We start from the raw sequence: 576,716 nt of genomic DNA on the forward strand, positions 1-576,716 counted from the left end.
GATGGGTTGGGGTGTGTGCTGAGGTGCGTGGGTGGTGTATAGGTGATGGTGGTGTGTGTCTCTGGTCTTGTCTGTGGTCGTGCCGTCTATCTCGTGCCAATTGTTTGTAATGGTAAAGGGTTGTGGGTAATGTGGGTGTGTGTTTTATAGTGGTGTGGGTGGGTGTATGGGTGTCAGGTGTGTGTAGTTTGAATTGACCAATGTGGTGTTGTTTTGTATGTGTGTGTATTTTGAGCATGGCAGTATGTACCGCCAATGGTTTACCGCCATTGAATGTCCGCCATGGTGATTCGTGGGTCATACTGTGGTGTGCGTTGTTCTGTTGGCGTAACGGTGTTGGTTTTGATACTGCCAGTTTATCACTGACCTTTGGTGTGGCAGACTTGTGTCTGTGGCTGAATAGTAATGGATTGGTGTGCTTGTGTGTCATAATATGGTGAATTGATATCCGCAGTGGTATGTTGGTGGAAGTTAGCATGGCGGTAAGTGGAATTTACTGCCAATTTCATAATGAGGGCCTATGTTTCTTTGTATATAGGCCAAGAAATAATGAAGCCTGGATTTGGGGCTCCTTATGGGGTCGTGGGGCTCCTCCTTTTCCTCATAATCGAGATCATCCACTCCCTCACTGGTTTATTTAGATGAGCTGGCCCAGCAGGTGTTGGATTGCTTATTGGACCAGCTTTCCAACACGACAGGCCGATGCATGTCTGGTCCCTGACCATTTAGAATAGACTTTGGCCCCCTTCTATCCCCCTAGGGCCACGATCGCTAAATTCCTGTGGGGGCTCGGGCAACACCCCCAACACGGGCCTGACACATGTGGCTCTACTCTCCAGGTTGATGAAGGGGAGAGTGGAACTGATGGGGAGAGGCTCCATCGTCCACCAATCCCCCTCGAAGGCCGAAGGTGTGAGGGGGGGTGGTAGGGCTTGATGTTCAGGACCAGAACAAGTCCTCTTGTAACTTATCTTGCTCCGAGCACCAAAATAGTCTGTTATTTTGTGGCACTTAATTAGAACTGAGGGTTGGCCAGTATGTCTATCCTCCCCATTCTGAAAACTGTTGATTACCACACCCCTTTCTTTCATCTTTTCCGGTTTCTTCCCAAGGTTTTGCCTTGGCGAGCTCCAGTTAAACAAGCTGCTTGTGCTGGTATCCCTGGGTAGTCCTGCAGTCTGAGCTGCGCTATTGGCTCTCCTTTTCGGCTGTGTTTCGATTAGTGCCAACTCCTCTTTCCTTTCCCTCTTATTTGAGGTTGGAACCTTGCCTCTTATTTTGCCTGATCTCCTTCTCAGCAATCACGTAGCCGGGTTTTTTTTTTAGATTTCAAAATGTCTCAGTAACTCCAGGGCGGACCCAGGGACCAGGAGGGGCCCTCTGTACTCAAAGAGGAGCCAGCATGACCACACTCTTCCCCAACGTGTCTGATTTTAATAGGCCACAGAACCACAGGGGACGTTGAAGGGGCAGTGGCTAATAGGCACTCGCCCCTCAGTTGTTCGTCCATTATTTCTTAGGGTAGTTTGCTCTAGGGATAATACTACGTGGAGCTTATTTATCAACTCCTCACAGCCTTGCTCTTACTCTTTAATACTTGGAATATTTGGAATTCTAGTAAAAGTTGCAATTGACAGTTGACTAATGCTGTTGCACTAAGGTTCTGACCATTGTTAATAACTTTGTTGTGTTTGCTGCATGCTTGGCGTGGCGTGGCGTGGCATGGCATGGCGAGTGGTTCTCACCGGCCTCCCCACCCGCAGCACCCAGGCCTAGCTGGGTCACTTCTGTGGGGGGGGAGGAGGGGGTCGGAGCGTGCACTCAGCAGCGGACGTCTAAGACCACTGCGCTCGCAAGGTAGATTGCCCTTACCGCGGGCTTCACACTGCTGCAACTTCTGCCTGCCTGGGTCTGCCGCGCCTGTGGACTTCTTCTCCTCAAAGTCCTCCACCTGTTAGGCTGCCAGAGGACTTGTCCTTATCTTCCGTGGGCTTCAGAGGCAGCTAGCCAGTGGGAGAACAGACTAATTTTGTCTCCCCTCCCTGGCTTCCAAACAGGACCTGTTGCCCACTCACCAAGCACTGCTTAGGGAGATGCAGAGGAGATGGGACAGCAGCGTACCACACAGCGGGCCCGTCGGAGTGGTTGGGTTGGCCGCAATGCCCACCCGACCAGACCACCCCAGCAGACTTAAATTACCCCAACAGTCCAAACGTGGACCACAGCTGCAGCGGGCGGGCGGAGGGGCAGCGGCCAGTGATTGGCTGCAGCCGATGATCAGCGGCAGCATTCCAGCATCTGTTATATTAATGGTAGCTGTATTTATATATCGTTTACTCCCCCAGAAGGTTTAGATGTGACAGTAATGTAAAAAAAAATGCATTACATACAGGGCATTACTAACACCTATATTTGGAAGCGCCATTTTAACTGAAACGTTTTTGCTTCTTTTGTAGCAATTTATCTTATTCTGGGTATAATGCAAGCTTAAAATAATGATTTACATATTCACAGTGCTTTCTGTCGCTGGCTATGACATTGTAACACTAAAAATATACAAGCCAGTGCTCTCCACTGTATCAACCAAAATTTAATTCTGTGGCTTTCTGGTTACACACAGACCTCTGCAGTGCATTAACTAAGATAATGTACTATAATGCATTTCCCAACGAGTAAGAACTTATTTATTTATTTTTCACTTAAGGTGCGAGTTATTTCATATGTAGCTACCCGACAGTAAAAGACAAAAAATACAGAATATTTTGTTTTTTCATCGACACCTTTGACCCCCACCCCCCACACTCACTGACCCCACTGCCCACTGGATGTAGCTTCACAGTTCCCGTACTTTTTTTAACGCACTTCGTCGACCGCTGCGTATTAAGAGTTCTTCATCTATTATTTTCTAGTACCCCAGTGATCCATTTCGCCCAGGAACAGGGCTGGCCAATGGGTCAGATCAAACACAATAGGCGCAATCTTTTATTTCTATTGTACGGAATGTTTAGTACTTCCTCCCTTCCGTCTATTCTTCAGTAAATATAGCAGTGTTCGGACTAATATATGGGACGAGTAAAACAAATTGCAATGGATAACTGATGTGTAGATAAAACAGTATCCCAAGTTTTTTTCAGGCGATTACTTGGTTTATTATAGAGATCGCTAGGTATGTGTTCTCTTGCTGTTCCTTACCGAGATTCACATACTCCTTCCATACACGTTATTGTACAAGTTCTAATATAAGGGTATGTTGTGTTCCAGAGACTAGCACATTAAACAGAACGTATTTCAGTCAAGAACTTTTATTTTCAGTGGGTATGTGCACAGCTCTCTCGGTGACATTTTCTAATATGCCAGTCTTGTTGTTTAGACTTTTCATGTATGTAATTAAGGAACACGCTTGGTCACTTTTTAAAGTTAATTCTAACAGCCCCATTTCAACCGGAATGGTGGTCAATATTACTTTAGAAACAGCCCCTAATTTGCCCTTACGTTGACGAGAATGGAAGTATGTGTTTCTGCAAAGAAACAAACAACGTGACGATTCAGGATAATTTATATAATAGCACCTCAAAATAACTCGCTTACTGACCCTCCCCCTCATCTCCTGCTACACGTAGATGTATTGCAACCACCCCCATATCCTCCCTCCACCCCACTTTTTTTTTTTTTGGTCGGTCACGACTCAGGTTTCTGTGCTACAGTAGTTGAAAGTGAGCTGATTTGCCCTCTCGGTTCTGCTGCAGCTCCTCGCTTGCTTCTCCTCCCCTTTAGAAAAAAAAAATCAACAAACGCAATCCCTGCAGCCCGGCTCAGAGTGAAACAGGAACGAAGGGGGGACTTGAACTACAATACAAACAAACGTAACATTACTCCTAACAGAGGCAAGGGGCAAAAGTGCAACCCGGACAGGGACTCTCCGCTGCCCCGGGTGCCTTAGAGGTCGTGGACGGGGCCGGGTGGCACCCGGAAGCGCGGCGGTGATTGCGAGCAGAGCTTGCATGGGGGGAGGCCGAGGCGGGCCCCGGCCATGGAGGACTCGGACCCGGCTCTGAGGATGGTGGGCATTGGCGGTGAGGCGCCCCCAGGGGAGGAAGCCGGTGGCGCAGAGCCGGGTGGAGAGGAGGAAGGGGCAGTGGAGGTCCCCTGTTCTGAAACACTGGGTGAAGAGGAGGAAGGCAGCAGGGAGTTGGGGCCCGAGCGTCGGCGCCGGCGGAGGCACCAGGATGACCAGCAGCGCAGACGGCGGAGGCGCTGGAGGATGGGCAGAGGGGAACAGGGGGAGTCTGAAGAGGCAACGCAGCCGGGTGCCCCTGCCCCCGCGTCGCCGGAGACTGCCGGTTTCAGCCCTGCCGAGGAGCAGCAGCCGCCGCCCCACGAGCCCAAAAGACTGGTGCAGTGCAGCGTTTACTGCGTGGAGAATGACCTCTCCGGGGACCAGAGTGGTCCAGATCCGCCGCCTCTGATGCCCCCCGCAGACCCCTTCTTCCCTGGGCTGTTGGAGTCGGGGAGTCCCCTGTATCCGGAGCAGGGGCTGGACTGGCTTGTGCTCGCCTACTGCCGGGTCTGCCTGGAGGACAGGCTGCTGAAGCCCCTACCCTGCTGCAAGAAGGCGGTGTGCGAGGAGTGCCTCGTGCGCTACCTGGGCTCGCAGGTATGTAAGTGGTGCTTGATTGGGAGTTCCTGGACCCGGTGTCAAAGCCCTGCTTCAGCTCAGATTAACCGAGACCCCTATTTAAGTAGCACGCAATAAAACAAATACAAAACCACAGTTTACAAATGTTTTGAAAAACGCATGGAAAGTTTCCAACATGCAACAAAGTTACGTGATGTCTGTGAAAAGTTACCACAATTCACAGATAGGCCACACACACAAACCATACGTGTCAAATAGAAACAAATGCTAAGTTTTGTGATGTTGAATTTGCACCTCTCTGTTTCTGACCTAACACGCTAAGGTTTTGGGCGAATTTGTCCTAATAGAAGGAACAACTGCACCAAAGAGGCCCGTATTTTGTTAGGCATCAGATTATGGCCGTGGAGAATACAGGCTCTGATGGGGTTTATAGTTCATTACTTTAGAAAGCTTAATGTAGCGCAGTTGCACCTAGCTTGAAGAAAAGATGTCTACTCTTGCGCTTCTTGTGCTTTAGCCACACACTAGTATATTTGCTGAAAAAAACAGAAGCTAGGGAGCCTTTTCTCTGGCACCTGCTGTCCTTTCTGTCTCTAAGTACCTTAAAGATGACTCCTCCAATGCCCCTGCTTGGGTGGCCCGCTAATATATTTTTTTGTCAGCCCTTTCTACCCAAACACCACACTTTGGGGCCGGTGCGCCCAGGGTAATTTTGGGGCACTGGCTCGAGAAATAATCTGTTTCCTTGAACAACAAAGGAAGCTCATACGTGACATACGTTTGCTGTACGTTAGGTGACAGAGTACGATTGTCAGCTGTCGGAAAGACACATGCCCCAAGATGACCAATAACCTTTGAAGATGGGACCCTTGTGACATTGAAAGCTAATCATTCGTACCCACTGCCCACTTCCTTTTGTTGACCTAAATAAAGAAAGTAGCCCAGTCACCAACTTGCATGGGTACTGTTGTTGCGTGCATTGTATGTTTGAAGTACAGCTACTGAAACTATTATTTATCTTTATGTCCGACAGTAAATTTATGTGTTATTCGAATTTGTGGTATGTGATTTGTGTCTATTGTGGGCTTGTCACGAATCTGTCACATTGTTTTATGGTGTTTTCGTATACCTTATAGTCGCAAAACACGTATATGCTTCAGTCAGTCGCTTGCACTTTCTCTGCTTTGGTAGCCTTGGAGCTGTTTTGTCAAAAACTACTACTATTTAGAGCAAGACAGTGCAGTAAGCTAAGTGTTTTCTGCTGACATCAACTTGACCCTCAGTTCCTGCAAAGTCCACTCAGCCAGCCTACTGAGATCATTACATTTCTTCATTCATGAGATGTGGTACAATCTGGCACTAAACTCCTTGGGGCAAATAACATTAGCCTCCGACATTGGGTGTTTCTTTGAACCCAATTTGTATGTTGGTGATAATCAGGGGATTAATGTGCATAAATGGTTTTGCACCGGTTTTGTGTGCGCTGATACCCAACTGTTAGGAATTGGGTCTCTAGTTGGCAGAGGTATGCACCCTGTCAAAGTAGGGACCACAATCCTAGTCAGGGTAAGTCAGCGACGCACTAAAAGTTAACCCATGCTCACTTTCTGGAAGCTTGGCACAGAACAGTTAGGCTTATTTTAAGAGGCAATGTGTGAAGTATTTGTGCAACACTTAAAATAGTAAAACAGTGGAAGAAAACACCACTCAAAAAGGCACCACATCTTGTTAGAAAAATAGAGCGTAATGTTATGAGAAAAACAAGACCAAAATGACAAAAATCCAATAAGAGGAAGTTGAGATAGGAATTTATAAAGATTAAATTTAGATGTAGTTCTTAGCCCAGATTAGCGCTTTATGCTTCTATCTGGATGGGCTAGACCGGGTGAAATCCAAAAGTTCAGGCCAACTGCAATGCAGCACAGGTCGAATCCAGTCCCAGGCAAGTCCTGCTGAAGTTTTACCTTCCCAAAGTTGAGCAATGAGTCCTGTTTGCAGGCTAGAAGTTCGCTGGGCGCAAGAAGAGCATCGCTGGTGGTGGTCTGCGAGTGCCAAGAATCAGTCGGGCATCACAAACAGGTGTACTGGAGTCTCACAGCCATGAGCAGTGATGATTGATGTGTGAAGAAATTAACTTGCTGCAGCTCGTACTGATTTTCCGCACAAGCAACACAGTTCTCATGTGAGCGGGCCCATTCGCAGTCGCGAAGAGCCCAAAAGCTTGATTTCAGGAGCCAAAAACCACTTCCAAGGGCCCAGTACTGGAGAGGCGCCTCTTGGGGGGTCAGGGGCTCGTTGAAGACTAGTCCAGGTGTGTTGTAAGTCTTTTGTGTTTCCTTGAGGCTTGTGAAGCACAGGAGGCAAGCCAGCAAGCCCTTGGAGCCACTATGGTTCTGGATTGGACAGATTCGGGTCCAGGCCTTACTACCAGGCAAGGAGAACACCAGGTCAGCAGAGCAGGAGTCCAGCAGAGTGACAGACATTTCAGCAGAACAGTAGTCCTTCTTCCTGGCAGAGTATCTACAGGTCGAGAAGTTTACTGATGTGGTAGGGTCAGAAGTCCAGTTCTTATACCCAGCAGTGCCTTTGAAGTGGGGGTGACTTCGAAGAGGGGCTATAAAGTAAACACAGGTTCTCCCTCTCATGCCCTGGCTCCAGACACACTACAGGGAGGGATATGCAGCTCTTTGTGTGGGGACAGCCACCACCCTATGCAGGTGCAAGTGTTGCCCCTCCCTCACATCTTGCCAAGGATGGCCCATCAGCCTGTGTAATGGCCCATCAGAATGTGAATGGCCCATCAGGCACACCTCAGTTCCCTTTGTGTGTGACTGTCTAGGAGGAATGCACAAAGACCAGGTGTCACTTAACCCAGACTTATTGGAGGCAGGCAGCAGGCACTCAAGGCTTAAGAGAAGAAAAAGTGTCAAGAAGTTCTCTTTATGCTTAGCTCTAAACATTCCTCCTGCTGGAATCTCGTACATTGCCTTTCCCTGTGGTTTTTGCAACCCTTCGAAGCTTGGTCCTGTGTTGTCAGTGCTTGGCATGGGTGTGTTGATAAAAATAATGTTTGGGACTCTCGGAGCAAGAGTATTAAACATGCAAAGATCGTGTGTGCTCAGCCTGTTCTAGGAACATAATGGCATAGCAAAGACGAGCGCCAAAAATAGCTCTAAGAAAACCAGTTGTTAAGTAGTTCCTGTACATTCCCTGTGACAAACTTAAATAACCAACGTGTTTAGACACTGGGCGTGGTTCAGTGTCACTCTGGGAAAGGCACTATTTGTTTTAATACTACACAGGAGAAATCTACATTTTTTTTTCTGTCGGTTTCATCCTCTGTCCTGAACTGTCATTTTCATGGATTTTTCATGCTAATCTAAACAAAGTAAAAAAGTTAAAGTCTTTGCTTTGGTTCTGCCAGCTTGTGCCAGGCCTGATTTGTGGGCGTTCTATTTTAGCACTAGGATGTATTCAGTTAGCTATTGTGCTTTATAAATCTGTCATTCATAAGGTGAAGTGTTTAACTATGTACGGGAACTAGGATGAGTGCAATGGGGGTAGAGTCAGTGAATATGGGGGTGAGACAATAAGAATTATGGGAACTGCTGAGTAAAACAAAAAAAGATTGGGAATATAGGGAATGATTTAGATACTGGCAGACAGGCTACTCCATCACAGCGGTGACAGATATCCCGTCTGCCGAAATCTAAATCCCATTATGTCCAATCGGATTTAGATTTGGGCAGACGGGATATCTGAAACCGCTGTGATGGAGTAACCTGTCTGCCAATATCTATATCAGGCCCATAGCTTCCAACAGAACCTCTCCTCTTGAACCACTGGGTTGTTTAATTCATCAACGTGAGGAGAGATATATGCACCAAAATTGGAACTGTTTGCTCCCCACACACTTGTTGGTATCTATCCCACCCTAAAAAATCCAACTTCCCGGAGTTTGGCATTTATTGGTTACAATAAGTAGTACATATTCCACATTTTTTGTCTTTAATGTGGAATAATATGCAGATTTTGGTGTTTTTTGCTCCAAAACCTGCACATGCTGGTATACCAGACCTCCCAGCCCTCACACACCCAGTAGATTCTGTCAGATGTGACCTGCTGAAATTGAACAGGGAGTGCACATGAGTTTGCCATACTTGGAGGGAGCAAACTAGGACTAAAAATGTGAGGGAAGCAGTAGGAGACTGGTGTAGCAGGAGGAGGCTCAATCTAAGGGTGTGGCATCACCAAATGGGATAGAAGGAGTTCAGCAGAACTTCTGATAAGGTGAGTCACAAATAATCTTGAGGATGCAACTTGGTTTGGACAGAAATGGTAATAGGCGTAAGCAGTGGTGGCAACTTGAAAAGGAGAGGTTAAGGAAAACTTGCTTGCTAACTTAAGTATGGTGGTTACAAAAGTGATGTCCGTGTGGGTTGGAGGTTAAGGGATATGGGGCAATCTGGTCTGCATGGTAAATATCATGAGAGCATAGATGCCAACATTCTAGAACAAGAAAGTATGGGATTTTGTCAAAATCGGGGGACTGTATTTTCCCCATTGACTTCTATTGAAGTGGCTAATTCTGGTGGGAGACTATTAAAATCAAGCCATTTTTGGCTTCTAAAATTGGGAGTGTCCACTTGAACTAGGTCTATTGGCATGTATGCAAGAGGACTGGGGTGAAGGAAGGAGAAGTATGTCTAATTGGTAGTGTCTGCAATGAGGTAATTGGTAAGGAAGCTTTGTATTGGCTTATACAGGCCCTGGACTTATGTTCCTCATAACTGAGTAATGAAGGTGAGTGTGGGAGGATAGGCGAACCTCACCTACTGTGTAAAACCTTCAAGATGATCTTGGACAGTCAGCACTAGTAGGGACCATATGCAACTTCAGTGAGCAGGTGTAAACCCTGGGAATCAAATTAGAGGGGACATAGTAATACGGCAAAGAGGCTGTAAATCAATTAAGTCAATATGCTGGAAATTTTCAATTAATAGCCTGATAAATACACTAAATCAGTGGTTCCCAACCTCTGGTCTGCGGACCACCAGGGGTCCGTGATACATTACCAAGGGGTCCGTAGGCCTGGGCCGGCAGGAAGGCACTTCTCCAGCTGGGACCTCAATACAGAAACAACGTGAATGTTTTGATATTTGTTACTTCATTTGTGCAGCGGCTTTAAAAGCACTGCAAAGTCCTTGTACATCCAGCAGCTTTCTGACAAAAATAAGCATCAAGATAACTCGAGAGAGAGATGGGAGTTTTGTCTAGTGGCAGTTTTGACTCATCTAAGGTAGCGCAGATGGTTAATGTGCCTGCTGCAAAGAATGTGTTTCATGAAAAGACAGTATTTTATGTGCATAGCACAGTGGGTTACGGCTTTTGTCAGATACTTTTATTACTGTGTAGTTCATAAGTTACAGTTGTAATCTAGCACAGAGAGCTATGAACTGCCATCAAAGAACAGCATGCAAACTGCATGGAACAAATTACAAAGTTTAGTTTTTTCCCAGTCTTCCATTATCCTTATGCTGCTAAAATGAAAGGTTTGCTTGCATGCAAGTACATTATTATTAAAGTCAAAGCTAACCACTGTGTTATGTTCTGAATCCTGAGTTTGTGCTTTTCCAGACCAAGCACACTTAGAAAATGCTTACCAGTGTGGATGACATGTGGAACATACACCTTATAGTCCCTTGTAAAGTGCTCCAACACCTTACACTGGTATGAGAGGTGGTATAAAACAAATGGAATACATTTGATGGAGAGGCTATGAAGAGATGAGGCCCTTATGGTTTTACTTCTTTTCCCTACCACGTGTGTGCAAAAAAACTTTCTCAGATCCTATGTGCCTGAAAAAAAAACAGAAATCTCTTGGGAAATGTTGAATCTGACCTGAGGATTCAGTTTTCCTAAATAAAAACCAAACATTGAAAAGTTAGTTTCCGAGATGCAGCACCAACCTCCCCATTAACGTTTTTTTAATTTTCGCATATTTTTCGATCTAAAATAATTACATCTTTAGTAATTCGAGTATTTGTTTGGGGTGTACTTGTTTATGTATTATTTGGGAAATACTGCTTTAATGTTTGAAATATAAACTGTACAGAATTCTTGGGGCTCCTTGGCTTCCAGTAGTGATTCATTGGTGGTTCTCAGGAGTCAAAACGTTGGGAATCACTGGACTAAATAATATTAAGAACCATGAAAAGAAACTCATTTTCATTCCTGTGCCAAGAAAAGCACCCTTGTACTCTGATATAAAGTAGAATTTAAGAAAAGTTAAGAAAGCAAATAATATAAAGATCTTTCGATCTATATGACAAGACTAAGGAATTTTCCAGATTTGTTAATCAGTTCTGGGACAGGCCTAACAAAAGTAGTATGCCCTCATTAATAGGGGATTGGAAACGAGAGTGCCTGCTGTTTGCCAGATGGAATGGAGAACAGAAATTGCAACCAATGCCCTGATGCCATTACCTAGTTGTTTACTCCAGATATTTTGCATGTATTTATTCTAGTTGTATGTATATCTGATATTGGCCCTAGCCTATTTTTCTTCATGATCTAGATACATGATAGATAACCCGTCATGTATTATTGAATCTATAAGGGGGCGTGCAATTAAGTTGAAAATTGTTTCAAGTTAGAATCAAGATTTCCATGTAGTATTGTTTAAATTTGCTGTTTTGGTGGTCAACTAAGGAGGTTTCCAATTTAAGCCCATGCTAAATTTTAATTACGCTTACTAAATTTTGTATTGCCTGAAATTCTTAAAATAAAGCAAATTTGAGTACTTTTTTGCTCGCAGAAGAAGACAAGCAGAAAATGTCTTGGTGAGGGAGATTTTCTGCTTGAGCCAGACTCCTGTATCTGCTGTGGCTTTTAACACAATGTGTGACCTTGTACAAAAATGTCACATGATGTACTTAAAAACGCCAATTGCACACAATTTGTGTAATTTTGGTACATTTTCCCAACAGTTCTAAAAAAAAAAAAACAAGTACTTTTTCACTCCCCTGGATACCTCGGGAAGCACCTTTGAAATGCTTAATAGTAAATCTGAATTTTCAGACCCGGCACAAACTCCTGTTGCACAGGGGTCGAAATTCCGAGTTGTATGGAATGTAGAGCACCGGGCAGTTAATGAGTGCAATAAAGTCCTCACCATTTGTTACATTTTGGAAGCTCAAACCTGTCGCAACTTAATAGTGGAATAGAGTGCAATTTTTACTGTCATGCGGATTTAGTGCGCTAAGCACCAAAATCCGAATTTTATTCCCCAAACCTCAAAACAGATACAATTTATCACACCTGTTAGATTCCGAAACAGAGGGAGTCCGATTTTACAGGGTGTGATAAATCGCACCTTCCCTCCGACCCACTCATAATCAGGCCCTGTGACTGACTACCTTGTGCTGCCCATTAACATGGCGACGTTCTGAAGCAGAGATGGTTCGTGCACAATAGAGAGTTAAGGAAATGAGATATTTAGGGTGACGGCTACTGAAGATAATTGACTGAGCTGAGTGTGTGTTATATACAGACTGATCCGGGCCCTCAGATGTTTCTGTTAATCATTGAACTGTTTTGACATCAGCAGGAAGGGAGGCCTCAATGAACAGCCCCGTGAAGCCACCACGTGTTCTCAGGCTCACTGTGGCGAGAGAGGACTTGGGTAAACACAGCCACCTGCGATCCCTTTCAAAGGTTGAGTGCGCGGCGGCCACGGGTTTCTGTGCGAGCGTGGATCGGCCTGGTTAGTGTAGCCCGCCTACCATCTGGTACAGTAATCTGCTTTCTTATTAGATACTTGAGTTGAACAAGCGTTTCCTATTTTTTTTTTGTTGCCTGATTCGCAGTAGTTTTTTTTCTTATATCCACGATAACCTGCTATTGACCTCGCTTCCTTTTTGGCAGGGTATGTGTGCTGCAGTGATAACGTGAATGATAGGGTTGCAGGAGGGATGCGCTCCGTCATGTGTGGTCCAACAGTTGTGGCTGTCAGATAAACATATAAGGGGTGGCAGATGCAGGGTCACTTATATCCTCATTAAAAGACAAACGTGTTGGAAGGCATAGTATGCAAACGTTTTTTGGAGGGGTTTTTCCTACGTTTCTCCTTTCTTGGGCCGCCCATTGTGGCTCTTCTGTTTCATTCGTTATGACAGGTTTTGTGTTCGATTTACCCATCTGCACGCTAGGCACAATTGGCCACCACCGGGTAGGTTGATGGTTTACGCGTGTTACTTACCATAAGTACCAATGTTGGGAATGAGATGAAATAAGGAGGGGGCATTCTGGAGCGCCACATGCAGCTCGGCCCGTGCTATATATAGGTCTTTTGTCAGCTGTTTTCCCTTACAAAAAAGCTGATTTCAAAAGCCACGGGAGACGCCTCCAACTACGGCAGCAATTTGTCGAGGTTGGTGAAAAGAAAAATGATTGACAATGTCTCAAATCAGTGGGCGAAGTGGGTTCGCTCAAGGAGTCCAATGACAGAAGGATACAACCCATAAGCCACTGTAGATATTGGAAACAATAGGAGACAGCTAAACTGGCAATACAGACCTAAAGAAGGTTCGGTAATTTTCCACAGCACAATGTAGGGGATGATATTCTCTAGTAGTTGCATTACCAAAACAATTATATAAATTAATTAGCTGCAAAATGCAAAGTTATGGTGGCTTGGCAACATTTTGTTTACGTTGACCTAATCCTGCTTACTTTCTAACATTTCATGTTACACTTGTTACACAAAGTGCCCAAGATCACACACCATTATGCCACATCGGATAATTGAGGTTTTGTAAAGATGAAGATCCTATTGTGTGAGCCTGGAACAGCAGGAAGGAACAGATTATGAGTGGCTATTTGGGTCACCTACAATGTTTTTTTTTTTTTTTGCGTGTTTTTTTGCTCTATTTCGCCCTAGAAAGAGAGCGACTTGCTCGACGAACCTTTAGCCTGATGAGGAATGATTTAATACATTTTGGGGGGGCATTTTATGCCAATTCCACAAAGGAAATTATACGAATTTCAATCAGGCCTCTTAAAAAGGCAAGTAAGTCTTAAGATGCCATCATTGTCTTTTGTAAGATTGGTTAGAAGTGTTTAGTCGGACTACTGTGGAGGCGGCGCCCTAAAACAGACAATAGTTCTTTGTCCTTGCATCCATGTTCACAACTTTATTTGCGGAAGGAGGCCTAAAAAATACCGCATTTTAAGATGAGGTTGTCTAAGTCTACAGGGTAATTTCTGTGTGTGAAAACATGCGACTCGGCGTTTAGCTATAGCTTTCCCACTTCACTTAACTCAGTAATCCTGGGCAAATTAGTTGAGCTCCATGTGCTTCAGTTGGTCCCTCTGAAGCAATTTTAGCACATAGGAACAGGTTAGATCAAAAAGACTTTTAGCACTTTAGTGGTTGTTTACATGTAAGAACCTTTGTCAAGGTGCCTCATGTCTTGCTTGACTCTCAGCCTGTGTTCCCTTTTCACCAACATCACTTTGCATGCTTGGTTTCCAAGCCATTCTTTTGAGCGTGAAAGCAAACCTACGTATTCCACGACGAGGAGTGCAGTTATTTCAAAAGTCAGGACTGTCGGACGTTACATTGGCCCACCAGGCTTGTGGTTTGCGTGCCTGTGGTTGACACGTCGTTTATCGTTGAGTAACGAAATAATCTAAACTATAAATGGCGTTTGTATTTTTTGTTAAAGGCAAAACTGTTGTCTTCAGAAACGGGGTACTGCTGTGATGTCGCTGACTGCCTCCGGGAGCGCCTAGTGCACTTTATAACTAACTGCTGGACTATCCTAAAACCAAGGCTGGTTGGGGCTTGTTAGTGTCCTGGTCAGCAAACTCCAGCAAGAAGTACAGAGAATCCTTTTATAGGATGGCAGCCGCTAGAAAACAAATACACTCAAAGCGTATTAGCCTATGTCAGCCATAAGAAGGTTTGTTTTAAAAGGCCAAGCTGGCACGGGTAGAAACGGAGCTGGCAAGAAGCCCTTCATGCATAAAATGCGCAGTTGCCTCTCGGTTTTACAGCACTCCGCTATAAAACAACTTGCCGTTTGACTAGAAACCCATAATATTTGTGGTTATGAAATCAACTTAAAAGAAGTACTGGCAAAGCCAGCATGCCTGGTGCTGCCCGCCAGCCTTTTGGATTTGTCAGTGATTTTTCTTTTATGTTTTGTTATGTTTTATTGCAAACTGTATTCTTGTGAAAGATGCCGGGCTCCCATCAGTCTAAAATTTATATTGGCTAAAAGCAAAACTAATTTATTTGTTCTCACAAAACACTCTTGGCTGTAGAAGGCCATGCCACTTCAAGATAACTATTTGGTGTGTGGACTTGCTCCCTGTGAAATGGCAGAATTCCCTCTCTCTCTCAGTGAAGGTTGGCCAGTGGCTGAAGTGGGTTGGCTCGTAACCCTGTGCTGTATGCTGTAATGGGCGGTACAAAATGTAAAGATGCAGAGAGGTTTTTTGAGCCTACCTCCCTATTTTATACTATCTCTAAGTGTTTAGATAAAATGGGTTTAACTACCAAATTAGTAATTCTGTCAGGGTGAATAAGTGCCCCTGCCCCCTTTGTATTCAGTACTGTCCACAACAGCGCAGTCTAGAAGATGGTCACAAATTGCTCTTATCTGGAGATGATGCAATGATACATGAGGACATTAGTTTACTCCCTGATAAAGGATGTAGGTGCTTGACAATGCCCCCGGCTACTCAGCCCTTATACACAGGAGTCGAGTTGCTGCCACAGGAACAGTTAGGTAGGCACTATTACTATGGAGGAACCCTCAGTCTTCTATGAAGAGTCCTGCCTCTATCTTCCCCATCTCCCAATCACTCTACCCGCACCTGCACCAGGACCATGGCTGATGTTTTCGTTTTCTTTAACTGCCAAACAGGAAACTCATTCTGGGCAGAGAATTACTGCTAAAATGGCACTTCAGGGCACTCTATTCCAACCTCAGCACTGACTGAATAGAGGAGGGAGTTGCACAAACACCCGGGAGCACAGAACGGGGGCATTATTGTTCAAACCAGTCTACACCCAGCTAGCCCTCCTAAAAACTAGTCGGCTGTCTTGAATATTAGTCCAGCTTTGGGGGTTGGATATGGACACAAGCTCCGGAGGGCAGTGGATACAGGCATGTCATAAGGACTCTGGTACTCACAAAATAGGGAGGGTTAAGACACCAAAACCATAATAATGAGTGTGTCAGAGGAGTAGGTGCTATTTAATCTCCCTGGTCCCCTAGACTGCCTGGGTTTTGTAGTATATCAGGTGTGAAGATAGCACTGGTTCGGAGCTTATGGGACATAATGTGGATATTGATGCTTACTGCATGAAAAATAAGCATGTTTCAGTAACCACAGTACCGTTTTCCATTGCAAAATGGCAGCCAGTTGTACATGTTGAAGTGTAACATTAAATGAGGTATTTAACTTGAAAGATAATTTACTAGGTGTGGTAAATACCTCACAACTGGGAATTCTGACCTCTACATAGGTGCTGGAAAACACAGACCCATTTCTAATCGGGGCCAAACTTGGATGTTGAGGCAAGAAGAAGACTACTGATACAAGAGCAAGGAGACATGGCCTTCGCGACAAAATGATAAACAGATGAAGTGAGTCATACAAACTTGGACATGGATGATGGAGAGAGACGAGCACCAGACCTGAAAGACACGAGGGCAATGAGTGCCACCGCAAGGAAACACCTAACCACAAAGCACACCTTCCAACGCCACTTCCACGTGTCTCGGAGGAGGTCACCAGGACTGGATATCTCTTATCTTGAATCAGTTACCCTCCTTCTCCCCAACTCTTTTAAGGAAGCCCACACCAGGCCAACAAAAGGGTACTTAGCGGCAGTGTGAGTTGCCAGGATCAGTGTTTTAACTGAGCAGGTGCTGTAAGGTACTGCGTACCTGCACTTCATTAGTTTGGAAGGGAGAGTACCAGCACTCCTGCGATCTATTGCAGTACATTTAGTGGGAGAGTACCGTCACTTCCTAGAAGCAAACAGTTAGCGTGGCTAGTGAGTACCAGCTGTTGGGTACTTCCACTCAAAGCCCCGGCCGAGGTTTCTCTTCATAACAAACCCTGTAACATAAGTCCTGCTGCAGTTGTTGTACACATGCCTTTTTGGCCTGGGGAGCCAGCCGTTGCAGCTCCACCCCCCCTTCGAGAGATATGATCGTATTTCTTGATTCCTGTGGCCAGTGTGGTTATGGCGATTCGTACTGCAGGGAGCCTGCAACAAGGTCTGGCGGGGGAAACGCAGATAAAGGCCGCTGGCATAATGCTGTCTGGAAGATTAAAGGCCGTCTCCAGTCTAACGGGGCAGCCAAGTGCTGTCTTTCCACTGAACAACGTTCTCAAAAATTGACAGAGTAGCTCGTTAAGGTGGTTGTTATTGCGTTGTTATTGAGGGTGTGCGGTATTTGCCTTGGTATGTTTTCGCATTGCAGGTAGATTACAAACCGCCTTCACATCTTTTCCACCACACGTTTTCCTGTTTCCGAGGAGGTGGCATGGAAACCACAATGTCCTGTCATTTAAGGAACGACACTCCTCCTTTGGGAAGTAGAGAATATGCCAAGGGGAAGCATGGATTTTTTTGTTTGTGTTTGATTAGTTCTCGATACGTGTTCCCTTTTTTGAATGTCCTCCTTATGAGTCGTTCTTTTTTTTGGCATGGAATTCATGCTCAGTGCCTTAAACTCCAGTTACTTTTTGCCTACCTATAAATTATTTCCTGATTTAGGACGCACATTTGTTCCACATGGAAAGAGTAGCCACTCACCACTGCTTTCAACATAGCTGTCCAGTTCATATTTCATCTGGCGGACTTCAGGTTTGTTCTAATATTGGGTTCTTGCCGATTCTTCTGTAGTACAGCCTGTCATTGGTTTTTAAAGGCGAGGTTCTGTTAAAGCAGCCTAGCTGCCTGAGATACTATGGACATCTTTTATGGATTGTGGTGATCAAGGAATGCACATTTCTGAGATCTGGATACAATAATTCACTGCACGTGTGTGTCGTTTTTCTTCTCCTTTGTCCTTACAATGTTGGTGTCTGGGCTGGGTTAGTTTCTTGCATACCGTCAGTGCTAGAACGAACCTCTGTGGCTAATTAGGCAATGCTAGGATAGTGCTATTATTCTGTTCAGTAATTCAGGAAGCAGAACATCTGTTCCCTTCAACCTGACATCCACTGCAAAGCTTCATCGGTTTATTGAGGGATTTTTTTGGGGGGAAAGGGGAGCAGTGGTGTTAAATCTTCAAAGAGGGACATCCAGGCTTAAAGGTTACTAGTGAATGCAGCAGCGTCTAAATGTGTAAAAGTGTCATACCACGTTTTGCCCTCCTGGTGTCATGACCCTGTACAGCATCTCCCTTAGTCAGCCCTAAATATTTAACAAACACATGGATATCCAGCTAATAGAGCAAGCTTCCTTCATTACCAGTTTAAAAAATAAAGGCTGTCTGAGTTTGTCACCGATTTGTGTCTGCTTCCTGAGGTCAGTCTTGATGGTGGAATGACACACGGATTCAGGGTCTTTCCACTCCATAGAGTTGGGAGGACTTCAAAATATGTATGAAGACGAGACATTGGGAGATTATCACCAACCTGTTTGAGGTGTGTGCTGAACCTTAGGAAGGTGTCCTTAAGAGGCAGAGCAGAACATCTGTGGGATTGATGGTAATGCAAAGATTGTCCTCCTAGAAAGCAATCCATTGTGTAAAGGCTGGCTGATTCTCACTTTCTGCTGTTTGTTGGCACTCTACAAGTAATATAACCCGCCTGCTTAGTAAGCAAACCTTTCCTGCTACTATCCAAAAAGACCAGAAGCATGGAGGGAACACATTATTTTGATTGTGCCTATTGGTTTTATTCCCAACAAAGGAAAACAGTAGTATACTCTTGACCACAAACCATCATTTTAAATCATGCTTGGCAAACCATTCCCAAAAATTCAAATTACTCATTCCCATAACAGAATTGATTAATTTGTACATGGAGGAGGAGGTTTCCCTATTGAGGATCTTCGCCTGTGGCAAAGTGCAGTGTGCATCCAATGCTGTGTGGAGGCTGACATGAAGGTTTAACTGCACTAAAACTATTAACATCTTGTTCCTGCTGCTGTCCTGCAGTAGCAGTTCCTTCTCCCTGATGCTGCTACTTCCTCCTGTTACCTCCTAAAACACTTCTGTTCCTCTTTGCACCCTGACTAATCTCAGCTGGTGCAACACATTGTCTGGCTGAATTGTGGTTACTCATGTCGGAAGAGGCAAACCTCTTCTGTTGTGTTTGGGAAATGTTCTTCTTTCATGCAATCAATCATAGCATTTGTACAGCGCACTACTAACCGGTGAGGGTCTCCAGGTGCTGGGGGGGTGGGGGAATGCTCGAACAGCCAGGTCTTGAGGTGTCTCCTGAAGGTTAGCAGGTCCTGTGTCTGTCGCAGGTGGATAGGAAGAGTGTTCCACGCCTTAGCGGCAAGGTGGGAGAACGATCTGCCACTGGTGGTCGTTCTGTGGAATGGTGGTGAGGGCAAGGTGAGTGGAGTGAAGCTGGCGAGTCGGGGTGTAGAAGGAGCGTCGTCTGCTGAGGTATTCTGGTCCACTGTTGTGCAGTGCTTTGTGAGCGTGGATGAGGAGCTTGAACGTGATTGATTCTCTTGTTGACGGGGAGCCAGTGCAGGTCTCTCAGGTGGGCTGTGATGTGGCTGTGGCGGGGGATGTCCAGGATGAGGCTTGCTGCGGTGTTCTGAATGCTTTGCCTGTCTTTTCTGGAGTTTGGCCATGGTTCCTGCATAGAGGGCATTGCCGTAGTCCAGTCTGCTGCTTACGAGGGCTTGGGTGACCGGCCTGGTTCCGGTGAGGATCCATTTGTAGATCTTTTGAAGCTTGCAGAGGGTATTGAAGCAGGAGGAAGAGACAGCGTTGAGTTGCTGGGTCATTGATAGCGATGAGTCTAGAATGAACCCCAGCTTGCATGGGTGGTTGGAGGGTGTTGTGCGGTTCCCAGTGTGGCAGGCCACCTGGAGTCATCCCAGGCGAAGGGGGGGGGGGGAAGCTGAGGATGAGGACCTTGGTTTTGTCAGAATTCAGTTTCAGGCAGCTGTTCTTCATCCATTCGGCGATGGCCTTCAATCCTTCATGGAGGTTGGTATTGGCGGTGGCGGGGTCCTTGGTGAATGAGCAGTTCAGCTAGGTGTCATCGGAGTATGAGACGATGTTGAAGTTGTGTGATCGGACGATGTTTGCGAGCGGAGCCTTGTAAATGCAAAGAATGGTATATGGCAAATTCAACAGCTACATGATTTTTTAAAAACATACTCTAAGTGTATTTTTTGGTGTGGAGTCCACTATATAGAAAAGTAAACAAGGGCTAACTCCATAGCTGTTTTTTTATTTGTTTTTTCAGACGTAATCTTTTTAAGATGCGTCTGCAGCCATAAATAACAAATGGATGAAAAGGCCATTTAGGAGGTAAATCGGAGTTGTTTCTTTCGTTGGTTTAACAAACATACACTTTTAGGACCTAAATTCACACTGCTGTGGATTATGTCTCAAAATCGGTGGCCAGTTCCTTCAGGTCTTCAAATTAAATATTGAAGGTCACCACTAAAGCTGAAGAGTCTCGACCTTAGAACCTGATCTGTCTCAGGTGCCTCAGAACCGGGATGCACCAAGACTATGGTGTTCATAATGCTTACCTGATGCCTTTTCCTTACTCTTTAACATTTATTTGCCTTTAATGGCCCTGAATAGACTATAAGCAATTATTGAGAATGAAGTAATGTCAGTCGTGGCTGCATTCTTTGCTGTGATTGTGACGATGAAGTTCATTATTACATTTTTTTAAATAAATGATACTAAAAAATAACCATCTCATGATAAAAGTGAATGTGCATACAGTTTAGGCACAGGACACTTTTCCAGTTTTCTTTTTAAGTTTGGCTTTAGGGATGCTTCCTAATAAAAATCTTTTTACGATACAGGAACACTCAGCCCTAGGATATATGCCCCCTTTTTAGAGATAAAAACACATGTAGATCGATTTAGGACGAGAAATCCAGCTAATATTAGAAAAAATGTAGAATGGAATAAACTCTATCTAGGTGGGGCTAGGAAGTGGAGTAATGGGTGAATACAACTTTCTAGGATTAGAGGAAAATAGTAAAGAGTGGATTGTAAGGCCTTTCTTATGCAACAGTAAAGTAGAAAGTGCTAAATTGAAAAGGGAGGCCTTTTTAGAGTCTTGGTCCATATGTCAAAAAAGCCTGCTGACTTGTGAATTCTTTGTAAGTGTTCTGGATTTGCAACCTGACAAGGTATGTGCACCTAGCCAAGCAGCTCCCAGCAGGTGTGTTGCATTTAGAGGCTAGGTAGTTAAGTTTTCTCAAGTCGAAAGCTTTATAGATCCTGCAACAGGGATTCTGGCATGGAGAGGGAAAGAAATGAGGTGTGAGCTATGCGTATGGAGGAGATGTGGAGAGAAAAGGGCATACTTGCCTAACAGAGTGAACATAACAGAAGTGATTGCGACACTCTGAAAACCACTGCTCCTTCCTCAATGTATAAATACAGCCTCCCTATTTCATTATTAATAATTTACAACCAAATCATATCACTCATTTATCTTAAGCAACTAACCACCACTGGCAAAGCAAATAGTCCTAACTGGTTTTAGGAGCATGTCAGTTGTGTTCAGTGGTTGAAGTGCATTAAAAAAGCATGGGAACTGCAATGCTGCATGCAGTGGGGTGGGGTCAGTGAGCATGGGGGCGGGGTCAAAATATTCTTTATGGTTTTTTTGTCTATCACCATCAGGTACCTACATAGAAAATTACACACAGCTTAAATGAAAAATACATTTAAAAAGTTGTAACTTAGGAAACGCACAGTAGTACATTATGAAACCTCTATTATTTAATGCACAGCAGAGGTCTGTGTGTAACCGATGAGCCACAGAATTAAATCTTGGTTGGTGCGGTGGAGAATAGTGACTTGTGTATTGTTAGTGCTACAAAGTCAGAGCCTGTGTGAATATGTAAGTCATTATTTTAAACATGTATTACACACAGTATAATATAGAGAGCTACATAATTTACAAAAAGGTTTAGGATAAAATAGTGTGTCCAAAATATAGATTTTAGTAATACCCACACTCTACATAATGCATTTGTTTTTACATAACTGTTCCTTCAACACCTCTTTAGGGTTAGTAAGTGCTATAGAAATACAGTTTCAATTATAAGCATGCACCTCTTTGCACTACCACTCAACAAAGAAATCTTCATCATCCAAAGCTTTGAGTGATTCTGTCAGTTAAAGCCAGTACTGGCTCCCAGGCATCCTTTACAGCTGCAGATTAACTCATTGCGTATATTTGCATATCTTTCTGGGAAGCAGGGACCCTGGCAGACTTGTTTAGCTCTCTGCCTGGCGTAGGTTTCACAGCACAGCAACCTTGCTGCATAACTTCTCAGCTGAAGCGCATTCACAATATCGGCATTAACTGTCCCTGGATGGTTGTCTTCCAACAAAAAGTAGGGGAACCGTTTTTTATAAATCAGAAAAGAAAGGGTACGTTGTGCCCTTCCAATCCCACCCACTTCGACCACTGGTTGTGTCATATATCTAGATGAAACAACAGACACCTCAGAAAGGTACCAAACTACCTGCCATGTGGCACAATATGGGAACCACAGAAATTTGGTATAGGTGTTTAAGCAACACCCTTTATTTTCATAGGCCATGCCCATTTTAGAGACCCAACACACTTTTCACCAAGAGAGTTGCAGGGGCGAGCGGAGTGGATGAGAGAGTACAGGCGATGTGAAAGAAGAGTCAAAACTTGAGAGGCGCGTTATAGGTAATGAGAGCGTGAGCCCAGAGCTTTTGGGCGTTTTGATGGACAAACAGTAAAAGTTATAAGAGTAACAGAGGGGATGAGAGACACCACGAGAGAACATGGGATTGACGTAGTGGAAGGCTTGACTGCAATCCAGCATAATAGAGAGACAACAGGGAACTAGGGTGATTCTGCTAATGACATCAGAGAAGCTGAGCAGGCATTCATCTACGAATGAGCAGGAAGGAGCTCTGCTGCATATATAGTATGGTAGTGAGACACCGCAAAGTACATGAGAGAGACCGCATAAAAAACAAGAGAGAGCGTAAAAGGTGCAGACGCAGATCCGGGAGGGTGAGGGTGTTTAGGGTGTTACACCCCCTAAAAACAAATGTATTCTCTAAATAGTTGAGTAAAAGTGCTTTCAGTCGGTTAATGTGAGGGTCTGTCGGATTTCACCTGGGATTTTTCTATGCCTGCACTGACTAAAGCACTTACACACTCTCTCTTGTCCGTGTTTTGAAGCCCTGAAATAATGTTGATTAGTTTGAAAAGAATTGCGTTTAAATCGCCCTTAACAACCCCCCCCCCCCTCCCCTCTAGTGCCCCTTAAGCCCCATCTAATGTCCTGCTTCTCCTATAATGTGTTCTGACAGTAAGTCGCAGCGTGATTGAGGGCTGGGAGCTTCAGATTTTCCAACAATCACAGTGACCAAGCTACACCCCCGATTGCCCAGCAGATGAGATGTTCACCACGGAAAGTGTGACGTCATCCGTTTTAAAATGTCATCTCGCTGAGACCCGAGAAGCCTAATTCCTATTATTTAAAAGTCCATATTTACAGGCCTACTTATCTTATTGTATCGCAACCTGTACATTTTGAAAACAACTGTCAGTGGGTCACTAAATTCCCCGCCAATATTACATGGGTGCAAACAACGAACTATGGTCCACGTTGCCCTCCACAGGCTGCAAAATGAATTCCTTTAACTTCAAAAGTACACCCACTTGGATCCAACCCGTGTTGCATTGTACACAGCGGTGCTGCATCACCGAGCAAACAGGCAGCACATTCGTGAAAGATCACACCTAGCATCTGTCGAGGGTCAGCGCCGGGGGCGCCTTCCTCGCAGTAAATAATTCTTTAGAGAGCTTGCTTTTAATTTACGAGTCTTTGCTTATTGGAAACAGAGGAGCTGTCGCAAATTGAATACTTGGTTTCCGTGCGCAAGTTATGCGTGTAAAAAGGAGTGTTCTTTGTTAAATCCACCTTTATGTTTAAGCTGATAGAATTTCTTAGAGTTGAACGTAATATGGATACGCTAAATCTGGAAATCAAGATTAAAGATTGCAAGGCAGTAGTGAATTCTAAATGCCTCTTGCGGGGGTGCCCAGTCACTGGCAGGTTTGAGCCTTGCTTATCCACGACTTCGAAGAAGGTATTCTTTTGTCAACTTCCGGAGGCAGCAGCTTCCCTAAGCACAGCGTGCATGCCTTGGCGACAGGCACAGTGGCTCCCCCGGTGAACACCCCCAGTGCTTCAGCCACGTAACAGGAGTCTGCAGGCCGATCAGTGGAGTCGGTGTAAAACCGCAAACGAGCTCCTCGCACGCCCCGAGGCAGTTGCCTGATGATTCAGTGTTGTCTATTGGGACGAGGAGGATGGCATACCTTGAGGAGGCAATCCGCCAGCTTATTCTGCATCGCAGGCGCTTTGGAGCAGTTCTGAGGTTAATAGATTTCTTGTCCCAGGTGCTGGAAAGTGGGCGGAGAAGGCCTGGTGTCTGTTTTTTCTTTCTCTCATGCACATTTCCCTTTCCGACATGGGTCCCTCTTCAGTACGTAGATGCGGAATTCAAATTTGATTTCGGTTAACAAAGCCCCTAGAAGTTGCTGAATGACATGCCGTCCGTTACTAAAGCAAAAAAGGGAAATTTTGGTTATAGGTGAATCTTTGGTGACTAAAATGTTGAGAGAGAACTAGTGTCTGCATTTCTCTCTTGGTTGAATGAGCAGTGCTTAAGAAGAAAGCAACATGGCTGGAGTTACTCGCCCCGCATTAGGTTACGTTCCCATGAATGCTTGTTCCTACAGTGCTTGGCACAGAGGTGCTGCCTTGTGTAACAGCCAAGGCTCGTGTGAACTCGTGCACCGTGTCAATCCTGGCCTGGGTTCACTTGTATTCACCGACTCTTACTTGCGGATCAGATTCTTCTGGTTTAGCTCCTCAGTATTTTTTTTTTTTATTTTTTTTAATCCATGTGGACCTTTTCTAGGTATTTGTACATTATTGCGTGAAATGGAAGGAATCGCCGTACAAGCATTTGTCTTGCGAGCGTTGAACAGCAGTCATTCGAACTGTCTGCGAAGAAGTACTTGTACTTTTCTTTTAAAATGAAATAAGTGCACGTTTAAAGGGCTGATTGCACTGCATTCTGTGAGTTCTGGCGTAGGTTTAAGTCTAGAAAAATAAACTATCAGTGAGATAAGTGTGCTTTTGAAAATTCCTGTTGCTGGTCTACTTCCTTCTTTTTCTGCACCTTTACTGCCTCTTTGTCTCAGGGCCACCACTTACATTTCCACATCACTCCCACCTGTACTGCACTGAACCTTTAGGTCACGTTATACATTTGACCAAGGAATGCGAAGACTTGGGGGACACTACGTAAAGCATGTTTTTATTTTAAACCAATTTTAGTGATTTTAAACATCCCTATCATTCGAGACAAACAATGCAGGATTATGTCTCTATAACCATAATTGGAGTACTGTCTCTTCACATCTCATTATCCGTTCTCTAGCAGTATTGAATGTTACAAAAAAACTAGCTTATACATTTCATAATGTCTTGAATTTGTAGCTCTCTGATCTGGTATCCATGTATCCTCACTTGCTGCGCTGCTTCATTAGGGGCTCACGAAATACAAAGCGGAAGACCAATGATAGCCCCATCTTCTGCCCACTTACAATAAAGAACACTACCTAATAGTGTATATCCATTCTCTCAATACCTCTAGGCCTGGTGCACGTTAGTAACCTGCCACACCCCACAGCTATGGGTGGGGTGCAAGATGGCCTGTCGTCACTTCTCTTTTCAGTGAATTCTGCAAGTATTTCACCCAAGGTCTTTGCTAGACCTACCCTGCTTACACCTCTCTTTCTTTCCATATTTAGTATCGGTGTCTTGATTTCTGGTCATTGAAGCCCTTCAGCCATTTACCGTAAAATGTCCCCTGCCTAAGCTGATTTCCAGGCCATGGCAGTACACATTTTAGCCTCTAAAATTGTCAAAGCTGCCAAACTATGACCTGGCTATATCTACATTGCGGCATCCTTCAATGTGTTATATACGTGTGTGTGTGTGTGTGTGTGTGTATGTGTTTTTATTTATATATATATATATATATATATATATATCTCTATATGTTCACTGACAAAAACAAAGCTTAAATGGACATTATAATTAGATGAGAATGTCAGCTAAAACATACCATTCTAAGCGACCAAAACCACTGAAATTCACCAGTTATTGTTATATCAAGTAGCTATAACTCATGCTGTAAAGTAATTATAACTCTTCCCCCTGTCGTGCACAGTGTTCTTCTCAGCGATGCCATTTCAGATTTTGCACTGATTGCACTCCATCCATCATCCTTTTGTGTTGTTAAAGTTGCCCTAAGTGCACTGGGTATGCCCAGACGTGGGTCCCTTGCTCACTGTGCCACTGGATTCAAGCTAGCCTAGCTGATGAAGGGTGATACCCTGAAACCGGTCCTAGGATGCTTGTTTCCGGTCCAGGGAGGACCTGGCCTGGCAGTTCGGGCTGGACTGTTCCCATGAGGAACAGGGTCAAGACTGATTTGCATATGGCTGGGTTCAAACTGGGGTGGCATGGTGAGCAAAAGAATGATGGATTAAACCCAGATCTGTGACTGGGGGTGAGTGTTTGAAAAGTTTCAACACTCCGTCCATCATCTTTTTGTGCTGTTAATGTTGCCCTAAGTGGAAGGGTATGCCCAGACGTGGGTCCCTTGTTCACTCTGCCACTGGATTCAAGCTAGCCTAGCTGATGAAGGGTGATACCCTGAAACCGGTCGTAGGATGCTTGTTTCCGGTCCAGGGAGGACCTGGCCTGGCAGTTTGGGCTGATCTGTTCCCATGAAGAACAGCGTCAAGACTGATTTGCATATGGCTGGGTCCAAACTGGGGCGGCATCGTGAGCAAAAGAACAATGGATTAAACCCAGATCTGTGACTGGGGGTGAGTGTTTGAGAAGTTTTAACACTCCGCCAATCATCCTTTGTGTTGTTAGATGTTGCAGTGATGTCATAGAACATGCCATGAGTGGTGTAATATGTGAGGTCATTAGGAGTCCATTGTTGGGGTGTACGTTTTTTTTTTTCCAGATCTATGCATTGTGTAATCTGTACATTTAGGTATGCAGGTTACACGTATGGGCTCATGCTAGATACATAAGGTAGGAGCAGTTGGTTTGTTTAAGTCTATAAACATTAACATGAAAAAGGAAGTCAGAATAATCATAGTTAATTATGCAGCAATCATTGATACAACATGCAACATTGCACTTACTTTCTTTATCCTATGGTCGTCCTGACCTCTTATTAAGCCTTAAAAGTGGAAACCATGGTTGCAGTAAGGAGATGAACCAGGATAGTGACACAGTCCATCAGAGAGTCTAGACACATTGAAAGGGGTAGGGGAATATCAGTCGGATGGGACGTGGAGTTGTTAGGGTGTGAGTTTTAGTTATTTTAGGACACAAGCTTTGGTCACATGAGATAATTATAACTGGTGAATTTCAGTGGTTTTGTTAATTTAAAATGGTATGATTTAAATGACATTTTCACCCAGATACAATGTCCCTTTAACTGTTGTGTTTTTTCAGTGAATTCTAAGGTTTTCGTTTTATTGTAAAGTAAGATATTTCAATTACTAACAATAACGTCAATTTTTTCAGTGAATTATTTTGTCTTTTTTTATAATATATATTTTTTTAAAGTAATGTTTCCATCTGTGTGCTAGGCATGGGGATGGACGCCCAACCCCTGCCACACAGGGCGTTCGGCCATTCATGGCGTGGAGCTGGGCACAGGGCCTGGCCATTGGCGTGGCCCTGCACCTGACTCTCCCCACTGCCTCCCAACCGCCCCCACCCCACCGGTGGGCACGCACAACCAACTATGTGATTTAACAATATACAGGTGCTATTAAAAGTAAGGTATACCTACTGACTTTATAAGGGGCTATTGGCTTTATAAGAGGTCAGCAAATCAACATATAAATAGAGCAAACATTTTTGCTTTGTCAAATAGTTACCAATACTATAATGAAATGTATAGTTTATAAATTTGCACATTACAATTTTTACTGAGAGTGATTGTCATAAAATATTTTTAATAAAGGCTTACTAAATAAACATCAACATGCCTTTCAATATTTTTAACTTAACTTTTTAAGGCCAGAAAATGCAACCCTAGAACCAACCGAAAGGGATCCCTGCACTGTAGCTGAACAGAATACAGCATGAGCTCAGAACGCTATAAAAAAATATAGTACGCTCTCGCGTGGTCATGGAATCAATGACCCAGGAGGTTCCCTGTTTTTTTTTTTTTTTTTTTTTTTTTAAATGCTGCTGCACTCACTGGAGCCCCCATAACATTGAAAAAAGTGGTTGGCCATGGGCCTGCCTCTTCTCGGGCACCACCAAAAAAAAATTATATTTTTTTCAGAGCCCTAGGGTATTATACAGTGCTCCTCCCTGGAGCAGAACAATAAACGAGCAGCTAAGTCCTCTCTTTAATTATTCCTTTTTTTTTTTTTTTTTAATAAGTTGGGAACTTGCAGGGGAAGCCCCAAGGCCCTTCACCCCCTACAGGCTCCCCACCAGTACCCAAACAAGTGCCATAGTGAGGATGTCTTTTATTTTTTATTTTTAAAGTGGGTTCCCTGCTGCCCACATGTGGGGCCCACAAGTGGTCAAATGGTTAGGGGCCGTGAGCGTGGGCTCCACTACCACCATGGCTCCTGCCAGCTCTCTAACAGCAGTCATATTGGGTGTCCGCATGAGCGAGGCCCTTTTTAGGTTGAGCACGCAAGCGCTTTGACCTGTTGGAAGTGTTGTGGGCTTTTAACCACACCCACCTCACACCCATCACTTCCACACTCGTTCATGGGCTTGCCTTTCAAAAATCGTTTGTTATCATTGGTCAATGTTTTACGTTTGTCCTGCCTTGGGGTACTGTTGTTACCGCCTTGCAGACTGACCGCTTTATATGTATAATTGCACAATTGCCGAAATGTTTGACTTTAAGTGACCTTCTTTTTCCTTTTTGTGTCTCTCTTCATGCTCATGCTCTACACATACGCCACGGACAGATATTATGGTAAATGATACTTTGCCACGTTTCATCAAGCTGTAGGTCACCTCGTTTTACGTACATGTTCTTCGCGTAAACACTGGTTGGGAGATGGGACGGACGAGTAAAATAGATTGAGTTGCCTTAGCGCCACCTCACTGGCAGCAGTTACACTTTGTCACCAACTTGGATGAACTAAAGCAGTCGATTGTTGGGAAGGTCTAATAGCCTAAAGAATCGACCAAAAGATATATTCTTTACCTTTTCCAAATGACACAATTTAATAGAAACACACTTTAATTTTTTCACTGCTGTTGGCAGTAAATAACGTTTTCAGTGTGTTAAATGTATTATTTATTTAAAATGATTGTTCCTAACTGAAACTCAATCTTTCTGTTCAGTTGTTGTCTCAGGTTTCTGAAAATGTGTTTTTAAGGGTACCTTATCAGTGAAATAGAACTTGCAGCAAAAAAGAGAAAACATAAATTATCCATTGACATACCTGGCCGACAAAGGACCTCCTTGGTGGTAGATGCTTTTTCAGTGGCGTGCACAACACTTCTATCACAGTGTTCCAATGAAGAAAAAGAGTGCTATACTTCTGATATGATCTCGAAAAAAGTAGGGTAGGAGTGTACACCATCCGTACAGTTTGATGTAACTATAAAATAGAGATTCTACATGTATGTAACCCCGCCATTCCTTTCTATTCTTTCTTTCAGTTCACCCCAACCAAATTTCAAAATGTTGAAATATTACCAATTTGAAAAACAAAACTGAATTTTAATTCTTCCACTGCAATATTTGTGGACATTTTCAAGATGAGAAGGCACATTTCACGAATTAAAAATATGGCCAGCTGCATTAGGGTTGCCATCTTTGCCAGAGGAAAATACTGGAGTAGTTCCTCGGTGGTTTTTAGGTTGAGCCTGCAAGCGCTTTGACCTGTTGTATGTGTTGTGGGCTTTTAACCTCATCCACCCCATGCTCATCACTTTCACTCGTTCATGGGCTTGTCTTTCAAAAATCTTTTGTTATCATTGATAAATGCTTTACGTTTGTCCCACCTTGCAGAATGACCCTGTTACATGGATACTTGAACGATTGCTGATATGTTTGACTGTGAGTAAGCTTTTTCTTCCTTTTGTGTCTCGCCTTGAGCTTTTGTCGGCCATGGTGCTTCAAATCGGCTTGCTTATGTCAACTGTTTTGCTTTTCATTTTCTGGTTGAGAAAGCCGTGCAAGCGTTATTTCCACCATATGCCTCACCAGTGCGGTACTTGGCGGAAAGCATACCTGCCAAATCTTCCACTAACTCTTACTGCAAAAAAGGCCTATCCTGCTATGTTTAAGTGTGTTGCTTATTGGTAACATTGCCTCCTCTTTTAGGTGTTCTTCATCTAGTTAGACACTGCTGTGTCCAATTTATGTGGCAAGAGAAGTCCAGTTGGGGATTTACAATGCCAATAGATTTTATCTCAAGGAAATGCAAGACCCATTGCATTGCAAATGCTTGTTTGTTTTTAAAAGTGGGCCCACTCAGGGCACCCACCAGTGGTCAAATGGTTGGGGGTTGCAGGGAGCACCTCAAGGCCCTCTGCTACCGCAGCTGGCTCTCCAGCCAGTAACCTTCCCAGGCTGCATGTCACCTTCCCCTAATTGACAGGCTCTGGCAGGGGAATAGGGTCCCAAGGGTCTCAATGAGGGCCGTAGAGGGGGGTGCAAGGCCCTTTCTTTAATCATGATGATCGGCCCAAGAGTTGGGCTCCCGGGGCCCTCTATGATGCTCAGTGAGGGTGGCACCCCTCCCACTCCCAATGAACAACAAATTCAACATTCCCTGGTGCAGGCCAACTCTGGAAGGCTAAGATATAAAACTCATGAGAGCCCACATTTTTTTAAATCATACACATGGATTGACACACATTCTACGGGTCCATGGCACTGTTTAAAAAAAAATGGAAACAGGAGCCATATGGGACCCTCTGCCCCCCAAACCAGGCTTAAGGGGTATGGCATTCCCTACCTTTCCACCGAAATGTTTTGTATACTTTTTTTGTTGGACAGAGGCGTAAGTCTCATTGTTGATGTTGTGGCTCCCATCAGATCTTACCTTGATATCTGTTTGACCTGCCGATCCTCTCCGGCTCCTCCTTTTGTCTTATTCAAAATGTTTGATGTAATTGGACCTTCCCTTTTAGCAGCCCTTATTCTGTCTTTGGATAAGGGAATGGTGCTGGGTGCCTGTAAGCATATAATAAGCGCCCTATTAAAAAAAAAAAAAACCTGGACCTGCTGTGGCCTAGAAATTATAGACCGATTTCACTTTTGCCTGGGCCAAGTAAGTTCTTGAAAAATATGTAAATAAGCAGCTTTCAGATTTTCTTGAGGAGCATGACTTACTTCATCCTACTCAAATAGGTACATAAACTGCCCTTTTGGCAGCAGTGGGAGAAGTAAAAAGACCTCTAGAGCAAGGATGTGTGGTTGATATCATCCTCCTGGACCCTAGTGCTGCCTTTGACATGGTAAAGCACAAGATCCTCTTGGAGATGCTCCAAAATGTTGGAGTGACTGGACTGGCTCTTCTCTAGATTAAGTCATTCCTCAATCAGAGAACATTTCAAGTTATTTGATGGTGACTGTAGATCAGATCCCATGTCGCATACCTGTGGGGTCCTTCAGGGATCCTCACCGAGATCCACCCTTTTTAATGTTTAATTGCTCCCTTTGGCTGAAGTTGTCCTTGCACATGATACCTTGTTATTATTGTATGGGGATGACACCAAACTTATTTTTTCAGTGAACCATGTAAAGGACGATTGAGCTCCCTCTCTTGGCCTTGCATTACGGATGTAGTTAATTGGATGAGCCGTTCAGCTCTGAAACTCAATTGGGAGAAAACAGAGCTCCTGATTCTAGGTAGCCCCTCTCCAAATATGATAAATCTCAGATGGCCTAATGACTTAAGCACCCGACAACACCAAAGCCGGAGATAAAAAGTCGAGGTGATTGGCTGGACAAAGACTTGACCATGAACATTCAAGCAACAAAAGTGTCTGCTATATGCTTTGAGATGTTGAGAGCTCTTAGTAAAATTTTATACCTTCTCCCATCTCTGTCCAAAAGACTAGCAGTCCAAGCACTCCTTCTGGCATGACTGGACTATGGAAATGTGCTATATGTGGGCACTCCCAACTCAACAGGTGACAAATTACAAGTGGTGCAGAATGCTGCTTCCCATCTTTTGTGTAACATCTCCAAGTTTCACTCCGCCCGACAAGCTCTAAAGTCTCTACATTGGCTGCCGGTTGCTCAAAGAATTACATTTAAATTCCTATGTATTGCTCACAGATCACTCACCCAGACGGTTCCCAGGATTGGGAATGCATGGATCACTCATTATATCCCTACAAGACGTTTGTGTTCTTTTAATGACTGCCTGGCTATGGGTCTGCTGACAGAGAGTGAGAAGAGGTGGCCGATCTTTCCTGTACAGTGTTTCCAAGCTGTGGAATTCTATGCCTACTCCCTTGTGGACTGCTGAATTGCAATTGTCATTCCACAAACAGCTAAAGACTTGGCTGTTCGCACACTCTTGTTGATCGCCTGGCTCTGATGGCAGATGTGTAACATCATCACCGCTGTGTAATGTGTAGTACACTACAATGCTGGGATGCCCTAGGGTAGCTATGCACTCTTTTAAGTGTCTAGTACAGTATAATATTTGTTAACATATATACTCATACACACATGTGCAGAGTATAATATGCCATTTATTACCATTGTTCAGTGTGTGGAGGGACGATAAGTCATGAATGGCAAAGCCTCAAGTAAATCATGATGCTCCTCCAACAACAATGGTAATAAGAAGAATTTTATACTTTGCATATCTACATATGTGGGTTATGCCATGTCATTCTGTATGTGTGTTTGTTTAAATAAATTCATTTAACTAACATGATGTGCCCATTGTACCCCATCTTTAGTGGGGAGGGAGTGGAGAGAGCCCCGAGCTTGCGGATAGATGCACCATGGGCTTACACAAATCATTTGTTCTGAACCTATCCTGCACCATTTACTGGGACTTGGCACAAAGGCGTGGGGGGGCTATGTTACAAGTTTTACCAGGGTTGGATATTGACTGCCAGCTGTTGTTTTCATTATTGTGTACCAGAAATAACTATTTTTATGATATCCTACCACAGTGCGTATTTTCAATAAGTTGATTCTGTAATGACACTTTCGATTTTTTCCTGTTGAGCTTAAATAGAAACCTTATTTAAAAAAAAATAAGTAAAACAAGTGTGCAAGAGGTTTAGTTTGTGCAGGACGGTAAAATCACTCAGTGGGAAGCAATTCTTTCTTGCAATCTGTGAGGCAGTGAAAATTGTTCATAGAGTGACACATTTTGCTGTACTGTGGTAATACAGTCAAATGTAATCTTTACACCTTGGTAATAAATGTGCAAATATGTTTATTAGTATAGTTGCCCTAAATATTGTGGTATTTTGTCACATTTTAGTGTGTGTGCAAAGTTGATTAGTTATTTATTACAATTGAGGATGGTGGCGGGGCAATGACGTACGAGAGGCGAAACCTCCATGAGGTCATAATGTCCCCTCCCCAAACTAGTGTGAATAACACCTTTACACAGTAGTGATGCATGTGGCAGTCATATGCTTATCACTTTATTTGTTTCCAATTGCATGTATTTGAGGGCCACATTTATTTTAACCAACGTGACATAAATACATAATGCTTTTTCACGGTTGTGGGTCATCTGTTGTGGGAGGTGGCAATACATCTGAATAAATTTTGGGGCGAGAAAAAAAATCAGATTATTGGGACCACTGGTAAGAAGCCACAGTATTCCTATTGCACTTTCCCACCCTAGGTGCAAATGTAAAGTGTGTTAAATTTTTGGATAAGTTTGCATGTAGTATATAAATAAAATACCCACAAGATTTCAATTTTTAAAGGTACAGGGAGTGCAGAATTATTAGGCAAGTTGTATTTTTGAGGATTAATTTTATTATTGAACAACAACCATGTTCTCAATGAACCCAAAAAACTCATTAATATCAAAGCTGAATATTTTTGGAAGTAGTTTTTAGTTTGTTTTTAGTTTTAGGTATGTTAGGGGGATATCTGTGTGTGCAGGTGACTATTACTGTGCATAATTATTAGGCAACTTAACAAAAAAAAATATATACCCATTTCAATTATTTATTATTACCAGTGAAACCAATATAACATCTCAACATTCACAAATATACATTTCTGACATTCAAAAACAAAACAAAAACAAATCCGTGACCAATATAGCCACCTTTCTTTGCAAGGACACTCAAAAGCCTGCCATCCATGGATTCTGTCAGTGTTTTGATCTGTTCACCATCAACATTGCGTGCAGCAGCAACCACAGCCTCCCAGACACTGTTCAGAGAGGTGTACTGTTTTCCCTCCTTGTAAATCTCACATTTGATGATGGACCATAGGTTCTCAATGGGGTTCAGATCAGGTGAACAAGGAGGCCATGTCATTAGATTTCCTTCTTTTATACCCTTTCTTGCCAGCCACGCTGTGGAGTACTTGGACGCGTGTGATGGAGCATTGTCCTGCATGAAAATCATGTTTTTCTTGAAGGATGCAGACTTCTTCCTGTACCACTGCTTGAAGAAGGTGTCTTCCAGGAACTGGCAGTAGGACTGGGAGTTGAGCTTGACTCCATCCTCAACCCGAAAAGGCCCCACAAGCTCATCTTTGATGATACCAGCCCAAACCAGTACTCCACCTCCACCTTGCTGGCGTCTGAGTCGGACTGGAGCTCTCTGCCCTTTACCAATCCAGCCACGGGCCCATCCATCTGGCCCATCAAGACTCACTCTCATTTCATCAGTCCATAAAACCTTAGAAAAATCAGTCTTGAGATATTTCTTGGCCCAGTCTTGACGTTTCAGCTTGTGTGTCTTGTTCAGTGGTGGTCGTCTTTCAGCCTTTCTTACCTTGGCCATGTCTCTGAGTATTGCACACCTTGTGCTTTTGGGCACTCCAGTGATGTTGCAGCTCTGAAATATGGCCAAACTGGTGGCAAGTGGCATTGTGGCAGCTGCACGCTTGACTTTTCTCAGTTCATGGGCAGTTATTTTGCGCCTTGGTTTTTCCACACGCTTCTTGCGACCCTGTTGACTATTTTGAATGAAACGCTTGATTGTTCGATGATCACGCTTCAGAAGCTTTGCAATTTTAAGAGTCCTGCATCCCTCTGCAAGATATCTCACTATTTTTGACTTTTCTGAGCCTGTCAAGTCCTTCTTTTGACCCATTTTGCCAAAGGAAAGGAAGTTGCCTAATAATTATGCACACCTGATATAGGGTGTTGATGTCATTAGACCACACCCCTTCTCATTACAGAGATGCACATCACCTAATATGCTTAATTGGTAGTAGGCTTTCGAGCCTATACAGCTTGGAGTCAGACAACATGCATAAAGAGGATGATGTGGTTAAAATACTCATTTGCCTAATAATTCTGCACTCCCTGTATATAGAAGAATAGATTTCTCAACATGAGTGAGTTCTATGGAAATATATATTTGTAGTATATTTCCGAGTTTATATGTAAAAGAAATCTGAATTATTCTTGTTTTGTAAAGCAAAATGTTAGAATAAAAATGTAACTTGACAACTAAATGCAATAAAATAGGTGACCATGTTTTGATAAATGATCCCTCAGCACCACGATTCCGCACATTGTCTTATCACATATATTGTTTGTTTAAAAAAAAAAGTCTGCTTATCTATGCACCTTTAGGAGATGAGTCACTTTAAAGCGCACTGTCGTAAATGCCAGGGAAGGCACGCAAAAACATTGACTTCTGCAATTTCATCAAATTTAGGTGTCATTTTGGATCTTTCCAGACGCGTGTCAGTTGTGATATTTTTTGCTGTAGGGGGAACAGATGGAACGTCTGTCACTCTGGAAGAAAGACGTTTATTTCCTGGTAGAATCTGAGGCAAAACCAGCTCAGGCGGGATTATGCTCGTCATTGAAAATCATTAGCAGAAGCATGCTTAATTTTATTAAGCAGCATTGTAGTTTTTAGTGTCTGGTTTCGGAAGACAAAAAAATTAACCGTTGATGGCCTGAGTACGGGTGTAAGAGAGTCAGGTCAATGCAATGAGGCCTTTCTTGATTAGGAACGTGACTGTTCATTTGGGCAGGGGGGTGAGCATGGCAGAGGGCGCGTTACAATTGGTGGAAGGTTACCCTGCAGTCTAAGGTGTTGTGCTGTGCCCCCGGAGGACCTGGACGACAATATCGGACGTGAAGCATCTTTTATTATTGGAGCTCACAGTGAAGTCACATGCCTGTTCTACAGAGAGGAATCATGCAACATTTGTGCTATTAAAATGGGCATTGCTAGAGCTGAGCACAATATTTTGGACTTAGGGCCTGATTTAGGTGGACGGGTTACTTCGTCACAACGGTGACGGATATCCCACCTGCTGAAATATAAAACACATTATTTCCTATGGGATTTCTATTTCGGCGGATGTGATAACCCAGAGGTTCCCAACCTTGGGTAGCGCCCCCCCTAGAGGTCCGTGACACATTCCCAGGTGGCTCCCAGGCCTGGGCTGGCAGGAAGGCCCTTAAAAAGTGTCTGTTTTTATATTTATTGCTTCCTTTGTGCAGCAGTTTTAGAAACCCCGCACAGCCATGCTTCTGGCAAAAATAAAAATGTTGAGATAACTCTGGTGATTAAGGTACCTGCTGGAGTGAGATGGGAGTTTTGTCTAGTGGCAGTTTTGACTCACCTAGGGTAGTGCAGATAGTTAATATGCCTGCTGCAAAGAACATGCATCATGCAAAGAACAGTATTTTATGTGCATAGCACTGTGGGTTACTGCTCGTGTTATGGAGATTCTTTTGTTACTGAGCACTCTATAAATTACAATCTTAATCTAGCGCAGCAAGTTATAAATTGCCATCAAAGAGCTGCATGCAAACTGTATGGCCTAAATATAAGTTATGTTTTTTCCCAGTTTTGATTTTTCCTTATGATGCTAAAAAAGGTTTGCTTGCATAGAAATACATTCTTATTATTAAAGTCACCGCTAACCACTGTGTTATTTTCTGAATCCATAGTTTTTGCTTCTCCAGGCCAAGCACTCTTAGAAAATGCCTATCAGTGTGGATGACATGTGAATCCTACACCTTGTAGTCCCTGTAAAGTGCTCTGACACCCTACACTGGTATGAGAGGTGCTATAAAGCAAATGAATTACATGTGACAGAGAGGCTATGGAGAGGAGAGAGGACCTTATGGTTTTACTTCCTTTTCCCACCACATATTTATGTGAAAAAGGTTTCTCAGATCTTAGGTTCCTAAAAAATAGAAAGAGAAATTGCTTGGGAGATGTAGAATCTGACCTGAGGATTCAGCTTTCCTAAATAAAACCCAACATTGAAAAGTTAGTCGCTGAGATGTAACATCAACCTTCACATTAAAATGTTTTGATTTTTTAATATTTTTTCAATAAAAAATAATTATATCTTTAGTAATTTGAGTATTTGTTCGGTGTTTACTTGTTTGTGTAATTTATTGCAACTTACTATTTTAATGTTTGAGATTTAAATTGTACAGATTGCTTGGTGGTCCCCTGCTTCCGGTAATGATTTAGTGGGGGACCTTCGGAGTCAAAAGGTTGGGAACCACTGTGATAACCCATCCACTGTAATCTAAATCAGGCCCTTAGTTTTATAATACATGGGAGCATGCAGTCCCTGTATTAAAGGCTGTCTCTAATTTCCTTATTACAGCCAGAGTGTGACGTGTCGAGCCTCTGTAATTAACTGCTAAACCATAATAACTTGTGACAGATTAGTTCTTATATCACAATGCCTGTTGCCGGAGCCAGGTGAAAGGAAGAACAAAGGTATGTTTAAAACTCAGTTCAAACCTCGAAACCTCGCTTTTCCTTTCTCTGCTCTGTCTCTGTAGATGAACAGTGAGACGCAAAATGTAGACATTTATGTCAATATATATATATATATTTTTTTTTTTTGCACTCTTTAGGTAATTATAACTACATACTCTACATGTTTCTAAACTTCAGTGTATTCTTAAATCTGACTTGAATTCTACTGATTCTAATATATTTTTGCAACAAATATCTAACAAATTGTTGGTGTATTTAATTTTGCACTCCAGAGTCATATATGCAAACATCTAGGGCCAGATGTAGGAAACGATTTGCGACTCGCAAACGGCAAAAACTGCTGTTTGCGAGTCGCAAATGTGAGTTTCCTATGCAGAAATGCATTTTGCGAGTCGGGACCGACTCGCAAAATGCATTTCCGACTCGCAAATAGGAAGGGGTGTTCCCTTCCTATTTGCGACTCGCAGTGGGATGCAATTCCATTTGCGACCGCGTACGCGGTCGCAAATGGAGTCGCAGTTACCATCCACTTGAAGTGGATGGTAACCCACTCGCAAATTGGAAGGGGTCCCCATGGGACCCCTTCCACTTTGTGAATGGACCCAAAAATATTTTTTCAGGGCAGGGAGTGGTCCAAGGGACCACTCCCTGCCCTGAAAAAATACCGAAACTAAAGGTTTCGTTTTTTTTTTTAAGTGCAGCTCGTTTTCCTTTAAGGAAAACGGGCTACAGTTAAAAAAAAAAAACTGCTTTATTGAAAAGCAGGTCAAGAACATGGAGGTCTGCTGACGTCAGCAGGCCTCCATGTTAGCGAGTGCCTATACTCGCAATGGGGCCGCAAATTGCGACCCACCTCATGAATATTGATGAGGTGGGTCATTGCGACCCCATTGCGAGTCGCAGTCGGTGTCTGAGACACCGTACTGCATAGCAAATTGCGACTTGCAATTTGCGAGTCGGATGGACTCGCAAATTGCAAGTCGCAATTTTGCATTTTGCTACATCTGGCCCCATATCTCTTTCATATGAAGGTGTGACTATGATTATAAGGAAAAATATCCCCTAAGTACTTTATAAAGAGATTGCACATCACCACGGAGTTGCATGACCTTATAATGGAACTCTGCCTTCAGTCTCATTCCTCTATATGGTCAGTAAACTCCTTGATGACTAGCAGTATCCTTGTACTGTAAGGATAGGGGTCCTTTATCCCATATATCATGGGCCTTACATGGTATCTTGTCTTTTTCTCCCTTAACAAATATGGTTCCTGGGCTTTTCTCCCATTATGTTACTTGGCTCCTTTAATCCTCCATGCATTCTTCTTACCCATTGCACTGAAATGTACTTGTTAATATGCACAGCCTGGCCCCGACTTAGGGCCTGATTTAAAGTTTGGCAGAGAGAGTACTCTGTCATAAACGTGAGGGATATCCTGTCTGCCGTTAAATGGTTTCCATAGGATATAATGGAATCATAATACAGTGGAAGGGATATCCGTACTGTTTGTGACCTAGTAACCCCAGCCTCTAAACTCTAAATCAGGCCGTTAGTCACAGTGCTGCTTCTGGACCTCTGTGCGGGGTATGCAGACTTACGAGCTTGAGCTAGGATTGCTTCATAGCCTATATTTTTCTGGGCTGGCTGGTATTTTGGTATTTTGCGGTCAAGGCCATTTACAACGTGTTGGGAAAAGCAGTGAAATTCAGTGTTCCACCCTTTTGAAATAGAAACACAAATCAACAAAAATAAGCAGAAGTTGCTTCAACGGATTTGATAGCGGTCTGAATTATTTCTAAATTATTATTAAAGCAAACAAAGGGATACTTGCTACTTTAAAAAAGGATACTCTGATTTTTGCACACATTGTTATTGAACTACCAGCTTTTGGCCCTTCCAGAATATTAACACTTAAACAAATGGCTGGTGTTTGTTTTCTGAGAAAGATGATAAACCTAGCCTGAGCTGGTTCACAGAATGTGGTTAATCCAGACTTGCTGTTAATAGGACAAGATGTGACGTTGCACGAGCGCTCAATGTAACAGGTGTTAGTTTCTCAAAATTCTGGATGTTTCAAGAGGGTGGAGAAGCACTTCAGGCAGTGCTTTATTTGTGATGATATTAGCCGGTGCTCAGCACCAGCGCCTATTTATAAACACTTGCACTTAATTATGAGAATCTTCCATATGGTGATGTCTGTCTTTTTTTTTTAAGATCAGCAAAGTGTTACATAGTTCCAAGTACTAATAAAACAATGACCCAGCACACCTAGTCCATCTTTAGGGCTCGAGGTGGCCTGGAATAGTCCAAAATGTCACACTTCTATCTGTGTGATGGTTAGTGGGTAGTGCTGGAACTAGCATTTGGAAAACCTATCAGGAGCAGTGGGTGGTGTGAGACCAATTGGCATTCTCATCAATACTCCTTACCAGTAAGTTGGACCATGGCACTTAATTTTTTTTTTTTTTTTTTTTTAACAAATCAGCTACTGACTTGAGGCACTAATTTATTTGGATTTTTAGTTGAGTGCAACATGTCATTGTCATTTATGTAGCAGCTTCACTTTGTTTGTAAAGATGAATGATCTTGAAGTCCACTCCCATTGGTGGGTGTGTATCCGTCTATTATTTGAAAACTAGGAGCAGTTAAAATGTTGCCTAATAGTGTTAAATACTACAGAAGTTTTTGTGAGGTCAGGCAGCCAAACATTCACTATACCTGATGAGAGGGCACAGAGTATAGCAGATGACTCCATCCCTCCTTAATCAATTGTGACACATAGATATTATCAACCCTCTCTCTCCTTAGTCAACACACTTACTTGCTGACCAATGAGTTGAAAAATCAATTGGCGGCAGGGAAGTCTAGGACATGTGCCATGTACTCCTATCCTTTTGATCTAGATTGGTGTGGTCATCTCAGAACAAGGTGACATTGGGGTACGAGAGGATAATTGTAGGAGGCTGGACTGGCTTGTAGTGAGTACCAAGGGGTACTTGCACCTTGCACCAGGCCCAGTTATCCCTTATTAGTGTATAGGGTGTCTAGCAGCTTAGGCTGATAGATAATGGTAGCTTAGCAGAGCAGCTTAGGCTGAACTAGGAGACGTGTGAAGCTACTACAGTACCACCTAGTGTCATATGCACAATATCATAAGAAAACACAATACACAGTTATACTAAAAATAAAGGTACTTTATTTTTATGACAATATGCCAAAGTATCTTAGAGTGTACCCTCAGTGAGAGGATAGGAAATATACACAAGATATATATACACAATAGCAAAAATATGCAGTATAGTCTTAGAAAACAGTGCAAACAATGTATAGTTACAATAGGATGCAATGGGGAAACATAGGGATAGGGGCAACACAAACCATATACTCCAAAAGTGGAATGCGAACCACGAATGGACCCCAAACCTATGTGACCTTGTAGAGGGTTGCTGGGACTATTAGAAAATAGTGAGAGTTAGAAAAATAACCCTCCCCAAGACCCTGAAAAGTGAGTGCAAAGTGCACTAAAGTTCCCCTAAGGACAAAGAAGTCGTGTTAGAGGAATAATGCAGGAAGGACACAAACCAACAATGCAACAACTGTGGATTTCCAATCTAGGGTACCTGTGGAACAAGGGGACCAAGTCCAAAAGTTCCAAGCAAGTCGGAGATGGGCAGATGCCCAGGAAATGCCAGCTGCGGGTGCAAAGAAGCTTCTACTGGACAGAAGAAGCTGAGGTTTCTGCAGGAACGAAAAGGGCTAGAGACTTCCCCTTTGGTGGACGGATCCCTCTCGCCGTGGAGAGTCGTGCAGAAGTGTTTTCCCGCCGAAAGAACGCCAACAAGCCTTGCTAGCTGCAAATCGTGCGGTTAGCGTTTTTGGACGCTGCTGTGGCCCAGGAGGGACCAGGAGGTCGCAAATTGGACCAGGAGAGAGAGGGGACGTCGAGCAAGACAAGGAGCCCTCTCAGCAGCAGGTAGCACCCGGAGAAGAGCCAGAAACAGGCACTACGAGGATGCGTGAAACGGTGCTCACCCGAAGTCGCACAAAGGAGTCCCACGTCGCCGGAGACCAACTTAGAACGTTGTGCAATGCAGGTTAGAGTGCCGTGGACCCAGGCTTGGCTGTGCACAAAGGATTTCCGCCGGAAGTGCACAGGGGCCGGAGTAGCTGCAAAAGTCGCGGTTCCCAGCAATGCAGCCCAGCGAGGTGAGGCAAGGACTTACCCCCACCAAACTTGGACTGAAGAGTCACTGGACTGTGGGGGTCACTTGGACAGAGTCGCTGGATTCGAGGGACCTCGCTCGTCGTGCTGAGAGGAGACCCAAGGGACCGGTAATGCAGCTTTTTGGTGCCTGCGGTTGCAGGGGGAAGATTCCGTCGACCCACGGGAGATTTCTTCGGAGCTTCTGGTGCAGAGAGGAGGCAGACTACCCCCACAGCATGCACAAGCAGGAAAACAGTCGAGAAGGCGGCAGGATCAGCGTTACAGAGTTGCAGTAGTCGTCTTTGCTACTATGTTGCAGATTTGCAGGCTTCCAGCGCGGTCAGCAGTCGATTCCTTGGCAGAAGGTGAAGAGAGAGATGCAGAGGAACTCGGATGAGCTCTTGCATTCGTTATCTAAAGTTTCCCCAGAGACAGAGACCCTAAATAGCCAGAAAAGAGGGTTTGGCTACCTAGGAGAGAGGATAGGCTACTAACACCTGAAGGAGCCTATCAGAAGGAGTCTCTGACGTCACCTGGTGGCACTGGCCACTCAGAGCAGTCCAGTGTGCCAGCAGCACCTCTGTTTCCAAGATGGCAGAGGTCTGGAGCACACTGGAGGAGCTCTGGACACCTCCCAGGGGAGGTGCAGGTCAGGGGAGTGGTCACTCCCCTTTCCTTTGTCCAGTTTCGCGCCAGAGGAGGGCTAAGGGGTCCCTGAACCGGTGTAGACTGGCTTATGCAGAATTGGGCACATCTGTGCCCAACAAAGCATTTCCAGAGGCTGGGGGAGGCTACTCCTCCCCTGCCTTCACACCATTTTCCAAAGGGAGAGGGTGTAACACCCTCTCTCAGAGGAAGTCCTTTGTTCTGGCATCCTGGGCCAGGCCTGGCTGGACCCCAGGAGGGCAGATGCCTGTCTGAGGGGTTGGCAGCAGCAGCAGCTGCAGTGAAACCCCAGGAAGGGCAGTTTGGCAGTACCAGGGTCTGTGCTACAGACCACTGGGATCATGGGATTGTGCCAACTATGCCAGGATGGCATAGAGGGGGCAATTCCATGATCATAGACATGTTACATGGCCATATTCGGAGTTACCATCGTGAAGCTACATATAGGTAGTGACCTATATGTAGTGCACGCGTGTAATGGTGTCCCCGCACTCACAAAGTTCAGGGAATTGGCTCTGAACAATGTGGGGGCACCTTGGCTAGTGCCAGGGTGCCCTCACACTAAGTAACTTTGCACCTAACCTTTACCAGGTAAAGGTTAGACATATAGGTGACTTATAAGTTACTTAATTGCAGTGTAAAATGGCTGTGAAATAACGTGGACGTTATTTCACTCAGGCTGCAGTGGCAGGCCTGTGTAAGAATTGTCAGAGCTCCCTATGGGTGGCAAAAGAAATGCTGCAGCCCATAGGGATCTCCTGGAACCCCAATACCCTGGGTACCTCAGTACCATATACTAGGGAATTATAAGAGTGTTCCAGTAAGCCAATGTAAATTGGTAAAAATGGTCACTAGCCTGTTAGTGACAATTTGAAATAAATGAGAGAGCATAACCACTGAGGTTCTGGTTAGCAGAGCCTCAGTGAGACAGTTAGGCACCACACAGGGAACACATACATATAGGCCACAAACTTATGAGCACTGGGGTCCTGACTAGCAGGGTCCCAGTGACACATAACAAACATACTGAAAACATAGGGTTTTCACTATGAGCACTGGGCCCTGGCTAGCAGGATCCCAGTGAGACAGCGAAAACACCCTGACATACAGTCACAAACAGGCCAAAAGTGGGGGTAACAAGGCTAGAAAGAGGCTACTTTCTCACAATAATACCGCCATCCATGCTGGCAGGCAGGTCCTGGCAGTATTGTATGCCAGGCCGGCGTGGCCTATGACTCTATAGCCTGAGGCACAGCTGGTTTTGGCAGGAGTGCTTTGATTACCATTTGGAAGGGTTGGATGATGGAGGTCACCATAGTCTAACTGTTTTTTCCGTGGTCTTAGTGGCACCAGCCGAGCAGCACAGTTACAGGATCTGGGCAGTATGCCTGAACTTCTAGAGGCACAATTGGTGGATCAGCGTGTCTTAACCAGGTATGCTAGAAATGCTTGCACTTCTCTTACTTCCAAGCCTAGCAAAATAGACATTTTTACTTTATCATGTAAAGCTTCTTTACATTTTGTAATGCTTTTAGAAGTGTTGCTGTTTTAAAAAATGTTTACCCACATGTAAGAGTTTTATTATTGGGGAGAGAAAATAACTAGCAAAATAAAATTTGAGAAAAAATGATGATAAGCAATGTAGGGCCAATGTAATAAAAAAAATAATTTCAAATGTGTAAATAAGACCTGGTATTAATTTATGAATCGAAAAACAATAAAGGTAAATTAAGACAGAGTAATATAGGAACTCTATGAATCAGTATAGAAAGGGTATCTTTCCTTAAATAACATTTTGTGGTGACATATGATACAAGAAAAGCAACATATTAAAAAAGAAAAGCAAAAGTAGGTAATATAGACAAAATTAACAGGATAATCTTCAGATTGCCGAGTTGCCTCTATGTCGAAATCAACCCAACTCTTTGAAACTTGAAAGGCTGAGAAAGGGAAACATGGACCTCAAGGGTAAAATCCTCTTGAATTTTGCGGCAGCATTCTGTATCTATAGGAGGAATTGCATTATCCGTTTATGGGAGATGACCCCATGGGTGCAACAAATGCCATTTCAAAATGAATACGTTCATTGATGTTCTATAGATATCATGTATCTATAACTCAATAGAATTAGAAATCTTGCATCACAGTAACGCACAACATGTTCATAATAGAAAACATGGAACCCGTGTGCCTCAGGGATTTTGCACAACCCAGCACACCAAGGTTTACCAGTGCTTGTATTTAGGTGGAGTGATTTACAACTCAGATCAGTTGATTGTGAGGCTAAATATTTCGAGTAGTGCATCTATTATATGCATATACACATAAAACAGTTTGGCCTATGTAGTAATCCATAATCACGTGGACCATCTAAACTCCCATTTCACAATAGCTTTTTTTGCTGGGCACGTGGAATCGTTAAAACTCAGCTGCAGAGAGAGGAAAGAGATTGAGCAACGAGGTTTTGTTTTTTGATCAGTTGGAATAAGATCTTAATATGATAGAAATCTAAAAATATTAAAAGGAGAACCCCAGGTAGGGCAGAGTACAGGTTTGTGTAAATGAGTTTAGTGTGCGTTCTTGATACAGTTGCGTTAGAGTGACATTTTTTGTCTAAATACTACAGGTTTCTTATCAAAACACAACTGGAATAACTTGATTTTGTACCTTTACAGGTATTTTGTAATACTGAGCCATGTCAGTGCGAACAAGCAAAGAAGTAGACAGTTTCTTATTCTTAACATGTTTGCAAAACTAGGTGTAACCATGGTTGGACATGATATAAGACCGAATATCTGGGTCTGTACAGCCCGCACTCTTTAATGGGACCTTTAAGAAATACAGGGTCCTCCATGGTTTTGAATAGCCCCAAAGATTGACAAGTTGGCTTCATCTATTTTTGCAATGTGCCTCAACACCTTCGTGCTCAACCTCACCGGCTTTCTGTGTGAAAGGTGCCTCCGTGGTCTTTCTTAGGGATCATACCTGTTGGTGACATTTGTGATGTATCTGCATTGTACACTCTCTCCAAACACTCAGTTAATGCTATTGTGTCGCCAATCATGCTAGGAAAGTTGCTATAGTGAGTCAAACAGTTCTTAAAACATGATTCATTTAACTACACTACGTATTAAAGGGAGGTCAGACACTGTTTCACTATCTGTGCATACCATGGGAATCTACACTAGACTTACGCTGCAAATGGAAGATGAAGCTTATACCCAGCATTTGGTTTACTTTTTGTTCAGATGTTTATTCACATGCGTCCCTCCCGCTAACATGTTGGGGAAAAAAATGTCAAGCTACTAAGAAGTCTGTGTTCGATTGCATTGAGAACTTCAGGGTGGTATGATGTAGAATTATGTGAATCATTTGTGAAGCTGAAAGAGTATTTTGGAAAAAAAAGTAGAGTATTTCTAACACACCAGTGGATGGCAAGACTATGTAGAGCATTTGAATCTACAACAGAAATATTTGCAAACCAGTGCACTCAGGTAAGTAGCCTTTTCCCTACCCAGTGATGGATTGTGGGTTATGGTGTCGGGGTTCTGCCACTCCATTCGCCATGTCCCCTTTAACCTTTGTTCCGTTCTTTAAAACATAATTGTCCTACAGTAGGTCAGTCCCAGGCTGTCCTTGACTTTTGGTACATGGTCCCACTGAGCATCAGGCAGCTCGGCAGTAGCAGGCCAAGCCGTAACATGTGTGCACACATGGAATCTCTAGGGCAGAGTGTCGGCATCATCATAAAGGGCTTACATTTTTGAAGCACGATTCATGTAAGGACAGATAGTTCTGTAGTTTTGCCAGGTGTCATCAACGAAAAGTCTGGTAGGGCCTTGTATTCTGTAGCTCTGCCTGTTACGCACCACATAATTTACATTTAGTAACTCACTCTCTACTTTTCACTGTTGTCAGACTGGAAGATTTCTCCTATGCAGGAGTCTGTCTTCAATGCTCAATTGAGGGTAGACTGCCACCAGTGACTGTGTTTGTCATGGTTTAGCTGCTTTGTGATTTGTAAGTGTATTTCTCCAGAGCAACTGCAAGTTCTACCATCAGAGAAAAAGAAGTCTGAGCCACTTTAATGCAGCTGGGCATTTATTTTATTTTGCCTTGTTGAAGCAAAGCACTATTGATTGGCAGTGCTGACACAGCAGCTCTATCCTAGGTAAGGCTTTTTATAGATCCTTATGACCTCAAATACAGCAGTACGTGAGGCAGCAGTCTGTGGGGTGGTGCGGAGGTCTAATGTTTCGTTGTTCTTTGATATCCACAGATTTAATGGCATATTGCAGTCATGCCCGGATAAAAGCTGGGATAGTTGTATCCAGTAGTTAATTTGTAAATAAAAATGTGCCGTGCTGAAAGCACTTCCCTGAAACATACGGCTGCTGCATTTAAATGTGCGAGCACAGAATACTGAGGCTGCGTAATCCTCAAACCATTTCAGGCCTCTTTAATCCATATACAGCCTCTCCCTGCCCCTCCAGCTCACTATTACAGCTTTCTGCTTTCTCCCTTTGTGACGCTTTTCTGTCTTGCTCGCAGTAATTGCCTGATGCAGAAACAAAAGTGCTGACCCTCAAAAATGAGTGCCGGTGCCCCTCACCAGCAAACACCGCCTCAAATTAAGCACTGGTTGTACCAGCAGAAGACAGAGAGAGAGTTTTAGGAATAGATTTAGACGATGTGAAACCGCTGTGGTGAAAGGGGACCAGGAGAGGGAAGACGAGGATGGGTGTGAGGAAAAACATGTGCACAGCCTGTTGGGGAAAGTGTGGAGTATATGGTGTAATGGTAACAATAGTAATCTCATTAACAGATTTAGCTCCTGAGAAGTAAGACACACACACTTTTTTTAAACATATATTCTACTGGCTTTTGGTAGTACATGAATAGCACATCAGTGCGGTTGCAGGCAGTGTAAATTACGTTAATACATAAGGTAGTACAACACATATATAGCCGTATGTTGCTACTAGTAGTACAATAACAAAAATTACCATAACAGTAACTAGCCTGATTACATGGTACATAGGGTGGGTTTAAGGCTAAATGTTTATTGTGCTCTGGTATGGTCACTGTGTAGGCCCTTTGACTGAGGGTCTTGTTTCAGAGTGGTAGGAGGCTCTGGATTCGGGCTGACTGTCACCACACGAAAGGAACACAGATACAAGGGAGGAAGTAATGTAAAGAATGGGCTAGATTGGCCTGGCGTTGTCTTCAATGTTGTTTTTTTAAATGTGAGGATCAGGTCATGTCAGTCTGTTGCAATGGAGCATTTGTGTACACCACATGGCCTCTTCATGGTGCAAAGCAACAGATTCTGAATCTGCCCATCGGACTTCTGTACACTGCCACTGAGATATCTTCAGCAAAGACAATGCCTTCTAGCACATATTGATAATGCAAGATCAGTGGTCAAAGTGCATAAAAAAAGTATGGGTACTGTGATGCTGCATCCAATGGGGTGGGCTCAGTGAGCATGGGGGCGAGGTTAGTGAACATGGGGACAGGTTCAAAATAATCTGTATGTTTGTTTTTTTTGCCTTTCACCGTCAGGTACCTACATATAAAATAATACGCAGCTTGAATGAAAAATAAATTTTAAAAAGTTGTAACTCAGTGAGAAATGCACAATAGTACATTTTAAAACCTCTATTAGTTAAAGCACTGCAGAAGTCTGTATGTAACCGGAGAGCCACAGAATTAATTCTTGGTTGGTGCGGTGGAGAATAGTGACCTGTGTATTGTTAGTGCTACAAAGTCAGAGCCTGTGTGAATATGTAAGTCAGTATTTTAAACTTGTATTGCACACAGTATAATATAGACCACTACAAAATTCACAAACAAGTTTTAGATAAAGTAGTGCTTCCAAAAAATTGAATTTAGGAATACCCACACTGTACATAATGCATTTTTTTTACATAACTGTCCCTTCAACACCTCTTTAGGGATAGCAAGTGCTATAGAAATACAGTTTCAATTAAAAGCACACACTTCACAGCTCCGTTGTTAACTCTTTGTGCTACCACTCAATAAAGAAATCTTTGTTGTCCACAACTTTGAGTGATTCGCTCAATTAAAGCCAGTACTGGCTCCCAGGCGTCCTTTACATTTGCAGATTAACTAATTGCGCACATTTGCGTTTCTTTCAGGGAAGCAGAGACCCTGGTAGGTTTGTTTAGCTCTCTGCCTGGCTTCATTTTCACAGCAAGCAGACTCGCTGCATGACATTTCAGTTAAAGTGCATTCAGAGTATCAGAATTAACCGTCCCTCACAAAAAGTAGGGGAACAGTTTTTCATAAATCTGAAAAGTAGGGGCACGTTATGCCTTTCCAATCTGGCCTACTTCGACCACTGCGCGAGACACACTGTTAACACACCAGAATTCAAAGCAGGGGACTCTATGATTTTCCCACAGACATTTACTGCATAATGGAATTCATTGCAATGGAGGAGCTGGAAAGAAAACATTTTAAAAAACTAAATAATACAAGCATTTGCAATGCAATGGGTCCCACATTTGCTTGAGTTAGAGCTATTGTCGTTGTAAATTCATAACCAGACTTTTTTTGGCCACATAAATTGATCAACCCTGCCCCATGATTTGGTCTTTCCTGCCACATAATTGCAGCGGACCTGCCTATATAACTAAAGCACTTTCATTTACCTCCTTGCTCTATCTGCAGCCAAGAATGAAAATGTTCCCATTTGTTATCCTAATTGTAATCTGCCATGCTAATTCCAGTAGAATACCACTTTCACCACTCCGCCATCAGAGTTGCTGGCTGTCTAACACAAACCCCCCAGAAAATATACAAGGCAGCCAGGGAGGAGTAACCAGAGAAATAAAGGATCACCCAAACATATCAAGTGTTCAGTCATAGTGTAATAAAGATGTTAAGTTGCCCTGAATCATGGTCATAATTGCAATAAGGAGAGATTAATAAAACATACACAGTTATCAGGTAAACCCAATAAAAACATTTATCAGAAATAGGCGTTTGGCATTAGACTGTAAAGCTCAGAACAGTCCCTAGAGGACACCACAATGAAAATAAGCATTGGTAAGGAATATAGTCATGTAGGCAGCAGGGTAATCTGGGTAACCAGAACGTGCTGGTCTCATGTCTCCATTGCTGGCAGGCTTACGTTGCTGGACAGTGTGTGATCCATAGTAAGGGATCACACGGATGGCTGCACGATCCTTTGGCAGCTTTGGCTTGCCGTAGTCAGGAGCCCAAAGTATTTTGGATCACGTAGCAAGGAAAAGTGAGTGAGGTGAGCACCACCCTTCAAAGACGAGACACATTGGCTTTCTAATGCTCGTTTCATTTGTCTCTGCCTCTGCCGTAGATCAGAAATCCCCCACTCCTCTGAATTTAAATTTATTTTTATGTAATAACATTTTGCATTTCATTTCAGTCTTATTAGCAATCTCAGATGAAATTTTCTCGATTGCGGTCCTAAATCTTCCAACTCCTCCTCCTGAAATTTGCCGGCTTCTGCCTCCATTATGAAATTCGGCCTAATTAAATTCTAGCAGAATTAACACACTTTGTTGGGATCCCTCAAAGTGGGGGGCATTGTAATTTTATGGCTGCTGTGTAGATGGGAAATGAGTTAATCAGGGGTTCTGCACCTGAGCTGCAAGTCCAAAAGAATGCCAGAATTAGGGGCTGCCTGTTTGGAAAAATAAAGTAATTATTTGCTCTTCTAAGATAATAATGGGAGGTGTGTGGACTCGTCTCGCTTAGGACCAGAAGTCCTCTTCAGCCCTTGTACTAAAACCACACAACATGGCCAGCCAGGAGAGAGACTGTCGCACACTGTAGCTGCCTATATGAAAAGTGCTGTCAAGCATAATTGGAAACGCAGCATGCATTCATTTGCTTGAACCCCCGGGCCACGATTATGAGATTGTGATGCATTCTAATCCCTGTACAAATTGGAGCCTTGCCAAAGATTAGAATTCCAATAAATGTAGTAATTAGCGCAATATCTGCAATTTTACCATGGCACAGTTTGGCAGGTCAACCCCGCCAAAAATAACTGGATGAAAATCAGCAGTAAATTGTGAAACATGTGGAATTCAGTGAGTAAATTGTCGACTCTGCATGTAATTCCCCAGTTACCAGAGGAAAACTCAGAATATTAAGTATGTATTGCCCCAGGAACATCAAACTTATCTGGTGTGGTACATACGCCACCATTCTTCTCACCCGCCTCAAACTCTGGGCCTTAGCGACACATCTTTCACTAAGGTGAACACAGAGGTGTACCTCACAGATTGACTAATGAAAATAAGAATATCATACTCTTCCAAATTATGGCACGTGAAACTTTCAAAAGAAGAGCTACAGTGAAACAAAGGCAACCAAAGACAAACTCTCACAACAATGTCCTGTAACCAGCACAGACAACTGCAGTCACAATTTAAAAATACTAAATAAATAAACAGTCTATTTTCTGACCCTACTGTAGTTCCATTATTTAGATACGTTGATTCGTGATTTTCTTTCCAAATAGGTGGTGAAAATGAATTATTAAGGTGTGGGAGAACGGTTTTTACAACACTTGACAAAGAACAAGAACACAACCTGAGCGTAGAAAATGACTGACTTCTAATTACAGTACTACAAGAAATGCTAACAAGAAACAGGTAGAAACTGTCTTTAATATTTATAATATTAAACGTACGAAGAATTGGCTAAGACACTCTGGCAACAATGAAATGGCACACAGAGCAGCTTCTGAATGGCACAAACACCAATGGTATGAAGTACAAGGTAAGGTAACATTTAACAAATTTACAGAAAAGAAGATGCCCTGACCATCTTTTCCTTATTATAAAAAAACAATATTGGCCCTTTGCATCAATGCACTTCTCCATGGACACGTAATGCGTAAACCCCTTGGATACATAAGGACGATTGTGACTATAGGAGAGCCAAGCGAAATCGCTAGGAAATCCTGCACAAGCTGCAAAGAGGAAAATAAAGGCCAAATAGACCTTTTGCTTTACTAGTCAACTTCTTAAACTACTCTCTACCTGGGCACTTGAGTATATCCAATTGATCGGACAACCCTAACTGTAGGAGAGCATTCTTTTTTGTGTGGTTTGAATTTACAGCAGCCAAGGTGATCACAACCAACTTATCGAACCATGAAAATGTTGGGGGATTACTCTAGAAGCACACTAACAGAAAGTTATTCACAATGGACTAAAACTTTGTTGTACCCAGAGCCTAATTTGAGCCCGTGTTTCCCGGTGGTGGGCACCAGCACTTATTTTTGGGGACCGGCACCTTTTTTCTCCATATCAGGCTTTTCCCTAGGACATCAGAAGGAAAAACAAACAAAAACGAAAAGATAGAGGAAAAGAAATACAAAAAAATTAGTCATCAATGGTGAAAGTAGATACTTGTAGGAGTGAGATGACGGGGCAGGGAGTGTCTTGCAGTGAATAAAAGAGGCCTGCACCTTTGCTAGTCACGCTTTGACATATATGGACTTTTGGCACTGGCACTTCTTATTTTTACAAATAAAGCACTTGTTGTACCACATTTCATGAAGCCAGTGAGGTACCTACGCTGTTCTGAGCAGGCTGGCACAAATACTGGTCACTATTCTGATAATGGTTATTTGATATGAGGAGTTAAATTGAGTTTAATGTATTGTAAATTCAGCTCTGTGCTCTCAAAGCAATTTATAAAGTTTTTTGCTCAGGGCTCTGTTTTATAAGAGATAGCCCTAGGTGTGAGAGTTTTCTGCCGAGCCACCAGTAGAAGGGGCAGTTACCACGGGACCCTGAGCAAAAGAGGCATGGAAATGGGTGTGTAATGAGTACGGTGGCTTGGATTGAGGGCACTGGTGAGGAAAAATGTAGTACAATGAAAAGAAAAAACAGTATAGATGGTTTTTCATAAATGTTTTGTTGCTAATGGACAGCTTTTGAGGTGAAGGAGTTAAGGTAGAATGTGGCAGGGGTCAAGGAGAAAGCAATATCCGAGGTATCAATGCCATATAGACCATTAATTGGAGGAACCCACGCCATCCATAAAGATTTTCCAAAAAGTGGGCTATATAAAATTAAGGGTCAAATCTCAAGTAGTAACAATACATGGAGTCATCGAATGGATGTTTGAACACCAGTATTAAATTTGTAACCTTTAAAGTGGATACTCAGGTCTATTTCAAGGTCTTCTCTTTCCACTCATAATATTAGTGTTTAGTATCCACCTAATCTCAGTTAATCATAGCTCTTTCAGTTCTTTCTTTCTCGTGGTTGTGTTCCCTAATAGAATGTAGACACAGCAAAAATCCACTATAGATAACAGATAGGTCGTATGCATCTCATAAATAATATGAATTAGAAGGGCACTTGAACGGAGGATCATGGCAAAAATAAGTAATACAGTTTTTTAACAGAGTTCTTGTTTGGCCCTCACATCATGAATAGCACAAACTCAATTGGCGTTATTAAAGCACTGATCACATTGTTCACACTTTTATCTAATGAGAGTCGGTTCTTTTGGCTCTCTGTTTCATGTTCCATGGCTTTCACAAAAAATCTTGTACTTGATAAATGCTTTATGTAAAAAAAAAAAATCCTCAAAGCGGCTTTACCGACAATGCGGGAGAACAATAGTAAAATATTCACTGCACTCAGAAACTTTTCCCATTATGCTTTGCAGGGCATTACTTTTATAAAACATAGTAGTGGTAGTTCACTGCTTTACAGATAAATCTGAGGAGGATGATTGCTGGCTCTGCACTCTAGTGGCTTTCCCTACATACCACCTTGTGGACAGGTCTGGTTTATTGTCCTGATGCTCTGTCGGCTCCACAACCTCTTCTGTCCTTGGCCGCACCAAGTTTCTCTTTGCCCAAACTTTTGTTCGACTTTTCCTACTGTTTCTTTACTAATGGCATCCTTTTTTACTACTCTTTACTGTCTCATTTAACTATCTGCCACACATGACAGAATGACCTTGTGCTGCCTTATGTGTAACATTCCCTGTCACTTGGAATGCCTTGCCACCGCATCTCCGTAATATTGCTAGTAAAGGTTTATTTAGAACCCAACTGAAAGCATTCCCGTTAGTGAACGGAACCAGGACGCTTCCTTTGAAGCAGCAGGTGCACTTTATAAATGTATTTTCTTTCATTTTACATGTATTTGTATTCATTTAATTCATTCTCTTTCCCTATGATTCGATCTTCAACTATGTCAGCAATATTGTTTCAGTTCAACTCATCTCCTTCACCTTTACTGCCAACAAAACCTACTACCATGTACACAACATGCAGAAAATGCACCACAATACCTTACTCTTTCCAGCAAGTTGTAGTCTTACCCTTGGCTTGCCTGCTTACTCCTTCCACTCTATCCAAAAATGCCTCACTCTTGCCAGAGTACGCGCTTTCAACTTTCTGGAGCACCATCCCTTCTGAACAGCAGGCAGGCTGCTTCTCAGCAACCAACAGGGCCCTGTTCAGTTCCTTGCTCAGCCACTGGAAGGCCATATGTCGCCTAATGTACAAGTAACATGGATGAGTACTCCAATCTGTAAATCCCTGTCCTCTTCCCCCTATCCCCTTACCAGATGCAAAACATCGTGTGGTACCTGCCTGCACACCCCAGCCTCTATCAAGCCTAAATTCATATTAACATGCTGTCAATTGGAACTGTGTTATGTTATTGGACTGGCATTTACATAGAGTTTACAACCATCCTTTTTCACAGCAATAAACCTCCCATTACAGGCATGGAATAATGACCAGGTTCTGCCACATGCCAATGGAGTACTTTGATTTAGTCCACCACTGCTAGACCTAGCAAGCTACATATTATGATCGCTTCTTGACAGCTCACAATGACAATCAGATATTGGATGATATTACAAAGTTGACCCCAGCAGATCTCTCCACTGTGCCTTCCTCCAGCATATGCTTGTTCAGGACCTTAACTTTAAATAAAATATCTCATAATGGACGTCCCAGTTGAGTAACGAGCTAAATCGATTATCATAAGAAATAGCATTAATGAACCCACAGAGCTGGTCAAAACCTCCAGCTCACTTATAACTATAAACGCATCCCCTCTAACTCTTCCTAAACACACTGCTAAGTGCTGTGTCTCATACACGATAACCGCACCCGGCTGTTCATCATGTCTGACATGAAACAAAATCCCACATAGTATCAAACACCACACAACACACTTCCAGCCAGAAACCCTCCCTTGTTTAGTGTGCCAGCAGACGTAGGCAAGGGCTTCAGTGTCCCACATAGGGGTAGTAAGCTCTGTATAAACGTTGCTATGCAGTACAGTTAGTATCACACCGTAGCCTTTTCGTATGCTGGTCGCCTTAGGTATGGATCTAGGAGAGCCATCATTCATGTTTGTTGTATCTTGGTCTCTGGTTGTTACAGGGCACGGGAGAGTAGGATGAGTGAGGTGTTTTCATTTTAACTGTCCATTTCCGTTTCCTTCTAAAGTTCACTATTAGGGAAGTAGGTCCCCTTGCCAGTTTTAATCGAGATTATACACAGCCTTGTGGGTATCCTGTCTTTCCCTTTTCAAACATTGTATATATTTTGAAAGATAACACTTCTTTATCTTTTTGTTCGCCTTTAAACTCCTTTGCCCTTCTTCCTGTATCCTGCTGATTTAAAGTCTGACCATCTGCTTGTGGGCTGTAGAAGGGGCAGGAAAAGGAGGGTTCACTTAAGCAGGAGCAGCTCTCTACTTCCTGCATTTGATTGACAGCTCGGAGCTGCCTCGAATCCTTGCTGAACCAGATAATCGTTCGTCTTGCCTTGTTTGCAAACTGGTTTTAGCTGTGCGGAGAGGGCACGCGCATGTGGTGAAGGGAATATATCCCACACAGATTCAGAGAACGTAAGTATCAAAACTCGTGGCAGTCCAGAGAGAACCGCAGAATCTGTTTGCGATGACCTTAATCCCGAGAATAATCCCACATTTTGCTTTCAAGCCTATAATCCATTGCCATATGTTGACTTCACATTAATGGAAGGATTTGTATTTGATTTGATTTGATTGTGCAGTTCTTTATTTCATTCACTTTAACACAGCAAACTTGGAATTTCTCTAACCACAAAGTCGTAGGGTGTTAGTGAGCTATTGATTAAAGGAGCTTGTGAAAGAAAAATATGTAAAATAGGGAATGGGCACTGTGGAAAAAAAACAGAAACCGGGTATGTGGTACTCTTTTTTCCGATGTTTATTCGGGCAACTCCGATAAATGTCAAAAGCCTGACTAACAGACAAGACAAATAATACAATTAAAGAGCAGTGGGTGAGGAGGTCATATAAGGAAGAAGTAAAGGAAGTGGATAGTTTTAGTGAAAAGGCCATTCCACACCAAGCAAGCTGCAGCAAAGCCCATAGGTTTGACATCGACTGTATAGTGGCTTTGCTATAATTATGTTATTTTCCTCATGGTTTTTGTAAACCTCTGTTGGGGTGCAGCCTGGCCCTTGTCAATTAAAAATGGCTAAAATAAATGTTTTTAGGTTTAAAAGTCGCAAAGATCAGTAGTAGTCCCCGGGACTGAATTGATCTATTGTGGATGTGCTCCTTGTGAAGGAGCCATTACTGACATAGAAGTCAGTCAGTGGCTAAAGTGGGCTGACCCATTGCCCTGTTTTGTATGCTGCAGTGGGCAGAAGAAAATATGAATGAAAAAACAACGGATCAATGGATGAAAGCAGCTGCCTGAAAGCCATATCAGTAAGTATATTAAACATAAAATTTTGAAAACGTTTTTGGGAAACACCAGACCCAAACAGAGGGCTCAAAGGGCAGTGGTGAACATCAAGAGTAAAATGGAGATAGGAAGGAAATCCAGGACATGAGTGTTGCCAAGTGGTTATAAGGGTGGATGTCTCTCTTATAAAAGTAAACAAACTTTGTACACTAGGAGGCACAGGAGAGGATATAGGAAGCAGGGGAAAGAGAGAGAGTTTTATCTCAAGAAGCACATGTCTCCCCTGCAAAATAGGAATTTACCAGTTTTAATTTGCCAACCTAATCAATGTCTTTCAAATGTAATATACATTAATTTGTTAGCTGTATCTCTTTAGAGGAGGCTTTATCAGATTTAAAATGTGTTAAGAAAACGTAGCATGGTTTTAATCACATGCCACAACGTAGGCATTTTTTTTACCTGTAAAACTCTTGACTACACCTTTTCTGGTGCATTCATTGATTAGGATTGTTCTGGAAACCAGCTTCCGTTTGGACAACCCCATCCCTGTGGTCTGCAGTCAATCTGATGTAAGATAGCTGTCTGGGCTGAGAATAAAATATATGCACTAAAAGATCTGAGTGGTTACCAGAATAACACTGTTCTGCTTATCAGTCCTGCATTCCTCTTACCTGTAATGGAGGGAGCTAGAGCTGGAATTCCACAGATCCCAGTGACTATCACCCTGATCCATGCATATTCCAGGCGGAGTCTAACCAATACAGCTTTTTTGTGCTAGCCGGAGTCTCTGGGAAGGGGCACAGATGAAAGACACATCAAACTACGAAGATTTAAAAAGTAAAAGTACTACATACCAACAGAATGGTTGTCAGTGTTTTCAGGTTGCCCCTTTTCATGGACCGGATTGGCTCTGTGTGGGTTATTTATCCCTTCTTCTCCCACTGCACAATTATCCATTTGAACTATGGTATAGGTATTACCTGCGAATGTAACCAGGTCGGGTAGTTACTCCCATTATGGAAGCTGATTTAACAGCTCTCTGTGGTGGTAGGGTCTATCTGCCTCCCTGCTGTTTGTGTGGCATTTTCACGAACAAAGTCAATTTAAGACATGAAATTAGCGTTTGACAGTAATCATTCATTACAGTGAACACATGACATGCATGTGCTCATAGAACTGCACATGCAAGGAAAAGAACATGTAGCGTTTGCAAGAGCGTACCTGCCAGTACTAATGCCTGAACTTACTGTATGTGCTTGATCTAGAGGAGCAAGTGAAGAAAGGGAATATAGCCGATATACAACCCATCGTGTCATGTGGCTCGTCCATGAGGTTATGCGGTAACAGCGAATTAAGGGGATGTTTCTCACCAAGGGGTTCTGAGTGACATCACATAGACGAGAGGTAAGCTTCAGTTGTCCATTATGTCACTGAGAAACATGCGGTAAAAAAAAATCCATGTCATTCACTTTTTAGCCATCTATAATTTTATGTTATGTGTGGGTCCAAAAATCACCTTCCCCGGCTTTCAGCTGCTACGTCGGGTTGCAGAATAATGGGGGACTCCTACTGCCACCTGCCCTCTCCACACGCTTTTCGTTCCCTCTCCTCCAGAAACAGCACTAATTGGATCCCTTTCCTCACGCTACTGGCCTTCTGTCAGAGCAATGCATAACATATTTATAGTGAATATATTTGTGCTATGAAATACTCATCTTGGTAGTGAATGAGGAAGAAAACCACTAAGGCACAGCCCTCGTTTCTGCTACATGTTAAGCGATTAGGTGAGATTACTTGAGAAGGTACTGGAACTTTGCAAAACTGGGAAATTGCAGGAGCAGCAAAATAGTGTTATGCATTGTTTTGTGTAATGAAAAATGAGGGTGAACAAATTCGGGTCATATATGTTATAGATTTTCGTGAATGGCTACCTTCATAGCTGCGGTTGCCAAATACGTTTTAACAACTGTGCTACGTGAGATCAGAAAAGTTCATACAAGGGGATATTGTGCGAACTGCCCTCTGATCTGCATTTCAAAATATCAGGCAATTCAAGCGAGTGTCAGAATCTACATAGATAATTCTTCTATAGTCAGAGGTGGGTATTTTGGACTATTTGGATAATTAGAGGTTGGTGTAACTAAACCTCCTATAATTCGCTTACCTTCTTTCTGCGTATATTTCCAAACTTTAGCGACAGAAAATATTTCGTTAAAGAAGGGAGAGGGATGTGGGAAGTAGCAAAAGGAGACAGATGAAAGGATACATTGGGGAAAATTCATTTATATTAACTGGCATGCAAAATTCAGAGCAACAACTGCATGCACTACCTTGACTCCTCTGTTCAACAACAGGAAATACAAAAAAATGTCCTACTATTGAACACAAAAGCCTGTGATAATGCCCAGAGAATCACATGATGAGTAGGAAAACAGTAGTGCTTCTGCGTATATATAATTTTCTCCAGTCCGAATAAAACGACCCACATGCATGTTTTGTATACTTACTCAATAGGAAACTCTGCTATTCTAGTCCCTTAACCATTGGGCACTTTTAAGAATAACTAAAGCAAAATTACATAAAATGCAGCAAAACAAGCTTTTGCCCCGTTTTTACATTGCAGATGTATGAACTTTGGCATAGTCCAGCTCTCCCAACCCTTACCTAGATGATCTTTTGCAATAAATGAACAACCACCTGGGATTTTTAAACAGAGTTTATTTATTTTTTTCTTTCTGAAATAGATGTGGATTGTCTTGGAGCGATGTCGAAGGCATATATATTTGATATTCTGTTCTTTATTCAGCTGAGAGAACATTAGCACATTATTGCCAATAAATACACACATTTCTCAAAACACTGATAGACATATCTGTAGCTTCAGGTAAAGAATAAGTACTAAACGGATAATTTTCAAATGGCTCTAAATCTTTCTAGAGAGACCTAAAATGATTTCCTAAAATAGATAGTTTAAAAAATACATAGCAAGTAACGTATTTTGATTCTCTATTGCCATCTCGGGATTTGGGTGACATTACTAACCATTCACCGTTTGGCCTTGTGGTAAGTAAATGTCACCAGAACCCGTTTATAGCAGTATAGCCCATATTACACAGGTATCTTATGCGATGGTATGTTATGTTTTTAGTTATGGGTGATTTCAGGCAGCTCTCTTCATCCACTAGTCTGTCAGTTTGTCAATCACATTTTTGTTCCACTCACAACAGTGTAATGTCTAGGGTCAGCCTACTTCATCCATTTGCTACTTTGAACACACACACCAAGCATTGGCAGATGTTGGCTTTTTCAATGTTTTATTAGCCATGCTGTACGGAAGTATGGCTGCCACAGGGCAACACAGACAATGGGAGGTAGAATCGGAACATGGAAACACAAGGGGAGTCAAGGTAGTAGCAAGTCAACACAGACAATGGGAGGGAAAGTGTGAGCATAGCAACACAGACAATTAGAAGGGATTCAGAGCGAGCCAACATGGACAACAGAAGGAGGCATGGCAGAGGGGTGGTGGTAAGGCAACATGGACAAGACAGGAATACAGATGGAGGGAAGTACACAAGGGAGATAGCTGAAAAAGAATCAGTCTGGTAGAGTGCGTAAGTGCAAATAAATAAGTAGTGTCTCAAAAATGACTGAGGAAAGTCACAAGTAATATATCCATGCTTCAGAAGAGGGACAAGTGAAGAGGTAGGAAGCCTACGACAGCTGACCAATAAGAAGCAAGCAAATAAATGAGTGACAGTGAAGCCAACCAAAAGGTGGCCTCTAAACCCAGTGACAGAAAAGAGGAGGTCTTGACTAGGCAGAGAATGCCTTGTCTATTGGGGACCTAATAAGCATGCACTTTGAACAGTTTTTCAAAACTTCCACAAACATTGACAAAGCCAAATTTAGCAGCTAGCAGCAGACCTTTTGGCTTTGCCAATGTTTGTTTCACTTAAAACCCATTCCTCATCATGATAGATGGTGGTGATGTGTTTTTAGTCTGACCTCGTTACCTAGTGTGTCCTGCTGTCATGGTGTTGAGAGAAAAAGTCCTTGTTTGCTGGTGCTAGTGAAGTGTACTGCTTCCTGATCTAGAGTGCAAGCATTTCAGTGGGAACGTGAGACACGAGTCAGTCTTCTGAAAGGTTGGCTCTAAAACTTGCCATAGTAAAAATAAGGCTTAGACATGTGAAATTTAGTTCCTCTAATTTGTTTTTTCCTCGAGTTTTCCTGATATAACGTGAGCATGTTTGCATTAGTTGAAAGTAGCGATCAATGTGTGCCATGGGCTGCAGGCAGTGGGCAATGTCATTTAATTTTGGGCACAGGGACTAGTTTGTCATCATCCATGGGGAGAGAGAGATATGAAAGACCGATAGAACACAGACTAAGATGGGGAAGGCAAAGATAAGAAAGCAGGGATGAAAAGAAGCTGCAGGGATAAGATAAAGAGAAATGAAGTGTACAGTGGTGAAAGAAAGAGGCAGGGGATGCAATTAGTATGCGTCAGCCCTTGTACTCTGGTAGTGCTGATGGAAGCTCCTAAGAAAAACTATAGGACCCTGTACTTTTTATTTATTTATTTTATAAAGTAAGCAGCCGTTATGGGTATGTTTTGAAGTGTTAATGGTATAATGTTGACACAAGTCGTCTGCAGAGGGCATATGGAAATTCGTGAGAAAGCAGATTTAAGTGCATCAATTCATATATTTACAATTCATAATACCAAGATTTTATGGTGGACTTAAAGCCTCCCTATAGCTTATCATTGTTGGCTTTTTTGCCAGTCTCATCTACTTGCTTCATTTTTGATGGCTTGTCTTGTCCATCTTGTGCTTGCCTGTGCTCTGTAGCGTAACCTCTTTACTTGTGTTTTTCAGCTGCTCACACATTTAGGGAGCTTCTTTTTTGTTTTTGCTTAAACAATTCACGAGAGTGTATGTGTTTTTCAGGGGTCTTCCTTGTGTGCTACCGTCCCCCCGTCATCTCCATATTGCTCTCTTGTGCTTGGGTACCTCTGGGGTACTCTCTCCAATGTATGCTTCTATCTCCCCCATTCCCCTGCCGCCTTCCCTGTTTTGCTTTGCTTTTCCACTTCATCCCCTTCACTCTTCTGTTACCATCCAAACACCTGCAGACCTCTTTTTTTAGCTTTCATGCTAAAAAGTAAAAGACACGTGTTGTGATACATGCACTCGTCATTGGAATGTTGCGATTGCCAATGCGCCTTTTTTATTTAAAATTTATCATGATGATGCTACACAGCGTTCCACTGCTGTACAGCTCCGCCATAAATTATTGGCAAAGCCAAACGGTCCCAAAGGTGAGACCTATTAACTTTGCTACTGCTTGTTAATTTAGAACATTCTACCCTAATTGGGTGTAGTGTTGTAAACAGACTTTACCGGTTGGTAAAGGCCCTTGCTTTGGCATAGATTCGGACCTTGCTATTTTTTAAATTTCACTACCTAGGCATCCATGCTCAAAGTGCCAAAATATATTTTTCCTCAAGTATGTGTTTATGCATATCAGAACCTCTTTCAAAAGCTTTTTCTCCTGATGGTTGGTAGGGGAACGGGACATGTTGATACATTGCCAACTCAAAATGCACACAGCAGCAGTACTAAATCATTGTCCAGTCACTGGAAGTTTTTTATTTCTACTGTTCCCCACACAAAGGGAAAATATGACATTCACAAACAAGGACACAATTCTCCTGATGTTAGGGCTCCAGTTTTACCTTGGCAATTTCTTATCAAATCAGGGTTTAGAGGGCACAGCTACTCACCTGTAAAGTTCTCAAGGCGCTAAGGGGGTTAGTCCTCTGAGCTTCAGTTGAAGAGCCAGGTTTTAAGGTCCTTCCTGAATTGAGTCAGCGATGGTGACAGCCATAGGTGCAAGAGCATGGTGTTCCAGCTCTTAGCCGCAAGCTAGGTGAAGGATCTTCTTCCCACCAAGGCGTATGAGGGGGGCGGTGGCTAGTGCTTGTTGAGCTGAAAGGTTTGGTTGGGGTGTGGGGGGTGAGGAGGCAGTTGAGGTAGGCTAGTCTCAGGTCATGGAGGGCCTTATAAGCGTGGACAAGGAGCTTGAAGTTAATTATTTTCTCGATGGGAAGCCAGTGGAGCTCTCTTAGGTGGTTGGAGATATGTTCGCGGTGGGGAATATCCAAGATGAGTCTGGCGGAGGCGTTTGGGTATGCTGTCATTTCTCCAGGATCTTCTGGGTGGTACTGTCATAGAGGGCATTGCTACAGTTGAGTTTGCTGGTAACCAGTGCATGGGTTACAGTTTTGCGGCAGTCCTTTGGGATCCATGTGTAGATCTTCTGGAGAAGTCGGAGTGTGTGAAAGTAGGAGGATGTGACTGAGTTGACTTAGCAGGTCATGGTGAGTGATTGAGTCCAGGATGAAGCAGAGGGTCAATGGCCACCAGGAGTCGTCCCAGGCTGATGTCGATGCACCCAGGATGAGGATCTCGGTCTTGTTGGAGTTGAGCTTGAGACAGCTGTCCTTCATCCAGGCAGCTATGGCTTCCATCCAGTTGTGGAAATTCTTCCTAGCAGTAGTGGGGTTTTCAGTCAGTGAGATGATCAGCTGGGTATTGCTCCACTTCCTCTTCGTATTAGCGATAGTGGTTATTCCCCATTCACTTTTGACAACATCCAGGGAATGCTCCACTAGTTTCTTGAAGTCAACAGTGTTCCAGTGCCATAGTGCTAATTAGCAGTAAGTTCTCCTGAGTCCAACTGGCTCAAAATTAGTCTTACCCACACCTCACAGGATCTGAGCAACTGGAGTTCCTGAGCACGCCTCTTCCACAGCACTGGGGTGGCAGCAGTTGATTCATGTGAGTTAGCTGCATGTGGCTCCAAGCAGGTTGATTTCAGTGGTCTGAGAGTGTCCACACGGGGACCAGATGTTCTGTACATTTCCTCTTCACAGAGTAAGTCTCTAGTTCCTCTTGGGGAAGGGGTTGTTTATATGTAGCTTCTGGTGTGAATCTTTTGTCCTGGGCTGGTACGCAGGGTCACAGCGGCCTCCTCTCTGCAAAGACTTCAACAAGATCACAGCACTTGCTGGTCTCGGTGACACCCTCTGGCACAAAGGGTCACTGTATCCTTACAGTATACGGGCTCCGGCCCGGTCACCACAATGAAGTCCTGGCGGTGGCCACTTCTGGCATATAGGTTCACTACCGCACTTGGACGACAACCCTTACCACATGTTAGGCTTCTCAAGGCAACGCCTCCTGATACTTTGGGCCACTTGTTTCCTGCTACACACAGGCTCCTGACTAATTTGAGCAGTGATGAACATGACCCAGTTCATGGAGTCCCTCCTCTGGCATGCAAAGGTATCCAACTTAATTCTGCACAGGGTAATAACCCAATTGAATCAGCGGTCATCTCCTCACACCCTGCAGAGGGAATCCATGTGACAGTGCTTCCCTCTGGACCTCGCTCCCTCCAATGCTCTCTTCGTACTCACAGGGCATAGGGGTTGTGGCAAACAGACAGGCTCAGGTGCTCCACGCTCCAGGCCAGGTGACCTTGGATTCATTCCATGGGTGATGTGTCCTCATCAACAGGAAGACTGGTAGGCCTTGGCCATCAGTGTTGGTCACAGGCAGAAGTCCTGCAAAGCTTCCCCTCCTTACACAGCCCATTTGGCTGATTGGCAGATTGCAATTTTTGGGGTTTCAAGCTCTCCTCATTATAGTCCATTCCCAGGCACCAAATGTAACAGAGAGTCTGAGTCTTTGAGATGTATGTTGGGGTTCTGGCTCTTTTCCAATCCAAAACAGTTTTCCCCACTCCAATCTGCCCCACTTCAGTCTTCCCCACTCCAGTCCAGAACTTTCTCTCCCACTTCAATCTGCCCCACTCCTATTCACAATAATACACCCCACTCATCCCAATTCACCCCATTCCGATGCACCCCACACCCATCCAATCCACCCCACACTAATCTAATCTACCCCACACCAACCCAATTCACCCCACATCAACCCAATTCTTCCCACTGCAATCCACATCACCCCAATCCACCCTAATACAATCTCCCCCACTCCAGTCTAAAACAATCTGCCCCACTCTAGTCTACCGCACTCCTATCCAAAACAGTCTGTCACATTCCAATCTGCCCCACTTAATTCAAAACAATCTGCCCCACTCCATCCTGCCTCACGCCACACTCCAATCCTAAACAGTCTGCCTCACTCCAATCCAATGCACCACACTACAATCCACCCCATTACAATTCAATCTACCCCACACACCAGTCCAATCAAACCCACCCCACACCAATCCAGTCCAGTCTACGCCACTCTAATCCAATACACCTCACCCTAATCCAATCCAACCCACCCCACCCCAGTCCACTCAAGTCAAAAACAATCCCACTCCAGTCCAAGCCACCCGACTACAATCCACCGCATACCATTCCAATCCAACCCACCCTACTCCCAACAATCCCACCCTGCTCTAATCCATCCACTGAAATCAAGTCCACTGCTACCCAATTCACCTCACTCCAGTCCAATCCACCCACACCACCCCAATCAATCCCACTCCAATGCAATCCACTTTAATGCACCCCTTCCAGCCCAGTCCACTTTGATCCACCATACTCCAGTCCAATCCATCCCACTCAAAACCACCTTAGTCTACCCCACTCCAATCCAGTCCTCCCCTCCCCAGTTAATCCACACCACTCCAATCCAGCCCACTCCAATCCACTCCACTCCAATCCACTCCACTCCAATCTACCCCACTCAAGTCCACCCCAATCCACTCTACCTCATTTTAATCCACCCCACCCTTATTCATCCTACCCCACCCTTATTCACCCCCACTCAATCCAGTCCTCCCCACCCAATCCACCCCTCAGTCCAGTCACCTTAGTCCACCTCATGTCACTCTATTCCGATCCACAACAATCTGATCCACCCCACTCCACCCCACTCCAATCCACACAAATCCAATCCACCTCACCTCAGTGCAGTCCACCCCACTCCAATCCACCCACCTCAAACCCACCCCACTCCAGTCTACACCAACCACCCCATTTCAATCCACTCTACCCCAATCTAATCCACCCACTCCAATCCACCCCTCTCCAATCTACCCACTCCAATCCACCCCACTCAACCCCACCCCACTCCAGTCTACACCAACCACCCCATTGCAATCCACTCCACCCCAATCTAATCCACCCAGTCCAGTCCACCTCACTCACATCCACCACCCCAGCCCACCACCCCACCACAATCCACCCTTTTCCAATACACCCTACTCTAGTCCAACCCACTCTACTTCAATCCACCCCACTCTATCCCAGTCCAGTCCACCCCAGTTCAGTCCACCAGACTTCAATCCAATCAAATCCATCCATCCCACTCCAGTCCACTCCAATCCACCTGGTTCCAATCCACCTGGTTGCAATTCACCCCACTCCAATCCACCCTGCTCCAGTACACTCCTATTCAGTCCAATCCAGTCCACCCCACTCCAATCCAATCAATACACCCCACTCCGATCCAGTCCACCTCACCCCCACACCAATCCACCCCACCCTACTCCAATCCACCCCCCCTCACCCAATCCACCTCACCCCACATCTCCCTACTCCAATCCAATTCCCCTCACTCAATCCAATCCATCCTACTGCAGCCCACCACAATCCAACCCAATTCACCCCATTTCTATTCACTTGTAGTTGAATTTCTTATCAACAATAAAGAAGTGACACAATTCTAGTAATAATTGAGCATTTATAAGCAAAATAAAATACGGCCGGGAGTGCAGCACAGTTCTGCAGCTGACGCCACACTCAACTCAGCTCTTGTACACAGTGATTTTTATACACTTGGTGGGCATTTAAAATCCACCTCCTTCACAACACTTACAATTAACAAAACAATAATTATTTAAACGCTATCTGACTGCTTGTTACAAAAATACATTCATGGCAGATATATTACGTACATATTATCTAACATACACAATGTTCTTCGATCCTGCCCTGTGACCTCTATCAATATGTCCCCCCTACACGTCTACCAGTCTCTGAAGTTTTACGTCCTGTCTCCTCCTTTACATCTAACACCGTGTCTCCCTTTAAAGTCTATCATTATTTAACCTTCTCCTTTCCTGATATCAGAAAGTGGTTCAGACTCTCCCTTGTGTGTGTGAGTCCGTCTAAATTATCTGTGGTATGCTAAGCTGAATCATAACTGCTTTACCCTGCAGCTGGCCTCTCTTCTCATTCTCCTTTCTGTCCCTGTGTTCCTTATTGACCATTATGTTCAAACCGAGGCCTGTACTTTTCACGTATAATATAGACTTCTGCACGTTTGTTTTCTAATTCGTGTGTTGACCAGAGTAGGCCCTCTGCAGTTTTCTTAAATCCAGTCCAACCCACTCACTCCAATCCTCCACAATCTATTCCAATCCACCCACTCTATCCCAGTCTGGTCCACTCCACTCCACCCCAGTTCAGTCCACTCCAGTCCTATCCAACTCACTCCAGTCCACCCCACACCAATCCAGTAAATTCAATCCACCCCACTCCAGCCCAATCCACCCCACCACAGCTCTATCACTCTAATCAAAACCACCCACCCTGTCCAATCTAATCCACCCCAGTCCGCCTCACCCTATTCCAATCCATCCCACTCCAGTTCAATCCACCCCACTCTACCCCAATCCAGTCCACCCCACTGTGTTCCAATCCAGTCCACCCCACTACCTCAATCCACTCCATTGTATTCCACCCCACTTCACACTACCTCCCTACCCCCTGCCACTAACTTTTAGCCATGCTGGACAGCAGACCCAATGGTGTACAACATGGCAAACAAAACACATTGTCAAAGCCAATAGATCTTGTATAGGTGAGATTTATTGGCTTTGCCAGTGCTTGTTTCACCTTGTAATGTCCTTTCAAAAGAGACATTCATTCCTATGTTAGGAGGTCTTTAAGAACACTGAACCTTGTATAACTCATGTGGGTATGTACACATACTTTGTTTTAAATTTGTCTTTGATTTGCTTTCACTGCATATTTACTTACACCTTCTTCATGTTTTAGACAAATCAGTGTCCAGTTAATATGACCGAGCCTGGAGGAATGGCTGAGTAATTTATTGTGTAAAATCCGCTCGTGTCTGTGTTTTCCTCAAACAGAACTACTTGAATGTTCCTAGAATTTGATAGTGGTATCTCCAGGTGAAGAGATTTCCCCTGCCCCTGGACATCATTTGATGATTAATCCCTAATAACTTGTATATTGTATATCTTTATTTTGTTGAATAAAAGCTGGAGAGCCGGTAATATGGACACTGTAAACCATTTATATATGATGTTGTCATTCATGTACTGATTTATGAGTGTTTTCGTTGGATGTGGCAAAGTGATGTAATGTTTTCGACTGCAATTCAACCGTTTGTGTAATTCAAAAGCACAGTTAAATGTCTTTGTTAAACATGGAAGATACAACTATTATTTTAAAAATATTGCTAAGAAATCTGTGGAAATAATACATATTCAGGCACTTGATCGAATCTTTTCTTGTGCTGACATCAGTCGAATGCTGTGCGTTTATTGCGATTGTGGCATTTTGAATACATCTTACGCTGGTGTCGTTAATGTACAATACTATCATGCGCGTTTTTTTTTTTAAACGTGTACGGAATTGTTTTCTTAAGTTTTAGTGTTTTTAGAGTGTATTACTTTGGTTTTTAATTTCACTTGATAACATTTTTCCCAGCATAAAACACAACTCCGTGTGCATTCTGTTTTTGTGTCTCCTAGTCATGGGACATGCCTCGCCGGAAGTGATTAGAAATGACCTGGATCAGACTGTGACAGAAAATAGCTCCGGGCACCAAAGGAAAAGCGCCCCTATTAGTGCATTAGGTAGCTAAAAAGTGTCCCAAGTTTGCACATTGGTGCAGTTTAAAATTACTTGTAAAGGAATGCTGTAAACATGGCGTTTTGCAAAGTATGGAAGTCTGCATGGATCTGAGCTTGCTGCAGACTATTCTTATTTTGATATTAGTGAAATAACAGTTAAAAACTCGCCAACAAACCATAAAATAGTCCCACAAGCAGTCGGAAAAAACGACCCGCCCACTGACCTGTCAGTCCATCCCATCCGGCACCCCCGATTGCCCTATACGGCCAGTCCAACCCTGGAACTGACCCTGTTTCTCCCAGTCCTCAGGGCCTTTAGTTGTGTTTTTGTGTTTATCCTGTTACTTCGCATTAATCAAGTGCTGCTTAAAACTTAAGTATCTCCAGCCTCCCAGGACGCAGTTGTCGTACAGCACCTGTCGCAGTTAGGCCGATGTACAGCTGTCCTTGGCTGTCTTTGAACAGATCGCTTTTGCGTCTTGGTTTACCTGGTCCTTGGTGAAGCTGCAAAAACAAAGACTTTTGCACCTCTGCTTTAGAACACAAGCCATTTTTATGACCTTTGTGTCATTATGAGGCGTGCCAGTATAAACGAGGAAAACTGAAGTTTTTTTTTTTCAACAGCAATGTGTTTTAACTTCTTGTCCAACTGGAAACATAAACCTTATCTTTAGGTGCATAGAGACTGTCTGGGCAGCTTACAAAATAGCGTTTTTTTTTAATTGACGCTCGTGTATCTCGCAGTTAGTGCGGTTTGCGGTTTTGAAGCACCTTTCGGGCAGTGGCGTAACGAAACTTGAAAGTCCCTGAAGGGCGACCTCTCTTCTCTGGACCCAGTCAGGGGCCTGCCACCTGTGCACAGTGTTCTATGCTTAGGGCCCACACCTGGGGCTAGTCCCCCTTTCCACCACGGGGACTGCAGGGCCTTTGTTACGCCACTGCTTTCGGACATCTTGTTGGTCGTGTCTCATTTGCACTCTTTATTGTTCGGCACGTCTGATTGCTGTGCTCCACCCTTGACCTCAGAGCTGCAGAGAAGTGGATTCATCTATGTAAGAGGGTCAGCGTTGGTCTGTGGCCCCTGGATCGACTCTTGATTTTCATGAGATATACATGCCTATAGCATTTACACAGTAACTATTTAACCTGCAAATATGGCATGGTATCATCCCTTCCGCACCAACGTTGGGCACCACTGATCTCTACTGTTGGTTTATGTGTACAAGGCCTACTTTTTCATTGCCCAGTAAAAACAAGATTACAGAATCATTTTGGGATCCTCAACCAAGTTGTATTTTTTAGGGCTGGCATTAGCAAAGCCCTTTTAATTTTACTAAAAACTTATGTAATGGTGGATACTGTTAGGACCAAGGAAATGGAAAATTGATTTTTTGATTTGGTTTTAACTTTAGCATTTTTTGACAGAACCATCCCAACAAAAGTTTCATGCATGTTAGCTGCTTCTTGAAAAGTTTTGGTGTGATCAGTCAGCAACAGCAATACTGCAAAAATGGCTGACCGTATTTACACTAAATTTGCCAGAAAGCTAGATCTTGATCAACAAAGTGTGCTTTCTGTGATTAGGGATTGATCAGTTCAGATGTTTTTGAGAACTTAAGGTTCCAAATATTTGTATATTTCACGCCTAGAGGATCCACGGTAAGACAGATCATAAGATAATATCCGATTGGCTGCCACCACATTAACAGAGATGTTTCAGCAGCTCCTTTGGGACACTGGAAAAAAACATAGGGGACAAGAGTAAGATACGCTGCCCCTAGGTCTGCTGGACTGATTCGCAGATCCACGGTCCTGGTGGAAAACAAAAGGGCGGGCTCACTTCCTTTTCAGTATTAATCCACTCCATGTATCCCAGGGCCAGGGGGCTTAATTATACATTTTATGGAGAGGGGAAGTGTGCTGCCACCCTCCTCGTGGCTTTAGAAAACTCTGGGTACCCCACCCACTGGGCTGTTTTAATTTTTTGGGGGATGTGCCCCCCTTTCCCGAGTCTTAGGAAGGCCCTGGGGGCTAGCTTTTTTTTTTTTTTGGAGGGGGGCATAGGGTCTATCTCTGCGAGCCGTAGTAGATCCCCTGGGACTCTTAGTATGGTTCCCCCTGCTGGTGGGAGCAGTAATGTTCCCACCAGGTGGGAGCAAACATTTGCTTTTTTCCCTCTGCCCGCTAGTATGGGCAGGGAAGAATGTTTGCAACTGCTGCAGGACCAGAGTGAAAGTCTGCTCCAGCAAGGCTGTCCGCATACTTGTTACAGGCTCACACCAATACCCAGGATGGGTACTGGCCGGGGAGTCCACAGAGGCTGCAGTGACCCTGGAGCTGCCCCTCAATGTCCCTCAACATATGTGGCATATGTGAGTGCCCAGGTGGACACCAGGGCACACACCAAAAATAAAAGTGTCTGGCTCTCTACCGGCACCCGCAATGGATGCTGGCCAGGGAGCCAGCAGGTGCTGCAGGGGCACGTGACTTTCTCCAAATGCTCCTTCCCCCCCACCCCTCCAAAAAAAAAAAGGATGTGGGTGTTCTGGGTGAGACAGGGATAGTCACAAAAATAATAATAAAGTGCGAGTGTGTGTGTGTGTGTGTGTGTGTGTGTATATATATATATATATATATATAATATTTTTTTTTTTCACTTAGAAAATCACAGGTTACAGGGATGTTATAGTTATGTTTTGAATTTAGCATGGCTCAAATGTAAGGCACCAATTCATCAGAAGTAAATGGGCAGTACAAAGCCTGTACATGATCCCTGCCAAGTTTGCTCCTGTCCAGGCTAGCCTACGCCTATTACCTTTAGTGATGAGTGGACTAGTACTCATCGTCATGACTGCTTTTAACTGAATTGTTAGATGGTTGTGGTCACTATAGATACTGGCCTCAATACCTTCCTACACCAGACGATTTAAAAGGTTTCTGGAAACCAACATGCAATCTATTACTGACTGACACCTTCTGGAGACATAGGTAGGGATTTTAGTTGGAGAGATTTCCAGAAACATGATGGCACTGCAGAGGCAGAGTTTAGGGATAGGGGAACAACAAATGTCCCCGGCAATCCTGTCACTGGGCTTTGGGACCCCATTCCTCACCTTCAAATGAATTCAAAGTCGAGATGTTGAATTGGCTCTATGACTTCGTGTTGAAGTCACCTGTTAATACCACATTGGGCCCCATATCCTGGGAAACAACACTTTGGTATGATGGTCTACGAAATCGAAGCCCAGGTGAAGTTTGGATTGATGCTTGGACTGACGTAGAATTTAATGGCCAATTGAAATTATCTTTCTGCACAACACGAAAAGCTTGGAATAAATCAGAATCAATAAGGATTGCGTTAATGGAACATTCCACGGTTGTCCTAAACCAGGCAGTTAACCATGCTTGCGTCCACCCTGCTGGTGAGGGGATTGGTGGAATTGTGAATCGGGAATAACCACCACAATACACTTCAATGATCCAGGTTTCCTGGAATAAAACTGCACCATATCACCTGACCTAATCCAACCAGCTTTCATTGCTTAATTTGCTAGCAATCCCTGTAATATTCCAATGCAGAATTTAAATCTTGCTCAACCTCTCACATGTATCTGTAGTCTCCTCCAAGTAAAGATACGGCACATAAGTCCAAATTTAAGCGCCATCCACCACGGGTTTACATAATGGACCTCCCCTGATGATGCTAGCAGGCTGGGGTGTGAATGTCAGAGTTTCCCAGGTGTGGGGCTTTCCACTGCCTCATATGAATACCCAAGTCAATCTTGCTCCTGAAAGTTCGAAAATGCAGAGGACTGATAATAGGTTGGTACTGCTATGCCCCTCCAAAAGCATGCTGTTGTGCTTGCCGTCCATATCAAGGACTCTGGGGCTGTCTTAATACCCTTCAGGTCCCTATAGAAGAATGCCAATGGTAAGGCATTAATGCTCCATGGCCCAGCCATGCCACAATTAAGCATTTGTAGCAAGTCACCAACTAGCTGTGGGTGTCTACAATTCACAATAATACAATCACCCTCAACTTTCATGACTCCCAGGTAGCACCCATCTTACCCTGCTTACAAACAAAATATCATTGAATGTGCAACCACTGAATCATTTTATTTACTTACTGCTGCATAGTTTCAAATGTATCACAAGGCAGCTCAGGCACATCTACTACCAAAACTTAGGGGCAGGCTGTCAGGAGCAGGTGGCAAACTGGGAGATTTTTACTGCCTGATCTCTCTATGCCAGCAGCAGAAAGAGTTGGCCCCAATGATGCTCTTGAAAATTGAAAGAGGAAAGGGCAGATGCACTGGCAATTATATGTGGCTGCACAGGCACAGCGAGGTTATCACGAGTATGGAGTTTGACATGTGTGCTAAGCCCCTTGAAATTTCTGTTGTTGTTAATTTGCACCCCATGCTTTACTAAAGAAGGGAACTAAGGGATTATAATTCTACCCTGACATGCACTAGGTTTCACAGCATTTTCACCACCCATCCCCAAAGCATGCAGTTTAGTTAACAAAACACTTCATTTTTCTCTAGAAGAGCATATAAGGTCTCAACACAGGTTTCCAAATAGATCACTGATCCGCATGACTTTATCGGACCTAAACTGTTCAATGGTGTCACCACAGAATGGATGGGAGTAGCCTCAGGCTACGGAAGGATCATAATTCTTTGGGCCAGGGCCCCTTTTTTCCTTTTGCTGATGGGGCCAAATCACTTGGGGTGAGTGAGTCACAGAAGTAGAGCTAGAAACCTTACCAGGAACAAAGTCACAAGGCATCCCCATCTCCTTATTAGAGGATTGACTGACTACAACAGAGTTAGGCTGACATAGAGGTGGTAACTCTGGGGCCGAGCCATCAGCAGTGTGAGAGAGTGGTCACTCGGCCAGCTGAATCGCCTTACCAATAAACCCTACAGCCCTAGTGAACAACCCCTCCAAGGTCGTGTTGCAATCAACTTCCCCAACTTTCGGTTTTAGGAGTCCCAGTTTCCATTTCTCCATGATAGTTAATCACTGTTCAGCTCCAAAACACACATGTAAACCATTAATGGGCACGTCACTGTAATCAGGAGACAAACAATTCACAAAGCAGTTAATATTGACTGCAAAAGAGTGGTACCTTGTTGGAGCAAAGGATTGAACTTCAATAAGGGATCGCCCAGCCTTTCGTGGTCGATGACGGATGAATATGGGTCCGCTTTTGGCTGGGTCTTCACCCAGGCACATCTCTCACAGCAGGCCATTAATGGTGTTTAATATGCCCACACTGTGGTCTCTTCGTGCAGTCCCTCCTCCTCTGTCCATCGGGATTATGGTGCATGCAGTCGTGGCCCCAAAAGTTTCTTGTGCACATGTCCTGCATCTCTTGATACTGTGTACCACAATCCAGGCTTCACAGTTACCCCTCCTTGCCTTTCACTCTCTGCTGGTCTGCTGCCTACTGTCTCATATTCCTACATTCCTCTTCGTCTTTCGGTAAAGAGTGTTGCAGCGCTTGTTGTGCTTTGCTCCTTTATGTTTGCCTAACACAGAGGGCATGTTTAATGCAGTTGGAGTGAGACATCTGAATGCCCGAGGTGCTCCTTAATCTCAGTGGTAACTTGTATTGCTTACTTCGACGAGCCCATACCACCATGGAAATCAACAACCACTATGACACTCCTATCATCACAGTGTCAGAGATATGAGTATTTTTCAGCCCACTTCAATAAGTTCACCAAGACAAGTGCCACTGCCACGCTCCCATGTCTGAAACTAATCACGTGCAAGAGTTGTGGGGGATAGGTTGGTGGCCTGGGGTGCAAAATATGATGGCTTATTCACTGTGTGGCTTCTCCTCCCTTGGCAAAAGGGCAGTTAGACTTATTCTTATGTCTCAGGGTTGGATGGTGTACAAGGCCCTCCAAGGTTCAATACAAGTATCTGGTTTATGGATCCAAATGTTACTGGGAGACAGATTGGTACCACATGATTGGTATCCACCATAGACGTTAATGACCTACATCTGCAATGCTAGTTGCAGTCATAATGCTCCTGAGATTGGTGCATCCATGGTTATGGGCACCCATTAGGGCTCGCAAGAGCTTCAACTACAGCATCTCGAATATAAGCTTTGCCTTTCTGGGTTCAGGGTGACTAGCCTCAGACAGTGGAGGTGCCCCCTGTGTCTGGTAGAGCAATTTTAGTACAAATGCATAATTATATTAATAGGATGTGATTAACTTAATATATTTGAGACCCTATACCGTGAAGTTATGTTTATTTTAGCATCAATAATGTAGGTCTCGATGAAAACATTTTTTTTTAAGGCAGCAGCCGCCTTATTCTTGCATGCAGTCAACTGTCTGTCTTTTCCCCCCATGCATGTAGCACACAATTGTTAACTTGTATATAATGTTTGAAACACAATGTTATTCTCTCATGTACACTATAATGTTTCATTCTCAAGATTCATTTTCATGCTGTTAGCAAAGAGAGTGTTTTTCCAAGGTCTCACCTATTGGGACCACGCTGTGATTCTCATGAGAAATTACGTTTGATTGGAGCAGAATTTGTACCAATCATAAAGTGCTACAGGAGCACTAGGGATGAGAACTACATAATATGAATGTGTGGCACAGTGCTGACGTGATTTTAAACTGTACTGTTCTTTCCATAATATAAATGGGTGGGATTACTAAACATATAGGTCTTTTTGTATTTTATTCTATAAAATATACCCAGAGGGTGTTGGGCTCACTCTCCCCTGATATTTAGAAGACAACACTCTGACGGTCTGATCTCTGGTACATGACTTATTTACTGAGCTGAACTAAACTCTGTGCTGCTATTTCAGTATTTACATTTTATTACAAGATTTATGCTTTTATATGGGAATCGACTGACTGACTCTTGACATTGATTTTACTTTCTGTAATGCCTTTACATTTTCAATAAACCTTCATGTTTTTCATTACGGTACTTGAAGGTCTTTACTGGGAAGCCTAAAACAGCCTTATAGTCTGCCACTGCAGGCTAAACAGCCTTTAAAGGCCCGCTCCAGCACTAAAGCTGGCAAGGTATTGGGGTTTTAGTGGCAGGTATAACCTGCTATGGTGGGCTATAAGGCTGTCAGAGCATTACCCTCCATGAGGAGAGAATGTGTTCATTAAAAAACAAAGGGTTGCTGGAGCCTCAGGGGGTTGACACCCCACTTGTGTCAGAGCTTTTGCTGTGATTGCTCAACAGATAACCATATGCAGGGCCACAGCTGACAATTGTTGAACATTCACAGCAATAGCTGTGAAAAGAGGTGGAAGTCATCCCTTTATTCTTCTTAGGCTCAGCTAAACTGCTTTTCCTCATTCAGCCCTGGCAGGAAGAGACCCCATAGCTGAGCAGCATTCCCCACTCCCTCCTTCAGAGGCCTCAGTTGTACTGTGAGCAACAGAAGGAGGTGAGGGGAAGGTTTCTGTGGCTTCTGCTACACACACTCTGCCTTTTGCTTCACCCTGTGCAATGCATGTATTTTGTAGATGGAGGAACATGATAGAGGCAGAAGCTGTTTATTAGGACATTGTAATGTTAAGAGACGTGCGCATATACCAGTTTACATGGGCTGTTGCTGCTCCATTATTTTCAACGGACGGCTTGCAATTCCAGTGTTCTAATGTGCTTCCCATTTACTTTGAGATGTTATTTGATATTAAATGATTATGTTGGCCAAGCCCGCTTTTGGAGCAACAAAATTCTAAGGTGATTAACATTGCTCCTGGTTCATCAGTAGTGCTTTAGATTAGAGGCCAGATGAAAAGCGATCCATATGCCCAAGGTGGAAGTGGGAAACCCTCGTTTTTCTTGAAGGCTGAAGGAAAATAATAAAGGATCCCATAAAGTTTTGAGGAAATTTAGTAACATTCTCAAGTTCATGCTTTGTCTACGGTTGAGAAGCAATTAAGATAAAATACCAAGAAGCCAAGGCCTTTTGTTAAGAAGACATCCCCAGAGCTTTCTATTGTTGCTGGTTATAGAATGACAGTTAAAGGAGAATTGCATAGAATGTGTGCCTCTTTGCTTTCTAAATACTTGCAGCAAACAAACTACTATGCAGTCCCACTGCCCACAATGGCCAAAAAGCCTACTGAGGCTTCAATTAGATTTTCCAAAATGAAACATGATTCATTGATGTTGCTCCTGATTCCAGGTGAAAGATCTGATTGGTTGGACCCACCACAGCAACCTAAGGCCCTTAAGGAGGCCATGCTGTGTATTTGTGGCGCTCTTCAGGCCCAAAGGATCTGCAGGGACTTCCAGTTGGATTGCCAACTCAGCATCCATCCTCAGCATCGTCTGAGACCCTTGAAACCACCCCGGGTTCCACACCAACTTCAGTGCTGTATTTCATTCCAGCTCCGAAACCTGTGCCAGTCCCTCTTTCATCGATGAAGATATCAACGTCGCTAGTGCTAGAGGGGGCCTAATGCCAGCTCCGTTATCTGACCCTAAACCAAACTCATCTTGACCCTAACCAAGATTGCGCTCTGAATTCAGTACAGCACAGGCAGTTCCTGTACAACCTGATTCTGACAATATATAGTCACTACCATGGAGTTCTCCTCAGAGGCTTAATCATCTTTTTAGTTCTGATTTGGACCGACATTTACCTCCCACAAATGACCATTGTGATGAAGGAGGTGATTTACCGACTCGCAAAATGTGAATCTGACTCACAAATAGGAAGGGGTGTTCCCTTCCTATTTGCGACCGCATCGCCATGCTGAGTTGCTTTGTGACCGCGAAAGCGGTCGCAAACCAACTCGCAGTTACCACCCACTTGGAGTGGGTGGTAACGCATTAGCAAACGGGAAGGGGTCCCTATGGGACCCCTTCCCCTTTGTGAATGTCGCTGAAAATATTTTTTCAGAGCAGGCAGTGGTCCAATGGACTACTGCCTACTCTGAAAAAATGAAACCAAATGGTTTCATTATTTTTTTGAATTGCAACTCGTTTTCCTTTAAGGAATACGGGCTGCAATAAAAAAAAATAAAAAAAACTGCTTTATTAAAAAAAGCAGTCACAGACATGGAGGTCTGCTCTCTCCAGCAGGCCACCATCCCTGTGAGTGCAGGGACTCGCTATGGGGTCGCAATTTGCGACCCACCTCATTAATATTCATGAGGTGGGTCTTTGCGACCCCATAGCGAGTCGCAGAAGGTGTCTGAGACACCTTTCTGCATGCACTTTTGTGAATTGCAATTTGCGAGTCGGTATGACTCGCAATTTGCATGTCGCGATTTTTTTTTGTTGCTACATCTGGCCCTAATTCCCTTATCGTAGTCCTGCTGCCTGGGCCTTCTCCCTTTAAGCCATTACATCCATTCCACAAAGCCCTAACTGATACACTGATGGGCACTTGGTGTAAATCGTGCTCTTGTGCAACGGTGAACAGTTAAGTGGCCAGACGCCTCAAACCGGCACCAGACAACCCTGATGTACTTGTACAGCATCGTACTCTTGAGAGTCTGGTTGTTTAGACTTCCACCAGCATTGTCAACCTCCGAAGTATTCCCTATGACCATCACAGGCAGAGGCAAAGAAGATTGAGGCAATCAGGAAACACATTTTCTCTTCGGCCAGCTTGCCCTTGAGGTCCATCAGTGCAGTTTGCTTACAATGATGATATGCATAATCCCTCGGGGACGTGACCAGCAATATCTTGTGGTTGTTGCAGAAGAATTCAGGGCCACCCTGGCTCAAACCATTCAGGCTGTTCAGAATGCAGACATGTACAGATATGTACTGTGAGAAAGTAGCCTCTTTCTAGCCTTGTTACCCCCACTTTTGGCCTGTTTGTGAGTGTATGTCAGGGTGTTTTCACTGTCTCACTGGGATCCTGCCAGCCAGGGCCCAGTGCTCATAGTGAAAACCCTATGTTTTCAGTATGTTTGTTATGTGTCACTGGGACCCTGCTAGTCAGGACCCCAGTGCTCATAAGTTTGTGGCCTATATGTATGTGTTCCCTGTGTGGTGCCTAACTGTCTCACTGAGGCTCTGCTAACTAGAACCTCAGTGGTTATGCTCTCTCATTTCTTTCCAAATTGTCACTAACAGGCTAGTGACCATTTTTACCAATTTACATTGGCTTACTGGAACACCCTTATAATTCCCTAGTATATGGTACTGAGGTACCCAGGGTATTGGGGTTCCAGGAGATCCCTATGGTCTGCAGCATTTCTTTTGCCACCCATAGGGAGCTCTGACAATTCTTACACAGGCCTGCCACTGCAGCCTGAGTGAAATAACGTCCACGTTATTTCACAGCCATTTTACACTGCACTTAAGTAACTTATAAGTCACCTATATGTCTAACCTTTACCTGGTAAAGGTTAGGTGCAAAGTTACTTAATGTGAGGGCACCCTGGCACTAGCCAAGGTGCCCCCACATTGTTCAGGGCCAATTCCCCGGACTTTGTGAGTGCGGGGACACCATTACACGTGTGCACTACATATAGGTCACTACCTATATGTAGCTTCACAATGGTAACTCCGAATATGGCCATGTAACATGTCTATGATCATGGAATTGCCCCCTCTATACCATCCTGGCATAGTTGGCACAATCCCATGATCCCAGTGGTCTGTAGCACAGACCCTGGTACTGCCAAACTGCCCTTCCTGGGGTTTCACTGCAGCTGCTGCTGCTGCCAACCCCTCAGACAGGCATCTGCCCTCCTGGGGTCCAGCCAGGCCTGGCCCAGGATGGCAGAACAAAGGACTTCCTCTGAGAGAGGGTGTTACACCCTCTCCCTTTGGAAAATGGTGTGAAGGCAGGGGAGGAGTAGCCTCCCCCAGCCTCTGGAAATGCTTTCTTGAGCACAGATGTGCCCAATTCTGCATAAGCCAGTCTACACCGGTTCAGGGACCCCTTAGCCCCTGCTCTGGCGCGAAACTGGACAAAGGAAAGGGGAGTGACCACTCCCCTGACCTGCACCTCCCCTGGGAGGTGTCCAGAGCTCCTCCAGTGTGCTCCAGACCTCTGCCATCTTGGAAACAGAGGTGCTGCTGGCACACTGGACTGCTCTGAGTGGCCAGTGCCACCAGGTGACGTCAGAGACTCCTTGTGATAGGCTCCTTCAGGTGTTGCTAGCCTATCCTCTCTCCTAAGTAGCCAAACCCTCTTTTCTGGCTATTTAGGGTCTCTGGCTCTGGGGAAACTTTAGATAACGAATGCAAGAGCTCAGCCGAGTTCCTCTGCATCTCTCTCTTCACCTTCTGCCAAGGAATCGACTGCTGACCGTGCTGGAAGCCTGCAAAACTGCAACATAGTAGCAAAGACGACTACTGCAACTCTGTAACGCTGATCCTGCCGTCTTCTCGACTGTTTTCCTGGTGGTGCATGCTGTGGGGGTAGTCTGCCTCCTCTCTGCACTAGAAGCTCCGAAGAAATCTCCTGTGGGTCGACGGAATCTTCCCCTGCAACCGCAGGCACCAAAAAGCTGAATTACCGGTCTCTTGGGTCTCCTCTCAGCACGACGAGCGAAGTCCCTCGAATCCAGCAACTCTGTCCAAGTGGCCCCCACAGTCCAGTGACTCTTCAGTCCAAGTTTGGTGGAGGTAAGTCCTTGCCTCACCTCGCTAGACTGCATTGCTAGGAACCGCGACTTTTGCAGCTACTCCGGCCTCCGTGCACTTCCGGCGGAAATCCTTTGTGCACAGTCCAGCCTGGGTCCACGGCACTCTAACCTGCATTGCACGACCTCCTAAGTTGTTCTCCGGCGATGTGGGACTTCTTTGTGCGACTTCGGGTGAGCACCGTTTCACGCATCCTCGTAGTGCCTGTTTCTGGCACTTCTCCGGGTGCTACCTGCTGCTAAGAGGGCTCCTTGTCTTGCTCGACGTCCCCTCTCTCTCCTGGTCCAATTTGCGACCTCCTGGTCCCTCCTGGGCCACAGCAGCATCCAAAAACGCTAACCGCACGATTTGCAGCTAGCAAGGCTTGTTGGCGTTCTTTCGGCGGGGAAACACTTCTGCACGACTCTACAAGGCGAGAGGGATCCGTCCTCCAAATGGGAAGTCTCTAGCCCTTTGCGTTCCTGCAGAAACCACAGCTTCTTCTGTCCAGTAGAAGCTTCTTTGCACCCGCAGCTGGCATTTCCTGGGCATCTGCCCATCTCCGACTTGCTTGTGACTTTTGGACTTGGTCCCCTTGTTCCACAGGTACCCTAGATTGGAAATCCACAGTTGTTGCATTGTTGGTTTGTGTCTTTCCTGTATTATTCCTCTAACACGACTTCTTTGTCCTTAGGGGAACTTTAGTGCACTTTGCACTCACTTTTCAGGGTCTTGGGGAGGGTTATTTTTCTAACTCTCACTATTTTCTAATAGTCCCAGCGACCCTCTACAAGGTCACATAGGTTTGGGGTCCATTCGTGGTTCGCATTCCACTTTTGGAGTATATGGTTTGTGTTGCCCCTATCCCTATGTTTCCCCATTGCATCCTATTGTAACTATACATTGTTTGCACTGTTTTCTAAGACTATACTGCATATTTTTGCTATTGTGTATATATATCTTGTGTATATTTCCTATCCTCTCACTGAGGGTACACTCTAAGATACTTTGGCATATTGTCATAAAAATAAAGTACCTTTATTTTTAGTATAACTGTGTATTGTGTTTTCTTATGATATTGTGCATATGACACTAAGTGGTACTGTAGTAGCTTCACACGTCTCCTAGTTCAGCCTAAGCTGCTCTGCTAAGCTACCATTATCTATCAGCCTAAGCTGCTAGACACCCTGTACACTAATAAGGGATAACTGGGCCTGGTGCAAGGTGCAAGTACTCCTTGGTACTCACTACAAGCCAGTCCAGCCTCCTACATGTACTTCTTGCCAACCTATTGCTTGAAGTGAGTAGTCGGCACCAGTGTAGTGCTTTGTCACCATCCGTGGATACAGTCTATGTAGGTGTCACAGATTTTCCCGAACAGTCCCAGTTTTCAGAGGACTGTCCCAACGCTTTCCTTAATTTTAAATACATGTTCCGGTTTTTGGAAGAAAAGTCAGGTCATTCTGCAAAGGATCTTTGCAGGCTGAGCTGCCCATTCTCCCAAAAACCAGAACATTTATTAAAGAAGAAGAACTGAAAGGCATACCCTTGTTAAGGAATTTATTGTTTAATTTAGGCACTGCAGGAGGAGGTCAGCTGTAGCAGAAGAGAGACAGAATGGGGAAGGAGGACCGGGGGGGGGCAGGATAGAACACCTGCCATACATAGCTAATGTTATGTAAAGCATTGTGAATTTATGTGTGCACTCTAGCACGCACACAAACATGCATCCCCCCCCAGCAGAAGTCGCAACAGACCAGACATAGAGTAGGCTTCATTCAGTCCTACTTTTATGTGTAGCTTGTCCCAGTATTTCCATCTCAAAATCTGGTTACCTTAAGTCTATGGGGTTTCAGGAGACATGCAGACATCTCTTATGGATCCCACCTATTTGGCAAAAAAGCTTACTCCACTTTTAATTTTTAAGGAGAGTCAGGCAACAGCACTTTCTTTAGGCCTCTTTTCTTCTGGTAGACCGTTTTTCCACCAGTTTTAACCTTTCTGAGATTACACAAGGGGATTGGCTTTCAGGCACTACCAGTTCTCTTTAGCACTGCTGCAGACACCCAGTCCTTTTGTGGCTGGGGAGCAAGCATGTACCCTACAGGTCCCCAAGTTGACCAGTCTTCCCAGTCCCACTCCACTTCAGCATCAGCTGACAATCCATTTTAGTTTGTCCTTGGCACATACTCACCATGTAGGAGGCAGGATCTATTACTTTCTCCTAGGGTGGCAGCTCTGACGTCTGTCCGATGGGTCCTCCAGATAGTTTAGCAGAGCTCTATACCCTTCCATTCCTTTTCAACCCACCACAGCACCTATCCCTCTTGCTTCAAGAGATGTATGCTCTACGTTCCAAAGGAAAAAAAGCAAGGTGATGGATAGAATGCTTGAATTGTTCTCAGACACTGGCAATTGCTTGGACCCCATCCCAAGCCATTGTTTTTTCGCCATAATGCTACCTCTGTTTGGACCCATCCTTATGCAAATCAGTCTTGACCCTGCTCCTCATGAGAACAGTCCAGCCTGAACTGACAGGCCAGGTCCTCCCCGAAGCAGAACACAAGCAGTCTAGGACAAGTTTCACCCTATTTAGGTGTCTTCAGCCAGGTGTAGATTGGTTCCAGTGGCTCAGTGATCCTGAACCCACATCTAGGCATTGAAATGGCCTCTTTTTACCATATAAATAGAACTCTGCACAGTGGTACTGAGTATTGTGTTGTGCTCCAAATGTGAGGATGTGGGAAGGAATCAAGCAACAAACTGACGTTAGCACCCAGGGATGGCATATCTATGTGGCTCCACTCTGTCGCTTCTGGAGGCATGTGAGCATTGCTGAGAAATTTTCTGGATCCAGTACGGCGCCTGAGGAAATTGTAAATGTGATCTGCGGTTCGATAGAGCATCCACCAGAGAGAGCATTACTGAAGGTAAGTAACTTGTATTAGCATAGACTGCATCTTGTTTCCTGCTAATAAATAGCGTTGAAATCCACATTTTTGCGTAATTTCACATAATTTTTCTGAAATCTCTCATAATTACACAAAATTAAATTGCACGACTTTCATACCCTTAGTCCTGAACAGAATCTTTTAAAGGTGTGTCCTCTACAAAGATCTCTTTCTCGGCTGTGGCATGGGCTAGACTATTAGGTTAGACACTAGGTTCACTTTGGACATGGATGGCTCTTCCAGAAAAGGAACAGCCGAAGTAGCCTTCTCCCCTTAATGTCGGCTTCTTTCTCATTATATGGGGGCGGAAGACTTTTGGATGGCAACTCTAAACTCCTGGCAGTTTTTCTATTCCCGTCTGGTGCGCAGAGCTTCAGTTTAAGTTAAGGTAAATACAAATACATTTCTGTATCTATAATAGGAGGACATTATGCATTCGAGTGCAAGACGGTGGCTCTATTGTGCATGTTTAAAATACATCCGTGACATTTTGTACAAGAGCCAGCAGCTGATGGTACAGTGTGCTAAAGGATGACTCATAATAATCTTCTGCTTTCATGATATCTTTCATGCTTCGAGATACGTCTAGAGGAAGAGGGAGGGCTCTTCTAAAATGGAGATGGGATTCCCTTCCTTCCCCAAGAGCCAGCTAGCTTGTCAAAGTAAAGTTCAAACTGAAACTGGAAGCTGACGTAGTCTTTGTATGTCTAGTTAAATAAAAGACGGCCTGGTCGAAATTGGTGTTATTTTATTGGCATAAATTAGAGGAAACGCTAAAAAGTAAGTGACATTTTGTTAAATGTTGGTGTGCTTTTTGTGTGATTTTTTTTTTTAGTGTGTAGTGCATCCCGAGTCCATTTTGTGAGAACACATTTTGCGTTAAAAAAGAGCAAAAATAACTTGCCATTCCGTTGGTTCAGTTTGTACCTCTGCAGCCGTGCAGGAGTTTCACCTGACATCGAGGCAACTTAACATAATGGCATTATCGCAGGCATTTTGCACAACGCAAAGTGCCGGACATTACACAAAAAATGGCATTTTAAGCCAAATTTCAACTAGACTTTAACAAAGCACAACACTTTCAGGAGTACAAGAAACTGTCCTCACATGAGAAACCTTGTGAAATGAACGGAGACAAAAAAACAGACACCCTTGCAGATGACTACTTCAGAGTATGCTCTGAAGTGTCGTTTGTTGCTAGCGTGTGATTAGTAAAGCGGTTGAATGTGTAACTTTCCCTCTGCGTCACTAAAATAATCTAACACCCCACTCAAGCTGTTTCTGCATGCTTGGAGGATTCACATTACCTTTCTAGGAAATGAATGCAGGCTAACAATGGACCTCTCTCAGCCACATTTGTGTCGGTTTTAGCAGGTAAACCAGTCAGGCAGCTTCCTTTCTCTGTATGTCTGGAGCTGCTTTGCTTGTAGTTATAAGTGGCTGTAAAACCAGCCGCTCTCCTTGAGCAATAGAGGCACAGGGTGACTCAGCATGCCAGCAGTTATGATATGTTGTGTTTTCGTTGTTTTTCACCGTTGATGGATGAGATGTATGATTTGTGTTCTGTAAGATGTCTGACAATATTCTCCTGTTCAAGGAATTTTGCTACCCTTGGTGGAAGACACATAGGCTCACTCAGCATCGACAGGTAGTAGCACTCGCTACCTCACACCTGCCCTTAGGTACCACTGGAATTGCGCTTGCTACCCTGGTCTTGGTGCACATCATGGCAGAGGAAGAGAGTTGTTTTTTGTCTTGAATCCACTATTAGTCCTTCCACCAGTATACCAGCAGCAAATAGCAGGCTGTTGTGCATCTAAGGAGCAAGCATTCAGCCTTCTGATGTTATTAGGGATGTGCCTGTGGCACTTGATCTACTCCTTGTGTTTTTTGTGAATTTCTGCTTGCGAAGGCAGTGGCAGCTTCAATACCAGTGGCAACACACAAGGATTAAGGTGGCTGCCAAATAATATAATGCATTTTAACTGGCCCAGGCAACAATGCTGTACATATAATGTCAGCAATTGGATACAGTAAACTATAAAAAAAACTGTAAACTTTGCACTTGTATAGCGCACTACTCACCCGTTAGGGTCTCAAGGCGCTGTACTCATACTGCTATGGAACCCCTCCTGGCTTTTCCCTGTGAGGTGCCCCCTCCTGGGCACCCCCAGGGTGAAGCCAGGCATCCAAGCGCTGTTGGGGGGGCCGTTGTGGAGATTAAGCAAGCTATTGCCCAGAGTTGCAGAGTGGGACTCATTAATTAGATTAGGCACCGAGGTGACAATTATCTGGTCCAAGGGGAATTGAGCCCAAGACCTGCCGAAGCGGGACTTAAACCCTGGTCTTGAGCCAGATCTCTGCTGCAGGGTGTGCCGCTCTAACCATTGTGCCACACTTCTCCGAATGATAGAGGGGCCAAGTCATCCTGATATCTCGTAAACCAAAGTTAGTGTTTAGCCTAAGATCGCTTGCTCATGTTATGATTTCTTTCCATTCAAAAAAGTAATAAACCAGTGTCCTTAAATAGAGTACATTTGTGATCCGTTTGACACAAACATGTTTGCCACATTGTCTGGAAGGAAATGTTATTAAGCTCAAAGTCGTAACTGTAAGCAAGTAATGTAATGCATCTTAAAACTTGAAAGACAGCAACTGAATAAATTGGACCTCAGAATCCTATTAATACAGCATTCTAACCATGAGATAATCAAAGAACAGGCAAGACAATTAAGGGCCTGATTACGACCTTGCCGGAGGGAATTACTCTGTCCCAAATGTGACGGATATCCCACCTATCATATTACAAGTTCCATTATATACTGTGGAACTTGTAATGTGGCGGATGGCATATCAGTCACATTTGGGACAGAGTAATCCCCTCCGCCAAGGTCGTAATGAGGCCCTATCGGCATTATCCATTCTGTAGTCTTGTGATGACCTATTTTCTGCATTCGTGCCATTTTGTCCTTAATATCCTGCCTATCAGTGAGGATATGTAATATTTCTACTAGGGAGTCATAGTTTGTGGCATTAACTCTAGAATATGCTATGCTGATGTGTCAGCTGCATTTGGGCCTTAATCCTACAGAGATACTGGTGTATGAGACATGAAGCTGTTCCCGGGGGTACTTGTTTAGCTGAGTGTAATCTGTCTGACCCTGTGGTGTCGGGTATCAATTAGCAAACAAAGCATGATTCATTGATGCTTTTTAAGCCTATTTATGACATATGTTGATACCACATGTTATCTAACAAGCTAGCATGAATGTTATGAGACACATTGGTATGTATTTACTTTTCTCTTTGCAGATGTGTGACAAAGTGATTGGAGCTTAAGCGTGTGTCACTGTAGAAATGCAACAACAGAAATAAAAACATAAAAAGACAAAAAAAAATAAAACCAAAATACATACATTTCCATTTGCATAATTGAGAAATTGTCCTAAAGCAGAAGTGGAGGGAGTGTTTTACAGTAACAATCATCTTACCCCCCTCTTTTCCATTTTACTTTGCTGATGGTGCTTGGCGTGAAGCACGTAGGTGAATGCATGGCTTCCTGACACCACTCCTTATAGCAGTAGGTGTACTCATTGTTACTGTGAAGGAGCTGTTGAACTTGGGATCGTTCCATTCTCGGACAAAGTTCTTAATGTACACTTGGGGGGTTATTCTAACTTTGGAGGAGGTGTTAATCCGTCCCAAAAGTGACGGAAAAGTGACGGATTTACCAATAGCCGTATTACGAGTCCATTATATCCTATGGAACTCGTAATACGGCTGGTGGTATATCCGTCACTTTACCGTCACTTTTGGGACGGATTAACACTCCTCCAAAGTTAGAATAACCCCCTTGGTCTCCTACTTGCACGCCTGGGAGGTAAACCTCAGTGATGGCACACTTGCCTGTTTGGAAGTTAACCATGCACCCTTCATTGGGGGGGGAGGGATGGGGTTTGACCGGACTGCAAGATGGCCACCACTTTGTGAGGTTCTGCGGAACAGGAGAGTAAATCCTCTATTTACTCTGTCCCGGGAGCTATCCGCTGCAGGAACGGCAATGCGCCAGTGAGTTTGAGTGCTCTGCAGCACTGGGAGTGGAGTCTGCCTTCCCGAGGACTGTGGCCACGAGGGCAAGGAAGGCAGAGAGCCACTCGGTCGGTGGGCCACGGCCTCTGGGGCCTGGACAGAGTGAGTACCTCGCCATGGAATCGGCCAGCACCCAGAGCTTTTGAGAGTGTGCTTGGGCCGCAGCCACTGGGGCATGGCCCTGGGAGAGGTGAGGCACTCTCGCTTCTGGCGGGGAGCGACGGGACCGCACAATGAGAGGAGCGGCTGTGACGCAGGCCATGGATGTCGCGGAACCATGCGTTGGGCCTGGGTGTTCCAAGGATGACTCCGCGTGAGGCCTCTGCAGGATGCGCTGCCCGGATCGGCTCAAGTCAAGAGCCCTACTGCGAGAGTGCAGAGGCAGCAGTTGCTTTCTGCATACCAGAGGAGGTCTGCAGAGAAACGTTGTGCACCCAGGAGGCCTGCTGGTGCGCATGGCGTGAAGTGCAGTGGTGGGCCATGATGGGCTCCTCTTGAGGCCTGGTGGTGGCTGTTGGTTCAATGGAGAGGACGACTGGGGATGAGATGCTGCCATGACTTAATTAGCTCACTACTGGAGGTAGGAGAGCCCTAGTTGAGAGAAACTGTTTGACTGTCAACTGACTTTGGAGTGGGAGGTGCAGTGGGGAGACCTTGCATGCCTGGCGCTGCTTCAGATCTGAGGGGTAGGAGAGAAGATCGGGAGCCTGTGCAGCAAATTGGTGTCCAGCCCCACCTGCAGGGGTTAGGGCCTAGCGGAGCTCGGCTGGAAATCATACGAAGTGGGTGCTTCTGAGATTCACTGTGGAGTGTCGTTGCACTGTAGTGGAGGGTGGCAGGGGATCATGAGCCACCTGGCAGGAATGGGAAAGCGCTCAGAGGGCCACCTTTGTCTGAGATTTGGATTAGTTGCGCTGCCAGGCCATCTTGCTTTGACTGTCGTACACTGTTAAGCGTTGTTACACCGGGAACATCCTGACTGCGAGTGACAGCTTACCTAAAGCATGACTGGCTGAGACTGGAGATAGCCAGCATGTGGAAGACTGACAACAAGTAAGTGAAGCTTTTCGTTCAAAAGCGGGGAGAAATCCAGGCACACTGGCAGAGCAGTTGCAGACGAGGACACAATGGAACCACTTCAGGAGGACGAGGCACAGTCTTGATCAATCAAGGCTATGTTTCTGGACCTCAAGCAGAGCCTCATAAGCATTGATGCTAAGTTAGATGAAATCACTGATCGCATGGACCGCCTGAAGGACAGAGTGGACAACCATGATACCAGACATGACCATGTGGAGTCTCGCACTTCTGACGTAGAGGGTGGGAGGCACCCTTCTGATGAACGGCTCCTTTAGATGGAGCAAGTGCTTGAGGTGATTTGCATTAAAAATGAGGACCTTGAGGCCAGATCAAGGCAGAACAACCTCTGCATCCTGGCTATCCCAGAATCTACAGAAATGGGCCGTATGGAGGACTATGAGGAGAGCATGCTAACGTCCCTTTTCCCTGGTGCGCTTTCTCCGGTGCTGGTAGTGGAGCGGGTGCATAGCTCCCTGGGCCCGAGGCCTCCGTCGGGAACCCCTGCCCGAACCATTACAGTGTGCTTGCTGAACTGTAGGGATCGAGGCACGGTGCTCCGCCTGGCCCGTGAGTGCAACCAATTATCTACAGTAACAACATGCTCAACATCTTCTCAGCCTACACCCCTGGCATCCAGGTGGCACTCAGGACTTCTCTCCCTGTGAAGTGCTCACTGAATAAAACTGCGGCTAAATATTCCTTTATCTACCCAGCAAAACTGAGAATTCAGCACAATGGAAAGCTGCACTTTGTCAGAGATCTAAAACAAGCTGCAAAACCTGATTCAGCTGCCCTCTAGGGTGACGAGGGGGACAGGGGCCACTTGAGGGGCAATGACTGACCACAAACTGGGTTGGATGCGCATTGATTTGCTGGATGGCCCCCGGCTTGCAGAGTTATATATGATTCACAGCATAGATGGCTCCATGTTTGCATTTTTACTTTTGCTTACTCCTTTCCACCCATCCCTTTATTGGGAAGGGGATTGATGACCTGTCCAGCACCCCCCTAGGATGAGTCCATGGATACGGTTATACCCCTGATGTTTGGGTCTGGTTTTGGGGATAATTTGGGTGGGTGTCGGCAGTCTGGCCCATTAAGGGGGCCGATGTGGGTGGCGAATGGTATAGGAAATTTTGAATGTTATTGAGCTGTCCAAGTACTTTCCTTCACCCCCTCCCCTCACTGACACAATCCGGGAGCCTCCGTAGGATGAGGGTAATAGACTACATGACATGTGTCACTCTGTATGATGGTATGATGCCTCAAGGTGATAGTTTAACGTTAAGATGTTTGTCTTGGATTATACATGCGTAAAATGTGTCTGATGTTGCCATACCTAAGCCGACATGCTAAAGTTTGTATGCTTCAGACAATTCACTTAGCTGCAGAATCAAGGTTGTAGTTATGCTCGCAGAGTGGCAATTAGTATTTGTAAGGGACTTCTGTGGTGCACTGGGGGGAGGGTGGGGTGGTGATTTACAATCCCAACAGGCCACTGTGTGATGCTCTGAAGTGTGCTTTACAATCGTCCATTTCAGTTGCTATCGATATATGGTACCCATGTGGATGACCTGGAGTTTTTTGTGGCGGTTTGGCACGTGGCAGCCACGCTCGGCTCTGAGACTCTGTTTTTGGGGGGTGACTTTAATGGGACGCTTAACCCAGCTGCGGACCGTGGTAGTTGTGCACAACCCCCACATCAGGCCGCTGCGAAGGTTTTGAATGTTATAATGAAGGTGCGTGATCTGGTTGATATTTGGCGATCTAAACATGATATGCAATTCGAAGGAACCTGTGTTATTAATGTGCACAACAGTTGGTCCGGAATCGAATTGTGGCTCGGTTCTAGGGACGTGGAGCTCTGGACGGCAAAAGTTAAGCATCTTCCACAAACACTGTTGAGACCTCTCTCTGGTGCTCCTAGAGCTGCAGATTCCTGGGAGTATGGGAGTATTAGAAGTGCTTTCGCCTGGTGCCTCCCTGCAGGTAATATGCGCAATCAGGTATTTATAGAGGAGGTGCAGGAGGCTATTGTGGAATGTTTTGCCCTTAACAAGGGATTTGTGTCCTCTCCCGTTGTACTCTGGGAAGCCTTTAAGGCGGTTATCTGGGAAGTATATCTTGCCAAGCAGCACAGCATGCTCCAGGCACTGTCACGAGCTGGCTGATCTGCAGGGTCAGCTTGCTTCCTTGGAGCAACATTAGTATGAGTCATTGGATGGTGCCCTCCTAGGGGAGGCTAGGGACAAGATGACACAGTACAGTGAGGCAGCACATTGTGAAGTTTGTTTTTGGGGAAGGAGGCGAGGCTCTATGGCAAGGGAGAACATGCTGGGAAGCTGCTCGCCGCAATGTTGTTGCGGAAACCCTGGGCTGGCGAGTACGTTGTTGAGCTGAGGGACGAAGGGGGGGGGTGCGTGTGCGGGGACAGTGGAAGTGCAGAGAGTTATGAAGGACTTTTATTCATCCTTGTATTCCTCGCTGGATACCCCAGACCTGAGCATTACACTGATTACTTTGATATGATCTGCCTTCTATGGCTGTAGGGTGTGCACAGGCAATGCTTGGAATCCCCTTTCTCTAAGGACGGTTTCTCCTGAGCGATAAGATGCCAGGACTTGATGGTCTTATGGCAGCCTTTTACAAGAAATATGCGAGCTGTTAGCTCCCCACCTGTTAGATATGTTTGCGTAGTCCCTGGAGGATGGCACACTTCATCCTTCTCTCCGCGAGGCGCTTATTGTCACTTTGTTGAAACCCGTGAAGGATCCCAACCTTTGTTCTTCCTATAGACTGCTGTTGTTAATAAGTGTAGATAATAAGATTTTGGCGAAGCTGATTGCATCTAGACTTCAGCCTCTGCTCCCTAACATTGTGCTACCAGACCAGTCAAGGTTTGTGCCCGGCTGCTGTACCATGTAAAATGTACGTACCTTTTTTGCGGTGGCCAAGATGGTGGACCCTGATAGTCGAGCTGCAGTGATTTTTTTTTATTTTTTTTTATTTTTTTAGATGCCATCAATCAATGGGTACATCACAAATCCTTCCCAATATCTAGGGGCACCCGGCAAGGCTGTCCCCTCTCACCACTGTTTTTTGTAGTAGCAGTGGAGCCACTGTCTGTGCGCTTGCTACAACATTATAATAATCGGGGACTGGCGTTTCACTAGCGTCCAATTTGAGTGTTGATGTGCGCTGATGACAATACCCTGTGTGTGCGGGACCCACATATACATCTAGACCCCGTTCTGGAAGAATTTGCACGGTTCGGCCTATTCACGGGCGTTACAGTAAATTGGGCAAAATCTGTTATTTTTCCATTGACGGACGCTACGACTCCGCATACCTCAGCGTGTCCACTACATTGAGCAACTGAGCCTGTGCATTACTTAGGAATCTGGCTGTGCATAGATGTGAAGGATCTCTGGACCGAAAACTACTGCAGGGCGATCTCCTGGCTGGAGGACAAGACTGAGGCCTGGCGCTCTCTCCCCCTCTTGCTTGCTGGTGGATGCTACATTCTTAAATTTATTCAGCAATATCCCCATGCCTCTTACATCCTGTTTTAAGAGGAAGCTTCGCTCGTTATTAATATAATTGGTCTGGGTGGGTAGACAGCCCAGAATTTCATGGGACATGCTAACCCAGCCCTTCTATCTGGGAGGTCTGGCGGCTCTGGATTTGGAGCTATATTACAGCTGTATCCAGGTGCACTTCGCCCAATTCTGGATATAGATATCTACCACACGCGGCCCTTGAACAGGATTCGATATGGCTGCGCACACTTTCTAGGACATTATATTTCTCCCAGCATCAGCCGCGCACAGGCGTAGACACTGTGGCGTGTACGACCCTTGCTTGGCAGGCACTATTTTGCTGCACTGGTGCTCTACTTTTGTAAGCACCCTCTATGCTGTTACTTGACCAGCCGGGGTTGCCTGTTATGGGGGAGAGTAATGTAACATGCAGTTGACTACTATGAGCTCCCTGTACCTGGAAGATCGATTTGTGTCCTCCATGGCAGCGCTCCGCGAACCCTATAACACTGCACCATACTGTTTGACCTATTTTGAGATCAGAGTGGCATAATGCGCATGGTGTAGTGACGTCCCTTACCCGCCACGAGTATTTCAGGCCTTGGAGCTGCTATACACCGCCCCAATGCCCCAGAGACTAATTACTTGCTTATGTGCAACTATGCAGACTACTGCTCCCTCTACTGGAGTGCACTGGGAACACAATTTCGATATGCCACTCTCCGACTGGGTCTGGAAATACTACTGTGCATATATGCAAGACCTTTCCCCCAACTATAGGCTGCGCTTAATTCATTTCAAGTTTATAAATCGTTTATACTCCATCCCTCAGCGGCTCAATCACATGGGATTGTTCGCAGCCTTTGGGTGCTCAAGGTGCGCGGCAGGGGATGCAGACTTTCTGCACTCCCTTGGAGTTGTAGTAGGATACAGGCATTTTGGCAATACGTGTTTTATGTGATTGACAACGTGGCTGGCTTAGTGCTCCTGCGCACCCCTCTGCTTACACTTCTCATGTATGTCAAGGACATACAGCCTGATTGTAGGAAGTTAGTGAGCATGTTACTCATTTTAGTGAAGTGCAGAATAGCAATGTATTGGTGCCGTGACCACAGCCCACGTAAGGTAGATCGGCTGAAAGACGCTGCATACTGTCAGGAACAGCTAAATCTTTATTGGGATCTAATGGCAGCAAACTCACGGGTGTAGATATATGGCACCCTTCAGGTATTTTCCTAGCCCAAGCCATTATGCTTGGGACTTAGGTGACTCTGAATTCCAGTACTGTGCTGGAATCAGCTGGCCTGCTGAGTAGTCAACCTCTGGAGGTCGCCTATGAAATTAAGGGTAGAGATTCTGCATTGGGATGATAGAGTCCATGTCCCCTTTCCTCCCAGCCCCCCTTCCTTAATAGCTATCCACTGTCAGGTATTTCATCGCCATTGTTAATGTCCTATACAGTAATGTACAAATCTGTCCAACCATCATCTGTAAAAATATTCTGTTCCAAGTGCATTTTGGGCAACGGCTGACATCAAGTGGTCGATTGGACATTCGTGAAGTGGGAAATTTGCGTTGCTTTGTTGCCTCTTGTTATTTCGATGTGAAACTCAATAAAAAAAGTGATAAAAAGAAACTTTGCAGCCTTCGTTAATTTAGAGAGCTAAACATACATTTAATCATTCAGAATTTCAGCTGTACTTTCCACCAGCACCTTACATCCAGTGACAGGTATTTGTGTGCCTTCCTGTCGCTATCCGATAAGGAGTCAAGTGGTGGTCGGAACTGGGTGTGTTCATGACAGAAAATAGCGCTACTGGTAAACAATACATCAATTTTTTGTGCAGTGTGGGGCATAATTTGCTTATCTTATTTTTCAGCAAGCCAATATGGCGCTTAACTATACTGTTACGCTGGTTGTGGTAAACAGAAGATAGTTTATGTCTTATCCCCAGCATTGTTGTAAGATGTTTGAAAATGGAATTGACATAGTGTGTGTCCTTATCAGATTTTATCCCTTTGAGAATTTCCCAGCAGGGAATCACCTCATGACTCAGAATGTAGCAACTGACTTGGCATCACAGTAGACACACTCCTGCTTCAACCCAACAGGAAAAAGGACAAATCACAACTATGAGGTAGCGATAGTTGTTACATCGATCAATCATATCAATAAAATCAGTATCAAAAGCCTTAAAGGGACCCTGTGCTTGTGGTGTAATGGAATTGATTACCTTCAATGTCAGGTTTGGGGAGAATTCTTGACAAATGGTACAGATATGAATGTACATAGTAAGCATATCATGCAGGTTGGGAACAAAGCAATTTTTTTGTATCTGCACAGACAATTGATCTCACGATGTATTAGCTGGTGAGTGCAATTGATCAAGGGCTATTATGAGTAAGGCCGGAGGCCTCACTGGTTTACCTGTGGATATTTGTCTATAGATTAAATAATCTCCTTACTTAGAGCACTCTCTATCCTCCCATAATTGTTTCTCATGCAGTGAAGCAGCTTCCTGTAGTTGTCCAAGATATGAACGTGCTGTCTGTGTAATGATTTGTAATGATATCTGTGGTCGTTTTTGACTCAGGCTTATTCGGCGAGGCAGCCTGGGCCACTAACACTTGGATGTATTGTGAACATGATGGTACAGACTGTGGCGTGGGGTGCCTAGCTGCGTCTTTAGCTGCCCAACCTGCTAATGCATTCCTAGTGACACAAAGACCTGTCCATTTATGTGTGCTGCACACTTCACAACTGCCACTGCTTGTGGTATGGCAAGTGTCTCTTTTAAGGCCGCTAAGAGATTCCTATGCATACAGGGCTCCTGGTTGACTTGAGGAAACCCTTTCTGCTTAATTTCATAATGCTTGAATGTACTGTAACAGTTACATAAGCTGAACAGATTGTGAACTTTTCCTATTTCTTGCTAAGGGGCCGCTATCAGTTATGCTGCTTACAACTACAGACCAATCACAAATGGACCTTTCCTGGGCAAACTGATAGAAAGAGGAGCATTCATCCAGATGTCATAACTTATTGAAAACAATTCCATACTTTCAGACTACCAAACTGGATTTCGCCCAGGAAGAGGCACTGAATCGGCACTCACAGCAATCTGGGATGATCTTAAAAACACAGTTGACCGCAATGGAGTTGCTGCACTACTTCTCTTGGACCTCTTGGCTGCCTTTGATACTGTTGACCATGGGACCCTAATTCAAAGACTCCACAAAGCTGGCATAGAAGGGACTGCTCTCAACTGGATTACATCCTAACTTCAAAACAGAACTAATATTACTTATTCTTCCCCCTTCTCATCAAAATCCTACCCCTCAAAAGCAGGAGTTCCCCAAGGATCAATCATCTCACCTTTGCTTTTCAACATCCACATGATGTCATTACCAGAATTGATCAATGATTTTAAACTCACATGCTACAACCATGCAGATGAGGCACAAATTGTACTTAAATTGGAATGTTCCAAAGTCATTAAAAACTCACAAATCTTCAGTTGCCTCAGAGCCGTTGATCAGTGTATGACTTGGAGCCATCTCAAACTAAATGCTTCCAAAATGGAAATGCTCACATGTGGTGACTGGAAAAATTATGACCCACTGTGTGCGCCTGACCTGACGATCTCGGACCACCTCTTCAAGCATCCAAGGAAGTTAAAAACCTTGGAATTACCATGGACTCCAAGTTACCAATGAATGCCCAAGTGGACAAATTAGCACAATCAAGCTTCATCACTTTGAAGACTCTGCGGCGCATCTTCCCCACCTTGGATTTCCACACAAGGTACAGGCTACTACCTCACTTGTACTATCCAAACTGGATTATGCCCATGGTCTCTACCATGCATCATCTCTATCTATTATGAAAAAACTACAGCATATTCAGAACTTTACTGCCAGGCTATTATTACATGTAAAGCCTCTAGCCCACATCTCCCCAGCCTTGAGAGCACTACACTGGTTACCCGTTGCCAGAAGATCCACCTTCAAGCTGCTTTGTATCACCCACAAAGCTATACAAAGAACAGGACCACTTTTCATCAGAAACAAAATAAACCAAATACATTCAACAAAGAAACCTCTGCTCAAGGTTGGCACCAAGCCTTAGAACACCACCATACAAGAAAAAGACAATAGGTGCTGCATCCTTCTCCGTCCAAGCAGCTAAACTATGGAATTCATTACCCCCAGGTATAAGATCCATGGATGAATATCTTGCCTTCAGAAGATTACTCGAGTGGCCTCTTTCCTTCATAACCACCATATACATACTCTTTGAGCCTGTTTAACAAATGTATTTTTACTCAGTGTTATATATATATATATATATATATATATATATATATGTGTGTATATATACACATATGTCTGTGTATAATATTCTATGCTTAACATGTTCATAGGTCATTGCATAGCTCCTAGATAAGTTGTTATATTAGATACTTATGAATCCCTACTTTCGTTTTTATATCACACTGATCAATCAAATGTTTTATCATCATAAGCATTTCACTATTCAAAAATTGAGGAAAGATAATTGTTAGAAAAGTACACTTATTAATTAACTTTAAATATTTCAAATCTTGAAAGTCTGTGTTTATACAATACTACTTTTCTTCTCATATTATTATACCCATTATTATATTCCTTGCACATATATTTCCTTACTATGTATTTACATATCTATTACTCTAGTCCTACTCTACTAGAGAAAAACAACATAAAAATAAATAATATAAAATCTATCAATAAAATTCAAATTATAAATAAAGTTAAAAAATATATTCATAATAAATAGTAGAAAATTAAAATAAAAATATTAATGAAAATGTGTATATATATAAATTTACTCTTGAAAGCTTTACTCTGTCTCCCCTACGTCTCTATCAATCTATCCTCCACCACCACTCTGGCTCATCTCAAACCCATTCTACTACTTTCATCTTCAAATGAAGATGCCCAAGCTCTTCCCTCCTCTACCACATCTAGCTCATCCCAAACCTCAGTTTACTACCATGACCTCCCAAACTGTCCTACTAAATTCTCCCTCATTTATCTCACCTATGACTCATCCAAACCTGTCCTGCTACTATGATGTCTTTAACCCTTTCCACAGACTCTTCCCTCCTCCATCTCTCCTTTACTCATCCCAAGCCTCATCCTATTACTATAAACTCCCAATTAACACTTCTGGATTCTTCCCTCCTCCATACATCCATTACTCTAGTCTGTCCAACTAACAAACTCACATATTCTTTGCTCAAATTAACTCATAATAATACTAATACTGTACTCCTATTTCCCTATAATAATCCACCACTAATACCTTTTGGATTCTGGAGTAGCGTGCTACTTGCCAAAAAGTGATTCGACACCTCGTCAGGGGTATTAAGCGCTATATAAATACTATCACAATACAATATAATACAATACAATACCCTGATACTCTCTGTGCAGTTAAAGTAGTCTTAGCCTTTTTAAATGATAGCAAACACTGTATGTTTCACATAGAGCATCAGAGGTACCCCATTGGCAATGGAGTTTCTCTTTGTGTACTGCAGAGGCTGCAGGGGCGAGGCTTGTTCACACGGAGTAATGTCCTTTCATTACTGAGTACAACAAATCACTGAAGTATGCTATGGGTTTGTGTCCTAAAGAATATTTTTGGGAGAAGGCAGCTGTCATCACTTGACCATTGCAGTGGCAGAAGAGGTAAAACTCTTTGGTGTAGTCTGGGGTCCCCAAAACTGGGGCATTTGTTAAATCTGTTTTCCATCTTTGCAGGTTTTCCCTCACTTCTGGAGTCTGTGTTGTTTTATCATATCTTCCTTTTGCTTGCTTAATAGAGGACAGTAGGAATGTTATTAAAGTGCTGTAGGCAAAGACCCAGTGTCTCATATAGTTGCAGAGGCTAAGGAACTTCTGCATTCCCTTCGCAGTCTGTGGTTCATTCATTTGCTGTATAAATGCTGCCCTCTCAGGGGTCACTCACCGACCAGAAGCTAACAGTGATTGCCCTAGATGGTGGACCTCCTCCTGACAGTACTCAACTTTGTCTTTCTCCACTTTGTATCCTCTCTGTGCGAGATTGACCAGAAGAGACACAGTAGCTTTCGTACACTCTTGTTCTGTGGGGCTGCCGACAAGTATATCATCAACACTTTGCAACAGTGTACTATCACACTGAAAAGATGACAGATCATTTTTCACCACCCTGTTGAAAATACTTGGAGATTCACAATACCCTTGAGGCAAATGAGTTCAGATACTGAGTCCCGTGATAGAACGCTGTCAAATAATGACTGTCTGGATGAAGAGAGTTGCTGAAGAAGGGATTCTTAAGATCTATAACAGAGAAATATTTGGCATCCTCAGGGATTTTTGTCAAATTAATGGAAGGGTCAGTAGCAAATGGGAATTCTGGTACCACTACGTCATTCAGGGGGCGCAGGTCTTGAATCAAAAGCTGAATATTACCCTTTGATTTCTTAACTGGGTAAATCAGGGTATTACAAGGGGACACTCCAGGGTTTGCTACTTCAAGCTCTACTAATGCCTGTATGGTGAGGACAATGCCCTCGTCTGCTTCTTTTGAGAGGGGATACTGCCTTACCCTAGGTAGGATAGCACCCTCATTCAATGCTATTTTGAATGACGTAGTGGTGCGGTTAAGGCCTACATCATGGGGACTCTTGGTCCACAGAGTATCTGGTATTAGGGAAGGATCTGCATCCCTGACAGAATCAAAGGCTCTACCTGGTGTGGGCATCCTTACTTTCAATACTGCACTTAGAGGTATGTCATACTGAAAAACTATAAACATTTTCTTAGGATATCATCAAACAGCTGGTCATCCAATATTTCCTTGACCATTTTACCTGGCTTAATAAATATAACACATGCCCATAGTGTGTGGTTATGATCACAGGCTACCAGAACACTGTAGGTCGGAGTTACTTCTCAGGCCTCTATTTGTAATATCAGTTCACTATCAGGTGCCAAGGAATCCTGTCCCTGCTAGGGAAAGGAACTCCGTGGGTAGCTGGACCCATTGTGTATATTGCTGTAGTAAATGCCTCTATATCAGTGGTCGAGCTCTGATTTGGTCTCCAATGGAAGAAAATACTGTTATAGACATGATTTTAGAAGGATGGATTCCAGGGGTATAACAAATCATAGCACCGTCAGGCTCAAAATAGATAGTCGTATATACTTTAGCCATAAGATTATCCCCACTCCCCCCAATTAATTGGTTGGGGCAGCTGGAGGAGATAATAACGGGACCTCAACATATCTCCTATCTCCATCTTCACCTGCTTAGTGAATGGGACCCTTATTACCACCGCAGAGAATTCTTGTGTGTCCATTGATCTGTTAGAAATTGGGCAGTCTCCCTCTCGGTTACAAGACCAAGTTGCTCCCCTCCTTATGAGGAATGCATACTTCTTATTATTGATAGCTGCCATCACAGTGGATTTCTCATCTGGTCAATGTGTCACTGACGATACTGGATACATGGGACTACTCTGTAGGCATCTTCATTACGTATACCCTCCTACATAATTAGTTTGGAAGGGATTTCCTCTTCTCTTAATCACACCTCCTTGTCCACCTTGGGATGGGTTCGTCATTTGGGGTGCTTGGTAGTTTTGCTGTGGTGGCATATTGTGCATCTGAGGTATTACTGGATGATGTGTATTTTGTTGTGGTGGCTGAGGTACATAGATTATTTGTGGAGATGCTTGTGGTTGCATTACTGCATTCTGCGAATGGTTATAAGCCCCTGTCCTTCCACCTTGTTCATCCTGTATCGTGGTCCTGCATTCGTAATAAAATGTCCATATCCGTGCAATAATGATATGTGTGATCCATCCTCTGGGGGCCTTTCCTACCCATTCCTTTATCTCCTGGCCCCCCACTGCTACTTCCTTGTGCCCCTGCATTATTTTTCTGTTGCGGAAATTGTTGTAGGGCGGTCTCTGGGACCAAACTTACAGACATGGCAGTCAGGTAAGTGATGGCTGCTATTATAGCCCCTTCCACTGCTCCCTTCTTTGCCAGTTTTTGCTGCACTATCTTGGCTGCTGCTGTCTCCGTTACCACATGTGTGTTCCTCTCTAGTTTAAAAAAAAAAAAAAAAAAAAAAAAGTGTATTATGTGTGCCTGTATCTCCGTCCAGAGTTTGGCCTCCATTGCCAATATATTGTTGAAATTATCCTGCACATTGGAGAGTAAACCCTTTTTTACTACATAATGGAACAACACAGCATTTCCACCACTACTTCCCAACCCTGGCCTACTTCTTGAATCCATTTATCTTTCATCCTGCCGAGGGATTAGGCAGGGTCCTCATTGGGCTACATTGATTGAGCCATGTAAGACCCAGTTTCTGGCCTATCAGGATACATTTTCCTCAGCTGGTCCCATACTAGTGTCCGAACCAGGTTAAATGTGGACCCATCATACCTGGTTTCAGTAAGGGTGACATTTCTCACTCCAGCCTTATGGAAGACCGTGTCTGTTTCATCTCCTATAAGGGAGCTTAGTAGACTCTTTATGTCCTATATTGCCAGGGTGACACCTGCAGTTTGTTTTTTAAAGGTCCTTATCCATTTCCCTGCTCCCCCTGTAAGTGGTGGTGACAACATTTTTGAGGTTCTCCTTATCCATTTGTGACCAGGGAATGCAATAATGTGCTCCAGATCCTTTACATATCAGGGGCATCTGTGTATGAGGGTAAAGATATGTTGGAGATTATGCTGTCTGGCATACTTTTGCCACATGCGCAGACTTTTCCACATGTAAGGCTAGTCCCAGGCTGGATACCCTCACCGTGGATGATACAGTCCTCAGCGGTTGCCATGTCATGTGGATCGAAGGACTCTACTCTTGGCCATGGTCTCCTCTGCGGGACTAAACCTTCAGTCCACCTGATAAATTGTCTGTGTAGGGTTGGACATTAAACCAACTGTTTTGCTCTTGGGCGACTATCTCAACGGGGGTGAGATCATTGCTGCATGAAGCTGATTGAACACTTTTCTGTTGCATTGGTCTATTGTATAGTATCAAGCCCCCCAGTAACCTCATAAGATGACATTCTGGGATATGGCAGACCATGTGTTCTCTGGAACCATAACTGCTTGAGTCTGTCACTCTGGGTATCCTGGTATTAGAGAAATGGCCATGCTCTCCTTCTATAGTGTTTTTAATAAACATATTAGTGTGGCTGCGCAACTCCGTTGATCCATCCGTATGGTCAAGGTCGATGAGGGGCCTCTCTTGGGTACTGCTGTTCTAAGTGGGACATCTAGACTCTGGTGATTGACGTATTTGACCCATGTTATCTACATGTCTATGTATTGATTCTATTCTGTCTGCAATCCTCCTGAAACTTCACTGAATTCGATCTGATATATTATCTTGCTGCCCTTTCTCTCCCTGAGTCCCTCACATCTCTTCTGTGTTTGTTTTGTGACAACCATTCCTAAATGCTCTCTGGTGGAACTATAACACTTCCCTTCTTCTTCGGCCAAAGGGGCATATCATCCTCAGTCTTTTTAGGGTCATCATCTTTTCTTCGAGGTGCTGGCCATTGGGCCATACTTAACAGCACTATCTACATCATTATTCCACTGGGCACCCGTCCCATGACTACCCTACCTGTTATGTCTCTTTTTTGTATTAAGTGTGACATTGCTGATGAGATGAGTGACTGGTCATCATTGTCCCTTGGGAGAGATATTTGTAGGGTCAAATGGAGGCGGGAGAGCAGATGAGGTAAAAGATGTGCTGGTATTTGAAGAGTCTTTAAATTTCTCACAAAAGACTCACCATAGGGCTAAGGTGGCCTCTCGCTTCTGCAATTTAATTTGCTTTTGAGATGCATGACAGTATGATCTAATATATTATCATCAAATGTTCCTTCTTTTGGCCAAGGGTATGTGCAGTGGCGGCTCTTCTGCTGTGGCGGAGGAGCGTGTTCCAGCCCACCCTCCCCCCGGGCCAGCAGCAATTGCTGCAATTCCTTTCACAAGGAAAGGGTAATAAACTGTGTTCATTATCCTTTCCTTGTGAAAGGGGCAGGGCATTGAGGGTGACAAGCAGAGGGGAGTGCACTTTGTACTCCCCTAAGTGCACATGTATGTTTGACCGGCTGTCTCAGACTGGCCAAACACACATGCGTAGTAGGCTCCCAGTATGCCTGGGAGCGCCGTGGCTGGCCCAGAGACAACGCAGGATTGGCGGCGTGCGGCACAGAGGTAAGTTTTGTTTTAAAATGTTTTATTCATTCCCGCCACCACCCCCAGTCGCGTCGCCCCGACCACCGTTAACCCTGCAAGCCGCATCTGGATATATGTATCTCTAGGGAGCCTCAAACCATTCTTTAAAGTGTTTCTGTAACTTTTTCTGATCACCAGTAAAGATCTTCTGCTTCTGTTCTAGGGAAGTCTCCATAGTCACCTGTGTTTCTGGTAACTTTTGTAATTTGGCTTTTTATCTGTTCAGTCAATGTTTGACCTATTTAAAACGTATTTTCCTGAATTTTTACACTATCCCTCACAAGATAGTTAAGACACAGACTGACTGATTCCTTATTACCCGGTGGGCATATTTCTGTTTACTTGTGCATACATATATGTATTACCAATCCGTTTTTCCCATAGATCTAAATCCTTTTCTAACTATTTCTAAATCTGTTACAAAACCTTGCTCTAAACAACACACTAAGGGCCAGATGTAGCAAAGGTTTTTACCCATTCTGTGTCTATGGGAAAAAGTGTTCGTACATATGGCCCTAAGTCAGTAGTTTTTGGCCGCTTCCTTCGGTACTCAGGATGGATTACTTGATTCCTTGGAGCTCATAGGCCAAAGTATGACTTCCAGACATAAGGTCCATTGTTTGCTGATTTGAGTTTTCTGTTTTTACGCAGGGGTAAAGTTGAATGACATCGGCCTTTTGGCAATCCCTTGTCTCAACATGTTGGAACACACATTGAATCACCTATACTGTCTTCACCAATTCCAATGTTGTGTTGGTGTTAACTTTCTACTGACTCTACACTACACGTTTCTTTTTTTTTTTTTACATTCTACATTACACTTAACTAATATTGTGTGGTATTATAAACACAGTCTTGCATGCAATTATGCATTACATTTCAGCCAAAGAAAAATTCATATAATATCTAAACTTTGAACGAAGTCCGCTTTGGCCTCACCTTAAAGATGGCAACTCCGATTCCTACCCTCCCCATGAATCATCAGAACTTTAGGTAACATGTTGTCTGCTTACCTTGTCATAAATGTGCAATAGTCTATGCTGCGGAGGTAGGCGATATTCCGGTGGCAACAATAGGTTAAGGACAAACAGGACTCCTGGCTAGCTTGCTAAATGTTGGAGGAAAACAGGAATAAAGAGAGACAAGACCCCCCTGGTAAGGCAAAAGTAGGTTTGTTCACAATGGCTGGGAGACCAGTCACCTCCGCAGAGCTGAAAAGCTGATCTCAAATGACTGCTTGCAAGCAGCTCTTTATATAGTTTTCAAAATGCTGACCTCATACATATTATCTTAAAAACGAATAACAAGTCACAGAATAAAAAGTTAATAATATACCTTCACATAAGCACCACATCACCTGCATCCTTAAACTCATGACCTCTTCTCTAGGTTGCCTTTATCGTAATCCTAACAGAGCTTTTATAAAACATTAACCTTCCTTCCCTGAGTGTGTGTTTATTGCTCTGTTCCCAAGTCTTCTTATCTTACTCTGTATGCTCTTGACTAAAGTTACCTTTGAACAATATTTTCTTAGTCACGTTATTATAGACAATGAGAATGAAATGCATTCTTATGCGCTGTGATCATACATGCTTCAAGGTTTGCTAAACATGTTTTCCTATTTAACTGAAACTTGCTGAGATTATATTTTGCTTTCTGGTGAACTTTCACCTATTTTGTGTCCTTGAAGCTACGGCCTGCACTGCTGTTTAACTGCATTTAGTGCTACATCTTTGTCCACTGATGTCTGTGGTGGTAAGATTTACTTGTGTTTCATTCTTTCCTTATTAGTATTTTAATACAAATCACATTTATTGTCCGACTTGAAGCAGGGTGTCACTTTTAAAGCCCAAGCTATTCCTTACTCAGCTGTGCCATAAATATGTAAAAATATTGAATGGGCTGTGGTCCAGTTAACCAATTACATCAAACCAGTCTGAGGTTCCCTGCTATTTTTATCTCTAACCGCAGATAAAATCTTAAGCTAACAACAGAAGCTGCATCACAGTGGACTACCACCACCCTTCTGCAGATCACTACATGTCAAAATCATACATGTTGACTACCAAATCACTATTCACACAAGCCACTGCAAGCCTCTGCTTGGTAGACTCTAACTCGCATTAATACTGAGCACCGTGTGGGAGTGTACTTTCAAGATAGCCACCCCCAGTGCTTCTGGTCCATAATTTATTCTTTTGCAAATTCACTTGGAAACAACAGATTTGGTATTGAAAAAGAAATCACATTTGTACTTTTTTTTCTCCAGTCCTTATGGCATCCAGTCATGATAACTATGTTTGTCTGTTAAAATGACCCAATATATTCCATAATGTACACTGGGTAAATCTTTCAAGGCTTTCCCCTCTAAATTTGATTACCTCCACATGCCAATGAGCAACATACTGTTTATCGGTGGTGAATATCAGGTACTCTGCCTTCCTCTAGTTGATCGCTGCTGAGTGGGCAGGCCTTGAGCATTGTGCCAAAATATTTGAGTATTCCCCTGCGACCCGTCGATTAGAAGGAGTTGCAGTTTTTAGGAATCCAACCATACTTATATCAAAGTTTTACATTGAACTATTTTCCCATTTCGTCAATTCCTTTTCTGTGTGTTATTCATTTGTGTTTTCAGTCACTTTTGCTACACAAAGATGCATGTAAATGTTGACTCATTGGACATATATTTGAAAGCTGGAATGGAATCATCTGAGTATATCCACATGCCATGAGAGTATGGTAGCAGTATTCCATTTCAAGGACCTTTCATAGCTGTGTCTTGTTAGGCTAATTCCATGGATGACTGCTTGACGGTACAGCTGCCCCAGACACCATTTGCCTGATTACAAATATAGGTGCTGTTTATGGCACCAGATAAATAGCAATACCACTGGGTTCTTTATTTATCAGGTGCATTAAATAAAACCTGTTCCAATTTTATGGATTTTTGTGTTTAGTGCATCAAAATCTGCATGTTACATTAATTACCGTATGGTTTTCCACCGTTAATTATTCACCGAAGTTGAGGTATGTAATGCATCTGATAATTATTGGATGGATTAAATAACATCCATCTCGTAATTCCAACCTGTGTGCAAACATGGATTTACCCACGAGTCATTAAAAAAATAACTAACTTGTAGTCAGGCCGTTTGTGATTAAAGTAAAAATGGGCTTTAAGCAGCCCTAGCATGATGGGGGTCTTTGGCTTCCCCCACATATTGGTAGTCAGGAGTACGTGTTTTGATTAGACACACGTTGTGTGCTTCCACAGGTGCTTGCCCTTCACACAGCTGTGATCATTTTGTTTGTTTATTCAGTTGTCTGAGCCAGCAGCAGTGTGTCTGAGCTTGAACTTTCAGGGCACACACATAACATTGTAATGCTATTAAAGTGTCTTAGATAACTGGATTATTTGCAGTTTGTAATTCTCTGGCAGCAGCACAGATGAGAGAAGGGCAGTCATTTACTTTAGTCTACAGGGTGCAGTTTTCTGTTTGAGAGCCTAGGGCTATAGTAATCTGCGTAGATTTTAGTGTCTGGCTAATAGCGCAACTGTTGCCTGACCTTGGTTCTTTCTAGGCCCTGTTGAGAGGGAGTGTATACTGTTTTGCAGGCAGTATTTTGTGTGTGTGCATGATGTTTTGTCAGTTTATGTGCATTTGAATTGGCTGGTGTTGGGTAAAGTGTAAAGCCAATGTTAAAGGGTAAAGGTTTCATCAGTTAATTGTGAAAGGTGGTGCCAGACTTCTCAGGTTTGCTCTATTTATTATGAAATGTTATGCCAAAGGCAGTAGACCTGATCTACTTATTGTGAAAAGTGTGCATGAAAAGAATAGGAGTTTTAAGAATAGATTGTTATTTTTGTTACATGGAATTTCACAGATTACTGTAGTAGTCAAGTGTTCTGGTGCTGATGATTCACCCGAGCAAACTGTGGGGATATGCACTACTCATTGTGCTGTTTTAAGAGAAATAATATTGTGCTTTGCCAAGTACAATTTTGTATACATTTGTACTTTTATGACTATTTGCTGGATGGTTGCCTTGGTGAAAGCTTACATTCAGTACGACGGGCTTGAATTAGTTATGTTGACAAGCCAGTGATAAAGGCTGTGGGCTTATATTTCCTAGGAAAAGCTATATCAGATTCTTTAGCCATGATTTGGGTATAATGAAAAGTTATGACAAAGCAAGCGGGTCTTACTTATTTTGAATAGCATATGATACAGGAAGTAGGTTTTTAAGGGTTGATTTTTATTAAACTGCTAATGTCTGTAGGCAGGTATTTTGTTACATGGAACGATACAGATTACTGTAGTAGGCGAGAATAGATGTTGATGACTCACCTGAAAAACCACAGGGATAGACAATTTGCACTGTGGCACTAATTGGGCTCTGTTATTAGGAATTTTATATTGTTTTGGCAACTGTATTTTGTAAATGTTTTTAATTTTATTTCAGCAAATCTCATGGTTGCCTTGTGGGAAGGCTTATGAATAAGCACATTAGGTCTAAGTTTATTATGGTGGCAGGCCAATGATAAAGGTTATAGGCCTGACTGTTTATTGTGAAAATTACAATAAAGACAGTAATCCTGACATACTGTTTTTGAAAAGCTTGTGTTAAAATCAAAAGACATTCGAGGGTAGATAGTTATTATCCTCTATTAACACCTACTGATAGGTATTTTGTTACATGAAATCTTACAGATTACCCTAGTAGATAAAGGATTTGGTGCTGGTTAATCCTTAGAACAAATCTTCTACATTCATGATTTGTCAATCAGACTACTTGTTTCACCTTCTTAAGAGTGATAGAATTTTGATTTGCCATCTGTAATTTTTTATACTGTGTAATTTTATGACTGGATACCTTATGTTTGTCTTGTGGGGAAGCTTATGGACAGGAAACTTCAGGTGTTTATGGTAATTAGCCGGTGATGAAAGCTACAGACCTGATTCGTTCACAAGGATAATGTATTTCTGTTGCAATAGGTCTGATCTGTTTATAATGAAAAGTTATGATAAACACATTAAGCCTGATATGTTGATTGAGGAAAACATGTTATAATCAATAAGCATTTAAGAGTTGATTGTTACTTTTCTGCATTAAAGCCCACAGATGGGTATTTTAGGGCACTTCTCAAAGGTTGCTGATAAATCGGTGCAGGAAAAGAGGGAAAACACTCTTTTCCGAAATATGTAACAACACATAATCACAATCAAATTCTGGGCCTGGGAAGAGTGAATATTTTTTATAAAAGAGGAACTATTAATGATGGCAATTGGAAAGGATGGTAGTTTCTACTAAAAGAGAGGCTCTGAGATAGTTAACTGACCTCAAGTTTACCTAGCCTTCTCACTGAACAAATGTGAGAAGTGTATATTCTTCTCCTGTTATGTGAGTTATGACCATCTGCTTGACCTCAAATCAGCCTTTGGAAGGTGATCACCAAAAATATTCACTAAGTGATGACAGCACTTGAAGCTCATTCTAAGAGATATGTTGTGTAGACATCTATTTATTTAATTTGTTTGCAAGATGGTGGGATGCTCTTTTATAATCACTTTGTAGTGCAAGCAAGTATTCTTTGCTAGTGTTTTTACCTAGCCCTTTTTATAAACTGAAAAATGCTGCTATGTTTGCTGAACGAGAATCTCCAGAGAAAGAAAAGGGCCAAGGTCTTGAGGTCACCAGGAAGGTATCATTCCCAAATAGGAGAACCTCTGTTTTAACAGAGTTTAGTTTGAAACAGTTGTCTCTCACCCATGCAACTGCCTCTGTCATGCAATTGTTGAAACGTTTTGCAACCTCACCAAGGTTACTCAAAATTGAAACTACAATTTGGGCGTCATCTGCATGTGAGATTGTGGAGAAACCAAAAGATCAAATCAGTTTGGCCGATGGTTCTATAAATATATTGAAAATGGTAGCGCTTAAGGAAGTCTCCTGGGGTAACCCACAGGGTAATGACAAGCACTTAGATATGAAATCGCCTAGAGATACTGACATTTATTTGTTGGTAAGAAAGGAGCAGGTCCTGGGATGATCCGCCTATTCCTATACTCTCTAACCATTCGATGAGCACTGAATGGCGCACAGTGTTGAAAGCTGCGGATAGATCCAAAAGGATCAGAGTTGCCTTTCCACTGTTGTCCACAATCATTCTGATTTTCTCTGTTGCTCCAGTCAGAGCAGATTTGGTGCTATGTTTTTTCTTAAAACCCTACTGAGCACTATCTAGTAATTCATTCTTATCCAAGAAGGACTGTATTACGTTTTGCATCATGTTTAATAACCAATAACTTTTTTTTTTCCCTTACACAAAACCGAGAGTCGTCATTTTTAACATACACATTTGTTTTTAGTTATAACATACATTACATGTCTATAGGACTATTTATTTGTGTTTTGTTGAATTAGGGGCCCTTGTTCCTTTTCAGTACTTTATAACCTCAGGTCTCTAGTGACTTGAGAGTACACCCTTGCTAATAATTATGAAAATTGTCATTTCAAAATGAAAAATGGGCACAGGTGATTCAAACATCTCCATTATACAAGCGCCCAGGTATTTTCATTCGTAAAGCAGGACATTTTGGATTTTTGTTTGTCTTGTTTACAGCAAAACACCCTAATCAGTTGTTTATACTTAGATTTAATGACTATTAAAAATAGATTATCAATATACCATATGAAATTCCTTTAGAAGCCCCACGCAATTTCTGTAGTATTTTAGCTTTTTAATCTTCAGCCCTGATTATGAATGAGTCAACCTGACGTGCAGGGATTCCATGTGACCAGAAAGAACTATTCCACCTAACATCCCTGCACTTACATTTGACTATTCTAAATTAATCTCCATAGATTGTAGAAATAATCACGCAGCCCAGCTATTCTTGGTGAAAGTACTCATGGATTCTCTGTTTCATATAGATTAACAGGCACATTTACCACCTCCTCTATATAGGTGGCAAACGAGAGTAGAGGGCTAGAAACGGGGAGGAGGAGGGGTGTCATGGACACGGCGACTTGTGGGCAGGCGTTGGGGAGTGTAGCATGATCTTCTGGTGCCATATGAGGGGGGTGGCTGGGAACCGGGATGCACTTGCAGGCCAACTCTCATGCAGTTTTACAGGCTGGATTTTTTGACTAATAAAATCGAGCTTAGTGTTCCCACAACTGAGAAACACCGTCCCAGTTGTAGTCAGGCTCTTAGTAGCTTTTTCTTGTTAATTTTGATGTGAATAGACGTAGCTCTATTCATTCTAAAGGTTGTCACCTTAATTGAATCAAAATACATCTGAAAAATTGGAATCGTATAATGTTGCTGAGGGCTATACGCTAGATTCTTAATGACTTTCTTCACACTACTTTTTTTAGCAGCATAACTGAAACATTTTATTATACTTCATGTCAGTTCTGATAAAGTTTACTTATAGCTGAGTTACAAACAGTGCAGGCTATTCTACGACATCCCCCCACCTCCCAGAATCCAGGAGAGTTAAAAGATTATATGGGCACAATAAATTCATGGACCAGAAGTGATTATGCAGACTCTAATTTGTGATCAATATTCATCGTTTGTTCGATTGCAACCTGCAAATGACATTTTGCAAGAAAGTGAGAACAACGTTTGCAATATTCTGTGTTAATTATGGCTTGTCAAACCATTGAAAGGTTACCAGTTCCATTGATCCAATCTACACAATGGCATAGTTGTTGGTGATTGGAACACCCTTGCTTTTCTGTATTCAGTATTATGGAAGCACTGAAATTGTGTATACATATATGTATATATTCTGTGTATCTTGATAGCTAGGTGGTAGGTCTTCCTTCATTGCATGGCCAGTTCAAGTTTCCATTTGAATCACTTGATCTCTCCATTTTCATTTTCATGACTTTAACTTTTCACCAATGGACTGCAAAATAGTTCCAAGATTCAATATCGGAGTTCAAGGTACTCACTGGGTTTTCTGTCACTTTCTAAAGGGAGGGAATACACCTGGAAGGTATGGTTCTATATTTTGTTGAATTGTCTGTGCAAACCTGTCCCCATAGCAATGACCTTTTCTTTGCATTCTGTTCATTCAAGCGAGATTTGAGCCTGTGCTGTAGTCTTGGCACTTGGAATGTTGCCTAACAATACGAGTTCCTGTAATTCAGTACATGCTGAAGTCTGCAGTCCCTGTCCCAGCAGTTAAACGCCATAGAGTGATCCTGGACTCTGATCCCCATTAGAAACCCATATCAACCACAAAGTCAAAACTAGCATCTTTTCTCTGACATACATTGCATTACATCACTGCTTAACTGCTATAACCACAAAAAGTGTTTTTAATCTCCATAACCCTGTCTCCCTTAGGTTATGCGTGTATGATTTTACTGACCCTACTGACCTACCCAACTGGACGATGGCAATGGGTGAAAAAGAAAGCAGTTAGGCTTTAACAATCATCGAAACCGGAGAACACACCTACAACACTTCACAAGCATTTACTAGCAACCAATAGACTGAGCCCTCAAATTCCTGCCCCTTTGCATAACGGAGACATATGCAAGATAGAAATATTTCTCCAGGCTTATGCAGATGTATTGGAAAGGCTTCACCCAATCCTCATCTGATCAACGCACGAACATATGGTTTTCAGGAAAGCTCTTCATAACTACGGCTTACCTCACCACACATAAACTCACACACACTCATACTTCCTGTAAATACTAACATGTAGCGGTTCAATGAGCCACCCAGCCCTGCACTATGCAACTCTGTACCACCTGGCTGCTGTTGACCAGGTGATTTCCACAGCAGTGTAAAAATACATGCGTAGTGGGAAAATGGCCTTAGCTGTGGCCACACGCAGATCGTCTCAGCTGAACCTCATTCCCAAAGGCTGATGCCATCCACCCCCACACTTACAAGAGTGTGGCTGTCACTAATGAAAGTAGGTCTGGATTACGACCCTTTGAATGCTTGACCAGGAAGCTTGGTGATCTGTTACCTGCAGCCAGGAACTCTGAGGCACAGTGTGAAGTGCTGATCACATCCTGTGTGTCACCACCTCTAATGTATGCTCCTTCAAGTATGCAGCACAGCCTCCTCTTCACTGGTAACTGTGGGATTCATTCAGGATCACGGGGGAGCCACTATTATGTCAGCTACTGATTAGGAGCAGCAAATTACCACCTTCCTGCTCCTTCTAGTGCCTTCATCCAGCATGGGATTTGGGTAGTGAAGCCATGTTTCACCCCACCCTCATGTCTATGCTGTGGAGCACATGGACCCTCCTCTATCTCTGGCTTGTGGTTAAACCCTCTTTACATTTCAGAAATTGGAAAGAAGTGTTTCTAAAAGCAGACTAATTGATTTTACCCATTTAAAAGTTGCTACGGAGGAAGGGGGAAAAGATATATTCATTTTCGTATGCCCCCCTCCTCAGATGTGTCATTGAGAACCAGGGAGCACCGACAAGCAAGAATTGTGTGAATTCATCCAGATTCTAGAAGTGTTTGTCATAGAAATGTGAGGACCATGCAATATTTCAGTGATTTTAGACAAAGTTTGCGGTTTGCTGGGCATTGTGGGTAAGAAAACCTCACGCAGTGCAAACCACAATGGGCTACACTGGGTGTACACTGAGCCCAAGTACCATAGCCACCCCAAACGTCAAACCAAGTAAATATTCGACAGGAAATGCTGAGGTCTCTGTTTTGTTTTGGGGCCTGCAGTGTCAGGTACTAGACCGAGCCACAAAATTTAGGTAGTGTTTTTATCAGGAGAAGTAAGAGGACACTGGGTGGTAGGAATTTTGTTCATCCCTGCAGATTCAGAAAGCTTCTGTCACAGAAATGTGAGGAATGTGTAATTTTACGCAAAGATGGAGGTTTGCAGCACATTCCGGATAAGAAAACATTGTGGAATCCATGCAGGGCACTCCACCCTTTAGTTACCATGGTGTCTAGTTTTCAAAAATGTCTGGGATTGGTAGGTTTTCCTGGGTGGTTACTGGACCTGGGCCCAGATACAGCAGCTACCTCCATCACCAAGGCAGGTCATTTTTGACAGGAAATGCTGATGTCTCCACATTGCGTTTTGGCGCCTTTTGTAACACAGGCGCTAGTCCCAGCCATACAAGTGTGGTAGTGTTTTTATCAGGAACAGCATAGAAACCCAGAATATTATATCACTTGATATTATCAATTGAAGTTGTCTCCATTTTTTTGGCAATTCTTGTTTTGTTCTGTCATAGTTTGTGCAAAACCTTATCGTAGAGAAAGCAGCTTGGTGAGCAATAAAAAAAAAATCATTTCCTAAAACAAACAAAAAAAAATTGTTTAAAAAAGCACACATTACCATAGTAGCCTCTAACACCTAAGTGGACTTCTTTGTATGCAGATGTGCTCCTTGTGAAAGCTATACGCTGAAATCAGGTCAGAACCAGTCCAGGGGTGCTTATGTTCAATTTCAAGACAGACTTGGCCTGGTAGTTGAGACTGGACTGTTTGCTATTGAAGCAGAGTCAAGACTGATTTGCACATGGCTAGTCCTAGCTAAGGTGGCATGTTATGTAGAATAACAAGGGACTTGGATGCGGCCCAGTGGCTACCAGTGGCTGAGATTAATTCAGGCTTCCCATCAATCACTTTTTTTGTATTCTTCCTTGTGAAAGGACAGCATGCTGTAACTCAAAGTGAACTAAACTGTTGGCTGACGCATGCCAACCAATGCCCCATGATGGATGCTGTACTGGATGGAAAAAGAATGTGAAGGAACCAACCTCAGACTAATTGATGAATTCTGGACGAAAACCCTATAGATAACCATGTTATACTCATAGCTGCAGAAAATTCAAAAGGTCTTGATTAACACCAGATATTAAAAGCCAATTGGTTTGCTGTTGGCTGCCATCCTCTTCCCTTTGCTAATGCTTTTTTGTAATATTTTGGTATAACTTTCTTACAAACGGACAGGCAGACATAGGCCTCCACAGAGAGGCAGAGAGGCTTGCACACACTTAGATGCAAATAGAGGCTTGGAGAGACAGAGGCTTGCTGAGAGAAACAGAAGGACACAGAGGCTTGCACTGACAGAAGGCTTGCACTGACAGACAGACAGATAAGCTTTTTTTGCAGGCAGGCTTGCACAGACAGAGGGGTTTGCACAGACAGACAGACAGGTTTGCACAGAGAGATAAGCGTGCACAGACAGACAAACAACGGTTTTCACAGACAGGCATGGAGGCTTTCTTAAACAGAAAGATTCTTGCGTAGACAGAGGTGTGCACAGACTAAACTGCATATATTTGTAAAGATAGGAAGGTTTACAAAGGAAGATGGACAGATAGGACAAAAAATTGAATAAGTGGCAGAGGTAAACTTAGTAATACAATTGTTAAATATATAAGCAGGGCATACAAGACTACTGAAAGCACACTATTAAAGCCATTCCAGCAGGACATACAGACTAAACTTGTTTATGAAAATAACCACATAAAAGGCCACTGAAAGCAAACTAGAAAGCCATATAAACTAGACATATTGACTAAATTAGTTTACAAATATAACTGTAGCCGTCAATTAAAATACATACCAGAATAACATACAGAAGTGCAGTTATAAGTGTACTTCATTGTACGCATGCTAAAGAAAAATGACAACTTCATGAAAACAGAGTTGAATGGAATTTGGTGCCCGGAGAAATATAAACAGTCAAAAAAGAAAACACAAAAGCCACTCCAGAAGGAATTCACTATATCATTAGCAGGAGATAGAAACTGATAAAGCAATAATGTGCCCTGTGCGCCATATGGAAGAGCAGGTAGGAGTGCCCAGCTGTCATATCAGACTCTAAACAAAAAGGCAACATCAGAGCAATAAAGTACCAACAAAAACACTGGCACTGAAGAAAACTACCTTGTGTTCAGATGTGTACCTTCTGAAATAGCAAAATGCAGTCACTCAGAGTATAGTTACGCAGTGTCTGAAGTGGACTGACCCCCTACCCCATGCTGTATGCTGTAGTGGGTGAAAGCAAAATCTGAGTGACACGCACCAACAGACCAGTGGATGAAGGGAGCTAGCTGAAAGCCCTTTTAAATATGTCTATTATACATTTATATTTGTTAAACAGCTACAGGAATTTGGTAACTCCAGACCTAAAAAAAATAAAAAAATAAAAATAAAAAAAAAGCCCAGTACTTGGTGGGGGAGCCTCAGCAGCTAAGACGTTAGGGCCTGATTTAGATCTCGGTGGAGGTGTTACTCAGGTGCAACAGTGACAGATATCCCGTCTGCCAAAATCTAAATCCCATAGAAAACAATGGTATTTAGATTTAGTCGGGCGGGGTATCTGTCACTGTTGCGGCAGAGTAACTCCTCCGCTAAAATCTAAATCTAAATCAGGCCCTTAGGGGGTTATTCTAACTTTGGAGGAGGTGTTAATCCGTCCCAAAAGTGACGGAAAAGTGACAGATTTACCACCAGCCGTATTACGAGTCCATTATATCCTATGGAACTCGTAATACGGCTGGTGGTATATCCGTCACTTTACCGTCACTTTTGGGACGGATTAACACTCCTCCAAAGTTAGAATAACCCCCTTAGTCTCTTCTTCTTGGTGCATTACCCTGGAATCAGATCCTGACAAGTAAATAGAGATGGAATCTTCTAATTCAACTCGGGACTGCAGTGAATGGGCAATTATTCTTTGTTGCACCCATTTAATGTGAGGTGGGTGTGTTTTGTGTATTGTCAACAAAACCACAGAGCACGATATTTTGTATGCAAAGAATTTGGTCTTGACCTTTCTTAAGTGAACCTTTAACATGTTTACTTTGCCTTCAATGATTCTTACTACACATGAAATCTTAATTTGTTTGATTGTAATAGGGCATTGTGACCCCTTGGGATTGGGGGTCAGCCGTTTTCGTCAGTTTGTTTAGCTGTCATTCACCTTTTACTATCACCCACCAAAGTGTGCGTGATGGAAAAAAGGTATGCACTTAGCCATTCTCTTGCATGTGAAAGAAGGCAAGTCTAGATCCACCATAAAGAAGTGCAGTTCAGTTCTAGGGCTTTTGAACCGCCAATAGTTTTAGTTGCCAAAGCTTTTTTATTTCCAGTTTTTATACTTTTTTATGTGTTTAGTCAGTCTTGTGTGTTTAAACTGTATCTTTCTATTAAAATTATTTAAAGTCAATAGTATCTTTTGTTTGCACCAGCAACAATTTTACACTATGTACATATGCTTGCTAGGAAACGTTCTGTTCTGTTAAAATCAAATGCCAAGTTTATTTTTTTTAAATTAAAAACATTAATTGCCAGCTCATAGCCAACATATTTAGGCATCATGTTTTCATTTGTTTTACGTTTTGTTTTATGGCATACGCCTGCAATAAAAAGATAAGTGAACCATCTCAGTAGTTTGTTAGGACTAGACCCAATGGCCATGCCAATTCTTGATAACTTACTGTTCTCAAAGACATTTCCCCAAAACACCCATTTCTGTGCTGAAACTATGTAAGCTTGTTGGGAGTAACATGTCTATAATGCCTTCCCAGACTCTGATTACACGAATAAACCTCTTAACTTTTAGCCTTGTTTTCTGTGTCATCAAGTACACTTGGTCATATTTCTGAATGCTGATCTCGCCAGGCAGAATATGAATCGCATCACAACAAAATATGGAAATACAACTGTCACATTATAAAGCTCTGTAAATTATAAATAACGAACTACTGAATTAAATAGAAGGTGCAAAGCATTTTCATCTTCTAAACCCGCAGCAGAGACAGCAGCAATCAGTGGAGGTAAGAGGAGGATCTGTTATTCATTTTTTTAGGTCACACGTGCAAGCGCTTTGACCTGTTGTAAGTATTGCAGGCTTTTAACCACACACACTGCACACCCATCACTTTCACTCGTCCGTGGGCTTGCCTTTCAAAAATCCTTTATTGTCATTGGTAAGTGCTTTATGTTTGTCCCTCCTTGGGGCGGTTTTGTTTCTGCCTTGCAGACTGCCCCTGTTACGTGGATAATTGCATGACTGGAGATAGGTTTGACTGTGAGCGAACTTCTTTTTGTGTCGCTTCGTGCTCATGGCGGCCATGGGGCTTTGAATCAGCTCGATTATGTCAACTGTTTTACTTTTCGTTTTCAGTTCATGTGGCGAGAAAAGTCCAGTTATGAATTTACAACACTAATAGCTCTAACTCGAGGAAATGCGAGACCCATTGCATTGCAAATGCTTCTTTGTGTAGTGCACCATTTATCCATCTTGTGCTTTAGGTTGATGTGTGCAGACTTAATTCTGTTAGTTGTAGTTTATCCCAACTGATGGTGTTCTCAAAAGAGGAGGGTAATGATTTTACCGGTCCTGTAGTCTGAGTGAGTGAGAGCATGTGGCTGCTGTGGTTTTGGGGGTAGGTTTTCCCCTAGAGTGGTTCTTGCTGTCGAATCTTGCAACTTTCCTGTAATATGTGTGTGAAATTCAGGTAAGTTGCTTTTGCATAGTTACGGAAATTTCTGGAAAAATGACACGAAATTTTATGTAATTAAACAAAAAGGAAAACGTTTTGGGTTACTGCATGTTAGCCTGAAATGCGGACGCACGGGCGCATTAGGCACTAAACAATTGCACAGAAAACCCGCAGCCGCTCGCTTTCTGGTCATTCTCCTTGTTCAGGAGTGTTCACACAATTTTTTGCCTTGAGCAATGCGTTGTTATACAGCATATCATAATAGTGTAAATTCCGGAATTTTGCCTAACAAGTGTAACCAGTAAACTACATGAGATTACGCCCAATTAACAGAAATGTCCCTCAGGTCTAGTGTAAATGTGAACAATATTAGGATTTTCACTGTGGGGTATTTCACTGGGGGTAGCAGATTAGTCCTTTTTATGGACTATGCAAAGTAATCTATGCCAGTGTTGCTTTTGAGTAACAGCGAATCTCTGTAACAGCCACGGACTTGTAATTTTTACATGGTTTCGGTGGAAGTGAATAGTGTTCGAAATACCTGTTTCCTGTCTGGGAGATTACATTACTAACATATGTTGTTGGTTTTTTAAATTTATTATTATTTGATGATGCAAAGGGGGAAATTATCACGCAGAACATAATTTGCTAGATTCGACATTATTATGAATGAATCTAGGTTATGGTGGGACAAGGTTCAAACAACAGGTATGGCGTCCTTGAATGGTCCAATCTGTCTTCGTCGTGCCCTGTTTTATAATGTGCTCCTGTCCATTGTTTGAAATCATATTCTTGGCAACAGCTTTAAATGGTGGGTGCAGACCTGTTCTCCTCAAAGAACACAATCCTTATGAATTTCTTTTAATGTTTATTTACGTTTTATACTCGCGCAAAGTTTGTAATGACTGAAAATACCTTTAATTATACCAATATCAAAGATCAATCAGTTTTGATTTTTTTTTCACCTCAATCATTAAAATGTCAATCTAATATAGAAACATTATAAACAATCACTATATCTTAAGAGTCCTGAAAATCATAGACATTCTTTCTATGACTCCAAAGCAGCTAACAGACTGAGTCCCGCCTCCAAGTAATAGTTCAGTTTTTACTTGTTGAATAATTAAATCCGGCTTACATCGTGTGTTTAGTGTTCTGTATCTTGTGGTATCCAGTAGTGTTCACTCGAATGCTTCCACCGTTCACATGATCATTATGTGAAGTGCTTCATGTACAAAAGCCTTTCTTCTCTAATGCTTACTAGTGACATGCATAATATTGAGCCTCCTAAAGACCTTTGGTTTAAGTGTTTTCTTGAATTCTGTCCAGCATCCATCCAGGCCATTGTAATGTTAGCACTGTTAGAGTAATAATAACTCAGGGTTGCCGTTAAGGGTACTGAAACCAGTACTACACAGCGTTACTCCCCCTCACTCCCCGCAGGTGTTTCATTCCCCTTCCGCTGTATGTACCTGCACGCGGTGTGTTCTCACTGGCGTCCACGAGCTCACAGTGCGGGCACTCAACAGTTAATGTCTGAATTGTGTGTCCGCAGGTGTTTCATTCCCCTTCCGCTGCACGCGGTGTGTTCTCACTGGCGTCCACGAGCTCACAGTGCGGGCACTCAACAGTTAATGTCTGAATTGTGTGTCCTCTGGCTGATGCAGCTCACCGCACCTTAGAGCCCGCCAAAATTCTAATTTAGGCTAAAGCAGGCTTCATGGGTCAACTAGGAAAAGGGCCCCAAATTCCCATTCTGGGATATTACTCGCCTGCATTTTCTTTCGATTGGTATTTTGCATACAACTCTCGTGATGATAACCTGTTTAAGTGTCCGAAATTTAAATCCAACAAATGCACATTTAGCGGCTGTGAAAGAAATGAATGCGTCGGTGCGACCGGAAGTTCACGGGGCCTTCAGTGATGCTGGCAGCTGAGCAGTAAATGGAGTCTTCCTGTTAGCATCTGGAGGACGGGCCTGGGCATGCTGCTGATTGTCAGCGGCGCAGCACTTGCACTTGGCAGCTCTGCAGAGAGGAGTTCCTGAGCGCGGTGACAGGCGAAAGCTGTCTCTGGGGGTTTCATACCTAGGTGACATTGCAACCGCACAGCGATAACTCGATCTCCGGTGCTGTGCTCAGCCTGCTGCAGGGCATGAGTCACTCTGCACTCTCAATGGCAGCAGGACGTAAATCATTTACTTTGACATTTTCTGTGTAGTCAGACAAGGCAGCTTTACAGCTACATTAAAAAAACGGTGACATAAAATACATCCTTGCTTGTGGATTGGGATTCCTACATTACATTTCCTTGGGAGGATATGGAACACATCTATTCCTTATTGTAAAGCGAACCTTTAACAGTGTATCTCGCTTTACTGCCCCCGTTTATCCTCCACCATCGTCTGTAAATCTCCCCCGCGCTCGCCCAGGCAACCTCTGCTCCTTCTGAAGAACAGTGTGTGACAGCAGTGTCCAATGATGGGAAGTCTGTATCTAGGCCAGATTTTCCTGACGTAAAATAGATTAATCTAAATGGAACTAGTCCCAAGTCTGTGGTTATTCTGAAAACATCGCAGTGATCTGGACTAAGTTGACAGGCCCTCGTGTAGGAAACTTTGATTTTTTCATCATTGTGTTATCTTGGAAGCTGCTGCATATGGATTGTTTCTTGTTCTTCTGTGTAAGTGCTCGAGATTTCCCAATTTGTGATCTGGAGTGAGACCCACGTAATCCTTATAAAAAGAAGATAAGAAAATGTAGGTGCACAAACCAGAGAACACAGCCCTGAACCACCCACCACCCTCATTGGAGCCTGCGCAGACTCCGCACCATACATGTTAAGAGGTCCGCCTCCCTTGCGCACTTATTGACTGCAGTGGGCATTCTTTCAAGCTGCAAAGGTAATTCTTCTCTCCGCAGCACTATTGTACCACATGACATTTTCAATGCTCATTGTTTTGCATCACTACTGTAAAACAAGCATTGGCTAAGCCAGTCGGTCTGGCATTGGCTTTCTGTCAATGCTGTTTTGCTATGGATTTTGTAAAACTTTGTTGGAGGAGCCGCTTGGCCATCACTAATATAGAATAATAGACCATTAGCTACAAGCACAAAATATTTTTTGACACCCAGAAAGCACAGATTGTCATAGTAGTTGCTGGCATGGAAGGGAGCTGCTTTGCAAGCAGATGTGTTTCATGTGATAGAGAATACTCTTGTTGAACACAGTGTTGGTAGCCAAAGTGGACTGACCCACTACTCCATGCTGTAGAGAGCAAAAGAAAGATGTGAATGGCACAACAGCCGAATGGATGAATAGAGCTAACTGAAAGCTTCTACAAGTAAGTATACTATATATATATATATATATTTTTTTTTTAGTAAAATCAAAGGGTCTTGGCTAACGCCAGATGTTAAATGTAGCATTTGTAGGGCAGTCATGCTCTTTGACACCAGTGACATCATAAGAAATGAATTCATATGAGCCATTGTCTCTGATGAGTAGCTGAAAACTAAAAGGTGCAGCATGTTAAATAACAGAGATCCATAAGAGGCTTCTGTATCTTGTTAATAATAATTTAGTAAAATCTTCAACCATAACAATTTTTAAAAGATTAGGTGTTCCAGCCCTTGCAAGTTATACAATGCCATCACAAAAAACAAATGTGTATGACATCACTCTACAGTTCATCATGTGAGGAGGTTTGTGTCAGGTCGTGTTCACAGACTGTGATAAATCTTAAACTGGCCACTAGCATAGCCTGCCTCTGCTGGCGATCTGTAGTGGTGGATTTCGTGCGCATGCCCCATTCCAGTGAGTTGTCCTCCCTTCCATTATAAGTGGTGAAGCTTAAATCGACGTTACATAGCTGGAACATAAGTATAGGTTGGAAACTGATACTGCAGACAAAGGGTGAGGCTGAACAGCCAGTTTTAAGCTCGCATGAGTGGCACAAGTTAAACCCTGTTTTTAACTCATTAAATAATAGTATCAGAGCATCTTTTGTTCAAGACTTAATTAGTCGTTTTTAGGGATCTGGCAAAAACTCCGTGAATCACTGGGCAGCTGCTACTGTGGTCATTATGATTTATTTTCTCGGGTATGGGTTTACTGTTGAACAATTCTCCCTTGAAACTGAACAACAGTTCTTCACATTGTGTACGTTTCCTGCCCACTCAGTAGGAGAGCAGTTCTTTTCGATGTGTGAGTATTATTTTTGTTATTGCACATCCTTTTTAGACTAAGGTTCCTGGGAATGGAGGTCTTCCATCTGAGTTCTTTGTTACTACTGGACACAAGATGATTACTTAAAACATGTTGAGATTTTTAACTCCAAGTTTACCTTCCGTTATGAACACTTCTGTTTGGAGCATGAGTGGCTCTCAGTGTTGACTCTGAAATAGCTGGTCACGTTTCCTTTGCTGCCGGCTTTGTAACCAGTATTTTAAAATTTTAGAAAAATTTAATTTGAGTCCTCCAAACTAGATTGCACACGAGAAGAAGGCATTCATGTCTCCATTTTTTTTATTTCATATAATATGTCTTTTTGTATGGAGCAAAACCGTAGGAAAGACAGTAAGCAATCCACGCTGAAAGAAAAAATTTACCTTGATTTTTTTTTTCCAAATATTTTTTTGTCATTTTTTATGCAGCACGTAAAGTTTCTGTCTGTTTTTCTTACTACTGCTGCAAAAAAAACAATAATAGTGATGGAAAGTTCCCAGGATTTATTTTTGGAACACTACCACTTTGGATTGCGCAGTAATGCTATCTAGTCACATCGCACCTATAACTTATTTATATTGTTGGCAGAAGTCCTTTTTACTGTTACAGCTAAGGCTTACCCTTAATTCCCTTCCGCTAATGTGCTTTAAAGTCTTGTCAGGTGTATGAAGCCCTATACAAATGCACCAACACATAAGAATGCATTTCCACGGGCCTTGTCTTAGAGGCCCAGAACTCGATTACCGGTCACTGGTGTGTCCTACCGTCCCTTGGGTGGCAGTGTCTTTGATTAGCAGGAGCAGAAGTCCTTAGATTGAACCACTGTGATTCAAAACCTGAACATAACCAGCGCGACAGATCTCGAGGTGCAGCATTATCCTGTTGGTAGTCTTCTGCCGATGGGTGGCCTTAAACTGACAAAGAGAGGGCGGCTCAGAGTACCCCTGGTTTGTAACAGGCAACTGAAACAGTAACAGGGAGGGCCCAATGTATGCTTTGGCTGTAGAGAACTCACAGATACATTATATTGTTAACATGCCACGTGTGAAAAATGTGAGAAAAATACATGAAGCACACTTCTAAAGGTTTTTCTTCTTTCAATTCAGATATTATACTTTGTCGTAAATATTCTAAATGTGAGTGTTTCTAAATCTATTTAAAGCACGCTTTTCAAAATTTGAACTGAATTTTAAATATTGTATAGACTAAGGCCCAGATGTATGTCGTATTTTTTTGGTTGGCACGGGTATTCTAAATGACCTCTATTGAGATTAAGTGGATGGAAATCTACTTTATGAACGTATCCTGAAAATTCGATATAAATATTGAATTTGTGGACCACATTGCAGTCGACTGGACTAGACTTAAGAGAGCTTAATGACTGATGTCACTATGGAAGGCAAGTCCTTGGCTGTGGCTAAACCCAGCTCAGGGATAAGCAGCACCAGCAGTCTTGGAGACTGCAGGAGGATACAATATAATACAGCAGAGGTGAATAAATGCCGTGGAAAAGAAGTATGCTGCTGTTTCATTGTGGCTACCGGAGCTACGTCAAGGAAGCCGACGCAGCGATCCCGTTCTTAGTTTTGACTATTAGCTCGGATTATTTCCAGGGCACCAGCCCCTGATACCACGGACCCTGTTGGGTTCGGCATTCAGATTTCTCCTTCCACAATTTTCAGTCTTTGCAAAATCTTTTACAATTTGTTGATATAGTGGCAGAGTGCTGTTGCGATTGTCCTGGCTGTCTGACCTTCATTCTGAGTGAGGTTCAGTCAGCGATCCTCTACGGTAGCCCACCGCTCAGGGCTGCCGTTAGAGCCCCACACTGCCTCCGGGTGGCATTGAACTGGCTGGTTCTGTCGGAATGGGTGGTTTTCCCAATTCCATGTAGCCTTGGGTATCGTGGGCTGCAGCCCTAACTAAAGCTGGGTGTCTCTCCGCAGCAGTCACCATACCAATTCTCCCACATCACGCGGTGGGACCAGCATGTCTCACTGACCACATCCCACTCTGTGATAAGTGGAGAAATGGCGCAAAGTCATTACTTGTCTTTGTTTAAAGTACTGTACTCTCCTGATTAGAAGGTGTTGAGAGATCCATGTTTTATATGATTATTTCACACACCACGATTCTTACTTAGCTAGTCTGATTATTACACACCTCAGTGATATTAATTGGATCATCTCAGGAGGATAACTGGCTGGATCAAGCCTTCTATGATTCAGACCCGTGACACACACAGATTGCAGAGGTGATGCACTGAACTACTTGTTTACCATACTGATTTTGGAGGTGCTGACCTAGAACGCAGGTGGTGATTTAATCCTGATGTATCATGCTAGTATGATAAAAAGTGACCCACAGATTACACAGAGAGCAGTTCAACAGGCTCAGTTATCTACTGAGCTTACTTTCGGAATTTTCATGTGTGGTCTGCAGGTTACAGTCAAATCTCATCAGCATATTCATTAACTGAAGAAGTGACAGTATTAAGAATGGACCAGCCAGGGACATGAAGGTTTTGTTACAGGTCTCTCTAGCCAGCATATTCACCCCACCGTAGCGCAGTTTTAGCTGCTGGTCAAGCAACTGCTGAGATTCAAATGAAAATCGATAACATGGTTGTTCCTAAATGAGCTATTAACTATAATATTTTATCATTATAGTACTAATTAGTAGTATGATATAATGCATCATGGTGGTATAACAGTGCTGTCAGTGGATCATTCCTCTGTCGCTACTTGGTAGACTCCATATAAAGCTCCTTTATGGTATATCAGTTTCTCTAAAGGGTCACTTCACCGTTGCTTCTTAGTAGACACCTTATAATGCACCATAGTTGATTAACAGTGCTTCAAATAGTTCACTCCTCTGTTGCTCCAAGGTAAACTCCATATAATGCTTCTTGATGGTTTAACAGTGCCTTCAGTGAATCACTTTGGTGTGGCTCCAGCGCAGACTCCATATCATACTACCTGATAATGTAAAGGTACCTCCAGTGGGTCGCTTATCTATGCTCTGGCATAGACTCCATGTAATGAACAATGATGGTGTAATCGTGCCTACATTGAATTGCACTTCTATTGCTCTGGGCACACTCCTTATAATGTTATTTGATGGCGTACCAGTGCATCCAACATTTTGTCTCTTCTACTTCCACTGGGTTAGGTCCGTGTACCATAATTAACCCCATCGAGGCCCATCAGCAGGGAATTCTACATATATTGCTACCCACCTCAAAGGTGTTAAGTATCTGCCTACATGTCTAGGTATGTTCTCACACTCTCTGCAATACCCATACTTATGCATACTAACATTCTGGCCCGCTTGCCCACCTACCAAATGTCACTCACCACATGAACATGTCCATTCAGGGCAAACCAAGGAAAACACTATGTCAACACTATGCTCCTCAAGATGATGAAAAATCTGATTGCAAAGCAAAGCAAAGCTCCTATTGTCCTCTCCAGAGTATGAATCTATTCATAAATAAATAATTCAGCAGTGCCACCAAAGAAAGAGCTTTTGACCTTGAAAGGTGAATCAAATGTTTTATAGCAATACCTTCACAATACAATAACATGCAACCTACGCTGACCCACAAAAGATATCCTAGTGCATTCTTCCTCATATAACGTAACCTGGCCTAACCTAGGCTAACCTAACTACATTCCTTTGCTTCCTCACCCACCAAACACCAGGTAGAAATAGCATAACGTTTGCAGGCACCCTATATATGATGTAGTCCATAAGTGTAGAGGCTCCATCCCCAAATTGATTCAGCACTTTATCAGGGTAGTAAGTGTTATATACATACATGTCATATACAGTAAGTGAATGTGCACTTTTATCACATTCGATATTTTGCCTGAGAAGTATTAAGTCAAACTCTGCCACTAAAAATGATAGCCTTTGACTGCAGTATGTTGGGCATGCAATGCCCATCTTTATCTCTATAGTCTAAATAGTTGCAAATTGATAAGTGGGAAGATGGGGCTCACACTGTAGGCTTACTCTTCAAGAACAATTTGCTGATTCACCTACTTGGTGAAAAGTTTATTCAGTCATTTTAATTTCTGGTTTTCCAAGTTACAGCGAGGTTTATGGAGTGAGTTTTCAGATTGTCAATCCTGCACCAGTTAAGAATTCTACACTTGGGTAATGGTTTAGTGGCAAGCATATCTATTTTGTGCCAGCTATCCAGATGCTTCCTTGCACTCCCAAAGAGGAATCTGTTGTCCGCCATACACACATTGGTGCAACTAGGCCTGAGTAATCATTATGTCATAGATGTTTTGAGGTAAAAAATACAGTTTTTGTAGACCTGTAAAAGAGCCATTGGCAAAGCCAATATGTCAGACTTTGGTTGCCATTCTCGTGTCTTTTTCAATGCTTGTTTTTTTTCCTCCTATAGGTTATGTAAAACTTTATTGTTTGGGAGCTGCCAGGCCTTAGTCGATGTATGAAATACAATTGGCCAAGAGCAAACCTATTTTTGGTCAAAAAAGTAGCCCCTGACACTGAAGAGAACCACTTTCTGTGTGGATCTGCTACCTGTAAAAAAGCAGAATGCTATCACTCACAGTGAAGTTAGATTGTTGCGGAAGTGGGCCGACCCATCTCCCCATATTGTAATCTTTAGTGAGTGGAATTAAAACGTGAATGATTGAGCAACAGGGCAATAGCTAAACAGTGCTAGCTGAAAGTATATAAGTTCAGGCCTTTGACCTTTTATTCCACACTACCATTGGTTTAGTAACGCACTGTATTATGAGATGGACCTGTTAGTACTCATTCTTCTGTGTATGAGTACTTTATAAGGATATTGCAAGTCACTGAGGCCTTCTGTGATCATTTACGGAAACAAGGCCAATGATGAGCTCCTTTATAAGGGCATGAAACTCCAAGTTGACTGGCAAAATCCTTATGATACATGGCAGGGGTACCTTATTCCTTATAATTCATGGTCACACTATCAACATTGCCACAAAACACTTACATCATTGGTGTATTACTCTTTCTTATGAAAGAGACAGGAGCTTTCTAGACTTAAAGAATAAAAGTACAATACAGAGTACAAAATTAAACACACCAAAAACCCTTTACTTACTTGTCCCAAAAATATATTGGAATCAGTTCAGTGTGCTAAATTATGTAGAAACATGCATACGGTTTGCATGTTTTCTATGAATAACTAAATCCTTTACTTCCCAGTCGTGAATTTGCCCCCACCCCTTGCGCATAGACAAATTACTGAGACCTTACACAGTAAGTTATTTGTGGTGCTGATTTTATTCTTTTTAGTTAAGCTTTCTAATACTGTGTGTGTGGCTTTACCACTATCTCCAGCTTGTGCTACTCTGCCCCTGTCTCGGTGTTACACTGTCTTGCCACCTGCTTCTCTGCCTCATCTCAGTTTAACTCTATTTCAACATATACGTCTCTGCCCCCATTTTGCTCTGTCTTGCTGTGTGCTACTTTGCCCTCCACCCCAAGTCGATGTGTTGTTCTGAGTCAACATGTCCTTCTGTTCTCCACCCGGGTCTTTGTGTTTTTCTCCCTCACTGTTTGGTGCTTCTCTACCCCTCCCATGTTATTTCCATTTTCCTGTGTTGCTTTCCCCCGCCCCCATGTTGTTTTGCATCATTGTGTGCTGTGTGTTCTTGTTTCCATGCTACTTTTTCCTGCTGTGCATTTATCTGCCCCGTGTGTTGCTCCCATGTGCTTCTCTCCTCATCCCATGTTGTTTCCATCCTTGTGTTGCTGCCCTGTACCCCACACCCGGGGTCCCTATTTTTCTTCTGTTCCTGCCTGTATCCCCCATTGTGCTCCAACACCATTCCTCAGTATTTTTTTTTTCTTTGTAGTTACCAGTCCAACTTGGGTTGGTAACTAAACACAGGGAAAAAACACTCGTATCATTTTGTAGTGCATGCATGCGTGGTGCACACCTACAAAATCATGCAGCCGTCCGTATCAAAGTTTTTTTTTCTGATTCTTTAACCACAATGTACCGTGCTAATGCTCTATAATTAAAATAATTAAGAGGGTTGAGGGTCAAGTCGTACAATTGAGATTTCTGAGTCTTTATAATACTAAGCCTTATGCCATTAAATTGAACCTCCACAAGAAAAGAGTTCAAGTCAAAACCATATTGGTTTATTCACAATTGAGATTGCTACAGAGAGCAAAAAGTTGTTAATTATGTCATGAGGAATAAGAATTCTTAAAAAGTCAGAATCGAAATAATGCAAGATAATTATTATGAGATTGATCTGTAACACAAGTAGCAGCCAGAACCAACGTATAATTAAGCAAGAAAACGGACTCAGAGTCTGCCTCAATAGAAAGCCCAATGAAATCTAAATATAAATTAAATGACAGACTAACGCAGTATGCTCAACAAGATAGCAGCAAAAAGTACAAACTGGGTAAGAAGACTAACAGAGTCTCCTTCCTAAGAAGTAAGCTAAAAAAGACTGGCACATTTCCCCAAAATACAATCTTTTTGTAGGTTGTAGGCCATAAAAGCCCCACACATTTAGTTACTTTTTTTTTTGATAAAGAACTTTTATTGATTTTTGCAAAAGAAAGAAAACCATGATACAAACATCAAAACACGATGCCAACGGGCACCCAACATTGGTCGAACCTGTGATCCCAGACAGCACTAATATTAGAGATGACATGTTATTCAGGTGCCTATTGCGGTCTCCCATTTCCCCCATATCCTATTGTATTTATCCGGACATCCTCTAGCCTCATATATAAGTTTTTCACTCTGTGCGCACCAATCCACTCCCTGTCTCCATTTAGCCAGTGATGGGGCACTCTTGGCCTTCCAATCTGCCACTATATCCCTCTTAGCCACTAAGCACGCCACCCCGAGGAAGATTCGATCCGGTCTCCTTAGCTCGGTGTCACCCATGATCCCAAGAAGGAGGGGCAAAGGCTCTCTCTCTCTATATTCTCCTGCAACAACTCAGAAACCTCCCCCAAGACAGCTCCCCAATAGGCTACCATGGCCGGGCAGGTCCATACCATGTGAAAGAAGTCGGCTGTGGGATTTCTGCAGCGGGGGCACTCCGCAGTGGGGCGGAGGCCCGCTCTGTGTAGTTTGTCGGGTGTGAGGTATGCTCTGTGCAAAAAATAAGTTTGTATTAGTCTAAGACGGGTAGCAATCGCCAGGGCACGCGGGGCCATTAGCGCCTCACCCCATTCCACCTCTTCCATGGGGCCCACCCACCCCTCCCATCTCTGGCGAAGCACCCCCAGGGAACCCGAGGTGCCGGAGACCAGGGTGCGATATATCTGGGAAACACCTCCCTTGCCCAAGCTCCCCATCAATGCCTTGGCCTCCATGGGGCTGCACTCAGGTATGGTTTCTCCCACTCGGATATGTACTGATAAGGCATGTCGGAGCAGGAGGTATCTGTGGAACTGTGTCTTATTTAATGAGAAGTTTTTCTGGAGATCTTCGAAGGATTGTATGTGTGACCCGTTGCAGACATCGCCTAGTGTGGAGATGCCAATGCTATCCCAATTCTGAAACCCCTCAAGGCCCGCCACCTCCACCAATTGCCTCCCCTGCCACAATGGGGTCTGTTGGGTAAGTCGGCCCCACCACCTTGTCGATTTTTGAGCCGTCCGCCATCCCTGCAGAACCACCTTAGTCACGTCCGGGATGTCTCGAGAGATCGGACCTCCATAGAGGGTGTCCCAAATCCGTGGGTACCCCATCGTTTGGAGCTCCAGTCGGTATGCCGGATCTGTCCACCCACCCCCCATCCAGTCATTAATTACAAGTACTTGTGACGCGAGGTGGTAGTAATGGATATTGGACATGCCCAAACCTCCATCATACACATCTCTCTGGCAGGTTTTGAGTGCTAACCGTGAGCGGGCTCCGCTCCATATAAATTGGCGTGCCAATGAGTCCATTTCCCCAAACCATTTCCTAGGAATGGGATGGGGAAAATTTTGCAGGAGATAGAGGAGCCTAGGAAGGATCATCATCTTGTAGAGCGCTATTCTACCAAGCAGGTTAAGAGGGAGTGTCCTCCAGTGTAGGAGATCGCTTCTAATCTTCCTGGTTAACGGTGTAACATTAAGTTCCCATGTCAACTCAGGGAGAAGTGAAATAAATATTCCCAGGTATTTAAAGCTGTTCCTTCGTACTGGAATATTCCGCTGCCAGTCCCGACAGTCTCCGGAGCGGTGTAGGGGGACCAACAGGGACTTGGCGGGATTCAGGATTAGCCCGAGGCTTCTGCGAAAAGGCTCAGGATCTCTAGCACGCGGGGGCCACTTTTAGCCGGGTTGGAGATATATAGGAGGACATCATCTGCGTATAGCGCCACACGGTCCTCTGCGCAAGCGGGCCAGGACCAGCCTTTGATCAGGGGATCTCCTCGCAGCAGTATCGCAAGAGGCTCTATCATTAATGCGAAGAGCAATGGGGATAGCGGGCAACCCTGCCGGGTTCCGCGGCCAATAGGGAACGGGTCGGAGACCACTCCATTCACCCGGACTCGAGCTGTCGGTTTGGAATACAGGAGTCTCACTAGGCCTCGGAATTTGGGACCAAGTCCATTTCTCTGCAGGACCAATTCAAGGTAGGACCAATCCACTGTGTCAAAGGCTTTTTCAAAGTCCAGTAAGAGTAATGCCAAGGGCGTGTGTGACAGAGTCCTGTGATGTGCCAGAGCCAGATGCAGCCTCCTAATGCAGTGCCTGGTGCTACGAGTGGGCATAAAGCCACATTGATCAGGGTGCACTAGTGTGGGCATTATCTCTTTCAATCTAGAGGCCAGGGTCGAGGAAAGCACTTTGATCTCAATATTCAGAAGTGAGATGGGTCGGTATGCCGAACAATGCCGCGATGGGGGTTGGGTTTTTGGTATCACAACTATCGTAGCTTGGTCAATCTTGGTGGGAAATCGGCCTAGTTTCTCGGCTTCTCCATACATATTGAGTAAGTGGGGACCCAATATATCACTGCATTTGTTATATAGCTCTGCCGGAAGTCCGTCAGGGCCTGGGGTCTTGCCCGATGCCAGGCCGGAAATTGCACTGGTGATCTCTGCAAGGCTAATAGTTTCACCCAGTCTATCTCTTGCCTCCAGGGAGATCCTGGGGAGAGTGAAGTCATTCAAGAGGGGGGTCTCTTTCTCAATGGCAGGGCGGGGGTGCATTGCATATAGGCGGGCATAGTACGAGGCAAAGCTTTGTGCAATTTCAGCAGGTGTCCTGGAGAGGGAGCCCGAGGGTTCTAAAATCTCAGGTATAACCCTGTCGGCCAGAGGGCGAGCCGCCAGCCAGTGTAGGAGCTTCCCATTTTTATCCCCCCAGCCATATATACGGGCTACCGAAGCTCTCCAAATGCACCTAGCCGAGTCTAGCATTATGTGTTTAATTTCTTCTCTAACCATAGTCAGCTGCCTCAGGGCAGTGGCAGACGAAGAGGTCATTTGTTGGCGTTCCAGTCTCAGGGCCCTAGCCTCCAGGTCAGAGATCTGGGAGTTCCTCTCTCGCTCGCGGGAGCGGAGAAGGTGCTTGGCATGCCCTCTAAGGGTAGCCTTACAGGCGGCCCATAATGTTCCCGGGGACCGGACCGACCCCAGATTCAGATCAAAATATTGGGTTAGTTGATTTCTGATCTCCTGGGTGTAGTCTTTGTCTTGTAAATACCATGCGTTTAGGCGCCATACCGGGCGTCTGGAGGGATCTGCTCCACCCAGGCGGACCCGCACTGGTGCGTGGTCCGAAACTCCCCGGGGAAGTATCTCGGTCCCTGTGACGCTTGAGAGGTCCAGAGCGGACATGAATACCAGATCTATTCTGGATTGCGTCCGGTGGGCGGCCGACGTGTGGGTGTACCGACGATCCCTAGGGTGCCAGGTTCTCCATACCTCGCAAAGGCCAAGGCTCTCGGTCCAACCAGTCAGAGCCGAAGCCCTGGCTAATCTACTGGCCGTGATCTCGCCGGATGCATCCAAATCGGGATCGAGAACCGCGTTGAAGTCCCCTCCCAACAGGGTGGTCCCCTGGGGCAGTCACACAACCACTTGGTGGAGCGAGTGCAAGAAGGCATCAAGTCTCGTTGGGGGGGCATACACAGATATAAAGTTTATCGGTGTTCCATGAAGAGTCCCCGTGGCCACTACAAATCTGCCCTGTGGGTCGACCTGCGTGGCTGTGATCACCACAGGCAGAGAGCGGTGAAGTAAAATGGCTACCCCTCTAGAGCCCCTGGAGAAGCCTGCGTGGTATACTCTGTCATATCCTCCCCGCATGAGCATGGGGCACCTAGTCCCAAGGAGGTGAGTTTCCTGCAAGGGGACCACTGAGGGGGAGTACCTGCGGAGAGTGTTAAATACTGCTGACCTCTTAATCTTGTCCAACAGGCCATTTACATTCCAGGAAAGGACCTGGGTTAATGAGTGCCAGGCATGAGTTGCGTAGGTGTTACATAGGGCTGAGTGTCAGGCTGTGGACCCAGGGGCGACCATTCCAAACATAACAATGAAATAATAAGAGACCTAACCAACTTATTCCTATTCCTATCTAAACTAACTTCAAAAACCCCACCCCCCAACCACCCCCCTCCCCATACTCCCACCCCGGAAGCATCTGTCGCCCAAATACCCAACCAAAACCAGACAGCCAGCAGGACTGTCCTTGGGGTGGAGTGGTGGACCCCTCCATATAGTCGGATCAATTGCAATTAGTGATAGCCTGCCAAGTCTCGGGTATCATATATTAGAGAGGCTTGGCGCCTTCTGTAGTGACCCTTGTAAGGTCTGCATAGGTAAGTCTGACATCCCAAGGCTTTTGGACTCCCATCAGTGGGTGTCAAATGCGTCATATTAACCGAGGGCCGGGGATTGGCTCAAGTTGTTATCATCTATTGGTTGGCTTGAGGCCTGAGGCCCCAAGGGGTCCACGGGTTCCCTCTCTGTTTGTGAGCCAAAGTCTCGGATTTCCTCATTATTTTCCAAGGTGCTGGTGTCTTTCGGTCTCCCTCTCCGGGATCTGGTGTGCCTCCGGCTCCTCCAGGGGCCTCCCGGGGCGAGGGGACCAACCCGAGGGGCCCTCTCCGAGTGTCCCGAAGGCCCCCCTCGGGCTCCGACACCCTCCTCCGTCAGCCAGTCCCAAGCCTCTTCAGGTGTTTCAAAAAAGTGCGCTCGCCCGGCCAGGAGGACCTTGAGCCGCGTGGGGAAGAGGAGCATGTATGAAAGTTGCATCGCTCTAAGTTTCTGCTTAACGTGTTCGTACGACCGGCGGCGGGTCTGGACCTCACGGGTATAGTCTGGGAAAATTAGGATTTTATGGTTCTCCCATTGAAGATCTTCCAACCTCCTAGCCTCTTTAAGGATATTGTCTCTATCCTTGAAGTTGAAGAAGCGCGCAATCATTGGGCGTTTTGGGCCGCCTGGTGGGGGGCGAGGAGCCAATGCCCTGTGTGCTCTTTCGATCGCGAACCAGGGCGAAAGGGACAGCTCTGGCATCCAGGTTTTAATCCACTTCTCTAGGAACTCAGATGCCCCGCCATCTTCTATGCCCTCTGGGAATCCGATGAAACGCAGGTTATTACGTCTTGACCGGTTTTCTGCATCTTCCGCACGACGGTGAAGCTCGCCGGTTCGGGTCTGCAGCTGGGCCACTTTACTTCTGAGGTCGGCTAGGTCGTTTTCAGTCTGGGAGACTCTAGTTTCAACCTCAGTGATCCGGTTCACTGCGTTTCTGAGGTCCTGTCGAACAAGACCCACGTCTTCTCGCACTTCCCCGATCTTAGTCTCTACCGCAGGCTGTGATGATTGAATGGCTTGAAGGATGGCACTCACTCCGTCTGGTGCGGGGCCTCCACTAGCTGTGTCTCCCTCTCCTCGCTGGCCCGCCGGCGTCGTGAACTGGTCAATCTTTTGCTGGGAGGGTGGGGGTTGTTTGTTCGCCTTGTCTCTCCCCATCACAATATCGGAAACAGGAGTCAGGTAGCTCACTTCTTGCGGTCTTTTCAAGTCAAGCCTAGGCCCCCTGCACGTTTGTAGTTACCACAGTTATAAAGAGGGCGTGGGAAGAGGCGTTCAGGCCCAGGTTGTGGTCTTCTCCACTTTTGGTATCCGGTGACTCCACGATGGGTCCAGCTCCGTCCCGGCCCAGCCGCTAAACGCCATTAGGTATTAAGTGTTAAGGGGGGGGTAGGGCATCTTCTTTCCCTAGCTCCTCTCCCCTCCCCCACCCTGTTGTCACTTCGTGCCGTTACCTTCAGTAGGGCCTCGACCGGCCCTAGTGTTGATCACGCTGCATCCGCGACGCCATGAGGTCACTCAAGGCCTTTGCCCTTCGTTGGGCCGGATCGCAGTGTGTTTCCCGGTGTGGCAGCGGTCCGCGGTGGGCCTGTTCAGAACGGGAACCCGGAGAGGGTGCCCCAAATCTCTCCGTTCAATTTGGTTATTCGGACGTGTCAGTATCCTCGGAAAGGCCTCGTCCCATCCCGGTGTCTCCGCCACATTCCGTGGACCCCCAGCATACCTTTGTCGTCACTCACGACACCAGGAAGTCCCTCTCCGCAAACGCCTCTCCGCCGCTCCAGCCCCGGCCAGCGGGGTCTCCCCCGGGTGCAGTGCAGCCTCTCAGCTCCCCTCGGCCGATGTGCTCGAGCCGGCGCACGGCCACAGCGTCACCCACACAGCGCTGTCTCCCTCTGGATGCAGCAGCACTGCTCCTGCATGCCGCGAGGACAACGTTTGGAGCGCAGCCTCAGCTCCCTCCAGGGTTCTTTCCTCACCCCGCCACACCTCCGTTCCAGTTCGGCCGCACCGGGAGGGATCGTCGGTCCGGCCCCGACTCAGCCGCGGGAGTCGGCCCCGGCCGCCATTTTGTTTCCAGGGACGGATCGGGCGCAGCTCGGGAACGGGGCCGCTTTCATGAAGTTACTCGCCGCCGGAGATTCCCAGGGGTCGCAAGGATCGTCAAGACGACGTCTTCAACTCGGTCAGGCCACTCTAACTACGGGCGGATGACGGAGGGGTCCAGAGCACTCTCAGAGTGTGACCGCCATCTTGACGCCCGAAGCCACGCCCACATTTAGTTACTTTTAATGGTCTCCCATTGTTGGAGTAACAATGTTAGAAGACACAGACAAATTAACATTCAAATGCATATGATAAATTCAATAAGATACACCTACTAAACACCTATTTTACTGCAAATAGATGAATGAGGTGTGCATAAAAAATGAAATGGACGAACATGCATTTATGTAACTTAACGAACAATAACAAGTTCAGCGAATGAAAGACTCTTTCATTCATGCCAAGTTTAAGGAAATGCCACTTTCTGCATGTTCAGCCCTACTTTTTTGGACTGAAGCTGCTGATTTATTGATCCTGAGAGTGCATTGAGGCCTGCTAATCAGACCTCAGTGCCAGTGTTCTAACCCACTACATACTATAGATTGAATTGTCTATCCCCGATTGGCATGGACTGACTTATACGTCCCTAGTATATGGTGCCAGGGCATGTACGACAGAGTGTCCACCCAAGGCTGCAGCACTGATTGTGTCACCTTTTGTGTGACGCAGTACAAGGTTTCTCTCATCCTGCCACTGCAGACTGGAAGGGTAGCGATAAAACTGCTAGTTTAATTTTGCCATTCAAACCAATGGCAAAGTCCTCACTTTCATGAAAAATATATATGTCTCACCTAAGAAAGGCCTATCGAGCCCTAAGTCGGGGAGCTACATATTATTAAGAAGGACATGTATTTTTATATATGTCTTAAATCCTATTTTATGTGAGAGAGTACTCCTAAATTGATGTTTTGCTGTGGAATAGCTAGTAGCCCCATTGGCTAACACCAGGTTACCAACTGACCCCCTCAGTCCTGAATTGGACTAACTCGCTGGGTACTGTAAGTTATCAAATTAATCATGGCATTAAACCAGAATTGGTGTCCAAGGCAAATTTAATGTCACTATTAAAAAATGCAACTTTTAGAAAGTTGCTACTCTGTGACCCATTTTGTCCAGTGATCTCCAATGGTTACTGGCCACCAGATAGCTTTCTGCCCTCCTAGGGCGTAGTGTGAACGACTGCCAGGCTTAGGAACAATAGCAGCCTGCTGCAGAACTAGAAATGTTACTTCCTGTTCGCAGGAAGCCACTCAGGATTTTTTCCAAAAATGCAAGCTTCAAATGCGAAGCCACCTTTGGTGGGCAAATGGCGATCACACTCTTGAGAGGCTGTCCCTTGTTCAGGTAGACGAGCTGGTGACAGGGACAGAGAGGGAAAACCAGTGCCCTACCTGGTTTTCCCATGGACGTGTTGCCTATTGAGTGCGCTACAAAGCTCCTAGCATCTGAGGAAGGGTCTCCACATCTTGCGATTTGGCAAAATAGTCCACTTTGTTTGCCAAATCTCACACATAGCCGGAACGTAGTCACCAAGCAGGAGGGGGCCTGTTAGCCCAATGGCTAGTGACTGCATCATCCTCTGAGGGCAATTTATGGGAATAAATTTGGCACCCGTGGCAATCTGAACCTCCGATCACATCAGAACTGGAACAAGGACTGAAGAAGGGATGCCTTGGTGACCTCTGGAGTGCACAAAGAGATACTGCACTGTCTGCTTGTCTGCACTCTTGGCTAGCAAAGAGAGAACTGTGTCTGTGGCTCAGAGAATAGTCATGCCCCACCCCCAGACTGAAGAAGTGACTCCAAGGGTCAGTTGGCTGGCACCCTGAAACCAGCACAAGGGACATAATAGCTGAAGTAGCCCAACTCAGCAAGTCAGTAGCCATTTCAGATGAATCTTCACTGAGTGCTGCTGGGCACCCCAAGAGACTGATCCTTTAAGCCAAAAGTTGCAGCCGAATGAACCTGACACAGAAGTGTCATCTGAGTCTATACTGGTAGCCCAAGAGGGAGACCAGCACCCACCAAAGGATACAGATGGGACTGCTATGTATGGAGATCGATAGTCCAGTCATCACTGACTTTCTAATGTCTCAAAGCGGACTTCAAGGAACCATGACCTCTTTGGCCAAAGTCGCCTCACCTGACCCGTGGACCGAGGAATGACCACAAAGGCCTCTCAGTCAACCTCACAGCACCCAGAGCATCCTTGAGCAACTTAATCTCCTGCATCCGCAACTTCAGTACCACTTCATTGAAGTCTACGCTGTTGTGCTGTAACGTTTGGAACTGGACTGCAAAATGCTCTGGTGGCCAGGAACTGTTCAAATGTTCCTCTTTGCGCCCCCCACCCCAGACCTTCTCCCAGATGGATTTGGTTGCCTAAGTTGGGCCGGAAGCGCTGAATTCAACGCTTACAAACGTTTCAAAAGTTTGCAAACGTTATGGTTACCAATTCTTGAGTGTGGTTCAATTAACAATTAAGATTCCTTTAAAAACCTATATATCCAGAGCCCTCTGGGTTTTCCTCATTATGTACTCTAAAAATTCAGAAAAATATATTCTCTGTGTATAAATTGGTGTTTAGCTTCTTTCGTGTTGTGGTGCTTTCTTACTTGTTTTTTGATTACTGTTAAATGCTTTACACTAGTTCCTTTGTTTAAGCCTGCTGCTCAAAGCCATAGCCAGACAAGGTTGAGCTTAAGGTTTACAAATGAACCTAACTGGACCCAAGACAGTTTTTGCTAGTGGATTACACCAGTGGTTCCCAAACTGTGCGCCGCGGCTCCTTGGTGCGCCTTCAAAATTAGCCAGGGGCGCCGCACACAGTCTGGAAACCACTCGGAGGTGCTTTTAATCGGTAGCTTTTCACCGTGGTTTTGGAAACAAAACCCCCTGCATTAATTATTGTGACCAGCGGAGGGCGCCAGAGTACCATTAATAATATCCCTATGACAAAAGAAAAGAAATAGTTTAAAATAAATGGTTTTCAGGAACCTGAACGAGAGAATTAAGAAGTCAAACTGTAAATAGTGTAGGTACAGGTACAGGCTGGGATTACGTTCCCCCACCCGCCAAAAAAAAGTAACATAATGGGGAGCCGTGGCCAACACGGCCAATAGGTCAAAGGAGCCGGGGATCGAAAAAGTTTGGGAACCACTGGATTACACGATAAGGCCGCAGAGCCATACCATATTAATACACCAAAATCCTCACACCAAGGCAAAAGCTTTGACAATTGCAACATACAGGAACTTCCTGGGCATGGCTTCTACAAGAGAAAGGCACATTAATATAATTATAGTAATACAGTAAACAACACCACTGACGGGGCTTTCATTTGACAGATTTTCTGAAATGGAAAAGCACATATAGATAGAAGCACATGCACCTGTAGACTGCTCCCTCACCTAAAATAAGAGTGCAGTTTTTCTGCAAATGTGAAATGATGTCATTGCAAGCTGTATGAGGCCTAGCCGACTTTACTTGAACATATCTAAATGGAGCATTATTTTCTCATTAAAAACGCCTTCAGAACATCATTAGAGGTGGTGTGCAGCATGGCTGAAGCCCACTCACCATGCCAGTAGGGCCCAAAGGTGAGGCCAGGTAGCTTTGCCAATGCTTGGTAAAACTCTAGTTGTAATTATGCTCAGTTACCTGCCTTTCACCTTGTCTTCTGGCTTTGGCAGCAGCCATTGTGGTGTCAGAACGCAACTGTAATAATTTTTTTATAGTTGAGCATGTAGTTATGTCTTTATTACAGGCGACCAGAAATGTCACAAGTCGCCTGTAAAAAGGAAATCAGAAGCGGGGTTGCATTCTAAATGCCTCATAGCAATGCCTCCTAAAATGTAAACAGTAACCTGCATTCATTTTTTTATGGACTAGTGCTGACAGAGGGTTGTCCGGAATATCCTGCCACGTTTGAAATGCAAAGGCTGTGAAACACCCCACAATAAGGGGTTTTGGTCCGTAGCTGTGAAGCTTAATGGGAAATGAATGGATGTCAGGGTTCTCAAACAAGGGATGACAAACTAATGGGCATGAGTTAAGTTAACGACGTCACAGTGTGTAACCAACAAGGCACAACTAAAGATCACAGCCTGGCCATCCACGTTCTCTTCACAAAGCACACACTTCCTTGTTTACAAAGAGCGTGATTAACGCATTCTTCAAGTGGAAGGCCGCTTGTGCTTATCGACGCGTTCTCGTGACCGAAAATAGGTATGTCCTTCGGTCCCTTCAAATCCCGTGTGCCTAAGGGATGGTCAGAGGACACAGAATATTAAATCCCTCTGACGTCGCAGTCTGCTGGAATTAGGAATGTTGCCCGATCAGTATATAATCTGCAGCTGTCACCTGAAATGTAAATAGTGAAAGGATGAAGGTCAGTACACAGCCAATTGATGCTCTAATGCAGCCCAGTAGGAATGCTTGATGTGTGGATTTGAGTCACTAAACTGTAGGGTACAGTAGGCAACTGTGGTAAATAGGGGGGAATACACATTCCAGAACCTTCTTCTATTTGATGTCTGCGTAGGATTCGAAACATATTCTGCCATCATTCACCAGATGGCCCATATAAACTGATTGGTGCACAACTCCGATATGTTGTCTTCTATCGGTTATTTCTCAGCCTTTGTTCAAAGACCAGCAGTTCCCGAAGAAACATCAAAGGAGCTGTAAACAAAAATGTAAAGGTTTTATATTAATCAGAACTGCTCAGTGTCACCCATTTCCGCTTAAAGTGCCAATCTGGGGGGGTTAATGGATGTCCCTGCTGTAGATGCACCAACTCAAGCCACAGTAAGAGTCCGTGCATATATAGCACACAGTACAACTCTGAAACAGAGTAGCTTATGCATTCACTGTAGAGGTTCCAGAGCTTCTGAGTCGTTTAAAGACTGTAGGTAGAGCAATAATGTTCAGAAACCGATGCAGAGCTGTTTTACACATGCATACATATATTTCCTCTTCTTAAGCTCTTCCAGTGAATCATTTCCTTGAATAATAAATTCATCCTCCTTTCACTGGTACCTCATTGAACGTTCTCTGAAACAATAAACATATTATTATTATTATTAGTATAATAATAATAACCCTTCCTCAAAACATATCAAGCAACAAACATTTCCAAATGCTTGACTGTACAGTTTCCTCATATTATATACATAAATATATAAAAGTGTGTTTTTAATTTCTTCATTAAGACAGGGTGTGATGGGCTGGATAATGCTAGGCTCTATGTCTTTAACGAAACCCAGATTCTTTTTACATTTTAATTGGAGAATAGTATTTCATTACGGGACCGGAGGCTATCATTATGCATGTTGGTAGCCCTCTAATACCACATCAGCCGTTTGCTCAATTAGTTTACTGTAATGTGTTGCAAAAACAGAAGCATTTAACAAATCTGTTGCCCTCATAATGTCTTCCAACCTTTTGCCTTTAGAATGCTTGACTTGCCATTGTGCCTCACACTGAATGAGTCTGAAATCATTTAAAGTCAACACCAGCCTGTCGAATAGTCCATTTTACCCATCTTGCAATAGTTTAGTTGTCACAGTTTTAAAAAGCTTAACAAAAGAAATCCTCAATTGGGTCACCCCATCAGTGCATAATTCCTCCACTCTGGAATCATACTTTCTTTTAAATAAAATCTGCCATACACAGCTTTTTTGCAAGATTCACATTTTGGATAGAGAGTCATGTCCAACATTGCCTTTGTCCTTTTTGTAATTTTCAAAAGTTACCCCAAAAGGATCATTAATTCTGTTACTCACTTCCAATGCCTTTACATCTGAGACTCTGTGACATGACACAAAACATGGTAAGCATGCTAATTTCATAATCACTCTTTTAAATTCTAGGTATCTATTACCAGGCCACGAAATCAACAGGGATAATAGCATAATAACATCCCACAAAAACATGTATCTTGCTCTAGGAGGGATACCTAATCCGATACTCTTTGTTACTCTACAAATCAACACATTCTTTCCCACACTTTTACCTTCTACCTGACTGTGACCTGCGGACACTTTAAACTGTAAGAATTTATTATCCTATAGCTAAGTCCTTTTCTCAAATTTTTCTACCAGACAATTGACCACTTCCACTAAAGGAGCCTCCATGGGATTCAAACTCCTTTTAATGCACCAATATACTCATATCTTCCAAATTCCCTTGTATCCAGGTCTAGTTCCTGGTGCCCAAGATTCCTCAAGTAATTCCTCTGCCTTTCTTGAAAGTCCTGACACATCTGAAGATCTCGTGATACTCTGTAAACAAGAATGCTCAAAACCACCACTTCTACTAAAGGGTATTCATTTCTATGTATGTCCTTCACAAGACTCTTCTGCAGGAAGATAAAAGGGTTTCTCACATGCAAGTTCCAAGAGCATCGAAAATCAAGCCTTAGGCACCCAAAACAGAGTTACCAACACTAGAAGACATCCTTCTCTCCTCACCTTCTGCAGAACTCTCTGAATCATAGCAAAGGGAAGGAACGCATAAGCGATTAGTCCCCTCCAATTCTGCAGAAAACCATCCACCGGTAACGTGCCTGAATCCAGCATCTAACTATACTAATCTTTCACCTGATCTAGCTCCATAGGGCCCCACAACTTGTCTATTTTCCTGAACCCCCCTCCCCCGATTTAACTTCCATTCGATGTAATCCTTAAAAAAAAAAAGTGAATGGCAATCTGCAGTTACATTTTCATTTCTAGGTAAATATTCTGCTCTTATAATAATTTTGTGTCCTAAGCAAAATAACCAAAGCTCTTTTGCCAAATCTGTCAGTTCATGAGACCTCGTGCCTCTGGAACAATTTATATATGGCTTCTATCTTTAATAACACTGCTTTTCCTTTAAAGAATGCCTGAAACCCATCAGAGCATATGGTCCTGCTGTCAACACCAAACACTTTGTCGTTCTCTTTCTTTGACCACAATCCACCAGTTTCCAGTGCACCCCAACCGGATAGGCTGGCATCCGATTCCAAAATGAAATCTGGTACACATCCAAATATTGCTCGCCCATTCCAAGAATCTAAATTCTCCAACTACCATTCCAGTTTTACCTTTACCCCCTGATCCAGAGTTATCTTGTCTTCATAACATAAGCATGCCCAAAGCACTCTCACCTTCACTCTCTGCAGCACTTGATAATGCAAAGGACCAGTGAATATTGCTTGAATTGAAGAATACAATAGTCCTATCACTCTTGCTAATTCTGTCAAAGTCAAAGAATCTGTTTTCAACACATAACACATTTCCTTCATTATTTGCTCACTTTCTTCAGTGGAAGAAGTAAAACCACATTGACCATATCTATTTGGAATCCTGAAAAGCTCCAGGGAGCATGCTGGAATAAACACCAACTTTTCCTTGTTCACAATGAAACCCAGCTCCTCTTAAAGATTCTTTGCCATTTCCATATCCACCTGAGGCTGAGTCACACTCTGAGACATTATCAGAATGCCGTCTAGGTAAATAATCATACAAACTCCCCTCTCTTGTAGGTAGGCTACCACTGCTCTCCATACAGTGGGCACTGAAGATAGACCAAACGGAAGACAACAAATTTGATACATTTGACTCTTCCATAGGAACTGGGGGAAGGGTTGGTTGTTCTCTGCCATTGTTTTGTAAAGTAAGCATCTTTCAGATCCAGCTTTACTAACCAATCGTCCCTTAACCCCTTAGCTGCTGGGCCTTCCCCTCTCCCCTCAACAAACGGTTTGCAGTGCTAAAATCAACATCTTCCCAGCTCTCAGTAACAGGCAGACTTGAATCAGAAAACCTAATTTTTCAAAACAGTTTTGGCATTTTACTGGGACATACCCCATTTTTATTATTTTTGTGCCTCCTCCAGTTAGTGACAGGAATGGGTGTGAAACCAATGCTTGATCCTGGAAAGCTAAACATTTCCGAAAAGTATACAAAACTCTGAATTCAGCAAGGGGTCATTTGTGTAGATCCTACAAGGTTTTCCTACAGAAAATAACAGCTGAAATAAAAAGAAATATTGAACTTGAGCTGAAAGAAACCAGCCATTGTTCTCCATGTTTTACTCTGTAACTTTTTCCTGCGATGTCAGATTTTTTAAAGCAATATACCGTTACTTCTGCTGGACTCCTCTGGTTGGCTTGTAGGTTCATAAAGATCCCTAGGTACCCAGAGCCAATAAATGAGCTGCACCTTGCAATGGGTTTTCATTCTATACCGGGTATTCAGTAAGTCATTTGCTGAAATATAAAGAGTAAAAAATAGGTATCAAGAAAACCTTTGCATTTCCAAAATGGGCACAGGATAAGGTGCTGAGCAGCAGTGGTTATTTGCACATCTCTGAATTCCGGGGTGCCCATACTAGCATGTGAATTACAGGGCATTTCTCAAATATATGTCTTTTTTACACACTGGCTTACATTTGGAAGGAAAAAATTTAGAGAAAGACAAGGGGCAATAACACTTGTTCTGCTATTCTGTGTTTCCCCACGTCTCCCAACAAAAATGGTACCTCACTTGCGTGGGTAGGGCTAATGCCCACGACAGGAAGCGCAACATGGACACATCACATTTTTACATTGAAAACGGATGTGTTTATTCTAAAGTGCCTAACTGTGGATTTTGGCCTCTAGCTCAGCTGGCACCTAAGGAAACCTACCAAACCTGTGCATTTTTTAAAACTAGACACCTAGGGGAATCTAAGATGGGATTACTTGTGGGGCTCTCACCAGGTTCTGTTACCCAGAATCCTTTGCAAACCTCAATATTTGGAGAAAAAAACACTTTTTCCTCACATTTCGGTGACAGAAAGTTCTGGAATCTGAGAGGAGCCACGAATTTCCTTCCACCCAGCGTTTCCCTAAGTCTTCACTTGTGTGGGTAGGCCTAATGCCTGTGACAGGAATAGGTCACACAACAGTCAATGTTGGTCCTTACTAGAGGGCAACTGTTGACCCTGGAGTGATCCATTCCTGATGCAGGCACTAGGTACAGGCACTCAAGTGGGGTAGTGTTTTTATCAGGACAGGTGGGGAAACACTGGGGGGGGTAGGAATTTTGTGGATCTCAGCATATTCCTGGAGTTTGTGTGACAGAAATGCAAGAAAAAGGAGTTTGTATTCAACATTTCACCTTTGCAGGTTATTCTGGGTAAGAAAACTTTGGGGAATCCACACAAGCCACAGCTCTGTGTACTCCCACAGTTGTCTAGTTTCCAGAAATGTCTGGGTTTAGTATGTTTCCCTATATGGCTGCCGAGCCCAGGACCAAAAACACAGGTGCCTGCCTTACAAAACCGGTTTGTTTTGTGATAGATAATTTTGATGTCTCCACAATACGATTTTGGGCGGTGGAATTTGGGGCTGAACTAAATTGGGGACCTCCCAAGAGAGCACTTTCTCTCTGTGTTTGCCGTCGCATGCACCTGCTCTCTGGGTTGGGCTAACCCGCTGTTGTCCCGTTGCACAGACTGTGCTTGCAAAGAGACAGCAGGACTGTCCTCATCACTCCCTCATAATCACTGGAAGAGGAGTTATCGAATGGGACTCCTCCGACTGAAAAATCACTTCCAGAGTCTGCACCATTGTCCTATCCCTCAGATGCTGTCTCAATATATGCTGTCTCAGTCTCTGATCCTACGTCAGAGCTGTCCTCTATAACCCGAGTGAGGTCTTGAGCAGCAGTCATCCAACGAGATGCCATCTCTGCTACTGGCTAAACTGTTGCTCTAAAACACTAGCCTGCGTAGACAGTCACAAAATTGCTGGTGGGTGTGTGTGTGCGTGATACGTGCAATAGTAGAGGTCACCTTACCTTTGCTTTTTTCCTCAATCAGCACGTTCTTTCAAGAGACTAAAAAAACATCTTGTCACATACTAATCATCACAGTCTTTAGCACCTCTAGCGGCCAGTCTAACAATCATTATTGGTGCTCCCACTCCCATGACCACCTCCTCAGATTCCCTCACTACCACCCAGCAAAACTGCCTTTCATCTCTCCATAGCCCCCTCGCACATACATTTTATTTGTATTATAGCTCAGGTAATGGGTGACTTTACTAATGTACTCAGTTATTTACATAAAATACAGATTTGATCTTTACTGTAGGCATATAAACCTTCTGCACTACTTTATGGCATCAAAACTGCCACTAGAGAAAAGTCTGATCCTTTTGTAGCAGAAACATAATCGCAAGACTTACTTGACTTTTTTATTGTTACCTAAATGCTACAGTTGAAACGCGTCAGTTGAAGTATGTGCATTGCTTTGAAGTCGCAAGCTGCAACTGCAAGACAACTGGTGGTGAATATATATATATATATATATATATATATATATATATATATATATATATAGATATCACTTTTATATGTGGGTCCAGTTTTCCTGGGGGCCGATGGCAGCCCCCAGGGAAACCACACATGCATTGACCGAAGTGATCTCTCTCTCTCCCTCTCTATATATATATATATATATATATATATATATATATATATATATATACACACTTATCTATCTATTTAGATAGATAGATATATCTACATAGATAGATATATCCATGTAGATAGAAATATCTATATACATATAGATCTTTCTCTCTCTCTCTATATATATATATATAGATCTATATTTTTTTTAGTAGTTGTATGGTTTCCTTGGGGGCCATAGTGGGGTGTCGCCCTTCTCACGGACGGCCCCCTGTCAATTCCTTTTTTTAAAGTTAGCCTCTGGGGGGCGCAATCAGGCGTGATCACCCCCTCACCTCCTGCCCCCTCCCCCCTCAGGGGACACCTACCTTTTAAAAAATATATATATATTGCACGTGGAGGGGCGGCCCGTTTGCCGAGGTGGGCAACCCCCCAAGTCAAATCCCTGGTGTCTAGTGGGGTTTCCTGGAACTCGATCGCAGATGTGCTGGGCCTGGAAACCGGTTCAGGAAGGCCACGTTTGAAAGGGGAGAGTCTCCCCTTTCAAACGAGGCCTTCCCGAATGTCGGGAAGGCTGTTTGGGGCTGTTTTCCCTATTGGAGCAGGCCACTTCCTGCTCCGATAGAGAAAACAAAACAGTGATGACGTTTTAAAGGTGCAGGTGAGGGGTCTGGGGGAGACACGGAAGATCTTCTGTGTCTCCCCGGGTATTTTTAGAAAAAATAAAATCCTTTGGTGCATCTTTAACCCCCTCCCTGGTGTCGACCACTGGTCGTGTCCCGCACCATGGAGGTACGCACTGTAGGAGTTAATAACATATCTCTCAAAAATAGACACCTTCCATCTTGAAATGTCTGTATACTCGAAACCTGTTTAATTCTCTTTGGTTTATTACTGGGCTTGAACCAGGAGTGTGGAATTCCTATAGCCAGAGGCCCAGGGCATATTGCTTGGTCTCAAGGACAACACATTTTCATGTTTATTTTGTCCTTGAGACAAGTATGCCCAACTCCCTGCAATGCAACCCTTTGCCTGCCAGTTGATAGGGAAGGGAACTGTCTGTAGTTGAGGTAATATTTGTATCTGAATGTTAAACTGTTTGAATTTGTATTTATGGTTAATTGATACAAAGCCTTTATTATTAGGGTGAGCGCTGTAAATAAACATTGTAAGGTCACACGGCACTACTGACAGTGGTTCCAGTAAAAAAAAAAAAAAAGTGTACACACGTTTGAAAAGTTTAACAATATAAGGCTATAAAGTGCTTCCAGAATGCTCTCTGATTAGCTGAAAATGTTTGCAGAAGCTTGCTCGCAAGATTGATGATTCTTTGCTTTCAAAATAAAATGTTCAGAAAAAAATGCAGGTAGGAAAAAAATGTTTTGCTAAATTACTATGAAATTTTAGGTACTGTTACTTTGTGGCATCCTTTAGCAAAATGTCTTGATGCTTGCTAGTCTTGTTGAAAATGGTTGCACTGATTTTCCATTATGAATTTTTTTTGGAAATACTATGGCAAACATGAAAATAAACCAACACTGGCAAAGCCAATCGATCTGACATTGGTTGTTGGTTGGGAGTGTCTTGTTTTAACATTGCTTTTGTAGCACTTTATTTCTGTGGGAGCTGCAAGACCCTCACCATTGTAATGAAAATTGACAGAAAGCAAAACAAGTTTTTGGTCTAAAAAAGCACATTTTGCATCAGTACTTCCTGGCACTGAACAGAGCTTATTTGTGTGCCAATATGCTCTTTGTGGATGAGCAAAATGCTATCACTCACAGTAAAGCCAGCCGATAGAGATGGAAATATAATTTTAATAAAAACATAGGCCCTAATTCTAACCTTGGCGGACGGCGGAGGCCGTCCGCCAAGGTACCGCCGTCAGAACACCGCACCGCGGTCGAAAGACCGCTGCAGTGATTCTGACATTTGCCCTGGGGTGGCGGGCGGCCGCCAAAAGGCCGCCCGCCAGCCCAGGGCAAATCAACCTTCCCACTAGGATGCCGGCTCAGAATTGAGCCGGCGGAGTGGGAAGGTGCGACGGGTGCAGTTGCACCCGTCGCGTATTTCAGTGTCTGCTAGGCAGACACTGAAATACTTTGTGTGGCCCTCTTACGGGGGCCCCTGCCGTGCCCATGACATTGGCATGGGCACGGCAGGGGCCCCCAGGGGCCCCGCGGCACCCCCTACCGCCATCCTGTTCCTGGCGGGCGAACCGCCAGGCACAGGATGGCGGTAGGGGGTGTCAGAATCCCGCCGCCATGGGGGATTCTAAGGGCAGCGGTAAACCGGCGGGAGACCGCCGGTTTACCCTTTCTGGCCGCGGCTAAACCGCCGCGGTCAGAATGCCCTGCGGGGCACCGCCGGCCTGTCGGCGGTGCTCCCGCCGACCCTGGCCCCGGCGGTCTTAGACCGCCGGGGTCAGAATGACCCCCATAATGTCTTGGTTAATGCCAGACCTAATTAGGAGCCTAATTCTTAAAGAAAGTTTCAAAAGTGCATCTATGGTATATATCTTTCAATTGGTGACTTTTGTGAAACAAGAATATACAGAAGTAGACCAGGAAATCATACTCCTACAAAATATTTGTGAACTGTATTTTAGCACAAGCAAATATGTATGTGTATATTTGCTCATGCGAGGATACATTTAGCGTTTACAAGTTCACTTTTCCTTCCCAACCCTTGAAGAACTTCTACTTCTGCCCTTTTCAGGAGTAAATTTCCAACCTTTCTCAGTATGGAAAAGTTTTGAGAAGAGCTGGTGTAAATTCTTAAAGCTTCCAAGTTAATAGGCATTCCGACCCTGTAACTATTCCTCAAGCCCCATTATGTAGATCTGCGGAAAGGTGGCAAAATAAGGAAATTGATATAATAGGGTTTGGAATTCCTGTATTCAGGCCCTAGTATAGTATTAGCCATGGCATAGCCTATTATGAGAGCTCCTACATAATGAGATTGGTGCCATAATTTGTTACCGCACTACATGGCAACAAATGGACAAGTAGATATTTTTACAGGACAACTAGATTTAAGAAGCAACCTGTCCCATGAATATGTAGATATTTAATCACATTTCACACCACTGCCCTTTCATTATTTTTTGTCTTTTTTAATTATCATTTGTGATTATAATTTTACTGCACATTGTAAAAAAACAATATGTGTATCTTTTGTTGTCTATGGCAGAAACAGTGCTTCAGAACACCAGTTTTTCCACAGAGACAGAGATGACTAACCTGGGTTGTGCTTCTGTCCCATCTTTGACTCTATTTAGTCTAGGCCCAGAAGTGTCCCCCACTAGCATCTGAGCATTGAATAACATTACATTGAGTGATAATAACATTTATCTCTTAGAGATGAAGCCCAATTGTATGGAGTGCTCTTTTAAAAGCAGGTTATTGTTTTGTGGACTCTATAACATGAGTATTCTCACTTGTCAGGGCTTTGACCCTAGCAGCCCTTTGCTCCTGGTTCCCTTAAGCCAGTTGGATCTTTTGGTACCTAATCCACGTTTAATTGTGCAACTATTTCTTAAATAAATAAAAAAATCACAAAAAAATAGTTGGTGGTTACTGATGACTGTGTTGTCCTGGGGGGCTATGTATTGTAGCGTATTGAAAGGACTGTTGTACTGTTTACTTAGGACTTGCAGCTGGGCCTTAAATGCATCGAATCTCTTGGCAAGCTTGTTAGTTTTGTCTTTTTGCTCTTTTTTTTTTAAAGTATGGCTTGACAGCACAGCAGTCTGTAAAATTTGTCACCAGGACTTTAAAACCATATTTAGAAAAAGTACTAAGTGTTCTTCTCACCACCTGCTAGTAGCTATTGATTGTATGACGGAACCACGCAGGCCTTTTTAACACATGCTATTTCAACGCAGTTTAAACAACAAATGTGTCTTTACCATGCAGATTTTTACAACGACCTTCTTAAGGGGTGCTGGACTTTGGAATAGTATAATTTACTATTCCAATTCCAGTCTGCGCTACGATAGGGAAGATTTTTACAACGACCTTCTTAAGGGGTGCTGGACTTTGGAATAGTATAATTTACTATTCCAATTCCAGTCTGCGCTACGATAGGGAAGATGTTGGACTTAAATCCAGCACCAGACCAACAACGCGTACCCTAAAACAAGTTGTTGTAAAGACCTGCGTGGTTCAGTAATGCATGGTAAAGACGCATTCGCTGTTGAGACTGCATTGTTAAGGAACTGCGTGGTTCTCATTGCATAGTAAAGGTTGTTTCCCGTAGCTGTTTGTTGCATCATTCCACTTTCAAGGAAATGCTGGCATTGGAATACATGAGGAGCTATTTTAAATGGGAAAAGTATACTTAGTCATCACGCTGTTTGATAGGCCCACTTAACAGAGACTTGGACATACCGATAAAAAAAACAAAGATCGACATAGAAAGGAGTGGATACTTGTCAAAAATAATCGAGTGAATGCCAAGTCACGCATTTTGTTGTAAGAATAAATGACTACTATACTACTTTACGGTATTTGGGTATGTGGACTCATTCATCTCGTGTAAAGTTTGCACTGCTCAGAATCATTTTATAGTATTGCTCATTATCAGAGGCATTAACAAACTCTCTACATAAACGGGTGAGAATTCTCGCATTGTGCTTAGAATATTATGGTAGAGTCATCTCAATGACTTGTATCCTTCTTCTGCTTTTATTCAAGGAACTGCTTTTCCTCTCCGTTCTCTATGTATGAGCTTTTGTTTTCTTGCTCTTTTCTTTCTGTGCTACTTTCCCACTCAGATCCCATCATGCATTCCTTTCTTGCTGCCTCCTCTCCTCCAGCTTGTCTGTTGCTCTCCCAACCACTCCCTGTCCTGCTTATTTTGTCTCATTTAATTATTATTATTTTTTTTTCATTCTCAACTCAGTTCCTTCTAAGCTCCTGCTGTCATTTCATGTCCCACTTGAATTAGTATTTTTTTCATCTTCATTCTTCCCAGCTACTACAGTCCCCTCTCCTTCATTCGGTTTTCTACAGGACTTCACCCAGCCCCATCATGCGCTCCACCATTGCTCTACCCTTCTCCTCTCATACTATTTTTTTTCTTTTTATAGAAGTACCCGACAGCTGCAATTTACTGCTGTGCCACTCCTTTCTAATAAAAAGAAACACATCTTTAAAAAGAAAATGTTATTAGAAATGTGTGCAATTTGTGATTACAATTACTTTTATTTTTATTTTGCCTTTAAAGAATGCCTGTAGGGTTATGAAGTATTATAGCTGCCAGATGTTCTCCTAAAAAAAGTATGACCAGCTTTTGGACAGATAACTAAACACTTGCAGAAATATATTTTAAGAAATTAACTTCTCATATCCCCGTCTGTGGACAATTGGACTTCTAAGTTCATCATTGCTTGGGTTGCCACCAGCTCAAGGTAAGCTGGCATCATAAAGCTTAAAAGTCTGACCGAGGCACAGCTGGGTTTGAAGGCTGCATGCGGTGTTTGACCTTTACCCACGTCATTCTAGGTCGGGCAGAGTGCTTCATTTATTCTCAAGCAGTGAGAAGCTGTGAGGATCCAGCCACCTGTCCCTGCTCCTGCTGGGGAGCAGGACCGAGCGCCCACCAGCAAGGCAGAACCATTGCTGTGTCTGAAGAATTCTGCACTGCCAATTTCTAAATTCACATACACTGCAGCAGTCTAATTCCAGCAAACTGTTTACTCCTTGCGCAGGAAACTGCACATGCCCCCATAGCTGTCAATTTAATTAACTCCCTGACCTTTTTGAATGCAAGCACACATTGATTTTGCTACCAGAAAGTGCAAAGAAAAGTAAAACCCGTTTATCTGCGTTGGATGATACAATCTGTTTTGTTGCGGTTTTATACAATCTGTGTAGCTGTAGAGCAGTTATTGCATATCCGACAGCATGCTTGCCAAACAGACGCTGCTTCTAAAGTGCTTACAATCAGAATCTAGGGGAGGTGGGAGGATAGTTGCCTTATTGTTTTGTTATTAAAATGGATTAAAACGGGTTAATCTTTCCTTTTGCATCAATCATCCACGCCATACAAGCTCCATTTTTTGGGTGTTCCACATATCGACGGAATGCACCCAGAAGCCTTATAAACGTCTCCTTGACTCCTAGTTGGCTGTGTAAAAAAAAGACACTTATGCCGAACTGCCTGTCCCAATGATATAGTCGGCTTGTAAATTAAATCTTCCCTGTCTCTGGAATTGGATCCAGTTAACGGTGTTTGGGCTTGTGGCCCACACAAAAAAACACTGTCCATGACATTCAGTTCATCAACGAGAAACACCTGCTTGCAAACTTGTGTGTTATCCTCGTTGTCCTAGCAGTGTCTGAAGCTTTGCAGTTGTTTTAAAAACTATGCATTGTAACAAGCTTGAGGCATCATTGAGAAATATTTTGAAACAATGCTCCGGACTTATGTTGAATAATCCTAAAATGACGTGGCACTTAATGTCACCATTGGTTCTGATGCCAATTCCACAATGAGCTTCTCCCCCTACGGTGACGTTGATGCTGACCTTGATTGAAGTCCCAATGGCTTGGCACCAGTGCCAGCTCCAGAGCAATCCATTGCAGACTCTCAACTCCTAGGGCATAAAAAACAATATGGTGGATGGAATGCCTGAATTATTCTCAGCCACTGACACTTGGTCTAGCTGCATGCCAGTCCATCGCTTTTCACCAACCACGTCACCTCATTTTGGACCCAGCCGTATGCAAAACTGTCTTGACCCTGCTGTAAGGGAAACAATCATCGGAACTGCCAGGTCCTCCCTGAAATATAAAATAAGCAACCGAGGACCAGTTTCACCCTAGTCCTAGATGGAATTTAATTAATCTCAGCAACTTGGAATTAGTTGGGCTGCATATCAATCCATTGATAATTTGCTCACCATTCCTCCACAGTTTGGCCCAATCCATATGCAAATGAGCCTGACCCTGCTCCAGTGGGAACAATCCAGCCTGAACTGTCAGGTCCTCCCTGACACAGAACACGAGCAACCCAGGACCATTTATCCCCCAATTAGTGCTCATGAACCCCTTATAGCTTGGCTTCAGGTGATACAGGGCGTGGTTTTACTGCCAATCTGCCGCAGTAGTGGACCCAAGAACACCGTCAAGTCACCCACTGTATTTAAATGTATTGCGGCTGAGCCACCGACTGCCTTGACGGAGTGCTCTTCCTAGCCGCCAGGCTGGCGGGTTCCAGCTGACCATATTTAGATGGTGCTGTTCTACAGACGGTGTGCTGCGGGCAGACTGCTGATGGAGGGAAATCGACACTGGACCCAATGTACATCGGACAATGGCAGTGGCTATGGCATACAGGTAAGTCTCACACATTGTATCTTGGCCATATTTGTCCTTAACACTACACAACACACCACATACACACTTGTATCCATTGCCATTCCACCACAACACAAATGCACATGCCGCAAACACACATTGCTGTACATCCATGACACAGCATACACACACTATTGACACTGCACCTACACATGACACAACCACAACAACCAACTCATCTACACACTCATCTAAACAAGCACACATGCACAACTACACACATCATGGCAGCGACCACCACACAACAATCACCTGAATGTTCCACGCAGCAACACAACACAGCATACACAACAATCTAAAATCTTTATGCCAGTGACACACATACTGACACAACCAACTCACTCACTCCAGTTCTCTCCACCTCAACCAGCCAATCGCATTGCACACACACATACACATACTGACTCACATACACAACCGGAAGCACAACAGGTATAGATCCCCTTGCAATGTGCAGACATGGACAGAGTTGACAAGTATGATTGTACCATTATTGGGTTCCAGTCTTCATTTGGCAATGAATACTGACACCAAAATGACAGTTGTGTATGTGTGCAATATGTGTGGTGTACCAGTGGTCCCCATCCATGTCTGACCCAGTTGTGTCCCAGACATATGCATGTCACAGATATTTTTGAAAAATACTGTGACCTATGTGACTGCAATGGTCCCGAGCTCATATGCCGTGCCCACACAAAATACACAGCCAATGCGGGTTTCCTACCTTCGAGTCCATGGTCCAGTGGTAGGAGTGACAGAAGGAGTTGTCCAGTCATGTCAGTCGAAAATGGAGGTGGAATAGGGGAAAAAGGCAAGTTGTTACCCCATTTCCCCCTGAATCTGCCAGCCCACAACTGGAGGTCGGACCGTCACAGTAGGCTTGGCGGTAAGGTGCATGCAAATCTGCTCAGCAGTATAGGTGGCTGCAGTCCTGCCGTCAGCCACTATTTCCTATGGTGGTGTCGACGCGGATGGGAATCCTTGGTGGAGTCGGCGGAGCTCGGACAGGCTATCACATAATGAAAACCCAAACATCTAAATCTGACGGACGGACCACCAAGGTGGCGGAGGGTTTTAAGTCAGAAAACTGCCGACAGGACCATTTCAGCCAACATCGAAATCGGACCCATAGTGTGCACAGGAACCACTTAGGTTGATTCACGAAAGTATACAAAAAGTGATGGATGGAATGCTTGAATTAATTGCAGCTACTCGTAATTACTTGGGGCCACATCCCAGCCCCTTGTTACTTTGCACACTATGCCACCTGCCAGAAAAGGAAGCAGTGGTCCTTGTTTGATCCTAAACCTCAGGGTCTTGAAAGTCTTCCTCCGCATGGAGAAATTGAAGATGCTGTCCCTTGCTCAGGTTCTGTTGGTGGTCGATCAAGGAGACTGGATGGTGTTACTACATTTATAGAATGTGTATTTCTGTGAACTAGTCTGATGTCTCATAGGAAGTACCTGCACTTTATAGTAAGCCCGTCTCACTAACAATTTGCCATTTTCCTTTTGGCCTTACACTGGCAACACAAGACTTTGCAATGGTTAGTGGCGTGTGTAGGGGCCCATCTCTGGAGGATGGGATTTAAATTAGTTTTTCCCTACCTGTACTTCTGGCTTTTGATGGCCAGGACTCCAGAAATGGTGTGTTCACATCTGCAGTTGGGAGCAACTCTGCTGCACGATTTGAGCCCTTTCAGCACCTCCTGTTCATAGAGACAATATTAGATAGCACCTTGGGCCAAGCCTTTCCACCCGAGCAAAGGACAAGAAATTCATGCACCACTTCTTCGATTCCAGGAATGGTGCTGGATTCCAGTCCAGTCTTTTCTTCGCCTATTCGGTGTGCTGGCTTCTTCTTTTGTCCTTGTCATGCATCCTGCTGGTACAGTAGGGCTCTTAAGTGGCGTCAGGGAACGCAGTGGCTCCAGCTCAAAGTTAACCACGCACACATCGTGGTTTACAGGGACGCTGTGGCACAGCTTTCCTGGTGGGGTGTGGAAGAGAACCTTTTATGATGGATGTCCTTCCAGCCCCATATCGCCATTGCGGTGTCGGATGCATCTACTCAGGCATGTTGCGTCATCTGGAGGAAGTGTAAATTAGAAGTCTTTGTTCCCCAGAGGAGCAGAGCCTATTCATCAATCTGCTCTGTGGTCTATTCGCCTAATACAGAAGGTTTACCGCACTTCTCTCCATAGTCAGTTAATCCAGATCTTGATAGACAATGTAATAGCAGTGTGCTATGCTGGCAAGCAAGGTAGGGTCCCATGCTTTCTGCCTAGAAGCCCTGAGAATCTTGTGGGCTCACAGCCATGGATTATGGCTGGTAACAAATCACTTGGCGGGCTCACTGTATACCAGAGTTGATGACTTGAGTCGCCATCATCTTGCTGACTACAAGTGATCTCCACCCAGAAGTTGTGAAGAATATGGGCCTGCCCCACGTCCATCTCTTGCTATGGTAAAGGGTTATCTAGCGACCTTGTCTACTTTCCTCTGTCTACTCGATCAGTCATCTCTTTTCGAGTGCCCCTTTATCTTACCCATATGTTTCCTCCCACTCCATTTGATAGGCCACCATGGGATTTACATAAAATTTTCACTTTTTCATGGTGGGGCCGTTTGAGAATCTGTGTAGTTGTTTATTAAGACACTTAACTATTAAGAGGATCTATTTTATCACTTCTGCCAGGTGTGTCAATGACTGGTAAGCACTGCATGTGAAACTCCCGTTCACCACTTTCCTGACAAGTTTGCCCTCGGAACCAGAACTTGTTTTCTTCCAAAGGTGGGGACCCCCTACCAAGGAGAAGGATAGGCTGGACCTTAAAAGAGAATTGAGTTTTTATAATGACCAAAAAAAGGACACATGGAGGAGTCTCTAAGGGACCCCTCATGGGCAAAAGATTTTCCTTTTTTTTTGTTCTTTTTTTTTTTTGATAAGCAGTTCTGCAGAGCCTCCTCGGCAGAGAGCAACTCCCAGTGTAAATCTGCCAAAGATCCATGGTTCTGAAGCCCAATGGAGAACCCTCTTACACACCCTACCCCTTCCAAGCACAGCAGGAGTTGGGTGTATGCAGGGGGCTTGGTGTGCGGCCAACATCCGCTTCTCACAGCCAAAGGCTGCGCGCCACAGTGATTATTTCAACGTTCAGTATTTATATATTGCTTTACGTTAAGAAAAGAAATAAAGTAATTCACTGAAAAAAAGAAGGTTATGGGGACATTATAGTTAGGTTCACGTGTTACCTTGACAAAACCATAGAAATTCAGGAGTTATACTTACCTGAAGAGACTATAACTTATGCCAGAAAGTAACTGTAGGCCATGAGTTATAGTTTCATAAAATATGTATAGCTTTAAGTGCTGAATTTCTATGGTATTGTGTGGGTAAAACGTGAACATAACTATAACGTCCCTATAGCCTTTGGCGCTTTTTCATATTATATATATATATATATATATATATATCAAGACCGCTGGAATAATTTGGGGAGGGCCAAATTATGATTCAAAGTTGAGTAAATTATGCAGCAAGAAAAGGCTAATTATGTGGCATCATATGAGGCACAATTTGTGATAATATTAGTTCATTATTTTGTCATTTATACAGTGTCTGGGCATTGGTTGCACCGCATAAGTACCAGTTTAACACCCAAAGATAGCAATAAGCAACACTAAGATTATCAGTCACCCTTTGCACAGGACCTTACAGTGAAACAGAACATGTGTCAGTGCATTTTAGTTACTTATGAGATAGAAACAATTAATTTTGTTAAAATCTGCAGATTATTCAGCAGATGTTGGATTATGTGGCAAAAGCAGCAGATCTATAACTATGCAAAAAACTGCATGGCCAACTGTTTCATAGCTCAAGTGGCCCTGCATATAATTAGACACATAGTGGACTTTGGGTCTACCTCTTGCTCTGATTGCATAGCTTTCTTCTTTGTTTCCTATTCAATGACCTTCTTCACTATTCTTTGTTAGTCCCGCCTCTGGATATTTTCTTCTTTTACTGTGTTTTGATTGGATGACTTGCCTCCTTCCACTGCTCACTTAAAAGGAGCTACATTTTTCATGTCCTTTCAGCTCTCAATGGGGTCGAATATTTTTTGATCTCTTCGTCATGTGCTGCTTTCCCTTATTTACCGTCATCCATGCCATCCAGGTTGTTCCCTCCTTCTCCCCCACTGTGTTGCATTCCCTTCCCAAATTGTCCCTAGTCTTACTTTTTATTTTCTCCTCCCCCTTAGCCTCCTTTGTTTCTCCCCCTCTTCCCATCAGTAATTGCCCTCACATTGACATCTCTCCCCATCCACTTCTCTGTTGCTCTCTGACCCCTCCCTTTGTGCTGTTAGCCTTCATTTTCTAATTTAAAAAAATATAGTTTTACAATTTTTGGAGGGTCCTGCTGCTGCCATGCCTCTTTATTTTCAAAACATTTTTCTGTGCACATTTAAATTCTTGTTATTATTTACGACCTAAAGATTGTTGTTCGCCATCTTGGACCAGTAAATTAAAAAGAAAAGACAGCTGTCTGATGGATTTGACATGCACGTGCTTGATGATACATGCACACATATGCCATCAATCTGTGCTGCTGTAGCATCATGACGCATAGATGCACATGTATGATGACACTTGCACTTATAGGTTATTGCACTTTATTTTTCTTTGCTGTTGCAGCAGCAGCAAAAAGTGTAGAGAAAGCAAAAAGGTCTGCAAAAGAACTAGTGCCTTTGCTAATGCACCTTATTCGTTGCACTCTGCCAAAGCTCTATCACAATTGCCCAGTTTGTTCTATGTCTGTGAAAATACACGTGGAGAGAGAGTGAGAGGAATTCAACGTAGACACACCCTCCTTGTAACGACTATAAAAGATAGACTATTGAGTTTTTTTTTGTTTTTTTTTAAAAGGATTTGATGTACTCATTTTGGAAAAATCGCCTCACAGACAGCTTATCTCTGCATGCTTCACCATAGACGATTCTCCACATTCTGGTAGGCAAATACCACCTTAGTGGACTCAACCATTGCTGTAAGTTCTTAAATAAATCAAGTCTTGTTTATAGCAGCTATCCAGATAAGTTTTAAAATATTTTGAGGTGTACCCAAAGAGAAAGCCTTTATTGTTAGGTACCCCAGATACGACTAAAAACCATGCATCTTGGATAGCAAATGAGGTACTATGACTCTTCTATCTGGCTACTTAAGCCAACATATTTTGTTTCAGCCATTCGGAAAGCCCACATGGGTTGCCAGCCTTTATCAGGACTCCTATATTCTCTGCCTATCTCTGCATTCATGCCATGCACTAATCACGAGGCCTAATGCTTTCATACCTTTCTTTTTTTCTTTTTAGACAGGTGCCAGCTGGAATAATTGATTTTAAGAAAATCTGAGTTAGTTAAGAGATAGCCATTCTTAATGGAGAACACTCACCCCAAACATATGGAAATTGCATAAATTCTGGTGCACTGGTTGCATGATCACAGGCAGTGATTCAAACTCCAAACCGCTGTTGGCTAACATTGAGAAATCGTGAACAAACTGTGAAAACACTGCAAGAAACACATAACGTTAGAAAGCATGCATATGTGTTTACTCTTATACATACCTCTGCAGTTGCACATATGACTTAACCTAATTTCATTATGGGTTCAAGTTTCTACTGGTCAGATCACGGAAGCACTCCACTGTAGTCACACACTTAAAGTAAAAAATGAAAAGATGAGGAGGTAAATGTAACACTGTTCATCCAATTGTCTTCTAAGTGTCTATTTAGGTGGTAACTCAATGGGAATACGTAGGTCACAAATCTCGGTTATTTAAGGCTATGCTCCCATAATCAGAAAGCAAATAGTTTTACTTCTATTGGCCATTGCAGTGGTAGAGGATATGTTTAGTGGAGTACATGTCCCTGGTCAATAGTGCCATATGCCTGCTCCCACTCCCCTCTGACTACACTTTGTCAAGACTATGTGCCTGTGTGCAAACCTATGCTCTGTCGCCGTCTGCAGGTCACCGAACACTTGTGTCGTTCGGACAGCACGTATCTGATAGTCTGTGGTTTGCAGCCCCGTGACGCTGTGATGTCGTGACGCCGTGTAACATCATAATGTCACACTTGAGATAGAGGTGGTGAGTAAGGCTGATGGAAAGCGCAGTGTCCTGTTTGAAATTTCTGCAGATGCCTAATAAATTTACTGTGGAGTGGCTAAGAAAGCTGAAAGTGAGATTCACTTCCTTATTACTGGACCTCATTGTTGCTCTATCATACTTGTATAACAATTTCTGTTCGCCTGTGGCCTTGTTGAGTTTTTTTTATGGTGGTTCATTACCAAATCTTCAGATTATGGTTTGGAAATAAATAATGTTATTTGTATCTCACTTATGAGAAGGATTACTTCATTTTGGGAAGTGGTGGCAATGGTTATGAATACACTTCATTAATGGTAGTACTATATTTAAATCTGAAGAGCTAGCTTGAGAGTGTCAATATTTCATATATCTGACTGATGACACGCATTACATAGTAACTGGATTCTTGCTTGCATAGTCTTTCAATGGCAAAGGACATACCAGTTAGACAAATGCAGCCATAACACACAAACTAACGGGATGGAAAAGCACATTTAGCTGATAGGAGCATAAGAAGCCAGTTAGGGCTTTGTCTGGTCCTCCTAGACGCTGTCTCCACTGGATACCATCATTCAAGCCATGGCTCATACTTTTCAAACTGTATATTCAGTGATGTTCCGAATAGAACTGTTTTGATTCTAAATCACCTGTGTTAGGGAACAGGTTGTCAATGATATACCATTCAAGATCGTTTTCGCAATATTTTTTGTCTAGAAAATGCCTCATCAATTTTGTCACTGTTTTCTTGCTCTTCATTGTGTCCCTTTATGTTAATTTATCCTTGTCCGGACCTTGGAAGTCATCATTCCTATTTATCTAAGACCACAAGGACAGACTATCATTTAGATTACATTTTTTGAATCACAGTTGTTGAAGTGTGTAATTGACCACGGTGTGTTCAAAGCTAAATCAATTTCTTTAAATTTCTTCAGGAGTGAGCAAATACTACAGTGTCCACATGGGTGGTGTCCGGAGACTGAGGAAAGATTCCATGCTGTTCTTGGGGTGCTTTTCTGAGGAATTATTTTAGGCCTGGTATGGGGTCTTAATTAGCCTTTAAGTAATCTGCCCCTTTTGAGTGAGAAAGTTGGTTTTTCAAAGTTTACATTTCTTTTGAGAATCCTACGTTTGAGGGGTTCTGGATACGGTGTGGTGTTAAATGTTCGAGTGTAGAGTATCTTACTTTCAGGGCAATGGTTTTTCTATTCCTTATAGAAAAGATACGGTTTGTGATTTGACATTCCACTCTGCTTGTTACCAAACGCATGAGATTTTATTTCCATGTTTTTAGCCATTTAGTATACCCATATCCCACATACAGTAATGTTTTTATGAAGAGGTCTACCAAAAAGGCTATAAGGACCATCATTTGAATGCCACAGTCTACACATGCAATTTCATTTGTGTGGAGGAGAAATGTCACATAAGAACATAGACGGCATGTCATGAGAAATCACCTGCATATTAATTTTTGTCCATTTTAAAGTGATGCCTAAACCATTCCTCAGACTATCTCCAAATAGTCTTCCCTGTCTTGAACACATACTACTTTGAGCTCTTTCACCTGTGCTAGAGCATCTGTATCTTAAAATAAAGAAGTCCCTCGGTGTGCGTTCACAGAAAGTGACAACACACAGAGATTGCCTAGGTAATACATATTATTCATTGCACTCTGCCAAAGCTCTACACGATGGCCCAGTTTGTTAACTTTCTGTGGAAATAAGATTAGAGAGAGAGATGAATGCAATCCAGACAGATCCTCCCTTTAACAACGATAAGACATGGAAGACACTGCTCAAGAGATAGATGAGTCGGTTGCCTGGTACCAGGAGAGGGAAGCTCTTTCCGAATGACAAGCTGGACTTGTAGCTCTAGAATCTTAACGTTATGTGCATGTTTTTTAGAGAACTAGAAATGGTGGTGCTGAGCATGTCTGTTATTCCCTTGGAGGCCATCAGAAGGGAAATAAAGTAGATGCAGCATTTCATTGAACACAGTTAGGAAAGGCAACGTTTGAAAATACCATTTATGTACAAGCTCTCTCTTAGCAATGCGGTAGTTTGTATTGTTTCCCACTACTTTGGGTCTACGAAGCAGTTTTCATGCGATTGCTCCACTAATCCAAGTGTGAAATACAGGTTCTGCACCTGGTGCCACTGGTTACGCCAGAACATATCTAATTTTATGGGAGTCACGGGAAAGGGAGAGATAAACAGAGCTAAGGTTAGTGTATCAAGCTTTTTTCTTAATGCGATACCAGGATTCCTCTCTTTCCTGTTTTGTGATATTACTCACATTTGCAATGCTAAACAGTACTTGCACAGCATCAATCACATTGTTATTTTAAACTAACACACAACTGCATTGGCCAAAACTGCACATAGTTATTAATGCAAAACAGTGAAGAGCTTTTGCACATCTATAGCCTCAACATAGTAATGGATCTCAACTAAGAGGCCTGGAAATGTTGCAAGATTAGAACATACTCTCCAGGTGAAGCTAATGAAAAACTGTTTGTTACATGCAAATACAAACCTTGGTTTGCAGCTGATTTAAAATCAGGTTCAGAAACAAAAGGAAATTAGGAACGTGCAGGGCTTGTGCGCACAAATAAACAAGCACTCTAAATGCTGCAGTGTAATGTGTCCTCTCCATATGAAGCAAAGCTGATCAAATGTAGGCATCATATTTTTAATATGAAAATCAACTACCACGATCTTCCTGTGATAATGACAATTATCTCAGTCCTCACCGATTGCAAAGTGTCATGGACCTTCTCTTCTGTTCGTCAAGAGCATTCTCTTCCTTTGTCAATTGTCTGATTGTCTTCTTCTTGTTTCAGGATCAACACCCAGAATCCCTAACACAAATTGACCCACAAAACCTAAGTGTTAGACAAACACTCACTATTACTATTATTATTGTTATTATTGGTAATAAAACAACAATCTTTACAAATAATTCCTTGCCTATTTTATTTATCCATGAACCAGCTTTCCCAAACTCTGGCTTCTCCTAATGGTTAAACTTCACTCACAGTATAGTCTTATAGCTCGCTACAGAGGGCTAAATTGGTTCTTAAAGGCCCGAACCTGAGTTAGAGACCCAAACAACTGTTGCGGGCCTATGACAATGGTGAGGGCATTTAACAACAGGTGTAGTCTGAGACAGAAGGGCTCTAATGCTATTAGAAAATTCTACCCACTAAGATTACAATGTTCTGAATTAAAAAGGGAGAGACAGAAAGACAAACATTGGAGTGTTGGGGCAGAATACTTATACCAGCCATTATAAGCCCGGAGCCACTCCATTGTCTTCAATAGAGCTTTCAGCATTCCAATGTTCTAAGGTTAGTTAAATTGTTAATATATTTGTAAATATTCTTATTATTATCTAGAATATACACAACACTGCTGCACTTTCAGCATGTGACAGATGCCTTCTTCTTTAACCAAAAGCATACCTAAAGCTATGTGATTTTAACCTACCATTCATGTAATTGCAAGCATCTATTCATCAAAAGCACTTGATGTGTTACTTGCCAAATGCTCTATTAAAGTTAATAATTCTGTAGCCCCTGCACCAGTTTAATCAATGCCTGTAGAAGGAAGTTAAGCACCAAACACATCTAATACTTGTTGTCATAAAGTTTCTCTCCTCACTCTTCCACGATGCACATCACTCAGACTATTAGCACTACAGCTAGATAACAAGCTTGTCCAAATTTATGGAAGAATAAAATAAGCATTTTTGTTAAACATATTGGCATATACCATCCATAATATTCTTATAATAACAGTCACTATTCCCTACTACAGCTGGTCTTTTATCCTCACTGTGCTTCACTCGCATCATATTCGCACTTCCTGTTGGGAGTTTGTCTTCGGTCTCTTCTTTCAAATCAAGTCTTATTTTACATGTACCTCTCAACAACCTCTTGCTTGATCTCTTCCGGTTATATTCTCTAATGGAATCATGCACAGCTTCAGTCAGCTTACATACATTCTTTGTTAGTATTTCCAGTATTAGTACTATGAAACTTTAAAGCACCTGAGTACATTTGATTGCTTCCAGATTTCTAATTTCAGGCAAACAACCAATTGAACTGGCAAAGTCTTCATTATTTTTTCTAAATAATCCTGATGTTTAATCAAACTGTAGTATATAGAACTGAGTCAGTGGTAACTGAGCATAACTCATGCCCACTGAAACAGATATAGGTAAGTACTAATGTAGTGATTAAACAAATTCATTATTTCTCTATAACTTCAACAAATCAATGCAAGCATTTTTTTCATATCCCTCAGTGAAACTATTTTTATATCCTAATCTATGATGCTTAGTATTATTGAATGTTATTGAACTATGAATAGTGTTTGAAATTACCCATTAGGAGGATATGTATTCAAGAACAACCCAATAAGGGCAGTTGAAAAAAACTATAAAAAATACATTGGAAGTTATTTAAAGTATTTATTTTCTTGAAGGCATCTTCTCAAATACTTTACAACAGTCTTTAAAATAACTTCAGTCTTCAAAAGCAAAAATAGCTCAGTACAAAAATGTAATCCAAGCTAGTTTAAACATTCAGATGTTATCAAACACAGAAGTTCTAAAAGGAAAAAAACAGCCTTTGAAAAATTCAAAGCAGCAGTCTCTTCTTCTTCAGGAAATTTCAGGATCAGAATCAGCATTTCATCATTTTACAGTTCAATTTTTATTTCACTTCGGATCTTGAAAACCTCCAAATATAGAAGACCTCTCAAATAAATGTATGTTTCATCTAGTTCAATCTTGGTTAGATACACCTATTTGGTAGGTGTGCACTTCTTGTTTGGCATTCTTATTCTGGTTGATCTTCTTGCATCAATACTTGGTGTTGATCATTCTCCAGCCTTTTATTCCGACTGTTCATTAACATCTTCTCCACCTACTGCTTTAGCTGATTTCTCACTGCTCTAGTCAGATCTCCTAGGTATGTCATATGCATGTATGCTCTCTACCCTTCTCTTACAGTTTCAGGTAGGTGCACTTGATTCAAGCTTCCATCATGTTCAGTTACTTTTTCTGCTGGAGTCCATTGAGTCTCCACTCCTACTTTGGGTACTCGAGTCTGACATGCGTGGTCTTTATTTGCCTAAAATGTTTCAAATTTTCAAGTACCACTTTCCCGATTTTGTTTTTCTTCTTCTCTCTCAGCTTTGAATACATGTATCAAACTTGTTTTGATATTTTTGATTCAGTGACTTGTCACCATCTCCTTTTCAGCAGCACACACACTCTTTGTGTGGGATTTGTGAACCCAATAAGGCAATCCTCCACACTTCACACCCATATTCTTCACCAGGATAACTTGATGGGGTCCTTGCCACCTTGACTCAAAGCACAACATCCTTAAATGCTTCTTCACAATGACCCAGCCTCCTGGCTCCAGGTGATTGGCACTGTTAGCAAACTGCATAAGGTTTTGCAAGTTGCACCTGAAGAGTGGTGGAGCACAGTGTATCAGCTAGACACTTGTAGTGGTCCGAAGTCAATTCATCAGTAAAATTTACGAGAGCTGCTGACAGCATTCCTGGAAGTCACATAGCTCTCAACATGCAGACTTCATGAGGACCCATTCCTGTAGACGTTTGAGAGGTATATCTCCAGCTTGGTAACATCAATTGAAGTACATCTGGCCATTTCAGGAAAGTTGAAATACACACTTTCACCAGGTTACTTTTAAATACCATTGTACATTTTGACAACTGGTGATGCTTCTGGATGATGACTACAGTGGAACGTCTGGTCTATTTTCAATGCAACATAAAAAACTCATTATTTCATTCTTATGTTTGTCCCCTTATGTAGCTCAAATTAAGTTGCAATTCCAAATGTAGGGATCAACTACCTCATTTATAGTTTGAACCCTGTTAATACATGACACCTCCTTGTTTGGTATGCCGTAATCCAAAATTTATATAAAGTTGTTGCATGGTAGCATCTTTACAAAATCAGTCTACAGTCTTGTGAAGAATCTGCTGGTTTTCCTACAATGTATGTGTGTGTGTATATGTGTGTGTGTGTGTATGTGTATATATATATATATATATATATATATATATATATCCAGTATTTGTTTGCTGACACACAGTAAATCTCTGACAAATTGTTTCTGACCAGTTTATGTTTTTTATAATGAGGATTAAACCAATAACTTGCCATCTCATCACACCCCACATGAGTAGGTCGGTGAAAAAGCCCATTTGTGATACCAGTCAATCCGGCAAGACAAAGCTTACATCATCATATTTCCAAAACACATCTTTGTCCTGTTTACATCGTACATTTTCCCAGCATATAACAAAATCAAAAATTTGAGGGACATTTCTTATCTAAGTACCTATGAAGGTAATGAAACCACGTTGTAGCCACAACTGGCCAATCATAACCAACACCAAAACAATATTAACTATCAGTGTAAATTCTAACACTCAGTTCATTGACTATGCAGTAAACTATGGTAATGACTATCAATTCAGCCACTGGTGCCAAGTTTCCATTGCACAAGTACGATGACTCAGCAATGTTTGTCAATGGCAAACTGCAAATGCTGTTTGTACTTGCCCTAGGCATTTCTCAAGCGTGAGCCATCCACAAATAAGACTAAATCTGCTAAATTGGGAGGTACATACTGAATCTCAGCTCTTGCTTTGGTGCAAAATTCTGTCTCATCCACACAGGCATATTCATCAGTATCATTTACATCATCCATATTTTTAAATCGCTTGAAAGAAGCAAAAGAGTTGCAGGATTCAATATGTTACATTTCTTTATTGATACGTTTGGTGCTTCCAGTATCACTAATTCATACTGAGACAATCTTGAATTAATTAAGTGCTGTGTTTTTGTGCAGGTTAAAAGTCTGTCTATTGAATGAGGTAATAACATGTTTAATGTGTTACCCACTACTATTGATTCACTCTAAGTGCTAGCATTTGAAGTTGCAGCAACTGATCAGGCACCTGGGGAAAGCAGTGGTGATTGGACCTAGTATTACAGAAAAATATGAAATAGACCTCTTGCAGTGCAATACCGTTGTGCGGCTACAGAAAGCAAGCACCCTTCTTTTTCATGACAAAATAAGTAAAATTCCTTTTTCATAATCGGGTATTCCGTAAGCGAGCATGGAACACAAAGCAAGTTTAGCTCCGGGAAGGCTTTTATGCACTCAACATTCCATAGTTCTGGATCTGTGATGTCACCATCTTGTCAATGTATCTATTTTGCAATCAAGGTAAAATTGTGAATTCACTGATCATAGTAGCCCACCATTACTCGAAAAGTTCTCACTTCTCTCTGTCTTGTTGGCGGATTCAATTTAAAAACCCCAGAGATTGCTTTGTGTGTGAAACCATATGCCTATTGTCAGCTAGATGATTCAGTAATGCAGTGGCATTGAATGTTTTGTTTTTGCGTGCCTTCCTCAAATCACTGATGTATTGCACCAAAACTTACTCACAAGGCAACTCCAAACTTTTTAAAAGGTGAAATACTCGTTGTATACCCCCAGAGAGATCCTAGCCCAAACCAGGACTTTACTTTTAAAATTTGAATGCAAAAAGATAATAACTATTATCCTGTAGAGGAATTGAGAAAAATTTAAACCACAGTGAACCACTCTGTCTATGTTGTGATCTGATCAATTCCATGGGATTAAATGGAACTACTATCTCATTGATTTTTCTCAAACCTTGAACTATGCTTCATTTCCCATTTGCTGTGCGCAAACCCATTACACACACCTCCCAAAACCTTTTTCAAAATGCCTTGCTCTACCGTGTTTATCATCACAGGTGTAATCACTTCCTCAGCTTCACAAGAAAGTCTATACTGAGGAGTGCAGGGAAACACTGCATCTGGTATCACTGTAGTTTGCACTGGCTCTGTGTTTTTAGCCCAACATATTTTCCAGTAAAATTCCAAACCTCTCTTTTCATTGTCTGTCTTAATTCTGGAAGTATATCCTCCTCTGTGAGTACTGGAAAAATACCGCGTTTGTCTTCTTGTGATTTCAACTTCAACTCTACAGCCTGACAACTTATTAATCACTTGTTTATTTGAAATGCCTACTACTTGGACCTCTTTTCGCAAGAGTGGTAGGCTAGCAACTTCCACTGATTGAACAATGGAATGGGTAGTGCCGGTACCAACCAAAAATGATACTGTGTAGTAATTCACTTCTCTTTCTGTAAATGGGCCATTCCGGTCTACCTCTAGAACCCCACCAAGCATATAGTCCTCCCCTCCCCTCAGGGCAGCACCACTGCATCTGACCCGCTCCTTGTGAAACTCAGAGGGCAGCTGCAAATTGTGAAAAAGAATCACCAATCACAGATGCCTCACTTAGTGTTGTACTGAATTTTGTTGACATTGAAAAATGTGTAAATTCTGTTGAAATCCTGTTGCACTGTTCTGCATCTGAAGTAATAAAACCTGAACTGAAGGCATAGTTCCACTAAACAAGCCTTGTATGTTGGATATCCTGTGCTGTATTGTAGGGTTGGGACCATTGGCTTACTCTTATTTTCTGCTGTATAGGGTTCATTTGAGACATCAATTGTGTCCCATTATCGTTTTACATTAAATCTAAATTTTTCTCTTTTAGTGCCCTTCAGTACCACAAACTTGACAAGCTTTAGATACCATCGGACCATTATTAGCATTATTATTAAAAACTCTACCTCAATAACCATTTCCTCTACCTCTCGATGCTTGCCTACATTCACACTTTGCTGAAGCTGCGAACTAATCTCCGGATGCAAACCCAGCACAAATGCTGAAGCAAATCCTGAACCACCTTCTTTCATTGGTTCTTCCTTGCTCTGTATTACCTATAAATATGCATTTACCAACTCTGCATTTTGAGTTGCTCATTTTGCTCAATTAACCTACTTTACTCGAACCTTTCCTTTCAGATGACTAATAGCCGTTTTGTACTTTTCCATCACCACAGATGAAGTCTAATAAATTGGCACATTCTTACGTGGTTCTTCACCCAACCACTTCACTACCGAATTGCAATCAGTTCACAAATCTTTTGGTACAATAGGTGAACACAATGTATTCAGATCTGCCCCAGTAACAATAGTTTCTGTCTCTGCGTATCTTTTTTAGCATATTCTCTTAGTGTTGAAAAATCTTTTGCAAAAGTCCATAAATCCTATCTGGTCCAAGGAACAAGAACCTAAGTTGGACCAAGAACCTAAGTAGGACCAAGACATCCTTGTACTTTTCTTAATGGACATTCTCTAACAACACCATCACATTCTGAATCACTCATTCCTCCTTTCACCTAACATTTCGGGTGATTTTCAGTCCCATCTTGTTTACACTCCTCCACATTCTCCCACTCTCTCATCAATGCTATAATTTCTCTAAAATGGGTTCCCAGTGTTACAGTGGGTTCTTCAGACAATTCAGATTCTGTCATTTTTAGGTCTTGTCTACACAGTGCATGGCCTGAGCTGCGAGACATGTTCTAAAGTGAGCTTACGATCTTCCCACAGCATACCATTAGTTGTTTTTATTGCTGCTCTTGTTTGCAATCTCTCGATTGCTTAGCTCCCATAGGCTTTCCTGCTTTTAACACTTGCATACAATGCCTTATTTATGTTACTCTCACCCTATCCGGTGTCTCAGTTGACACTTTAGTTACTTATACTCACAACTGTACTACTCTATGCCACTCTGTATTGCACTACTCCACTCTACTCCATTCAATCTACACCACTCCACTCTACTGTATGCCACTCCATTTCACGCCAGTCCACTCTATGCCACTCCACTCTACTTCACTCTGTTCTATGCCAGAACACTCCACTATCCACTCCACTTTGCCCTATTCTTTGCCACTCTACACCACGTTATGGATTCCATTCTACCCCACTCTACTTCACTCTCTCTAAACCACTCTACTCAACTTCACTCTAGTATATGCCAGTGCATGCCACTCTCCTCCATGCCACTCTCACTCTATGCCACTACTGTATGCCACTCTGCCACACCACACTATGGCACTCTGCCACTCTAAGCCTTTCTATGCCACATTACTCCACTCTACAGCACTCCACTTTACACAACACCATTCCAATTGATGGTACTCTACCCTACGCCAATCCTCATTCCTCTATGCCACTCTTCTCCATGCCACTTTACTGCATGCCACTGTTCCCTACCCCCACTCTACTCCACTCTACTCTCTGACACTCTGTGCCACTCCACTCTATGCTACTTCACTCAACTCCACGCATTGCCACGCCAATCCATGCCACTCCCCATACAGCAAGTCTACAGAACTCTACACCACTCCACACTCTGCTATACATAACTCCACTCTCTGCCACTTCACTCGCTCTCTCCCACTCCACTCACTCCCCCTCACCTTTCAGCCATTATATTGGCTCTTGTATCCTATTTGTTCAGTGTTCCAAACTGCACAAGTCTCTGTTGTGGATGAGTATCAAAGAAGCATTGCTTCAAGTACGCAGTTTTATTTTACATCAAAAGTACTTTTTTCAGGAAACCGTAATGTCTTATCTTTCTCCATAGCCGTGTGTCACTTTGTAAGCCAAACACGCGTATGCATGTCCCAATTTATGATAATCTCATAGACTATACTTCCGACTGATGGTGTAGGCTTCCCTTTCAATAGCAACTTCAACTTAACAATATTCGTATCTCTTTTAAAATGTAATCATGCTTCACAACACAGTACACAGACAAAATGCGATTTCACCTTAATATCTCAAAACGCAACAATTCAATAAGACAAAACAATGAAACCTATGTGTCTCCGTACCAGGAAATGGTACAGAAGTCAAACTCACCTGAAGGGAAGTATTGCTTTAAGGCACTATACCATAACAATCACACTGTTAGATTTTTGACCAACAATAACCTAAGCTAGAATCAGTGCACAGAATAAATCACCACTTTTCCACTCCTAATTAGTGCTCATCCACAACTAGACTAGATTTAAACTTGTTGCACCCCCTTTAAATCCTACACAGACACAATAATCTAACTAGAGTTCTCCAAAATTCTATATCTTTTTGTAATATACACAATGTCAAGACAAAGACATCATCAACAATAATTAATAATGCACCATCAACAGATCATAATATACCACGACATACAGCTCATGCCGAATACGCAAGGCACAACAAAGACCTTGTTGCAAAACACGCCACATGTGACATACTTCCTGTTAAAGCATCACCAACCAAATCTTCTGAACTCTATCTCCATAGTCAGACTCCAACAACACGGCAACTCTTCACCATGGAATTCTACAACCCAAGATTCTCCAACTGAAGGACTAATTAGCTTCACTAATTATTTGCCAAATCTCTGCTAAGTACCTTAAATAGCCACTAATTTAGCATTCTCTACCTCAATTATTACTAGTTAAATTTACTACCCACTAATTAATAAATTGCCAATTATTAATTTGGTCACATATGCATCCAAAATCAGTTGACATCCAGACATCTAAATTTATGTGGAGGGTCAAGACGCCATAAAGAAAACATTAAGGAAAAGGCTTGATACCCTATTCCCAGTTCTGTTAATTTATTCAAATAAGCAAACAACAATTACTGAAGGAAAAAAGGTTAATCAGTTAAAGTAATGAACAAAATCCAATCATAATAAATCAAAATTCCGTGTGCCACAGCACATATATAAAATAAATATTAAACCCTAACTAGAAATTAACTACTAACATCTAGTCATCTGCAAGTGCCAAGCAGACTGACATAAGGTCTGTCTCATTCAGAGTCTAAGGCAAGAAACTCAACTAAGCTCAAACCCTCACTGCTGTGAAGCTAAAAGTAAGTAAGAGGCATAGTAGTCTGGCTATACCCTTAAAATAACGACTTTTATGATATTTTAGATGAAGAAAGCACACAAGATACATAACCTGACATTATGTAAATATGCAGTACTGAACGTTACTTGTACAGCACCAATCACGTTATTATTTTGAATTAATATGTACTTGCCTTCGCTAGCACTGCGTATAATTTGACCTTAATGCAAAACTTGTGAGAAAAACTCTGAACTGCTCTTACAAATAAATAACAACAACATGTTAAGGAAGGTTCAGCTGAGTGACCTTGCAATATTACAAATACAAAGCAACCTATAGGTACCATGGTTTGCAGCTCAGTTGAAAATCATGTCCTGGAATTTTCTGAATGATTTTCTTTATCTTGTTAATGTATTGTGGGGAATCTTTTGTCCTGACATTGTAGTTGTGGTTTATTTATCTTAATTGTGTTTGCAAATGTGAAAAGTTGTATTATCTTCTGCCATTTGTGAGTAAAATGTTTACCTAATTGGGAGGTGTACTTTGGTTATTTCCAATTGGATTTTTTTTATACTTATTGCATTTATTTTGTGCTAATTTGAAGATATGTTCCATTCCTTTGATTTTAGATACTATGTATATAGTTTATATGTTAAAACCTTTTATGAATTTGTTGGCTATATATTTCTTTTCGATTTGACAAGTGTGAAGTAAAGGTTAGGTAATATAACTTGCTTTGTCTTCAAAGCTGTCGATGGTAGTATGCCACTTCTGTGTGATGTCAGGTATTCATGAATGTGACTTTTGAAAAATGAAATTTCTGCACCACTATTTTTTTTCTGTATCTGTTGCGCCATTATTTTGCAAAGAGTCAATTGAGGTCGGTGCTTGAGTTAAATAAAAAGCTGTTAGGTTCCTTTATATGAATAAGTTATGAATTGTCAGAAAAAGTATGGGGCTTTGGGGAGGATACCATAACATTTTTAGGTTTCATCTTACTAAGTTCTTAGACACTCATGGCACATTTCCATATTGCCATTTCAAACAGTCTTGTTAGACAATTGCTGTCCTTACTTTTTTTAAACGGTTATGCATAGGCGAGGATGGATAGAATGACCAGTCATGCATGCTGATGTTATATGTTTGATAAAAATAAAAGTGATTGTTAAAAATGCGTGAATTCATCCCACTCCTGGTAATTACTCCTAGTGGTATTCAATTCTACTATTTTTTTGCTTACTGTAAAAATATAGATGAGGACCAACAGTAGATAAATCGGGCTATCCTCTTATCACTCAAAAATGGCACAGATCTGGTTGAACTGCTGGACACATTCTCTCAGTTCAAGAAAAAGAGCAGCCAGAAAGGTGTTGGGGTTTTTAGCCTCATTTCTGAGGCACAAGGCAGTTCAGAGGTAGCTTGTCCTTGCAGTTTGGGCTTGACTGTTCTAGGGGGTGGGACCTAGCCTTTGCAATTGCATTGAGGAGTGAAAAAAAATGAACATGCCCACAGTAGCTGTGGATTAATTTAAGCATTTCTTTTAATGTCTTTTAATGCCTTTTTCTGTAGAAATATCAGTACAACGTTCATTAAAAAATGATGGTGATGTTTTAGTATTAAATGTGTGACGGGTAATGAAGAAAATCCTTCGCCGTTGATGTAATCTGCGAGTTGAGCCACGTCTGAAAGGCTTTATTCCCCATTGAAGGAAAGGACTTTTGTTCGAGGTGGACTTTTGGTTGAACTTGCTGACCATAAAGTGTTGTTATTCGGATTATTTTCACAGTTTGAGGCCACCTGCCATTCATCCAGAACCGAAGTACACGTTTGTTTCTGTTTCCACCACAGCTGCCACTCAAATGTTTTTCATTCTGATCCATCTGCAAATTTAAATGGCAGATGTCGAAAGGAATTGCAAATTAATTCAGATCAGGGAGCGGAATTCCTAACATAGATTTCAAAGTCTATATAGTAAACTGCCATACCTAGACAACAAGATGAATGTGGTATGGATTGGATGATGGGCACTGGGTTTCAACATATGTTATTTTTCTCAATGGTCTTTTTGTCAGGCATGTGGCTTAATTAAGTTTACAGTGGAAAAAAAAATGCAAAGAAGCCTATAATCAAGGCCACCGGAATTATGCGGCAGGAGGGGCCAAATTATGTGGCAGGGTTGAGTAAATTATGCGACAAGAAAAGGCAAATTATTGCATCATTTTTAGGCTGAGCTTGGCAGCGTGCAGCGCTGTCTGCAAGACGTGTTGTATTGAATATATGGGCTTTTAACCACGCCCACTCTTGCCATTCATTCTTTGTTGTGCTCGTCTTAAATGCTTCATTTTTATTGGTACATTTGGCTAAATGTCCCTCATGTGTCGTGCTAAGTTCCCTCACAGGGGTTTTCACTTAGAGAACATTTTTGTTGACCATCACACTATGTCATGCTTCCTCCTGTTACAGCGCGTGATGGCCCCTCCTCCTGTCTGGTTTTGGTTTTGCCCTTAATCCCAGCTGCGATGCTTTCTCCTCGAGGCCATGTTTAATGTTTGAACGTATGTTTTTTTTGGGGGTTTTTTTTTTGGTTGTTTTTTTTAACAGTTGATCCTTGGTTATCTGGCGATCAGGTTTCATTTTGTAAGATGCCAGTAGAGCTGTTTTTTCAGTGTGACTTCTCTGATGTCAGAGTCTGTGACCGACCTGTGTGCTGGTGGGTGCCTTCCACGTCCCTCCTGGGTCGTAAAGCAATCAAGCAGACCCTTACCATGCATGACTCCTCCAGTGAATCTTGGGTGACTACTGCACTTTGCATTCGTTAAAATGTCCGGAACTCTGTAAGAGCGGGTTCAGTAATATGAGCATGTAAAATGGTGGTGGATAAAAAACCAGGACAAGCGGTGGGATTCAATCAGAGAAGGTGTCACTAGGCTGCTCTATGGAAGATGCTACTTATCTAACTTTGAGGTTTGTGGGCGCTGCCTGGATCACTCTCCTGGCTGCAAGGTGCAGTTCACCCTCCTTCTGTGGTTGGTATTTGCTATGTAGCTCCCCTGAAGGAGTTGCTGCTATTAAACTATATTCTTTGGATGGTATGTGTTCTTCAGATCCCTTCTGGGGATAATGGGTGCTTTATTTATGTTTTGTAGGAGCATTTTAATTCTGCAGATGGTCTGCGCAATTCAGATCCCTCAACAGGTGCCACGCAACTTCTCCTTGTGGTTGTATGGTTTTCTGCCTACTTCTCGACTGGATGTATTAATGATCTCCTTCCCGGCGGTAAGTTCTCCACAGCTCATTCCAGTGAATGGGCACGGAAGGGAGGGGTGTTCCTCGGCTCTATCACAGGCGCTGCATAGGGCTTTGAGTTATGTCTCCTGCGTTGGCCTGGTGTACTGCTGCACTCCACTCTGCATCGGTAGGTGATCCTCCATCGACTCTCCCCTTTCATGGAACTCATTCGTGTCTTGCACGCCTTTATTTTGTCCCTCTGCCCCTACGTAGTCTGGACCGTCTCATTGTTGTCGATCCTCCCTCTGTATCTCCTCCATCCTTTCTCACACCTTTTATAGACCGGGCCCTTCTATCTCCCCCTACGCCTCTACCTCACTTACCTCTCTCATTCATCTCCTGTTCACATCTCTATTAGTCGCGTTCTTCTTTGACACTTCCCTTATTGGCTCTCCCTCGTGCAAGTCTCATTTCTCCGTTTCTTGCTGTGATGTGCTGGTACTGTACCTATAAATGTATTGCAGAAGTGCCGGGAAGTGCAGGTACTTTCTCTTTCAAACTGAAGAAGTGCAGGTGCTCAATAGCAGAGAGTACCTGCCCTTTTAAAGCACTGAACGTCCCCCCTATTCTCGTCCCTTTTGTACTTTGTGGCCACTGTACGCAAGCAGTGTCTCAAGGCGAATTCTTTATTTATGATCTATGGCCTTGTTGTGTACATGGTTTAATACCAGCACTTGGCGAACGCTCGGAATTTAGAGCACTGCATGGGAAGTAGGAATACAGTTACAAGTGTTATATGAAGCGAAGAAAGGTATAAATGAGGTGCGCAGCTGTGTAGCGTGAGTACCTTGAATGTAACCCGTCACTGCAAGCAATAGAGTACGAAAACAACAGTGTTGAGGGTGCAGGAATATTGGGGTACCGTGTGGAGACTGTTGAAGTGTTGTTGCCCATGATCAGATATGTTTTTACCCTTTTCATAGCTGCAAAGGTTTCAGATTGCTGTGTGACTTTTTCATAATTTCAGTGCAATTATGAATGACATTTCAACAACTATGAGCGACACGTTCAGGACTGCCTCCTGAATCCACAAATGAAGTACTGCCCATGATACATAAAAAGTTACTCAAATGTAATCCTCATTCTCAATCATTGAAATCGCTGCTGAATTTACGAAGAACTCTTCCTCCTCTGGGGTGTCAGCAAACCTAATAAATCGAAACCTAGCTTGGGTTAAAGCAGCATATCTGAAAATGGTAGGTGATGGAAGCGCTAAATATTTAAATACTTTGTGTGAATAACACACATTCATTACTCTTTGCTCATCCTCCGTCTGCACTCGCCAGCCAGAGACTACATGAAGCACACCCCTTTTACTCACCAACTCACAATTAGCCTGTGCTGAAAGTTTCAGCAGTCACACATCTCAGAGAGGCTGGGTCGGCTGGGAGGAGGAGTTCAATCTGTTTTTGCGCACGGGAAAGAGACAGTGTATCCCCGTATGCCATCTCACCATAACAACAACTTTTTCAGGCCCATCGGCAAGAGTACAGAGATTAAATGCTGCACATCAAGCTGTTTATTTGGAGCTCCCCCCGCTTCCAGAGTATATCAGGGATGTTATATATGTGTGACTAATGCGTTTTAATGTGGTGATGTGAACACAAGCATTAAAATGCTTTAGTCTAAACCCTGATGCATGGTACTTGGCGGGGCTGCATGTTTTTCTTCATTCCAGGTGTTCTTTCACAATCCCATTTTTGGGCTGAGCTTTTTGACATGTTGTAATCTATTCTGTGGACTTTAAACTTCTCCATTTCACGCCTAACACTTTCATTCGTTTATGGGCCTGCCTTTTAAAATTCCCTTGATTTCATTAGTAAATGCTTTACGTTTGTCCCGCCTTGGGGCTGTTTTGTTACCGCCTTGCAGACTGACCCTGTTACATGCATTATTGTGCTATTGGCTACATATTTTAGTGTGGGTGCACTATTTTTTTCTTTTGTCTCTCCCCTTCGTGCTCCATGGTGCTTTGAAGTTTCATACACTGCAAACTCCATCTGACATATTGGAACACTTTGCATGAGGGCATTGTTACTGAATCAGAGTCATTTCAATTTTGCTTTTATCTCTCCCCTTCGCATCCACTTAAACTATTTGGTTAAGCTCAGGTAAATGAAGTGATTTGACCAGAACGGGATTTTCAGTCGATGCCGAGACTCAAACCTTGTTTCTCAGATCCACAGCCGGCAGCCCTGGCCGTTAAGCCACATGCTCTTCCCTGCAACCCACAGCTGCATCTTTGCGCACATGTAGGCTTTTTAAGTTCATGACTGCATATTTTGTTTACACATGTACACAACATTTGCTCTCACATCTTGTTTTTTGGGGGGAAACTGAAAAAGGATGTTTGTTCGCTGTCATGTGCCGCTGGAGCCCAATAGCGGGAACAGAGGCTTAGTATAATAAATTTAAATATGCAGTTTTGTAAGTTAAGATTCATAGGTCTTATGCACACTCCTGGAGTTTGGTGTAATTTTTCCTAGGACGATTTCTGCCATTTTGGAGCATATTTTGGCAGTACAAAGTGAGCTTTACCCTTGTCGGTGTGCCCAATTTGAAATTGTACAAGCAGCATTTTTGTCCTTTTGAAATTTAGTTTTGGTCAGGTTTAATTAAAGGGTGGGGCAGGGGAAGTATTCGGTGCAGACCAGGGAGCTGTAAGTGGTCGCCCACAGCACTGTGGTGACATTACGTTCCGCAGTTCTTTTGCACAAAAAGGTGTAATTTTTGCTGCATACTACATTTCATGCATCTCTCTCCAGTTTTATTTGCAGAGTGGGTGATGGTATGTTTTAATAAAAAAAAAAAAAAAACAGCTTCCATGTGGTGGGACTGAGACTGCCCAGCAGTGGATCATGGCGAGGTAGACTATCCTGCTTGGCGCACAGTGTCAACAAAAAACAAGTTTTTAAGGTGCCTGTTTCGTGTCAGTCTGTAGTACCTTTGTTTGATTATCGGACATTATTTTGACTGCATACTCTCCTCTTCTGCATAAGAACAGTTTCTGAGATAGCCCCCCAAGAAACAAGTAACCTAAACGTAAAGCATAAAACCAACAAAAAAACTCAGTTTAGCTTGTTTTATTCGAAAAATACACTTCCACTTCCCGGATCCCTGCGCAGTGTAGCACCAGGATTCCAAATACCAAACGCACCGTTTCAAATTATAAGTAATCATTTTTCTTTTATTTCTTTATTTTATTTTCTTACTTTTATCTAGCACTACATCTTCCCTTGGCGAGTAAAGAGCACTGATCAGATAATTCTCCACATATTTTACTTCCGATATCAATGCGATTTTCAGTTGAGCTGCTAAATCTTGCCAAACGTTTTTCTCATAAAGGTTTCTATAGGGCTTACATAATAATTGTATATATTCTAATATATGTGTGTGTGTGTGTGTGTGTGTATATATATATATATATGCAGGGTGACATGAATTATGTGGCAAAAAAGTACCACATTTTGAGGCAGGGTTGACCAATTTCTGTGGCAATAAAAATCCAGTTGAGCTCTAATTCTTGGAAATGAGAGATCTATTGCATTGCAAATGCTTGTTAAACTTGGTAACACTGTATGGGCATTGGTTGCGCCTCATTGTTACTGGATTAATACACAAATATAGCAATAAGCAACAGATAGGTGACCAGTCCAGATTTGTAAAATTCCTTCCACTCTGCAGCAGCACGTGTCTCTGCATGTTTAGTATCTTTTGAACCGTTTGAGCTAGGAATTTTTTTTTGTTCAAATGTGCAGATTATACTGCAAATGATGGATTATGTAGCAAATGCAGCAAATCTATATTTATGCAAAATTCGCTGTGTATGCACAGTCTCATAATTCCAGTGTCCCTGCCCCCAATGTGGGAAACAATTAAGCCTCTTACTTGCAAGAGTTTCTTGAAGAGTTATGTGGGCGATATGGTGGAAGTGCATGAATCACTTGGTGCAAGACAAAGTTACAAACGGTCTTCAAGTGGAATAAAATCATCTCCGCGTAGGTGCCCTTTTGTGAAGTAACCCCGTCACTGTGTTTGCTGTGGTTTGTAAATGTTTGGTAATGCATATTTTCTGATATAACTAAAGGGTGTAATTTACCACAATATCAAAATTTGCAATACCTTTGAGGTTGGATTTTACCTATAAAGGTGTTTAGCTGAAACCTGCTAACCTTCCCTTCAACATAGTCGAGGTTTCCACAACATTGAATTACTGTGACATAAATCATTGTCAGGGGACATATCCAGGCCCTTGACAACTTCCTTAATGTCACATTTTGATACTTTTTTGCCCATTCCAAAATGTGATGCTATCTTGTAATATTTAAATTACACTGTTAAGAAACTGAGGACAAGTTCCTGTTTTAGTCTCGCTTTCTGTTGGCCAGGTATTGTTTACTATAAAGGGCTTGTAGTCTGCCCATTGCTTACCATTCTTTGGCATCATTGTCACTCTTCTCTGCTGCCTCCTAATTGGTCAGCGTATGCAAGGCGTCACTTCCTGTTTCTTCTGTCGATCATAGACCAAGCACTGATTGATTCATCTTAATTAGTGTCTGTCCCGGCTGGCCTGTGATTGAGGTACTGTTTCTTCTTTTCCTCCCACTCCCCCTTCTCCATGTTTTCAAATTCACTTTACCGAATTAAGTTATAGTCCTAAAAGTGCCCTGGTAAACCTGCCTCGCCTGTCTACTCACTGCTATGCTCATACTCTACCTTATCCTGAAACCGGTATTGCGCTTCAGTAATCAGCAGACACTGCTGTTTCCTTAACATCTGCAGTGACCAACTTGTACGTCCGGTATGCTGCCTTTCAGTTCTATAATGTAATCTGTATGCAACCATCCTACACCTTTGATGATGAGTGCTGTTTAATGTCTGTAAGAAAAAAATACAAGTTCTTTGCATTTTATCACAAATTCTTTAAAAAGCGTTAAAAATAAATAACAAATCTGCCTGCCCAGGGGCATTGCAGCAAGCTTAATACAGTCATCTGTGCAGCTCTGGTGAACTGTGACAATAGTAGAATAAACAGGAGAAACACAGGGTGACAAACATTTGTGTGCACAATTCAGAACTACACACAATTCCAGCCCTAGCCACTTCACTGAATTCCACTCTACTCCATGCCACACAATGTTACACAATTACACTCCACACCACACAGTGTCAAAAAATTCCACCCCAATTCACTTCACTCCACTATACACAATTACACTCCACTCCATGCCACAGTTATACTCTACACCACCCAATGTCATACATTTCACTCCATCCAGTGCCACACAATTCCACTCCACACAATGCGACACAATTCCACTCCACTCCACATATTTTCACCCTAAACCCCACAATTCCACACAATTCCAGTCCATGCCTCCCCACAGCATACAATACCACACAGTTCCATTCCACTCTCTGCTTCAGCACCGTAGCCCACCACATGCTGATCGAAAGACTCCACCACATCAGCATCCAAGGGGATGCGCTCAGATGGATCACCTCCTTCGTTGCTGGAAGAGCCCAGAGGATCCACCTCCCAAACCAAGGAGAGCACCTGTGGTGTTCCCAAGGGCTCATCCTTCAGACTCATGCACTTCAACGCTTATATGACCCCGCTGGCCAACATTGTTAGACCCCCCACGGTCTCAACATAGTTTCCTATGCAGATGACACCCAACTCCTCCTCTCACTCACCGACGACCCCTCCAGAACCAACTTCCACAGATGCATGACAAGCGTCGCTGACTGGATGAAAAACAACTGCCTGCAGCTGAACACAGACAAGATGGACGTATTGACCTCTGGCAACAGCAGCAACACTTTGAATGTGGTCTGGTGGCCAACAAACCTAGGAATTGCACCCACTCCCTCCGACCCCACCAGAAACCTCAGAATCAGATCATCGCCTTTTCCTCCGTCTGCTTCCTCACTTTGTGCATGCTATGTAAGATCTTCAAGTGGCTACCCCTACATATGAGACTCACCGTAACACAGGCCCTCATCACCAGCCAAATAGACTACGGCAACACCCTCTACATAGGAATCACCACACACCTACAGAGAATTCGGACCATACAGAGTGCCACAGTCAGACTCATCTTTGGCCTTCCCCGACAAACCCACATCACACCCCACCTTAGGCAACTCCACTGGCTCCCCGTACAGAAAAGATGCCAATACAAGATGCTGACCCATCCAAACAAGGACCTGCGTACATTAGCTTCCGCCTGGACTTCCACCAACTGTCGAGAACGCGAAGTTCTGCCTCCTTTTCACTTGCTCATACTCCTCCACCTCCCCTCATCTAACGAAGCAGAAGTGGAGGATGCTCCTTCTCCCGCATCACCTCAAGAACCTGGATTCTACCTCCCCACACACCTTTGGACCATCCCCTCACTTCTGGAATTCCAAATGGCCCTCAAGACCTGACTGTTCAAATAAGCCTCCAGGACCTGCAAGTGCTTGGATACCCTGCCAGATGCTTTATAAATCCTGATTGATTGATAGTTTGACCCAATTCCACTCCTTTCCAAAAAATGCCAAGCAATTCCACTTCACTGCTAACCACACAATGCCACTAAGTTCCACCCCATACCACACAGTTACACTCCATGCCACAGATTGCCACACAATTCCACTCCACTCATTGCCACATACTTCCACCCCACAGAACGCTACACAACTCCACTCCATTGTACACAATGCCACTCCACTCCATGCTATACAATTACATTACACTCCACAAAATGCCAATTTCACTCCACATTGCCACACAATTCCACTCCACTCAGCACAATACAATTGCACTTTAATGCACACAATTCCACCCCACTCAATTCCATTCCACTCCACACACTGCCACTCAGTTCCACTCCATTCCACACAGTGCCTCACAATTCCACTCCAGTCCATGCCATACTTTGCCACACAATTCCACTTCAGGCCACACAATGCCACTCCACTCCGTTCACTCCACTACACATAATTCCTCTCCTCTCAATTCCACTAGATGCCACACAATGCCATGCCATGCCACGCAGTGCAATTCCACACTTTTTCACACAGTTCCACTGATCTCCATACAGTGCCACTGCATTCCACTCCACTCCTCACCGTCCACTCTGCTCAAACTACACAATTCTGCACTACTTCATAACACGCAATCACTCAACTCCACACCACACAATGTAATTTCACTCCAGGGTACACAATGTACTCCTCTCAAGGCCACTCTATTCCCTTCAGTAGTAAATGTATCTATATAGCACTTACTATGAGGCATTGAAACACTTTGCAGAATGCCACTCAACAACACTCCACTCAATGCTACTCCACTCCACTTAAAACAATGCTACTCCTCACCACTCAACACCACTCCTCTCCACTCAGTGGCACTCTACGCCATACACTGTCACTCCAGTCCACATAGTGCCACACAATTCCACTCCACTCCATGCCGTACAGTGCCACTCCGTTCCACTCCAAGTCACACAATGCCACTCCTCAATTCCACCCCACGGCACACAGTGCTACTCCTTGCTACACAGTGCTACCCTACTCTTCTCCACACAGTGCCACTGCACTCAGCTCCATGCCCCTTAACTCTATACCACACACTGCCACTCTAATGCACCCCACGCAGTCACACAACACCACATCCCACAACGTAATTTCACTCCACTTCATACCAAAAAACGACACACCACTCTTCTCAATGCTACTCCATTCCATTTAATAATAAAAAATGTTATGTAGATCTTACTATAAGGCATTGAGGCACTTTGCAGCATGCCACTCAATGCAACTCCACTCTATGTAAGAGAGTGCCACTCCTCTCTACTCAGTGGCACTCCACACTGTACACCACACAATGCTGATTCACACCACACAATATCACTCTTCTCCATGCCACACAATATCACTGTACTCCACTCCTCTCAGTGCTACTTCATGCCTTACAATGCCACTCTATTAGACACCACAGAATGCCTCTCCACGCCACACAATGCCACTCCACTCCAAACAGTGCCATGCAATTTCACTGCTCTCCACTCCACACCACATAATTCCATTCCATTACATGCCACATAGTGACACACAATTCCTCTTCAGTCCATGCCACACACTTCCACTCCACCTCATACAAAGCCACGCAGTTACACTGCTCTCCACACAGTTTCACACAATTACACTCCATGTTACATCGCATTGCAGTACTTTATTCGGTGTGCAAACATCCTATGCCTTGGATGATGTACACTGTTAAACATCTGTTAAAATAATGCACGTTTCTTGCCTTTTAATTTGTAATGCTGCGCAAGTATTTTGGCCCCTTTTACCTCACAACTGTATGCCTTATAGCAAAGTATATAAAGAAAAAGTATTGAAAAAAAAATCAACAGATCTGCCTGCCCGGAGCATCACAACAAGCTGATTACAGTCATCTGAGCAGCTTGGGTGAAATGTGACAGTGGTAGTACAATTTGGAAGTAAGAAAAAGAGGGTGACAGATTTTGTATGCCACACAAGACTATTCCACCTCATTCCACACCACTCCACTGTAATCTGCTCCGCTTGACACAATTTCACTCCACTCCACACGTGATACTCCACACCACAGAGTGCCAGTTCATGCCACACAGCACCACTCCACTTCACAGCATCCCACTCTATGCCACACAATTCCACTCCAATCCAATCAATGCCACTCCATTCCACTTCTAGCCACACAATGCTAGTCCAATACACTTCACGCCACACAATGCCACGCACTCAATAAAATGCAACTCAACCCCACTCATTGCGACTCCATTCACTGCCACGCCACTTAATTTCAGCCCTCTTCATGACACACAGTGCCACTCCACTTCATGCCACATAATTCCACACAATACAGTGCTACTACACCGCACACTATGCCACTCCACACCATGCCACACAAAGCTGTTCCACTCTACGTATCATAGTGCCACTCCACACAATGCCATTCCACTCAGTGCCACTTCACTTCATTGCACACAGTGCCACCCCATCGACAGAACTCTATTGTAAATGTATTTATTCCGTTTTTACTATCTTTACGAGGCGTTGAAACACTTTGCAGCATGCCCCTTCACTCAATTTCCCTCCACTCAGTGCTACACAATGCAACTCCACAAAATGCTACTCCACTCCAGACAGTGCCACTGCACACCAGTCCTCACAATGCCTCTTCACACCATACAGTGCAATTCCATGCCACACTTTGCCACTCCACACCATACAATGACAATCCACACGACTCCACTCCAGCAAAGCCAATGGATCTCACATAGGCAGGACCTATTGGACTTAAAGATGTGTGTTATTCTTTCCAGTAGAAACCACTGAAGCCAGAAAAAATGGAGAATGTTGGGAAGGTGGGCTCAGAGAAGCTTGCTTAACCGTGTTTTATCTAAAGTGCATGAAGATCACATCATCTTTAACGAGATTATTTATCTTGTTAGCAGTTATAAAAGATTTGTAATCCTCATGGTTCCTTTCAACTTATTTTTGAAAATATCATGCTACTGAAGAACACTGTTGTCTTAATAAAGCAATGAAAGTTATACATAGCCATTGAAACATGTTACGCTGGAACAGAAAATGGCATTGGTTCCTCTGGTTGATTGACGTAATAGGCTATTAACTACAAGATTACGTAGGTTTTCATGGGAAGAGTGCGTGGTCCATAGGATTTGGGATACACTATTGATTGCTCACAATTTGTTATTGACAGTTTTCTTTGATATTCAATATCAAACTCTAATGGTGCATAGTCCTCGAGGTAACATATCTATTTCTCTCTGCCATGCGATGGGAAATGGTAGAGGTTTCTATGGACAAATACTCTTTACTTTTATAAACTATTGTAATTGTTTGGATTTTTGAGATTAAAAACATTTTTCATAAGGAACAATTGTTTGCCCTTTTTGAAAATGTTTAAGGAGAACAGCCATGGCTTTATCTGAAGGGCCTGAGACAGGCTGTTCTTGGGTAGGTTTTTTATGTATGTACTGCTGAAGGTACTCATTATGTTGAACTTAGTTCCGTTACTAATGCTCTCTTCTGAGCTGTGTTGCTGATTTCCATTGCTTCATTTAATAAATATAGGCTTCTGCCTTTTTTTTTTTATTTTTTTTTTTAAGAGCCACCAAATGCTGGGATTGCTGAATACAAGTGAAGTCTAGTCTTAATTCCACTTTACACTCCATTCTTCCACCATCCAACACATTGCGTCCATTCAGGTTCTTTTTTCATCACTGCTTTCTCCCTTTGCCACTATTTTCCTATCTTTTTCTTTCGTTTCCTCTTTCTTTTTTCCTTTCTTTCTTTCTTTCACTCTTTCTTTTCTATTTCTTTTGCACTAGATGAAGTCTAACAAATGGAACAAGTTGCAGGCCCCCCAAAAATGAGTGTTTGTGCCAGCCACGAGCAACCATTGCCACCCATAAAGCATTACTGAGTGTCCAGTAGGTTCTTTGTCTACAGACATCAGGAAACATGCCAGCTCCCTAGTTTTAGCTCCTTTATTAAAGAGTTATTTTAAAGCTAAACCACAAATATTATGAATGGAATGAATGAAACCATGGCCTTCCCTAACCTTGAAACGACTCCAAAGTACTTGTGTTACTAGTCCAAGCGTTTGCTGACAGAGAGGTGATATAACCCTCCTTTTCTGGCGTTCTAAACTCGGTATTGTGAAGTGTTTAAAAAAAATCTTCTTCTAAGACCTTGGAAAAATGCAGCTGATAACTGTAAATTTGGGGTTTGCAGGGCTCTTGGTTGCATTTATGTGCGTTTTGGCCGGTTAGTTCCAGAGATTATCACACATGTGTTAAAGGAGCAAACATTTCCTAGTCTGTTAAGAATTAAAAAGTGCCCTTCAATGTGTATAATATATCATTTTAAAATCGCAGTGCACACATTTATTTTGTCTTTTTCAAGTGCAATTATTTTTGTTGTTTAATTCTTATCTGTATTTGAACCATCTTAATGTCTGCTCACATAATGTCTCGTTTTACAGAACTTGAAATAATTATTTTACTAGTCATCTGCCCTTGAGTACATTTAAGGATGCAAGACCCACCTTGCAAATTTTGGAACTTTATGAAATAGTTTCACTAAGAGAAGAGGCGTTTTGCCTCCAAGCTTTAACTCTTTACTCAGTTATTTTAACCAGTCAGTAGACAGTGGCTGGGAATGGTTGCATCACATGTCAAACTGAGGATGTAATTAAGAATTAGGGTTGGCTAACCATGCCTCCCTTTCCCACCATCAACTTAACACTTGATTAGGTCAGATTGACATTGCAGAGCTTTTGATACTACTTTCTTAAAAAGAAAAAATATGAACAGTGAGCTTCAAAGAAGTGAAAATCTCACCTCGTATGATTGGCTGTTGGTTTATAATTCCACTTTATAGGAAGTGCTTCTGTTGCACTGTACGGCAGGATATTTTAATGAATGCATCATCACACTTTGTAGTGCATTAAAACTGTCATGCATGGATTCTAAACATGTACTGGCAGTTTTTACATTGCAGCACAGGGAAAGAGCGCATCTTTCTATAATGTATAGAGGGCACAAACAAGAAAAATTCTATGAACGTTTAACACCCTGCCAAATAGCAATAATCTTTCTCTCTTACCTTGTCGTTGTAGCTTGAATATAGGAAACCACCTGAGCATGTGACATGCATATCAAACATTGGTGTAGCATATAGGTGCACTTTAAAGTACCCCCACCTGCACTAGCACATTAAGGGCCGGATGTAGCAAAGGTTTTTACCCATTCTGTGTCTATGGGAAAAAGTGTTCGTACATATGGCCCTAAATCCAGACCTGTCGGATTTACCAGGGCTTCTTTTATTTTGTTTCACCACATTTCACAATCCGGTTAAGGAAACGTATCCCTCCGGACATTCTAAAGAGAGGAGCTATTTTCCTGATATTTCTCACACTTATGCACAAGGGAGTTGGCAGAGAAAGAAAATACCACCTACTTTGAACCAAGCCTCTAATGACATGGAGTGAATGAACAACTAAGCCCGATCCTACCAAGAATAATTCCCTTCACCTTGAATCACTCATCTGTTCATCCATCCATGGGATATTGGGTTTTATTTATTTGGGTTTGTATTATTAAATTATGATCCTTAGATTCCTTTGTTTTTAGATTGTTCATTTCAGAGATTGACTATTTGTGTGTGTGGAGTGATTGGATTGCTTTTCCCTTGGGGGAATTTTATTGCCTCACCATCCATCCATCCTGCCATCTTTCCACCTTTCATCTTACCACCTTTCTATCCTTTCTTTCATTATATTCCCCATTGATTAAAATTCCATTTATCTGCTCACATTCATCAATCCTTTCACCCATCCATATTTTCCTCTTTCAATTTTTCATCCACCCATCCAATTACCATCCCCCTCATGCATAGATCGAGCTATCCTTTCACCCTGCAGCCATTCATCCTTTCACTCTTCTGTACATCCTTCCTTCGCTTTTCATCTCGTCATCAATCGTTTCATCTTTCCTTTCAACAAGTGATCCTATTTCCCGTCTGTTTATCCTTTCAACCTTACGTGTTTGCACTCACACTTCCGTTTTTCCCTTCACCCATCCTTCCTTTCACATTACTTTTCACATTTACCTTTCATATTTCTTTCCGTCTTGCACTATTCATTACTTTCACTCATTCTTCCTTTTGCCGTGCCTCCTGTCCAGTTTCTAACTACCACAATTCTTTCTTTTCTTGCATAGTATTTTTAGATCGAGCCTAGGCAGCGAGCAAGCAAAGTCTGTCGACAAGTTAAAATCTATATCTGTGGGCTTTAGCCAGGCCCATCTCACACTCTTCACTTTCATTCATTCCTTGGCCTGCCTTTCAGAATTACTTTGATTTAATAGGTAAATGCTTCACCTATGTCCCACCTAGAGGCTGCTTTGTTACCCCCTTGAAGACTGACCCTGTTACATGGATTATTTTACGATTGGCCATATAGCTTAGAGTGGCACGTTTATTTTTCTTTTGCCGCACCTCTTCGCACTGCGTGGCCATATGTTTCTTCCTCCTCCTTGTTTTGGTCATGCTGCTGTTTCTTTGTGGTGTCTGAGCACTTTACATGAGAAAGTGAAGTTTCACATAGCCCAAATTTGAATGGAAAAGCTCTTTCCATGACTACGTGAAGTTGCATATAGTGCAACCTTGTACTTATTTTTATAAATCAGCATATTACTCGTTTCCCCTCCCTCACAACCTGAATGCACAGCGTAAAACTTTTGTGAAAATGGGCACTGGGCTTCATTTTTCAGCACCTATCCTTCATCTTATCACCTTTCCATCCTTTCTTTCATTATATTCACCATTGATTAAAATGCCATTCATCTGCCTACATTTATCAATCCCTTCATCCATCTGTAGTTTCCTCTTTCAAATTTTCATCCATCCATCCAATTACCATTCCCATCATGCATAGATCGAGCTATCCTTTCACCCTGCAGCTATTCATCCTTTCAGTCTTCTGTACATCCTTCCGTCACTATCCATCTCATCATCAACAGTTTCATCTTTCCTTTCAACAAGTGATCCTATCACCCGTCTGTTTGTCCTTTCAACCTTACATGTTTGCACTCACACTTCCATTTTTCTCTTCACCCATCCTTCCTTTGACATTGCTGTTCACATTTACTTTTCATATTTCCTTCCTTCTTGCTTCATTACTTTCACTCTTTCTTCCTTCTCCCCTGCCTCCTGTCCAGTTTCTAACCTGAATGCACAGAGTAAAACATTTCTAGAAATGGGTGCTGCGCTTCATGTTCAGCACAGAGCCTGAAACTCATTGGGGATGTGTTGAATTCAACATTGCAGGGTGCAGTACCTTATGTGGCTAAAAGAGGTCCCAAGGGACACCTAGTGACAGTCTGTGGTATTGCACCCTTTCCCTGCATCGTGCACATTACAACAGTAAATGTTGCAGACTTTTTTCAGCCAGCATATTAGAAGTGTAAAAGCGTTATGTAACCATGTTGTTTCTGCTTACATTTCACATACTTTACGTGATTTACATTCTCAGAGTGTTTGCTTTTTCCAGGATTTTTTTTAATTTTTTTTTTATTCAGCCAGCATATTAATCTTGCCTCACCACCCTCATAACCGGAATGCACAGCGTAAAACTTTACTCAAAACGGGCACCACGTATCATTTTCTAGCACAGCACCCGAAAGTCATTTGGGATGTTGAATTCAAGATTGCAGAGTGCAGTACCTTATGTGGCCAAAAGCGGTCCCAAGGAACACATAGTGACAGCCTGTGCTACTGCACCTTCTACCTGCGTCGTGCACATTACAACAGTAAATGCGCTATGCAAATATCATCAATCCACTGCATTCCAAAAGCAAAACTAAAATAAGATGCCATTTTGAACACCAGTAGCTCAAACGTTCGTAAATGTGAGACCTATTGCATTGCAATTGCTCGTCTCACTGCCTTTCTCTCTCTTTCTCATTTGAAAAGTTTAACAGTATGATGATACATATAATGCTCCCAGAATTCTCACTGATTAGATGCAGATGTTTGCAGAAGCTTGTAAGCAAAATTGATGATACTGTGCTCTCAAAATAAAATGTTCAGAAACAAATGTGAGTAGGAAAAAAACATTTTGCTAAGTTACTGTGAAATTGTAGGTGCTATTTGTTTGACGCATCATTTAGTGTGGATGAATGCTAGTATTTCCAACAAAAATTCATAATGGAAAATCAGTGTAACCATTTTCAAAAGATTATGGGAAACATGAAAATAAACAAGCACTGGCAAAGCTAACCGATCTGACATTGGCTGTCAGTCTTCTGATTTTATCAATGCGTGTCTTGTTATAACATTGCTTTTGTAACACTTTATGGTTGTGAGAGCTGCCAGGCCCTGACTATTGTACCATACATCGTCAAAAAGCAAAAAAGAATTTTGGTCTCAAAAAGCACACATTGCCAGAGTAGTTCCTGGCACTGAACAGAACTACTTTGTGGGCCAATGTGCTCCTTGTGGAAGAGCAGAATGCTGTCACTCACAGTAAAGCCGGCAGATAGACAGATAGAGAGGAAAATAGAATTTTAATAAAAATAAAATGTCTTGGGTAATGCCAGACCTAATTAGGTGCCCTATTCTTAAAGAAAGTCACAAAAGTGCACCCATGGTATTGTCTTTGAATTAGTGGCCTTCATGAAACAAGAATGTATAGAAGTAGACCAGGAAATCGTGCTCCTAGAAAATATTTGTGAACTGTATTTTAGCACAAGCAAATATGCATATGTAGATTTGCTCATGTGAAAATCTATTGAGCGTTTGTTTACAAGTTCACTTTATTCACAACCCTGGAAGAACTTCTGCTTCTACTCTTTTCAGGAGTAAATTTCCAGTCTTTTTTTAGTATGGGAAAAGATTAGAGAAGAGCTGGTGAAAATCCTTAAAACATGCAAGTAAGTTTTGCACAGACTCAGAGGCATTCCAGTCCTGAAACTACTGCTTGCTGCTGCCTCCAGCCCCAGTATGTAGATCTGCGGAAAGGGTGCAAAATAAGGACATTTCTATAGTAGGATTTGAAATTGCTAGTATTCAAGCCCTAGTATAGTATTAGCCCTGGCATAATCAGAGAGGCTATTATCAAAGCTCTTACATATTGAGATTCCTGCCTTAATTTATTGCCACACTACATGACACCAAAGAAACAAGTAGATTTTATTTTACAGGACAAGTAGATTTAGGAATCAACCTGTCCAGTGGACCTGTAGATATTTTATTAAATTCCACACCCCTGATACAATATCTCATGAGCTACAATAAAAGAAAAATAATTTATTGTGAATTAACTATGCTGTGGATCCAACAGAAGTGACCTTTCGTTTGCTTGCATACAGGTGCAGCTGGGACAAACAGAGATCAAATGCCCAATAACAGAGTGCACTGAATACCTGGATGAGACCACCATCCTCTACTACCTACCGCATGATGACATAATCAAGTACAAGTACTTCCTGGAGCTCAGCCGCACAGACTCCGGTACAAAGCCATGCCCGCAATGCAAGCACTTTACCACATTGAAGAAGAAGGGCCACATTCCGACTCCTGCCAAAGTGGAGAACAAATTCAAGGTAAGCATGTCTTACAAGCTAAGGTGTTAAATCAGAACAAATGTAGGCCAGTGAGTATGGCATTTAATCAGCTTCCTGCCCTTGTAGGAGTCAAATTAAGGCTCTACTTAGGAATGTGACTTTGAGGTACTATTGGAAATCAAGTGTTTAAGTTTAAGTTTGGTGTTCTCTTTTGCAGACCTTTTCAACAGCTGACAGACTGTTGGGATGGAGAAGTCCTCTTCATGTTTAAAAACGCTGCCTTGAGTGCTCGACTCTACTGTTGTTTGGATCCCTAATGCTGACTTTTTCTCATAGGTGAACACAGATCATGGGTGTGCACCATGACATAGGCCTGTCTCTTGGATTGCGGTCTTGTTAGACCCAGGGGGATGCCCACAGCTCTACCCTGATAGTGGTAGAAGGCTACCACCATCACCAAGAGTTAAGCAGCACAAGTGCAATGGTAGTAGCGTACCGTGTAGTGATCAGTAGTAGTGAACAGGTCCTTTTTAACTGGTGTAACTGGAGTGAGGCCTACAGTCTCACTTAGCTTTTTACAGTTCTGCTGCTTTGTACTTAATTCATGTGTTGCCTACATCAGGTAGATGTTGTGCAGCACAGCAGCAGTGGAAGAGACAGGACGGTACTATGCAGTAAATGTGTGCTTAGTGCATGTACTGAGTGTATGTATGCATTAATTCATTTAATTGTATTTATGTTTTGGATTTCAAGTAAGGTTCACATAAAAACACAAAAACTGTGTATCCAGAAAACATCAACAGCACCACAATTTAAATACCAACTCTGATGGAACACATCTAAAAATCTTTATAATAATAAAATTAGATAAAGTGCTCAGCAAAACCTTTCCGGATGTGCGGATTACACAGTATGGTACTCCAATATAAGGTGCAAAAAGCAGACTAATACAAGTGCACATAACTAAGTCACACGTGCAAAAACACTAGAGCAATTTCAAAATGATTACAGGTCAAGCTACCAAAAATGAAGAGCAAATCCTCAAACAAAATGGTGTAAAAACAATTGACTAAAAAAGAAATACACATAAAAAAGCAGAATACAAATCCACTAATAAAATACTTCAATTCTCTCCAAATACAATTGAGTTAAAAAAACGTTAGCGTAAAACTGGAGTAAATTTTAAAACATTTAAACACATTTACAAAATTAGAAGATTTTTGCACAAGCCATTTCTGAGGGAGGGGCAAACATACAAGATCTGGCATCGACAACTGAAGTTTTATTATATTTTTAAAAAGATTGGTCTCAGAGTGACAACGTGCAAAGTGCAGATTTGGGCATAAAAATATCATGTTTCAAATTTTAAATGTGGGACTGGCAAAGCTCACAAACTTCTCATCCTTTGGAATACCTTCCCATCCTTTGGAATACCTTCCCATTCTCCTGTAATATCACATAGCGGTAATAGGTTTAACCTTAATAACAAAATAATTGCGGAAGATTTTCCGTAAAAGATAAAGTTGGATGTGTTTATAAATACTACTGCCTATTACTTCATTCCTTACAAACTGAGTACAGAGTGCGGTATCTCTGTTCATAATTACTATAAACAATAACTTTTTTATCCCAATTTTTAACTTGCATTTTGGAAAAGGAAAATTCCCAGTCTGAGCAATTCCATATGTTTCCAAGGCTTTCATAAAGGTAGAATACAAATCACTTTTTTCTTTCATAATTTGAAAAATTTCAGATTTTAGAGTAGCTCGGCTAGAGCTCATTTCACCACCCAAAAGATTGTTTACCCACCTTAAGGCCGCTGCCAGAGCAAGCACACAAATGGAAAGTAGCCCAAATTCGAGCCAAAGAGCTGGAAGGGAAACCATGGACCTCCAATTGCAGATTTGACGCTAAATGTGCCGCTCTGTGTTCTTGAAGAAGGCCCAGCACGGTACATCCTTCACTTCACCAGCATAACTCAGAGTGGGTGTTGTATCTTTTCCTTTTACACAGCTGAAACATGTGCAGAATGTCTTTGCCCACAGCATTTATACGATCTTTGAAAAGCCGAAGCCTGAGAAAGTGCTTTACATCTGCAACGGTTTGTGGTTACTAGAAATAAATTCTTCTGAGGTAGGGATAAATCCGCACGATTTCCATCCCAGTGTCCCACAGAATCCAATTGAACCTTTTCCTAGCTCTGAAGATCATGACTTTACTCTTAGCAATATTTATCTTAAAAAGTGCACTTAAGCATATTTCTCCAGTGCACAGAGCCGTCTTTGAAGACCTATTGGAGTTAAATCCAATAGGATGACATTGTCCACGTAAAGGAGACAAAGGAGACATCCAGCACACATTAGACCATGTTTAGGTGGATCTCCTCTTATCAGACTAACTCTGCTAGGCCAGTCGTGTTTAAAAGGAAAAGAGAAGCTGTGCAAGCAGGCAATTCTGCTTTAAACCATTTTGCAATGCCACTCTCCTAGACAAACCTGTCTCCGTCCCCCCCATCAAAACCTGAGTCCAAGGAGAAGAGAGCAATGCAATAATTCACCTTAGGAGGTGAGCTGGCATCCCTAACACAAATATTTTTTTTCACAGCGTCCCCCATTCTAACTTGTTGAACGCTGTGTTGTAATCAATAAAGGCAGAATACATAGGCATGCCCCTGCTCTTAGAGTACTTTTCTATCAACGTATCGGCAACAGTAATATTATCCAAAGTACCACAATTCTTTCTAAAACCCACCTGTTCAGCGCTGGAATAATGTTATTGCCAAATGCCCAATCATGAAGGTGAGAAAGTAAACTTTTAGCAATTTGTCTTTAATCTTCACGGAGAGGCCTTAAGACATTTTTTATATAAGGGTTCAATAACACTATCCTTCCAAGAAGATGGAATGTCACCTGTTAATGCTGGAATAAAGGACATAAAAAAGTAGCCCATAGAAATGGCTCTTGTTTAATAGGAGCAATTGAAAATTCATCAGGGCCCGTAGCGGCAGAGCTTCGTGTACCTTCTATAAATCCCTCAATCTCCTTACAGGAGAGGGGACAAAATAGCTCCATATCATATACTTTAATACTATAGACATGCTCATTACAGTTTCTTTCAATACTAGCATATAAATCAGAAACATGCTGTGTCCAGATTGCATCCAAAATCGGAATTGCCTGGGTTGTGACTCTGGAATCACAATATTTAGCTGTTAAAAGCCAGTATTTATGGGATTTATGTGACACAGCTGCTTCCCTCAAATTAATCAATTTCTTGTCCTTCTCCTTCCTGTGTTCCACAACCTCAATCTCGTTCTCTTCCACTTAAGGTGATGTACTTCTCTCTGTCTAAAAGGCACAAAGGACTTAAATTGTTTCCTAATGAAACAATCTACTTCTTGATTCACCTTTTTCACAGCCCAATAAATCTTAAGAACAGGTTTGGTTTGATTAATACTTTCTTTACTCCCCAAGGTTCAAAAGAGCACCAACTGCTTTTCATGCTAGGAGATTGAATCGCAACACGACTAATCAGAAGAGCCCAAGCTTGCCATTTCCAGATTGTGCCCCAAAAGCTTCATACCTTCCTGCGACCAAAAGGTACGGCTGTTAGTTTGATTATATTCAGCTGTGGCCTTCAAAATATTCCAGTTATCAAGGGCCATAAGATCTAAATCAGTAGACACTGAAAGGATACTATGATCGTTAAAATCAGTCTGTAGAATCCGCAGCTGAGAACAGGCATTGGAGATTCGGTAGGACACCACCATGTAGTCAATTAAAGACTGTCCTTTAGGAGAATAAAATGTATAAGAGCTAGGAGAGTCCTCAGGGCATCTGCCATTAAGAAACACAGATTTGATCTCAGACTTTTCTTAAAAACAAATACCCTTCCTATCAACCCTATTTTGTCTGGTAAACACTCATCAGGAATACCCTAAGCCTCATCCATTTGTAAATTACTTCAAGTCATACAAGCTAGACACCTTAGCATTAAATCACCTACAATTATTATCAAGGGACATTCCTCCATATTACTATTACAAACAAAGGAAAGCATGGAATTTAGTAAAGCATCCTTTACCTTACCAGGAGGGATGTAAACATTTACAAGCAAAGAAAGTGGACAGCCCACTACACTCTTTGATCACTGATAACTTTAAACAGAGGCATAAATTAGAGGATTGTACAAATACCTTTGGATTCCCGTTAATAGTATTTTGAAGCAAGATCGCAATGCTTTTTCTGGCATGACCTTTAGTGGAGAGTGTTGCCTCACAGGAGTAAACAAAGTAATTATCAAATGTGAAATCAGTACAGACCCATGTTTCCTACAAACATATGATTAATAGCTTAAGACAATCTACATAATTAAATTTTACATTAGGTTGGCCGAAGCTAGCCATGTTGCAGGAAACTAGTTTACCCTGAAGGCTACCTCTGCACCACCGGGTACTGCACATTGGCTCTAGCCTCATTCAGTGTGCCTGCTACCCGATTCATGTTAGGGGACTTGTCTTCCCCCCCAGGGGTCCAACCACTCAGAGCCTCCAATGCTTATTACTCTCCTCCCTATATATTTCCCTACAGAGATGGTAATATCTTGAGATTAATCGATCCCCTAGGATACCCGTCCTGCACAGACCCAGAGAGTTCCACCTTGGACTGTCAGGTGTTAACTCTTTGCGGGGTTCTACACAGATTACATCAATCCCTCTCTTCCTAATCTAATCAGCATTTGCTAAAATCAGTGACACTACCAGCTTAGAATAAAATGTTACCCCTGACCTCTGATAAGTAACAGATAGATTTACAAAGACAGTATAAATGTCCTTACTTGTAATCAAACTTAAAGCCTCAAGTTCCCGTAACAAATTAGAAAATTGTCTACTAAAAGGACAGAATTACCCATCGAACAAATGTACAAAGTCCAGCATATCAGAAGTTAGACCATGTTCTTCCTCATTTGCCACTGATTTTTCAGAGTTTGTTTCAGGACCCCCAAAATGGAATTCGCTTGTGGGGGAAAAAAGATTATGCCTCTCCATTCAGAGGTCTAGAAGTCATTCATTTATACAGAGTAGGCGTGTTCCCAGGAAAAGGATACAAGAGGAGACAACACTGAATCCTGTTGCCCTTCTTTGGGTCCCGGACAAACTGCTTTGGCCCTTAAACCGTCGTGCCTACCAAGCTCCCCACTCTCATGATCTTCCATTGTCTTATGTAAACCATCATTATTCTTGACAATGATCTCCACCTACAGTAGGAGCAGACCCCAATTCGTGACTTGCACTTTTTAAGCCCAGTGCTTCCAGGCCATTAAAAAATACACACAGTGGAAGTTTCTGACCCAGAGGGCACAGAGTTCCTGTTACGAGGGGCATCATTCCACCTTTTCAAGTTCCCGGAAGAATCCAGAAAAGTAGCGTCAGCAAGAACACTTGGAAATCTTAACTTTCTAGATTTGCATTTTGTGATGCGCCATTTCTTTTTCCCTTTGGGAATTTTTCTTTGACCCACCCCCAAGATCTGCCACCACCCTCTCTGGGACCCCAATGATTGGTGCTGGGGGTAGGAGCTACTCCAGGGGAGTACCACCAGAAGAGACTGCTTCTTTAGTAAAAATCAGAAAGACAGAGTTTCCCCAACTGCTGCGCCTTTCTCTCTTCTTGGTCAGAAATATATATTTTATTGAATACACATTATCCTCCTCCATTTTTGTGCACAAATATTTTACTAGCTGCTTTTGAAGAGAACACCCTTACCCTGCAAGCCTTACCCACCTGTGTGCCAATTTCCTTTGATTGTCTCCCCCCCCCCCCAACCAATTGACCAAGCAGTTAACTTGGGTAGCCTGCAATTTCAGCTCTTTTACTTTTTGGACCTGCAAATGACCCCCAACCCAAAGTAGTAAGGTGTTGTGCCCCCAAACGGATAGAGGATAAAACATCCAACACATGATCAGAGTTAGCAACTGATCTTTCCAACAAAGATAAGATAGAGGACAGCACTTTCTCAAAACAAAACACGATTTCAAATGAAACCTTCCAAACCCACCTTCCCCATCCATATTAGGCTGGTGTGCAATTTCTTGTGAACCTGTAAACACAATAGAATTGCAATTTAAAACATTCATAGAGTTCAATAATTTGAATAATTTAATAAAACCGAGGAATGCCTTAGGGAAGAAGTGGTACAATATAGTGCATGCAGGGACGGGCAGCTTGGTAAACACTGCAAATTTGGTGGAACATTTTGTACATCTTGACTACACGGGTGGCCCAAAGGGTCACCCTGAGTCTTGCTTAAGTCCAGCTCCTGATTTTTAGGCAGACCGCTTATTGAGAAGAGCTCAAAGTTACTATTCGTCGGAATCAGACAATACTGCCTCCAGTTCCACAGAGCCCAGCTTTTGACCATCCACAACACCTTCAAGATTAGGCCCCCTAAGCATAACTCCCCCTTCTGTGGAGCAGAAGAACTGCACTGTGAGGCAGATTTTAGTATTGCAGGAGAGATTTGACTGGCTTGAGCTCCCTCACACAAATCAATACATTGTGAGGGATGGGGGCTGAGAGACGCCTGACAGCTTTACCCCTTCCAATATCCATCGGCATTCTTCCCTCCTCCTTGTTACTTATCAATAGAAAGCTCGTAATGGTGGTTTAAGACTTCAAAATGACAAATAAGACTTCCTGCAACAAATAGATTTTTTAAATTTAATTTCAATAAATTATTAGCTGTGTTAGATTTGCCAATCAAACGCCGAGATCGAAGTTTCCTAAGTGTCATTTTGGCTCCAGACAGGTGAGAAGAAAAGACAAGCTGCTTCAAGACTGCAGACGGCTAACCGGCAAGACAGGCTAAAATAAAAGTGGTTGCTGCCCCAATGTAGAAATATGCTCAATGTTGAATAGCTAGCCACCTTCAGCTGGCTCAACCCGGCTGGTCACTAAGCCGATGCAGTTTACAACGCATTATGCAATTTCTAGTAATATTCCACAAATACAATCTTACTTTATCGTGAAACCAGCCAAATCAGCGGGCTTAGGCCGGCATCAAGATCATGCTTCACAAGATACCAAGTTTTCAGCAAAATTTTGTGAGGTTTAAATAATTCAAGTTTAACATCAAATGTCTTGAATCTAGTAGCGACCTCAGACATCAGGCATCATGTACTGATACAGGAAAATCCACCATTGATTTGAACATTCCCAAACACCACAAGCCGCACCTGGGCCGCCAGCCCTCCAAGCACCCATCACCGCACCACCCCCGTCTTCTGCCTCACCTGTGCCCCCTGTCAGCCAGACAACCGAAATACCAGTCAACTGACTGCACGCTGTCTGCCAACGATGCTCTGTGGGCCCAATCCCCCTACCACTGAGCACCCAACCTGCCCCACTCACCTCCCCTATGGAAGGGGGTTCAAGCTTTTCCAAAGGGGCCAAATACACAGCACAACACAGTGAAATGAAGGCAGAGCAATATCTAAAGTAGGGGAAACAAGGGGGCCGAGAAGGTGAGAGAGAGAGCCGCAGTATGGCTGAGTGGGCCAACGGCACACGCACCCTGCCTGCTTTCGTGGGTCGTATGTTGTATGTCCTGGGCTGTAGGACTGTATGTGCAAGCCTGTTACATCAGATTATGCTACCCTGGAGGTTTGAGTAATGCAGGATATAGATACACTGGATATGCTGTTTTGAAGATATGCAGTGCTTGTTATTAGAGTGCTTAATATTAGAGTTTTTGCAGGACTTATTTGAAGGCCTTTTAGGCAAGGCTTACTGACAGCTGTAACAGCGGAGAATTTCCAGTTTCCAAATTTTCAGCACACCATGAGCAATGTCACACGTCTCACCCCAACTACTGGCTAGCAGGTGAGTTTCAGTTTTCAACGTGGTCAAACAGCGAGCAGCACCGCAGGCTTCCAATCCCCTATGGGCCTCAGCGCTTCAGGGTGAGTGGTTTCAGCACGGCCTCAAACTCGGCCAGTTCAGCAAGGCCTCAGCAGTGTCTGAAAAACTCGCTCAGTCAGCTAAGCTCCCCCGACTCAAGACTTTCCAATTTTGACGGGCCCCAGGCCAGTAACTACCGCCTCGCCTTGTCTCCCTCCACCTTGGGACCCTCCACAGATCGCGGTTGCTGTGTCCTATGTCAGCACACCAGCACTCTCAGTCCTCACTCCAGCACCCTCAGTCCTCACTCCAGCACCATGACTCCCAGGAGAAAATGTATGCCTGCTTTGAATATATTTCAGGAGGGATGTAGGACTGTGCAGTGTATGCACAATGACAGCATGTGGGTATATGTGTGCTTGCGTGCATTAGAATACATAAAGGGTTAAGTGTTGTGCAGTGCGCACCTGGTGAGCGTGTGCGCAGGCAGAGCGTGTTTGTAAATACCACGCTCTGTTCCAGTACAGAAAAGCTACAGTATTGAGCAGTGTGCACAGACTGTATGTGTGTGCTGAATGTATATATGTCTGTAACAGCACAATACCTGCCTGTAATAACACAATGCATGACGTTAACAGTACCGAACAATAAGTATGCTATGAATGTACACTCAAGTGCAAGTGTACATTACATGGAGGACCCTGGAGTCCATTTTGGGAAGCCCAGACCTACCTGGTAAAGACACGAGGAGGAGTGAGGAGAGAAATTCCCCCAGACAGATATGTGTATTGCTGCATTCTTGTTAGCAGGGTCAAACACACTGGAGGAAGGGACCTTCCCTTTATACTTCAAAAAGATGCTCTTTGATTCAGTGATAGATCACAAAGGAAGGGGCCTGGGCACATCTCAGGGAGGAGATGGGACGGATAAGGGAATCATAAAGATTAGGGCCAGAAGCCTGAGAGTAACCTTTTGATGCTCATAACACTGCGACTGACATCCAAGTGTGAGCTCTGGTCCCTCCCATGGATTGTGTTGTGGGACAATCCGCTTCCGGTCTCTCCTACTGTGACACACGTCCTTTCAAGGGGAAAGGAAAAAAAGAGAATTATACACTTCAAAAGAAGAAGAACCCCAACATAAAACTTTGAAGACTCAGACCCTAAATAGCATTTGGTGTTTGGATAAGCATGATGAGGAAGGGAGGTTGAGACCCCAAACTTTGTCTTCTGCCAAGCACCCAGACAGGCTTGTGAGAAGGGGAAGCTCTGCAATACTTCTGCCTGTGACCAGAGCTGGGGGGGAGCCCAAGGCCTGCTAGTCTCCCTGCTGGGTAAGGGGACATCAACCAGCGAAACCAAGACCACATAGCCTGGAGCACGAGCACCTGCTTGCTTGCCAAGACTGGTGTGCCCTGTGAAGGAGAGTAATAGAGTGTTAGAGAGAGCGAGGTCTAGGGGGAAGCCCTGCTGGTAGGACTCCTTGTGTGAGGAATTGGCTTTGCACCAATCTGGTCACTGCCTGTGTACAGGATTGCTCTTGGTGATCCCATATGCACAGAGAGGGCTGCCATGGACTGAGCTGTGCATCGAACGCTGTGCAGGGAGCACCAATCTTGTACTGCCTCATTACGCTGACTCCGTATGCCAGAGGGTGCAACCGCTAAAGTACTTGTGGGAGCAATGTGCGATGACTCACAAACGCCTTAGCGGCAACACCGTGTGTGAGGAGGGACTGCTGTGGTGTGGGCGATTGCATCAGAGCATTTATGTTGCGACTTGAGGTACTACGATAACCCTATATGCCAGGAGGGGCTGTCGGGACTGAATTGCTAAAGATTTAAGGCTGTTGCCCAGGAATAGAGTGAGCTGTAACCAGTGAGTCAAGCCCACACAACGAGATCTTCACTAGCTGACCCCCGAGGACTGTGAAGGATGCCAAGGAAGATGTTGCACCCCAGTCGTGCTATGGTCAGGCGCTGAAAGATCAAATCCCGCGCCTGCTGAGGAAGATTGACTTGCAGTGTAAACTGCTCCAACCACTGGGAACAGCAGGAAGCACTGTTCAGGAGAGGGAGCCTGTGCCTGCCATGTGCTACCACATATACTGCAAGCAGCCCGACTTCTCCAAGCAGGATCAAGACTCACGTGTGCCTGCACTCAGGGCACCCACTGCCACACCGATCACTTATGTGCTGCAGGAGTGGGTAAGACTTGAACTGGGCCTGTGGAGCCCCAGAGGACTCTGGTGGAGGACAACATAGGCAATTTTGACTAATTCTTATGAATCAAAGAAGAACTGTTGAGTACAGCCTACTGATGAGCATTTCCTGGATGTGGCCACCAGTTAAAGGTGAGTAACCCTCAACTACTTTGCAAGGAAGAGGGTGGGACAGGGATTTGCCTGATAAATGCTGAAGCCCAGACCTCAAGGAGGATTGTGTTATTGCTTACAAATGTATACCTTTGAATCTGTAGAGTTAGAAATAAAATACTTCTTTTTCTTAGAAAATCAAGTATTTCACTGGATATTAATTTATTGACAATACTGTGTGTGCTGTGAGTTATGGGAGTCATGTTCACTCACCTGTATCTACCCTTCCTCCCGCAAGGAAGCATTTGACTGCTCATCCACAACTACCACTGAGAGTCTAGTGAGGAAGAGGTACTTTGCCCAGTTGCTCAGGATCCATAGTAGATCAGGAGTAAAAGGCCTCAGCCACCACAGTTGGGCCCAGTTGGCCCTGCAAGCCCTGTGGCCCTTTGAAAGGAGTTGTGACAGTGATATAACTAAACTACAATAATAAACACACTTCTAAAGCTCTAAATAAAACTGTTTCAAGTGCAACCTTAATAATTCATTGGTTACAACTTTATTCATCCTAAATTATTAGTATTCAAAAATAATTTGTCACCAAAATTACACATTTAGAAGAAGCTTCGACATCGGTGAGCAATGTGCAGACCTTATTCTATATGTTGCTAGTATTTATTCCGCAGATCACATTTAATGGCTTTCCTTAGGACAATGCCAAATTACCAACTAGAGGTCGTTTTTAACATATAACATGTAACAGAATCACAGAAAATGATAAGAGACAGATCAACAAACAAGTGTGAAAATTATTTACAGTTGCTAAACAGTAAACACAAACATCATAGACTAATGTTTTTACTACACATGTGGCTTTTCAGTCCGTTTTACAGATTAGATGTTCATTAATCACATTTCAGCATCACAGCTGTTCTACACAGCACTCTCTCTTCCCCCCAACTTCTTATAGTCACATGATTTTGGAAGTTGAGGGCAGTTTTACTCCCTAAATTATAATTGGGGACAGTTCTTCAAATGGAAATATGGAAGTGCGGGTACTAATTATCAAGAGTACTTGTTTGCTCCTGGGAAGCTCTAGTACCCCCCCCCCCCCCCACACACACACACACAAATAAGTATACTGCATAAGTGTTGAGAAATGCATGTTCTTTCCCTTTCAAATGAAAGAAGTGCAGGTATTCAGTACTGGGCAGTACCTGCCCATTTAAATCACTGGGTGTGGAATGTCCGAGATGGGAGTAGATTCTGGGTTGTTTAAGTCAAAGATTAAATAGCGCGTTACTGGGACCTTTCATCAAGGGCCTGTCAACGGTCTGCTTCCCACTAGTCACTTTTTGCAGAGCAATGTTCAGGTGAGGCATGAGGCTCCCCGATGGCTCGCCTGGTTGTAGGGGAACTCACAAGACACGAAGAGGTTCATGCCTACATACCCCACTTGGGTGCTTTTAGGAGAGGAGAAAAAGTGGTGCAAAAAGCCTTCAGGTGATGCAACTAGTTGGGGGTTCGTTATTCCTGGTACTTTTTATTTGCAGGAATGTGCTACGTAGTTAAGCATTTTGTACCAACATGCACTCTAACACCAGCCACGCTCACTATCGGGGAATATTTTATTTGAGAAAAGCTAAAGGTAACTGAAAACACTGAGACCGCTTCTGTAGACACTTCTAAACCAACGTGTGCGGATATTGGGAAGCAAAAACAACATTCTGCGCATACGGAAAAGGCAGACAAAATATCTCTAAGAAATGCATATTTCCTTTCCAGTTCGGTCTTTTCCAGTTGCATCAGTGGCTTGTCTTTCAGAGAAATCAGCTTTCCTGATTTTTATATCATATTTTGAGGACAAATTAATTTTTGCCCCGGCTGAGCTTTTAATCATAGGAACGACATCTACACCTCTACCTTGAGCACTGTGTCTCTTAAATGCATGAACTTTAATTCCATCACAGTAGAAATCTGTCCACAGAAGGAAATAATTGATGAAAGTCCGTTTAAAGTCTTGTTGTGGTTCCATGTGTTCCAAATGACTATGATGTCTGACTCGTAGCTCTTTCGCACACAGGATTGATGGTCGTTATGTATACCTACATATATACATTTAGAATGCACATAATGGTAAGCAGCGGGAATGCTGGCGTTAGCTTTAAAGCTTGATGCTCATAAGTGGGTTACTATAATTTGTGCTCCAAACCCGCTGCTCATCCTTATGTATTTCCGTAGCCATCTTCAATGTTCCCTAGCTCTTACTTTGCAAAGAAAAGCTGCTTTCAATTAGGAAATGTCAGAAGCACGAACTCAACCTTGGTGCAAAATGGCATTTGACGATATATAGTCACCATTATCGAACGGCAAACTGCATCTTACATCACTCTCTTAGGAGTGAGGAGCATTTCATAATGGCCAATGAACCTTTGTGTACTTGGAAAGTTTTACAGGAAGACAACAAAGGGAACCTACAAGTTGTGTAGGTCAGTGGAATTACATATATGGAAACGCCTGGGTCTGGCTAAGCACTGTAGTCTTTTCTGAAACTAACGTTTGACTGATGTGTGGCTGTAGAGCTGATCGCATCACTGAAATAAGATATTTGTTTTTTGTTACTGTTACTTATGAAGCACAAAACTGCCACCTCTTAAAAGGGATATACTGTTACTATTAGCAAAATAGCAGTCAATGTGATGACTTCAGCCTTGATTTAAGATATTTCTGGAAGCAGCAGGTTTTTAGTGCTTTTCTAAATCTGAGGTTTACTTCTTTCTTAAGGTAAACACGTAGTTTGTTCCCTCACTTCGAATCAGTGATAAAAAAAGACCCATCAACCAAGCATGGAGCGCTGGACCCGTGGAACCACAAAAGAAACTGACCCACAGATCTCAAACGAACGAGCAGATCGGTACTACATAAAGCAATTTCCAAGGATAGAACGGCTTTGTGAAGGCACAGCTTTGTACACTAGGCAAGGTGATATGGGGGAAAAAAATGCACTCATTTCCAATGAGCCAGTGAAGGGAGGCTATCGCATCTGAAATGTGGAATCTGGTGGCCTAACTTTGTACCAGCTGGAGCATGGGAATCATGTACGCAGGCAGGTTATTGTAAACATAATTAAAATAATCGAAGGAGCGATATGAAGGCATTCAAAATCATCACGTAAAATCATTACACAGGTGTAAGATTCCATTCAAAGTTCTGAGCTGAAGAACACATGAACTGACCAGAGACGTAACCTGGACAGACAAGGAAAAAGCAAAGTCCAGTTTCAGTTCAGGATTCTTAAGCTGGGAACTGGGATTGACTTGAGACCCAGTGTAGTAGGCCAGACAAGAGAACGAAGAAAAGAGAAGGTCTCAAAGGACAAAGGATCTACATCTTACTGTGATGTAACTTTAGATGGTGGTTATACATCAATTGTTCAACCTGTGATATGCAGAAGCAGAGTTGAACTACAGTGCCACTCATCCTTGGAGATCTGTAGTATTTTCTGAGTTTGATCTGCATACATGAATAAATCCAACCCTTGTGACCGGGCTAGCTGGACCACTGGGGCCATGTATAGTTTTAATAATAAAGGGGACAATATAAATCCATGAGGGTCCATGCAAGATAGCCGTCAAACCAATGAAGGAAAAGACCCCACTTTTACCTGGAACGACATTTCGGACAGAAAACTGCAAAACCACACCCGTGCATATACTTTGATACCAATATTTTTCAGTCTAAAAGAATTCAGTGATTTACTACTTTGAAGTCCGCTAGTTGGGGGGGTTGGAGGGTTTGCTCTCACTCCGAAGTTGCAGTCATCATCAGACAACAGACAGTACAACTCTGTAAAGATATCTGTATTTATCCAGGATTGACAGTTCTGTTTATTGAAGTAGTTCAGTATGCAGATGACATCACTTTAATTTACAATCTTGTGCAAAGAATCCGACAATACTGCAATGTCATTCCCTCCATAAGGGTGATAGATGGAGACATTGATTATTTGTCAGAGTGTACCTGAATCGTGATTGGACATTCTTGATAGTGGTCTAAACACCACTTTTCTGAATCTTAGAAATAAGTGAAGTGTTGGACATGGCTCTTTTAAGGGAATTTTCCTTAAACGTTTTGCTTTTTTTGCTCCCATTCTTTGCTGACTTTCTGTGGATGACATTAGGACCCTGGGCACTTCCCCACTGTCTGGGGGTGGGAACGTGGGCCCGCCTGTCCTACCTGTGGTAGGAAGGAGTGGATCGGGAGATGAGTGAGGTGCTGTACCCAGGAGGGCCCTGAGCAGCAGGTATACCATATACCAGGGTGGGTATAGCCCTGGCGACTAGGGGGATGTGCACTGGGTATTTTACCCCTAGAAGCCCATTAACCATGTCCTGGGCCTGTGGAAGAGGCCTGCAGGGGCGCTAGTGCATCTGCGCTCAGGGTGGCAGTCCTGATTCGGGGGCCAACTCTGAGCTGCCTTACCCCTTTCCTGGAGGGCCCAGACTGGGGACTGGTGGTAGGCAGAGGGCAGAGTGGGTATACAAAGGTGTACCTTGTCTGGGCAGGGGAGCACCCCCATGCGGGTGTCCCCTACCTATGGGGGGAGTGAGCCTCATTCACAAGGGTTGACCGGTCCTCTACTAGTGGCCATGGGCACTGTTCCCCTAAATGGGCAGGGAAGAAGTGTGCGCTTATGTCCTCCCGTAGAGGGGAGGTGGCGCTTACCGATATGTGTGAGTCCTGCCACGGCAGGACCCAAGTTGTGCACAGGGGCCTTCCGGCCTTCAGAGGTACTGAACATGGCATACCAGAACAGTAGGTGTACACTTACATGAGGGAGAAATTTTGGCTATGCTACGCCTAGCACAGCTTGCCAGTAGGGGCACCCTTGTCAAAGGGCGCCAGATCGTATAGTGAGCCAGTCCCAGGCGGCCTCTCTATGCACATGGGAGTTCATATATATTGGGAGCTTGGAATAACTGGGCTTGTGAAGTGCCTACTTGCACCAGGGTGACAAACGCTTAAATGAGACTGACAGAACTTGCCATTGTGTGCATAATTGCACACTGGGTTGCTGTGTTTGATTGTCAACTGGTAACACTCGCCTGGGTGTGCAACTTGAACCCTGATGGTTTTCCTGTGTAGGTAGGGAAGTAGAGCACATCTGTGCATTCTCCAGGTGACCACTATAAAATTCTGGCATCCAGAACGACAGATCCCTGCCGCTTGGGGCCTGGATAGATAGATTGGGGGGAGAAGCTTTTGACACTTGTGCTCTAGAAGCCAGGGCATGGCCCCTCTAAAAATAAAGATCTGCTTTCCAGAGCCTTAGGGTGGAAATTGAGGTAATTTAGGGGAGTCATCTGTGGTTCAGAGGAGAACCCTTGAGCCACCCACCAATTTCAATAGAACCATCTGATATAACTTGGGGTACTCAAAGTCTGCAAGGCAGAGTAACCTTTTTGGTGATGCAGGACTGGTGTTGCTGGACATCGTGGACACACTGCCAGAGACTTCTGTTGTGCCCTGGAGGATAACTGTCCAAGAATGTGATCTGTGCTCTTCTTCCTGCTTAGAGACTGGCCTGGGGATGGTTGCCTGTTGCTGTGTAGCATCCCGAAGGGTTCCTCTCCCCTGTTCTCTGAGGAGGTCTCATGGACATCAAAGACTTCCTGAGAGAGACCTACACCGACAACTGGTAATATCTAGAGAGCGGTGCCCTCTGCTGTGTCTAGATCATATGCTAGTCTTCACCTGGCAACAGGGCGTTAGCGTGGCCTAATTATTTTGTCTGGAGACCAGAATTGCCTGGTGCAGAGCTTGCTCAAGTACTGCCCAGACTTCAGGTGAGTGGCTCTTTATCATGGAGCCTGCATCTTGTTGGTGTGAACAGGATCACCCGGTGTGGGACCCTGTGGGGCCCACTATTGTCGAGTGAATCACATTTCTCTCGTGTGAGCCTTGGCTGCATGCACATGGTGTGCGGTGCCCAGTTAATTGGTTACAATCCTCAGAGGTGGGGTTGCAACCTGAGTTGTACTTCACTAGGCCTAATATGGCACGACTGAACTTGTGTCGAAGTGTGTGACCAGGGAGTCTGGTGCGACTACAATTCATTGTGTCCCAGACAGTGTGCCTCATTCCAGAGAGGTACAGAAACCAAGGGGGTTATTCTAACTTTGGAGGAGTGTTAATCCGTCCCAAAAGTGACGGTAAAGTGACGGATATACCACCAGCCGTATTACGAGTTCCATAGGATATAATGGGCTCGTAATACGCCTGGTGGTAAATCCGTCACTTTTCCGTCACTTTTGGGACGGATTAACACCTCCTCCAAAGTTAGAATAACCCCCCAAGTGCCAAGAGTGACTAGATGGTCTAGTGTGACTTAAGTCATCGTGTGCCAGATGTTGTGCCTCCTAGAGGCGTGTGGGATTTACATCCTTTGTGGGAGAGTCTGGAAGGGTGTGGTGCAGTTCAAGTCATCACGCACCAGAAGAGTGCCTCTTTCCAAGGAGGTATCATCCTGGGAATTGGCTTGAGAATGTTTGCACAGTCAGGGTGACTCAGATCAACGAACCCCTGATGTTGTGCCTCATTTTTGTGTACAGCACTGAGCAATTTTCATGTGGAATCGTAACCATCTGGGGTCACTTGAGTCTTCGTGCCTCAGACACGTCATCTCCTGGTACAGGATGTACGGTCCTAGTAACTTGTCATGTACAACTGGAAGTGTTTAGGGAGTTTCACGTCAACAAACCCCGCCTGCACCTCCCCATTCCAGAGGTGCTGAAATTGGTAACTATTTGGTAACTTAGAACTGTCTGGCTGGGCTTGGCGCCTTGGTGTCTAACGGCAGCCCCACTGACCCTCCATCTGTGTTTTGCAGACCTCTGAGTGAACCTCCTGCGGGGGGCCCGAACATCTCCTCCTCAATTGTTTGCCAGCTGTTGTCTTTCCTTTCCCCCACCTTGACCCTGAAACTGCTGATTTAGCCACGAGTGGCCTAGTAACCTAGGAAAGGTTGATGCAATCTTTGCTTCCTGAAGGGGCAGGATAGCCGAAGCTAGTTGATGGACGAAGGGGGTTTGGGGACCCAGGGTGCTTGCAAACACAGTGGCATCCACTATCCGAATTTCAGGGCACAGCATTAGGGTGCTGGGAGCGACTGCGTACGAGTGAGTGCTGACCTATACCCGTGGCACTGCACAACGGTGCAGAGTGGATGTTCGGGACGGTGAATGTGAAGGCAGTACAGTGGTGCTGTAGGTCACGTTTATCCTGTCAGGCAGTTCCGGGAATCATGGTGCACCCTGAATGTTGGTGTTACATTGATTGCGGGGAATTCTAGGGTGGGTCTTGTGCTGACAACATTTGGCACCTTATGTGGGTGCAGGGAGGGAATGTACTGTTTTCTTGATGTGTACGTACAGTGGTTGTGTAACACAGCTGGGCTTCATTTCGCGGCTTCCATTGCAAATTGAGGAATAGGCCCAGAGTGACATTATCACCCTCCTTTGTTGACAAGCTGTGTGTTGAATACAATCTTTTTATACATTCACTGTGTGTGAAGTCTCCTTTGTGCTGAACAGCGTGGTTGCAGTTAGGAAGTGCTGTGTCTTTGCTTTACACATTGCCTCTGTGATAAGCCTCACTGCTCTGTGCCAAGCTACCCAAAAGATATATATGGAAAGTGTCACTTACCCAGTAGACATCTGTTAGTGGCATGTAGTGCTGTAGTGTAGTGTAGGTGAAAGATCATCCTCCGGCTGTGGTTTTGCGGATGCGAGCAACATTGGCCAGGGCCATCTGGGTGGAGCGGAGGATCGGGCAGGGGTGTGGAAGGAAACGCAGTGGTTCAGGTTAGCAGGTCCTGCATTGCGTATGGCCTTGTATGTGTAGGTGAGAAGCTTGAAGGTGATTCGCTTCTCGACCGGTAGCCAGTGGAGGGTCCTCAGGTGTTGGGAGGTGTGTTCTCGGTGAGGGAGGTCCAGAATGGGTCTGACGGTGGCATTCTGGATGAGCAGAAGTTTTTTGATGTGCCTAGTTGAGGTGCCAGCGTAGAGGCCGTTGCCGTAATCGAGCTTGCTAGTGACTATGGCGTGGGTGACTGTCCTGCAAGTCAGCTGGGATCCATCTGAAGATCTTCCAAAGTTTGTGGAGTGTGTGCCAGCAGGAGGAGGTGACAGAGTTTACCTGGCCTAATACCTCTCAGCTCATTGTCCAACCATGATCAGTGCAAGGATTTTCAGTGTGACAGAAAAAAATAGCATTTGCCTGTTGGATATCTCCAAATACACTGAAGAAAATAATGTTTTTGTTCCTTGAGTAGATAACTGGGTTGCTCCAAGAACAAGGAACGGCTGTCTATCATTGTGCTTTCTGGAAGACTTGGGGTGGCTGTTGGTGTTAGAACTAGGAAACCAGATGTTTGTCTTCTGCTTATCCAAATGTCCATGTTTGCTCCAACTCACACTTGTAAAAAGCCAATGGAATATGCTTTTTTGAAGGCAGAAAAAAAACCTCTTTTGAATTAGTTGCCATTTTCTCTATTGGTACTAGTGGCCACTCTTCCTGTGGAAAGTGTAGCCATAACAGGAATGCACTTAGAACAGCCAACATCCTTTTCTGCCACTCACAGGCATCACATATGCTATCACTCTGCAGAGTGGGTGAGATCAAAGACCTCCTTCCACCATTGCTCTCACTGTCACCCCCACCACCACCACCACTGGCCTGTGTCTTTCTCCCCCACTTGCAATACCAGGAAAATCTCCAACCAGAAGTTTTGGATAAATACCCACAGCTCCGGTTTTGCTGGGGTGACTCAGTGACTTCTCCCCTATTCCTACAGATGGGACACCACTTCCGTGCAGGGTCCAGGCACAATGGCACCACTCCATTCAAGGCCCCTTTGACCTTCAGTTTTGGTGGCCTGCCTTCTTGAATGACCTCAAGGTCTTAGAAGGAGAAAGAGACGGAGTTGCTTTGCTGCTGTAAGTTCAGCATTGAGCCTCGATCACTGATGCTCCAGAGATCGGCTGCTGCTTCCACCACTGTCTGCATCACTATGTGTTGGGATGGGAAAGTCTCCTAGATGATAAGACATGCAGCCCAACCCTGAGTGGTGCAGTTGCAACGACATGGTGATCCTTGGTAGATAATTATTGGGCACAGGCGAACATGGATCGTGCATGTGCACCATGATATAGGCCTGTCTCAAGGCGTGCAGTCTTGTCAACTAGGGAGGGGTGCTCAAAAGGCCTCCCTCACAGTAGTAAAAGGCTGCTGCATTACCAAGAGTTAAATAGCATGAGTGCAGTGGTGGCAGCATACTGTGGTTTTGTAAGAAGGATCAGTAGTGTGAACAGGCCTTATTCCCTTTGTCACTGGAGAGGGGCTTACTGGCCCTCTCATGTAAAGTTCTACTGCTGTGTGCCTAACTCATGTTTTACCTCCATAATTTTAGCATGTAGCACTGTGCAACAGCTGTATATTTGCATGCTGTGATGTATGTGTGCCTTTGAATGGTGCAATACATAGAAGACTGTGGGTTCACATTCGGAGCCCAGAGACTTGGGAAGGCATGTTGAGGAGGAAGAGCCTTCCCAGACAGATGATTGTCACATTCTTGGGAGCTGGGAGTGACCACCCTGGAGGAAGGGAGAGCAGGGCGGGGCTTTAGGAACCCTTTGTTAGGAATAAATATGTGATGCTGAAATTCAGATGAGATCCTCGAGGCATTCCTGAGGCCTGTGTGGTGGGTCTATCAAGGTTGGAGTCGCTGCTGCTGTGACAGACTTATTCCTGGGTAAAAGACAGGGCATCTCAGTGGATATGACACCCACCGCACATTGTTAAAAGAAAAATACACTAAGGGCCTGTTTTAGAACTCAGCGGGTACGTTACTCTGTCACCGCACTAACAGATATCCTGTCCACCAAAATCGGAATCCCATGGAATATAATGGGATTTCGATTTCAGCAGACAGGATATCTGTCACCGTTGTGACAGAGTAGCCCATCCGCTGAGTCCTAAATCTGATTTGTATTTGGATTATAAAAAACAAAGCTTAAGTCTCCAAAATTGTGAACTGTCAAGCATTTTTTGAGGCTATATTCTCGACATGGAGAAGCTCAGCAAGGCTTCTGACTTTCGTGACTAGGACTTGGGAACATGGTGTGCTAGTTTCCCCGTTGAGTGAGGTGACATCACCCAGGAGAATCACAACCACTGCCAGAGCTCAAAAGCCACGACTGGCAGCATCTGCTTGCGTGCTGAGACCAGAGGACCTTGTGAGAAGAAGGAGAGTGCCTGGAGGCAGTGATGTCCTGTAGGGGATCCTGTTGAGTGGACTGATGAAGTGGCCCTCTCATGTAAAGTTCTACTGCTGTGTGCCTAACTCATGTTTTACCTCCATAATTTTAGCATGTAGCACTGTGCAACAGCTGTATATTTGCATGCTGTGATGTATGTGTGCCTTTGAATGGTGCAATACATAGAAGACTGTGGGTCCACATTCGGAGCCCAGAGACTTGGGAAGGCATGTTGAGGAGGAAGAGCCTTCCCAGACAGATGATTGTCACATTCTTGGGAGCTGGGAGTGACCACCCTGGAGGAAGGGAGAGCAGGGCGGGGCTTTAGGAACCCTTTGTTAGGAATAAATATGTGATGCTGAAATTCAGATGAGATCCTCGAGGCATTCCTGAGGCCTGTGTGGTGGGTCTATCAAGGTTGGAGTCGCTGCTGCTGTGACAGACTTATTCCTGGGTAAAAGACAGGGCATCTCAGTGGATATGACACCCACCGCACATTGTTAAAAGAAAAATACACTAAGGGCCTGTTTTAGAACTCAGCGGGTACGTTACTCTGTCACCGCACTAACAGATATCCTGTCCACCAAAATCGAAATCCCATGGAATATAATGGGATTTCGATTTCAGCAGACAGGATATCTGTCACCGTTGTGACAGAGTAGCCCATCCGCTGAGTCCTAAATCTGATTTGTATTTGGATTATAAAAAACAAAGCTTAAGTCTCCAAAATTGTGAACTGTCAAGCATTTTTTGAGGCTATATTCTCGACATGGAGAAGCTCAGCAAGGCTTCTGACTTTCGTGACTAGGACTTGGGAACATGGTGTGCTAGTTTCCCCGTTGAGTGAGGTGACATCACCCAGGAGAATCACAACCACTGCCAGAGCTCAAAAGCCACGACTGGCAGCATCTGCTTGCGTGCTGAGACCAGAGGACCTTGTGAGAAGAAGGAGAGTGCCTGGAGGCAGTGATGTCCTGTAGGGGATCCTGTTGAGTGGACTGATGAAGTGGAGTGTGAGATTCACAGTCCAGAAGGACTGCAGCACCTATCAGGCTCTCTGCCCAAGCCAGCGACCCAATATGCCAAAAGGGGCTTTGCAATAAAAAGCATTGTCACACCGATCAAACCATCCGCTCTTACCCTGCCTTAGTTGGCAATTCCATATACTAATAGGGACCACTGTAAAGAAAAGTGCTGCCACAATAATTGGGCTTTTTGCCTGTGTGTTGCCCAAATTAGAAATCCTGTATGCTAGAGGGGTCCATTGTTAAGCCAAAGCTTCACTGCACCTATCGTTTATTTGGCCATGTGAAAATAAGTAACTCATTTGACAGTTGTTTCGTTTAAGGCAAACTTCAGTTTTTACATTTCTCAAGAAATATCTAGAAAGGAGGATGCACATTATTAACGTTTATCGTTTACATGGCAGATCCTATGCTGACACGTTGACCAGAAGTGTGCCACACCAACTGTTTGAATTTTTAAATTTACCTTTATGTCCTGAAAACACCTTTATTCACAACAAAAGGAAAAATGTGTTATCCTACAGATGTACATCTCATGTTTACTATAAAGCCTACATCTTCACACCATCCAAATAGCTACTGCCTCAGTGGCAAAAAAATATAAATGAGATTCATTTTGTAAAATGGACAAGTGTTTTTACATTTGCTGTGCAGTGGTACACATGGGAGTGAGTGACCCACTGTAGCCTAACTGCAGCTGCATTTCACTGCCCAATTGGAGCAGGATGGGTAATTTTCCTGCGTGCATTCATCCCAGTCAATCTTGCTCCTAAGCGTCTTGCAACTACTGAAATACTTAAGCATGTTATTAACTCTAATGTTTATTTTTAGCGCTCCAGTTTAAGAACTCATCATTAATTTCGGTCTTCCTAGATCTGTATTTATTGTAGTTACTGATTGATAGTCCGAGCCAAGCCTGACAATTAAAGTTTTAATGTACTGTTAAATAAAAAAAAACGTTTTTTGTTTCATCTCACTGAAAAAAAACAACTAGGCTTTCCTCAGTGAAGTAAGTGTGTGTGCAAAACTACTGCTCATACCTTCTTTGTAGGGAAAGGGCTTTATAATGGGACTTTGGGAATAGAAGGTGGGGGTGCACGAGTTAGAAGGTAGTATAAATGGCCATATGGAATGTTACTTTTCTATGGCAGTGCAATAGGTGGAATTCATGCCAACTACAATACACAGGCTAGCCCAAAACAACATGACTGCATTTACAATATCATTATTTGAATCTTGGATTGGAATTGTTGAATTATTTGGTATCACTGAAATGGTTGATGGACCTGATCAAGCCTTGGCATGGCTTGCCCCATTCCTTGATGGTCAAACACAAAATGTGGAACTTGGGTCCCTCACCTATGCATCCCTATACAGTACTTGCAGGGTTCCATGGGGATCAGCTTTGGCCCCCATGATATGCAATAATAACTGCAGGTGAATTCCCCAGTGCATAAATTCAATAGGATTATTTCATGATTGAATAAAATCACCACCTACTTGAAAACCAGAAGGCTGAAGCTGACAATATAAAATATAGTCTTGAGCTCCACCCATAACCACCAGTTTTATTGACTGATCCTACGGAACCCATATCAGTCAAAATGTAGCTTCTTTATTTGGATTTCTGACTTTAGTTCCTACATCAGTTTTAGGGATAGTACTAGAGACTGTTTCTTTAGTCTGCTTTGGCATCATGGAGATGATTCATACAGTGATACTTGTGGCTATGATAAATTTCAAAATTGGCCATGGAAGTTCCCTCTATAGCAGTGTAGGAAATCTGCCTTTTTTGCACAGTCACCCACACATTTTTTGCCTTTTGCTGAACCTTATATTGTATACTCCTAACTGGCATATGTAGTTTACTTAGAAGTCCCTAGTATATGGTACCTCAGGCCTGTAAGTTTGATGTCTCTAGTGGACTGTAGCTCCTATTGTGCCTTCCACTACAGTGGCAGTGTAAGCATGGTTTCAGGTCTTCCATTCTAGCCTGACTCTGGCAGTTTAAAAACTGCAGTTCGACTTTTCAAACTAAGCCCTTTTGATATGTGAAAACTTCACTTTTAAATATTAATAAATAGCCCCTAGGTATGCCTTATTGCCCGCAAGGCAGGGTGCACGGTATTTAAAAGTAAGACATGTGGAAATGTGATGTTATCATGTCCTTAGTGTGACTAGCACCCAGAAGGTGTTTTTTTTATTGTGGGAGGCCTACCTGTCCTATGTAGAAAAACAGAATACAGATTAAAAATCCTAATACTGTATTTCAGGAATTGGAACAGTTAGAAAAAAATTCAACTACTGTTTTTAATAGTCATTAAAAATCCAATTCAGTGGTTAAGTTGGATCTTTAATAAATATTGAGGAAAAGTAAATTTTTGAAAATTACCTTTTACTATCATGAAATTCCTGAAGGCTATATTTGTATTTGCTCTCCCACTTCTGCCAGCAAGTAATTAGCATTTCATTAGGTGTGAAAAAGGTGAGAAATGCTTTTGAGGAGCAAACAATAGGCTGACCTGAATGGGCAAAGGTAACTCCTCTGAGTTTACTATAATATGCAAGGTCTGGGCTGGGAGCATCCTTTTTGACATTACAGTGTGAAATCCTGCTTGACAGGTCTGCTCGGTTTGCATATAACTATTTTAGGTGCATCTGAAAGGAAGAAAAAACGGACGTGAAAACTATTCTTGTGTGTCCACTGTCAGGCTGCTGAAACCCCTATTTCTGTTGTTCCAGACTTTTGTCTCAGAGTTTTTACATTTAACACTTGAGGCAGACTAGAAAGGAAGGGGAACAGGCAACAATTATTTTGTATCCACTGGTTGCAGAAAACCCCAACGTTTCTTCTATAAGACTTTTGTCTTTGAGTTTATTGTGGATACAGTGAGTGTCCCAAACTGTGGATTTTAGTGTTAGATGTGGGAGAACACTAGGATTACCATAGTACACCACCCACACACACCTCCAGCCCTCAGAGCTCAGGTTTTGTGTGCCCGAAGACATTCATCATCTTGAAAATGCCCAAATTGGGTAGGGTTGGCCTTAGAAACTTTTAACCATTGATTATGGCATGCCCAAGAGTAATTTCCGCCCACTAGCTTGTGCCAGACATAAATGTGGCACCTCTAGACATCCACCTCACAACTCTCCTGGGCCTGAGGAATATCAGAAGAGGGCTATACCTGTTGTTTGCAATCTGAAAATGACCCTGGCAGGACCTGCTGTCTCTCTTGTACCCAGGACAAAGAAGTGGACTCCAATGGTTCAAGAGGCTGACCTTCTGTTAAAATTATAGGCACACAACAAGCTACAAGAGTCCTTTCCTACAACTGTCCAGCTCATCAGTGGCAACTGGACCTAGATTGTAAACTACTATTGGCCTCTGTTGTACACCCTGTGAGTGTCTAAGTGCGTACACTGAGGTCCTGGGGGACTCTAGATGTCATCCTTTGGTGGATTGTGAGTTAAAGGACTGATGTCAGAAAGTAAAATCATTGACTATAGTGAACCTGGTTAGTGTATCCAGCTCCACTGGGGTCCGTGTCAAATTGCGCCTGGGTCTCCGTCTAGCACAACCCTTGACTATCATTGATACTTTATGCTTCTTAGGGCTATTCTTACTTAAAAGTTTAAAAATGTACATCTCTCTACTGGATGTTTGTAATTTTGGTATAAGTTTGTAAATTGAGTAGAAGAGGTGTGGCAGGGTGGGGACATTTTTTCACATCCTATGGGACTGCCTGATAATCCAACAGTTTTAGGGAAAGTTGGTCCATCTCATGTCCCAAGTTACGGGACGCAAGATCCCACAGTAGGCCCGGTGGTTGGTGCCACATATAACAAAGGAGGTGACTTGGCCGAGACATCAGAAAACCTGGCTGATGCTGGCAGCAGGGGTGGCCAATAGAGACATAGCCCAGGCCGGGGGAGCACCAAGGCCACTGGACGCTCATGCCTGGGAGGAAAATATGGACTGGTGCCATCATGCAGAATGGGTTGTCTATCGGAGCCAAGGGGTGCCTGAAGAAATTAGACAACATATGGTCACTCTGGGGTGTATATAAAGGATTCCGAGGAGGACCCTGGGAATGAACAAGGGGTCAGATCGGAGGGGGTGGGTTTCTACATAGAGGCTTACTGGAACCTGTTTAGGTTCGCTAGGTATGATTTTAATAGAGTTATCGTTCCATGATTTGATCTCTCATTCAGACAAGACTTCACCTCTGAAAACTATCACTTCTGACCGAGGTGTATTCGTTGAATGTATTAGTTTTTAATGCATTGTACTGAGCAACGGTTTAATAAAAATATATTTTTTTAAAAGTTTGTAAATTGAATTGCACCCTGTTTTTCTAATTCGGTTTGGTGAGGTATTTCAACTTTATTACTGTATCGGTACTGCATAAATACTATACACATTGCCCTAAGTTAAGGTTGTCTGCTCTTTTTGTTTAAACTGTGTTTATTGACATTTAAGTTGTACATTCCCAAGCATATAATCGCAAGTTCTTCCATGCATCATTAGTCACAGCAGAGTATTCACAGCATGACACCACTTCATCGAGCATTAGAAGAAGTCCATGTGTCTCCGGGTCTAATCTGGGAGTTTGATAATGATTGTGCGGGATTAACAATGCCAGCTGATCTGTCAGTGTCCTTAATGGTGAATTTCAGGCTTATGTGCTACACTGTCTGTGAATGGACTACCATTGTACCGCCCCTCTGCTTGGTTCGAGCAACATGTGCCAGATGTGGTTCCCCGTATTCATTCACAGGATGAGCCCTTACACTGGGTTTACGTTGTACACATATGGAAGCTGGCTGAATTGGGAAGAAGATAGCCAAGTATAGAGGGGAAAAAACTCCTATAATGTCTCGGTGGGCCGCAGCATCCATCTGCAGGTGGAATATTTAGGAGAAACTTCAGGGAATGGACTTCGAGGGTTTGGGGGTGTCACCACAGTCAAGGTGGATCTCCCATCTAACTGGGAGTGGGGCACGGGCTCTAGTACTGTCAACATCAGGGGGGGTTGTTAGAAGGTCACTCCTAACTAGGCAGTCACCTACATTGTTGCTAGTAGCTTAGCCATCGTCCGAGATGGCCATGGTTTGCCCATCTTGTTCATCTGGGCTGGGTTGTGCTCCATCTGTGGGATTCCCCCAAGCCTCCAGCACCTCCACCCAGAGCCCTGATATTGGTGCCTGCACACTCCCCTGCCTTCCTCCTGTATCAATTCTCTCTCCTCTGCCCTGACCCACGTGGTCACATCTTTCACCCACGTTTCCACCCCAGGGCCCATCCTAGATTTCCACACCATCGCTATGCTCCTTTCTGGTTAGCACAACGGCCAAATCCAAGAACGTGTAACCTACTTTCGGGGGCTTGGGTTGGGGAAATGCCCCCAGCAGGCAAACCTTCACCATGCACAGAAGAGTACAGTTTAGAGTGTTATTTACCCTATCCAACACCTCGCCCCCAGTATGTCTGCAGTTGAGGGCAGCTCCAGGTCTTATGGCAAAACTCTATCTAGAACACAAATGGTCCTGATGGAGAAATTATAACCATAAACTTCCACAGTAACGTTTATACATAAACCCACATTTGATAGGTTTCAATTTTGAGCAAATTTATTAGCATCAAACATTTTCTTCGAAACACATGCTCAATTTGGTTTGAAATAATATAGCAAAGTGTTGGCGCTCTGAATGGTGTAGCTGTGCAGTACAAGTGATTCAGTGAAATAGTGCACAAGGGATTGCAGGAATGTGGTCTGGTCTTGATTCAGTGCATAAACACTCCCAGGAGTGATTTGCATTCCAGATAGCCTACCTGTGACCAGAACCTACAGTCCCTTTTTGTCTATCATGGTATGTTGTACCCCAAAGGTAACCCCCGCCTGTATCTATGAAAGAGACCCTTTTGGCAAATGCAGAGTATGCTGTAGCACATATGTGCCCTGTCACACACTCATCTGGTCCCAACCATGGAGACGACACTAGAGCTGATGCTGGACCTCCATTCCATCTGAGGATGATGCAAGATCCAGGGGCAATACTCCTAGATCCTGCACCATCCAGAAAGGGAAGGGACAAAATAAGAAAAATAAACTTGTGTTACTGGATCTGCTCAGAGACAGTACTAGTCTGCTTAACAGGATGCATTGTTCCTGAGACCTTCTGGGTATATGACTGTAGATGTTTACGAACCCAACTTCTCTAATTTCGTGAAGACACAATGCACTGGGAACAGCAAGAAAAGAAACTTGCCAAGTCATTTATACGTAAAACAAAACAAATTTGAGAAAGTATATGTCAGGGCTAATATAGGTGTAAATCTTATAGTCACCGAGTAGTAAAAATTACCCAGGGTTACTATCCCACGAAACATAATAAAGAAAAGGAGAATGAGTAACATGGACTGCATCTACAACAAAGATAGTGTATGGCCAACATAAATGTGAAAAACTAACGCCACGTTCAAAAAGAATGCAAATCAGGACAAGCTAAATGTATAGCCTAGAGCTGGCAGGGCGCCATCATCATTTTAAGGATCCATCAAAATACTTCAAGAAAATGGTGTAAAATAACGTACTCGTGCGCCGTCATGGTCAACCGTTGTACTGTGTAACCTGTACGCGTTCTCAAACTGCGCAAATTTAAACATGGACAGGACGCAGTATAAGAGGGAAAGGCTGTACGGGTAAACAGCCAATCAGAGCGGCTGGCAAGGACTTCCTGGTTCCGCCCTCTGATCTCCCGTCAAAAAAAGCATCAACAAAGAAAACGGACACGAAACTTCGTGTACGATGTTCCAACCGAAATCGGAACACTAGGCCGGTCGAGACAATAGCCGAGCATTGTAAATAAACTGCCTTCACTAACCAAAAAATAAAAGAAGGACTTCTTCTGTAAATAAAAAGGAGCCTATTGAAACATAATAAACGAAACAATCTTCTTGGAAATTGCGGACTCTGTGCCAGTATAGATGAAGAAAAGAGTTCTAGATGGGATATATTCCTAAAACCCAAAAAAGGAGAAATGACAGACTGCCTTGAAACGTTTTTTATAAAAATTATATAACTCCATATAGTAGAGGGATGAGAGTACACCCAACAATTCACGGTTGGTGTACCAGAATATATACTCTTATAGAGTGAGACAGAAAGAAGAATAAACCACAACAATAGAAAAATAAAAATAAATTGGACTATAGTTATACTCACTATTAGTCCCAAAGAAGAAATTATCTGGCAACAAAAAAAAAAAAAAATCTGTTGAAGAAAGATATTGTGACCAAACTAAATGTACCAAAAATAATTTTTCAAAAATGAATTATTTACTTAGATATATTTCTGATCATACAAAACTATAAAAATAAAATGTCACTCCAATGCCTAGGGGGTTAGATCCCTGGTCTACCCACCATGAGAAGAAAAGCCATGAGAGTCACCTCAAGTGTGCTGAAATGTTCATCCAGGGTGTCATCGTTCAGTCCCTGAATATGAGTGCCCAATTTGAAAACCCAATGTTGTTCTACTTCAAATAGCGACGTGGTTGGTGATTTCACAGTCTGTAATACAATCCACCACATATCATCTGGGGTATGATGTGCTTCTAGATAGTGAATGCTCAATTTAGTGGTACTCCATCCACATCTAATGTTACTCCGGTGTCCGTTAAATCTAATCTTAACTGCTCTGGATGTCATACCTATATAACGTAAGCCACACGGACAGCTAATATATATATACAGTTACGAGAGTTACAAGTAATGTGGCTTAATAAGCGCCATAGACCAATGGGTTCAAGAGAAATGGTACTCATGCGTCTGGTAAGGGGGCATACGTTGCAATTGCCACATGGGAAATTACCCTTCACGGGGGCCAGGCCCCATAGAGTATTCTGATCTGATACATTGGTGGATTTCACAGGTCTGGTGTTGACGGTCACATCTTTAATGTTAGAAGATCTTTTGAAAGCGAATAGAGGTTTGGGAATAGATCATTGTTTATTAACAATTTTCTTAAGGGTATTAGATACAGGAGTAAAGGTAGTAACACGTCAGTCAAGGTGAAGATTCTTTGGATTCGGTGCTCAATAAAGATTACCGATTATTGTTCCGAGCTCATTTACGAGCAGAGTTGATGATCCTTAAAGGGTAGTTCCTGTCATAAAGTTTGTTGGTTAAGTCGTTAGCTTGAATTTCAAAGGAAGAGGCATCACTACAGTTACGGCGCAATTGTAGGAACTGACCGTATGGTAAATTGGCTCAAAGTGCTTTTGGATGATAACTCTCATGCAGTAGGAGACTGTTGAGATCAGTCATTTTGTGGTGTGTACAAGTGTGAAGTTTACCTTGATCCATAATGATCACAAGATCCAAAAAAGTGACTCCTGTTGTGCAAACTGTCGAAGTGAACATCAAGAACGGATCAAGGGTATCGATCCAACTAGTGAAGGAGTCAACCAATCGGACCGCTCCCTGCCAAATGACAAGTATGGCATCAATGTATCGTCACCATAGTTTAATATTTTCAAAAAAAAGATTGGTCATTGTTCAAAATGATGTACGTACAGGCAGTCCAGACTAGGAGCAAAAGTACTCCCCATTGAGGTCCCTCGGATTTGATGATATAACTGATCTTCAAACTGAAAAATGTTGATAGTTAAAACCAATGAGGCACATTGCATGATGAAATGTATAGGAGTGCCTGTTCACTGTGGTTTGTTGAGTAGAGCTGTCTCGATCACCCTAAGTGTAGCTTCTTGTGGAATGTTTGTGTAGAGTGATTCAACATCGAGGGTAATCAAGGCTTGCACTGTATCAGTGTCATTGATTGACTGAACTAGATTAAGGACATACTTTGTGTCTTTTAAGAAGGTGGAAGATTCCCTGACGATAGGCTGCAAAAAGTGGTCACAGAAGGTGGAGAGAGGCTCCAACACTGATCCTATACCTGAAACAATAGGACGTCTTGGTGGCGTTGTAGTGCCCTTATGAATTTTAGGAAGGCATTAAAAATAAGGAATGCGTGGATTGATAGTATCCAAAAATTCTGCCTCTTCCAAGTGTTGGATACTGCTTTATGAATTAATGAACAAATCTGTACTGGTAACCTATGTGTAGGATCATCTGGAATTGGCCGATAATACGTGGAATCACTCAGGAGGCGGAGACATTTGGCTCTGTACATTTCTGAATCTAAAATTACAGTAGCCCCTCCTTTATCAGCTCGTTTGATAACAATGCTCTGGTCTTTTCGCAATGATTGTAGAGCTGTTCTTTCTTTTGTGGTAATGTTGGTAAAGACATGTCTGGGACGTAAGTGTTGAACGTCTGTCATGATTGCTTTCTCAAATGCAAGTACTTCACTTGGAATTGATGTTAAAGGTGGTGTAAAAGAAGATGGATTTCTCAGGCCTGTATCATTTTGTCGTAACTCATTAGGTTTGTCTTTAAAGAAAAAGTAGTCGAATCTTTCTAAAAAATGGGACAGTTCGCAATTAATCTGAAAAAAGTCATCTCTTGGAGTAGGGACAAAACCCAAGCCTTTGTTCAGAACCAGGTTCTCATCTGGGGTAAGTTGTCTGGAAGAAAGATTGACAACTAGGTTCTCACTGAGGGGTTCTTGCCTTGACTCCGAGTCACCATTTGTGGTTCTTGCTGATCCCAATGCACGTGTCGTCCTCTTCCTCTCCGCTTGCCTCTTCCTCTGCCTCAGCCTCTGCCTAAAAAAGGCACGTATGGGACCACAGGACGTGGCTGGAAGAAAGAGTAGGGGGGCTGCCAAGTAGGGGGTTGTTGTATCAGAAATTGAGGGAGATTGTAATATGAATGAGACATCCCCTCATCTGTGCTCCAGCCATCTGAGGAGGAGCTGGTGCTGTATTTCTGTTTTTTCTTGACAGATGGCACATACTCATCTGAAGATCTAGATGCATTATCAACCTCGAAGTCCTCTCTAATGTATGGATACACTTTTTCTTTACTAAACTTAGAGATATCCTTCTGTAGTTTAGAAATCTTCTGTTGGGTCAGATACTCCTTGGACTCATCGAGTTCATTATTGATTTCAGTTAGACTGCTCTTGAAAGATGCCAAAGACAAGGTGGTTTTCAATGTAGATTCGGCTAAACTAATCTGAACCGTGATTGACTCAGCTAGTCTTTTTGAAGTATTAATGAACAGAACCAACCAGTCTCCAGTACATTTCCAGGCTATTTGGGCCCAATTAGTATTAGTATCTCAGTACATCATTATTTCCCTGTCACTTTTATTGTGTTTTTAACCTTGACCAGGTCCTCGCTTATTTATTAAAAAATTCTCTCACATTGAGGAGGTACCCGAGCCAGTTTTAATTTTTTATCTCTCCAGCTGTTTTCTCAGTAACCTTAATTTTTTGTACTGAGATACTAAAGACTCTTAATGGCTTGATTGTCCCACACAGGACCCCATCAGACATTGCAGTGCCAGTCTGACGTGGAACAGAGCCCGATGATGATGTATGAGGGCTATTGCTTCTGAAAGTGTGTGCCTGTGAGAGGGGTTGAATATTCCCCCTGTCTTCTGGAACGGTGCACCCATTAATTTTCATATTGTATATTGGGAGAATGTGCACTGGACCAGTTAATCTCCCAGTCCCTCCCTTTTTCTTCCTGCTTCAATAACCAACACCTACAGGTTTCTTGAAAATACCGGCATAAGAGCAGAATAACCAGATTCTTGGATGAGAATCTTCTGAGTCTCTCAAGGAAGAACGTGAAATCTGATTGTAGCTTCTGACACTCCCGGGGTAAACTCGGAACATAAATTGGCATTACTGGCACTCCCAATTTTACACTTGAGACACGGATTGGAGTTAGGGACACTTCCAAGGCATACTAGAATCAAGGTTACTCTCTGTACATAAGTTGGAGTTTAGAGAAACTCCCATTGTCTTCTTGAAACAAGGTTACACTCAAAACTAGGTTACACTCTAAACTAGGTCGAACTCAGAACTAGATTACACTCGGAATAAGGTTACATTCAGAACAAGGTTGGAATTACTGGCACTCCCAAGGTTGTACTCGAAACATGAGTTGTAGTTACTGGCACTCCCAAGGTTACACTCTGTACATAGGTTGGAGTTACTGACACTCCAAACGTTACAGTCAGTACATAGGTTGAAGCTAATAACACTCCCAAGGTATGCTAGAAACACTGACTGAAGGTTTCAAGGTTCATGCAAATATCAGTTACTTCTAAAAGAATATTCTTCTGTTCAATGGAGAACCACAGAATTAAGTCCTTGGTCCATGTACAATACCAGTCTAAGTGCAAAGGTCTGAGAGAACGACCAGAGGAAGGACTAGCAAGAAGCACTGGAGGAAAATTACGGAGAAGGAACTGGAAGCAAGTCTGGAGTCTTGAAGAAGCTGATAGTCAGGCCTGCTTACTACTATAAATGATTAGTGTGCATTAATCTGAAGGGAAAGTACTTAGCCTGTTTAGTGCTTTAACTGTAATCCTAAGGTGGCAGGAGTTTCAGTACAAGAAGCACAAGAGGAGCCTGAACCGTAGCTCACAAGAAAGATACAAGAAGCGTCGTAGAAGCCAGGGTCACAGGATAGTCAGTAACGCTCGGAAGACTAAAGCGCTGGAAGTTCCGGGCAATTCAGTAGGTGAGTGCAGGATCAATGCATGCGCAGGACTGTAACGCTGGAATATCCAGGTGACTCAGGAAGTGAGTGCAGGGACGATGCCTGCTCAGAACAGGTACGAGGCCAAGTGCCGTTGTAGGTTCAGAGGGGTTTTTACTGGAAGAAAAGAGTGTTCCAGAAAGGCATTTGTCCCACTTGGCAACATCAAAACTTCCAATAAACCAGCGGAAAATCATGTGTTAAGGTCAATAGATATGAGGCTTTGAAGGTGGCAGGTCGAAATAGAACCAATTAACAAGTATAACAGAACCCTAGTGCATGATGGGACAGTTCAGTGGGTCACCGAGGAAGCATAGGTATCCTAAAAAGACATGTGATAATCTATAGGTGCAAAACAGATTAAACTTCAGTAGCAACAGAACAGGAAGGTCAATGTTCAGGCGTCCTAGGAGGGGAGTGATGTAGTGTTTGAGACTGGAAGGGACAACAAATGAGCATGACTTGGAGTACTCTGGGCAGGAAGGTGTTACAAGGGAAAGGTGACATGAGCCTGACAAGTAAAAGCCACCGTACATAGGGCACAAGATGGCGTCATGACATGCCCTCACCAATGTAAGCGTTCTGCCTCCACCCAGTGAGATGTGTTTCTTGTCGCCTTTGCGATGTGTACCCATCTGCGTGTGAGATATCTGTGTATGTTGTGAGGCTTAATTGCCGATCCCATCCCCCGAATGTTCCATGTCAGAAATGTGAGATCATGATGGCAGTTAGCCATTAGTTAAATTGTGGTCTGTATACACATGTGTAACACTGTTTCAAACCCCCCCCTCCTGCCCAAGGGCAGCCCAGTAATGGCTGGCCCCTCAAACTTTAGAGTCGAGAACAGTGTTACAAACATGGCTCCTCTTCCCATTAAGCAAGTGCAGGTGGTGAGGGGTAGGCAAGCACGTAAACACTATTTCTGCACCAGCTCTAATGAGCCGCACCATCCAGATACATGAGCACTCAACGTCTATTGACCAGGGCACCCAAGGAGGGTTCCCAGCACACACACCGCAAAGTTCCAAATTAATAGTCACAACAGGTATCTGTGTAGCCAGGCACTAGGTTATCGGGCCTGCACTCAGGCAGTGAGTTGTAGCAAGGGTCTCGGGATTCGTTTGCAAGGGTTGGCTGTGATTCAGTAAGACGGGCCAGTGTGTCAGCTTGTTTGCAGGTTAGCTAGAATGCAATCTGGGTGGTTTATTAATTGTCCCCCAGTGGGAGGCTCCTTGGAAATGTTTTCTGTGTTCTTGCCATTGCCCACTGGGAAAGGGCTCCTGGCCCATACCCACTGCAACAACATGTCTCTGTCCCTGTAGTGAAGCAGTTTGACCACCACTAGTCTGGGCAGGAGACCCAGGCCGGTCGGTGGGCCGGTACTCTGTGCACTCATTCAAGGGCAAAGCAGGGCATCAGCTGCATCAGGGCGACCTTCGTTCATAGCCATTTCACCAAATAGGACATCATGTCTCCATCTTCCTTTCCCTCAGGGAAGTCCACAATGCGTATGTTATTTCAGCAAATCTATCCATTGGCATCCTCAGCTCAGCACTCAATAATGTTCACTCTGCTCATCAACTCGGTCAGCTGCAATGTCAGCACCTGCTGCCCAGGCTTTAAGACCCCAACCGCTGCCTCCACGCCCTCCACTTTGACAGCAAGCTGGTGGTCCGCACGCAGTCCCTGGCCAACAGACATGGTACCAATTTGGCACTGCAGGGATGTCTTTGAGTCTGCGATTGCTTGCAGGATCTTGTCAAGCTGGGCCTGTATGGGGTGCGACTGGTGTTCAGATGCCTCCCTCGTGATCCAGGAGGTTGAGCCAACCCTAGGACCTCTGGTTCTGAGTACGCGACCTTGGCCTTCGCTTTACCCATCATGTTGGTATAGTGGCCAGTCAAAGAGATACCAAAGATGGGCCCCTTGGGTGTATCCCCAATAGGCTATTCATGTCTGGGTGGGCGCCTAGTACTAGTTCCATCTAGTACCCTTGTGATCGGTACTGCGCCCCAACAGGCCAAGTCCCCACCAATGTCCCCAGGGTCTGTCACTCAGGTCAATGGGGGCACCAGCCAGCCCTGAGGCATGGGAGATGACCCCCCACCTCAGAGCCTAGTCCGATCACCAAGTAGCTGAGTGGGGCCCTCGGCCCATCAGTCCAACAAGGGCCACTGAGAGCACCTGGTCCTCCCGACTCACCAAGGAAAAACACCAGCTCTGTGAAATACAGCAGGCTCCCGGGGCCTCCAACTCATGCCCTTTTTCCTGTAGGCACCAGTCAACACCAAGCACAAACTTGTGTCTCGATACCCCTCACTGTTAGGCCGCCCCCACCGGCTCCAATCAGCAGAAGTTCCCGGGCCAGACACTCCTTGATCACCTGTACTAGGTGTGGGTTCAAACTATAATTGCGGCCCTAGAGGCAGAAATCCTCACTGTGCAGTGGCTAGCCATCCATCCTGGACTCCTGACAGACACCAATCCATGTCCCGAGGCCTCCCTCCTCCTCACTGCTGCCATATTGGGCATCCTAAGTGTCACTGCACCTGGCTGCCACCACAAGGGACTCACTCGTGCCTCGCCCTGGTGTAGGAGCTCTTAGTTCCCATTGTCAGCCGCTCCGTCTGCAGACAGGAGGTCAGCACCACGCTCTCCAAAAGTCATGTGCTGCCCACCACTTCCACAGCTGTTCCACCCTGGGGATCCAGGCACTATTGCCGTCAGTTTCGGGGGAGGGCGGCTGATGGCGGTTCAGAATGCCTGGAGACTCGGGCACAGTTTTAGACATTCGCCATCTTTGCTCTTTGCCATAGCTACCAGGGGATGGTGCTCAGATTAATATAGCGACTTTAAGGATTCATCCTGACAAAGGTTGTAATTATTATTTGGAATGGGTACTTTTCCCTTTGAAGTAGTAAAGTAGTTTCCTACAGGCTGGCTCCTTTGTAAATTGTTAATGGTTATAATCTGTCAACAACACAGCAGTCCAACTAATCTTATGATTATGTCTCTGATCTCACGGGATTGATTTGCTGGATAGCTGTAAGTGGTAGCATAAGGTTCAAAACTTGCCCATAGAATGTAAGTGTTTGTGTGGGCTGTGGCAGGTCTAGATGGCAGACTCTCCCGGCATTATGCCAACAGATCACTTCTGTCAGCTGTATTATGCAGTTAGTTGTTCCCCGTTTTCAATGTAAGGCTCTGTGGATTGCAGGAGTCAGAGCTACAGAAGATATGTGGTTGTTGGGCCTTATCGCTGCAACTGTCTCTTAATCCTTATTCGTCAGGAGTAGTCTTGGATGTCCATTGAGAAAGCAGTTAGGAAGTGACTCTTTCACGTCAACATCTTGGATCAGTTTTATTCTTTTCTTAACTTTTTATTTATTTATAACCTGTATGTTGAGCACACAAAATCCTGAATCATCTCAGGGTGCCTCACACCTTAATAGATAGAAGGCGGCAGCACACCAAGTAATAGACATCAAAATACTTGGTAATAGGGGAGGATGATTGCCGTGGAATTCCATAAATGGAAGGTTAGGCATCTCAGTTCAGAGGAGAAGACATGGTAAAAAAAAAGCTCACGGTTTGATAGGTACATAAATTTTGGTCTCTGAATCCTTGCTAAGAGACTGAAAGGTTGAGTGTAGTGTGAAGAGGACCATGATGTAGTTTGAATTTCTGGTGCGTATAAAATTCACATTTTTAACACGTACGGGGGTAGGCATTAACATAGTCTCCCCTTTCACAATTTTTCTGCTAGTTAGTTCTGGAAGCCTGTGACCTGATGTAGAAAAAAGCCCACATTTGGTGACTTTCTGTTAGACGTGACATACCTGCTGAGAAAGCTTCTGTTTTGTCAATGTGTTTACATACAACAGTGTAGGCCTCATAAACTCCACTTGTTTTCTGATTTAAAACGACACAGGCCAGTCCCAGGTGATGGAATAATTTAGTTTACTGAACCAGACAAACTGGTTTCAGCTCTGTTGGCTCACACATAAACATTACCCGCTACTGCTGTGTTCTTAAAATAGTGAAAAACATGCAAGGTCATCAATTATAATTTATATCCTGCAGTGTTATTAAAGACACATCATCTGCAGATTAGCAAATAATCGTCCTTGCCTAATAGTTCTTTGCTTCTGCAGTATAGAAGATTTTTTCAAAACGTCTTTTTATTAGGTCGCAGCCTACCAGATTTGCTAAAGAATTCTTGGGGACTTTCAGAATGTTGACCTAGTAATGCATTCCGTTCGTTGATTACCATTCGCTTTGTGGTTTGTAAATCATAAGTTCTGGCTTTCCATTTCCTGGCTTTATGTGCTTTAGCCTCTCCAGGTTAGGTGATTTGTCACTCCTATTGCCTAAACCATGTTTTCTGTATTCTTCCATAAACCTGCTTTCCGTAAACAGGTCTTTAAACCTTTTTCTTATCTTGTCACATTTGCTGTGCATTCAAAGACAGAGGTCAAATGTGAAACGTTGTCTTCCTTACTTGTTTACTTTTCCTTCTCTGACATCAAAGTGAGAGGATTTGTATGATAATCCTGCTGAATACTGTGGGGGTAGGAAAGAGTTATTTTCTAGCAGACAACAACTTTTAAATGAACTGTGTTAGTATTTCAGAATATATTAAAATAGTAAACGCACAAATGAACCACATTTTTTGTTATTTCTGAAGTGTGTTGAAAATAATGCTGTAATATGACCAAAACAAATTAGTAAACTAGGTGATGCCTGTGCAGTATATAGTTTTATTAGTAAAACTGTATGCCTGTGCAAATGTAATCCTTTCAATTGAAAATGTGTTGTCTGTAATGGCAGTGTGCTACCACACTATGAATACTTCACTTTACACTACTGCCTTTTACACTACTGCCTTCTGCTCTGCACCACTCTGTGCCACTCCATTTTACACCACTCCACTCTGAACTTTACCACTTTATGCCATTTTACGCTACGCCTCTCTCCTCTATCCCACTCTTCTCTATGCCAATGCACTCTTGGCCACTCTACACTACTGCTGTCTTTGCCACTGCATTTTACACCACTCCAGTCTAGGCTACACCAATCTACTCTACACAACTCCACTCTACGCCACTGTACACTATGTGTGAGAAAGTAGCCTCTTTCTAGCCTTGTTACCCCCACTTTTGGCCTGTTTGTGAGTGTATGTCAGGATGTTTGTCACTGTTTTCACTGTCTCACTGGGATCCTGATGGCTAGGCCCCAGTGCTCATAGTGAAAACACTATGTTTTCAGTATGTTGGTTATGTGTCACTGGGGCCCTGCTAGTCAGGGCCCCAGTGCTCATAAGGTTGTGGCCTATATGTATGTGTCACTGGGACCCTGTCACACAGGGCCCCAGTGCTCATAGGTGTGCATGTATGTGTTCCCTGTGTGGTGCCTAACTGTCTCACTGAGGCTCTGCTAACCAGAACCTCAGTGGTTATGCTCTCTCATTACTTTTAAATTGTCACTAACAGGCTAGTGACCAATTTTACCAATTCACATTGGCTTACTGGAACACCCTTATAATTCCCTAGTATATGGTACTAAGGTACCCAGGGTATTGGGGTTCCAGGAGATCCCTATGGGCTGCAGCATTTCTTTTGCCACCCATAGGGAGCTCTGACAATTCTTACACAGGCCTGCCACTGCAGCCTGAGTGAAATAACGTCCACGTTATTTCACAGCCATTTTACACTGCACTTAAGTAACTTATAAGTCACCTATATGTCTAACCTTTACCTGGTAAAGGTTAGGTGCAAAGTTACTTAGTGTGAGGGCACCCTGGCACTAGCCAAGGTGCCCCCACATTGTTCAGAGCCAATTCACTGAACTTTGTGAGTGCGGGGACACCATTACACGCGTGCACTACATATAGATCACTACCTATAGGTAGCTTCACCATGGTAACTCCGAATATGGCCATGTAACATGTCTATGATCATGGAATTGCCCCCTCTATGCCATCCTGGCATTGTTGGTACAATTCCATGATCCCAGTGGTCTGTAGCACAGACCCTGGTACTGCCAGACTGCCCTTCCTGGGGTTTCACTGCAGCTGCTGCTGCTGCCAACCCCTCAGACAGGCAGCTGCCCTCCTGGGGTCCAGCCAGGCCTGGCCCAGGATGGCAGAACAAAGAACTTCCTCTGAGAGAGGGTGTGACACCCTCTCCCTTTGGAAAATGGTGTGAAGGCAGGGGAGGAGTAGCCTCCCCCAGCCTCTGGAAATGCTTTGTTGGGCACAGATGTGCCCAATTCTGCATAAGCCAGTCTACACCGGTTCAGGGACCCCTTAGCCCCTGCTCTGGCGTGAAACTGGACAAAGGAAAGGGGAGTGACCACTCCCCTGACCTGCACCTCCCCTGGGAGGTGTCCAGAGCTCCTCCAGTGTGCTCCAGACCTCTGCCATCTTGGAAACAGAGGTGCTGCTGGCACACTGGACTGCTCTGAGTGGCCAGTGCCACCAGGTGACGTCAGAGACTCCTGCTGATAGGCTCCTTCAGGTGTTAGTAGCCTATCCTCTCTCCTAAGTAGCCAAACCCTCTTTTCTGGCTATTTAGGGTCTCTGTCTCTGGGGAAACTTTAGATAACGAATGCAAGAGCTCATCCGAGTTCCTCTGCATCTCCCTCTTCACCTTCTGATAAGGAAACGACTGCTGACCGCGCTGGAAGCCTGCAAACCTGCAACATAGTAGCAAAGACGACTACTGCAACTCTGTAACGCTGATCCTGCCGCCTTCTCGACTGTTTTCCTGCTTGTGCATGCTGTGGGGGTAGCCTGCCTCCTCTCTGCACCAGAAGCTCCGAAGAAATCTCACGTGGGTCGACGGAATCTTCCCCCTGCAGCCGCAGGCACCAAAAAGATGCATCTCCGGTCCCTTGGGTCTCCTCTCAGCACGACGAGCGAGGTCCCTCGAATCCAGCGACTCTGTCCAAGTGACCCCCACAGTCCAGTGACTCTTCAGCCCAAGTTTGGTGGAGGTAAGTCCTTGCCTCACCTCGCTGGGCTGCATTGCTGGGAACCGCGACTTTGCAGCTACTCCGGCCCCTGTGCACTTCCGGCGGAAATCCTTTGTGCACAGCCAAGCCTGGGTCCACGGCACTCTAACCTGCATTGTACGACTTTCTAAGTTGGTCTCCGGCGACGTGGGACTCCTTTGTGCAACTTCGGCGAGCACCGTTTCACGCATCCTCGTAGTGCCTGTTTCTGGCACTTCTCCGGGTGCTACCTGCTTCAGTGAGGGCTCTTTGTCTTGCTCGACGTCCCCTCTCTCTTCAGGTCCAATTTGCGACCTCCTGGTCCCTCCTGGGCCCCAGCAGCGTCCAAAAACGCCAAACGCACGATTTGCAGCTAGCAAGGCTTGTTGGCGTTCTTTCAGCGGGAAAACACTTCTGCACGACTCTCCACGGCGAGAGGGATCCGTCCACCAAAGGGGAAGTCTCTAGCCCTTTTCGTTCCTGCAGAAACCTCAGCTTCTTCTGTCCAGTCGAAGCTTCTTTGCACCCGCAGCTGGCATTTCCTGGGAATCTGCCCATCTCCGACTTGCTTGTGACTTTTGGACTTGGTCCCCTTGTTCCACAGGTACCCTAGATTGGAAATCCACAGTTGTTGCATTGCTGGTTTGTGTCTTTCCTGCATTATTCCTCTAACACGACTTCTTTGTCCTTAGGGGAACTTTAGTGCACTTTGCACTCACTTTTCAGGGTCTTGGGGAGGGTTATTTTTCTAACTCTCACTATTTTCTAATAGTCCCAGCGACCCTCTACAAGGTCACATAGGTTTGGGGTCCATTCGTGGTTCGCATTCCACTTTTGGAGTATATGGTTTGTGTTGCCCCTATCCCTATGTTTCCCCATTGCATCCTATTGTAACTATACATTGTTTGCACTGTTTTCTAAGACTATACTGCATATTTTTGCTATTGTGTATATATATCTTGTGTATATTTCCTATCCTCTCACTGAGGGTACACTCTAAGATACTTTGGCATATTGTCATAAAAATAAAGTACCTTTATTTTTAGTATAACTGTGTATTGTGTTTTCTTATGATATTGTGCATATGACACTAAGTGGTACTGTAGTAGCTTCACACGTCTCCTAGTTCAGCCTAAGCTGCTCTGCTAAGCTACCATTATCTATCAGCCTAAGCTGCTAGACACCCTATACACTAATAAGGGATAACTGGGCCTGGTGCAAGGTGCAAGTACCCCTTGGTACTCACTACAAGCCAGTCCAGCCTCCTACACTATGCCACTCTGCAACACTGCATCCTACTGCACTCTTTGGCAGTACACTTTTTGCCAATGTACTTTTCTCTGTAACACTCAACTGTGTGCCCCTGCACTCTTCCCCAATCCACCACACGCCACTCTAATCTACTCTACACCATAACACTCTGTGCCACTCTATGCAACTGAACTTTACCCTGCACCCTTCCACTCTACGCCACTCTACTCTGAAACAGTCTACTCTGTCTGCTTTATTCTGCACCACTCCACTCTTCCCCTATGCACTCTACAAAACTCCACTCTGTCACTGCACTCTGCTACACTGTACTCTATGCTACTGCTCTCTACACCATTCCACTCTATTCCACTCTACACCACTGCACTCTGACACTCTACTCTGCAGTCTCCACCACTGAACTCTATGCCACCCTGCTCCATTCTGCACCACTGCACTCTATGCACTATACTCTACTCTGCACCACCTTATGTTACTCTACACCCCTCTATGCTACACTACTCTGCGCCACCCTACACCAATGCACTCTTTGCCACTCGACTATACTCTGCGCCACTGCCCTCTACATCACTCCACTCTGCGCCGCTCCACTATGCGGCATTCCACTCTGTGCCACTCCACGCCACTCCATTCCACTCCACTCTACTATGTACCACTCTAATCTACGCCACTGCATTCTACAATGCTGTATCGCATGCTGCTGAATTGAATGCCACTGCACTCTGCACCACTATACTCTGCAATATTCAATGTCAGTACACTGTACACCTATGCCACTCCAGTGTATACTGCTCTCTGCGACTCCAAACTATGCCACTCTAATGCATGGCACTCTCTGCTGCTCAACTCTACAAAACCCTACTCCACTCTTTGCCATTCCACACTTCAACACTCCATGCCACTCTCCTCTGTGCAACAAACATTTAGCCATGCTGAACAGCAGCCACGTTAGTAAACAACATGGCTAAAACACATTGGCAAAGCCAGTAGCTCCTGCATAGGTGAGACTTATTGGCGTTGCTAATGCTTGTTGTTTGTTGGACACAACGGAGAGTACACAGAGCCATCAGAACCAACGTCAAGCCAACAGAATGGATAACATAGTAGGACCGTTTATCTAAAACCATTGATAGCAGTGTTATGCAAATCACATCACGATATACGAGTGAGATGTAGGAACCTATGACATTTTCCAATATGTTCCAGATATTTTCTTGTACTTTACAGGGCAGTCCGGGCTTTGTAGATGGATTCCTCAAATAAGGAAAACTGATCCATAGGCCGAAGACCACTCCTTTTTCACTGTGTCGGCTGGTGACGCCAATGCCTGTCGAAGTCCCTTTTAGCCACTAATTGAGCGATACGAAGCAACAACTTGTTCATACTACGAGAACAGTAGCTTGATACGCAATTCATATGCAATGCTGGTACATACCTGGGGGGGGTAATGTTTGGGTTGTTATACCCACTAAAAATGGTATCCTGTGGTAAATAGTTGGGTATTTCACCTGGGATTTTTACATGCCTGCACTGACAAAAAACACACACACACACACACACTCTCTCTCTCTCTCTCTAGACTGTGTTTTGAAGGCCTTAAAAATGTTGATTAGTTTGAAAAATGTTGCTTTTAAAGCACCCCTACTAATCCGTCCCCCTCTCTCTAGTGCCCCTGAAGCCCCATCTAATGTCTTGCTTCTCTTATAATGTGTTTTAACAATAAGTCGCAGCGTGATTGTTCAGAAATCTGAAGCTCACAGCCCCCAATCTTAATGACCAAGCCACACCCTTGATGAAATAGTGCAGGAAAAATCTCAAAATTCTGTAACGATTTCTGTTTTTCTGCTGGGTTCAGCTACATATCAGTGAAGAAGCAATGATTTTTCACGTTAATGTTGCTATATTAATTCTTCAAGAAGGGATATTTTATAGATTCGGTTGCTTTTAAGGTCGTCCCTAAATTAGAATGGGAATTATTATTCTATTTAACTTTGCAGTATTAAAACTGTACAATTTATACCATATTGTATGTGGCCGACCCCCGGATTGAATATGCGTAACCTTGAAACCTGCAAAGGTTTATGACACTTCGAGATGCCCTCTAAACAGGTCACTCCTTTAATGGAACGTTGTTGGTATGACTTGTCTTTTTTCTGAATGTTGGTGCTGTACCATTCTATACTGCAGAAGTCACGTCACCAGGAGACCTGTCAAACTAAATATTTACTCCTTGCAAATGTTCTAGTATTCTCCTTGCAGTATTCATCTCAGGGGAACATTACAGAGGAGGTCTAGCAGAGAGGTCTCCAATCTTTTCAGTAATAAGAACTTCTTATGTTCAACAAAGAGCATCCCGAGCTACTAGTATTAGCAAACTGCAATAGTGACCACATCAGACTAGATTACATTAGTGACCACAATGTGCAAGATTACGACCAGTGATCATCTCAGTGCATCAGGCACTCTTGCCAGCATGAATTTAAACCAATGATTTGTCAATGTGGAATTTCTCTATATGGGTAATATATAACCGCCATGCTACAATAACAAGGTAACCAAGTTATTGATAATCAGTCTCTTCGACATTGCGTGATTTATCACTCAAATAACTTCATCTATATTTTGGAAATTCAATCATTTTTCATCACACATCAGCTTCTCCACATGTCAGTAGCTCACAAGCTATTTGATTGAGATGCTTGGGCTGGTGATATGGCTGTAATCTTGTATCAGTCGGTTGTGCCACAAAAGTATTCAGACCCTGACGTGCTGATTTTGCAGATTGTGATTTGTGTCCCATTGTGATGTTATACTTCCATTGAAATTGTTATTATGCAGTGTATTTATTTCTCCTGGTCGGAAATATTAAAAAGCTATATTAGTATGGAAAACAATTGCTAAAGTCGCTAGAGAAATTGCCAAAGTAGGTTTGCTTACAGTAGTCGACTTTACCCCCATGTTGCTACACCTTTCTCTACTGCTTCGGAGTTAGTCAGTCCGCGAGTTACGGAAACTGCACGAACCACAGGTATCTTGCACATCTGAAGGCAGCAAAATATCTATGCTTTTGTAGTGGTCCGCAGCGTCAAACATAACTGGAATAAAATGACGACGTAATCCCGTGAAACTCCTCGTGTACACTGTGTTCCAGTTTCCATGCCCGATTACAATTTTCCCAGTTGCTCATTGTTGGAATACATTTGTAAACTAGAAATTTTGGTAAGCAACACATTTTTGATATATCTTTGCATTTGTCTTTGTATTTATTACAAACAAAATTAAATTAGCGAAAGGCCCAAATTCAGTAGTTAATTCGCAGTACAGAAGCAACAAGCACTGGCAAGGTTAATAGGTCTTACCTTTGGACTTATTGGCTTTTTTATTGCCTTTTGGCGATGTTGTACAGCACGGGCATAATGCTGTAAAATATGACTAAGAAAAAGAAAACCCAATAGGTTTTACCTTTATTATATGTTATTTAGGCAAGGGGGAGGGGGTGAATACACACAGAGGGTGGGTGATAAACTAGCAGGTAGAGGCAACACGGATAGACTGAGGTAGAGAGGGCAACAACTAAAACAGCAAAAGTCCGAAAAATATAAGTGACACACGTTTTCGGAAAATACATTTTCTCGTCTATGGTGTAGCGAGATAAAAGCAGTAACAAAGACAGTGAATGGAGGGAGGGGGTCAAAAGCCACAGGGACAGAGAGTCGGAGGAAGGGGAGGGCAAAGACAAAACAGACAGAGTGTTAGCAGGGGAGAGGGTAAAGGCAACATAGGCAGACCGAGTGAGAGAGGGCAACAGGGACAAATAAAATGTCTGCAATACAACGAAAACAACAAAAGTCAGAAAACTCTTAAGTGACACACACTGTTCAAAGCAATAACAAAGGAGGAGATAGGGGTCAAAATCTAAAGGAATGGAGGTAAGAGGTTAGATGGGAGGGCTGGGCAATGGCACATGAACAGAGGGTGGGAGCAAAGACGGTTGGAGGGAGAGAGGGCAACATGAAGGAATGTCACGTCTACAATACAACAAAAACAACAAAAGTCAGAAAAATGTAAATGACATGCATCCTCTGAAAATACACTTTCCCAACATAGAGATAGAGATTGGGGTGGGGTGCAAAGGCAACACACACCAAGGGAAGGAGGATGAGAGGGAGGGTGCAAAGGCAACATGGAAGGACATGTCTGTCATACAACAAAAACAACTAAATTCAGAAAGATATAATGATCACGCACAGTCTGAAATTTAACTCTCTGCCACAGTGAAGCCGGAGAGGGAGCGATATTGAAACAGACGGCCTCCAAACAGATGCAGTATTGTGGAGTGCTTCCTCACAAATGCAGTGTTATGGAGCTCTTTCTCCAAATGAATAAATAGGACAGCCGACAAAGTGGGAGCAGCGGAAGGACACTCAGTGGGAATGAAAGTAGTACTTTGACAATACACCACAGTAGGGACAAACCTATAAAGAGGAAATAAAACCTCCATGCGCTAACCAAACCAAAGCACGGAAATTAGAGTGACAGTGAAGCCATCAGTGCTAAGCAATGGGTGGGCTCTAAGCCTCTTTAATTTAGCAAAACGTCTAAAAAGGGACAGCTCATGTGTTGTCTTGGGCGAAACCTAAACAAGCATTGGCAAAACCAGTAGTTCGCGCCTATGTAAGAGCTATTGTTTTGGGCTACATGTTTTTTTTTGTACTCCAATGTGACAGCTTTTCAGTATGGCTAAAAGTTAGTGCTGTGGAGTGTAGTAGAGTAGAGTGGGATAGAGTATCATAGAATGGAATGTCATAGAGAGCTGTGTGTTGTCGGGTGGAGTGGCATTGAGTGTGATAGAGTGGCGTGGATTAGAGTGACGTTGATTGGAATGGATTGGGGGTAGATTGAATAGGAGTTGATTAGAGTGGAGTGGTTTAGATTGGAGTGAACAAAAGTGGACAGGAGTTGATTAGAGTGCTGTGAAATGGACAAGAGTGACTCCATTAGATTTGAATGGATTAGAGTGGATTAGAGTAGAGGTGCTTGGAGCAAAGTGGCATTGAGTGGCGTAGAGTGAAGGGGATTGGAATGGAATGAATTAGATTGGATTTAGGTAGATTGGAATGTAGAGGATTAGAGTGGAGTGGATTAGAGTGAAGTTGAGTGAATTTAAATGCATTTGGGTGTATCTTGGAGTGGATAAGAGTGGAGTGGATTAGAGTCGAGTGCATTAAAGTGGATTAGAGTGTATTAGAGTGAAGTGGGTTGGAGTAGTGTGGATTAGAGTGGAGTGGATTTCAGTGAAGTGGATTGGAGTGGTTGGAGAGGAGGACAAAACAAATGCGCACATAAGGAGTCATCCTTGCACCATTGCTGTCAAGTACAAAGAACCTGGAGCTCTTCCCCTAAAAGTACTCGCTACAAAAATTGAATTTGACGTTATCTAATGTAACTTGTGTTCATGTTAAGCACTCCAATTCCTTTGGGTTGAATCGGGTTTACCCTATAAAAACACTGTAAAAAAAGGGGGAAAAAAGAGGAAATAGTAACTCAGTCACAGAATGAGCTGCGGATGGGCAATAATTAAGAGAAATCTATTTGCACTTCGTCAGTGAGCCACACAAAGAACAGAAGTGACACAGGCACTAACACCTGGGACACGCTGATGAATTGGAAGGCCGTTAAGAACAGTGATAATGATGCAGAAAAATAGTACATAATGGGCAGGATTAAAGCTCCTTTTAAGGATGTTTTTGATACAATAGGTTGCCAAGCGACAGCATCCTCAACCTAGAAAGGCTTCGTGAAAGGGCAGCACCCAATATGAGTTACAAAAAAAAATGTGTATCCTTTGCTTGTTTGTTGTGTTAACCTGTTATTGAGGTTTTTTCAAAAAGAGCAGGGAGCATATTGCCTGGCATACATCATACAATTTGCCCAGATACACTGTGCTGCAACCCCACTAGTAGCATTTAATTTACAGGCCCTGTGCACCTGTAGTGCAATTTACGAGGGACTTACAGGTAAATTAAATATGCTAATTGGGTAGGAACCAATGTTAGCATGTTTAGGGGAGAGAGCAAATGAATTTTAGCATAGGTCATCAGTGGTAAAGTATACTGAGTCCTAAAACCAGCAAAAACAAGGTCATAAAAATGAAGGGAGGCAGGCAAAAAGTTGGGGGATGACCATCTTAAGGCTGTCATGTCTAACGAGTCCCCTTAAAGTCGGGAGAGCTACTCACACCCTTGGGAGTTCTCATCACTAAGGCGGAAAAATCTGGAGAGACCATCAGCATTGCCGTGGTGAGTCCCCAGGTGATGCTCCACCGTAAAGTCCATACCCTGTAGTGAGATGGACCACCTCAAGAGTTTAGGACTTTCACCCCTCATCTGCACGACCCAGATCCATCTGAGTGGCTTGTGGTCTACCTGAACTTGGCAGTGAGTCCCAAACAGGAATGGCCTCAGCTTCTTCAATGCCCAGACCACAACAAATGCTTCTCTTTCAATGGCACTCCACTTTTGTTCCTGTGGAAGTAACCTACTGCTAATGAAGGCTACTGGTTGGTCTAGGCTCTACTCATTCAGCTGTGCTAAGACTGCCCCCATGCCATGCTCAGACGCATCCATCTGCACTGTGAATTCCTTGGAGTAATCAGGGGCCCTGAGCACAGGTACAATGCACATGGCTTTCTTTAGGGAATCAAAGGATTTCTGTCAAGCCTCTGTCCAGATCACCAACCTGGGTTGCTTCTTAGAAGTCAGCTCAGTTAAGGGGTCCACAGTGGTGCCATATCCATTAACAATTATTTGGTAATACCCAGTGAAGCCTAGGACAGCACTCTCTTCAGTTTGGGTTTTAGGTGGTTCTCAACCCATGATTGCTTCAGTCATGTCCTGGAGGGGCTACACCTTGCCACCACCTACAAGGTGTCCCAAATACACCACAGAACCCTGACCAATCTGGCATTTCTGGCCTTGATTGTCATTCCTACCTGTGGCAGGGCCTGGAGCACCTCTTGGAGGTGAAGCAGGTGTTCCGCCCAGCTGGCACTCTAGACAGCAATGTCCTCTAAGTAGGTGGCACAGACAGCCTCTTTACCAGCCAGGACCCTGTTAACCAACCGTTGGAAGGCAGCAGGGGCGTTCTTCAAGCCAAAGGGCATCACCTGAAATTGGTAATGTCTCTCAGGCGTATAGAATGCTGACCTCTCTTTTGCCCCCTCAGTCAAGGCAATCTGCCAGGACCCTGATGTCAGATCAAAGACACTGAGGTATTTGGCAGCGCCTAGCCTGTTGATGAGCTCATCAGCTCTGGGGGCAGGGAGTGCATCAGTCTTGGTGAATTGAGACCTCGGTTCTGCTTTGGCACCCGAGGGGGCAGCCTTCAGTACCAATACCACTGGGCTGGATCAGGGACTGTTAGATATTTCAATCACACCTAAAGCTAGCATCTTGGCAACTTCCTCCTTGATGCTGGCCTTCACTCTGTCTGACAACCTCTAAGTTTTGTTCTTTACAGGGGGACTGTCTCCTTTGTTAACGTCATGGACACAGAGATGTGTGAGTCCAGGGGTCACTTTCTTGTGCAGAGAGGTGGTCAGGGAGAGGTTCACTCTCCTCCTCCACATCCTCATCTGTCACCAGGGGCATGCTGACTTCAGACCTCTCAAAGTGAGGATTTAGTCTGTTTACACAGAGCACGCTTAGGGGGTTTCTAGGGGTCTGGAGGTCCACTAAGTAAGTAACCTTCCCCTACGCTCCTTCACTTTGTATGGGCATGTTCAGCAGTCCTGGAGAGATCTGGGCTCTACTGGTTTCTTGACCCATACTTTGCCATAGGTTGAAACTCCACCAGAGTGGCCTTCTGATTATACTAGTGTTTCATTACTTTTTGACTGGCCTCAGTGTTGCTTTTGCCCTTTTTCCAGAAGCGGTGCATCTGGTTGCAAAGAGCCAACATGTAGCTGACCACATGCTGTGGGGAGGGGGGTTCATGGGAGCTTTCTCCCACCCCCTCCCTGACAATACTTAGAGGCCCCTCTACAGGGTAACCATAGAGAAGCTCAGTGGGACTAAACCATACCCCTTTCTGGGACTCCTCTCTGTAAGCAAAGGAAAGGCATGGCAAGAGGACATACCACTTACGCCTCATGGCCTTTGGTAGGCCTGCAATCATGCCCATTAAGGTTTTGTTGAATCTCTCAACTGGACCGTTGGATTAAGGGTGATAGGGTGTGGTGAACTTGTAGGTTATAGCACACACATCCCACATGGACGTCATGTATGCAGACATGAAGTTAGTGTCTCTGTCAGACACTTTCTCTTTGGGGAACCCCACACGGGTAAAGATCCCCATCAAATTTCTGGTCACCACAGGTGCAGTCACCGTCCTCCGAGGGATTGCCTCTGGGTAGCGTGTGGCATGGTCCACCAAGATCAGGATAAGCCTGTTGCCTAGGACTGTCTTGGGGTCCAATAGACCAATGACGTTGATACCCATCGTTTCAAAGGGGGTGCCAACGACAGGAAGTGGAATCAGGGCAGCTTTTAGCTTTTTCTCTGACTTCCCACTGGCCTGTCAGGTGGGACAGGACCTGCAGAGTGTATCCAAGGCTGTCATCATTCGGGGCCAATAAAAATGGGTGACAAGCCTGGCAAAGGTCTTGCCCTAAATGTCCTGGCAGAGATATGTCATGAGCCAAACCCAGAAGGAAGGCCCAGTAACACTGAGGGACCACCAGCACACGTGTTGCCCCAGTACCCTAAGCCTTAGGCTCACAATATAGGAGATAATTCTCCCAGTAAATCAGGTGATCTCCAGAGACTTCACCTGCTGCATGAGCTAAGGGCCTGTCGCCTTAAGCCCTCAAGAGTGGGACACTCTTTCCGTGCTTTTCAGAATTCCTCCCTTGTGGGCCCACCCTCAACTTGCCAGCCAGCAACCTCAGTTTGGTCACCTAGGGTGGCAATGTCCTCCCCGGTTGGCTCAGGGGCCTCCTCCTCAGGGACCCCGTCAACCTCCACATTGGGAACTTTTGGGACCAATTTCCCGTGTCCTGTGAGCCTCTCCTTGGCAGCTGCCTGGGCCATTCTTCCAGGTTCCAGAAGCCATTGACTCCCCTTCCGGGTAGCCATGGACTGTGTGGTGATACAGAGCCACTTAGGCAATCCCGTCATCTCCAAGTGAGACCTGAGCTCTACCTCCCTCCAGGTAGTGTGCTCTAGGTAATTGGCTAACAGACAGTCTACAGAGATGGCAGGACTCACAGCTACTTTCAGAGTACCAGAGCCCCCCCCACACTCAAAGGGAAACAGAGCCACCGGTAGATGGCTCTCACGATTGTCAGCGACTATAACTTGGTGGAATGTGTTCGGTTGGACCTGCTCTGCTGACACCAGCTGACCCTTGACAGTAGTCATGCTGGCTCCTGTGTCAAGCAGAGCCTTCACCCGTTGCCCAATAATGGTTCTTAAAAGTATTGGTAGGCATGTGGGCTTTTGTCACCATATCTGCATCCCCCAGGGACACTAGGGTTAATGGTGTCTGTTTCCCAATATTATCTGGGACTACCTCCTCCCTGAGCGCTGCACTAACCAACCCAGGTATATGCCCACCAGTGGGAAGCTTGCCCTCTTTGGACATTTGGAGTTGTACTTAAAGTGTCCATACTTGGAGCATTCTGCACATTGGGGAACCCACCTCCCTGTTTTGTGATCAAAGAACCCTTTCTTCTTAGGATTAGACTGGGACTGGTTACCACTATTCCTTTGAGAATTTTTTGGGGGGCCTTTGGAGAACTGCTTAGTTTCAAGTTTATCTGCCCCTTTTTTTCTGTTGGGAACCCTGACAACCTTTGTCGGTGTCCCTCCGCATACCTTTTGAACACTCTGTACTAGCCCACACGGCCGCCGCCTCAACAAGGTTTCTTGGGTCAGTCAGCTTACTATCAACTAGGTGCTGGTGCAACTCTACAAAACAAATACTGAGCATGTGCTCTCTAAGGATCACATTTTACAACCCAACATAATCCCTGACTTGGCTACCATGCACCCAGCCCTTCAGTGCCTTACTAGAGTAATCAATAAAGTCTACCCAGGATTGGTCAGAGAGCTTGTTACTGTCCCTGAATCTTTGGTGATATTTCTCAGGGGTCAGTCCGAATTTGGCAATTAAAATCGCTTTCATCAGAATGTACTTGTTTTGTTCACCAACCTCAGATGTCAGAAGTGTGTCCCTCCCAAGTGAAGGCATGTGTTTTCACAGACATTTCCCCAAGTGCTCTTTGGGAACCCCATATCCTTTCAGTGCATCGTCACAACCAGAAAACCACTTGTCAATGTCATCTCTCACCACATTCTTTCTCTGTCTGCCTTTCCTCTGCGGTCAGGCCATAACTGGAGACACTGCTTCCTGATCTCGCAGGAGGAACAAATCCAGGGGTGTCATCCCTTACTGCTGTTGGCAGCTCCTCAGAAGAGCCCTCTTCGGGCTCCCCCATTTCATCATTCCCTTGGGTGAGGGACTCTGCCCAGGCCCTCAGCACATTTTAAAACTCTCCCTTCTTGGAAGCTCCACGGGCAGGTCCTCCCTTATCTTTGGAGAAGCCCTTCAGCTGGATAACTGTGTACTCCAACTTAGCCAGGTCAAACTCCCCAGCTTCACTTGTGGACCCAGCTAGAGACATGAAGTATAGGATTTAAAAAGATGCAAGCAGGGACAATTGCAGTAAAAAAACAAACAAATCATATTGACCTTTGACTGTGGGTGGGTAGTGTACACATAGCTATTGTATGGCACTGCACAAACACAAGTCCTATCTTCACTGGTGATCACCAATGTTAGAAATGGGGTCTCTAGGTGGCAGAGGAAGACACCCTTGTATAAGTAGGGCCCACAATCCTAGTCAGGGTAAGTCACAACACAACCCAAATTATCCTGTGCTCACCCTCTGGTAGCTTGGCACAGAGCAGGCAGGCTTAACTTAGAAGGCAATGTGTAAAGTATTTGCACAATAACACATTCAGTAACACGGCGAAAACATCACAAAAATACACCACACAGGGTCTAGAAAAATAGATAATATTTATCAGAATAAAATAAGGTGAAAATAGCGAACATCCAATGTGCACAAGCAAAGTTATGAATTCCCACTAAAACACTTAAAAACACTCCAACTGGGGATATCACAGCATCGTTGACAGAGTTGCTTCCAATAGTCCGACACCACAGGTGCCGGTCACAGCGTCGCATGGGCCCCCAGGCACAGTACCTTTGAAAAACGAAGTTCGCCATAAATTGATGGGCTCTCACAGACGCCCTGTGTGACCCTTTGAAACCAATACCTTTGTCCAGCCACTGAGAAACAAATAAATACATGCTGTCCTAAAGCACAGGGATAGAAAAGAAAGCATTCTTTAAATCTATCGCAGAAAAGCGTGTCTTGTTAAGTACCAAAGTTGATAGGATAGTCACCATGTTTTGGACTACGGGGAATTGTGGTGCCACTTTCATTAATCTTGCGAAGATCAATTATGAACCTCCATGATGGGGACCCCTCTTTGTCACTTGATTTCTTTAAAATTGGAAGTGTAGTACTATTACATGGGCGCCCTGATATTTATTTTGCTATTCCTTCCTCTAATAAATCCTTGACAACCTCTTATAAGTCCTGAAATCCTGATTATATTTTGTGCTGGGGTATGCGTGGTTATGAAGCATTTTGGTGCACGACTATCTGTACTGAGTCAATGCTCATTTTCCCTATGTCAGTCTTATGTGTTGCCCATATCCTACTGTCTATTAACTACTAAATATGTACTGGAATTGTGTTTTTTCACTGCCCTGACGGTGTACATAGAGAAAACCAGTGGGGAATCTTCATCTACTTCAAGATACACCAGCGTGCAATGAATTGTAGTATATATTTTTTAGGAGGTCTAGTCCTAGCAAATTATAAACACGTCTCAGAAATCAGGAATGAATGTTTGTCTGGAAAATGTCCTATACTATATTTCAGTGGGGCTGACATAGGGTTTGTTACTAAGAGAGGAGTCTGTGGGAGTGTGCTTTTGGTCAGAGACAAGCTGGATGCACCAGTATCTAAGAGGAATTTAATTGGGTGACCTTCTACTTCTCCTTCTACATAGGACACCTATCATCCACTGGAATCACAGCCCCCTGTACCTTCTCTCTCAGCACCCCTATTGTCCCACTTAGGGACTGAGATCTATGAATTGATGTCCTACTTCATCCTCATAGTCTGCCAACATCATCTACCGCTGCTCTGTCTTCCTGTCAAAGTAATTATTAGCCTGTTGTGCAGCCTGGCTCTGTGTAGTCTAGCATTTCTGGTCTACCCTGTTCATTGATCCTCTTTCTGTTCCACTGCCCCTTTGTTGGGGTGGGTGAGATCAGTCCCAGTCCCAGTCCCAGTCCCAGTGGTCCTGGCCATCGCAGTTGTAGCAGCTCTGTTTTTGCCACTGTGGGTGTCATTCTAGATATACTTGGTGGCATATGTGATTGCACAGCGGAAGGTCTAGGTCGTCCTCTTCTACCTCACCCCCTGCCTCGCCCTCCTCTATTGCGTTAAATGCTTGAGCTGTAACATTTTCTTCCTATTCCTGATTACAGTTGTTTATTTTATTATAAGTTATATGTCTCTGTGGTAATATTTAATCTATTCTGTTTAGTAGTTTCCCCGGTAATTGCTGCATTTCACCCATTTTGCCTTCCTTAGGAGTTTTCCATTTATTTTCTGCTTCTAACTCTCCCCCAACTATCTTCAGTTCCACATCATCCTCCCTCTCTACTTTTTTCCAGATGTCACATGGCAGAATAATGGAAACATCTAGTCTTTGTCTTCGAATGTTAGGTGACCTATTTTTTTAGTGTTCTGTTAGTTTGCCTGTGCCACTATCCCCTAACCTGTCTAATGTCTGAGTATTGTAAAGCAAACCTGTGCAACTCTGCGTGTGACCAAGGCACATATGCACCCTATATGTTCATCATCATTACCTGGTGCTTTGCTCACGGGTAGTACCTTGTTAACCATGCTATTGTCTGTGATGTTCGCTTGACTAGCCTGTTCTAATTGTTTAAATTCCTTTCCTCTTTTTCTCTCCTCTTTAATGTCCTTACTCTTCTGTATAGGGTGGTTAGCTCACTGAGCCATTCTGCATGTCAAATGACTAAGCTTAATCTATCCCCTTCTTCAAAATGCATGTTATCTATTTGATTTGCTAACTTGACATCCCCATGTATTAGCAATCTCTGAACATAGTGTTCTTTCTCTGGATAGTTTTTCCAATACCAGTTCATCAATTGGACCACCTTTCTTTGTATCAATTTTAAAGCATTATATTTCATTTTCTTTTTTTTGTAAAGTAACAATGGAATTGTGGCTCAGTATCCCATATAGATGGTCCGTGGTCGGAGAGCTTGTCAACCCTTTCATTACTACCCTTTCTTCATCGTAGTTGGCTGCATTTGTTGTGTAGTTGCTTTCTTTGCATTTTCTATTATGTCCTGTAATTCAGTTAGTATCTGTTCCTCTTGCTCCCTTGTGAGTGAATCATTTAACGCTTCTGGGTTTTTCACTGGAGAGCTATGTGGTGTACCGGACCCCGTGGTTGGTGGAGGTTTTGGATGATTTGTTCCTCTTCGAGAGGAGGTAGAGCAGATGGATATATTTGTTTCACTTTTTTAACTTTTTGACAAAACATTTTTCTATTGCCATTTCAGCCTCTGTACATTCCTCAGTAAATTTCTCTTTCTGTTTCTGTTTCTCATGTTTCATCGACTTCCCATTTTTACTTTTTGGCTCTGTCCATTGTCTACCTTGCCCAAAGCTTCTCCATGCATGATAGGTATCTCATTCTAACAACCTCACCTTCTTGCCTTTCTTTTCACTTACTCTCAGATACTCCTCTAAATATTCCAACCTTACCTTTTTCAAATGAACCTCCTTTAAGCCATTCCGTGGACGGGGCATCACAAATTAAATGTTGCCACTTGTTGCCTTTTTCTTCACCACAAACCAAGCTGGAGTCACAGGCTCTGGTGTGGGCGGAGTCTCATTTAAACTCTTGGATTTTCTACATTTGGATCCACAACAAGACAGTTTAATCAACATTGTTCAAAAACTGTCTTTCAAGCACAATGTGAAGTCACCAATTAACCATTTACAGAGAACCATTCGCTACAAAACAAAGAAAATAAGGACTTTTGGTCTAACGGTCGTACCTTAGACCTCACACACAATCACAATTCTCTGTTTCTACCACATCTGGAGCTGGAAACCCTGTTTCCCTCCTACACTTACGGACCCAGTTCTGTGGTCTTAACTGGTTCACGATGACTGCAAATGAATGTTAGGCAATTCACCTCTGATTGTCCAAATTGAGCTGATGGGATCACATGTCTCAGTTGGTTCCAGGGAGTTCCTTCATCTGGAAATGCTGGTCAGAGACATCATGGTTTCCCCACCCCTTGACCGCGGCGTCTTTGTCTGGCTGGAATCTCTATTAGTCTGTCCGAGTCACTGCATCGTTTTGCCAAAGATAATTTATCTGGAAAGAAATGAACAGTCAATACGCAGTCATGGAGATAAAAAAAAAGAAGCAAAGTGTTTGCTTCAAGCCCGGGTGGGAGCACGGTGTCCATCCTGTCCAGTGTTTCGTCCTCCTTGCGGTGCGGTGTGCCTTATATATGTTTGAACACTCATTGATTTGCACTACACATGCTAACTCATCATCTGCGTGCAGCTGCAATGTTTATACTGCAAAGGAGAGATAGTTATACTTGAAAAGATAGATAAGCCTGTCAGCAAAATAAATTTACAGCTGAAACATTCCAGGGGCCTATGCTCATCTCCTAACTCAGTTCCAGGGCTTTTTTTAAGCAAACAACATTCCTTGGCCAAGCAGCCAAACTTCTCTGGTTGCATACTGCAGGAGTTTCAGTTTTGAGTAAATATCACTTTTATCAAACTTGAAAGCATTGTTTTCACAGTTGAGTATTTGCAGGAAATATGTTGCAGACAACTAATAATTTTCCTCAGTTCCTTCAAGGTCCATGGCCTCAAATCATACACATCTAAGATAAGGTAGCTTTGCTTTTTATAATTAAACAACAAGCAATGTTTACCTCAAGTTGTTACTCTACAGAAAAATGAGTGTGTTGCAAAAAGCATCATAGAAGCATAGTTCAAAATGAGAAATCAATTGCTAAATGGTTGAATGATAGTTCACTTCGGCATATTTCTCTTTTTGGCTTTCACAAGAACAAATTACTGATCTTCAGTAACACTCTTACTGATGGATACTCAATCTAACCGCATATTCCTCACTGCACTCCCACCTCTTCATTCTGAGGAATGTTCTAATTTTCCATCTGAAAAGCTAGAGGTCTGACTACTGGTACAATGATTGTTTTTGGGGCTCTGCGTCCTAGAGTAAGTACAAAGTCAAGAAATAACTGACAAGAAGGTTTGCGCTTAAATGTGACTCCTTTTGTCACTTGAGGATGGAGCGAAGTTAACGATGAGCCACACAGCCTTGCCTACTGGTGTGCAGGAGCACTGCTGTGTAAAAGTTCTGGATCCGGTCTGGCACCTAGGGATATTTTAAAGGTGAGGAGTCTGCGGTTAAATAGTGTATCTATTAAAAAAGCATTACCAAACGCAGGTAACTTGTTGATCAGAACATAACAGTATGGCAGCATTACCAGTGGCATTGCAGTCCTGCTGCTCCTCTAAAAATAAAAAAATAAAAAAAGAAGGGATTCCTATGCCAAAGGGCAATGCATCAGAACAACTAACTGTTTTCCACAATCAGTTGTGACCCACACCCTTGGGTTCCTAAAATACATTTCCTGATTTTGAAAATAAGAAATGAAGCACCTCTGTATTCTGGGACTAGAAATTCAGGGCACCATACAAAAGGTTCACATAGACTAATGAAGGTGGTGTATATGCTACAGTGGACTTGGGGGATGGAGATACATGCTGTGTTTAAGATTCATAGTTAATTTTATTAGAAGGCAATCTTGTAAAAAAGTGACAGTGCAGAACCCATTCCTGGAAAGGGATTTTTTATGGTAGCACTATGTTTGGAGCCCAAACCTGTTTTAAATTTCAACCCACACTTTCAATCAACAGTATCACAGATGTGCAAAGAGCTCTCATTTCTATCAATTTCAAGAAAATCAATATGGTGTCTAGGCATCAACTGTAATAATCACCAAACTCTTGCCTTCCCTCAAGTGAAACAGGTACGACACAAAACCCTACTTCTAAGACTGTTCAGTAAGACTAGTAACCCATACAGAAGCAGTACATGCCACACAAACCACATTTAATCTTATCGTGCCTGTAGGCGTTTCAGTAAACATCTGAGAAAGATTTGCTTAACTGGAAACATCATCAGTTTCTGGTGCGATTTTTAGGACATGCTGCTGAGATGTATTCCTTTGGAGGTCTGGATTCAGTCTCTGTCAACTTGGCTAAGATTCTTCATTGATCACCACTTGTCACAGTGTGAAGCTAAAAACCCTTGTTGTGGGAACTGTTGTTCTGTATAACTTCATTTAGTCCATAACTGCAGGCTGCAACTTAAGGACAGCTTTGGAACTATGTCATTCCAATAACTTAAATATAGCATTGGTAAGACCAAGTCCGGCTGATGCCAATGGTCTCTTTAGCTCTGGGTTGGTGGCAAGACTAAATCAGTTTGAGATCTGGATTACACTTTTTGGATCCACAAGCTACATTTATCGATCAGGTAGTGGCTCAAGAAGCTATGACCACAGTAGGATATCTAAGTAAATCAAGCAACACACCAAGATGTTCTAGAGCACCTTCCTGGTCAAGGTCACCAAGGTCAAAACAAATGGAATGACCACAGTGTATGAAACTTTATCAAGCATTAGGTAGAAAATCTGCCTTTTCTGCATGGTTCCTCCAACTTTTTCACCATTCTGTGAACTATTTTTGCTGGTATTAGACATCTGCGCGCTTTACCTCTGCTACATGCTAGTAAAGTGCCTTTGATCTCCTTTAAACATTGTCAGTTGGCATATTCCTTAATGGCATATTTAACTTACCTATTACTCCTTAGTATATGGTGCAAAGTGTATCCAGAGCATTGAATTTAAATGCCACCACGGATCTGCAGTACCTATTGTGCCACCCACTACAGAGGCAGTGCAACCATGGCATTAGGCCTACCCTGTTTAGTTTGACTGTAGCAGTAACTGCAATTCTACCTGTCGAAATATACCTTTTAGACAGGAAAAAAACTCTTTTAAAAATAAAAATAAACCTTCCAAGATTGGGCTTTTTGCCCACCATGCAGTCTGCATGGTTTTTAAAACTAGGACATGTAGAACATTAGTGTTGCCTTGTTTTTACAGTGACTAGCACCCAAAGTTGTGTTTTAAGGAAAATTAACTTTTAGAAAGTTACATTTTCCCTTCCTGAAGGCAAATTTGCATGTGCTGTCTAACTTCTCCCAGCTAGTAATTAGCATTTTAATAGGTGTGAATGAGGTGAGAAATCCCTCAGATGAGCTACACAGTAAGTCATTGTGATTGCCAGGTTGACCTGAATGAGAAGGGATGACTCATTTGAGCTCTTCAGAAGGGTGGGAGCTGTGAGCATCCTTTATGACATCAAAATGTCAAATTCTGTTTGGCAGATCTGCTGGGTAAACATAAGACACAGGGTGCACTTGAAAGGAAGAAAACAGGATGCGAAGACAATTTGTATGTAACTACCATCTTGTTGCTAGAAATTCCTGTATTTGTACTACCAGACTTCAGTCTCTGGGCTTATTGTGGTACGGTGACTGCTTCAAAGTAGATTATGCTATTAGATCTGGGAGGACACCATTTGAATATCATAGTATATTCCGCACATACATGTGGCTGAAGACTTTCACCGTCTTCAAAATCCCCACTGTGGATAGGGTTGGCCCCGAAAACTTCGTCCCAGTTGGTTATTGTGTGCCCAGGAGTCACCCCACCCACTAGTTTATGCCAAGCATGACTGTGGTATTTCCAGGCACCCACTTCAGAACACTCCTAGACATGACGAAAAACAGGAGGAAGCGGAACTGCGACCACTGACTATCATTTGCACTTTGTGCTTCTTGCTGTTATTCCTGCTTTAAAATTGTAAAATTCATATCACCAGTTCCTCATATTGGATTTTAGTCATTTTGGTCTCATTTTATTTATTAAATGTTACTCTATTTTTCTAACTTGGTTTGTGATTTTTATTGTTTTAAATTTTGACTTTATCAATATTTTGGTACTTCATAAATACTTTACACATTGTCTTAAGTTAAGCATGTCTGCTCTGTGCCAAAGCTACCAAGGTGTTGATGTCAGTTTACAGTGTCCTATTGGCTTTCCCAGTACTTTATGTCACTGCTATGCAGCACCAGTAAAAAGCAAAAATCTTTTTGCTGATGCTACACAGCATTGGCATAGGAAATGTGGGCACAAGTATGCACGACGACGTGTGCAATGCGCTCAGCACCACACATGCGTGCTCCTAGTGGGAAACACCACTAACAACGCAGTCAATGCAACGCTATGCATTGACCACACTGCCATTACCTCACATATGCATTTACCACGCATGACTTTATCACGCATATGCATGGTAACAGCAGAGAGAGCAGTCTGGGCAGAACAGGAAGGAGCAGCGACCAGAGTAGAGAGAGGAGTAAGTAGGGCCGGGTTTGGGGGGAGAGGGGGTTGCGGTAGTTTTTATGACAGGGCCAGGGTAGTTTTCAGGACAGGGTGTGGTAGGTCTTAAAGTTCAGGGTGGGGGATCGGGGTAGTTTTTAGGACAAGGTAAGTTTTAGGGTTTAGGAAGAGCTGGGGGGTCGGGTAGATTTTAGGACAGGGCTTGGTAGGTTTTAGGACGAGTCAGGGTAGCTTTTAGGGATTAGGGTGGGTAGGTTTTAGGGTTAAGGGTGGGGGGTCAGGGTAGTTTTTAGGGCAGGGTAGGTTTTAGGACAGGGTAGGTTTTAGGGTTTAGGGTGGGGGGTCGGGGGAGGTTTTAGGTCAAGATGGAGTAGTTCTAGGACAGAGTAGGGTAGCTTTTAGGGTTTACGGCGAAGGCAGGGAGTTAGGTAGTTTTTAGGACAGGGCATGTAGGTTTTAGGGTTCAGGGTGAAGGCGGGGGTCGGAGTAGTTTTTATGGTAGGGTTGGGTAGTTTTTAGGACAAGGTAGGGTTTAGGGCAGGGGGGTCAGGGTAGTTTTTAGGACAGGGCTGGGTAGGTCTTAGGACAGGTAAGGGTAGCCTTTAGGGTTTAGGGTGGGGTTGGGGTAGTTTTTAGGACAGGGCAGGGAGGGTTTTAGAGTCACAGTTAGTTTTTTTTAGGACAGGGTGGGGTAGTTTTTAGGACAGGGTAGAATTTAGGGTGAGGATCGGGTAGTTTTTAGGACAGAGCAGGATGGATTTTAGGACAGCGCAAGGTAGCTTTCAGGGTTTAGGGCTGAGGGGGGTAGTTTTTAAGACGGTAGGTATTAGAGTTTAGGGCGGGAATCTGGGTAGTTTTTAGGACAGGATGTGGTAGGTTTTAGGACAGGGTAGATTTTTAGGGTTTTGGGTGGGGGGGTCGGTGTAGGTTTTAGGATAGGGCAAGGTAACTTTTAGGGTGGGGGTTGATCTAGTTTTTTAGGACATGGCGGGGTAGGTTTTAGGTTTCACGGCAGGGGATCGGGGTAGTTTTTTAGTTTTAGGACAGGGAGGGGTAGTTTTTAGGACAGGGTAGGTTTTACGGTTTAAGGTGGGGGGGTCAGGGTAGTTTTTAGGACGGGGATAGGTTTTTGGAAAGGGCAGGGTAGCTTTTAGGGTGAAGGCAGGGGGTTGGGGTAGTTTTTAGGACGGGGTAGGTTTTAGAGTTTAGAGTGGGTGGTCGGTTTAAGACAGGGCAGGGTAGCTTTTAGGGTTTAGGGAGAGGAAGGGATTGTTTGCAGGGTAGGGTTTAGGGCAGGGTAGTTTTTAGGACAGGGTGGGGTAGTTTTTAGGACAGGGTAGGGATTAGGGTAGGGGTCGTTTTTAGGACAGGGCGGGTTAGGTTTTAGGACAAGGCAGGGTAGCTTTTAGGGTTTAGGGGGTCAGAGTAGTTTTTGGGACAGGGCGCGGTAGGTTTCAGGTTTAAAGGCGGGGGTTGTGTCATTTTTAGGACAGGGAGGGGTAGTTGTTAGGACAGGGTACGCTTTATGGGTTAAGGTGGGTGTCGGATGGATTTTAGGACAGGACAGGATAGGTAGTATTTAGGACAGGGCAGGTATGTTTTAGGGTTTAGGGCGGGACAGGGGAGTCGGGGTAGTTTTTAGGACAGGGTAGCTTTTAGGCTTTAGGGCAGAGTAGGGGGTTGGGGTAATTTTTAGGACAGGGCGGAATAAGTTTTAGGACAGGGCAGGGTGGGGTGTTAGGGCTCAGGGCAGGGGGATGTAATAGATATTTTTAAAGGCTTTGGCGGGTGGAGTATGGTGTCAGGGGTAGGGGGCGGGGTATAATTTACCACACATGTTCCTTTACCAAACATGCTTTTACGATGTAATTCATTGCAAAGGCATGCATGCTAAAGATGCGGTTGTTGTAGAAACGTGTTGTAAAGGCAAGTGTGATATACGCATGCGTTGTTCCATCATACATAGATAATGTCGAGAGCGCATCGTTTACTTAATGATCATAGATGATGGATGCTATTTGTATCAGTACATACAAAATGTAGTTGTCATGGCATGAGTACACTGTTTGTACTGCTGAGCAGAGGGCAGCTACCAGGCCCTGCAAACAAAACAAAAAATAAAAAACCTGTATGTATGGACCACCAGACTTTCGGGAAACAATGGGGGAGTGGGTAAGGTAATGGGTGTGGGGTTCAAGGAAGTAAACAGGCTTAAGGCTGATCTGGGGGAGGGGCAAAATAAAAGCCAGGGAGGGGTGTGGAAAGCATTGGACGATCTTAGAGGGATGGATGAGGGAGCAATATGGAGAGTTTTGTGGCAGGTGTTTGGTGGAGAGAGTTAGAAAACTCATGCAGTCTTATGGAGTGCTGAAAGAAAAAAAAAAAAGCATTTGTAATGCAATGGGTCTCACGTTTGCTAGAGTTAAAGCTATTGGCATTGTAAATCCCTAACTGGACTTTTCTTGCCACATAAATTGAAAATGAAAAGTAAAGCAGTTGACATAAGCAAGTAAATTCAAAGCGCCACAGCTGTCGTGAGCGTGAACGTGAGCGTGATGGAGGCACAAAAGGAAAAAGAAGTTCGCCTGCGGTCAAACATGTCAGCAAACATGCAGTTATCCATGTAAAAGTGTCGGTCCCCAAGGTGGTAACAAAACCTCCCCCAGGATGGAGGAATGCAAAGCGTTTACCAATGTAATAAAAGTATTTTTGAAAGGCAAGCCCACGGACGAGTGAAAGTGAAGGGCGTGAGGTGGTCGTGGTTAAAAGACCACATAGATATCAACATGTCGGAAAAGCAGCGGTTGCACGCTGCTACGCTCGACCTAAAAATGTGCCTTGGAAGGATACATGTCAGCTAATCAAAAGAATGGTAAACAGACTGTTTACTCCAGGGGAGTGACAAACTCAAAGAGGAAGGCAAGCCTTCGAATAATAAGCAAGCAAATGAGTGACAATAAAGGCAACAAATGGTAAGCCATCGAAGGGTGTAAGCTCACTGTAACTCTTTTTGGTATGGTCCGTGTTAGTAATGGGGTCTCTAGTTGGCAGTCGGTTTGCACCCTGTCCAAGTAGGGACCCTCACTCTAGTCAGGATAAGGGAGATACCCGCTCAGATAACCCCTGCTCACCCCCTTGGTAGCGTGGCACGAGCAGTCAGGCTTATCTCAGAAGCAATGTGTAAATCATTTGCACATAACACACAATAATAAGTGAAAACACTACAAAAGGACACCACACCAGTTTTAGAAAAATAGCCAATATTTATCTATATAAAACAAGACCAAATACGATAAACAATCCAACATGCAGTAATAAAAATACGAATGCTGCAAGATATACTTAACAAAACAGTTCCTTGAAGTCAATAACTCCACCTGAGGCTATCACGGTGTCGTGAACAACAAAACGAAAAAAGTTCAGGCTGGCCTCGGCGTCGTAGGCCAGCTGTGGTGTCGGGAAGACCCACAAACAGTACCTTGGATTCGCAGGGCATCGTGATCCTCGTGGTGCGCTCCAGAGAGTGGCGTCGCTGGTGTCGGTTCCGGAGTCGGTGCAGGAGTCGTCGGACCCTTGAAGTCACGCACCTCGGGAAACGAACTCCAGGCTGATGAAATCAGGTGCGCTGGCGGGGAAGGCGTTGGGGCTGCGGTGCGAAGTGGGACGATGCGATGTGCGGTGCCCACAGGTCACGGTGCAGGCAACGGCTCGGTGACGGCATCCAGCGGCGTCGTCAAGACCAGGGCTGCGGTGTGAAGCGGGGCGGTACAATGTGCGGTGTCCACAGGTCACGGTGCAGGCAGCGGCGGCGGCGTTGCGGAAGCGCTGTCGTCTGTAGGCCCAAGCCAGCAGTACGGGACGGTGCTTTGTGACCCTCACGAGCGGTGTCCACAGGCCACGGTGCAGGCAAGGATGCCTGGTGACCACACTGGAGCCGATGGTGCTGGCGTCAGTGGACCGGGGCTGTGGCGCGGGACGGGACAGTGCTTCGTGCTCCTCACGAGCGGTGTCCACAGGCCACTGTGCAGGCAGCGGCGCCGGTGTCAGCAGGAGCGACGTCGTCGGGGATGCCCAGGCTGCGGTGCGAACAGGTGACACTGGAGTGCAGGGCCCACAGGTCGCGGTGCGAGCAGCGGCTCGGTGAAGTCGTCCGATGATGGCATCAATGAGACCAGGGTCACTGTGCGAAGCGGGGCAATGCGACTCTGTGCGGCGTCAGCAGGTCACGGTGCAGGCCAGTGACGTCGTTGGTGGCGTCGCGGTGGTGTCTCCTCTTGGACAGCACAAGACACACAGTTCCCAGTGCTGCAGGTCGAGGAAACTGAAGTCTTTGGTGTCCCTGAGACTTCCAACAAGAGGAAAGCTCTACTCCAAGCCCTTCGAGAAGTTTCTCAAGCAGGACACACAGCAAAGTTCACCCTTTGCACTCTTTTCAGGCAGAAGCAGTAACTGCAGGCAAGTCCAGCAAAGCAACACAGCAAAGGGACTGTACTCCTCCTTCAGCTCTTCAGCTCTTCTCCTGGGCAGAGGTTCCTCTTGATTCTCAAAAGATTCTAAAAATCTGGGGTTTTGGATCTTCTTCTTATACCCAGTTCTGCCTTTGAAGTTGGCAAACTACAAAGCAAAGTATCAAGTGTTTGCAAGATCATTCCTTGTCCAGGCCAGGCCCCAGACACTCACCAGGGGGTCGGAGACGGCATTGTGTGGAGGCAGGCACCGTCCTTTCAGGTGTGAGTGACCACTCCTCCCCTCCCCTCCAGCACAGATGGCTAATCAAGATATGCAGGCTACACCCCAGCCCCCTTTGTGTCACTGTCTAGAGGAGAGGTGTGAACAGCCCAACTGTCAAACTGACCCAGACAGGGAATCCACAAACAGGCAGAGCCACAGAATGGATTAAGCAAGAAAATTGTATATTCAAACTTTACTAAAAGAAGTATTTTTAAATTGTGAGCTCAGAGACCTTAAACTCCACATGTCCATCTGCTCCCAAGGGGAATCTACACTTTAATCAGATTTAAAGGTAGCCCCCATGTTAACCTATGAGATGGACAGGCCTTGCAACAGTGAAAAACGAAGTTAGCAATATTTCACTGTCAGGACATATAAAACACTTTACTACATGTCCTACCTTAACCATACACTGCACACTGCCCTTGGGGCTACCCAGGGCCTACCTTAGGGGTGCCTCACATGTAAGAAAAGGGAAGGTTTAGGCCTGGCAAGTGGGTACACTTGCCAAGTCGAAGTTACAGTCAAAACTGCACACACAGACACTGCCGTGGCAGGTCTGAGACATGATTACAGAGCTACTTATGTGGGTGGCACAACCAGTGCTGCAGGCCCACTAGTAGCATTTGATTTACAGACCCTTGGCACCTCTAGTGCACTTCACTAGGGACTTACCAGTAAATCAAATATGCCAATTATGGATAAACCAATCCACAGTACAATGTATATGGAGAGCACTTGCACTTTAGCACTGATTAGCAGTGGTAAAGTGCGCAGAGACAATAAACCAGCAAAAACAGAGTCCAAAACCAGGAGGTCAGAATGCAAAAAGACAGGGAAGACCCGCCAAAAAGCTGCCAGTCCGCAGTAGACATTCGCCTGCAGACGGCTAAAAGCTGTCTAGTAGGCGAGGTGTAAAAACTTATTTAGAAAGATACTAGTCCTCTAACTAAAAGAACAATTTATGTGAGTGTCTGGGCCATTCACCAGCATTCATTGTTCTGCAGACTACTCCCGTGAGTGTTAAAAGTGTCTGGTATGTGCTTTAAGCAGAGAAAGACAAGCATGCTGTGAATGTGAACAAAATTGCTGTCAAATCCAGCAGCACCGCATCTGGTTCTATTTGCCAGGGTCCAGAACACGAAAGGCCAGTCCCTTGCCAGCAATTGTTAGCAGGCAACAGTGAATAAAATCTTCTTGATTCCTTTGTCAGTGACATTTGTTTGCCCCTGTTACCGGATACTGTTGTTTTCTAGGATTGTGACAGCATTGGAACGAGGTGACCCTGTGTTAGTATTAGACCTTGAACCTTCAGTAGAATGAAAAAAAAATCCACTCCTCGTACGCTACAATTCGTTTCTGCTGCTTCAATTGAAGGGGCTTCCTGTGTTCATTAAACCTGGACTTCCAACATACTTTCTTTCGCACTGATGCTTTGTGTTTTTAAATCAGCAAAACGCGAGGGCTGCAGCTCTTTCGAACGTTTCGGCAGGTGACAGTTAGTGCTGCATACATGTTCTTCATTACTGTGTCCGTTACGCTGCTCCAAACGCAAACAGGCAGAAACCATATGCAAATCAGTGGTGAACGAGAACACAACCTGTCCCAGGCCGGTTTCAGAGAGATCCAGCTTGAACCCTGTAGTAGAGCGAGGACAGGATGCATGCCTGGCCATAGCGGTCGCACTTAGGACGTCCCATTAGCGACCAAAGGTGATGTGTAAGAATCTTTCAAAAGGCTCAGTCACGTGCTATCACCTGGGCCACATTCTTGCTCATTCTGCCACTTCAAACTGGGAGAAAATATATGTAAAATAACTATGGAGTATGCAAAATAACTACGGACTGAAATGCGGCCAAAAAATAACCAGCGGGCTAGATTACATCAAGCCTTCTGGCCCTCGCCTTTTGTTTTTTTTTAACTCACAATACCGTGCATGTAGCCTCCACGAGATTATAACCTCTTATAGAACGCATGCAACTTTATTTTATTAGAATGTTTTGTTTGATGTTTGAGAAAGATATACGAAACACATATACGACATTTAAGTGCTTTATGTTGATTGCAGCAATTGTAATATTCCTGTTAGTTTATCACTAAAGCTCATTTGCATTACTCAGCATTTTGTTTTTGTAGTCATCTCAGTATTTCCAATAATAAGGTTTCCAGGCACAGCATATAGCCGTTTTTAAAACCTCAGGACATGGTATATACATTTTTCATTGAAAATGTCAGGAAATAATCGTTTCATACAATTAAGCATGTGATCCAAATACTCTCCTGTGTCATAATAGAGCCTCTCTGGAAAGACCTGTAGTAGAATGAAGAAGATTTGCAAAGCAGCATTTACATTAAGCCAATAAAGTAATTTGCTATTGATTTCTGCGGCAACCTTTGTTTTAAAAGAGATAACGTGCCACAATATAGCTATCTTCTACGTTTGTCTTCACTCCTGCTACCATAATATTGAAGCTTTTTGAAGCATTAATGTGTAATAGTGGAATAAACAAAACTGCAAATTAACAATTAAGAGAAGTTGAAGGGAACGTTTATTTCGAGATGCTTTTAGAAAACCTCAATATTTTATTTGCCCAAGCTTTATTCTCACTGGATTATTTGTGATTGATATGCTCATTATTACTACGGTTGGCCATCCTAACAGGCTTTACACCTAATCAAATTGGATCTTTTTTCATTCATGCAGATCCAGTGCCCATCCTGCCAGTTTGTCTGGTGTTTTAAGTGCCACTCTCCCTGGCATGAAGGTGTGAACTGCAAGGAGTACAAAAAAGGAGATAAACTGTTGCGTCACTGGGCCAACGAGATTGAGCATGGACAGAGGAATGCCCAAAAATGTCCACGATGCAAGGTAAACTACCACTGGTGGGTAGGCAAAGTCCTGTTCTGCCCCTCCAAACACAAATGTGAGATGTCCATCTTTGCTGAACTTACAGTGACATCTAAGCAAACAAACAGAAGTATTCATTGATGACAGTTTATGTAGTGTGTACTTAAATGTTCCTCTCCCCAATTATTCCTTTTATTCCCTAGTTTTCCCATTGAAATTATCAACTAGAAATACATCTGTCTATGGAGTAATCTGTTGCGTGTAGTTTCCATCTGATAACTCTTATTCTTGGAGCTATAACTATAGGTCAGTCTGTTTGACCTATGAAATTATTGGATTTATTTGACAAAAATAATAGGAAAAGTATCTTATAGCCAGTGCAAATTATAATTCGTGATGTCCTGGTGTTCCATAAAGGAAAATATGTCTAGATAGATTCCCTTTTAGTGGCTGGCACCAGACCACTTTGTCTGTCTGCTTTGAGTGAATATATGGTAAATACTAATCCACTGTACTGTTTAGATGCTTAGACTGTGCCATTAACTTTACATTATGTCTTTGGTGCTGTGACAACGTAGATCTGTTGATGCTCTAATTGGAAAATTAGAGCATTATTAGGTAGGAATGGTATTATCCAAGTATCTCATAGACTTAGTCCAAGTCTATTAAGACAACCGTCAAATTAAAATTCTATTATTATTAACCTTGTGAGATTATTAAAGAATACTATCATTACAGAAAGCAAAACCATTGAGTAATACATCAAAAGAATTAGCAGAATTATAAGCATAAAGATAAATCTGCAAAAAATAGTGGCATTACATGGAAGGGTTGCTTTAAAAATGCTTAATTAATGATAAACAATCAGTCTACTACATGGTACAACTCCCCAAGGAATTCCTACTACCAAGATATCTTATTGCTTAAAGCTGTACATATTTAATTAGTGGAGATGAATCATGCATTGTGAAACACAGGAATATAATAGCTTGTTCTAAAGCAAAGCTCTGCTAAGTAACCTGAAACTTGTAACAGAAACAGCCCTCTCTCCAAAGAGAGAATAAAGTTATAATACCATTACATTAGGACAAACCCTATCTGAGGCTGTATTTTTATTGTTTTTCTGAAATACAGAAAGATACATTGTTAGAAATAGGGTCTCTAGTTGGCAGTCAGTTTACACCCTGTCCAAGTAGGGGCCCTCAAGCTAGTCAGGGTAAGAGAGACACACAGCTAAGATAACCCCTGCTCACCCACTTGCAATCTTGGCACAAACAGTCAAGCTCATCTCAGGGGCAATTGTGTAAAGTATTTGTACCAACACACACAGTAACAGTGAAAACACCACAAAAGGACTCCACACCACTTTAGGAAAATAGCCAATATTTATCTGAACCAAAATGAGGAAAATCCAACATACACAAGCAAAGATATTAATTTTTAAAGTAAAAAGAGGCTTAATCCATAGAAATCAATGGATGCGTTGTTTTGAGCACAAAGTACCTGGTATGCGTCAAAAATAAAGCCTCAAGCGCGGGTGTGCATCGGAAAAGCAAGCAATGTATTTATTCCTTACTTGCAAGTGTGGCCATGCGCTGATTCTTTCTCCGCCGTCCAAGCGGTACATCGATTCTTTCATCGCAGGGAAGGGAACATCGATTTCTGGACAAGCAGCTTCAGGTCCGCGCAGTGATGTTGAAGATTTTGATGCCCAGAGACGATGTATGGAAAATCCAGACACACACCAGCGATGAATCCATGCTGAGCTGGTAAATCGATTTTACTGGCGATACATCAATTTTTCAAACATGGTGTAGCTGCTGCATTGATTTTTGTGCCGCACACCCAGCAGTGCATGGATTTTCCCATGCAGGTTACCAACTTCCACTTCTAAGAGCCCAGGGACTGGATTTGGCACCACTTAGCAAGTCAGGACTCTCAGCAGAAGAGCCCAGGTGAAGTCTTTGATGTTCCTGACACTTCAGAACAGGGGGAAAGCTCAGTGCAAGCCCTTGGATAAACTTCACAAGCAGGATTTCAGGAAGCAAAGTCCAGTCCTTTCCCTCTTAAGGCAGAAGCAGCAGCAGCAGGCCAGCACAGCAAAGCAACAAGCAGAGAGGCAGGTCCTCCTCAAGCATCAAGCTCTTCTCCTTGGCAGATGTTCCTCTTGATCCGGAAGTAATCTAAAGTTGTGGGGTTAGAAGTCCAATACTTATACTCAGTCATGCCTTTGAAGTAGGCAACCTCAAAGGAAAGTGTTCGTAGTGCACAAGACCCTGCCTCTTCCTTGCCCTGCCCCAGACACACACTAGAGGGTTGGAGACTGTATTGTGTGAGGGCAGGCACAGCCAGCCCTTTCAAGTGCAGGGGTCAGCTCCTCCCTCCCACTGTAGCCCAGGAAATCCATCGGGATATGTAGGACACACCTCAGCTCCCTTTGTGTCACTGTCTAGAGTGAGTTCAGAAACAACCCAACTGTCAGTCTGACCCAGACGTGTATTCAGCAGTCAAGCAGAGGCACAGAGTAGTTAGGCAAGAAAATGCCAACTTTCTAAAAGTGGCATTTTCAAATGGACAGTCTAGAAACCAACTTTACCAAAAGATTTATTTTAAAATTGTGAGTTCGGAGACCCCAAACTCCAGATCTCTATTTGCTCCCAATGGGAAAGTGCACTTAAAAGATATTTAAAGGCAATCCCTATGTTACCTTATGGGAGAGATAGTCCTTGCAATTGTGAAAACCGAAATTAACAGTATTTCACTACCAGGACATATAAAACACACCAGTAAAAGTCCTACCTTTTTAATATACTGCACTCTGCCCCGGGGGCTACATAGGGCTTACCTTAGGGTTGACTTACATTTAGTAAAAGGGAGGATTTGAGACTGACAAGTGGGTACACTTGCCAGGTCAAATTGGCAATGCAAAACTACACACACAGACACTGCAGTGGCAGGCCTGGGACATGTTGACAGGGCTACTAATGGGTGGCACAATTTGTGCGCGCAGGCCCACTAGTAGCATTTGATTGACAGGACCTGGGCACACATAGTGCACTTTATTAGGGACTTACAATTAAATCAAATATACCAATCACCAATACAATTTAGACACAGAGCATAGGCACTGGCTAGCAGTGGTGAAGTGCCCAGAGTCCTAAAGCCAACAAAAATAGGTCAGAAAGAAATACAAGGAAGGAGGAAAAATGTTTCGGAATAACCCTGCAAAAAGGGCCTGGTCCAGCATACGTGAACATGGAACACTAGTACATCTAAAATAAGTGTGCACCTTACAGTTGAATTTTGTGAATGATTGTCAATACATCCTGGTGTTGCCTCATTATGGTAAATGAAGTATGCCTAAATTTATCCATATTTCATAGCAAATTAAAACTCTTTAACAGGTTGTTCCATACTACAAACACAGCCGGCCCAAGGGTGCCATCAGCAGATGCAGCTTCTCCTTCTTTCTCTAACGTTTCACATTAGAGACTCACAGCCCTGCTAGCTGCACTTGTCCAGCTCACTCCTTGTGAAGTTGGCTGTACCAAAGTGACTGTCTGTAGAGCTCTTCACACAATGCAAGCCTTAAGCTTCGGCTTTGCCATTGCTTGTTTCAATTAGGTTACAGTGAAAATGATCAAAGGAATAGATGTATTTATTTTTTATTGAATTACCCCTCTCCAATCTATAAAACAAATCGGTACACTTATTACAATATTCAGAGGCACTACAGCATAAGATTCCACTGTGGAAAGTTGGACAATTACAAAAAAACAACAATGCCCAAATGTAAACAACTTCAGATCCCAAATTCCTGCTTCATCATCAACAGAAAACCCAATTGCATGAAACATTGAATTCCTGGGATACTAAACTGTACAGACAGCATAACAAAAGCTAAGAGAGCAGTTCATGTAAAGAAGATTTCCGAGTTTGCAGAAGTCATAACATACAGCAATTTTTCAAGATGCCTTCCTTCCACGGCTATCCTGCTCCACAACTAAACAATTTGTTCCAATTCTCATAATGTTCCAAGTCATTTAGGGGGACACTATGTTGCACAGTTTGCAAAGCATTTGAAAATCAACACATGTTATAGGTCACACTTGATCAGATGTGGTAGTTGGAATATCTGTGTCTTGCAACCAGCATAAGGGAAGCTTCTATGCAATGCTGTGTCAAGTCTGCTTCAGAAAATCGTTCATCTTGTTTGACTACAAATTCAACTTTATCCAAACTCAGACAGCAGCTCTTGCTCGACATTAGATTAGCAACTATGTGTTCCTTTGCTGAAGGTTCAGGTAAAAGTATGTATAGTCTTTTCTCTAATATTCAGGCAGGCTCCACAAATTCTTATGGTCTGTTTGTAGATTCTACTATGAGAATGCAGTCTTCAGATGAGGTTTTTGCACTTTCGAACTGCACCAAAAATTCAATTTATATTATACTTGAAGATTCATGCTCTTCCTCCTCTCCCTGAGACAACAGAGAATCAAGTTTATCAATAAAGATCACTGCAGGATGGTTATATCACATCACAGCTAACAGTGCACAGACTATCTTTCCCCTCTCCAACCTATTTTGATGTCAAAGAAAATGCACTTATGTTAAGGAAGGTGACCCCAGCCTGACATACAATACATTTCCCTGTAAGAGTTTTTCCATTCCTAGGTGGGCCAGCAGAAGAATCCCTTTTGCGGGTCCTTGCAATTTTATAAATATATTCAGACTCAACTTTGGTCATACTGCAATTTCCTTTATAGTTACTTAAGTGAGTTCAATACCTACAATGCCATTCCAGTTTAATGGTGGTCCGTGATATATAATATCCCTCTATATGAACATATGAATATCCCTCTATCAGCTTTGGTTCTATAATCTTTAAAATCTCATCCACCGGTAACTCTGGTCCAAAGGACTCTGCCTCAGAAGGCGTGCTCTACATTGTTCCATAGGTATCCACAGCATCTTGTTTTGGTACCAAGTAACAAGCTCTCTGTATCATCCCTGAGATCATTCTGCACCCAAAGACTTTCTGGCACAACTGTATATCAAGCAGGAAGAAGTATGCTAGGCGTGGTCATTTTTTTCTGCTGATCTACCTAGAGTTGCCCTTTTGCGGTTTTGAAACTTCTAACAGCTTTCATCATCTTTGTTTCCATTTCCAGTTAACCGTTTGCTGTACTTCCTGACTCCTAAAGGGAGAGCCCTTTTGTGCGGAGTGATAACTCTGGAAGAAATACAAGTTGCTATCAAAAACCTACCCACATTTAAGTTGCCAGGGGAATGTGGATTCCTTGAGGAATTCTGTAAGACACGGGTGGAATTAGTGGAATTATGCCTCATAGAAGGAAAACGAAACAACTGGATCTTTAGGCCCCATTCCCAATAAAGCAATCATAACTCTATTCCATAAGGCACAGAAGGATCCACTTGAATCTAGCAACTATTGCCCAATTTTGTTGATCAATGTTAGTATTAAAATCCTGGCCAAAATGCTAGTCTATGGAGGGTAATTTTTGCTGTGATGAGCGATTCCCAGGCAGGTTGTATACCAGTGTGGACCATGAGGAGCCACATGCGAACACTAATGCACATATTATGAGTGAATAGGACTTACCTTCAGAGGCAATAGCCTTACTAACGGATCCCAAAAGTCCTTTGATTGTGTTGAATTGTAATAATATTTCACATCCTACGTAGAGTAGGCCTGGGAGAAGTTTTTATCTCCAAAGTGCAATGGTTGCATAATAATCCTTAGAGAATAGTGGAGGTCTACTCGTTAAACAATTTAAAATCAGCTGTGGTATGTGCTAGGGCTGCCTATTATCTCCATTACTTTTGTTTATTGGACTGGAGCCTTTGTGCCTAGTTATCCAAGGCTTGACTGTTATGGCAGATATCGACTTGCCAGCAGGCCTTGTACAATTTTTTTTAATGCCGACAATATGTTGCAGACTTTAACCTACAAGGATACTCAGTATGTGCTTTAATGTCCTTAATTAAAGCCTTCTCCTGATTCTCGGGTTATAAAGTAAACTGAAGCGTGAGGCCTTTCCGATATCCCAGATGACTAACAAAGCCAACCTGTATGTATATATTATGAAGTGGAAGCCGAAAGGGCTTTTATACTTGGGAGTCTTGCTCACCCCTGGTATGGAAAATAGGATGCCTGACAACCTGGAACCTCTCATATGCAAACCACAGAATGACATGTTGCGTTGGAAGTCCTTGAATGTATCCATATGGGGAAGGGTAGAAATTATTAATATGAGTGTGGTGCAACACTACAGCTGTCTTTCTTTTTTGGTATGATCCGTCTTCTGGTCCACAGGACAGTTTTGAACCTTATAGATAAGGACATACAAGGACAAACATATTTGTTTGGTTGGGGCAACCAAGTAAGGCTAACATCAACCAAGCTACATGCACATTAAGAGTCAAAGAGCCTCAGATTACTACACACCAGAAACTATTATATTGAACATCACCTGTCACAGCTGAGCTACTTCTTCGTGCTCCAAGACAGTTGGGCCTTCCTGTGTTCGAGGGGAAAGGGTAGTGATAGACTCTGCCTCTCAGCTGGATATAATATACAAGTATAAAAATGCACCTTGAGTGACAACAATCCACTAATAACTGGTCGCAAGATACTGAGTATTGACCTAAGACGGCGCTCTAATGCTACTTGTGGAAGAATGGTAACATTCACTCTGAAGGGTGAAAGATGCACTGGAAAGATTGGGTGGATAAGGTATACTATACCTAGGTCAGTTGTTTATAGGAGACGAGATCAAACCTTTCCAACTCATCCAATAGGATTATGGACTATTAGAAAATTCCCACAAAAGGCTTCTAAGAAAATCGAAAATGCCATTCCATATTCCCAAAATGCATTTGATTAGTTTCAATATATATATCCCATTAACCCCTTAGGTGGCAAGGACGTGTAACGGTTACGTCATTGGCTGCACCGCTCGGATGCGCGGACATAACCGTTACATCCTGGACCTGGCCCACCACCCCCTATCCCCTGGGCAGGGATGGAAGAGGAATCACTTCCCCTTCCACCCTGACCCCCCCATGACCCCCAGTGACTTTGATGACGTCAGCGCACAATTGCATCCTGATCTCATCAGAGGTCGCCCCCATCACGCTGGAGAAGTGTTTGCATTTCTCTTCCGATCGGGAGGTGGGGTAGATCAGAGAGGCACCAAAGGAAAGGAAAGACTTTTCCTTTTTCTTGGATGTCTTTCTGAGCTTTCCTGCAGCACGATCGCATAGAGATTAGGCTGCAGAAATGCCCACTAGACACCAGGGAGTTTGTTTACTTTGTGTAAACAAACAAGGGGAGCAGCCCCTTTGGCAAAGGCTGCTCCCCAAAGGGGGCATTTTTTATTAGGCCTTTTCTGCCCCCCCGGAGGTAGATCAGCATATTTTAATTAGGCCAATCTGCCCCAAGGGGAGGCAGAAACCACTAGGCACAAGGGATAATTTTTTAAAACAAATTTACAGGTGGAGAGCGAACCCTTAGGCAAGGGTCGCTCCCCTGGGGGGAAATTTATTTTAGGCCATTTGTGCCCCCAAGCGGGACACAAACCACAAGGCAACAGGGATTTTTTTATTTTTTATTTACAGTTGGGGCGTCCCCTTAGGCAAGGGTCGCTCCCCGGGGGGGGGTTACATTTTATTTTAGGCCATTTCTGCCCACCTTGGGGGCAGACAGACCTATTGTTCTTAGGCCAATCTGCCCCCAATGGGGGCAGAAACCACTAGACACCAGGGATTTTTTCTTTTGTGCCAATTTCATGCAAGAGGAGCGACCCCTTAGGCAAGGGTCGCTCCCCTGGGGGGCAAATTTATTTTAGGCCATTTATGCCCCCCTTGGGGGCAAATCGGTCTATTTTATTTGGGCCGATCAGCCCCCAAGGGGGGCAGAAACCACTAGGAACCAGGGATTATTGTTAAACATTTTTATTACAGATGGGGGGCGACCCCTTAGGCAAGGGTCGCTCTCCTGGAGGGCAAATTTATTTTAGGCCATTTCTGGCTCCAGGGATGGGGGGGTTGTTTGGGGGAACAGCCCCTTGGGCAAGGGTCACTCCTCTTGGGGGCACATTACAGTTGGCCATTTCTGCCCCACTTAGGGGCAGATCGGCCTATTTTTGTCAACCCTGGTATGGAAAATAGGATGTCTGACAACCCGGAACCCCTCATAAGAAGGGGGTAACAGTCTTTCAACTCTTCCCCCGGCACACTAAAAGATCTTATCCCAACGGCAAGCAAGAGGACATTTGATTATTTTGGGTTTTGGTTTTACATTTGGGCCATGAGAGCTTGGCTAACTCTCAAAATCGTCCCACTTGTAATGGTGAGGGCTGTACTTTGTGGACTTTGGGACGCTGCCATGTAGAAAAATCTATTAGACCTGGACACATCTGAAAAACTAAACATCTAGGTGAGTCCAGGAGGGTGTGTTTAACATGCACCCGCACCATTTTCTTACCCACAATGCCCTAAAAACCTCAAACTTTGCTTGAAATCACACATTTTTTCCCCATATTTTTGTGATGGAACATTCCGCAATATGCAGGAATCCACAAACTTCTTACCACCCAGCATTGTCGCATCTATACCGGTAAAAATTCTGCCCCACTTGTCAGCCTAAAAACATTTTTTTCCAAACTGCCCTTTAGGACCTGCTTTGGTTGCCCCCTCAATTTTGACATGTTTCTGGCTCTTACCTGTCGCAGGCACTTGGACCACTTACACAACTGAGGTATAATTTTTATCGGGAGACTGAGGGGAACATTAGGTGGTAGGGAATTTGTGCTGGTGCGGTGATCCCACACAGAAATGTGGGGAAAATGTAATTTTCTATCTACATTTGAGGTTTGCTAAGGATTCTGGGTAAGAAAACACTGGGGGATCCACACAAGTCACACCTCTCTGGAATCCCTCGGGTGTCTAGTTTTCAGAAATGTCTGGGTTTGGTAGGTTTCCCTAGATGGCTGCTTAGCCTAGGCCCAAAAACGCAGGTGCCCACACCACCTTCAGAAACAGGTAGTTTTGCAATTGATAATTTTGATGTGTCCACATAGTGTTTTGGGGCATTTCCTGTCGCGGGCACTAGACCTACCCACTCAATGGAGGTACCATTTTTATTGGTAGGTGTGGGGGAATGCTGGGTAGAAGGAAGTTTGTGGCTCCCCTCAGGTTCCAAAACATTGCAGTACCGAAATGTGAGGAAAAAGTGTTTTTTTCCAAATTTTGAGGTTTGCTAAGTGTTAGATTTTTCATCCTTGGCGTGGTCTCCCTTAACTTTTTGCCTCTGTTTCCCAGGTTGTTGATGTGTGCTGGACTCTGATTTTGCTGTTTTTGTTACTCTGGGCACTTTACCACTGCTAACCTGTGCTAGAGTGCAAGTGTTCCTTTACAAAATGTGTATGTAATTGGCTTATCCATGATTGGCATATTTGATTTATTAGTAAGTCCCTAGTACAGTGCACTAGAGGTGCCCAGGGCCTGTAAATCAAATGTTACTAGTGGGCCTGCAGCACTGGTTGTGCCACCCACATAAGTATCTCTGCAATCATGTCTCAGACCTGCCACTGCAGCGTCTGTGTGTGCAGTTTTAACTGTAAATTCGACTTGGCAAGTGTACCCACTTGCCAGGCCTAAACCTTCCCTTTTCTTACATGACGGACACCCCTAAGGTAGGCCCTAGGTAGCCCCAAGGGCAGGGTGCAATGTGTGGTTAAGGTAGGACATATAGTAATGTGTTTTATATGTCCTAACAGTGAAATATTGCTAACTTCGTTTTTCACTGTTGCAAGGCCTGTCCATCTCATAGGTTAACATGGGGGCTTCCTTTAAATCTGATTAAAGTATAGATTCCTTTTGGGAGCGGATAGACATGTGGAGTTTGGGGTCTCTGAGCTCACAATTTAAAAAGACATCTTTTAGTAAAGTTGATTTTAAGATTGTGTGTTTGAAAATGCCACTTTTAGAAAGTGATCATTTTCTTGCCTATAACATTTCTGTGACTCTGTCTGTTTGTGGATTACCTGTCTGGGTCAGTTTGACAGTTGGGCTAGTTGTACCTCACACTAGACAGTGACACAAAGGTAGCTGGGGTGTATCCTGCATATCCTGATGAGCCATATGTGCTAGGAGAGAGGGGAGGAGTGGTCACTCACACCTGAAAGGGCTGTGCCTGTCCTCACACAATGCAGTCTCCAACCCCCTGGTGAGTGTCTGGGGCCTGGCCTGGGTAAGGCAGGATTTCATACACAAGAGAGACTTTGCTTTGAAGTAGGCCCACTTCAAAGGAGAAATTGGGTATAAGAAGGGCACCAAAAACCACAGACTTTAGAACACTTCTTGAAACCAAGAGGAACCTCTGCCTGGAGCAGAGCTGAATAGCTGAGGAAGAAGAGTTGCCCAGCCTGTGACTGTGCTTTGTGGAGCTATACTGCAGTTGCTGCTTCTGCCAGAGTAAGAGGGCAAAGAATGGACTTTGTGTGCCTTCCATCTTGTGAAGAACTCCAAGGGCTTGATTTAGAGCATTCCTTCTGTTTTTTGAAGTCTCAGGGACAGCAAAGACTTCTCTCTGCCAGCACCTGGAGTCTCTGGAGAGACTCCTACTCTGCCCTGTGGTGCCCATCCAGTTCCTGGGACCCTGAAAGGAGAAGCTGGCAGCCTAAGAGGAATAAATCAATGCACAGAGCGCAGTGCGGGGAAAAGATCAACGCAACTCCGATCTGCGGCTGGGAAATCGACGCACGTCGGCTTCGCGGTTGAAAACCGACGCTCGCCTGTAACGCAACCGAAGAATCGACGCACGGAGCTGGAGAAACGACATGCAGCATCTCTGACGGAGGCTGGGAGATCGCAACCCGTGCTGTGTGGTTTTCGGCTCATCGTGGAGCTGGATTTCCGATGCAAACACCGCTGGGTTTGTAAAAACAATTCAAGGCCTGTCCGGACCGGAGAGTGCTGACCGGATCGACGCATCGCTCTCCTGCAGAAAGAAGAAACGACACTCTCCGACCCAACGAAAGGAGAAACGACACAGGGTCTCGCTTGTGAGTGAAATCGGCGCATCGCAAGCCCTTTTTGACGCACACTCACCCGCACAGGGTTATTTTTGACGCACCCAAGGTACATTTTCACGCTAACAGTGTTAGTGTGTGTATAAAAGTACATGAAGACTCTTTTTGCTTTTTAATTGATAACTTGGCTTGTGTATTGTGGATTTTTGTTGTTTTGGTCTTGTTTTGTTTAGATAAATATTTTATATTTTTCTAAACCTGTGTTGTGTCATGTTGTAGTGTTTTCATTAAGTTACTGTGTGTGTTGGTACAAATAATTTACACCTAGTACTCTGAAGTTAGGCCTACTGCTTGCTTGTGCCAAGCTACCATGGAGGTAAGCAGGGGTTAGCTGAGGGTGATTCTCTTTTACCCTGACTAGAGTGAGGGTCCTTGCTTGGACAAGGGGTAACCTGACTGCCAACCAAAGACCCCATTTTTAACACTATGGATTCTGGGTAACAGAACCTGGTGAGAGCACCACAAGTTACTGCATCCTGGGTTCCCGTAGGTGTCTAGTTTTCAGAAATGTCTAGATTTGCTAGGTTTTCCTAGGTGCCGGATGAGCTAGAAGTCAAAATGCACAGCTAGGCACTTTGCAAAAAACAGGTCAGTTTTCTTTGGGAAAATGTGACGTGTCCATGTTGTGTTTTGGGGCATTTCCTGTTGCAGGCACTAGGCCTACCCACAAAAGTAAGGTACCATTTTTATTGGGAGACTTTTGGCTCCTCCTCAGATTCCAGAACTTTCTATCACAGAAATGTGAGAAAAAAGTGTGTTTTTGTTTTTTTTTGCCAAATTTGGAGGTTTTCAAAGGATTCTGGATAACAGAACCTGGTGAGATCCCCACAAGTCACCCCATCCTGGATTCTGTTTCGTGTTTAGCTTTTAAAAAGGCACAGGTTTGGTAGGTTTCTCTAGGTGCTGGCTGAGTTAGAGGCCAAAATCCACAGCTAGGCACTTTCCAAAAAAATACAGCAGATTTCAATGTAAAAATGTAATGTGTCCATCTTGCATTTCCTGTCGCCGGGACTAGGCCTACCCACACAAGTGAGGTACCATTTTTATCAGGAGACTTGGGGGAACACAGAATAGAAGAACAAGTATTATTGCCCCTTGTCTTTCTCTACACTTTTTCCTTCCAAATGTAAGACAGTGTGTAAAAAAGACGTCTATTTGTGAAATGCTGTGTAATTCACATGCTAGTATGGGGACCCCGGAATTCAGAGATGTGCAAATAACCACTGCTTCTCAACACCTTATCTTGTGCCCATGTTGTAAATACAAAGGTTTCCCTGATACCTATTTTTCACTCTCTATATTTCACCAAATTAAATGCTGTGTACCTACTATACAATGAAAACCCATTGCAAGGTGCAGCTCATTTCTTGGCTCTGGGTACGTAGGGTTTTTGATGAACCTACAAGCCCTATTTATCCCCACAACCAGTAGAGTCCAGTAGACCTAACGGTATATTGTTTTAAAAAATCTGCCATAGCTGGAAAAAGTTGTAGAAGAAAATGTGGACAGAAATAGCTTTTTTCACCTCCTTTTCAATATTTTTTTACTGTAGCTGTTGAAGGATCTATGCAAATGACCCCTTACTAAATTCAGAATTGTGTCTACTTTTTAGAAATGTTTAGCTGTCTGGGATCCAGTATTGGTTTCATACCCATTTCTGTCACTAACTGGAAGGAGGCTGAAAGCACAAAAAATAGTAAAAATGGGGTATGTCCCAGTAAAATGCCAGAATTGAGTTGTAAAATGTGGTTTTCTGATTCAAGTCTTCCTGTTCCAGAAAGCTGGGAAGATGGTGATTTTAGCACTGTAAACCCTTTGTTGGTGCCATTTTCAGTGGATGAAACAGCTTTCTTCTGCAGCCCTTTTTCCCCCATGTTTTAAAAAAATAAAAAATAAAAAATAGCTGTATTTTGGCTAATTTCTTGGTCTCCTCCAGGGGAACCCACAAACCTTGGGCACCTCTAGAATCCCTGGGATGTTGGAAAAAGGGCACAACATTGGCATGGGTGGCTTATGTGGACATAATGTTATGAGGGCCTAAGCGTGAACTACCCCAAATAGTCAAAAAACAGGCTTGACACAGGAGATGGAAAAGGCCTGGCAGTAAAGGGGTTAATAGCAAACCAATGTGTGTGTAATCATCATGTAATACATATTTGAATCACATTTCTCATCATTCTTTGTGTAACATTACCAAACCAATATTTGTCTTATCAACGTATAATAGATATTTGAATCACACTTATCATTGTTCTTTGTGTACCATTGCATGTATTAATTTCCTAATTAATCAAATGAATATAACTAATAACATTAATTTTCACATTATAGAATTGAATTCTCGATTTTCTTCGGCGCCTTTTGCGTGGTTTTTATATTAGTTACATGTGTAATGATAGTTAACCTGCTATGAGTGCTTAGTACTGGACATAAACTTTTACCCTTTTTCCTTAATATATTAACTGAAATTAGGATTACAGTCTAGTTGCCAAATGTCTTTGACAGTAAAGACAACTCACTCATCGTGTGCAGCGTATTCACATCACAGGACTGCTGATACAAAGGTTACACAGGTTTACTGCCTCACAATAATTGTCGAGCGATGCAGCCAAGGAGGATATCCTCTGGAAATGTCCAGAGTAATAGAAATACTGGACCAGTATATGGCACACTGTGTCTCTAACACGTGGTTCGAAAATAACATTGTTTCCTCATTTGGCCATTTTTCATGACATGAGAAACATGTCAGGTATAAACAATCATAATCGTAGAAGGACAGAGACGCATTGGTATAGGCAGTGCCTAGGTTCTGTACCTCGTGACAGCGCAGCAGAGGAAAGGCCTTCGCTAGCCAAGTGGAAGTCTGAAATGTGTAAAGATGTCTTATGTGAAACAATAATATGTTGTTAATGAACAGTTAGAACCGTGTTAGCTCTTATGGTGCTAATGTCTTCTCTGCATAGTTAGACGGCTTAGAAGACAACCCTGCCATATGTTGGTAACGTACAATGTAAACGTTTGCATCTTTCAGCTCATAGGAACAACTTGAGACAGTTTTGCTGGCTATATAATTATATATAAGGAAAAGGGCATTGTAAAAAGAACCATGTTTATCAATTATGGGACTGTCGGAGGGAATTAGGAACCTCTCGGGTAGTCACTCTACGCGAGTTGGAGGGATTGTGAGTATAATATTAACCTGAGCTCAAGAAGGGAATCCCTAACTGGGCGACAGTTTTATGGTAGGAGAAATGTATACTGGTGCATGCTTCAAAATTAAGGCATGGGATTGGTTATGATTAACACGTGTATTGCCAGGTTGTTGGTCCAAATGTTTTAGGAAAAGTGGACATGAATCTCAGAGTCTTTTTCATCACACTAAAGCGATGGATTGTTTAGAGGAAATGATGTTTATACTCTGCATTCACCTCATGCTGGTACATAATGCTTTTGTATTAATGTTCGTATAGTTTCTTTCTTAATATACAAACCAATAAAGAACGGTTGCAAAAAAGAAAGGGTAGATATGCAAATATAGTGTGTGATGTCCCTCAATTTAGCAGACAGGCTTCAGAACCTTTTCATATGTTTAGGGTTCAAATACAGATGTAACCAAGAGCTTTGCTCTACGTGGTTTTAAAGGACTGTTTTGTAACCCAGCTCTCAGAGAAAAGTTGTGCTTTTATTTTATGAATGTGAATTAGTTTGGGTTCAGCTAGGAAGACTTATACATGTGAGTTCCAGTTGTTGATTCTATCAACAGAGAATCACACCTTCAGTCAACTATATGTGGACACCAGTACTGTCTAACAATGATAGACTTTCTGTACAAAGATTTGCGATGGGCTACAAGCATTAGATTATGGCATGTAGATAATGCTTGTTGCAGTTCTGGAGAATTTTACCATGCAGTGAAGTCATCCACATAAGGGAATGCTTAGATAAACTAGAAGGCCTTCCCACTCAGTGATTTTACTTAAAACCTTTGGTTTGAAACCGGAGATATATAGTGCATATTATGCGATATTACTTCATATGTTTCCTTTGGCATGTTTTCATAATCTTTACTGCCAGTAAATATTGTGAATTTGGCCCATAATTCTGGATACACCTTCATTTATCATATTACATGTAGTCAATGTCTTTTTGAGTGTGTCTGAAAGAATTTCCTCAAAAAACCTCCTTAATGTGACCTTAATAATGTGTTTACTAAACCTATCGATTCATTCTTTGAGTGCACATATAGGTGAACATGTATGTCATTCTTGGGTAGTTGCTTTTACCTCACAAGTTCTTCTGCATACAGCATGAAAGATCTTATAGCTTTTTCATTGATTCATCTTTCATGGTCGTCCATAGAGTTGAAAGTCTTTTTTTATGCCACATATTTCTTTCATGTCTAGGTCATCTTTGATTTCCACAATAGTAAGATTATTTCACTGCATGTTTACCTCTTCATTTAAGGTTACTAGTAGATCTGAATGCTGCAGACATGAAAATGAGTTGGCAAAGGAAGCCAATGAAGACGGATCATATTTTTTCTGCCCTTGGATGAAACATCCTTTGGTATGTTGGATGCCCTAAAAGGGGCCAGTGTGGAGTCTTAGAGATCAAGGAGTAGGGCTTTACCACCATACAGATGCAATGGTATGATAGTCTGAACTGCAGTTCTGAAGTTACTTTCTGGAAGAAATTGTTTCTCTTTCTTCACTTACTGCCCTCACTTTTGTCTTCTTTCATAAAGGCAAGTATAGAGCTTCCCTGACTGTTTCACCCATGAAATCCACTGAGGTGTGTTTTATTATGGGTCCTCTGTGAAGGCCTGAAGCCTTGAGTCATCATCTGACATTCAGGTTTATAATATCCCAACACCACCTCCACTTCCAAGGCTAATGACTCTGCAGGCAGAGACACAAAAGTGCGCACACATTTGAAAATCATCAAGGAGCACCCCCTTTTTGTCCAATTTAAAAAGGATTCTGCTGCACATTACCTAAAAGTCACAAGATTATCTTCTGGCGATTGAATCTCATTTGTGCAGTTCTCCAGCATATGAACCTTTTTTAAGAGACTTTTCGATACCCGGTCTCAATTCTCGAACATTTATCAACAATGTCATCATACATGGGATTAATGGAATGCATCTGTTAGTGAGTGCTACCTCTTTCAAAGTTTCATACACTGTTTCTCTTACGATTATTTTGTGGCCATAATGTGGGAGTAAAAAATACAATGAATTCTTCCTCTTTTTTGATCTTGTCTCGTCGCTCTGTATATTACCTCAACCGTCACTTTCACCCACCATCACTTGTTGCACATAAGAAAGATTGGCACAAACTTCACATTCATTCCACTCTGCCAGTCACCAGAAAAGTGGACCACTGTGATTTCTGCTTTCTAATTCTACTGTGCTTCCCTTTCAAATTCTTAGACCAAGTCCTTAACTGTTCCGCCCATATGCCTTTCAGAGTTACCAAATAGACAACTACCTCCTGAGACAGTGTGCTCTACATCTGGCCCTTTACAATTTCCCTTTCTTTGTGTTCCTGTCGTGCTTTCCCCTTGCTGTGAAAATTCTTCATCACTGGCCATCACTCCACACCTCCTCGGCATCCTAAAACCAAATTGTATTGTGTTATGTTTCAGATTATTTCCTTTCTAGTCTTCCCTTCCCTGACAAACATTGTTCTTGACAAAACTTCACAAACTCCGGGATCCTTCAACATCAATGCAACTCTGGGTTATTTCAATAGTTTTCTGTCATAGATGCGGTGGTGTCCTAATCCTTCCACGTAATACAGCAATCTTGCAGCACCAGAACTAGTTTTCTAAACGTTACTTCTTGTATCAGATTAAAGGTAGAAGCCCCACCGTGAACTAGTTGTACCTTCTTCCCTGTCCAGGTACACACTGCCATGACCCAACCTTCATTGGTAGAATTGGAGACGCACTGGCATCTTACGCTTTGTGCACCTGCTCACTCATTGAAACTCAGAATAAAATACACCTCGCTCATTTCACAATAGGCACCAGATCCCACATACGAACTGCGTATTCTAGAACCGGACAACCAACCTAACACTCAGCTACAATGAGACATTATGTGCAACAAACTTAACCAAGCAACATAAAACATCAGAAAGAAAATCAGAGGAAAAGGCTCAGAAATTTCAACATATAAAACAACCATCTTAGAGTCTCCCAGGAAGAATCCGACACCTATTCCCCCCACCAGACATAAGGCAATGGGATAGCCATTTGACAGTACAAGTTTACCATTATAGTGTATGCATAGAGCCTCAAACCACTCTTAAGCCAACTCAGCTTCTTCCACCCAGCCCAGATATTATATCTCCACTTTATAGAGAACTCTGGGATACTCAACCTCTTCAACTAGTATCAGATACATACCACCTGGCAATCAGTTTAGGAAAGTCTTGGGATCTTCCAGTCAGATCCAGAACTCCTCTGAATATATTTAACATCCTACACAATGATACAGGCGTCACCAAATCTACCTCTGTCACACAACATTTAGAACAGGATAAGGAAAAAGTATTGTCTAAGCAGTACTCGTTCTGTCCACTGTGATATGAGTACAGCAGCATATCTTCCAATTCTTTCTCGAAACCTCTTGCGTGCTGCAAAACCCTTATAAAGTATACACGACTGTGACACTGTTGCACCTCAAGACCATATTTTCTATACTATAAGAACATTACCATTTTTTCCAATGCACAATATTTGCACATAATCATAACACAAACTTTAAAAATCCTAGGGAAATAACACACCAATTTATTTTGCCAATACTAACCAGGGCAACAAACCTCTGAAAAATTCCTTCATAGATGTAAATAATGATCAATGCTCAACATTTCCCAAGACAGCTTAGAAAATACAATGCTTCGAAAAACACCGTATTTCTTACTGTAAAACATAGCTTAAAAGAAGCGTTTTAATAAAGTTGCAACATAAGAATATTCTGACACCCTCATAAATGCTTCTTTGTAGCCTAAACATTCATGCCTGGACATACCTGGCTGTCAATTATCTAATACCCAATTTCATCATAACCCGTGAAATTATAAAGAAGCTTGGATTATTACAGAAGTGTAGGGTCTATTGTGGTGAATGGCAGACTGAGGTCGATCTTAATTCTCCCAGAGGTTATTAGATTAAAAAAAGATGAAAACGAGTAACCTTTAAACAGCCAATAAAGTACATTCTTGCAGTGACTCTCAGGGCATATGAACTATAAAATCTATGGTAGAGCAATAAGAAACTATTCTAATAGGGCGTCCATTTTAGGAGGAGCTTCCTATGGTCGGCATAATTCAGCATTAAAAGAGAGGGAGTGTACTTAAATTCATGTAGACAGCAGCTTCAGAAAATCAAAATTGTCGCCCCGAGTGTATGGTTACTGTTTTTCTACCTCCATCTTGGGCTCTCATCTCTATCCCTACCATTCATGTGTAGTAAATAATATTTAGAACACATGTTTATATCAGACTATATTCTGACTTCAATAGTCTAGTACAAAACCATCCAAAGGAATTCCCTAATGTATACTTCTTTGCCTCTGTTTAATTTTTTTATATATTTTTATTGGCATTTTCAAAATACAGTTATGCAATATACATTAGACAATGAACCGTACATCCCTGAGTGCAATAGCCTGAGCGGCTCAAGTACATAGATTATAATTGTGTTGTTGGCAACTGACATAGACAAGTGAAATACAAGCCTTATCAAGTAGGACATCATAACATAGCAATGAAGGCAGTGGACAATACTTTATAGGGCTTCACGTCCATCTGAAGAGTAACCAACTTTATAAAGTGAGTAAAACAATACTAAAACTTACTAAAACCTTTGGTTGCAGGTTGCCCCCTAATGGGGTGGGGAAGGGGAGGCATGGGAGAGAGGGTGTATAGTGCAGCATAGGTAGTCAAACCTTCATCAATGGCCCCTACCATCAGAAACACATACTCGTCTCTGCTCTCTGGCTTGTGGCCCGAACCTGATGATGAAGCATGCCACTATTAGAGTGGGTGCGGGTTATATATAAGAGAAAGGAATTCTTCCTTTCCCCACATCTGTAGGTGTGGTGTACAGGTGTAGCACACAGCTTTTCCCCTTTGTTTTTAAGACTCCTTATTCTGAGGGGCACTCTAGTGTTAGTAATAGTTTAGTATAGGGAGTATGTATCTCTCTACCTTTTAAAAAGGGTATCCCCACCCTCCCAGTTAGGAAGGTTTCCTTAACCCTCTGGACCTTTGGTTGAGTATCAACATGACCACACCAGGGGCATGTCAACAGTATCCTCAGGAACATTGCATGGAGGCAGTGTCGTATAAGATATATTTGATGGAGATAATTAAACTGTGTTCATTTGAGGCAAGCTTTTCGTGACATGCGTTTCACGTGTTCCAGTGCCATCGCCCATTAATTAGTGATGAGCTTGGTCCCCGGTCTTTCCTCCCATCGGAGCTTGCCGCCAAGAATACAGTCTATGCCAGCAGCCAGGAGCGCTGTGAAGAGGATAGATATCATCTTGTGTCCTACTACATGTGTAAGAAAACACTGTAAACTCTGATGTAATCTGGATGATGTGCCAATCCACTCAAGGGAAGATGCAAGATTTGCCCCAATTCACCTTAAATCCTGCCATATTGCCGAAGCGATCTAGGAGGTCATAAAGGGCAAGTAATGTGTGGGCATAGTCCCGCAGGTAAATTAGCACATCGTCCACATAAAGAGGGATGATGTCCCAGTCCATGCCCACCCATAGACCCCAAGAGGGCCCTTTTGTATGCAATGCAGCAGCCAACAGCTCCATAGCCAATGCAAAGATTATAGGTGAGAGTGAGCAACCCTCACTGGTCCCCCAACCCTATAGCAAGTGAGCGTGAAGTATGATGTGCTGTGTGTACCCTAGCTCGCAGTTGAGTATTCAGCAGCTTGTTCCACCTAAAGAACTCAGGACCCAACCCCATGGCCTCCAACTACTGGGTCAGAAAGGACCAACCCAATGTGTCGATGGCCTTTTTAGAATCGAAGGGGACTGCCACTGGGAGATCAGCTGCACCACCCATGATGCCCAGGACGTGACACAGGTGTTGCTTGTTACAGTAAGTTGCACGTTAGGGGATAAACCCGCATTGATCAGGATGAACTAAAGAATCGAGCATTAGGAGCAATCTATTGGCCAGGACCTTTGCTCAAGATCCTGTAATCAATATCGACCATGGAGAGTAGGCGGAACCCACCATAAGTGGAACCTTGCCCTGTTTAGGTAGAACCACTATGAGGGCCTCACACAGGGAGCCAGGGAGGATGCTCCGTTAGAGAGCTTTACGGTATGCAGCCAATTGCTTAGGGGCCAGAGAGGCATGGAAAGCTGCATAATATTCCACAGGGAAGCCGTCCATTCCAGGAGTCTTGCCTCGTTCCGTATGGCCAATTGAAGCTCCTCTAAGTGTAGGGGGTGTTATAATTGCAACAACTGCAGAGGTGATGGGTGGGAGAGGGTGATCTCCTGCGGGAAGGTGCTGATAGCCAGCCAAGGATGGTCAGGGGGCCAAGAGTACAGGTCTTCCTAGTACTGGGCAAACGCATCATTAATGTCTGCCTGGGTATTAAATATCTGAGCTGCTTCATCACGGATTGCCCCTATAATTGTCCATGTGAATTCTGATGGTAGTAGCCATGCCAACGTGTACCCAGGTTTATCACCATCCACATGTTGGTGTGCCAGGAAGGTCTTGTAGTAAAGATCTCTCAGTTGCTTGGCTTTGCCATGGTAGCGATGGTAGAGCTCCACCATGCGCGGCCGAGCTTCCCCCACCATCGCCACTTCCATATCCTGTGACACATATTTGGGATTCTAGGTTGATGACAAAGCGGAGAAGTGCAGCCCTCGTTCCCCATGCTGTGTTAATACATCCCCCCCTCATAACCACCTTCATAGCACCCCATTCCATCCCACGGGATTTAACCGTACCATCATTCTCAGCAAAATATTGCATGAGTTGTGTACCTTACAGCCTCCTTATAATTTACATCCCTCATTGCTTCCGACCACAATCTCTATAAATCGTAATGGTGTTCCGCCCCACCTATCCCACCCAATGAAAAGTACTGAGACTGTCCTTCCCAGGTTTTCAGAGTTCTGCACCAGAGGCCAAAAGTTTGAAGTACTGAAGATATAGTCGAGTCTGGTGTGCACCTGGTGACCTGGGGCATGAAAGGGGTATTTCGTGTCTCTGGGGCACCTACGCACCAGATATCATGTAAATGCAGCATCTTAGTCCAGTCCTGGAACTGTTTAGTTGCCTGCACCCCCTGCATGCCCAGAAGCGATGTTACTGAGCTGTCCAATTCAGTATCATCTATGCAATTAAAATCCCAGCTCCAGCTCCACAACCAGAGGCTTGAGGGTTTAGAAGCAAAGATGGAGATACAATGTGTAGAAGTTGCCGTGGTGTGTATTGGGTGCATATATAGAAATTAATAAGAGGGGACGCCCATCTAAGGAGTCTTCAGATACCACCCTCTGTTTTCAGAAACAGAACAACGGGGGCCACCCAAATCGGGACCCCGTGAGCGTATGAACAGTATCCAATGCTATATATTTTCCCGCTCAGCACCTGCTGACCTTCTCGAGTTCCCCCCTTGTAAGGTGTGTTTCCTGGCTACATGCAATGTGGATATGCCTGCACCTAAGATATGCATAAATCCTATCTCACCTCACAGGTGTCGCCATGCCTTGAATATTCCAGGTTAACACATTAATGGACATGGCAATAGTGGACATCATATACCCTGGATCTTAAATGTCCAAAAGAGTCCCTCCCTCCCAATAGACATATCTCCCACCACCCCTTCAAGCCCACCCTCCCCCAGCCAGAGAAGAAAAAACACACACAAAACTGCAACGTAACATAACTCCCCAACCTCAGGCTTGGATGCCACCGACATTCATGCCACCCTGACTCAAAGAATAAAACCTATTTGCGATATGTGCCATCAGCAGTAGAAAGTCCTTCTGGAAGTCTCCTGGGGGGGTGAGCCATGGCCCGGAAGCCATGAAGCTACTGTGTCTAAAGTGTGTCCATCCAGGCCCAGCTAAAGAAAAACTAAGTAGCGAGCCTCACTTTACCTGTGCACAGAACAAAAGTGCCAATCCACTCAAGATACGATCAGTTTCGGCACTCACTGTAATGACCGAGTGTAGTTACCCTCCACGGTTCATCACAGGTCCAGCATCTGACAGCCGGCAGAGACTTGTGGGGTTTTCAAAGAACCCTCCTCGAAGGCAGACTGCATTTCCAGCTCCGAGTCCAAGTCGGGGTCTGTGGCCAGATCTTAATATCTGTTGGTGCTGCATGTGGAGACCTCAGCGACCGCTTGCACCCTCTCTTGAGTTGCCTGCTCGTCTGTGGGATGGGATTGCTGTTTGCATGGGCAGCGGCAGTGCTTCAGCCTCCCATCAGACCAGCCCTGCAGGCATCTCCGGTTGCGTCAGGCTGTTCATGTACACCCTTGGAGCGCAGCCACGCCCAGGCCTCCTCTGAGGTAGACAAGAAATTAGTTAAATCAGAGTCCACTACTCGCAGATGGGCTGGAAATTGCAAAGCATAGTAGAAACCCAATGTGCAGAGCTGTGCCTTTACTGCCCCAAAGGTATTGCACTTTCTTTGGACCTCAGCAGTGTGATCCGGGTACACTGTAATCATGGCACCATTGTATGTCCAAGTACCCTTCGCCCTAAACATCTACAGCAGGAGGTCTCTGTCCCTGAAGGCGAGGAGGTGTTCTCTGATCGGGTGCAGCAGCGACCCCCAGAGGCAGGGGAGCGACGCAGGATCCTATATGCTCTTTCAATAGAGAGGAATTTAGGGACTCTGGTGACTAGCACTGTCAGCCATTCCTTTAAGAATATTTCTGTGTTCAGAACTTTGGAGCCCACAGGGAAACCCAAGAAGCAGATGTTATTATGCCTGGATTGCCCCTCTGCATCCTCCACCCATGCTGTAAGGTATTTTACCTCCCTCTGCAGCATTTTCAACTGGTCTTGCAAAGCCGCCACAGTTGGCCTGATGGATATTAATGTGGACTTGGTCCCCGCAGCACGACCAGCTAGGTTGGCCTGGTCTGCTTGCAGTAGTTCAATTTCTATTTGTATTGCTCCCAATTGGGCCTCCATAGCAGGTTCAGAGTGTTGTATGGCCTGTAAGCCCAATCCTGTGTGCTTCGCAATGTACTTTAGTGTTGGTGGATCGGATCCACCGGAGTCAGGAGAGGCTGACAGCATGGCCATAATTGATTTCTGAGACTGAGGTTTAGAGGACTCAGGGTGCACCATGCCAATGTGGTCTCCAGCGCACCAGGCAGGGGAGGCACTTCTAGGGAGTTGGAGTGCCATTGTTTAACCACAGAGCCTTATGCATTATAAGCACAGTCTTTAGGCGATCGTTCTTCTACTGCAAAATTAGTGATGGGTCTTGTCTATGCCTTGGGTGTGCTCATGTATTTTTGCCCCAGTGAACAACCTAATGCAGTCACTGTTTCCGATGGTGCACACATAGGTGCACTGCAGGTCCCGGAGTCTGAGGCAAGTTGGTCTGGTCGTGCCGCCCTCCGATAGACAGCAGCAATCCACCAGATGGTGCCCTATATGTATCTCAAGAGCCATGGGGACAGTGAAGGTGAGCAGGAGTGACCATAAAAGACAGTGATCCCGGGTGGCTGCTAGATCCAACTGTATCCCAGATATGGGTGTAGGGAGGGTCTCGAAGTTCACAGGTGCATGAAGGTGGAGGCCATCTCCTGGTCGCCATGCTGGGCCTCAGATCATGGTGCCTCCGTGACGATATGTCATGCAGGAGTGGCTAGCGCCTCCTCGATAATCCCCAATATAGTGCTAATTCTTAGAAGACAGGTCCCACAGTACCAGGACCCATCAGATGAAGCATTGGGAGCATTCACCAACAGTCCCCTGTGCACAGTACCAGTGCAGGGTCAGTATCAAAATCATTGATACAGATGTATACCAGCACCCCTCAACCCCAGATAGACACAAGTAGTACTGTCAAAGGGCGAGTACAGTCCCCTCTGTACTCAGGAGACATGAGGGCAGCACCTGCCATGTGAAAGGAGTCTAGCTCTCTGATCAGGGAGTTCTCGCAAGGTGGGTGGTCTGTTAAATAGGCAGAGGCCTCTTTGCAGGCCAGCCTCAGGAGCTACTGCTACTCCTTCACATTCACCATGGCAGCGAGGATGCCATCGCTGCCAAAGCATAGACAAGGCGATGTGCCGCCGTCACCCATAGCGGCACTCTTTCTGCCCAGAAGGGCCATTCTCATCGGCTGCACCGCTCAGAAAGGTTCTGGGACATGGCAAAAGCAACTGAGTCAGGTAGGCCGCAGCTTCCTTGCCCCTTTGCTTCTGTTTACAAGTCTTGTTTTGGAACCCTGTGTGACTGCTACACGTTTTACATTGTGTGGCTAGGGAAATACATATACCTGCAGGTTTCATTATTGCTTACCTAGTTCTGCTGATTATATTGCTGTGGGCTCAAATGTAAGATTATTAATGAAGGCCTTCTGCAGATCAGTGCTCAGTGAAGGTTGGCAACAGGCTGTACCAAGGAGAGGCTAACCAAGGAAGCGGATTTCCCACTTACCTCGAAGAAAGCACACTGAAAGATGGATGGACCTTCTTCCTCTTAATAAAAAAGTGACACTGGAGTGTATATTTTGTAGTTGTGTTATATGTTTCTTGCGCTGCTGGTGAAATTGAATGAGGTACTTCTGCAAAACCCTCTTCATCTTGTATGCCTTGGATTCCACTTTAAGTTTCAGTGCAATTCCATCCCTTTAGGTGGAGAAGAAGTAATTGAGTGAGTGATCTCTGGTATCTTGATGAGGTGACATGAAAGACTAGGTTTCACAAAATTGACCTTGGTATGTGGGCAAGGGTAGTCGTCAAACATTTGAGGGCAGTTGAGGATTTGGCTCAACAATGGTCTGAGATTCACAGAAAACATAAGTTTCAAATGATAAGAAAAATCAGGTCCATTTTGCTTTTGCTCTGTTGCCACTGCCTGGTCTAGTGGCCATACCACTGGGGTTCTTGCTACCCTCCTCCTTAATGTTTGTAAATTTCACTTGGTAGTTATCAACTTTCTTTGCAACCAAGGTTTTGCCTTAATGTCTGCTGTAGCTGCCAAGCCTAATGTCAGTCAACACACACTGAGAAACAAAACGCATTCACTTACTTTAGATAAATAAAGGAGGGCGTTTGGGGCTGCTACCTACACTATTTGGTTTATTTGGTTGCGCCTCATATAGGCTTTGGCTTCCGGGTTTATCATGCCGTCTGCACCCATTGGCTTGTTTAATTGTGCATCGTTTAGATTTTTGGTTTATCCGTCATGGTTTGGGGTCGGCCCACAGTATTTTGCTATTGTTTACGTTTCCTTCGGCTCTTTCTATCATAAATTGTTGCTGGCGTAAAAAGTAGTCCTTGCTTTTGTTAGGACAAATTTGTTTATGATTTTCCATGTGCACAAAAATATGTGATAATTTGTATGAACATCTTGTGTTGGCAATGTGATATATTAGTGCTCGAAGCTGCACCTTTCAAGGTACCGCTCACAAGGAGAAAAAATACATCATTAAACGGTCATGGAGTGCTCATATTGCGTTACAGGTGAATTCCACTTTTCTAACATGGCCATCTTGTGAATGTGGCAATGAGGCAATCTTAAATGAAGAGATGCCTTAGTATCTTAATAAGAGTGCCGACACCCAGTGCTTAATGTGTGCTTGTTGTTTCCGGTACGGCGCACCGGCCCTTATTTTTGAGGGCCAGCACTTATTTTTCTGCCTCAAGCACTTACTGCGAGTAAAAGACAAACACAGGAAAGACGGAGAAAGAGAAAAACGAAAAAGTGCCACAGTGGGAGAAAGCAGAAAGCTGGAAGAGTGAACTCAAGGGGAAGGGAGTGGCTAAAAATCGATTTAAGAGTCCCGAGATGGCTTCAGGTTTACACTGCCTCAGTATTCAGCGCGCGGAGTAGCCGCGTGTTTAAGAGGAGGGCTTCAGGCACCGGCACGTTTTTATTTACAAATGAAGCACTGCCAACAGCACTCGTTAAGTTAAGAGCAGTATTTGTTTTCATTTTCTGTGCCTCACCTTTCCGTCTGTGCTTTCAGCCATTTCCTGTATCAAGGTGGCTTTCTTTCTGCTTTCCGAACTGCACATTTAAAAACAGAATATCCGACATCCACTGTGGCTGCTGTCGGGAGTCCTCGCATTGCTCCTGGGTCACCTTCTCCCCTGGGCCAGCCCCTCCGAGTGCACGCGGGCTTCTCTGCTCTTCACCTGCTGCTCATTTAATATGCAGAGCACCTGGCAATTCCCATCCATCAGGCTTCGGCCTGATCCATTCCCCTCTCTCCACCGCTGCCCTGCACCGTCCATTCCTCCAGCAGGCACTGAGTGATGGCTAGCCGGGGCAGAGGGGCCTCAACCGTGCTTTTTTGTACCTCGCGCTGTCCTGCGGAACTCCTCTCCCTCCCATACTTGCTCATTTAGCAGCAAATTTTCTTTAAGATCTGCTGTGAATGTGAAGCACAGATTAGAGGCTATTGAGGGCATACGCATAAATGAAGCACAACGGGTAAGGTGCTGTATGTAGGCAGTGTAGCCCTCACACCTCTTTCAGTTCTCAGCTTCAGACAGAGGGCAGGCGCTAACTCTAAGTGCCCCAGCATCTTTTCATTCTGCAGATTCGCCCGTGGAGCAGTTTGCTAGTTGTGGCACAGCAGATTGTGTTGCCCCCCTGCATTTAGTGAAGATAAATGAGCTCTGGTGCTAACTAGAGCATGCACTAAACGTTGATTGATGCTGCAGATCTGAGCATGAACTGGTGATTGATCCCAAAATGTATCAGGTGTGGTGTAAATGTAGATATGCTCTTCGGATAATGAATAACGGTACAAAGCATGCTGTGATTTGTGAAATGCTAAAGGGGCCGGAAGAGTAGGCTCAGCTATCTTCGACTTTTAATTCATGTAATCATTTACCGAGGCTTGCGACTCTTTTCTCTCTTATTCTACCATTCATCCATCAGTGCAGTCACCCATTCATCCTCCACCTATTGGCGTATTCTTTTTTTGAATTCTCTGTTTGAGTTTTCAGCTTTTCATAATCTTAATTACATTTTAACAAACATCACGAGTCATGTTTACATGCATCATTGCTAAAATACTCATAACCTTTGGTCTGAATGAGCTACGACAAAGGCAAGTAGAAATATGCTCCGGGGCTAATTCGTATGACAGCAGCCCCTAAAAACATCCCACCAGGCTTAATTTGTTCCAGATGTGCCTGGTCTACCAATGTTGAATTGATTCCATTGGCTCCCACTAAGGTTGTATGACGGGGCAGTCCCAAATCACTTGCAGCAAAGTCCGTCTAGTCGACTTACATCTAAGGCTGTCTCGGTCCTGCCTTTCTCCATCTACCTCAATCTGTCTGAGCTGTAATAGGCCCTATGGAAGTACTTAAATTGGATGACTATTAGCCAAGCCGGGGTCACCAACTGTCTAGCTGTCTTCTCAGCCTCTACCTAAGCCCCCTTGTCTCCTAGGTGTGATTTCCAGTTTTTTCAGCTTCATAATGGGATCAATGCAAAACTTTCGTTTCAGGATCCCCTCACTGTGGTTCTCCTGGTTACAATAGAGGAAGCCATCAGTTGTCCATAGGATAACATCAGCCCACACATCACTCAACTTCAAGATCTCTAGCCTGTTCCAAATTCTAAATCTCTGCAACCGAGATGTTTCACTAAGCCAGGACCAATGTCATAATGGTGTTTCTTTAGTGGACTTCTTCCCATCCATTTAACTCCCTGTGACAACATTCCACAGACAATGCCATTGTGGAAGGAGTATTCATGGTACTGAGTCTACAAATACAATGTTTTGTTTCTTTGACTATCATGAAGTCCGTTTTTTTTTTTTTAACTAGAGCCCATACCACACTTCCCTATCTATTAGTCCGAGCCTTCAGCATTACCTTAGCCTCCATGTTGATTAGGGAAATCAGCCTGTATGAAGCACACCTCTGAAGTGGTTTGGCAGGCTTGGGAATCACCAGTATGGTAGCACCACAAATATCAGGGGGAATTCCTCTGCCTGGAGGACCTCCAGGAATATATCTAGCATAGATTAGGCTAGCAGCATATTTTTTTGAAAAATTCTATGGGGAACCCGTTAGGACCCAGGCCCCGCATGGCTATTGGCCATTCCTCCTCTGTAAGTGGAGAATTTAATTTGATCTTGAAGTCTTGTAGGCCAAGGAAAGCTAGGGCATTATCAGGTCTTTGACTATTGGAATTTACCTTTCAATCAGCTTGTGTTGGTGTGACTGGTAGACTGTTTTGTAGTAGTTCACCAAAGGGCCAGGTATTCCTTGTGCATTGTAGAGTATATTCTCATCACAACCCGTTATCTTCAGTACAGATCTAGACCCTACTACCTTGTTGCCAAGCCAGTCAATTGGTCTTGTCCCCAGATTTGTAAATCCTATGGTTGTCATAGCCAACAGGCGCCGCCCTTCTACTTCCAGAGATGTAATCCGGTGTTGCTCTAAGGACTTTATCTGCTCCTTAAGGGCTGCTTGTTCTTGCTCTCTGCACCATTCCTGCCTGCCAGGTATGATATAGATTTGCCCCAAATGACCACCTACATACCATCCTGTATGATGCCATGGGGTATCCCTGGTGGAGTTCAATTTCATATAAACATCTATCTTATCTTGAACATATTCAGGAAACTTAACAACTTGTAACCACCTGTGGTGGAGTCACCACTGTCTGTATACCTGCCAGCTAAAATCCCTATGGTCAACTAGATTAGAGAATGATCTGATAAAAACTGTAGCAATATCTCTACCCTTAGCACCCTCACAAAGTCTTCCCTCGGGACAAATAAGTAATCCAGTTGTGACTAGAACCTGTGTGAATGTGAGTAATATGGGTGTTGTGTGCATCCAGGTTTCTGACCCTCTAAACATTGTTCAGTCACCGTGTGTATGCCCACTGCATTAGCGTTGCAGGCCTGCTGCGAGGATTGGCCGCATCTTTGGTATGGTTATGTATATGCATTAATTTGTTAAAGTTTTCTCACACATTAATTCCCCAAACTGTAGCCTTACAATAACGTTTGTCAATTCAAACACAGGGGTCATATCTTAGTAGATATGATGCAGTTCTACTCTCTCCTATTGATGCAGGAAAGTAAATTTGCTCAAATGTTATATCAAAAGTTACAAATTTGCTGCTCAATGTTTAATTGCTTACAGTGCTTTCAAAATATTTTTTAGCACAACACATTCAAATTGTACGTAGTGCACACCTTTCCTGGAGTGGTAATAATCTTAGAGTACCTTTCAAAAAAGAATATCTTGGACACCATGAAGCTTCAAATGATTCTATGAACTAAAGCCTGTACCTTAGATTTGCTTATGAACCAAGCACCACTCACTGAATTTCTGTGAGCATCTCACAAACCGGTGCCACATTTCTCGTTATTTTAAAGTATCTCACGACATATGGTATATGGTCTCTTACACACACACTCCATCTCATTTTTGTGAACATATTACACATGCACACACACAAACACATAGAGCATCTCGTTTTTGAAGGCATCTCACATACTAGGTTTTATATATCTCTTTCTTTCACATCAGGCTTTTCACATTTGTAAAGCATCTATCTCCAGTACACACGCACTGTGCATCTCATTTTGTGAGCATCACATTCAGAAGGCATATTTTTTGTCACATTTATCTGCATCTTCAGCTTTTTAGTTTGTAATCACTCTACACTCATGACATCCATCTGCACTATTTTTTCCAGCAAAATAGACAGAAAAGTTTTTTTAAAAATGTATTGTGTTTTATATTTTATGCTGCATTGAGTGCATACAGTGCCCTGATCTCCACTTTGCGCCAACAGAAGAGCAAGCAATACAGTTCAGCTGTCTGTGGTAGTATTCTCACTCACCCTCCTGTGCAATGTTAAAGCAAATGGCAGCAGAGTTATATGTTGAAATTATTTTTGACCATGAGCGCACAATTTTGTAGTGGGGAGGCTGGGAATAATTGTTTTTCATCTCCACAGCACTGTAGTTATGGTGTGGTAGGTTCTGATGAAAATGCCCAGAGATTGCTCTTTTGGACAAATGCTGCTGTTGGGAGCATTGTGCAGATTTTAATGCAGGGTTTATTACATCATACTTTCATTAAAAAAGGAGAAGCTAGGATTAGAAATGTTATAGTTCTTTGGCTAAAACATACACACAAGACCATGTTTAATGGAGTGGTGCTGTCTTCTTATGCTAGTGGATTGCCAGCTGGAGGTCTGGTCAAAGATAGCCTTGTTTGTGAGGGGTTTTATTTTTTGACAAGCCTCTTCTAGAGGCCCGGGGTAGTAGGTGGTTATTGAATGATGGATACTGTAAGAAATTGGGTTTTTGATTGAGTGGGGTGAAAATCCTTCTGAAGCAACAAACACAGTCTTTGTCATGGTGAACCACAGAAGTCACTAAATTGACCTGTGCTAAACCCTCCTGTAGCTTGGTGCCAAAGCAGTCAGAGGCACTGTGTTAAGTATTTATTGAGCACTCAAACTGCAGTAAAGTGAAAACGCAACACAAGAAAAACCCGACACCAGTTTAGAAAACAGAATAAAATGTAGTAAATAAAGTGAGACCAAAATGACAAAAATCTAAGCACTGGAGTATATGCAATTTTAAAGGTCTACGTAAAAATAGCACAAAGAAGCAGAAAGCTCTAACCATGGCTATCAGGTCAGTAGACCGGGACAAAGTCAAACATTCAGACTCAACACAATGGAGTGTGGGCCGGATACATGGATCAGGTTAATCCTTCTAAAAAAGGTTACCTCCTCAGAGACCTGCACGCAGAGTTCAAAGAATCAGGATTTCACAGGAGGAGCTCAACTAATGCCAGCCAAGGGTCAGGACTTGGGGTGGGAGGTGGAGGGGCACCTCTTTGGGATCAGGAACTCATTCCAGTAGAGATCAGCAGGGAGCAGGCAGGTCCAGTTGCAGGTCCAGGAAGGGCCAGTTGTAGCAGGCCAGCTGGGCAGGTGCAATAAGGCCCCTGGAGCTTGCTTTGTCCCTGTAGCCCATAAAGTGATGGCAGCCACCTGACCATTAGAGTCGCTCTGGTAGTCCTTGATTCAAAGAGATGGTCCTCTCTCTTTCAAGCAACAAGCCAGGTCTCAAGAAGAAGGACAATGTTCTCAAGAACAAGGCATGCCTCAAACAACAGGGCAGTCTTCCGGAGAACAAGGCATGCCTCAAGCAGCATCGCAGTCCTCTGAGAAACAAAGCATACCTAAAGCAGCAAGGTAGTACCCTGGAGTACAACGCAGTCCTTCTGTAGTCTTCCACAGTTCCAGGAGTGTATTGAAGAGTTGATCTGAGATTTCAATATTTATAGCTGGTGCCAGCCTTTGAAGTGGGAGAACTTTCTAGATTCCCCCCACATCTAGTTCTGGAATTCCTTCCTTCCCCTGCCAGACTACAAGGGGTCTGGGGTGACAATAGACTGGTGTCAAGTACTTGGTGAGTCTGCCAAGGCAACCCATTAGAGATGTAATTGGGCCAGGGAACAGCTCCGTCCCTCCCATCCTGTCAACATCTAATCCCATCTTGCCTTACTGTCTGGGAGAATACACAAAGGCCAACAATATCCCAGAAAAGACTGAATCATACCATATGCAAAATATATAAAGAGATAATGGAGTCATTTGATATACAGACAACAGCAAAAGAATCTGACCTCCATCCTTAATGGCACAAGAACATATTTGTTTTTTCAAATATAAGTGCAGGATTTATAACTGCCTGCAGCAGAAAGAATAGTTTCTGATTAATCCAGTTACATTTTGAGGTTTATGAATGTCGCTATGAACATTTTGTTTATTCTTCTCTTGTTTCTCTCCCACCCTTGTTGCACAGTGCATACATAAAGAAGCAAGTATCATGTTTTTTTCACAAACTTTCTAATTGCTTTCTAGGATGTAATTAACAATAAAGCATACTTACAGACTATGATTATATGTCCTTCTTTCTTGCTATTCCACATCAGATCTATGCGACTGTATATATTTATCGAAGCCTGTGGCTCTTAGACAACAGGCACCTTCTATAGTGTCAATGAGAATTTCCCAAGGCTGTCCCTGCCCCCTCAGAAATTTAGGTTCTCCTACACCCCTCCTGGGATCCGCTAGGTTTGCCACATCAGTGCTCCTCTGCTGCTGCGTATTCACTGCTCAGAAAGCTCATCTGCCTTCCAACCATAGAGTCTAAGAAAACATGGATGAAAGAGGGGGCACACTATTACACTGCCCACAGAGGGATTCTCACTGGGGACCCTGAGGGCTCTCTCCCTCCACCGCTTAGCTCCTCCCTGGCCACTCCACCAGGTCTGCCCCAGAGGGGAGAGCGTTCGCCCCCCCAGCCATGCACCGCCACTGGTGTGGCACACTGACCCCTAACGCACTACGTTAAGATTCTTCCCTGGGGCACTGCAGCAACGACCACTCACTGCGAACGCAGCACTCCAATTACAGGCACCCGACTGCTGAATCCGGTTTGGGGTCGTGACTGCGCCAACCTCACCCCGTAGGTGCCTTTCTTTTGAGTTGCAGTGTCCCTACACCAATCCTCCTTTCTGGGCCCCATTGACTCACTCTGGCTTTCAGTCATCCCCACACAGACTTGCAGATCCGTGAAGGAGTACTTGTGCTTTTGGCTTTGTCAATCCGTGTTATATGCTTATGTCCTGAGGGCTCACACGGATGTTTACTGCGCCTGCCACCGACTCCCAGTCATTTCTGAAGCTTTATTTCACTGTTTTAACAGACTGTGTTTGCAGTTCTTATGCCCCCAGTGATTTTCCTGCATGTCATTAATAACAGGCGCCATTTGAAGGAAACATCATGGCTACTGTACCCCAGGCCATCCTAAAACTGGCACTTATCGTGAGTGCTAAATTAATACCGGTATCCAGAATAAAGAGTGTTCTGTGGTTCTGATCGCGGCGTGCGGTATACACAGAATGTTTACATGTAGGGAGTATAAAAATAGGTGCATTATCTTATCTTACATGTTACTTGTATAGAACTATCGGTAGTGAAGCATATTTGCATTGTGTCCGAAGCGATTACCTTCGGACCTGCACGTTTGGTTGAGTTAGTATGTGCTTGTGGCATGATGCATGTGAGAAGGGCTGTATATCCTCCCATAATACCATTGCGGGATTGCAGTAGCATCATAAACCAGATCAGCCTGTGAAAGATTCACGAATGTCACCAAATTCAAGGTTTCGTCCTGTTGACTCGTAATTCCTAAGCATTCGACTGCTTTAAAAAAAAAAAAAAACGTGTTTTAGCATTTTCCACCGAAAGTGCAAGACAAAACAAAAACGCAAATGAACATTGCGATTTATCGAGTACAAAGACGTATGCATATTCACAGTGTTGAAGAGACTTCTCATGTAATCCCCCCCGAATAGGGATCCATCACCCCACCGGTATTACAATAATAACCACATTGCACAGATATTACCAAGCCCAGCCGGGACTGGCCTGCCTGGCCTGTCTCACATCTGGAGCGCCAGACCCCTTCCCTTAAGGGCAACACTGCGATTCAACTGTTTTACATCACATAGTTTGGTGGGGTTTACGGTTCCTTGAAAAAAACTGTTCATTTTTTTGTTTCAAGTATTTACTAAAGGCGCTAAGCAGAACAATGCAGTGCACAATTGGAAATATGTAGTACAAAGAAAGAAACAATAAATGTAGTGTATTGTGATTGTTGTGTAACACTGCCCTCGTGTGGGGCACTGAAGCACTTGCCTGCACGGAAAGCAATCTAGAGTGTAAAGTGTGGTTGGAATCCGTTTTGGTTTGAGTTTATGTGGGAAGTGTTTTCCCGTCATGCAGGTTGACCGCCAAGTTGCGATTATTGTTTTATGGGATAAAGAATTTGACGGGGTGATGGATGATGGATTATGAGAGCTAGAGTGCATTTTATAATTTCGCTGCTAGCGTTGATTATCGCAGCATGCCTCAGTATTGTGTTTCTAGGTGTTTTTTCATATGTTCTCAAACTAGTGTCCTTTACGGGTTGTGACAGGAAGTCATCCAGTCTCAGATATTGTGATCTGGGGAAGGTAAGTGGTATGGGCAAGGAGAGTCAGAGACCTGCATGGAAGAACTGAGCTACCATCATCGATTTACACTGGACAGTATGGGTGTTAAGTAGTGCAGTTTGCCAAGATGCACTACATTATGTTAATCCTTTATATCATTCACATCATAAGATGTCATGGTTCAGAGTGTGCAAGTGTTTGGCACCTGCAGGCAACATCGCAGCAAACCTGTTCAGTTGGTCTTGAGTTATTATTAATTGTATACATGTGAAGTTGCCAGCAAAGTTCAGCAGATCCATTCTTTATGCCTGTCCCAATGATATGGATCAAGTAACAAGTTGGTGTATAAGTTGCCCATAACTAAAGAACAGATGAGAAGTGTTAGTTTGAACAATGTGTTACAAGTAATATTTTTAAAAAACAACTGTTTTCCTAGTATGCTTTTCCTCCTTTCTTGTGTGTACTTTTTCAACCTTGCTCTCTCTTACTCTAGGCCTAAGTCTGATAATGAAAAATACATTCTCAAAAGTGAGTGCTGAGGCCCACTACCTACAGCCTCTGGCACAAATTGATTATTTTGCAGGTTCATGAGCCCTTGATTTACTAACGTTGATAATTGTGGCCTGACACCTCACAACTTCTCCTAAGCCCATCCTCTTTTGAAAGATGCTTAGCTTAGGAGGAACGGCATTGTTTTTTAGGTAGAGCCTACCACACAGCAAACGCTGTCTGGGTTGTAAAAGACCTTTTACAGGCCTACCAAGAACTTGCAGGGGCTTACAACCCCCGCACTGCTCATCATTGTTCAGCTTTGTTGTCATTCTCATTTGATTGCTTCTTACTCAATGGCTTTCCTTGTCCCAGCTTGTCTATCTTGTATTTGTTCCTTCCCTGCAGCACAGCCTGTTTACAATCTCTGATTGTCTTGTTTCTATCCTCCCACTTCTCACTTTTAGGGATCTACTTTTTTCTTTTTGCTTAAGCACTCCCCGAGAGTTCATGTGTTTTCCAGCTCTCCGGTGTGTGCTTCTCCCCAGCCAAATACCTGCCCTCCACACTGTGTTTGTCTCCCTCATGATGCACACTGTCGTGTGTTTCTTTTCCTGCCAAGCCCCCTACCTCTCCTGTGCTCCCTGTGTCTTTATCCCTTGTGTGCTCCTCCCTCATATGCTAATTCCCCTTTGCTTGACCACTCGTTGCTTCCCTCACCCTCTCCCCATTGCTTCCCCCCACCCACTCCCCATTGCTCCCCCAGCAACTCCTACATTGCCCCTCCTACTGCTTGTCTTATTTTTCATTTTTTTGAGGGGCCCGTCTGCCATAAAAAATTGCTTTTTGTGTTGCTTCTTTTTGTTTTTTTATTCAATGATCTATCTCGAATTGGTAAATTAAAAACAAAACAAAAGCATTGGCAAAGGCAATAGGTCTGTTATATACAATATCCTTTCGGGTTGACAATGTTTGTTTAGCCATGTTGCACAGCAGCGTGGCCACTGTGCAAAATGTCTGAAAGTAAAGAAAGAAAAAAGAAAAATATCACAGCCAGCGTGTCATAGCAATTTTATTTTCTTTACTTTTAGCCATGGTCCTCTGCGGCCGCAGCTAAAGGAATATTGACAAGCCAAAAAGCTCTTGCATACGTTAGAGACATTTGGCTTTGTTAATGTTTTTTGTGTGAATGAGAGGCGGCAAGCAACAACACTGCAGGGCACTGTTTATATTTCACATGTTTTACTGAGTCTTGTATCAAATATCAGTCGGCTGGCACACTATATGAATCACAACAAATTAGCATGTTTAAGCCATGCTCCTAATTATATAGGCCACTTCCCCTTTAGAGGTCCCTACTTTTTGTAACACACAAAAAGCCCTGGTAGAGTAACCTGGTGACTATATGTCACCAGTCCTGGACTTTGCTTTTGCCAGGAATTAATTTCAGGTGTGCCGTGTGATTGGCTGAATGGAATCAGACCAATCTTCTCCTATCCAGAAGGAATCGCTTTTTATAGTAAATGCCAGGTCTGCAGGACTGCTGCCCCCTGGGGCATAGATTCATCTGGTCACCATAAACCGTTGTATAGTGCTATCATTATTATACCATTGTAGTGCTTTCTCAGTGTCGGGTCAGTGGAGAGTTTGGCAAACATAATGAATTCACTTTTATGACATTACCCAAGTCCATGGTTCCTGGCAAAGTGTTCGCTAAATAAGAAGAGCCACAATAAAGGCACACTAAGAAACAAAAGAAAGTCAAGCAGTCCACACCAGAGGAACACCGACAGTCCCACGGCTACTAGAGAACAAGGGACTATCATGATGCATTCTTTTTGTCGAGCTTAAGTGATCCAAAAACAAAGTTCCTTCAACTTAAGTGTTCAAATGCTAACAACCCAGAAGAGAACGATCTCACAGACTGACTGGATGAAGGAAACTACAAAGACCGAGTCCATCGGAGCATAAAAAGACCTAGCACTGTATGTCTGTATCGTTAAAGAAGATATCACTGTGCTCTTGAAAAAATAGGACCAGAATATGCTGTCGGCCATGCTACTTTAAAATGTATTAAAATTGCCTTCAGGGAACTGAGTCTACGAAGGATTGTTGTTTACAGCATTTTCTCTCGACTCTTGCATTTTATCTGCTTACAATGTAAAAACTGCCCACCTAGAAGCTTTAACAGCATGAGAAAGTGGGGGACTGGAAGCCATGGGCCTTGGAGCAGCATGTTTGCTTCTGTGAAGCTGTATACCACAGCTCTTGATGACCAGTGAAGAAAGTGTTTTAAACATGCCCGACTTTGATTAGAGTTTTTCTTCTTGGAACACAGCGCATTGCTGACGTTAGCCATTTGCAAAGTAAACTCTGTAGAAATCAAGCGTCAAGTGGCATTTCCCTTTGCAGAAAAAAATAGTTCCTAAAACGCATCGGGAGCAGCAGACGGACACTCATTAAATTAAATCAATCTGCGCTTGGGCCCTGCTACACAGCAAGCGGCGGAAGTGACGTTTCGGCAGCCCATGCAAATTAAGATGGCTATAAAGAAGAGGCAGAAGCAGACAAATGGTAGGCCCCGGGCGGGCTCCAAGCCCTTTACTGTATACAATAGAGTCTCGCAAACGAGACGCATGTGCTAGCCCATGCACTGGCAGGCTCGACTCTAAAAAAGATACTTGGTTCATTTTGTAGGCGTGAATGCACATGTGCATGTCTTCAAGCATTTGTGTGCCTACTAAATGGCGCGGCCACTGCTGCTTCACCACACTTTTTTTTTTCTTTGAGCAGTTCTGCACATCATCATTTCATTGCCGTACAGCGTCACCCAATGGCATTGGCAAAGCCAATTCTTCCCAAAAACAAGACAGTGACAGCTACGGAAATGAACCGACCTCAGTTCCTTCACATATGGAACTTTCAGGTTTGCCAGTGTTCTTCTGGTGGCCTGGATTTTTAACTCAAATTCTATGAAAAACAAACAAAATGGCTTGGTTTATTGCAAGGGTGGCGCATTTTCAACCCTTTTAATGGTATTTAGGAAAAAAAACTTGATGCTGGCCAATGAAAATCTTTTTACATCATTGTGTTTTACAACTACTCACCCCTTCCTAAGAATCTAGCCGTGCAAGGCAATAGCCACATATTTTTTGTTCTTGGCACAGACGTTGCTTGTACCGGCAGAACATAAATGTGTCGAGTTTGAGATTACACTGATCCCGGGAATAACGTTCCAAATTGAAAACAACCTGTAATATTTAGCACAGGTCAATCTGTAAACTAGTGGAGTACTGCTACAGATACCTTATTGAGTATGGCATTCCGTGTTTTTGTAGTTCGTTTAGTTTTTTCTGTTTCTATTTTTTTTTGTTATTCAGCGCTCTGTGATCACTGAATTTAGTTGTATAAAAGTTACAACGCACCATCTCCAGGAGTGTGAAAGACAACCCAAATTCTCCAGTAAAACATGATATAATATGCCCTGGATGACTAGGGTCACATTATCATTTTTACATGTCAATTCATGAATCCAACAGACAGAATACAATTTTTTAGTACTAAACCACTATCGTGCTTTAAAGCAGTAGGGGATAGCACGTTGCTCTCTATCAATGTCAAATAAAATAATGTATGTCATAAAAAAGATTTGCAAAACCATTTCACATTACGAACGTTTTGTTTGTTACTTTTGGAGGATTTGACCTCGTGAAATTTATATCACTTGTTACTCTGAGTGACTGATAGGAATGTTGAGCTGTTTGACTTTTATAGCACAATTGATTTACTTGTTGGAGTGCTGTATGCTGGGGCAAGTGACTCAAACACTGGCATTGTTAGGGTACCTAGGAACAATGTAAGAAAGCTGTGCTTCATGTGTTTCATCCCCCATAAAACGTATATCTTTCACAGGGCAAGAACCAGAGTTTACAAGCATTTGCAATGCAACGGATCTTGCCTTTGCTTGAGTTAGAGCTATAAGCGTTGTAAACTCCTAACCAGACTTTTCTTGCCACACAAATTGAAAGAAAACAAACAAGTGTGATCACGCTATGTAAAACGCAGTGAGATCACGCTGAAATAAAAAAATAAAAAACGAGTACGATCACGCTATGTAAAACGCAGCGATCGCACTGTGTGGAATATGAAAAGATAAAGTAGTGCAGAAACCAGGCTGAAAACATGGAGCCTCGTAAGTTTTCAGTAGTTGGCCGGTGCGCTCGAGGAGGGCTAAACACTGGAAAAGGCATGGAGTATGCATGCTTTTCACTAACAAAAGCAAGCGGATTTTAAAAGGCAAGCCCACGAACCAATGAAAGTGACAGGTGTGACATGGGCGTAGCTACAAACCCAAAGAGAGATTACAACAGGGGTGGAGCGCTTGTGCGCTCGACCCTAAAAAGGAGTGACTTGCAGCTAAGATGGCACGTAACTAGTGAATGCCTTAAGGAGCTCCTGAGCCCCAGAAAGGCCAGAACGGTACGAGAGCTACAACACAGTTCTAAGCTTAGTGTCTGCAACATGGCTATGTGTGGAATATAGATGTAGCACACCAGCATATAAAAGAGACAATGAAATTAGGCAATGCAGGCAGTGAATATTAGTCCGCAATTCTCCAGGACTCCTATCATGGACCAGTGGAGGAATGCATGCAATGATCAGCCAGCAGCAGGCAACACCAAGCAGGCAGCATCCCTGCGATGTTGGGAAGACGAAAGGGCATGAGGCCACTGTAATGATCAGCTGCAATGCAAAGCAAAATTGGGTGGATTATAGGAGTACGGGACTCCCAAAGGAAACATTTTCCTGACAGCTAAGACAGAGCAGAGAACTCCAGTCACTTAAGCAACACGAGACCTGGCTGGTGTAGTCGGACATTCAGTTTAGGGATCTTTTCCTCAGATTAAGGCAGGACAGCGTTTGTTGCTCAGCGTGTGGAACCAGGCAGGTGAAGGAAGGAGACATGCTGACTGAGGTACCTCATAGTAGCAGGCTAGAGTAGGAGTTGTGAGGCCTCAGATGACCCAGCATGGCTAAGCAGGCAAATGAGATGCAAGTTCAGTAAAGGAATTGTATGTGCAGAATGATGTGAGCCAAAAACACTGACCGCTTCTGAGAACACCGACCATAAATTAAGAACAGAATGGAGGTGCAGCTTCAGAACTGCGTGGTTAGAGAGACATCTGTTGGAACATTGACCAATGCTAGGCTTTTCGAGTGGTCTCACTAAGTCCTAGGTATGGCAAAGCACACACCTGCTCTGCGCCAGGATACCCTCCTGGGTGATAGTGTGTGCTGCTAAACGGCATGACATAACATAGTTCCCTGACTTTACTTTTTATATGTTATAACAAGTTTGAAACAAAAAAGGGTGGCAAAATGGGTATGGCAATTGGGGTCTTTTGTCATTTATCTTTTCTTTTCCAATGTGCTTAATCTCTATAGGGATGTTAGTGACTAAATACCTAATAAGTATGTTTTGGAACCTTGCTTTGCCCACACGGTTTCACAGATGTCTTGCCTTCGAATCCTTACATTTTGGAGGTCTAACGAGGATTGAGGCCGGTTAAGCAGGCTTCAGCCACTCTTTGCTCTGGCAAATGTTTCACTTCACTCTTTCTATATATCATTTCTCTGTTTATGGGATTTGTTACAAGGCTGAGACCCTGGTAGGTAAAATGTTAATGAAAATATAGTATAAGGATTTCCAGTATGTGTAATTTATTTCCCTTCCCAAGTAGGATTTCCAAAGAGGCCTTATGTGAACATTGATGTGCAGGTGGTGATGCCATCCAAATTGGGTGAATTTTCTAAGAACTGATTTGGGACAGCCACTACTGCCACACTAGAATTCCTCTGGACATTTAGAAAACCATGAGTGGCTCACTGTATTGTGAGGAAAAACTCCTGAAGTACCAAAGGGTGTCCCTGCTGCTGTCCTGCAAAGAAACCCTGCCTTGCCTGCAAAAAGGAAAACTCAAAGGTTTTGCAACCTCCTATTTATTTCTCCTGCTCAAAAAAGTTGCCCAGAACTGAAAATGCATAACTTTGGCTGTGCCAATATGCACTGCAAGGGTTTGCACAAAATTGTAATCAACAATGCATATATCATGTTTAATATTACTAATATAAACATGCTGTTATACATCCAATGTATCGTTGAAGGTGCATTCACAGTAGAAGATTCATCATTCCTATATAAGAGTGTTCATATGGTGATTTTATCATGCTGGATTTCAACATGTGTGCACATTTATATTCATGTATTTGAATAAGATATTAAGATGAACTTACATATAATTAATAAATTGTTGAGAGATTAGTTGAAGATGTACGTATAATCATGTATTTTGAATGTACCTTGAGGTATCGTACTAATTTAGCTTCACTAAAGGCCTGAAATGTTGATTGTGTGTCTAACCTTCAATGTCGAGTTTGCTCACGCTGCAGCTTTCTTTATTTGTAGGTGCACCCTCCTGATTCTACCGGTAATGAAAGGCATATTGTATATTTTAGATAGTAGGATACAGGAGGATATTTTGGCAAGGACAAAGGGAGCACTGACAAACTGAGAAGAACGACTCCTATTTATGTGCCGTGCTCCTAGAGGCTTTCAAGGTCATTCTGATTTTGGACTTGTGGGATGAGAACTTGGAAGGGAATTGCCAATTCCAATTGTGCATGGAAGAAGGAAAACTATGCTGATGACATGGATTCTCTAAGGTTCTGCAAGGCCTAAATTGGTATTTATTTAGCTAGATGAGAGCAGAACCCTTTACCCTTTGGCAAGAGCAGATTTCCGTGATGCATAGAGAGGGACAGACCTCTCTATCCCTAATTTGGTTGAGAGGCTTAATGCTACGCACACCTCTCTATCAGAAGGTCTACTGAGGTTTCTGTTATGCTGACACTTTCCTATTATTTTCAAAATTTCCTATATGTCATGATAGATAATTAGAATTCCCCTATAGGATAGCTAGAATGTTTAGTTTGGTTTTCAAGTGATTAGGCAAGAGGACCACAACTTGTATACTGATCACCACATTCTATTTCTAATCTTCTGTGTTGTTGCAACTGAGATTCTCGTATTCCTTATGCTTGTACAGTTTAATTTGATTCAACACATTACTTCACCGTTGGTGTTTCTGTACTTATATAGCATGTTTTTGAGACTCATTTAGATACATTTAGCATTAAATTTGTAATGAAAAACATTGAACTCAAATCTCAGACTCCAAGAATTAATATGTGATCAAATAGGTTACACTGTTAAGTGAATTGAATTGTAGATTGTAACTCCCTTTACCCCTTGGAACAGTCCATCGAAAAAGGAGAAGCAAGAAAATATGCCCCAAGAATTATCAGAACCAAGGGACACACCTTGTTGATTGAGGTATAGAGACAAATGGGTCTTGGTTTTACTTTGGACAGATGCATAGACATTTGAAAATACCACTCTTCTATGGGGGTGAGGGTTCATACTTTTATACCAGTTTTGCTAATTCCATTTCTCCTTTGGTCTTAAACGCTTCCAAATTCCTGGCCTTAGGTGATTTCATTATTTGGTTAGTTTCACCCTCCTTGTTGACTTCCAACAATTTATTATCATCATGTAATATTATGGACCACACAAAACTTGGTCAGTGAACTCATTCACTTTACAGAATACATTCTGGACTTTCTATTTGTTTCTGACAATTGTGTGTCACATTGATCTTACTTAACAGTTGCTAGGTCAGACAATAAAGCATTAGATTTATATTTGATCTGTTTGAAAGATTCTCCTTAGTCTGCCTTGTGCTCCTCCCTTCCAGTATTCGAGTGCAGATTTGACAGTCTTCTTGGTGGTAACATGAGTGCCTTGCTCAGAGTTCCAACTTGTGTACTTTGAGATGAATATGTTTGAATTATAAAACATGTAATTCCTGGAATTCTATTACCCTTGATTCCATAACTCTTTTTCAGTCTGCTAGCGCGTGTCATAAATATTTTTCTGCCCTATGGTATTCTCCCGAATTAGTTCAGTCTAAACGAGCACGCAAACATTGTGAAAGCTCAGGGCGCAGTGGCTATCATACAAAGGCTGAAACTCAGTGTGCGGCTGCTCTAAAAATTATAAAAAGCAAGTTAGGCTGCTATGCTCCCACCACTGTTCAACTGGTATTCATACTAGTACCAGTGCTTCATGTGAAATGTTTAAATTGTTTAAGGAATTTTCCCTTCTGGCTCGTGCCCAGCATGTTGCCATCTCTTCTCTAGTTCTCTGTGTATCCCGTTCTGCATTCCTTAGGGGCAAAATCCTTTCTATTTACCAGTCTTTTCCTTCCACACCATTGCGACCTCCACCTACAATGGTTCAGCTGTATCCATTCTTGGTCTTAATGCTTCCAATTTGGATACTGCTCTGTCAGTGATGTGATGTCACACTTTACTATCATGCACACTCTTACATCTATGAAATCAGTGCAATCCTTGTCCTGCTCATGATTTACGTTTGATATTTGCATTAGTGACAGCAGATGTATGCAACTTTGGTGAATGTGTTCTTCAATAGTAGATCTCGTTCCACTTATTAAAAGATGGCTTGCATTGTTCCTCCCTTAACCCCCCCCATTGATACCCGAGTTCTAAGTAATTATCATCCCATGTTCTTGTTGCCTTTCTGTGCCAAACCCGCTGTAAAAGAAGTCAACTCCCAGTTTTCCAAAATGGATTCTGTTCAAGCAGGTCTTCAGGCAAGCACTGAAGTGGCGTTGGCATCTGTTTAAAATGGAGTACAAAAGATTCTTGCCAAATGAGGTGTGACTGCTCTGATCCTCCTGGACCTCTCTGTCTCTTTTGACATTGTGTCATGCCACATTGGTGAGGAAGTTGTAGGCGATCAGAATCAGAAGAATCGTTTAAAACAAAGGGTATTAAGATGTCTGCTTCCTGTGTTTTCCGCCTCAAGGTTTTCAGGAAAATCTTGCATTTAGTTTCTGAAAACAATCACTATTCTTCCTCCAAAAAAGTAGTGGTCACATCAATCGATCACACCAATGTGCTGTACCTCAGATTACCCACTTGGAACGTTTCTCAACTAGAACTGATGCAGAAAGGAGCAGCTCAACTCTTCTTAAGTTGCCCTGCCATGCGTCCTTTACAGTCCATTTGCAGGCTTTGCACTGCCTTCCTTTGGATAGGTGCACCATGTTTAAAAGCCTGTGCATCTAGTTTAAAGACCTCCATACAAAAGGTCTCCTCATCTTCAAAGAGATGTTCTCCTGGTACATGCTTCCTAAGCTTTAAGCTCTACTGGCACATTTCTTCTTAAGGTACCAACAATTAGGAAATCTTATTATGGTGGTAGGTTTGCCTTCCTGGTGCCTACGGTTTGGAAAACTCTACCATTGGAGTTTAGAAGACTGTCTATCTAGATTGCAAGAGAAAAACAAGAACTAATTGTTTCAACTGTGAAGGGTTTCTGTGGGGCAGCTTATTAAGTTAGTTTCCATGCACGGAAGCGTCTCCATATTTGTGCACTATATAAGTACTATAAATAAATATTTTGCGTGCTGGAAGTTAGAATGTCCTGTGCCAAAGTAAAAAAAAAAGAGTAATCAGGACCACTATTTGGAAGGTGTGTTGCTAAAATGCTTCTGAGATCTGTAACAGATGTGTAGAGGCCCTTGGGCCCTTATTATAAATGCTAATTCATGGAACCAAAATTACCATTACTAGTCGGCATGGTAGCCTTGGGGCTCAGCAATTCTGCACTATTACAAGTTGAACTCTGTTGATCCACTAAGAAAGAGGGATCCCTAGAGGAATTGGAGGTACCATTTCTGTTCTACACATCGACCCCTTATCCCTCGCTATATTTTGGCCTGAAAATTGTGGCTTCTTTGAGCAGCCAGAGTCCCGTGGGAGGTTGGGGGGGTTTGTTTCGTTACCTTGTTTGTCTTTGTAAAAACTTCCTTTGCTGGGTCCATCTGCTGATTTTCAGTAATTGTAATGAGGCCTTTAATCATTATCGTCAAATAGACTTTATTCGGATACGCCACAAAAGGCACATAATATACTAATAAAATTACATACATGTAGAGAACACATCATAAAAAGAAAAATGCACAATATTAAAACAATATTCCAATGTAAGACAGTCTATGAAAGTATCATATAGTGTAATGTGCAAAGGGCAAAGAATAATACAATTGTGTCTCACGTTTAAAAAAAACAAACAAAAAAAAACACCATAGAGTGTCACGTGCATAAAACAGTGCAAAATATCAACCTGGCACAATCAAGAAAACTCAACAAGTGAACAATTCTGGGTAGATGCAGATTCATAGTATCAGAGCATAAGAATAGATGCATTGCAAGGTGAAACATAATTGTTACGTGGCAAGCCAAATCTCCTATACGTAAAATTGTGCTGAATGTAACTTACAATGGTCAGACACTTAAAGATGGAAGAGATTGCAGATGATGCATAGCTGTCTTATGTTCTCTAATGTCAGTATCCCTTCAAAGTGAGAGTTAACATTTTTTCCTGAAAAAAAACAGTAGAATGTACAGAACAACATTAAGTGCAAAGTAGATTGTGCAGAAAAATTATTTCATGGACATGTGACGAGTCATGGGGTGACTAAAGGGTCAGGAAAAGCCACCATAAGGTGAAAGGTGCTGAAACTCAGCATAGTTAATAAGACCCACTGGAAGTGTTTACCTATCCATATGAGGTAGGGTTCAGTGATGGGTTCAGAATTCAAAGGGCTGTCCAGGCAGACCGTATTTTTGTCTAATTCAGTGCAAACTTTATCACACCTAGTCCACTTCCAAAGTTAATCTTTAACGGTCTGGCGAGTACCTGTTGAATAAACCTCTGGGAAATTATACAAATCAGGAAAACCCAGCGCAATACTCATGTTATTGGTCTACATTACGGATATTGGTAGCATTATCTAGATGCATACAATCCCTAGATTGAGCTGAGTGCGCTTTAGCGCAATTCATGTCAAACCACATGGCTATTTTTTGTGAGTGATTCGTAGCTTGGATAGTTAGCAACTCCTTGACAGAAATACAGAGTACACCAAAGAATATTACAGTATCAGAAGAGGCCACATTTGGATCCAAGCATAAAAGCGGTACATCCCTCTTGTTCTTCACTAAGTTAGTGAACAACTGAACCTTGTCGATTCTGGCCCATTTTTGGAGGACGCCTTTGTTCTTAGTGACATCTAAGGGGTTAATTGCCTTACATTCATTCCTGGGACAATTGTAGCCCAGAAGGTACACAACTATTGGGTTATGGTCACTGAATACATGATCCTCAACATTATACCCTGGAAGTAAATCTGTCAAATGACAGCTAAACAACATAAAATCAGTAATACTGTGACAGTCTCTACCAGCGAAGGTGGCTTTCAGAAGAGTGCACTTAACAGTTGAATCAAAGGCAAAAAGCAATTGATATTTCACGATAAGCTCATCAAGAACCTGCCCATAGGGGTTATATAAAAAGTGCATCAAGGTTTTGCTGTGAATGTTGCTTAAACCACAAGCCACTGTGTTGCCTAAATTACATTTGAATATTAAAAGCACCCATCCATATAATGAGAAGACAAACTCCAGTCTCTGATAAAGAACCCTCAAATTCACTTCTCTGAGTCTTAATAATAGCGCAGTTATTACTGGCAAAGCAATTGTTATAAAAGTTAATGATCAGAAGCTTCTTTGCCCGATATTCCAGCCATATGAACTGGAAATTCATATCACTCAAAACCGCTCTGCTGATGCCCTCAGGGAAGGCAACCGATATAAGAGTTAATAAACCGCCTTCAGCTCTTCCAGAAAAAAACAGGAATTGCTGGTATGAAATAGGAAACATGACCTTCAATGTGGCATGGATTAACAAGCCAGGTCTTGTGCAGAACAATAATATCATAGCCAAAAATGTCTAGCCATTGGGAATTTTTCAATTTGGACCCCAACCCAGCCACGTTCCACGTACCTTTTCCCTCTAGACTTTGGTTCAGTAACCACCGTACTGTCTGGAGCCTGAGAACAGACAGCAACAGAACTGTGATCATGAACGTACATGTTATTGTCCGGGTGCCCAGTCATAGTATCACAAGGACCTAATTCGGGTGTAACAGTATGAATAATTACTTGTCAGTCCATTGTATCCTATGTAGCAAGAGGAGCAAAACTGCTGTGGAGCGGAAGGTGGTGAATTTGATTACGTCTATGTGTTGGTTGCAATCCCTAAAAAAGGACCAAGTGCCCTCTGAGAATTTTGGCCTGTAGAAAAACCCCAAAGGCACAGCTTCCACACCATTTGCAGGTTTGTGAATGTTAAAAAGTCTGGGGGAAAAATGCTACCAACTAGGGACTCAGACCTAAAGTTAGCAATAACGAGGTCACAATTATCTAATTTGGGTATTTTGCCAACACAAGTGACTAATTGTATCATAATAATATCATGATGCGCAATATTCAGCCGTGAGTTGAACTAATGAATCTCCTTGTTAAGTAGTTGATTATAGCCTTCGGTCTTACCAGGGCCAAAAAGAGGGACACCTTTTGAAACAAAGGTGGGAGATCCAAAACAGGAAGTTTCTCTGTTGTCGGCAGTTGTCTCCCCTGCTTACTACTGATTTGGACATTGTCAGGGTGAATTATGGGGCCCTGAGTAGCGGATGATACTGCACTCAAAGACTCAGCCCTTGCTGAGTAGGGGACTTTAACAGGCGGGCTTACATCCTTTATTTTATGAGTAACAGCTTTTTTTCGACAAGACTGAGCCCATAGATGAATAGAGATTAAGCAGGGAGCTCTTGATTGCCCCGAGACGATTTAACACTTAGGCCATAAAGCCAAACAATTATTCTTCCAGATTTTCAAGCACAAGGTGAGCTGAATTACAGCCTCTATTGGTTGCAGCTGCTTTGGCAGAACTTTTACTTTTGCAGATATTCTGTACGGTGGATGAGCTGGGGCCTTTCCTTACCCAGTTCTTCGAGGAAGGGCCTGCACATTTGGGTTGGTTGGTGGGTGGTGAAGGGTCCTTAGGCTCCACTTCATCAATTATAGAAGGAGAAACAGATATACAAGGATTGCCCCTACTAGGCTGTGAAACAGGTCCACCAGGATGAGGCTCGGAGGGTGGCAGAACACCAGGTGGATGGGGAGACCATAATGGCCCCAGAGCCCCCTAAATTTACTCCTGTCACATTATTATTAATCTGCAGGTACTGCATCCAACTCTTGTTCAATAGCCACCACTACATTAGATGAAAAATGTAGCAATTGAGTTCGTGGAGGGACCCTCCTTGTAGGCAGGTTGCAGTATTTTCATTTTTCCCGTAAAGGACACAAGTGGAGATCATTTTTACCATATCAGCTTTTCACCTTATAGTGTGATATTTGGAGCCAAGAGGGATGGCCCAACCAAGCCTATTCTGGTCTCTGATGGGCGCAGACGGGCTATGTCTTCGCCCAGGCAGCACTCAGGCGCGTCCTGCACAGCGTTAATCCTGGACGCTTAAGAGCGCTTGTTGCACAGAAGCCCCTTCTGCTGGGCTGGTACTAGACTCCTGGGAGATGGAGTCCCAGATGATGATGATGCTAGCTGTAGTTGCGGCAGAAAGCGGGTGTGGTGGGTGTCCCGCGCCATGGTAATCCTTGGCACTTAAGAGCGCTTGTTGCACAGAAGCCCCTTCTGCTGGGCTGGTACTAGACTCCTGGGAGATGGACTCCCTGATGATGATGCTAGCAGTGGTTGCGGCAGAAAGCGGGTGAGGTGGGTGTACCGCTCCATGGTAATCCTTGGCACTTAAGAGCGCTTGTTGCACAGAAGCCCCTTCTGCTGGGCTGGTACTAGACTCCTGGGAGATGGAGTCCCAGATAATGATGATGCTAGCTGTAGTTGCGGCAGAAAGCGGGTGAGGTGGGTGTCCCGCGCCATGGTAATCCTTGGCACTTAAGAGCGCTTGTTGCACAGAAGCCCCTTCTGCTGGGCTGGTACTAGACTCCTGGGAGATGGACTCCCTGATGATGATGCTAGCAGTGGTTGCGGCAGAAAGCGGGTGAGGTGGGTGTACCGCTCCATGGTAATCCTTGGCACTTAAGAGCGCTTGTTGCACAGAAGCCCCTTCTGCTGGGCTGGTACTAGACTCCTGGGAGATGGAGTCCCAGATAATGATGATGCTAGCTGTAGTTGCGGCAGAAAGCGGGTGAGGTGGGTGTCCCGCGCCATGGTAATCCTTGGCACTTAAGAGCGCTTGTTCCACAGAAGCCCCATCTCCTGGGCTGGTACTAGACTCCTGGGAGATGGAGCCCCAGATGATGATGATGCTTGCAGAGGTGGCGGCAGAATGTGGGTGAGGTAGGGGCCTTTAGTCAGTTGTATATAGCCAGCATCTGTTGTGGAATTCGCTTCTATGTAATTATTTAGCCTTTTTTGTCACATTCGACGCAGGGCTGCCGGTGAGGGATGGTTTTCAGTGGATGGAAAGTGCTGACTCGTCAGGATACGAATGACGGGAATGCTGACAGGTCTTCAGCACCCTCTGCGTGGGTTCTGCTTGACTAGTGAATGTCAGAGCTGCGATGCTGCCCGCACGTCACTCCCGTATTAATAATGCATGCCTCTCTTCAGTGAAAGCCTGTTTGGTAAACGCTGCTCATTTAACCGCAGCACACATTGTTCTGCGCTGTGTGTTGGGGAAAGGAACCTCGGTGTAGGAGCCCTGCTTCCGTTTTCAACAATATAGTTTGTGTGCGGAACGAGTTGAGCATCGTAGCTGGGGATTGTTTTGTGAAACATAAGATTTTGTGAGCCTCGTGCATGTTTTCCATTGTAGACACTGTTTGCTTGTTTTCACGTGGTTTAATAGGATCTGTTTTTAGGTGTTTTGAAATGGTGCGCTTTGTTGGTGCTACTTTTTCTGGAGACCACTTCAGTGTTTCCAGAAAACCGAATCCAGTTTAGTCTTAAGACTCCCTTAACTGCATAAGTACTTAATTTTCTTCACAGTCTTTGCGCTGAACAGACTGTCATAGGCTTAGAGACTAGAATGAAATTGCTCTCGCTTGTGTGACAGTTAAATAACTGGTGCAGATTCACAGCTTAGATGGAGGAGCAACCCCACAAGTTACTCAGAAGCTTAGTCTGCAAACCCCAAAGGTGAAGAGCTTCCAGACTGAGGCGGCTCACAGATTCTACCTTCGAGCAGTTAATATGACCCTAAGAATACACAAATCTCATAGCAAAACGCCACCTTAGATTAGATTGATTTTACAGGCTCAGTTCTATGACATCTGAGCTATCCCTGTAAATTACAGTGCCATTACAGGATCAGCTTCATGACACTGAGGTTACCTGTATTACAGATTCAGTTATGTGATATCAAAGCGGTCTCTCAGTTAAAGTAGATTTCACATGTATGCAGGTGGGAAGTAGGCGGTAGACCCTAACTTTACTCTCCACGGATTGCTGGATAGATCCTCTTTTTATACCATCTTCGTGCCCAGAGAGGAGAATGGAGCACCTACTACAATCAATCAATCAGTGTTTATGAAGCGCAGCTACTCACCGGCAAAGGTCTCAAGGAGCTGGATGGGGGGACGTGTAGCGTCCACCTGTGAGGTGGTTCTTAAAAAAGCCATGTCTTAAGATCCTTTGTAAAGTTGAGGAGGGGGGTGGTTTGTCTGATGTGGAGTGGAAGGGCGTTGCAGGTGGTGGCTGCGAGGTAGGAAAAGGAGCGTCCCCCTGTTCTGGTTTTCCTGATGTGGGGTACTTCAGCGAGAGAGAGCTGGGCTGAGCATAGGGCCCTGAGGTGTGCGTGGAAGTTGAGTCGCTTGTTCAGGTAGGCTGGTCGGGTGTTGTGAAGGGCCTTGTGTGCGTGGGTGAGGATCTTGAAGGTGATTCTTTTCTCTATGGTAAGCCAGTTTAGTGTGCAAAGGTGTTGCGAGATGTGGCAGTGTCTAGGCAGGTCGAGGACCACTCTGTCGGCGGCGTTCAGGATGTTCTGTAGTTTGCAGGTGAGATTCTTGTTGATTCCAGCATAGAGTGTGTTGCCGTAGTCCAGTCTGCTGGTGATGAGGGCGTGTGTGACGGTCTTTCTGTGTTCGAGAGGGATCCATTTGAAAGTCTTGTGTAGGAGGCGTAGGGTGCAAAAGCAGGTGGAATTGACTGGGTTGATTTAGTGGTTCATGTTGAGTTTGGAGTCCCGGATGATTTTGAGGTTGCGGGTTTGGTTTGTGGGGGTAGGTGGGTTTCCGAGGGTGGCTTGCCACCAGGAGTCATTTCACACATCGGGTTGAGGGCCCATGATGAGGACTTTTGACTTGTTTGCGTTGAGTTGAAAGCAGCTGTTTTTCATCCAGTTCGCGATTGCCTCCATGCCTTTGCGGAAGTTTGTCTGGCTGTGTTGGGTTCATTAGATAGGGAGAGGATGAGTTGGGTGTCATCAGCGTAGGAGACTATGTTGATTCCGTAGCTTCTGATGATGGCGGCCAGCAGGGCCATGTAGACGTTGAACAGCATGGGGCTAAGGGAAGATTCCTGGGGAACTCTGCAGGTGGTAGGTGTGAGGTTGGTAAGGAAGGGGACCAGTCTCACTCGTTGAGTTCTGACGGAGAGGAAGGATTGGATCCAGTCAAGGGCCTTGTCTTTGATGCCGGCTTCGTGAAGTCTGCGTATCAGGGTGTGGAGGGAGGCTGTTGAAAGCCGCTGAGAGGTCTAGCAGGATGAGTGCCGCCATCTTTCCCTTGTCCAGCAGGGAGCGGATGTCATCTGCTGCAGCCAGGATGGCCGTTTCAGTGCTGTGATTTTTCCTGGCTTGGGAGATGTCGAGAATGTTGTGGTTTTCGATAAAAGTGGTGAGTTGCCTGTTGACGGCTTTTTCCATGACTTTTTAGCAGGAAATGGTAGTAGGGAGATGGGCCTGAAATTTTTGAGGTTGGTGGAGTATGCCGAGGGTTTCTTGAGGAGGGAGTTGATCTCGTCATGTTTCCAGTCTAGAAGGGAGGCCGCAGCTAGGGAGCGGTTGATGGCGAGCGGAGCTTGGGGGCGATTTTGTCTGGCGATTGTGTCTGTGGCTCTTTTGAAGATGTGGTGGGAGCATGGGTCCTTGGGGGCCCCGGAGTGTATGGACTTAATTGTTTTCAGTGTGCCTTTGGTGGTGAGGGGGGGTCCAGTTGGTGATTGTTGGTTTGTCAGTGTCTGGTTTTGGTGGAAGGGGTTCTGGGCGTAGGTTGTCCTTGCTGAAACTGTCGTAGATGGTCTTGATTTTGTGGTGGAAATAGGTGTTGAGTCTGTCGCAGAGGTCTTGAGAGGGTGGGATGTCCATTGTTTCGCTATTGGGTTGGGCGAACTCCTTGATGATGCTGAAGAGGTCCTTGCTGTTGTGTGCATGTGAGGAGATTCTCCCTTGTATAGCTTTCTTTCTGCTGCTCCTGATGAGTTGGTGGTGTGCATGGTAATGGCACCTCTGAAGTTGCTTTATGCTTCTGTGGATTTGGTGTTTCTCCAGATTTTCTCGGGGCAACAACAAGTGAGTTCTCTGAGTTCTAGGGTGAACAGCTGGCTTTCTTGGTGTGGATGCTGTTGTTTTTTTTTTAGGAGGGCCATGGTGACAGTCCATTTGTGAAAGGTGCGTGTTGCGGTGTTCGGGTCGTCATTGTGTGCAATGGTGGGGGCGGAGTTGGTTAGGGCGACGGTGAGCTGGTCGTCAGTGATTTTTGTCCAGCTTCTATGTGATGGTTGGTGCTGGGGTCTGATGACAGTGTGTGTGGTGAAGGTGAAATGGATGCATCAATGGTCTGTCCATGGGAGCTTGGAGGTGTGACTGAAAGTGTTGGAGGTTCCTGTTGTGATGATAGGGTCGAGGGTGTGTCCTGCTGAGTGTGTTGGTTCCGTGAAGTCCTATGTTGTGGAGGTTGTCTAGCAGGGATGCAGTGTTGAGGTCTTGAAGGTTGTCGAGGTGGAAGTTGAGTTCTCCCAGCAGGGTGTAGTTGGTGGGTGCGATGGTTTGTGCCGCGATGCAGTTGGTGAAGGGTGTGAGGGGTCCAGGTGGGTGGTAGATGAGGGTTCCCCTGAGGGTGGATGGCGGGCTGGTCTGTAGTTTGAAGTGAAGGTGTTCCATCAGGCTTGTGGAGTTTTCGGAGTCTTCGGAGTGTGTGCTCAGATGGAGGTTGGACCTGTGAATGATGGTGATTCCCCCCCAGGGCGGCTGGGGCAGTCTTTCAGGGTGATCTTGTATCCATGGGGCATGGCGATGGCGATGCCCGGGCCTGAGGTGGTGTTGGTCCAGGTCTCGGTGAGAAAAGCAACATCTGGGGTGGTGCTGTCAAAGAGGTCCCAGATTTCAGTAGCCTGTTTATGGAGGGAGCGGATGTTGAGGAGAATGCACTTCAGAGTTTTCAGCGCCAGTGTGTTGTTGCGGATGGGTTGTGCTGGGTCCAAGTAGCAGTGGAGGTGTGGGTTTGGTGGCAGCGGACGCAGTCCATGGGGGTCAGCTGGTGATGCCTGCTTACAGTTGTTGTTGCGTCCGGGGTTGAGTGCGATGAGTGCAGCTGGCATGAAGAGGGACAGGTCCAGGGGTCCTGGCACTGATCCCATTTGTGGTGGACTCGCATCCATCAGCTCTCAACTGCAGAAATATAATACAAACAACTTTTCCCTTACTATCCACTTGTGAAAAATTGCAAAAGCTTTTTCCAAAACCCCCAGTCATTGCTTACCGCAGAGCTCCTAATTTACAATTGCTTATTGTGAGAGCTGAACTCAAGCAAGCTGTAACAAATGCAGGAGTTCATTGATGTGATTCTAAAAGGTGCATCACATGTGAATACCTTTTACAAACATCATCAGTAACTAGCTCTGTTACAAGGAGACCTATGGAAAAAGACAGCATCTTACATGTCACTCAACATACATTATTTATGTGATTCAGTGTCAGCGCCACAGCTGTAAAAAACAATATGTAGGCCAAACAGTGAATGACCTCCGTACACGATTTAGGAACCACAAATAAGCAATAATTAACAAGAAACTTGACCAGCCTGTAGCCAATCACTTTAACCTTGTGGACCATTTACTATAAGATTTGACGATTTTTCCTGTGGAACATGTCTTAAAGGAAGAACTACTAGACATCAGGGAAAACTTCTGGATTTACTGCTTAAAGTCACAGCATCCAGATGGACTGAACATCACTGACAATACCACTTGATTTCTGCATATCTGGAGAGTTCTCAGGACTGCATTGATTCCACATTCCAATTAGAATCTTCATTCATGATGTTTTTTGAAAATCCAGCAGTGCCAGCTGTGCAGTCACTGAGGAAACAATCTTGTACTACCTGAGGAAGGCGGAAGCTGAAACTTTATAGTGGAAATATATTTTTGTTCTTTGGTGAGATCATCTGTTTAAATCACTTCTTTCATTCATATATATATACTTTAAAAAACACAAAGGTTACAGGGATGTTATAGTTAAGCACAAATTTTGCACTCACAAAATCATAGAAATTCAGCACGTATAATTACCTGAATTAACTATAACCTATGCCCCCTCAGTACTCTGCTAATGACCTCACATCTTAGCTTACTCATGACATGGTCAGTGACATCACTGTTGACATATCAAATGTCATCACTGATGATATCATCCAGTGATTATGTGTGTTGTCTAAACGTTTGAGTGTTAAACATATATACTAAGGTACTAGATAAGGTAAATTAGTATACTTATTGTACTATTACTGAATAATAGTATTTGTAACAAATATGTGAGTATCTCTGTGACTGTATCTGTTTGTGAGTGGCTGTGTAGGTGTATGAGTGGGTGTGTGAGTGTCTGTATAGATGAATAAGTGGGTGTGTGACTGGCTGTATTGGTGAATAGGTGGGTGTGTGAGTAGCAGTATGGATGAGTGATTGGCTACGTGAGTGCTTCTGTTGGCGAGTGAATGGGTGTGTGGGTTGCTATATGGGTGAGTGAGTGTCTGTGTGAATGTCTGTATGGGTAGCTAAGGGGTGTGAGCAGCTGTATGGGTAGGTGAGTGGCTGTGTGAGTCCATGGTTGAGTGACAGGGTGTATAAGTGTTTGTATGGGCGAGTGAGTGACTGTTTGAGTGGACGTATGAGCATGCCAGTGGGCGCATGAGTGGCTGTATTGGAGAGTGAGTGTCTGTCAGTGGCTGCGTGCATATGTGAGTGGTAGTACAACTATGAATGGGAATGTAAGTAATTGTGTGGGCATATGAGGGATTCTATGAGTGAGTGGGTGTGTGAGTTGCTGTATTGGAGAGTGACTGGCTCTGTCAGTGTTCGATGGGTGAATAAAGTGGGTGTGTAAATTTCTGTATAGGTGAGTTAGTGGGTATATGAGTGGTTTGATAGGCATGTGAATGGGTATGTAAGTGATTGTGTGGATGTCTGGGTGGGTATATGAGAGGTTGTATGGGTGTGGGACTGGGTGTGTGAATGGTTTGGTGAATGATGTCATCAACAATGTAATTTGAAATGTCATCAGTGATGTCACTGACCATGTCGTGTGATTTAATATGTGAGGTCTAAAGCAGTGCATTGCGGGAGCATAAGTCATAACTCAGGTAACTATAACTGCTGAGTTTCTATGGTGTTGTGAGTGTAAAATCTGTGCCTAACTACAAAGTCCCAGTAGCCTTTCACTTTTTAAGTAAAGTTCTAAAAAAAAATGTACATTTATTTCCTAATTATAACATCCCTGTAAACTTTGTTTTTTTAAGTGAATTTCTAAGGTTTTTTTTATAATCTATTTCCTAACTTTAATGTCGGTGTAAACTTGGATTTTTCTAGTGAATTTGTAGGGCTTCTTTAAATGTTATTGCCTAACTATAATGTCCCTGTAGCCTTTGTTTTTTGGAATGCACTTCTATGTTTTTTAAATCTGTTTCCTAACTATAACTTTCTTACAATGGAAAAAAAACAAAGATTGTATTTCTAAGGTTTTTTAAAATTATATTTTCTAACGTAATACATTCCTGCAACTTCCATAGTTTAAAATAATTTTCTAAATTCTTTTTAATAGTACATATAAACTGTAGAGTACCTGAAACATTTTTAAAGTTAATTTCTATCAATACTACATAGTAACTTATAGCCTATGGGCATAAACTCTGCACCCTCTACAGAACCTACCAGAGAGCTACTCAAAGGTATGTGTCACCAGAGAGAGGCTGTAGCCTGTGTGTTGTAAGGGCTCCACTGCTCCAAGAACATAGGCGAGGTGCAGTGGACAGAGCTGTCTCAGCTCACTATCACTTGGGCTGTCATGGTGACCCCTATAACAGTGCACACCAGAATGTGTGTCTTGTGATTCAAGGAGGGTATGTGTTGCTCAGTTGTTCAAGCAACAACTGACCACATTTGGCAAAAGTGCCATGTTCAGAAGGCTGCGGGAGCCTGGAGAACTGAGCAGGGCCTATTTTAATTGCATTATTTTGACTCACCACCTGATGGTTAATAACCTCCTAGGCTGCAACGCACTTTCTTGCAACCACCACAGTTCATGAAGGGCCCAAGGCCTTTACGTCGCAGGCACAGCTGCATAGGAAAAACACATCTACATGGCTGGGTTTGGAGCCTGTTTGTTTGCATCATGCAGTACCTAAAGAACCATGTGACTACAAGTGATAGGCTGTTTTTTTGTGAATGGATTAATTATAACAACAATACAGCCGAGCTGAAGATATGAGTATAGTAACTAGTACCTCTCCTCGAACTCGGCCCAACTATTCTTTTCTGAGAAAGCAGCGCATAGCATGTGCTAGCTGAACACCGGATATCCCATAGAGCTTCTTGCAGTGCCTTGTTCCACTCGTAGAAATTAATAATAATGCATGACTAGGTAGGTCAGTTTAGTTTATTACTCAATTAAAACCGTAAACCATTAGTAATATACATAGACATACTACTAATAAAAGCGAATTGAAAACATCCATTCAAAAATTTAAAAAGTGATAATTTATAAAATACCCATATTCCTTATCCATAATACCTCCATTGTTAAAAACCGAACCTTCTAAGTACCTATCATGAATAAGGGGTTAAGATATTCCCTTTTACTGGTAGAATCGAGTTATGGGTGCACTTACGGTTGGCTAGCAACTTAACAGGTTAAACCAAGTTAAAAGCCTCCATTGTTATGCTCCTAAACGCGCTATCAGTCACAGCAATTTTAAAACACAGTAAGCCACCTGATCCATAATCAAAACAGCTATGTGTGTAACGTAATGTCATCATAGGTCAGCTGGCTAATGGAGTAGGCATATAAAGAGCTGGAGTGCATTAAACAAAGCGCATACAGTGCTAGAGTGCTAGTGCATCCAGTAAAGTGTCTCCTCTCGAATTTGAGTTTAACTAATGCCTCTAAGGCAGCGAGACTGGAAAACTAAAGTGCTAACACGCTAGTGCAATAAGTAGGTGTAAATGGTGCCTCTTGAATTAAACATTTTACTGAGCGCCCTAACACCACAAGATGGGATAGGGGCTAACTGTTACTCATAGACCCTAGCAACCGGTCACATTTGTGAAGCCCTTCAGGGAATACGTTTTATCTAGCTAACTCTGAAAAAGAGAGGGAGGGCATGGGATGAAATTAATTTTACTAAAGGGCACAAGGCAGCGAGACAGGATCGGGGCTGAATGTCACTCATAGCCCCTAGCAGCCCATCACATCTCGCTAATTGACCCTGATACGGGAAGGGAGGACAGAGGGTTGAATGGACCTGTTACTCCCTAGCGACCCAACCCTTTCATAATCCCTTCAAGTGCCCACGCTTAAATAATAAGAGATAATAACAGAGTTTTCTTTAACCATAAAAATATCCAGAAATTGCACCAATTGGACATTAAGCATTAGGTTCTGAGGATTGAATTCTTCTATTGCTGCCAGTCTGCATGATTTCAACCCCACTGGAGGGCTAACCCGGGACAAATGCATACATTTTGCAACAGCAATTCATTTGACTGGTGGCACAAACAACATGACCTGTCCCCCTGCTGATGTTTTTCCTGCCACATCGATAAGAATTCCAACGTGGGGATCACTCCCAGCCGGTGGTGGCTTCTCCTCTATGGCGGAGAAGCGTTGCCCCCCTGCTCAAAGGAGGAATCAGGGAAGTGGAAATAAAAATGATAATGAAAGCATTTTTATTATAATTTTATTTTTCTGCTTAGGTACGGTAGCGCAGTGCCAGCATTCTGCCTCAAGGTGGGGGTGGGGGAAAGGAGTGCTAGGTGCACTCCGTGTGCGCATGTCAGAAACTGACATGCGCACTTAGAACTCTCCATCCGGCTTTGTTTCACAGCTGGGTGGAGACCAAGTTCAGGCTCCCACTCCCTCCCTGAGCGCCATTTCAGCCCGCTCAGGTCAATCCTGGCGCTTATTTCATGCTGTTTAACAACATGAAAGAAGCGCCTGGATTGGGTGGGGAGAGGAGGAAGACAGAAGCACGAGGCAGCGAAGATTGTTTTTTAAATTTTCTTTTATTATTTGCCCCCTCCCCCGCTCCACATTCTGCCCCACCAGCCCTTCCTGCCAGCAGCCTCCCTTGTTCCCAGTCTTAACAATAGACAATTCTGATTGGCTTTAAAGAGTAGGGAGCTTCAAAAAGATAGAAAGTCCTCTGTTCACTTTAAGATTTCAGCACCAGCCATCCATGTGAGTGTTTAGCAACTACCCTTTTGTCCTTTATCCAGCTTTGTAGTTTAATTGTTTTATTTATCACCCTTGTAAATTCTTGGCAAGATGTATCCAAGATGTATCCAAAGCCCACAATTTACCCAGCCCATGCTTCTTTATGCTATCATCATGGTATTTCTTATAAGCACCCCTCCTCTGTGGACGTTCATTTCAGACCAAACCAGGCCGGCTAGCTTGTCCTCTTTAGCAGATCTCAACTTGTGACAGCATTACACGAAAGCTCCGGACCTGAACAAGTCATGCCTGGTTGGTGCAAATCCCAACCTGACTTGGCAGCTGACATTGATCTCGGCAATTGAAACACAGCTTTATAGATTTTTATTGTCATTTTTTCTAAAAGATTAGCGTCTGAGCCCACCATCATTTCGCCACCATAAGAAAAGGACTGTATCAGTCTCTCCTCCATAACTGCAGCCAGCGGTTGAATATTTTGTCCCTGTAATGATTTTGCCAAAGCTGGAAAGGTGAAGTGAAATGCTAAGGCTAAACCCCTAGTAGCTTCTCTTTGAGGGGTAAACAAATTCCTTGAATCTATTTTAACGCCTTAGTGTACGAAGAGGTCTCATCTATTGTGTCACTGCTGAGATACCATTTACTAATATTCAAAATGCAGCATTTTAATGGGATAACTTTATTTATTTTTTATATTAACCACAAGGCCGTTATCAGCAATGTAAAGTGCCTGACAATTGATCAGTCTCTGCAAACCCTGGTGTTACGGAGTAAGAGCAAATCATCCGCATACTGGATGTTGGAGAGCGGGATACCACCAGGAATAAGATCATGTGATGCCAGCGCCTCCAATGCCGGTGAAAGGTCAGAGACCTATATGTTAGAGGAGAGGTGCAAGAACACACCCTTCCTTTAACCCAACGGATGTTCTAACTGCCCGTGCCAACTTTAACTTTTACCCAATTATCAGTGTAAAACAGCTGAATTGCCCTTATAAAGTTGCTCAGGAGCCCCCACTGCTAGAGCTGTACCCAAAGGTTATCACATGGAATACTAACGCTGCCCTGAAGTCCACAAAACACATGTATAATGGTGTGCCAATTGACTTTGCTCTATTAAGAATTAAACCTGTGGCCATGCGATTAGTCAAGAGTACCTTGCTACCTCACAAGCCCTGTCTGATTCAGAGGTAGCCTACCTGTCTTTGATGCCCATGACTCTAAATCCTGCAGCAATAAAGTTGAGAAGTACTTACCGTCTGCATCCAATACTGCTATTAAGTTGTAGTTTCTTAAGGATGTTGCAGCTCCTTCTTAGAAGATGGGTTGAATGATTGAGCCCTTCCAGCTTCCTGGAATGGATCCTTCTGCTAGAATGCTGTTGAACAAACCAGCCAAAAATGAGCCCACCACATCCGATGTTCTTTAAAAATGGCTTGGGGAATTAATTTTGGCCCAGGAGTACAATCTGACCAGGAATTCTTGATAATCCTAGCTAATATGTCAGCAGTGTACTCTAGCGGATCGTATATTATTAAAACATAGCTTTATTGGAATTTTTGACATATCAACAACTGTTAATCTGTAATCAGAGTTTGTAATCAGAGTTTGGGTACCCAGAATATATCAGGTAGTTATAGGCATACATTATTTACACTTTTACAGAGAATAGACAGAAGTGATGTAACAAGGATAACAGACAACTATACTGACAATCCATTACATTAGCACGTTTATACCTCTCATACATGACGACAAATTAAAATTCTGTCCATTTTGTCATAGTTTCCTGTTGCAGACATCCCTCGTGAGTGGGAGAGCTAGTTTCATACAGTGTAAGAAGCCTAGCATTATGAAAGGAAACAGATATACCACTGTCTAAGCCAATATAACTGAAGCAACCTGTGAAAAACAGAAGATCAAAAATAGTGTAATAATTAACTGTAGGGAACCGCACCGACACCAACCGACCACGCACGCAACCTGGGATTCATCCTGGACTCTTCACTATCTATGACCCAGCAAGTCAACGCCATCTCCTCCTCCTGCTTCATCACCCTCCGCATGCTTCGGAAGATCTACAAATGGATCCCCACTGAATCCACAAGGACGTTAAGCAGCAAATTGGACTACGGCAATGCCCTCTACACAGGAACCACGGCCAAACTCCAGAAAAGACTGCACCGCATACAGAACGCCTCTGCACGCCTCATCCTGGACATCTCCTACCACTGCCACATCACAGCCCACCTGAGAGACCTACACTGGCTCCCCGTCAACAAGAGAATCCTGTTCAAGCTCCTCGCCCACGCTCACAAGGCACTGCACAACACGGGACCAGAATACCTCCACAGACAGCTCTCCTTCTACACCCCACCCGACAGCTTCGCTCCTCTAACCTTGCCCTCGCCACTGTCCCACGCATCCACAGAACGATAACCGGCGGCAGATTGTTCTCCCTCCTCGCCGCCAAGACGTGGAACTCTCTTCCCACCCACCTGCGTCAGACAAAGGACCTACTTACCTTCAGGAGACATCTCAAGACGTGGCTGTTCGAGCAGTAGCAAACCCCCCCCAATTCCCCTCAGCGCCTTTAGACCCTCACGGGTGAGTAGTGTGCTCCACAAATACTCTGATTAATTGATAGGGTCTCTGGCATCCAGAACTTGAATACCACTCGGTTAGGAAACAGGCACCGTATCCGAGGAGGCGGCATCTATTTGGATCGTCCTGTGTTGGACTAAATGGGTATCATGTCAGGTTTCTTGTCCAGTAATGGGGTCTGCAGATAGATCAGGTCCCCAATAGAAATGACTTTTTGAGGGAGCATGTTAGCTGCACCTCATTGTCTATCCCGACTAGTTTAAGTTTGGGCTCTTGTTCCAGATATCTTCTTGTCATTAATGCTCTGCGTCACTGCCCTGCTCTGAATCAGTGGCATCAGTAGAGCATAACCAAGTACCCAATATTTAATGTCTTCATTTCGGGGCACCCCCTCCTCTGCCCACCTCGTGACAACATGTACCCAGTCCTCATAGATAGGGCCAGCTGTAGCCTTCCAGGCCATCACAATACAGCGTTTAGCAAGAGCCAGCAGGAGGTCCGGAAACCCATATCCCACCCCACCCTCTTTGGGTCTCGAGAAGGTGCACAAAATGCAGGCCTCTATTCCCTGTGGAATAGTTTGTCTTAGTTGCAGCTTACGCAAACCGTTGCCCAGAATACCCAGAGAACTGGGCAGCTCCAGGTCATATGACAGAAGCCTGCATCCGCACCATGGGCATCCCCCTGTATCAGTTTCACATATTACTCGTAGTCTGTGTGGATAAGTCATGTGGAGGAAGTTGAACTTGGGATATGCTAATATTTTGTTCCAGTCCCTGACTGTAAAGACCTTCCCACAGATATTATCCCACTTGCCCCTCAGGGTGTTCAGAGATTGGCGCTCGATGCTGCTTAATGCTCTATAAACTCAAGCAAATCGAATGGGATGGTTTCCCTAAAGATCTTATGCGGTCAAACTTGCCTGCCTGGATTTAGTGTACTTCCTGAGAAGTGCAACATTAGATATTTGACCGAGTCATCTTCTGTTATATTTGCGTTGCAAGCTGCCCTTGGACATTTATCTATCATGTTGACCAGCTTCCAAAATGTCTTTGAATCTCTTAGTTTGGTGGTGTGGAATAGTTTTGCCCATTGGGTTTCTTGCCTGTTTCGTTTAAAAATCCATATTTCTTTTTTCAGCTTCCTTCGCTCGTTCCGAAGAAGTTGCATTAGCTGTGGGTCCTCTGCACTATGCCACAGTTACCCGAGTATTCCATTGATTTTGGATCTCATCATACGGATGTGTCTTGGCAGCACTGGGGGCTTACGGGGCCATATACAAGCCCCCTTACTAGAGCTTTGACTGGATATTTTGACACCAGATGCAGTTTCCCAAGCCATTAGCAAGTTAGTGTTGCCACAGGTAAGTTGCTTAAGGGTTCCCATGGCATCTTCCACCATTGTCTTTACAGAGTTTGAGCTCCAGTTCAGAGGCTTTATATTTTCTGTTCTGGCACAGTCCTTGCTGATTCTTGTTTGCATGTATTATCCTCTATCAAAATTAATTGCGGGTGGTGGTCGCTCACTTGCCTGTGCAAGATTTTAAAGACCACCACCTGCTTGTATAGTGGAAAGATTACTTGCGTATAGTCTATATATGACACAGATTTATCAGTTGACCTTGTCCACATTGGTGGAGTACCACCTGGAATACGGATGTTCAAAGTGATCAAGCCTGCAAGCTCACATACTCTGGTTAACTTTTCTCCAGTTCTATCTCGCCGCTTATAGCGTCGCAAGCATTAGTCTGGTAGGGGCCCTATTGCCTTGATATGCTCCTCGCTTGGGGGATGAAACAGGTTTGAGTTGAAGTCTCTGGTAAGCAACAAGTATGATGAGTGGCAAATATTCTTAATTTGTGTAATGCTTGCCATAAGATTTTCCACTAATTCAACCTTCCTCTTTGGATAGATTTACAAGAATCATTGGCTCACCCTGTGTCTGCTTCCAGCTATCCAGGCACAGGACCAGAGTCCGTGTTTCCACTGAGGCAATTTCTACGGCTAGACTGAAATGGACAAAGATTGAAAAGCCTCCTTTTGTCCTTCCGTAGGTACAGCTTTTCTGTTCCAGTTTGTTACATTCTACGAACCATATGAGTGGAATACAGACTTAGGCCCAAGTTTCCTGGAGGATTATTACATCAAAGGAACAAAAAAATTCCACTGTGGTAGGATCTACGACTTTTGCCTGCAGTCAGCAACCCACCAGTGTTTCATGAACAAATGGTTAGGCCACCTCATTCCTTGGTGTTGACTTGAGCAGCTATTCAATCCTTCAAGGCTGTCTTTAATATGGCTGACGGTAGCCAGCTCCAGTTGGCCTGGGCTTTGTGCAGCCTTATGGTCCTTTGTTGTTCTGTGGATGCCCCCTCTGTACTTAATTGCAGTGTGAGACTGGGGTGGGTTATGAGATTTGAAGATTGTGCCCCGAGTGAATAGCCCCCAACGCACCTCTCAATATCAATGCCGAAGAGTCTGCCTCCTTACCACAAGGCTGCTGCTCCATTAGCAATTGGGGATAACGATCTCCCTGAAAGAGTATTGCCTCAGTTCCCTAGGACTTCAACAACTTCCTATTTTCTAGAACCTGCGCTGAGAGACCCGATGCAGTAAATGTTGTAAATGTAGGTTCTGTGATTTGCCTTTCTCTGGCTGGGAGAAACCGGATGGAGATGATGTCATCTGATTCTACATGGTTCAAGCCAGGTAGCGCTTTTATCAATTATAAAACATCCTGTCTACCTCTGGATTAATGCTTTGGAACCCTTACGAGCCGATTTCCCTGCTCTTCGTGCTGTCCTTCTGCTTGGCACAGGTCAGTCATTTGTTGCAAGCCATGAGGCCTGCGCACATGGCTAGGGAGGCTGGGGCCACTTCTAATATAGTCTTTTTTGTATATTTGCCCCATTATGGTTGACGTGGCTACCTGCCTGGGCACCCCTCCACATTTGCATAGTGCCATTTCTCCTTGCAATAATAGTCCACCTTGGGGAATTGGCATCTTCATTCACAATTTGGTTCATCTATTCCCTATAGTTTTACTCTTGCTGGACTACCATTCTCATAGCCCCTGCAGCTTTGTGTGATCATTTCAGATACTGGAACTGGCCTGTCCACAATCTCTGGGGCACCTACAATGGAGGAAGGTTCTCCTCACTGGCCATAATTGCCTCTTCTTCCCTAATGGAGCATATGTATACTGGAATTGCTGTGCCAGAAGCTCTAGGGTGGGCTTTATTTCTGATCTTTCTTGTTCGCTTGTGTTCTCTCTTTGTCTGTGAAAGAGGCAGGGGGCTCTATCCAGATGCTGAGTAACTGTACAACCTGCCTCCCATTGTGGGCTTGATGTTTGCAACCGCTCCCCAACTCTGCCTGCTGTCTCAACACTTTCAGAGGCCTCCCTTCCTTCTTCCTCCCGAGTATGAACTTGGTGCAGCGTAGGGCTTCTGGCTACATGAATTTCCATAGTCTGCCAAATGGTTGAGGTCGGACATGGAGTTTTTGAATGCAGACCTTGGTTCAATGTTTGGCACAGAATTAACTTTTGCTTTCTCCACCATACCCTCAACGAGTACTGGAAGCTGGCTCAACCAATCAATCACCTCCTTACGCTAACATATTGTAAAGTCATTCATCTCCAGCCGCATGATTAGGGCATTCAGTTTTTCCCAGTTGTCGTCAATACCCAGTATAAAAACTGACAGGGTATTAAGTAGGTCCGCGTGAGTGTCCATTTTGTTGGCGTGATGATTCAAGGCTGTCACTGTTGTTTGCATTGAGCTCTGTGTAGCTGAAAACAATTTATTGGTGCCAGCTGCCCTTTGTTGAGCAGTGTTAAGATCTTCAGGCCCTTGCATGCCCGCTTGTTAATGAGCCTGAGATGTTGTGCTGTCCTTCTCCACTATGTGCAATAAGCAGGAATTGCTGATGCTATGACTTCCATCTGCAGTAAGCAGGAATTGATGATCCTATGACTTCCATCCAGCTGTTTAGGCAGCTCATTCCCCACTGGTTGGTCTGTCTTGAAAGTAGGGAACAGGCAATAGGCAAACTCGCATGAGGAGGTAGGCAGGCTCAGGGCATGTGGAGGTTTCCAGTATGGCCTTACATTACTGCACCTGAGGTTCTGTTTCTGTGTCAACAAATGGCGTTCAGGCAGCGTACCGGACTGTTGTGGCCGTGCCCTCCTTAGTAGTGTGACTGTTACTCCTCTGTGATCATCTCTTCCATAGTGGAGGACACTGGTTGTTTATGATGGCTAGGGAATTTGAGTGACTCTTTCAATTGCATCCACATTTCTTCCATCTGACATTGGCCCAGTGGCTCTAAGACTGCATGATGTTAGACTGGCAACAGCGCCATCCCCTGAGCCACCCTCTTTAGGAAGATGAATCTCACTCACTAATGTGCCATCTCCACCACCTAAGCTTTAGAAGCAGTCTGCTTTCTTTTTGTCCCTATCAGGCATGGTTAGTTCACTAGGCCTTTCTGGATTCTGGCTGGTCTCCAAGGTTTCTAGGGTTTCCTTATCCGATGGACTCCCAGGACTGCCTGGGATATCATTATTCCCTTCTATAGCTAGGGCACGGTTGACTCGAAAAAAATTCCATACTGTTGCTTTTCTACATTGACTCTTTTTGTCTCTACTCCTTCTGCCAATGAGTCCTGTTTTGTTTTTTTGCACACCCTTGGGGCCTGTTCTCTAGTTTTATCAGACCTTATTCTACTTATATCGAGGGATATTGAGGTGTCTGGATGTAGTTATGGATATAACTTCTATCCCGGCACAGGTGTTAGGATCCCCTTATCCTCCAAAAAAGTAGGAGTTTGTGCTTGATCTTGTCGATTTCTATCTTCCAGGCCTTCTGGGCTGTATGGCCACAAGGTCTAGAAAGCACTGCCTCACCCCCCTCTTTCAGGGGAGTGGCACGAGCACGGATTAGGGCGCTGCCTGTCCCTCCCTTGGGCTTTGTTGGCCCTTATTAGTTCCTTGTCATCCGAGTTATTATTGTCAGACCCCCAGGTCCATTGAGGATGTAGAATCTGTGGGGTCTGAAGGCCTAGAGTGACCTGGGGAGTGCCACACCCTCCCTAGGATCACTTGCTTCTTACTTCTTACAGGGAGGGGGCACAAGAACGCTTGGGGTGTCTCCTTACCCCCTCGGTGCCACACAACTTCCTTTTTTGTGGATGGGGGGAGGCACAAGCATGCCCAAAGTTGAGGAATCAGGCCAGGACTCTGGCACTCTGGTGCTCTTCTGGCTGATGTTATGGCCCTGGTGGGCCGCTAATTGCCCTGCCTCCTTCCTGGCCTTGTGTGTGTGTGTGTGTGTGTGTGTGTGGGTGTGTGTGTGACTCTCTGGCTAGGAACCACTACAGGCACTACAGCACCAAGCAATGCTCAGACGCAGAGGCTGCGGCAACTTGAGTGGGGCAATGAGGCAGACTGGGATGGGTGCGGGGTGAGGTGAGGGTGACTAAAGGAATGCAGAGTGTCAAGGCGAGATCCAGCATGACAGTGAAGCACTCACCCACAAGCCTGATGCTGCAACTATGGCCTTCTCAGTCCCCAAGCCATGACCTCACCTTGTCTTGCTCCAAGCCGCTTGAAAATACCACTGACAGTGCTCCATGGCACCACAGCTCAGCACCACAGCTCTGTTCATTCTCCTCCTCCTGCATCGTCCTCCTCCTGCATGCAACATGCAGCAGAAAACAATAATGCGTGACTAAGCGCTGTAATGTCTTAGGGACTGATTTAGAATTCCACTTATGGGTTACTCCATCACAACAGTGACAGATATTGCATCTGCCAAAATCGAAATCCCATTATCTTTTGTGGGCCTTAGTCTAACCCCTAATAAATGGTACTTCGCAAGCCAGTGTTATAGGCTACCTACTGTTGGTCTACACTTGCTTTTAATTTTTTTATTGCCTTTTTTTGTACATCTATTGCGAATAGTTGCCTGATGTATATTTTGGTTCCATGGAACATTCGAGGGTCTGGTGTGATTTTTAATATCACTTAAAAATATATACAAAGAAGTTATGAAATTGTACTTTCAGTTTAGTGGTTCTTTAAAAGTACATAAAAACGTATATTCCAGTAGCTAAATTTATGTTACAACATTGTTTTATAACATATTTTTGGCTTCATGATGACGTCAGCACCGCAGATCCCATGTGACTCCGGAATAAAAGGATTTGATTGGTTAGAACTCCATTCATGGTTCCCAACAGTTCCCTCACAGTTTTGTTCCTCTTTGGGTGTGGTTTTCTACATTTCACCTTTTGGTGTTTTTGAACATTTTTGGTTGATAAAGTGGCTTCTAAGGATTCCTCACAGCCCCTGCAATGCCAGAGAGACAGAAGCTGTTCTGATGAACGGCCTGCAGAAAAACAATCAATTGCATGTGATTTCTTTACAGTCCCTTCAGGTGAGAAAAAGGTAGTGGCGAAAAATGTCAAATGCAACCTTTGTGACGAGGTGCTAGCCAGGGGAATTTCTAAGAAGGTTTCTTATGGTACAAGCATCATGTTTAAACACCTGAAAATAATCCAGTCAAGGCACCTTGCAAGAGGGTAGGCACCAAATGATGCGCCCCAAGCTACCACATCCCATGCGGCACCAGTAGTTTTATAATATGACCTGTTGCATGTTTGTGTGTTTTGTTTTAAAAGTTGATTTTTTGCATTTGACATTTTATTTAAAAAAAAAAAAAAAAACTAAAGCCCCAAAATGTTCTGAAACAAAAACAAAAGAAGATGTTCAGAAAACGTAAAAAACCAAAACAAAGGTCCTTGTTATAGAATCACCTTTCTTGGTTTAAAAAAAGAAGAGCTATATGTAACGTGTTCAGTGAGTGGCTGTATTGGTGTGAGCTTGAGTCAGTTAATAACTGCATTGCCTGGGTCAATTAGTGGATGTATCAGTGTGTGCTTAATTATGTCAGTGTGAGGCTGGGTGTATCAGTGTCTGTACCAGTGTGTGGTTGGGTGTGTCAATGTGTGAATCAGTGTGCGCTTGGGTGTCTAAGAGGCTGTATTGGTGTGTTGCTGAATATGTTATTGCCTGTGTCAGTGTGTGTGCCTGAGTGTGTCAGAGGTTGTATTAATGTCTGCTTGGGTATGTTAGTGTTTGTATTGGTCTATGTGGCTGGGTGTGTGAGTGCATGTATTAGTATATGTCTGTGTATGTCAGTGCATTTTTCAGCGTGTGCAACTGTGTGTCAGAGGTTGTTTCTGCGTGTGCCTGGCTACATCAGTGTGTGTATCGGTCTATGTGGCTCGGGGTGTGAGAGTTTATTTTCATGTGTGCCAGGGTAGCTTGGGTACGTTAGTGTCTATATTGGTTTATGTGGCTGAGTGTGTGAGCGACTGTATTAGTTTATGTCTGTGTATGTAAGTGCATGTATCAATATGTGTTCCTGGGTGTCTGAGCGGTAGTATCAACTTGGCCTGGGTATGTGAGTGCTTGTAGCAGTGTGCCTGCCTGGGTGTGTGAGAGGCTGTATTGGTGTGGGCCTGGGTATGTCAGTGATTATATCAGTGTGTGTGCTTGGGTGTGTGAGAGGCTGTATCAGTTTTTGATTAGGTTTGTCACGGGTTGTATCTGCTTGTGCCTAGGTACATCAGTGCCTATAGTGGTCTGTGTGCCTGGGAGTTTGTATCTGTGTGTGTCTGGGTATATCAGTGTCTGTATTAGTGTGCTTGTCTGGGTGTGTGAGAGACTGTATTAGTGTGTTCCTAAGTATATCAGTGCCTGTGTCAGTCACAAGTTGTATCGGCATGTGCTGGGGTGCAGCACTGCCAATATCAGTCTATGTGGCTAGGTGTGTGAGGGTTTGTGTCGGTGTGTTTCTGGGTATGTCAGTGTCTGTATGAGTGTGCATGCCTGTATGTGAGAGGTTGTATTGGAGTGTGCCAGGGCATATAAGCACCTGTGTCAGTGTCTGCATGGGTGTGTCATTGATTGTTTTGGTGTGTACCTGGGTATATGAGTGCCTTGCTCGGTGTGTGTGTGCCTGGGTATGTTAAAAGCTACATCAACATGTTCCATGGGTATGTGAGTACCTGGGTTTGAAAGTTTGTGTCAGTGTGTGTCTGGGTATGTTGGTGCCTGTATTACTGTGTGTGCTTGCATGTATGAGAGGCTGTATCAGTGTCCACCTAGGTGTGTACCCTGAGAATATAATGTTATGGAGCAAGACTGAGAGAACCAATAAGTAATATACATTATTCCACAAAGTGATGCGATTCATCTGTATAGGAGAAAAAACAGAAATGAGTTAGAATTATAATTTTTAAAGTTTCAAAATGTACCTACAGTTTTAATAATGCATAATTTTATGATATGCAGAAATTATTATACATTTTGTATGCTGTAATAATTTGGGCCTGATTTAGAATTTGGCGAAGGGAGTTACTCTGTTACAAATGTGAGGGTTATCCCGTCTGCCATATTAGAATTCCATAATAGCCTATAGAACTTGTAATACGGCAGGTGGGATGTCTGTAACGGTTTTAGTGGAGTACCCCTTCTCTCAAACTCTAAATCTGGCTCTGTTACATTAAATGTAAGCATTTCATTTTCCATTTTTTTTCTTTTTTTTTCTCTTTACAGGTTCTATACTTGTACACCATAACTGATTTACTGTATTAAGAATCATCCTTGAATAGTTGGGAAAACACAATCATATAGATTGTAGAAGAATACCCAGAATGGCACAATGTGTCACTGTAAATAAGAAACAATGTGCATTGCACTCAATGAAATTCTTGAAATTATCATTTCATCTACACTTACTGCGCTAATGTAAAGAAAGATATGCTAAAAATAACTCCTTTATCATTATAATTGCTACAGTATCAGTTATATATGCAAAGTCTTATAAAAAGAAAAAATAAACTGCAGGCCGTATGATGTCAGAAATTCATCAACTACAACTACACTATCGCACTTTTACATTTCTAATCCTTCTTAGAACTTGGTAGCTTATAATGCATTATTTAATTGAATTTGCGGTTGATGCCATCACATTATTTGCATCCGCTTTTCTTTTTAAATACACAATGCAGTGTCCAAATGTACAAATAACTACTTCATGAAACGTGGTATATTATGGTTTTCCAGAAATAGATATTTGTCCTGCTTTAATGTTTTAAAATTGTGTTTCCAATTTAGTACCATGTGCTGTGCAGCGCTGTATTATAAAGTGTACAGAATCATATCAAAACCCTTATAAAGACATCACCCCTGGTGTGTTGTGTATGATGTCATAAATACTGATAATACATGCAATACAACTTCACTATTTCAATTATAATCCTCCTTAGAACTTAGGTTCAAGAAACAAAAGATAAGAATAGATAACTAATAAGGCAGTCCGTGCTTGAATTTGAGATTGCAGTCATTAAAATCTGCCTTACTAGTTTTATTTTTTAAATAAACATTATGGTGTCCAGATCTAACAGTAACTCCTTCGTGAAATGTTATAGCCATAGTAGTATATGTTTTTTCCTGAAATATATAAAGTAGATATTTGTCCTGATTTAAAATTTGTAATCTTTTTTTAATTTAGTCCCATCTGCTCTGAATCGCTGTGGCATTAGAATAAGTATTTGCCACTTCTTTGTATACATAAAATTGTTACAGGTATTGTTTTGTGTAGGTTGTTTGAGTCATCTGTCAAAATTCACGGTCTTAGAATCTGGCAGCGTTAAGTAAATAAAATGTTCTGAATCTATTTCTGTACTTGATTTAAAGGAGCAGTCTTCACACTCATGGTATCATGAGTAACTACGTCCACATAACTCCTCAATTGGTAATTCCTCTTCTTATAAAACACCAAAGATCACCATTAAAAATTCCTGTGCATCTTCTTAAGTGTTTCATGTAAGATGTACAGATCCAATGCATACATCTATGAGATCCGGATGTGTGACACAAAATGTGTTTTAATTCTATTACTGCGCACACATTGCAACAAACCATACAGTGCAGAACACAGTGTCTTGTGGTGTTTCTGTTCGGTTGCATGAGGAACATGAGGTAAAGAAAAGCTTATGTTCAGAACAACTTTAGCATAGCAGTTGACACCAGAGGGTGTTGACAACTGGTAACCAATAATATCTGCCTCATTATCATTTTTTTTTCCCTTAACAACTTCCTTATTTGGTTTCTTTTCCTTCTTTTTCATATCACTGCAGTCCTTTGGAAGTTTTCGCTGTGGACCTATAGTGTATTTTTCTTTAACAGGATACTGTCCCAAATGAGAAGCATGAACACTTCTTAATCTGCTGTCTTGTTTAACACAACTTGGATCAGCATTTATTTTTCTGTCATCATATTCAACAAGATACAAACCGACAGTCCTAATTCGAGCTAAGGCTAAATATGACATACCTTCTTTAAACAATGTACTACCAATATTAATAAACACTGCATCTACCATTAAACCTTGAGATTTGTGAATACTGACAGCATATGCTACTCAAATATTAAACTGTTTCCCTCTAACATACAAGTTTTTCCATAGCAAAAAACTTACAGTAGACCTTCCTACCAGTTTTACACCAATAGTCTGATCAAAGTTTATCACTAGTTATTCCACCTCTTTCCTATTAAGAAAGCAAATGAAATCAATTACTTTAACCATAGCACCCTTAACTAATCCTTCCTCTACATTTAAATTTCATGCAAAATTACCCTACAGTTCCTGGAAACAGTTAAATATATCTCTAATCCTGCAGTTTTAGAAACAAACTTTTCCAATGAATCCAGATTTGCTTGCATCTTTTCATTTATGAATGCTGTCAGACCCTAGTTTTCCATTTTGTCCACAACTGTAAGTTCCATAATTTCTTCTTTCTCCAATTCCAGACATTCTTTGTTGAAAGAGGTGCACTCCACCAGTGTAGGCATTAGGCACACAATTGATTTTCCTTCATGAATTAAACTGTACATTAGCCCTAATGCTGTCTTGTTTGCAGGAAACAGTTTTCACAGAAGCCGACTTCATAGGAGATGCTTCCACCCCCTTTTGAGTGAACGCCTAGTCTAATATCATTGAGAATATTTCCATGTTCAACATCAGATGCTTGTTGAATACGCCTACGTAGTTGTTTGTATTAGAAGTTTAACTGAATAGTTACATTCCCAATACTTCCCAAACAATTTTGAGTTTCATTGTGGAGCTGTGTTTTGAACACAGGCTTTCATTTGATCAGTGTAAGCTGTTGTAGATTGCCGAACACAATCAAGTATTTTCCTCCAAGTAGCACATTGTAGTCTCTTTTTAGAATCTGTTGCATTCTCAAGTGTACAGAGGCAAGCGTTAAGTTATAGACCATGCTTACCTCATCGATGACTAAAAGTTCTAACTTTTATAGCAAACTTGAGACTTCATGACAAGCTTCACCGGATAACTTTTGGTACTCCAGGTTGTTGTCATGTTCCACAGGCAGCATGAGAAGAGGATGTAAAGTAATTATTTTATTATTGTGTGTTGCTAATCCATCTGGTGTTGTAACTATACATGACAGATTACACACTGGTCTTCTGCAAGAAGGCAGTGATAACTTGTGTTAAAAAGCTTTTGTCTGTGACAAATGACATACAACAGTATAGGCTTAACACTTTTTCTTCTCATGGAGGAATCCATGCTCAGCTCTGTCTTTCAACGCCATATAGATTTTGCTTTTTATTTAGTTTTCCTACTAAATCTTCCAAACCAATACTTTTCTGTCTTGCTTGTTGCATTGCAGTCTCCACATCATTCATTGTAATGGCTGCTTCGTTTTCAATTATTGGCTGTCCAAGATAGTCTTGACTCAGAGGTCTTGAACTTTGGCTGCTTTGTGAACTGTCCTAAACTATCTAAGCAGCAATTATTTCTTCCTGATCAATCTCATCATTTAACATTTTTAAATAGTTATGAAATACGGAACACTCAATGCTGTTCTTCACAGCATTTAAAGTTTTCATAGCAGTCAAACTCTCTGAGTAATACAGATTCAGACTGCCATGGCTTTAACAGTTGTAGAAGTGCCAAATAGAAAAGCTATCTTTTATCAGAAGATTGACTACTAAGTTTTCTGTGGTTAATTAGACTACTTTTCGTGTGTCGTACCAATCAACCATTGCAACCAACTTTTGCAAATTTACCTTCCCCTATAGTCTCTGTTACATTGTTCTGTATCTATGGTGTTGAAGTATTTTTTTAAAGACAAACATTTTCAAGATGTAAACTCCTTTTAGGATAGTAAGTGTCCAACATATTTGTTTTGACAATATCTCTACTTTCTGGATCAAACTCTGCAAGGTACTAAATTTCTGAAAAATACATTTTTTTAAGTTATGTCATTTTCATTCCAGTGAATATTGTCATCAATTCTTCTTTACACAGTTTTCCTGATGATTTTCCTGTAGAAATGTTTGTATTTTGTGGTTTATAGACCTCAATTATAGATTGTGATATAAGCATACTGTGTCCAATACATATTATTTATGCATGTGGACTATATTGCTCCACGGCTCTGAATTGCCTGCAATTGATATTCAAAAATTAAATCACACAACAAGAAAACAAATCAGTTTAAGTTCAGAAAATACCTCCTTATTGATTCTGACTCTGTCAAGTTATCTCGGCAGTTCTTTCATATTACATCTATCAGTATGATGAACAGAATTATATAAAAAAGTACCAAATGTTCACTCTGTATATGTGTTTGCCATAGGGCTATTCTTGGAAAGCACTTACCTAAATGTAAGAGGCTCGATTCGCTTACTTTGCAGTATTGTTTTATTACATCCGCCGTCTGTGATCAGCTATCGCTAGGGTTTATATTCAATGATCTGTAGTTTCATTTCTGCTATTGTATGTTGCTTTAATTGAAGGGGACTTCAAATCCTGTCTCTTCAATTTTTATATATGTTCATTACATTTCAACTCAACTTCTTGTGTTATCTTCCCCCACATAAACTAAGCCACATGGGCATTTTATATGGTTAATTATAAAGCTACTCTCACGTATTTTCTGAGTTCTGAGTTTATTTTTTCTTTCTGTCTATGGGGACACTGTCACCTCTCTCTTAATGATATTGTTAAAGTTTGAGCATGAAAGGCAAGAAAAAAAGCCATTTTGTTTATGATGTAAACTTAATTGTGTTTTCAGTGGTGCACAATGTTCTTGAGATGTCTTGAAGTACTGTGGACAAACAATGGTCGTTTATGGAAGATGTTTTCAAATTGTGACCCTTTTTGATAAATTGCTCATGTTTATTCACTGTTTGTTTGATTTTATAGATTTATATTTTTAAAGACTTTAGCACTCTATTTTGCATGTGTGCCAGGCCTAGACTTACCCAAACAATTCCTCTTGACTTCGAGCATAAGCTAGCTGGGCTTAATTGGTCACAGCACTCGGGATTCAATTTCTCTGTGTGAAAGCATCTTCAAACTGAAACTGTACAATTTCTTTATTAGAGGCTTTTCAGCAGAAATCTCCACCCAGATCTCCATCTTCTCTGAATTTGTTACATAGGAATTCATATAACGAGCAACAGCTATGTAGTTGTCTGCCACAATCTAAATATTCATATTGGCATGCTGCATTTTGAGAATCACTTGATTATAGTCATTAATATATTTGGAGGCCTCTGTTCTTCTCAGGCTGTATGCTTTCTTCAGTGATTTCCGAGTAAATATATGTCCTACTGCAGACAAAAAACTCAACTGCTCACTCTTCCTTTGGAAATTACAGGTCTTGGAAATCCAAAACAGCACTTTGTGTAAAATTTGCCTTTAGCTCTTTATGTCCGTCAATACCATTTCCCACATCTTTGTGACTGAAAGCAGAGAACTTGCTGTTTCAGGCCTTTTTCATCTCTCTTTTTGGATGGCATATGTCACATAGTATTCTATGAACGAAAGTACAGAGTCATCAGTATCTGTTCCAAATTTTGGTGCATTTTTAATCAATGACAGCCTGTGAATATGAGGAGCACCTCTTGCCTGGTACGCTTTACACCAAAAGAAGTCAGTAACTTCTCCAAGAGGTGGATTTTGTGTTGTTGCAGATGAGACAGCATGGCTTGAAATCCATGGTTAAAATACCTACAAACATTTGCTGGGTCCAAAGAGCAAAGTTCTCCTGAAGTCTTCAAATTGATGTTCTTAATGTTTAAGCTTGCTTCTCTCAAAAAGTCAGGTAAGTCACCTCATGCATACTCTGCACAACTAAGGGTCAGAAACCAAGTAGGTGTACCTAAATTTCACAACATACATTTCAGTTACCATGACGATGGTACCAATACTCATTGGACCCACATTGACGTGCCATCAGATTTATCAAATTGTATTCCAACTTCTCATCCTTTCCGTGAAATTTTTCACCGACAGATTTTGTAGATTTAATCCTCCCTTAAGAATTTGATTAACAGTATATGAAAGTTCAGGCAAATCACTTTAAGATGACAAATGGAATATACATGCAATAGTTTGACAAAATTTAGGGTCCGAATATAATCTGGATGACCTATACTCAGATCCTGGTATTTGCACTGGACAGTTATTATACCGTGCACCTACTCCAGTTGGAAATATTTATGGAAAATAGCTGCCTCTAAACTTTTCTCCTACACACTCATTGGAGCTCCTTTCATTTGTTTTATCTGATAATGATAAATAGGATTTACCGTAATTTCTTTTGAATGTAGTGGATGGATGCTGTAGTGATCATATATTTCTTCACATTTACTTCTATCCATTTTTTCAATCTGTCCACCTGAAGATAACATTTCATTTTCAAATATATTCCATTTGCAACAACATCTATATCTTTGTAATAAACATTGCTTTGTTTCAGGTAGAATGTATCTTTTTTACCTTATTTACATCCACTAGCTCTTGCCAGATCTCCTTGTTTTTTGTTGATACACCATTCAATGGAATTATAAGTGGTTCATCTATATCTCTCTCTCTCTACAACCCCTGTTTGAATATTGCATTTTAAGTCCAAAGGTAAGTACACAACTCTATTTTTAAGGCTTTTCTGTAGTTCAGTCTGGAGTAATTTCCCAGTCTTTTGTTCCATACAAACTATTGCTTGATAAGAGTAAATAGATTGTATCAGTATTGTTTCATAAATATTTAAATGTCCAAGTTCCTCTGGTTTTTCAACCAGCACTAATTTGTTATATATTGCTCTGGCAGGCATTTTGTTGTCCTCTAATTTATCATACCAATACTTGCATGTGATTTGATGCGTTGACAAATCAAACAGTTCCTCTACAAATAAATGCCCAACGAATTCTAGCCACTTATCTCAGTTTTCTTGTTCCGTTTTTTAAAACAAATCAACATTTGGAGTTTGACTTTTGTAGCGAGTGTGTCACCAACAAATACAAACACAGTTTGGTTTCTCACTAGAAATTGAAAAAGCTTTGTAAGATCTTGTGCAAAGTTGCCACTACTAATATCCTTGTTCTCCTCCTCTACACCTGGACATACAAACTCCTCATTTTCTCTGTACTCCTCTTCAGGGCCAAAGAACCACAACTGAATATCTTCACGTGTTTTTTCTACCTTTGACAATGTACCATACAAAATAGCTTTATTAATTTCTCCACAATGATGATCTTTTTACAAAGTAAAGTCTCCTAACTAAATTTTGCATTTTAGAATGATGAACAGCCAGCATTCAGAAATGATAAAAGTTGCTTTTACACACTTTCTTGAATAGATATGCCAACGAATGCCCTCATAAATTAGAATATATTCTCAATTTGCACAGGTCTAATCTTTGCAACATTTTTTATCTAGAGCTTTCATTCTGTTGAGTATCAAGACAACTCATTTCCTCTTCAGAGCAAATGCTTTATCAACTACACTCTGAACAGGTTGTTTTTGCCTCAGTGCTGCAGTTCTCCTTTTATACTCCTTCATGTTTTGTACCAAATTCTGTACTAATCTGTTTCAAAATATTCTCATTCTTAGTTCGTTAAATTGTTTCTGACCCCTTATCAAATTAGCTGTTTTCTTAAGACATGTTTACACTCTGTGTCATTTACTTCTTGTCCTTTCTCAGTTGGTTTCAAACCTTGCATTTTATTGTAAACTTTTCCCACATTTTGTATTTTTACACATATTATTTAAAGAAACTCCTTGGTTCTCTTACCAGCAGCTCTTTTTCCCTGCATATTCTTTACATCATGTTCCTTTTCTTTCAGAGGTTTAAGCAGATAATACTGTTTCTTTTACTTTTCTTCTTTGTCTCTTTTCCGGCATCTTAAATTCACTTCTTTAAACACAAGTAGATCTCTAGAAAGCAGATAAACAATACATTTGTGTTTACAGTGCACAGTAGTACATCAAATACTATAAGTAAATACGTTGGTGCATAAATGGTAATCTGACTGAGTAACAGTTTGAATAAGTCTCTAAATATGTATATGATTTACTGTACAGAAAGGTTACTAGGTGTTTCAGTACTTCATTACATGTCTCAGTGAGTGTATCACTGCTTTCCTGAGTATATGACTAGATTTGTAACAAACTATGTTGTAGTGTAACTAGGTCACTTTCTCATTATTCTTTTCCTTAATGTCATCATCTACCTTTCTTTTTATTTTCTCTTTTAGTTTTAAGAACACCCTTGACAGTTTCTTTCTACTTATATACACTCATAAATCAATATATACTTATAGTTTTTAAAACTACAGATTTATTTACATACCTGTGAAACCTCTTTTTATCTCCATATCAGTTACAATCTCTTATCACTCACAATGTGAAGCCAGAGCCACTGGAATGGTATATGACGCTCAGTACAAAGGAACCATTAATGGCAGCCCTTCCTAATCTGATTTCAGTGATAGTCATGTATTAAGCAAATCTCAACCTTGCTTTCAAATTTTAACTTTTTTATGCCACTTGTGAGTGGTCACTCTCTATCAACCCTTTGTTAAACTGCTGTTATGAAGCCCAATTTGGTAGTGGTTTTGGTCGGATCCTTGAATCCACATGGGAACCCGTAAAGTCATTCAACAATCTGTTGGTAAAGCATGGCAATTATTGTTCACTTTGTGAAAAGTACTTTATTTTAACCCTAACACTCCCTAATTAACAATATTTTCCTACCTTTGTGCTTTTAATATTAACAATCTAGTTTTTTCCCCTTCCCATGGTCACCATGTTTGGAACATTCTCTGCTAGCAATAGGTCAGAAGTTAACAACACTTTCTGTTAGCACTACACTAGCTTCAAATGCATCTGTAGGGGGCATGGTTGACTTTTTGGAATTATAAGCATATCCCAACCAGCAAATTCACACATGAAATTACTTTTTTCAGAATATCACTACCTAATTTTGCCCCATTCATATTTACACCATCCAGTCAAATACGTTCTTTTACATTTTAGGTGCTCTCCGACAACCAGATATGCCCTTTTATATTGTGAGTGCTATCCTCCATTTTAACTGCATTTCATTTTGAAAACTGCCTCCTTTAAATGTAGCCTTCTCCTGTGAGCTACTACTCCTTGCCTCCAAATTGGTAAAAGTGTGGTTTGTGGGTCATAGTTTTGTTTTATGGGCCAGCGAGAGTGCTAGAAAAAGTGGCATTGACAAGGACTTGGGTTTACCTAATATAGATATTAATTGGGTTGACTGGAGAGTTCAGAGTGGCATCAGTTGCTGCCTTTGGTTGAAAGTATTTGTGGATTGCCAACATCTAGACCTCATGATTGTGCATTGTAGTGGCAATGACCTAGGTACAATTACTGGGGTAGGACTGGAAATCCTAATGAAAGATACCTTTGGTACATTAATGGCATGTTTCCCACACACTGCATGGCTAACATTTGCTAAATTTAGAAGCGGTCAAACAAATTCAGTCCACAGATAAGCAAATCCAGGAAACATGTCAAAATTGTTTCTGCATTCTTCCGATAATGCAACATGAACTCCGTATACCATAACAATATGCTCATTGATATGGATGCAATATATTGAGATGATGGAGTTCATTTTACAGAGAAAGGCAATGGGATGTTTCTCAACAACTTGAAAGAATGCATTCTGTTATATGTGAAATAATCATCTACACGTCATAAACACAAAGGCTCTTTTCACGGTCAACCCTTTTTCCAAACTCTACTTACATTTCTTTTCAAACTAGTTTTTTTTCTTATCTCACATGGATTTGTGGATCCATCTTGGATTCACAAACCAAAAGCAAACATTCAGCACATATTAGCAGCACATTTCAAGTCTGTGATCAGTCTGCGGATCTGTTCCTAACTCAAAGCATTAATACAGAAATAAATCCAATACATTTAATATGCTCAGCTTATAATTGCCTGCATTCATATATCACAGACTGCAGTAAATCACTATCTACCTTTGTGAGCGCATTTCTCACTTCATCTATGGATCTGTGAGTGTAGCTATCAGTAGGTATTTGAATAGCTGTGTAAGTGGCTGTGTGGGGTTGTAAGACTGACTGGATAAATGAGTGGGTATGTAACTGCCTCTGTGTGTGTTTCACTGGGCTTCTCAGTGTGTGTGACTGTATTAGTGTCTGAGTGGTTGTGTGAGTGTGTGTGTGGGTCTGTGAGTGGGTGTGTCAGTGTATGGGTGTGTGAAGGGGTGTCAGTGTCTGAGTCAGTGTGTGAGTGGGTGTTTGGGTGTCTGAGTGGCTTTGTGAGTGGTTGTGCTAGTGTCTGAGTGGGTGTGTGACTGGATGTCTCTGTTTCTGGCTAGATGTATGAGTTGATGTGTGTCTGAGTGGGTCTGTGAGTGATTGTCTGAGTGGGTGTGTCAGTATCTGAAAATGTGACTGGGCGTGTCAGTATCTGGATGTGTGACTGGGTCTGAGTAGGTGTGTGAGTGGGTGGGTGAATGCTCATTGGGTCATGTGGGCGTATGAATGTCTGTGGGTCGGTGAGTGTGTGAGTGTTTGTGTGGGAATGTGACAGGGTGTGTCTGTGTCTGAGTGTGTCTGTGAGTGGGTGTGTCAGTGTCTGAGTAGGTTTGTGAGTGGGTGTGTGTGTCTGAATGGGTGTGAGTGGGCGTGTGTGACTGGGTGTGTCAGTGTGGGAGTGGGTGTATAATTAAGTGGGTGTGTGACTGGGTGTCAGTGTCTGACGGGGGCTGTGAGGGTCAGGATGTGTTTGTGAGTGGTGGGTATGTCAGTGGGTACGTGGGCCTGTGAGTGGATGTGTGAGTGTCTGAGTGGGTTTGTGACTTTGTGTGTGTCTGAGTGGGTATGTGTCTGGGCGTGTCAGTGTCTGAGTGTGTGTGTGTGTGTGTGTGTGTGAGACCTTGTGTGTCAGTGTCTGAGAAGGTGTGTGAGTGGGTGTGTCAGTATCTTGAGTCAGTCTGTGAGTGGTTGTGTGACTAATTGTGTGAATGAGTCTGTGAGTGTGTGTGTGTGTCTGAGTGGATCTGTGAGCGTCAGTGTCTGAGTGGGAGTGTACTTGGGTGTGTCAGTGTCTGAATGGGTGTGTGTGTGCATCGGTGCGTGTGTCCAAGTGTGAGTGGGTTTGTGACTGAGTGGGTCTGTGACTGTGTGTCAGTGTTTGAGTGGGTCTGTGAGTGTGTGTGTGTGTGTCTGAGTGGGTGTCTGAAGTGATGTCAGTGTCTGACTGGGTGTATGAGTGGATGTGTGAGTGTCTGTGTGGGTCAGTGAGTGGGTGTGAGGGTGTCTGAGTGGGTCTGTGAGTGGGTGTCAGTGTTAGGTGTCTAATTGGGTATGTCGGTGTCTGGGTGTGTCAGTGGGTCTGTGACTGGGTGTGTCATGAAGTGGGTCTGTCAGTGGGTGTCTGTCAGTGGGTGTGAGTGTCTCAGTGGGTCGGTCAGTAGGTGTCTGTGAGTGGGTGTGTGAGTGAGCATGTGTGAAGAGGTGTCAGTGGATGAGTGAGTGTCTGAGTAGGTGTATGACTGGGTCTGTGGTTGGGCGTGTCATTGTCCGAATGGGTGTGTGACTGTTATTGTCTCAGTGGTTGTGTGAGTGCTTGTGTGTAGGTGTCTGAGGGGGTCTGTGAGTGAGGGTGACAGTGTCTGTGTCAAGGGGTGTCAGTGTCTGAGTAGGTGTGCGTGAGTGTCTGTGTGTAAGTGGGTGTGTGAGTGTCTGATTGGGTTTGTGACTTTGTGTGTGTCTGAGTGGGTATGTGACTGGGCGTGTCAGTGTCTGAGTGTGTGTGTGTGTGTGTATGTGTGTGAGACCTTGTGTGTCAGTGTCTGAGTAGGTGTGTGAGTGGGTGTGTCAGTATCTTGAGTCGGTCTGTGAGTGGTTGTGTGACTATATGTGTGTGTGTGAATGAGTGTGTGTGTGTGTCTGAGTGGATCTGTGAGCGTCAGTGTCTGAGTGGGAGTGTACTTGGGTGTGTCAGTGTCTGAATGGGTGTGTGTGTGCATCGGTGGGTGTGTCCAAGTGTGAGTGGGTTTGTGACTGAGTGGGTCTGTGACTGTGTGTCAGTGTTTGAGTGGGTCTGTGAGTGGGTGGATGTGTGTGTGTGTCTGAGTGGGTGTCTGAAGTGATGTCAGTGTCTGACTGGGTGTATGAGTGGATGTGTGAGTGTCTGTGTGGGTCAGTGAGTGGGTGTGAGGGTGTTTGAGTGGGTCTGTGAGTGGGGGTCAGTGTTAGGTGTCTAATTGGGTATGTCGGTGTCTGGGTGTGTCAGTGGGTCTGTGACTGGGTGTGTCATGAAGTGGGTCTGTCAGTGGGTGTCTGTCAGTGGGTGTGAGTGTCTCAATGGGTCGGTCAGTAGGTGTCTGTGAGTGGGTGTGTGAGTGAGCAGGTGTGTGAAGAGGTGTCAGTGGATGAGTGAGTGTCTGAGTAGGTGTATGACTGGGTCTGTCGTTGGGCGTGTCATTGTCTGGATGGGTGTGTGACTGTTATTGTCTCAGTGGTTGTGTGAGTGCTTGTGTGTAGGTGTCTGAGGGGGTCTGTGAGTGAGGGTGACAGTGTCTGTGTCAAGGGGTGTCACTGTCTGAGTAGGTGTGCGTGAGTGTCTCTGTGGGTAAGTTGGTGTGTGAGTGTCTGAGTGGGTTTGTGACTTTGTGTGTGTCTGAGTGGGTATGTGACTGGGCGTGTCAGTGTCTGAGTGTGTGTGTGTGTATGTGTGTGAGACCTTGTGTGTCAGTGTCTGAGTAGGTGTGTGAGTGGGTGTGTCAGTATCTTGAGTCGGTCTGTGAGTGGTTGTGTGACTATTTGTGTGTGTGTGAATGAGTGTGAGTGTGTGTGTGTGTGTCTGAGTGGATCTGTGAGCGTCAGTGTCTGAGTGGGAGTGTACTTGGGTGTGTCAGTGTCTGAATGGGTGTGTGTGTGCATCGGTGGGTGTGTCCAAGTGTGAGTGGGTTTGTGACTGAGTGGGTCTGTGACTGTGTGTCAGTGTTTGAGTGGGTCTGTGAGTGGGTGGATGTGTGTGTGTGTGTCTGAGTGGGTACCTGAAGTGATGTCAGTGTCTGACTGGGTGTATGAGTGGATGTGTGAGTGTCAGTGAGTGGGTGTGAGGGTGTCTGAGTGGGTCTGTGAGTGGGTGTCAGTGTTAGGTGTCTAATTGGGTATGTCGGTGTCTGGGTGTGTCAGTGGGTCTGTGACTGGGTGTGTCATGAAGTGGGTCTGTCAGTGGGTGTCTGTCAGTGGGTGTGAGTGTCTCAGTGGGTCGGTCAGTAGGTGTCTGTGAGTGGGTGTGTGAGTGAGCAGGTGTATGAAGAGGTGTCAGTGGATGAGTGAGTGTCTGAGTAGGTGTATGACTGGGTCTGTGGTTGGGGGTGTCATTGTCTGGATGGGTGTGTGACTGTTATTGTCTCAGTGGTTGTGTGAGTGCTTGTATGTAGGTGTCTGAGGGGGTCTGTGAGTGAGGGTGACAGTGTCTGTGTGAAGGGGTGTCTGTGTCTGATTAGGTGTGCATGAGTGTCTGTGGGTAAGTGGGTGTGTGAGTGTCTATTTGGGTCTGTGGGTAAGTGTGTGTGTGAGTGTCTGAGGGCGTGTGTGACTAACTGTGTGTCTGAGTGTGTGTGTGTGTTTGTGTGCATCTGTCAGTGTGTGTGTGTGTGTCTGGGCAGATCTGTGAGTGGGTGTGTCAGTGGCTGAGTGAGTGTGTAATTTGGTGTGTGAGTGGATGGGCCTGTAACTGGGTGTGTGAGTGGGTCTGTCAATGTCTAAGTAGGTGTGTGACTTGGTGTGTTAGTGTCTGAGTAGGTGTGTGTCAGTGTCTAAGTAGGTGTGTGAATGTGTTTGATCTGTGAGTGGGTTAGTGAGTTGGTGTGTCAGTGTCTGACTGGGCGTGTAACTGGATGTGTGAGTGTCTGAGAAGGTCTTTGAGTAGGTGTGTCGGAGTGGGTGTGTGACTGGATGTGTCATTGTCAGGGTGTTTGAGTGTGTTTTGGAGCGGGTCTGTGTCCTTGTTTTAGTAGGTGTGTGTCTGTGTGGCTCTGAGTGTGTCTGTGGGAGTGTCTGAGTGAGTGTTTGACTGTGTGTCAGTGTCCAAGTAGGTTTGTGAGTGAGTGGGTGTGTGAGTGTCTCAGTGGGTCTGTGAATGGGTGTGCGAGTGGTGTAGTGGGTGTGTGACTAGGTGTGTTAGTGTCTGAGTTGGTGTGTGTCGTGTGAGTATAAGAGTGGGTGTGGGAGTGTCTGAGTGGGCCTATGAGTCAGTGTGTCAGTGTTTGAGTGGGCATGTAATTGGGTATGTCAGTGTCTGAGTAGGCATGTGAGTGAGTGATTGAGTGGATGTGTCTGTGTCTGAGTAAGTGCGTGAGTGGGAGTGTAAGTATCTGAGTGGGTCCATGACTGGAAGTGTCAGTGTCTGAGTAGGTGTGTGCCTGGGTGTGTCACTAAGTGGGTGTGTGTGTCTGAGTAGGTGTGTGACTGGGTGTGTGTTTGGGTCTGTGAGTAGGTATCTGTATATATCTGAGAGTGTCTGAGTGGGTTTGTGACTGGGTGCTTCATTGTCTGGGTGTGTGGCTGTGTAGGTCTGTGAGAGGGTGTGTAAGAGTCTGAGTGGGTCTGTGAATGGGTGTGTCAGGGCCTGAGTGTGTGTATCTCAGTGTCTGAGTAGGTGTGTAAGTGTTTGTGTGGGTCTGTGAGTGGGTTTGTGTGTATGTGTCTGAGTGGGTGTGTGACCAGCTGTGTGTCTGAGTGAGTCAGTGAGTGGGTGTATGAGTGGGTCTGGGAGTGGGTGTGTCAGTGTCTGAGTAGTTGTGTAACTGTGTTATTGTCTGAGTAGGCATGTGAGTGGGTGTGTGATTGAGTGGTTGTGTGACTGGGTGTGTCAGTATCTGACTGGGTGTGTAAGTGGGTCTCTGAATGGGTGTCAGGGTCTGAGTCGGTGTGCAGCTGGGTGTGTCAGTGTCTGAGTAGGTGTGTGTGTGTGTGAGTGTGTGTGTGTGTGTCTGTCTGTGAGTGGGCTTCCCTGTACACTTCTTATGTCTAAGAATTGGCAAAGATACAGTAGGGGCATATCTGCTCATGCACACATATGCCATCACATGCAACATAGCACATCTTGCCTTAAGGCTTTAAGGCCTGCCAGAAGGATGACTTACCTATGTTGCATGCAGGTAGTGGACATGGCACTTCTGGTGAGTGCACCTCTTCAGTACTCATGCCTTAGGTAGGTATGAGACGTACCATTTATTAAGGACTTACAAGGGTAGCTGAAGTGCCAATCTCAGGACAGGTTTTGGGAAAGAGATCTGACCCTGGGAACATATTTAGGAGGGGCCCAGGGCACTTACAGTTTAAAACCACATCATATTCAAGGCAAATAGTGGTGGGCTAACCATGTCAAAAGAGGCACATTCTCATAACCTCACATACCCACGTACACACCTACACACCTGCTCAGACACTGACACACCCAGTCACACACCCACTCAGAGACACCCACACCCACTCACAGACCTACTCAGACACTGACACACCCACTTACATGCCCATTCAGACACTGACACACTGACTCACAGACCCACTCAGACACTCCCACATCCACTCTCAGACCCACACAGACACACACCCAGACACTGACACACCCAGTCACACACCCACTCCAACACTGACACACCCACAGACTCACTCAGGCATGTACTTCCACAGCCATACACCCACTAAAACTATGTGTGTGTGTCTGTCAGTAGGTGTGAGAGTCAGCTACATGATGGCCTCTCTGAACCCTCAGTTGTTTGGTATAGAACAACTCAATATTAAACCAACCCACACTGATGCCATTGCAGGATTTATTATAAAATGTGCGCAGAGGGCACCTTACCGGTGCCCCCTGCAAAACCTAACAGCCCTGGCATGGTTGCTGACTGGTTTTAACCAGCCTGCACCACCAGACACAATTCTGGACTCCTGGGGCAAGAGCCTTTGCTCTCAGGAACCATCAGTAAAAGCCTTTCCTGGGCAGAGGTGTCATACCTCCTCTCCCAGGCAGACACCCTTCTTCAGCAGTCAGCTTCAGAGGCTTTGCTGCCTATGAAATCTGATCCCCGCCTATGCTGCTAGCAGCAGATGGCAGCACAATGGTTTTACCCTTACTTTAGGTTGGAAAAATGGGAGGAAGCTCAGCAAGAATAAGAGGAGTGGCCATCCTCAGCCTGCACCATTCCTCAGGTGTGGCAGGTGAGGTGACCACTCCATTTCATTTTCCTGCATCTTGGATGGTAGGAAAAATAGCCAGACATGGTCAGGGAATTGTCCCCCTCCCACAGGAAGTGGTGACTTCGTGGGTGTAGCCGCCCTCAGGTAGGTGGCCTCTTGGCCATTGCTAGGTACTCCCCGTGACGCCCCTTACATGCAGTATTTGGAAGGCATCCCCTGACCAAGACCTCGGGTTCTACAGATGCAAAGAAGACACGAGGCATGAGAACTGAAGCCCTGCTGCAGAAAGTGCCAAGCCCTTGCCTGCTGCTAAAATGACTTGACCATTGTTGCTGAGGTGTCGCATGGAAACCTGAAGGACTCTACAAAATCCCAGAGCACCTCCAGCCTTCTAAAAAGTGTCAAGAACCTCCCTCTGAGTGAAGGTATCACTCTCCCTCACCCTGCAGTCAAGGAATCCGTGAAGTCTGGTTTAGTGACCTGCTGTTGACCCATGACCTGGACCCAGCAGCCCATCCAAAATCCATACAATAGCTCCAGAGGGCAAGACCTGCCACTGAGCCAAGTTTAGCGGCACTAGGATTTTCTAGGGCTGTGGTGTAACACTACCCTAGGTATCGGACCCCCTACATCAGGGACCCAGAAGAAGAGTCCATTCTGGACTCCTGAAAGCATATGAGCAAGCGCCATTCGAATGACTCCAGTATACCTGAGATCCACCCCCTTAGTGTCCCAGCTGACCTGCAATCTGCCCTCAAAGCTGACTGCCTCTGACCACGAGGACTTTAGGACCCTCAAAGCCTGGCTGACCTATCTGTGTCACACCCAGCCTTCCTGGCCCCTGTACCTACCAATAAGCTGTGCTATAGGGGTTCCCAAGCCCTTGCGATCTCCACCCTCCAAGGGGACCCAGCAGACTTACCTTTAAGTCCCCCTTTGCAGTGTGTTTCCAAGTGGCCCCCTTCTCCTTTGTGCACCAGCTCCAAGACCTTCAGCCACTGCACCTGCTTGTACCGGGAACCACCTGAACAATGACCTTGACCTAAAAATAGAAGGCAACACTTATGAGAGCATTGCCTGATTTTTTTTTTTTAATACATTTTTTAAGTTTTCCTATTGATTCCTATGGTGTGTAATTACACGCACAAAAACAGAAAATTTTCTAAACTTTGAAAAATCATAACTAAAAACGTACTTACCATATTTTGGTAATCCTGGTCTTAAAAATGTTATAACAATCTGAAGTATTTTGTAAATGGGTCTCAAGATACTCTTCTGAATGTGTGCCATCATTTATTGATACTGTGAGTACAACAAATGCTTAGCACATCTCCTGGATTAGCCGAACGTCTTGCCAACACTACCACAAACGTAGAGTATTAGGTGGTCTGCTTTTTACCTCTGGATACCAAATTGGGTAGCTTGGACTCTTTGCACTGTACACATCATTTTCGTACACTATAGAGAGCCAGACTCCTACAGAGTGTCTGCGAGTTGGTGTGTGTGTCTGAGTGGATCTGTCACTGGCTGTGTGATTATCTGAGTGTGTGTTTTCATCAGTGGGCGTGAGAGTCTGGGTCTCTAAGTTGGTGTGTCAGTGTCTCACTGGGTGTGTCAGTGGGTCTGTGAGTGGATGTGTCAGTGTCTGAGTGGGTGTGTTAATGGGTGTCTGGGTGAATCTGTGAGTGTGTATGTCTGAGTGCGTGTGTGACTGGGAGTGTCAGTGTTTGAGTCGGTGTGTGAGTTTCAGAGTGAGTGTTTGACTGGGTGTGTCTGCGTCTGAGTAGGTGTGTGTCTGTGAGAGGGTGTGGTAGTGCCTGAGTGGGTGTGTGACTAGGTGTATCAGTGTCTGATAGGTGTGTGTCTGGGTGTGGGAGTGTCAGTCAGTCTGTGAGTGGGTGTGTAAATGTCTGTGGGTTTGTGTCTGGACATGAGTGTCTGAGTTGATCTCTGAGTGGGTGTAAGAGTGTTTGTGGGGGTGTGTGTGTGTCTAAATAGCTGTGTGTGTCAGTGGGTTTGTGACTGGGTGTGTCAGTGTGTGAGAGTGTGTGTGTGTGTCTGAGTGGGTATTTCAGCATCTGAATACATGTGTGCGTGGGTGTGTCAGTATGGGTGTGCGACTGGATGTGTCAGTGTCTGAGTAGGTGTGTGAGTGGATGTGCGAGCATCTCAGTGTGACTGTGAGTGGGCGTATTGGTCTGTGAGTGGGTGTGTGTGTCTGAGTTGGTTCATGAATGGGTGTGTGAATGTATGGGTATGTGTCTGGATGTGTGAGTGTCTGAGTAGGTGTGTGAGTGTCTGTGTTGGTCTGTAAATAGGTGCGTGTGTCTGAGTGGTTTGTGAGTGTCTAAGTGGGTGTGTGACTGACTATGTGAGTGACTGAATCTGTGAGTGGGTGTGTGAGATTCTGTGTCTGTTTGTCAGTGTCCAAATGGGTCTCAGAGTGAGTGTGTCAGTGTCTGAGTAGGAGTGTATAAGAGGACATGTGAGTGGGTGTGAGAGTGTCAGAGTAGGTGTATGACTGGCTGTGTCAGTGTCTGAGTGGGTCTGTGATTGGATGAGTTAGTGCCTCAGTGGGTCTGTGAGTGGGTGTCAGGGTCTGAGTAGGTGTGTAGCTGGGTATGTTAGTGTTGGTGGGTGCGTCAGTGTCTGAGTAGATGTGTGAGTCTGTGGGTCTGAGTGGGTGTGTGAGTGTCTGAGTGGGTGTATTAGTGGGTCTGTGAGTGGGTGTGTCACTTTCTGGGTAGGTGTGTGAGTGAATGGGTCTGTGAGTGGGTGTGAATGAGTGTGTGTGTCTTTGTTTGTGTGTCTGAGTGGATCTGCAAGGTGGTGTATCAATGACCAATTGGGTGTGAAACTGATTATGTCAGTGTCTGAGTAGGTGTGTGAAGGGGTGTGTGAGGCTCAGTGGGTTTGAGTGGGTCTGAGTTTTTGTGTCTGGGTGTGTCATTGTCTGAGTGCCAGTGCCTGAGAGGGTATGTAACTGTGTGTGTTAGTGTCTGAGAGGGGGGGTATTTGTCTGTAAGTGGGCATGTGAGTGTCTTTTGGTCTGTGAGTGGGTGTCTCAGTGGGTCTGTGAGTGGCTGTGGGACTCAGTGTGTCAGTGTCTTAGTGGGTGTACCTCTGTGGGTCTGTAAGTGGGTGTGTGAGTGTCTGAGCGGGTTTGTGAGTGGGTGTGTGAGTTTCTGAATGGGTGTGTGTTTGTGTGTGTGTGTCTGAGTGGATCTGCAAGGTGGTTTCCCAATGACCAATTGGGCGTGAAACTGATTGTGTCAGTGTCTGAGTAGGTGTGTGAGGCTCAGTGGGTTTGAGTGGGTCTGTGGGTCTGTGTCTGGGTGTGTCATCGTCTGAGTGCCAGTGTCTGAGTTGGTATGTAACTGTGTGTGTTAGTGTCTGAGAGGGTGTGTGTGTCTGTAAGTCGGCATCTGGGTGTCTTTTGGTCTGTGAGTGAGTGTCTAAGTGGGTCTGTGAGTGGCTGTGGGACTTAGTGCATCAGTATCTTAGTGGGTGTACCTCTGTGGGTCTGTCAGTGGGTGTGTGAGTGTCTGATCGGGTTTGTGAGTGGGTGTCTGAGTGGATGTGTGACTGGGTGTGTCAGTGTCTGAGTTGGTGTTTCAGTGGGTGTGAGAGTATCTCAGTGGGTTTGTTAGTGGAACTGTGAGTGTCTGTTTTTTTAATTTGCGGCAGGATTCGCAGATCTGTCACAGATTCACACGAGGGGCCGCGCTGAGCTCCATGAATCCGCACACATTAAAAAAATGGTTTTGGGGGTCCCCAACAATTCCCCCCACCCCCCACCCCATCAGGGATCCTTCACGGACCCCTATAATGTATTAATAGACCCCTATAATGTTCTAATGGGATCAGCGTACCTCTACCCTGACCACTTCTATTATATTTCTAGTAAAGTTTTCCGTTCCCTGACATATAAAATGGCAGCTACAACTTTCCAGTCAGTTTGCGGCCAGCTGATCACATCATTGCTGGTGGGCTAGGATTTGTAGATCCGCGTACCTGGATATTTAGATTTTTTTCTCCTTCATTATCTTCGAAACTACGGAATGGAGTTGCACCAAATTACAAAATTCAGGCCTTCTGGACCAAGAATGAGCTTTCTGCCAAATTTGGTGTGATTTTTTCTAGAGGTTCAGGCTTTAGTAATTTCTAAAATTCCCCTATGGAAATTCTTTGGGGGGAAAGCGTTTTGGAACCTCCCCCCCTTTTGTTTTTGTTAGCCCCCGATCGTCGAAGCACCCTGAAACTTTCAAGACAGCAGCTGAAGTGATTGGCACACTAGTTTTAAAAAGTTTGTGAGGATTCGTCAAACGGCATCAAAGTTATTGTCAAAACAAAAAATGCTTTTCCTGTGGAAAGTAGATCCTAAATATATGTGTACATATGCATGTATAAACACATATACTACTGGCAGTCACCCTTGGGTAGTGATTGTTAGGACCTACTTTCCATAGGAAATGTGTTTTTTGTTTTGTTAATAACTTTGGTGCCGTTTGACAGATCTTAATGACATTTTTAAAACTAGTGTGCCAGTCACTGCAGCTGATGTCTGCACATTTTTGGGGTGATTCGTCAAGTGGGGGCTAGAGAAAAGGGGGAGGTGGGCCCAAAGCATGTTTTCCCCATGCATTTGTCCATAGGTATTTTAGAAGCAACTAGAGCCCGAACGGGTGAATGGAATCACACCAAATTTGGCAGAAAACTAGATCTGCTGTAGTTGGATTAACATATGGTAATTAAATATTGCTTTACATTGAAAGCCCTAGGAATTATCTGAAAAAACATGTGTTACATGGATGTGATAGCTAGGCAGTAGCATTAAAAAGCCTCTAAAAATTCATTAAATAAACAAAAATTACAGGGACATTATAATTAGGTTCAGATTTTACTCACGTACAACCATAGAAACTCTGCAGCTATAGTGACCTCAAGAAACTTAAACTTGTTTCCTAAGGTAAATATAACTTGCATCCTCACCATGGGGGAGGTTGAGACTCAAGAAGTTTTTTCCACTGCAAAGCAGGCATCAGGCTAAAATGAGGAACCTCAGACCCACTCTTAAATTCACTTCTTGAACTGTGGATCCCACAGAACAAGGACTGCCCTGCTGCTAGAGCACTGTCATGCTACCTGAGGCCTGCCACGCTGTCTGGGAAAGAAGACTAAACCTGCTCCCTATATCCAAGGCTACCTGAAGTGACTCCAAGGGTGAGCTGACTGACCTTCTTTTCAGAGTTACTGGGACACAGAAAGCTCCAGATGTCTACTTGCACCTGCCCAGCTGACCTGCCGCACCAGACCTGCAATTGGACCTGTCTGAGCCCTGAAGGCCTCTGCTGGCTTCTGCTCGAGTTAGTTCCTCAGCCCCAAGTGTTGCCTCCCAGGTATTGGACCCTTGCTTTGGCATCAGTTGAGTTCCTCTTGGAAGAAAAGGCAAAATTATGAAATTTTGAACTCTTTACAACTGAGGAGTGTCCCGTTTCCTCCCAGGACATGTTGCCCGCAACATCCCCCAATGCAAAATTTTGGTCAACATGGCTTAGCATGTTTAACGTTCTCCTTGCATTTTAAAATTTGTGCAGATTAGTAATGGGTGGGCGGTTTTAAAAGGGGGAGGGATCAACTTTGTTTTGCTAATAATTCAGCGTCATTTCATAAATCCACATGAAATTTGGGAGATATTTAGAATCCTTAACCTACTGTAGGTATGGCATGTTTCGTGCTGATATATGGGGGGCAAATTTGAAAGGGGTTTCACATTTTTTTCATGTGTTGATCATTTTGGTCCTCTGTAATGAAACTGCATGAAAGTTGGCAGTGCAGGTATCATGTTCCATGCAGATCTGAGGAGGGGCTCAGTTAAACGGTGGGGTTAAGCAATTATTGATTTGCTATAACTTTTGTGTAGGTTACAGATATGCGCTTGGCAGACAGACTCTTACTGTGTTCGGATTACATGTGATATTTTGGGTTTCATGCAAACCTTTTAAAATCGGTGGAAGAGGCACTTAAAAAATCAGCAGTTGTCACTTTTACTCCCACCGGAATTTGTGTTCTCTGCTACAGAAAGAAACCCTGAAGGGATTATTGCAAAGTTGGAATGAAACTAAAACTTTACTCAGGAACATGATGTTGGTTGGTTTAGAATAAATCCATTCAGTAGTGTTCATGAAACTATCAATACAATAGTCTGTAATAGAGCTTGAAACGGTTAAAAGATATAGCTTAACCATTAGAGTGTGGACAGTCCTCAAACCCAGGTTTGCTGTCTTCTTTTACCTATATTTGAAAGTAAAAACCTCAGCTAGACAAACAGGCATTTGAACTCCCATTGTCAGTTTCACGTTCACAGAACCTAAGTTTGGTGGACTAATCTGTTAAACCAAAATCCACCAATAAATTATCCAGCCGGCCTAAGGTCCAGTCACTGAGGCCAAATTGTGCTACACTTGTTTGAAGGCTGTGCGCACCAGGAATGGCTGTCTGCAGCAAGTTAGCAAATTAGTACCAAATGAACATTTATTTGACCCCTTTCCTCTGGAACTGTGTTGTGGATTTAAACATGGTAAGAGGCTGTCAAACTTCACAATTGTTCAAGATACGGCACCAAAGATATTACTAAATAAAGCAATTTAACACGTCTCATTTAACTTTACTGCTTCCTCAGATTTGCCTGTTGCTTGAGATTCCTGTACTGGGCTCAGCTTTAGGGCAGCAAGTATCACACTGATTCTCTAACCTCAGTCAGTTATCTGTAAACTAACGCTTTTTTTACACTCCTACCCAGTTCAACTCTGCACCTTCTGCACCTTCTTAATGGATTTGTATGAAAAATTGAGGCATGCCACATTTCATCCAGATTTTATGCAAGGTATCATTATTACTATATCGAAGAATGTTGTAACCCTCCTTTAAATTTGTCCCCATTTGCCTAATCTGCAAAAAAGTTGACATACCAAGGGAAAAGTAAACATGCTAAAGTTTTGCCAAATTTCATGCTGATTCGTGACACGGAGTCTTATGAGTCGTAGGCATGCGGCCAGGCTCTGCAGCCATTTCCCACTGTGCACAACCTATCAAATAAAGAGCAGGCGGAGAAAGTACAAGTCACCCTTACAGAGTAAACCCAGTTCATGCTGAAGTAATGAAAGCTTTCCTCGCATAGTTCACTCCTAGCCATTCACACATCAGCACAAGTGTCTCTCATGCCAAGCAGGTTCCCACATGGCCAGCATTCATTAGAACCCCACACATTTTCTGGTCACCCTAACCCAGGGGCTTCTCTTATATCAGGACCCCAAGCCAGAGCACTGCTTCCTATGACTTGAACGTCTGAGTGAATTGTTCAACAGATGAGTCTTCATATCTGACTTAAAATGGCAATTCTAAGGGGCTGCCATCTTAGTGAGAAACAAGATATTGTTTAATTTGTATGCGGGAAAGAAACATGAAGACGTTAAAAACACAAGTAAGCTGATTTGGAGGGCATCCATGCCAGATTTGATGTTTGTACATGCACCCAGATGTGAATGTTCCTATGTGATTCATTGGAAGGAAGCACCATGGGAAGTGTTTGAAGATTGACTGAAAAGTACAAGAGACATATTAGGAGACTAGAAAACCAATGGCTAAGGGATGGCTACATGCACAGTGTGAGATGAACATGAATTTCGGAAGTTGAAAGAATTGATAATGAGGGAGTCCTCCAGTTGTTATCAAAATCAAAACAGCATGACCAGGAAAAGCCTGTGATGTTCAGCCTTCTGCCCGTAGACGTGGAACTAAACCCTAACCAAGGGCCACATTCAGCTTGAGGTCTCTTGGTAGGACAACCCACTGTGCCATATGTCAGGGCCAGATAAAATCATGCACAGCAAAGATTCGCTATTCTGTCTGAGGGAGAACAGTTAATCAGAGCCTAACAAATTTGCTTTTTTTTTTTTTTTACAGATTTAAGGGTAAAGGCTGAATAATATGCAGAGTAGAAATTGATGTTTTAGTTGTCGTCCATATACAGTGGAGTTTTGGGGGAAAACGTGACAGCTGCCAGTTGAGTACTGAGATGCTATATGTGGCAGAAGAGCTCTAAAACATGGAGGGTGTCCGCGTTAAGCAATATTATTCAAGATCACCTTAGGCCATTTACCATCATGTGGAAAGTCAGTAGTTCTCTGCAGAACACAGCAACTGAGGCCGCCTCCACCGTGGATGATGTTCCAGCAATACAACAATCAGTTCCGTTTGGTATAACAGCGAGCTCGGGGCTGTGTTGCCCTTGGCACATGAGGATGAGCAGTGCTCAGAAGGTTTGCTGAAGAGTATGGGAGGGTTTCCACTTTTTTTGTCGAGTCAGATTTTGTACAGTGGTGAGCCAAACACATAGCTCTTAGCTCATCAGGTTAAATACTTTGGGCCTGAAGTCTTGTTGCAGTTCATGGATTCTGGAAGACGAATCCCCTCGTACCCCCAGGGAGCTCTTCCTAGGTGCTGGAAGTGGGGGTGCAGAGGTGCAGCAGCACCCCGCAAATATCTATACTGGAGTTCAGAAGGTGAATGAGCAATAAAGAGCCATCTCATCACATTTGTTGTGCGTTAAAAGACAGAGTTCAAATGTCATGTAACATAGATTTTAATACGACCAAAACAAATCAAGGCACTTTACTTGGTGATACGCAAATGATAACTTTTTGTGAAACCTGACTTCCACACAGTATTGTTTGTGTGCTGTATAGTTTTACCAGTAAAACTGCATGTCTACAGTTTTCAAATCGAAAGAAAATGTGTTGTCAGTAAATGATAGTGTGCTGCTGCACAACGTTTTAGCAGTAATGTGGACAGTGTACTCTAAAATTAACCACCGGCTACATTCACAGAATTACCACTCTCCTGCTGAAGAGGGGTGGCTAAATTGCTGCACTTATTCTAGGTGTATTGCTTGAATTTTTCACAGTCCCAATGGCTTCTGTAACATAACATTCATGGTAGCACCCCCATTCTTGATAATTGTTCAAGCACCACTGAGGCTCAGGCACAAATGTTGCTTGTTTCCGTGGTACGTCGACTACCTATAGAACATATATGAGTCTTAGGAGACTACACTGCTAGGAATTGTAGAGAAAGGAAGGGCCTTCTCCTCTTAGTGCCTTAATTTTCTTTAATTAGATCATGATTCTATTGGTTTCTTCTTTCTGTTCCCTTGGTTTGCAAGTTGCTCCACACGTTTTGTCAGATGTTCCCTTGAGGTAGCATAACTCGTCCCTGGATGTAATCCACTAATTCTTATTTATCAGTACATTGAGTTTGTCAATGATCACTCCTCTGGTCACTGGATGTGACTATCGACCAGGTAAAACACAGGCAAACAGCAGCACAAGGTCGCTCGTAACCCCTGTCTTACCTTCTCTCTCTTTCTTTTATACTGTCAAATACACCAGCAGATACATACACACTAAGCTTCCTTTCCCTTCATCAAACATCTTCTACAAAGTGAGGAAGTGGGGAGTTGTGAAAGTCGCACATCACACTCGTAGCAGCCCAGGGCAATGGTGTGTAGAGTGACCAATTTATTGAAGGCCATTACGAAAACTGCCTTCGCTCCTTAACTTTTCAGCTACAGATCATTGCTTTCAAGTGTTTAGTCTAACTAGTGCAATGAGACCAAAACAAGAAGAAGACTCCCAAAATGCATAAGGATGTCACACAAAAGTCCATAACTGGAAATAGTGCCTTTATTGATCTGGAGGGAGACTATCACTCTAAGAGTGTGAGACGAGGTGAGGGTTGCTGGAGTGGAGGTATCCAGGCAAGAGCAGCAGTGGAGGTCGACTTGACCATGAACACACTGCGGGCTGGTCTGAGTCCTGCAGATACTGGTCATGTAAGACCTGGATGAAAGCCCAGAAAGACTGCCAGGGGACTTAAGAGCTGACAGTCTCAATAAACAGGTATTGGTCGGTTGGCTCTCACTGTCAGATAGTGCTTCGTTGGGGAGAGCCCATAATGAAGCTGAGCCCTGCTTTGGAAAAGAGTTGACTCACTTGCTCCCATCCTTTTCACACAGCTCATGCGGACTTCCCCCTCCCAACCCCAGGTGTCTGCTCCTTGAAACAGACATGCAGAGGCATATGTTAATAATTCGGGCCAGATTTTGTTTTTTATAGTGCTGTTTGGCATCAAACCCAAAGTTTTTGCAATCTTTTTGTAAAGGAATTCATTACATATTCTGATTGTTCAGGTTTTTATATCATACCGTGGAATATTATTTTATCGCAGTAGCAGATCAAATACTGGAAAAACACACACCAGTACAGACGTTCACTGGATGCAGTGGGCATTTCACCTTGTTGAAAAGCACTTTTACACTCACCCACACTTATTTACTGAAAATGAGGAAGATCTATATAATCTAGGAGAAGTTTAACTAAGACTGGTAGAGTGCGTGTAAAAAATATCTTGCAATGTCATCATTTCAGGATACTGTTGTGTTACTTTTATCATGCATTCGAAGCATTATACATGCATATTCTGATTCTCTTAATTTTCGCAACTATTGTATTTGTTGTTGCATGCCCAGTAAGTCATTTCCTTTATGCATAGCTACGTACAGCGATATACATGTGACAGTGTCCAGTGGGGTGCTCACCTTGACTTTTGACACCTACTCCTAGCCTGGACACTAATTGGAAAAAGGTCTTTGTTTGATGGCAAGACCCCGTTTCCTTTTTCCTAGTAGCAAAAATATAGACATGCTATCGGGGAACAGAATAATTTGGAGCAGAGACTCCACACCCTATGTTTGAAACAGCTTATGGAAGTGTTTCCATGTATTCTAGTTTTGTTTGTGTGAAACAGTGTCTTGTATGCCTGGATGAGAAATATTTTGATATATTAAATCATGTCACTCTCTAGAAATCCTGGAATGAGTATAACTGATGTAGGAAGTTGGCTCTGTATGTGCTATTTCAAAGTAAGGAATAGCATGCACAGAGTCCAAGGGTTCCCCTTAGAGGTAAAATAGTGGTAAAAAGAGATAATACTAATGCTCTATTTTGTGGTAGTGTGGTCGAGCAGTAGGCTTATCCAAGGAGTAGTGTTAAGCATTTGTTGTACATACACATAGACAATAAATGAGGTACACACACTCAGAGACAAATCCAGCCAATAGGTTTTGTATAGAAAAATATCTTTTCTTGGTTTATTTTAAGAACCACAGGTTAAAATTTAACATGTAATATCTTGTTTGAAAGGTATTGCAGGTAAGTACATTAGGAACTTTGAATCATTTCAATTGCATGTATACTTTTCAAGTTATTCACAAATAGCTATTTTAAAAGTGGACACAGTGCAATTTTCACAGTTCCTGGGGGAGGTAAGTTTTTGTTAGTTTTACCAGGTAAGTACGACACTTACAGGGTTCAGTTCTTGGTCCAAGGTAGCCCACCGTTGGGGGTTCAGAGCAACCCCAAAGTTACCACACCAGCAGCTCAGGGCCGGTCAGGTGCAGAGTTCAAAGTGGTGCCCAAAACGCATAGGCTTCAATGGAGAGAAGGGGGTGCCCCGGTTCCAGTCTGCCAGCAGGTAAGTACCCGCGTCTTCGGAGGGCAGACCAGGGGGGTTTTGTAGGGCACCGGGGGGGACACAAGCCCACACAGAAATTTCACCCTCAGCGGCGCGGGGGCGGCCGGGTGCAGTGTTAGAACAAGCGTCGGGTTCGCAATGGAAGTCAATGAGAGATCAAGGGATCTCTTCAGCGCTGCAGGCAGGCAAGGGGGGGCTTCCTCGGGGAAACCTCCACTTGGGCAAGGGAGAGGGACTCCTGGGGGTCACTTCTGCAGTGAAAGTCCGGTCCTTCATGTCCTGGGGGCTGCGGGTGCAGGGTCTTTTCCAGGCGTCGGGACTTAGGTTTCAGAGAGTCGCGGTCAGGGGAAGCCTCGGGATTCCCTCTGCAGGCGGCGCTGTGGGGGCTCAGGGGGGACAGGTTTTGGTACTCACAGTCGTAGAGTAGTCCGGGGGTCCTCCCTGAGGTGTTGGTTCTCCACCAGCCGAGTCGGGGTCGCCGGGTGCAGTGTTGCAAGTCTCACGCTTCTTGCGGGGAGATTGCAGGGTTCTTTAAAGCTGCTCCTTTGGATAAAGTTGCAGTCTTTTTGGAGCAGGTCCGCTGTCCTCGGGAGTTTCTTGTCGTCGTCGAAGCAGGGCAGTCCTCAGAGGATGCAGAGGTCGCTGGTCCCTTTGGAAGGCGTCGCTGGAGCAGAGTTCTTTGGAAGGCAGGAGACAGGCCGGTGAGTTTCTGGAGCCAAGGCAGTTGTTGTCTTCTGGTCTTCCTCTGCAGGGGTTTTCAGCTAGGCAGTCCTTCTTGTTGTTGTTGCAGGAATCTAAATCTTTAGGTTCAGGGAAGCCCTTAAATACTAAATTTAAGGGCGTGTTTAGGTCTGGGGGGTTAGTAGCCAATGGCTACTAGCCCTGAGGGTGAGTACACCCTCTTTGTGCCTCCTCCCAAGGGGAGGGGGTCACATCCCTAATCCTATTGGGGGAATCCTCCATCTGCAAGATGGAGGATTTCTAAAAGTCAGAGTCACCTCAGCTCAGGACACCTTAGGGGCTGTCCTGACTGGCCAGTGACTCCTCCTTGTTTTTCTCATTATCTCTCCTGGACTTGCCGCCAAAAGTGGGGGCTGGGTCCAGGAGGCGGGCATCTCCACTAGCTGGAGTGCCCTGGGGCATTGTAACACGAAGCTTGAGCCTTTGAAGCTCACTGCTAGGTGTTACAGTTCCTGCAGGGGGGAGGTGTGAAGCACCTTCACCCAGAGCAGGCTTTGTTTCTGTCCTCATAGAGCACAAAGGCTCTCACCGCATGAGGTCAGACACTCGTCTCTCAGCAGCAGGCTGGCACAGACCAGTCAGTCCTGCACTGAACAATTGGGTAAAATACAGGGGGTATCTCTAAGATGCCCTCTGTGTGCATTTTTTTAATAAATCCAACACTGGCATCAGTGTGGGTTTATTATTCTGAGAAGTTTGATACTAAACTTCCCAGTATTCAGTGTAGCCATTATGGAGCTGTGGAGTTCGTTTTTAACAGACTCCCAGCCCATATACTCTTATGGCTACCCTGCACTTACAATGTCTAAGGTTTTGCTTAGACACTGTAGGGGCATAGTGCTCATGCACATATGCCCTCACCTGTGGTATAGTGCACCCTGCCTTAGGGCTGTAAGGCCTACTAGAGGGGTGACTTACCTATGCCACAGGCAGTGGGAGGTTGGCATGGCACCCTGAGGGGAGTGCCATGTCGACTTAGTCATTTTCTCCCCATCAGCACACACAAGCTGGCAAGCAGTGTGTCTGTGCTGAGTGAGGGGTCCCTAGGGTGGCATAAGACATCCTGCAGCCCTTAGAGACCTTCCCTGGCATCAGGGCCCTTGGTACCAGGGGTACCAGTTACAAGGGACTTACCTAGGTGCCAGGGTTGTGCCAATTGTGGAAACAATGGTACATTTTAGGTGAAAGAACACTGGTGCTGGGGCCTGGTTAGCAGGGTCCCAGCACACTTCTCAGTCAAGTCAGCATCAGTATCAGGCAAAAAGTGGGGGGTAACTGCAACAGGGAGCCATTTCTTTACACAAGCCCCCCCCAGCCCACAGGCCAGGAGACTCAGCCAAAGCTGGGAGAGTCTTCCTAGTCTGTCAGGCGAGGAAGAGTAGAGGAAATAGGCTGGTTTGTTGCAGGGCCTACTCTGCCTTACATCCTCCTGTTCAGGTCATTCCCTCTGGGGAACTGACCCACTTCCACAGTGATAGGACCTAGTCTGAACTGCCTCTTGTCTGTGCTTTTTATGTCTTCACCCATTCTCTCTATTTTGGTGTTAGAGGTATCCACCTCTGCTAATCTTATCTTAGCCAGGGTCACCCCTAGCTTACCCAAAGAGGTTACCCAGAGCTGGAGTAACCCCACCATGACCAACAGGGTCAGGGGGCCTAACGTGCTATTTGGCATGGGGTCAGACCACCATGCCAAGGATAGTGCAGCCATAAAGGCTAACACCCAGCAGAGGCCACTGACAGCTATCAGTGCCCAGAACCACACCTTTAGCTCTTCACCTACAAGGGAAGGGGCTAAGTTACAGGCTTCTTTGGGTTCAGGGTGCCTGTCTGCTGTATTAGAGTGGGGGGTTACCACATCTTGTAGTAAACACCCTTCTTCCACTCTTTCTTCTGTTAGCTGAGGAGCCACCCACTCAGGCTTAACAGTTGCCTGACTAGCCAGGACTTCTTGTGGGTCAGGTTGGACTTTATCAGAGCCACTTTTGGAGTTCTCCCCTACTGGAGCAGAATCTCCTTGGCTTGCTGGAACCTTGGCTAAAGGTTGTCCACCTTTCCTACTCTGTTTCCTTTTCTTTTTCTTCTGGGGCCTACTTGCATTTACTGCAGAGGCAGGCACTCCAGAATCCTTGGGAGAGGACTGGCACTGGATCAGTTCCTCTCTTGGGCTCTGACTAACCTCTGGGTAGTCATTTCCAAGGAGACAATCAAGGGGGAGGTCTGTACTGACTACCACCCTTCTCCAGCTAAAAGTCCCACCCACTTCTATGGGCACAAAAGCCACAGGCCTATCAGTGACCCTGTCTGGGCTAACTCTTACTCTGGCCATCTCACCTGGGATGTACTGGTTTGAGAACACCAGCCTGTCATGCACAATAGTGTGACTGGCACAAGTGTCTCTCAGGGCAGTGGCTGGGATTCCATTCACCAGTAGGTGGTGGAAGTGTCTACTTCCCTCTGGAATCTCCAACTCACCTGTTGGGCCCTTTTTCCAGTTGAAGGCTATGAAGACCTCCTCATCTGAGGAGTCATCCCCAATGGCTACACTGGTCACCCCTGGGATTTTGCTAGGGGGTTTGTTTTTGGGACAAGAAGTGTCCTTGGTGTGGTGCCCTGTCTGTTTACAGTTATGGCACCATGCCTTAGTGGCATCCCAGCTCTTACCCTGGTACCCACCTTTGTTTTGGGTTGTGTCTCTGGGCCCACCCACCTGGTCTGGTTTTTGGGGGCCTACAGGGGACTCTTTTTCTTTGTTTCTAGTGTCACCCACTTTCTCCTGGGGAGGCTTTGTAACCCCTTTCTTTTGGTCACCCCCAGTGGAAGTTTTGGTTACCCTAGTCTTGACCCAGTGGTCTGCCTTCTTTCCCAATTCTTGGGGAGAAATTGGACCTAGGTCTACCAGATACTGATGCAACTTTTCATTGAAGCAGTTACTTAAAATGTGTTCTTTCATAAACAAATTATAAAGCCCAACATAGTCATACACTTCATTTCCAGTTACCCAACCATCCAGTGTTTTCACTGAGTAGTCAACATAATCAACCCAGGTCTGGCTCGAGGATTTTTTAGCCCCCCTGAATCTAATTCTATACTCCTCAGTGGAGAATCCAAAGCCCTCAATCAGGGTACCCTTCATGAGGTCGTAAGATTCTGCATCTTTTTTAGAGAGTGTGAGGAGTCTATCCCTACACTTTCCTGTGAACATTTCCCAAAGGAGAGCACCCCAGTGAGATTTGTTCACTTTTCTGGTTTCACAAGCCCTCTCAAAAGCTGTGAACCATTTGGTAATGTCATCACCATCTTCATATTTTGTTACAATCCCTTTGGGGATTTTCAACATGTCAGGAGAATCTCTGACCCTATTTATGTTGCTGCCACCATTGATGGGTCCTAGGCCCATCTCTTGTCTTTCCCTTTCTATGGCTAGGATCTGTCTTTCCAAAGCCAATCTTTTGGCCATCCTGGCTAACTGGATGTCCTCTTCACTGGAGTTATCCTCAGTGATTTCAGAGTTGTTGGCCCCTCCTGTGAGGGAACCAGCATCTCTGACTATTATTTTTGGAGTCAGGGCTTGAGAAGCCCTGTTCTCCCTAGATAGGACTGGTGGAGGGGATTCTTCCTCCAGTTCACTATCATCTTCCTCTGTGTTATCCACAGAGGGGTTGGCCTTTTCAAACTCTGCCAACAGCTCCTGGAGCTGTAGTTTGGAAGGTCTGGGGCCCATTACTATTTTCTTTATTTTACAGAGTGACCTTAGCTCCCTCATCTTAAGATGGAGGTAAGGTGTGGTGTCGAGTTCCACCACATTCATCTCTGCACTAGACATTATGTTTCTAAAAGTTGGAATACTTTTTAAGAATCTAAAACTAGTTCTAGGTTCTAATTCAAACTTTTACCAAACTTTTAAAATCTAAAAGAAATGCTAACAGGGACTAACACAAGGCCCTAGCAGGACTTTAAAGAATTTAGGAAACTTTTCAAATTGCAAAAATCAATTTCTAATGACAATTTTTGGAATTTGTCGTGTGATCAGGTATTGGCTGAGTAGTCCAGCAAATGCAAAGTCTTGTACCCCACCGCTGATCCACCAATGTAGGAAGTTGGCTCTGTATGTGCTATTTCAAAGTAAGGAATAGCATGCACAGAGTCCAAGGGTTCCCCTTAGAGGTAAAATAGTGGTAAAAAGAGATAATACTAATGCTCTATTTTGTGGTAGTGTGGTCGAGCAGTAGGCTTATCCAAGGAGTAGTGTTAAGCATTTGTTGTACATACACATAGACAATAAATGAGGTACACACACTCAGAGACAAATCCAGCCAATAGGTTTTGTATAGAAAAATATATTTTCTTGGTTTATTTTAAGAACCACAGGTTAAAATTTAACATGTAATATCTTGTTTGAAAGGTATTGCAGGTAAGTACATTAGGAACTTTGAATCATTTCAATTGCATGTATACTTTTCAAGTTATTCACAAATAGCTATTTTAAAAGTGGACACAGTGCAATTTTCACAGTTCCTGGGGGAGGTAAGTTTTTGTTAGTTTTACCAGGTAAGTACGACACTTACAGGGTTCAGTTCTTGGTCCAAGGTAGCCCACCGTTGGGGGTTCAGAGCAACCCCAAAGTTACCACACCAGCAGCTCAGGGCCGGTCAGGTGCAGAGTTCAAAGTGGTGCCCAAAACGCATAGGCTTCAATGGAGAGAAGGGGGTGCCCCGGTTCCAGTCTGCCAGCAGGTAAGTACCCGCGTCTTCGGAGGGCAGACCAGGGGGGTTTTGTAGGGCACCGGGGGGGACACAAGCCCACACAGAAATTTCACCCTCAGCGGCGCGGGGGCGGCCGGGTGCAGTGTTAGAACAAGCGTCGGGTTCGCAATGGAAGTCAATGAGAGATCAAGGGATCTCTTCAGCGCTGCAGGCAGGCAAGGGGGGGCTTCCTCGGGGAAACCTCCACTTGGGCAAGGGAGAGGGACTCCTGGGGGTCACTTCTGCAGTGAAAGTCCGGTCCTTCATGTCCTGGGGGCTGCGGGTGCAGGGTCTTTTCCAGGCGTCGGGACTTAGGTTTCAGAGAGTCGCGGTCAGGGGAAGCCTCGGGATTCCCTCTGCAGGCGGCGCTGTGGGGGCTCAGGGGGGACAGGTTTTGGTACTCACAGTCGTAGAGTAGTCCGGGGGTCCTCCCTGAGGTGTTGGTTCTCCACCAGCCGAGTCGGGGTCGCCGGGTGCAGTGTTGCAAGTCTCACGCTTCTTGCGGGGAGATTGCAGGGTTCTTTAAAGCTGCTCCTTTGGATAAAGTTGCAGTCTTTTTGGAGCAGGTCCGCTGTCCTCGGGAGTTTCTTGTCGTCGTCGAAGCAGGGCAGTCCTCAGAGGATGCAGAGGTTGCTGGTCCCTTTGGAAGGCGTCGCTGGAGCAGAGTTCTTTGGAAGGCAGGAGACAGGCCGGTGAGTTTCTGGAGCCAAGGCAGTTGTTGTCTTCTGGTCTTCCTCTGCAGGGGTTTTCAGCTAGGCAGTCCTTCTTGTTGTTGTTGCAGGAATCTAAATCTTTAGGTTCAGGGAAGCCCTTAAATACTAAATTTAAGGGCGTGTTTAGGTCTGGGGGGTTAGTAGCCAATGGCTACTAGCCCTGAGGGTGAGTACACCCTCTTTGTGCCTCCTCCCAAGGGGAGGGGGTCACATCCCTAATCCTATTGGGGGAATCCTCCATCTGCAAGATGGAGGATTTCTAAAAGTCAGAGTCACCTCAGCTCAGGACACCTTAGGGGCTGTCCTGACTGGCCAGTGACTCCTCCTTGTTTTTCTCATTATCTCTCCTGGACTTGCCGCCAAAAGTGGGGGCTGGGTCCAGGAGGCGGGCATCTCCACTAGCTGGAGTGCCCTGGGGCATTGTAACACGAAGCTTGAGCCTTTGAAGCTCACTGCTAGGTGTTACAGTTCCTGCAGGGGGGAGGTGTGAAGCACCTTCACCCAGAGCAGGCTTTGTTTCTGTCCTCAGAGAGCACAAAGGCTCTCACCGCATGAGGTCAGACACTCGTCTCTCAGCAGCAGGCTGGCACAGACCAGTCAGTCCTGCACTGAACAATTGGGTAAAATACAGGGGGTATCTCTAAGATGCCCTCTGTGTGCATTTTTTTAATAAATCCAACACTGGCATCAGTGTGGGTTTATTATTCTGAGAAGTTTGATACTAAACTTCCCAGTATTCAGTGTAGCCATTATGGAGCTGTGGAGTTCGTTTTTAACAGACTCCCAGCCCATATACTCTTATGGCTACCCTGCACTTACAATGTCTAAGGTTTTGCTTAGACACTGTAGGGGCATAGTGCTCATGCACATATGCCCTCACCTGTGGTATAGTGCACCCTGCCTTAGGGCTGTAAGGCCTACTAGAGGGGTGACTTACCTATGCCACAGGCAGTGGGAGGTTGGCATGGCACCCTGAGGGGAGTGCCATGTCGACTTAGTCATTTTCTCCCCATCAGCACACACAAGCTGGCAAGCAGTGTGTCTGTGCTGAGTGAGGGGTCCCTAGGGTGGCATAAGACATCCTGCAGCCCTTAGAGACCTTCCCTGGCATCAGGGCCCTTGGTACCAGGGGTACCAGTTACAAGGGACTTACCTAGGTGCCAGGGTTGTGCCAATTGTGGAAACAATGGTACATTTTAGGTGAAAGAACACTGGTGCTGGGGCCTGGTTAGCAGGGTCCCAGCACACTTCTCAGTCAAGTCAGCATCAGTATCAGGCAAAAAGTGGGGGGTAACTGCAACAGGGAGCCATTTCTTTACACAAGCCCCCCCCAGCCCACAGGCCAGGAGACTCAGCCAAAGCTGGGAGAGTCTTCCTAGTCTGTCAGGTGAGGAAGAGTAGAGGAAATAGGCTGGTTTGTTGCAGGGCCTACTCTGCCTTACATCCTCCTGTTCAGGTCATTCCCTCTGGGGAACTGACCCACTTCCACAGTGATAGGACCTAGTCTGAACTGCCTCTTGTCTGTGCTTTTTATGTCTTCACCCATTCTCTCTATTTTGGTGTTAGAGGTATCCACCTCTGCTAATCTTATCTTAGCCAGGGTCACCCCTAGCTTACCCAAAGAGGTTACCCAGAGCTGGAGTAACCCCACCATGACCAACAGGGTCAGGGGGCCTAACGTGCTATTTGGCATGGGGTCAGACCACCATGCCAAGGATAGTGCAGCCATAAAGGCTAACACCCAGCAGAGGCCACTGACAGCTATCAGTGCCCAGAACCACACCTTTAGCTCTTCACCTACAAGGGAAGGGGCTAAGTTACAGGCTTCTTTGGGTTCAGGGTGCCTGTCTGCTGTATTAGAGTGGGGGGTTACCACATCTTGTAGTAAACACCCTTCTTCCACTCTTTCTTCTGTTAGCTGAGGAGCCACCCACTCAGGCTTAACAGTTGCCTGACTAGCCAGGACTTCTTGTGGGTCAGGTTGGACTTTATCAGAGCCACTTTTGGAGTTCTCCCCTACTGGAGCAGAATCTCCTTGGCTTGCTGGAACCTTGGCTAAAGGTTGTCCACCTTTCCTACTCTGTTTCCTTTTCTTTTTCTTCTGGGGCCTACTTGCATTTACTGCAGAGGCAGGCACTCCAGAATCCTTGGGAGAGGACTGGCACTGGATCAGTTCCTCTCTTGGGCTCTGACTAACCTCTGGGTAGTCATTTCCAAGGAGACAATCAAGGGGGAGGTCTGTACTGACTACCACCCTTCTCCAGCTAAAAGTCCCACCCACTTCTATGGGCACAAAAGCCACAGGCCTATCAGTGACCCTGTCTGGGCTAACTCTTACTCTGGCCATCTCACCTGGGATGTACTGGTTTGAGAACACCAGCCTGTCATGCACAATAGTGTGACTGGCACAAGTGTCTCTCAGGGCAGTGGCTGGGATTCCATTCACCAGTAGGTGGTGGAAGTGTCTACTTCCCTCTGGAATCTCCAACTCACCTGTTGGGCCCTTTTTCCAGTTGAAGGCTATGAAGACCTCCTCATCTGAGGAGTCATCCCCAATGGCTACACTGGTCACCCCTGGGATTTTGCTAGGGGGTTTGTTTTTGGGACAAGAAGTGTCCTTGGTGTGGTGCCCTGTCTGTTTACAGTTATGGCACCATGCCTTAGTGGCATCCCAGCTCTTACCCTGGTACCCACCTTTGTTTTGGGTTGTGTCTCTGGGCCCACCCACCTGGTCTGGTTTTTGGGGGCCTACAGGGGACTCTTTTTCTTTGTTTCTAGTGTCACCCACTTTCTCCTGGGGAGGCTTTGTAACCCCTTTCTTTTGGTCACCCCCAGTGGAAGTTTTGGTTACCCTAGTCTTGACCCAGTGGTCTGCCTTCTTTCCCAATTCTTGGGGAGAAATTGGACCTAGGTCTACCAGATACTGATGCAACTTTTCATTGAAGCAGTTACTTAAAATGTGTTCTTTCATAAACAAATTATAAAGCCCAACATAGTCATACACTTCATTTCCAGTTACCCAACCATCCAGTGTTTTCACTGAGTAGTCAACATAATCAACCCAGGTCTGGCTCGAGGATTTTTTAGCCCCCCTGAATCTAATTCTATACTCCTCAGTGGAGAATCCAAAGCCCTCAATCAGGGTACCCTTCATGAGGTCGTAAGATTCTGCATCTTTTTTAGAGAGTGTGAGGAGTCTATCCCTACACTTTCCTGTGAACATTTCCCAAAGGAGAGCACCCCAGTGAGATTTGTTCACTTTTCTGGTTTCACAAGCCCTCTCAAAAGCTGTGAACCATTTGGTGATGTCATCACCATCTTCATATTTTGTTACAATCCCTTTGGGGATTTTCAACATGTCAGGAGAATCTCTGACCCTATTTATGTTGCTGCCACCATTGATGGGTCCTAGGCCCATCTCTTGTCTTTCCCTTTCTATGGCTAGGATCTGTCTTTCCAAAGCCAATCTTTTGGCCATCCTGGCTAACTGGATGTCCTCTTCACTGGAGTTATCCTCAGTGATTTCAGAGTTGTTGGCCCCTCCTGTGAGGGAACCAGCATCTCTGACTATTATTTTTGGAGTCAGGGCTTGAGAAGCCCTGTTCTCCCTAGATAGGACTGGTGGAGGGGATTCTTCCTCCAGTTCACTATCATCTTCCTCTGTGTTATCCACAGAGGGGTTGGCCTTTTCAAACTCTGCCAACAGCTCCTGGAGCTGTAGTTTGGAAGGTCTGGGGCCCATTACTATTTTCTTTATTTTACAGAGTGACCTTAGCTCCCTCATCTTAAGATGGAGGTAAGGTGTGGTGTCGAGTTCCACCACATTCATCTCTGCACTAGACATTATGTTTCTAAAAGTTGGAATACTTTTTAAGAATCTAAAACTAGTTCTAGGTTCTAATTCAAACTTTTACCAAACTTTTAAAATCTAAAAGAAATGCTAACAGGGACTAACACAAGGCCCTAGCAGGACTTTAAAGAATTTAGGAAACTTTTCAAATTGCAAAAATCAATTTCTAATGACAATTTTTGGAATTTGTCGTGTGATCAGGTATTGGCTGAGTAGTCCAGCAAATGCAAAGTCTTGTACCCCACCGCTGATCCACCAATGTAGGAAGTTGGCTCTGTATGTGCTATTTCAAAGTAAGGAATAGCATGCACAGAGTCCAAGGGTTCCCCTTAGAGGTAAAATAGTGGTAAAAAGAGATAATACTAATGCTCTATTTTGTGGTAGTGTGGTCGAGCAGTAGGCTTATCCAAGGAGTAGTGTTAAGCATTTGTTGTACATACACATAGACAATAAATGAGGTACACACACTCAGAGACAAATCCAGCCAATAGGTTTTGTATAGAAAAATATCTTTTCTTGGTTTATTTTAAGAACCACAGGTTAAAATTTAACATGTAATATCTTGTTTGAAAGGTATTGCAGGTAAGTACATTAGGAACTTTGAATCATTTCAATTGCATGTATACTTTTCAAGTTATTCACAAATAGCTATTTTAAAAGTGGACACTTAGTGCAATTTTCACAGTTCCTGGGGGAGGTAAGTTTTTGTTAGTTTTACCAGGTAAGTACGACACTTACAGGGTTCAGTTCTTGGTCCAAGGTAGCCCACCGTTGGGGGTTCAGAGCAACCCCAAAGTTACCACACCAGCAGCTCAGGGCCGGTCAGGTGCAGAGTTCAAAGTGGTGCCCAAAACGCATAGGCTTCAATGGAGAGAAGGGGGTGCCCCGGTTCCAGTCTGCCAGCAGGTAAGTACCCGCGTCTTCGGAGGGCAGACCAGGGGGGTTTTGTAGGGCACCGGGGGGGACACAAGCCCACACAGAAATTTCACCCTCGGCGGCGCGGGGGCGGCCGGGTGCAGTGTTAGAACAAGCGTCGGGTTCGCAATGGAAGTCAATGAGAGATCAAGGGATCTCTTCAGCGCTGCAGGCAGGCAAGGGGGGGCTTCCTCGGGGAAACCTCCACTTGGGCAAGGGAGAGGGACTCCTGGGGGTCACTTCTGCAGTGAAAGTCCGGTCCTTCAGGTCCTGAGGGCTGCGGGTGCAGGGTCTTTTCCAGGCATCGGGACTTAGGTTTCAGAGAGTCGTGGTCAGGGGAAGCCTCGGGATTCCCTCTGCAGGCGGCGCTGTGGGGGCTCAGGGGGGACAGGTTTTGGTACTCACAGTCGTAGAGTAGTCCGGGGGTCCTCCCTGAGGTGTTGGTTCTCCACCAGCCGAGTCGGGGTCGCCGGGTGCAGTGTTGCAAGTCTCACGCTTCTTGCGGGGAGATTGCAGGGTTCTTTAAAGCTGCTCCTTTGGATAAAGTTGCAGTCTTTTTGGAGCAGGTCCGCTGTCCTCGGGAGTTTCTTGTCGTCGTCGAAGCAGGGCAGTCCTCAGAGGATGCAGAGGTCGCTGGTCCCTTTGGAAGGCGTCGCTGGAGCAGAGTTCTTTGGAAGGCAGGAGACAGGCCGGTGAGTTTCTGGAGCCAAGGCAGTTGTTGTCTTCTGGTCTTCCTCTGCAGGGGTTTTCAGCTAGGCAGTCCTTCTTCTTGTTGTTGCAGGAATCTAAATCTTTAGGTTCAGGGAAGCCCTTAAATACTAAATTTAAGGGCGTGTTTAGGTCTGGGGGGTTAGTAGCCAATGGCTACTAGCCCTGAGGGTGAGTACACCCTCTTTGTGCCTCCTCCCAAGGGGAGGGGGTCACATCCCTAATCCTATTGGGGGAATCCTCCATCTGCAAGATGGAGGATTTCTAAAAGTCAGAGTCACCTCAGCTCAGGACACCTTAGGGGCTGTCCTGACTGGCCAGTGACTCCTCCTTGTTTTTCTCATTATCTCTCCTGGACTTGCCGCCAAAAGTGGGGGCTGGGTCCAGGAGGCGGGCATCTCCACTAGCTGGAGTGCCCTGGGGCATTGTAACACGAAGCTTGAGCCTTTGAAGCTCACTGCTAGGTGTTACAGTTCCTGCAGGGGGGAGGTGTGAAGCACCTCCACCCAGAGCAGGCTTTGTTTCTGTCCTCAGAGAGCACAAAGGCTCTCACCGCATGAGGTCAGACACTCGTCTCTCAGCAGCAGGCTGGCACAGACCAGTCAGTCCTGCACTGAACAATTGGGTAAAATACAGGGGGTATCTCTAAGATGCCCTCTGTGTGCATTTTTTTAATAAATCCAACACTGGCATCAGTGTGGGTTTATTATTCTGAGAAGTTTGATACTAAACTTCCCAGTATTCAGTGTAGCCATTATGGAGCTGTGGAGTTCGTTTTTGACAGACTCCCAGCCCATATACTCTTATGGCTACCCTGCACTTACAATGTCTAAGGTTTTGCTTAGACACTGTAGGGGCATAGTGCTCATGCACATATGCCCTCACCTGTGGTATAGTGCACCCTGCCTTAGGGCTGTAAGGCCTACTAGAGGGGTGACTTACCTATGCCACAGGCAGTGGGAGGTTGGCATGGCACCCTGAGGGGAGTGCCATGTCGACTTAGTCATGTTCTCCCCATCAGCACACACAAGCTGGCAAGCAGTGTGTCTGTGCTGAGTGAGGGGTCCCTAGGGTGGCATAAGACATGCTGCAGCCCTTAGAGACCTTCCCTGGCATCAGGGCCCTTGGTACCAGGGGTACCAGTTACAAGGGACTTACCTAGGTGCCAGGGTTGTGCCAATTGTGGAAACAATGGTACATTTTAGGTGAAAGAACAGCCTGGTTAGCAGGGTCCCAGCACACTTCTCAGTCAAGTCAGCATCAGTATCAGGCAAAAAGTGGGGGGTAACTGCAACAGGGAGCCATTTCTTTACAACTGAATACTAGGGTGTGGCATACTGTACTAGGTATTATGTGGTAAGTTGTATTAGGTTCTGGAACAGCTAGGTGTTGAATACTCCAGATGAGAATGTGATGCTTTGAACTGGGTGGTAATTGGAGCTTGGAAGCTGGTGTGGCTCTGACCACAGGTGGCTCGAGTCTCATGTACTGGACATAACCTGAATAAAAGAGGAAAATAAATTAATCTGTGTAGAGGTTCCTACATTTCACATTGATGACGACTGGGAGCATCATCCTATGCCACAGACCCAATATCACTGAATTTTATAGGAATCTATTGCAATTGTCAAGGCAAGGATGTGCATACGAGCAGAGGTTGCCAGAACTTTCGTTCTAGCCTTGCCTCCTTTCACATTCAGTGGCACGTTGGTGCGGGTGAGTGCAGTGCACATAAATTGCACTTTGGAAGGAGAGGACGAGCATTTCGGCAGGCACATTGTGACTCGAGTGCGCATCTCACTGCATGAGGCTAAATGTCTGGTACTGCAAGCACCTTGGCAGATGCAATGGAGGCTCCTGTGCAATACTCACTGCATGACTGTACAATGCTCACCGCATGAACGTGGATTCCTGTCCACATCATATTGCACGTCTCACTGCACAGAATTCTGCATTCCAACTGTGGTGCGCACATCACAGCTACACGACAGAACCTGTTTGTTGACGTCAAACACGTAGGAACATTGTGTAGGCGGCCATCTTACTTTGGGTTTAGTCTAGTTCTACTTAAGGGTGTACATCTGCATGCTGTACCCCTGGTCATCTTGTTATGTGCAGTTCGTCATTGGAAATTCTCAGAAACTGTTTGGGATGCTGGTCTTTCCAGGAAGTGCTTTGATGTGACAGCGCGACGGGTGATCTTCATTACATGTTAATGGATACTCCCTGACGCCGGTTTCTCGGTTTTGTGCACAATTACATCTTATGAGGATTTTCTTGTGAAAATGGTACTGTTTGTGCACCTTGTTTTCTCCCCATCTTCAAACTGCTTTTCTGTACGTCTTCACATGTTTCAACATAACACGTGGATAATAGAGTATGCAGTTGGGTACTGGTGATTGGGGCTATGATGTGTTTGACAGTATGTGTGTGTGTGTGGGTGGACTGTGTTCTCTTCTGTTGACAATGTAAAGAATGTGACAGCACCTAATTTCTTTCTTTCTTTCTTTCATCTGTGGGCAAACCTGCAATACCATGGCAGAGATGGCAGAAGGTTTTTAAGCATTATGCCAGGGTGTATGGTACCTCTGTGTGAGCGGAGAGAAAAATATATTTACTTATGCATTGCTTAGGTCGAGAGGGGCAGAAGGTTTTGGTCATTTGCCTGAAGTGTACTGTGATGATGGTAATGGACTCAATGGTTATGAGGTTTGTCTCAAAAACCTTGATTTACACTACTTATTGAAGAGAAGCGCCATCTTTTAATGGTATCATTTTGGGAGAAAGATGCATCGTGTGGGGGAGTCAGTTGAGGGTTATATAACAGCGTTGATTAAATTGGCTTCCACATGCAAATTTCGTGCAGCAGCTGATAAAAGGTTGCATGACGAATTCATGTTAGGATGCATACTGGACAAGGCAAGGGAAGCCTCATGGTTGAAAGAAAACTCCACACTCAGTGAGGTATTAACAACAGCAAAAATGTGTCAGCGTTTGCTAGGCAAGCAGAGAGGGTGACGAAGAAAGCTCATATTAAATGTTTTAGATGTGGAAATATGGGATACGTGGCAAAATTCAAGGAGTGTCGTGGTTGGAAGACCACATGCAACACATGTGACACGAAAGGTCATTTCACGTCCTGTTGCAGATCAGTTAGGAGTACAAAAAAGTGAATACGCTGATATGTGATTCTGATCCTGAATGTGGGGAAATCATTTTACAAATGAGAAATGGAGAGTGTGACAGACCGGTTGAGATTGTGTGGATCAGTGCCTCTTTAATAAGAATACAATTTGATTCTGGGGCGAAAATAACATTAATATCCGGGAAGTTTTTTGAAGACAGTTTGAAGGGCTTAATGAGCTTGATGAAACCCAATATCATGCCCAAAGCTTATAGAGGACAGCCCATCAGGTTTGATGGGTTACTTTTGGGGCACTAATGAGTTTTGTGACAAAATGGTTCCAGCTAAATATGTTTCCTACAAGTGATATTCATTGATTAGCTGGTTTCGTCAGAGAGATTTATTTGTATTCCTGATCCTAACGAGACACCGTCAGTTAAATTGAAAAATGGTTGGGTTGCAAACGAACAGTTTATGGTATCAAGGGCTGATAATCTGAGGAAGGTAACTGACTATGAGGCACAATTCACTGAGGTCTTCCGAAAGGGGTTGGGACATCTGAAGCATTCTGCTCACCACATAAAACTTAGGTCTGTGGTGAATCCTACGGTGGTAGAAGTATGAAGTGGGTCTGTGATGGTTAGAGATGCAATAAAAAGGGAATTGGACAAGTTACTAGAGTGTGGAGTGTTTTAAGAGATGGAGGCAACTGAGTGGGTGTCGCCGAAGGTGATGGCTCAGAAAGCAAATGGACAAGCCAGACTTTGTGTGGACCTGAGACAGCTGAACAAGGCTATGGTAGCAGATTACTATCCTTTACCTAATATCACAGAAGTGTTGCGTTGTTTAAGCTGTTTTCTAAATGCTGCTTCCGAATTGTGACAAATACTTAAGTCAGTGTTGGGAATTGGGTGAAGATAAAGAACCCAAGGGAAGGATGGTTGATGGACAAGTTTATGCAACCTATAAAATCATCGAGCTTTTAAAAAATGCAATCAAACCTGAGGCTCATCGAATTTGGAATTTGGGTAGAGTTGCACTATGAAAGTGTGCTGTACAAAGTGAACCTGTCATTAACAGTGAGCATGAATATGATGATCCTGTCACCAAGGTCAGGCAAGAGTCTGGGGACGTCTGCACTAGAGAATTTTTTTATGGTGCCAAAATGCAGACTGTCAAGAAGAAAAGTTTGCATGTGAGTAGGAGACTAGCCGATCTTAAGGATTTTGTGTAAACTTGTATCTTTATTGTAATGTACATAGTTTTTAATTTAAGATCAGAATTTAGAATATAATGTTGGATTTAGGATGGTTGCTTTGTATTTACGGTGGCGGTATGTGGTATGCTGTAGTAGGTGTTATGTGGTAAGTTGTATTAGGTGCTGGAATAGCTAAGTGTTGGATACGTCCGATAAGAATGTGATGGTTTGAACTGAGTGGTAGTTGGAGCTGGTGTGGCTCTGACCACTGATGGATGGGCTGTGATGTACTGGACATAATAATCTGAATAAAAGACGAAAAAACTAATCTGTGTGGAGATTTCTACATATCACATAGTGTCCTTGAGCTGGTTCATCCCTCTCCTATAGAATTGCTCTGAGCAAACAGAAATATGCAACAGCCTGTCCATCCCTTCTCCACTTCAAAAATAAATTGCTCAAGGTTCTCTTAGTTCTTTAACTCTTTTCAGTCTATACACTGAAACCTTTCGCTCTCTTTTCAGACAATCAAATGTTTTGTACCACATCTACACTGCAGATGCACAGCTTTGCCTGAAAGTTCTCTCTCCAGGCAGCAGCCTCCTTCTCACACAAGACATTGTAATCTGGTTCTGAACGTCCAACATCTTATCAAAACAGAGTTTTTCTGCTCATTGTCCTATTCTTAATTCAGATTCCATTCCCCTACATATTTAGCTTGATTGTCTCAATAGTCTGGCCTGCAAGCCACCTATCATTGAGTGCACACAATATTTAGACTTTAGGGGGGAAAATATAATCTACGCTCACATATGAAAACAGCCTATAATGAAGTGCCCAATACCAGCTCAACTGATAAAATCTTTGATCCTCAAAACCAATTCTAAAACTGTAGTCCGATCTGTCCTTTCCTTTGGACTAACTATGGCAGTTCTTTGCTCAGGATAAATTTGGTCGTTGGTGAATGACCTTTACACTGCGGCCAGACTCGTGCCAGGAATCAAACACTTTGATCACATACCCTCAGTGTTTGGCACTCTTCAGAGGTGTAGAACAGTAGACTTTTCTGCATGGCTACCCCATTTCGTAAGATGCAGTCCTAACTATATAACCTGGAGGCAGAAACACGTGTCCCAGAGCAACTGTTTTCAGCTCTTGCCTCCTCTCATTGGCAGCAGGAAAGCAACAATTGTAAATTAAATATAGTCTCCTCTGCAGCGTCGCGGATAGGAATAATTAACTTTCCAGGCCTGAATTCAAATACGAATGATTCATGTGTCAGTGCAGCGTGTTTTGGCTTATTGGAGATATTGAGGAACTAGGAGGTAAAACCCCGTGCTTTAAAGTATTAGCTCCTGTGACTGGTATCTGGACAGAGTGTTTTCTTTGACTGAACATTTAGATAGGATAAGACTATAGACCCCTCAGTTGGCCAAAATTGATGCAACCAGAGCTATATTAGTTCTGTGTGCACTTCTGCGAAATCCTAAATGCAACCGTTAAAAAGTTCACACAAAACTTAGCGAACTTATCACAATATGCATTAGAAGCTACGAAAGTGGATTTTCTTTCTGGCAGTGCAGGACCCGGAACCAAAAGTACTATTGGTGTTTTTATACCTGGTACATATTGCAGTTACCAAGCCGTAGCTTACAGGCCCAATATTTTATGAAGGCGGCAAGGGGTGTTTTCCTCCATAAAGATTGGGTAGAATTAAGATCTAATGGTGCACGTTTTTAGCAAACATTTTCAAATTCATTGACTTAAAGGGCAGACTGTTCAGAATTAGATCTTTTATTACCCTGCCTCTTTTTGACATCACTTGTTAGGTATGGACTGGTCATTCCACTTGGTGGAAAAAACTTTGGTTGAAATGGCAACAAGTGGATTGTTTTCAGGGCTGGTTGGATTAAAGGTTACTTAGCCCTCAAAGCAGCTATGTGGGACTGGCACCCTTTTTGTAATACATGGCTTACTCCTGGTAAGAATTATTGTTCGTAGATACTGTACCGAATCTTTAATTATTGGTATATTTCAAAGGCCTCGTTTATAACAGCTTTTAGAATATATAGTTTTATAATCAAAATATTTCGAACATGAAGCTGTAAAGTTAATAATTTACTCCCATTTTCCTTGGTCGGTGGCTTCTGCCCCTCCCATACATGCCTCCAAAGCGCCTTAAAGAAGGCAGGATTTAGTCCAGTGTGAGGCTTACATTAAAATATTTTCATAAACTCGCAGTCATTTTCGAGCCATATGGCACAGGATTCAGACATAAAATGGCATAATCTCCAAAGTTATTTTAATTTATTGATAATTTTAAAAAGGCTTTTAACTAGCACAACAAAAGCGATGAGCATTATGTTTAAAACAGTATTTCAAACTGTTATTGTTCTTGCCATAGGCTCTTCCCTTTCCATGTTTTTCAGGTGGTGCTTATACATACAGCTACTGCTGCTAATCATTCTCGGTTCTGACGGGGTGACCAAGTCCCACCACCCAGTGGAGTCCCCTGGCCCTCCTGCTTTATTTTAACCTGTTTTGGTTGTGCTGGTGAGATCTGTACTCTCTGCACAATAGTTTATTTTCCGTGAGAGCAAGCTGTATTTTGGGCTACTTCCATTGCCTATATGAGTAGGTGTGACGTCAGCAAAGTGTAGGCAAAGTGATGCCTTCACTTCCCTTCCCTTGCAGAAACGAATAGCAGAGAGTCTAATTACAACAAAAGACAGAATGCAGTGGCCATCGAAAAGAATTAGGAGCAAAAGACAGTAAAATTGGAGAAATACATTGAAAATAATTTTGCCTTCACATAAAAAAATGTATAGGCACAAAAGGAGCACAGTTTTTATTAGAGTATATTCTTTTCTTTCTGTGAGGACATTCCTCACTTGTGATGTTACATGAAAATGAAGTTACACAAAAAGTGAATAAAAACGATGCTTCCTGGACATATGGTAAATTAAGAACCGGGCACTTGACTTAATTTCAATGATATGGATGCGCGTGTAAGACTCGTGTCTTCTGCAGGGATTATTCAAAATTTGCAGGACACCCGTTTGACCCGAGCATAGCATCTCAGCATTTAATCCTTCTGAGTCTGATAACATAGCTATGATTGAGTTGAGTAATAGAAAGATTCGGTGTTTGCATTACTACAAAACTGTAAAGTATGCTGGAGGAAGCTGTACATAAAACAAACTACTATGTATTTGGTTAATGGGAAAAAATGATTTCAGTGGAAGTCAACCTTTCAGTAGCACACATGTCTGCACACACTTTGCCAGACAGTTATCCCACTGTATGCACCGGTCTGGGCATAAGTGCTCGATGTTCATGGTATACATATATATCATAAGGACGTACTGTCAGTGTGTTTTCATGTTGTGTATATTCCTCAACAAAACAGTTAAGGAGTTAAATTATCAAATGGTGAACAGTACAATACATAAAACAAGCATTCTCTGGTGTTTGCTGCCATCCTTTTGAGTTTGCCAGTGTTTCTGTTTTTTTATGGATTTTGCAAACCATTAATATTGTGGAAGCTGCTGTACCTAATCAATCATTAAGAAAGTGTCTAAAAGCAAAAAAATATTTTGGGTTCAAATAGTACCAACTGATTGTAGTAGTAGTCCATGGTACCAACAGGAAAAATATTGTGTTGATGAGCGCATTGCAAAAGGCCACAATGCTGTCACTCACAGTGAAGTTAGCCAGTGGCCGAAGTGTACTGACTCACTGTTCCGTGCTATAGGCTGTAGCGGTTGGAAGAAAAAAGTGAACAACGCAATAACAGGCCAATGGATGAAAATGGCTGGCTGGAAGCCCTTGTATGTAAGTTTATTATAAATATAATTTTAGTAAAATCGAAAGGACATGGCTGATGTCAGACCTCAATATAAAAGGTCACAAAAGTACTGAAATACTTCAAAGTCAAATCAAACTTTAATAAAAGTCGAGAAATAAATACAGTACATGCAACTAAAACATGTAAAAGAATCTTCTTCTGCACTTTATATAAACACACATAACATGAATGCAAATAATTCACAAATGCCTACAAATAATACACTCGTAGATGACTGAAAATAAGACTCCACTTAGAGATCTAATAATTTGTTGCATAAAAGCAAAAGCTGCAAGGTGCACACTAGTCATCATGCTATAAGCATTTAATATGACTAATTTTAGTCCAGACATTTCACAGCACCTCTCTAGTAAAATAGCAAAAACACCAGTGTTAACCCATCAAAATCAGTTAAAATAAAATTAACAGTTAAAAAAAGGAGAACAAAACCTCACATGCGGGTCTGCCATGTGCTCCTACCAATGAATTAAATATTCTCACAAAGGGTGTATTTTAATTGCAAAAAGCCTAAACATCGACACTGCATAGCACAGAGCTGGTTTAGGCCACGGTAGCAATGTAGGAACTATCTCCAGGCCCTTTGCTTTCCAGTTTACTAAGCGATGATCATTTAATCGATGGGTAAAATAAAAAGGGAGGCCGTAGAGCAGGCTGTGCAAACATGCAAAAAGTGCAAAATTTTAACGTGTTCAATTTAAAGGCGACTCTAAGAGTATTCAACTGAATTATTGAAATACTGATGTAAACGTGCCTTTTGAAATAAAAACTAACAGTGCTATATACATGTCGTAACTATCCTCAAATATGTCAGGGGACCTTATTGTGGAATACTGGTGATCAGTCAGAGTTAATTAACCATTATATATAGCAGCATTATTTAAGTGTTTGTTTGAAAATCATCTTAATTGATGTATTTCATTATCTCTGAGTTCTATTTTTTAGTTTTGTGTTATACAGAAAATATAAAGACAAAATTTATACTTTCAATAAACTCTAATTTTATAATGTAGATGGGGGATTATCCTGACATGATAATCATTCATGCAGCAGATGGGTTTATATTTGCGATCATGACTCCAGACCTTATTATCTGTGATGCATTTTTATATGGCATGTTTTTAAATCAGAAAAGTATGTATTTAGAACTGCACAGACCCAGAATGCTGTATCTGGTGGTATACTATAATACTTGCCATCTTCTCATTTGTAGAAACCTGTACTTCACAGGGATAAAGCAATTCCAACAAATTGTGCTAAAGATTTAATTTTTAGTTGGGACCTCATTCTTACCTCATTCTTGTCAGCTATAGGGTTTGAATCCGCTGCTAAACAGAGGTTCTTATTATGATCCAAAACTTTAAAAGCATTTAATTCCTCCATTTATGTTTTGCCGAGGTACCATATCCGCCTCAAAATCCCACCAAATGCACTCTAGATATATAGTGTAGACAAGGCCCCATGTATGTAGAAATATCTTAGCATGGCTATGTCTATTTGGCAGTGAACATAGATACAGTGCAGAAAGTGCCCTTTAGACCCATCCTTCAGATTTGTCCCATTGGCATGTGATGTCATCTGCACCTATGCTTTGTACCCAGTACACCCACACCCAGTACAAAGTAGATAGTGAGCATGTGTAATGGTAATGTCAAATCTCTTATTTCCACCATTATTAATGATACATAAGTCTTGATTCCATAACATGTCAAAATAGGACCAATGTGGTCAATGACTAAAACAGCAGATCCCCCGAAGATATTTTGTTTTGGGCTGCTCACCCATCTGTCTTATTTGACTCACTCAAAATTTGTAATTGACCTCCAACATTCAGAATCCTGTAGCTGGGCCTGCTCCTCTTGTGGCACAAATATGTTTACCTCTATTATATCGACTGCTTTCTGTTGGGTAAACCTTTGTCTTGCAGCTGTGTGTATCCATTCTTGCTCTAGAGGAATGTGGAGACATTGTGCCCCTGGATACTGTGGCAAACTCCTAGATCTTGGAAAATATTTGCCTTTGGGAACTGAGTAGTTTGGCTTTTGTGCTGCCAATGCTGCTAGGTATACGTGTTATCATGGTGACCGCTAATGATGCTGGAATTAGGTGTATGACGTACTGCAGTGCTCCCCTCCCCTGTAGCTCACCTAGCCGGAGTTCACTTAAAATCTGAATAATGATAATGCTGTAAAAAATATTCTCTTTTGCAGGTTGTGATGAGGTATCAGAATGGATCACACATTAGTTGCAATCAAAACAGGGTGAAACTACTTTTTACAAATCTAATTTATATCATGCAGTATATTTACATTGTTTAGAATCAACATGTGTGCTTTTTAGAATTTCAAATGCATTGGCACTGTTGCTCCTTCCCCATCTTCTTCTAGTGAAGAAGTGGGAGAACGTCCTGCCATGGTCAAGGAATGTCTGAATTCTTTCACTGTACTTGCAAGATATTCTGCCTCAGCGTAGGAACAGAAACTTCGTTAGGCTGTATTAGGGTGAGAAGAAGATGGCATGAACTGGGCGACCAAAGGGTGAGATTGAGGAGCTGGAGAATCTTTGTGGATAAACCTCCATCCAGATCGCTGCTTTCATTGACCTACTCATGTAAAGAAAAATACCTGGACTCCAGCCTTTATTAATATAAAATCATGGGGGAATGAAGGAAGGTGGGTCGGGCTTTGATGCAGGCTGCAAAGATCACGCCAAATTGAGTCCGTGAAGAGCCTTATATAAAAATTTCTGTTGCTGTCCTGTAATGGAGAGGTATTGCAAACGTTCTCATGGAGAATAGCATCAAAAGAGGGGCTTCTGCTTTCTACAAAAGCCACTTGTGGCCCAATTGTTCAAGCTTATTGTTCCCACCCAGCTATACTTTGCCTAGGCCTTTCCAAGCCATGGTTCTTTTGGTCCCTTCAAAATAATAGTGGTGGAGAAATCGGAGTTACAGATTTCACTGCACCGACAATAAGTAGTGATTACCCCAGTCAGGAAATGCTAATCCGCTTTCATACAAATTTAGGTATTCCTTTTCAAATACACTTTCACATCCTTCTATCCCACCAAGAAAATAATGAACCTTATTTTTCATATATTTCCCCTTAGACACCGCTCTACCTCAGTGACAGTGACCTTCACTTACATGTGCAACATTACTAGTATTAACTTAACACTTGTAAATCCTGCTCTAGGAGGCTCCATTCCCTTATTTGGTGGAGACATTTAAGTCCACACCTTGGAGTAAAATTAGAGTAAAATGTACACACGAAATGGTAAATAGAAAAAATGTTTAGAGTTACACCAAGTTAGTAAATATGCATGTGGCTTTTCCTTTGTGAATAGACTCCATGAAACATTTACAAGTTGGTCTTGGCTCTAGAAAAAAGTTAGCTTGAGGAAGGCTGTACTGGAAAGCTGTTCTGCTCAGGGGTGAAGATTTCCTATGCGCTTTCAGCAGTTTGATACCATCCACTATGGTGATAATTGATTAATCTCTGCCACTGTTATTGACATAACTTGTTTTTACATAGCATTTGAAACTGCACTTTTGCATTTTTTGAGTGTTGTAAATAATAGGTGTTATAATTACCCAATTTAGTGATGCTTACTTTACCGACCTTTGGGAGAAGGGAAGACTGAGTCGACCTTGAGATTTGAACAGCGACCTTGTTTCCAGCAGTGAACATTAAGCTCGTTGAGCTGTCCTCTGGCTTTAGTGCTGTTGGTAGATCGCACAGCATTGGGAATGCTTGCAGAATAGAATCTGTTTCAGTGTTTGACAATGTACTATGTTGGGAAGGTGCTGAAGCCAGTGGAGGTCCATTTAGGCGGAGGGTGAATACAAGTTCCCTTAGGTAAAAGATGGTTTCTTCTACCCAGTGTCTGTGTTTTCTGCACCCATTGCCATTGTGTCCCTCACAAGTTTTTTTTGCCCTTATTACTATGTACCTGTGTGCCTTTTAGTTTCTACGTGTTCCAACGCGTACACTGATGTCTATTTGTGCATATCACAGATGATTTAAGGCATGGGCAAAGTGACCTCTGGCCTAGGGCCCCAGCCTTTCGGGGGGGGGGGGGGATTGGGAGCCTTGATAGAGCCATCCCTGTTCTGCAGAGACTTGCCCTGACGACCTTCAATAATTCTTAAACATATTTTTTAAATACTGGTTTCCTTTACATTATTTTTAATGTGGGTGATGGATGAGAGAGTCTATAACAGACATTTTGTAGCCAAATGATGTGTTTATGTTGCATGCACCATCCATAAAAAAGTTTCTTTTAGCTCAAACAGGACGTCACTTACGATAAATAAGAAGGTGTCACAGAGCTTATTCTCAGTAATATTAGTGAGCCGTTGCTGTGTTACAATATTGAAAACACACATCACTATCCCTAAATATTAGACGTTAGAATGTGGGCAAGCGTGCCTGTGCACTGTCAGTGACCTCGCCAAAAAGGGCATGAAAGAGCTGAAATTGGATAATAAATTCAAAACTGATCCGAACAGGGGTCACCAAAATATGTTTGGCCCAGGGCACCCAAAATCCTTAAGTTGCCCCTGGTTTGTATGGGCCCTTCATGTCAGCTTCCACATGTATGTGTGTGTATTCCTTTGTCCACCTCTCACAGTGTCTGTGTCCTCGACCCCACTACCCAAGTCTCTCTCCCTGACCCAGTGTCTTTGTTTCTCTCTCCCATTGCGAGTGATTTTTTTACTCGGCTGCTTTTACCCAAGTGTCGCCTTCACTGTGGAAATTGATTAATGATGATGCTGGCCCCAGTGTTGTACGCTAATTTATATCATTTGTTTTATTATAAGTGGTTCTCCTTTTCAAAGCACATGCTGTCCAGGTCGCCATGACTCCTCAGTTTCCTTCTGCTCATGGTTAGAGCTTAAAGGATATTATTCAGAAATTTGTCTTTTATTCTGCGCTGACGTTTCTTCCATTGTAGGGAACATTTTTCCATAAAAAACGAGAACAGTGCAATCTGTTGTAACTTACAGGTAAAGCACAATGTTTGTAATTAGGATGCAGACTGAAATCCAGTCTTAATTTCAATCGTCCAAGGAAAAACTTTATGATAAAGAATATTTGTTGATAGTTTTGATTGATACTAAATTGTAATTGGACACAAAGAATGCCTTTTCACTTTCATAAACAGTTTCACTCTTTTAAATTTTTTATATTGCACGTGATGCTGTCAGATTTTTTCAATAGTGTTTTCTTTTTTTTCTTCGTATTATTGGTATTTTTTCACTTTTCAATACATCACCAAGAACTGATAAATTACAACCATTCAATCGCAACGGTTGTCTGTCAAGGAGGTATCCAATTACTATTTATAAATTGCGGATTCTTCATTCAAGTCCGGCATATATCCTCCTACCTCAACACTTTAGCAAACCTATGTGTGCAACCTCGGCTGTGATTATATTGTTTGTCAGTCTCTGTGAACTAGTCTAAATTATTATGTAATTTCTCCAATATTTGGACTACCCTACATCTGGATAATGTACCTCGCCACCACTGCAAGTTCTTCAGTCACGACAGTTTAATATTTAGAAACCTCTCAACTCCCCCTCTCCCCCATGTACCCCAAAAGACCAATTTCAATGATAATTCTAGTGGTGTAGCACTCGTTTTGTGCATGTCTTTAAACACATTATTCGAAAAATGTTGTGTTCTGGGGCATTGCTATATTAAATGGAAAAATGTGTCATTTGCCTGCATCTCTTCAAACGTTCCGATGAGACTCCATACCAAAATGAAGTAAGCTGTGTTTTTGAGAAGTAGACCTTAAGCAATAGTTTCAATTATATTAGTCTGAAGATTGCTTTTGTTGTCACTCCTTTGGATACATCAACGCCTTTTGCCAATTGTCATCTTCCAGTGTGCCAACATTTTTTCTGATTGGACCTTTAGTTAGGCCAGCATATGTTTAGCACTGTTTGCCTGCATAACATATGTCCATGGCGCTGCTTTAGTGTGCATCACGTTAATGAAAAGATAGTTTTTATAGGGGCATATTAAAGTTAATCTACTCCTGTTAGAATGTACCATCCTATGTCATATCACATTTGTAAATATTTATAAAATTATGTTATGGCCACCTTACAATTTTCTCTCAGCTAGAAGAAGGACACCAAAGGCTGTGATTCCATATGTTTCTAACTTTGGATGTTTAGACTTCTTCTCACTCCCCTAATTAGTCTGTCTTTTCATATCTGGAATGCAAGTGGCTTGATCACTAGCACAAAAGTATTGGTGAAAGGAGGCTGCCTTTACCGTCAATGATCTGTAGCACATTAATCATATCTATGGCAGTTTAATCAGTGCAACCACTTTCATGCCCAATGCAGTTTTCTCCAGTACCTGGAACATGAAGGTCCATTAGGTGGAATCAAATGCTTTTTCAGCATCTACCAAAATCATTGCCAATATATCTGTAACCCATTTGAACTTAGCTAGGTAATTATTCGTCTACATTTGATTCTAATGCCACTATTTGGCATAAAGCTGGATTGATGAGGAGTATCAGTGATTCTGTCACCGCCAGTAAACACCTCACTATTATCTTGGCTATGTTTCTTGGTTTTTAATTTTGTTTCAAGTGAATTTGATATCTTTTTTATGTTAACATTGAATTTGTATTTTGTATGGTATGTACTTAAGGTCATTTTATGATACATTTTTGATTTGACTCAACATTTTAATTTGAAATTATATTTAGTTATATATAATTGATGTTGTGTTTGAAGATATTTTAGGACGTTATACTTTTGTTCTACTTGTGGAGCAGTGATGAATCAATGTGCCTTCACAGAAGGCAAATAAAGTTCACTTCAAACAACATGATTTAGTAAACCCACCTTAATAGGGGATTCAACCACTTGAAAAGTCATTTTACGATAATTCTATTGGGCTGGCTGTTTTGCTTAATAATAAATGTACAGTTCAAAGTCAACATGTGTATATTCTTTCTTTTCTTGATCTGCTCCGAAAGATCCACATCCAGAGAACTGAAGGGTGCGACCACATGACCTGCTCACAGTGCAACACTAACTTCTGCTATCGCTGCGGGGAGAGATACCGCCAGCTTCGCTTCTTTGGAGATCACACGTCAAACCTCAGCATATTTGGATGCAAATACCGCTACCTCCCTGAAAGACCGAATTTACGGAGATTGGTGCGAGGCTCTGTCTGTGGTGAGTGAAGCCCAGCTTTGACTTGTTCTGAAACACAAAAATGCTGTATAGTTTGGCAAAGTAACTCAGTATGGATGTACAACAGCCCAAAGTATTTTCTCCCTTCTTCCAGGGTCCAAACTTGCAAAGGAAATGACAATGTATTTCTATCAAATCACTACTCCACTGCTTTGATGTTGCAAATTAGTCACGTTAAAACAATGAATGTATGCATATTAGTTTTCTTTAGTTGCTTTTAAAATGATTAAGAAGAATCCAATTAAAATACAAAAGCCTAAACAAAATCATTTTGTTTGAGTTAACATTTCCCACCACCATACTGGCACTAAAAGTGCATATGTTCAAGTGAGACTATACCACGTGTTATTGAGGAGTAAAGTATGCTCATAATTTGACATTTTACCTCTGTGAGACCTGTGGTACCTTTTCCTGTTATTGGAAAATTGATAAGGCAGTCCTTAGCGTTAGTGCGTTTTGCTTAATTTGTCCCTTTTATGTAGCTCTAACATAATTAAGTATTCCTCAAAATAGAGAGCCGTTAGTGTGACTATCAGTTTCAGAATCCATATACCTACTGCTATGACATTATAATAGTTGTGTTTTCCCACTGCTGTTAATTCTCTAGGGAAAGCACTTGCATTCCTTGTGTGACCCACCTCCTCGCAGCCTCGGCCTCCAGAGAGCAGCGTGAAGTTGTGGCCAATGGCCTCGCAGTCTCATGGCTGCAGTGGGTGAGGCAGGAGAACATAGATGGCACTTTGACTTCACCAACAACCACATCTCTGCAAACCCTAGCGTACAGGCAATTTAAAGAGTCAGTGACACAGCTCACAGAGAGCCTGTTAGAAATATGCCGACTCTCTGTTCTCATGTATAGCAGAGAATATAGCTTTTGGGTGTGGAAAGGGAAGGGAAGCAAGATAGGGTGGTGTGAATGGGTGGCAGAGTCTAAGTAGTTTTACATATGTGAGTGCTGGAGAGTTCTGCCGAGGTGATGGGGTGCATGGCATACACCAAGTAAGAATACAGTTAGGGTAGGGCAGCTCATCATATTATTTTAGTGGGTAGCAGGTCACCAGATAATATTTGGGTGGTGGGAGGGCAGTCCCTCAGTCGATGTGTGTGAGTGGCAGAAAACAAGATATTTTCTTATAATTTGGTGTAAAGAGGGCAATGCTGTGAATAGTGAGTTTACTTGGTAGGACAAATGGTCATTTTCAAAATTTGGGCATGGAGGAGATGGCAATTATGAGGTTGATGATTATGTGGGTGCATGGCAGAACAGCAGGTGATTTTTAATATTTAGGTGGCAAGAAGACGGAAATGCTGTAGATTGTTGTGACTATAATGTTTAATTTACATACAACATGGGTTGAGGGGGCTGATGTCATATTGTTAATGGCCATCCTATGATTTCTCTACCCCTGTGGTGCTGATTGGAGTAGGGAAAGAGAAGTGGATGTTTTTCACTATTTGTGTCTAAGCAACATCACATACCATTTGCGTTTTGGTCTCATTGTCTCTGTGATGTCATTCAGAACCTCTCAGTCAAAACCTTCCCTGTAATTCACAGTTATTCGTCTATAATTCTATATGTTGTATATGGCTTCCATTGAAAGCCTTTATTGTGAAGAACCGGATCCGAATTTGGTTATTAACTGCAGTGACATCGCAGCAGCAGTTAATCCAACCACAGTTGTGAAGTCTCTAGAAGAAGCTCTTTTCCCTTTGTTCTGCCCCTGCTGGAGCATTTTCATCCTTTGCAGGAATCAGTGCTCATTGAGGTCAACTGATCTTTGGTTCCTGCATAGGATGTAGTAGAACTGTATAACAGAATTTCAATACAAACCAATGAAGTTGCACAGTATGACCAATGAGGACATACAAGGCAAACTCCAGTCAGGAATAAAGTTAAGGGATTTACTACAAACTTAATCTCTGAGTCATGTAGACAATTTGCAAGACACAATTATAAAGATGCAGAATCACCAAGGGTTGCCCAAGGTGACAAAATAAGTTAAACCAAACTAACATTAGAAGAAGTAGGCATTCAACAAGGGCAATTCAAAAAATCAGCAGTCTATTTTGAGGTACAGAAAATAAATGTTTCTCAGTTTTAGTAAACATTAAGGTACTTTCAAATCATCAAATTTCAATATAGCTGGGTACAGGGGAACCCATACAGCTTAACCAAATCAGGGGAAACGTGTGTGGCGGAACACATTCTTGCAAAAACAAAAAGGACCAAAGTAATTTAGAAAAAGGCAATCTTGGGCCACAGATTACTAGCTAATATGGGCAAAAGATAAATAAAAAGGGACAATGTCAGCATGTCAGAAGCTTGGTCAAGAGTCTTCTGCGAGGGCTAGGAAGAAAATCTTGCAGTCTCAATAAGGTATTTCAAAAGGTGGTAATGGCAGAGAGGAAGATGCCTCTCCAAGGGACTCAGCATTCAGGATAAGGGATTCTTCTCAGAGCTTCAAGGACTCTGCATCTTGGGAATCTGATCATCATTTTAACAAAGTCCTGCGGGATTTATACAACAATCTAACATGTCAGGGCAACAGTTCATTTGAGGTTAAAGGGTTACCATCCAATAGAAATCAACCACATTACTCCAACTTAAAATAACTCCATATTTTCCCAAGTCTCTCATGAGAACAGCATCAATCCATGTCGCTCCACACAAGATTGAAACAAATGTTTAAATTGCTAGTCCAGGACTTTCCATATCCAAGGTCGAATTCTCACAACTCTCTGTGTAAAATTGTAGACATCTATTATCCTATAAGTCTTCTCATGGGAACAATGTCTGAAAGGAAAATTTAAAAAACAACAAAGTCAGTTAAGCACCCAAAACAAGATGACCTGACATTTTCTGCACCATCAAGAAATACAGGGCCTATCAGGCCTCACTTAGACTAATGCAAGAGAGTTAAAACAGCACATTAATACATCATGTAAAACACATTTTGATATGCAAACTGTAAATTCTACATTAATAATAATTAATTAGCATTTAGGTCACAGTAACTTTTAAACAAAATTACTCTGTGAATACATTTCAGTCAATATAACGTAGAGCTGCATTTCTCTATATTTGCACACATTTTTGAAACATTAATTATGAAAATTTCAATATTGTTTCAATACATACTAATAGTTTAGAGTCTAAAATATAACATAATGTCAGTTTAATCCTTCAAACATTTAATTCAACTTCAATACCACCAGGCTGTAAGTCATTAGTCAAAATGAATGAACGCCAAAATGACTTCTGAGTGCATCACTCTACAGTCAAACTATTTATTGTTTGGTTAACTTAATACATAGATTGTCATGTATAGATGATAATTGTGATATGAGGGACAGCATTAACGTTTCTGCTACATCACCCCCTTGCCTGAGTCACCAGAGAGTCAACAGTGGTAGTAAGGGTGGCAGCCTCACCCTTCTTCTGCTTCTCCCAGGTCTCCACAGACTCAAGGGGAATAGGGAGAATGCAGAAAGCCCTGTCCCTACACCAACAGTCTTCTCCCCTGTCAGTGCAGGTCTTTGCAGACCTATGCTGAAAGGAGAAATCAACCCGTGATGACAAGCAGCTCTCACTGAGCCACTGCAATATCGGTGTGGAGAGCACAGCTTTGGGCTGGGAAGTGGTGGGATTGTGCAGAGAAAGGTGTGGGTGAGAGGTAGTAGTCCAGGACCCTATTTATTAACATGGATGTGGGATATATGGGGAGGGTGGCAGTGTGGCTCGGTGTCCTGATTCAGCGTAGTTTCTTTTAATATTTGGACATGTACAGGTAAGGGAGTTTTTTTTTTTTTAAAGGGTGGTGGGTATGGGCAGCAGGTGTTTTTTTATCTTTAAATTTTCTAAACTTTTTTTATGAGATGTCTCAATGCTCCTCTGCCCCTGCACACGTTTGAAGCAGATGGGTTGACCATTAAGGGGATCATATGCAACAAATTAAAGTAGTTATGAAAGTGACATTGTTCTTGTTGTCCGTTTCATGTCACTCAGAACCCCCTCAGTGAAAAACATGCATTTTATTCACTGTTACCCACCAATATGTCTAGATATTAACAACGTCAGCTTAGTTTAGAGTATGGTTTAAAGATACAATATGAAACAAAAGGCACGTGACATCAGTGTTTTGCCGAAAGATGGACAGATGTTGTAACTTGAGGAAGTTTCCCATGGAAAAAACAAGAGAAAATTGCTCATAGCGAAAAGGAATTCAATTTGACATTAGATGCTGGATTATGAAACTCTCAGACCAAGGCTTTTCTTGAATCTACTACCTCTTGAATGAAGCAACAGGAGGAATCTTGGAAACCCTATGTTCGAGGCATGCTTTGCTGTAGATATACATGCTTTGTATACTCCTGCCATCTAGTGTTGGGTCAGGATGTGTGCAAGTTGTTTTTGTTCAAAGAAGTCTTTTAAGTCACAAGGTTGAGTGGCTCCTCCTCTGGGTGATAATGTGAATGGGCATCGACTCCATTATTCGATTGGTTTCTTTCCATCATCAGGTTCGGACGTTTGTGCCTTTGCACCATAGTTGACTCCATCACAGTTTGCCTTTTGGTTTGCATATCCCATCCCCTTTGTCTGTATTGTTTTCAATCACGTTTCCCACCTGCATATTGAGTTTCCTCAACACCCGTTCGGATCCTTTCAACTGCGGCCCTCGTAGGGCCTCTCCCTTCAGGGCCTCACTCAGACTGCATCACAGTCCTTCAAGAATGCTCGACTGGTGATAGAATGAATGCCCTTCTGTTACTGACCGCATAGCCACACGAAGAATCCCCGCACTGACCAACACCTGGTCTGTAACCTGTGTTTGTTGCCAGAGCCCAGAGAAACGGATTGCGATGCCTGCACATTTTTCCACTCGAAAAAGACTGTTAGAGACCATTGAGCACACCTCCTAGAAATGTCACGTAGAGCCATCAATGACCCTCCAAATGTCTTCATTGAACCACACACAGAGGAGGAAGAAAGCTACCCTCAAATGTCGGCTGCAGAGGAAGAGGTATTTTCTGTTGAGGGCAGTTCCGGCTCTGACCTCAAAGTCGACCTCTGAATGAAGGAAATTATGCACTCAACAATCTGTGAATATGGTCTCCTCTGTTCCATACATAGCCCAGATCCCTCTAAAAGTCACTCGCCTCCTCTGGATCATCATTCAGAGGCCCTCGTTCCATCACTACATTCTGGCCATGGTCGGCACAGAGCAGCTGGTACGGACGCCCCACCCTCTGGCTTGGTGCCGCAGCCTTCGGAATCGAGTATGTCTGCCTCGCAACTTCAGCTGGCTCCTACTCGATCATTGATGCCGAGACGACCATCTATGTCGACTGCTTACGTCAACTGCCTTGATGCTGAGCAAAACTTTGATGCCAAAGATGAAACCGGGTTTGGAGCTGAAATCTTCTAATCCGAGCTCTACGTCCAGGTACAAAACATCAGTGGAGTCATTCTTACATAGACTCCAAGAACATCTGGACATAAGGCAAAAAACAGATCCACATCCAGCCCTACATTGCACGCATCCTTGCAAATGCTTCGCTTCCACTCCGCCACCATCACCTACAGGAGACTGACTTTTCTTGAGGCTCCCAACCAGAGGAAACGAGTGGTCAAGTCTACCAGCCCTTTGCCCCTTCCACCAGCCTCACCACCTCTCCCACCATCACCTCTCTGCACCACCAGCTATACCTTCTCCACCACACTATAGAGATTCATCACCTATATTGCCAAAAGGGTTTCCTCAATTAGACCCTGCTGGGTATAGTGAGACCCAAGACTCTTTTGTGTCACCACCACAATATGACCCCTGGGATACCTTCGATGCTGATTCCCCTGTGGACACAGATCCAGATTTGTTCCCGGCATGCCCTTCTCCTCCTGATGAGGCCACCTCTTATCAGGAGGCTCAAGCCAGAGTTGCCACGTTCCACGGTGTGGATTTTCATAAAGAGCCTCTAGAGGAAGACTTCCTCTTTGATAGACTTTCCAACACCCATGGGGTTACACCTTATCTCCCTATTTTGAAGGGCATGTTACGACACACAGAAGAGATATTTAAAGATCCTACCAGGGCTAGGTTCGTAAAGCCCGGGTTGACAAAAATTACAAGCTCTTACCATCAGACTCTATATACATTAGGGGCCAGTTGCGCCCTGATTCGCTTGTCACCAGCATTGCTTGCAAATGAGCCACCTCTCAGGTCAGTGTGGATACACTGCCTCCTGATAAGAGTCAGCGGATTGGTGCTGCAGGGAAGAGAGTTGTGGCTCAAGCAGCCAATCATTGGCACATTACCAGCTCTCAAGACCATTTAGTGTGCTGTGAACGCACCCACTGGGTTGATATGATATGGAGGATCTCCTCCAATATTTCCCATATGAGCACAAGAAACACGGCCAAGAACTGGTGGCAGAGGGAAAACTAATCTCTAACGCTTCAGTATGATGTGCCCTAGATGGTGCTGACACTGCATTTAAGCAGATTAACACCAGCATAGTACTTAAGCACCATGCCAGGTCCAGTTATCCCTTATTATTGAAATGTAGTCAGTGTCTTGCAGCTAGGCTGTCTAGAGGTAGCTTGTAGCAGAGCAGCCACAGCTGAACTAGGACACATGGAAAGCTCTTGCAATACCACTGTAGTCACACAGTACTCACACACATGAAAGACAATACTCAGTGTTAAAAGAATAAAGGTACTTTATTTTAGTGACACAATGCCAAAAATACCTTAGAGACTATCCTCCCTTAGGAGGAAAGTAATGTAAACAATATATACACTAGTAACCAAAAACAGGTAAGTACACAGTCTGAAAACAGTGCAAATAGTGAAAATCACAATAGATTGCAATTGGCCTGGGGGAACACAAAGCATATACTAAAATAGTGGAATGTGAAAACTCTGTTTCCCACCTAGGTAAGTGTTGAGGGGCGCTGGTAGTGTAAAAAACACCAAAGGTAGGTAATAGAACCCACCCCAGAGCACAGGAAAGCAGGAGTAAATCACTGTTTTCCTGAAACACACAAGAAGTCGTGATAGAAGATTAAGTAAGAACCAGAGGAGACTGCAAGACACCAACGATGGATTCCTGGACCTGAAGACCTGTGGAAAAAGGGGACCAAGTCCAAGAAGCACTGAAGAGTCCAGAGAGAACAGGAGCCCATGCTAACCCGGATGAAGGTGCAAAAGAAGAACCACCGGTGAGAAAACAAAGTCCGTTATGCACCCAACAAGACAGATGCGGATTTCGGGTTGGTGCAGAAGATGTTCCACGCTGGATGGATGATTGCATTCTGGTTTGCGTTGCTGGATTCCACCAACAAGCCTTGCCACACGCAAAGCTTGCGGTTAGTGGAAAATGGTGCTGCCTGGGACCAGGAGGGACCAGGAAGGACCAGGTGGCCTCTACCCAGGAGAGGAAGACTGGGGTGGCTCTCAGCAACTCAGAGAGCCCTCCGAAGACTAGGCAGCATGCACAGGAGTCCCACAGCACGGGGACAAAGAAGGTGCAAATGGAGGGCCACACAGCATGACACAAAGAGATCCCACGCCACCTTGAAACCACTCAGGAAGCTGTGTGTCGCAGGATGGAGTGCTGGGGGCCTAAGCTGTGCAGTGCATGAAGAACTTCTTGGAAGGTTACACACAAGCTTTGGCAACTGGGGTCACTTTAGTCCACCACCTGTGCTGCTGGATCCACGCTAGTCATCTGGAGAGGGGACCCACGCCACCAGTCGTCACAGCAGAGGGGTGCCTGCTGAAGCAGGGAAGTGACTCTGTCACTCCACGGGAGGTTCCTTCGGATCTTCTGGTGCAGGCTGAAGACAGGCAGTCCTCGGAGGATGCACAACCTGGAAACTGTTGCAGTTGCTGGCAAGAGCTGAAATAACAATGTTGCAGAAGTCGTCTTTGCTTCTTCGTTGCAGTTTGTAGAGTTCCCAGAGGGTTCTGCTGTAGTTCTCTCGGTAGAAGATGAAGTAAAGGAAGCAGAGGGTTCCTGCTGGAGTCTTGCAGTCCATGATGGCAAAACCCAGGGACACTTTGGAGGAGCTCTGGGCACCACCCCTGGGGTGGTGAAGGACAGGGGAGTGGTCACTCCCCTTTCCTTTGTCCAGTTTTGCGCCAGAGCAGGGACTGGGGGTCCCTGAACCGGTGTAGACTGGATTATGCAAGGAGGGCACCATCTGTGCCCTTCAAAGCATTTCCAGAGGCTCTGGGAGGCTACCCCTCCCAGGCCGGTAACACCTATTTCCAAGGGGAGGGTGTAACACCCCTCTCCCAAAGGAAATCCTTTGTTCTGGCTTCCTGGGTTTGAGCTGCTCAAGCAACACAAGAGCAGAAAAATGTCTGTGAGGTGGCAGCAGCTGGGGCTGCCTGGAAAACCTCAGAAGGCTGGTATGGCAGTACTGGGGGTCCACTGTGGAGCCCCCAGAGTGGATGGGATCGTGCAACCAGTACTGGAATCAGTATTGGGGTACAAGTCCCATTGTTAGACACCTTACATGGCCTTATTCGGGGTTACCATTGTGAAGCTGGACATTAGTATTGACCTATATCCAGTGCACGCGTAAAATGGCATCTCTGCACTCACGAAGTCTGGGGAAATAGGGATGGATGACATGGGGGCACCTCTGCTAGTGCAGTGGTACCCTCACACACAGATACTTTGCACCCAGCCTTCAGGTACAACAAAAAGCACTAAATATGCCCTTTGATAAGGAACAAGTATTTGGGCCTTAAATAGACGCCACATTAGAGAAAATTAAAATAGACACGAAGATGGCAAAATTAATGGAAGCCCCTCAGACACCTGCTCCTCGGGGCACCTTTTGTCGTCCAGCTCAAAAACATCCTCCTCAGATGCTTCTACCTCCCATCAAAGGCAGTAAGGCCAGAACACCTCCCCAAAGGGCTACCATTGCAGCTCATATGTAGGCAACAATGCTAAAGATAGGGGTAAGGGTGCCTAACCACGTAGAGCAACACTCTCCACCAAATAATGATTTCGCTCTCCTGCCCTCCAATTGTATAGCACCTGTCAGGGGTTTATTACAGGATTTTCTGCCCATGTGGCAACAAATTAAATCAGACCATTGGGTGCTAGCCCTTATCCAACATGGCTATTGTCTGGAGCTCACTACCACACATTCCAGCATTCCACCTCACACTCACTGGTTATCACTGGAATATAATATGTTGCTAAAACAAGAGGTTCAACCTCTACTTCTGAAAATAGCTATAGAACCCATCCCTCAACATCAGGATTCAGGATTATACTCTCTATACTACCTAATCCCCAAAAAAGACTGGTCTTTGTGGCTAATTCTGGATCTCAGACCACTAACCCAATACATTCTGTCAGAGCACTTCCAAATGCAAACTTGCAAGATGTGATTCCATTTCTTCAACAGGGTGCCTTTATGGCTACTCTAGACCTTAAGGATGCCTATTTTCACATTCCAATCCACCCAGCTCATCGCAGATACCTGAGATTTGTAGGGGGTGGTAAATATTATCAGTTCAAAGTCATTCCTTTCGGGATAAATATTGTACCCCGGGTATTCACAAAATGAATAGGGGTGGCAGCAGCTCATTTACAAAGACAAAAAGTCCTTCATATTTCCATATCTGGACGATTGGCTCATCAAATCCAGCACTCATCAACAGTGTCAAAAATACACTCAGATTACAATAGACCTAATCCGCCGTTTAGGATTCACTAGCAATGGTGCCAAGTCTCACCTACATCCTCTTCAGGTTCAGCTGTACTTAGGAGCTATTCTAAACTCAAAAATAGGATTATCCTATGCCAATTCTGTGAGAGTTAAGAATTTCTAGACACTGTTACCTCAATTTCAAGTGTATCAACAACTCAGTGAGGACATCCACATGTGTCTTAGGGCTGATGGCCTCCTGCCTTGCCATAGTAACCCCAATACACATGTGCCCAATATAGGAGTGTTTGGCTGGACAGTTGTCTCAGTCACGGGGTCAGTTAGAGGATCTAGTGTTGACAGACCACCAAACTCATCACTCTCTGCAATGGTGGAATACCAACAGCCTGTTGAAAGGGAAGCCTTTTCTCAACTCTGTTCCCCAACTCACTGTTACCACGGCCAAATCACTTATGGGATTGGGGGTTGCACATCTGAGACTCTCACAGTACAGGGTATATGGGACATCAAACACCGGGGTCTCCATATCGACTTCCTCGAATTTCAAGCTGATCAATGCCTTCAAAGCATTCCTAACTCACCTCATTCTTAAGATTGTCCTAGTCTGAAAGGACAACATGGCAGAAATGTACTATCTACAAAAGCAGGGGGGGACACAGTATTCACTACTGTCATGTCTAGCACAAACCATTTGGAGATGCCCACTACATCACAACATTGATTGTTTAGCAAAATATTTCCCAAGCGGGGACAACAATTTTGCAGACCTGCTCAGCAGGTTGCAGCAACAAATCCATTAGTGGGAACTCCGCCCACAGGTCCTCCTCCCATACTTCAACAGACGAGGGTTACCTCACATAGACCATTTTGCAAACGCAACACACGCAAAATGCCCAAACTTTGCCTCCACGTTCCCACTATCCAAGGACAATGCACTGTGGATGAGTTGGCCATGGATATTTGCATATGCTTTTCCTCCTCTCCCTTGTCTTCCATTCCTGGTTCGGAAGCTCAGGCAAACATCTCTGACAATAATCCTAGTATCTTCCACTTGGGCTTGTCAACCCTGATTCACAACACTACTAGACCTCTCTGTAGTTCCCTACGAAAAACTCCCCTACAGGCCAGAGCTTCTCACTCGGGACCATGGAGAAATCAGGCACCCAGATCAAAAAACTCTCAACATAGTAATTTGTCTCCTGAGGTCATAGTTTGTTACTTAACTTGCCACCTGAATGTATGCCCATTCTTAAAAAAGCTTGTAGACCCACCATTAGAACTTGCTGTGCATCAAAATAGGAAAGGTCATTCAAAACACATTGACCGTTTTAAAGCAAATGTACAAAACATTGTCTGCTACTTTCTACATTTACAAAAAGCTGGGTTAGCATTCACATCCATTAGATTGCATCTTGCTGCAATGGCTGCCTATCTACAGAATTGAAAATGTTTCTTTATTCAGAATACCAGTCACTAAAGCCTTCCTGGAAGGGCTCAAAAGAATTATTCCACCTTAGGTTCCAACTGCACCCTCCTGGAACCTTAACATTGTTCTCAAACAACGTTTGGGCCCTCCATTTGAACCCCTACATACATGCCCCCTTCAGTTCCTTTCTTGGAAAGTGACATTTTAGTCACTATCACCTCACTTAGGCATGTTGGTGAGCTCAGACTTTAACCTTGGAATGCACCTTTTTTCCAGCTACGCACGGACAGGGTGGTTCTCGTCACCAACCCTAAATTTTTCCCTAAAGTTGTCTTCTATTTTCACCTTAATCAATCGAGTTACCATTTTTTTCCCCACAACCGACTCAGTTGGGGAGAGGGCTTTCCACACATTAGATGTTAAAATGGCCCTTATGTTCTGCACTGATAAATCTAAAACTTTCAGGAAAATAAAACAACTATTTGTTTCTTTTTCCCTTCCCCATAAAGGAAACCCTATATCCAAATCAGGCATACCCATATAGATAGTTAAGTGCATTCAAACATGCTATGCTAAAGCCAAAAGAACTTTACCTTTACCTCCTAACGCACACTCTACTAGGAAGAGAAAAGCATCCATAGCGTTCATAGATAACATCCCAATAGCTGACGTATGTAAAGCAGCTACATGGTCCACTCCATCTCAAAACATTATTGTGTGGATGTTTTAGCACGCCAACAAGCCAGTGTAGGTCAGGTGGTGCTACGTACACTTTTCCAACCAACTGCAACATCCACGAGTAAGCCACCATTTCTGAGGGGGACTGCTTTACAGTCTATGCAAAGCATGTGTATCTAGTCACACATGCCTCAAACAGTATATATTACTTACCCTGTAAGCATCTGTTTGTTGCATGTAGTGCTGTAGATTCGCATGCGCCCACCCTTCTCTTGGAACACCTGTGGACGTTGTAGTTTCCTAAACTATATTCACATGGGCATCTCATTACTTTTACTTCTAGACTCCATTCTCATACTCTTGTGGAGTCGGTGCCCAGTCTCATTATCACTGAGTGGAGGAGTCACTTGACCTCTTAACTCGAAAGACTTCGAACAAAAACAACTTGCACACATCCAGACCCAACACTAGATTGCAGGAGTATGCAAATCATCTGAATTTACAACACAACTTGCCACAAACAGATGCTTATGGAGTAATTAACATATTCTTTTCAATGGACTTGCTATGCCAGTATTGAACTACACAGACCATGCCTTTTCTCTTCCTAGACAGACAAATGGGAGAAAGGGAAGTTAGAGCAGGCTAGGTTAGTGGAACGATGGTTCCACTATTAAAGCTCAAGAGGGATGGTGATGCCTTTCCTACATTAGCACTCTCCAGCTAGGTGGAGGCGAAACTGAAGAAATTCCTGAAAGGGGAGAAGACTCATGAACCTGCAGGAAACGCATAAGAGGCTTCAGAGAGGGAGGAGATGATTGTAAATGAAATAACTAACTTCCTGTTTACCAGTTGGTAAACCTGCCTTTTTAGAGCATCATTACAGCTGTTTCTTTGGTGTATTTTAGGTGATGTGTAGGTCTGTATTTTTATGTCATTTATGCTATGTTTGAACAGGTGCCATTTTCAGAGTCCTTTTGTTCTTCTCTTCTTTCGGTTCATGATGTAGATCATTTTTCCAACTCTTGCAAATTCAGTTTTTGTCAGTTTTGGCCATGCTTACTAGTCATTCATCAACAATAACTGCCCTTGGTGTCATTTAACTCTTTAACAGCTAAGGCTTTCCACCTCGAATTGCAGTCCTGCTTTTGGCTATTTGGGGTACTTCACACTTACGCCTCATTAACTTTCTTTCACTAAGAGTATCAATGCCCTAGATGTGCCTCTTTTTGCAACATCATGAGGAGTCTAAATGTACACAGTGTTTGTGTATTCCCTTTGAGGGTACCAAAAACAGTCAAATTTTGTTTCTTTTGGGGTTAATGGGGGAGGCGTGGTGTAGGGGGCGCAATGAGAAAAAAGTGCTGCACAAGAAAGCCGCAGTTTTTTTCTTTGAAAATGGCATCAACGAAAGGTTTCCTCTGCTAAAGTCACCATTTTCCAGCTTTCAGAAGCAAGCAGAGCTGAAAGAAACACATATTTTTTACCCCAGTTTTGGCATTTTTGTAAGAGGTAGCTCATTTATCCTTATTTTTGTGCTATCCATCTACTTCCAGTTTGTGGTAGAAATAGGTGTGAAACTTATGGGTGTTCTCGGAAAGCTATACATTTCTGAAAAGTAGAAAACATTCTAATTTAATTAAAGAATCACTTGTGTAGATCCATCAAGATTTTCCAAAAGAAACTACATATTGAGATTTAAAAAATATATAATAAATTGAGTAGAAAAACCCCCAATAATTTCTGACATTTTTCTCTGTAACTTCTTGTCACTGTGGCCAGTTTACAAAAGTCAACAACTTTGCTGGACCTTACAGTGATTTTTCAGTGATACATATGGTAAAATATAAAGAATGAAAAATGAAAGTGAAGGAAACCTGTGTCTTTCTGAAACGTGCACAAAATACTGAGTTTAGGAACTTGGGTTATTTGTACATCTCTGAATATGCGATTGCCCATACAATGGTGATTCAGAGGTCATTCTGCAAAATGTCTTCTTTTTTGCGCACTAACTTACATTTGGAAGCCACAATTGCAAATGGTAATAACAAATGTGTTAGTGTTCTGTGTTCCTACACATCACTCAATAAAAATAGTATGTCACTTCTATGTTTGAGCCTTAGCGTCTGCGTCACAAAACACCACAAAACCCGACCTGGAGACAACATATTTCACCGAGCAGAAGCCACACTTTTTGTACAAGGTGGGTAGTTGCTGACTTTGTGCTCCAACTCAGCCACCACCTAGGGAAACCTACCATACCCAGACATTTTTGAAAATTATATATCTGAGGTTGTTCAAAGTGGTGTTACTTGTCTGGGATTTACCAGGTTTCCTTACCCAGAAACCCTTGCAAACCTCAAGCTAAAAAAGCACATGATCAATGGCATGTGTAGCTGTAGATACACATGCTTTGCATAAGTCCGCCATCTAGTGTTGGACTCGGAGTGTTACAAGTTGTTTTTCATCGAAGAATATTTTCGAGTCACGAGGTGACTCCTCCTCTTGGTGACACTGCACATGGGCATCGAGTCCTTTGTTATATTGTTTTTGGGTTTTTTTCCACCGTCAGGTTCAGACGTGTTTTTCTCTCGCTCTGGTGGATCTCAGGTCGGTACTTCTGAACTTTATCCTACCTTTTCTATAAACATCGGTATAGTTTTGATTGCGTTTTCTACTCTTATAGTCAATCTGATTTAGATTGTCGGGGTCAATTTCACGCCCTTGCCGTCAACCTTGTCCTTCTTGGGCCAACTCGGATGTCAAGTTAATGAAGCGAACTCCGTTTCAATTCTATCCTCTGTGTCGCAACAAATTTCCATATACCAACCAGCATTTGGTGTGCAATCTGTACCTGTCTCCAGGTTACAGAGAAGAGACCTGCAATGCCTGTGGATCGTTTCAATTTAAGAAGACTCTTGGGACTGAAGGGCGCCTTGGTTAGAGATGGCATCCAAGTCCACAGATGAGACACACAACATCTTCGAAGAGGAGCACACAGAGGATGCGGGGGGACAACACACAGCCGTCTCTGTTACAGATTCAGACTTGGATCGAGATTGACATAGACAGCCAGTCCATACCACCGGTGCATTACATAAGTAAATCAGCCCCTTCACACCAACCAAAGACAGTTAAGATGACTCATGCATTGGTCATCGGTCCTCCACTGCCGTCTGGCCATGGTTGGAACCAAAAATACATCCGGATGATCAACATTCAGCAACGAGGAGATCGAAGACCAAAGTGCATTTGGCACCGACCAAACAGACTACTACATCTCTTTCAGTATAGAGCAGAAAAATTGACACTTCCATTTCGAAAAAATAGATATCACTTTTGGAGCCAACACTTTCAGTCAGACATTCCATATCGAAACCTTTGGATTCGAAAACCATCAGTAGGAAGCATACCGCAGCTACGGAGGTGTCATCTACTATAGAGCCTATTTTAGGGGTCATGGACGCTAAACAGCGCAAACTTTATATACAGAAAGAAACAGGAAGGATCATTGCTTCTCCTGCTGTAATCATTAAAAGAAAACTGACTTTTCAGGAGACTTTGAATGCTGGGCCTCCACCAAAGAAAGTCTCAAAAGAAAAGGAGATGGAAAAGGCTATACAACAACCTCAGCCTTCGCCACCACATTCTCCTTTCCTTCCTTTTACCCCACCACTACCACCCTCATCTACATATTCTCATTATCCACAGACATCATCAGCATCACCTCATAGACATGACCTAAGTGATGTTCAGCAAGAAACGGATCCATGGGATCTATATGATACTGATCCCATTCTTTCCAATGATCCAGATCTGTACCCAGCCGGACCATCTCCACCTGACGATACCACTGCCTATAACCAGAGGATAGCTAGGGCTGCTGCATACCATATTGTTCAGCTGCACTCAGATCCCACTGAATAGAATTTATTGTTCAATACATTAACATCTACATATAAGGAGTACCAATGCTTCCCTATGCTTCCAGACATGCTTAGACAAGCGTCTGACATTTTTAAAGAACCCGTTAAGGCTAGGATCATTACACCTAGGGTTGATAAAAAGTCCAAACCTGCACCCTCTGATCTTGTCTTTATCAGGAGTCCGTTACCACCTGACTCTATAATTGTCTGTGCTGCAAGAAAATGGGCTAATAGTCTACAGGAGATGCTCCTTCTCCAGACAAAGAATGCAAAAAATTAGATGCGGCAGGCAAAAGGGAGGCTTCCCCGGCTGCAAACCACTGGAGGATTACAAATTCCCAAGAACTCCTGGCAAGGTATGTTAGGGTCCACTGGAAGGAGATGGAAGAGCTTTTACAGTATCTTCCATCCGCACATCAAAAAAGAGGGCAACAAATAGTAACAGAAGGACAAGCTATATCTAATAATGCAATTAGATTGATACAGACGCAGCTGATACAGCAGCAAGGGTCAACACTAGCGTGGTGATTGGAAGGCATGCTTGGTTAAGATGTTCAAGTTTTAAACCTGAAATACAGCAAGCTTACTTAAATATACCTTTTGATAAGGAGCACATATTTGGACCAGAGGTGGACACCACCATAGAAAAACTAAAAAAAGATTCAGAGACAGCTAAGGCTATGGGGGCGCTATACACCTCACCCACTCTTTTCGTCAGCCACAATTTTGAGGTGGGCTCAAACCATCCGCTACAGAACCATCCACCTCACAACAGAAAAAAGGCTCACATTTACTAGAGGCTCAGTCAGAGGATCTTACAGAGAATCTAATAATAGACGAAGAGGGAAAGCATCTGCTTCCAGAGGTTCCTCTACCTCAACAAAACAGTGACTTCTTATAAATCCCGACAGCGCCTACATCTCCTGTGGGAGGAAGACAGGTACATTTTTACCCACAATGGTACGCCATCACTAAAGACCAGTAGGTTCTATCAATTATCCGACGTGGCTATTGTCTAGAACTCATCTCCACTCCACTCCACCAAATATTCCCCCTCCTTCACACAAACTCTCTCAAGACCATCTCTCTCAGTTGAAGGTGGAGGTACAGTCCCTTCTTCTCAAAGGGATATAGAACCAGTACCTATAACACAACAAGGATCAGAAGTTTATTCATTCTACTTCCTGATACCCAAAAAGGACGGTTCATTAAGACCAATTATAGATCTCAGTCCTCTCAATCTATACCTACTGTCAGAGCACTTCCGTATGACCACTCTGCAAGATTTTATTCCCCTACTACAGTAAGGGGATTACATGACAGCATTGGATCTCAAGGATGCCTATTTCCACATTACCATGCTTCCAGGACACTGCAAATATCTAAGATTTGTCATTGCAGGAAAGCACTACCAATTCAAGGTACTACCATTCGGCGTAACAACAGCACTAAGGGTATTCATCAAATGTTTAGCAGCAGTAGCAGCATTTCTAGGAAGATCACACATACATGTGTTCTCATATCTGGACAACTGGCTAATAAAAGCCAATGCAATTCACACTTGCCAGCAACACACTCAGTACACTGTCAATCTTCTTACACAGTTTGGGATTCACAATAAGTTACCTCATATCTCATCTTAAACTATCACTAACACAGCCCTATCTATGAGCAATTCTAAACACTCAGTCAGCATTAGCATATTCATACCCAAAAAGGAGTCAAGCCTTTCAAAATCTAATCTGTCAACTGCAGCACAGTCATACTTACACAGTAAAGTTAGTTTTGCAACTGTTGGGAATGATGGCTTGTGTATAACCATAGTTCCCCACACAAGACTACACATGCAGCCACTGCAACAGTGCCTTTCCTAACAGTGGTCTCAGTCACAGGGTCATCTTCAGGATCTAGTGTTGTTGGACCACGAAACTCACTGCACTCTGTAATGGTGGAATCACACCAATCTTTCAAAAGGGTGACCCTTTCAGGACCCTATATCTCAGATCACGAAGACAACAGATGCGTCACAAGTAGGTTGGGAAGCTCACTTCAACAAACTCACCATACAAGGGAAATGGGATCACATTCAACAGACTTATCATATCAATTACTTGGAATTACTGGCAGTCTTCCTAGAACTCAGGCATTTTGACAAATCTCTCACAAGGCTGTGTTAGTATGCAATATGACACCAATGTATTATTCTTCAAAAACAGGGTGGGGACACACTCATCTCAGTTATCTCTTCTAGCTCAAACAATTTGGAAGTGGGCAATTCACAATCGTATTCAATTACTGGCAGAACATCTCCCAGGAATGAACAATCAGTTATCAGACCTATTAAGCAGGACACAGCAACAAGTCCACAAATGGGAGATTTACCCACAAGTACTTCAAAAATACTCTCATCTATGGGAAGCACTAGAGATAGATCTCTTTGCCACTGCTGAAAATTCAGAATGCCAAAGCTTTGCGTCCAGATACCAACACCCTCAGTCAAAGGGCAGTGCTCTACTGATGAATTGGTCAGGGATATTTGCATACACTTTACCCTCTCCCCCACTCATACCATTTCTGATACGCAAACTGAAGCAATCCTCACTCACCATGATTCTTGTAGCCCCACATAGGCACGTCAACATTGGTAAACAACACTCTTGGATCTGTCTGTAGTACCACATCACAAGCTTTCCAAAAGACCAGATCTTTTGACTCAAAGGAGAGGTCAATTCAGACATCCTAATCCCAGCACACTCATTCTTGGTCTATGGCTCCTGAAGTGATAGCCTTTGGTTGCATACAACTTCCATCTGAATGTATGGATATTCTTAAAGAAGCACGCAAACCCACAACTAGACAGTGTTATGCTGCTAAAGGGAAATTTTTTGCATTTACTGTCAACCTAACAACATTGATCCACTTAAAGATTCAGTACAAGACATTATCTGCTATTTGTTACATTTACAAAATGCAAAATTATCATATTCTTCTATTAGGCTTCATTTACCGCCGATAGTGGACAGCCCCCATACCTTTGTTTTTTTTCTGTCAGTATCCGTGGTGTCTGATGGGGTTTCTGCACCCTCCTCCCTGGGGTAGGCAGTCTGTGGGTAACGGCCCCCCAGCCACCTGATGATACCTCTTCCAGCTCAGCATGCTGATGTATCCTCTTGAGCACTAATGCAGAAAAAGTAAAATGAGCCAATCTGCTCATTTTGCTTTCAATTTAGCTGTAATGACATCAGTGTGCCCTCTACTCTGATGGTCACTACCAAAGGGGGAAAAAACATCCTTGGGGTGCCCTTCCCAAGCAGCCAGAGCTAAACATTCAAAAAAGGAACCCCTCTGGTGCAAGTACTATAGGGTCGTTTATAGCCTTCCCCAGCGGCTCGTCAGACACACAGGGGAGGGAGTGTGGACATCAGTCGTTGGCTAATAGGTTAAAGCTAAATGTGTTATTTTTTTGCTGATTAGAAATGTAATTGTTTTTGAATGACATTTGGTCTCTTAAGCTTACATATAGGTATGCAAACCTGTGCGACAATCAATTCTGAAACTGGTAGAAAATCTCTCCTTCTCTTCCCACTGTACTTTGAAGAGGCTGATCAGGATCACCTGGGAAAGGGTGAGCATGCTGTGCTTAGTTTTGGCCGTGGGCTCAACTAGATACAATGCTTTCAGTAGCCTTTGAGCCACGTTTGCTGAAACAGTTTTTAGTGAGTGACTTAGCATCTTGAATCTGACTCAAAGAAACAATTTACTCACGCTGAAAGCAATCTTCTACTAAGAGTAGAAAGACACAAACTCTGTCATTTGCGTAATCATACACTCCACCGTGGAGCTACAAATCATTTGACAGTTTGCAGTACACATGCCTTTGAAGAAAGAAAGAGTTACATCTACTATTCTATTTATGTAAAATAGCTATAGTGCTTACAAATGGTTTGTTTGCTACCTCCCCTCACTTGGATTTAGACTGGGATCACTATATTAACCTTATTATTAGAATGTTACCACCTCCCTGTACCTCAGACAGATATAATAACACCATAATATAGTGCCATTACAAAGGTCCCTCCTGCAAGTGCGAGGGCACCTTAGTGTTCCTAGGTGGACACATACAGTAGGAGAGTTGTGAACAGAGAAATGGAACATTATCAAACATCGCGCACTACTGATGTCAGTACAGTTTTAACAACCCTCTTCACCCCCCAGATCAAGGCGCTTAGAGAGAGAGGCAATTGGCTGCACAATAACCGGGCCTGGGAAAGTAGTGTGTGTACTAGGCAAGGCAGAGGAAATTTGTAGGATTGTGTTTTATAACTTCATATTTATGAGAGAATACAAAATATACATTTTACTTAAGGCAGCGTAGCAATTGCTTTACAAATGGATCATTATTAACAATTACAGATGTTTACCTATGAATGCACATTTAGACGTAATTGATATTTATATGAAATTTTAATTATCATCCCGATTTTACATAAAGATGTACCAAGGAAAACAATAAGAAAAGACCAAAGGAGGAATAGGCAAACAATCTAATTTGGAATGTTTTATATACCTTATAATCCTTCCAGCATTAAAGATATTCATGAAAGAAATGTTCAGTTTTGACTTTAATGCAATTGTAGGGACAGAAAAAGGCCCCCTACATGGCCCAGAAGAGCGTGCATCCCTGCCTTGAGTTCGGCATAATGAGCTTCTGTAGGCTTTGGATGTTTTCTTCCTCCGCTCACAGGACTATCATCACAGAGAACTCCTTGTTACACAGAGTGAAACCCAGAGCTGGGCTCTTTTGTCCAGGTGGGGACCCCATGTGTGCCTTCCTTTGCTGAGCATAACTAGCATCACTAGGTTGTAGAGGACTGACACTGATAGTAGTAATGGGTTATTGTGGCGGTTCAATCAGGCTACAGACTACTGGCACTGGTATTAGTAATGGAAATGCAGGCCCTCTTTAGGTCGAGCGCACAAGTGCTTCGACCTGTTGTAAGTATTGTAGGCTTTTAACCACACCCATGTCACACCCATCACTTTCACTCATTCGTGGGATTGCCTTTCAAAAATCACTTGATGTCATTGGTAAATGTTTTACGTTTGTGCAGCCTCGAGGCTGTTTTTGTCACACCTTGGAGACTGCCCCTGTTACATGGATTATTGCACGATTGCCGACATACGTCAGTGCACACAAACTATTTTTTTTGTCTCTCCTTTTCATGCTACATGGCAGCCATGGCGCTTACAGCGCGAGCAGGCACAACAGCGTGACCTCCATTGGCAGTATTGGAGCGCTGGTCACATTGTTCACAGTTAACTAATCATAGTCATTTCTTGTGGCTCTCCCCTTATAACACTTGAAATTGGTAAATGCTTTACGTAAAACAGAAATCCTCAAAGTGAAAGTGGCTCTTCCAGCACAGCGGGAGAGCTGATACTACAGTATTAACTGCACTTGTGAAACTCGCCCCATAATGCTTTGCAGGGCATTACTTTTACAAACCACTTTTGCTCATAACTCAGCCTATGGTGGACCAAGGGCAATGGGACCACCACTAAAATATTCAGAACAACGTGCTCTTGCTTTCTACATCATATTTGGGTCCCCACATTAGGTTAGCGGGGACACCAAAATAATAACCCCTCCTGTTTTAAGGGCCTTGTTTGTAATATCATTGCTTTAGGCTTGCTACCTTTGAAAATATGTTATGCACAATGTTCTCTAGGGGCTACATATATGGTTACACTGCATTATTTATTATCAATTTCTATTTGTGTGGTTGTGCCTTCTAGGGGCTAACTATATAGTTACATGACCATGTTTCTTACAAATGCTATTTTCATTGTGGTGTCCTCTAGGGTCTGTTCTGAGAATTGTAGTCAACATACTATAATATTTGCAGCACAAAAACTCTCCCCATAATGCTTTGCAGGGTGTTAATTTTACAAAACATTTTTGCTCATAACTCAGCCTGTGGTGGTCCTAGGAAAATGGGATCACCTTCAAAACGTTCTTTCTGTCTACATCATCTCTGGGTCCCCACTTTAGGTTAGTGGGGACCACAAAATAAAAACCTCTCCCACCATTCAGTGTCTTTTGAGCTTTCTCTTTTGTTTTACAGCTGGGAGAAGTTTTGTTTTAAAGGCATTTTTCGTAGTCAAATTGCAGTAGACCTGCTAGCCCTAAAAACGCCCTCTGGTCATGGTTACACTGCATTACTTTCTCCTGTTTTTTAATGGGGTTATACCCTCTAGGGGCTAACAATATGGTTATATGATCATGTTTTTTTACAAATTATATTTTTGTTATGTTGCCCTCTACGGGCTGTTGTGAGCATTACAGTCTAATGCCAAAAGTTTATTTCTGATAAAGGCTTTATATGATAATTGTATATGTTTCAATAATCTCTCCTTACAATTATGACCATAATTCAGGCCAAATTAACATCCTTATGATCCTTATTACACTCTTGATATGTTTGAGTGACCCTTCTAGTTTTTTCTCCTCTGTGGTTGTCTTGTGTCTTTTTTGGGGAATAGTGTTAGCCAGCCAGCAACTCTAATGGGGGGGGGTGGTGAAAGTGGTATTCTATTGGAATTAGCATGCCAGATTTAAATTAGGGTGCTAAATGGCAACATTTTCATTTTTTGCTGCAGTTAGAGGAAAAAGGTAAATGGAAGCGCTTTAGTTATATGCAGGGCCACTGGAATTATGTGTCAGGAAAAGACCAAAATATGAGGCAGGGTTGACAAATTTATGTGGCAAGAAAAGTCCAGTTAATAATTTACAATGCCAATAGTATAACTCAAGCAAATACGAAACCTATTGCATTGCAAATACTTTGTACTTATTGCAAGATATGGAGAGTTCCCTACTGGCTTTTTCTTGTCTTTTTAAATTGGTCTGTCTGCCCATTGCAACTGGGTTCTTCCCTTTGCTCCATCCATGTGCAAAATGGATGACGTTTGTTTATGTAGTTAAAGTATGTGCGGGCGAATGTGTGAATAGTGTCTGTGTGTTTCATTTGGCTGTGGCGACCCAGGAATCCATTTTTGTTTCCTGCAATGTAGTGGTACATAGGATGGGGGGTGGAGTGATCCCTGTGCAGCTGTACGGACTATAAGGTTTCTCAGCAACATTCCTGGGGTCTTTTTGCTTTGAACATACACTAAGGTGTTGAGGATACAAGATAAAGGGCCCCATTAGTCTCTGGGAAAGGCATTGCCCCTTTCTGCTCCATTAATCAGTGGGAGTGTTACTCCCACCAGTAGGGGGACCACCACCTTCAGCTTCCAGTCCCTAACTTTAGTATGACATTCTTATGCATTCTGGATTTTTTTTAGTCTTGTTTTGCTTGCTTTCAAAGATTCACACTAAGACACACAAAAATGTTTTGTAGGTGGGAAAAGTTCAGGACTGGAGACCTTGTCTTTATATACCTGGATTGAGGTGACCACTTTACCAAACAACGTAAGTAGTAATTTAATGAGGAAACCTCTCCCTCTTTTGTGCCTTTGTTTTGGGTCTTCCTTGACAGGATATTCCCAAGTCCATCCCACCTTCCTGATAACACTGTGAGACAAAGACTTTGGCTGCAGTAGTTTGGGAAGAAAACGGCAAAGGCAGAAAATGCCTGAAATTGGGCCAAGAGCTCGACCCTTGGAATACAGAAACTCTGTCTGCAAACTTGGTATGTGAAAGAAATTGGGTTAATAGTTGGGTTCGATATGATGCCTGCACAAGTATTAGGCCCACTATTTCTCCTCACTGGGGTAAAAGCTCCCCATTATAATGCTTGACTCTATTAGGGTAGTGAAGCAGAGCAGTCCCAGGCCTCCTCGGGGGAGGTGGTGTGGGCTAGTAATCACCATTCGCTGGCATCAAATAACACCCAATAAATGATTGTCCAGTCAGTTATATTTTTTTATATAAGGAGAAGCACATGCATTCTAAATACCATGCATTAATTTACAAATTAGTGAGGGAGACAGAAATACCTTTGGTGGCATTCTGAAATCACATTTGAACCCTATTGGGTCATGATCCCTAAAATCACAGCACTCCTCCTCCTATACAAGATAGAAAATTATAGTATATAGGGAGGTATCACTTAAAATAAAGCACCCATTGGCTTTGTCAAGGAGTCATCACAACATTAATATAAGACAAGGATATTGGCTTTGTCAGAAGCCACTATTAATATATTTGGCAAGCCTATTGGTTGTGTCAAGGGGTTACCACATTAAATGCCCAATAACCACATTTTAAAACCACCATTATATCACGGGAACCAGTAAGCATGTTTAAATTCAGTTATTATTGTCATTAAAGCATTGCAATATTTATCAAAAATCAATGCCAACAACATAGTGTCAATAAAGCATTTAAAATGAACGTAACATATGTCTGAGTCTTTCTTATACACCTTTAGGCCACATAAACGGCAGCCAAATTATCAACCAGTAGAGGTTGCTGACCTGTCACTCTGTAGAATAAAAGTTACAGTTTTAGAAGTGTTTTAAAAATTGATAAAAGGTATCCCCAGGTCTTGCTTCCTTTAACCTGGGAGACATAGAATTACATTTTGAAAATGATCTAGGGGGCTACTGCAGTCCGTGGAGGTCCCTCAGGACTTGAAATTTACATTGGTTCTGTCCCTGCCCTTCTGGGGCCACCTCAAGCAGGGATAAACATATGCACATAGAACCCCTACAGGACACTATGGGGCTGTCCCTCTGTGGAGCAGTGAATATTATAGTTGCAGCTCTCCAGTGTTGAGAGAGCCGCAATCCATCTTTTTTGTTTTGTTTCAGATTTAGTGCCCTGGTCCCAATTGGGGCACCCGCTGCCATATAAGATGGTGGGGGAGCGCGGGGAATCCACTCCAGCGCTTCCCTGCCAGCCCCCAGTCTCCTTCCAGCATGGGTGCAGGGGCCAGCATCAGCTTCTCCTCCCACTCGGCAAGAGCAGCCTTGCTTTTCAGCTCCTGCTCGCAGCAGGAGAACTTTGTTGCTTCTGAATTCCAGGGATGGGAGTCTTGTTCGTCGCAGAACTGGGGATGGAGTCTGGGCCAGTTTTGAGCCTGATGGCAGCACTGGTGGTTGTTGTTTTGATCCCTAGGGAGAGGCGGTGAGGGTGCAATTGAAGATACAGGGAAGGGGTGCTAAGCACACTCCATCCCAGGAAAATAGAGATACGGCAACCCCTTGGCATTGGTCCGCCCTGGGGGTATTCCAAAGGAATTTAGTGGAGCGCCATGTGCTCTGCTTTCTCTGTGGGTCAAAGGTCAAGAATCTTTAAATGAGCATAACTCGGTACCAGGGGCTGATTTCAACAATCTTGGGCTCATCTTTCTCCTGTTGGGGGGGTTTGACCAGGCGTGATAGCCAATTAGACACTCCAGTCCAAGCTCCTGCTGGCAACAGTGAAATCCTGAGACCTAATCCTCATGCTATTGCACTGCACCAGCAAATCACATGGGGAGACTGTACGAGAATGTCTGCGACGCTCAGGGACCGTTGAGCAGCGGAGATGGATGGGCTGTGGACAGGACCGTATTGGGCCTCCCTGATTCTGGGCCTATGAACAGTGGCGGCTACCGATCGCAGAGCTGAGAGCCAGGTGATGTGCTTGGGAGAGACACTGATTCCAACAAAGAAGCCCCCTGCCTCCAAGATGGTGAGTCCCTTCAGGGGCAAAAAGCAGCTGGTGAGACCGGAGGGCTGTGTGGAGCCCTCAGGCAGCAGCAGTGTCCAGCCCACGAGGAGTAAAGACGCGTGGCGACTGGCAACTGGGAACGGTGCTGTATGCCTGCATTGCACCTGGAGCCCTGGGGCAGACAGCAGAGGCAGCGCCAATTGCAGAGAAGTGGTGAGGTGAGCCCTGGTCCCCAGAGCAAGTGGTTGCGCTGCACTATGTGCAGCTCCCAAAGCACTAGAGAAATGCTGCCGAAGGTGAATCCAGGACATGAGGGGCCACTGCAATTCCGCAATAGGCTGCCACTAAGACCTTGCCATGTCTTGGATGAGTCTTTCCTTCCCCCTAAAGTGGCAATTCCTGTGGCTGGGAGCTACAGTGAACAACGGGACCCTGAGTGAAGGACTAGGAGGAGTCACCTTGCTCAGTGCAAGGGGATGCCGAGTGAGCGGTCGGCCTAGTGGAGCAACTCTGCACCACCTTGTCTTTCTGCCAGAGACCACTGACTAGGCCTAGCTTTTTTGGACCCTGAATATCTTTGCCAGAAGCAGGATCTCATTAAAATGGCTATTCTGGGAGCCCCCCTGAAATAAAGATTGAGGTCTTTGAGCACTCAGTGTCTGGAAGGACCCTGGGCCCATGTGGCTGACAGGAGGAGAATGAGGGTGATGGACTCGCCTACAGACTGGGGGAGGGGGGGCAGGCGCAGACCTCGCAGAAGCAATTGTTATGTTGACTGCCCTCAGCCTGCAGAGAACATTTACAGGTGCTGCAGGGGTGTATGGAGACTGCCTTGTTTGTTTGATGAATGCTGCACCCCTTCAAGACTGCGGGGCTCTTGGACCTGCCCTGCAGTTGCGCTGTGTAATACTCTCCCCCAGGGGTGTGGACCTTCCACCTATAGGCAGCCCTCTCCACACTGAGTCCTAGAGTGTACAAGGCTACCATTGACTTCCAGCTTACGGTGTGCGTGGGGAGCCCCAAGGTGATACTAATATTCACCTAACTGTTGAACCCTTTGGCCTGCTTTTGGGGCTTCCACTATCATAGTAAAGGGCAGAGGATCCAAACCTGCACAGTCGAACACAATTGTCAATTACACACCTACACTACAGCCTGTTGACCCTGTCGAGGAGGAGGGGATGAAGGGCCCAGTGGAATGAACTGGAGAGGTGGTGTGTTCAGCCCGTCTCTCGCAGATTTGCTGTTAGCAGTACAGAGCTCATGAGATGAGATGCTTAACAAAATCAAGTCAGTCGCCATAGATGTTAATCTAATCCAGGCAGACCTGCGGAAGGTGGCAGACCGAGTGACCATCACAGAACAACATGTCAACACTTTAGAACAAAAGATTCATAACCTGCGTAGGACAGTCTCTAACCTCCAGAAGCTGACAGCCTGTACGGACGAACGCATAGAGGATTCTGAAGGGCAATCTCAAAGGAACAATTTATGATTCGTAGGCTTTCCAGAAAAGGTGGAGATGCAATCCATCTAACTGTTCCTGGAGGAATAGATTGCTACAGCCCTGCTTCAAAAAAGATTGCTTAAATTCTTCATTGTCTAAAGGGCTCACTTGCTCTCCCGCCAAAATCTGGAGCCCCGTTGAGGGCTATAATTGCCTGCTATTTTAACACTTAAGACCGTAATGCCATCCTTCAATGTTTGTGAGTACAGCGCTCTCCTTTGTTCCAGGGAAAGTCATCTGTATTTTCCCCGACTACATGCAAAGAGTGCATTAACAACAAAAAACTTTCATTACTGTCTAAAAGTACCTGAGTGACATGAACATGGAATACAGCCTGATCTTCCTGCCCAAGCTACTCATACAACATGAGGGGAAGGTGCTTTTCTTTTTTAGTTCTGGAGAAGCCAGTGACTGGTTGGACACCCTGGCACAGACCACTAGCCAGAGCATGGGACAGCAGGATTAGCTTATCCCGAACACACAGAGACAATCTTCCCACCTCTGGAGACAGAAGGGATGCCAGAGGAGTCTTGACAATAACTGACAACCGGAAATTGTGGTCTCTCCAGATGGTATGCTCAGGGCCATGGGTGTGGTACCAAACTCGAGAGACTTATTCCAGAGATGCCAAAGAGACTTTGGCACAGCTACAGACAGTACTGGCTTTGAGTGATTCCCCGCAATCTGTCTGATTGACTGAGTATTGTGAGCTACTGTGGGGGAGTGCTAGGTAGAGGAGCTTCTACGTCCCGTGGCACAGATGATGATGGAACTGACACAACCCATATGGTCACATTGGCCAGGGTTGGAGATTGTTATCAAACTGTTACAGTGAGAGGAGCGAGATTGGATGATCTTGATATATTATGATTGAATATTCTTTTTGCTTAGTATACAAGTGAGTAGGCTCGGAGAGTGAGCTTGAGCACCTCTGGCCTCGCACCCTTTCCAGCTTTTACCTCTAGCAGAGCATGAAGTTTAACTGTCATTTGGATTTCAGTTTCAGGGAATGGGGTGGCAGAAACTGGCTGTTGAATGGCCAGTTGCTGGACGGAAGGTTTTAGCTCAGCTGCCCACGGAGAGGAGGGTGTTGGGTAAAAGATTTGCTTTCAAAGGTTTAAATGGTTGTGGGAACTACATGCTGCTCTTGTACACTATGGTCCCAGCTGTTGAGCCCAGCTTACCTCTTTAGAGATGTGTTGGTGACATCCCAATCGAAGTGGTGGGAGGGATTAACAGTATCTACAGATGACAAACCACATAACCTGGAATGTCAGGGGCATTGCCCAATTTGAGAAACATGGGAGGGTATATGCCTATCTGACACGTTTTAAAGTATCTATTGCCTTTTTGCAAGAAACATGTAAGGTAATACTGCATACCTTGTCTCAGGAAATGATGGAAGGAGCAATTATATGGCAACTCATACCCCTCTACCCCCCAGGGTGTGCTGATATGGGTGATCGCTGGGATACCCTTTCATCATAAAGGCCATGTTCTAGATCTGGATGGTAGGTACGTCATACTACATGAAACCCTGGACGCCCAACAACCCTGCTTGGTGAATGTTTATGCAACAAATAATGACTTCCCGGACTTTTATGGTAAGTCGCAGTGGATGCCTCACCCTATCTCGCCACCAACATTATTATGGTGGGTGACTGTAATTGTGTCCTAAACTGCATCATAGACAGAGACCCACCCAAACCTCATACTAAACCCCATCTGACCGAAACACTGCACAACATGATGAGAGAACTGCACCTTCTCGACATATGTAGATACAGACATCCACAGGAAAACATGTTCTCCTGTTAGATCCCCAGTAACCGGATCCCATAGCTGCTTGGACTATTGTCTGGTCTCCAGTGATATAGTACAAATAGTGTTTGGGATGTCGTACCTGGCTGGCTATCTATTAGACCACTCCCCTGTTCTTCTGAGTTTTGGGAGGGAGGAGTGCAGATGGCCAGCGAAACCACTCTGGTGTTTGAGGGTGGAGGCACTGACAGACCCTCCATTCAAAGCCATAGTTAGCAATACACTTACACAATATTTCCACAAGATCTGGGATACCTTGGGGAGTAGAGCTATAGACTGGGAGGTGATTAAGATGGTTCTCCGAGGTGTATGTCTCAATGCAACCTTTCGGGTCAAACAACAACTAGAAAGGGATATCCAAGCCAGTGCAAAAGACCTAGGTGACAGAGGGAGCGTTACATTCACACCCTGACAGATTAGCGGACTTGCGTGAACCTATTAAAGCTTAATTAGATGACTGGCATAGACTTAAGAAACACACATACACTGCGTATCACCAACAGCTACACATGGAAGGAGATAAAACAGTAGTGATGCTGGCCCGATTGGTCAAGCAGGAGAATCCCCAGACTCTGATTCTGATTCTACAGTTTTACTGTAGGTGTGCAGGCATAGTCGCCAATAAACTATTGGAGGTCTATGAAGAGGCTTTCCAGAATGACTGCCTCCCGTCCACGATGCATGAAGCCCTGATAGTGATGGTACATAAGGCTGGCAAGGACCCAACTGTAGCCGCCGCCTACAGACCTATCTCCCCCCTTGAATGTCGATGTTAAGCTCCTCTGTAGTATTTTATCACCTCGTCTCCTCCCCTGTTTCCCTTTCCTCATCCAAACGCATCAATCAGGATTTATCGCAAAGAGGAGTATTTTGCACAATCTGGGGTGGCTCGGTCATGTCTATCACGCTCCAAAGTTGCTTAATGATGCCTATGCCTCAGCATTATTGGATATCGAACAAATGTTTGACTCCTTAGACTGGACATGCCTTGTGCATGTGTTGAGGAAAGTAGGGATAGTTCCTAAATTTATACAATGGGTTTGGCTGCTCTATACTGCCCCTTGTGCCAAAGTACACCCAGGAGGAGCAGTCTCAGACCTCTTCAGCCTGCATAGAGGGACTAGGCAGGGATGCCCCATGTCACTGCTCCTGTTTGTGCTTGTGATGAAGCCGTTGGCTCAGAGATTGCGCAGGGCAATCAACACCTGGGGAATTATAGTTGGGGAGACCACTCAGTGGTCTTCTTATACAAGGATGATGCCCTGATATATTTGGGGCAGCCATGGTATTCTGTGCCCATACTTCTGAATGTGATGCAGGAGTTTGGGGAAATCTCGGGGCTCCACCTGAATCCAACCAAATCTAAAATTAGTCTCGGTTGGAATCCCTGACTGGAGTATTGATTATGATTCTGTGGGGCTTCCTTGGGAATCGAATGACATCTGCTGTCTGAGGATCTGACTGGCACATACCGAACAATCATTTCTGAAGCTTAATATTGGAAGGTTGGTGGAAGGCCTATGCACGTCTGTGAGGTTTTAGAGAGATCTTCCTCTTCCTCATGGGTAGAATCGTTATAGTGATAATGATAGGGTTCCCTAGATGATTTTACATGCTCCAAGGCATCCCTAGATGTTATTTCAAAATGATTGATAGCTTCATAGCAGATCTATTGTGGGCTAATAAACGAAGGCGTTTGTGGCTCCTCACTTCGAAAAGGACTTGGAGCCTTGTGGGCTGAAGGTTTCCAACATAGAACTCTACTATATGGTGGTACATTTGTAACATGAAGTTCACTGGTTGGATCCTGAAGACACGTGGGAGAAGACCCTTTTGAAGGGCTCCCATGATGAGAATACATTACTTGTGTTGCTGATGAGTGGGTCTCGGTTTTCACGAGATACACCCTATCTTATACGTCAAGTGTCTGAGGTGTGGGAGGGCGCAGTTAGGTTCCTACAGCAGCCATTCTGGAAGGTTCAGAGGTGGAAAGATGGAGAATATAATATTTTAGACCAGTGGTTCTCAATCTTTTGCCTTTTGTGGATACCCACTTCCTTGTTACTAAAACCTGGGAGCCCTGACTGAATCATTAATGGAATCCTGGGACCCCCCCACTAAGTCATTACTGGAAGCCAGGGACAATACACAAAAAATACAGAAACTAGCATTCATCAAACATATACACAAATGATAACACATTTTATTTTATTTTATTTGCAAACAAATATAAATAAAAACATTAAAATAAATTTTTTAATTTTAATAGGAAGGTCGAAACGTTTCGAAATTCAGTTGAAGCCGCACATCGTCCATACTATTTTCTGTTTGATGCACCTGCACTGCTCACATGAATCAATCTGAGGATACTAATTTTATTTTTAGCCTCCAAATTCAAATTCCTTGACATTTACAGTACGTTTTAAAATTTGAAATTGTACATTCAGCCACTTAATTTACATACACTTTATTAATCTGTTAATATTATTTTTCTAAGCAGTCGCAGACCCCCTGAGGAGGCTTTGTGAACCACCATGGGACCAGGGAGCATAGGTCAGGAATGACTGCCTTAGACAACTTGTATCATGCGGGGGCGATTCCTACCATGGGACGATGCTGTGGAATCCTTTGCCTTCGGTATGGGACAATATGGTAAACTTTCTGACATAGCACGTGAGCTTTGGCCCACCTTCCTCGATCCCCCCCCCCCATCTTGCTCCAACACTTTGGTAACACTGTTCAGAATAGTAGGTGCTGCTGGCTGATTTCACATATTTATATAGCACGCCACAGCAATCTCCTGGAGACCCCCCTTCCATCCGGAGTAAATGGGAGGGTTTACGAGGGGAGCCAGTGTTGGAGAAAGAATGAACACGAATACACAAGGGGTTCTGGACTGTCAGCTCCAATGCCAGATTTAAATTGATCTAATATAATTATGGCCACCTAACATATCTCTCCCCCCCAAATAGCTGCATGCTGTATATCCTGCGTGGTCAGTTACTTGCTCCCGATATGGAAGACTGGCAGCAGACTTTATACATACAGTGTGGTCTTGCGTGGTTTTATCTCGCAATTGGCAGACCGTTTTAAAGCATCTGGACAGGGCTACTGACTGGCACATACAACATGAAATGAGGCAGGTGTTGCTGGGCCTTATTCCCTCCACCTCCAACAAGAAACTTAGCAGGAAGTTTTTCCTACTTGGCTTGTTATTAGCAAAACGCTGGATACCCATAAAATGACTGATTGTAGAAACCCCTAGTATATGGATTGGCTCAAGGACGTCTATGAGTCGGCAATGGCTGAGGAAATCCAGATAAAACATGTCTGTAGAGACAAAAAACTGGAAGATGACATGAGAGGGTGGGCAGCCATGCTGTCTGCTCTGAAAAATCCTCCTGCTGTACAATTTGAAGTTTCTGCAGCAGGTATTGTGGAAGTCCTGCATAAAGGACATTAGAGTAGCCCGGTCTGGACACCACCAGCGCCAGAAGGACTGTGATCCTTGCAGAATAAGACTTAGTGTCAATGACTCAGGGATGTGGAATTCCTATCGCCCGACACCCGGGACATCTTGTTTGGGGTCAAGGGCAACAAGTTTTTATGTTTACTTTGTCCTTGGGACAAGTAGGCCCAACCCTCTGCAGCACAAACCCTTTGGCGGCCTGTTTACAGAGAGTGGAACTCTCTGCAGTTGAGGTAATGTGTTTCCAAAAGATAATGCTGTTCGGACTTGTATTTATGGTTCATTATTTGAAAGCCTTCATTATTAGGGTGAGTGCTGTAAATAAATGTATTAAGGTCACACTTCACTACTGACGTTGGTTCCAGTACAAAAAAAGAAAAACGTGTATACACATGTTTGAAAAGTTTAGGCTATGAGGCTCAGTATAATGCTCCCAGAATGCTCTCTGATTAGATGCAAATGAAGTGTCATTTAGTAAAATGTGTTGATGCATGCTAGTATTTCTAAAAAATATTTCTAATGGAAAATCAGTGTAACCATTTTCAACACAAATATGGGAAGCATGAAAATAAACAAACACTGACAAAGCCAACTGATCTGACATATTTTTATAAGTCTTTTAGTTTCATCAATGCGTGTCTTGTTTTGACATGGCTTTTGTAACACTTTATTGTTGTGTAGCTACCAGGCCCTCAACATTGTAACAAACACTGGCAAAAAAAAAACCAAAAGTTTTTGAACTCTAAAAGCACACGTTGCCACCAGTGGCACAACAAAGGCCCCGCAGCCGCCCTCCAGGGGGCCCCTTCAGCACTGCACCTGCCCTGAGTGAGTCTAGAGAGGGGGCTCCTCCATGTTCTTTGCAAAGGGGCACCCTCCAGTTTCGTTACGTCACTGATTGCCACTGTAGTTCCTGACACTGAACAAAACTACTTTGTGTGCCAATATGCTCCCTGTGGAAGAGCAGAATGCGATCACTCACAGTAAAGCCAGCCGAAAGAGAGAGAAATAGAAGTTTAATAAAAACAAAATGTCTTTGTTAACACCAGACCTAATTAGGGACCAAGACCCACATGTAGGTAGCTTTTTGCATGTCGCAAACAGCGACTTTCGCTGTATGCGACGTGCACAAAGCACATTGCGATGCACAAACCCAGTTTTGCGATTCAGTAACCTGGTTACCGAATCGCAAAACGGGTTTGCGACTCGCAATTAGGAAGGGGTGTTCCCTTCCTAATTGCGACTCGCAGTGCAATGTAGGATTGTTTTGTGACCGCGAACGCGGGCGCAAACCAATCGCAGTTTGCACCAATTTCAAATGGGTGCTAACACTTTCGCAAAAGGGAAGGGGTCCCATGGGGACCCCTTCCCCATTGTGAATGTCACTGTAAACATTTTTTCAGAGCAGGCTCTGAAAAAATGAAGTGAAAACGTTTCATTTTTTGTTTTTGTAATGCATCTCGTTTTCCTTTAAGGAAAACGGGCTGCATTACAAAAAAAAAAAGAACTGCTTTATTGAAAAGCAGTCACAGACATGGTGGTCTGCTGTCTCCAGCAGGCCACCATCCCTGGGAGGGCCACTATTCGCAAGGGGGTCGCAAATTGCGACCCACCTCATGATTATTCATTAGGTGGGCATTTGCGAAGCCCTTGCGAATCACAGATGGTGTCAGGGACACCATCCTACATTTGGATTTGCGACTCGCAAATTGCGAGTCGCTCTGACTCGCAATTTGCGGGTCGCAAATCTGAACCTACCTACATGTGGCCCCAAATTCTTAAAGAAAGTCACAAAAGTGCACCCATGGTATATGTCGTACCCCTAAAATATTTGTGAACTGTATTTTAGCATGGGTAAATACGCATGTGTAGATTTGCTCATGTGAAAATCTATTGAGCATTTGCAAGTTCATTTTCCCTCCGGACACTTTCTTACCAACCCTGGAAAAAGTTCTAATTCTGCCATTGTCAGGAGTAAATGTCCAACCTTTCTTATTATGGGAAAATATTAGAGAGAAGCTGGTGAAAATCTTTAAAACATGCAGGTTAGTAGGTTTCCAGACTCCAAGGCATTCCAGCCCTGGAACTATTGCTTACTGCTTCCTCCAGCCCCAGTATGCAGATCTGCAGAAAGGTGGCAAAATAAGGAACTTGCTACAGTAGGGATTGAAACGGCAAGTATTCAAGCCTTACTATGGTAGTAGCCCTGGCATAATCAGAGAGGCTATTATCAGAGCTCTTACACAATGAGATTGCTGCCATAATTTGTCGCCACACTACATGACACCAAAGGGGCAAGTAGATCTTTTTACAGGACAAGTAGATTTGAGAAGCAACCTGTCCCCTGGACAAGTAGATATTTTAATAAATTCCACACCCCTGATGACTGAACTGTCTTAGTTCAACTCTGGTGCATTCTACTATCTAGGAAGCTGTGTACAAGAGTGGGGGAGGCTTGTTGGGGATTATTTACATTATCTTTTTGCAGTTTATACACACTATCTCTAAAGCAACATTGCTGCTTATTTCTATCGTCAATTGCATCCTATGAAACTTTAATAAAGCTAATTTTAAAAAAAATCTTACTCCTGGTGGTGTCCTTTAGGCATCTTTGTCTCCAGATGGCGTTCTTTGCAGGGAGCTGGTTTCACTGGCTCCCTGCCCAACCTTCCACCTTTCCTGGGTCCTGTTCAGCCCAGCTGGTGACACGAAAGGCTGCTGCCAGGTCTTTTTGTGTGCTGGGGAAAGACCCTTTAAGATCGGTGCAGGGCCGAACTACTCCCCTAGCCATCCCATTGCACCCAGACATCTCTGTGCACTGTCTGGCTCCATTATGCGTTTCCAAGTGGGAGAACCATTACAAGCCCAGCTAGGTGTAAACTTCCAATTAAGGCAGAAAAATGCTAACTTTCTGAAGTGGCATATCTAAATTAATAATTTAAAAATCTGGTCTCATCATTAAAGAGGACTCTAAATTACAATCCAAAAGAGTGAAGAAGTATTTTATTAGCTGCTACCAATTCGATTTCAGCATTTAATACATTTAACAATGTAGCCAGTGAGTCCCCATGGCAGTCTTGCTACAAAGAAAATCATTTTGGGGATATTTTACTGTAAGGACATGTTAAACATTACCTTCAACATGCCCTGTTTTTAAGCATTTGCACCTTCCCTCCGTGGGAAATATGGCTTACATATGGGAGAATATTTAAAATGAAGATTTAGGGTTGTCAGAAGGGATATTTTGGCAGGTCAAATATGCAGTTTAGAACTGTGACATGCAGGCTACATGTGTGCAGTTACTAGTCTGCGCATGACCGTAGCCTTTCACATGTAGTCTGTACTTGTGCACGTGTTCATGTGTAACCAGCTCAGTGCCCCTTACCCAAGCAGCTTCACAGTGGTCCTATCTTAAAAGGTGGACACTGCAGATAAAGATTCGCAGTGCAGTCCAATTCACCATGAAATTATTGGAAGTGAGACTCAGGTAATGAGACTCTGTCACAATAAAAACCAAAATCAGCTGATCAAAAAGCAAAAAATTAGATGTACTAAATGGTGGGAGCCCATTTGCAACAGTGTGAGTAAAAGGCAGAAACTGGCTTCTAGTGTGCCAAGGTTGCTCTACTTGAGCAGTGCAGAGAGAAAAACTCTTTGTGCTGCCAGGATTGGGGTCACTGACCGACAGATCCCCTTTGCCAAGTTCAGGACCAGGAATCTGGAAGAGGTGCTGTGTCTTGTCAGCAGAAGAGCTGCCTTAAGCCTGCTTTGAAGGAGTTAGCGGACTCCAGTGGAAGAGTGCTGGATGTACCCTTGCATGAGCAAGATGCTCACTAAAAAGGAGGACTGTGTGGAGCTCAGACAGGAACAAGTGAAAACTGACCTTTGAGTCCCAGGATATAATCTGCCCTGCAAGGCTGTGTTGTGAGGCCTTGAGACCCTGGTGCCTTTGGGGCTTGCTTACAAGCCAGAGCTCTTGTGGTGGTGGAGCATCCATGGAAATCACTAATGCATTCTCCGACCTTCACATAACACCCTTGACAGCTTACCTCTCAGAAATAATTCGCTACCACAATCAGAAGTTACAGCAACTGAACCAAAGTGCCTTGAGAAGTTGAGTACCTTAACCATGATCAACCATACACAAACTCAGTATGCCTGCTTGCTAAAGATATAGCCCATGGTGCCAAGATTTCTCTGCCAGAATACAAGTTCCAACATCAGTGAGAAACGTTTCTGTATTGCAAAGCTTTGGGTCACTGACTGCCAACTCAACCAGTACCATATTTTGGAACAGGAACCTGGAAGTTTTGCATACCCTGTTTTCCATTCTTCCATGTTTTAATGTTGTTTCTTTTTTGAACGAGGACATAGTAGCTGCACACTTCATTTTTTCCAAATAATTTCATTTTACTTGTTTGCTTTTAATTTACTATTGTATTGTATTGCAACATTTATTATTCCCCCTATATGAAGTGCAGAGGTGCTTCTGAAATGGGTGTCAGCCATGTTAGAACAGTAAATAAAAAAAAAAACAGACAAATGGCCGTGAGTGCATTACAAGGCATGCAGGTGTATCGGCAGCCATGATGGAATGGTTTTATGCACATGTATCATGATGCTTACATGCATTACAACGTATGCCTGGGCCATCTTTGAATGACTTTGCTTTATTAGAAAACCCAGATCAAGATGGCCAGGAATGCGGCTGCATGCATGTGCATGCATCATGACAAGCATTTGTAATGCATTGACAGCCATTTTGGCTTTAGTTAATGCCAGTATAAACAAGAATTAGCAAAGTGAAAAGATTAGCCTTTTACAGTTGAAACCCATTGGGCTCTTGTCATCCTCAGACTTTGACCCAAACCAAGAGAGAGGAAAGCAGCAAAGGAAGGAAGGAAGGAAAGTGGAAGAGAAAAACAGGAAAATAGCAACAAAGGAAGAAAGCATATATGGAAAATAACCTTCAGAATGAAGAGACAGAAAGTGTAGGTTGATGGCATGAGGTGAAACCAAGACTATGCAGCTCTGACATTCACCAACCTCCACATTTGTCAGATTTGGAAGATAAATCTTTGGCCCTTGTAAAAATCCAGGGCCAGATGTACAAAGCATTTTAATGGATTCAAATTCTCCAATTCAGCATTTTCTAATGTGAAAATGCTTTTTCTTGTGTACTAATCCCATTTCAGGAGTCAGAAAAGTTTTTTGAATCCTAAAATGGGATTTTAAATGGATTCCTATCTGAAATTAGCATATTTTAGGTGTCCCATCCAAACTTATGTATCAATGTTTTTTTACTGAAATCTAGTCTCAAAACATTGATGTTTTACTGACTCTTTGAAGGACATTGTAATGCATTTGCAAAAGGGAATGCGTCCCAAGGGAACAGTTTCCCCTTTGTTAATGTAAAAATAGAAAAGTTTATTGAAGAGTGCAGAGTGGCCCAGGAGACCACTTCCAACTGTTAAAAAAATTAACTTTTCATTTTTAACTCTGTCACCTTTCCTTTTACAGGAAAATAGACTGATATTAAAAAAAAGTTGCCCTTAGTGATAAACAAATACAGATATGATGGTCTGCTGACCACAGCAGGCCAATATTCATATGATCCTGTGATTTTCTCCAATTGCAGCGAGTGACTGCTTGTGACCTGTCTCATTAATATTCATGAGTTAGGTCAGATTCTGACACACTATGGTTTGGACTGTTAAGAGTATTAGTAAATAGGTTGGTTCTTAAAAATCTTTACAGGGCGCAAAAATACTGGATTCAGCAGTTTCAATTGGTTTGTGACCAGACATTCGTATAACTGGCCCCCTGTACTTATCCTGGTACATGGACTTCTTCACTGGGTCAGTACATTAGTGATTTATATTGATTTATATTGAGAAAGATGTTTGTGATGATGTTACTACTGGCTAAGACGCATTAGCATGTACCTCTCTTTCTAAAGTGTGACTGTACTATCTAAAGTGAATGTTACTTCTGCTGTCTGAGCCTTCAACAGTTGTTTAGCTCCGCTGTCTGTGGCCTCTGTGAGATTTGTGATTTCTTTCTACACTCCACTTCAGTTGGATCCCTAGTTATGGTCATATGACCCAGGATATACCTGCAAGGGACAGTGTGAGAAAATGATCAGAAGTGGAAAGAGGTAGTGAACAAAAACATGCTCCTATGCATTTAGTAAAAATATTAGCCAGGTGAAGATTATTATAATTGCCTGTGGCGCCCACGACTCTGCAGCCAGTTGTGATCGTTTTTAGGTCGAGCATAGCAGCGTGGAAGCACTGCTTTTCGACATGTCGTAATCCATTCTGTGGGCTTTAACCACACCCATCTCATGCCCATCATTTTCATTCGTTCCTGGGCTTGCCTTTCAAAAATCCCTTGATATCATTGGTAAATGCTTTACGTTTCTCTCGCTTTGAGGCTGTTTTGTTACGCCTTGCAGACTGACCCTGTTATATGGATTTTTGCACAACTGCCGATATACTTTAGTGTGGGCGAACTACTTTTTTCTTTTGTCTCACAGCTTCGCGCTGCGTGGCAGCCATGGCGCTGTGAAGTTTCATACAACGCAAACTCAATCAGCAGTATTGGAGTGCTTTGCATCACTACCAGTTATGTCACATTGTTCACACTGTTACCGAATCAGAGTCATTTCAGTTTTGCTTTTGTCTCTCCCCTTAGTGCTCCATTGCAGCCATGGCAGTTTAAAGCGCGAACGCAGAGGTGTTGGAGCCCTGCAGCCATTGCATAACTAAAATCAGTAACAGTCCCTCACACAACACCCACATTAAAAATAAATTACAAGAAAACGATACAAAAAACAATCTCAGAAATGTTCAAGATCATCAGGGCAAGACTCTGCAGTAAATGGAAGTGCTTTAGTTATATGCAGGGCCCCTGGAATTTTGTGGCAAAGAGGACTAAATTATGTGGCAGGGTTGACCAATTAATGTGGCAAGAAAAGTCCAGTTATGCATTTTCAAAGCCAATAGCTCTAACTCAAGCAAATGCGAGATCTATTGTATTGCAAATGCTTGTTTTAGAAAGTGCCCACACAGTAATACAGTGCTTTACCACTACGTTTTCAAAGTTTTCTAAGGGGTGATTAACTCACGACATTCCCTCCTGACAGCGTGTACACCAGGAACGTATTGGAATATTTCATTCGTCCCCTGCAGTACCTCCGCGTTTTCGTTTAATTTTATGTGAATGATGTTTTAAGACATGGAAGATGTGGCCTTGTTTTTGTCAATATTTTCTGAGCAATAGATTAACATCGGAACCTTTCTTGAGCTCACGTGGTGCATTTTGGGGGTGGCACTTAAACGCCAACATTTTCAAATTTATCAGCCTCTACTGCTCCATGCACAAAAAAGGCATATTTATAAGAACAGGAGAATGGCATATTAGGAGACAGCAAGCTTAGAGATAGAATTGTTGTGTCCTAATTCATATTTTTAGCTTGCTGCAGGCTCGGTGCCATTTTCCTTTCTACTTAGCGGTTTATAGCTCCTGAACCCAGCCATAGTAATTTTAGTGACGTGTCAGGGAGCTGCAGTGCGCTAGCACAGGATGCCCTGTAAATGAGCAGAGATAATAAGGTATAATTACAGGACGGGCAATTAAAAGCCCTCACTTTCCACAGGCAAACAGTTTGACAGCTTCCTGTGTTGTGTGGCAGCGATAGTCACTGGCCTATGTTCTTTTCTGGCTCCCAGGCAACGGGCATTACTATGGGAATGCGTGCACCCTAAACTAGGGAGATCTCCCCGAGCAAGTGCTTGTAACTACAGAGAGAGGAAGTATTTCCAAAGCGGCTTTTTGATTTCTGCTGCTTTACTTCACTGGTTCGAACTATTACAGGTAATAAGACTTTTAAAACTTCTGGTTGATGCCATTATGGAAAGGAAAAAAACCTAAATGTATTTTAATAGCTGTATACTGATTATTTTATTGCCATACACGTTGATGTGCTCTTCGTTGGCACTCGGGGTCAAGCTGTAAAGCAATACCAGTTCTGGTTAAAAATGTGCAAACCAGGCGCGCCAGGAGGCAGCTGCTAGAATGGGATAAAGGTGGATTTCATGGTTGAGCAGAGGTAAACGGTGAAAATGCTAAGAGGCAGATTGCTCACTACAGCCCTGTGGGCAGTCAGAAAGAGAAAACATCATCAGAGTTGGACTCGAGCGTTAGTTTAGTGACTTCCTCCTTGCTTAACCCTCCACCCCAGCCCTGTGCTCGTTCGCTAGCACATGGTAATTCCCATGTATCACCAGAAAGTAAAGGCCTACATGGAGTGGGTAGGCACCAGCCAGGTGTAAAACCGCATCAGGGCAGATTCTGCAGTCTGCCACTAGTTCTCGTATCAGTTTCCATGACAGGTTGTCCAGATTGCTGACGATTTTCGCAGCGATTACATACATAGATAACACAATCGATTTACGAGGACCTCTGCAAGGTCCATGATTTTTTATTTCTGTTGACTGTTTTTTCGTGCACTTGAGCTAGAGCTCCTGCAATAATTACACATTCCCTTCCCTACCTTGTCTACGTGATCTGTGCCTTACTTTTGCAACTGGGGAAGCTTGCAAGAATATTGAGATTCCATTTATACACCAGAGCTGGTGTCATGTCTGATCAAAGAAATTGAACTGATTCAGCCGTACATTTATTGAGACCAATTTGTGCATGTATGACATGGTTCCCCTACAAGAATATTTTCACCTGTACCCTGCCGCTGTTATATCATGAGCCCGGATGCTCTGCTTTCCCAATATTCATTAAACCTGATACAGTGTTGAGATGTGTTTTCTCCCCTTAGTTAGATCAATCACTGCTCTAAGGATCACTGGGCCAGATGTATCAACGTTGGGCCGTTTGCGAGTGCAAAAATGCATTTTGGTATGTAGCAAGTCCAATTTGCGATTCGGTAACTTGTTACTGAATCGCAATTTGTGTTTGCAACTACATACTAATTCGGAGGGGTGTGTCAAGGGCGTCCCTTCCTAATACCGAATCGCAGAGGTATGTATGATTGTTTTGTGGCCGTGTATGCGGTCGCAAAACAATCGCAGTTAGCACCAATTTCAAATTGGTGCTAACCCATTCGCAAAGGGGAAGGGGTCCCCATGTGAATGCATGCAAAACATTTTTTAAGACAAACCACTGCCTTCTCTTAAAAAAAGAGAAAACTTTTCATTTTACTTTTTTAAATGCATCCCATTTTCCTTTAAGGACCCCAGCACCAGATCTAAGGGGTCAGGGTGTTCGTACCCTGGACTCTTTTGTTTATTCTTAACTTTTATTTTGGGACCCTGTTGAAGCTGAGTCCCAAGATGGCTGACAACACTTCAACAGTTTCTGTTGTTTAAGTGTTATCAGCGAATCAGATCTCAGGACGGGATCGTTAGGGGTTGCAAATCCTTAGCGTCTCTAGATATACAAATTTGTTTTCCCCTTAATTTCTTAAAAACTACTGAACGACTTACACCAAAACAAAACAAAAGTACTCTTTCTGGACTAGGACCTATCCTGCTGCCAAATTTGGTGTAATTCCATTCAGTAGTTTTTGCTCTTATCACTGTTCAAAATCCCTATCGAAAAATGAATGGGGGAAACATGTTTTGGGACCCCCCTTTTTATCGCCCCCAATCCCCTGGACAGATCACCCCAAAACTTTCCAGGCAGCAGCTGACCGGGAAAGGTTTGTGCCTCATAACACATGTTCATACCATTACCTTTCCACACACACCAGTTAAATCGTTGGTGCATAGCTCTTTCATATGAAAATGGGGGCATATTTGCTAACATGAAGAATAAAAATAGAATCACTAATGTAAAATCAAACACATCAAAACAAGCTGTTAGATATTTGTTTCAAAAATAAACTCAAATCAGTTTAATACAGGTCAGTTTTTTTTAAAAAGTGGAATAACTTGGAATATGTAGAAAATGCATAACAATTCAATCTTTCCTATATTTACCTAAGGAGTGCAAAAAAATAAATATGTTGACAAAAATATCACTATTCTGCTTGTCACTGTACGGCGAGAAATCAGAGCAGTAGATAGAAAAGCCACATTTCCTTTTCATGCTAATTATCCGTTAGGTATGCTCACCAACATCACCGACCTTTCCCCTGACTGCTGGTTCTGGCAGCATGCAGAGTGATATCAGAAATCAAATGTAATAACTTATTACAGTTGAGTGGCTACATCATTTCTCTATACTAAGCCACTGGTTGCATTATAAAGAAATTAGATATGGGTTTTTTAATAGTGGAATTGCCGAAGTTCCATGTATTAAAAATTGTATAACAAAACATAATGTCAGCTTGATCACCCCTGCTTTTCACCACAAACTCAAGTGGTTCAGTTACAGCTGCAAACAGTGGGCATCATTGCCTAGGGCCCTTCTCTCTCTCAAACTTTTTCATGATGATCTTATAAACTCTCACTTCGACTCATTGTTTATCATATTTGATCGTGATCAGTTTGTGTTTTGAGAGCCAAAATTCACTGTAGAACTTGGACAAGATATTCCCCGCCTGCAGAATCAAACACCTTGTAGTGTATAATTAAGCTATTGCCTTTTCATCTTCCACCCTGCTCCTCACCTAGGCCGGTGCATGGGAGACTCGCTTCAGATCCGCAGAAGTATTCTAGGTATGGATAAACTAGTAAAGTTGTTGGGGACCAGAGTGGTTTGCAGTCTTCTCATCATTCTTGAAATCCAAGTTCAGCTTTTACAAAGTTCTTTATGAGCCACTTTTCAATCATTCTGTCAAAGCTATATATATATATATATCTATATCTATATCAGAGGGCCATCCATTGGTGAGAGCTTAGCGCAAAAAACTATGGGAATGGTGATGTGATATATTCTCTTATTCAATTAAAAGCTCTTTATCTATTTAATGAATTTGACAAGCAAGCCTGCTGTGTTGATGGACCATCACTGTCACTGCTTCTCTTATGGCATACACAAGTCTGCCTCTTAAATGTGACATGCTGCATAGCCTCACTTGCTGAAGTTCTTTTGGGGCAATAACAATTTACGAAATGCTCCTCCAATCCTAGGATATGCTTTAATTTGCAGAATATTTGTTCTTCCTACTTCCTCCAGCTATTTCAATTTTTATGAACTTGAATTGTTGGCTTTTTTGACTGCTAGGTAGTAAGAGTCTGCAAACTCTCAATGCAGGTGTTTTTTCCTAAAATATGGCAACTGGGAAATCCTAGGTTAGGCCTTGAGCCGACCAAGTTATCTGTACTACTTGGGGGGATGGGTTCTAATATGATTTATTGGCAAGGTGTGGATGCCAAGAGATGGAAAATATGTGATAGCAGTTAATAACTCTTTGCCTTTTATGAGTTACCACTCCACAGATACCTTGATTAAAATTATAATTATAGTAAATGTGCTTAAAATGGTAACAGGCATTATGATTATATTAAGTACAACAAGTAAAATGTATAGATCTTTTAATTAATTTATTTTTCTAGAGCTGGTGGTGAATGACGGAGCAGCATCATGAAGAAGACTGAAACAAGCACATCCTGTTCTTCTTACCCCCAGTGTATAATTCATTTATGGTCAAATGTCCAACATGGAGTTACGCTGACAAGCCTGCAGGACTACTTATCATGGAAAACTTTTTAGAGGCAGCTGAAGGAAGGAATCACATTCCACTTTTAGACATTGCAAGAAATGTGAAAAGCAACACACTTCCCCAAGTATTTTAACACAGGAATTGCAGGAGACTGTTTTACTATGAATAGAGATTAACAGACTATTGAGCAAAAAGCTGAAGCAAGTGTCATTGATGGTGCTGGAACAAGTGAGCGCACGAGTAAATGCTTAAACAGAAGAACATCATAAAAGTCAAACGTGTATGCTGAAGAATGTATATTTTGTGGAAAGATAAAATGCTACAAGGAACATCAAAATGTGAGATATTAATCAAAGCCACAGAGCTTAGAGTTAACAAAAGGCTTCAAGAGTGTGCAGCCATTAATTGTGATTCAAAGATCTTAGCAGTTTGTAGTAGGGCTGCAGAATAGAAACTATACAAGGGTCAAAACAAAGACGAAAGATCATGAACCTAGCATTCGATTTTGATTGATCACTAAAAAAATATGAGAGTTGAAGTATATGATAAACTATTTCAATACATTAGAACTGTGATTATTCCTAACAAAGAAGTAATATGTGTGACAAAGAGAATTATCAGCTTTAAAGGATAAGGCAACAGATATGAACAAGGTCTTTATTCAACCATCATCACACATAAGACCAATGATTAAAGCAAACTTGACATCAACACCATGGTGATATCATTCATCGGATGTTGATAAAGATTTATTTATAGTGCCTGATTAACTTAAACGGTTCCTATTAGGACTTCTGCCTGGAGATCCAGAAAACACATAAGGGTCATCTTACTTATGCAATCATTCAGTCAGGACATTGTATATGCAGTCACAAATGTCCAGCAGCAACCCCTCTAGCAGTTATTGCTCCTATACGCTGTAAAAATGCTGACAGGCAATGTTGAAATCATTTACACTCTAAACAAACTTTGCCATGGGATTTCATACAACTGGAAGAAAATGATACCACATTGAGTCTTCAGAAACTTGCTGCTACCTTAAATGATCACATTGTTCTTCCATCCGACATTTAGCCTTATGTCTTCACTAACGTAGCATGGGATAACACTGATAGCCTGGAAGAGACTCTTACTGGTAAGGGGGCAACTCACTGAGTCAGTGGTATATGTGTGCAGCCCAAGTTGGTTGGACCACAACCTTTTAAAGCTCCTCTTCCAAGCATTGAGAAACAAAAGCAAAGGAAATGGACCACCACAAATACTGAAGAATTGTTAATTTATGTTCCTGGTGAACGAGTTGGGCCTCAGCCATTGATGACAAGTACCAACGTCATGCCGGAATGTGTTGCCCAATTGAAGTTTGCACAAAATAAAAACATAATCTGGGTTGTTACAAGACAAGAAGCGAGCCTCGCACAGATAATACCAAGCTGGACAGGATTTAACATCAGTAGTAGGGACCTAGTTGGTGTATCACAGGATTCCATTGGCTACTTGCCCACCATTAATTCCCTTGCAGCTGAGTTAACGACTTTTTTGGGGAAAATTTGAAACAGTCAGAGCTGATAAGGGAATCACTGCATTTGGTGAAAATTGTAGTTGTCTATGCAAAAGCAACTGAGATCGTGTGGAAGCTTAAAGCAACATACGTCAGAATCATTCTTTGAATGGTCACCTTTCACACCATTTGTGTATTCTTGGAAAACGCTTTCAAGACGCTGGCCTTTGCAACCTTTGCAGAGCATCTTACCTTCCCAGATTGTCACAATGGAGGAATTTCTTGAACCCCATAAGGAATAAAACAACTCTCATGCATTTCTTGTTAACAAATGGAGGAAACCAGAGTATTTTGTAAAACTTGGGAATAAAACACTGTTTGCCAACTGTGAAGATGAATGCTATAAAATCACATCTGAAGAGAGCCTCAAAGTGCCCTATCTTAACAGTACACATGAGGAAGCAGGTGGGCGTCTGTTGCTGCATGTTGCACACGCTGCTAATCAGGGTTATGAGGCAGTAATGATGACACTGATGTGTTTATAATGTGTTGGGATTCCATGACAGAATCATGGCTAAATTGTTTCTGAAATATGGTACCAAAATATGCATGGGAAAATAGCTTCCAACTCTTGGCGAAAATGTTTGTCAAGCTATGATAGGTCTCTATAGCAGAAGGCTAATGGACAAATTGAAGCAATTCTCGTGCTACCTGTATGCACCAAAATCTTCAATTCATCATGTGAATATCTTGAGATATCACCTATTCTGTGAATTATCAAGCTGCAAGCAAGAGATTGTCTTCTGAATGATCCACAGTGTGTTAGATCTACTAGCTTGCAACCGCATTAGGAACTGCAAACTACCGACCATGTGTCTGATGTCGAAAGGTTCTCAAGTGCACTGACGTGTGCAGACATCCCGCCTGTGAAAATCAAACAGACGTAGAGAATGATCACACCTATTTAGAAAAAAGATGATGATGACAACGAATGTGAATAATAACATTGTGTTTATGTTCACTCATGAAATACACTGCCTATGTAAGATGTGACAACCAACTATTTGAAATTGTAAGTGAAAATTATGCATTTAATCTATAAATATATGAGGAATACAATGAAGCTTGATTATTATTATTTTTAAGGACTATATTGTTATTATTACAAATAATAATCATCATTTTGTCAAAATATATTGAATTTAACCAATCTGGTGTAATTAGATTTCCATATATGATGAATTTCCATGCTATTTATCAAAAATATGAAAAACATTTTTTCAGTTATGGTTGCTGATCCAATAATATCAGAAAAAAGGCAAAGAGTGATGGCTTGTTATCACATATTTTTCATACCTTGCACATAAATCATGTTAGAACCCTTCCCCTCCCCACTCGAGTGGTACCAATGGCCTAAATTTGGAGTCCTGGCTCATGGCCTAGTTGACATATCTGGCTTTTATCAAGGTAGATGGTAAATGTCTGCCAGGTCTGCACACGTGACTTTAAAATCAAGTACGTAATGTGGAAGCAGTGTGGCCTATGTCAGCCATCTACAGTATAAGATACATGGCTTAGAATTTGTCAAGTGGGTGGGAGATACCACAGAAGGCCCTCGCCTGCAGCTGCGAGGCCCAGGACAGCCCTCACATTTATGCTGTACAAGGGTGAAGAGGATTTTTCCTTTCCGCTTTCTGAGAATCCTGTCCCTCAAAATAAGGGTGCGCCAATTAACAGAATTTATACACAAACTGATATTTATTTTCCTTTGCGTTCCTTCCTGTTTTTTGTGCATCTCATAAAGTTCAGTTTTAACGTGGTGTAGTCTTATTCAATACAATAAGACATTGATGACTATTTATGGCTACATGTCAATAATGCAATTATTTTCTCTGAGGGTCTTGAAGAGACACATACAGAGTGAAGCTCGACTTGTCTGTGATGACATGAGGATGCCGGTAGCAGTTGGTAAAGCCAGCAAGCATGTCGCAGTTGGTACAGCACTGCATGCCCCCTCTTAGTTGTAGATTTCAGGGTTCAGACCATAGATAAAATACATATAAAACACATTTTACATAGGAGATAATTCTTTAATCCTGTGGGCCAAGCCTTTATGAATAACGTGTATATTAAAAGTACTCAGAAACCGGCAAGGGCCTGCATGTGCTTCAACAAAGGGGTACTTTTCCCAAGAAAGTTCATCGTAGCGCACACTGCAAGGTAAACAAAAAATATCTTCAATATTCTGTGTCAGCTGAACTTGCCTACCACTGTTTGTGAGCTCTTGTTGATGTGCCATTTGCCGGGGCACATGTATTTCCAACAGCCGCCCATGAGCAGACCATCAGCAGCCTTGATCCCACCAGAGCCAGGGGGAGTGCAGCACCTGATGTTTCTTGCCCGGAAAGGTGTCTTCGGGGCAGCAGTGGCCATAGACACTGGAAGGTTAAATTTACTGTTCTAACTCCAGTCCTGGAATGTTTGGGAAAAGAGCAACTTCCTGCCAAATATTTCAGGCTTATTTACTATTCTAACTTCAGTTCTGGAATATTTGGGGAAAATTATAAATTCCCCAATTATTTTTACGAAGGGTTGAAAAGTAGTAATTTTGAATGGGAGAAAGTGGTGCTCTGAGGGCGCAGCTCAGGGCAAACAACTAGAAATACCACCTGACACACCGTGGCACTGTTGTGGAAAAAATGTCCATCCTCCCCGTAATATGACAGCTTTATGATTGTTTAATCAAGCACATGAGAAATTAAAACAAAGCACGAGCTTGGCATTTATGAAACGCTTCTACATATTATTCACTGGTGTCATAAAGGTCCAAGCTATTGCACTTTCCTTGCACTCCCTGAAATGTGATGGGAAACTATGCAGTTTAGTTGAGAATCATATTGATGCATTCTTTTTTAGATCAATCACTTCAAATGATTACACATTACTATACAACACTGAAGGTGGCTTTACATTAATTTTACATACTTTCACTTCAAACTTTATTTTGCCCTTGGAAGTCTGCGAGTGTTTGCGGGTACCCATAGTTAGAGGTGGACGTTGCAATTGCAGTATTTTTAAAGGAGGCATTTTGTGAGGAAATGCAGTGTAGTGTGAGTATGTGCCTCACTGTGTAATAAACTCACAAACACTTCATGGGTCCAGTCAGGCATATTTGTAAAACCCTGGCTCAACCTGGGGGAGCTGGGGCTTTTTGCAATCATGCTTACACAAATAAACAAATGTAAAGCATGTGGGAGTACCAAAGCAATCAAATAAGAAAGAAACGAAACACAAAGGAAATCTGACACCCACTTATAAAAAATACATCTTATTTTTATGAATTTTCAGACACCAGCAGAACAATATACAGTGGAGGGATCAGAGGGTACAAATTATTAAGCAAGTTGAAAATCAATGCTTTTATTTACTGCAGTTGCATACAAGTATTGGCAACTGCTGCAGTTAACGGTTACTTTGAAAACTTTGGAAACCTTTTGCAAAATTGTGTTCAGTTACTCCAGCCTGTGTTGAGTGACCTGCTCAGCAGGGAGCAAGTCACACAGGCCAGCAAGGCTCAGCAGTCACTTACCTTGCAGTCAAAACTGTCTTCAGACCAGTTCCAGGCACTAAGGGTGAGGTGCCATAGACATTTATGGACTGGTCCTGATGCAGGGGGATACAGGATGCCGAAGATGCTGTGGGTGCTGATCCAGTTGATGGGGGTCTTTCTGCAGCCACCCCTCAGTCCAGAAACATGGTGGGGTGCCTTAGCCACAGAGGTTGATATCCCTTGAAGTCCAGCCAACAAAAGTTGCCATTGGTCTACGGTCACAGCGAAATCAGCGGTTCCCTTTAACCGAGGCAAATGTCCTTCTTGGGAACCAAACTGCACTCTGATGACTCTCAAGGGTCCAGCAGACTCGGTGCAACTTTTGAGTGTTAGAACTTGGTCTCCCGGGTCATGCATCAGCGGTTAATGGCGATCAAGCGAAGGTGGCTTCTTCAGCTTTTGTGACCCTGGAGCTGTGACAGGAAGTCAGCCAACTGACTGTTGGAGTTCCCATCTTTTGTCTCATGCTCAGGGATGCCTTTTCCTGAACAGGGCACCACAGACAGTCCTTTCTTTACTAGCCCAAGGATCAGCGGGGGCGGTTTAGTCTTTGGTGCTGCCTCTCTTTGCCGGGTCCATGGAACAGCTGGTCAGTCTTTCTTCGGTCCTTTCTCCAGTGCTCTAAGGTCTGGGTGCCAGGGGTGACACTTTTATGCCCACAATTTGCCCTTGGGGTATGCAGTGACTACTGACCAATGGGATAGCAGGTCCCCTCCCACATAATGAGGACTTCCTGCAGTGTGTGGCAACAGACTGTCCCAGAGTGCAATATTCTGCCCACTCCCAAGATACCCACAAAAAAATCGTTTTTGGCAACTGTTTCCTACTTTTCCTCCCCTATGCCAAGCTGTCTACCAGAAAAAATAAGTAGCACCTCTCATGTGTGTCCACCATTTGCCTTTGAAGTGCGGCTTCCCTTTTGAAGCTTTCCTTTTGGCCTTACACCCTGTTAAAGCTTTCTGCCAGGAAGAAGTATCACATCTCCCAATGGTAGACCTCTTTTGTGTCCTTTGCTGGAAGTCATTGTCTTCCAGAAGGGCAGAAGGCTGTCTCCTGGCCACCATCTGCAAACGACCACAGGAAAACTTAGGCAACTTTCTAGAGTTACTTTTCACTCCGAAGTTATATTAAATTGGACTTGGGCACAACGTCATTTTTAATGTAATACTTTTTGATACCTTCAAATACTAATTTTAATAGTCCTATTCAGGAGTTACCACAGTAGAGCGGTCATCATGTAACCCCGAACTTGCCAACAGGGCTACTGGCCTCTCCACACTTATAATTACAGTTTGGGGTTTTTATTATTAGGACTTATAAAAACACATGACCTACCTCTTAAAGTACAGCACTGTGCCTTGGGGTTTAGCAGGCCTACCTTAGGGGTGACTTATATATATTGAAAGGGTAGGTCTTGACTTTGTCATTAGTTTAAATGTCAAAGTCCAGTTAGCAGTCCACAGCTGCTCTACCAGTCTGCAGCAGCTGGCTGGAGACATGTTTTACTTTGTCATACTCATGGAGGTCGAGACACACTTTAATATTCAGTCCCTGGGTACCCTGGTACCATGTTTTAGGGACTTATAAGTAAGTGAACTTATGTAAAACCCAATTAAACATACACTTTTAAGGGTCTGAGCATTGGCACTGAGGTCTGGTTAGCAGACTTCAGTGCCCTCTGTCTCATTACACCATTACCTTATGGTCAAAAGTGAGGCAGACATGTAGGGTGAGCTTGCAAAAGCCATTTCCTCATACAGATTTCTATATCAGTGTAATGTGTTTAAGGGTGACAGCGCGAGGGTGGGTGGATCAGGAAAGGAGAATCCCCCCACTTTAGACCAGTAGGCTAATATCAGTATAGGCACCTCCCTAGATTGAATTATTTAACAGTTTTTTGTTAAAAGTTTCAGCCACTTTTTTTTCAAAATGTATATGCTAATACAGATCCTCTTCATCTTGAATGTATGGTAGTGGACACTTCTTTGAGAGTGAAGGACCTGCAAAAGGGGCATTATTAGGTGGTCAAACTTTCTATCCTTCTTTTCATTTCTCCTTGTCTCAATGTTTCCATGAGCATGATTCTTATCATTTACTAACTTTTCTTTGAACTTATTTTCTCTATGTTAATTCATGCATTTCTTTATATCTATATTTTAGCATTTTTTTGTTGAGCTTGGCAGTGATATGAGACTAATGCTACCGTGGACTTTTACTTAGTTGGTTGTTTGCCACTTGGAACATTTCCATCTATTAATTAGCTGACAAACTGGAAGCGTATTTTTTTTATGGGCATTGAAGACATTTTATTGGGTGTAAAAAGGTCACATTTATGAAATTTAAGTACTTTCCACGCCATTTATGTCAACCCCTCCTGTGTTTTTTTTTTTTTTCAGCTGGGAAGTTACTTATCGCACCTCTACTCTTGATTCTGGGACTGGCGCTGGGTGCCATCGCAGTTGTAGTAGGTAAGAGTACAAGCCATATTTATGTCTGCTCTGAAATTCATGTTGATCAGAAATTATTGATTTTACTTGGGACTATGGGTCAAATGAAATGCTGAAACTATGTAAGTTTTTCTTTTGTTTAATCTAAGAGCAAGGATGTATTGGAAAGAGAAGGTGATAGAGAACTTTAAACATCTGCCTGGAGCAGGAGTCTCCAACCCTAGTTATAAGAAGAGCTACTTCTGCTTAAGTAAAATAACTGTACAATATTGACCACAGTAATATCAGGAAAAGTGTTTTCAATATGTAATACCCCCACATGACTAAAGAAATAACACATAGCTATTTTCTCTTTATCAGCATATCCCTTTCTGAATCGAAACACTTTTCTATCAAATACCTCTTCCATTTTGGGAAAACCAACTCATTTTTCTAAATTCCTATTCAGAAAGAAATATTATGTTTGTAGCATGTGTAGTTGTAGATATACATACTCTGCATATTCCTGCCATCTGTTATTGGGCTTGAGTTTTTGCAACTTGGTTTTCTTTGAAGCAGCCTTTTGAGTCATGAAGTCTCAGTGACTCCTCCAGTAGTGATCTCTCATGGCCACCAACTCCATTGTTAGATTGTTTTTCTCCGCCATCAGGTTCGGACATGTATTGAAGTTGGTCCCTGTATCAACACTGAATGTCATGGTCCCAAGGCACCCCACTTTCCTTCCTATTCCACCTTTTCTCTTTTTTGTTCACTGCTGCAGGGACCTGCATCTTTCTTATTGATGTCGAGAAGTAAAGACGTGCAAAGGCTGATGGAATGGACGCCCTTCAAGATATGCCCTCATTGTCACTTAGAATACGCCCAGACTGATCTCCATGCTATTTGCACCTGGGCCTCTCCTTAGAGCACAATGACACCTGCTCTAAATCCTGTTCGACTTCCAGGAGCAAAAAGGCACTACGCCAGTGGAGAGACAGGCGGTGGGCCCACAACAGGATGTTTCAGCCTTTATTGGAAATGCTGGACATCAACAGCGAGGCGGACCTGCCCGGTGCCGAAGAAAGAGCTTAGTGAGTCCCCTGATGTGCTGGAGTATCAACCCAGCCCCAACATTATTTTATTTGATTCTTCTGAGCTAGGTCTACCTCAGCCGATACCAGACCTCATACCAGGGCCATGCCTCTACACAGGCCTCCAAGACAAATAAAGGTAAGCACTGCGAAGCTGAGCACCATCCCTTTGGGGGTTGGGCTTTGAGTCCTGTGCACAAGCTACCGCCATGTCTGGCTGTGCAAATGCCCTTGGGCTCTGATCGTCACGTAGGTAAGGCATCAGAGCTCAATTGGGATCCAACTAGAAACCTGTGGACCCCTTTTCAGCCCTCAAGTCTGAGACCACTTGTCAGAACCGACAAGACACTGCCATTGAGATGAAAAGAGTAGTCGGCAACTAAATCAACATTGGATCCACAAACATAGACAGCTGTCTCCAAAGAGAGGCCCATCCACAAGAAGCTCCAAAAGGAGCTTGCTGAAATGCATGTAGGATCAGTATTCATCCCTGCACAGACCACATCTTTGCCACTGGAAAGACTTTTCCCAATAGGTGAAGAATCTCCTTTAAGAATATCCCAGAATGGGATACTACTCCTCGGCCGGTGCCTCCGAAGATGCCTCAGAACACTGCCTATTCAAACACAGGAAGCCCTAGTCCCTACTCTCCAGCAGAGGACTTCGGTGTGACAGCCTACCCTCACCTTACAGACAATCCTAGGGTTGCTACAACTTGAACGCCATGGTGGCCTTGACTATGCCCCTGGTAGGGCTTTCTCACCAAACAATACCAGCGCATACAACAGTGTCATCTGAATTTGCAGCTCCTTCCCACAAGGTAGACAAGTATGTTACACCCGAAGGATGCTGACTTACTAGTGGAGGCGCTTTCGAGAACAGAGTGTTGCCTCTAGTTTCTCAATATGCTAAAGGGGTTGGTAAAATCTACCCTACAGATTTTTAGGGAGCCCGTCCATTTCAAGGTGCTAGCACCCAGGATTGATAGGACCCAGTGGGAATTAATGGAGGTCTTACTCTAATGTCTCTGTGACCAATATCGAAAGAGGGGAGAAGAGATTGTTGAGGGTAGAGCCCTATTCAACTCCACCATTCGGTTTGCATTGGATTTGGCTAATATAACTGCCAGAGTGGTGAATACCTCTGTCATACACTGTCACCTCTGTTGGCAGCGTATATCTGGCTTCAAGCCAGGAGAACACTTTTTCAAACCCCAGGTTGATAAGATGTTGGAATAGATAAAGAAGGACACAGACACTGCTAAAGGTGTAAGAGTTCCTTCAGCCAGGGCATCCTTACAGAGACAACAGAGATAAACTACAGGAGTAAATCCAGGCACTTCTTGAATGGGCCATAGAGCCAGTGCCCCCTCAACACAGGGACAAAGACGTCTACTTCCTGTACTTCCACATCCACAGAAAGGATGGTTTCCCTCAGGCTAATCCTCAGTCTCAGGCCTCTCATTAGATACACCCCCTCAGAACATTTCAATATGGTCACCCTACAGAACGTTATCTCCTCGCTGCACCAAGGTGACTTCATGGTCACACTATACCTGAATGATGCCTGCTTTCACATTGCCATCGATCCAGCCCATCAACACTACCTACGCTTCATGGAAAGTGGTCATCATTACCAGTTCTCTTCGGAGTCACCACACCCTGAAGAGTCTTAATCAAATGTCTAGTAGTGGTAGCTGGCCACCTCAGAAGGGGAGAAGGAATCACGTTTCTCTGCTTAGACAGTTGACTGATCAAGAGTGCAAGCAGACAAGGCTGCTTAACCTACAGCCAAGTTGCTATCTCCCTGCTTCACAAACTGGGTTGTACAGTAAATGCCAACAAGCCCCACCTCAGGACCAAACCTTCCTTCGGTCAGTCCTCAATGCAGTCTTGTGCAAAGACGACCCAAGTGGGCAAAGGTTGGTGGCATTCCAAAAGCTACTGCCTCATTTTCAACCACTCTGTCTTCTCACTGTTCTAACAGTAGTTTGCCTACATAATCCCTCATTCAAGACTCCATATGCGTCTGCTCCAAGAGGGCCTCTCAGCACAGTGGTCACCAGCAGAAAGTCACTGGAAAGACCTAGTGTACTGGGCCTGCACACATCACTCTCTGCATTGGTGGAACAGCACCACCTTGTTGCTGGCCAGGCCCTTTGCAGACTGAGTTTTGCACGTGACCATCACCACAGATGCATCACTCGCATGGTGGATGGCATACCTGAACAACATGACCATTTAGGGTCTGTGGCCACCTCATCCATGGGGTCACCACATCAACCATCTGGAATATTTATCACAAAGCTAGCCCTGAAAGCTTTCCTTCAAGACATTTTGGGCAAGCTGGTCCTGATGCGGACCAACAGCATTACTGCCATGTTTTAGCTACAACTGTAAAGCAAAACACACACTCCACAGTTGTCAGCCCTAGTGCAGCAAATGTGGCATTGGGTGATCCACCACCAAGTACACCTTCTAGTGTGTAGCCTTGCGGGGTGTTCAATTACTTTTCAGACCTGCTCACCTCGAAACAGCAACAAGTCTACAAGTTGGAACTACAAGCTCTAGTTATCTTTTTTTATTGGTGAGGAACCTCGGACATCAACCACTTGGCCACTTGAAAAATTCAAAATGCCTAAACTTTGTCTCCATGTTTCTACATCCTCAGTCCCGGAGCAGTACTTTGAGGATGACCTGGTCAGCAATTTTTTAATTCACTTTTCCTCCTCTCCTACTTCGACTGTGCATGGTTAGGATACTGCAGCAAACATGCCTCACCGTGCTGGCTCCCACATTGGCCAGACAACCATGGTTCTCAACCCTTCTAGAGATGCCCATTGTCCCACACAAAAAACAGGCCAGATTTTCTCATATAGAACCATGACAGAGTCAGACACTCAGACCCAGGCAGCTCAATCCACTGATTTAGCTCCTGAAGTCCAGGAGTTTGGTATCTCAACTTGCCTCTAGAAGCTTGTAGGCCTACCACACACACTTGCTATTCTTCTAAGTTAAAAGATGATTTCACAGCAGTACCCTGAACCTTATTTACCCTTTTACACCTATGGTACAACAAATCATTTGCTACTTCTTACATTTGCCAAAGTCAGAGTAAGCTTACACATCGTTTTGGCTTCACCTAGCCGCAATTGCAACATACATACAGAAGATGGAACACTCCTTGCTCTTAAAGATCCCTGTTATCAAAATTTTCATGGAGTGTCGTCTCACCTAGGGTGCCACCTTCCCCAGTTGAAACCAGAAAATTGGCCTCATCAGACTGCCCTTGGAACCACTGCATTCTTGTCCTTTGTAATTTCTTTCCTGGGATGTTGCCTTTATAGTAGCCATAATGTCGTTTAGGTACATTACTGAACTACAGGCCCTCATATTACAAGAGCCTTTTTCTAGGTTCACAGTGACAGGGTTGTCCTTAGAACCAACCCCAAATTCCTGCCTAAGGTGGTCTCTCCTTCCACCTTAACCCGACGATTGAGCTCTAAGTCTTTATCCCCCAGTCTGACTCAGTAGGAGAGAGAGCACTTCACACACTAAAGTGTGCTGTCATATAGTACATAGATAATAAAAAGCCATTCTGTAAAACGCAAAAGCTTTTTGTTGCCTTAGCACAGCCACATAAAGGTCAGCCCATAGCTAAGGTGGATATAACTAGGTGGCTTCTTAAGTGTATCCAGACCTGATACTTTAAAGTCAAAAGGTCCCCACCTTCCCTCCTCAGGCCTCACTCTTTCAGAAACAGGATTCCAAAATGGCCTTTCCTGGGAACATAGCCATAGCTGAGATCTGTAAAAGTTGCCAAGTGGCCCACTTCACACACCCTCACAAGGTCACCTCGACATTCTGGCATTGCAGCAGGCTAAAGACGGTCACACTGTCCTGAACACTTAGTTTCAGGCCTCTGCAACATCCACTAGCTAGCTACCACTTAGGGGAGTCAATAAAGAGCATGTATATCTACAGCCACACATGCTACGAATGGATTGTTACTTTCCTTGTAAGCATCTGTTTGTCACATGTACTCCAGTAGATTCACATTCACCCCACAGCCTCCCCGTAAGCCAGTTTGTGATACAGGTATCTTCAGTCTACATAGATATTTACACTAAAACATGACCACTATCCTATCCTTCGCAATACTCCATATCTATTCTGCACCCACTGTGCGGAAACATTCTAACAATGGAGTCACCAAGGCCTTGTGACTCGAAAGGCTTCTTCAAAGAAAAATGAGTTGCATTAGTCGAAGCCCAACACTAGATGGCAGGAGTATGCAAAAGATATGAATCTACAGCACTATATTCAACCAACAGATGCTTACAAGGGTGAGTAATATAATTATTTTGCCTTCAAAATATTAGTTTTCATTTCAAGTAAATACCAAGCCACCAAACATTAACTTGTTAGTTATTCTTACCAAGTACAGTCATGCACTGCACATGGACAGAATTTGCTTCAAATGTCTAGGTTTTATGATTATAACCTATAATGCCTAGGATGCTATAATATGCTAGTATTAGTCACCATTGTATCAGTGCCATGGCAAGACACCACAATAGCTAGGATGCTCACAATACACCCGTCATGGCCATTATTTTGACAGGGGTGGCTACCATTATATCACACGTGAACAGAATTTGACCAGTTATGCTTGTAATATGTCATTAATGGCTGCCAGTATGCACAGCTACCACATATGCCCATAATATGTCAAGGGTTACCATTATTATGCCAAGGCCACAATTATGCCATAAATGGGCACAATAATATCAGAGAGTCAACTGGTATGATAAGAAGCAACATATAGTTTTTCTCTGCCTTGGCACCAGCCATAGCTTCCATGGATCAACACTGTTTATCACTGAGAAACGCAATACCAAACATGCAGACAAACAAACACATACATGTGCATGCATGCACACACAAAGGTGAATGCACAATGAGGCTCGGATGTGGATCTCAACACTGCATTCATCCTCTGCTCTCCTGATCTCCAGGGCAGATAATGCACTCAACTTGCACACTTATTTCTTGCCATGTCAGCCCAATTCTAGGTGAGACTTGTCTGGCTGTTCACACACATAGTATGACTGGTAGAGTGGGCTTACAATTTGTACTATGTGTTAGTGACTCTACGGCACCCTCGGCAACACCCATGAGTAGGGCCTGGATGCCGCCTGGACATGCCATCAGGTAGTACAGCTACTGGGAATAACGAACGAGGTCGTTCTTGGCAAGTCCAGTGTTGTTGGCCTTATTTGCTTAAACATTCTGGAGCTGTAGTGGTCTATGCAGCAATGGCACAAGCACTCTAAAGTTAACTGCAAGGTTTTCGGCTGGTTCAGAAGAAGAGGTTCCGTATTTCCTAGTGAAGCTACTACAGTGTCTGAATATGCGGTGCTGGAAAAAGCGTCACTGATGTAGAGCAGGGTTACTTGCATTTAGGTTAGGAAGGAATTTCCACACCCTGTAAACTTAAACTGAAAATGTCATCGGCAAATTCTGGTGGGAAAGGTTGGGGATACCATAAAATAGGAATTACATCTGTGGGTTTAAACCCCAGAGCGAACGCCACTGAAAGCTACACACAACTGCATCAACCAAACATTCTTTTTATCTTGTTTTATCTCTGTACATTATTTGCGATATTTAGATAAAGAGAAAAGTTAATGTATTTAGACTGTGGTTTTATGTACCAAGTACTTGTATCTGTTGGATGTTATCCCTTATCCTCAATTTGCTTTTATCAGCATTCTCAGCTGAGAATCTTAAAAATCAAAGCAAACTTAATTTTCTGAAAGTTAGAATTTTGCAGAGACAAACGGAATAATGCCTTTACAGTATTTTTTCAATCGTTTGTAATTTTTCAGTTCAACTGAGGTCTTTAGTGCCTCTTTGTAGCGTTGATGAGGTTTGCACTGCAAGAAGCCAGGAACGTAATTCTGAACCTGGGAGAGAGGTAGAAACTATAGTTTGTAAGCTTGGGGTTGAACTGTTCTTAAACCCACAATCTGTAGTTGCTCAGCTCTGCAATGGGTGTCCACAGACTTTCGGCTAATTTCATTTGGTGGTGCCTATTCACTTTGATTATCTTTAAACAAATTTGCAGAATCAACCAGTGTAATTTTCACTTGCTTTGCGGGCTCTCTTATTGAGGTCACTCATTTTCCATTCACTCTCCCAGGAGTGACTCCACTGTGGGAGTGCTCAACATGTGCACCGCTTCAGAGATGGCTCACTTAGAGAAGCAGTCATTTTTGGGTGGGCGTCTTTCATGAAAATTAACTCTCTAATACAGAGAAAAATCATCCAGCTATCTCACTGGTATATTTCAAGCTTCAGTCTTTTTCCCTGTTTAACTTTGCATATCTCCCTCTTAACCATTGTCAATTCTTTGACCATTAAAAATGCCAACACTTGCACAAGTAATCTCTATTTCATACATCAATTTCTTCACATCTGTGTCTCATTAACACTCCACCTATTCCCCCAAACTGTTAGGTGTACAAATGAGACATATATTTGAATAAACCAGTTTTATTACTGTCTGCCCAGTTGACTACTGGCGGATCTGTGCATTATTGATTGTTCCTTCACTGCTTTTTAAAATGAAATCTTAATTGATTGTTTGAATACCAGTATTATCCGTGTCTTTCCCTATGATGCTTCTCAGGGTAGTTCAACAGTACACTTAAAAAACGAACAGAACACTGCATATATTACCTAATACAGCTCAGTTATGCTTTAAGCAGTTGTCACTTGCCTCCCCCTCTAGATAGCACATACAATTATCACAGCGTGGGGCAGTTTGCCCCTTTTGATTCTAGCCATAACAGTTGTTAGTTGGAATTTATACACATCATTTTTTCTACTGTTAGTGGAAGCCAAGGAAGTCCTGCTTCTATCACAGCGTTTGACAGTTTGCCCCTTTTGATTCTAGCCATAACAGTTGTTAGTTGGATTTTATACACATCATTTTTTCTACTGTTAGTGGAAGCCAAGGAAGTCCTGCTTCCTAGGGTGGCCTTTGCTTGAGGCTTTTACTTTTGATGTCTATTCTGTAACTGTTTGGTGTGGGGACACACTTGCGTGGCTGTTGCCTTTGCTATTCCTGTTGTATGAGGGAATCTTCCAATATTAGTTATGCTGGGGCCCTAGGGATTGAACCTAGCATTAAAGGCTGTAATAGGGCATTGTCTTAAAGGCTGGCATATGACGGCTGCTCCTAGGCAAAGCTCCTGATATAACATTGTTGATGCCTAATTACTAAATGTATGATAACTAAAATACTCTTACTTCTTCGGTATTCTTTAATTGCACTTTTTGTTTAATTTTACACTTTTTAATTTTTTATTTAATTTGGTGATGCCAGTTTCCCTGGTATCATCAGGTCAAAGCTAATGCAACATAACTGTTCCCCTGGTATCATAAGGTCAAAGCTAATGCAACATAACTTCCTGTTACACAATAAAGGCCAATGTTATGTGGTGCCACTTCCTGTGATGTCATCAATGAGTCAAAAGATGTGTCATGTTACTTTCCCTGCCTCTGACGTTTTGGTGAATTGATGTCCATTGGCGTAGTGGGGGCACCACGAAAATCGATAATTGTAACAGAAGATCTCTGATCCATGTCGTATTAGGTCTAAAAAGTACCTGGGACACTGATACTTTTGGATGTTTCTTCCGTGCTCGATTCAGTAAACCATTCTGTTCTGTGATGATACTGAGAGAGGTGATATATTGTCACATTGTCACGTAGGCTCTCATTATTCTAATGAGACTACTGGATTTTGAGCGGCAGAATCGCCCACGGTGTGGGAGACTTAGTCTAACCCACTGTGGGTGACACCTGTCGCTCCAATTCGGGTTTTGCTCCGGCTAACTAGCAGTGCCTCATCCCCATCAAGGGATGGTGATGATTGGGCAGCCGAGCGCATGACATGCTTAGCTTCTCGGGGAAGTCGTGGTCACTCAAGTCTCATCTGGTTCTCTCACTTACAATTCAGTCTCAAATATAAATGACAAACAGAAGCAGTATATCAATTTCAATAATGAGTTTAATAAAATGACTGCATTTTAGATAGCAAGGCGTGAATTACAATAACCAGGACGACACAACATGACAGTATTAAAATTGTGACGAGAAGAGTGAAGCATAAGAACAATGCTATTATATTGTCACTATGTTCGATAGACTAATCCCTACCTAGGCTTGTATGGAGCACAGCATGTTAAGCTCTAATTCTGCCCTTCAGGTTCCCCTGGGAAGACATCAACCCCCATACCTGAGCAAAGGCCTGCTGTCTGCGTTAGCATCTGTAGCGAAGCATTCGGCAATCAGCATACAGTCATGGTTCTCTGGCTGGAATCTCCCTCTAACGTGTAAGGGACAAGGAAGTGTTTTTATAATGACACAGCTGATATTCTGAGAAAGTGTCCCTACGTAAGGATGTGTATTTTCTATGAATATTGAAGACTAAACTTCTACCACGTTCACTGGCAATGTACCATACTGTAGCCTTAGAAGAAGCACAGAGTGATCAAGAATGTCTTGTTTGAGAACAGAGTGCTGGCCTAGGAAAAAACAGTTAGATATACAGAAATAAAACAAGACCGTAAAAATGGTTATTGTAACAATAATAAGACAGAGCTGAATAAAATATATCTTGGTTAAAGTGCACAGCAGCCTAGTGTGTTAAAATAACATGCATGGAGCTACAACTAAAATGGCTACACAACAATATGAAGATAACAGTCGTCAGTGGTTTATAGTTTTTCTAAAAGGCCACACACAACATTGCCTACCTCCCATACAGTTCAAAGAGCACATCTGTGCCAAACATGGTTTCACAGTGAATGTCATTGTTGCCAGAACTGTCCAAAGTAAGCGTCGGACCAATTTGACTGCAAGGGACTGTGAAACGCAGATGCGCATCAGCTGATTATCTAGTTTGATAATCAGTTTCCAGGCTGCTATCGAGTTTTCACAGCTTCTTGAAGACTAGTTAGCAATTTAATAAGTCATAACTCCTCTATGCTCAGTTCCATCAAGACATATATTGTGTACTGCCACCTATGCTCTGGAACAACCTCCGACTGCAGATCAACAAAACTGAAGAACATCTTCCCTTCAGGAAGGCCCTTAAAATGTTTTTTGTTGACCTCATAGTACCAAAAGTCCATATGGGGCATACATCAATTCAGTTCAAAGTCTAACAGCAGTTTATAACTTATCACGATCAGTGGTGAATGCTGATTCCTCCACCACAGGCGTAATATACATAGATTCAAAGAAAAACTATTAATTATTATTGAGCAACCCAAATACCAAGAAAGAAACAGTCCAGTGGGGTACACACAGAGCCAGCTGATTTTCTCCTTGTGGCCAAACCACTTATTAGAGTGTGCTGGATCAGAGACACTGGTGCAGCTGCTACTAATAGTGCTCCAGCCTGTAAAGATGAACCCATAGATATCACCTGCTCTGTCCCGTCTATGGTAAAGGCCTAATTCCGCCAATATTGGCAGTTCCACTAGCCTAAATGACCCCTTATTTGTCAGTAGGAGACCAGACTCGAGATCTTGACCTTGCTTCCCTGACCAGGACATGTATACATAGGCATCAAGAACAGGCAAAAACGTTATGACAAGAAGAGTGCCTGCTTTCTGCAGAGGTTTGTTACTGGTTCCTAATCAGATGTATTGAGCATTTTGGACCCACAGTTCAGGAACCCCATTCCAAAATGTATGTTTTTGCGCTGATAATTCCAGGCTCATTAAAGAACACCCATATTTATCCAGGATGATTTTATTTTCTTGCCAGTGAACCTTCTTTCTCAAAAACTAGTCAGCGCCATAGATAATAAATCAATCTCACTTCCAGAGTCACCTGTCTGTGCCTTTTGCACATCCCGGAGCTGAACTTCACATGATTTCCGAGTATTTATTCAGCCGCATGCCTTGATAGATAAGGTTTATTTGGTGTCACAGCAGAGACGAAGTTTTACCCGAGGTCATCCACAGCTGTAAAGAAGTAAAAATACCTCACCTTCTCCGTCAGCTGGTGTTTGTGAATATGGGCGAACTGCAGTCAGAACAAAAAATATATTTCTTTACCCCTTTCCCTTCCAGGTCAGAGAGAGGTTTGATTGGGACACGGTCTGCTCTGAGCATGATTTAACTTTTCCCGTTCCTCAGGAAATCGTAGTGGATTTGCTCTACGATTGGAATGTCTACCTCTGCGCTCACTGTGGAGGTTTCGCGTAGTGCAGGTGCATTTATGAATCTCCCCATGTAGTTATAAGTACCTGAACTAACGCAGGTCCCAGGTTTGAATCCTTTTTGTTGCACCGCACATAAAACACTGAATGTCACTAACATTTGATGAACAGAGTACTCTTCTACCAGTCAGAGGTGGGAAGTCCAAGTAAGCAGTCCTTAAGCATATTCTCCTCTGCTGTCCTCAGTCAAGAAGTAAAAGACACAATTGTTTTAGGGCTCCCTCTTTCAAATTTTTGACAGAGCATAACACTGGTATCCCTCATACTGCGTAGAATGCTGATCACCGAAGCCCATCTGTAGCTATTAGCTGTGAGTCAAGAGTCCAGCTTTTGTCTATTCTGAACCACTTTTTTCTATCCTCACAGTCCTCAGGCACATGAGTCGTGTAGCAGAGGTTCAAAACCTGCTTCTAGTTTCACTGTTCCCTGGTAAATATTGAGGAAGAGGAGCCCGTTGTCACCACAGAGATTTTACAGGGCATTCACAGTCTTGTATTACCAAGTATCCACCCGAAGCTACCTTCTGCAGCATCTTCAGAAAGGGGGCAAAATGCCAGCCTTATTTTTACAAAGTGCCAGCTTCCATGTTCCTGCCTGAGCCTCTTAGCACATACACTTCATTACTGTAATTGTATTATATAGCGCTTACTACCCCTGACGAGGCGTTGAAGCGCTTTTCGGCGAGTAGCACGCTACTCTGGAACCCAATTAGAGGTGGATTAGTATAGGGGAATATGAGTACAGTTTTAGTATTATGATGAGTTAATTTGAGCCGCAGATATGTGAGTTTGTTAGTTGGATTGACTGGAGTAATGGAGGGGTAGAGGAGGGTACAATCCATAAGTGTTAATTGGGAGTTTATAGTAATAGGATGAGGCTTGGGATGAGTAAAGGGGGGATGGAGGAGGGAAGAGTCTGTGGAAAGGGTTAGGGAGATCACAGCAGGAGGGGTTTTGGATGAGTCAAAGGTGAGATAAATGAGGGAGAATTTAGTAGGGTTGTATGGGTGATCATGGTAGTAAACTGAGGTTTGGGTGAGTTACATGTGGAAGAGGAGGGACGATCTTTGGAAGAGGAGGGACGATCTTTGGAAGAGGAGGGAAGAGCTTTGGAAGAGGAGGGAAGAGCTTAGGCAGGGTTATTTAGGAGATGAAAGTAGTAGAATGGGGTTGGGATGAGTCCGAAATCATAGTAGTAAAAAGAGGTTTGTGATGCTTCAAAGGAGAGATAGAGGAGGGAGGAGTTTAGAAAGGGTTATTAGGTGCATTATAGTAGTAAAATGATGTTTTGAATGAGTCAAATGAAGGCTGTAGAGAAGGGAAAATACTTGAAAGTGTAGTTTTGGAAATCATAGTAGTAAAATTAGGTTTGGATGGGTTGATTCTAGAGAGGGTTGCTAGGGAGATCATAGTGGTACAATGAGGTGTTGGATGCATCAAGGGATGGAGGAGGTAAGAGCCTAGAAAGAGCTTAAGGGAGGTCATAGTGGTACAATGATTGTTTGTATAAGTCAGACTGGAGGTTGGGGATATAATAAAAGAGGTATCAGATGAGACATAGAGTAGTGAATTAGGAATGGCTGAGGGGTTTATTGTGTATTTATTTATTCTACAGTAGGAGTAGAGTAACAAGTATATAGATACATAACTACATAGAAAGGTAAAAGTCCAATTTGTACATGTATAGGATAAATAGAAACTGGGACTTTGAAGTGTTGCTGTACATGAAGTTAATTTCTTATATATAATTGTTTTGGAAACTTTGTTTTTTTACATTTGCTTATTTATATTTATGTATTTTTACTTTATACTGCCCCAATATTTCACTAGTGAAGCACTTATAGATACAATTGTTATGATCATATGTACACATAGTGATATATAAAATAAAAGTAAAACAAAAACACATAAACGTATAATCAAATACCTTGTGTAACTTGTATAACATCCCATACTGTGATAAAATAAAATAACATAGAGAACCATAAGCATATAATAAAATAGCTTATATTTAAACTATATGTATATATCATAGGTAATACCTTTATTAAGCAGGTGTATAAGAATATCTATATATTTTTAAACCATATGTAGTATATAGATTTGCACAAAGAAATGTACATATCTAAGCATCTCTAACTACATTCATATAATTAAATTATACACATTTACATTAAGTCATATGCTGTACATTTGTGTTTTGAGTAAGGTGATCATGTATTTTTAGAGCCAACTCTTGAGTAGTCTTCTGAAGGTAGTTATTCTTATGTTTGGGTTTAGTGAATTCATAGCTTGGCTGCTTGAACAGAGAAAGATGTACCACCTATGTTTTTTTGTGTGTATGGGGGGTTTGGAGATGAGGTTACTTTGTTGTATGTATTTGGTGATGTTACGTGTGATGATAATTGGTCCTGTCCATATAGTGCTTTGTGGGTGATACAAAGCAGATAAAGGTGCATCTTCTGTTAACCCGTAACCGATGTAGGGCCCTCAAGGCAGGAGAGATGTGGGCTTGTGGCTTTACATGTAGGGGCAGTGTGGCAGCACATTTCTGAATCCGTTCTAGTCTTTTCATAGTTGGTAAGGATAATACATGGTAGAGGCCATTGGCATACTCAAGTTTAGACAGTACAAGTGAGATATCAGCTTGGACCTTATGTGGAAATCCTAGGTGGGGGAAGATGTGTCTCAGCGTTTGCATAGCAATGAAGTAAAGAAGCTCGACCTTGCTAACTTGTCCACTTGGGCTTTCATCGACAGCTTAGAGTCCATGTTATGCCAAGGATTTTTACTTCCTTGGATACTTTGGGAAGTGGTCCCAGATCGTCAGGCCAGGCACAGAGTGGGTCATCATTTTTCCAATTGCCAAATGTGAGTGTTTCGATTCTGGATGCATTCCATTTGAGATGGCTCCATGTAATCCACTGATCCACAACTGTGGGGGAACTGAAGATTTTTGAGTTTACAATGTCTTTGGGGCTTTCCAGTTTAAGAAATATATGTATCAGCATGTGAGCTGAAATTCATTGATCAGTGCTGGTAATGATTTCATGTAGATGTTAAAAAGCATGGGTGAGATGATAGAGCCTTGAGGGACCCCTGTGTTTGTGAAGTATGCTTTGGGTGATAAAGGGGGAGTATGGATGGCATTTGTTCTGTTTGAAGATAGGATGTGATCCAGTCGAGAGCATTCCCCCCTCTATGTCAGCTTTGTTGATTCTTTGGATTAGAGTGTTATGATCAGCTGTGTTAAAGGCAGCTAAAAGGTCCAAGAGAAGGATTACAGTGACAGTCTACTGTAATTTTAAGGTCATCCTGGATAGCAATGACGGCAGATTCTGTGCCTCTTCATGGATAGAATCCTGTTTGAAAGTCAGAAGGTATAGAGTTGTCTTCAATGAATTGTGACATCTGGGTGAATGCTGCTCTTTCTTTCAGTTTGCCTAGGAAAGGTCCATTTGTAATCGGTCTGTAGTTGTTGGGGTCATGTGGGTCCAGGTTTCCTTTTCTTTTATATTGGGTGTGTGTATGCCTTTTTAAGTCTTCTGTAAAGACTCCAGTAGTTAAAGAATTATTGATAATTGTTCTGACTGGTGTGGCAGCAGCAGTGGGTGACATTGAAGATTTGTAGTGGACAAGGGTCAGAAGGGCCAGCCGGCAGACCTGCTTGCTTTGACAAGATCCAAAAATTCAGTTTCTAAAATTTGTTTGAAGGAATTTAGGGGCTGGGTTAGCCTATTCTTGGAGGGGATTGTTGGAAATGGTTTGGTGCTGGGGAAATGGATTGCTCAGGTGGCCCCAATGTTAAAGTTTTGCCCCATTTTTAATAACAATGGCAGCTCATCCCAGAAAAACAGGTATGCGCATCGATCCAGACCTTGATAATTGCCTTGTATGAGGCTTGTCACCTTATGAATAGCAGGCTTGTGTTAGCAAGATAATGGGTAAATGCTTATGTTTCTCTTGTCTCTGCCCGTCCTCCCCAGGTTGTATCACACACTTTGCCTGTAACCCTCCAACCTGTACAGCTGTTCTTGTGTAGAAGTGGCCATCCTGCTTGTGATCTCTTTTCTGGCCCTATTATCTGCATGTACCCCCTTTCTCCACTCCCTTCTGTTATCTCCTTTCCTTCCTTTGCCCTCCTCCTTTAGCCAGTTTAACACCTATTTAGTTGTTACTCCTTCTATCGGTCTGTGCTCCCATCCTTGGTCTTCATATTGTAGGTAGTTTCTGTGTGCGAGGAAAGCTTGTAATCATACTGCCTTTTCTGTACCTGTCTGACAGAAGATTGCATGCCGTTTGAAGGTTTTGTATGAATTCTGTGTAAAGTAGGCAATCTTGCCTGCTGATGCTTTTCCTGTCCCAGAGAGTTGGGGGGTACATGGGTATATTCAGCATATTCATATGCCTTTGAACCAGAGTGGCTCTGAAATCAAATGGGTATGGAGCAAGCAGAAATGGAGAGAAAGTGAGGGTTCTGCTGGCGATTGATCACCAAGAGGACTCTGCTTATGGCCAGTGGGATCATCCAGAAAGCCAGAGTGATGGATCACCATGAGGCCTCTGGCCAGTGGGAGCAACCAGAAGGCCAGGCTGCAGGCAGCATAATTTTAGTATACTAGGACTGCTTTTCAGAAGGATGAGGTGCTAAAACTGTGCATAACCAAATCTGACACTGAACTCTGCTAGATGCTGCATTGTCAAGACCTACAGCATATTAAAAACAGGAACTGCAGTCATTTTGTACTGGTGGCAGAAATACTCAAAACGGCAATAAAGGTCTGACTGCCTAAAAAAAACAAGTGTTTGCTAAACCAATAGGTCATGCCTATCCCAAGAGCTATTGGCTTTGCCAATGTGTTTTAGCCATGTTGTATGATAGCGCGGCTGCTGTTCAGTACGGCTCAACATTAGTGGCATAAAGGAGAGTGGCATTGAGTGGAGTGGCGTACAATGGCATGGAATAGAGTGTTGGAGTGCCATAAAGTGGAGGGTCATAGAGTGGGCAGAATGGAATAGAGTGGAAGGGTATGTTGTGTCCTGTAGTGAGGTAGAGCGTAGGGGTGTAGAGTGAAGTGTTGTAGAGTGTCATACTGTGGAGTGGATTGGCACAGAGTGAAGTAGAGTGTCTTAGACTCAAGAAGAGTGTCATTGTGGAGGGGCATGGAGTAAAGTGTCGTAGAGAGGAGTAAAATTAGTGCTTTAGAGTAGAGTGGCATAGATTTTAATATGATGGATGGCCGTAGAATGTCGTAGGATATAGTGGTGTAGATATGCCTAGTGTGTAGTGGCATGTAGTGGAGTGCAGCACAGTGGAATAGAGTAGAGTGAAGTGGCAAAGAGAAGACTGGAGTGGAATAGAGTAGTGTCGCACAGGGTAGAGTGGAGTTGTGTAGAGTGCCGTGAAGTGGTGTAGAGTGGTACGGACTGGTGGGGAGCAGAATGACATAGCATAGATATGAGTAAAGTGTTATGGAGCAGAGGGTGTGGTAGTGCACTGACATTACAGACAACATATTTTCAATTTATATGACCATTACATTTGTACAGACATACAGTTGTATTGATAAAACTATATAGCACACAGTGAAAGGTGTGGAAATTGCATCACATAGTGAATTGATTTGCTTTGATAGTATTAAAATATTTGTTTCCACCTCACATCAGGATAACAAAAAATGTGCTTCATTAGTGCTTTCCCTATTCTGAAATATTTGCACTGTACAGACACAAAAGTTTTGTTGTCTGCTAGAAAAAAAAAACATTGTACAGCCTTCCTCCGGCACACCCCCAGTACCCAGCATGATTGTCACACAAATCCTCTCACTTTCAAGTCAGAAAGAAAGAAAAGCAAACACCAAACTCCTTTGGAAGACAAAGTACGCCATTTGACCTCTTTTTTTTAATGCACAGCAAATATGACACGATAAGATAAAATTAAAGCCCTGTTTACAAAAAGTTAGCAAAGACATACCAGGCAACCTACGAAAAAAAGGCAGCTAAAAGAATTTAAACGCAACTGTGAGTTACAAAACACAAAGCCAATGGTAAGCAATGGACGGAATGCTTTCCAAGGGAAGCTTTCCCCATTCTCCAAGAAGTCTTTGCAAATCATACAACTGTGCTGTCTGGTTGGCTTCGTCCTAGAAAAGGTGCACTATCTGTCAATCAATTGAGATGTTCCACAATTGCCAACACGCAGCACTAGACTTGTTCACTTGATTGACAAGCAAAAGGAGTGGTTGTCTTGAAATAAAGCAGCTTTTCATTTCCTGTGTCGGACCTCCTCTAAGAAAGTGCTCTCAGCATATCATTAAAGGAGACAAATTACTCCATTTCTGTAATTGACCAGAACAGTAAAAAGGATGGAGTGTGGCCCAGAGTACCTACAAATGGATGAGATTAAGTTCAGCATTCCACCCATCACTTCTGTACTCTCATTCTAACATGGCTGCGCTTATTTCCCTAAAAAATAAATTGATGTACTGTGTTTTCACCTCCATCTTCGGCACAGCTCCCCATTATCAGTTTATGACATTCTTGGGGAACATGAGCTCATCATAGTGTTGAAAAGGACCCACAGCTACCTTTCAAAACAACTTATGGACAAAGTAATGGCAGTTCTCTGTTGCAGGAGGGCAGGAAATGGTGATGGATACAGTGATTAACTTTTTCACTCCTCAATCAACTTCTAACCATTGAAGTACCACTATGAAACTATGGAGTAGATGAGCTAAGCTCCTTTGTGTCTGAAATGGGGCAATTCACAGAATCATTTCATTTGCCACAGCAAAAAAATAATTTTGCATGAATTCCCAAACTGTGATTCGTAAAACATTACTGAATTGCAATTTGGGTTTGCGAACAAATACTAATTTAGTTTTTGGAAGGGTCCTATTTAGGGTGTCTCTTCCAAATACCGAAATGGAGTGTTATGTAATATTGTTTTAAAATCTAATTCTGGTCGCAAAACATTAATACTTTACTAGGTACAAACATGTAGTGGTAACCTATTCGCAATTGGTTCCCCTTTGTGAATGTAAAAAAAAAGTTTGCCTAATGGAAGGCAGTGGTCCACAGAGGCACTGCATCTTAAACAAACAAACAAAAAAGAAATCAAAGAAACCTTTCAATGTAAACACAGTTTTGTTTGCTTTAATGGAAACGGGCTGCATTAAAAAAGAATTGATTGAAAAGCAGTCACAAACATGGTAGTCTGCGGATCCCAGCAGTCCATCATTGCTGTGATGGCTGCGATTCGTAGTAGGTCTCAGTTTGCAACATACCACATTAATATTCATGAGTTAGGTTGAATTACAACCGAAACAGATGGTACCTAGGTGGGTTTTCAAATTGTCACACTGGTCGCAAAAATACTGGTGTCAAATTGAGACCCGTATTTTGCAACCAGTGTACATACATCTGGCCATATGTTCCTAATAGCACTGGCATTCCATCTTATACTATACCATACACTAAAATGAAATCCCAATGTAACACAACTTCTCAAAACCAAACATTTTTTGAATAAGTGGACTTGTAATTTATGGCCAGCATCTATGGGTTCCCTTCCAACTCCAGATAAAAGAGTATGCATATTGGACATCTATATTGATTTTTATTTGAATTTGGAGATTCAAGTCTCTAAAGTAGCAAGATCCTGCTTCTGGAAGATGACATGCCTTAGAAACGTTCTTCCCTACATCAAGCGTGACTACCAAACAAATTTACTAGCCATTATTCAAATTTGCCTGGATTTTGGGAACTCACTTTACCTGAATTTTCTCAACACTCTACTTCACCATCTTGAGTCTATGCAGAATGCGGCTACCAGACTTTTAATGCATTTGGGTGAATACCAGAATATGACCTCAGTATTGACAACTCTATAGGCTTCAAACCTAAGATCATTTTACATTCCATCATTCACTCAAAGACTCCTTTATCCTTGAGATTTCAGTTTCTCGTTCCAAACTGCATGCTTTGTTGAGGAATTTCCTGTTAAACATTCCCAGAACAAAAAACTTGTTTTGCAGAAAGGGATTTTTCCATTGTTGCTGAAAAAATATGGAACAATCTTCCTATAGCTGGTCTGGCCTCTCTCCTCTTCTTTTATTCCAGAATAACATTTTCAGAGTTGCATCTAACCATTTACAAAAAGTAAATGTACATTGCTACCAGCTTTAAGAATGACACTGGCCTTTTTTAAAATTTATTTTAGCAAATATTATTGAACTTTTGATTTTACTAAAATTATATATGTATATAAATATATATATGTTTTTATTTCCCAAAGAGTCCTGCCATTGCTGCTGCTCATCAAGCACAGCGGGTTCTGTGTCGCTTGAGGACAGTCTTGCGTGTATTTCCGTTTCCAGAACACAGACTATGACATGCACTCATAGAGTGTTTTCAGTCTCAAATTCCTTTAATCCACCACAAACAATCACAATACAAATGGGCAAACACGTTTCGGCTTGTTGCCTTTCTCAATGTCTTGAATGCCTGAATGCCAAGAACGCCTAGTCAGTTTTTTTAAATGTTTACATCATATGTGGCTGCTATCCAGATAGACAACGGACAAAAAAGTCCATGCAGTCTAAGCAATTTTACCCGGCGCCCATTACCGAGTTGGTCGTGATGCTATAGTATGCTATAAAACCTTACACATGCACATTGGTATTATTACATTATTGGGTCACCATTTCGTAATGCTCCTAAAACATCACATGGCATATTTTTAAGTGAAATTCTCTGTCAAATAATCATATTGCTTGACAACGTAAATCATACTAAATAAAAATGAAAAAATATATGTGACCTTTCTGTGTCTATTTGTCATTCTTGACCACACAATGCCAATTTCATCCTTGTTCATTGTGTAAAATCAAATCTATCCGTACATTAATTACTACCATGCTATTCTTAGGCATTAAACCATGTGCTTCAGTCACACATAATACTAACTAGAGCCAACTACCTAGTATAAGAGCTATTGACTAATACTAGCTGTTCTGGAGGTTTTAAACAATTTCAGTCATAACGTGTTCCAGAGTGGAAGGGAATAAGAAACATATACATCCTCTTGCCATATAACCTCAACAGAACTCTTAAATCTAGTTGTTGGGCACAATAAACTGTTCTATGTAAGAGCAGCTTTAGGAAGAGATCCATTCCAAATATTATCAATATTTATTCTAGGCAAAGGTACAGGTAATCATGAGACTGAATGATTTCTGAAATAAAACTTTGGAGATATTCCAGAATTGTGTTATATTTAATAATAAATTAAGTTGGTAATTGATGCTTGTCCTTCAGAAAATCAAAAGTAGCATTGTTGATGTCCTTCCAAAATTGGTGTTCATGAAATATACATTGTTCTTTCTAGAATGTAAACTAAAATGGAATGTTACATATCTTTATAAACTTATTATACCAACTTAATGAATTCCTAGGGCATTTTTGGAATGCAAACTTATCAACTAACACTCAGTGTAGCAAGGATTGAGAGTATTTAGGATGAGATAGTTAGAAATAAGACTATAATTAGACATAAGGATAACATTATTAAATGAGAAGTCAATGAATAAAGACCTTTAAAAAACAATCCAACTAGGTATTGGGGTATTATGGAAATCATGTATCGAGGAACAAAGGTGTCTAATAATGAAAGATGAATGGTATAATTTGAGATCAAAGAATTGGACAACACCTTCAATCTTTGGTCTCTTGAACTTGGAAAGAGGAATGCATGGAAATGTATTGTTACATAAAAAACTTCAAACACATAAATGGAGCTGTTTAAAATGATGGTTTGGAATTTTTAACATTAAAGCTAGAGTATTAAATATGGGCCACAATCCTCATTTTATCCATGATACCCCACCAGGGTAAGTGGCGAGGAGACCAAACAGAAAGTAAATTATTTATTTTAGATTTCAGGAAGAACTAATGATGAATAATCATTTCTTTAATATTAGGGGAGAACCAAGCACCTAGATAGTTGATCTATGAAGGACACTATGCAAATTTGTAATTGGTAAATATAGAATGAAAACACAGGGAATTCAAACTGAATATTCTGGTGTTAGTCAAATGTAGTTTATAGCCTCAGACACTGCATACAATCAAATCTTGTGTGAGAAGGAACCCAAATATGTAACAAGGTTGGTTATGTAAATCAATGTCACCTGCAAAGGCAGATAATTCAATTTCCCCAGAACCATGTTTAAAGCCATATATATTGGGATTGACCATAATTAGCTCCAGAAAAAGTCTAAACATAATACAAAAGTAGAGAAGAAAGAGAACATCCCTGTCTAGTACCTCTATATCAATCAAAACATGGAGAGAAATACCCATTGACAAAAAGACTAACTTGGTTGTTGGAGCATATTCATTTCACAAATGACATACATTTAGCATATTTGAAATACAAGAGGTAAAGGTTCTAACAATTTAGGCGCAACAACGATGATACTGCATAAAAAAGTTTAATATAAACACCATAAGACCCCGGTGCTCTGTTTTTTTGAGGGATTCAATAGCTGTCGATATTTCTTGAAATGAAATATGTGCTTCTAGATCTTCAAATTTATTAGTTAAAGAGGATGGTTTGGAATTACTGTAAAAACCTGGTAAAATCATCATCTTAAGGGTGAATATCGTCTTTATTTAATGAGTTATAAAAGATTTGAAAGGAGTTAGAAATGTCAAAGTTAGCAATGGCAATATTATCATCAAATTCATTAACAATAGAGCCAATATCTTTGTGCTCCGTTTTAATTTTTAAATAGTAAGCATCTTTCCTGCTTTGTTCTGACAACCAAAGAATTTAGATATAAGTCTTGGATGAATATTACGAGCATCAGTAATAGCAATTTCATCATTTGATTGTAATTTAGCTTTAATTCGATCATGGAGTGTAGAAGATTTGAAACTAAAATAGCTATGTTTAAATGTGGTTTTTGTGAGAGGGTGTTAGATTGACTATATAAATTCGATGTATTTTTAGCTGAGAAGGCAATAGTAAATTCAATAGTCAAATTTCTTAAGGGAGCTTTAAAAGCACCAATTACTAAGGGATTTAACTTAACAATGATTGAATTGAAAAAAAAATAAAAGTAGTGGCTTCAGAGATGTAATTTTCAGACAAAAGGGAATTATTAAATCTCCATCAGCCAACTTTTTAGGTTTTGTCTGCATGTGGGCTTGTGCCCATGCTTGCGAAATCTTTAGCTGTAAAAAGAAACTTTAAAGGGGCTTGGAACCAGCCCCTTACTTAGCTGAACTTACCATTGGCTTGCTCCAATGTCGCTCTGATTTGCCTGCTTCGGATTGGCCAGCCCACCGTCGTCACATCACCTCCTGTTGTTGTCTTTGTCTTCTTTGCTGATCTTGCCATTGAGTTGCCTGTGGACCTAGTACTGATTCTGGTCACTTCCTATTGGACAGTGGCCAGTGCCCTTCCGGCTGGCTGCGACTCTGAAAGTATTCTTCTTGTGTGGCATCTTCTTTCTTCGCTGTCGCCTTCTCTGACTTCTTCCTTCGTAGCTGTCTTCTTTTTTTCCCTGCATGACGTCTTCTTACTTTGCTGACATCTTCTTTCTAAGATGCCTTCTTCTCTGTCTTCTTTCTTCATTGCCGCCCATCTTTATACATACCGTCTTCTGCCCTGGCTGTCTTCTTTACTGCATGCCGTCTTCTCATGTCTGCACTCTTCTCACGTCTTCTGTGTTCTCTCTTCTCCCATCTTCTCTCTTTTTCCGTCTTCTGTCTTCCCTCTTCTCACACCTTCTCTTTTCTTCTGTCTTCTCCCATCTTCTCTTGTCTTCTCTCTTTTTCTGTCTTCTATTTTCTGCTGTCTTCTTCTGTGTTGTGCTATCTTCTGTCTTCCTCTGTGTTCTGCCGTCTTCTTCTGTCTTTCCGGCATGCCAATACGTTTTGCCTTTGTCTTTTTTCCATGTAACTGGCTTACAAATATTAGAAAAATGTTATGTTTGTTTTTAATGTAATAAAACAAACATTATTATAACATTTTTTTCAAATATTTGTAAGCCAGTTACATAGAAAAAAAAAAAGACAAAGGCGAAACCTATTGGCTTTGCCAATGCTTATTGGTCAAATCTCCAAAAAGGTCTAAATGGGAGCATGATCATATAAAACAATTGAGCCAATTTCAGCAAAGTGTAAACTCAATAATAAAGATTCTGGGCCTGATTAGAAGTCTGAAGATCGGACTGCCAGACCTCCAATATGGCAGTGGGGAGGCGGCCACAAATCCGGGGTCCTCCCCACCGCCGTATTATGATGTTTCTGCTGGGCTGGCCGATGGAAACTGTGTGACGGCATTGACCTTAGCTCTCACTACCCTCACTACCCTCAGAATGTGCCATGACAGACAGTGCACATTTCGAGGGTGCTGACAGGTTGGCCCCTGCACTGCCCATGCCATGGGCATTGCAAAAGCCTCTCTGTGGCCCCGTCCCTGACTTTCCATTGGCCTTTTCATGGCAGAGTGCCTGCCATGAAAAGGCTGATGGAAAGGCAAGTCGTAATGAGCAATGTGGTGTCACACTGCTGACCATGACTTGCGCCGCCGCCAACCCATCAGGATCTCCGATCCTGGCGGTGGTGGCGTGATGGCGGTTTAACTGCCAGCATCATACTGTAGAGGTTGGATTGCCAACGTTGCAGCAGTCCAACCGCCACCACGGGTACAGCGGTCCATGGACCGCCTTACTCGTAATTAGTCCCTTTGTGGCCAAAAATAAATCATTCCTGGAGAGTGTGGAAAGTACATTTGAGAAAGAAAGAAAAAACTAATTGGTCAGAATTGTAAGTTCTCCAAACATCAAAAAATTGTCTAGAAGAGATAGCAGACATGAACGCATCAAGGGATTTATCAGGTTTAATGTATATTTAGACTGTCTATCAGTAAAGGGATCCAATAATCGATTAAAATCACCCAGTAGAATTACATTAAAATTAGGAGTAATAGTGAGTTTAATTTTAATAGTGTGCCAAAATCGGGGTCACATTTGACAGGACCACAAACATTAAACACAGTCCCTTGTTTATTTTCAAGTTTAAAGTTAATCAACACCCATCTACCAAGATCATCACATTCAGTAGATAAAACTTTTTAAAGATTTGTGACAAACGATAGCAACCCCAATTCTACGATCAGTGGCCAGAGAGAAACATCACCAACCTATTATCTTTTCACTTTGAGGGACTCAGAATCATTACAGTTTTTTCATGCAGAAAGGCAATTGTCAAGTATATATAAATGAGAAAGTACCTTTTGTCTTTTACATGGGTTTCCAAGTCTACAAATATTTCACAACATAAAGTTATACTTATTTTCACAGAGGAAAATGCAGACTGGAGCAAGGGTGACAGTCTGCAAAAAAAGGGAAAAAGACATAATAATAACAACAGTAACTATATTTTACAAATAGGACATAAGGAAAACGTAGCCCATTATAAAATGAGGAAGCACTTGAAAAATGAAAACAAGGAAGAAAAAAACATACATACATGCATAAAGGAAATAGCAGATCAAGGGACAGAACCCAGATCTGAAAGAAGAGATCTATAAAAGTAGATGTGACATGTCAACAACATGACAAGACATGCAGCAGCACCACAAACAAAATCTAAAAACTAACAATAAAGTCACTTCAAAATAACAAAGAGAAATGCCTACGTTGATTTCAAGAGGAAATCTCTATGGTGTGAAAGGTGATATTGTGAAGAAATGCCTTGAGTTGAACCAAATCATCAGAAGGCTTGGTAGTGCCTTTGTGAGTAATTTTACAGATGCAAGGATGAAGTATCCTTTATCTGGTATTCAACTGTCTAATCAGAAGTCTCATGGCAATAAATTAATTTTGTCTGGTAATAGTTGCATTAGGAACATTGTGGACAAGTTACAACCAGCCTAAACATGTGTCTTTTTATTCTTAGCTGCTTTCAGTACATGAAGATCAGTAAATGCCAGGAATAGCATTATAATGCCTTGAGGTTTTAAAAGGGCAGGATTTGGTTTCCCCAAACTATGAGCACAATATAGATTAATGGTAGGTGAAATGGAAATGTTCAGCAGCTCCAGGATGAATTTCTTTAAAACGTAAAGAACCCTTGACAACCTCTACTAGACCATACAGGTGTAGGTTGTTGCAGCAATTTCTGTTTTCCAGATCCTCTGTGTCCTGTTTTAGCTTGATAATTTCTTTGTCAAGCTGAGGGATCATCCCAGAAATATCTTGAGCTGAACTAACGCATTGTTCCATTTCTTGTTTCCCATAATGATACATCTGCCATCCAACTGCTGTAGATTTTTACAGCTAGGGCTCATGAAGGACTGTAGGGTCTCACATCATCAAGAATGGTGTCCAAAATTAGGTTACTAGAAGAGGCAACATGCGAATGGCACCTCTGTGGTTTTGTGCCAAAGGAAATAGTTTTAGCCCCCATGAAGTGCATTATTAGCCACCTTGATATTGATACTTTTGGTATGAGAAATCTATAAACAAGGTTTCATTCTGCCCATAACACTAGAAAAGCAGACAAGTCAGCTTTAGTATGAAGTATAATTAGAAGTTTGTCAAACAAATTAATAAGTCAGTGCAATTTGGCATGAGCTATTACAGGAAGCAGCCAGGAGGCACATTAGATAAAAGTGTGTGAAACAAATCTAGAGAGTAACCACCAAAGAACAGAAAGATGCCTAAAAATACCTTATATGCCCATTATTCTAAAAGGACATGAATAAATGGCAGCCAATTGAAGCTGTAGTGAAACACACAATCTGTAGAAAGTAGTGATTAAGAGAAATTGGTGGGGCACACAAAGTGGTAGCATCCTGCAAAAAGGATGCCAATGTAAGGATATCTGTGCCCAAATTGCATAAAGAAAAAACATGTCACTTAAAGGCAAAAACAAGCCAGCAGATGGAACCCATTCCCGGAGGCAAGGTGTATAACCCTAAAGTGGCAAAATAGAAGACAACTTTCAGTGCATCAGAGCTCACAGCACAGCTGCCATCTTGTCAGGCATCCAAGCCACACCCTACCCATAAACTATATTTTTATGTATTTTCATTATTGCATCACTTTATTCAAACCATTTCCAATAGCAACATAAAACAATATTTGTGTTTATCAAGAACTTAATCATAAAAAGGGGGAGGGAGCACAATTCCTTCCATATCAGCACTCAGTTCACCCAGATGCATTGTAGTAAATGCAGTGCATAATAACATCTCACTTTAGTGGAAAGTCTTTAGTCCCTCATTTTGACTTCAGCTGTCTTTTTGAATGACCGCCGAAGCTGCTGCAGCCAACAGACTGAGAGTGCTGGCGTTCTGCTGACTGCCATATTAGGAGTCACTGGAGGACTTCTGCCCATTTATGGGTGGAAGTCCAACTCCGAAGAGGTGATTACATCGGCAGCATCACAACGGTAGCAAGACTCTCCCCGCCATATTGCGAGCCATAATACGGCTTGGCGGAGTCTTGCTGGAGTGGTAGTGCTGGCGATGCAAGACCACCAGGACCCATCCCTCCCTGACGACATCCTCGACTGAGACGGTAAATGATCGTCTGAAAGGAAGGGGAGTGCGGGGGGATGAGTGTTGGGTGTTGTGTGTGCGTGTATGTGTGCGAGTGGGGGTGTATGTGTGCGTGTTTGTGAGTGAGTGACTGGGGGTGTAAGTGTGTGGATGAGGGGGGAGCATATGTGTGAGTGCAGGTGTGTAAATGGATGTGTACGGTTGGGGTGTGTTTGTGGATGCGTGTATACGATGCAGGGGGGCTGTCTGTGTGCGTGTGAACGCATGAGTGTGATTATGCTGAGGGTGTGTAGCATGAGTGCAAGTATGCGGAGGGGGGTGTCTATGTGATTGAATGTGAATGTTTGTGTGAGTGTATGTGCACGTGAATGGGGGTGAGTGTCTGCATGTATGCGAGTGAATGGGTGTGTCTCTGTGAATCTGAGTATGCCGAGGGATGTGTATGTGAATGCATGCATGCGTTAAGGGGTGCGGGGTTTGTATGTGTGTGGATGGGTGCGGGGGTTTCTGCATGTGTGAGGAGGTGGGGGTGTGTGTGCTGGCGACAGGAATGGGGTTTCCACCATTATTTTCGTGGCGGAGTGACCACCACGGAAAGCCTGGTGGTCTGTAGACCTGTAATCCGGCCGGCCTGCCGCCCGTTGGAGGTGCTCACTGCCGGCTGCGGTGGTACGACTGCACTGGTGGGCCAGGCAGCTTTGTGGAGGTTTGGCATCTGCAAACCCCACAACTTGGCGGTCTTTACAGCCGGGTCCGCGGCGGTAAGACTGCCAGCCTCGGAATGAGGCCCTTAGTGTTCAGCTAGTGCTGGGTATCTTTAGAGTTTTTATCCTTCACTAGAATGTAGCACCTTGCATTTGGAGGTGCTTGCAAAGCTGCTTACAGTCTTCTCAGGTTTGTGCACCACTCCCAGAGCACAGTTCTATCCCAATGAACTACACTGCCCTTGCCCCTGCCAGCTGTGAGTCTCTGCAGACTTGTGGCTGTCAAGGATTCTGTGCTGATATGGCTGTGGACAGCTTACTGTGTCTTTAAAGGAGGCTTTGGGTGGTGAGAGAGATGGAAAGTGCACAGATAGTGGCAGGAGGTGTTAGGATGGGACATTTTAAGAGCAGAGGTATAAAGAGTTTGGTGGCATGAATCAAAATTGTAGAGGGGTAGCTGTTTTCCACTATTGGATCCAAATGGTAAAAAAATATAATAGAGATTTGCTCTTGTCTATTTGAAGTACATGTAATCTATACAACAAAATCTCTGTCTATTTGAAGTCCAGTACAGGATGACATCTTAGATTTTTGCTTGGATTTCTAAAACCGCTATCTCTTCTTTCCTGGTCTTCTCTCAGGTCCATTTTCGTCCATCTTCTCTCCTACTTTTTTTGTTGCTATCTAATCTAAGTGTCATCTTTAATTTTAATTTTAAAACATATCTCCTCCTTGGTCCGTTGTTGAAGGGACCATCTATACAGTATTCACAACTTTTGTTCCTTCCTCACTTTTTAATGCCACCCAAACCTTAATTCTTAAAAATGTTTTTTCATGCTTAGATTGCTACATTTTCCTTTCTTTCCTGCATACTTCCTCTCCCCCTCTGCAATTAGTATTTAACACATCTATTCATTTCCCATTGCAGCTTTCTCCCACGGCTCACATCACTAACTCCTTTGACTCCTTTTACTGTTTACCTTTCATTCTCAACTTCTGTTTCACCTTCCTTACATCATATTTACATTTGTAAATGGTCTTGCCTCCTTACCTCTCTGTGCTTATCTTAACATAAACATTGTATTGTAATGGAATCTACACCCAAGCCTCACAATTTCCATTAGTTTTCTCTTGTTCACCCCATGTCCAGTCCTCCTTCTGACTAGGCTTGCTTGCCTTTACAGCCTTTCTGCCTCTGCTCTGAAACCCTTATTTAGCAGGCTGTTTCCCACAATTCTTCTCTTCTTCGGACATTGTGAAGAGCCTGCATCAGTTGGTTAAGACCCCACACCTTCTTCTGCTAGTCATGTTCCATATCAAAGAATTATTGGTCATTTTGTAGGGCTTTCTAGATGCGTTCTCTGGTGCAGCTCTAATTCAAGGTAGGAGGCTTGCCTCATAAAGTTATTAACTTGTCACCAAAGACATAGATGATGAGCTCCAGATCTCAAATTTGTATGGAGGTTTTGAAGTATGTATATTCTTCATCTCTGAACCCCACGCTTTAAAAATACCTATCCTTTGTTCAAACTTTTTTTAAGCTAAGAAGAACAGTCAGTCTGCTGTTTCCCAGCAGCTTGAAACATTCCCATTTAAAGTATTTTTGTAACATGCTATTGCAGAGTGTTGCTACTGAATTAAAAACATTAGTTATTTTTTTTGGGTCCTGTTTCTATGCTGCTTTCTTAAGGAAAGGGGAAGTGTTATATGTATTCCTCAAGCAGGTGGTATGCCTGCTTGAGTGATAATGTGTGGACGGAATGTTGTGAATGGGGGTATGAAATGTTGGAGATGTGAGTTAGTTTGCGTCTGAAGACTGAGCAAATCTTCTTTGGCGGTGTCTTGCATTCTTACACGTCATGTGTTCTTCTTTCCCTTGGAACTTATTTTAAATTAATTGAATAAAAAAGTATCCTGCCTAAATTACCGAGATGTGCCTACAAAGGAAAACGCGTAGTAAGAGGTTCATAGGTTCTTTATTTTGTCTGTTTCTTGCCTGCACATTGTACTTTATTCTTTCACAGCTCATAGACACTTGTGTTTTTCTCAACTTTTTCATAAAATGATAAAGAAAATTGAAATATTTGTATGCACAGTTGATCTCATAAAATCTTCACCATCCTTCTTTTTGGCAGCATGTCTCACTGTCAAGATGGCAGGAAGTATCCATGACTGAGATAATTAACTCTTTCATGAAATGTTATCCTGTTGCACTACCATCTTGCCTCCCTAGAAATATACTCACTGATGCATTGTTTTACTCAAGAGCCCTAAGTCTGTCTTGTAGTAGAGCTGGCTAATATGAATGCTTTCTCGCTTTTGATGGGGAGGTATCTCTCTCACATATATATTTTTAGATGGTTTGCTAGTTCATGTTTGCTATACGTGGTTCCTCTTGTCAGATGTGTGCTAGATCACAACTGGTCGGCAGTTGGTCAGCGTGGATCCTAATGAAACTTTACAGCTATTCGATTTGATAGTAACACACAGAAATGAATGTGATCTGGCAATCAACATTTCTACAAAGGATAATATTAGAAAAAGTTATATTGCTTTGAAAATAGACTTTCACAATCGAACAAGCATGTCGTTTTATCCTCACACTGACTGTACCTTTATTAGGCTTTGTTTTTAATTTCAAAATGTTATTTTTCTCTTTCACAGGTCTATTTGTGTTTCCTATATATTGCCTTTGTAAAAAGCAGAGAAAAAGGACACGGACGGGTATGCCTTGGTGAGAAATTGGCGTGCGTCAGCTGAATTAATCCTGAATGGGCTGGACATGACTGTGCAGTGGGGAGTTATGAGGATGTGCACCCTTAAAGCCACACAGCCCTTGGATTCTATCAGGAGATAAGCAAAAGAACATCCTTGCTATAATCCAGCACCGCACACCAGAATGTCACCTTGAAATGGTGTACAAATGATGGATGGCCCAGAAGTGCTGCTTTTTAAACTATGTGTATTTTTTATGTTTTAAACAGTCACTATATACATGTAGGTCAGGATTCTGTTTTTTAGACAATCAAAAATGGAAATCTACCCAGGCATCAACAGAATTGTCTGGAACAAAACGTTGTTGTCTGGGACATATTTTCCTTAGGTCAAGAGGGCATGGTGGTAGACATGGTGTAGGTGAGGACCTTCATACTCCGTAGATTCACATTCAGCATTCCCTGTCAAGTTCTGCACACCAGCCACACAGTTCTCACTTTATCGTGTGCTTTCTACCAGTCAGCCTTGGACTGGGGGAGCAATGCTGAAACGTCTTCACTGGCTGCTGCTTTTATTGATCACACTCCTGTTGGCAATGCACGGAGGGTGCCAGTCAGAGCAATATTAGGATGGGATACATATGACTAGTGTGAATTCTGGTTTCTTTTTCATTTTCAGTGTCTTTACTTTTTTTGGTTGATATTTAATAGTTTTGCCCAGATTGCAATATCTTGACCAAGAAACTTCCCTAAATGAGCTGTGTTTTGTGGTTGGCCAAGCACCTCATAATGACATTGAAAGAGATCTGATAATTTATTGATAAACTCATATTTAACCATGTGTCTATTTTGTTTATAGTTGAGTGTTTACACTAAGTATTTTCTATTTTTTATGTGCAAAAATCGCTATGGATTTGTCTCTTCCCTTTTGTTTGTGTAGGCACCACATGTGGCAGTACATGGACTGTGCCTTCGCTAGGGCCTGTAGCACAATGCCTAATATTTTGCTTATTTCAAACATGACACTGTTGTATCTTCTAAGGGACATCATTTATTGGATCACGAAAAGAAAATGTAGACCAAAAAGGGAAAGAAGACTATACTAAACTATGCAGTACCTAATTTAGTTGACTTGGTTCCCTCGAAGCCAGCTCCCTTTATCAGACGTGGGATGTCTTTACTATAAGGGTGTTGGACTTGAATGCCAGCACTGAAAGAATAATATGCCAGACTCGCCTAGCACCCACGGTTAGCTGTGCATTGCTATTACCCACAGTCCCTTCTCTCTATGTAGATGGATAGTGCAAATTGACTGTTCTCTCTACAGCAAACCACAAAGCACATTTTTCTTATTTTTTCCAGAAACATTTCTGCCTCTGTCTCCACATCTCTTTTTGGCCTTTCCATGATGGTTATTTCCAAATATAGGTTCTGAAGGCTGTAAATGGTGTCTTACAGGCACTGTCTGAAGTGTTTATGGTTTCAAACATAATGCTCATAAATAGACATTCATAATTACAACAATCTATTCTTGGCCTGTGTTCCATTGAAGAATACATATGTGGTTGACTCCTTGGTCTTATTGTTATTGTGAAGTAGTCAAGCAACAAACCCAAAGCGCCCACCAGTGAGTTAAGTTGGTGCCTTCACTTAAGTTAGGGCGATCTTGTGCAATGTCCACAGGGCTTGACGAAGGTACAGACCCTGTATCTTCCTCGCCGCCCTCCATCTTAAAAAAAGAAAACCCTGAAGAAGAAAGTACACCATAATCCTTGCTTTCTTGTTATTTTGGAAATATTTAGGCAGCAGAATTAATGCTCTTTCAAATGAGTTAGCTATTTTCTTCTCTATATATTTTGGCACAATCCTTTGTGTTGTCCACAAGGTTTTCACAGAGTAATAGACTATACTGCCACTTCCCCATCCCTTTCCACGTTGATAGATAACTTTGCAAAATAAATTATATCATAGGCCTCCATTTCTTGTCGACAACTCTCTACTCTGCATATTTAACAGTGTTTCAAGGGAAATTCATTTTCTGTGCAAAATAGAATTTAAAAAAATACATTTCTTTTGCAGTAGTAATGAAAAGTATTTTCTCACAGTCTAAAATCGAACACTATAACAAAAGCCCCTTATATTCACTTGAAATAGGAAAAGTTTCAAAATGAATCATTTAAGGCAATGTTAAACGTGAAACAATTTTTATAGGAGAAAAACTAAAACATACAAAATATCTCAATAGACTTATAGAAAGAAAAGATATTTATGTATTACAGTTTTGTTTCGGTATATTTGGATGATAAGATCAGTGAAGATTTCTAGAGTGCAGTAATGTGGCTGTTTTAATTGGGACTTAAAAGAGGCTACAGATTCTTTTGATAGATAATTGAGTTTTTGACAGGTTTACCTAATTTCAACAAACAAATACAAGGCCAAAGAAACCTAGATGTTGATGGATCACCTTAGAACTACAAACAATCCTCTTCCAATTGGTGTTCATGGTGAAAGGGTTCCGCATTTGGGTATCTTCCAGAATTTAGGCAGATACATGATTTGGAACTTTCCGTCCAACACCACTGTAAAGCTTCCTGCAGCACGTTTGTCAGTAATCAAGGTACCATGACATCTTTTTACATCCTGACATTTTGAAAAAAAATTTTAATTTCCTTCGACACTAGCATTTTGTACTAAATAACACAGTGTAAAAACATAATTATAATGAGAAAGATTGGAATCTTTACTTCCCAGAAACAGAATTAACAAATGCAACAGCTTTCACAAACAACAAAAACAACTTAACTTTAGAGGAATTTGACATTTAAATTGTAGAAGTCTGAACCAGAAGAAATATCAATATATCACTCTTATTTTCAGGGTGGAACTTATAAAACTCACAAATACAACTTAAATTATAATTCCATAGAAGATTTAAAATGTATTATCATCAAGCCTTTGGTTAACACTTGGGTGGAGTGCAATCACTGTCAGATGCATTAAATAACCTGCTTCTAGGAAACATGCCTTTAAATGTCCATTGATCTTCTAGAATGTGCAGTTATTCCTTTTTTATATATACAACTATCCCTTCTCTAGAAGATTTTTTTTTTCATATTTGATAGTACTTTGGAAAGATTTGAAATTATAAATTACCCTCTTTAGCATTAATCCAACGTTTTCAGCAACTATTACTGGCAATTTTCTTTTTGCCACAAAATTTGCTCCAACTCCTGTCAAGAGTCAACATCAAGTGTTCCACAAAGAAAAAGTGATCTGAAGACTTAATCTACACATTTTGCCCGTAGTCTTGTTAGACTTAATTTGTCTCTTACTAACTTTTAAAAAAAAGGTGTTTGGAAGCAAAAGATAGTATAAAGTTTTTAGAGCTTTATTATGTTATCTTGATCACACAAAGTAATTTTGCTTTTCAGAACAAATGTCAGTTAAAGGTGGTAATCATAACTCTGGAGCATCCCGTGTACTAATTGGACTACATCCTAGAATCCCAAAAGCATTCTTTACCTCCTTGAGGTGTCCACTTTACAGCAGTGTAGCTCACCTTAGTATGAATGTCACTTTAGAGACTCATCCCTCTTAATGTTCACATGTTAATGATCAGGGTATCAGCTACTAGTTATGTGTTCAGTCAACACTATGCTGTGGGCTTCCACTTTAGAGTCTGTGTTCTTTAACTGTGCCATGTTTTGCACAAGTTAAGTGACAATAATACTTGCTGTCACCCATCACTTGGAAAATCCCTGCATATTTTCTCATGCTTTACAATCCTCTTGTGTATTTGAAGGAAGCAGGCCCGGAATTTTGTTAAAAGTTACGATTGTAAGTCCAGCTTTCTTTGTCCAAAGCCCGGTTACTTCACAGTGCCCTTCCACCATCCCCTCTGCGATGTACCTAAATAGATAATCAAGGGTTTGAGGGGAACAGGTCAAACTCTGATATGCGGATGGAGCTCCTGGGTGAAAATGCATCTCTGAGTCTTATTTTTTCTGTGCCGTACTACATTCTTTAGGTCTGTCCATCAGAAAGACTTTCCACATGTTTGAGCTAAGGGTATTTAGATCAGACACGACTGAAGTTAACATGGTGGGTACCTTGTTCTAATTCATCACGCATTCACGCCACCTGGCTCTGTAGAGAGAAGCACTTAGTATTTCATTATTCATTCCACTCAAAAACTTGAATGGTAGTGACGTGTCGGATCCAATACGTTTGTCCTTTTTCTCTTCCTTACTACACTTGAGAATGTCACACGGATTAAAAAAAGAGTTGAAATAGTCTGGCAGTGACTGCATTTGATTTTAAGCATTGACAGACCTACCTGATTTCTTTCTTCACATCCTGCTTTTAACTTTTTGTGCCTTTGCAAGTTCTTACTAGAATAAAGCAGAAACAATATTGATTATTTTAATTAAAATAGTCAATTGCTTCCCTTTAAAGTCCTGTCTGTCCTCAAAGTAGTGATTAAAAAATCCACCAGTTTTAACATTTCCTGCTTTAGCCATGGCCCTGTGCTTCCACAACCATGTAATTTGCACTGAGATCTATGTTTGCTTTAACTTAAAATGGTGACCTACATATAACAGGTGTTTTGGCATACTCAGGGATTTGCATTCGTTTCTGAAACATGCACTATGATTCTTATCCTCCTGTAACCCAGTTGTTCTTTTCAGTAATAAAGATTTTTGGAAGGAGTGCTTCTCAATGAAATGCTACAGGTCACTTTTCTATAATAATGTTAGGTGGGTTCTATAAAGTGTTAAGGTAGTTACCTTTAGGTGGGTATTTTGAAAGTTCTAGTACCAGTGCATTATGAGCAAAGTGGTGTTGCTGGAGGACTGTACTCCATGCAAGAACTGTCTCTTATAAACCTGCAGCATATTTTATACTTGTTTGATTCATTTTTCCAACTTCTCGTTATTGAGGCCAAATACGTGGCTTACACTCTTTTTCACAGCCAATTTTTCAGCCACAACTCCTGAGATTTAGGCAGCAGGGGCCAGAAACGCAGCAGATGGGTAGAACACTCTAAATTTGAATTGTCAGGTGGTTGGGTGATGTATACATGCCTGTTTTGTAATGTTAAGAATAAGTAAGGATTCTAGAGGGGAAAGAGCTCAATGTTTGCCAATAAGCGCACCATTACAAATACATATCCTGTGTCAACCAACTCTCAAAGATTAGTTTGCCAAAACTATTTTAAATCTAAATCAAGCTAAGTTTGTTTCCAACCCATCATATGAAAGCTGAAACTCCTTGGTGAAAGATCATAATCTTTATAAGAATAAGTATGAACTTCAGAATTCAAAACCATGCAGTAAAAACACAGAATGGTTTTCTTGGTTAGCCCTGAAAGAAATAGATCACATATCACATTATTACAATCCAATTGTTTAAGATAATGGAAACTTCAGTCCCATAAACATATTTCTTTCTCTATGTTGAACACGTCTTATAGCTTGCACATCTGTCATAGTGATATATGATGAAATGCAGGTCTCCCAATAGTTTAGAAAGGAGGAAATGCAAAATATGTTTTTGAATATATTCTGCGTTGACGTTTGGATAAAAAGGGGGGGCATTCTTGTTTCAGAAAAAACATTTTCTATTCACTGTGGTTATGTGCCAGGGCACATTAGCACCTCTTGTTCATGTACATGGCAATTCAATTAACTTTGATTCCTTTGTATAGATTCATAATTGCTTTGTAGCATATATTCATATCCATAACTGTTGTCAGATTATATACTTGCATTGTCAATGTGTGTATAATCTGATAAAAAACTGGTTCTCGGAATCATGAACGGGTTGCCTTTTGTGTGCTTTTCAAGTTTTATTTGTTCCACATGCATATATTATATAAATTTGCGGTAGTGTTCTTTAACACTGGTAATTCTGGTAACATATTTATCAGTTCAGCATATAGAGAAGCATTACCCTCTCAAATGTACCATGTACTTTTGATCTATTCCTTTCTGACTTAACCCTTTTATGTGTAGCATATCTTCAGTGAACATTACACTCAATTATGCATGATAAGTCTTCAGGAAGGTAAATTCAAATGGCTGCCACCTATTCTGCCACTTTTTCATTATCTTATGTCTGCTAAAATACACATTCTAAGTAATCTAAGTAAATATATGTGACTGTTTTTCAACTCAACCTTGCAAATAAATTCTAGTACTGACCCTAACAGTTATGCAATCAGCTTTGAAAGTAATTAATACATTTATCGACCTGCCCACACCATAAAAGAACAAGTGCCTCATGGTAAGAATAGGTGTCAGCAAGACTAATGTAATTGTTGTTTTGAAAGTGGAACTCTGAATATTTAGTCGTCTGTCCCTCTGTCATTTTTTGTCTATACCTCAGTCTTCAGGAGCATACATCGAGCTCTGCTAAGTGTGTGGCCATTTAAGATTCTTCATTCATTGAAAATAAATTAAAGTGGTTCCTGTGAAACTTTCTACCCGATCTCCAAGATTTAATAAAATAATTTTGTTGCCTAATTACACGTTGCAATGTCCCTTCTGCCTGCTCCAGTAAAACATGTCTTACTATGTAAGTTTTGTTTTTTCTTACAATGTAATGTATTTACTTTAAATTGCTTCTCCGACCTTGTCTTCCAAGCTAGCAACTGAGATATGTTTCACTGTTAACTATTTCCCTGATCTGAAATAGTATCGATTGGGTATCTGGGTTGCTCAAGTGGTCATGTCCAGGGCCACCGTATGTGGGTTGCTCACGGGGTCCTCCACCAACATTCACGCCATTCCTGCTGCACACCTATCAGGGCAGGGAAATCGCCAGAAGAGTGGAGGTAGTTCTTCCTGAATAATGATTCCACACCGGATGTGCATTTCCATCATAGAAAGTGCCTTCTGTCTAGACCGCTGTGAAATGTTGCTACCTTCCTAAAAAGTTGGCAGTGCAATTTTTCTTTGTTTACATTACCATCTTCCATTATGATTCGGCTGCATAATCAATAAAAATGTGGGATTGACAAATATTCCTCTTTGTACTTCATTTATTTTGATTTCTTTTTTGTGTTGTGTACTGTATCTCGTACCTATGTATTGTGGCTTTTTAGCCTTTTACTGCATATATTTTGTATTTCAGTGATGTTTTTCTGGTAATATAAATTCTGTGTGGTGTGATGTTTTTAAGCCCACACCATTCCATGGGATGAAGGATTTACCAAAGCATCACATTTGACATCATCAATGCCTTTATATTTTTCACCCCCAAGCAGAATCAATCAGTGTGCAGGTGCCTCAATCGGTATAATGCAATGGATTCCACGTAGTTCATTTTAATCAAAACAGACAAGTAATCTGGAAAGAAAAGTTCAAAATAAGCGACTGTTGTAAAAAACAAAACTACACCACAACTACTACTACACATGTTAGATAAGCAATGTGTAAAAGAAATCCAGTTCTCTTATGTGCAAAATTGTTCAGATTCCAGACAGTAAATCTGATTTGCATTGAATCCTTGAATTAGAAAAAAAAAAGTGATTGCACATTGTAATTTCGTCATTAACTCAGTTCAACACCACCATATAGGCAACTCCCATTGTTCTGTGAAAGCCAAAAATGAGTCCTCTTCAGGTCTGTTTTATCCTCTTTGTAAATAGAACACAGATGATTATTTCAGCTGTTACCATAGGGTATCATAATGGCTTTATGTTTGACTGTACTGTAGGGATTGATCCTCAGATAATACTGTTTGGTAAAAGTCTGAATATTCCACCCCAAGCCACATTTTTAAAATGAGATAGTTCACAATTCAGCTGTTAACAAGCAGCTACATGCCTCTTGAGTTATACAGCCTTGATTATTTTTTTCCTTTGAAATGAGTTAACTAAAAGGGAAACTTTTTGGCAGTGTTTCCTGATGCCTATAATACTCCCCTTATCCAACCCTCTGCATTTATCTGGATGTAGGAACTCAACTTGGCATGCCCTGTTTCTGCTAAGTATATTCTCTACCTCACCTTTTGGAAGCTTGAAGGAGAACAAAGATTTTTTCACAGAAATATATGAGCAGTGTGGTGTAAAAATAATTCAAGGATCAGAGATTATGAAATAAAAATAAAACTTAAATATTTAGTAAGTGTTAAAAAGAGCAACAATGTATTACCTACGTACCATACAACAAGACAAGCATTTGCAATGCATGGGTCTCGCGTTTGCTCGAGTTAAAGCTATTAACGTTGTAAACTCCTAACCATACTTTTCTTGCCACAAACTGAAAATGAAAAGTAAAACAGTTTCACATAAGCGAGCCAATGGTCGTCATTAGCATGAAGGAGACACAGAAAAGGAAACAGAAGTTCGCTTGCACTCAAACGTATCAGCAAAAGTGAAAGTATCCATTTAACTGGCAAAAGTGCAATTATCTATGTAACCGGTAAAAGTGCAATTATCTACGTATCAGGGTCGATGTCATGCAAAGCGCTCGACTACTGCCCAGCGAGATTGCGTTGCCTATGAAATAAATGGAAAACGTAGTCCAGAAACCAAACGGAAAACATGAAGCCTCATACGTTTTCAGTAGTTGGCCGGTGCGCTTGAGGAGGGCTAAACACCGGAAAAGGCATGACGTATGCATGCCATTCACTAATCAAGTCGAATTTTAAAAGGCAAGCCCATGAACAAATCAAACTGATGGGTGTGGTTACAAGCCCGTAGAGCGAAAACAACAGGGACAGAGTGCTTTGCGCGCTCAACCCTAAAAAACAAATATAAAGTTGTAATATTATAAAAGAAAGTCACATGTTACTATGGAAAACAATTGTAAATAAGATTTGTAATTTATGGGCCCAGGCAGACATTTCAACAAACTGGCAGACACTCCTGTGAGGACTTAAGAGCAGGTTGTGCATGCTGTTGGATTAAACTAGAGACTATGGTGGTAGAGCATTTGTCAAGCTGGATGAGGCTCAGTGCTGTTCAGAAAGATACTAAAATCAGGTCCAGATATGCTGGACAGGTGCATACAGCGAAGAAAGACTAGTATGTGTGAAGCTTCAGCCAGGAGTAGTACCTTTCTAATGATTAAGGCACAAAGAGAGGTCATTGGATGCTTCTGGCTAATTCACTCAGTAAGGTTTTCTTTTGCAGACCTACCATATTGCTCATATTTCCAATGGATATAGGCGATGTGTTGCATCCTGTGAGGGCACCTTGGGCCAGGACTAAATTTGTTTGATCGCATTCTGAACAGCTTTATTGGATTTGTATTTTTTCTGAGCTGGACAGTGTACAATCAGAGACTATTGCACCTTTGCTGAATGTTTGGGCAATAATAATTTCTCAGAAAGCCCTTATTCCTGCCAATTCTGTACATTCTAGGAGAGTATTACACAGGAATGCTTCACAAATAATGATGCCAGCATGTCTAGCTGTGACCATAGTAACGAAAGGGAGAGATATGATCTCTACTTCATTCATTCGCCCCCTTACTCTGGCAGAGGCCTAAAGATCTTCTTTCTAGTCACTGTTCTTTGTTTGAAATGCTACAGAGAGTTGAAAGGCAGATGACTCATCCTAGAGGAGGGGATCTACATCACATCAGATGTCCTGTCCAAATACTAGAGTTAATGAGACTTTCTCTCTCAGTATCTAGGTAGAAATGTAAAACTCAAACCATTTATTTAAAAAAGAATAATACCTCAGCCACATCTAATAGGTTTTTTCCTAGTAAGGCTTCCAAATCTGAGTACTTGAGCTGCCATAATGACATTTTGAATCAGCAGATTCTTAGCTTGGCTGGAAGGAACCACCGTTGTTTGCTGGGCCACAAATCAGCAATTACCATTTGGCAAAAACACTAGAAAGTGACACCAGCTGGGGGAGAGGAAGCAAGTTCTATCCAGCCGGATAATAAATATATGCACATGACTGGACAAGGGTAGCCCCTATACCTATACAATTACTCTGTTGTGTTCTGGTTACTCATACTGTACAATCTCACCTCTCCTATGTGGCCTGCGTAGTCCTTGGCCATATCTTGCTTAACATTAACCTCAGTGGAGAAGGTGATGAAGCCATTTTACAATAAGGATATAAGCCCTGATGTTCCCTCAAGAGATATTAGTCTCCAGCTGAGGTCAGGAATCAAGAGGTCCAAAATCTGAAGGTCTGGAACACATCAAGAAAGGATGGGATTTGTTTTACCCCTAATAACACCCAGCCAACGTTACAGTGGTATAGAAACCACCCCATCAGGAATCTCTTTGTAAATAAAGAAAAACTTTGACAGCTGATCTGTATTAAAAACTTGACTGCTTAGTTTGTACTGTGTCATGAATGACATGCCCTGTGCAATATTGACTATCAAATAAGTGTTCATTTCTCTCCCCTCATCTTCAGCAACGTGAGAAATGCACATTGTCCACATGAACCAGGAAGCATGCCACAAATACGTAGTGTAGGAAGCTGGCTCTCTATATAGTGTACTAAAATGAAGTACACTGTGCAGAAAGTGAAGTGGATCCCCAATTGCTATTGCAGAGGCAAATGTAGATAGGACTAATGCTCTATTTTGTGGTAATGTGGGAGAGCAGTTAGGCTTTTCTAAGGGTTGTGCTAAGCATTTATTGTAATGACAGAGGAAATAAATGAGACACACACTCAAAGAATAAATCTGAGAACAATTCAGAAAAATAATTTGTTTCATATTTGTTACAAACCCAAGAACTTCGTAATCAGATAGGTAGACTTTTAGGCATAAATACTTTGCAGAGAGTAAGGAGGAGGGGCTCACTACCATTGCACTGTATAGTGCTGCCCACTCCTGCAGTGTGGGACGCGCCTGGGTGAAGACCGGGAGCGTCCTCGCCAATCAGAGCCTGGAAGAGGCTGGACTCGGCCACTCCTCTTTCATCATCAAGTTTGCTACTGCAATGGGTAAGAGGAAATCTTCGTATCTTAGTGGACCATTTGATCAAAAAGGCCCTTGCAAAAGCACATCCATCAACTTGTTCCTTACCTGTGCTGTAGAGGCCTTAAATGAAGAAATTCAGAGTGTGGAAATAAAGCTAGGGTGGGGACCTGATACTTTTACCCCAAATTTGTCTCCCAGCCTAAGGGTATAAGGGCCGGTGACATTGTAGGTATGGCCTGTGCTATCAATCAGGGGTGCTCCCCACAAAATGAGACTGTACAAGGAGTGATCACAACAGGAGATATCCACCCTGACCCGGCACTCCTTCCTTTGAACGGGCCTCGGCTGTTAGGGAAAAAAAAAAAAAACGTGGGTATTAAAGACTAGGTTGGTAGGGAGAGATCTAGCTCCAAGTAGGACATTAATGACAATGTGGCTTCTGTGGACTCCTTTACTAAACCTGCAGCAAGACATTTATCATTTTCAAGTATTACCAAGACATTGATCAAACCTTTGCTGATTTATTTATGTAACAAAGTTGAGAACCTAATTAAATCTTCTATGAACATTCTTTACGAGAAACTCTTATAGAAACTACCATGGGGAAATTGTGTACAACACTGACAGAGAATTTAAGTTGCTAAGCTGGCCATGCACACCTTAGCTCGCAGGAGAGTGATCCATCTCATAATTCCCAGGACAATGCTCTGTCTTATTCTCCACATAATTTGTAGAGTAATTTAAAAAGAAGAGAGCTGATCAAACCATTGCTGATTTAGTTATGTAACAAAGTTGAGAACCTAATTAAATCTGCTATGGACGGTCTTTACAAGAAACTGTTATAGAAACTATCATAGGGAAATTGGGTACAGCATTGACAGAGAATTTAAGTTGAGAAGCTGGCCATACACAGCTTAGCTCGCAGGAGCGTAATCCATCTCATAATTCCCAAGACATTGCTCTGTCTCATTCTCCACATAATTTGTAGAGTAATTTAAAAAGAAGAGAGCTGACTGGGGACGAAGTAGTCGGAGCACGAGCCGATAAACACTTGAGATAACTGTACCTTTTGTTAATCAGACCCCCATCTCTTCAATCAGACTGCCCCATTCCTAGCCTAAAAGTAAAAAATGGGGTGGCAGTTTCTCGTCCCCTTACTTAGGCCAGGTGGTTGCTGCCCTTCTCAGGCTATATCTCTCTCGATACTCCAGCCCACTGGTGGCTATTCTAGCTGGTCTTCCCTGTTGAGATCAGGAGTGGTTGAAACTACTTCCAATTTAAATGCAAAGTTGTCTAGAGGTCTAATAGTCAACTTGGGGATGGGAGTCATTTGTAAGACCATATAAACATAACTAAAGATTAGGTTGGGTTGGTAACAGGAAGAAAGATTAGGAGGAGAACTGTATTATCATTAATTTTGACCAGCCTGACATAGTCGGAATTTAAATATTACAGGCCCAATACTTTAATCCTTCCCTCATCCCCCACCCCAAGAGATATAAGTCCTTCCGTTAGGCTTTTTTCTACTCAGCAAGGAGCATCCATAGCACCAGGAATCTCAGGAAATTGTAGGGGTCACAAAGAGAGCATACAGTGAGAGAAAGGGAAAGATCCATGCAGTTGACAAATAGATTTTAACCTCTGAGCTCCTTAGACAGCAGTGACTGACTGGCCAACATGGTGGGAGAAGTGGCGTGTGTGCGGGTCAGTCATTCAGCTACCTCAGCTCCTGTCTGACGTTTATGAGCTGGAATATCGCATGGTCGGACAATAAGAGGACTGATGTGAGATGGCTTAAGTCACTAAAAGACTGTCCCATAATGGGTCTACAAGAAACATGGGACACAGAAATCTCCTTTTATGTGATGTGTAGATCTCGTACTTTCCCCCTGCACTACCTTCACTAGCGGGCAGACCTAAGGGTAGTGTACTCACTCTGGTAGCTCAAAATATTTCTCGTAATACATCCCAGATGGAGACCGGATCAAGTTTTCTGCTAGCAGTAAGGTTAGATTTTAAAAAATCACCTAGCCTATTAGTTTTGAATTTTTATAACTCATTTTTATAGATCAAACCTACGGAACATCTATTGACCTTGAGGCATTTTTTAGAGGTCTATGCAGAAGGACATCACAATCCATATGTGGTGGTTCTACTTGAAGATTTTTATATTCACCCATGCCATCCTCTGTGTCATGCTAGAGAAGAGTTATTTATGTGTGGTTATAGTCAAGGCCCCTTTGAGCATACTAGCCAAGGGAATTTGCTTGGCAAGTTGCAACTTGGCACAGACAAATTCAAAGAAATAAAGATGAGGGCACAGCAGAGGCCTTCCCACATTTACTAGCAAAAGCTCCAATTCTATCATTGATTATATATTGATCTCAACTGTTCTAGTGCAATTTGTTTTGCATTATGAAGTCACTTGGCACAGTTTAGTGACCACAACCCATTAGTCCTTGACACCGAATGGAAATGGAAGGAGGAAGTAAGATCCAGAGAAGGACCCAAGAGTCAAGACATGCCTTGTGATCAGGCGTGCAGATCGAAATGGAGCAAGGTTGCTTATTATTCCTTTTCAAACAATCTATATCTTGAACTCACCCAAGACACTAGTCGGTGACTAGAGGCTTCTACTCAGCCTAAAGTTTTCCTGAGTGTATTTAGATAGGACTTGTAATCATGTCTTTAGGAATTTTAAAGACAGTGGGTGGGACATCTAAGTTTTCAGGCAAGAGATGGTTTGACAATAACTGCACTAAGGCCCATCAAAGCTTGTTGATAGCCTTGAAAAAAAAAAGGAGTAACTCTGAAATAGCTTTATGCAGAAAGCAATATAAACTAGCTTTAGCTGACTGCAAAAAAAGAAATTAGAAGCGAACCTTGGAACGACCTCCTGCAGGCAGATATCTTAAAAAGCAGTATTAGATTTTGGGAAGTAGTCAATCGCCTGTATTTTAACGATGTGTCTAATAGTGTATTGGAGTGTAACATAGCGCCAAAAATGTGGGTGAAGAACTTTCAGGGGAAATATGGGTGCACCTCAGTGGAAACCCCAAATATCAGTGAGGGGCTAGGCATGAAATTTACTTTGTTTTTTCTTGAAGGAGAACTAAGTGAGCTCATTTCTTATATGTCAAATGAGAAGGCGCCAGGCCCTGATGGAGTCCCTGCTGACATAAAGGGAACACTAGGAAGTGGGACAAAATTTTAACCAACGTTTTAAACACCACATATACAATGGCCATCCTGGTCAAGGTCCATAATTATCTCAGTATTTATAAGGGTGAGAGAAATGACTCACAATGTTACAGATCCATAACCCTCATAAATTCAGTGGTCAAGGTTATGAGAAGGGTTATTCTCTCTAAGTTAGCCACTTGGCTGGATCAAAATAATGTGCTTTTCAACCTGCAGTATGGGTTTAGGCCAGGGGGGGGGTACATTAGGTAAATTTCTTATTTTACAGATAATCATTGGGAAATACACACTATCCAAAGGGGGCTCGATACATCTAACTTTTATGAACCTGACCTCAGCCTTTGATATAGTCAACAGGTCAAAGTTGGGGTTAATTCTCATGAACATAGGGTTGGATAGAAACATTGTGAATTTCTTGCATGAGCTACATGAAGACCGGCCAGCGGTACTTCGATATCACTAGTCTGGGAGTTTATCCTCTCCCATAAAAATTCATTAGGGAATGGGGGGGACAGGATTGTATCCCAACCCCACTTCTGGTTACTTTATGATTCCCACCACTCTTATATGCTAATGATGTGGTGTTGCTACCAAGAATGGCAGTAGGACTTCAGCAACTTCTCAATGATTATGTTGATTGATTTTATGGATCTTAGGCCCCAGACACAAGGGTCATTGGAAATGTATTTTGGAGGGGACTGAAATTATAAGGTTGAATGCTTTCGTCTATCTTGGGCTCATGTTTGATCACAGGGGCTCTTAGGCTCCGTCGGGGGGGCCAAAAGGAATGCAATGGCCAGAGCAGTTACCTCTGTATTTGACTTTGCTAATCACTTGGGTTCAAAGCCTGTAAAGGCTATGATCAAAATCTACCAATCCAAACGTATTTCCTTGGCTAGTTATGTAAGTGATATTTCAGGCTATTAGTGTGTTAATGACTCACAAGTGGTGGAAAACAAATTTATGAGATGTTTACTGTCAGTCCCACAATCTACTGCCTCTTACAATGTTCAAGAAGCATTAGGACTGGGTATATTTCCGATCTTTAGCGCTCCCTCTAATATTAAGGTGGATTAGGATATGGATGAACCCATATTTGAAATTGAACTAGATTATACTGAAAGACTGGAAGGCTCTTGAGAGGGCCAGTACTATCCCATGGCTCAGTTATATCAAATCATCATTGGCAAAGTTGGCACGTCTCGATCTTCATATGGCCCTTGAAAGGATTAGACAAGAGGAACTGAGAAGGAAAAGAGTGGTCTTGGGTCAGCAACTGCATCCAGAAAGGGAATGGGCAGTGGCGGCTTCACCCCCAGGACCGATGGGCAACAGTTGAATATTTAATGATATTATCCATTTGTTCTTGGAACGTAGGTGGCCTACGGGCAAAGGTGGAGGACCCTGCAGTAACAAAATTCTTTAGTTCATTTGACATTCTACTCTTACAGGAATCCTGGGCAATGGAATCAATACCAATAATCGGATTCACTGAATCTCTTAGCCCAGCTACAAAAACCAATAGGCCTGGTAGGTCAAAGGGAGGCCTAGCTTACTATGTTAGTACGAACATCCTAGTAAAAATCTCTGAGTACAAGGAGGAAGACCAATCCTTTCAACTACTCCGGCTGGACGATTGGGGGAAAAATACACAGGAACCACTGATCCTGGTCAATATATACATCAACCAAAAAATAAAAAAATCGAAGCAAACAAATTGTTAACTCAACTATTAAGGATAAAAAGCACAGTAAAATCGGCATTTTTGCTAATGACGGGCGACTTCAATCTCTGCCTTTTCCACAACCCCAGTGAGGACCATATTCAAACAGTGGCAAGGATGCCCAGTCAGACCCTCCCAAAAAAACACAGGAAAGACAAGTTAGGGGAGAGTTTTATACGCACCTGTGAATCGGTAGGCCTCTTTGTGCTAAACGGGCGGAAGTCACCGGACATCCCACCGTCATGGACCAGACCCTCTGGGAAAACGGTCTCCTATCTAGACTACACATTGGTGTCCCTTGCATTGTATACGTTAAATGCCTTCAGTATCATGGACCGTACGGAAAGTGATCATAAGCCGCAGGTATTTGGAATCCGCGCATCACCACAAATGCCAGAAAAAGCGGTAGCCTTAAACTGGGCAATGGGCACCGAAAATATAAAGTGACTCAAATGGTCCTCAGACACCATTGAAAGCCAGGCAGATGAGGGTCTACGAAAGCTAGATTTAATGGCTACAAGTGAGGCAAAGTTGACAACGGTCTGGGTGAACTTTGCCTCCGATCTCTTAAAAAAAGACTCCGTAAGCAACACAAAAAAGGGAGCACAACTGAATCATCGCCAATGTCTACTTTTGCCACAGCCAGAGCGCAGAAGGAAAACAGCTGTAGGTAAACTATTAAGGTTACTGCGTAAATGCCCAGAGGATGGATCGATACTGGTCGCTTTGCGTAAGCAAAGGAAATTGTTCAAAAGGGATCTATGGACCTTCAAAAAACTCCAGCAGCAGGCCCTTTGGGCCAAATTTAACTTTGCGACTAAAACATCCGACTCCAAAAGATTTTGGAAAATCATTAATACAATGGACAAGGGTTCAAAAGCAGGTAATAATGTTAACTTAACAGAGGAAGCATGGGTATCCCACTTAAAGTCCCATATAAAAGAACTGACCATCGAAGAAGGTCCTCAAATCCAGGGGCACATTTTTAACTGGGAGCCCAATGCTCCTGAAGTTTTGAAATTTACGGCAACAGAACTATTAAAAATCATTGGAAAATCACGAACGGATTGTGTCCCTGGCCCAAACGGCTTACCGCAAGCATTATTTAAACAGGAAACGGAAAGATGGGCCAATTTCCTGGCTGCAATGTTCAACGATGTGCTTACAACAGGCTCTGTCCCAGAATCCAGGAAAGGCTCTATAATCCACCCCATATTTAAGGGTGGGAACGCGGCTTCCCCAAGCAACTACAGACTAATCGCTTTTCTAGATGTTGACCTCAAGTACTTCTCATCCTGTGTGCTAAAACACCTAGAAGCTTGGATCGTAGATAAAAATATTTTACCCCTAAATCAAACTGGCTTCACCAAGGAACATTAACAAATCTTATGGCACTGGGACTGATCATCAACAGAGCAAAAGCAAAGGGGACTCCGACTTACTTATGTTTTGTTGATTTTAAAGCTGCTTTTGACTGTGTCCCCCGCGGCAGATTGTGGGCCAAATTACAACTGTGGGGGCTACCACACACTATCTTAAATGCCATCAAAATGATCTACTCCGATACTTGGGTGAAGGTTAAATTGGGGGGAGGCTCTCACCTATCCAGGGCAGTTAAAACAACAGTTGGTGTTAAGCAAGGCTGTGTTTTGGCCCCAACACTCTTCAACCTGTACATAGCAGATCTCTCTGCCAAATTAAATGATCAATCATGCCATCCTCCCTCACTGGGCGGCCAACAAGTATCCAATATGCTATAAGCAGATGACCTACTACTAATTAGTAACACCAGAATAGGCATGCAAAAACTACTAAACAGATTAGAAGAATACTCAGGATCTAACGAATTAGAAATCAATCATAAAAAATCTAAAATGATTACCCTAAACCGCAGGCCGACTAGCCAACGTAAATGGCACTTGAATGGGAAGACCCTAGAGGAAGTAAGTTCATATAGATACTTAGGAGTTGTGGTTGATGCCAGAGGTAATTACCTGCTACAAAAAGAAGCAATAAAAATCAAATCACAGGTCCTTACTTAGGCCTTTTGTAAGCTGGCAAACTCACTTTGTGGTCACGCTCTGAACCCACTAACAACTGTAATGAGAGCGAAACTACTTCCAACTCTCACATACAGGGCCAAAATAATGAGGGGGATGGAAGTAGGTCTCTTGGATAAGCTTCTGATAAAGACCTATAAACGTGTTTTTCAGCTCCCTGGGCGCGCATCGCCAGTCCAGGTCAGACTGGAATTTAAGCTAGTCAAGCAGTCGCTAGCCCGACCCGCGGCATACATTAAATGCTGTTACAAATTGAGCCATACCTCAAAAGGGTCTTTAGCTAATTTAGTCTGTCAGGAAATTATCCTAGAAAGAGGGAACTGCAATTACTTAAGGTATCTAGAAAAGAGCAAGAGTCTGCTGAACTTAGATGAGGCATGGGACCAGTCTCTCCCCATCCCAGCTCTTAACAAAGCTGTGAATAAAGTAAGCAAATTACAGAGCTGGTTAGAAGACAGGGCCTCTCTGGCTAAAAGGCCGCATAGCTGGTTGATCCTCAACTCCTATAAAACGTTTAAAGAATCACTACTTATGGCTGGTCCCTATTCATGGAAAATCAAGCAATGCTTTCTTAGACTCGGGCTGGGTGAACTCCCAACACTAGACCTCATGCCCAAATGGAAGAAGGAGCAACAAGTAGGATCTCAGGAGTGCCGTCTATGTCACCTAGCAGAAGAAAACTTGGTGCACGTGGTCTGCATCTGTCCAGCTTTGGCGGTTTAAAGAAGACTTTTACTGAAAAAAGAATTAAGTGGTTTAAGGATCAGATCCTGCAGACAGGCACTAATTGAAGCTTTCAACCCACGAAATACAATACTGAACATTAGGCTGGTTCAATTCTTGGAAATTTTCTCGCTCAAAATCTCAGCTTCTTGAAACAACCCAGTCATAGGGAGGGCAACAAGGATAACAAAACCCCTTTAACTCATTCCGAACCCTTTAAAGTAGGGAAGGCTCTCAGGCAGCATGGTGGGATGCTTAGCCAGTGCCGTAATTCAGTCTTGTAACAACAATCGGACTCAAGTAGGGGAAAAACAAAATCAATAGAAGGTACCACACCACCTCTCCCCACTACTACTAATGCCTTATTGCACTATTATTGTTTTGTTAAATTTTTATGTGTAAGGGAAATTTTACATATTATTTTATTTCAAGCTCATTCTTTTTTTATTGCACTGTATTACCTTATTGTATTGTTTTTTGTTACATTTTTATGTGGAAAGAAAAGTTTTTATGGTTTTAATTAACTAATAAAATAAACCTTTGAGATGGATCAAGAGACACTTCTAATCAACAGCCCATGCACAGAGAAAAGGAAGAGAGATGTGCACACCCTCAGTGTGAGCCTACATCACACTAAAGTCCACCCTGTCAACAGAATCCTGTCTCACAGTGGTTACAAATCCTCAACACCGCTACTTAATAATGAGATTCAGATTAAACTCATTGCACTGGCACCTGGCAGAACCGCAGGGTTGGAACAAAGTCTTAAACAAAAGCAGTTGCAGTTATGATCACCTGCCCTACCTTAATACAGATGTGGCCATTTTCTTAACAGCGGCAGAGAGAAGTAGACAAAAACAATATGCCCGGGCTATTGGATCTGAGAATCATTGATTTGAAGAGGTCTGTGCAATGAAATTCTTATCTAATTTGAAGTGGACATTTTTATTATTGTTTTTAGGTGTGCAATTTTTAAATATATTTTAACTAAGCTTTAAATTTGGCACTATCTTGTATGGAGTATCATGTTAAATTGGACTGTGTGCATCTTTTAAGGTTTTAAGTAACCGAATATAGAATATTTTGACTTTGACTTTTGAGTCTGTAGTTGGAAAATGTGACTGGGTCAGTGGACATGACAGTCACAATGAACACTACTATCAAAGCTGTGTCAATGAATGTGTTTGCGTAAAGCAACTGAAATTAAAATGTGTAATTATAATTTGAGAAAATTCTTAGCACAGAAGTATGGTACAACAGCACATACTCAATTGACACTGAAGGTTTATAAGAGTTTGTTAGATCCACTATAACAGTGAATCATGTTAACCATCATCGAGTTGGGGGATATATGGATTACTTCCTCTGACAGTTAAGAATGAAATGGTTTGGCACACCGGTGAAAAAACTTTTTTTATTTAAAAAACAAATTGTACCAAATCTCATCTTGCACCATCCACTGATGTTTTACTCTTTGAAAGTAAATGCATCTTTTAAATCTATTCAGTATTGTGATGGCATAATGATATTAAACAAGGGATTCATTTGAGTCAGTGTTCTCATTGTAATTGTTACATTGTACTTGATATTGTTTTTTGATTTGTCAAAATAAGTATTACTTGCAATGGCCTGGAACGTTGCTGGGCTCATGCACTATGTTGGTGTGCATAAGCCCATGTATGTCTAACTTTTGTTGTGAGCCCACCATCCTAGACAATTATAGGAATGCATGATTTTAGGCAACGATCTGGCTGATAGGTGGTGTCTTAATAAATTGTTTAAAGTCAGAGGAAGAATTAGTGTAGAATCTCCAGAATTTAGTAATTTAAATACTAAATACAAAGGGATCCCCTTGCGAAATAACTGAAAATCTTATTTTACAAGTGGCCTACACTAATATAATTACAAATCTCTATTTGAAGTCGACAGATAGGAGCACTTTAATGCATTACAGAAGTCTCTAATGTATCTTTCACAGGTAATTTAGCATTGCCACTATTGATGCAGTTGAAACTTACTGTCTCCAAACTGAAAAATTATATTTATGAAAGACCACAAATATATTGTAGATTTCAAGCATGTGGTTACACCAAGGAAACCGGAGGTAAAGTGTGTCAGAAACCGTTTGTTGACATGGGGAAATAGTCAGAATTAATGTAGGACAAGATTGTTATCTCGAGTTCCATTAATTGGGAAAGATTATATGACACACATTTTTATGTAATTCCAGGAAAGAGAAACATAAAACAGAGATGAAGATTTGTGGTCTTGGAAATACAATTTTGGGAAACTACCACAGATACTATTAATTGTGGTGACACGTCCCTTAGATTTGTAAAAATAAGTTGTCCATGGATGCCAACTGAGTAATACCTTGAATTTAGTTATGACGTTAAAATGAATGTTAAATTCTAACCTTTTTTCTTGCTTGGAGTAAGTAATAGAATAAGTATTTCACCCTCCCTCAATAGCTTCATGATTCATATTTTTTGTCTGGTTGTACATTTTTAACCTTAGGGATGTGATTAAAAGGAATCAAATATAAATTGCTGTGGCAATCATAGTTATAGACAAAGGTAATTGTAATAAAGGTGTAAGGTTATAGGGGGTAAACAGGTGTGTGTTCTCCTGCATTTCCAACAGTTATTAGTCTCTTGTGTGGCTAATTTAGCTAATTTCAATAATGAAAACTATAGACTCAAAACAAGTGTTTTCTGAATTAACTTTAACTTAGTCACATCCGATTTTCTGAACCACATAACTTTCCCCATGCACTCTCAAAATGTCCTTGCCATTCTCCTTACTCCAATCATATCAGGTGGCCAAAGCAGAGTGATTCATGAGTACTGAAAAAGACCATCTGCATAGCACAGAAAAATAGCTATTGACTTGGCACTGGCCCATTCTGGATTCTCTAGCAGTTTGTCTAGTGCCCGTACTTTAATAGATCACCTGTCTGCTGCCAAGCTGATGGGCCGAAAAAACTGAGAGACAGTCCCACGCCATGATTCTTTGTTGCCATCTCTGCCATAAATATCTGAAATCAATCAAAGGAATAAAACCAACAGTAATGGAATGAGTCAGTGGAGAGGTGCACATTACTACCACATCCAGCTGATGGATGTTGTACTAATAAGAGACTGGCCTCTATAAAATAAATTCAGGATGGCTTTTCAGGACTTGACCAATGAATATGACCTAATTGAATTGAACTATGATGATGGGGATGCAGGTGCATACAATGTTTAATAAGAACATTTCAGCTGATGCCCCACTAATTGATGAAATCACAGAGCAGCACTCGAGACCATCATTTTCCGAAGAATACATACCTTGAGATGTTGGGTCCGAGGCCCAACAGCCCAGCCGCATTGCACCATGAGGCCTGTCACAGGGAATAGGAATACCTCTGAAAATGGGTCACTGAACACTCAGAGGCTGCTGCTTCCAGTGTCAACCGGGATCCCATAGCCTGCTTTTCACAAGCCTGAACTACTCTGGAGGTCACTTTTCTTGTTTACCCATGTATTTGTTTTCAATTTCTTTAAAACGTTTGTAGTATCCTTAGAGACTGCAGCACTATTAAGATGAGTGCTCATATAAGCATGAACCTTAGATTTGTGTGTGTCTCTTTATAGCAGACAAATTCCTGGTCCTTGGTGTTTAATGTGAGGAGGGTTCTTTCACTGCTTTAAATTTGAGGAGAACTCTAACCCATAGAAAAAATGCATCCAACTAACTTAATGTAGCCTAGACTAAGCCACCAAACGTATTGACTCCACCTGCAAAGAAGTGAAGATATAGTATTTCAAGAGCAAACTATGCAATTACATATAACTCTAACAAGAGGTTCCCCAAATTACTTGATTTTCTTCCCAGAATTGCTATCTATTCTCCATTGTCTGGGTATCGTATCAGGTGAGTTAAGGCCCCTATTAGGGATAGGAGAGACATTTGACAAATGCTGCACTGAAGAAAATTGTATTGATAGGCTTCAGTGGTGAAAAACCATAAAGAAATAGGATTAAAGTCAAGGACAATAGCCTCATTAAAGCACCTCATCACAATCAGTCTCCCTGCAAGGTTTGGAAGGAGTTCCTAAAATACAAGGGCAACCTGGATGCCAAGATGCTTAAAAAGTGAGCTGTTGAAGGCAGCATGCTTTCTAGTTAAAAGGCCAAACCAAGATAACTTCTCAGGGCCTTTTCTCATGGTGCAAAGGTAAAGGGTAGTATGGCAGATGCAAAGGTTGTGGATGGTATGACAGGTGCAATTGTGACTGAGAATGGAAACCTTGTCTTACGCCTTGTATGGCTCTGGGGGTGCGATATCCTAGCGTCCTATTTAAGCTGTACGATAGTATATCCAGACTGATGCTGAGACATTAATACCTCCATGAGTGTCAAGGAGAAGGTGCTCACTGTGCACTTGGGCTGAGCTTTGAAAGTAATTTAATAGTTGTGAGTCAGCAGAGGATGTTTTAGAGAATGTTCGAGAAAGGTGGAGTCAGAACTTGAGGAACTGCAGTGTATATGTGTTGCAATGTTCGGACTCTACCCAATACACTGGTAAAGGTTGGATTGTTCATCCTCAGACACCTGGGTGGGCTAGCTCCAATCTTTTTCAAACCACTGGGGGGCAGATAGGTTCATTGAGGCCTTCCTGTCTTCTGACCTCCTCTGCAGCATATAGTGTGCGCTAGAGGTGAAGCGGAGTAATTAATAACCCAGATCTAGGAAATATCTGCAGGACAGTGTATGGGTGATTTAAAAATAAATCGCCACTGTTCAGGCTCCAAGCAGGGTGGGGGAGATGAGGCCTACATTGCTCCTTTCGCCACATCCAGGCAGTGGGCTGGCCTTAGACCTTGCTAACTCTGCTATTTCCATGATTGTGAAAGGCGCCATTCCACCAATAGCGTTCCTCTGTATGAGTCACTTAGGAACCACTGTGGCAACACACTAAATTTTGGACCTGTTGATAGGTATTCTTGCCAGCATGTCCTTTTACGTGTTGACTACCCTGCCATGAGTGACTTAATTACTGTCCACTTATCAGTCTTTCTGTAAGTTTTTTTGGGCTCAGTGACTTGCAAGTTAGCTAAGTACTGATGGTGCACTATTAGACAGAGCCCAAAGAGTCCCTCTTTTAGCAACTGAATAAACAACCTCTCTTTGCTTAAGTAGGATTATTACATGCTGATTCGAATGCAGCAACCCAAAAAATCACCTTGGGTCCCCAAGGGCATAGTTACTGTTGAATTAATTTGGAACACGCAAGTGTGGGGCATACAAGTCTTAGGTGCAGCAATCCTGCATGCAGCACAGAATAACTTTGCAAGCTCAAACATCTTCAGTTCAAGGATATTAACAGGCATCTTCTCTTGTAATACCCTTTTTTCCTCCTTTCACTTGTTTCTTGCTACTGCTCCCAAACACACATGTGCTCCTCTAGCTGGGGTTTCTCCCTCTTGAATGTTCTATCTTCTCTCGATTTTCACAAGAGATGCAAGAAACACAAACACAGGAGACGCACTAATAGGGACTGAGTTTGGCGGGGGCTACATCTCCGCTAGAGTTTACACTGATCAGAGGATGACACTTTTGCCCTTATCAAGAAGCCCCATTACCAGCACTAGTTTAGCTAGTCCTACTATTTACCTGAAATCACAATAACAGCTTAAGTAAGCTCTTTTGTGGTTGTAGCTTCTCACTCTTCTTCAAAAGGTTGTTTGCTGTTCAGTCTTCTTGCTGGATTCTGAATCCTCTCCACTTAGCAAGGAGGGTATTGTGCTTTCACTTTCTTTACTTACAAATATCAGCCAGAATACTAAAATATTGCAGAGAGTAGAATGCCGATAAGTCTTTGAACTATAAAAACATCATAGTCATGACATCCATAATTTCAGCCAAACTCCTCAACAAGAATAAAGATGCAGCATGGCAATCTCTGTACATTTCTTTGTTCCTAATGATCATCTTTGGTTTGTCTTGAGAGTCATCACTGCTCCTGATTCTGTTCAGCCCCTAGGAAAAATGAGAAAATGGAAAGTCGACAGGCTGGTGGCATCGGAGCACAGCAGTTTATCTGGTCTTTCTCATGGACTTCAGTGTGAAAGATCCAGCCCAAAGGTTCCGGTAAATTATCTGTGGCCCCATACTGGCCCAAACATACCAACCTCTCACTTATTTAAGGAACATTTCAGAACTGCCTAAAAGTTAAACACATATCTCCTCTCTTAGAATAAACATCACTGAGGTGGGTAGTCCCAGGAATAAGGGAGAACAGACAGGAGTACTGTCCCAACACTTGGCAGCAGTCTTTCCTGTCCAGGTGTTCGACTGGGGAAAAGGATTATACCCTCCACAAAGCCATCTTCCTCCTTGGAGATCAAGAGGTCAGTGAGAGGTTCATTCTCCACTTCCGCCTCTCCATCCATCGCCAACAACAGGGTGAGCTCAGACCTCTCAAGGTATGGTTTGAGGTGATTGCCATGCAGCACCATGTGGGGTTGTCTAGGGGTCTTGAGGTCCACCAGGTATGTGGCCTCAACCTTTCTCTTAATCACCGCATTCGGCCCAGACCAAACGTCCTGAAGGGCTTTGGGATCCACAAGTTCCATAACCCACATTTTCTGTCCAGGCTGCAATTCCACAGTGGTAGAAGTTTGGCCATACCACTCTTTCATCACAGCCTGGCTGGCTTCTAAGTTGTATGAAGCTTGCTTCCACAATCTAGCCATTTGACTACTAAAGGCAAGCATTTTGCTCACTAAATCCTTAGGAACTTTCCTGGGAGCTTGCTCTCACCCTTCTTTGAGCATACTCAGAGGTCCTCTAACCGGGTGTCCATACAGAAGCTCGAAAATCTGAAGCCCCCTCCCTTCTGTGGCACCCTCCTACATGCAAACAGAAGACATGGCAAAAGGATATCTCACTTTTTCCTCAAAGCCTCAGGCAGGCCTCATCATGCCCTTCGAATCTTGTTGAACCTCTCAATAATCCCATTTGTGGAGGGAACGGGGTGGAGAACATGTAGGTTACCCCACACTCCTTCTACATTAATTGCATATAACCAGACATGAAGTTGGTGTCCCTGTCAGACTACCACTTGTGTAAAAATCCCCGTCAGGGCCTTTGCACTGCAGGTGTATGGGGTCCTCAGAGGGATTGCCTCTAGGTATCTAGTGGCATGATCCACTAGAGCCAGGATACACCTGGTGCCTGAAGCAGTCTGTGAATCCATAGGGCAACAACATTGATGCCCACCCTTTTAAAGAGTGTGCTAATGGCAGGCAGGGGATTAAGGGGCCTTTAATCCTCTGCTCTGTCATCCCACTGGCCTAGTAGGTCACACAAGTCCTACAGAATGCATCTGAGGCTTTCTTGATCCTGGGACAATAGAAGTGGGAGACAAGCCTTGCAAAGGTATTTTCTTGGCCCAGGTGTCCTCCAGGGGAATTTCATTAGGCAGCTCCAGTAGGAAGGCCCTGTAGCACTGGGGGACTACCAGGGCCCTTGCTGTCCCATGCACAGGAGCCTTAGGCTCGCTGTAACGGAGGTTGTCCTCCCAGTAAATATGAGTCCCCCAGAGGCATCACTTGCTGTTTGGGCTTCTGCCAGTTGCCTCATGCCCTCAAGGGTTGGGCACTCCCTCTACACCTTAGAGAACTCCTATTCGGTGGCTCCTCCTTCCACATGGCGTCCAGCAAGCTTTGGCAGGTCACCAAGAAGAGTAATGTCCTCCTCAGTCTGCTCTGGGGCTGCCAATGTAGGTGCAACATCCACCTCACTGGGAGAACATTCAGAGGCTGGTTTCCCACACCCTCTGCCTTTCCCCTTCTTTGCAGCTACCTGGGCCATTTTTTCCAGGCTCCAGACTTTTTTGACTCCCATCCTGGAAAGTCATAGACCTTGTCATGCCAGGGCTCACTGCAACTTGCTGAAGATCTGAACAACCTACTCAAATGGAACAAGAGCCACTGGATATTGATTCTCTCTGTTGTCAGACACCACAACTTGGTGGAGTGCATTGGGTATCACCTGCTCTGGCGACACCAGCTGACTCCTTACCATAGTCATGTTGGAGCCCATGACCCTCAGAAGCTCCGCACTTTGCCCATTGACACATGGCCTATACTTGGTAGTATTAGAGGGTACATGGATGTCACTGCCATCCAGGCACACTATGATAACCTCACTAAACTCCCCCATTAACTGAGACAAACTCCTCCCCAGGCACTACATTTGCCACCCCTGGGATCTTTCCTCCAGTGAGAGGTGGTACTCTTTTTGGATACCTGGGATCCCCCTTGTAATGTCCACACTCACCTCACTCATAGCACTTGGGAGTTTTGGGCTGCTGACTTTTGTCAGGGTAGTTTTTCTTCTGGTGGCCAGACTGGAATTGAGAACCAGACCCTTTCCCCCGTGAGTTGTTCTGGGGGACTTTAGAGAACTATGTATTTTTATCTCCCCCCTCCTTCACCTGGTGGAAACCCTGACCACACTTATGAGAGTCCCCACTGACCTCCAGATTCCTTCTTGGACACTCTGGTGCTGACCCAGATGTCCGCCTCCTCAGCAAGCTTCCTGGGGTCAGAAAGCTTTCTACTCACCTGGTGTTGGTGCAGCTCTTTAAAACAAAGATAAAGCATGTGCTCCGTCAAAATGAAGTTGTACAGCCATGTATAATCTTGGTCTTTGCTGCCCCTTACACAGCCTTGCTAGTATAATGAAAGCAGTCCACCCAGCTCTGTGATGCAATCTTGTGACTGGCCCTGAACCTCTCAGGTTCTGAGGTGTCAGCCGAACTTCAATAGTATGCTCTTCTTTACAGTGTAGCATGTCTGGTCGCCCACCTCTAGTGTGGTCTCCCACTGTGGGCTCTGATGTCCAGCTCTCTGTGATTCAGCTCATGGGGCATTTTCCCCTCATCTCAAGAGCCAACCTCTTTTCCTCTAGAGCTTGTGCCTGTTTTGATATCAGTTGGGCAAGCTTTTGTTCCTGTTCCTACCTCAGTTTCTCTAGCTTCAACTTTTTCCCCCCTTCTGTGGGCTAGCTTTGCTGCATACAAGATCCTTGATGATATGCTGCTCCCTGGTCTGGGAACCACCACTGCTTTCAGCGAATTGTTGGCTCCTTCCACAGGCAGTCCAAATCCACATTATAATCTAGGATCAGCTCATCCTCCCCCCCTCTGGACGTTCCGGCTCCTCCTCCTCCGGGACCTTGGTCCCTGCATTCTGGGCCTCGGTCCAGGATCTCGAGCTTTCTGCAGCTCCACCTTCCAGGTGAAGCCTCTCATGGGCCCATGAAATTCCCTGCACAATTCTTTGAGCCGGGCCATAGTATAGGATTCCAACTCTGCCTGTTCAAAATCAATGATTTTAGGTGCTATGTAGGGGTGGCTTCTCCAGACAGAGACATGGTTTAGCACAAAAATCCAAAAAGCCATGTACGGAGAATTGAAAAATGCTTGAATTAGTGCCAGTATAGAGTTTGTAGTGAACAACTACTATATTGTACTGCACAAACACATCCTATCCTCACCACTGATCACCAATGTTAGAAATGGATTATCTAGTTGGCAGAGGTATGTAGCTAGTTTAAGTAGGCACCACCACTCTAGGCAGGATAAGTCAGGTACACACTAAAAGATGATCTGTGATCACCCTCTGGTAGCTTGCAATGCAGTTAGGCTTATCGTAAGAGGCAATGTGTAAATTATTTGTGCAACACACACACACACACACACTAACACAATGAAAACACCCCAAAAAGTTATGAATTTTAAAAGAAAAAAAGTTCTAGTAATTAGAAGCAAATAGCACGTTATGGGGTTATTTGAGGTCACGCTGGACCGGGCAAAGTCAACAGTTGAAGCTGACTGCGATGGAGCACAGGCCCCATACAGAAGCCAATTGTGGGGTGGAGGGGGAACAGAGTACCTTGATCCTGGTTGCAGACACAAGATGTGTCTATTTTTCTCACACATTGCTGGCGGTGCATTGGTTCTGAAGGTGAAGCTCTGGTGCTGCAATGTGTCGGATCAGAAGACGATGCACTAGGTTGCTCCAAACTGTGAAAGGATGCATTGATCTTCCTTCAGGAATGGCAGCAATGCAGTGGTTTCAATGCAATGTCGATGCATTGGTTCCAAAGCTGATGCACCGGATTTCTCTACGGAGTGAAGGGAAGTACAGATCTTCCTTCAGCAGTGGCGGTGAAGAGGTAGTTCTGATGCAGCAATGATGAAATGGCAAAGCACTGGTTCAGAGTGTGATGTGCCTGTTCTACTCCTGCAATAGGGCTGATGCGTCTGTTGCAACTTTCACAAGGCAGGAGGCGTGTTGATTTCGCTGGTGCAGGTATTTGGGTCCACATCCAGTGAGCCAGGCAAATGAGCAGGGGTGGAGACTTTGATATCCCTGAGTCTCTAGCAACAGGAGGCAAGCCAACAAGCCCTTGGAGATTGTTTTGGGGTGCAAGGCAGAGTCCAGCTTTTCCTCAGAAAAAGGTCAGACAGCAGGGCATCACAACAGAAAAGGGGTCGTTCCAGATCAGCAGTCCAGCAGAGTGACTGTCCTTGATGCAGCATAGAAGTTCTTCTGACAGAGTCCAGTTGTAGGTCCTGAAGTGTCTGATTTGGTGGGATCAGAGATCCAGTACATATACCCAAAAGTGCCTTTCAGGTGGGGGTGACTTCAAAGAAGGGTCTTTGAAGTGCACAAGTATCATTTCTTCCTCAACCCTGGCTCCAGACTAGCAGTAGAGGGTAATCAGCCTTTTGTGGGGGGGCAGACACTGCCAATTTTGGTTTAAGTGTCATCCCCTCTCACCCTTCCTGCCCAGGAAGAGACATCATTATGCAGATGAATACAGATGAGCACTCAGACACACCTACCCTCCTGTGTTTGTGGCTGTTTAGAGGGATAGCACAAAGTGTAGCTGTCACCCACCCCAGACGTTTATTGGAGGCAGGTTGCAGGCACACAGTGTGGAAGAGCAGAGAAATGTCCACTTTCTAAAAGTGGCATTTCTGAAAGAGTGATGTTAAATAAGACTTTACCAGTAAAGAGGATTTATCATTACCATTTCAAAGATATGAAACATGATACAGCTACTCCTTTCTAATCAGGAATTACATCTTAAAGGTGTATTAAAGGATTCGCAATATTAACCTATGAGAGGAGTAGGCCTCACCGTAGTAAAAACCACTTTAGGAGCTTTTCGCTATCAGGACATGTAAAACTTAAGAGGACATGCCCTACTTTTTAATCACATGGCATCCCCTATGGGCTACCTAGGGCCTCCTTAGAGGTGACTTATATGTAATAAAAGGGGAGTTTCAGGCTTCGCAAAGGGTTTAAAATGCAAAGTCGAAGTGGCAGTCAAACTGCACACACAGGCTCTGCAGTGGCAGGCTTGAGACATGTTTACAGGGCTTCTTCAGTGGGTGGAATAATCAGTTCTGCAGGCCCACTAGTCTAGTAGCATTTCATTTCCAGATCATGGGTATATGGTATATCACTTAAGATGGGATTTACACGTAAATTAAATATGCCAATTGTGTATACACCTATATTACCATGTTTATGGGAGAAGCACATGCATTTAGCACTGGTCAGCAGTGGTAAAGTGCACAGAGTCCTAAGGCCAACAAAAAGAATCAGCAAAGATATGAGGCAAGCAGGCAAAATGTTTGGGGGAAGATCATCCTAAGGATTGTTTGGGGGACGACCACCCTAAAGATGACAGGTCTCACAGGGTTTGTTCAATTTCGCAAGACTTGCAAGGAGGTGTTTTACGATCCAGCGAGAGTCTCATGAGATCGCAGATGGAGAAGTAAATGGAAAAAAAGGACCAAGTCTCAAATAATAGTTACTCAAAACAATCACACTCATAGCTCATAGGGAGCTGTTTACAATCTAAAGTATCACAAGTATGCATACAGTTTCCTTATGTTTACCTTTATTATCAAAGTTTTGTTTTTCACATTAATATCACATGACATACTATGATTTTTCTCCTAAGAGTTGAAACCAAACAATAATCATAGTTATAACTCCACACATTTTTAACCAATTCAATTCTGTGGACAGTAATCCAATATAATTTAAATTGTGGTTCGCATAGTAACAGACTTTTCAGCCAGCACGTTTGGCAGCAACCTAAGCCGCTTCTTCAGGGCTAAAATCAAAACCAACAATTAGTCATACTGACATTACTATAACATGGTTAAAATCTTACATTTATCCAATTAAAATTCCTTGTATGTTACACCAAACAAAACATTATCTATAGTGATAACATTCAAAAATAACATGTTTATACCTAGTGAAGATTCATCTCACCTTATTATTCAAAACAAAATAAAGGAGAGACAGAATGGTTAATGGTGTTTCGTTCGTTCTATGGGTGTGGACTGTGGAATTTATTGATGTATTTATGTTGAATACCCTTGTTCTAAGAATGGTTGTAATTTAATTAATGTTTTTCTTTATTTATGATGTGTTCTTTTAAAAATTATTAGCCCAAAGACTTATATGTTGGTCTTGTGTCCTTACTGAGTATTGTTGGGGAGAGATACTAAGTTTGCCAGTAGTTTGCACAGAAAAGTTAGATTGTTCAAAAGGTTTGGATGAGGATGTTGGCCGAAAATTGGTTTATGGTTTGATCCGTTGGTGTGGATTGAGATCAGAATTGTGTTCAGGATTACGCGTCAGGAGCTAAGGACAACAAGCTTTCAAGCTTTATAAATGAAAGACGAACATAGCAAGAAAGTTAGGAGATTGATTTTAAATTTTTATGCTCTTTACTTATGATACTGTCAAGAAGAAATGCCTCAAGGTTCTTATATTTGAATTAGAACTTGGTGAAATATCGCTACTTTGATTTATTGCGATTTTTGGTGACTGTTATGTGTATAATCAAGTAATCCAGGAGTCCTGGAGGACGATATTAATGAAGAAAGAGAAATGGGGTTGATCCAAGGGTGTGACCTTAAATACTTTATTGATGTGGATACTTTGTTTTTATTGCATTAGGTTAAATAGAGAGAATATAATAATGAACTTGTACCAAAACGTGGCAATGTGGGTTTCAGAACTTGTAAACCTTTAACAATAACGGATTGAGATTGTTGGTGACTGATACATGTAAACTCAGGTAAGGTCAAATTGTCCAGGGGTGTGGAGGACGATGTTAATGAAGAAAGGAACAAGGCATTGATTGGACCTTACAAATTTCTGGATTTGGATATCTTATTGTTTACATTGCATGAATGTGCATGAAGCCTAAATAAGGACAATTTAACAATGGACTTTTGCCGAACCAAGCTTTAGAGTTCATACTTAGCAATAAGTTGCATGGTATTTGTTATATTTTTCTTTTTGGAGTGTATTTAACATCTGTATTTTTTGCCTGATTAATTCTGGGACTGACCAGAGGTGGGCATATCTATTGGAGCTTAACATGTCGCCGGTTTGGACCAACATGAAGAAATACTTTCGTAAAGAACATGGTGGGTGTAAATCCACTCTGGGTTTCTGTAGTTGATAACGTTTTGGAGGTTTGAGACATCCAATTAGCCTTAATTGGACTAACAGTCGTAGTTACTACCAGCTATTTAAACTGGAACATTGCTGGGGATGATTTTTTAGCTGGTATCAATATGAGAAAAGGCAATGTGCTGTATGAATGGTAAATGTCGAACTCTATGAAGTATATAGGTCTTTGGGGTGAAACGAGTTTGCTATTTGGACAAGGTTATAACATGTCCAAAGATTAAAAGCATACTCAAGGTTTTGTGCAACATTGTAACAGTAAGTTTATACTGAATAATGACTTGCTACATTGTACGCAACATACGAGAGAATGCTATCTGGAATTCCATGTGTGTTGTGCTACAATGTAGCAAAATAGACTGTGGAGAATCAGCATTACTGTGAGAAAGTGATTTGCAGCACTGGATTTGTAGACCACCTTTAAAATAATGGGGTTGCCCTGTGCCCCTCAGAATCTGGGTTTACAATATTACAAACTGCAATGCATTCTGTTTGGTGTTCCAAGTACTTTGTGTGAAAAATTGTATCTTAAACACCACAACTGATTCTGAATAGATTAGCTATATAAATTAGCAGTAAAAGACAAAAGAAGTGTGGGCCTGCATCACCCTTCTCTTCGCACCTCACAAACACAACACTCTAATGGAAATGACGACACACCACAAAAATCATGAACATTTTGTATATTCAAAGTTGCATATATAAATGGTACAAAAATCTTTGCTGCACAATTATTTGAATAAGTCTGGAGAGAGAGCATATTTTTGTCTGGAAATATCGACGGAAGTGGAATATTGCCCAAGGGCACCTGCATGAATGCACGTTGTGTAAGTATCATATTGAATCGATAATACATCTTGTATGCTGTTACCCATGCTTGGTGTCTGAACAGCGCCTTCTGTTAAAACCCCTGTTCTTAAAACATGGGGTGAGAACATGTAACGAAGCTAAAAGACTTATTTTCACTGCAGTGGTCCCCATGGAACTGTTTTGGAAAATTATTTTATAAGCTGTGTTTAGCCTTATGGCAGGCAAGGAGCCAAACTAGCATGGGTATTCGTGGAGGGAGGGGGGCCCTTAAAGAAACGGCTTTGACGAAATGGCTCCTGCCACCCAAGCTATCCCTCTCTGTCACTTAATGGTTCTGGATGACGAGCAGAGAGTGGTACTCTATGCACAGCTGCTCCCTGGCTAGTGTGCATCTTGTTGTGTTGGTCTCGGGGAATGTCGGATACAGGACTGGGTCAACAGGTGAACAATTAGTTGGTCCCGCAGAAGGTGGCATAACGGGTACTTACTTGTGTAACAGCTTGCGTTTAACAGTTGGGGACCCCAGGGTGCAACGATCTTCTGGGTTTTATAGTATTTTAATGTACTTAAAATATAAGGTGCTATGATCAGGCATCGGCTTTGGCATCTGAAGGGTGTTTCTTGCCGTTTACTTTAATTTGTTCTCGTTTATTATTTTAATATGTTGTAACGATTTTAATTAATCATGCAATACAGATTCACTTCATACTTTTTTCTAGTAAAAATTTGGAGCCTTCATAACGTAGCGCAGCGGATTACTGTGCCTGCTGTAAAGAACGTGTACTCTGCAAATCACAAATTGCTCTTAATGTAAAATTCAAAATGTCAAAATAACTGGAGATTTATGTTCTTTATGGAGAGAGAACATACTTTTGTCTAGTGGAAGCTTGGAGTCAGCATAAGGTAGCACACAGGGTTGTGCCTGCTGCAAAGAACGTGTACTAGGCAAATCACAAAGTGCATGTAATGTAAAAATGTTAAAATAACTTTGGTGATTTATGTTCTTTCTGTAGAGAGAACGTTCTTTTGTCTACTGGAAGCTTGGAGTCATAAGGTAGTGCACAGGGTTAATATGCCTGCTGCAAAGAACATATACTAAGCAGATCAGAGTGCGTATAATGTAAAATCGATACCGCCAATCTAGGTCGCGTTCTGAGCTCTGTGAGCACAGTGGCAACCACAGAGCGCAGACAAAAGAAATAAGCAGATCAGACTGCATATAATGTAAAAGCGATACAGCTAACCAAGTTTGTGCTCTTAGCGATTTGAGCGCCATGGCAGCCGCAAAGTGCAGACAAAAGAAATAAGCAGATCAGAGTACATATAATGTCAAAACAATACTGCTGATCAAGTTTGCGCTCTATGCTGGGAATAATTCTGAATATGTTAGGTACAACAACTAAAAAGTTGAATATTTTCAGGGCAAACATTTTTGGGGTAGTGAGTTTATATGTATTTATAAATATATTTTTATTTTAAAAAAAAGCTTTCAAATTCACTGAAAATGCAAAGGTTAAAGTTACGTTCTAGTTAGGTATAATAAAAATGTGTTTTCGAGTAGAAAAAAAACAAAAAACTAGAAATTCACTTTAAAAACAAAGGTTAAAGTAACATTATAATTATGAGACTTTCCCAGTGATAACGTTAACGTTTCAATAAAAAAAAACACAGAACTTCAGCTGTTATACTTAGCAGCACTAACAGAACTTGCACCCTGCCATGCATTCCTTATGGTCTCATATATGACATCACTCATGACATGTTCTATGACATCATTTATGAAGTCTCCACTGTACTCTGACACTCACCTTGATGATACTCCACCCTGTGACACTCTAATTCATAGTACTCCACTCTAAAACACTCTAAACTACTCTGTGACAGTGTGACACCCTACTATGTTTCACCTGCCATTCCACTGTACAACTAGCTGCCTCAGTCTAAGATACTTGACCCTACTCTATGAGACACTATGCCACTACACTATATAATAATTTACTACACTGTACAATATGCTACTACACTCTACTCCATTCTGTTCCAATCTACAATACTCCACTCTATGACGGTAGACTAGCGCTCCCACCATGCACAGTTTTATTCATCAATAATTTTACTGCAAATGTTGCAGTGATATTATCAATGATGTCATAGATGTCATGATTGATGTAATGTGTGGGGTAATTAGCAGTCCATGGTGAGGGTGCAAGTTATAGTTACCTTAGGCCACATGGTGAGAGCAGGAGGTATAGTTTCTTGAGATTACTAAAACTATAACGACTGAATTTCTATGGTTTTATGTGTGTAAAATCTGAACCTAACTATAACTTTCCTGTAACCTTTGTTTTTTATTGAATTTCTAAGGTTTTTCAAATTCTATTTCCTAACTATAAGGTTCTTGTAACATTAGTTTTTTACAGTGAATTTCTACAGTTTTGTTATGCTATTTCCCAACAATAAAGTCTCTGTAAGCTGGGTGTGTGACTAGCTGTGTGGGTCTGAGTTGGTATTACTGGCTAGATAGGTGTGTACATGGGTGTGTGTGTGTGTGTGTGGTGGGTGTGCAAGTGCATGTGTGACTGGCTGCTTGGGTCTGTGAGTGGGTGTGTGCATGGCTGTATTGGTGTGTATGTGGGTGTGTGATTATGTGGTGAGTGCATGTGTGACTGGCTATGTGGCTCTGTGAGTAGGTGTGTGTGTGGTTGTATGGGTGTGTGAGTGTGTTTGAGGTGGGTGTGAGTGCATGTGCAACTGGCTGTGTGGGTCTGTGAGTGTCTAAATGGGTGTGTGAATGGGTGTATGGATGTGTGAGTGGTTTTGTGGTGGGGTGAGACTGTGAGTGATGACTGGAAAATAAATGGCTGTGAGGGTCTCTGTGTGGTGTATGGGTGTGAGTGGGTCTGTAAGTGACTGTGTGGGTCTGTGAGTGTGTATGTAAGTTGATATATGTGTGTGTATGTTGATGTGTGAGTGCCTTTGTGGGTCTGTAAGTGGGTGTGAGTGGTTTTGAGGGTTTGTGAGTGGGTTTGTGAGTGCCTTTAGGAGTGTGTGAGTGATTGTGTGAGTGTAGGTCAGTTTGTGATTATGTGTGTGGTCTGTGGGTGGGTACATGTGTTTTTTAAAAAACGTTTGTATCTGGATCTGCAGAAACCAAATCCACCAGAATCTGTGGATCCTCACGCACTAAAAAACATTTTTTGGACAATCTAATGCCCAAGAGAGGTCCCTCATAGACCCTTTGATTGATCCCATGGGTTCAGCTACCATTGCCCTGACCCCTTCTATCACTTTTAAATTTTATTTCCTCCTAGGAACCAAGCCCCTATGCAAACAATGGCAGCAGCAACTTTCCTCTCAGGTTGCGGCCAGCCAATCACAATATTGCTGTGTCTCTAGATATACATGTCTTTTTTACTTTAGTAACTCCAAAAGATTTACACCAAATTACAAAAAGCACTTTTTCTGGACCAAGATCTAGCTTTCTGCCAAAGGGATATAATTCCATTCAACGATTCGGGCTGTAGTCGTGTCTAAAATCCGTATGGGAAATTGCATGGGGAAAACGTGTTTTGGGATGCCTTTTTTTTCTATGCCCCCACTTGACAGATTATCCTGAAACTCTATAGGCAGTAACAGAAGTGAGTTGTAAACTAGTTTTTAAAATTTCGTGAAGATTTATCAAACGGCACCAAAGTTATTAACAAAACCATAAACACTTTTCCTATGGAAACTAGGTCCTAACTATAATTACCTACTGGTGACTTCCAGTAGGTAACGACTAAAGATAATAGATATCAACTTACCCATGGAGTAAAGTATCACAATTTTCTAGTATTCCCGATGTAATGACCACGTGGTAATGACTTCCTATATATTCTACGAAATAACAACTGACATATGTATATTTCCTTTTTTATTAATCTGTATCTACTCACGCAGTGATACCTTGGGATGCCAGCTGCCAATGAGCCTTGGCTCATGATGATCCTGACAATGACTACATTGTATATACCAACCTACATTTTTGATGTCTCTATTTGCTCTTCATTCTCCTAATTCTCTTTTCTAGTAGTGTATTTAACACATTGTTGTTTGTATTGCCTTTGGTTAAACAAATGTTTGCCTTTGTTTACTTATCTACAGTATATACTGTGCAATGTGTCCTTAAGGGTGTTGCAGGGCAAACAAGCTGCATATCGCTACCAAACCTATTCTGCTGTCATTAGATTCAACTACCACATCTGCGAACGATCTGAAGATCGTACTGTCTTTCTACCTGAATTATCTTCCAGGCAGCCCTGGATTTCCTGTCTGCCATCTTTAGAAAGCATTACGGAATCTGTACAGGATACGCTCTTGAGAGTGAGTACTTGAGGGTCCTGAGAAATTGGTTGCGTCACTTCAGTGAAGCTCCATGGTGCTGACAACAGTCCAAAGGCTAAGGTTGTAAACTTGTACAACTGTTGTTTGCAGATGAAATGTAGAAACGTGCGATGTGGTCGAAAAAAGGAATTTGTACGGTAGGTCCTTGAAATCCAGTCAGACCATCCAATCTCCCTGACATGGTAGACAGGGCAAAAGGTAATGTTGACATGTCCACCATGGCTTTTGCTGTTAAAGTGTATTCAAAATTCTTGGAAACCCAGCCTGAATAGTTAAGAGGTTTGTCCTAGCTTTTTTACCAAGCCCTGTCCTGTCATTTATTTAGATCTGTGGTGAATTTAACCATAAGGTGACATCTTTGTATCCTACTCAGTGGTAAAGACCACCTTGCCATCAAGTGACAGTCTCTGGTATTCTGATTTGAGCCAATCCCTTAGCTCCTTGTAAATGAATTTACAAAGTGTGGTAAGCACATTAGCAGCAGCATTAGTAGTTTGGGTTCAAACAGATTTCCATGAGATGGTAATTGTCGTCTCTGTTGAACATGCCTTTTTACATCTGCTTGGAGGAAGAGATGGGTCCTCCTGAAGTTCCCTGTGATCTTCGAGCCCGCCTGTCTCTCTTTCTTTCTTTCCTTTTTTAATTAGGTACAAAAATGGACATAAGTACAAGATGACAACTTCTGTGATTAAGTCCAGCCTGCAAACACATATCACACAGCATATGCCTTTGCAATAACACACTATATATTCAATATACAGTAGTGTAAGATTTCACTGTGATCAGAAGATCTCATTTTTTTTTTTGTATTCTATTAGTCTATTTTGTTTCTCTCATTTGCCCATTTGTAACTTGCTTCAATTTCACGTGTACGATACAACAAATCCCATTATTTTTCAATGCTAATGGTTGCAGATTGATCTTTTGAAGGGCACTGCAAAGTCTGGCCACTAGAAAAGCATTATAAAGAAAAAGGTTAACACTTAGTACTAATGTTTAATCAAAGCTGACTACACCAATCTTGGAAGTTAATGAAATTCTAAACTAAGATCATCTGAGATTGTACTTTCTATTTTAGTCTAAAATTTGGTCATGCACCTATATTGTACGAACATATGCATGTTGTCTGTGTTTTAACAATTATATCATCTACTTCTGAAATCTTCCCACCATTCCCATTTCAAGAGTTCCTCTGGAATATAATACATGATGATCAATACCCTATATTGTTGTAATCATATACTGACAGACTTGAATATTCCATACCTCATTATTAATTATTTTATGATGTCTGTACTACACATTTCCAAGACAAGTTCAGATGACCACTTTTGGGATAACATCTCTAAATCGTTTTGTATTGGGCCTACAAACAAAAATATAAATATTGCATTCCTGTTATATAACACTTTAAATAATTCTTACTTTTCAATACTAATACCAGTCATTTTCCTGATAAATGAATCTTGGATCTGCAGCAACTTAAGCAACTTCATGTTTAGGTATTTGAAATTTATTCTGTAGCTCTAAAAATGGCTCAGAATACCATTACTAAAGAATTGCCCAACTGCCTTAGAACCCTGCTTGGCCCACAAGTTAAAAACAAGATCATGAATTTTACTGGTCAAGACAGAGTTAACAAAAAAAAAGGGGGGGAATAACCATTAATTGCTGTAATGGCATAGGTTTCACCTACTGGCTGTATTGGAGCATAGCACTGAAACTCGTTGTGCCATTGTAGACCAGTAATAGAAGTCTAAAGTCTGGTAATGAGAGGTCACCTCTCTGTATTGACATTTTCATAATTTGCAGTGCCCTTCTTGACTTCTGATAGCTCTATATGAAGCTGTTAAGTGCTGTGTTCAGTCGCCTAAAATAGCTGTTGGTAGTATACAACAGAATTGATCTAAACACCTATAAAACCCCAAGACAGTTGTAGGGAGTTTATTCTTGTTACAAAACTGTTGTGTACTTTCCCGAGTAAAAATCAAAATAAATGCTCATGATTTGACTAACATTGCTACACAGGTGAACACTCAAATATGTGGCATATTAACTAACCTTGGATCTTTACTGTTGGGTATAAAATTCTAAATATTCTGTGTTTTATCCACATTTAATTGGTATCCTGACCCGTGCCTAAAGCTCCTAGTCACAATTCTATTGGAGTAAACTGCAACATCACATTCATATCCTGCATTTTTCATGCTAATGTCATTTAATGTGATGGAAGCTATATGTGTGTTTCTTTAAGGTTGCGTAAATACAGCTCTAGATACAGTGCAAACACTAAGGGCAAGCCTGGCACCCCTGAAAGGGAACCCTGCAAAATTGAGAAGCTCTTAGATCGCATTCCCATTAGGGCCACAGTAGCCCTAGTGTTCACATATAACACATCCTATTAGTTAATCTGTTACCGAGAAACATTTTCCTTTTGACCAACCACATCCATTCTCATGAGATCCGATCATATGCCTTATCGGCGTTGAGCATGATCATGCATGCATTCTGGTTAAGGGTCTGAGCAGTACTACTGGATTACATATATGGGTTTCTCTATCTCTCCATGGGAAAAAAGAGTGCTAGTCAGGACTAACCAATTTGCCAATGACTTTTGCTATTCTATGGGCCAAAATGTTAGAGCACATTTTAGCATCTCCATTGATCAGCAATATCAGATGGAAAGATCAACACTCTTCAGATGGTTTGCCTTTTTGGGAAATACAGCTATTTTAATATCCTATGATTTGGGAAAACGGTGGCCTTTATCAAACTCCTGTAGAATGTGTAGCAATATTGGGGCCTGCTCATCTGCAAAAGGATGTATCAAAAGCCAAAGGAATTGCAAATGCCGCAGCCACTTTAACATTGGTGAGTAAAGAAATTGCACGCCTAACTGAGTGTAATTGGTTTGTGCAGCATCTCAGGGTCAGTCTGCTCTAATTGGTGTAATATAATGTCATTTAAGTATATTATATATGTATAGAGAAGAGTAAAACTTATGAAAAATCTGTAAGATATCAGTCGGGTTCCTGTGGGCATTAACTCTTTGATCCTTAATTGAGGAAATTGAGAATTTATTGTTATGAACTTTTATCTTACGGGCCCACTGATTCCACATATTTTGTAATCTGCACCACTTCAGCCAGAAAAGCTGCTGCGGCTTTTGCCCTCAAAGGGTGATAAACATTATGCCTATGCTCAATAAGTTTCCCAAATAATCCTATGTTGGGGTAATGATTATTATAGACAGCTGTAGCATGTGCCAACTGAAGCATTCTTAACTGTTAAAACTCCTTTTAGATCATATCCTATTTAAAGCTACATATTTGTCATCCTACGTATATATGATTTCAGGGCATCCCAGACTATGCTTATGGATGCATTATAAAGATTCTTACTAAGAAAATCTGATATTAAGTATGACATGCATTATGTTTAACAATGGTCCTATTAAACATTCATCTAAATCCTTCTGCTGTTCATCAATCTTCATTTGAGGATGAAGGGGATTATGAGCGCATGTGGATTATGTCAGGGAGTCGAGGTGGGTAGCAATCCTGGCAAAAAAAGAGCCCACATTCAAACTAGAGAAGACCTGGTATGACTCAGGGGGTAGATTTCCAGGGGTACTGGGCTCGAGAGATAGGAAGTCCCTGTTAATACTGTGTCAACACCCCCGACGTCATCATCCTGTGCTGGTAACACTGGGCAAAGGTTTACTGGGAGCACCAACCATATACATTTAGTAGGGGTCACACAAAGATGATCATGGTTACCTCTCTTGATAGATCTGCCTCAGGGAGGACCCAGACAGGTCAACCCACCACCCTCTACCGTCTGTCATGCTTCATGTTAGCACTGGGTCTTACAAATGTGTGGAGGCTAAAACACCCCTACGCCAGCGATTACTCTTTCTTCTCTGTGACCCACAAATCATTTTCCTGTAATGATTTTCTTCCCTCGTGTCTGGATACTGTCATATAGGGGACTAGCAACCCAGGGGTATCTCAGACAAAGCCCCTCTCAGAGTTACGCTAAGCATGGCCCCTATGAGATAGGGGAATTATTAGCAGTTAAACAGTTGGGATCTGCAGAATAATGAGGCAATGGCAGAAGTTTGCACGGACTCTGCCCTATACTTTGAAGAAATTGTGGGTACATTCGACTCACAATGGGTAATCTTGGAGGCTTATAAGATGGTACTCTGAGACCCGGCCTAAAATATCATACCACTGGAAAAACTTCTCCATCAAGGAACAGAAGTATGTGTTGTATGCAACTGAGTACAACTTCAGGCCCAAACGGCATACCAGTAGAGTTTAATAGGCGAACTCTGTCAGTAGAAGGGCCACAAATCCTAGCAGTGTTGGAGGATGTGGGCCAGAAGGAGGAAACTCCCAAGTGACTTAAGCAAGGCAACAGTTGTGGTTATACCCAAATGAGAAACCCCTGAACTAATGTGCTTCTTCTAGGCCAGTCTCTCTCCTTAATAAGGAGGTCAAGATCCTTGCCAAGATGCTGGCACTCAGTTTAGGACGAATAATTACAACCCTGGTGCACAGGTATCAGATACGATTTATGTCAGGCATGTCAATCCAACATGATCTGCAACGTCTATAAAACTGGCTGGAGGTGCGATTCACAAAGGCGGCTGCCCTGTTTTCACTGGATGCGGAGAAAGCCATTAATTCCATCAGCTGGCAGTTTCCAGGTCCTAGAGGAAATGGGCTTTGGTTCGAAATACCCTAGGTGGGACACCTACTCTATGGAAAGCCAACGGCGACTATGAAAGTCAATGGGATACTCTTGAGAGTTTTCCCTTGGGAGGGCGATGCGTCGGGCTGCACCCTTTCACTCTTGTTATTTGCTCAGTGCCTGGTACTCTGTCTTGCGGGCTTGCACTCTGTGCCAATGGGTCAGGCTTCCCAGAGAAGGTATCACTCTATGTTGATGACATTCCATTGCATCTAAGAGAACCAGGGATGGCCTTATCAGTGTTCTGTGCATTTAAATGATATGCTGACTACAAGATTAACTGTAAAAAGTCTATGTTGTATAAGATGGGCGACTGTCCTCCAGCAGGGATGCTTACCCTCAGAGATCATGGTATTCACAGACCGTTTCTAATATCCTGGTTAGACATCATGAAATGTCCGAAAAGGTCCTTGAAAAAAACCCCAAAAAAACTGGAAGTGGTCTTTCAGTGGTTTCAGGACAACACTGATCATTGGAGCCACCTCCCCCTGTTGACTATAGGCAGAGCAGCATTATTCAAAATTATTACTCTGCCACATGTTTATATGTCCTCCAAAACTCTCCCCAGACACTGCCTGAGGGTTTCTTTGACAAGGTTGAAGCAACCCTGCATTTCCTTCTCTGGCATGGTAGAACTCCCCCCAAATCACACTCTGTACCTGGTATAGATCGGAATTCAGTGGTGGTCTTGCAATGCCAGAGCTTAGAGCATACTACCGTAATACGATTCCAACTAAACGTTAGGACTGGGTATTAGGGCAGTAGAGCTTCAAGAGAAGAGGACTGAGTCCATCTAGACCATCAGTAACTACCAACCCAATTCCTAGCTAGCTCATAGTGCCTCACCTGAACCCCCAACCTTTCCAGTGTAAATGATGATTACAGCAATCTCGAACATGACACTCTGACTCCCAATGAAGTTGTGGAAGCAGATCTTACCCATTTCGTTGTTTACTCATGCATGCCTAGCGTAAACACAAGAAACAAACGAATATCGTTTTCCAAACATTTATTGGAATAATTGTAGTCTTGCATAGAGAGAATTAACTTTTTTCCAGAACAGTAGTGGCTGGAGTGCTCCTCTGAACCCCCTGGACCAGTGCATCTGTTGGAAGTTGCCCTTTCTGCAGGGTTTCCCCTTTTTGGTGAAGTTGGTTTTCAAATTGTAAGTTTGAAAATGTGACTTTTAGAAAGTGAACATTTTCTTGCTTAACCATTCTGTGCCTCTGCCTTGCTGTGGAATACACGCCTGGGTCAGGATGACAGTTGGGCTGTTTGTGAATTCACTCTAGACAGTTACACAAAGGTAGCTGAGATGTGCCCTGCATATCCTGATGGGTCTTCCTGGGCTAGAGTGGTGGGAGGAGCAGATACCTGCACCTGAATAGGGCTGTGTCTGTCCCTACACAAAGCAGTCTCCAACCCCCAGGAGTATGTCTGGGGGCCAGGGCAGGAAAGGCAGGGCCTTGTGCACTACAAAGACTTTTCTTTGAAGTTTGCCTACTTCAAAGGCAGAAATGACTGGACCTCTGAGACAACAACTTTAGAATCCTTCTGGACTGAGGACATTCTGCCAGGAAGAAGAGCTATATGCTGCAGGAGGGACTACCACTCTGCCTGTTGCTGTGTTGTCCTGCTGCTTCTGTCCTGGGAGTGAAGGGACTGGACTTTGCATTCTACATCCTGCTTCCAAAGGTTCTCCAAGGGCTTGCACTGAGCTTGCGCCCTGTTAGAAGTCTCAGAGACATCAAATACTTCATCTGCTAGCACCGGTGCTCTCTTGCTGACAGTTCTCACTCGCCAAGTGGTGCCAAATCCAGTTCCTGGGCCCTTGGGAGTGAGTTCTAGTGTAACCAAGAAGAAACCAAGTACATCGACTCCAGATTGACTTCAGAACTGGTGCTGCTGTCCAATTTCACACCGCTGCCTACACCGGAGCCATGGACCCCGCTGAGTGCAGCGACTGTGACCGACGCCACATGCCCAACGCCACTGCAGCGCCTTCAAAGTCCGGCCACAGCGTGAGTCCTGAGTGCCATGTCCCCGACGTCTGGAACACCTGACTACGACTCCGCCGCAGCACCTGTGCCCCTGTGGTGTGACCATGACACCGCAAAGTCAACGCCTCACATCTTGACCTGCTGGCTTTATCAACTCCGCCAGATCATAAGGAGCCGAAGCTTCACCACTGATGCTGCATCACCTCCCTGCAACTGTAATGAACCAATGTCTCACGTCCCCTGTCTAGCAGTAAGGAACCAATGCCTCACCTACCCGGTAGCAGTAAGGAACCAACACTGCACGGGCTCCAGCATCGCCTCACCTCCCTAACTCTATGCAAAGTTTTTGTTTCCTCATTTTCCAAAGGTACTGTACTTGGCGGTCTGTGTGACTCCATGACCGGCCCGCACTCCCTCCCGAGTGGGGTCAGACTGTTGGGAATGACGTCCTGACAGCCCCAGTTGGAACTATTGTGTTTCTAAGTGCTTTACTGAGATTTATTCTTTAAAAATGTGTTTCTTTGCTTGTGTATGTTGGAATTTTGTTGTTTGTTTTTGTCTTGTTTAACTTAATCTTGTTCTTTTTTCTAAACTGGTGTACAGTAATTTGTGTTACTGTTTGTGTGTGTACACATTGCCTCAGAGATAAGCCTGGCTGCTCGTGCCAAGCTACCAAGGGGGTGAGCAGGGGTTGTCTTAACTGTGTGGTTCCATCACCCTGACTAGAGTAAGGGTCCCTATTTGACAGGGTACAAACCACTGCCAACTTGAACCTCCATTTCTAACGGCATCATTTATATAATCAAAACCATACTGTGTTAGAGGCACATCTCTGATGCAATGATATATCTGAATCTTAGAAGCTGTTTCTGAACGAGAAACACAAGCACTAGGATATTTTGTACTGTGTCACTAACCTTGAACAGAGTGCACAGATTACATGTTGAGAAAGACTAGCTAAAAAGAAGCAGCATGTACATTGTATTCTTGGAAAAATATAGTGCAATCCTAAATGTGTAAAATGTCACTCAAGAGATGTCAGCTAAAATGTGTAAAATTTAAAATAGAAAACTGATCTAAAATGGAGAACCAACGTGGGCCCGAGAAGGCCTCATGACACTACTGAACCACTCAGTTACAGGCCATAAATGAATGGGGGGGTACATGCAGAGAAGGGTAGAGAGGCACTTTATGGAGAAGAAATCCCACAAACACTACATTTATGGCACATGCTCCCAAACCTCCCTGCTGGGACCAATGAAGACCCCTCCACCCCCGGCGGCCTTAGATAAGGCTATGGCCTACATAGGTTGGAAAAACAAACTGTCTAAAATGACTCACTTGAGGTTGGGAGACCAAGTGTGTGATTTGAGGAACACAACTGGGATAAAAGCCTGGGACCCCATTGGGATCTCGACCCTGGAGGATGCAATAGGAGGGGGAGGAATAAAATAATTTGGTAATTTGCAAGAGGAGCATAACCTACATGACTCCCAACACGTTTGATATCTACAACTCCCATGCACACTGAATGTGGAGAACATCCCCTAGGAGGACATAGAGGATAACATTCCCCTTGAGGGCAGACTACTCTCGGAGGAACTAACGTACAAGGCTACTTCCCTTATTTATCACATCCTGATTAATATCAAGCCTGACAAACTTTGTTCCCTTAGAATCACGTGGGAGGGAGACATAGATGATATACTAAAACATCAGATAAAAGAACATCAACACTACAAAACGCTCATAGGAGAATCCAATGCTAAATCAATGAAGTTCTCACATTTTTTAATCCAGATGTACAACAATTTCTTCTTCAGAATTCAAATAGTTCGAAATCAAAGTGTCAAAATCTACAACATATCTAGATACTAATCTGTGTAGATTACCAATTTTGATGCCACCTTTGATATTGACCTCCATCCTATCAATCACAAAATATTGTGACAATTACTATTTTGATAATGCAGGTCATAGAAGTTCCTGGCAACTGGATATTGTTTATCATTTGGCTGAGTAGCCTGCATATGCTCTAGAATACACTTTATTGCCATGTGAATAGGACTGCCAATATATATAGTTTATTACAAGGACATTTGATGAAATAAATGCAGTAATTAAAAAAGCACATCAGATGTGTCCTAATCTCAAAGTCTCTGTAGGTGTTAGGGACTCTAAAACGTGCAACATTACTGCTGTTTCAACATGCTTTGCATGGACTACAACAAGCAAATCCCTTTATGCTGCCCATACTGCCAATGCTTTTTCTTTCTTAAATGAGTTTATGACTCAGAACATCCTTCAATTATTTACTCTTGCCGAAAGTAATTGTGGGATATTCCCCCCATGTACTATCTGTATTTAATACATGCAAGCATTTGGTGAGGATATCCCTGACTTGTTTTGCTGAGTTCAAGAACATAGTAATGAATCTTAAATTCTCCTCCTCCTTTTTCATCTTTGTTTTTTTTATGCATTTGAAGTAAGTCATCTCTCTCAATCTGATGAACTTTTTCAAGTGCCTTACTAATGGTCTTTTGACCATAACCTCTCTCTTTCAATCGCCTGACCATGTTTTTACATTCTACTTCAAAGGTAGCCTGTGTGCTACTATTTCAAATTGTAGATGCTATTATTCAACCCATCGATAAATGCCTGAGCTGACGTTCACTTCCTCTCCAGATAGTAGAAAACATTGTCAATGTATCTTAACCAAAGTACAATCTATTCATCACAGTCATCTATATTGCAGACCACCTGCTCCTCCCACAGCCAAGTTTGCATAGAAGGGACGAAGCAGGTGTCCATTGTTGTACCATGTATCTGCACAATTCATTGTTGAAAATAAAAAGTTATTGTAAAGACAATAAATTATCATGTCTAGAACAATTTCTGTATGTAACAGAAGAGATAATGATCTAACTCGCACAAAATAACTACATTCTTCCACATGAAGCTCATGTTTGATACAGGTTTATAAGATGTTCATGTCCATGGTAACTAAAGTGAAATCCTGTTCCCAGTGGACCCTTCATTGATAAAGAGGAAGTGTCATGTGTCCCGCACATACACAGGTAGGGATGTATGGTCTTAAATAGTGATCTATAAACCTTTATGTGTTTTCAAGAAGAGAACCAAAACAATAGTCCTTCCTGGGGGATTGGGCATCTTATGCAGCTTAGGCAATCAGTATAACACTGGGGTTTTAGGGTAGTTACACCTCAGAAATTAATATTCTTCATATTTCCAGGAGCCCCCGATCTTTCCAGTTTACCAGCATATCCATATGTTTACGATTACAATGTGTAACCTCGCGGCAGTTCACATTCTGATAACAAGTATGGTCACTCATCTGCCTCATTCCTTCCTGCACAAATTTCTCAATAGATAACACCACCACATTTCCTCCTTTATCAGACTGCTTTATCACTGTTTCTTTATGAGTTGAGTTGTTCCTGCTATAGAAGGGTCTGAATGTAATCTTATTTAGATCTTGTATCACCCCCTTCTCAAATACATCTATTGCTTCATATGAAACACTTGGTGTAAAGATTGATTTGGACATAAAACCACTCAAACAACTTATGCCAACATCAATAATCAAATTATCCAGATTCACAAAATGATCATCATTGTGCAAAGTTTCAGATTCTAATGAAGAAAGTGTATGTCAATTTTCAATGTCACTACCGAGAAAATCACTATGAGTTTGTTGTGTTCCTTCAAATGTGTGTTTCTGCCCAAACCATTTCTTTACTTTGAGTTTTCTTGTAAAATGGAATATGTCAACCCTGCTTTGATCCTAAGCCAAATTAGAGGTTGGGCAGAAGGATAAACCCAATGATAATACTTCTATTTCATTCTTGCATATAAAGTGTTTTGAAAGATTTACCACATTAATTTTGTTGTGTATTCATTGTGCCTTCTGCTCCTCCTTTGCCATTTTCCCACTGGATTGTTGTCCTTTCCTTCTTTTTGTCTTGATGTGTGTGTCCACTTTTTCCTCTGCGTCTTTGAAAATGTGTTCCTAGGTTGAACTCTGTCCTTCCCCTGTTTAGAAGTTGAAATTTCTGTTAAAAAAAATACCTGCCTACAATTGGTTCTTCCCTTGTGGGGGATGAATCAGAGACATCAGGCATACTACTTTCAGATGCATCACTTTATGTTGCCAATTCTAAGTTTGGTTGCTGTTACTGCTTTGAGGTGCTCAACTCTTCACCAAGTCGTCCTTGCACATGTAATCATTTTTTTTTGTTGAACGTCAAGATTCTTCCTGCCTGGTAATCTGTGAAGTCCCTTATAAATATATGTTGTTTCTTGGATTTAATGTCCTCTTTCACTTTATCAAGTTTCTTTTGGGTATTAGACATAAATAAGTCAAAGTCCAATATGGAATCCTCATTGCATAGTTCTGTACATAATTTCTGAATTTCTTCTAATAGTCTTCTTCTATCCTCTAGTGTATTCTTTACCAGAGTGCTCATCATGGTCATTTAACAATTATTAGTATTGTCTACCTGTTCGTGAGCATATCCTGGTCCGGATATTGATAAGTGGGCATTGTAAAAATCCTTCACTCCCTATGGACTCTTCCCACATCTATAAACTTTTGTAATGATTCCATCTCCTACCATTTTGACAATTTGTTTTTGTACAGTCTTTCAAGTTTGTCGTATTTCATTTGTTTGGAAAACGTTTGTTAGCTGCCTCTTTTCTCCTAGCTTCTAAAATGAAAGCCATTTTGCCTCAAACTATAAAAATTCTTGTAGACACTGCTCTTGAGTTGCCCCATACTGATAGAAGTCCACAAGCTATCTAGCGAATAGGCTCCACTTGCCAAACATTCTTGGAATACTTCTCTCCCATTTACTTATCATACAACAGACAGAACGTATCCAACACCCCACAGTGCACTCACCGCTAATGGAGTGCACCACAGTCCGCATTCTCTGATACCGATGCCGGTTGATCCTTCGCGGGTGCACCGAACAGTACAGTTACTCCATTCCTATGTTTCTGCTGTGAAGGTAATCTGCATTTTGCAGACCCAGAGGGAATTTATTTGAATAACAGCAATGTACAAGTCCTGTAACCTCTGACCACTTACGGCGGCATTCTGCAGTTGTCTCAGGCAGCCCACTATTTAAAACAAGCATTGCCAATGCAATGGGTCTTGCATTTGAGTTAGAGCTACTGGCGTTGTAAATGCATAACTGGTCTTTTCTTGCCACATAAACTGGTCAACCCTGCCTCATAATTTGGTATTTTCCTGCATATCACTAAAGCACTTCCATTTACCTTCTTCCTCTATTTGCAGCCACAAATGAAAATGTTGCCATTTAGCATCCTAATATATATCTGCCATGCTAATTCCAATGGAATACCACTTTCACCATCCCACCCTCAGAGTTGCTGGCTGGCTAACACAATTCCCAAAACGAGTGCCACGCGGAGTAACAAGATAATTAAACTAAAAGGGTCACCCAAACATATCAAGAGCGTTCGAACAGTCATAGTGTAATGTGAATGTTATGTTGGCCTGGATCATGTTCATAATAGCAATAAGGCGAGATTTAATAAAACATATACAATTATCATATAAACTCAAAAAAATCTTTATCAGAAATAAACATTTGACATTAGACTGTAATGCTCAGAACAGTCCCTAGGGGACACCGCAATGAAAATAGCATTTTAAGAAACATGGTCTTATTACCATATAGTTAGTCCCTATCATAACCACATGAAAAGAAAATGACTGAAAGTATTGCAGTGTAACCATATATTTAGCCCTAAGAGGCCATAGCGCAATACACATTTTAAGGGCTAGCAGGCCTACTGCAATAACATTACAAACAAGACCCCTAAAACACAAATTACTCTCAGCTGTAAAGCAACAGTTTCAGCCATGAGAGAGGTTACAAAAACCCTGAATGGAGGAAGAGGTTATTATTTTGGGGTCCCCACTAACCTAGTGTGGGGACCCAGAAATGATATAGACAGAAACAGCAGACTGTGGTGAACGTTTGGAGGTGGTCCCACTGACCTATTACCACTGCATTATGAGCAAAAATGTTGTGTAAAAGAATTCCCTGCAAAGCATTCTGGGACAACTGACTGCAGCAAATATTATAGTATGTTGATTGTAATTCTCAGAACAGCCCATAGAGGACACGAAAATAAAAATATCATTTGTAAGAAACATGGTCATGTAACCATTTAACCAGCCCCTAGAGGGCATAACCACATGAAAATAGAATGGCATAAAGTAATGTATTGCAACCATATATGTAGCCCCTAGAGAGCTTAGTGCCTTGAACATTTTCTGACCTAACAGTCCTACTGCAATAATAAGGCCCTTAGAACACAAACTATGCCAGGCTGTTAAACCAAAGTTCCAGCCATAAGAGAACTTAAAATAAAACTGAATTGTGGGAGGAAAATGGACTGGATGGTGGGAGGAGTTATTATTTTGGGGTCCCCACTAACCTAGTGTTGGGGATCCAGTGATGACCTAAACAGAAAGAGTGAGTCATGCTGAATGTTTTGGCAGTGGTCCCATTGTCCTAGGACCACCACAGGTTGAGTTATGGGCAAAAATGTTTTGAAAAAAAGAATGCTTGCAAAGCATTATGGGGTGACTTTTCCTAAGTGCAGTGAATATTGTGGTATCAGCTCTCCCTCTGCGCCAGGAGAGCCCCGTTGTGGATTTCTGTGTGTTTTAGTAAAGCATTTATCAATTATAAGTGTTTTTGGGAAAGCTATGGAATGGGAAAGAGAAAGCCAAATTAAATTACTCTAATTAGGTAACAGTGTGAAAAACGTGGCCGATGGAGTTTGCGATGTTGGTGCTGCTCATGCTGTAAGGACCATTGCTGCCATGGAGCATGAAGGGGGGAGACAAAATCAAAAAATAGTTCACCCGTGCTGATGTATATCAGCAATCATGCAATTACATTTGACATTACATAAAATTATAACTGAATCATTCTCACCAAGTGGAAGGACATAATACAGGAAAACATTTATTAACACATATCTATAAAAAGGACAGTAATGCCCCAGTGGCTTTTCAACTTATGTGCTCTACTCCAAGATGTTTGACATTTCACCTTGTTTGAAGAGGCAAATGAAAGTATTTTCCTTTGTTTATGTTTTATGTCTATGTTTATACACAATATAGTGATGTTGTTGGAACCACACCACTCATGAGCCCTGGGATAGGCCTTTGGCCAAAACACGTCAGGTGTAAGTCACTAAAAAAACTCACAACTTTTGACATATGTCTGTGTTCGTCTTTTGTGACACCAAGGACTTAGTTTTAAAATAGTGGGCTGCCAGAGCCTACCTCAGAATGCTGTCTTAAGTGGTCAGAGGTTAAGTGACTTGACATATATAATGTAGTGATGGCATCGAGAAAATGATTTGCACTGCCAGGGGCTGCGCAAACAAACTCCTTAAGGTGCGAGGGCCCTGACAAGCCTAGTACAGCCTATATTGGGACACTGAGTCTGGCCAGCTACCCCTGATGAAGGAGAGAACGCCTGAGAAGGGGAAAACCTGAACCTACCTTCGGAAACTCTGCCCAATGGTTAGGAGGGGCTGAAGTATAGGAATAGGTGGTGGTTTAGGCAGACGGCAATGTACAGGTTACTCCCGGGAGTTTGGTGTAGACTCGTTGGGATTGTTTCTGTACTCCTGTAATTCTTGACAGATTTTATATGGATAGTGGTGAGTTATTGTTGACATGGTTGTATTTGATAAAACCAATTAAATACACGTAGCCAAAAAAAATAAAAAAGGCGGCGTCGGTTATAGTCCGGAATGACCATAGGATAAATGTCTAGCAAATCCAGATTTGTTAGTTTAGGTGAAGTAAAAACGATGTCATTCCTGGAGTAATTTTGATGAACGTGTGAGTAGAATGTGAAACCAATCTCCTTCTCCTTTTTAACTCTACCCAGATCAAATACCGACCTACTTTGACTAACTGCAGCACATCATTGCGTATTTTAATCAATTGTGGAGGTGCTAATTTGTTAGAAGTATCTAAAATATAGTACATAATACAAGTCAAGCTTTACTGAGTTGCTATTGCACCCTGCAAGTTCCACTGTGATTCTATGAATCACCTTTGGGTTATCTAAATTATGGACATAATAATTCACATATTACAATGCTCTGCAATTTGTACTTTATTTTTTCTATAGCCCTCTGACATTCCGTGTCATATAGCTGCTTGACTAGTTATATACTGCTACCCTTTCTACTAACGACTTCTACGCCCCATATTGGTTTTTTGTTGAGAGGTACAAGTCAAAAACTCATGGCCTATTTGCTGAAATACATACATTTGCTGGTGCACAATATGAGTCTCCACCATGCAAATGATTTGGTCATTATATTGTGAGAGTGCCTCTGAGACTAATCTGCACTTTAGTGGACTATTTAAACCTACAACATTTAAGCTTAGAATTTTTATTTGTATTTTTGGACCCATTCCGTCTAAACACTATAAGCTCCATCCACTGTTCAACCTATACATCTGCTGAGTGAAAATAATTGAAAAAGGAAGACAAAATCTACTTGCATATACTTCATTCTATTGCCCTTTTCATAGTGCTTCACCACATCCACACCCGTGCCCTGCCTCTCAAAGCAAGCAACCTAAACTACACACCCCTGTATTTGCTCGCCAAAGCAAGCCCCTCCCACCACGAGATCATCAACCTCCCCCCACTGCTGTTGTTGAAGGACAGCATAGCATGTCCCTCTCCTATGTGAGATTACACAGGTGTATCCCATGCACTTTTATAAACTCATAATTGAATAATACTAGCTGTGAAACCAATATGCTTTGGGTTTATCCCTGCGTGTCCATGCTACAATACCCATAATATTTCCCCCACTGGCGACAAAACCATCATCAAAACCATGATCAATTATCCACCTTCTTTCAGTCAACTGTCTGCAAAGTATCCTGATTTTCAGTGGGTATAGTGGACTGAAGGAAAAGATGCTCGAATATTTATTGTCAAACTGTTTCAGAAATTGGTCCTTGATTAAGTTGAATGGGATTCCCAAATTCAGCAACCACACTGGTTTCCATTTCAGCCAAAGTCAACAGAAGGGATACTTCCACTGTATAAACGCCCTAATTAGATCTACGTGGGCAATTTATGCCAGGGGATCGTTGTGATGGCTAAACCCTCCTTCCCAGTCGCAGACATCCATATAAAGTACTTTGTAACATGAGACTTCTGCCATTTCACGGTTGAGCGCAGGAAGAAATTATGCAAGAGCATCATCCCATTGCAAGCAGTTGAGGCCCAATCTTTCCTACAGAAATCTGCTTGGCTGTAAGTAGTCAGATATGTTAAAACATATCTTTGTAAATAGGAGCGTGATGCAAGGTTTTGATCACTAGATTAACTAGAGTACCGGATAATTTTCTGTGATTCCCTGTAAAGTCTTAGAAAGGATCAAACAGTTCCAATCAAACCTCATAATTATTTACCTAGAGCATCATCAGAAGTAAAGGCTCCTTCTTTCTGCAGTGCCACAAAAACCCTAAGAGGACTGCTATCAGCCTAAGTGCGAGCTCCCAATGATGCACTGGCGGCCGGCAGCTTTAGGAGGGAGGGGACAGGCGGGAAGCACACACACACACGCACACACATCCATTAATAACACTCATAACATTCAAACATGCACGCATGCAGTAAATATTCATTTTAAAAGATCATACTCATTCTTTCACACACGCACGCACATCCATTAACAACACTCATAACATTCAAACATGCACACACGCACCAAACATTCATTTTAAAAGATCGCATACTCATTCTTTCACACACACACGCACGCATATCCCTTAACAACACTCATAACATTCAAACATGCACGCATGCACCAAACATTCATTTTAAAAGATCTCACACACACACACACACACACACTTACCTTCAGCCTCGGAGGTCCCAGGAGGGTTGGGACTGCTGCCTTCCCAAAGGGAAGGCAGCAGTCCCAGCCTTATCACAGAGTGGGATGGGGTCAGTGAGACTGCTGACCCCACCCCACTCTGTGATGAAGTGTCACTGATTGACACTCGTCCTGGCCGCTTCAGGGCTTAAACCTGAAGCGCTCAGATCGAAGTTAATGGGTGACGCTTTCCTCGTCACCCAGGGGAGTGCCTTGAGGCACCTTTGCTGAGCCGAGGAGGTCACGCTCATGGGAGCTGTGACCTCCTCAGCCCAGCAAAGTTCAGCTCAGGCAGCCAGGAGTCTGCGCAAATCGTGCATGTCTGCTCCTGGCTGCCTGACCTGAACATGAAGAGTGTCTGTCAGGCTGACCTTTGTTCAGCCTGACAGACTCTCTTCATGAGGGGCAAAAGGCGTGGGCGTGGCCCCTCCGCCCTAAATTACAGGCCACTCCCGCAATGACAGTACTGAACTAAGTAAAGGCTGTGAACTGTCAAAGCCCCAATACCTTGCTCTTCTATCAGAGCAAAGTGGGACGACTCAAATGGTCAATGTAGCATGACTCTTGTTCTGTCCTGTGTATGTGCCAACATTTGGGTAAATATAAGATAAAGACGTAGAAAACAAATCAAAGGAATATGGTGCTTGCTCTATGCTGGTAAAAAAATCTAATAAGTAAATAAATAGTTTCCCTGTTAACTCCTATGAAGTGAAGACGATTTGAAGTAGGCCAACACTAAAATGAAGAAATTTTGCTTAAAAAATCAGGAGTTTCAAACCCTAATAAGAAAAGTTGGCATTTATGCCAGTGGGCATTTGTTTACACGGTGACAGGACACTATGAACTGCAACACAGAAGGTGGAATACACAAAATCGAAAATCAGCTTGTGTTAATGTACAGTTAAACTAATTAGGTACATTAAAGCAGCCCTAAACAAGTAAGGGACCGACCATGAATCTATGGTGATCAATATCCAGGGTTCTCATCAGACTAATATTCTTGCAATTCCCCCACCCACCCCCCAGCCGCAGGAATTTACAAAATGTAACTTTTCCTCGTTTTTGTCAGGCACTAGTTTTCATCCAAGATGTTAGGCATTGGAGTATTTAGACTTTGAAAAAACATACATGACACGGTTTAAGAATGTATTAGAGGGAGATGTAGGAAAAAAGGGGGGCATTAATTCCCTTATTGTTGCTTATTAAGGAAGAGGAATTGTTAATTGGGAGACATCTAAAATACAGTCATTTATGTTTTAAAAATCAAGAGTCTCTGGCCTAACTCAGGAGTGTTACCACACTTCTGAGTTCTGTATAAAATACACTGACTTCCTAAACTTTAGGCAGCATCAGAAATGAGGGGGATCCAGTTGTATCCAGCAACTAATGTGGAACAGGATCACAGATCTTGACTGACCCAGTGAAATGTACTGACTGTGTTCCGATGCAATGTGCTGCCACCGAGACTTATTTAGCTTCACCCACACTTAGTGGCATATTTAGAAGCCCCTCTGTGCTGTCAGAATGCCACTTTTAGTGACGGTCCAGCGGCGCAAACTGCGGGCCACATCTACAAGGCCACCTTGCATTGCTTTTCATATCTTTGTAGACATAGACTGAGGTGACCCAGTGCAAGTCGCTGCATTGCCTCACTCTGCGACAGGGAGGCGTGCCATGGGTGTTACACTGGGTGTTCCTATGTAACACCCATGGTATTTGGCACACTCCCAGATTTACAAGATTTCGTAAACCTGGGAATGCGTCAAAAGCCTACGCCTCCCCAGGCATGGCATAAAGAGGCGCAACAAGCAGTAATACCTTTATTTCACCTTGTTTTCCTTTTTCTGTGTGCGCTGCCTTCCTGCTCAAAAACAATCATCCCTACAACGCAGACACCCTGTCACCATTGGGTATGGGTCCATGTGTTGACGCATGGCAGCTCATTGTGCACCAGTGCTGGGGGGAAGAACAGGGATGCGCTGTATCTTATAGATATGGCGCACTCCTGCCTTTTTCTTTTGACGTACGGCAGCACAGCTACAATATTTGTGGTGCTGCCCTGCTTCAAAAGCTTGTAAATATGCCCTTTAGTCTGCTGCTGTGTTTAGAGCAGCAACCTGCAGGGAGTGAGGGATTTTTCTTATCAGTTCTATCTGGGCCCCACAAAAATATATTTCACTCAAATGGCCAACAGCACACCTTTTTAACGAGTCTCATCCTGACTGGGAGCCAGCTACAGCCTAACACCTTGATGCCATTGAGGAAACAAAGAGATTACAGTGCATAATTTGTAAAAACAAAAGTACTTGCTAGGGCCGCATGTTTTCTCAGGAGGCCACTGCAGCTTTCACCACCCACTGCTCCTACCATTGCTGCCAAATTCCAGCATTGGTGCTATCCACTAACCTTCCTACAAATGTGACAGTTTGGACTATTCCAGATCACCCAATGATGTAAAAATGTCCTGCAATCACTGCTATTTTTTTTTTAATATACAACCTTTTAAGTAATATGATGTTGATGTGCGTGTTTACAAAATAATCACGTAGTGCTACCACTGGTTGACAATCAAGAAGCAGGCACAAAATAAACACTGGGCACAAAGCTAATTTTCACCTCACACGTGCTTAAGCGATGACCTATCAATTATAAGCAACTTTTTGAGTTTTCCAAGCTCTGCATGCAAGAAGATCACGTAAATATGTATAAATTAATAATTACAATAATAATTATTTACATTGCACTTACCAATAAGTTTCTATAACTACCTAACGAAAGATTTTTGGAGCAACCATAGACTAATGAAAGATTGAGGAACACGCCAAGGTTCTAAATGTATGTCTTGCAATTTACAGGGGGTGAATTAGATTATAAGGATTTTAACCTTTGACTTGCAGGCAGTGCTTAATTTATGTAAGTGTTTTGCCCAGGGTTCGACAACACTTGTTTTCCAGTATTGGCACATTCTTATGACATTCCTACACATTGTGGTGTTCTATCTTTAGCCGCACCCCGTCCGAATCGGGTCGGCTGTGTTATGTGCGCATGCGCACAACTGTGCGCATGCGCACCAGCGATGTTGACAATTTCGCCGTCTGGAACTGCTCCCCTCAACGGGCAGTTCTGTAGCGCATGCGCGCTTTGAATTTTATTGCAGATGACATGCATGCGCGTTTTTCATTGTAACGGTCGGCCATTGCCAGGGGCACAACGGATTGCGGTCGGAGCAGCAGTACCGCATTATAGACTCGTCGGAGCGGCGCTACCCCTTCTTTAAGGTCAGTACTCGTGCCGATTATATATTCTATATATATAATCTCGGCTTTCCTCTTTCACTGACTTTCTTTTGTGTCACTGCCCTTTTACTAGTTGCCTGTTCCCGAGCTGCGTTGTGGCACCGCATTGGCCCGTTAGAAGCAGCTCGGGACGCTGCAGGCATTTTGTGAGCTCTAAATAAATGGCAGTTAGTGCGAATACTATTATTAAATGCAAGCCTCTGTTTAGGTGGGGCCAGGCGCGCAGGCATGAATGTTACTGTTATTAGGGTGACCACCTGTTGGTAATTTCCACGTACTGCCTGTAATTTGGCCTTGCCGCCCGTTGTCCGCGATGAAAGGGTTAAGGGACGGTATTTGTCCGTAATTTTAGCCTTTCACCAAAAGGACAACGGAGGCAGGGCCTAATTACAGGCAGATTAGTTTCCCCAACTGGACTGAAAGGCAGGGGGTCACCTGTGCTCTGAGGGAGGGAGGGGCAGATAGATAAGAAACTGCCTTCTTGCCAGGGGGTCTCCTTCCCTGAAGAAATGCAAACGTGGGCAACTGGTAAATCTGCGAACATAAAGGGGCTTGAAAACCTGCATTGACTTTAACCAAAGGAGTCACTTGAAGTTTTCTAATAGCAAAGATATTTTTTTTCAGCGAGATACTGTAATGGTGTTCCAAGGTGAGCTGTGGAGTGTGTGGTTTTATTAGACTGTTATACATAATGTTAGTACTAGATATAAACTATATTTTAATCAAATATGTATTTGAAAAACACTTTTTTTTAAATTTAACTGGAATGTATTTGCACATTTTGTAGCAGCCTATATTATGATGTAATTGTATTTATATAACGTTTACTACCCCCGACGAGGCATCAGTTGCATGTTTAAAACAAGGACTTACACATTCACAGTTCTTTCAGGGACCTCCTACCTCATAGTACTAACATGCATTGGCAAAGCCAATAGGTCTTGTCTACGCAAGAGTTATTGGCTTTGCCAATGTGTTTTGACCAGAGTGGCTGCTGTTTAGCATGGCTATAAGTTAGTGGCATAGTGGCATGAAGTTCATTTAGAGTACAGTGCAGTGGGGTACTGTGCAGTTGTTTAGAGTGCATTTGCGTAGAGTGCAGTGGCATGGGACAAAGTAGAGTGGCATACCATAGAGTGGCAGATTGCAGTAGTGTAGAGTGGTGCAGTGGCATAGAGTGCAGAGTAGACTTGCGTGGCAGAGAGTGCAGTGGCGTAGTGTTGAGTGGTGCAGTGCAGAGTTGATTATAGTGCTGTAGAGTGCAGTTGCGTAGAGTGGATTGATGTAGAGTGGCATAGAGTGCAGTAGCGTAGAATGCAGTAGTACAGAGTAAATTGCTGTACAGTGGCGGAGAGTGCAATGTTGCAGAGTAGAAGGTAGTGGTGTACAGTGTAGTTTAGAGTGCAGTGGCATGTGGTAGAGTAGCATAGAGTGGAGTAGAGTGGCATACAATAGAGTGGCAGAGAGTGCAGTAATGCAGAGTGGTGCAGTGTCATAGAGTGCAGAGTAGACTCATGTTGCAGAGTGCAGTGGCGTAGAGTGGTGCAGTGCAGAGTATAGTGCCTACAGTGCAGTGGCATAGGGTGCAGTGATGCAGTGTAGTGGCATAGAGTGCAGTAGTAAAGAATAGTGTGGTGTAGAGTGCAGTTTTGTAGTTTCAGTGGAGTGATGTGGAGTGGCATAGAGTACAGTGGTGCAGAGTAAAGGGCAGCGGCATACAGTGCAGTTGTTTAGAGTGCACTGGCGTAGAGTACAGTGGTATGGGGCAGAGCAGTGTCATAGAATACAGTGGAATAGAGTGTATTGGTGCAGAATGTATTAGTACAGAGTAGAGTGGTGTAGAGTATGGTGGCGACCAGTGCAGTGTTTCTCAAGGATTCCAAAATTAAATGGCCATTTTTCAGAGGATTTATACGATCTTGTATTGTCTGACATCTGCCCCATTACTGTTTCTTTCATGGAAAGAAGAGTGTCCTTCATTTGTATTACGGACATTTGAGATAAGTAGGTGAGGTACTGGTTAGTTGAGGTACATCATCATACTTAGTATAACTCACATATAGTATAGCTCCCCTGTTAATATAGTTGATGTACAGTTAGCAGCTGAACTTAATTATGTATGGGCAGTCAATTTCTTCTTTCAGTTAATTGGTTAGTCCAGTCTACTGGTATTTTGTACGAGCATCTATCCTATCTGCTCAGTTTATATTTTTTTCTGCAGGACATATTGTTACAGTGGTTCAAAAATGAGAATCAAATACAATATCTGTATGTATTTTGCGTTTTGCTTATTGTCAAATGTCTTTCTCTTGAGGTTCACCCCCAAATGTTGGCCTTCCTTCTCTTTCTCAGACTTTTTCTTGTTGTCGGGCCTCTGAGCACCTTACCACTACTAACCAGTGCTGAAGTGCATGCGCTCTTGCCTTAAAATATGGTGATGTATGCTTAACACAGTTGGCATATTTCATTTACTTATGAGTCCCTAATAAATTGTACTTACCTATGCCCTGGATTTGTAAATTAAAGGCTACTAGTGCGCCCACAGTAATGATTGCGCATCCCAATTAAGTAGTACGTCAACATAACTTGCTTGTCATTCCAGAGTCTGTGTGTGCAGTTCTAAACTTCCATTTTGATCTGTCAAGTTAAATCTTTCCAGGTTCAAACCTTTATTTTTAAAACATATGTAACCCCTTTAGTGGGCCTGGGACAGATAAAAGGGCAGGGGCAAGTTGGACGTCTATTTTTAATTTTAACCTGTTGTGGTAATACAAAACCTATTACACTTGTCTTTCACCAAGGCAAGGCCTAACTTTCACTTAAGCTAACATCAGGGTTACCTTGAAGCAGTCTGTCTAATTTCGAATTGAAAAAAACAAAATTTGGACTTTGGTGTCTATGGACTCGCAATTCAAAATCACAACTTATGGTCAAGTCTAACATTAATTTGTGTGGCTTAAAATGTCACATTAATAAATTTGCCATTTTATTTTCTTAAATATTTACTGCCTACTGGCATGTCTACATGTTTGGGTGGGTGACGCATCATCTCTTGTGCATTCCCTCCAGACAGGCACACGCCAAGGAAGCTCAGGTATGACTGGATCATAAATATCCTGATGGCCCACCCTTGGCAGGATGAAATGGTGCAGCTGGCACATCTAAATGGGCTGGCTATTTTTGTTCCCACACATGGATGCATAATCCCCCTTAGCGAGTCTGCAACTAGTCACTGCACTTCCTGTCCTATTTGCACTTTCTTCAAAGGCCTCTTTTTTAAGTCTCCCCCATTTCATAGGCACCACTGGGCATAATAATTGGACCTTTTTTTCCCTTTCACTTGCTGCTTTTCTGTCCTTTTCTCTTTTTCTCCCTCTTGTGTTTACCCCGCACTGCTGGTGTCCCAGCATCCCCACCTGCCCCATGCAAAGCGCTTCTCCCACCTCCTTATCGCTGGACCACCGCCTCCATACCTCTCTTCCTTAACGACGGCCGCCACGCTAGTGCGCCACAGGGAAGCCTGTTTGTGCATGGACGCCACCCAGCACCAGGGACCCTGGTTCTCACCCCTTCTGCTGGTTTAACGCAAGCACTCTACGTGCCCTCAACCCCATAAGATCATCAGCATGCCACCAAGCTGACCACATGTACAAACATGGATCATTTTCTTGCTGCGCCTGCTCCAGCATACTCCCAAGTACCACCTCATGATTCCTCACTGCTCCTTAACACATGCTCCTCGACTCAACAGCTCTGGACGTCACCATCTCGCTATGAGTTGGATCACCCCTGCAGCTACCATGGACATTGCCACGGCCATTACGCACAACTACAAAATCATACACAAGGACAGAGCCAACCTTCCTGGAGGTGTCATTGCCATAATCTACTAGAACAACCTCCGCCTTTCATCATCTAGTCGCATTCTGTCAACGCATGAGCATCTACATTTCCACATCCTGACCAACCGAAACACCTTCCTTCCTCATCTACAGGCCATCTACAGGCCACCTGCACCTCAACCCCAGTCTTTACAAGACATTGTCAACCTCATTGCCCCTCCAAGCACTCACTTCCTCCTGTTACATTCCACTCTGTGATCTCGATTTACAGCTTGATACCCTCAATGACCCCCAATACATCAAACATCCTGTACGACCCCACAATTCTCGGCATCAAACAACTAGTCATCATCCCTACCCACAAACCCCTTCACATCCTCTACGCCATTCTCTCAGCAGGGGACAACCTCACCTTCATCCACACCTCCAAACACTTTTGGCTTGACCAAGGGCATCTACTTAACCTACTCAAACACTGCACGCCACCACATTCCCTAACCCCCTGGCAAACATTGGGGTATAGTCACGGAAGCACAGATCACCAAACGCTGTCAACCACTCCAATGAATCCGCAGGCAAACTAAAGCGCTGACTCTGAATGTGCAGCCAATGTAGCCCCCCTAAGGAAATTGGCATGGAATCTACATAGCAAAACTCCCAAGTGGTTTACGCAAGACCTACATCAATCCAAGCGTGCCTGCAGACGATTGTAATGCAAATGGAGCCTCCGCAAATCCACCAAACCGAACCGCCTGCAAAAATACTGACGCAACGTACCACCAGAACATACGAGCCACCCAAAAAGCTGCATTTCAAGCATGCCTCAACACCAGCACTCGCAATATCAAAGAGCTCTTCATCCTTGTCAAAGAGTTCACGAACCGCAGGGCAGAAACCTCATCCATCCCTCCCTCCCAAGACCTCCGCAACGATCTTCCCCACCTTCTTTCACTGTAAGATCTGGGACATCTCCAAAGGCTTCAGCATACAGAGCCCGCCTTCACCGCTCAGCACCATGGACCTTGCTCCCCCACCAGATACGAACTGCTGAACCACCATTACTGTAGAGGACACCCAAAGAATAATGAACTCCATCCACTTGGGAGCACCCTCAGATCCATGCCCTCATCACATCCTCAAGCTTGTCATTCCCATCATTTCACCAGAGCTTTGCTGAACCATCAACCTATCGTTTAAGACTGCCACATTCCCCTCAGACTGTAAACACGCAGAAATCCGCCCGCTACTCAAGAAACCCAAAGCCGACCCTAGGGAGCTGAAGAATTACTGACCCATGTCTCTGCTCACTTTCCCAGCCAAGGTAACGGAAAAAGACATCAACTAGGAACTCGTAGAGTTCCTCGAGAGACACCGTATCCTAGAACTTTCCCATTTCCGATCTGGAAGCAATCACAGCACCTAAACTGCACTTTTGGCCACCACCAACAACATACGCATCATACTGCACAGCGTAGGCACTGCCGCACTCAACCTTCTAGACCTCTCTACTGCATTTTAGACAGTCTCCCACTTCAGCCTCTGTGACAGGCTGCTCGACGCTGGCATCTGAGACAAAGCCCTGAGCTGGATCTGGTCCTTCCTCACCAGAAGAACACAGAGGGTCAGACTACCACCATTCACATCAGAACTTAGACACTTGCTGCAGAGTAGCCCAAGGATCCACACACTGCCAGAAGCTTTTTAACCTTACATGGCTCGCTCGCTAAGATCATCAAACACGAGGTAAAGATAGTCTCCTACGACAATGACACCCAACTGATCCTCTCCATGTCGGACGACTCTGCTCAAGCCAAGATGCATTTTCCCAATGGTAGGAGAGCAGTCTGCCCTTGGATGGACGTCAGCTGCCTCAAGCTCAACTCAGACAAGAAATGCTTGTGATTGCCTACATCCCATTCTGCCTGGAACGACTCCTGGTGGCCCCCCCCACTCATGTTAATGCCCCGCCCACATTAACCAATTGCGTAACCTGGCCTTTACCCTTGGCTTCCCTATCAATAACACAACAAATTAACGCTGTCTCCTCAACAAGCTTACACACCCTCTGTAGGAAAATGCCTCCTTTTTGCAGTCCACAACCCCCACCTACCCCAAACACTTTTTTCCTGCTATTGATGCTGACTCTACTGAGTACTGAAGTGTGTTGAGATCCTGCTAACCAGGCCCCACCACCAGTGTTCTTTCAGTTAAAATGTACCATTATTTCCACAATTGGGACACCCCTCGCACACAGATAAGTCCCTGGTACCGACCTCCAGGACCAAGAGCCCCCTTCAGTGACACCATTTCCGACCTCGCAAGAACCTACGCCCTCGCCACAACGGATTACATCCTCCTGGGAGATCTCAACTTCCACCTGGAGAACAACAACGACGCCAACACCGCATCACTGACCACCAATCTCTCCAACCTCGGACTCAGACAACTGGTCAACACACCCACCCACATCGCCGGTCACACCCTAGACCCACTCTTCACTGCAAGCAACCACATCTCATTCAGCCACACCTCCGAACTCCACTGGACCGATCACCACTCCCTCCACTTCACATTCATGAAAAACACCGAACACCACCGCACCCAACTACCGGCACACCGCCGCTGGGGAAAAGTCACCGAAGACCAACTAACCAGCACCCTCGCCAAGAACCCATCGTCCGACCCCACCGACCCGGACTCCGCCGCCATCAACCTCCAACAGTGGATCCTCAACTGCGCCAAAACCCTCGCACCACTCAAGAGGCCCACCGTCAACCAAGAAAAGAAAAAAGCAGCCTGGTTCACAGGCGAACTGATCACCTCCAAACGCACCTGCCAGAAACTCAAGAAAAAATGGCTTCTCGAGCGCACACCCGACAGCCTCGCAACCCTCAAGGAAGCCACCCGCAAGCACCACCAACTTATCCGACTCGCCAAACGCTCCCACTTCACAGAACGCCTAAACAACAACGCACACGACAGCAAGGAACTCTTCTGCATCGTGAAGGAGCTCTCCAACGCCAACGTCAGCGACGCACTGTCCACCTTTTTCTACCAGAAAATCGCCGCCATCCACGACAGCCTCAACACCACACCTCCGCCAGACCCCACCCCCGACAACTCCTCCCACGCCGACCGCCTCACCACCTGGACCCACGTACATGACGCCGAAACCCGAAAGACCATGAACTCCATCCACTCAGGATCCCCCTCAGACCCCTGCCCACACCACGTCTACAACAAAGCCGACTCCACCATCGCCCCCCAACTTCGTAAGATCATCAACCTATCCTTCGACACCGCAACCTTTCCGGACAGCTGGAAGCACGCCAATATCCAAGCCCTCCTCAAGAAACCCAAGGCCGACCTCAACGACCTCAAAAACTTCCGCCCGATCTCCCTTCTCCCCTTCCCAGCGAAGGTCATCGAGAAGATCGTCAACGCACAGCTCACCCACTACCTCGAAGACAACTCCACCCTAGATCCCTCCCAATCCGGATTCAGACGCAATCACAGCACCGAGACTGCACTCCTTGCCGCCACAGACGACATCAGACAGCAAATGGACAACGGCAAAACTTCAGCCCTCATCCTCCTAGACCTATCCACCGCCTTCGATACGGTCTGCCACCGCACCCTACTAACTCGTCTCCACGAAGCCGGAATTCAAGACAAAGCCCTCAACTGGATCTCCTCTTTTCTCTCTGGCAGAACCCAGAGAGTCCGACTCTCACCCTTCTGCTCCGAAGCCACCAACCTCATCTGCGGCGTCCCCCAAGGCTCCTCGCTAAGCCCAACGCTGTTCAACGTATACATGGCACCCCTCGCACAGCTGGCCCGTCAGCATAACCTCAGCATCCTCTCCTACGCCGACGACACCCAGCTTATCCTCTCCCTTACTAAAGATCCACACACCGCCAAAGCCAACCTCCACGAGGGACTGAAATCCATCGCCGAATGGATGAGAAACAGCCGCCTGAAATTAAACTCCGATAAGACGGAAGTCCTCATCCTCGGACGCTCCCCCTTGGCCTGGGACGACTCCTGGTGGCCCACCGCACTGGGTCCCCCACCTACTCCTGCCAACCACGCACGCAACCTCGGCTTCATCCTCTACTCCGCTCTCACCATGTCCAAACAGGTCAACGCAGTCTCCTCCTCCTGCTTCAACATGCTCCGCAGAATCTACAAGTGGATCCCGACGGAAACCAGAAAAACGGTGACCCAGGCCCTTGTCAGTAGCAGACTTGACTACGGCAACACTCTACACAGGCATCCCAGCAAAAGACATCAAACGACTCCAACGCATCCAGAACACATCCGCCCGTTTGATCCTCGACATACCCCGCCGATGCCACATCTCCCACCACCTGAAGGACCTCCACTGGCTCCCCGTGGACAAGAGGATCACCTTTAAACTCCTCACCCACGCGCACAAAGCACTACACGACGCCGGACCCGCCTACCTGAACAACAGACTCAACTTCTACGTCCCCTCCCGCCAACTCCGCTCTGCCAACCTCTCCCTCGCCATCGCTCCCCGAATTCAACGCAAGACCTCCGGCGGCAGATCCTTCTCCTACCTCGCCGCCAAGACCTGGAACTCACTCTCGACCTCCCTGCGCCAGACCCAGGACCTCATCACCTTCAGGAGACTCCTCAAGACATGGCTCTTCGACCGATAGCAGCTGCCCCCCCTAGCGCCTTGAAACCCTAACGGGTACATAGCGCGCTTTATAAATTTAATGATTGATTAATGATTGATTGGCAAAAGGTACCAGTGGTACCAAGGGCCCTGTGACCAGGGAAGGTCCCTAAGGGCTGCAGCATGTGTTGTGCCAACCTAAGGGATCCCTCACCTAACACAGGCACACTGCCATTGCAGTTGGTGTTTGTTGGTGGGGATAAAAAGGCAAAGTCGACATGGCATCCCCTTCAGGATGGCATGCACACCAAATACTGCCTTGGCATACGTAAGTCACCCCTCTAGCAGGCCTTAATGCACCCTGCCTTAGGCCTTTATTCCACAGGTGAGGGCATAGCTGCATGAGGGCATATGCCCCTACAGTGTCAAAGTCCATTCTTAGACATTGTAAATATAGTGTGTCCATATTAAGAACATGGTCTGTGGGTTTGTCAAAACGAACTCCACAGCTCCATAATAACTACACTGAGCACTGTGAAGTTTGATATCAAACTTCTCCAAATAAGAAACCCACACTGATGCCAGTGCTGGATTTATTACAAAATGCACTCAGAGGGCATCTTAGAAATGCCCCCTGTATTTTACCCAATCCTTCAATGCAAGACTGACTGGTCTGTGCCAGCCTGCCACAGAGGGACTAGTTTCTGACCTCCTGGCGTGAGAGCCTTTGTGCTCTCTGAGACCAGAAACCAAGCCTGCACTGGGTGGAGGTGCTTCACACCTCCCCCTGCAGGAACTGTAACACCTAGCAGTGAGCCACAAAGGCTCAGGCTTCGTGTTACACTGCCACAGGGCACTCTGGCTAGTGGAGATGCCCGCCCCCTGGACACAGCCCCAACTTTGGGCAGAAAGTCCGGCGGAGATAATGAGAAAAACAAGGATGTGTCACCCCCTCAGCCAGTTCCACCCCTAAGTTGACCAGAGCTGTAGTGACCCCCTCCTTGGAAAATCCTCCATCTTGTTTTGGAGGATTTACCCAATAAGGATAGGGATGTGCCCCTCTCCCAAAGAGAGGCACAAGGAGGGTGTAGCCATCCTCAAGGTCAGTAGCCATTGGCTACTGCCCTCCAGCCCTAACACCCTCCTACACTCAGTATTTATGGGCGACCTTGAACCCAGGATTTCAGATTTCCTGAAAACCTAAAGGACTGCTGACCTCAAAACACCCGTGGAGAAGATGGAGACAACAACTGACTTGGCCCCAGCCCTACCTGCCTGTCTCCAGACTCAAGGAACCTGCAACAGCGACGCATCCTGCGGGACCAGCGACCTCTGCCGACTCGGGGGACTGCCCTTCAACCCAAAGGACCAAAAAACTCTAGTGGATATGGGCTCTGTCAAACAACAAGGAAGAAACCATCTTTAAAGGGACACCCACCTCACTCCTGAAGCGTGAGTCCCCACCACTCTGCACCAACGCCCCAGCTCGTGTCCAGAGAAACCAACACTGCAGCGTGGACCCCCAGGTGACTCCAACGACGTGGCCACCCTGAGACAATCTCCCTGCAACCCCACGGTGAAGCCTGCAGAGAGAATCCAGAGGCTCCCCCTCACCGCAACTTCCTGGTAACAGAGACCCCAAAGCCTGGAAGAAGCACTGCCCCTGCAGCCCCCAGGCCCAAGAGGACCCAACTACCGGTCCAGAAGTGACCAGCAGGCGTCCCTCATCCTAGCCCAGTCGGTGGCTGACCCAAGAAGAACCCCATGCCCTGCCTGCATCACCAGAGTGACCCCTGGGTCCCTCTATTGAATTCTATTCAAAACCTGACACCTACTTTGCACACTGCACCTGGCTGGCCCTGTGCGCCTGTTTGGGACACCCCCCAACCCAGTGCTCTACAAAACTCCCCGGGTCTGCTCCCAGAGGACGCAGGTAGTTACCTGCTAGCAGAGTGGAACCGGAGCACCCCTTTTCTCCATAAGCGCCTATGCTAGTTTGACCTCTGCACTTGACCAGCCCTGTGTTGCTGGTGCTGGGTGTTTGTGGTTGACTTGAACCCCCAACAGTCGGCTGTCTATGCCCTGGAGACTGAACTTGTAAGTGCTTTACTTACCTGCTAAATTAACTTCTACTTACCTCCTACAGGAACTGTTGAATTTTGCAGTGTCCTCTTTTAAAATAGGTTATTTGTATATTTGCCAGAACTGTGTACCTTACTGTTTTCATTCCAAGTTCTATATTTGCTTATGCCAAGTACCTTACGATTTATGTACTTACTTGAATTCAGAATCTTGTGGTTCTAAAGTAAATTAAGAGAAGAATATTTTTCTATATAAAAAACCTATTGGTCTGGGGTTAAGTCATTGAGTGTGTGTTCATATTTACTGCCCGTGTGTGTACAACAAATGTTCCATTTAATACTTGTCTTTTAATTAAACATCACACGCAAGATAGAACATAGTGTGGCAAAATAATAGTCTTTCTGTTTGTGTGGGCTCTTTGTCTCTTACCCACTATTATTCCTCAGTCTAGTGTGGTGACATACAGCCTGCTAGTCAATATGAGTCTTTATAGTCACAACATAATCTGGCTGAGGTCTATGCGTTTTTGTGCCCTCTGTTATAAAGTTTCAGTTTTAGACACCCACAGGCTCTGCACCAGAAAGTTCAAGCTTGTACACACCATGGAAGATCCACAGGCAGCTATCAAAATGTTCTGCGCTTGTGTGACTAACGCCGCAACATTTGGTGCTGGCAAGGAAGAGCAGGCTATTTGGGATCAGCTCTGGATGTGGATCTTCGCAGACTTGACGGTAAAGTGCCTTTGGCTTGGTATTTTTTATTTTTTCAGTGCCAAGGTTTGTGCTGACTAACAGAAATGGGAGGGAGTCATTGGGAGGAATGGAGATGGCAAAAGCAACAGCAGTGGTCATCTACGTTTAGAAACCTGCGAAGCTCATGACCTGTTGCTATGTTCATTCAGTGTCTGATGGAGAGCTAATCTTCCTTGCTCCAGCGGGTGTTTCCATCTCTCTTCTGCACAAGCGCAGAGTAGGTTGTCCTACCTCCAGAGATAGGTTGTGGTTCTTTTTCTTTTTCATTTCTTTGTGCACAAAAAAAACTAAAAGGTCCTTTTTTTTTTTTTTTTGGTGGTCAGTCAACAGCTACCTCCACAAAGACAATTTCTAAATGCACACCCTGGCTGAGGTGTTGTCAGTGCTCAAACAGGATACTTTATAGTAGTGCTGGACCTTCACAATGCTTATTCACACACCCGCATCCTGAAATTTTCACACATGTTAACTGTGTTTCAAAGTGAGCAAGTAGCTTTTTAAGTTTACTGTGATCCTCTTTCGTGTCTTCACAAAACTGATGATGGTGGTGTCAGCTCATTGGCGTGGGACTATCGTCATCTTTGAGCACAAACAAAGGTTATCTTTCAGTGTTTCCAGCCTGTTTGCGGGTGCCTGACCGATCTTCCATGTTAGTCACCAGCTGTCGATAGTATTTCAAGCAGCTTGTTTCACTAGCAGCCTAAAAATGTTTTTTTAGAGCACACTGAAATCTTACATTTGTTTTTTGAGATTTTCTCGTGAACGCCATTTGAGCATAATCACTATGGCCCTCATTACAACATTGGCGGTAACACCAAAGGTCAGTGATAAACTTGCGATAACACTCCGCCGCGCTCAAAATACACTCTCTTACAAAACACAACCACATTGGACAATTCCAAATACACGCACCTTATACACATACACACACCACTCCCACATCACCCACAAACTCTTACTACCTAAAATATTGACGAAGGCCAGAGAGACAGCACAGCAAAGATGACACCATACAGAGGCACAAAACACCATCACACACACATCCACGCACAAAACACCACACAACCCTAAACATCACCTCAGACATCACCCACACCACCCCATTTTCACCGCAAAGACACCCCAGGTTTTCTGAGGAGGAGCTCAGGGTCATGGTGGATGAAATCATCCGGGTAGAGCCACAGCTATTCGGATCACAAGTGCAGCACACCACCATAGCTAGGAAGATGGAGCTATGACGCTGAATCGTGGACAGGGTCAGCGCAGTGGAACAGCACCCAAGAACACGGGATAACATCAGTAAGAGGTGGAACGGCCCATGGGTGAAGGTGTGTTCCGTGGTCTCAAGACACCACATCGCGGTTCAGAGGACTGGCGGTGGACCCCCACCTCCTCCCCCACAACTAACATGGGAGGAGCAGGTCTTGGCTATACTGCATCCTGAGGGCCTCACAGGAGTAGCTGGAGGAATTGGTAAGTCAAAGCTTTCACTACTTCATCCCCCACCCTACTTGCATGCAATCACATACCCTCACCCTCACCCCCCATCACTCCAACTCCTCACAGATGTCCCACTATCACAAACCACACATCCCAACACCAGGCCCTTCATGCAACAACAAAGCATGGGTACCCATCATAAATGCATGTCCGCTGCACATACCCACACAGACCCCTAAACATCAAGCGCACAAGTTCCTACACAGGAATGCAACCACTGGGGTACAGGGTCACCCACCCATTGCACACCATGGAACACACAGATAAACTATGCCTTTAAACCCCCTGCAGGACCCCTAACCAACGTCACCGGACAGGATGTTCCAGACATGTCCACTCCACCCACAGAAGAGGCCCACATTGATGACAGCAGCTCTGTCCAACTGGATCTAGATGACCAGCCCGGCCCATCTGGGACCTCAGGACAGTCGGTTCCCCTCACACTGGCAGAAGCCACAACAGAGCCTCCCCCCTCTGGAAACACCAGCACCCACCGGGCCCATACCTCTGTCCCCATGACACGTCAAGCAGCAGTGTGTCCACCACCTCAGGGAACTCAGGCTAACCCACCACCCCAAGAACAGCAGGGACTTGGGGGCATTGGCAGAGGGCACACGGTTCAGGGGACAGAGGCCCAGGAACACAGGGGAACTGGGAGGGCCGCTGGGCAACAGGGGGAGGACAGGCCTAGGGAACCCACTCTCCATGAGGCCCTCCAACGTCATGGGAACCTACCACTATTCCCAGGAGACGATGGCAACAGTACTGTCCAAGTTTCAGGAGATCCAGCGGCTGCAGGAGGAACAGTATTTGGGGTTCAGGGAGGAACTCGGATCCATCAATACCACCCTGGGCACCATTGTAGGGGGTGCTGAAGGAACTCGTGAACACCAGGAGGGACACTGTGGCACAACAAGGGGCCCCTGACACTAGCCTGGACGATGAACTGCCCACCGCCGGCGCTAGTAGACAGGAGGCACCGCCACAGGACCTCGACACCAGCACCCCACCCCCTGCAGATGGAGAACCACCCCGCAAGCGGTCCCTGAGATCTAGGACAAAGACAGAGCATGATGCCAAGACCCCCGTCAAGAAATAAGACCACCCTGATTATCATCCTTCTGTCCCACTTTGTCACCCTGTTCAACCACCAACTGCCCCAGCTCCACTTCCTATGTCCCTTTGGACAATGCACCTGTGAAACAAATTGACTGGACTCTGCCATGGACATTCCTCCACCATCACCCCTGACCATTTTACAACCCCCTCCACTATTTAGCACTTAAATAAACACACTTAAATCACAAAACAATCTGGAGTCAGTCTGTGCTTTCAAAAATGTGTATTTGCAATAACTGAGGAAAATAGCAATATCCATTGTATTGTCAGCATACCTATGTCACACAGCTCTAGTCCATGAGGAAACATAGCAGAGGTCACACAGTGGGACCCACATCTGTGAAATCGAAAGGGAAAGTGACAAATCAGGGTCCATACACTGGGTGAAAGTGACAGACAGATGAGAGGTAGAACAAGTGTATCAGATGTAGCAGGCAGTGATGTCGTCTTACCTGTGTCTCACTGGAAGTATTGATGAATCACCTTGTTTCTGTTGTCGATTTCCTGTTCTGCTTCCTCGTCTTCACTATCCACAGGCTCCACAGCTGCCACAAGACCTCCTTCAGGACCATCCTCCTGCAGAAAAGGCAGCTGTCGTCGCAAAGCCAAGTTGTGCAGCATACAGCAGGCCACGATGATCTGGCACACCTTCTTTGGTGCGTAGAATAGGGAAACACCCGTCATGTAGGCACCTAAACCTGGCCTTCAGGAGGCCGAAGGTCTTTCTCTATAACCCTCCTAGTTCGCCCATGTGCCTCATTGTAGCGTTCCTCTGCCCTTGTCCTAGGATTCCTCACTGGGGTCAGTAGCCATGACAGGTTGGGGTAGCCAGAGTCATCTGCAAATGTTGTTACAACTGTTAGACACACACTTACCCTTAGGGGCAACCCCATTCCCAGACACCTAGTCACACTATATAGGGTCCATGTCCTCACCTAATAGCCACACACAGTGCCTCTGGAGTTGCCCCATCACATAAGGGATGCTGCTATTCCTCAGAATGTAAGCGTCATGCACTGATCCAGGAAACTTGGCATTCACATGGGAGATGTACTGGTCGGCCAAACACACCATCTGCACATTCATTGAATGGTAGCTCTTCCGGTTTCTGTACACCTGTTCACTCCTGCGGGGGGGGCCAAGGCCACATGTGTCCCATCAATGGCACCTATGATGTTGGGGATATGTCCCAGGGCATAGAAGTCACCTTTCACTGTAGGCAAATCCTCCATCTGAGGGAGCACGATGTAGCTGTGCATGTGTTTCAGCAGGGCAGACAACACTCTGGACAACACGTTGGAGAACATAGGCTGGGACATCCCAGAGGCTATGGCCACTGTCGTCTGAAAAGACCCACTTGCCAGGAAATGGAGTACTAACAGCACCTGCACTATAGGGGGGGATACCTGTGGGATGGCAGATAGCTGACATCAGGTCTGGCTCCAACTGGGCACACAGTTCATGGATTGTGGCACGGTCCAGTCTGTAGGTGACAATTACATGTCGCTCTTCCATTGTCAACAGGTCCACCAGCGGTCTGTACACCGGAGGATGCCGCCATCTCCTCACCTGCCCCAGCGGACGTACTCTGTGGAGGAGAACAGCGAGCAGAGGGTCAGCCAACACTGATGTACGAAAACACAACTTTATTGCACATATTTTTCAGTCCGATATGTGCCTGTCTTAGTGTGTATGCAAGGCCTAGGTATGTGTGACGCATTTAAACATAATGCCATGTGGCCCCCTGAAATGGCGGCTGCCTGACCTGTAAGGTGGGACAATGGGATATGAGGTAACTGCGCTGGCGTTGTACACGGTCGCAGTAGGCGGTCGAAGACCGCGGCGCAATCCTGCATTGGTTAACATTGGGCCCTATGGGTCCCAGGAGCAAATGACGATGTACGCTGGCGGTGACGGTACGCACCGCAGCGGACATGACCGCCATTTTCTATCTGTTCACTCACTTGATACCTGATGTTCAACAGGAGATGACCTACACTGCAAGTGCTGCTGTGACCTCAGTCTGGAAGAGACAATAGCTCATGTGTCTGGGGAAAGGGCCCCTGCCTTCACCACGGAGGAGTTAGAGAAACTAGTGGATGGGGTCCTCCCCCCGTACACGCTGCTCTACGTTCCTCCAGACAATCAGGTAAGTACACTGTGAGCATGCTGTATGGGCAATGCCTGTGTGGATGGAAGATGGAAGGGGAGAATTAGGCGTGCATGAAACGACGGTGAGTGTATGTGTATCATGGCAAGGGTAGGAATGCGGGCCAATGACTGTGACGGTGCGGACGGTTATATCTTCTCCTTTTCCCCTGTCCTATTCCTGTAGGTCAGCGCCCACCAGAAGAAGGATATTTGGCGTGTCATCGCCAAGGAAGTCAGGACCCTGGCTATCCACCACAGACGTAGCACCCACTGCCGGAAAAGATGGGAGGACATTCGCCGCTTGAGCAAGAAGACAGCGGAGGCCCAGCTGGGGATGGCCTCCCAACGTGGGGGGGGGGTGCCCGTCGCACCATGACACCCCTGATGTTCCAGATCCTGGTTGTGGCGTACCCGGAGTTGGATGGGCGCTTGAGAGCATCACAGCAGCCACAAGGGGGTGAGTACGCTCTCATTTAGCTGATTCAGCGCACATTGGAGGTGTCTGTTTGGGGGAGGTGGGCTGTGGGTACCCCTTGGCCAGGACGAGTTTTGTAGGCATGTTCCCTCCGTAAGGCAGGCTATGTGGCACCCCACCAGTGTTAAGAGCCATCTACACCTAGTCAGGCTCCTGTGACTCATGTGTGCAGCAGTCGGGCATAGGCCTTGTACCCCATGTCCCTGTGATTAATTAGGGAACTCTAAGTGCATGGCGTAGTGCAGAGGGCTGCTGTGTCTGTAGTGTCCGCCAACTGTAGCGGTATTGCATGCACTGAACATGTCTTTCTTCTGTCTTCCCCACCTTTTTGTGGTCTACCTGTTTTTGTGTGCATTAGCATCATCAGGCAGAGGAGCAGTGGCACCGGAGCAGGAGGGAGCTGCATCCCACATGGCCCTGGAGGGCGAAACAGCGGGCGAGGGGAGTTCCACAGCGGGGACAGGAGCTGAGACCAGCGACACGGACTCCTCCTCTGATGGGAGCTCCCTTGCGGTGGCAGGCCCCTCTGTGCCCCCTGCATCTACAGGTAAAGCCACCACCCCCCCCCCACACCAGCACCGCCCTCACAGCAGCACCTCAGCCCCTGCCCCTGCCCCTGTCAGCCCTGCTGCCCTCAGTGAGGAGGCCATTGACCTCCTCAGATCCCTCACTGTTGGGCAGTCTACCATTCTGAATGCTATCCAGGGTGTTGAGAGGCAGTTGCAACAGACAAATGCATACCTGGAGGGCATTCATTCTGGTGAGGCAGCCCAACAGCAAGCTTTTCATACGCTGGCCTCAGCACTGATGGCAGCCATTGTCCCTGTGTCCAGCCTCCCCCCTCCAACTTCCTCCACCCAGACCTAATTCCCTGTACCTCAGCCTATCCCAAGCACACCATCAGACCAGCATGCACACACCTCAACACACAAGGGTAGCTCTGGCAAACATAAGCACCACACATCCCACAGGCACTCACACAAGCATCATACCCATGCAGACATACCAACATCCACTGCCTCCACTGTGTCCCCCTCCTCCTCGTCTCCCTCATCACTCCCTGTCACGTCTCCACTCACACCTGCATGCACTACATCTTCAGCCACTACGTCCATCACCACACACCGCTCATGTGCACTCACCACACCACTACCAGTCACACATCCCCAGTTTCCTCTCCCAGTGTGTCTGTGATCCCTCCTCCCAAAGTACACAAACGCAGGCAGCCACCCACCCAACACCCATCCACCTCAACAGCCTCCAGCCCATGCACCTTCACCCAAATTCAGCAGATGTACACCTCCTACAACCACTACCTCTTCCTCCACTCCCAAACCCCCTCCATCTACCCTTCCCAGTGTGTCTAAAACTTTTCCTGTCAAACCTTGACCTCTTCCCCCTCACCTCCCCCACCCCTTCTGTCCCCTATGGCACGGCTTTCCAGGTCACAACCCAGCACCTCATCCACCACATCAACTGGAAAAGTGGTGCCAGCAGTAACCGGCTTCTGGAGTGCACCAAGCAGCAGGGCAGCCAGTGTGCCAAGGAGCCAGACCACAGACAGTCCCCCACCTCAGAAACATAAGAAGTTGGCCACAGCCCGGAGGGAGAAGGGCAAAACACCTGCCACCAAGGGCTCTCCCAGGACTACAGTTGGGAGTGTGAAGACAGCTGCGCCACCATCCAAGGTGGGGAAGGGGCACAGTAAGAAAGGGAAGTCGCCTCCAACCTGCACAGCGGACAAGACCGCTTCCCAGGACACCACCGCCACCAGCACTGCTTCCCAGGACACCGCCACCACCAGCACCGCTTCCCAGAACACCAGCGCTACCATCACCGCGTCCCAGGACACCACCGCCACCCACCAGCACTGCAGGCCAATGAGCGCCGCAAGCACCACCGCTACTGAGGCTGCCACAATCACTGCCAGTGGACACGCCATATATGCCAGTGGCACCACCGCAGATATGGCTGCCATCCTCCGTGGTCAGTCGTACGGAGCTGGTGGTCAGTTTCAGGGGCCTGGACAGCTTCCATGGCCCACCGTCAGTGGAGATTCACATCCACTACCTCTGTCCTTGGCAGGATGAAGCACTCTGGGCACCAAGCCCCCTCCAGAACCAGTGGAGATTCACTTCCACTACCTCAGTCCTTGGCAGGATGAAGCACGCTGGGCACAAAGCACCCTCCAGAACCAGTGGAGAAAAGCATCCACTACCTCAGTCCTTGGCAGGATGAAGCACTCTGGGCACAAACCCCCCTCCAGAACCAGTGGAGACTGTTATTCACTTGTGAGACTGTGGCTTTGCACTCCCCAGGATGCAGCAGTGGGCAAACCACCCACTGAAAAGACTTGAGACTGTGGCGTTGCACTCCCCAGGATACATCAATGGGCATGGAGCCCCCTCATGGATCTGGCGTTGTGCACTCATCCGGCTGAGGTGCCCCCCCTTCCCTTCCCCCTGAGGTGCTGTACTGCCATTTGATGGAGTTTGTTTTGACCAATGACTTTGTGTTTCACCACTGCGCATATTAGTTGCTCAATGTTCACCAGTAGCACATGGTATGTTTTGTTCAGTTTAGCCGCCTATGGGCTTTGACATTGCATTAGTCTGTATTCTGCCTATTGGCTTTGACATGGCATTAGCCATTACTTTCTGTATTCAGTTGAGCCGCCTATGGGCTTTGACATTGCATTAGTCATTACCTTCTGTATTCTGCCTATTGGCTTTGACATGCTGTATCCAGTCTAGCCGCCTATTGGCTTTGACATTGCATTCCTATTGGCTTTGACATGATGTATTCAATTTAGCTGCCTATTGACTTTGACATGCTATTAGATATTCTGCCTATGGGCTTTGACATGATATTATATATTGCATTTTGTATTCAGCTTAACTGCCTATTGGCTTTGACATGATATTATACATTACATTTTGTATTCAGCTCAGCTGCCTATTGGCTTTGACATGATATTATACATTGCATTTTATATTCAGCTTAGCTGCCTATGGGCTTTGACATGATATAAGACATTGCATTTTGTATTCAGCTTAGATGCTTATTGGCTTTAACATGACATTGCATTTGATATTTAGGTTAGCTGCCCATTGCCTTTAACGTGGAGTTAGACATTGCAGTTGAGAATCCAAGCTGTATTTTTCCAAGCTGTGTTTTTGAACCAAGATGTTTTTCTCACAGTAGACTAGACCTGATAAGAGAGGGTACATGGTGTTGTTCTCTCTGCTTGAGCTTGGGAACAGGAGTAGTCTTGGAGACCTGGCCAGTCTCCAAAAGGCTTGCTCAGTTTCCCAGGTCTGAGAGGAGGGGGCACACCTTTGTAACAAATGTAACAGGCTGCAGAGAGTCAGATTCGAATCTGCCGGACCTCGTGCTGGAGCTTGGCGCAGGCTGCCAGCAATCCCGTGTGAGTAGATGAATCTCATTCTCGCGGCTGACAGGGGTCATCAGCTTGCAGACCTTAGAAAGATGAAGCTGTAGATAGTTCCCACACGGTGAAGTATTTGTTTTGCTTTGCATTCAATATCAATATCTTATAAATATAACCTGCTGTGTATATTGCAAACTGATATATTTTGTTTGATTAACGCGGACTTGAAAGCTACTAATTCGTCATTCATAAATATTGTGGTTGGGGAAGAATTAACAACAATAAAAGTCTTCTTTGACCTCAGAAGTGCATTTCTGTTGTGTTATGTTAGTGCTTTAAAAACTAGCTAAGAGGAAAGCACTACAGGTGCCTGTTGTATTTCGATCTGATGACCCTGCAGTGTTCGCTCCGTTTTGATTGGATATCTTGTGTGGGCCTCGCCCATGCATTTTGGGCCCAGTGGTCCACGGACTATGTATGTGCAGCACATGGACTTTAATTCTTGGTGTATATATTTGTTAATGGTGTGTATATATATTTATGAGCACTGGATTTTTATTGATCAGAATCGTTACAATCATTTCCATTGTCCTTGCATTCTTCCGGGGGCCTTGGGGGGTGTAACTGTAATGTATCAACATGTATTTGTGTGTGTGTGTTTGTGTGTGCTGTAGTGGGTGAGGGTGAGGGTGGGGGTGTTGCGTGTGTGTCACTCTTTTCCCTCCCCCCTCCCATGTGTCGTATGTGCAATACTCACTGTGGTCTTCGCCGCTGGCGTTCGTGCTCCTGGTAGAGGAGCAGGAAGACAATGGCTGGTAGAATATGGAGTTCCGGCTCCATGGCATCCTGGTTCCTCGTATGGTGTGTAGAGGTGAGCATTTTTCCTTCCAAGTTCTTTTTCAGCCGTGTTTTTGTTCGCGTTGAATCCGCCCCTGAAAAGGTGGCGGATTGGCCTCTCATGATACTGTGGGCGATACATTGTCTTCCGCCTGTCTGTTGGTGGTGACCACCATGCTGTTTGTTTGTACCACTGTGGCAGTCAGAGTGTTAAAGTGGCTGTCTATGTTGGCGGTTTCCGCCACGGTTGTGATTACATTTTTTTTACCGCCGGCCTGTTGGCTGTTTGAGCGCCGCTTTAACACCGACCGCCAGGGTTGTAATGAGGACTTATAAGTTTGTTGACGATACAATATTCTTTTTTTCCCGTAATTACTTCTTACATAAGGGTTAACGAGCATCCAACCCTCTCTGTAGCCACACATTTAACTACCATCTATTGAGGCAAGCTGGTTCTCTTTTTCCAAAAGTGTTCACTCTTTCACGTTGGTCTAAATATTGTCCTGACGACTTTTTCTCTACCTCCTCATTCTTACATATATTTGACCCACAGCAGTCATTCATTGTACTAAACAACGCTAAATGGATGATCAGCTTTTTATTTGCTTAATTGCTGTGAAAATTAGGCAAGCTGATGAGAGAAGAGGACCATCTCCAACTATCTTTTTCTTCCTATTAAAAGGTGCAATGCCTTGGCGAAGAAGCAGACTTCTGATGGCTTATGTGCTCCTCCCACCAGAGCGGAGGCAGCTACTGTGGAGAGATATTCTTATGGTATCCATTCTCAAAAAACGAATGTGTGGGTGCAAATTGTCAATCAGAGGAACACATTACAGTATTTACCTTTGTTAACGTATATTCATCCATGTGATTTTATTTTTTTACTATTAGGATGTTTAGATTTTCTTCAGTTTATATTTATTTTGTTATTGTAAAGAACAATGGATGCTACAAAGTACAACCAGATTCTGAATTTTATATACGCAGTAATGTGTACCCTGATGATTTCAGTAAAATAATGAAGCATGGATTACGGAGACTTTCCAAAAAAATCACCATTGATGGTAAGTTATTTTTCAAATTACTTTGGAATTTAGAAAATTGTTATACAATTTACTGTACTTGTTTGAATGAAGCTTCATGAATTGGTGATCCTTTCAATTATATTGATCTACCTACTTATGTGTTAACAAATATTGTTTAGTCTGATTCATTTCATTATATTTTATTTTTTTAAATGATTGTTAGCGTGTGTGTGCGTGTGTGTTTATATATATATATATATACATATATATATATTACGTGCTTTTAATGTATCTCTCGTTCAACATCTGCAGTAAATAGAAATCGCCCTTTAAACGTTCTCATTTTTTTTTGGCAAATTAGGTGAAAAGGTGTTCTTTGTAGGAAAGGGGAAGAAGGCACAAGTTATCGTTGGTGAAGAATTGGCAAAACACATTTTTAATAAGTTACATTCTTCACTAATTGGAGGTCACTCTGGAACTAACAAAACTAAAAAGAGTATTGGCAGCCATTTCTAGTGGCCAAACATGACTGATATTGAACAGTGGGTGAGTTATGTGTTGCTAATCTTTCAAAATAACTTCTAGGTAAAACATTTCTTTTCTTTTATGTTTTTATTGAGACATACTTGTAAAGCTATTGTTAGGCAAGTTTTTCATTCCTAATAAAGGTATTTTTGCACACATCAGTCATTTGAGCAATCAGACGCTTTTAAAGGGCGGCTTATCACCCATGGAGGCTCAAATAGCTGTTGCGGACGAGCTGCACACTCTGCGATCCATGTCTTTAGATCCTTTGTGAGCTGGTTCAGTGAGTCTGCATGTCTGAGCTTGAGTGGAAGCGTGTTTGACTGTGCTACAAGGTAAGAATTCTGTGGATGGCAGCAAGGGTGGGTTTGGAGGATAAGATCTGCCTGGTGTTCTTTCCCTAACCGGTACCCACAATTGGCACGGCCCTGGCACACAGATATGTCCATTGTAAATGGTACACCTGGTACCAAGAGCCTGTTGCCAAGGAAGGTCTCTAAGGGCTGCAGCATGCCGTATGACACCCTGGATACCCCTCACTCAGCACAGACACACTGCTTGCCAGCTTGTGTGTGCTGGTTTGGAGAAAATGACTAAGTCGACATGGCACTCCCCTCAGGGTGCCATGCCAACCTCACACTGCCTATGGCATAGATAAGTCACCTCTCTAGCAGGCCTTACAGCCCTAAGGCAGGGTGTACTATGCCACATGTGAGGGAATAGCTGCATGAGCACTATGCCCCTACGGTGTCTTAGCAAAACCTTGGACATTGTAATTGCAGGTTAGCCATAAGAGTATAAGGTCTGAGGGTTTAACAAGCACGAACTCCACAGTTCCATAATGGCTAAACTGAAATATGAGAAGTTTGGTATCCAACTTCTCAGCACAATAAATGCACACTGATGCCAGTGTGGTATTTGTTTTAAAATACACCCAGAGGGCATCTTAGAGAGGGACCCGGAATACCAGTCCGACTCCTAGTGCTAGGCTGACCAGTTTCTGCCAGTCTGACAAAACCAGACGAGTTTCTGGCAACATGGGGAGAGTACCTTTGTCAATCTGTGGCCAGGAACAAAGACTGTACTGGGTGGATATGCTTCTCACCTCCCCCTGCAGGAACTGTAACACCTGGCGGGGAGCCTCAAAGGCTCATGCCTTTTGTTATAACACCCCAGGGCATCCCAGCTAGTGGAGATGGACTCCCCCCCACTTTAGGCAGCAAGGCTGGAGGAGATGATGAGGGAAACAAGGAGGAGCCACCCACCAGTCAGGACAGCCCCTAAGGTGACCTGAGGTGACTCTTAACTTTTATAATTCCTCCATCTTGAGATTGGAAGATGCCCCCAAAAGCAATATGGATGTGCCCCATCACCTCAGGATGGAGGCACCAAGAGGGTGTAGCCACCCGCAAGGGCAGTAGCCATTGGCTACTGCCCCAAGACCTAAACACTCCCCTAAATTGAGTATTTAGGGGCGACCCTGAACCCAGGAAATCAGATTCCTGCAACCTGCACAAATAAGTTCTGCTGACCTGAAAGCCCCGCAGAGATGACGGAAACACCAACTGACTTGGCTCCAGCCCTACCGGCCTGTCCCCAGACTCAAACTGCACAGCGACGCATCTGTCGGGGAACAGCGACCTCTGAGGACACTGCAACATTTTTGCAAGTTTTGAAAGAACTCTCCCTTCCCGCCGGAAGCGTGAGACTTCTCACTCTGCATCCAATGCCCCCACCTCGAGCTCCAGAAAACAAATACCGCAGAGGGGACTCCCAGGCGACTGCGATAACGTGAGTAACCTGAGTTGAATCTTGTGGTTCAAAAATAAATTAAAATATATTTCTGGTGGATACAACTACCTGTGGATTCCTCACCTTATGAATTGGATCCTTGCGCCAGCATCCGACGGAAAGTCTTCTTCCTAGCTGTCTACATCGACGAGGACGTCATAATGGCATGGCTCCACGTGACTCCGTCTGACGTCAACGTGCCAATAATAGGTCCTTGTCGGCGTACTGACATCAGTTTTCCTTTTTTCCGTGCCTTCGACGCCAATGGTTTTTCTTCCTGGCTCGTTGTTAACTGTAATGATTTTTGGTGGTTACAATGTCGCCTCCGAAGAAGTCTGGTTTCAAGCTGTGTAGAGAATGCGGGGGTCGGATGTCAGTGACCGACCCCCACTCGGACTGTATTTGGTGCCTTAGTTCAGAGCATGATGTGGAAGGTTGCTCTTCGTGTCAGAGCATGAATCCAAAAGCTCTGAAGGAGCGCGAGGCGAAGCTCTTCTTAGCCAAAGCAAAGAAGAAGGGCCATAAAAAGGATTCCTTCCATGTTTCTCCCAAAAAGCATAAGAAGCAGCGTCATCATGACTCTCGGCGCCGTTCGGAGCGGAGCCGATCGAGGTCGAGGTCTCGATCTTCACGATGCCAGAAGACATGGGAGATGAGTCCTACTGTCACGCCTCAGCAGGAGAGTCCGGAGTTGTCACTGGTCCCTTCAGTTTTTGAGGTCGCTCAAAGTAGCCCTCACTTTTCGCCGGCGCCGAGGGATCCTGATGTTCTGCAGGCAAACTATTGGACTTGGGTTAAGTCTTTTGAGTGTGTGTGTGTTCCTCATTTATTGCCTGTGTGTGTACAACAAATGTTTAACACTACCCTCTGACAAGCCTACTGCTCAACTACACCACCAAAAAATAGAGCATTCAAATTATCTAATTTTCCCACTATCAACCTCTAAGGGGAACCTTTAGACTCAGTGTGCACTATCTCTCACTTTGAGATAGTATATTCAGAGCCAACTTCCTACATACATCAAAATAGAACCTCATGTATTGTAAATGTGAGGGTGTCACACATATTATTTCCATGAATAGTAGTGAGCTGCTCCCGTGTTACAATAATGGAAAGACCTCCCTATCCCTGAAAATGAGATGTTAAAACTTTTAGAATGTAGACCAGTGTGCCAGTGACCTGGCCAAAGAGCAAAAGGCAGAATGGGAAGGGGAACAGGGTCATAGAGAAGCAATCACCAGGAGAAAGTAGAGAAGAAAATGAACCTGCAAGGATAAAATAAGGATAAAGGAAGAGTAGGACGGTAGAAGAAAATGGGATAAGGTGAAACCAAGTAAGTCTTGGTTGCCTTGGAACTGAGCAGCCCTATATTTAACAACTTAGGCCAAGGTCATAATACATTCAATGGCAAGAATTTTTTGGCACCACGTGCCATACTCACAAATTCATCTCAACTCCCAGCCCGTCCTCCTTGTGTAACATTGCAACCAATTAACGAACATCACAAAAAAGTCATACTCACACTTGTACTTAGCTGTCCGTCCCTTGCCCCCTCCCAACTTGTTGCCAAGTTTTGATGCAGCTTTAACTGAAGTTCACTGGCTTCCTGGTAAGCTGGTCCCCAGTGCCAGTCTTTCCCCAAAACAAGACACCTGATCCCTTGATCCCAAGTGATAAGGCTCTGTAGCACCCTTCTAAGTCCCAAAGTAAGTGTTACCTAGAGTGCCTCGGTACTGCAGAGGGTCGCTAAGAGCTGTAGCAGAACTTGTTCTTCTCTAAGGGACCCAGCACTGGCTTCATGCAGACTGCTTGACAAGGTGCCCCCTAAAAGTGAAAACGCAACATAAATTATGGACTGTGTGCCATGTCCCCAAAACACTGCATGTAATATTTGTAAGTCACCCCTATAGCAGGCCTTATAGCCCTAAGGCAGGGTGCATATTATTATATGCGTGGTCATATCTGCAAGAGAAGATATGCCCCTGCTAGGTCTGTCGTTTCTTAGATATATTATGTGAACAGAGAATCCATTTTAAATAGATGTGTTGGCCACTGATTAATACGAGTTGCCCAGCTCCATGATGTCTTCAATGAAAATAGGGATGTTGAACCTCTCATGTTTTATAAGCCCTGGCGGTGGATTTATTAATGCACGCATCCAGAGTGTACCTTACAGTTTCCTCCTGAAAACATACAACTGCTTCTGAGCTAACTGACCAGTTCTAGCCAGTTTGCCACCAACAGACTAGAGTGAGATCCAGGGGTGAGATCCTTTGCTCTTTGGAGGTCAGACACAAAGCTTCTCAGGGTCAGGTGTTGGACACCCCTTCCCATAGCATGATCTGCATTCCAAGACAGATCTAGTCTCTGAGAGGGAGATGCCCACCCCCAGACCCCATCTGGCACCTGGATATTCAGGAACATTAGCTATGTAGGAGGCATTTTGCATTTCGAGGCTGGACACACCCCTAGGGTGACCAGCCCGAAATGGACACAGCCTAGGAAATTCTACTTGTGTCTGGTGGAATTTAGGACCTCTGGACATGGTGTTGCCCACTCCCCACAGAAAGTGGTCATCTACAGGGTGTTGTGACTCCAGGGTATGTAGCTGTAGCAAAGTACCCTTATTGTGGCATGGTTACCCCCACTTTTTGCTTGTCAGTATGCTAACCAGGACCCCAGTTACTGTGCACTCCCCCTGAACATTTGTTTGCTATGACTTCATACCTCCCACATTTGCATACTGGTGCCCCCATGTAAGTCCCTAGTATATGGTGCCCAGGGCGGGGAGACACCAGGGGTTCCCCATGGGCTGCAGCATGTTACGCCACCCATGGGGACCTATGTAAAATGTGTTTGCAGGGCTGGCATTGCAGCCTGCATGTAAAGGTGCATGCACCCTTTCACTGAAGATCACTGCACCAGGTCCCTGTAAGTCACTCCTAAGGCAGGGCCTCCTAGCCCAGAGGGCCTGCTGCAAGTACCGATGTCGGAGGGCACCCCTGCATGAGCAGAGATTCCCCCACAGACTCATCTCCATTTTCCTGGACTTCATTAGTGCGGGGATGCCATTTCACGCGTGTACTGGACATAGGTCACTACCTTTTCCAGCTACATAAGGGTAACTCTGAACATGGGCATGTTTGTTATCAAATGTTTCCGACTTGTAGTCCAGGAAGGCAGAACAAAAGAATTTTCTTTAGGTGACGGAGGCAACACCCTTTGCCTTTGGGTAGAAAAAAGGTGTTAAATGACTTGGGAGGGGTAGCCTCGCTAAGCCACTGGTATGCTTTGATGGCCACCATTGGTGCCATCCTTTCATAAAACCAATCTGCACCAGTTGAGGGACCCCTAATCCCTGCTCTGTCCTGGAACTGAACAATGGAAATGGGAATGACCACTCCCCTGTCTATCACCACCCCAGGGTTGGTGCCCAGAGCTCCTCCAGATGGCCCTTTGATTCTGCCATCTTGACCTTAGGGTGGGCAGAGGCCTCTGGGGGCATCTTAGTGGCCATGTGGTTAGGTGACCAGTTCCCCTTCCAGGGCTATTTAGGGTCTTCCTCATGGGTGGGTTCCCAGATTCAACATGCAAGACTCCAGCAGGAATCATCTGCATTGTTTACTGAAACTTCTGGCCTCTCGAACCGCAGCTGGACTCCACAGGGACCTACAGTCCGCATCTACAGCTACGCCTCTGCTCTCCAACATTGTTTCTCTGGCTTCTTCTAGCAACTGCAACATTTCCCCGGCTGTGCATCATATGAGGGTGGCGAGTCTTCAGTCTGCCCTAAGAAGCAAACTTCCCGTGGAATGAAAGAGTCGCTCCTGTGCATCTGCAGGCATTCTGCTGCAATGATGACCGGCTGCATGGATCTCCTCTTCTATGGAACTGTGTGGATCCTGCATCACAGTTGGTGGTCCTTTGCGTCCTCCCTACCAGCTGTCCAACTTGGGTGAAGGTAGGACCTTCCCTTCTCCATGCATAGTGTCTCCTACAACTGACAAGGCTTGATGGCACCGCCTCCAGGGGAACTTCAGTCTTTGTGTTGCTCCTGTCCACATCACTCTTCCCTGTGACCCTCAGCCCTTTGCATGGTTATTCAGCGACGTGGGACTCCTTTTTAAGTGTCCTGCATGGGCCTCACCGTGACTCCTGTGCTCCTTGCCCGCGAGTCATCTGTGTGGGCTGCATCTTCTTCTTTGGACTCTCCGCACTGCCGAGGGTCGCTACGGACATCCCCTGTGGGTTTAGTTCCCTCTCCCCCTCACTTGGCCTTCCTGGACCCCAACAGCTCCACTGCTAGCAACTGCAATATTTTCCTTTTTCAGGTCTTGTATGTGTTTTTTTTCACTCCACAGACTGACTGCAATCCTTCATCCAGCGTGGGACGTCGACCGCATCAGCCAGGAACTCTTCACCTGCCCCAGTGTTGACCGTCTTCTTTCCACCGTCGACCAACTCCTGCATCCACCTAACACCAACACCACCCCACCCCCACTCCCCCTGGTCTAGAGTTTTGTCTGCTGTTTTTCAGTGTTCTCAATTGCTTTTTAAGGCTATTCCTGATTGTTACTGTACATGTGTAGTATGTTTACTTACCTACAATTAGAGTATTGCCTAACTAGTGTTTGTATTACTCTAATAAAGAGCCTCTATTTTCGTAGCACTGAGTGCCTTCTTTCATTTGTGTAAGTGCCGTATGACTACAGTGGTATTGCATGAGAGCTTTGCGTGTCTCCTAAATAAGCCTTGGCTACTTATCCACAGCTACCTTTAGAGAGCCTGGCTTCCTTGACACTGACTCCACTTCACTCATAAGGGATACATGGACCTTGTATAAGGTGATCATACCATAGGTAGTTAGCACACACCAGGCCAGATTCCTACAGTACTCCAGTGATTACTACCCTTCACTCGCAATACCGGTTCCCCTAAATTGACTATTTAGGGGAACCACTGATACAAGATTGTAGGAAGATGGCTCTGGATATGCTATATCAAATTGAGATATAGTCTGTACAGGGATTCACCAGAGTTTAGAGGCAACAAATATGATACTAATGCTGTTTTGTTGTACTGTGGTCGAGCAGTTAGGCTTATCAGAGGGTAGTGCAAAGCATTTTTTGTACACACAGGTAATAAATGAAGCATGCTCTCAAAGCCCTAATTTCAGGGCAATTCTTTTTAGATACCAAAACTTGTTTTTGTCCATTTATTTCTAGAACCACAAGATTCAATTTGCAAGGAAAGCACATTTACAAGTAAGTATCCAAAATATGTATCAATACCTATTTGTTTTAATTTGGCAATATAAATGGCTTATGTGAATATAGCAAATATGTTTTAAAAGTTGACACACTGCAATTTTCAGGAACAGTTCCGTAGGGAATAAAAGAAAGTACAGTTATGGCGGTAAGTACCAGACCTACAGTTCCATTCTCTGGGGGTTATAATACCATGGGTCTGAGTTTGAGTTAGTGCCAAGCACCCTCCACCAGCCACACGGGGCTGGCTTTATGCAGAGGTCAACGTTGCTGTCGGGTTTTACAGTGGGAACCTATGGCGACTGAGGGCACTCAGAATCAGGCCTGCTTCTAGGTAAGAAGCCTGATCATTTGAGGCTCACCACCAGGTGTTAGAATTCATGCAGGGTGGAGGTGTGAAGCACGGACACAGTGTCGGCTTTGTTTCTGGCCTACGAGAGCACAAAAGCTCTCACCCCATGGAATCAGAAACTTGTCTGTTCGTGGTAGGCTGGCGCAGACCCGTCAGTCCTGCATTAAAGGAATGGGTAAATACAGGGAGCATCTTTAAGATGCCCTCTGGGTGCATGTTTCAATAAAACCAGCACTGGCATCAGTTTGGGTTTATTGTGCTGACAAGCTTGATACCAAACATTCTAGACTTTAGTTTATGGATCTGTGGAATTCATAATGACAAACTCCCAGCCCATATACTTAATATGGCCCCACTAGACTTACAATGTCTAAGAATGGACTTAGACACTTAGGGGCATATTGTTCATGCAGGTATGCCCTCACCTATGGTATAGTGCACCCTCCCTTAGGGCTGTAAAGCCTGCTTGAGTGTTGACTTACGTATACCATCGGCAGTGGTTTGTGGTGTGGCACACTGAGAGGTGCAATGTCGAATTTGCCTTTTTCTCAGCACCAGCGCGCACAAGCTGCAATGGCAATGTGCATGTGCTAGGTGAGTGGTCCCCAGGGTGGCATAAGTCATGCTGCAGCACTTGGGGACTTTCCAGTTAACAGGACCCTTGGTACCGTGGGTACTTTTTACAAGGGACTTAACTGTGTACTAAGGGTGTGCTGTTGTGTGGACACAATGCTACAGTTTTGGGAAAGCACACTAGTGCTGGGGCCTGGTTAGCAGGATCCCATCACGCTCTGTCAAGTTATCACCAATATCAGACAAAAAGTGGGGGGCAACCATGCCAACAAGGGCACTTTCCTACACAGATTCTCTGACTTTCTTCCATGACACAAAAGGAGTGTGCAACAAGACTGCAAAACCATAGACCTAAGAAGCACGACTGACGTGGTGCCAAGCCTGCTGCGCCTGGCCCTTGAGGAGCATCTGACCTGTCCTTCCACTGCAGGTTCCAAAAATCAGGGAGCGCTGTCCGTGCTTCACAAATCACCAAGAAGAACTCTTTTGGATTACATGAGCTGCTGCCCTGCATCTGCAGGCACCCAAGGAAGAACCATGAGGACCTTGACTGCCAAAAACCAAACACTGGGCAACATCACTGCAGCTGAGCTGCCTAGACCGAGTTGAAGTGGTCCAGTGGTGTCACCATGGTCCCCAGGCCGTTCAGACACAGCCTACCCAGAGCTTGCCCTATGTGGACTTCCTGACAGCGTTTGCAGCCTGATTCTGCAGACCCCTAGCAACAGTGAGTGACAAAGACCCCATGTCTCAGGACACCTCTGCACCCGTCTGCCCTGGGCCTAGGAAAAGAGGACCAAAGCTGTCCCCACATCTCTCTGCCTCGTGAGACCTGAGGCCACTTGTTGGCTTGTTCGGACTAAACCCCAAGTCGATGCCTATAGACTGTTTCTGCGGGGCTCCTTACAACCACAAGGAACTCCAGCACCAGACCTGATGCGATAAAACACCACTGCACCTGCACCCCACAGCCTGAGGTGAAGTGGATCAGTGGTGTCCCTACGTGCCTAAGGGTCTCAAGGTTCGAAACCCACGTGGGTTCCTCTGATGTGGACTCCCAATCCATCCCTCAAGCAACTTTGTGACCAAACCGGTCCCCATAGACTTACATGGGGCACTTGACGCTGAGCTGTACCCATGCACCCTGCTGCCTGAGGTGAATGGTCCGTGTGGCGGAAGTCCTGGAGATTGATCACGTAAGTCGCTTTACTATACCTGTATGCAGTGCTAGTTCTTCCTTCATAGGATAACTTTACCACATCTGAAAAATGCACTGTATCAAGTTTTGCAAGCTGTAAAAATTAATAAATCAAAATATCAGACTTTATATAAAAGTACATGTTATTACTATAAATTGGTGTGATTTCTTTCAGAGTGTGTCTCACTTACCGTAGGAGTCGCTTGACCACACTACCGAAAAAAGGAGCATTTGGGATGTAATTTGTTCCTCTGATTGCTTTGACTTTTTGCGCAGTGTACCTCGTTTTGGTTCACTATATATGCTGCTTCCTACAATACTCACATACTCATGCACCCAGTAATACACCCACAGAGGCACTCGTGAACTCACACAGACCTGCTCAGAGAATCCCCAAGCACTCATACTCACTGAGGTACTCATGCGCACACTCACAGAGCCACTCAGACTCAGCGACTCGTGCACCAACTGAGTCTCTCAGACCCAAACAGAGACCGGTAACTCCGCTCTGCACAAGTTGCCCTTGCTGCCACCCCTAGAATTGGTAACAATGCAGCCAGAGGGAGATCCTTGTCCTACATCGCAGTACAGACCTGGAACATGCTACCTCGCCAACTCAGTCAGTCCCCCTTTGTAGGAAGCTCACTCTTTATATACTATATCAAAATGACATGCACAGACTCCAGGTGTTCCACAGAGGCTAAAGTAGATACTACAAATGCATTTGTTCTACACACAGACACAATAGAAGAAGCACACACTTAATGACTAAACTACAGACCAGTAGGTTTTTATATAGAAAAATAAATTTTGTTTATTTCTAGAATCACAAGATTCTCTTTGCATGTATTTACATCAATAGATATTATTTCACATATATATCAATAATAATACTTTGAATGGAATTCATATAGCATACAGTTTTTGAATAAATGCCAATAAAGCTATTTTAAATGTTGACACTGCAATTTTCAGGACACATCCTTGGGGAAGAAACTAAAGCACAGTTTTAGAGGTAAGTACTTGACTTAACAGTTTCAGTCTCTGGGGCTTAGGAAGTCCACAGCTGGGGGTTCAAGCGAACCCCAAGCTCCCAGCAACACTGGGCCGTTCGGGTGCAGAGGTCAAATTTGAGCCATTTTAAAGTGGGCTCCTACGGAGACAGGGTGCACTCTGAATCAGATCTCCCAGCAGATAAGTACCTGTTCTTTGGTGGGCAGACCTGGGGGTAGGAGGGGGAGGGTTAGAGGGGCACTGTTGGGGCCACAAGGAGGCATCAAACGCACACCCTCAGTGGCACTATGGCAACTGGGTGCAGGATGCAAACAAGGCATTGGTTTTCAATAGATCTCTGTGAGGAGACCCCGGGGTCACTCAGATGCTGCATGTGAGGACCAGGGGGCCCCTGGAGCAAACCCTATGCTAGACCGGGAGGAATGTACCTGTGCTGGAGGTCGTGTTCTCTGGGGGCTGCGGGTGCAGTGGTCTTTTAGGCATCTGTAGGAGGCTGGCCTTCTATGCAGTGTGCAAAACTAGGCACACTATGCAGTGGGTCCAGGCGACCACACTTTGGTTTCCATGAGCAAAAATTAGACCACTTAATGCTACAATTTTTAAGGTAGCTGGTCGAGCAGTTAGGCTAATCCAGGAGATGTACTAAGCATTTGTTGTGCTCACAAAACCAATCATGCAGCACATGCACTCAATAAATAACTCGAGACCAGAGTTTATAAAAATACTTCAGTTTTATTTAATTTTTAAGACCAAGATCTTTCAAATACTTTTTTATATATTAGTTTTAAAAGTTGTAATAAAGTTAGTCTTTCTGCCCATAATTACGCATCATTGGAATCAATGTACAGTTACCATTCAAAATCGTACATTTGAGTTACCAGTCTCTTTTGTGTTTTTTTTTTTTTTTTTTTTGCAGGGTGGTCGCAGCAGTCAGTAGGCACCTTGCAGCAACCGGAGAGCCTCTTGCGGCTCCCGTTTCCGGCGGGAGCAGTGTAGGAAACGCTTTTGGCACAGGGCCACCTGTAGGGGCCACTTGGAAAAGATGGTTTCTGGGGGTCCCCTTGGGCTGTCGAGGTCGCAAGGGTTTGGGGATCAGTGGAGCACAGCTGGTTCCTTGTTGCGGGCGCAGAGCGGCCGGATGCGGGGTGAGATCCAGAGCTGTGCGCAACTGAGTCCTTTTGGAGGTGAGTCTCTCTGGCTGCTTACAGGACACTGTGAGCATTCTGGTGGTAGGTTCCAGGGTGTTATTAAAGTCCCTCTACAGGAGCTTCCTCCTGATCCTTTCAACTCTTGGGGAGCTGGTTTGAGGTTGTCCCAGGGAATTGGCGTAACTCGGCCACTGGAGGGCACAGTGCCACCAATCTTGGCACACTTGTAGGTCACGTCCGGGACGGTAGTTAGTGTGTCGTGGGGTCCGGCTGCAAATTCCGGTTGTGGACATATCGGCCAGCCAGTGAAGCGACCTTCACTGGCTTATTGGATCTTGCTTGGTTTTTGAGTGGTGCCTACACTCAAAAGGGATATCTGGGGTGATTCTTTAAGCCTGGATATTACCTGGGTTTCTTGGGCTCGGTCCAGTTCCTCCACAGCAGCAATTTGCAGGTCCTGGGTGCAGCAGGCAGGGTTTGGCGCCCTTTCTTGTGCAACAGGTCTGTAGTTCTTTTGCTTTGGATCTTCTTTGGTGCAGGTCTTCTTTGTATTTTGAAATCTGATTTCTTGTTCTAGGGATGTCCAATAAATACAGAATTTAGTGGGCGTTCTAGGGGAAACCTGGTAATGTCCAATGGGACACTTACCTATGGGTGGCTCCACCCACTTTAGTGTCCACTTCCTTTGGGAAGGGTGACTTCCCTAAACTTGATTGGCTAGTTTCCTTCATTTCAAGATGGAGGAAACTGAATTTGAGGGTCCACTTCGCAGACAACACCTTGAAGGTGGTGCATGCTAGGCCGCCACTCCTAATCTTTGTGTGGTTTCCCACCTTTGCTCACTCAAAAAGTGGGTGTTTTGCAAAGTGGCAACCCCTCAGATGCTAGCAGCAGGCCTGGAGGCTCGAGTTTCAGGGGCTGTAGCCCTTTGAAGCTCACTACCGGGGTTTTGCACGTTCCTGGGGGAGTGGGTGGTTAGCTCCTCCACCAAGGGAGGGCATTGGTTTACGAACCAGGGAGACTGGGCTCTCCACCAAGGTTTGTATATGGACTGTGTGGGTGTGGCAGGCTGGATGAAACCAGTCAGAAAATATGCCAGGATAGTTGGCTTTTGCAGGGGACACCTCTAAGGTGATCCCTGGGTACATTTTATTATAAATCCAGTACTGGTACCAGTTTGAATTTATCATTCGGAGTGGTTTGATACCAAACAAGCCAGGGTTCAGAGTAGCCATTATTTTGCTGTGAATCTCGTGTTGGCCAGTGTCCAGCACATACATTAAAATGGCAGCTCTATTCACTCACTATATCCCAGGTTTGCCAGGGACACAGTGGGAACATACTGCTCATTCAGCTGTGCCCTCACATATAGTATGGAGTATCCTGCCTTAGGTCTGTAAGGCCTGCTATAGGGGTGTCTTACCCATAGTTAATGCAGTGTACGGTAGACCGGGCACACAGGTAGTGTGCCAAGTAGAGTTTGTATTTTAGGTTTGCAGCAGGAGACTGTCTGCTATGGCAGTGCTGTGCACATCTTGATGCATGTCCCTTGAGGTTGTCACAATCAGTGCCACTGCCACCAGGGGCTTATCCAAAGTACTGCATGCCCTGGGTACCTAAGTACCTTTTTACTAGGGACTTGTAGTGATAGCTAAAGATGTATCCAATCACTTTTAAAATGTTTTATGTAAAGAACACTGGTACCGGGAACCTAGTTAGCAGGATCCCAGTGCACTCCAGTCCAAGTTGCATTCGAAACCAGGCAAAAATGTGGGGGTGTACTGCAATAAGGTGCCAGTCTCTCACAGTGCGGGTATATTCATCCAGTGCTTTCGCGTTCAGGGGTCGGGGTCCTCGGTCTTCCCTCTGCAGGCATCTTTGTGGGGGGGTCGAAAGGTCAACCCAGGGTGGGCACTTGCTCACAATCACCTGATGATTCTTTAGCTGGTTGGGCCACGTGGTCACCGGCCGTAGGGTGTCTGGTGCAGGATGATCAGGACTCGCGTGTCTGGAGGTGTGCCAGAGTCCCTGGATGTTTCCTTCTTGGACAGGGCCACTGTCCACTGCAGTTCTTGGTCCTTTTGGGTGCAGGACAGACTTCTATAACTTGGTCGAGGTGGCTGGCCCCGCTGGATGCCTCACTGTTTTTGTGCAGGTTTTTTGAGGCAGTCAGTTGTCGTTGTCTTCTCTGCTGGGGGTTCAGCTCAGCAGTCCTTCTTCTTTCTTGTCAGGTCAGCCTGAATCTCATGAGCTGGGTTCAGGTAAGCCCTTAAATCCTGGTTTAGGGGGGTTACAGGGGTCAGAGGGCAGTAGCCAATGGCTACTGTCCCAGAGGGTGGCTACACCCCGTTCTTGTGTCCACTCCCTTTGGGGAGGGGGACGCAAACCTAACCCTATTGGTTTCTGTTCTCCAAACTAAGATGGATGATTCTGCAGGAAGGGGGGGGGGGGCAACCTCCGCTCTGGACACCCTAGGGATGGCCCTAGCTTTAGATGGCAGGGGGAGGGGTGAGTTTTGGGGGGGTCACTCCTCCCTGCATTCCATAATTTTCCTGATCACCTTGCTGCCAAAAGTGGGGCTTTGTCCGTGTGCGGACAACTCCACTAGCTGGAGTGCCCCATGGCACTGTAACAAGAGGCTTCAGCCTTTGAGGCTCACCATCAGCTCCTGCAGGTGTGATATTGGAAATGGCCCTTTTTGCAGGGTTATCCCCAAACGTTTTGCTGCCTTCCTACAATATTTTTCTGGTCCGTTTTTAATGGTTTATTGTCTGTGCACTTCACCACTTCTAATCAGTGCGCAAGTGCTCCCTATAGAGCTTGTACCGTTTGGTTTATCCATGAGTGTCATATTTGATTTACTGGTAAGTCCCTAGTAAAGTGCACTAGAGTTGCCCAGGGACTGTAAATCAAATGCTACTAGTGGGCCTGCAGCACATTAGTAGCCCTGTAACCATGGCTCGGACCTGCCACTACAGTGTTAGGGTGTGCAGTTTTAAACTGCCAATTCGACTTGGCAAGCTTACCCACTTGCCAGGCCTAAACCTTCCCTTTTTACTACTTGTCAGGCACCCCAAAGGTAGGCCCTTGGTAGCCTCATGGGCAGGTTGCAGTGTATGTTTAAGGGAGTACATATATGTAGGACCTTGACTCTGTATATACTATTTCAAATTGAGAAGTAGTGTGCACAGAGTGCAAGGGATCCCCTTAGAGGTAAGATAGTGGCAAAAAGAGATAATTCTAATGCTCTATTTTGTAGTAGTGTGGTCGAGCAGTAGGCTTATCAGAGGGTAGTGTTAAGCATTTGTTGTACACACACAGGCAATAAATGAGGAACACACACTCAAAGACTTACTCCAGGCCAATAGGTTTTTATATTGAAAAATAGCTTTTCTTAGTTTATTTTAAGAACCACAGGTTCAAGATTTACATCAAACACTTTAAATGCAAGGTACTTCACATAGATACTTTAGGAACTTTGAATAAACACAATATCATGTACAGTCTTTGTAGAAATGGCAATAAGCTATTTTAAGTGGACACAGTGCAAAAATCAACAGTTCCTGGGGGAGGTAAGTAAAGGTTAGTTTTGGAGATAAGACAGACACTTACAAGTCTCAAGTTTGGGGCATAGGCAGCCCACCATTGGGGTTTCAAGGCAACCCCAAAGTTACCACACCAGCAGCTCAGGGCTGGTCACGTGCACAGGAAAGAGGAATCCAAAACACATAGGCGTCTACGGGGAACAGGGGTGCTCCGGTTCCAGTCTGCCAGCAGGTACGTACCCGCGTCCTCTGGGGGGGCAGACCACGGGGGTTTTGTAGAGCACCGGGGGGGGACACGAGAAGGCACACAAGGTACACCCTCAGCGGCACAGGGTTGGCCGGGTGCAGTGAGTAAAGCAGGCATCGGGTTTTAGGTTGAAAACAATGGAGGAACTGGGGGGGGGGGTCACTCTAGCGTTGCAGGCAGGCACAGCGGGGGCTTCTCGGGACAGCCACCACCTGGGTGGGCTCGGCAGAGGGTCACCTGGGAGTCGCTCCTGCACTGAGGTTCGATTCCTTCAGGTCCTGGGGGCTGCGCGTGCAGTGTTGGTTCCAGGCGTCTGGTCCCTTGTTACATGCAGTCGCGGTCAGAGGGAGCCTCTGTATTCTCTCTGCAGGGGTCACTGTGGGGGCACAGGGGGGTCGTCTCTGGCTACTCACAGGCTTGCAGTCGCCGGGGAGTCCTCTCTGTGGTGTTGGTTCTCTGCATCTCGAGCCGGGGACGTCTGGTGCAGAGTGTAGTGTCTCACGCTTCCGGCAGGAAATGTGCAATCTTTGGAAGTTGTTTCTTTGTTGCAAATAAGTAGCTGGTTTTGAACAGGGCTCCTGTTCACAGGAGGTTCTTGGTCCTTAGGTTCAGGGCAGTCCTCTGAGGCTTCAGAGGTCGCTGGTCCCTGTCGGCTGCGTCGCTGTTGCAGTTTTCTTTGAGTCAGGCGACAGGCCGGTAGGGCTGGGTCGAACGCAGTTGTCGTCTCCGTCTTGTCTGCAGGGCTTCAGGTCAGCAGTCCTTCTTGGTTTAGGTTGCAGGAATCTAGTTTCCTAGGTTCTGGGGAGCCCCTAAATACTGAATTTAGGGGTGTGTTTAGGTCTGGGAGGGCAGTAGCCAATGGCTACTGTCCTGGAGGGTGGCTACACCCTCTTTGTGCCTCCTCGCAGTGGGGAGGAGGGCACATCCCTAATCCTATTGGGGAATCCTCCAAACTCAAGATGGAGGATTTCTAAAGGCAGGGGTCACCTCAGCTCAGGACACCTTAAGGGCTGTCCTGACTGGTGGGTGGCTCCTCCTTGTTTTCCTCATTATCTCCTCCAGCCTTGCCGCCAAAAGTAGGGGCAGTGGTCGGAGGGGCGGGCATCTCCACTAGTTGGGATGCCCTGTGGTGCTGTAACAAAAGGGGTGAGCCTTTGAGGCTCACCTCCAGGTGTTAACAGTTCCTGCAGGGGGAAGTGAGAAGCACTTCCACCCAGTACAGGCTTTGTTCCTGGCCAGCAACATGTCTGGTCTATGTCAGGCTGGCAAAAACTAGTCCGCCTACACTAGAATTCTGGTTGGCATTCAGGGGGCATCTCTAAGATGCCCTCTGGGTGTATGTTACAATAAATTGCACACTGGCATCAGTGTGCATTTATTGTGCTGATAAGTTTGATACCAAACTTCCCAGATTTCAGTGTAACCATTATGGAACTGTGGAGTTCATGTTTGACCAACTCCCAGACCATATACTCTTATGGCTACCCTGCACTTACAATGTGTAAGGTTTTGCTTGGCCACTGTATGGGCATAGTACTTATGCCCTCACCTGTGGTAGAGTGCCCCCTGCCTTAGGGGGCTGTAAGGCCTGCTAGAGGGGTGACTTACCTATGCCACAGGCAGTGGGAGGTAGGCATGGCACTCTGAGGGGAGTGCCATGTCGACTTAGTCATTTTCTCCCCACCAGCACACAAGCTGTGAAGCAATGGGCATTAGGGGCAATAGGATTAGGGAGGTGCCCTCCTCCCCACAGGGAGGAGGCACAAAGAGGGTGTAGCCACCCTCCAGGCAGTAGCCATCGGCTACTGCCCTCCCAGACCTAAACACACCCCTAAATTCAGTATTTAGGGGCACTCCAGATCCCAGGAATCAGATTCCTGCAACCTGAAGAAACGAGGAGGACTGCTGACCTACAAGCCTGCAGAGAAGACTGGCGACCACAACTGCTTTATCCCCAGCCCTACCGGCCTGTCTCCAACTTCGAAAACCTACAACCAGCGGCGCATCCATCAGGGACCAGCGACCTCTGAAGCCTCAAAGGACTGCCCTGGACTAAAGGACCAAGAAACTCCCTTGAACAACGGCCCTGTTCAAAACCAGCTACTTCTTTGCATCAAAGAAGCAACTTTCAAAGACTTCACGTTTCCCACCGGAAGTGTGAGACTTCACACTCTGCACCCGACGCCCCCGGCTCAAGATCCAGAGAACAAACACTACAGGGAGGACTACCCGGTGTCTGCGAGCCAGTGAGTGACCAGAGACGACCCCTCCCTGAGCCCCCACAGCGATGCCTGCAGAGAATCCAGAAGCGCCCCCTGACCGCGACCTCCAACAAGGGTCCGGCGCCTGGAACCAACACTGCACCCTCAGCCCCCAGGACCTGAAGGAACCAAACTTCAGCGCAGGAGTGACCCCCAGGTGACCCTCTGCCTTGTCCAGGTGGTGGCTGTCCCAAGAACCACCCCCTGTGCCTGCCTGCACCACTAGAGTGACCCCCAGGTCCCTCCATTGAAACCAGACGCCTGCTTTGCACACTGCACCCGGCTGGCCCTGTGCTGCCGAGGGTGTATTTTGTATGCCTACTTGTGCGCCCAATCCTCCCTCCCTGCCCCCCCTCCATTCCCCCCCCAGTCTGCCCCTAAGGACGCAGGTACTAAATTGCTGGCAGACTGGAACCGGAGCAACCCTGTTCTCTATAGGCACCTATGTGTTTTGGGCACCACTTTGACCTCTGCACCTGACTGGCCCTGAGCTGCTGGTGTGGTAACTTTGGGGTTGCCTTGAACCTCCAACGGTGGGCTGCCTATGCCCCAGAACTGAGACTTGAAAGTGTTTTACTTACCTCCTATTCTAACCTTTACTTACCTCCCCCAGGAACTGTTGATTTTTGCACTGTCCATTTTGAAAATAGCTTATTGCCATTTTTACAAACACTGTATATGATAGTGCTTTTATTCAAAGTTCCTAAAGTCTCTAAGTGAAGTACCTTACATTTAAAGTGTTAACTGTAAATCTTGAACCTGTGGTTCTTAAAATAAAATAAGAAAATATTTTTCAATATAAAAACCTATTGGACTGGAGTAAGTCTTTGTTCCTCATTTATTGCCTGTGTGTGTACAACAAATGCTTAACACTACTCTCTGATAAGCCTACTGCTCCACCACACTACCACAAATAGTGCATTAGTATTATCAGATTTTGCCACCATCTTACCTGTAAGGGGAAACCTTGGAATTTGTGCAGACTATTTCATACTTTGAAATAGTATACACAGAGCCAACTTCCTACACATGGCCCCAGAGGTTCACACTCCTACTAAAGTCTTCTGCCCACCTCAAGGACCGATAGGTTTTGTGAATCCTAAGGACTTGCGGTTCTTACTCCCTATCAGTTGGTGGATACTGCTCAGAACTCCGAGGCTACAGCTCACTGTTAGGTGCCTTTGGATTCCAGCTCATCTTCTGATCACCTGATTTCATTGGGCTGACTGGATAAGAACCAGTTTTTTCATCCATACAATGTGAGTCATAAAACTTCTTGGTACTAGAAATTGTTTATCCTCCAAATCCAGAGGGTAAAGTACATTGCGTATTTTGTTCTTCATCAGACAACCACATGAAGTCTTGTGTTTTTCCTTCACTTTCTTTTGCCTGTCATTGAAAGTCTTACTGTTACAGAAGCGGCAGCCTCCACTTCATATGTTCTGGAGAACGTAGCAAGGGTGAAAAGGACACTTTGTGATTTCATACCTGAAATGCCCAAAAAAGGCTCAACCATGTTGTCATTCTAAAGTCTGACCTAAGCAAGGTAAAAGGCTGTAGAGTGTTGTTTGCTGCCCCCAGTTCCCATCTCAACCAGACCTGTATTTTCCTACTTGTATCTTGTTGTATCATACAAAAGTTAAGTACTTCGAAATTGACTGAGGTTTACCTTCCATTAGAGAAACCTTTCAAAAGTCTGTGTATGGATACCTACCTTCCATAAGCCACTACTTTGCCATGCAATCATCCACAACACTTTAGTTCCACTACTTGAGGAAATCGGCGTAGTGACGTCCGTTCTTTTCTGTGCCACACGCTGATGTGGAGAAGAGATACCCTGTTAATTTTTTAAGTGTATTGGACCCTTTTGTCTTTTTTGTGTTTACCCTTGGCGCATCATGATGTCCCCGAAGAACGGGTTCAAGCCTTGCGAGGCCTGCCACCATATGATGTTGGGGACAGATCGGCATCCGGTCCGTTTGTGTTTGTAGTGCAACCCGAAGTTGTGCTTTGAGTGCCAGGCCATGCACCCGAAGGCTTTGAGGGAGCGGTCCCTAAAGCTCATGAAGGCCCGACGCTCGACTCTGCATCGTTCATGGTGTCACTCATGAGGAGTGTCTTGAGACTGTTCGCGAAGTCACCACCACTCATCATCATAATATTCGTGTCATTCAGGTCAGAGAAAGAAGTCGTCAAAGAAGGCCAGGCGTTTTCCAACTTCACCGCATCGCTCAGCCGATGCGACGTGGGAGGAGTGTCCTTGCTGTGCTCCGCACCTCCCCAATTTTCCGTGAGCCAGGGCGACCCTTGCCAAACTCAAGGAGTTTTGAGGCCATGCGCCTCATATTTGGTCATTCTGACCCTTCTGTGGCACCTTCGAGGCCTAGGGGTTCATATGAGGGCCCTTTTGGTTCCACACCAGCGTCTTTGGCCTCTGCCCCCAGTTGTCCCTCCGGATCCTTGCTGACCCTGGTCGTGCCATCGCGACCTTCCCCAACACCAGCTAGGTCATCAGTGCTTCTGACATTGGTGGTGCACACGATCGACGTTGACCCAATTCTTACCCACGATGACCCGGAGAAAGAACGGTGCCTGCCAACGCTGCTTCTGACTTCGATGTGGTTCTCACCCCAGATTGGGTTTGGACCCTTATTACTATGGGTACAAATACAAGAAAGGATAGGAGGGGACGCTGGACCCTTTAGAATACCAGCTAGATAACCCTGATTTGGACTGGGCACAGGAACAGGGTGAAGCTAATGGTCTAGATACTTCTCCAGATGCTGGCATGCATTCTCCTCCTACCGTGGCTACGGCGGAGGGAACCTCTTTTTCTGTTGTGGTCAGTAGGGTGGCTGAGGTCGTTGACATGGAGCTGTCCACTGTAGCGGTCAGGACGAATCTCCTGACGGAGGTGCTTCAAGCTGGGGCTTCTACCGCCGAGCCTCCCCTTCAATGAAGCCCTCATTGATGTCCTTCCGGGTACTTGGTCCAGACCCAGAACATGGGCTCCTGTAAACAGTAGAATTGCTCGCCCCCATCAGCCTGCTCCAAACGACCCTAAATTCCTGGCCCAACACCCCTCACCTGAGAGCCTTTTCATCCAGGCATCATTGTCATCTGGTGCATTACTTTCCACTCCCCCGGATAGAGAATCAAAGACCACCTTGGTAAGAAGATGAGGTTTTCTTCCTCCAGTCTGGCGTTGCGGTCGGTGAGCACTGCATGCCTTTTGTGCTGCTTTAACCACTGCTTGTGGGATACGGTCGTGCAAGTTCTGCCGCAGATCCTGGAGAAGACCCGGGCTAACATCTCCCAAGCCTTTGCTGATGGGAGAGATGCAGCTAAGTTCACCATTCCCTGTGAAATGGACACAACCAATTCTACAGGTAAATGGGATGCGTTGACGGTGGCCTTGAGGAGCCATGCCTGGTTGAGGGCATCTGTTTTTCCAGGAAATGTCCAACAGACCCTCATGGACATGCCCTTTGATTGCACCTGTCTCTTTGGGGACAAGGCGGACTCAGTGCATGAGAGGTTTGAGTGCCGGGCTATGGCTCGATCCCTTGGCCTCTCTGTTTCACCTCACCACCAACAGTCCATATTTTGCCCCTTTCGTGGCAACGGAACGAGCTTCCTGTTGGGTCCCTTTTACAGCCACCGGGGATGCAGAATCCTGCAGGCCCATGGGACAGGAAAACACAGGTTTGCCCACTTCACCCTGGTGCAGCCTCCAAACCTTCCTAGTCCGTACCCACCCTCATATACCAGTTGGTGGCAGGATTCGCATTCACCTGCCCCACTAGGAGACCATCACGGCAGACAGGTGGGTTTTGCATATCATACAAAGGGGGTAATCCCCACCGGCCATGCCTCCATCTTACGGCCCCTTACCAGATGATCATCTGGCAATTCTCTGCTAGAAAGTCACGGCTTTCTTCGCCAAAGGTGCCATAGAGAGGGTCCCTGTGCCAGAAGTAGGTTGTAGTTGTTATTCCTGCTACTTTCTGGTGCCCAAAAAAGGCAAAGACTTATGTCCTTCGGGCCCTCATTCTGTTCTGCAAGAAGAAGTTCAAAATGCTCACTCTGGCTCATGTCTTGTCTGCCTTAGACCCATGAGACTGGATGGTAGCGTTATACTTGCAGGGTGCTTGTTTCCATATTCCCATCCTGCCTGCCCACGGGTACTGTCTACGATTCCCAGTAGATCACGAGCACTTTCAATTTACTGTGATCCCTTTGGGCCTTACCAGCACCCCTCGGGTGTTCACGAAAGTGATGGCGGTGGTTGCAGCTCATCTGCGCAGGTTAGGGGATTCGGTCTTCCCCTATCTCGATGACTGGCTGTTGAAGGCAGACACGCCCCAGAAAGTTGTCTCCCACCTTCAGACTAAGGCGAACCTCCTGCATACATTGAGGTTCACTATAAACATGCCAAAGTCTCACCTGACTTCCTATCAGATGCTCCGTTTAATCGGGGCTGTTCTGGACACAGTGCAGTTTCGGACCTATCCTCCCAAAAAGCGAATCAAGAATATTCATGCTATGATTCTGATGTTTCAGCCTCTATCCTGGCTTTCGGTGAAAACAACTCAGAGGCTGCAGGGCCTCATGGCGTCCTGCATCCTGCTAGTGACACATGCCAGATGGCATATGCGGGCTCTTCAATGGGACTTAAGTTCCAGTGGGCACAGCATCAGTGTAATCTCTCCGACATGGTCTAGATCTCGGAGGGGACTGTGAAAGATCTGCTGTGGTGGCTTTGGAATCTGGATCTCTTGCTTCCCCAACCAGATAGCTCAGTAGTGACAGATGCCTCACTACTGGGATTGGGCGGCCACATAGGAGAGGCGTAGATCATAGGCCTCTGGTCTCATGCGGATTCTGGGCCCAACATCAACCTTCTGGAGCTCCAGGGAATCACGCTTGCATTGAAATCCTTCCCTCTCTCAAAGGGAAAGTAGTGCAAGTGTTCACAGACAGCACTACTGGCATGTGGTACTGCAACAAACAGGGTGGAGTAGGGTCCTGGACCCTTTATAAAGAGGCTCTGTGATTCTGGACATGGCTGGCACATCAGGGCATATCACTGGTGGTTCAACATCTGGTGTGATCCCCAAGCGTCAGAGCAGACAAATGCAGTAATTGAGTCAGTCGATCTAGAATGGCGTCTACATCTAAAAAAGGTGCAAGGTCTCTTTCACAAATGGGGAGAGCCTTGGTTATCTGTTCGGCTCTGTAGAGAACACTCAATGTCAGCTGTTTTGCATGTTGAAGTTTTCATGACTGCACTCGCTCTGCAACACTTTTAGTCTTGAGTGGATCTCTGGCTTCCTTTACGCCTTCCTGCCAATACCACTTCTGGCCCAAGTAATCTTTGTGGCTCCAGACTGGGCACGAAGAGTACGGTATCCAGAGCTATTGAGCATGGCCACCGATCTTCCAGTCAGACTGCAAATTAGGGAGGCACTTCTGGTGCAGCAGCAGGGGATGGTTCTCCATCTGAAGCTGTCCAATCTTCGCCTTCCATGTGGCGATAGAGCGGCAGCAGTTGACGGCTTTTGACCTTCCACACGAAGTCTGTGAGTTTATCTTGGCAACCAGGAGTCCCTCCACCAAAATGGTATACGCTTGTTGGCATCAATTTGTGTCATGGTGTAGAAACAAGTCTCTTGATTTCCTCCACCGACCCCCTCCCCCCACCCCCCGCTTCTTTCTCTGCAGTTCTTTGGTTCATCATATCTTTCACCCAGTAGGGTTCTGCATTGGCACTGTTTAAAGGTTACTTGGCGGCTCTCAGCCTCCCTAATGTTGGCGGACAAACATTCTCTTTTTAAGTCTCCTCTTGTGGGTAGATTACTTAATGGTCTTACCCATTTGTAAACCCCCCCCACTTTATCACACCTCAGTAAGACCTTAATGTTGTTCTTACTTAGCTGATATGTGCTTCCTTTGAACCATTACACAGCTGTTCTGTGCGGCTCCTTATTCTTAAAACTGCATTTCTGATGGATACAACTACCTGTGGATTCCTCACCTAATGAATTCTCCCCATGCGCAGCATTCAACGGAAACTTCTCTCCAGCTCTGCACGTCGGCGAGGACATCACAATTGCCCGGCTCCGCGTGATGTCATTGTGGCAATAAGAGGTCCTCGCCGCCGTGCTGACGTCAGTTCACTTTTTTCCGTGCCTCCGATAACGGTTACTTTTCTGTTACCTGTATCATTAGCTCTTCGGAAGGTATACTTTGTGTATTTCCAGGATGTCGGCTCCGAAAAAGTCGGGGTTCAAGCCTTGCAGGTTGCATGTCTGTGACTGATCCGCACAACGATTGTCTTTGGTGCCTCAGTTCCGATCACGACTTCCAAGAATGCGGATCCTGCCAAAAGATTAATACGAAGGCATTGAAGGAACGCGAAGCAGCTTTTCTTGGCAAGGTCCAAGAAGGAGAGGAAGCGGCACCATCGGTCCTCTTCTGGAAAGTCATCCCATAAGAAGTGACGTCATCGTGACTCCCGACGTCAGTCCAGAAGTCGGTCGAGGTCTCCATCGTCCTGGCACCAAAGGTCTTGGGAAGTGAATCCGACTGTGTCCCCCTCAACCTGCGACGCCGCAAACGTCCCCGGCCCCGTCAGTCTTTGAAGTTGTGGATCCTCAGTCATCTGGCTTCGCCGGTGCATCCTGAACCTGAAGAGTCCAGCCCGGCACCGGCTCCACAGGCTTATCCTTCGTTCCCGGCTCCCGGTACGGATCCTGCGGCATTCCTTAATGCCATGTTCCAGATTTTTCCAAATATGTCTCCGGGAGGTGGTGCGCCGGCTGGCCCCACTGGTCCCCTGGCTTTCAATCTCGTTCCAGCTCCATATAAACCGACGCCGTTTATACCATTTTGTTTGGCTGGAGATTCAAGTCAGGCCCCTCTTCCGACAGTGCAGCCCTCGACGTCGAGGGAGAGACCTTTGATGCTGGTGTTGGAGGTGATGGGGTCGGATGTCGGCATCGGATGCGGGTGCCTTCTCCATGGCGCTGATGGATCCATCTGCGGCGTCGGTGGATCCGGAGAACCTGTCATGACGCCTTCCCGCCGCCATTCACAGACGTTGCTCTGCTCCATGACTTAGACTTTTAGAGGAGAGGGAATATCAGCAGCAATTCCTCGAAGAAGGGGAGATCACTGACCCCCAGGGTGATTTCCCTGGGTTGGACACAGCAAGTGGTCTTGATACCTCTCAAATATGATCTGGCCTCCCCTGATGAATATACAGAGGAGGCAGCCTCTTACCAATCTTATTAGGAAGGCCGCAGCATTTCTGGATCTTCCTTTACCGACGGCGCAGGTGAAGACCAACCTTTCGACTGAGGATTTGCATTCTGCTACAGCCGTGGTGGATCCTCTTTTACCATTTAATGAAGCCCTGATGGATCCGATCGAAGAGGTTTCGAAGAAGCCTGTTTTTTTCTTTGGCTGATAGTAGGTCGGTGGCCAGGCATTATAGATCTGCGCCTGGGGACCCGGAGTTTTTATCCAAACACCCTTCACCAGAGAGCTTGGTGGTGCAAGCATCCTGCTCTTCGAGGTCGGCCCCTGGTTCGTTTCCGGGAGTACCCTCGGACCGGGAATCCAAATGGATGGACCAATCGGCCAGGAAGGTGTTTTCTTTTTGCAGCATGGCTCTAAAATTGCCAATGCAACATGTATTCTGGGCAGGTATATCCATGCCATAATGGATGCGACGAAGACTGTACTTCCGGACATGTGCCAGGACTTGTGTAGTCTTCTTTCGGACGCTCGGGTGGCGGCTACACAGGTTATTCAGACAGGGCTGGATACCACGGACTCTATTGCAAGAGCCATGGGGACTTCCGTTGCCTCCAGACGGCATGCGTGGTTACGCACTTCCGGATTTTTGACAGACGTCCAGTCTATGTTGCTGGATCTGCCCTTTGATGGGGCAAAACTGTTTGGTTCAAAAGCGGACTCTTCGCTAGAGCGCTTTAAAGAATGTAGGGCAACAGCTAGATCTTTGGGTCTGCAGGCTGCTGCTACCCCATTTCGATCTCTTAGACGGCTGCATGTTTTTGGAAGAGGTTCTTCCTTTCGTGGGAGATCGCAGCAGTCCTCCAGCCTCCCTTATCGCTCATACAGGGTGCGGGGTAGAGTCGGCACAAGAGGTGCCACCCAGCAGCAGCACCCTTCCTCTTCCACTGGAGGGTTACCTCAAGGAAAGAAACCCTAGTCCTCTCACCATTGTTTCTTATACCTCTCCGGTAGGGGGGAGGCTTTCACTCTTTCTTCCCATATGGGAGTCCATAACAACAGACTTCATCAGTTTGTGAGAAGAGGTTACGCCCTTCCCTTTCGGGAGATTCCGCCTCACTTCCCTCCCCGTCTTTCCTTTTGGTTCTGAAGATCATCTCTTGCTGTTACAACAGGAGGTTCTCTCCCTATTATTGAAAGGTGCAGTGGAGTTGGTTCCAGAGTAAGAAAGGGGTCAGGGGTGTTATTCCAGGTACTTCCTGATCCCCAAGAAGGATGGTCATCTGAGGCCTATTTTGGACCTGAGGATTTTGAATTGGTTCCTCAAACAGGAGAAATTAAAAATGCTGACTCTATCACAGGTGCTTTTGGTGTTGGACAAGGAGGATTGGATGGTGTCGGTCGGCTTGCAGGATGCTTATTTTCACATTCCCATTCTCAAGTCGCATAGGAAGTATCTCCGGTTTGTGGTAGGATCGCAGCACTACCAGTTTGTGGTCCTTCCTTTTGGTCTTACTTCCGCACCACGGGTCTTCACGAAGGTGATTGCAGTTGTTGTAGCACACCTCAGGAGAAAGGGAGTAGCAGTATTCCCTTACCTGGACGATTGGTTGATCAAAGCTGAGTCTCCGGGGCTTGTGCTGCGTCATCTGCAGCTGACAACCCAGTTGTTGTTCAGTCTGGGTTTTTCAATAAATGTGCCCAAGTCTCACCTAGAACCCTCTCAACGTCTCCTGTTCATAGGGGCAGTACTGGACACAACATTGAATCGAGCCTTTCCTCCGCCACAGCGGATACAGGACATTCAGGCGCTGGTTCCAATGTTTCAAGAAGGAGCAGTAGTTCCGGTCCTCAAGGTCCTTTGTTTGCTCGGTCTGTTCGCTTCTTGCATTCTGTTGGTCACGCATGCACACTGGCATATGAGGGCTCTTCAGTGGTGCCTCCGCAAGCAGTGGCTTCAGCACAGAGGAGATCTCGGGGAATCGATAAGGGTCTCCAGAGACACTGCAGCGGATCTCCGATGGTGGGCTGTGGAAGGCAACCTTTCTCAAGAGAAGCCGTTCTCGCAGCCAACTCTGGTGGCCACGGCGATAACGGATGCCTCCACCGTAGGGTGGGGAGCTCATCTGGAGGATCTGGAGATCAAGGGTCGTTGGTCTCCAGTAGAGCCGAGGTTTCATATTAATCTGCTGGAACTGCGGGCGATTTGTTTGGCCCTCAAGGCCTTCCTCCCTTCCCTTTGCGGTCAGTCAGTTCAGATTCTGATGGACAACACAACTGCGATTTGGTATATCAACAAACAGGGGGTGTAGGGTCGTACCTTCTTTGCAGAGAGGCTCTGCGACTCTGGTCCCGGGTGCGGGACCATCAGCTTTGTGTAGTGGCAAACCATTTGGCCGGGGTCCTAAACGTACATGCAGACAAGCTCAGTCGCTTCTTTTCGGACAACCACGAGTGGTGTCTGCATCCGGATCTAGTTCTTTACATCTTTCGGATGGGGTTTTTTCCCTGAATAGACCTCTTTGCCACTCGAGAACGCGCATTGTCAGTCGTTATGCAGCCTCCAGTATCCGATGCAAGGAGCGTTGGGGGGCGCGTTTCAGATGTCCTGGTGGGACCAGTTCCTCCCATACCCTTGATTCCTCGGGTTTTGAGGAAGATTCGGCAAGACCGGGCCCAAGTCATTCTGAAAGCTCTGGATTGGCCATGAAGGGTGTGGTATGCAGACCTTCTCCGACTCACTGTACCCGCCGCTCCGTCTCCCTCTCAGGGCAGACCTCCTTTCGCAGGGGCAGGTTCGACACACCACCTCCAAAGCCTGCAGCTTCATGCCTGGTGCTCGAACGGGGCAACCGGAGTTCCTTTTCTCTCCCACCGAAGGTGGTGGACGTTCTTTTATCAGCCAGACGACACTCCACCAAGTTGGTCTATGCAAGTAGGTGGGCTAATTTTGTTCGTTGGTGTGGGGAGAAGAAAATGTATCCCTTAAGTGCCCATCTTTCTGATGTTTTGTTGTTCGCGTTGTCATTGGCTCAGCGTGGTTGTGCTTTGCCCACGGTTAAGGGCTATCTTTCGGCCCTTTCGACTTTTTTTATATCTTCCAGATCAGCCCTCCATATTCAGATCTCCTTTGGTTGTTCGATTTTTGAGGGGGCTTACTAATAAATTTCCTCCCAGGCCTTTTATTATGCCGCAGTGGGACTTGAATTTGGTGTGGACTTCCTTGCTGCCCATTAGGATATTTGGTTTTCAAAACGGTGGCCATCACTTCGGCTAGACGTGTTAGCAAACTGCAGGCTCTTTCTACTCACCCGCCTTTCACCACTTTTTATAAGGATTAGGTGGTTTTGAGGACCAGGGTGGCTTTCCTCCCCAAGGTGGTGTCTCCATTTCACTTGGGACAATCAATAACTCTCTTGACGTTCTACCCTCCTCCGCATCCATCTAAGGAGGAGGAAAGACTCCATCGTCTGGACCCTAAGAGGGCTCTCAGTTTTTATGTCAACAGGACGAGAGAGTTCCAGTTGGATGAACAACTCTTTATTGGATACGTGAGGAAGGGGAAGGCCGTCCACAAGAGAGCGATCTCCAGGTGGGCCGTTCTTTGTATTAAAATATGTTACTCATTGGCAAAGAAGGATCCTCCTGAGGGGATCAGGGCTCATTCCACCAGGGCCAAGTCAACCTCATCGGCTTTGGCCAGAGGTGTTCCGATGGTGGACATCTGCAAGGCTGTGACTTGGTCTTCCCTCTACACCTTTGTGAAGCATTATTGTTTGGATGCAGAGGTGCGAATGGATGGCAATTTTGCGCGGTCGGTGCTGCAGGATTTCCTGGTTTGACCAGACGGACACCCTCCGAGGTGGTACTGCTTTGGGACTCTATTCATTAGGTGAGGAATCCACAGGTAGTTGTATCCATCAGAAGAGCAAGTTACTTACCTTCGGTAACGCTTTTTCTGGTGGATATATTAGCTACCTGTGGATTCCTCACGGTCCCTCCCGCCTCCCCGTTGTCTGTCTGGTCATACCAGGATCGGCTTGGGTGTGCACTTCAGTTTCAATGTTTCTACATATGTATATATGTTTATAGTTCACATTCAAGTTATTTTCAAGTTTGCAAACCATTCATGTTGGTATGTGCCCTTATTTAAAGAACTGTGCAAAAGTTTTTAGATGAAGATTCTCTATAAAGTTTATTCTTGTTAATCTTAAAGGGTGTAGATTGTCGATGTTCTTTATATGTTTCAAAGGTACCTAAAAAATTGCATGAACTGACGTCAGCACGACGGCGAGGACCTCTTATTGCCACGATAACTTCAAGCGGAGCCGCGTGGAGTCGGGCAATTGTGATGTCCTCGCCTGACGTGCAGAGCTAGAGAGAGAAGTTTCCGTCTAATGCTGCGCATGGGGAGAATTCATTAGGTGGGGAATCCACAGGTAGCTAATGTATCCACCAGAAAAAGCATTACCAAAGGTAAGTAACTTGCTCTTCTGGTTGCCGTGATCTGTGCTCGCTGGGTGAGTGAGCTTCAGGCTCTTTCTTCTAAACCCCCGTTGTTGTCTGTTTTCCCTGACAAGGTGGGGCTCCATACGAGGGCCTCATTCCTTCACAAAGTGGTCACGCCCATTCATGAAGCCCAATCCATCACTTTCCCTTTTTATTCACTCCCACATTCTTCTCACGAAGAGGAGAGACTCCACCGTCTGGATGCAAAAAGAGCCTAGGCATACTACCTCAATCTTACCAAAGATTTCGGGTTGGATGATGAACTCTTTTTTTGGGGGGGGGGGTACGAAGAAAGGGAAGGTGGTGCAGAAGTGTAACATCTCACGATGGGTGCTTCTTTGCATCAAAAGCTTTGGCTAAGAAGTTTTTTTTAAAAAAATACGTATTTATTTTTATTTATATTTTTGCCAACTTTATAGGGATTCGAGAGGTACCCATAGTTTGTGGGTTCCCCTGGAGGAGAACAAGAATTTATCCCAGACGACTCGGAGAGGCATTGGTCGACTGCACCATCGGCTTCAGTGGGGCCTATTCACCCAAGGTCTGATTCGGAACCTTTTTCCTATGGGGAGGAATTGGATGGATCCCTGGACCATTATGAATACCAGGATGACCATGCTGTGGACTGGGAACAGGATTTGGGCGAAGCCAGTGGTCTGGATACTTCTCCTGACGCTGGCATGCTGTCTCCTCCTACTGTGGCTACGGCGGAGGAAGCAACTTTCAGTATGGTGGTCAGTAGGGCAGCTGAGGTCCTCAGCCTTGAGCTACCTACTGTGGAAGTCAGGTCTAATCTCCTGACTGAGGTGCTTCAGCCTGGGGCTTCTACTTCAGAACCCCTTCTCTCATTCAATGAGGCCCTCACCGATGTCCTTTTGGGTACATGGTCCAAACCCAACACAGGGGCTCCTGTGAACAGGACTATTGCTAGCCGCCATTGGCCTGCACCGACCGACCCAAAATTCCTGTCCCAACACCCCACTCCTGAGAGTCGTGTTATCCAGGCTTCCACTTCTTCAGGCGCATTCCCTTCCGTACCCCAGGATAGTGAATCCAAAAGGCTGGAACAATTTTCCAAGAAGATGTTTTCTTCCTGCAGCCTCGCACTGCGGTCTGTGAACACTGCATGTTTTTTGTGACGTTATACCCACTCCCTGTGGGTTACAGTTGCGCAAGTCCTGCCGCAGATACCGGAGGAGGCCCGTGCTATCGTCTCCCAAGCAGTGAAAGATGGGAGAGATGCAGAAAAGTTCACTATCCGTTGAGGGCGGGATACGAGAGACTTTCTGGGCAGATCGGTTGCAACAACAGTGGTCTTACGGCCCATGCCTGGTTACGCCCTTGTGGCTTCTCAGGGGATGTCAAACAGTCACTCATGGACATGTCCTTTGATGGCACCCGTCTCTTTGGAGACAAAGCGGACTCTGCCTTGGAGAGATTCAATGATTCCCAGTCTACGGCTCGGACCCTTGGTCTTTCCTCCGCCACTCGCCCACCGCATTCAGATTTTCATCCATTTCGTGGAACACGGAAGGGGCACCCTGTCATGTCCTCAACCCAGCCATCGTGCCACACACGCTGGGCAGCCTATGCATGGCCGAGGTCGCGGAATTCCACGTGGCTGTGAGACAGGGAACCATAGGTCTGTCTATTCCACCTCTGCCCCCCCCCCACACTGCAGTCTCCAAACCCTCCTAGTCCGTCCCGTCACTCCTACCCAGTTAGGGGCAGGATCCGCCATCACCTGCCCCACTGGGAACTTATCACCACTGATAGGTGGGTTTTGCAGATCATTCGGAAGGGCTACTCCTCCCCACCCTCCTTTGGAATCTGCAGCACCACACATGCCACCATCCTTCCATCATCTTCCGGAGGATCATTTTGTGCTTCTCCACCAGGAAGTCATGGCTCTCTTGGCCAAGGGAGCTATAGAAAGAGTCCCTGTGCCAGAAGTGGGTCGTGGTTGTTATTCCTGCTACTTTCTTATACCAACGAAGGACAAGGGCTTACATCCAATCCTAGACTTTCGGGTCCTGAACTACTTCCTCAAGAAGGAGAAATTAAAAATGGTCACCCTGGCTCAGGTTCTTTCTCCCTTAGACCCATGAGACTGGATGGTAGCGTTGGACTTGCAGGACGCTTATTTTCACATCCCCATCCTGCCTGCCCACAGACGTTACCTACGATTCATGGTAGGTCACGAGCACTTTCAGTTTACCATGCTCCTTTTCGGCCTTACCAGCGCCCCTCTGGTGTTCACAAAAATGATGGCGGTGGTTGCAGCTCATCTGTGCAGGTTAGGGGTCTCAGTTTTCCCCTACCTCAATGACTGGCTGTTGAAGGCGCCTTCTCCCCAGACAGTCGTCTCTCACCTTCAGACTATGGCGAACCTCCTGCACAAGCTGGGGTTCACTATAAACGTGCCGAAGTCACACCTGACTTCCTCTCAGACGCTCACTTTCATTGGAGCTGTTCTGGATACAGTGCAATTTCTCACTTATTCTCCAGACAAGCGAGTCCAAGACCTTCAGGCTATGATTCAGATCTTTCTTTCAGCCTCGGTCTTGGGTTTCGGTGAGTGTGAGCCTGCTGGGCCTCATGGCCCTCCTGTCTCCTGCTAGTACACATGCCAGATGGCATATGCGCACTCTGCAGTGGGACCTAAAGTTCCAGTGGGCGCAGCATCAGGGAAATCGCTCAGACATGGTCCAGATCTCGGAGGGGACTGCGAAAGACCTGCAGTGGTGGCTTTAGAATCCAAATTGTGTCAACAGCAGATCCCTCTCCCTTCCCCAACCAGATCTCTCTATAGTGACAGATGCGTCACTTGTGGGTTGGTGTGGACACATGGGAGAAGCAGAGATCAGAGGCTTCTGGTTTCCGGCGGAGTCGGGCTCCACATAAAAATGCTGGAGCTCCGGGCTCCGGGCAATCAGGCTTAGGTCAAAAACATTCCTTCCCTCTCTCAAAGGGAAAGTGGTGCAGGTGTTCACAGACAACACTACCGCCATGTGGTACTCCAACAGACAACGCGGGGTAGGGTCCTGGACCCTTTGTCAGGAAGCACTACGCCTCTGGGCATGGCTGGAATATCAGGGCATTACGCTGACGGTTGAACATCTGCCAGGCTCTCAACGCCAGAGCAGACAAACTCAGCCGCTGACGCACAGTCGATCACGAATGGCGTCTCTATCTGGAGGTGACGCAAGGTCTCAAGTGGGGAGAGCCTTGGTTAGATCTGTTTGCCTCCGCAGAGAACACGCAATGTCAGCTGTTTTGCACGTTGGAATTTTCGAAGACGGCACTCGCTCGGAGACGCTTTTCATCTCGAGTGGAGCTCCAGCCTCCTGTACGCCTTCCCGTCTAGCCCTCTTCTACCCAGAGTTCTCAAGAAAATCAAGTACGACCGGGCCCAAGTTATCTTGGTGGCTCCGGACTGGGCTTGAAGAGTGTGGTATCCAGAGCTATTGAGCATGTCCATCCATCCTCCACTCAGACTGCCACGAGCACTTTCAATTTACTGTGATCCCTTTGGGCCTTACCAGCACCCCTCGGGTGTTCACGAAAGTGATGGCGGTGGTTGCAGCTCATCTGCGCAGGTTAGGGGATTCGGTCTTCCCCTATCTCGATGACTGGCTGTTGAAGGCAGACACGCCCCAGAAAGTTGTCTCCCACCTTCAGACTAAGGCGAACCTCCTGCATACATTGAGGTTCACTATAAACATGCCAAAGTCTCACCTGACTTCCTATCAGATGCTCCGTTTAATCGGGGCTGTTCTGGACACAGTGCAGTTTCGGACCTATCCTCCCAAAAAGCGAATCAAGAATATTCATGCTATGATTCTGATGTTTCAGCCTCTATCCTGGCTTTCGGTGAAAACAACTCAGAGGCTGCAGGGCCTCATGGCGTCCTGCATCCTGCTAGTGACACATGCCAGATGGCATATGCGGGCTCTTCAATGGGACTTAAGTTCCAGTGGGCACAGCATCAGTGTAATCTCTCCGACATGGTCTAGATCTCGGAGGGGACTGTGAAAGATCTGCTGTGGTGGCTTTGGAATCTGGATCTCTTGCTTCCCCAACCAGATAGCTCAGTAGTGACAGATGCCTCACTACTGGGATTGGGCGGCCACATAGGAGAGGCGTAGATCATAGGCCTCTGGTCTCATGCGGATTCTGGGCCCAACATCAACCTTCTGGAGCTCCAGGGAATCACGCTTGCATTGAAATCCTTCCCTCTCTCAAAGGGAAAGTAGTGCAAGTGTTCACAGACAGCACTACTGGCATGTGGTACTGCAACAAACAGGGTGGAGTAGGGTCCTGGACCCTTTATAAAGAGGCTCTGTGATTCTGGACATGGCTGGCACATCAGGGCATATCACTGGTGGTTCAACATCTGGTGTGATCCCCAAGCGTCAGAGCAGACAAATGCAGTAATTGAGTCAGTCGATCTAGAATGGCGTCTACATCTAAAAAAGGTGCAAGGTCTCTTTCACAAATGGGGAGAGCCTTGGTTATCTGTTCGGCTCTGTAGAGAACACTCAATGTCAGCTGTTTTGCATGTTGAAGTTTTCATGACTGCACTCGCTCTGCAACACTTTTAGTCTTGAGTGGATCTCTGGCTTCCTTTACGCCTTCCTGCCAATACCACTTCTGGCCCAAGTAATCTTTGTGGCTCCAGACTGGGCACGAAGAGTACGGTATCCAGAGCTATTGAGCATGGCCACCGATCTTCCAGTCAGACTGCAAATTAGGGAGGCACTTCTGGTGCAGCAGCAGGGGATGGTTCTCCATCTGAAGCTGTCCAATCTTCGCCTTCCATGTGGCGATAGAGCGGCAGCAGTTGACGGCTTTTGACCTTCCACACGAAGTCTGTGAGTTTATCTTGGCAACCAGGAGTCCCTCCACCAAAATGGTATACGCTTGTTGGCATCAATTTGTGTCATGGTGTAGAAACAAGTCTCTTGATTTCCTCCACCGACCCCCTCCCCCCACCCCCCGCTTCTTTCT

At 43.7% G+C, this 576,716-nt stretch overlaps 1 protein-coding gene and 1 long non-coding RNA gene across 2 annotated transcripts; both read left to right on the plus strand.

The window, feature by feature from the left end:
- Nucleotides 1–3,772: 3,772 nt before the first annotated feature.
- On the plus strand, nucleotides 3,773–469,809 carry RNF217 (ring finger protein 217). The gene is made up of 6 exons (XM_069234802.1): nucleotides 3,773–4,654; nucleotides 188,618–188,851; nucleotides 256,457–256,621; nucleotides 380,838–381,039; nucleotides 432,369–432,440; nucleotides 462,736–469,809. Exons 1-6 carry the CDS (start codon nucleotides 4,031–4,033, stop codon nucleotides 462,807–462,809), a joined length of 1,371 nt encoding a protein of 456 aa, XP_069090903.1. The 5' UTR covers nucleotides 3,773–4,030; the 3' UTR covers nucleotides 462,810–469,809.
- Nucleotides 469,810–520,146: 50,337 nt separating this feature from the next.
- LOC138297314 (uncharacterized) lies at nucleotides 520,147–549,600 on the plus strand. Its single transcript, XR_011204018.1, has 3 exons — nucleotides 520,147–520,179; nucleotides 541,979–542,055; nucleotides 549,558–549,600. It is a non-coding gene; the product is annotated as an uncharacterized lncRNA (long non-coding RNA).
- Nucleotides 549,601–576,716: the final 27,116 nt, after the last annotated feature.

The sequence above is a fragment of the Pleurodeles waltl genome, chromosome 5 (genome assembly GCF_031143425.1).
Source record: "Pleurodeles waltl isolate 20211129_DDA chromosome 5, aPleWal1.hap1.20221129, whole genome shotgun sequence".
Lineage (NCBI taxonomy): Eukaryota > Metazoa > Chordata > Amphibia > Caudata > Salamandridae > Pleurodeles > Pleurodeles waltl.

Bases quoted from the DNA above. Each gene is read 5' to 3' on its own strand.
- RNF217 (XM_069234802.1), top strand. From the start codon at position 4,031: ATGGAGGACTCGGACCCGGCTCTGAGGATGGTGGGCATTGGCGGTGAG. The intron at 4,655-188,617 runs GTATGTAAGTGG...GCTTGCATACAG, and splicing joins TGCGCTACCTGGGCTCGCAG to GTGCAGCTGGGACAAACAGA. The intron at 188,852-256,456 runs GTAAGCATGTCT...TCATTCATGCAG, and splicing joins AAGTGGAGAACAAATTCAAG to ATCCAGTGCCCATCCTGCCA.